Source organism: Hippopotamus amphibius, chromosome 12, assembly GCF_030028045.1.
Source record: "Hippopotamus amphibius kiboko isolate mHipAmp2 chromosome 12, mHipAmp2.hap2, whole genome shotgun sequence".
NCBI classification, from domain to species: Eukaryota; Metazoa; Chordata; class Mammalia; order Artiodactyla; family Hippopotamidae; genus Hippopotamus; species Hippopotamus amphibius.
This window is the reverse complement of record NC_080197.1, coordinates 86,279,501-86,856,216: the sequence shown is the minus strand read 5'-3', so window position 1 is coordinate 86,856,216 and position 576,716 is coordinate 86,279,501. Positions and strand designations below refer to the sequence as shown.

General features: G+C 38.8%; 9 protein-coding genes, 2 non-coding genes and 3 pseudogenes across 27 annotated transcripts; 10 read left to right on the top strand and 4 right to left on the bottom strand.

Annotated features, from left to right (window-relative positions):
• Positions 1–17,911: 17,911 nt before the first annotated feature.
• On the bottom strand, positions 17,912–105,189 carry FAM186A (family with sequence similarity 186 member A). Its single transcript, XM_057704169.1, has 9 exons — positions 105,019–105,189; positions 63,012–63,228; positions 61,593–61,763; positions 46,928–51,386; positions 45,815–46,819; positions 31,656–31,848; positions 28,729–28,880; positions 27,885–28,067; positions 17,912–17,933 (listed from the first exon to the last, which is right to left on the bottom strand). The coding sequence occupies exons 1-9, from the start codon at positions 105,187–105,189 to the stop codon at positions 17,912–17,914; spliced, it is 6,573 nt and encodes a 2,190-aa protein (XP_057560152.1).
• Positions 105,190–108,613: 3,424 nt separating this feature from the next.
• Positions 108,614–175,292, top strand: LARP4 (La ribonucleoprotein 4). 4 transcript variants are annotated; one of them, XM_057701721.1, is made up of 16 exons: positions 108,614–108,752; positions 125,157–125,325; positions 126,389–126,541; positions 129,075–129,150; positions 132,547–132,683; positions 134,300–134,403; positions 138,736–138,846; positions 139,602–139,655; positions 160,105–160,317; positions 160,816–160,934; positions 166,164–166,373; positions 167,020–167,068; positions 169,597–169,758; positions 171,067–171,191; positions 171,318–171,486; positions 172,876–175,292. In XM_057701721.1, the coding sequence occupies exons 3-16, from the start codon at positions 126,412–126,414 to the stop codon at positions 173,212–173,214; spliced, it is 1,998 nt and encodes a 665-aa protein (XP_057557704.1). In that variant the 5' UTR covers positions 108,614–108,752; positions 125,157–125,325; positions 126,389–126,411; the 3' UTR covers positions 173,215–175,292. The 4 variants fall into 4 exon arrangements, with proteins under 4 accessions (XP_057557704.1, XP_057557703.1, XP_057557702.1 ...); XM_057701720.1 differs by having other exon boundaries at positions 108,615–108,752; positions 125,181–125,325; XM_057701719.1 differs by having other exon boundaries at positions 108,615–108,752; positions 125,178–125,325.
• Positions 175,293–197,049: 21,757 nt separating this feature from the next.
• Positions 197,050–412,629, top strand: DIP2B (disco interacting protein 2 homolog B). 4 transcript variants are annotated; one of them, XM_057703043.1, is made up of 39 exons: positions 197,196–197,292; positions 256,802–256,959; positions 301,014–301,085; positions 317,354–317,482; positions 331,040–331,165; positions 341,405–341,617; positions 344,328–344,483; positions 344,968–345,090; positions 348,431–348,628; positions 350,161–350,252; positions 351,990–352,100; positions 353,428–353,551; positions 354,163–354,272; positions 364,369–364,471; positions 365,681–365,745; positions 367,791–367,884; positions 368,361–368,480; positions 369,921–370,035; positions 370,825–370,964; positions 371,616–371,752; positions 375,307–375,387; positions 377,582–377,709; positions 379,467–379,581; positions 382,694–382,895; positions 387,732–387,841; positions 387,979–388,059; positions 391,320–391,443; positions 392,729–392,850; positions 394,042–394,153; positions 396,468–396,577; positions 397,064–397,194; positions 398,818–398,986; positions 399,784–399,954; positions 400,955–401,016; positions 401,899–401,956; positions 403,555–403,629; positions 404,813–404,990; positions 406,911–407,034; positions 408,644–412,629. In XM_057703043.1, the coding sequence occupies exons 2-39, from the start codon at positions 256,929–256,931 to the stop codon at positions 408,894–408,896; spliced, it is 4,665 nt and encodes a 1,554-aa protein (XP_057559026.1). In that variant the 5' UTR covers positions 197,196–197,292; positions 256,802–256,928; the 3' UTR covers positions 408,897–412,629. The 4 variants fall into 4 exon arrangements, with proteins under 4 accessions (XP_057559025.1, XP_057559023.1, XP_057559027.1 ...); XM_057703042.1 differs by lacking the exon at positions 256,802–256,959 and having other exon boundaries at positions 197,050–197,292; positions 344,968–345,087; XM_057703040.1 differs by lacking the exon at positions 256,802–256,959 and having other exon boundaries at positions 197,050–197,292.
• On the bottom strand, positions 252,330–252,402 carry TRNAG-CCC (transfer RNA glycine (anticodon CCC)). Its single transcript has one exon. It is a non-coding gene; the product is annotated as a tRNA-Gly (tRNA).
• On the bottom strand, positions 258,855–259,790 carry LOC130833403 (ferritin heavy chain). The gene has a single exon (XM_057703045.1). It carries the CDS (start codon positions 259,582–259,584, stop codon positions 259,033–259,035), a length of 552 nt encoding a protein of 183 aa, XP_057559028.1. The 5' UTR covers positions 259,585–259,790; the 3' UTR covers positions 258,855–259,032.
• A 16,206-nt stretch (positions 412,630–428,835) lies between the features above and the next one.
• ATF1 (activating transcription factor 1) lies at positions 428,836–481,727 on the top strand. Of its 11 annotated transcripts, XR_009048325.1 has the most exons (9): positions 429,642–430,084; positions 437,375–437,473; positions 459,960–460,079; positions 462,306–462,406; positions 472,446–472,576; positions 475,249–475,431; positions 475,517–475,676; positions 478,143–478,262; positions 480,173–480,298. XR_009048325.1 is itself a non-coding variant. In XM_057700965.1 (8 exons), the coding sequence occupies exons 2-8, from the start codon at positions 437,381–437,383 to the stop codon at positions 480,315–480,317; spliced, it is 933 nt and encodes a 310-aa protein (XP_057556948.1). In that variant the 5' UTR covers positions 428,836–428,999; positions 437,375–437,380; the 3' UTR covers positions 480,318–481,727. The 11 variants fall into 11 exon arrangements, 10 of the variants coding, with proteins under 10 accessions (XP_057556948.1, XP_057556946.1, XP_057556950.1 ...); XM_057700965.1 differs by lacking the exons at positions 429,642–430,084; positions 478,143–478,262 and adding an exon at positions 428,836–428,999 and having other exon boundaries at positions 480,173–481,727; XM_057700963.1 differs by lacking the exons at positions 429,642–430,084; positions 478,143–478,262 and adding an exon at positions 429,204–429,429 and having other exon boundaries at positions 480,173–481,727.
• Positions 481,728–492,951: 11,224 nt separating this feature from the next.
• TMPRSS12 (transmembrane serine protease 12) lies at positions 492,952–521,598 on the top strand. The gene is made up of 5 exons (XM_057700971.1): positions 492,952–493,171; positions 494,200–494,395; positions 505,746–506,014; positions 516,882–517,024; positions 521,347–521,598. The coding sequence occupies exons 1-5, from the start codon at positions 492,952–492,954 to the stop codon at positions 521,596–521,598; spliced, it is 1,080 nt and encodes a 359-aa protein (XP_057556954.1).
• LOC130832999 (60S ribosomal protein L12-like) lies at positions 510,227–510,742 on the top strand (annotated as a pseudogene).
• A 12,303-nt stretch (positions 521,599–533,901) lies between the features above and the next one.
• Positions 533,902–534,825, top strand: LOC130832566 (proteasome subunit alpha type-6-like). The gene is given in 1 exon segment (XM_057700973.1): positions 533,902–534,825. A coding segment is annotated over 1 exon segment (741 nt). The 5' UTR covers positions 533,902–533,936; the 3' UTR covers positions 534,678–534,825.
• A 12,663-nt stretch (positions 534,826–547,488) lies between these two features.
• Positions 547,489–547,966, top strand: LOC130832569 (eukaryotic translation initiation factor 1-like). Its single transcript, XM_057700975.1, has one exon. The coding sequence runs from the start codon at positions 547,489–547,491 to the stop codon at positions 547,828–547,830; it is 342 nt and encodes a 113-aa protein (XP_057556958.1). The 3' UTR covers positions 547,831–547,966.
• A 3,554-nt stretch (positions 547,967–551,520) lies between these two features.
• On the top strand, positions 551,521–558,594 carry TMT1A (thiol methyltransferase 1A). Its single transcript, XM_057700974.1, has 2 exons — positions 551,521–552,396; positions 557,974–558,594. The coding sequence occupies exons 1-2, from the start codon at positions 551,899–551,901 to the stop codon at positions 558,208–558,210; spliced, it is 735 nt and encodes a 244-aa protein (XP_057556957.1). The 5' UTR covers positions 551,521–551,898; the 3' UTR covers positions 558,211–558,594.
• On the top strand, positions 552,420–555,007 carry LOC130832998 (ubiquitin-40S ribosomal protein S27a-like; annotated as a pseudogene).
• LOC130832568 (peroxiredoxin-1-like) lies at positions 555,458–556,164 on the top strand (annotated as a pseudogene).
• Positions 558,595–560,567: 1,973 nt separating the features above from the next.
• TRNAG-CCC (transfer RNA glycine (anticodon CCC)) lies at positions 560,568–560,640 on the bottom strand. The gene has a single exon. It is a non-coding gene; the product is annotated as a tRNA-Gly (tRNA).
• Between the last annotated feature and the right edge of the window lie 16,076 nt (positions 560,641–576,716).

Genomic DNA, 576,716 nt, shown 5'->3' with positions numbered 1-576,716 from the left:
TGGGAGATTTTTTTCATTAGATTTATTAGAGAAGTATAGAATTGTGTTTTAGTGTTGTTTGATTGATTTTGTTTTTTAAGTATTAGGATCTTTGGTAAACCAGAGTTTTAAAATAGAAGATGAATTAGAACTATGAACTCCAATTAGCTCATGTACCTAGCAGAATTGGAAGCCAGGGCTTTAGTTTTCAGCACTCTTGCAATTATAAATCAGTACTTGAAATGAAGAATGCCCATATTTCTTTATTTTGATTTCTGTTAGGTTGTTCATTTGTTGAACAGCTAAACTAGATAGAAAAGAAAGGAAGAAAAGATATGGTCTTCATAAGTAGTTTTTATCCTAGTTGGAGATAATCACCAGTTACATACAAGAAAGACAATACTTTATACTTATCCTCTCATTTTGTCCTCTGCTTGAGGCTCTTGATCAAGGCAAAGCCCTTTAAACTCAAGCAGGACCAAATCCAAAATCTCAAGTTGCACTATCCTTAAAAGGTCTTTGTCTTCCAAACAAGTCAGATAATGCTGGAGCTTCCCATTAGTGAGTCATGCTGACCAAACATAGTTTCTGTGTTTTTCTTGCCATAACCTTTTAATCTTCCCTTTCTTTCTTTCCTGTGTCTATTGAATGACTACTGTGAATGCAAGACTCAAAAGTTAAGCTTAGAACTTCCCTGGTGGTCCAGTGGTTAAGAATCCGCCTTCCAATGCACAGGACTTGGGTTTGATCCCTGGTCAGGGAACTAAGATCCCACATGCCATGGGGCAATTAAGCCTGTGCACTCTAGAGCCCGCATACCACAACTAGAGAGAAGCCTGTGCACCTTAACGAAGGCGCAGCGAAGATCCCCTGTGCCAAGACTGATGCAGCCAAATAAATAAATAAATAAATATTTTTAAAAAAAGTTAACAAGCTTTGTGTAGAGTATTTTTTTAAGGAAATTTTATTGAGGTATAATTGACACAATAAACTGCATATATTTAAAGTGTAAAATTTGATGTTTTTTTCAGATTAGTAATGTATATATGGCAGTCCCAATCTCCCAATTCATCCCCCAACACCCCCCGCCCTGCTTCCGCTTTTGTGTAGAGTATTTTCATGATTTAAGACACTCCTGTGATCTAGGCATTGACAACAGACTACATATTCAAAGAACAATTTTTTATTTTAGTAGAAAAACAATCCCAATTTTTACTTCTGGTAAACCATCTGTGGTGGTTTTAAAACATAATTCACAATTTCTTTGAAATTCCTCCCTTCAAAAGGTAGAGCCCCTCCTCTGAACATGGATAGTACTTAGGGACTTGCTTCTAATGAATAGAATGTGGCAGAAATGACAGTGTGGCATTTTTGAGGCTAGGTCATAAAATGGCATTGTGGCTTCATCCTTTCTGTCTCTCTTGGATCATTTGTTCTGTGAGAAGCCAGCTACCATGTCATAAGGATACTCAAGAGGCTCTGTGGAGAGATACATGTGACTTCAGCCAACAACTACAGGAGTGAGCCAATTTGAAAGCAGGTCCTCCAGCCCTAGTCAGGCCTTCAGATGACTGCTGCTCCAGGCAACATCTTGATTGCGACCTCAGGAGAGTCCTTGAGGCAAAATCAGCTAGCTAAACTGCCACTGGACTCCTGACCCACAGAAACTGTGAGATAACATATGTGTGTTGTTTTAAACCACTAAATTTTGGAGGTAATTTGTTATTCAGCAATAGATAACTGACATACCATCGTGTAATATTCTGTAGGAAAAGTTTTGATAAACCTTTTATCTCTCTTATAGATAAGCCAACTGACATTGTTTTTAGTTCTCCTAAACTCTTAATTTTTTGTTATTATTTCTTTGGACTGTCTTGGACTGAGAAATATGCATTAAAATCATTATTAGCATTTTTCTGTCTATTTCTTCAAACTTCTGTAGTTGCTACTTCACAAAAGTTGTTGCTGTATTACTTGTTGCATAGATATTTGTGACTATTATATCTTCATAGTGAATTGTAGCTTTTAGTACTATCAAGTGTCCTTTTTCTCTTGATGCTTTCTTGCTTGAATATTACCTTGTCTGATATTAAGATTATAATCCTTGCTTTTTAAAATTTGCATTTACCCAGTACATTTTTGTTCATTCTTTTTAGACTCTCTTATATAGAGCCCAGAATTAGGTTCTATTTTGTGAGTTGATCTGAAAACCTTTTTCTTCTTATAAGTGATTTAAGTGTGTGTGTGTGTGTGTGTGTGTGTGTGTGTGTGTGAGAATCCATGGTCTTCCAGAAAACTGTGTTCGGTTTTCTTTGCTCTTTATTTTGTTAGTGTGTTTTTCTCTTGATATTTAGGAAAATTTGTATTTTTTGTTCTAATGATTCCCTTTATACCAGTACTCACATAATAACTTGGTCCTCTTTTTCTTTACACATTGACTATAAGTTTCCTGCTTGGAGCAATAATGAACAAACTCGAAACCACCTTCTTCTCTTTCCTCTGTGCCCTCTACCATCAAATTTTACTTAATAATGTTATTTTTTAAATTAATTAATTAATCTATTTATTTATTGGCTATGTTGGGTCTTCCTTGCTGGGTGCGGGCTTTCTCTATTTGTAGTGAGCGGGGGCTACTCTTTGTTGCGGTGCGCAGGCTTCTCATTGCAGTGGTTTCTCTTGTTGCAGAATATAGGCTTTAGGCACATGGGCTTCCGTAGTTGTGGCATGCGGGCTCAATAGTTGTGGCTCGCAGGGTGTAGAGCACAGGATCAGTAGTTGTGGCGCACGGGCTTAGTTGCTCCGAGGCATGTGGAATCTTCCCAGACCAGGGATCATACCCGTGTCCCCTGCATTGGCAGGCAGATAGTTTTGTTTTTTATTTTTTTAATTTATTTATTTAATTATTTATTTAATTGGCTGTGTTGGGTCTTCGTTGCTACACATGGGCTTTCTCTAGTTGTGAGGAGTCCGGGGCTATTCCTCATTGTGGCGTACAGGCTTAGTTGCTCTGTGGCATGTGGTATCCTCCTGGGGCAGGGATAGAACTCGTGTTGCCTACGTTGGCAGGCGGATTCTTAACCACTGCACTACCTAGGAAGTCCAATGTTATTTCTTAAATTATTTCTTTATTGATTTGGCTGCGTCTGGTCTTAGTTGTGGCACACGGTATCTTCATTGAGGTGTGTGGGGTCTTCGTTGTGGCATGGATCTTTAGCTGTGGCATGCGGGATCTTTAGTTGCAGCCTGTGGGAATCTAATTCCCTGACCAGGGATCGAACCCAGGGCCCCTGCATTGGAAGCATGCAGTCTTAACTGCTGGACCACCAGGGAAGTCCCAATAACGTTATTTTTCTTAATGTTTATTCTTGTCTTCCTAAATATGTTTTGGTTTATAATATTCAGTTGTTGGCTTAAGTGGCATTCTTTAACTCCCACTTTTAACCCTCTTAGACAATCAGTGAGGTTATTCTACTTTTTTCTCTCTCTCCCATCTCTCATTTTTTTAAAAATTATAACTATATTGTCAGAGCGTATAAATTTATATACTATTCTTAGTCCCACCTTTGTTTTAGTCATAGATATATAGCTAAATATATTCAGTGCACACCACCAGTCTCTTTGCTGAAGGTTTCTCAAGTCCTCTCTTAGTTGGGTGCAGTTTGTCCTCAGGAAGGTCTCATAAGTATAGTAGTCCCAGATGTTTATCGTACTGAAAACTTTTTCTGTAGCCTTGCTATTTACAGGACAGTTTGTCTGCATTTAAAATCCTTGATACAGGGGCTTCCCTGGTGACGCAGTGGTTAAGAATCCACCTGCCAATGCAGGGGACACGGGTTCGTGGCCTGATCCAGGAAGATCCCACATGCCGTGGAGCAACTAAGCCTGTGCACCACAACTACTGAGCTTGCACTCTAGAGCCTGTGTGGTGCAACTACTGAGCTCCTGTGCTGCAACTATTGAACCCCGCATGCCTAGAGCCTATGCTCTGCAACAAGAGAAGCCACCATAATGAGAAGCCCCTGCACTGCAACTACAAGGAAGTGTAGCCCCCGCTCACCACAACTAGAGAAAGCCCACGCAGCAACAAAGACCTAATGCAGCCAAAAATAAAATAAAATAAAATATAAAATAAAATAAAATAAAATCCTTGGTACACGTTTTTTCCCCAATTATATTGCAGACATTGCTTTACTATTTTCTGGCTTTGAATGTTGCTGAGAACTCTGATGCCAAACTGGTTTTCTGTCTTTAGGAAGTGACTTGGTCTTCCTGCAAGGAAACACAGGTAAGTTTTTTTCCTTTTTATTTTTTTATTTTGTTTTATTTTTTAATTAATTAATTTGTTTATCGGGTGTGTTGAGTCTTCATTGCTGCGTGCGGGCTTTCTCTAGTTGCAGAGAGTGAGGGCTACTCATCATTATGGTAAGCGGGCTTCTCATTGCGGTGGCTTCCCTTGTTGCGGAGCACAGGCTGTAGGCACATGGGCTTCAGTAGTTGTCGTGCACGGGCTTAGTTGCTCTGAGGCATGTGGGATCTTCCTGGGCCAGGCCTCGAACCCGTGTCCCCTGCATTGGCAGGTGGATTCTTAACCACTGCACCACCAGGGAAGTCCTCCTTTTTATTAAAGTATAATCATTTAGGATAAATCTAAGAGTTGACCAAATTGGGTCTATTTAACTTGGTGTATGGTGTGCCTGTTCAGTGTATAGATTCAGGTCTTCTTCTCCTCCACACTCTATCCCCAAGAAAAGTGTTATTGAATTATAGTTGTAAATGTTAATTCTTTTCCATTATTTTGATTTTCTTCATCAAGGCATTCAGAAATATGTATGTTGGATGTTGTTTGATTTCTAGATTAGTTTCTCTTTGATCATTTTAATCCCTTTGTTTTGCCATTCTTATTTCTATCCTCTGTGTCCTAAATGATAAAGTTGATGCTAGTTACTCTTTTTTTTGTTTTTTTAGGTTGCATTCCCTGGGACACAGACTCTGACACAGAGATTTGTATGCATGAAGTTTACTGGAAAGTGCCTTTGGGATCAACATTTGTGACAAAGTTAAGGAAGGAGGATTGGACAGAAGGAGGAGCTGAGTTGCAATTAGTGGTATGCTGGTGAATGTTTAACAACTAGTTCTCAGGGTTGGGAAAGCCCTGACTGGTAGCATTTTCCAGCATGTAAACACTTCCATCATGGCCAATTTTGAGCTACCAACATGATGTCACTGAACATGGATCTGCATAGTAACACCCATACAGATACAATAGATACAGCCTCAGGAGCATAGATAATAGTAAATGTAGTAAAATAATTAGGAAGTAATGAGTATTGAGTATTACCTTGGTTCTGAATATAATTAATTTTAAGTTTTACATAATTTAAGCTTTAGTAATGGCTATGGTTAACAACCTGCTTGCAAAATTCCTAAAAATGTTATTTGGCTCTCACAAGCCAGTAAGAGCCAGCTCCAGCACATCACTGACCAAGACCAGTCACAACAAAGGTCTCAGCCCATACCATGAAGAATTTGAAGTTGGGATGGCCCTTCAGCATTGTTCCTCCTTGAGGCAAGGGCCTTGTTCATCTTGTTACTGGTTGCAGGTGGACCCTGGGGAGAGGGTTAGACCTGGGGTGAGGGAGTTTTCTTTGGCTAAAGGAAACATTCGGAGAAGGACTCAGCCTTCAACATTCTAGCAACTTGGGGTATGAGGGCTTCAGTCCTAAAGTGGGTATCTGGGGAGCACACCACAGGATCCACTACACTTAAGTATCTCGTGGTTTAGTCTTGGTTTCTGCTTTGGGACAGCATTTTTTTCTGGTATACTTCTGTCAAAACTTGTGACTCTTGTTTCTGTTTTTTGTTTTTTTATTATAGTAATTTTGTATGGATACTGATTTTTTTGGTTATTGTTATTCATATTTGAATATGTTGGATTTTTCTAGGTCAGGTATTACAGATGGATCTTTTTGGAGAGAATGGAGAGGGGTTTGTGGGCCTTTCCTGGTTTTTCAGCTCAAGTGCTCCCTCTTCTGTTGCTATAGTAAAGAGCAGTTTTCTTAATTAATGTGTGAGTTTGGTTTTGTTTTTCTAGTCAGACTTCTGATTCTCCTATTCTTTTTTTCAGTGCATTACTTATTATCAGTAACTATTTTTCTTTTTTCCAATTACCACTGGCTTCTGTCTCCAAGGAACAATGACTTTACTTTCCAAAGTGCCTCTTTATCCTTAAAGTGGCACTTCTCAAGACTGCCACCTTTGTTCCTACGAATTTTTTGAGCCTTGTGTTTTGACTTCTCTTGCCAGTGCTGATCTGCCAGTTTTCAGACCAGATCTCAGCTGTTCCCACTAAGATTTGGGTGATTTCCTCCTGGATGTGAATCCTTGTTGATGTTACTAGGTTCTACCAACACTAAGACCCTCCACATTCCCTTACTCTTTCAAACAGATTCTGTGACCACAGACACACTTGCGGGGGTTCCAGATGGTCTCTGTTTTTCCCAACCTGCATGTAAACTGGAGACTGTAGGATTTTTTTTTTCTGTATTTAGTATCGGTTGTAGGAATTTTTGTTTCCTTTTTGCTCTCCTCTTTGCTCTGTATAGTTTTTAGGAAGAGGTGATGGAAGAGTCGTAGGAACCCAGAATGTGTATTTGTTTTTAATATGCATAAGTAATATTGTGCTTTAAATATCCTTTTTTTTCACTTATCACGTGTTTAAAATCTATCTGTGCACTATCTGTACACCTAGTTTGTTGCTTTTAGTTGATACATTTCTTCCCGTCTTCATTCACCCTATTTTATGTACCTGTTCCCCTGGTTAATATACCTGAGTTGGTTCCACCTCCTTGCTATCATGGAATGAACCCTTGTGTATGTTCCCATGGTAACCTACATGACATTTTTTTCTAGGACATATACACAAAAGATGCAGTCTTAGGATTACAGGGCGCACACACACACTTAATTTCAGTAAGTATTTCCAAATTGCTTCCCAGAACAGGTAAGACTTTATGCTTCCACCTCCTGTGCACAAGAAGTCAGTTGCCCCCCATATTATGCCAAGATTTGGTATTAGCCTCCTCTTAAATTTTGCGATGCTGGAATCCATCAAGTTTGGGCCTTAAGCTTCATTTTTTTTTTTTAAATTTCAGCTTTATTGAGGTTAAACTGACAAAATTGTAAGAGATTTAAAGCATACATCTTAGTGATTTAAGTTTTTTATTTTTGGATCCTGTTTTAAGAAACCTTTCCTCATCCTAACTCACAAAGATATTCTCCTGCTGCTTCTTCCATTAGCCTCATAGTTTTACTTTTCCATTTATATCTTTAAGCTATTTGAAGTTTACCTTTGTATTTAGTGTAAGGTAGGAATTTAACTTAATTTTTCTTCATATTGTAAACCAGTTTTATCAACATAATTTCTAAACAATGTATTCTCTCCTCACGAAGATGGCTTTGGCACCTTTGTGTTCCCGCCTTTTTTATACATCAGGTTCTATGTATCATGGGTCTGTTTCCAAGCTTTCTATCTGTTCTGTTTGTTTATTTGTTCTCACGTCTCTATCTTGCTGCTGTTTTTACAATTTCTATAGTGTGCTAGGTCTTAATAGTTGGTATTATTATCCTCATTTTTTAAAATGAATTAATTAATTAATTTGTCTCTGTTGGGTCTTCATTGCTGCACTTGGGCTTTCTCTAGTTGTGGTGAGCGGGGGCTACTCTTTGTTGAGCTGCACAGGCTTCTCATTGCAGTGGCTTCTCTTGTTGTGGAGACTGGGTCTAGGCTCATGGGCTTCAGTAGTTGCATCACAAAAGCTCAGTAGTTGCAGCTCTAGGGTTCTAGAGTTGTGGTACACTGGCTTAGTTGCTCTGCGGCATGTGTGATCTTCCCAGACCAGGGATCAAACCTGTGTCCCCTGCATTAGCAGGCAGATTCTTAACCACTGCGCCATCAAGGAAGTCCCTATTATTCTCTTTTTAATTTTCTTTTTCAAAACTGACTCATCCTATCATACAGAGTGAATAAGCCAGAAAGAGAAAAACAAATACCGTATGCGAACACATACATATGGAATCTAAAAAATGGTACTGATGAACCCAGTGGCAGGACAAGAATAAAGACACAGACATAGAGAACGGAGTTAAGGACATGGGGGCGAGAAGGGGAGGGGGCGGAGGAGGGGAAGCTGGGACAAAGTGAGAGAGTAGCATTAACATGTATACACTACCGAATGTAAAATAGATAGCTAGTGGGAAGCTGCTGCATAACACAGGGAGATTAACTCTATGATCTCGGTGATGAGCTAGAGGGGTGGGGTAGGCAGGGTGGGAGGGAGGCTCAAGAGGGAGGGGATATGGGGATATATGTATAAATACAGCTAATTTGTTTTGTTGTACAAGAGAAACTGGCACAACAGTGTAAAGGAATTATACTCCAATAAAGAGCTAGGAAAAAAATAAAATAGCCAACACATGCAAACACACAAAAATGTAAATTCACAGATGTGTGGATACAGAGGTGATACTCGTACACATCAAAATATGACCCTGCCAGGAAAAAGAATGAAATAATGAACTTTGCAATAACCTTTGGGCCTAGAGATTATTGTATAAGTGAAGTAAGTCAGAAAGAAACAGACAAATATCATATATCACTTTTAGGTGGAATGGAGCAAAGATACCAATGAACTAGTTAAGAAAAGTGAAACAGACACACAGTTTTTGTTTTGTTTTGTTTGTTTTTAATTAATTAAATAATTTATTGGCTGTGTTGGGTCTTCGTTGCTGCACAGGGGCTTTCTCTAGTTGCTGTGAGTGGGGCTGCTCTTCATTGTGGTGTGCGGGCTCCTCCTTGTAGTGGAGCATGGACTCTAGAGCACAGGCTCGATAGTTGTGGCACACAGGCTTAGTTGCTCCGTGGCATGTGGAATCTTCCCAGAGCAGGGCTCGAACCCTTGTCCCCTGCATTGGCAGGTGGATTCTTAACCACTGCGCCACCTAGGAAGTCCAAGTTTTTTTTTTTTTAATACATTTATTTATTTACTTATTGGCTATGTTCGGTCTTCGTTGCTGCGCACTGGCTTTTCTCTAGTTATGACAAGTGGGGGCTACCCTTCGTTGTGGTGTGAGGGCTTCTCATTGTGGTGGCTTCTCTTGTTGCGGAGCATGGGCTCTAGGTGCATAGGCTTCAATCGTTCCAACATGTGGGCTCAGTAGTTGTGGCTCGCAGATATAGTTGCACCATGGCATGTGGGATCTTCGCTGGCCAGAGATCGAACCCATGTCCCCTGCATTGGCAGGTGGATTCTCAACCACTGCGCCACCAGGGAAGTCCAGATACACAAAATTTTTAAAGAAAATTTATAGTTTTACCAAAGGGGAGAGGTATGTGAAAGGGATATATCTGGAGATTTGATTCACATATACACAGGAATACATGTGAAAGAGATAATCAACAAGGCCTTACTATACAGTAAGGGAAATGTACAAAACACTCTATAATAACTTATATGTGAAAAGACACTGACGTTGAATACATATATGTATATGTATAACTGAACAAAATTTTTGTACACCTAACAAAGACAACTTTGTAAATCAACTTTATTCCAATAAAAATTAACATTAAATTAAAAAAAAAACTACAAGGACAAAAAAAAGACTCATCGTTTCAAGGGCTACTATTCCATATACATTTTATTTTAGCTGTATGACTTGTGGGATCTTAGTTCCCCAACCAGGGATTGAACCCAGGGCCTTGGTAGTGAGAGTGTGGAGTCCTAACCACTGGACCACCAAAGAATTCCCTCCATATATATTTTATTTTATTTTTTTTAAATTTATTTATTTATTTATTTATTGGCTGTATTGAGTCTTCGTTGCTGCACACAGACTTTCTCTAGTTGCGGCGAGTGGGGGCTACTCTTCATTGTGGTGCGAGGACTCATTTGTGGTGGCTTTTTTTGTTGCAGAGCATGGGCTCTAGGCACGTGGGCTTCAGTAGTTGTGGCACATGGGCTCAATAGTTGTGGCTCATGTGCTCTAGAGCACAGGCTCAATAGCTGTGGCGCACAGGCTTGGTTGCCCCTTGGCATGTGGTATCTTCCTGGGGCAGGGATCAAACCTGTGTTCCCGGTGTTGGCAGGTGAATTCTTAACCACTGCACCACCTAGGAAGTCCCATATATATATATATTTTTTTTTTATAAATTTATTTATTTATTTATTTATTTATTTATTTATTTATTTATTTATTTATTGTACTGGCTGTGTTGGGTCTCCTTTTGCTGTGCTCAGGCTTTCTTTAGTTGCGGGGAGTGGGGGCTACTCTTCGTTGTGGTGTGAGGGCTTCTCATTGCCGTGGCTTCTCTTTTTGTGGAGCACAGGCTCCAGGCACTTGGGCTTCAGTAGTTGCAGCACATGGGCTCAATAGTTGTGGCTCACGGGCTCTAAAGCGCAGGCTCAATAGTTGTGGCTCACGGGCTTAGTTGCTCCGCTGCATGTGGGATCTTCCTGGAGCAGGGATCGAACCCGGGTCCCCTGCATTGGCAGGTGGATTGTTAACCACTGTGCCACCTAGGAAGCCCCTATATATATTTTAGAAGGAGCTTTTCAAGTTCCTAAAAAGTTCAAGCTCACATTTTTAAAAAGATTTGAATAGATTAATTTGGGAAGAGTTGACATCTCTACTAAGCTAAATTGTTTTATCTAAGAATGTAGTTTGTCTACTTTTTTAGATCTTCTTTTATATCCTTTATTAGAGTTTCAAGTTTTTCTGGGAAAAGGTATTGTGTCATATTTATTGATTAATTGTTAAATATTTTATAATTTTTGGTGCTATTGTGAGTGGTAGCTTGCCATTTCTAGTTTGTTATTGCTAGTGTAGAGAAATAATATTTGTTTTTCTGCAGAAATTTTAAAATAAATGTTTAACTTTATTACATGTTTTATCGTGCAAGTCTTGGGATGATCATGTGATTTTTTTTCTCTCTTTTAATTCATAGATATGGTCAATAACATTGATAGTTTTCTCAGGCTAAACCATTCTTGTGTTCCTGGAAGAACATCTTGACTGTTAAATTCAGTTGTGTAGTATTTATTTGCATCTATTTTTTATTTTTAATTTTTTTAAATTTTATTTATTTATTTTTGTTTTTAGAGCACTTTATTTTTTTATATTTTTTCTTATTAGTAATGTATATATGGCAATCCCAAATTTATTTTCATTAGTGACATGGATTATGATTCTCTTTTCTTATACTGTCTATATGATTTTGGAATAAAAGTTTTCCCTCTTTTCCTATTTTCTGAAACAATTTAATTGATAAAAGGATTATTGTTTCCTTGAAGGCTTGGTAAAACTCACTATAAAACCATATAAGCCTAAGGCTTTTTTTCTAGGGGTAAGGTGTTTTTTTAAAAAAGTTATTTATTTATTTATTTATTGGCTGCTTTGGGTCTTCATTGCTGTGCGAGGGCTTTCTCTAGTTGTGGCAAGCGGGGGCTACTCTTCTTTGCAATGCACAGGCTTCTCATTGGGGTGGCTTCTCTTGTGGTAGAGCATGGGTTCTAGGTGCAGGGGCTTCAGCAGTTGTGGCATGCGGGCTTCAGTAGTTATGACACACGGGCTTAGTTGCTCCGTGTCTTGTGGGATCTTCCCAGACAAGGGCTCGAACTCATGTCCCCTGCATTGGCAGGTGGATTCTTAACCTCTGCACCACCAGGGAAGTCCTAAGGGTAAGGTCTTAATTACTTTTCAATTTATTTATAGGTATTTTGTCCGTTCATATTTTTAATTTCTTTTCCCAATTTTGGCATTTTATAATTTTCCAAAAACTACTTCATTTAAGTTATTTAGTGTATGAGTCTATAATTAACCATAATATTCTTTTCTATCTCTGTTGTATCTGTAGCTACTTCCCTTGATTTCATTCTGTGATTTAAGTATTTACATCTTTTTTTCTGATTAACTCATTAGAAAGTTGTCTATTTTACTCATCTTTATAAATAAAATGGCAAAAATAAGTTCTACTATAACTGACATTACAATAAATGTTAGTCAGTTAAACCCATCAATAAGAAGACAAAAACTCAGATTGGAGTTCAGGCTGGATTTAAAAATTAAGGTCTAGCAATATATTATTTATAAGAGACACACTTAAAATGAATGAATATGGATAGGTTGAAAGTGGAGATATAAGTAGATATTTCAGGCTAATATGAACAGAAACACCAAACAAATAAATTCAGAAACAAAACAGGTATCTGTTTTATATAAGATTTATTCAAGGTACAAATTAAAGGTGAAAAAGTATCAGAGACAGAGCACAAGGAATAGGCAGCCTATCAGGAGCTCAACCATGTGGTGATATCAAGTGGATTCTTGGATATACAGGACTAGAATTCAGGGGCAAAGTTCAGAAGCAAAATAAAAGCTGAGATATAAATTTGGAGTCATCAGCATGTATATGGTATTTAAAGCCATAAGGCTGAGTGAAACTATCAAGGAAGTGTAGATAGGAAGAGAGGTCCAAAAAGTAAACTCTGAATCACTCCAACATTTTGAGGTCAAGGAGATGAAAAGGAACAAGCAAAAAGATGTATAAGTGGCCAGAAAGGTAGGAGGCAAACCAGGAGAGCATGTTGTCCTGGAACCACGTGAAAAAAAAATTATTTCAAAGGAAGAGAGTGATTGGCAGTTTCAAATGCTGCTGACAGGCCAAGTAAGAGGAGGACTGCAAACTGACCTTTGGATTTAACAATCTGGAGGTTGTTGGTGACCTCGCTAGGAGCAAGATTGATGATGGAGTTGGGGCAAAGACCTGATTAGCATGGGTTCAAGAGAGGAGAGAAATTTGAGACCATGAGTTTACACAGTTTTGAAAAGGAGTTCTGCTGTGAAAGGAAGGAGAGAAATGGGGCAGTAACTGGCAGAGGAGGTGGATCTAAGAGAGTTGTTTGTTTGTTTTTAAGTTAAAAGTTAAGAAAAATAACATCATGTTAGAGAGGGAAAAGTTGATGGTGCTGAGAGAAATGGGAGAATTACTGAACCAATGTTCTTGAATAGAAGAGATCTAGTGTGCAAGTAGAGAGGCTGGCATTAAACAGGGAGTCATATAGTTCATCCACATATAACGAGAGAAAGTAGAATATATAAGTACAAATTCAGATAATTAGGGAGATGTGGTGGTTAATAATGTGGAGTTAATGATTGCTTCCATTTTCTCAGTACAGTAGGGAGCTAGGTCATCGGCCAGGAAAGAAGAGAAGGCCACAGAGATCTGAAGAGACAGGAGAAAATATAGAATTTTGTCGAGGAAAGTCAGAGTGAATGGATTAGGGAAATACAGTATATTTGCCAGGCATCATTATGGGCCATTTGAGGTTAATGATTATTTAAAGACTGACCAGTCAGCAAGTTTGAATGTTTTCCTGAAGCCACATTTAGTTTCCAGGGTGCAGCTGTGGGATAGGCAGAGAAAACTAGACTTAAGCTGGGCTGTAGTCAACCAAGGAGTATTTCAGAGCAAGAGAAAAACAAGTGAGTTAGATTTGAGAGCATATACCAAAAATCGATTCTAATTATCAACTATGGAATTCTAGCTGGGTTACAAAGGAAGTGGGGACATGAAGGGGTGAGAGACAGTAAGAAGGTGGTAGAATCAATGAAGGAAAGGTTCCTGTGGAGTTCAAAAGGATTGTTGGAGTTGGGTTACTAGAAGGAGCGAGCTGTAAAGAGGTGATGTTTAGAGAATGAATTATTTGAAACCGAAACTATGGAAGAGTTGCAGTTTTCCTTTTTTTCTTTCTTTTTTTGTAATGACAAGGTTAAGGGTATGACTAATGGATAGAGGATTAAATCTCTGAAGGAGAACAGATCAAAGCATTGTGAGGCCAGGTGTTGGAAAGAGATATGTAAATATTGAAATTGATTGCCAGGGATTATGACAGAAGTACTGGGTAAAGTGACAGTGAGCAAGAAGGAGGTAAATGACTGCAACAGAGAGGGCAATGGGTGGTATACAGTCTAATGACAGGAGATTTAAAATTGAGTCTTATTAGAGAGTAGGGGAGAATGATCTGAAAGTAGCTTGAGGAGTGAGAAAGATCCCCACCTCATTTCCAGGCCAAGTGATAAGGGGGATGTAAGAATTAAAGATATCATTTGAGAGGGCTTCAAGTGAGGCAGTATTATCAGGGGATAGCAGGGGATCAGTTATTGCTTTGCATATTTTGAGGTTATATTGTTATAAGCATCTATATTAACAATATACGGGGGGGAATAACGGTGGGGGGGAGTGAATTGGGAGACTGGGATTGCCATATATACATTACTAATAAGAAAAAGAATATCAAATTGTACACTTGAAATATGTACAGTTTATTTTATGTCAATTATATCCCAATAAAAGTTCCTTAAAAACAATATAGGTGTATAATATTATTTCTATGTTACACATTCTTTTTCTTTTATAAATTTATTTATTTATTTATTGGCTGTGTTGGGTCTTGTTGCTGCACATGGGCTTTCTCCAGTTGCGGAGAGCAGGGGCTACTCTTCATTGTGGTGCACGGGCTCCTCATTGCCATGGCTTCTCTTGCTGCGAAGCATGGGCTCTACGTGCATGGGCTTTAGTAGTTGCGGCACACGGGCTCAGTAGCTGTGGCTCAGGGGCCCAGTTGCTCCTCGGCATGTGCTATCTTCCTGGAACAGGGATCAAACCCATGTCCCCTGCATTGGCAAGCGGATTCTTAACCACTGTGCCACCTAGGAAGTTCCTATTACACATTCTTGATCTACTGTCTCCCTTTTCCCCTAATGATGCTTCTTGCTTTGAATTCTATTTTTGCGTGTTATTACATGTCTGCTTGGCTTTTGCGGGAGGTGGTTCATATTTGTCTTTTTCTCTGTCTTTAACTTTGTCCTGTCCTTTTTTTAAAAAAAAATTTTCTTTTTGGAGTATAGTTGATTTACAATGTTGTGTTAGTTTCTGCTGTACAGCACAGTGAATCAGTTACACATACACTGTAGATATCCACTCTTTTTTAGATTCTTTTTGTCCTGTCCTTCTTTTAAGTGTGTCTCTTGTAGGCATTATATTACTAGATCTTGTTTTTAAATTAAATCTGAGAATTCTATCTTTTCCTGGTAAATTTAACTAATAAATTACTTTTATGTTGAACATTTTATTTCATCTTAGTTTAAATTTTCTTTCATTTTTTTCTTGCTTATTTCCTTATATTAATCAGTTTTTTCTATAAGTTTGAAAAGTATGCATTTTACATTTGTTTTTCCATTGGTTATCTTTAACTTGTTAAGACTCTTACTCGTATTTATCTTTCCCAACTGATGAAACTTATCAACACCTATCTGTATCTTCCCCCTTAGTGAGACAAATACTTTAACATACATACTCTTACCTACCTCTGGATATTGCACTCTGTCCCTCTACTTTGTATTATCTGGTGTTGGGTGTGTGTGTGTGTGTAATGTGTATGTATATATATATATACAATGCTTTTTTAGACACCAATAAGCTTTACAAAATTATATTCTTACTATCTTATATTTTATAGCACTTCCTAAACTTTTCGTTTGATAGATTACTTCCTTCAAGAGTATTTTCAAAGAGGATTTTAATGATAATCTGCTGAGATCTTGAAGGTCTGAGAATATATTTGTTGTGCCCTCACACTTAAGCGATAGCTTAGCTAAATACAGCTTAGACTCAAAGTTTCTATTTTCAATATTTTAAAAATATTCCTATATTGTTTTCCTGCCTCTAATGTTGCTCCTGAGAAGTCTGACATCATTCTCATTCATTTTCTTTGTGGATGAGCTGCTTTTTCTTGAATTTTCTCTTTGCCTTTGGAGTTCTTAAAATTCATTAAAATATCACTAAATATTGGGGCTTCCTAGCTGGCGCAGTGGTTAAGAATCCGCCTGCCAATGCAGGGAACACGGGTTCGATACCTGCTCCAGGAAGATCCCACATGCAGCGGAGCAACTAAGCCCGTGCGCCACAAGTATCGAGCCTGCGCTTTACAGCCCATGAGCCACAACTGTTGAGCCCATGTGCTGCAACTACTGAAGCCCAGGTGCCTAGAGCCTGTGCTCTGCAACAAGAGAAGTCACGGCAATGAGGAGCCCGTGCACCGCAACAAAAGGTAGCCCCCACTCACTGCAACTGAAAGAAAGCCCACACATAGCAAAAAGACCCAACACAGCCAATAAAATAAATAAATAAAAATATCACTAAGTATTCATTTTTTCTATATCAGCCCTATTTACCCCCCCCCCCCCCATACCCTTCCAATATCAATCTTTCTTTGGAGGCTCTCTCTCTCTTTTTTTTTAATATATCATCTTCCTTCCATTAACTTTTTTCTCTTCTGTTAGGACTCCTATATATAAATGCTGTCTTTTCTATGTCCAGCTTCATATTTATTAATTTTTGTATTTTTTCATCTCCTATTCCTTCTCAATGTCTTCTGGAAAAGTTTCTTGACCTGATCTTGGGTTATGTGCATTTTGCTGTCTATATCATTTAGTGAGTTTATTTCAATTTTGTATTGAATATTCAGTAATTCTACTTGGTTTTTCAAAATTCTTTGTTTCTGCTTCATTATCAGTATCCTCTTTGAGAACATTTATTTGGCTTGCATTCTATTAATTCTTGTCATCTAGAGTAGGTTATTCAATTTATTGTCTTCCTAATTGTCTAGTTATTTTTCCCTGTGAGATCATTTTCCTTCATGAGTATCAGTTATCTTGGTGCGTAATGGAAGGAGAAAGAGGTGAGAGGGGTCAAAACCTAGGCTTTAGCTTGTACCACTCCTGATGAGTGGAAAGGTCCAATTTTGAATATTCTTACATGTTTTGCTCTCATCAGAGGGCTTTGCCCCTTAGCGAACCTCTCTATACCCTAGGCTCTGTTCTTTTCTAATAATCTATTTGTCTAGCCCTCTGGATGAAAAGAAAGCCTATGAGGAAAGGTAGGAGGAAACCCTTAGATGCTTGTTGGTTGAGCCAGCAGTTACTGTTTTTTTCACCCTACATCCCAGTAGTGTTTCCCTACAAACCTGCTTTCTGGTATTGTAGAAGGGCTGATGGGGAAGGCAGTGATCTACTCTGGGTGATGTGGTAGATAGAAAAGAGCCCAACTCAAAATTTCTCCCCCAATCTCCATGTTGGAAGCCTGGCCCTCCTCTGTTCAGGGCTACTATTTACCTTCTGTATCAAATCCTAACCATATTCTGACCCTCCAGGGGTTTCTGCTGGTTTCACTTTCTTTCTTTCTTTCTTTCTTTCTTTCTTTCTTTCTTTCTTTCTTTCTTTCTTTCTTTCTTTCTTTCTTTCTTTCTTTCTTTCTTTCTTTCTTTCTTTCTCTCTTTCTTTCTTTCTTTCTCTCTTTCTCTCTCTCTCTCTCTCTCTCTCTCTCTCTCTCTCTCTCTCTCTCTCCCTCCCTCCCTCCCTCCCTCCCTCCCTCCCTCTCTCTCTCTCTCTCCTTCCTCCCTCCCTTCTTTCCTTTCCTTTCCTTTCCTTTCCTTTCCTTTCCTTTCCTTTCCTTTCCTTTCCTTTCCTTTCCTTTCCTTTCTCCCATTCATTTTTTATTTCTAAGGCATCTTTGGGCTTGGATTGGGGGGGGGTAGGTTAGACTCTGGCATTTTGCCATCATATCAGGGATCATTTTGTGACAACTTACTTCAGTGTTTGTTGAAGCTTTGTGTTTCAAGTATTGAGAGCAGAAGATATTCTTTCTTGAGTGGTTATTTTAATAGTCTGGAAATGAAGATGTTTAACCTGAAGAACTACAGGCAGAATATAAAAGCATAGGATGGACAAAGCAATGTATATACATGGAAGAGAGCAAAATAGGCATTTTACTGAAATGGTGAAATTTACTTTCAACATGCTTGTGTTTAATTTACAGTCACTTGGGAATCTTCTTAAACCTGGAAACAAGATGAGAAAATTAATCTTATTACAAATTGCTCTTGAACACATTTGTGGGAATACAGGTGATTCCTAGGGAAATTAAAGAGTACCTCCAGAACTCACAAAATTAAACTAGTAAAATTAATATGTAATCCATACTTATAAAAGTCACCTTAACAAGGCAAAATGTCTCCCAGGACCAAAATCAGGAAGAGCAGAGCTTGGCAATAGTTTATACTTATTAGACAGTATTCTTACACCTAAAGTTATAACATGGCCTAAATATTGATAGTGGTTGTTATTTCTGAGCATGGACTTGTCTGTATTTTCCAAAATTTTTTATGATGAACATTCATTACTTTTGTAATTGGAAAAAATATTTTAATGGAATTTTCATGGGGAAATCAACATATAAAAATACAAACTTGTGCAAGGATGTTTGCTGCAGCATTGTTTACAATGTTGAAAAAGATCCAAATTTCTATCAGCAGCAGAACCATTCAATAAATTATGATAGAGCTATACAATAAATATCATACAAACAATAAAAATAATGTCTATATGAATATAGAATAATTTCAAAGATTTACTGTTACGTGAACCACAAAGTAGGGTAAAAGACATGTCTGATGTGAGCCCATTTTTGCAACCAAAAAGTAAGTGTACAGACATTTTTTGAAAAATATATGCAATAAGTTGCTACTCAATCTTAACAAGTAAAAAGTTAAAGTGAAAAATCAACAACTCTGCTTTGATTCTTCAGAGAAGTGAGGTCACAGGGTAAACCATTGCCCCCAAAACTGGAGAGACAAACAGATGATATAGAGAATTACAACTTAACTAGAGCAGAAACTCATGAGCAGAAACTTCTGCAGGAACCAACTGTAATTGATGAATTGCTGGAGGCTCAGTATAAACAAGTCTGAGAGTTAAACAATCCAGGAGACCTAGTCAAAGGGACCTCCAGAAACCCTACTAGGTCCTGACAGTGAAGACTGGAGAAAAATCCCCTCATGTTCACCTCAGGGGAAGGGAGAAAGTAACCGTGCTGAAATATAGCAGAGCATTCTGTTCTTAACAAATCTGTCTTCGAGAGAAACTGTTTTACCAGAGTCTAACATGCTAGGGTTTCATCAGGGCCTAATCTACTTGGAGGAAAGGAAATACCCAACTCCAGTGAGCTCTAGCCATCCTGTCCCATCTAAGGTGAAGTGGGGGTCCCAGGTACTGAGAAGCACTGATAAAGTTCACAGTCCAGAGGCACAGGCTCTCCAAAAGACTGAGACCTAATCATAGAACTATAAAATGTTTTCCCTTCTCCCATACTTCACCACCACACCTTTAAAGGCCTATTTGCCAAAGTTCCATTCAGCTAGTATATCATGCCTGGATTTTAATTAAAAAAATTATAAGGCACACTAAAAGACAAAAAATACAGTTTGAAGAGGCTGAACAAGCATCAGAACCAGTCAGAGACAATAGTGGTATTGTAATTATGATAATTACAATCATAATTAACTGATTAATATGCTATGGACTTTAATGAAAAAGTATACAGCATGCAGGAACACTGGATAATGTGAATTTTCTTCAGAGAAGAACTCTCAAGAGAAATATAAAAATATTTTATACTAAATGAAAATGAATATACAAATTTATCAAAATTTGTGAGATGCAGCAAAAGCAGTGTGCTTAGAGGGAAATTTATAGCATTGAATGCACATATTAGGAAAGAAAAAAAAATCTTAAATCAATGATCTAAACTTCCACCTTGGGAAACTAAAAAAAGAGGAGCAAACTAAATCCAAAATAAGCAGAAGAAAAGAAATAATAAAAATTAGAGCAGAAATCAATAGAGAAAATCAACAAATTTAACTGGGCATCTTGCTTATCCCTCAGCCATGTGTTTATGTTGTTTAGAGTTACATATATAGTTAAGTACAAAGCCAAATGTGTAGGAATATTAACAGCAAATTCAGGATAGTGGTTTCTATGGAGCAAGAAGAAAAATGTCATTGGTTAGGGGTACACAGAGAAATTCACTCGTGTGTTTGTATTATGTGTTTTTAATTTTTGCTTTTTTTGGTTTTTCCTTTTTTAAAGAGCATGTTTTATTTCTTAAGCTTAGTATTGCATATGCAGGTTTTTAATATTACTATGTTTTTTGCTGTCTGAAATATTGATAATAAATATCTTTAAAATTTTCAATAGCCCTATAGATAAAGTCCAGGGAACCTAACATGGATTACAGACATCTTCATGGTTTCTCTGACTCTATTTACCTCTCTAATCTTGCCACTTCCAGTTTGTACACAACAGTCTGACCAGGCTGACCATTTTTCATCAAAAGACCTCCAAGCCTTTGCCATTCCCTTTCTCCAGCACAGCCAGTCCTCCTCCCCTTGCCACCCATCTTCTGCTTGTTATTAAATCTTCACGTAATTGTCCATATCTTTAGGAAAACTTCTCTGGCACTTTATCTTTGTCTGAGTTGAGTACTACTTTGTACTTCCAAAACATTTAGTACTTTCACCATCACTTACCACTTATTCACACCATATTGGAATTGTTGATTTACTTCTCTGTAGCTCCCATTAGAATATAAACCCCAAAAGTATGGAAACTGTGTCTCACTCATCCTAACATCCCTGGCCTCTGCCTAGTACCTGGCAATAACAGGCCCTCGAGAAATATTTTTATAGGAATTAATTAGTTAATTAATGATGGAGTGGTTTATTTAACATTCTTGAGGCAGGCTATAAGTTTATTTTTTTTTTTTTATTTTTATTTTTTTTTATTTTTTTTTTTATAAGTTTATTTTTAAGGTGAACCCTGTTTTATAATCAGTATTTAGTTGGAATTATAAAATCTTACCATCCCATAGTGTGGTTAGAAATAATTACCTTGGAAAAACAACAACTAAAACAAATGAACAAAAAACCCCACAAAACAGAAATTATTACATGGAATAAAGTTCTCCTCAGTCATTCCTATAACAAGGTTTGGGTTAAACCAGGTCTTGCTTTTGTTGTTTAGGATTAGCTCATAGTAAGCGTTCATCAGATTGTAACAAACCATTCTAAGGCAAATGTAGTAAAGTCCTTAAAATTTTTATTTTTATAAATTCAAATGTGATGACTATAATAGGTATTACTCTAATGTATGGTAAGTATGTGCTGATACCACTTGCATTTAATTAATCTAATAAAAATGCCATTATTACTTATATTTTCTTCTTAGTCTGCTCTTTTGCTTCATTTTCCTTAGAGTCCATGTGCTGCTAACTAAAGATTGTGATTTACTAACAGCTCCTAACCCCATATATAAAAAATCCAGTACATTATATCTGAATAAAATAATAATGCAACCTTCCTTTTCAAACAAAAGTTATATGCCAAAATATCAGCAGCAGTATAATCCCTTAATGGTAGGGGTCCAAAGTAATTTTTTAATCTTCTTTGTTATACTTTCTTATGCTTTATATATTTTGGAAATTTTTTTATAAAAATATATCAAATTATACTTGGAAAAAAGCAATTCCCTGTTTAAAAAAAAAGAAAACTTTAAGATGCATTTATATTATTTAGGGAAAAGACTTTAAGTGGAATGGCAGATGGTCAGCATGGAAACAAAAGGCGTGGGGTCGCAGAGGCATCTCTGGAGAAGCAGCATTCCTCATAGCCAGCATAACTGCCCAGGTTGCTGGTCAGGTACATGCTTACAGTGGAAATAAATCCACATCCTAATCTTATGTCACAACCACTGGTATCATATAAATAGCTGCTTCTGCCCTGATTCTGCATTTACCAGACAGCTTTCTAATTTCTGATTCATGTCCTGAGTAGTTGTTCCCCCTTTAGGAAAAATGCTGTAATAAGCTGAGGCAAACATATGAACCATTTCCTTATTTTCAAGTGTACAAACCCCCTGCTAGGACCAGCCCTTAGAAAAAATAAAGAATTATGACATATCACACTATATGCCAGCTTTCTCTACCCATATTTTAAACAAAGATTTGAATAGTGAAAGAAAGGCACATTCATGTGTGCGTATGTGTGACACACAGTGACAGAGACATAGGGTGAATGACAGAGAAACAAGCAAATTCAGTCATTCTGAGTGACTATAACGTTTGTTTACTGTTGGGTAAGTAAAAATGTTCACATCAGACGGTCTTTATCGCAGTGAGAGAGAAATATTTAAACCATTTAGCTTCAGGTAAATTTCAGAAAGCTTTAGTGTGGCATATAGAACTTGTCTGAAATTCTGGTTCTGTCTCAGCTTCCTATTCTCTTAAATGCTTGCTTTATCTACCTTACCAGGATGGCTGTGAGGTTTAAATTTAATATTAGATTCACTGTTTGTGAAAAGCACTACACAATTGTGCAGTGTTACTGTTATTACTATTACTTAACAGGTAGTATTTACTACTTCCTTCAATAAAAATTGCAGTAGATAGCCTACAATTTCCAAAGCTTCCTCTGCCCAAGAGAGTCCTGTTGAAAATTGTTCTTTTGGGAATTCCCTGGCAGTCCAGTGGTTAGGACTCAGCACTTTCACTGCCCAGGCTGGGGTTCAATCCCTGGTCAGGGAAGTAAGATCCTGCAAGCCTCGCAGTGAGGCAAATAAATAAATAAATAAATATTTAAAAAATATAGACATATAAAAAGAAAACTGTTCTTTTTTAAATAAATTTATTTATTTTATTTATTTATTAGCTGTGTTGGGTCTTTGTTGCTGCACACGGGCTTTCTCTAGTTGCTGCGAGCAGGGGCTACTTTTCACTGTGGTGTGCGAGCTCCTCATTGTAGTGGCTTCTCTTGTTGTGGAGCACAGGCTCTAGGCACATGGGCTTCAATAGTTGCAGCACACGGGCTCAATAGTTGTGGCTCACGGGCTCTAGAGCACAGGTTCAATAGTTGTGGCGCACGGGCTTAGTTGCTCAGTGGGATGTGGAATCTTCCCAGAGCAGGGCTCGAACCCATGTCCCCTGCATTGGCAGATGGATTCTTAACCACTGTGCCACCTAGGAAGTCCAAAAACTTATTTTGATAGTAGTTGTCTTTTGTAACTCCTCAGTATTTTATCACCCCTGCTTTTTATTACCTCTTTGGAGACAGACACATAGGTTTATTCATTTATTCAACCTTGAACTTTTTAGAATATCTCTAATGGGTCAAAGTGTCAGGCCTCTTAGGATACAAAGGCACAGATGCATAAACAGATCATTATAATACAGGTGGTAAATATAATGATAGAGTAATAAGCTTAGGATATTATGGGAGTTTGGGGAAATGGCACATAAAGGCAATAGAGAAGATTAGGAAAAGATTTCCTCGGGGAAAGAAGTATAAACTGATTAAGTTAGTAATATTTTGGTCTGGAAGTAACAGAATCCCTGACTAAGGATGGTTGAAACTAAAAAGTCATTTACTACTCACTTAACAAAAAGGCCAGAGGCAGGTGTGCTCAGGGTTGTTCTAGCAACCTAGAGTTCTTTAATGTCATCAAAGATAGGGTTTTACTTATCTTCCTCCCCTGTAATTCTTGGTGTATTGTCTTTTCGTCCTGTGGTTATCACCTCAGGATTACCAAAGATGACAATAGCTCCAAGCATCACATAACACATCAAGGAAGGAAGAGAAATTTTAGTTCTAGTCACCCCTGTTGGAAATAGGAAGAAAGGGTACTGGGGAGTAGGGAGGTTTTTGTTTGTATGTATTTTTAATTTTTAAAAACATTTTTTATGAGATACAGTAATAGAAGCAATATGTTATTGGCCCTGGATTTTTGCACATATTGTTCCATCTGCCTGGCATCCGTGGTCTCTTTTTTTTTTTTATTTTTTTTTTTTTTGGGGGGGTACACCAGGTTCAATCAACTGTTTTTATACACATATCCCCATATTCCCTCCCTTCCTTGACGCCCCCCTCTCGAGTCCCCCCCACCCTCCCTGCCCCAGTGCTCTAAGGCATCTTCCATCCTCGAGTTGGACTCCCTTTGCTATACAACATCCATGGTCTCTTGAACCCTTCCCACATATTGTATTTCAGTGCCTCATTATAGTACCTGGCACATAGTAAGTAGTAAATATTTTCGAAAGGAAAGCAGGCCGGGCAAAAATAGAGGCAGTTGAACACAACTAATCTCCCTAAAACATATTGTCTAAAATCAGGGGAGGTGAGTAATAAGGTAATTATAATACAGAATGGGAAGCACTAGGATAATGTTAATTACAAGATGCTATGGGAGAACATAGGAGTCAGAGAAGACAGCTTAGAAAGAGTGATTGTTTAAACTGAGATCCAAAGGATGTGGGAAATGACCAGACCCTGAGGGAAAGAAAGTCTCTTGGTTTGCACTATAATTGCCACAAAGTAAAATAAATATAATCCTCATTGAGGGAGAAAGACCTTGAAGAGATTCTAGGGAGAAAAAAGGGAGGGGGAGGATGTCAAATAGTAACGAATCATATAGTGCCCGTTATTACTAGTTTACAATGTCTTAAAATATTTTTAATGAAAAATAGAAAAAAATCCAGGACTTCAATTCTTCTGTTTCCTATGTCTTATTAAAGTTTTTCATTGTTTTTAGCATCTCCTACTCTGAAAGTTTTCAAACATCTAACTCTACAACTTAGAAACTACTAATACATATTTTGTATGTAATATCATGTAAAAATGGAAGTTTTGGCAAAGCACAGTAGAAGGGTTGCCAGATTAAATACAGGATGCCTAGTCAAATTTGAACTTCAGATAAACAAAAAAATTTTTCTACAATTACATGGACCATACTTATACTAAATCACTTGCTGTTTATCAGAAATTAAAATTTAACTAGGTGTCTTATATTTTTATTTGCTAAATCTGGCAACCTTAACAATGGATAACAAATTCCAAAGAGAAGTGCTAGACTAGGATTTACAAAGAAATTGACTCAAACTTCTAACTCACTCTGAGGGTATGAAATGGTCAAGGAGAAAAGGATTTTGAGAGTGCTTCTACCCTTCCTCCACTCGGAGAACTGAACACAAGCCTGCATTTTGGAGGCCCAATAGACAAAGGTCTGATTCCATACCTGAAAAAAAAACTGAGGCAGGTGACTGATTGGCTAGCTGCTCTAATGGCAGAAACAAAGAAAAAGCCGCTGCTGCAGCTTGGCCTATTGGGATAGGCCTTCAGCTTCAGAGTTTATCTGGACAAAGAAGGCTCAAGTGTTTCCTATAGACTAGATGAGGGCCACACATATACATATACCCAAGAGAGATGGCACAGAGCTGTCATGAATTCTGTCCAGGAGAACTGCCTAAATATGCAAACACATTTCAGCAGAGAGAAGCTGGAGGTATCACAAATGCAAACAACCAGTTGGAATCGAAATGTACCTGCCATGATCAAGAAATCTGCAGGGAATTCCCTGGCAGTCCAATGGTTAAGACTCTGCACTATCACTGCTAAGAGCCCAAGTTCAATTCCTGGTCAGGGAACTAAGATCCCACAAGAAGTGTGGCACAGCCAAAACAAAACAAACAAACAAAAAAACCAAGAGATTGCAGAAGAAATCTTCAGATGAGTGTTCTCCAGTGATGATGATCGACAAGGAACTCACCAAGTACCCCCATGAAAGAACCAGCTTCAAAAATCTGTGTGAGACTTCCCTGGTGCTTCAGTGGTTAAGACTCCCAGCTCCTAATGCAGGGGGCCAGGGTTCAGTCCCTGGTCAGGGAACTAGATCCCACAGGCATGCCTCAACTAAGGAGCTGGCAAACCATAACTAGGGAGCCCACAAGCTGCAACTAAGACCCAGTGCAAATAAATAAATAAATATTAAAAAAAAAATCTGTCACATCCAGGAAGCAATGATGTTAGAAAATGCAACAGTAGTAGTCAATAAGACCTTTCTCTTTCCCCTTCTCTCTCCTCTGAACTCTGAGAATGCATAAGATGTACAATACTAACAAGCTGGAAAAGTAGGAACAAAAGCACTAGGCCATAAAAGAGAAAATAAGCTGTTCATGCCCTTCTTCCCTAACTATAAATTGCAATAGTCTAAGCTGGAAGAGAGGAGAACTTTAAAACAAAAGTAAAGCTTTATTATACATGGTTCTGGACATTTTAATTACTGACTAGATAAACTTACATTACTAAAAAGTTACCAGAAATGTCATGGAACCATCTAGGTTTTCATGTAGATGAAAGAGGCAGGGTAAGAACTAGCTTCACTGAATAAATGTAAGGGATATAAAGTCACTTTGGAAAACAGCTTAGCCATTTCTTATAAAGTAAACATACACTTATCATACAATCCAGCAATCCCACTCCTGGGTATTTTTCTAAGAGAAATGAAAACTTACATTCACCTCAAAACCTGTATATGAATTTTCATAGCAGTTTGATTCATAATTGCCAAAAATTGGAAGCAACTCAGATGTCTTTGACCTAGTGAATGGATAAACAAATATGGTACAGCCATACAATGGAATAATACTAGTCAGTAAGTAAAAAGAAATGAATTACTGATACACACAACGACATGGATGAGTTGCACATGAATTATGCCAAGTGGAAAAAGCCAGATTCTAAAGGTTACATACTATATGCTTTCATTTATATGACATTCTGGAAAAGGGAAAACTAAAGGGACTGCAAACAGATTAGTGGTTGCCATAACTATGTATTTGTCAAGACTCAGAACTATACCCTACGGAGGTCGAGTGTATGCACACTATACCTAAAAAAAAAGAAAAGAAAATCTATGAAACTTCCTTGATTCTGAGTCCTTCCAAACAGTAAACTGGAAGTAAGAGTCTCACTAAGTTTGTAAGGTTTAGGTTGAGTAAGAAGTGAATAGTTTTGGCAGTAGGATATCTAATAGTTGAAGCTAGCTATGGAATGGAGATAAAGGGAGTATTATTTAAAGAAAAATTTATACATCGTCCCAAGCACCATAAGCATTAAATTAGCAATGTTATCCCTCCAAATAACCTAAGTTAATTAATTTAATCACTCAAAAAAAGTAAGGGAAAATGGGAGACAAAAAGAAAGTTGCTTTCTGATTATAACCTGTAACTTAGGAGTCATACTTATTCAACTTAACGGTTACATTTGGCTTGGTTACTTTTTTTCATGAACACTTGTGGTCATGGTATATGATTTTATGTTGTATACATTATATAATAATATTCTTGCTATTATTTTACTGTATTATAGCATTTTGAGTGTCTTATTTCATGGTGTCTGCCACCTAAACAAATTTGTGAGTTAATACTATTTCTTCTTACCCCAGGACTTGGATTTCACCAGAATAAATCAGACTGCTCCCACGAACTCTTTCAGGTTACAAAAGTTCAATTTCCTAAATTCTTAGTTTAGAACATTAAATAATTCTCTTTCTTGAAAGAGATAATGCAGAATCTCAAACTCTTCACTTCCACTGGAATGATTTCCAATGGTTTCAGTGAGAATCTGGTTTAACAGAATTTGGAAATGTGGAACCACATGACCACCTTATCTATTCTCTGAGTCTCTTCAGTGCATCCCGGGATTTAAGCACCAGATTTATTTCAAATTGGGCCTAGATTTGACAATTGCACTTAACGTCATGTTTCTTAATCATGATGTGGACTAAAGCATTCTTCTGTGGTCTTTCTGGTACTTCCAATAGTAAATTCCCAAGGGTGGAATTCAAAGTGGACCTATTTGGCATTAGATTAGATCTCATAGCTTCACTGTTTTTTGTCTGTTTGTTTATATTATTCCTGTAGTGATATCTGTAGGCCTATGAAGAGAAACACTAAAAGACTAATGCTGAATTTACCTGTACTATTTTATGACTGGTGTGAGTGTGACCATACACCAAGAACCTACTTTTGGTAACTCCCTGGTGCTGTAAGAGAAAGTCAAGTTAGGAAAATAAAAGGTATGTGACCAAAGACCCAATTACCAGAGTGCTTCCAGTCCTTAACTTACTTTGATTGAATGCATGTAAGAGATCTTCCGAAGGTAGACTGAACATCTAACTGGAGTAGCATAGGAATATCTGGGTACCCACCCAGCTGGGTCCAGAGTGAATACATTGATGTCTTCTCTGTTATTGGGTAACTTGAAGTGGATAGATCAGCATTCCAGATGGCTTCCATTTGGTCTTCTTGTCTAGAGAATCAGAGAGCACTACTTGGAAGCGTCAAACTCTCCTGAGCTCCATAGCCATTCAAAAGATATAATTCGTATTCTCTCCCTGTTCTCTTCACCACCACCCTGTCCTATAAAGCTCCCCCCAGCACTGAGGAACATTAGTCAAGCCCACTTTGACTGAGAGATGGATTAAAACAGCAGAATTTACAGAAATAGCTTCCCCCCCCGCCCCCGAAAGTTGCATTTCCATGACTTCATCTACTAATACATTTTAAAACAGCTTTCTTAGCTTCATGGAGTATACATTCCGTATCCAGGCTATTTTTCCCGCACAACAATCTTTCCCCCTTCCTTCCCAAAGCGCCTATCTTCTTAAAAAAAAAAAAAAAAAAAAGTTAATGCTTCTAAATTTCCTCATTGTGTGTATTAAAATAATTTGTTTCTTAATAAGGAAGAATCAGCTTCATTTTTTTTAAGGAATTCAAAATTGGATGTTAAATACTTAAGTAGAAATAAGCCTTTTGCTAAATTAGCTAAGAAAATGAATACTCCCTTAGACTCTCCACTGAACCATATCGTAATTGTGGAGAAGGGGAAGCTCTTGGTGGAAAAGAAAAAAAGCATTAGGTCTCAGATATTATCCAACTAAAGTTTAATGTCAGTCTTTCCTACCACATACCTGGATTTATTGAATATGTCATATTTTTTGTCCTCTTCTTTTAGTAGCTTTAGGAAAGGCTGTTGAACAAATTTGGTAGGGGCAGATATTTGCTTTTTTTTGATGATCAAAGGGATAGGTTGATTGAGATTCAATTTATATATCTCTTGAAGCTAAAAATAAATAAATCAGAAAAAGGAAATCATGAAAAGAAAGGGCCAAAGTCTTTAGGAAGGTCTTCTGAGCTGGCCCTAGCTAAACTATGGCACTTCCTTTTTCCGTGGAAAAGGAATTCTCTTTCTTCATGCCCTTTCTACCTTCCTCCAACCACTCCTCAACCTTTACCACTTCCAACACACAATTTCAGAGTTTGCAGCTATGATGTGTAAAAACTGTGGTCCTGCATTAAGTTCTAGTTTTAGTCCTCTCATTTCCTAGCTTTGTCACTTTGGGCTAGTTGCTAACTTAACTGCACCTCTTCTCATTTCTAAAATAAAAATAGTAACATAGGGCTCTTTTTAAAAAATTAATTAATTTATTTATTCATTTATTTATTGGCTGTGTTGGGTATTCGTTGCTACACGTGGGCTTTCTCTAGTCGCGACAAGTGAGGCTATGTAGTTGCGGTGCACAGGCTTATTGCAATGGCTTCTCTTGTTGTGGGGCACAGGCTCTAGGTGCGTAGGCTTCAGTAGTTGTGACATGTGGGCGCAATAGTTGAGGCACACAGGCTTAGTTGCTCTGTGGCATGTGGGAATCTTCCCAGACCAGGGATCAAACCCTTGTCCCCTGCATTGGCAGGTGGATTCTTTTTTTTTTTTTCTTTAAGAGCTTTTATTGAGATACAATTGACATACAATAAACTGCATATATTTAAAGTGTACAATTTGATGTTTTTGATATTTTTTTTCTTATTAGTAATGTATATATGGCAATTCTAATCTCCCAATTCATCCCACCCTAATCTCCCCCCACCCCCCTGCTGCTTTCCCCACTTGGTGTCCATATGTTTGTTCTCTACATCTGTGTCTTTATTTCAGCAGGTGAATTCTTGACCACTGCACAACATGGGAAGTCCCTAACATAGGGTTCTTATGAATATTGTATAAGACAATATATTTGGAGGAACTTCATAAATTGTGAAGCACTGTGCAAATGTAATGATAGCTAACATTGACTGTCAGGTGCTTTCTATATATTAACTTATTTGGTATTTACAACATTATGATATAGGTGCTATTATTATCCTTGTCTTATATATGTGGATATGAAGCTCAGAAAATTTAAGTGGCTTGCCCAAGGTTTCTTAGCTAGTATGTGCTGAAGCTGATTTGAAGCCAATCTGGTAGCAGAACCAACCTCTTGACCACCACTGATTCAGTGTAAGGCATTTATTCATTTCTACCCTCTTCTTGCTTTTTTGCTTTTCCCCCTCCCTTCTTGATGCCTTGGTACCCAACTCATCATCTAGATTCTAGCTTCCCTGACCCTAGACCCTCATTAATCCCCTGAAATGCCTTAGAGATTGTGATTCCTGTTAGAAAGCTCATGACACTGCCAGTTCATCTTGCTTTACTCCATTTACATTGGTCATATTTTCCAAACCCAGAACTGTCAAAAATATCCAATTTTTGAGGTCAGAAAGTTTTAAAATTTAAAGTGTAACTTCTGAGGATTTCCCTGGTTGCCTAGTGGTTAGGATTCGGGGCTTTCACTGCCGCGGCCTGGGTTCAATCCCTGGTTGGGGAACTGAGATCCTGCAAGCCGCAAGGCACACCCTACCGGCTGCCCCCACCACCACCAAAAAAAGTGACTTCTGGAAAATTCACAATATGTCTGTAATGAGAAGTCTCTCTGTACCTTCTAGAGTAGCAAGTAAACTGATCTTGTAAATTAATTACTTTAGTGAAAGAAAATGATATATAAATATAAAATATCCCTAGAACTGCAAGTATATTCCAGAACTCCATGCTGGAGAAAGTAATGGGAGCATGTGATCACAGAGCAAAGAACTCCAATCTCAGCTAACTTTTGGAAGGTCACTATCACTTCCAAAAGCAAACTGATGGTTATCACAGAGAGGGCTCTGGGACATAATTGGGTGGATGTCAGAGTTTAACAGGATCATCTGTGCCTGGTGCTATGTAAACAAGTTATCTTGTTTTTTGTTTTTGTAAATGCATGATATTAAAACTTGCTTTCTGATAGTTTTGAGGAAAGAAGTAACCACCAAGAATCAGCTGGAGAGCAGTGACTTCAAGAGTTTTCATATCTAGAGGCTAATAGATGTGGGTTGACTAGGAAGGAGTTGAGCATTTCTGGAAGGCTCTCCTACTCTAATCTTTTCTCGTCTAGAGTCCAGCCAGTATTCCTGTTGTCAGTTTAGGAGTTTCACCGAAGTCACGGTGTAGTGGATTGAATGGTGAACTCCCCAAAAGATATGTTCACTCAGAACATGTAAATGTGGCCTTATTTGGAAAAAGGGTCTTTACGATGTAGTTAAGGATCTCAAGATGAGGTCATCCTGGTTTAACCAGATGGGTCCTAAATCCAATGACACATGGCTTTATAGGAGGAGAGAACATAAAATACACTGGGAAGAAGGCCACGGGAAAGACAGAGGCAGAGATTGGAGTTATGCAGCTACAAGTCAAGGAATGCCAAAGATTGTCTATAGCCACCAGAATCTAGAAGAGAGGCTTGGAACAAATTTCTCCCTCAAAGCCTATAGTAGGAACCAACCCTGCCAACACCTTGATTTCTTGAACTGGTCTCCAGAACTGTAAGAGAATACATTTCTGTTGTTTTAAGCCGTGAAGTTTGTAATATGTTAACAGCAGTGCTAGGAAACTAATAAACATGGTATCTCCAGGTGACTGTTATTTTCAGAGCCTGCCACTTTCATTCTCTTACAGCACACTGGGGAGAGGGAATAGAAAACAGATTACCTGGCTGAATAAGTACATCATTTTCCTCAGGCATTGATTCCGTTTCTGCTGTAGAGACTTCTGCTTCTCTGTCCAGATCTGCATCACCTTTTTCTGATAGTCATCAATTCTGCTCAGCATTATGTAGAGTCTCTGGGTCTCACAGCCCCTCCCAGTATTCTGGATGGCTTGTAATCGTTTAATAATGTTGTTTCTTGGAAAAATTAACAAAAATTAGATTGATATAATTACTGACACTAACTCAGTAAACCTGGCCTCTGCTACTTTCCATTCTCATCTCACCCTTAGTAAGTAGAGAGAGATGGTATAGGGGTGGCAGGCTTGCTTAACGAGACCTAATCTAGTTCCCTATATGACTAAACTTTCAAAACTCTATATGACTGTCAGATTTTCATTAATTCCTCACACAGTTTTTTAGTGTTGCTTATTATTTTTTTAATATGTTAATACTGATATGTATAAGACATTTAAAAGGTACTTAATACAGTTATGAAAAAGACAGTGTCCTTGCCTTCAAAGCACTTATAAGCCAGATTAGGAGACTAATAAATTGTGTTGGAGAGATAATGAAATAAATGCTAAATAACAATTTAGCTGTTTGAGCAAAAAGAAAAACATAATTAATTCTAACAAGAGGAATAAAGAAGGCTTCATAAGAAGATGTTGAATAGGATGTTGAGGAACAGTCATAAAAATGTAGTACTCTCTTTCTTTACTACAACGTATGCCGCAATGTCTGGGCCTCCTAAACAGACAGTTTTTTGCCATCCGTGTTCTATAGGAGAGGAAAAGGAATCTGAGCAAAATGAAGTAGTTTGCAAAAGTCACATAATTAATAACAGATTTGGGAGCAAAGCAAACCCAGATCTTCTCTCTTTCCACAATCCCAGTATTTCCCAAAGTGTGGACCCTGATCACCTGGACTGAATCATTTTGTTGGGGAGTGGGAGGGTGGTGCTTGCTGAAAATGCAGATTCCAGGGTGCCTCCCCAGACTTTTTGAATAAAAAAGCTTGGTGGTAGGCTTCAGGATCTATATTTTAAACAAACTCTTAGGTAAACCTTACAGCCACTAAAGTTTGAGAAAAAGGGAATGAAGAATTCCAGGTTGAGGGAATACTATAAATAAAGGTAAGACAATGAAAGTTATATTTTGGGAGTGGTAAGTAGTCTGGAACTTTTAAACCACAGATATGTGAAAGGATATAGTGAGGGATGAGACTGAATTAGCTGGATTATGAAAGGCTTTAAAAGGCATGTTATGGAGTTTGGATTTTGGGGGAGGTGAGCAAAGGGAACCTACTGAAAATGTTTTTCTGAATATATGTGTTTTACACATATACAGAGAGGGGGGAAGGGATTAACTCTGAGGTCTCTTTTGTAGTTTATAATTAATAGCTTAGAATCTACTCTATATATGGATCATTTAATACTTAAATATATCAACTTTCTGAATTAATTTAATTAGTTAATTTTAATTACATGAATTTCCCAGTAGCCTTCCTTTTTTTTAATATCCCATAGGTGATTTTTTATTTTTTCCACTTCTATGATCATCTTTATTACATGTTTTTTTCCAGTTTTTTAATTGAAGTATAGTTGATTTACAATGTTGTGTTACTTTCAGAGGTACAGCAAAGTGATTCAGTTATTTATACATATATGTGTGTGTGTATATAGTATAAATATTATAAATATATTTATATATATAAATGGGTATATATATACTTTTTCAGATTCTTTTCCATCATAGGTTATTACAAGATATTGAATATAGTTCCCTGTGATTACATGTGTTTTTAATCACTTCTCTTCATGCATTACAGAATGCCTATCACATCCATTCCTATAAATAACGGTATTCCCAATGAAGCAAATGGATAGCTTTCTAATAACCATATTTTATATTTATATGAGATATAAATGACTGTGTATATATATATAAAAGTGAGATTTTTATATATATTTATAATTGAGATATAAATGACTGCAAGTTTAAGGTGTACTATGTATTGATTTGATACATTTATATATTGCAATATGATTACCACTGTAATGTTAGCTAACCCCTCTATCACATCACATAATTATCATTTCTTTTTTGTTGTGAGAAAAATTAAGATCTAGTCTCTTAGCAACTTTGAAGATTATAAATACAGCATTGTTGACTATAATCACTATAATCACTGTGCTAGATCTTCCCAATATATCTTTTTTTAAAAAAGTATTATTTATTTATTTTGGCTGCATTGAGTCTTCATTGCTGCAAGCAGGCTTTCTCTAGTTGCGGCAAGCAGGGGCTGCTCTTTGTTGCAGTGCTCTGGCTTCTCAGTGCAGTGGCTTCTCTTGTTTTGGAGCATGGGCTCTAGGTGCCCCGGCTTCAGTAGTTGCGGCACGTGGGCACCACGTGGGCACAGTAGTTGTGGCTCGTGGGCTCCAGAGCGCAGGCTCAGTAGTTGTGGAGCACAGGCTTAGTAGCTTTGCGATATGTGGGATCTTCCCAGCCCAGGGCTCAAACCCATGTCCCCTGCATTGGCAGGCAGATTCTTAACCACTGTGCCCCCAGGGAGGTCCCTCCCAATAAGTCTTGTTTTCACATCAAATCTTTCCTGCTGTTTTTCTGTCTATTCACATGGTCTTTTAGATTTTCTCCCATAATTTTTCTTTATTTTGTTTAAAGATTTTTTTTTGATGTGGACCATTTTTAAAGTCTTTATTGAATTTGTTACAATATTGCTTCTGTTTTATGTTTTGGGTTTTTTTTTGGCGGCAAGTCCTGTGGGATCTTAGCTCCCCAACTGGGGATCAAACCCACACCCCCTTCGTTGGAAGGCAAAGTCTTAACCACTGGACTACCAGGGAGGTTGTCCCTAATTTTTCCTTACTGAAATCATGTGTCACTACTTGGAAAAATTTAAAGTTTCATTTCAAAGATTTTATTGTTTATGCATTTTAAAAGATAATTCAATAATCTAAACACCCAGTCCAATAACAACCATTGAGGTATCTCATTATTGAAAATTTCCTATCTAGAAATATTTTCATTCATCTCTTCCTACATTTTGTTCCCACTCTCTTAGCAAATTGCACTTATATTAATAAAATACTGTCCCCATTCTAATAAATATTTTATACTCTTTGATACAGAATTACAATTCAAGGAAAGGTGCTTTAACATTTACTGAGGGACTTCCCTGATTGCTGAGTGGTTAAGAATCCACCTGCTGATGCAGGGGACACGGGTTCGATCCCCGGTCTGGGAAGATTCCCCATGCCACGGAGCAACTAAGCCCGTGCGCCACAACTACTGAAGCCTGTGTGCCACAACTACTGAGTCCGAGCACCACAACTACTGAAAGCCGTGAACCTAGAGCCCACGTGCCTAAGCCTGTGTTCTGCAACAAGAGAAACCACTGCAGTGAGAAGCCCATGCACTGCAAGGAAGAGTAGCCCCTGCTTGCTGTAGCTAGAGGAAAAAAAAAAAAAAGCCCGTGCACAGCAACAAAGACCCAACACAGCCAAAAATAATAATAAATAAATGAATAAATAAATTTATAAAAAAGTTTAAAAAATATACTGATCATCTACTATGCATTGATCATTGTGCTATTTCTATTTTAAAATTTATACTAAATTAAAATTTTTTAATATTTTAAAAATATATTATTTAATCCTCGCAACCGTTCTTTGAAGTAAATATCATTACATCAGTTTTACAAATTTGAGTCAGTACATTTGAGTCTTAGAAAGGTTCGGAACTGGAAATTTGAGCCAAGGTCTTCCTGACATCAAAGAGAAAGCATGATTAGGATTTGGATACAAAACTATTATTACCCTCCTACACTGTTGGTGGGAATGTTAATTGGTGCAGCCACTATGGAGAACAGGATGGAGGTTCCTTAAAAAACTAAAAATAGAGTTATCATATGATCCTGCAATCCTGTTCCTAGACATATATTTGGAGAAAACTTAATTCAAAAAGATACATGCACCCAATGTTCATAGCAGCACTATTTACAATAGTCAAGACATGAAAGCAAACTAAATGTCCATCAACAGATGAATGGATAAAGGAATATTACTCAGCCATAAAAATAATAATGCCATTTGCAGTATATGGATGGAGCTAGAGATTATCATATTAAGTGAAGTAAGTCAGACAAAGACAAATATCATATATCATATGTGGAATCTAAAAAAAATGATACAGGGAATTCCTTGGTGGTCCAGTGGTTAGGACTCCATGCTTCCACTGCAGGGGGCATGGGTTTGATCCCTGGTGGGAGAAATAAGATCCTGCAAGCCACATGGTACAGCCCAAAAAAAGAAAAAGAAAAAAAAAAGATACAAATGAACTTATTTACAAAACAGAAATAGACTCACATAGAAAACAAACTTGTGGGGCTTCCTAGGTGGCATAGTGGTTAAGAATCCACCTGCCAATGCAGGGGTCAGGGGTTCAATCCCTGCTCCAGGAAGTTCCCACATGCCTCGGGATGTACCACAACTACTGAGCCTGTGCTTTAGAGCCCATGAGCCACAACTATTGAGCCCATGTGCCGCACGGCGATGAGAAGCCCACACACCACAATGAAGAGTAGCCCCTGCTCACTGCAACTAGAGAAAGCTCGTGTGTAGCAACGAAGACCCCACACAGTCAATCAATCAATCAATTAAAAAAAAAAAAAGAAAACAAACTTGTGGTTACCAAAGGGGATACCAGGGGGTGGGGGAAATAAATTAGGAGTTTGGGGTATATACATACTACTGTATATAAAATAGGTAAATAACAAGGACTTACTGTAGAGCACAGGAAACTATACTTAATATCTTGTAATAACCTATAATGGAAAAGAATCTGAAAAGGAATATATATTCATGTATATATATTTATATGTATATATATGTATAACTGAATTACTTTGCAACTAACACATTGTAAATTAACTATATTTTAATTTTTTAAAATTAAAAAATAAATAAAAATATTTTATTGCTAAAAAATTGGTAGAGAGCCTTGTCTCAGTGTTGATGGCAGGTGACTGATCAAGTGGTGGTTGCTGAAGGTTTGGGTGGCTTTGGAAATTTCTTAAAATAAGACAAAAATGAAGTTTGCCACATCCATTGACTTGTCCTTTCATGAATGATTTCTCTGTAGCCTGAAAAGCTGTTTGATAGCATTATACCCTCAGTAGAACTTCTTTTAAAATTGAAGTCAGTTCTCTCAAACCCTGCCTCTGCCTTATCAACTAAGTTTATGTAATATTCTAAATCCTTTTGTTGTTATTTCAACAGTCTTCGCAACATCTTCACCAGTAGATTCCACTGTCTCTGCTCATCCATAAGAAGCAACTCCTCATTTGTTCAAGTTCACGAGATTGCAGCAATTCAGTCACATCTTCAGCCCCCACTTCTAATTCTAGTTCTCTTGCTATTTGCACCATATCTGCAGTTACTTCTTCCTCTGAAGTCTTGAACCCCTCAAAGTCATCCATGAGGGTTGGAATCATTGTTTTCCAAACTCCTGTTCATGTTGACATTTTGCCTTCTTTCCATGAATCATGAATGATCTTAATGGCATCTAGAATGGTGTATCCTTTCCAGAAGGCTTTCCATTAACTTTGCCCAGATCCATCAGAGAAATAATTATCTATGGCAGCTAATGCATAGCCTTAGGAAATGTATAATAAGACTTAAATAATGTCTTTAAAGCCAAAATTACTCCTTGATCCATGATCTGCAGAATGGATGTTTTGTTAGCAGGCATGAAAACAACATGAACCTCATTATACATCTCCATTAGAGCTCTTGGGTGACCAGGTGTGTTGTCAATGAGCAGGAATATTTTGAAAGGAGTCTTTTATTTCTGAGCAGTAAGTCTCAACAGTAGGCCTAAAATACTAGCAAACTATGTTGTTAACAGTTGTGCTGTCATCTAACCTGTGTTGTTTCATTGACAGAACACAGGCAGAGTAGATTTAGCATAATTCTGAAGGACCAAAGGATTCTGGAATGGTTAATAAGCACTGGCTTCAACTTAAAGTCACCAGCTGCATTAGCCCCTAACAAGAGAGTCAGTCTGTCCTTCGAAGTTTTGAGACCTTGATGCCAGGCATTGACTAATCCTCTCTAGCTATGAAAGTCCTAGATGGCATCTTCTTCCAATATAAGACTGTTTTGTATACATTGAAAATCTGTTTTTGTTTTTCGTTGTTGTTGGTTTTAAATTTATTTATTTATTTATTTAATTTTTGTCTGCATTGGGTCTTTGTTGCTGTGTGCAGGCTCCTCATTGTGGTGGCTTCTCTTGTTGTGGAGCATGGGCTCTGTAATTGTGGCTCACGGGCTCTAGAGTGCAGGCTCAGTAGTTGTGGCACACGGGCTTAGTTGCTCCTTGGCATGTGGGATCTTCCCCGACCAGGGCTTGAACCTATGTCCCCTGCATTGGCAGGTGAATTCTTAACCACTGCGCCACCAGGGAAGTCCAAAAATATGTTTTTTTTAATGTAGCCACCTTCATTACTTATTTTAGCTAGATCTGGATAACATGCTGTAGCTTCCATATCAGCATTTGCTGCTTCACCTTGCACTTTGCTGTTATGAAGAGGCTTCTTTCCTTAAACCTCATAAATCAACCTCTGCTAGCTTCAAACTTTTCTTCTTCAACTTCCTCACCTCTCTCAGCCTTCACAGAATTGAAGAGAATGAGGGCCTTGCTCTGGATTAGGTTTTTGATTAAGGGAGTCTCATGGCTGGTTTGATCTTCTATCCAGACCACTAAAACTTTCTCCACATCAGCAATAAGGCTGTTTGTCTTTCTTATCATTTGTGTGTTCAACTAGAGTAGCACTTTCAATTTCCTTCAAGAACTTTTTCTTTGCATTCGCAACTTAGCTAACTGGTGCCAAAGGCCTAGCTTTCAGCCTTTCTCGGCTTTCAACATGCCTTCCTTGCTAAGCTCATTCATATCTAGCTTTTAACTTAAAGTGAGAGACATGAGACTCTTCCGTCCACTTTAACGCTTAGAGGCCATTGTAGGGTTATTAATTGTTGTGTGTCTCGGGGATAGGGAGGCCCAAGGAGATGGAGAGATATGAAGGAAAGGCCAACTGGTGGAGCAGTCAGAACACACAAAGCATTTATCATTGAAATTCTCCATCTTATATGGATATGGTTCATCGTGCCCTGAATAATTAATTATTGGTTTCCACAGAAAGACACACACACACACACACACACACACACACACACACACGCGCGCACACACACACACGCGCGCGCACGCACACACACACTTTGCTTCTTGCTTCCTTTCTTTGTTCTGCTAGACTCTCTGCCTCTGCTGCCTTACTGACTTTTACTAGTTCTTTGAGACATAGTTCAAAGGTCTGGATTCCTAGAAGCTTTACTTAACTCTCCGCTCTCCTCAGTCCTCTTGCATAGAGTAAGTGATATACCATCACTGTTCTTTCCACATCATAGTATATAATCATCTGTTTGTGTGAATGTCTCTAAGTAGACTTTGAGTGCCCTCAAGGCATGGATATGGCTTGTCCATTTTGGTATCCTTCCACCTTCCACCCCTGGGCCTAACCCAGTGCCTGGCATGTAGTGGATATTTTTTAAACATTGATGAATTAAATGATAAGTTAAATCCTATCTGGTCACCACAACATTTAGTATCTTTAAGAACTTTCTTCACTTTTCCAGTGTCATGGAATTATAATAACAAGTTAAAAAGTGTATATATTTTAGGTGTAAAAAAAAAAAGAAAGAAAGAACTTTCTTCAATATGTATAGAAACAAAATGTTTCATTATCAGCATCTGGTGTAATTTTACATTCTCTCCATCACTGCTTCTCAGGTATATTACACTGATCACGTGGTAATACAACTCTAAAACTGTGTTTTAGTATTTAAACATGGAATCTTTACTTACAGATGTGCTACAAAACTTTCTTTTTCAAAAATAGTTTATATTATTATACTTTATATTTTCCTCCCAAATAATGTTAGAATCTTCTTGACTCAGCCATTTTTATTATGGAATCTTTTATCTGTGAATATTTAACTCCTTGTTATACCTGTTGGTGATTTGATTATTAGAACATTAAATATTAAAGAAGAGCTTTCTGAAAAAAATGAATGAATTGATCCTTAATGGGTTTAAAGTTATAAGTGTATAAATTAAATATTATTGGGAAATGTTGGTCTATATATTTCAATTTTTGAATGATTTTACTGAAACAGGTCACATCATGTCACTTAGGTCTTCAAAATCTTCAATAAATCTAAACAAAGTTAATTGCCATATAAAAATTAAAAAAGTTGTCAAAGAACTCCCCCCCCAAAAGTAACAAGCCCATATACTATCATAAGTGAAATCTGCCAAACTTTAAAAGAACATCTAATTTTATCATTAAACTGTTCCAGAGCATAGAAAAAAATAAGCTTTCACATTCTTTAAAATTATATAAACTTAAAATTATACCAAAATTTGACAAAGCACCAAAGGAAGTAAACCACCAGCCAAACGTACTAATGAATATCAATACAAAATAAAATCCTAAATAAAATATTAACAAATGTAACACATTCAAAGAAAGATACAAGTACAAATATGATTTATTCCAGGGATGCAATGATGGCTTAAAATAATTAATCATATTAATAGATCTGAGAAGAAAATATTTTCTCTAATAACAGTGAAAATGAAGTGCTGAATCACATTTTGTTAAAGCTTTCACATTCAACAGCCACCCTTAATTTAACAAAATTCAACAGCCACCCTTGATTTAACAAAAATAGTGAGGGACTTCCCTCGTGGTCCAGTGGTAAAGAATCTGCCTTCCAATGCAGGGGATGAAGGTTCAATCCCTGGTCAGGGAACTAAGATTCCCACATGCTGCAGGGCAACTAAGCCTGTGCACCACAACTACTGAGCCTGCGCACCTCAACTAGAGAGCCCGTGCGCCACAAACTACAGAGCCCATGCGCTCTGGAGCCACATGCCACAACTAGAGGGAAGCCCTCGCATCGCAACGAAGATCCAGCATGCTGCAACTAAGACCCGACACAGTCAAAAATAAAAATAAATAAATAAATAATAAATAAAATATTTTATTATAAAAAAAAGAAACAGGAACTGATAGATACTTCTTTAATATAATAAAATGTATTTCAACCCCGAAGCCAGCAGTTTTTAATGACAAATACAAAGATGTCCACTATCACCACTATATTCTTAATCAATTCATATTTATATTTTAATAATTAGCAATGAAAGGACTTACATTTTGGCATTCTGAGTTACAAAGGAATGGAGAAAATAACCCCCCTCAAAATGAAATTGACAAAGATTAAAGGTGTTTTGCAACTTTTGCAGAAAGGAGAATATAAATGTAAACAATCCTTTTAAATGTTCTTGAAGGTGAATTTTTCCTAGAAAAAAATAACATGGGGCCATGGAAAGGCACTACTAGCTGTTATTCAGGGCAAGTCAAATGAACAAAGATGGCCTTGTGGCCACATCACCAATATTCTTTAATATAGTTCTGAAGATACTAATCAATTCAGGTAGACAAGAGACAGAGATGAGATGTTTAAAAATTGGAAAATCTAGATGTAAAAAATTATTATTTGCAGTTGACATGATTATATAATTGGAAAACTCAAAAATATCTCCTGAAAAACTATCACATGCTTTTGAGTACAGTAAGATGGCTGCATACAAATTTGATATAGAAAAATCTAGCCTTCATTTATACAAATAACAACCAATTAGAAGGTGTCATAGAAGAAGAGAGTCCATTTACAACAGTACCAACAAAAACAAAAACTACTGGGACTTCCCTCATGGAGCAGTGGTTAAGAATCCGCTGGCCAATGCAGGGGACACAGGTTCAAGCCCTGGTCTGGGAAAATCCCACATGCCAAGGAGCAACTAACCCCATGTACCACAACTACTGAGCCTGCACTCTAGAGCCCGTCAGCCACAACTACTAAGCCCATGCGCACAACTACTGAAGCCTGCATGCCTAGAGCTCATCCTCCTCAACAAGAGAAGCCACCTCAATAAGAAGCCCGTGCACCACAATGAAGAGAAGCCCCAGCTTGCTGCAACTAGAGAAAGCCCACGCCACCTCAATAAGAAGCCCGTGCACCACAATGAAGAGAAGCCCCAGCTCGCTGCAACTAGAGAAAGCCCACGCACAGCAATGAAGACCCAATGCATCCAATAAATAAATAAATTCAATTTTTAAAAAAAGATATACACTTATGGAAGAATATGCAAGAGCTAGATGAAAACTTTAAAATGCTCCAACAGGACACACACACACACACACACACACACACACACAGACACACACACACTACCTGAACAAAAACAAAGGTATATCATTTTCTTAAATAGTAAGACTATATTGGTAAAGATAAGCGGGGTTTTGCTGTTTTAACAAATAACCTCCAGGGGCTCCCCTGGGGGCACAGTGGTTAAGAATCTGCCTGCCAATGCAGGGGACACGGGTTCGATTCCTGGGCCGGGAAGACCCCACATGCCGCGAAGCAGCTAAGCCCGTGTGCCACAGCTACTGAGCCTGCACTCTAGAGCCTGCGAGTCACAGCTATTGAGCTCATGTGCCACAACTACTGAAGCCCACGCACCTAGAGCCCATACTCTGCAATGAGAAGACAGCGCAATGAGAAGCCCATGCCTCACAACGAAGAGTAGCCCCTGCTCACCTCAACTAGAGAAAGCCTGTGTGCAGCAACGAAGACCCAACACAGCCAATAAATAAATAAATCTATTAAAAAAACCCACAACCCCCCCACCAAAAAAAAACCCCAAATAACCTCCAAATCTCAGTGCCTAAAAACAACAAAAGTTTACCTGTTGTTCATACTACAAATTCATCATAGCTTTGCAGGGAACGAGCTTCATTCTATACTCTCAGGAACACAGGCTAACAGAACAGCCATCACCTTCAACACTATAGGTTATCATGCCAGAGGAAAAGGAGACTCCAGAGGGTCTCCAAATGACAATGACAAGCTTAGCACAGAAATGACACACAGTAATTCTGCTCACATCTCATTGACAAGTATTGGCAAACCGTGCTAATAACTACTGCAAAGACTCAGCATCATAAAAATAAAACTACAATAAATAACACAGAATAGAAGTGACTCATCTATATGCCATTAATAAAATATAGTAGAAAGTCCAGATATGGACTTAAGTGATACAAGAATTTATGATGAAGGTACATGCAGATCAGTAGAGGAAAAGGTAGATTATTTTGTAAAATAGTGATGGGGAATGAAAAAACACACCTGTCTCTCACAACAGAAAGCTTAGAATCAAAGACTTAAATGTAAAACAAACAACCACAAAAAACTGATAACCAACCATAAAAGTACTAAAAGAAACCTAGAAATAATTTTCTTTTTATATTTCTCAGAGTGGAGAGGGACTTTCTAAATAAGGTACAAAGCATTATTGAAAATATTGATAGGGCTTCCCTGGTGGTGTAGTGGTTAAGAATCCGCCTGCGAATGCAAGGGACACGGGTTCGATCCCTGCTCCAGGAAGATCCCACATGCTGTGGAACAACTAAGCCCATGCGCCAAAAAAAAAAAAGAAAATATTGATATATTCACATAAAAATCAAAAATTTTTAGAGGACTTCCTAGGTGGCGCAGTGGTAAAGAATCCGCCTACCAATGCAGGGGACACAGGTTCGAGCCCTGCCCTGGGAAGATCCCACATGCCACGGAGCAACTAAGCCCATGTGCCACAACTATTGAGCCTGTGCTCTAGAGCCCGTGAGCCACGACTACTGAGCCCATGTGCCGCAACTATTGAATCCCACGTGCCTAGGGCCCATGCTCCACAACAAGAGAAGCCACTACGATGAGGAGCCTGCGCACCACAGTGAAGAGTAGCCCCTGCTCACAGCAACTAGAGAAAGCCCGTGTGCAGCAATGAAGACCCAACGCAGCCAATAAATAAATAAATTTATAAAAAAAAATTTTTTTAGAAAGCAAAACCCACCAAAAGCAGAGTCAAAACACAAGTGGGGGGAAATTGGCAGTTTATATCACAGACAAGGGGCTAATTTTCCAAATACTTGAACAGGTCCCACAAATCAATTTAAAAAGCAACTTAACAATCCAATTGAAAAATGGGCAAAGTATTTGAATAGAATCTTCGCAGAAAATAAAATAGAGATGGCTCTTAAGTCTACGAAAAGATGCTTAACCTCAACCTATAATAAAAGTAATGCAAATTAAAGCACTGAAATGCCATATCTCATCTATTAATTAGCAATTAACAAAAAAATTGATAATATTGATATTTCATGTTAGTCTTGATGTGGGGAAATACTCTTTTATAATGCTGACCATTATATAAATTGTTACAACATCTTTGGGGAACAATTTGACAAAAATCTATCATGACTACAAAATGCTTACCCTTGATCTAGAAATTCTACTTTTAGGAACATATGTATATGTAAACATACGTATATACAAGATTGTTCACTGAAGTACATTTTTATAATGCAAAATATTGAAAACAACATAAAATTCTGGTAAAACTAGACTTTGGAATACTATGAAACTATGAAATGAATGAGTAGGCTCTTTATATATTAATACCTAAATTCTAATTTGTTTTGAAAAAAATCAAACATTGTAACTTTAAAATATGTAAAGAGTGGGATAAAAGAGCATATGTACTTTTCTACATATGCAGAAAATATTTCTGGGTAGAATACATTAGTAGTCCTGAGGGAGGGGCCTAATGGCCAAGAATAGGACTATTAAGGAGGCTTTTCACTCTACCATTTGTATTTTTTAAATATCGTACCAGGTGAATGTGCAATTTATTTTATTTTAAATATAACAAAGGCAAAAAGACAAAATGGAACTGGAGAATGACCAGAAACATATTATTTAAAATTCTCAAGTGGATGAAAGTGTTTACATGTAAAAACAGATTTAAAAGACTAGGAACATTCATTCTGGAAAGAGAAAACTAAAGGCAGCTATAGAGCAGAACATTTGTCAACAATTCTAAAGTAAGCTTTGAAATGAAAATTTCTGTCTGTATATTTGATGTCTTTCTTTTGCACCTTGTTGTTCCAGTGCTTAGTTTTCAAATGAATTCAGTCCTCAAAAATGTAAATTTTGAGAGAACAGGGTACTTTGTTTTATTCACTACTGTATCCCTAGCACCTAGAATAATGCTTGCCACATAAGAGACATTCAATAAATAATTGTTGAATAAGTGACACAGATTGTTCCTATAATTAATGATAGCTTTTTCTGTCATTGGTCTTAGTTTGGCATCTTGTAATTTTAGGATAAAAAAATTCTCCAAGTAAGCTAATACTATATTGTAAATCAACTATTAAAAAAGGGGAAAAATTTTTCTACAATAAAAAATAATTTTTAAAAAATCCCCCAAATAGTAAGTTGCTAGCCTCAAACACAAAGGCCAAGAATGGCAGACTAATTAACATTTTCCCGACCAATTTCAGATATTTGCAATTTAAAAAATTCAGGACTAGAGCCTGTTTGCTCCAGGTCACTCCAGCAGCAAGGCTGTCATGGCAACACCATGTAAATAAACCTGCCATCTCCCACTTTAAGAATCATAGATCTTCTATTCAACTTTACTTCAATAAAAAGAAAAGGAAGGAAGGAAGGAAGGAAGGAAGGAAGGAAGGAAGGAAGGAAGGAAGGAAGGAAGAGAGGGAGGGAGGGAGGGAGGGAGGGAGGAAGGAAGGAAGGGAAGAGAAAGAATCATAGATTTTCTGGTAAACCCAAGATGAAACTAATTCAGAGTAACTGAAAGCATTTCTAAACTTTCGAAGTTGATATTTTGGAGATCAACCATGATCCACAAAATATTCTTTAGCATCTCTGCTAGCGATATAAGTGAATGAAATGGATGTTATATGCCATTTCTTATTTCCTAAAATATATACCTCCTTTTTCTATCTTAAATATGCTTCCATCCCACAGACCTTCTATAAGAGAATCTTTCAGAACATCTAATTTGACAGATATGTATATACTTATAGGGCAGTGAGGGAGGATATTTGAAATCAGGACTAAACCAGAAAACTGGACACACATATTTACGTCTACCTTGCACGCTGGATCAGCCTATAGGCGATGTACTTGCGGAATAGGTACACCAGCCGAACTTTGTCCATATGAGGTGTCTCAATTATGAGATTCCTAGCTGTTGTGTGTAGCTGTGAAGGGAGTGTAGAAACTTTTGTGGCCTGATTTAAGAGCATCAGATGCTTCCGCTGGGCCTCCACATCAACAAAATAGTTCTGTTCTTTGAGCTCTTGGGGATGGGAAGTGGGCCGCATCATATTGGGTTTCTTGGTATCTGAAGTCAGTGTCCAGGACTTATCTACAGGGGGGAGTCGGGATTTCTGGTCCCATTCAGAAGGTGAGCTCTTTGATGTTTTGGGTAGTTGAGTAGGGAGAGGAGGTAGTGATGTTACAGGCTTAATGAGAGCAGGAAGGGCCCCCTCATCAATGTAAGGGGTTTGTGATACTGGTGTCCTGTAATCGGTGAGATAGGACTTAAATGTTCTAAATTGTTCCATGGCAGAAAGATCTCGGGGTCTCTGGATTTCTTCAGAAGTGTCAGAGACCTCTGATGTTTGGAACTTCTTAGTGGTGAAAGGGGCTTGATGTACCTTGAAACTTGGAGCACTGGGATGGACCAATGCTGATTTAGGTTTCAGAGAAGAAGTAATAGACAGTCTTTCCTTACTTTTCTTAGAGACAGGAGAGGACAGATCGTTTGGGGGCTTCCCAGGGGTTGAGGGAGCCCCTAGTGTTGGGGGATGCCCAGGGGTGGGAGTGATCTGTAGTGGGGAATCTTGCCCAGGAAGGGTCTGCAGTGGCAGATGCTGCCTAAGGGTAGAAGGGGCTTGTAGATAGGGTGATTGCTCATGGGTAGCAGAGGTCTGGAATGCTTGAGGCTGCTTAGAGAGGGTTAAGGGTCCAGATTCCAAGAGCCCCCCAGGGATGGAAGAGGCCCCGGGAACCAAGTGCTTCCCAGGAGAGAGAGGAGCCTGGATACTGGGAATCTGTGCAGAGGTGGCTGGGACTCTAGATATAAGGGGCTGTCTTGTGTCAAGAAGGCGCTTCGATATCAGAGGTGACTGGGGAGTCACAGAGTCCCTAGATACGAAGAATTGCCTAGAACTAAGAAGGGCCTCTGGAGCAAGGGGCTGCCCTGGAGTGGGAGAGGGCCCAGATGCTGGGCTGGGAACTGGTGTTGGGAACTGAACAGAGGTGGATTGACCCTTAGAAACTGGAGTCTGTCTAGAGGAAGGAAAAGTCTGTAGTGCTAGGAGCTTCCCGGGGTCTGAAGGAACCCTCATTCCCAAGGATTTCCCAGGGGCAAAGGGGGCTTGTGTAAGAGGAAACTTTGATACCTGGAAAAAAGTAGAAAAGACCTCAAATATAGGGGACTTCTTAGCAGTAGGAGCAGACGATCCTGGGAACTGCTTAGGTATGTGAGGAGCATGTGTTGTGACAGATTTATCCGTCATGGAAAAGATCCCAACTTTCGGGGTACGTCTTGAAGGAGGACGAGCCCAGGGTAGTGAGGGCTGCTCAATAATGAGAGGAACTCTTGATTTTAGGTCCTGCTTAGACCTAAGAGTAATACCCGTGGACTGGGCCTCCCCTGGGGTGAAAGGGGCTCCCAAAGGTTGGATTTGTTCTGGGATGTGGGGAGAATCTAAGGTATAGGCTTTATCTGAGGTGAGAGGAATCTCTAATTCCTTGAACTGTTCTGGAGAGAGAGAAACCTCCAATGCTTGTGCCTGTCCTAAACTGAAAGGGGCCCCCAAATCCAGGGCCTGTTGAAGGGTGACAGGGATACCCAGTGCCTGGGCCTGCTGAGGGGTAAGAGTGACCCCTAGTGCCTGGGCCTGCTTAGGGGTGAGAGTGATCCCCTGTGCCTGGGCCTGCTGAGGGGTGAGAGTGACCCCCTGTGCCTGGGCCTGCTGAGGGGTGAGAGTGATCCCCTGTGCCTGGGCCTGCTGAGGGGTGAGAGTGACCCCCTGTGCCTGGGCCTGCTGAGGGGTGAGAGTGATCCCCTGTGCCTGGGCCTGCTGAGGGGTGAGAGTGACCCCCTGTGCCTGGGCCAGCTCAGGGGTAAGAGTGATCCCCTGTGCCTGGGCCTGCTGAGGGGTGAGAGTGATCCCCTGTGCCTGGGCCTGCTGAGGGGTGAGAGTGATCCCCTGTGCCTGGGCCTGCTGAGGGGTGAGAGTGACCCCCAGGGTCTGGGCCTGCTGAGGGGTGAGAGTGACCCCCTGTGCCTGGGCCTGCTGAGGGGTGAGAGTGATCCCCAGGGCCTGGGCCTGCTGAGGGGTGAGAGTGACCCCCTGTGCCTGGGCCTGCTGAGGGGTGAGAGTGACCCCCAGGGTCTGGGCCTGCTGAGGGGTGAGAGTGACCCCCAGGGCCTGGGCCTGCTGAGGGGTGAGAGTGATCCCCAGGGCCTGGGCCTGCTGAGGGGTGAGAGTGACCCCCTGTGCCTGGGCCTGCTGAGGGGTGAGAGTGACCCCCTGTGCCTGGGCCTGCTGAGGGGTGAGAGTGACCCCCAGGGTCTGGGCCTGCTGAGGGGTGAGAGTGACCCCCTGTGCCTGGGCCTGCTGAGGGGTGAGAGTGACCCCCAGGGTCTGGGCCTGCTGAGGGGTGAGAGTGATCCCCTGTGCCTGGGCCTGCTGAGGGGTGAGAGTGACCCCCAGGGCCTGGGCCTGCTGAGGGGTGAGAGTGACCCCCAGGGCCTGGGCCTGCTGAGGGGTGAGAGTGACCCCCAGGGTCTGGGCCAGCTCAGGGGCGACACACGTCCCCAGTGCCTGGGCCTGCTGAGGGGTGAGAGTGATTCCCAGGGCCTGGGCCTGCTGAGGGGTGAGAGTGACCACCTGTCCCTGGGCCTGCTCAGGGGTTAGAATGATCCCCAGTGCCTTGGCCTGCTGAGGGATCAGAGTGATGCCTTGAGCCTGGGCCTGCTCAGGTATGTGGGCTGCTTCCAAACCCTGAGACATCTTGGGAGTAGGAATTTCCCCCAATGCCTGAACCTGATAAGAGCTGTGGGTGATTCCCGGTGCCTTGGCCTCTTCATGGGTGAGGTCGATTTCCACTGCCTGTGCCTGCTGAGGGGTAAGAGTGATGGACTTTGTGGGAGACTGTCCAGAAAGAGAAAAGGCTCCAGGTGAGGAAGATTGTATGGAGATAGGAGGAGTGATTGGTATGGGGTGCTTTCCATCAGCCTGATTCTCTAATTTCTTAAGATTCCCATTGAATTCTTTTCTTTGGTGTAAATGTAATGCATCTTTTGGTATGCTCCTCCACCTGGAAGACAATGTCATTGAAGTTTGACTGAGCACTTGTTCTAGTTTTTCAAAAGTCTTCATCTCCTTTGCTGTTTCCTGCTTCTGCTTTTCATAGTCCTCTATCCTTCTCCTAGGCTTCTGCTTCTCCTCCTCTCTCTCCCAACTACTTTCTTGCACCAGATGTCCCACTTCCTTCTGAACCTGCATCACCTGCTGTCTTTTCTCCTTCTCCAAGGGCACTCCTTTATCTTTCATTTTTTGCTTCCATGCTTCCAGCTGCTGCTGCTTTGACTTCTGATGCCCTTCTTTTTCCTCTTCCCTTTGCTTTTGCTTCTCATCTAGCTCAGTCTGCTTTTTCATCCTCTGTTTTTGCTGCCCCTTCCACACCTCTTCTTCTTGCCACTGTTTCTGCTTCTGTTGCCCTTGTTTTCCCTCCTTCACTGGGAGCCATGCCTCTTCCTTCTCCAAACTCTTATTTATCGTCTCATAGCTCCTTTCTTCTAGCCTTTGTTTTTCCTTGTCCTTATGGTCTTTCCCCACAGTTGAGGCTACTGGCACATCCCTTTCACTTTCTATTTCAGTCAAGATCATTTGTATTAAATTGTCAGTTAGTGGGTCAAGGTTCTCCTGTGAAAGTAAGGTGCTAATTTCCGACTTTGCACTAATCTGCTTCTGAAAATGCAATTCAGGCATAAATGAGACTACCTTTTTTTGTTTCATAGGTTTCTCTCCAAATTGTCCGACATTTTTTATATCTTTGTATTTTCTCAAGACTTTTGTCACATTTTCAGCCACTTTTTGGAAATATTCCTCCATTTTTGCCTTTATGATTCCTAACTTTTCAACTTCTGCTCTTTTTAATAATAACTCTCCTTTTGACACAGTCTTTTTATCCAAAGGCTTTCCTATGTTATCAATTTTCTCTTTTAGGAATGACACTATGGCTTTCTGAAATTCTTCTAGGTTACTTTGTTCACTTTTGCTGTCTGGAATTCTTGAAGTCTCTCTAGTTATCCTAGATTGTGATTTAACAAGTTCTAAAGACTTGCCTTTCTTGGTGAAGACTGACATATCCTTCTCTTCAGTTTTTTCTTCTTTGCTTGTAGTGGCTCCTGGAGAAATTTGGTGTTTCTTTTTTTTCATTCTCATTTTCTCAGAGGAATAATCAAGTTGGCTCAAACTGGATGGCTCTTCTCGGCTACTCATCTCACTTCTGTCTTCCTTGTCCGTTGACTCAGTGGTGAGTTCCTCTTTATTCTCTGAAGAAATATGACTTTTGCTATGTGAATATTCAGGTTTGGCTTTTCTGAGTCGTTCCCATAAACTACTTGTTCCACTTTTGCCACCTTGGCTCTTTGTGTCAGAAGGGAAATGTTGACTTTTTGATTCAGTGAGTGACTTTGATTTGGCTTCAGGAAAGAATTTTATTTCTTTTCTCTTCTTTTCCAGTGTTTGTGATTCAAAGTGGTGATCAAGTTTGGTCCCTGAGACTTTCTGTTTACCTTTATCATCATTCACATTTGATTCAGAGGTCTCCTGCCCAAATGGACCTTTTGTGTGCTTTTCTTTCTGTAATTGGTACTGATCAGTTCCATCTTCCTGAAAGTCACCGCCTTTCTTCACTGATATTTTATCTTCAGTGATCTCTTCAGTGATTTCTTCAGAAGACTTTTTCTGGTTATTTTCAGGTAAAGGGTATTGCTGGTCAATTAAATCTGGAATTGTTTCAGCTTGGGCTGTATATGAAAGAGATAAGTCCCACTTGATCCCCAAGGCTTTGGTCCCTTTTTTGGGGGCCTCATCTATGTTTTCAAATTCTTTGGCCAAAATATTGTCCATATTGTCTTCTGTGTCAGCTTGGCTAATGGCTGATTGTGGAGATGGCTCAGGTAACACTTTCAATGTTGATGTGGGCAATGCTTGCTGTTCTACACCTTTGGATTGAATAAGTTGTTCATATTTTTCTTCTGCTACTTGAAGTTTCTGCTGAAGCATTTCATTTTTTTTACTGAGATCTTGTATTATCTTCATGGAAATCTCTTTTTCACTTGTCTCACTTGTATACATATCAGCACTTTGGAGGTTAATAACTTTCATTTCCTCTTTTAGTGTACTCAAAGCTTTAGAAAGATTTACTGTTGTTGATGATATATATTTAATAGCATTGTTTTCCAATTTATTGAACATTGCAGTACCTATGAGTTCCTGTAGCATATCTTGGATTTCTGAAACTTTTGTATTTGCTGCAAATTGATCACTAATCATCTGATCTGGTCTTAAAGCATGAGCTGTTGCAGGTCTCTTTATAACTCTTTCTTTCCAAGATTTCCATAGAGAACCTCTAGATGCTAGAAGAAGGAAAAAGAAGAACATAAAACATAAGATAATGAGATTGCATTTCTTCTTTTGTGCTGTGCTCTATGTTTAAGCCTAAAGAATTTATCCTAAATTAACAGACAGATATAGGATAAAGTTTCATCAGGAAAGTTTGGCCCAAAATAAACGGCATTATTTTCAAAAGAATAACTCTTTTCCCACAATCATCTAGAAGTTCTTCTTCCAAAGTTTAGGAGAAGAACTCAGCTGTGACCTCAACTTACTTTCAGTTACAATTTTGAGATTAGATGTAATGTAAGCCAAAACTTTCCTTTGGTTTTCATTATGCTTGGTGTTTTCCATTTTCTTTCTTGGGTTCCTATCTTTCTTTTCACCTTTTTCTGAGTCGCAGCTAATCTTTGTTCTTTCAAAAGGATCACAAAAGGATAGAAGGCAAACATTTGAAGGAATTTCCAAAATGGCTGAATGAGAAACTCAGCAAATTTTTCCCAAAAAAACAATGATAAAACTGAGCAAAACTGCCCAAAACAATCATTTTAGGATTTTGGAGACTGATGAAATGCATACAACTAATTGAGAAGAATTTATTCAAGAAAAATTTGCTGTGATGTTTTAACCTGGAGCTGCTTCCATCTCCAGTTCTTCAGGCCTACAGCCTGGTAGTTCTACCAGAGTGAGGCAGGCTGTGAAGACTGACAGCTGTACTACCTGAGGGGGTTGATTTGATCTGGAGCAAAGAAATAAAACTTTAACCCATACACATATCCATTAGCAAAGAGTAGAAGCCTTACTGGATCAATCTGGATTAATTAATTAACGATTGACTAATCATTGACTGACCACTAAGCTATGCTGACCCAAAAGCAACCCCTAAAATTCAGGCTTAAAAATTAAAAACACAAATTTAAAAACAAAATAAGGGACTTCCTAGATGGCACAGTGATTAAGAATCTGCCTGCCAATGTGGAGGACACAGTTTCAATCCCTGCTCCAGGAAGATCCCACATGCCGAGGAGCAACTAAGCCCTTTTGCCACAACTATTGAGCCCATGTGCCGCAGCTAAGCCCATGTGCCACAACTATTGAGCCCATGTTCCACGACTACTGAAGCCCACGTGCCTAGAGCCCATGCTCTGCAACAAGGGAAGCTACCGCAGTGAGGAGCCCATGCACCACAATGAAGAGTATCCCCTGCTCGCTACTTGATGCAACTAGAGAAAGCCCATGTGCAGCAATGAAGACCCAATGCATCAAATAAATACATACATACATACAAAGCAAAACAAAACTGAGCAGAGATATTAGTGGTTGCCCACTGCGGGGGATAGAGACTCTACCAAATTAGTCCAGGCAAATCACCAAAAAAATAACAAAAAGGCAAAAAAAACAACTCTAGAGGTTGTAAGGAGAATCAAAATCCAGAGTTGCTACAATATGTTATCTAAAATGTCCAGTTTTCAACATAAAAAAAAAAAGCATGCAACAAAACAGAAAAATGTGACCCATACACAGGAGGAAAAGCAGTTGATAGAAATTGTCTCAGAGACCAGGGACAGGGATTGGACAGATGTTGGACTTATCAAAAAAAAAGAAGAAGAAGCAATTATAAATAAATTCAAAAAACTAAAAGAAACCATATTTTAAAGTAAAAATATGATGACAATTACTCATCAAATAGAGCATATCAATAAAGAGTTGGAAATTAGAAAACCAAGTGGAAAAATTGGAATTGAGTAGTACAATAACTGAAATGAGAAATTCACCAAAAGGGCTCAACAGCATATTTGAGCTGACAGGAGAAAATAACCAGCAAATCTGATGCTAGGTTACTAGAGATTGTCTAATCTGAAGAACAGGGAGGAAAAAGAATCAAGAAACATTAACAAAGCCTCAGAGACCTGTGGGACACCATCAAGCATACCAGTGTACACGTAATAGAAGTCCCAGAAAAAGAAGAGAGGGGGCATTACAAATATTTAACGAAATAATGGCCAAGTCATCCCAAATTGATTTTAAAAAAACCTTAATCTACACATTCAAGGAGCTCAGCAAATTCTAAGTGCGATAAACACAGAAAGGTTCATACCTAGAACATCATAGGCAAACTGTTGAAAGCCAGACAAAGTGAGAATCTTTAAAGCAAAAAGAGAAAAATGGGGACCTCCCTGGTGGTCCAGTGGTTAAGAATCTGCCTTCCAATGCACGGTCGCAAATAAACCCGTGCGCGCCACAATTACTAAACTTGCGCGCCTCAATTAAAGAGCCTGTGTGCAGCAAACTACAGAGCCCACGCACTCTGGAACCCGCACACCACAACTACAGAGCCCATGCACTCTGAGCCTGAGGTTCACAACTAAAGAAGAGAAAACCCTCACGCCACAACTAGAGAGAAGCCCGCGTGCCACAATGAAGAGCCCACACACCACAATGAAAGATCCCACGTGCCTCAACGAAGATCCTGTCTGCTGCAACCAAGACCTTAAAAATAAATAAATTAATTAAAAAATTTAAAAAGAGAGAGAGAGAAAATTGACTAATCACAATCAAAGGAGACTCATTTAGAACAGGGGAACCACAGTAAATTTTAACAGGTCACTTCTTATCAGAAACAGCAGAAGCAGAAGGCAATGGGATGATATATTCAAAGTGCTGAAAGAATAATACTGCTAACCAAGGATTCTATATCCAGTAAAACTATTCTTCAAAAATAACCAGCAAACTTGATGCTAGATTACTAGAAGGTAAGACATCCATTCCCTGAAGTAACACTCTTCCCAAAGTAGCATGCATGTACAACTCTCACAACCAGCATTATTGCATGTTTTTAAACATTTCTCTAAATGCATTACAAAATGTCTATCACATCCATTACCTAAAATAATAGTCTTCTCAAAGTAGTATGCGTGTAAGAGGGTGAGTCAAAAATTATTCGCACTCTGGCTTTAGAATTTACAGAAGCTTTAATACAACTGCTGTGTGGATAATTTTTGAGTCACCCTCGTACAACTCTTATAACCATCCTTATTGTGTGTGTTTTTAAACACTTCTCTAAATGTATTACAGAAGAGCTGTTATATCCACTCACTGAAATAACACTCCTCTCAAAGTAGCTTGCAGTGAACACTCATATATCCATAGTTAATACATGTATTTTTAAACACTTCTCTAAATGCATTCAGAACGTCTGACACATCCATTCACTGAAGTAAGTACATTCTCCTCAAAGTAGCATGCATGTACAACTCATTTGTTTTAAATGAAGGTAAGAAGTAGTACATACCAACAGCAAGTAAGCATATGAGAAGACACTCAATATCACTTGTCATTAGAGAATTGAAATTACAATGAAATATTAACACATCTATTAAAATAGCTAAAAAAAAAATACCAAATGCTAGTAAGGATTTAGAGTAACAGGAACTCTTGTTTATTGCTGGTGGGAATGAAAAATGGTACAGATACTTGAGAAGATAGTTTGGCAGTTTCTTACAAAATTACTTACAAAATAATGTAGTCTTATATGATTCAGCAATCATGCTTCTAGGTATTTATCCAATTAACTTGAAAACCTATGTCCACACAAAAAAACTTGCATGAGAATTTTTATAGTAGCTTTATTCTTAATCACCAAAACCTGGAAGCAGCCAAAATGTCCTTCAATAGGGAGATAAACAAACTGTGGTACAGCTATACAATTGAATATCATTCAGCAATAAAAAGAAATAATCTATTAAGCCACCAAAAGATATAGAGGAAACTTAAATGTGTATTGCTAAGAGATAGAAACCTGTCTGGAAAAGCTACATACTACATAATTCCAATTATATGATATTCTTGACAAGTCAAAACTACAGGGACACTAAAAAAACAGTGATTGCCAGAGTCTTGGAGAGAGAGGGGAAAGATTAAATACAGGGGATTTTTAGGATGGAGAAAGTATTCTGTAAAATACTGTAATGGTGGATACATGACAATATACATTTGTGAAACCCCATAGAACTCTACAGCACAGACAGTGAAAGCAATAGGCAAATTTAAAAAAATAACCGTGTAGAAGGTAAGGGGATCCCAGGAAGGAATTGAGACTGTGATAGGAGAATCTAACTGTATTAGAAATGTATGACCCTACCTCACTGAAAGAAATGGCAGGGCTGGGGAAGGGGGAGAGTTGTTGACCTAAGTAACTGGAAATGAAAGGATTCTGTAAGATCAAGGCAAAAGGAACTACATGTAAGGGCTGTACTCTAGTTGATAAGTTGTTTCCCAAGGGGGTATGGGTTAATAATCCTGATACTGCTATACATGTATACTGGAAGTGAACCATTAATTAAATGGGTGGCAGATGATAGGAATAGGTTCCTCTATGTTTGGGTAGCAATTTGCCCATAAGCAAGAGGAGGGAGGTGGAATGATCCATGTGATGATGAATTAGAGACATTAAGAACTCATGTTTAGCTTAATGTAGTTACAGATGATAATATACATAAATGTTTATAGATATGTGTATGTTCATGGGTCAGTGCACACACACATGTGGTTTTGCTCTGTCAGATGAGACGGCTGAACAGAGATGACATCCTAGTAGCAATGACCACTCGTAGCAACCAGATCTTGGTTTTTAATAGTATTCTCCAATAAAAGGAACCAGAAGTCCTTGGAGAAATGGCCGGTTCTAGAACTGGGGCAGGAAATATTCAAGATGAACCTGAAGCATCTTGTAAGTACTAGAAAGTAAGGAAGTACTTTAAAAAAAAAAAAAGATAAGAGAATAAACCACATTGATGGGGGTATGTCAAAGGGGCACAAGAAGCAACTGAGGGACTTCCTAGGTGGCGCAGTGGTTAAGAATCCACCTGCCAGTGCAGGGGACATGGGTTGGATCCCTGCTCCGGGAAGATCCCACATGCCACAGAGCAACTAAGCCTGTGCGCCACAACTATTGAGACTGTGCTCCGCAACAAGAGAAGCCACTGCAATGAGAAGCCTGCGCACCACAGTGAAGAGTAGTTCCCCACTCTCCACAACTAGAGAAAGCCCGTGTGCAGCAACGAAGACCCAATGCAGCCAATAAATTTAATTAATTAATTAATTTAAAAAAAGAATCAGCTGAAAGAGGTCCTGATGGTCAAAGCTGGAACTTGAGTGAGAAAATAAAGTAGTATTAGATTCTAACACAAAGTATTAAATATCTATGAGTTCATTTTGATGCAAATAAATAAATAGGGGATAAGAGACAAACTCAGGTGCTTAAAAGCTTCAAATAATTTATGTAGATACTCCACACTAGAGCGGGGGGAGCATAACCCCCATTCCTGAAATGTGGGCTGCGCATATAGACTTCCTTTTAAAGAGCACAGTGTGGAGACTGAGGAAAAAGAGTAACTTTGCAGTGGAGAAACCTGATAAGCACTATTTTAGTTAGGTGACTGAGGTCAGCACTGAGTCATAAGTCATTTGATAATATGTACCCTTGGAATGATATTGTGACAATGGTACTTTACCCCTGTGATCTTTCTCCCCAGATGCTATAGCCCCAGGGTAAATATGAGAAAGACATCTGACAAATTCCAATAGAGGAGCATCTTACAATACACCTGACTGGTACTCCTCAAACCTGTCAGGAGCATCAAACACAAGGAAAAATCTGAGAAACTGTCACAGACAAGAAAGCCTAAGGAGACATGACAACTCAATGTAATCTGGTACCCTGGATGAGGTCCTGAAACAGAAAAAGGGCATTAGGAAAAAACAAGGAATCATTAATAAATTACAAACTTTAGTTAATAATGTCTCAATTTTGGTTTGTTAACTATAACAAATGCATCATACTAATGTAAATATTAATAATAAAATATGGTGAAATATATGGAAGTTTATTATTTTCTCAATTTTTCTCTAAATCTAAAACTGCCTTAAAAAATGAATGTGAGGGGGACTTCCTAGGTGGCACAGTGGTTGAGAATCCACCTGCCAATGCAGGGGACATGGGTTTGATCCCTGCTCCGGGAGGATTCCGCATACCACAGAGCAACTAAGCCTGTGTGCCACAACTATTGAGCCTGTGCCTTAGAGCCCATGAGCTACAACTATTGAGCCCATGTGCCACAACTACTGATGCCCACATGCCTAGAGCCCATGCTCCACAAACAAGAGAAACCACCACAGTGAGGAGCCCGTGCGCCATAATGAAGAGTAGCCTCCGCTCGCTGCAACTAGAGAAAGCCAGTGTGCAGCATTGAAGACCCAACACAGCCAATAAATTAATTAATTAATTTAAAAAAAAAGAATGTGAAGGACTTCCCTGGAAGCACAGTGGTTAAGAATCTGCCTACCAGTGCAGGGGACACAGGTTTCAAGCCCTGGTCCAGGAAGATCCCACATGCTGCAGAGCAACTAAGCCTGTGAGCCACAATTACTGAGCTTGTGCTCTAGAGCCCATGAGCCACAACTACTGAGCCCATTTGCCACAACTACTGAAGCCAGCATGCCTAGAGCCTGTGCTCAGCAACAAGAGAAGCCACTGTAATGAGGAGCCCGAGCACCACAATGAAGAGTAGCCCCCACTCACTGCAACTAGAGAAAGCCCACACACAGCAACAAAGACCCAACACAGCCAATAAATAAAAAATAAATCAATTAATTTAAAAAAAGATGGTCAATTAAGAGGCTTAATCATTAAAAAAAAAAAGGTGAAATGAAGACATTCCTAGATAAGCAAAGATTTGTTGCTGGTAGACCAGCCTTACAAGACAGTGTAAAGAAGTCTTTCAGGTCAAAAGCAAATGAGGAATTCCCTGGTGGCACAGTGGTTAAGAATCCACTTGCCAATCAGGGGACAGGGTTCAATCCCTGGTCAGGGAACTAAGATTCCACATGCCATGGAGCAACTAAGCCCACGAGCCACTGAGTCCACATGCCAGGACTACTGAAGCTTGTGTACCTAGAGCCCGTGCTCCACAACAAGAGAAGCCAGCACACTGAGTAGCCCGCACACCACAATGAAGAGTAGCCCCCATTCGCTGCAACTAGAGAAAGCCTGTGCACAGCAACAAAGACCCAACGCAGCCTATAAATAAATGAGTTAATTAATAAAAAAAAAAAGAAAGAAAGAAAATGACACCAGCGGATAATGCAATTTCACACAAAGAAATAAAGAGCACCAGTATATGTAGGTAAATAAAAAAGACAGTAAAAATTTTTTTTCTTTTTCCTTAGTCAACTAAAAAGACAATCATATAAAACAATAATTATAAAACTATATTGTTGGGCTTATAATGCATAAATATATAATATATATGATGAAGCACAAAGGAGGGAAAGAGAATGGAGCTTTTGAAGCAAAGATTCTATATTTTACTGGAATTAAGTTAGTACTAATCTGAAGCAGATTGTGGTAATTTAAGGTGTATACTACAATTCCTAGAACAGCCACTAAGAAAATTACTCCAGAAACGTAAGAAAAAATGGAATTAAAAGGTACACTAGAAAACATCTGTTTAACACAGAAAGCAATAAAAGAATAGAAGAAAAAAAAAGATATATCAGACAAATGGAAAACAGCAAAATAGCAGTTATATATCCAAGCATATCAATAATTACATTAAATATGAATTAATTAAACACTCCAGTCAAAAGTCAGAGATTGACAGGTTGTATTAAAAAAAAAAACCCACAAGATTAAACTATAAGCAACACAGATTCAATCTTGTAAATCTGAAGAAAGTGAGAGGTTCTGTGAATTGATCTAAAAAACTACTGAAAAATTCTGGAGTAACTGAAGGTGAGAGGTTCTGGAATATGTCTGTGTGTGTTGGAGGTGGGATTCTCAACCTTGACACTCTTGACATCTTGGGTCAGGTAATCCTTTGTTGTGTGAAGCTGCCCTGTGTATTGTACAATGTTTACCAGCATTCCTTGCTTCTACTAAATGCCCCTAGTCCTAGCAGCACCTATCCCCCAGTCATAAAAATTAAAAAATGCATCCAGACCCAGACCACCTCCCATGGAAGGCACTGAGAACCATGGATGTAAATGTTCCAACCCATTACCTCTTCCAAAACTTATATCAAGACACATGTATATCCTCTAATTTATTATAAGACAAACATTTTGAGTTAACAAAGTGATTCACTGCAAAGATCAAAAAAAAAAAAAAAAAGATTCAATCTTGCTAAGAGTTACCACAGGGGAACTAGAGAGACTATACTAACATCAGACAAAATAGACTTTATGGCAAAAAAACAAAAACAAAAACAAAAACAAAATGGCTCTAGAGACAACAAAGGACATTTTATAATGATAAAAGTGTCAGTTCATCAGGAAGCTAATACAATTATAAATGTGCATCTAACAACAGAACCTTAAAATACAGGAAGCAAAAAACTGACGAAATTAAAGAGAGACATAACAATGATGGTTGGAGAGTTTAATATCCCACTCTCAAATAATAGATAGAACAACTAGATAGAAAACCAGTGAAGATATATAGAGAAAACTAGAACAACAGTGTAAACCAACTATAAAACACTCCACCTGACAACATCCAAGTATGTATTCTTTTCAAGAATACATGGAGGGCTTCCCTGGTGATGCAGTGGTTAAGAATCCTCCTGCCAATGCAGGGGACACGCGTTCAAGCCATGGTCCGGGAAGATCCCACGTGTTGCGGAGCAGCTAAGCCAGTGTGCCACAACTCTAGAACGTGCGAGCTGCAACCACTGAGCTTTCGTGCTGCAACTACTGAAGCCTGTGCTCCTTGAGCCCGTGCTCTGCAACAAGAGAAGTCACCACAATGAGAAGCCAGCACACCACAACGAAGAGTAACCCCCACTCTCCACAACTAGGGAAAGCCCAAGTGCAGCAACAAGGACCCAATACAGCCAATAAATAAATAAATTTATTTAAAAAAAAAAAGCACACATGGAATACTCTCCAGAATAGATCATATGCTAGGCTATGAAACAAGTCCCAATAAATTTAAAAGGATTAAAGTAATACAAAGTATGTTCCTCAATTGCAATGTGATAGATGGGTAGATACATTATATATCATCTCCTTCTGGCTCTGCTTTCATGTTTGAACACTGACTGATACCAGTTCTTAATACAACACTAAAACCATGATCCATATAAGAAAAAAAAATGATAAATTGAACTTCATCAAAATTAAACACTTTTGGGCTTCAAGGCACCATTAAGAAAATGAAAAGACAAGCCACAGACTAGGAGAAAGCATTTGCAAATCACTTTTCTGATAAAGGACTTGTATCTAGGATATATATGAAACTCTTAAGACTCAATAATAAAAATGGGTAAGTATTTGAATACACATTTCATCAAAGAAAATATAGGAATGACTAATAAGCACATAAAAAAATGTTCAACATCATTAGTCATTAGGGAAATGCAAATGAAAACCACAATGTAATACCACTTCACACCTATTAGAAGATGTGAAAGGCTATAATAAAAAAGACAGACAATAACAAGTGTTGTTGAGGATGTGAAGAAACTGGAACCCTAATACATTGCTGATGGAAACCTAAATGGTGCTGTCACTCAGGAAATCAGTTAACAATTTCTTAAAAAGTTAAACATGAGTTTACCAGCAATGGATAAATAAATGATATAGAAATTCTACTCCTAGGTATCTCCAAAGAGAAATGAAAATTTATGTCCACATAAAAACTTACACCATGTGTGTTCATAGCAGCATTATTCACAAAAGCTAAAAAGTGGGAGCAATGCAAATGTCCATGAACTGGCAAATGGATAAACAAAGTTTGGTATACACAAACAGTGACGTACAATCGGCCATAGAAAGGAAGAAACTAGTGATACATCCTACAACATGGCTGAACCTCAAAAACATTACGCTAAATGAAAGAAACCAGACATAAAAGACTACATAAAATATGATTCCATTGTATGAAATATCCAGGAAAGGCAATCTATTGAGATAAAAAATAGATTCGTGGTTGTCTGGGCTGAGGGTAGGATAATGAGAACTGACTGCAGATGGGCTTGAGGGATCTTTGGGGAATAATAAAAATGTTCCAAAGTTAGATTGTGGTGATAGTTGCACAACTCTAAGTATATTAAAAGTCATTGAATTGTACAGTTAGGGTGGGTAAATTTTATGGTATATAAATTACACCTCAATAAAGCTCTTTTTTAGAAAAAGTCAAACCTGTTACCAATATCTTAGAGCACTCTTACCTGTTTTTTTCTTTTGTTTTTTCTTTTCTTCAAGCAAAGATGTACTAAATTTGCTCAGTAGCTTGACATTGCTCTCAATAGCTTTGAATGTTTCTGGTAACATCTCCATTTGTGCTCTACAGTGGTGGCGTTCATCAATATCGACTGCAGTCATCTCAGACAAAATGACATCTTGAAGGGGGCAAAAAAATTACTTTTGTGAAGAAAAATAAATAACTATAAACATACAGGCTTATAATATTGGCTATGTACTCAATATTGTAGTATTGGGAAATATAGGTATCTCGTACTTATTTCTATTCTGGGGCTTTTCTCTATGAAGAAATGAAAAAAGAAGAGACTTGGAATAGAAGGCTGAACAGGAATTCTTGGACATGAAAATATGGTTAAAATATGGTTAAAAGGTGTCTAATCGATTTAGGTCCCTGATTTCAGGGATGGAGGTATCTAAAATGTGAACATGTGCTTTAATATTGAGGATCTAAACCCCAATTAACTCCTTTGGTAAGTTTTCTAGTATTTTATAACCCTTGTTACATGAGATTTCTTGTAACTAAATGAAATTTCTCTTTTTTGTGTTCTTAGCTTATTCATTCTTTCATTCAACCAGCGTCTCCTCTGTCATGTACTGTTCTAGATCCTGAAGATAGATACAGCATTGAATAAAACAAATTTCCTGACTTCATAACTATTTACATTCTAGTGAAAGGAGACAGACAAAAAATTAAAAAAAAAACACACATTAATTATAAGGTATGTCAGACAGTAAGAAATGCTATAGACAAAAATAGAGTAAACAATAATGGACAGTGCCAGAGGGTAGAGATTGAGGATAGAGAAGGGGGGTAGAGAATGGTCAGAGGACACCTCATTTTAAAGTGAGGTATAAGCAGAGAATGAGTCATGTGACTCCCTGGTGGAAAGTGTTCCAGGCAAGGAATCCAGAAGCATAAGGACACTGCAAGGGAGCATGCTGGCATGCTTGAAGAAAAGCAAGGCCAGCATAGCTGGTACTAAGGGAGCAAGCTTATATTTTCCTTATTTTATTCTTCCTAGAACAGAGAGCAACTGTTCTCTAACTAACCACCTTAGTCTTTTCTTGTTTAGTCTTCTTCTAATCCTTCAAAATTTACTTATAATTCTCTTCTCTAGCTTTTTCATTAACTTTATTTTTTTTTAATTTTTTCATCTTTATTGGAGTATAATTGCTTTACAGTATTGTGTTAAGTTTCTGCTGTACAACAAAGTAAATCAGCTATATGTATACGTATATCCCCATATCCCCTCCCCCTTGAGCCTCTCTCCCACCCTCCCTATCCCACCCCTTTAGGTCTTCACAAAGGATCGAGTTGATCTCCCTGTCCACTAGCTATTTTACATTTGGTAGTATGTATGTGCCAATCACTTCTGGAAACTTACTCCATTCTCCCAGCCAGGCCAGAATGTAGGCAAGAGTCTTTTCTTTAACTTCAGCAGTCTTAGCACAAGCAACTATTTTCTCCAGCAAACCTGCTCTCCTTTTCTTATATTCTGTAAGGGATATTTTCCTTCCAGAGTGCATATTCTCATCCATAGTGTAGCGATTTATTATCTGCTGCACATTCTGCATTATGTTACCCAGCTTCATATTAATGTCCTATAAGAATAAGAAGGGGGAATATATTAATAAATCTTCTGTTTGACAATAAGCTTTGATCACCTTTCTTCTTAGAATGTCAGTGAGAAAGACTATAAAGCTGTCTAATCAAAGGCCTGCTATCCTAGTTTGGGTTTTTTGGTTTGTTTGTTTTGGTTTTGGTTTTGGGTTTTTTTGGCCACAGGGCATGTGGGGGTCTTAGTTCCCTGACCAGGGATCAAACCTGTGCCTCTTGCAGTGTAAGCGCAGAGTCTTAACCACTAGATGACCAGGGAAGTCCCCTAATTCTTGTTTTTCTGTGAGTCTCAGATTTTCCTCTTAATTTTTTTTTCTCTGCCTTCATCCTAGCATTGCTATGACATAATGAAAAGAATATTGGGTTTGAAACCATATCTGGATTCCAACTCTAGCTCTCTCATTTAAATGACTTGTAGTAAATCACTTAATTCTAAGCTGCCCAGACTCATCTCATCAAAATAATGATGTTACGTTCACAGTTGATGTGAGACATGTAAGATGTGTGAAATGCTTTATAAACTGTGACTGCTATAAACAAGCTAATCAATTACTAATTAATTAAAGGAAGTTACTTCTTTTTTTTTAATTATCCCTTACACCTGGAAAGCAGCTGTCAGAATATTCCACAACATTACTGTTATTTCATTATTTCCCCTCCTCAAGAATCTATCAGCAAATTTCTTCTGTTCATCACTTTATCCCAGTACTTCTCAGTGGGGGTAATTACTGCCTCATATGTGGCATTTAGGAATTTGTGGAAGCATTTTTGGTTGTAACAATGAAGGAGAGGGAAAATTTATTGTTTTTAGTAAAGGGTGCTAAGGGGGTGCCAGCCCACCTTACACTGCAATGGACAGTATACATATTAAAGAACTGGCCCAATCCTGCATAAATTTTGACGGTATCATGGGATATTCACATAGGTTAAAACAAAAATCTGTTTATAATTATCCGAGCCTAGCAACTTACTCTTTTTAAAGTAAAATCAGAAAATAATTTTTTACCAAGTTTAATTGCTTGCTGAAATTTCCAGGAATGCAAATATTATATAAATCAAAGAAAAATGTTCTTTAGAATTCCTCCGATAAAATTTCACCATTCTGAAACACCATAGTACCAACTATCAATACACTACTGCTAATAGTATGTTGTGCCAGTACAATAAACCTGCATTTGTAGCAGCCTATATTCGTAGCTTTCATATTTATTTTAATTCTACATAAGGATGCAAGCCTCCATCTACTTTTTTAAAAAATTAATGCACGTATTTGTTTATTTATTTATTGGCTGCATTGGGTCTTTGTTGCTGTGTGCCAGCTTCCTCTATTTGTGGAGAGCAGGGGCTACTCTTCAGGGCAGTGTGGTTCTCATTGCAGTGGCTTCTCTTGTTGTGCAGCAGCGGCTCTAGGTGCACGGGCTTCAGTAGTTGTGGTGCACAGGCTTAGTTGCTCTGTGGCATGTGGAATCTTCCCAAACCAGGGATTGAACCCGTGTCCCTTGCAATGGTAAGTGGATTCTTAACCACTGCGCCATCAGGGAAGTCCCTCTATCTACTTCTTTGTTATGACTTCTAGTGAAGTTTGACTTAAAATTTACACATGGAAATGCATGTTGTTATAAATTAGCACTTTTATTTACCCTTACATATTAACTTTTTTAAGTATGAGTATAGATATTTTATCTATGAATTTCATTTCAGAGGAACAAAAGGAATGTTAAAAATATTTTAATAGGGCATGGTAAATCCGATAGATGGAGAACTACTGCTCCATCTTTTTCCAACTTTATCAATTACTCTCTCAATTTGACTTCAGACAATCGGAACTCTCTCTCTACACTCCTTACAATAACAGTAAGATTTGGATTTTGCAAGTCAAATCACCATGACAAAAGAGTAATCAAATGTTACGTGCTGGAATTACTGCAATCAGAAATATGTAATGCAGTTGCACCAAATTAAGTCAAAAATACAGGAAAGCAGAGACAAAGTTTGATAAGCGAGGTGATGAAGAACAGTATTATGAATTAACACATAGCATGGTGATTGAGGAAAAGTATTAACAACTTCTCATAAGTTATCCCAGGAAACTGAAGAGAAAGCAACCCTTCTCAACTCATTCTTTGTTGCCAAAATTACCTGCATACCAAAGTCAGATAAAGATACTAAAACAGGACTTCCCTGGTGGTGCAGTGGTTAAGAATCCAGCTGCCAATGCAGGGGACACGGGTTCGATTCCTGCTCCAGGAAGATCCCACATGCCATGGAGCAACAAAGCCCGTGTGCCGCAACTATTGAGCCTGTGTTCTAGGGCCTGCGAGCCACAACTATTGAGCCCACGTGCCACAAATACTGAAGCCGGCACGCCTAGAGCCCATGCTCAGCAACAGGAGAAGCCACGGCAATGAGGAGCCCACACACCACAACGAAGAGTAGCCTCCGCTCACCGCAACTAGAGAATGCCCGTGTGCAGCAATGAAGACCCAACACAGCCAATAAATAAATAAATAAGTTTATTAAGGAAAAAGATACTAAAACAAAACAAAAACAAAATCAAAAACACACACACACAAAACTACAGACCAACATCTCGTATAGATATTGTTGCAAAAATCCTCAGCAGAACATTAGCAAACAGAATTAAACAGCACATTAATAGAGTTATATACCATGACCATGTGGGATTTATTCCAGGAATGCAAAAATGGTTCACCATGCGCAAATCAATGAATGAAATACACCAAATTAACAAAATGAAGGGAAAAAAATCATATGATCATCTCAAATTGATGCAGAAAAGATACTTAACAAAATTCAACACCATTTCATGATGGAAGTTCTCAACAAAGCAGGTATAGAGGAAACATATCTCAATATAATAAATGCCATATATGACAAGCCCACAGCTAACAACATACTCAAAAGTGAAAATCTGAAATATATTCCTCTAAGACTAGGAACAATGCAAGGGTGCCCACTCTCACCAATTCTATTCAACATATTGTTGGAAGTTCTAGCCAGAGTAATTAGGCAAGAAAAATAAAGACATCCAAGTTGGAAAGGAGGAAATATTATATTTGTTTGCAAATATATTTGTATTGCATTATATTTCTATGTATGTAGAAAACTGTAAAGATTCCATCAAAAAAAACAAAACAAAACAAAACCTGTTAGAACAAATAAATGAATTCAGCAAAGTTGCAAGATACCAAATCACACACAAAAATGTTTAATTTTCTATATACTAATAATGAACTATCAGAAAGAGAAATTAAGAAACTAATCCCATTTACAATTGCATCAAAAAGAAAAAAATACCTGAGAATGAATTTAACCAAGAAGGTGAAAGACCTGTGTACTGGAAACTACAAGACATTAATGAAAGAAATTGAAGAATACACAAATAAATGGAAAAGTATTTCATGTTCATACATTGGGAGAATTAATACTGTTAAAATGTCTATATACTCAAAGCAATCCACAGACAATGCAATTCATTTCAAAATTCCAATGACATTTTTTACAGAAGTAGAACAAAAAACCCTAAAATTTGTATGGAATTATAAAAGACCCTGAATAACTAAAGCAATATTGAGAAAGAAGACCAAAGCTGGAGACATCAAGCTCCCTGATTTCAAATAATATTACAAAGATATGGAAATTTAAAACAGTATGGTATTGGCATAAAAACAGACACATACATCAATGGAACAGAAAAGAGAGCCCAGAAATAAACCCACGCATACGAGGGTGAGTCCAAAAATTATCCACACTCTGGTTATATTAAAACTTCTATAAATTCTACAGCCAGAGTGAGGATAATTTTTGACTCACCCTCATACATATGGTCAATTTATGACAAAGGAACCAAGAATATACAATGGGGAGAAGACAGTTTTTTCAATATATGGTGCTGGGAAAATTGGACAGCCACATACAAAAGAATGAAACTGGATTTCTATCTTACACCATACATAAAAATTAACTCAAAATGGATGAAAGATTTGAATGTAAAACCTGAAATTATAAAAATTCCAGAAGAAAATATAGGTAGTAATCTCCTTTACATTGCTCTTGGTGATAAATTTTTGGACTTGACACCAATAGGAAAGGTGATAAAAGCAAAAATAAACAAGTGGAACTACAGCAAAATAAAAGGTTTTGCATAGGGACTTCCCTGGTGGCACAGTGGTTAAGAATCTGCCTCCTAATGCAGGGGACATGGGTTCTATCTGGGAAGATCCCACATGCAGTGGAGCAACTAAGCCCATGTGCCACAGCTACTAAAGCCTGCACACCTAAAGCCTGTGCTCCACAGCGAACAGTAGCCCCTGCTCACCACAACTAGAGAAAGCCCACACAGCAATAAAGACCCAACACAGCCAAAAAAAAGACAAAAGAAGAGAAAAAAAATATGGTATAATACATACATTGAAACGTTATTCAGCCTTATAAAGGAAGGAAATTCTGACACATGGTACATGGAAGAACCTGAAATAAGCCAATCATAAAAAACAAATATTGTGTGATTTCACTAATATGAGGCATCTAGAATGCTTGAATTTATAGAAACAAGTAAAATGATGGTTTCCAGAGACAAGAGGGAAGAGGGAAATAAGGTATTGCCGTTTAACAGGCATAGAGTTTTAGTTTTGCAAGATGAAAAAGTTCTGAGAGAATTCCCTGGCAGTCCGGTGTTTAAGACTCCATGCTATCACTGCTGAAGGCCACACGACGCAGCCAAAATAAAAAAAAGATGAAAAAGTTCTAGAGGTTGATTGCACAACAATGTGATTATACTTAAAACTATTGAACAGTATACTTAAAAATGGTTAATTGGTAAAATTTATGTTAAGTGTATTCTACCACAATTAAAACTAGATAAAAATATTTTTTAATTTAAAAAAGGAGCAGTCAGATGGTAGGTGCTGGAAATATTGCAGTCAGAAACAGATGATCCAATTGCAGCAAATAAATTTTCAGGTATACTGGAGAGCAGAGACACTCCTTGCTGGGTCAAGTGATGAAGAATAGCATCACTGACTAACCAGCTGCTCATAAATTCTTCCAGACTGAAGAGGAAAGAACATTTCCCAACTTATTCTTTGAAGTCAGCATTACCCTGGTACCAAAACCAAACAAAGACATAAGAAAATAAACTATATATCAACACTTTTTATGGACACAGTCACAAAAATGCTTAACAGAGTATTAGAAATTAAATAAAATGATGTGCTAAAAAGACAACATTATGAACAAGTGGGATTTATTCCTAAAGCATAAGACTGATCCAAAACTGGAAAATTAATAAATGTAAATCACCATATCAACAGTCTAAACAAGAAAAACATACGATCATCTCAATAGATGCAGAAAAAGCAGTTGACAAAATTCAACATTCATTAATGATTTTTTAAATAAATTTATTTATTTATTTATTTATTGGATGTGTTGGGTCTTCATTGCTACACGCGGGCTTTCTCTAGTTGTGGTGTGAGGGCTTCTCATTGAGGTGGCTTCTCTTGTTGCTGAGCATGGGCTCTAGGCACTCAGGCTTCAGTAGTTGTGGCACATGGGCTCAATAGTTGTGACTCGCAGGCTCTAGAGCTCAGGCTCAGTAGTTGTGACACACAGGCTTAGTAGCTCTGTGGCATGTGGGATCCTCCCAGACCGGGTCTCAAACCCATGTCCCTTGCATTGGCAGGTGGATTCTTAACTACTGTGCCACCAGGGAAGCACCTCATTCATGATTTTTTTAAAAGTTCAATAACAAACTAGGAATAGAAGATAACTTCCCCAACGTGATGAAAAATATTTACAAAAACTTTATAGCTAGCATTATACTTAATGGTGAAAGTCTGAATTACTCTAAGGATTCACTTTTCTTTCTTTCTTTCTCTTTCTTTCTTTCTTTCTTTCTTTCTTTCTTTCTTTCTTTCTTTCTTTCTTTCTTTCTTTCTTTCTCTCTCTCTCTCTCTCTCTCTCTCTCTCCCCCTCTCTCTCTCTCGCTCTTTCTTTCTTTCTTTCTTTCTCATTTATTTTTGGCTGCATTTGGTCTTCATTGCTGCTCACAAGCTTTCTCTAGTTGTAGTGAGTAGGGGCTGCTCTTCGTGGCCGTGTGCTAGCTTCTCATTGCAGTGGCTTCTCTTGTTGTGGAGCACAGGCTCTATGCAAGTGGGCTTCAGTAGTTGCAGCATGTGGGTTCAGTAGTTGTGGCTCACAGGCTCTAGAGTGCAGGCTCAGTAGGTAGTTGTGGCACATGGACTTAGTTGCCCCATGGCATGTGGGATCTTCCTGGACCAGGGATCAAACCCATGTCTCCTGCCTTAGCAGGTGGATTCTTAACCACTGTGCCACCAGGGAAGTCCCTAAGGATTCATTTTTATTCAATCTTGTATTAATGTTCTACCCAATGCAATTAGGTAAGAAAAGGAAATAAAAGAATATTGCTTGGAAAGGGAGAAATAAAAGGTTTCTATTTAAAGACCAAAACAAAACAAAAACAAAACAAAAATCAAACAAAAAACTGTGTAAAAACTCCCAAAGAATCTATAAAACAAAAATCTGCCACTATACAAAAATCAAAATCATATTTCTTAGGGACTTCCCTGGTGGTCCAGTGGTTAAGAACATGCCCTCCAATGCAGAGGACGTGAGCTTGATCCCTGGTCAGGGAACTAAGATCCCACATGCCATGGAGTAACTAAGCATGCCATGGGACAACTAAACCTGCATGCCACAACTACAGAGCCCATGTGCTCTGGAGCCCATGCACCACAACTAGAGAGAAGCCCAAGTGCCACAACATAAGATCCCACGTGCCATAACTAACACCCAGTGCAGCCATAAATAAATAAATAAATTTAAAAAAACAATTAAACATCATTTCCCATTTTAAAAAATAATATTTATATACATTAGCAATAAACAATTTGAAATTGAAATTTAATAAAACAGTACCATTTGCAATTACACTAAAAACATGAAATAAGTACAAATCTAACAAGATAAGTGCAAGGTCTGTACATTGAAAATTACAAAACATTAATGAAAGAAATCAAAGAAGATCTAAATAAATAACGACAATTCTAAGCACAGACAAGGATGTAGAACAACTGGAACTCTTATACTTTCCCAGTGGCAGTGCAAATTTGTAAAGCCATTTACGATAATAGTTTGGCAGTTTCTTGTTAATGTATGCTACCATAGGATCTAGGAATATTGTTCCTAAGTATTTAGCCAAGAGATGAAAACTTATGTTTATACAAGAATTTATACATGAATGTTTGTAATGACTTTGCTCATAATTGTTCCAAACTGAAGTATCCTTCAACCAGTGAATGCATACTTTATGCTAAGACAGATTCAAATGTCATAGGGTATGATTCCATTTGTATGGCATTCAGGAAAGGGAAAACTATAAGGACAGAAAGCTAATGGCTTCAGGGGGCTATCAGCCAGGGAGGGGTTGGCCGCAAATAAAAGGGCATAAGGGGATTTTTCGAGCAGATAGAGCTGTTTTAAATCTGAATTCTGATGGTGATTACACATCTGTATGTCTTTGTCAAAACTCTTGAACAGTACACCGAAAAGGGTGAATTTTACCTTAATTAAAAAAAAAAAAAAAAGGTACAGGGTGTAGATTCAGACTACCTAGGTTTGATTCCAGGAACCACCATGTATAATAACTATGACCTTTAGGCAAGCCTCAAATAGTTTCAATTTCCCATCCATGAAATGGGATTAATAGTAATACCTATCCATGCTGAATTATCACAGGGATTAAATGAGATAATCTGATGATAAACTTTTACCATAGGTAATACAGGTAAACAGTTTAGATGCTACCACGTTATTAAGTGTTTACTATGTGCCACAGGGGTGAAAGGGTCAAAGTAAGAAGGTGGGTAGAGAAAGCATCATAACCTGGAGCAGGATAGAATGTGAGAAGCAGATAATAACAATAGCAAAATGAACACAGTGTAAGTATTCTCCAGTTCAAGAAACAGAAAATCTTTAAAGGCTCCTGTGTTCCCCATATCAGTTGCATCCCCTTCCCAATGCCCAGAGATAAATACTGTCCTGAATTTTAGTCTCTGTACTTTTAATGCTGTAGTAAACTGAATGATGTCCCATCCCCAAAGATATTGTTGCTGAACACAAGTGAGGTCACACTGAAATGTCAGCATTTGATGCAGAGAAAGGTTTATTGCAGGGCCAAGCAAGGAGAATGGGTGGCTCCTGCTCAGAAACCCAGAACTCTCCAATGGTTTTGGGGGAGAAGTTTTTACAGGCAAAATTGGGGGTGAGGGCTGTAGGGTGTGTGACTTTCTTCTGATTAGGTTGGTGGTGAGGTAAATGGGTGATGGTCTAGGAATCTTGTGCTCAGCCTGAAGTTACCAACCTCCACCTGGTTGAAGGCTTTAGTACCTGCAGAAGAGCTCAAAGGTATTGTTATGCATATTCCTTGTAGAGGAACCAGGACCCTGCCCCAAGGCTGCAATGTTGTTCCTTGACTGCTCCACCCTTGTTTCTTTTTTTTTAAATAAATTATTTATTTATTTATTTTATTGGCTGTGTTGAGTCTTTTTTTGCTGTGCATGGGCTTTCTTTAGTTGCGGTGAGCAGGGGCTACTCTTCATTGTGGTGTGTGGGCTCCTCATTGCCATGGCTTCTCTTGTTGCGGAGCATGGGCTCTAGGCGCATGGGCTTCAGTAGTTGCAGCACATGGGCTCAATAGTTGTGGCGCACGGGCTTAGTTGCCCCACGGCATGTGGGATCTTGCTGGGGCAGGGATCGAACCCGTGTCCCCTGCGTTAGCAGGCGGATTCTTAACCACTGCGCCACCTAGGAAGCCCCTCCACCCTTGTTTCTGCATTTCCTCCCTACCCTGCTTAGCAACCATTTGAACCTGCCCTTTGGAACTCAGGGAAGGTCAAGGAGGCTGAAACTTTTTTGCCTGCAAATAAGAAATGGGGGACATGGAATGGATTTGTAGCAGGAAGGGCCCCACACAAATCCCTGGAATGTGTAAACTTACCTTATATGGAAAAAGGGTCTTTGCAGATGTGATTAAATTAATGATCTTGAGGGTGGAGAGATTATCCTGGATTGTCTAGGAGAGCCCTACTGCAATCACAAGTGTCGTTATAAAAGGCAGGCAGAAGGGGTAATATTTTACAGACACATACAGAGAAGGTTCATTGTGAAGATGGAGGAGAGAGAGATTTGAAGCTTCTGGCTTTGGACATTGGAGTGATGTGGCCACAGCCAAGGAATGCCAGCAGCTACCAGAAACTACAAGAGACAAGGAATGGATTCTCAGAGAGAGTGCAGCCCTGCTGATATCTTAACTTCAGCCCAGTGATGTAGATTTCAGACCTCTAGAATTTCCAGAATTTCTGACCTTTAGAATTGTGAGAGGGACTTCCTTGGTGGCGCAGTGGTTAAGAATCTGCCTGCCAACAGAGGGGACATGGGTTTGATCCCTGGTCCAGGAAGATCCCACATGCCGTAGAGCAACTAAGCCCATGTGCCACAACTACTGAGCCTGCTCTCTAGAGCCTGCGAGCCACAACTACTGAGCCCGAGTGCTGCAACTGCTGAAGCCTGTGAGCCTAGAGCCTGTGCTCCGCAAGACAAGAAGCCACCACACTGAGAATCCTGCACACACGACGGAGAGTAGCCCTCCCTCACTGAAACTAGAGAAAGCCTATGTGCAGCAACAAAGACCCAACGCAGCCAAAAACAAACAAACAAACAAATAAATAAATAAATTTATTTTTAAAAAAAGAGTTGTGAGAGATTAAATATCTGTTGTTTTATACCACGAGGTTGTGGAAATTTGTTACAGCAGTGAGAAAAACCAAAATATATCACCCTAAAATATGCCTCTGACGTAAAAATTATTTTGAGCTGAAGGCAATTAAGAATCAGCAAATGTGGGAATTCCCTAGCTGTCCAGTGGTTAGGACACTGTCCCACTTTCACTGCCAAGGGCCGGGGTCCAATCCCTGGTCGGATCCCCGCAAGCTGTGTGGTGCAGCCAAAAAAAAAAAAAAAATCAGCAAACACAGGAAAAGCTCTCGCTAGCATTCCCCTATTCTGCCCTTAGACAGAATACACATTCTTTTTACTGGGGACAGACTTATCAGCACCAGGGGAATCTGCAAAGAAACCTTACTCTCTTAGTTTTCTCCCATATATTTACCTTCCCACAGTTTGCCACTTTGAAAGCCTAAAACTACTTCCCTTTGTCCTGCCTTTTCTCCACAAATTTGTTCTTTGTTGAAGATGCTAACATAAACCACTTGGAGCTACTCTTCCTTTAAATTTCTCCCAGGTGATGTGCACTGCACAGATTAATAAACTGATTTTCTCATGTTAATGTGTGTTTTTGTGAAGCAGTACTAGCTGAAAACCTAAAATGGGTAAGGTAAAGTTTTCTCCCCTATAAGAGAGACCTGCCCCTACCCCCAAGACGCACACACACATCCTTAGACAATAGATTGTGCGGTTTCGCTTGTTTTTGAGCTATCTCTTTACCCTTCTGTGACTTGCTTTTTTTCCCCAACATAATGTTTTTTAGTTTATTCATGTTGAAATGTATAGCTATAGCTCATTCATTTACACTGTTGTGTGTTTAGCATTTTATTGCACAAGTATACTGCAATTTACTTATTCATTACTATATTGGTTTGCCTTCAGTTTTGTGCTTTTACAAACAATGGTATAAAATATTTGAACATGTATCCTGGTACGCATATGCAAGAGTTTTTGTAGAGCTATGTTGTCCAATATGGTAGCCAGGAGCCACATGTAGCTATTGAGTAATTGCCATGAGGCAAGTGTGACAAGAAATAAATTTTAATTTTAATTAAACTAATTGAAATTTTAAAACTAATATATGATTCATTTATTGGGAAACCTTTAAGTATTTTGGAAGAACTTGGTATATGAATCTAATTCTTCAATTATGAATTTTATGAAATCTAAGTAGCAATCAAGTATTTTTGATGAAAATTTACATGGAATTTGAGATGTATTCTAAGTACAAATTACATGCTGAATTTCAAAGACAGTATGGAAGCAGTGTATACATCTTAATAATTTTTATATTGATAAACAACTTCAAGCTTTGAAGGTAAATAGCTCTCAACCTAGAACTGCATATCCAGCAAAATTTTCTTTCAAGTATGAGGGTGATATGTTATTAATATCTTAAAAATATGTTGTAAAGAGTTTTCCATTTTTCTCTTCTCTGGAAAAGTTTGTGTAAGTTTAATTTTCCTAGAAAATTTCCCATTTCACCTAAGCTTTCTAAGTTACTGTCCCCAAGTTGTACAATATATTCTATATCCTCTTATTGTTTTTTCAATCTCTGTTGCATGTATTGTTATATCACCCCTTTCATCCTTAATAGTGTTTATTTGCTCCTTGTCTTTTTTTTTCGCTTGATCATCTGTTACAAAGATTGTTCAATTAGATTTCTCAAAGAATCATTTTTTTAGCTTTCTCAAGCTTCTTTATTGTATTTTTCTTTTCTACTTTTAAAATTTGGGCTCAATTTTTTATCATTTCCTTCATTTTATATTCTCTGGGCTTAATCTGTTGTTTTTTTCCCCTGGCTTCTAAGTTGTCTAACTTATGCATTTTTAACTTTCTTTTCTAATATAAGGTACAAATTTCCCTGTAAGTACTACTTTCATTACGTCTCATATACATTTAATATGGTGCATTTATTGTTATTCTAAGTATGTTTTTCTAAGTATTTTCTAATGTCTACTATGACTTCTTTGACTTATGAATTATTTTGGAGTTTCCCCCCATTCCTTTCATTTTTTTCTTTTTCTTTTTTCTTTTTTTTTAGCCAAATTTTGTCCAATTTCTAATTTGATTACATTGCAGCCTGTATGATATCATTTCTTTGAAATTTTTAAAACCTGTTCTCTGATCTAAAATGTGACCAATTTTGGGAAATGTTCCATTTGTGCTTAGAGAGAATAGTATTTTCCAGTTTTAATGTTGGTTCCTGAATTTGTCCATTAGATGATGTTTGTTATTGTGTTGTTTAAACCTTTTACATCTTCAGTGTGGTTTTGCTGGCTTAGTCTATCAATTATAATAGTAGATTTTTTTCAATTTCTTCTTATACTTATGAAATCTTTTTCTTTGTATATTTTCAAGCTTTATTACTAGGGGCATAGGCATGCTTGCAAATTCAGAATTATCATATATGGAATTGAATCTTATTGCCTGATAACCCTCTTTCTCTCTAGTAATACTTTTTGACTTAAAGTCTATTTGTCTGATACTAAAACAACTGTATCAACAGTTAATATTTGTCTGGTATATGTTTTGCCATCCTTTTGCTTTCAACTTTTCTGTCTCTTCTGTTTTAGATATGTCTTCCTCTTTTTTTTTTTTTTTTTTTGCTGAGTTGGGTCTTTGCTGCTGTGCTCAGGCTTTCTCTAGTTGTGGTGAGCGGGGGCTACTCTTCTCAGTGTGCAGGCTTCTCATTGCAGTGGCTTCTCTTGTTGTGAAGCATGGGCTCTAGGCACGAGGGCTTCAGTAGCTGCAGCACACAAGCTCAGTAGTTGTGCCTTGCAGGCTCTAGAGCGCAGGCTCAGTGGTTGCGGTGCACGGGCTTAGTTGCTCTGCGCCATGTGGGATCTTCCCAGACCAGGGATCGAACCTGTGTCTCCTGCATTGGCAGACGGATTCTTAACCACTGCGCCACCAGGGGAGTTCCCTAGATATAGATCTTCTAAAGAGCATTCACTGAATTTTTTTTCATCCAGTCTAACAATCTTTGTATTTTAATTTTTACTTTAACATAGATATTAAATATCTCAGTCAGGGTCTAACCAGAAAAACAGGGAGAATAATACGTGCGTAAAGCTTTAAAAAAATTTAAAGTACAGAATTTGTTATATATGTCGTAGAAGAGCAAATAGGCCAAACAGGGAATGAAAGTGAGGCAACCAGAGATTAGCAACAGCAGGAACAAAGAGAGGAGATAGTGTTACTGAAGCTCAGGTGCTTGGAAGCTGGTATAATAGGCCTGTCATGAACTAGAACCATGAAGGAGATACTCCAGAGACACTGCCCCAACCAAACAGGGAGGGGGTCTACTTTCCTCCCACTTTATGGTCTTTTGCTTTGCCTTCCTCTGTCCAAACCCAGTGAAAGCCCGCTGGCATAGGTGCTTGGGAAAGGCATCCTGCAGGGGTCTGTCTACCTGTTCTCCATTCCGTCCCATGCCACATAATTCAAAGAAGACTAAGGGAAAGGTAAACAGACCCAGGTCCAGTAGATTGATATATTTGCTTCATTTTTACCATCTAGTTATTCACATTTTTTCTAATTAGAATGATTACAATACTTATTGTTCTAACTTTTTCACCTTTCTTGCTGACTTTTGTATTATTTTTTTTCTTTTAGTAATTGTTTCCTTAAAATTTTCAACACATAAATTAACACAGTCTAAGATAAATCAGTATCAATACTCATCTTGAACAGTACTAGTATCCAATGCTTTAGCTCTGATCAATATCTTTTTAATATGCTATGGTTGTCCAGTATTTTATTTCTATTTTTGTAAAGCTCCACCAATTGGACATTATTATTGTTTTGTTGTCATTGTTTTCTATACCTGATTTCTTTTATATTTACCTGTTTACAATTTTATTTTCTCATAATGCCTTTTTTCATATTAAACTTCTCTGTGATTACCTTCCTTCTTCCTCAGAAATATCCTTTAAACAGGGGTCCCAACCCCCAGTCCAAAGACCAGTGCCAGTCAGCGGCCTGTTAGGAACTGGGCGGCACAGCAGGAGGCGAGCAAGGAAGCTTTATCTGCCACTCCCCATCACTTGCATTACCACCTGAACCATCACTTGCATTACTGCCTGAACCAACATCCCTCCACCACCACCCCCACCTCATCCCCCTACCCCTGTCCATGGAAAAATTGTCTTCCACTAAACCAGACCCTGGTGCCAAAAAGGTTGGGGATAGCTGCTTTAGAAATTCCTTAAGTGAGGGTCTATTAGTAGCAAACCCTCTAAATTTCTCATTGTCTAAAAATGTCTTGAAAGATACTTGAAAGATAATTTTTGCTGGATATGCAATTCTAGGTTGAGAGTTATTTACTCTCAAAGCTTTGAAGTTGTTATCCCATTATCTTTGGTATCCATTGTTACTGTTGAGATAGCTGGGAGCATAAATGCCATTACTTTGTAGGAATCTGACTATATTCCCTGCCTGCTTTTAAGATGCAGTCTTTGTCATTGGTTTTCTGCTATCTCACAACTGTGTATTTAAGCATGTATTGATTTTTGTTATCTTGCTTAGGATTCTTTCGGATTCCTGAATCTGAGAATCTGTCTTTTATCTAATGTGTAAAATTCTCAGCCATTATTTATTTATGTGTTACCCCTCTCCAGTGTTTTCTATTTTCTCCTTCTGAAAGTCTGACTAGAATATATTGGAATATAGGATCTTCATGTTGGTTAACTCCTCTTTTGTGGTTTCAATTTTTTCTTCTCTGTGAGCTGCTTTTTTTTTTTTCTTTTTTTTCTTTTTTTAGCCACACTACACAGCTTGTGGGCTCTTTGTTCCCCGACCAGGGTAGAACCCAGGCCAAAGGCAGTGAAAACGCCAAGTCCTAACCACTAGACAGCCAGGGAATTCTCTGTAAGCTGCATTCTTAGTAATTTCTTTGCAGTTTTCTCAGTTTATTAGCTCTTACTTTAGCTGTGTTTAATCTGCTACTTAACCTGTCTATTGAGTTTTTAATTTTAATTTTTTATGTTTAGAAATTCTATTTGGTACTTTTTCAAGACTTCCTGCTCACTTTAGACTTTCAATCTTACCATATTTTGGTAATTTTTTTTTTTTTTTTTAGTATATGTGCTGCCAAAGCGAGCATGATAATTTTTATATTTTTAAACATGGTAAATGAGCTTAAATTCTACATCTGACAATTTTCAAAGCCCAGTGTTGGTGGGTGTGATTTCTTAGATTCTTGTTTCTGCTAAATCTTGATCTTTGTAGCCTATTTCCTCTTCCATAAAACTTCTTTGCTGGGGACTTCCCTGGTGATACAGTTAGTGAAGACTCTGAGCTTCTAATGCAGGGCGCGCGGGGTTTGATCCCTGGTGGGAGAACTAAGATCCCACGTGCCCCGTGGCCAAATTTAAAACAACAACAACAACAACAACAACAAAAACAACTTCCTTGCTGAAAATACGTTCAGTCTTGTGTTTAAAATACTTTCCTTTGGACAAGATTTATATATCTACCATTTTTGGCCAGATCCCTTGTGATTTCTTTAAAATTCCATCTTGAGTTTTGGGGGGGGGGATACAGAGTTAGCATGAATTCTGGTTCCAAATGCATATGAGCACCAATCTATTGGTAGGCATTCTAAGAGATTTTTCTTTTCTTCTCTACCTTCCAGATCCAAGACTGAACCAGTAAGCTTTCTTATTATTACCTTTTGTAGTATTGGGCAGTGGAATCTAGTACTGAGGATGTTGCCTATCAAAGGTCCCAATTACATGCAAAGTTCTGTGTTCTGACCTCCTACCTTATTCAAATCCTAGACTTGTCTCTTTCCCTGAAGCTTGTGTCTAGTTAAAATTCAAGTTCTAACCTCTACCTCACACCATAAGCAAAATTTAATTCCATGTGGATTGTAGATCTAAATGTGAAAGGCAAACACAACATATAAATAGATTTTCATGACCTCGAGGTAGGGAAATATTTCATATATAAAACACAGGAAGCACATTAAAATTTAAGAAATTGCATTAATCAATAGGCACAATTAGGAAAGTGAAAAGAAATCCACAGAGTGGGAGAAAATATTTGCAGGCCATATAATCAGTTAAGGACTTGAATCCAGAATATATTAAGAACACTTAAAATTAATAGAACCTGATAAAAAAACTAGGCAAAAGACATGAATGGTACTTCAATAGAGAGAATGTCCAAATGATCAATAATCACAAGAAAATGTGTTCAATTTCATTAGTAACCAATGAAATGCAAATTAAAACCATAACATAATATCATATACCTGTTGGAATGGCTAAAAATAAAAGACTGCAATATTAAGGATTGGTAATGTTACAGAGTAATGGCATTCTTATAGACTGTTAGTGGAAATCTAATTGGTACAACCACTTAAAAAAACTCTTTGGGACTTCTGGGTAGCTGCAAACAATGGAGGCCATGTAGTAAATAATCTGTCCAAATCTCCTTTCTAAAATATATAGAATAACATCACATCTATGAAAATTCTATGCAAATTTATACATACATCCCTGAAAGAGAATTCTGAAAATGCAAGACAACTGTAAGTAAAAAGAGAAAAAAAAAACAACAACCAAATACCAGTTACCCTGTCCCACATGCTCCCCCATCCCTGCCCTGCCACAGAGCTTTATAATGATCAAAGGGAGACTGATCAAAACTACAGGGAAGACATAGGAAGGATACTAGCAAAGATAACTTAGAATGAATTGGAACAATCAAGAAAAATCAAATTCACCTTAAGTCTGAAAATACTTTAAAAAAGAAGTAACTGAGCAGATCAGATCCTAAATTTCATAGAAGAGATTTCAAAGTTTGGGCTTCCTGAAAGAGCAACTGCCATAAAGAATCAAATCTGGATTTTAAAAAGATAGATGCCTTTTCCAGATATGGGATTCAAAGAGGCAGATTATGCACAAAGGGCCAGGCATAGAGCTCTACTTAAAGACGTAAAAGGGCAGTCTTCTAGGTGGATGGGAGAATCCACAGGAAGAAAGAAGCATGTGTTAGTGACTGGGTAGTAAAGGGGGGAGGGGGTAAATTTAGGGTTCTGCAAAACAAAAGACTACAATAACAGAGGACTCACAATCCCTTACCTCACCATTAATGCAAACAAACTAAAATTCTTTTTTTCCCTCTAAATTTATTTATTTATTTATTTATTTATTTATTGGCTGTATTGGGTCTTCGCTGTGGTGCTCCAGCTTCCCATTATGGTGGCTTCTCTCATTGCGAAGCATGGGCTTTAGGTGCACGGCTTCAGTAGTTGTGGCACATGGGCTCAATAGTTGTGGCTCGAGGGCTCTAGAGCACAGGCTCAGTAGTTGTGGTACACTGACTTAGTTGCTGTGCAGCATGTGAGATCTTCCCAGACTAGGGCTCAAATGCATGTCCCCTGCATTGGCAGGCAAATTCTTAACTACTGCACCACTAGGGAAGCCCCAAACTAAAATTCTTTAAAATACCTGGACTTTGCTAGACTGACAGAAAAGGGCACCGTTAAACTGGAAATCTATCATAAAATGAGAGGGAATTCCCTGGAGGTTCAGTGGTTAGGACCCTGCACTCTCACTGCCCAGAGAACAGGTTCATTCCCTTGTTGGGGAACTGTGCAGACACAGCTGAAGAAAAAAAAAAGAAAAGGAGAGGGAGAGAAAAAAAAATCTATAATAAACTACTGCAGAAAATTAGGAAATAAGTTTGCACACAAATCAAGTGAGGAAAATCCCTTTCTCCAAAAACAATCAGGAAGTCAAAGAAAAATTTAAATCCAACTCCGAACAGAATTAAATACACTCAAACATCTGAGGATATGAAAAACCACCTTGAACCATAAATTTTAAAACTAAAAATAAATATGGACTAAAACAGGGAGAAATTTTAAAAATGATGAAACTCAGGAAAGAAATGAAAGAAAAATAAAACTAGAAATGACAAGTATCCATCAACGGATGAATGGATAAAGAAAATATAGAATATATATATATGTTTTACCGCTGAATAATATAAACATGGAAATTTTACCCTAAAACATGGAAATCTTACCATTTATGACAACATGGATGGAACTTGAGGTTATTATGCTAAGTGAAATCAGTCAGACAGACTTCCCTGGTGGTTCAGTGTTAAGAATCTGCCTGCCAACACAGGGGACACAGGTTCGATCTCTGGTCCAGGAAGATCCCACATGCTGTGGAGCAACTCAGTCCGTGTGCCACAACTACTGAGCCTGTGCTCTAGAGCCCACAAGCCACAACTACTGAGTGTGCCTGCTGCAACTACGGAAGCCTGCACGCCTAGATCCTGTGCTCCGTAACAAGAGAAGCCACCGCAAGGAGAAGCCCATGCACAGCAACAAAGAGTAACCCCCAGCTCACCACAACTAGAGAAAAGCTCATGTACAGCAACGAAGACCCAATGCAGCCAAGATAAATTAATTAATTAAATAATCTCAGAAATAAAGAATAAATTACAAGGTGCCCCAAGGGAGAATAGACTCAAATGTAAATTTAATAAGGGTCATTGAAGTCAAGAAAACAACCAATATGATGAGAAGGACATAAAAGAAAAGGCAAAAAGTGGGTGAAATGGAAGACAGGCAAATAATTAGTAATATTCATTTTTCAGAATCTCTGAACAGTAAAAATTTAAAAAATGTATTTCTATATACTAGCAATGGACAACTGGAAATTGAAATTGAGTAACTAACATTCACCGATGTTTATAGCAACTTGACTCATAATTGTCAAAGCTTGGAGACAAAAAAATGTCCTTCAACAGGTAAATGGATTAATAAACTGTGGTTCATCCAAACAATGGAATATTATTCAGCACTGAAAAAAAAAAAAGAACTCTCGAGACATGGAGGAACCTTACATGCATGTTACTAAGTAAAAAAAGCCAACCTAGAAAGGCTACATACTGTATGATTCCAACATATGACATTTTGGAAAGCCCAAAACCAGAGGCAATAAAAAGATCAGTGGTTGCCAAGGGTTGGGGATGATGGAGAGGAATGAACAAGTGGAGCACAGAGGAATTTTAGGACAATGAAAATACTCTGTATGATAACAACAATAATAATGATGGATACGTGTCATTATATATTTGTCCAAACCCATAAAATGTACAAGACGAAGAGTGGACCCTAACATAGACTGCGGACTTTGGGGGATTATGATGCCTCAGTGTAGGTCCACCAATTGTAACAAATGCACTGCTCTCTTGGGAGATGTTAATAATGGAGAAGGTTGTATATTTTTGAAAGTGGGGATATATGGGAAATCTCTGTACCTTCCTCTTAATTTTGCTGTGTACAGGGATATGTGTATAAAAACAGATGATTGAATTTGGTGTACCCCCCAAAAAATAAAAATAATAATAATAAAAAAATTTTGCTGTGGACCTAAAACTGCTCCAAACAATATAAAGTCTTTTAAAAAATTCTCTTCACCATAACATCAAAAATATGTCTTTTAAGGCATTGGCCCATTTCATGTAGGTTATCAAATTTGGGGGGCACAAACTTATTCATATTATTCTTTTATTATCCATTTAATATTCATGTAATTTGTAGTGGAATGTTGCCTCTTTTGTTTCTGATATTGGTAATTTGTGTCCTCTCTCTCTCTTTTTTTTTCTTAGTTAGCCTGCCTAGAAGCTTACCAATTTTATTGTTTTCAAAAACTGAGTTTGGTTTCATTGATTTTCTCTATTGATTTCCTGTTTTCAATTTTACTGATTTTCGCACTAATTTTATTTCTTTTCTTCTGCTTTCTTTGGATTTAATTTGTTCTTCCTTTTCTAGTTTCCCAAAGTGAAAACTTATTGATTTTAGATTTTTTTCTAATGCCAGTTGGGTTAATATCTATCATGTTTGTTACTGTTTTATATTTTTTGCCTTCCTTTTTTCTATTTTTGTATTTCACTCTATTTCTGCCTTTTGTGGTTTTCATTGAGCACTTTATATGATGCTCATTTCTCCTCAATATATCACCTATACTTCTTTTCATTTTTTACTTTTTTTAGTGATTGCCTTAGAGTTTCCAGTATATTCTTACAACTAACTGAAGTCCACTTTCAAGTAACATACCACTTCACAGATAGTGTGAGTACCTTGTAAAAACAAAATAATCCTAATTCTTCCATCTCGTCCCTTGTATTATTGCTATCATTCATTTCCCTTTTATTTATTTATTTTTATTTTTTTGAGCTGTGTTGGGTCTTTGTTGCTGTGCGCAGGCTTCCTCTAGTTGCAGCAAGCAGGGGCTACTCTTTGTTTCGGTGCGTGTGCTTTTCATTGTGGTGGCTTCTCTGGTTGCAGAGCACAGGCTCTAGGCAAGTGGGCTTCAGTAGTTGCAGCACACAGGCTCAGTAGTTGTGGCTTGTGGGCTCTAGAGCACAGGCTCAGTAGTTGTGGCACACAGGCTTAGTTGCTCCACAGCATATGGGAATCTTCCCAGACCAGGGATCGAACCTGTGTCCCTTGCATTGGCAGGTGGATTCTTAACCACTGAGCCACCAGGGAAGTCCCCATTTCCCTTTTATACAAGGACACATAAGCACATATGTATACCATATATACACAATCATACATAGTCAAATACATTTGCTGCTATTATTCTGAGCAAACTGTTATCTGTTAGAGCAATTAAGAATAAGAAAAATAAAAGTTTTATTTTATCTTCGCTTATTCCTTCTACAATGCCCTTTCTTTCTTTATGAAGATCAGAATTTCTGATCTATATTATTTTCCTTCCCTCTAAAGAAGTACTTTAAACATTTCTTTCAAGACAGGTCTACTGGCATCAAATTTCCTCAAATTTTTTTTTGTCTGAGAAAATATTTCTTCTTCAGTTTTGAATGATACATTTGCAGGATACAGAATTGTAGGTCAGTGGGTTTTTTCTCTAAACACTTTTCTCTAAACACTACATTCTCTTGCTTGCATGGCTTCTGGGAAAAAGTCAGATGTAAATTTCTTACCTTTGTTCCCCTATAAATAAGATTTTACACCCTGCCCCCCACTTCTTTCAGGATTTCTGTGACTTTCTGAAGTTTGAAAATGATATACCTAAGTGTAGTTTGGGGGGCATTTATCCTGCTTGGTGTTCTCTGAGATTCCTAGATCTGTGGTTTGTTGTCTGACATCAGCTTGGGGAAGGTCTCAGTAAATATTGCTTCCAATATTGCTTCTGTTCCTTTCTCTCTTTCTTCTCCTAATATTCTCATCGAATGTCTATTACAACATTTGTGGTTGTCTCAGCTACTACTCTTTCAATATTCTGGGGTTTTTTCTTTTTTTTTTCCCCCCAGTCTTTATTCTCTTTGCTTTTCAGTTTTGGAAGCTTCTATTTTCATATCCTCATGTTCAGAGATTCTTTCCGTAGCTACATCCAATCTGCTAATAAGCCCATAAAAGACATTCTGCATTTCTGTTACGGTGTATTTGATCTCTAGCATTTCTTTTTGGTTCTTTCCTAGGATTTGCATCTCTCTGCTTACATTATCCATCTATGTTTTTGTTCTTTTGTTTGTTTGTTTTTATTTTTATTGTAGTATAGTTGCTTATTCATCTGTCCTTGCATATTGTCTCCTTTATCCATTAGAGCCTTTAGCATATTAACCATTATGATTTTAAATTTCTGGTGTTATAATTCCAAATCCCTGCCATGTCTGATTTTGCTGCTTACTCCATCTCTTCAAATTTGTGCTTTTTGCCTTTTAGCATGCTTTATAATTTTTTCTTGAAAACTATACATGATGTACTGGGTGAAAGGAATTCTGGTAAATAGGTCTCTGGTGGTGTGGTGGTAAGGTATTGGGGAAAGGGAAACTAATTTTAGAGTCCTATAATTATCTCAGTCTTTTGGAGAGCCTATGCTTCTGGACTGTGAACTTCCCCAGTGCTTCTCAGTCCTGTCCCTTAGGTGGGACAGGATGGCTAAAGGAAATTGAAATTAGGTATTATCCTTCCCCAAGGTAGATTAGTTTCTGATAAACTCCTAGCAGATTAGGCTCAGGTTAAATAGTTTCTCCTGAGGGCAGCCCTTGTTAAGTAGAACAGAGTGCTCTGGCATATTTCAAAATGTTTACTTTTTCCCTCCCCCTGCACAAGAAGCACAGGGGATTTTTCTCAGATATTTACTGTGAGAACTTGTCCAAGCTCTTGGAGGTAAAATTCTTGAAAGTGTGGGGGTCCCCTCTATGATTGGGTCTCCCTGGAGTTTTAAACCCTCAGACTTGTCTACCCTGAGCCTCCTGCAGTTTGTCAATTACAATTCAGGTTTTCCTACTCCAGCACTTGTTCCTGCAACAGTTTCTGCTTGTGAATTCTGTCCTCCAGTAATCTGTGAGTTCGCTCCTCCGGTAATCCATGACTCCCTGTGCTTGCCTGTCTCTCCAGTCTTGAGTGCAGGGGTTTGACCCATGTCCTCACCTCTCTTACGGATCGAGGAAGAGTTGATTTTTCAGTCTGTTCAGCTTTTTACTTGTTAGGATGGAATGGTGACTTCCAAGCGCCTCATATAAAGAGACAGAAATCATAAGTCTCCTGAAAGGGTAGTCTTTTCAACAAATTGTTTTGGAATAATTGGATATCCATGTGACAAAAAGTTTTTTAAAATGTTCATATCTCATACAATATTAAAAAATTAAGTCAAATGGACCATAGACCCAAATGTAAAATAAACACTATAAAACTAAGAAAACAAAAGAGAAAATATTTGTAACCTTGAGTTAGGCAGAGATTTCTTGGATATGACATCAAAGTACAATCAATAAAAAAATTTATAACTTGGGTTTTACAAAAATTTAAGACTTCTGCTCTTTGGAAAACCCTTAATAAAAAGTCAAGGGACTTCCCTAGTGGTCCAGTAGTTAAGAATCCATCTTGCAATGCAGGGGACGCCAGTTCAGTCCCTGGTGCATCAAAATTAGAGAGCCTGCACACCACAACTAGAGAGAAGCCCACGCACTGCAACAAAGTGTCCATGTGCCACAATGAAAGATCCCCCCCCAACACAGCCAAAAAATAAATAAAATAAAATAAAAAGCCAAGCTACAGACTGGGAATAAATATTTGCAAAACATACTTCTGGTGGAAATGCAAATTAGTACAACTTTTCTGGAAGGAAATTTATTATTGCTTAATAAAACTACACATGCACTTGCATTTCAACCCAGCAATCCCACTTCTATGGATCTACCTTAAAGGTATACATTTAACCATATGAAAATATATATGCAGAAAGTTATTCATTGAAGCAATACTTGAATTACAAAATATTGCAAACAACCCTAAATATCCATACACAAGAGAGTGATTGAATTAACTACAATCTACACACATAATGAATTATTATGCAGCTATAAAAAAAGAATAAGGACGATCTTTTTGAATTGATATGAAGTGATCTCCAGGACACACAAAGTGAAAAAAAATAAACCAAAAAAGAATATCTATTATATGTTACACTTTGTGTAAAAAAGAGTGAATATAAGAAATTACACGTGAATCTGCTCATTTATACAGAAGAAATACAAGAAGAATAACCTATATGCTAAAGTGATTGGTTATATACAGAATATATGTGGAAAATGGGTGGAAAGTAAGGTGGAATAAGAAAGAGGCAACATGAATGAGGAGGAAGTAACATTTTTCTGAGTATATCTTTTTGCATAGCTCTGGCTTTTACCACGATAGTAATGTTTCACATACTGGATAAAAAAATAAAAACAACTGTTATAACCAACCAGTATATGGGGTGACAAGGAATGGATCCAAATGCTAACTATTGAACCTAACTATATACAAATGAATAAGATAACCACACAGAAGAAAAGAACTAGCTAGTAACTTCGGAAAACAATAACTTGGATGAATAATGCAAGGTTAAAGAAAGAATGATATACACATGCTGCACTAGTCAGTAAATGTATTTCTTTCTTTTTTTTTTTATTATTTATTTACTTATTTATTTATTTTATTGGCTGTGTTGGGTCTTCATTGCTGCACACAAGCTTTCTCTAGTTGTGGCGAGTGGGGGCTACTCTGTTGTGGTGCTCGGGCTCCTCATTGTGGTAGCCTCTTTTGTTGCGGAGCATGGGCTCTAGATGCGTGGGCTTCAGTAGTTGTGGTACGAGGGCTCAATAGTTGTGGCACACAGGCTTAGTTGCTCTGCCACATGTGGTACCTTCCCGGGGCAGGGATCGAACCCGTGTCCCTTGCATTGGCAGGTGGATTCCCAACTACTGTGCCATGTAGGAAATCCCAGTAAATATGTTTCTTGCAGGCTTATGAGTTAGCAACTCTGAAATCACTCTGTGTATACACCAGAAATGAGCAAATAAGTAAATATATTGTACAATTAGAACTGGGTTTCTCACTCTTGGAGAAAGAAGTAACAAATAAGGAACAAGAAAAGAGTAAAAAAACCCTGTGGTATAGGATTGGAATCTCAACTATCAGTATAAAACCATATTTTAAAAATATATACAGATAGATAGTTATATAAATACAGATATCTATATATACATGGGCTAATACACATACATATATTTTCTAGCTTTTTTTGCTGAGAGGGCCTAGAAAAAATGACACTTCAATAGTAATGAACATACCTAGCCCCAGATTTGGTTTCTAAACATCATTATCCAATAAAAGGAACAAGGGCTTTTGGAGAAGTTGTTGATTTCAGGGCTGGGCTGGGAATGCAAAAGTTGAGCCTGGAATATCTTACGCTTCCAAAAAAGTAATGAAATGCAGATAGATAAATAGATAGATAGACAGATAGATAGATAGATGATAGATAGAGTAGATAGATAAAGAGATAGCTACTTGTTGAAAGGATACAGGAATCAGTCTGAAGGTGCTCCTAATGGACAAATCTGGAACAATTCAACACACACACACACACACACACAAACACACAATTTGAATAATAACCCACAGGACAGAATAAATATCCATCAATCTATCCGTGTAAGTAAATAAGTAAATGGAAGAGGTAGCTCTTCCTTGCAATTGACTTCCAATTAATAAATATAAAAGAAGGAAATTTAAAAATTACCATTAGACAAACACCACAGTAATAATTTTTTTTAATATTTATTTGTTTAGGCTGCACTCGGTCTTCGTTGCAGCATGCATGCGGGATCTAATTTCCGGACCAGGGATTGAACCTGGGCCCCACTACATTGGCAGTGCAGAATCTTACCTGCTGGATCGCCAGGGAAGCCCCCACAGTAATAATTGTTGCAGACAATACTTATCAGTGGATTCCAAAAAGTGGACAAAATTTTGAGAAGATACAGAATATGCATAGTCTCAAAGTATATTCCTCAAGATATTTATTAACTACAAAAGGAAAAATAGTAACTTTACAGTGAACACTTTAACCAAGTGACCAAGGTCAACATTAGTCACACACAAAACACTGTAATATGATGTGCTGAGGACACAGATCATTTCTGGGGTATTCTTGCCCCCAAATGCATAACCTCAGTCCCATAATGAAAAATAATAGAGAAACCAAAATTGATAGACATTCAAAAAAATAATATTCTTTGAAATATCAAGGTCATGAAGGACAATGAGTAATTGGCTAAGGAAATAGTAAAGACTACAGACGAATAAGGGGAAACAAGAAAATGTTATATGAGACCCTAGCTAGGATCCAGTTACAGAAAAAGAATATTGGTGGAAAAATTGGTAAAATTCAAATGAGATCTTTAAGAGTATTATATCAATTTTAATTTCCTTGTTTCAACAGTTTTATTATGGTTATATAAGAGGTTAACATTAGGGAAGCTGGGTTAAAAATATATGGAAACTCTGTGCTATTTTTTTAAAAAGATTTATTATCTTACTTATTTTTGGCTGCATTGGGTCTTCCTTGCTGTATGTGGGCTTTCTCTAGCTGTGGAGAGGGGGGGACTGCTCTTCATTGCTGTGTGCGGGCTTCTGAGTGTGGTGGGTTCTCTTGTTGCGGCGCACAGGCTCTAGGTGCACAGGCTTCAGTAGTTGCAGCACATGGGCTCAGTAGTTGTGGCTCGTGGGCTCTGGAGTACAGGCTCAGTAGTTGTGTTGCATGAGCTTAGTTGCTCTGCGGCATAAGGGGGTCTTCCTGGACCAGGGATTGAACCCATTTCCCCTGCATTGGCAGGCAGATTCTAAACCACTGCGCCACCAGGGAAGTGCCAACTCTGTGCTATTTTTGTGGCTCTTCATTAAGTCTAAAATTAATTTGAAGTAAAAAGCTTAAAGAAAAAAACCTATTTTGCATTGTTTACTAAATTTGAATCTATACATACCTGATTGCCCAGCAATTTCATTCATAGATGAAATGCATGCTTATATGCATCAAAAAATATTCACAAAAATGTTTATTGCAATATTATTTGCAGTAGACAAAAATATCAGAATAGATAGAATTATAAAAGGGAATGACAATAATAAAAATTAATGAACTCTAGCTTCATATAAAGAAGCTCATGAACTTAGTATTAAAGAATATATACTGTATGCTTCCATTTATGAGGAAAAACTAACCTAGAGTGTTAAGGGTCAGGATAATAGTTGTCTTTAGAAGAAATGGGGAGTATTCTGTAATGCAGATAATTTTTTTAATTTCAGGTTTTGTTCACATCATGATAATTCATTGAGTTTTTCAGTTGTGAATTTTCACTTATGTTTATTATAATTTTAAAAGTTTTTAAAAGGAAACGTTAGCCTATGCTACCACCCTAGATAAAGAAACATGGACCAGATTTATTCTCTTATCTGAAACAACTAAAAGAGGGCCACCTAAAAGGATTAATAGAAACAATCCCCAGAGGTCACACAGGGAGAGGAGTATTTTCTGTTCTCAGCTGGAGTACAGAGTTTAGCTCCTGGGACATCTGGTAGAGTACTCAGAAGGATTTTTGCCTCAGTAAGTAGTGGGAACAAAATTAGCCATAGAGTAAATGCTGTTATAGTCTCACATAACAATGCGCAAAAGGAAGATTCAAAAGGTTCAAACTAATTCCGCATAACTAAACTATGTTCTCAAAGTTTGAGAATATTTATAGGATTAGAAAAATATCCAGCACCAAACAAGATAAACTTTACAATATCTGATATTTGATCAAAAAATATCAGGCAAGAGGAGTGACACCAGGGAAGGTGGCTGAGTAGAAAGCCTGAGAAATCTTTCTCTCCAACTTGTCAACAACTATATTGGCAGAATCTGTCTGATTTAACTGTTTTGGAATTCTGGAGTCTAATCAATGGCTTCTATCTTTCAAAGGAAGACTTGCCATTAAAGTATGGGTAATTTCATTCAATTGCAGCCTTTACCATGGTAACAGCTATTCGTTTCCCACCCTCCACGCCTATGACAGGAAGTGTTCCTAGAGTAGCTTACAAGAGCCAGGACAAGAACTTTGTCCTCCAAATATGAGAGATCTGTGTTCTGATTGTGAATTGATGTTTCAAATCACAGAGGTGCAAGATACAAAGGCAAGCTACCATTGTAACCTCCACTGGGTGGAAGCAGCTTTCAGGGGATTTAAAGAGACAGTTTCAGGTTTTTTTCCCTCACTTTTCCTTTTTCCTCTTTTGGGAGCCAGACATTTAAAGGTTAGGACATTCAGGGACTTCCCTGGTGGTGCAGTGGATAAGACTCTGTACTCTCAATGCAAGCAGCCCAGGTTTGATCCCTGGTCAGGGAACTAGATCCTGCATGCATGCCACAACTGAGTTCGCATGCCACAACGAGCCTGCCTGCTGCAATAAAGACCCAGTGCAACCAAATAAACAAATAAATATTTTTAAATTTAATTAATTAATTAATTTTAGGCTGCATTGAGTCTTCATTGCTGTGCTCGGGCTTTCTCTAATTACAGTAAGCAGGGTTTACTCTTCATTGTGGTACATTGGCTTAGTGTGGTGCAGAGCACAGGCTTCAGCAGTTGTGGCACACAGGCTCAGTTGCTCCCTCCCATTCTGAGGGTTGTCTTTTTGTCTTGTTTATGGCTTCCTTTGCTGTGCAAAAGCTTTTAAGTTTCATTAGGTCCCATTTGTTTATTTTTGTTTTTATTTCTATTATTCTGGGAGGTGGGTCAAAAAGGATCTTGGTATCGTTTATGTCATAGAGTGTTCTGCCTATGTTTTCCTCTAAGAATTTTATAGAGTCCGGTCTTACATTTAGGTCTTTAATCCAATTTGAGTTTATTTTTGTGTATGGTGTAAAGCAGTGTTCTGATTTCATTCTTTTACATGTAGCTGTTCAGTTTTCCCAGCACCACTTATTGAAGAGGCTGTCTTTTCTCCATTGTATGTTCTTGCCTCCTTTGTCATAAATTAGGTGACCATATGTGTGTGGGTTTATCTCTATCCTGTACCATTGATCTATATTTCTGTTTTTGTGCCAGTACCATACTGTCCTGATTACTGTAGCTTTGTAGTATGGTCTGAAATCAGGGAGCCTGATTCCTCTGGCTCCATTTTTCTTTCTCAAGATTGCTTGGTTATCTGGGGTCTTTTGTGTTTCCATACAAATTGTAAAATTTTTTGTTTTAATTCTGTGAAGCATGCCATTGGCAATTTGATAGGGATTGTATTGAATCTGTAGATTACTTTGGGTAGTAGAGTCATTTTCACAATATTGATTCTTCCAATCCAAGAACATGGTATATTTCTCCATCTGTTTGTGTCATCTTTGATTTCTTTCATCAGTGCTTTACTCTTTAAATTTAAAAAAACATTACAAGAGACTATAACAAGGGCCTTCCCTGGTGGTCCAGAGGTTAAGACTTTGACCTCTCAATGCAGGGGCCTGGGTTTGATACCTGGTCAGGGAACTAGATCCTGCATGCCACAACTAAGAGCCCACATACCACAACTGAAAGATCCCACATGCCGCAATTAAAGATCCCACATGCCACAACTAGAGACCCTACATACCACAATGAAGATCCCATGTGCCACAACTATGACCCAGTGCAGCCACATAAATAAATATTAAAAAAGAGAGAGAGAGGCTATAATAAAAGGTTCAGGGATTCCCTGGTGCCACTGTGGTTAAGAGTCTGCCTGCCAATGCAGGGGACATGGGTTCTAGTCCTGGTCTGGGAAGATCCCACATACCAAGGAGCAACTAAGCCTATGAGCCACAACTACTGAGCCCACAGCCCTGCAACTACTGAAGCCCATGCAATAGAGCCTGTGCTCTGCAACAAGAGAAGCCACTAAAATGAGAAATCCACACACCACAGTGAAGAGTAGCCCTGGCTCACCAAAACTGGAGAAAGCTTGCTCACACCAACAAAGACCCAATGCAGCCAAAAGTAAAATAAATAAATAATAAATCTTTAAAAAAAAGGTTCAATAAGGCAAGAAGATATAACAATTATAAACATGTATGCACCTAATAAGAGACCCTCAATATACAAGAAGCAAAAATGAACAGACTTGAAGGGAAAAATAGATAATTCTACAACAATAAGGGGAGATTTCACTTTCAATAATGGATAGAACAATTAGACAGAGGATAAGTTAGGAAATAGAGGACCTGAACAACCAATAAATCATCTAGATATAACAGATGTACACAAAATACTCCATCAAACAACAGAATACAAAAAAACAAAACAAAATAAACCAGAATACACATTTTTCTCAACTGCGTGTGGGACATTCTCCAGGATAGACCATTCTCTAAGTTTACAAAATAAACCTCGATATATTCAAAAATATATTATACAAAGTATCTTTTCCAACCACAATGAGATGAAGTTATAAATCAACCACAGGGACTTCCTTGGTGGCGCAGGGGTTAAGAACCCACCTGCCAACACAGATGACATGGGTTTGATCCCTGGTCCAGGAAGATCCCACATGTCATGGAGCAACTAAGCCTGTGCACCACGACTACTGAGCCTGCACACCACAACTTCTGAAGCCGCACACCTAGAGCCTGTGGTCTGCAACAAGAGAAGCCACTGCACTGAGAAGCCTGAGCAGCACAATGAAGAGTAGCCCCTGCTTGCTGCAACTAGAGAAAGCCTGCGTGCAGCAACAAAGACCCAAAGCAGCCAATAAATAAATAAATAAATAATAAAATAAGCACATGTTTAAATAAATAAATAAATAAAATAATAAATCAACCACAGAAGGAAAACTGGAAAAGTCACAAATGTGTGGAAATTAACACATTCTTTTGTTTTGTTTTGTTTTTATTTATTTGCCTGGGCTGAGTCCTAGATGTGACATGTGGGATCTTTGTTGGAGATCTTCATTGCCACATGTTGAATCCTCTTAGTTGTGGCATGTGGGCTCTTAGTTGTGGCATGCATGCAGGATCTGACCAGGGATCCAACCCAGGCCCCTGAGTTGGGAGTGCAGAGTCTTAACCACTGGAACACCAGGGAATTCCCTACACATTCTTTTTTTTTTTTAATTTTATTTATTTATTTATTTACTTATTGGCTGCATTGGGTCTTTGTTGCTGCACACGGGCTTTCTCTAGTTGTGGAAAGCAGGGGTTACTCTTCATTGTGGTGTGCAGGCTCACAGTGACTTCTCTTGTTGTGGAGCATGGGCTCTAGGCATGTGGGCTTCAGTAGTTGTGGCACACAGGCTCAATAGTTGTGGCTCACAGGCTCTAGAGTGCAGGCTCAATAGTTGTGGCACACGAGCTTCGTTGCTCCACGGCACGTGGGATCTTCCTGGAGCAGGGATGGAACCCGTGTCCCCTGCATTGACAGGCAGATTCTTAACCACTGCACCACCTAGGAAGTCTCCCAACACACTCTTAAACAAGTGAGTCAAAGATGAAATTACATGGGAAATTAGAAAATACTTAGAGATGAAAATGAAATCACAACATGCAAAAACTTATGGGATAAAACAAAAGCAGTGCTAAGAGGGAAATTTTTAGGTGTAAACATGAGAAAAAGAAGGTCTCAAGTCAACAACATAACTTTATACCTTTAAGGAACTAGAAAAAGAAAAACTAAACCCAAAGCTAACGGAAGGATTAGAAAAATTAGAGCAGACATAAATAAAAGAGTACAGAAAATCAATACAGAAAATCAGTGAAACAAAAAGTTGACTCTTCCCTCCAAATCAACAAAATTGACAAACCTTTAATTAGACTAACAAAGAAAAAAAGAGATTACTCAAATTACTAACATCAGAAATCAACGTGGGACTACAGAGCTGGTGTGCCGCAACTACTGAGCCCGCACTCTGGAGCACACATGCCACAGGGCAACTAAGCCTGCTCCCTAGAGCCCATGCCCCACAACTAGAGAGCCTGCATGCAGCAACTACTGAGCCCCATGCTCTGGAGCCCCCATGCCACAACCAGAAAGAAGCCTGTGTGCCACAATGAAGAGCCCATGTGTCGCAATGAAAGATCTCATGTGCCACAACTAAGACCTGATGTAGCCAAATAAATAAATATTTATAATAAAAAAAAGTCAATGTGGGGACATTACTACTGACTCTACAGAAATAAACGGGATTAATGAAAACACGAATTTGAAAAGATACACGCACCCCAATGTTCATAGCAGCATTATTTATAATAGCCAAAATATGGACAGAACCTAAGAGTCCATCAGCAGATGAATGGATAAATAAGATGTACATAGGGACTTCCCTGGCATTCCAGTGGTTAAGACTCCATGCTTCCACTGCAGGGGTAGTGGGTTCTATCCCTGGTCGGGGAACTAAGATCCCGCATGCCCCTTGGTGCAGCATGAAAAAAAAAAAGATGTACACACACACACACACACACACACACACTCAGGAATACTACTCAGCCATAAAAAGGAATGAAATTTTGCCATTTGCAACAACATGGATAGACCTGGAGGGTATTATGCTTAGTGAAATAAATCAGACAGAGAAAAACAAATACTGTATGATATCACTTATATCTGGAATCTAAAAAATATTATACAAAAAACTAGTGAATATAACAAAAAGAAGCAGATTCACAGATATAGAGAACAAACTATTAGTTACCAGTGGGGAGAGGGAAGGAGGGAGGGGGAATATAGGGGTAGAGGATTAAAAGATACAAACTATTATGTATAAAATAAGCTGCAAGGATTACAAAACAGGGAATATAGTATTTTATAATAATTATAAATGGAATATAACCTTTAAAAATTGTGAATGGGTGGGTGGATGGGTGGATGGATGAATCGGTGGATAGGTGGGTGGATGGATGGATAGATGGATGGGTGGGTGGAAAAAAATTGTGAATCATGATATTGTACACCCATAACTTACAAAATATTGTATGTCAACTATACTTCAATTAAAAAAATTTTTAAAGAAATAAGTAGGATTATAAGAGGGTACTGTGAACAATTGTATGCTACCAAATTGGTAACCTAGATTAAATGGGAAAATTCCTGAAAACACAAAACATATGAAAACCAAATAATAAAGAAATATAAAATCTGAATAGATCCATAACTAGAACGGAGAACAAATCAGCAACAACAAAAAAACCTCCCAACAAAGAAAAGCCCTAGACCAGGTGGCTTTACTGGTGAATTCTACCAAACTGGAGAGTTGATATGTCCTGAGGTAGACCAGTAAAAGTGTATTGCTCACCTTGCCAGCTGAAAGAAAACTGCTTCTGCTGGTCCTTATTGACGCTTATGGAGAAAAGCCATTTGTCAGATCAGTAGCTGCATACCAGGGACTAGAGGGTATGATAATTTGCTCAAGCAATGAAACCATATCTGGTACATTGGCTGCCACCACCTGCCTAATTTTACAGTTATCCATTGTCATTCTTGAAGGTCCATCTGTCTTCTGCACAGACCAAATAGGCAAGTTGAATGAGGATGCGGTGGGAATTACCACTCCTGCATCTTTCCCTGATGGTGGCATTTATTTCTGCAATTCCTCTAGAAATGCAGTATTGTTTTTGGCTTACTGCTTTCCTAGGTAAAGGCAGTTCTAGTGGCTTTGACTTGGCATTTCCCACCATAACAGCCCTCATTCCACAGGTCAGGGAACCAATGGGATTCTGCCAGCTGCTGAGTATGTCTTTTCCTTTTATGTATTCCAGAACTGGCACAATAACCACAGGATGGGTTCAGGGACTCAGTGGGCCCACTGTGAGATGGACCTGAGCTAAAACTCTACTGATCACATGACTTCCATAAGTCCCTACTCTGAACAGTAGATCACAATTGACACTTTGGATCTCCTAAAATTAGTGTCAGTTCAGAGCCAGTTTCCAGTAGTCCCCAAAAGTTCTGATTATTTCATTTTCTCCAATGCACAGTTATCCTCGTTAAAGGCCAGGTCTCTTTGGAGGAGGCTTGGAGAAGGATTAACAGTATAATTTCTGTTAATAAATTTATTTATTTATTTATTGGCTGCATTCGGTCTTCATTGCTGCGTGCTGGCTTTCTCTAGTTGCAGCGAGCTGGGGCTACTCTTCGTTGCAGTGCACAGGCTTCTTATTTCGGTGGCTTCTCTTGTGGTGGAGCACGGGCTATAGGCTTCAGTAGTTGTGGCACATGGTCTCAGTAGTTGTGGCGCATGGGCTTAGTTGCTCTGTGGCATGTGGGATCTTCCCGGACCAGGGATTGAACCCATGTCCCCTCCATTGGCAGGCGGATTCTTAACCACTGTGCCACCAGGGAAGTCCCAATAGTATAAAATTTTGACAGTGACCTTCTGTGGGGAACCCAGCCTCTGCTTCATTCAAGGGGTTCTGGGTCTGTAAAGTGGCTTAAATCTGGGAATTGATTGAGGGGTCATGAGTCTCTGTTGTTATGTTTCAGGTTAGACTTTTGTTCACTTGACCTAGAAATTTTCCACTTATACAAATTAAGTAAGAATTTAGTAGGTTCCTATTTACTTTTAGTAGGACTAGCCAGTGCCATAGTTCTTCAAAAGTCAGACTGTTCTGATTAGTGCTTTGACTCTGCTGCCCATTATGGTAACCATGTCCAACTGGCCTTTGGTGGTTACACCACTTGGCCCTTGCCACCTTAGGATTCAATTACTCCCATTGTTTTAATTTTTTTAAATTAATTAATTATTTTTTTGTTTGTCTGTGCTGGGTCTTAGTTGCTACACGCAGGATCTTTGTTGTCACAGCATGTGGGATCTTTAGCTGAGGCATGCAAACTCTTAGTTGTGGCATGTGGGATCTTGTTCCCTGACCAGGGGTCAAACACGGGCCCCCTGCATTGGGAGTGCAGAGTCGTAGCCACTGGACCACTAGGGAAGTCTCAAATTCCATTGTTTTTATTTATTTATATTCTTTTAAAGATTTTTAATTTATTTTTATTTTATTTTTTTAAAGATTTTTTTAAATTTATTTATTTATTTATTTATTTATTGCCTGCATTAGGTCTTTGTTGCTGCACATGGGCTTTCTCTAGTTGTGGCGAGTGGGGGCTATTTTTCGTTGTGGTGCGCAGGCTTCTCATTGCAGTGGCTTCTCTTAATGTGGAGCATGGGCTCTAGGCGCATGGGCTTCAGTAGTTGCAGCATGCGGGCTCAGTAGTTGTGACTCACGGGCTCTAGAGCACAGGTTTAGTAGTTGTGGCACACAGGCTTAGTTGCTCCACGGCATGTGGGATCTTCCCAGAGCAGGGATCGAACCCATGTCCCCTCCATTGACAGGTGGATTCTTAACCAGTACGCCACCAGGGAAGCCCCCCATTGTTTTTAGATTTCCCAATTCCACTGTGAGGTCTGGTCTACAGAGAGGAGTGATAACAGTGTTCTCAAGAATGCCAGGGCTCCTCTCATAAGTGTATTTCTCACAGTCATGATGAAAGGTATGTCTTCTGGAGTCTCCCAGGGTGGATGAGTAGATCTTAAATGACAAATCCACTTTAACATTCCAATCTCTCTAAGCCTTTTAATTCTTTCCTCTAGTTAAACCAAGACAAGTCTGGCATGTCTAACTTATTCACTGCGAGTAACCTTTTTGTCCATGTTTCAGACAAACAACCAACCAACCAAACTGTTAGAACCTTTTCTAAGTCTCCAAGCTGCAACTTTAAATACTGAATCTCAGCTTAGTGAGTATACATCAGTTGGCTTGATTCAACTTTCTGTTCCTTCCACCATTATTCCACACCTTTAACATCCATTCCCACACATATTGTGTGGATTTCTGTCTCTAAAAATTAGAAAACTCAAGTAGTTGTTTTGGAGGGTAGTGGGCCTCCTCTTGGGTCACACTGTACCTCATCTTTCGTGGCCTACTGGAATTTGAATCTAGTTATAGATCTAGAAACAAAGAGATGTTGTGGGAGTGGTTCCTGAGGAAACTCATCATTGTCTTGCAGGACAACTGCCTCAAGAGAGGTCATCACAGTTTCCTAAGGCAAAACAGGGTTAATCCCCTCAGACAGGGGTAAAGCGGCCATTCCCGTTTGTGTTGGGTGAACAGGCAAAGAACACTCATCAGAATTTAGAGTTTTCAATATCCCAAGCTTTAACAAAAGCCTTTCCATACATCCCCATTCCAGCTTTTAGGATCCCATTCCTTTTCAGTCAATGTCCTCACTTTAACATTAGCCACCCAATGAGGCTAGGAGCTCAACTTGTAATTCAACTAGTCAGAGAATGAGATTCTTGGTTTAATTTTCACCAGTCTTAGCCTGGAGCTACAGGAGATTAAGGGTCTCCTTCAAGGCACACATAGAAGCTTTCATTTATGTGGCACTTGAGCTGGAAATCTGAATCCCTGAGCTCACCCTTTTCTTTCCCCGCTTTGTTCGGTGACATTAGGAGCAAACAACCAATCTCATTATATTTGTTAATTTGCCAAAAATGTTTGAAAGTATCATATACTCAGTTGCCCAAATTCTTGCTTTTTGTAAGCAGTGGATTAGGAGTATTCAGTGGTGACATTTTGCATATCTTAATTGCCAGATCATGCCAAGCATGGAGATTAAACAGGATACTGGCTCTAGGTAGTTAAGATGCATGTCTAAGGAATGATATCAATGAGCCCAGACTCTTGCATCTTCCCATACAGTTAATGAATTTAGAGAAATGCTAAATTCATTAACTCGAAATGTCTGATTTTCTTTAATTAATAGTAATATTTTTGATGTTCCAACTACCTGGTTTTGTTTGTTTGTTTGCTTTTTTGGGTTTGTTTTGTTTTGTATTGCTTTTTTTTTTTCCCCCCAAACTCCTATATATCCTGGCTCCTCCCTTACCCCTTTGGAACAGTCCCTCAAAGCTATCTGAGAGGCTGTCTGTCTCCTGGGTTTAAGTCCTCAGCAAGTCCACTGAATAAAACATAATTCTCAACTTGTAGGCTGTGTTGTTTTTTTTTTCAGTGGATATATGTATCTTTTTTTTTTTTTTCCTTATAATGAATCAGCTCACATGATTATGGAGGCTAAGTCTCATGATCTCCACTCGGCAAGCTGGAGACCCAGGAGAGCCTAAGGTATAATTCCAGTCTAAAAGCTGGTAGGCTCGAGACCCAAGAAGAGCTGAAGTTTCAGTTCAAGCCTCAAGACTGAAAAGACAATAGTCCCAGCCTAAGGCAGTCAGGCAGATGGAGTTCCCTTTTACTTAGCCTTTTTTTGTTCTATTTGGGTCTTTAATTGGATGAGAGCCACCCACATTAAGGAGGGCATTCTACTTTACTCAGTCTATTGATTCAAGTGTTAATCTCACCCAGAAACATCTTCACAGACATACCCAAAATATCTGACTAAATGTCTGGGCTCCTGGTGGCCCAGTCAAGATGATGCATAAAACTGACCATCACAACTATCAACAGAGTAAAAAAGCAATATACAGAACGGGAGAAAATATTTGGAAATCACATATCTGATAAGTGATTAACATCCAGAATGTATAAAGAATTCCTACAACTCAACAAGAACAAACTTAGTTCCAAAATGGGCAAAAGAATTGAATAGACATTTCTCCAAAGAATAAATGCACATGGTCAGCAAGCACATGAAAATATGCTCAACATCACTAGTCATTTGTGAAATGCAAATCAAAATCACAATGAGACACTTCAAGCCCATTAGGATGTCTATTATGAGAAAAAAAAGCCAAAACCTAGAAAATGACAATTGTTGGTGAGGATTAAAGACATTGGAACCCTTATACACTGCTGATAAGGATATAAAATGGTGCAGTCACTACAGAAAACAGTATGGCAGTTCCTCAAGAAATGGAAAATAAAATTACCTTAAGATCCCGCAATTCTACTCCTGGGTATACAAAGAATTGACAACAGGGACTTAGATATTTGTACTCCTATGTTTATAGCAGCATTATTCACAATGGCAGAGAGGTAGAAGCAACTCACGTGTCATGATGAATGAATGGATAAACAAAATGTGATATATACATACAATGGAATATTATTTAGCCTTAAAAAAGGAAATTCTAACAGATGCTACAACAGAGATGAACTCTGAGGACACGCTGAATGAAATCAACTAGGCACAAAAGGACAAATACTTTACAATTTCACTTATATAAGGTATCTAGAGTAGGCAAATTCATAGAGACAGAAAGAAGAATGGTCATTACCAGGGTTTAGGGGCAAAGGGGAATGTGTAGTTACCGTGCAAAGGGTCAGAGTTTCTGTTTGGGGTGATGAAAAGTTCTGAAAATATATAGTGGTTATGGTTACATAACATAAATGTACTTAACACCAATGACTTGTACAATTAAAAATAGTTAAAATTACAAATTTTATGTGTATTTTACTACAATAAAAAATGGAAAACTAGGTAATTGCCTGTTTCAAACAAAACTAATTGGAATGTAATAAAAATTGAGCTTATAATACATGTAGAAGTATGATACAAATATCACATAGGCCAGGAGAGGGAAAAAAGTAGAACATTACTGTAAGTTTTATACACTGTTCAGAAGTGGTGCAATACTACTTAAAAGTAAATGGTGATAACCTAAATATGCACACTATGAACCCCAAAGCAAACACTGAAATCTAAAAGTATAGCTAGTAAACTAATCAAGGAAATAAAGTGGAATAATAAAATATATCCACTCTAAAAGTAGTCATAAAAAGAAAAAAGGAAACAAACAAAAAAATGGGACAAACAGAAAATAAATAGCAAGATGGTAAATTTAAACCTAACCATATTGATAATCACATTAAATATAAATAGTCTAAACATCCAATTAAAAGGCAGAAATTGTCAGGTTGGATAAAAAAAGAAACAATTATATGCTTCGTGTAAGAAACCAATTTAAAATATAATAACCCAAATATGTTTAAAGTAAAAGAATAGAAAAAGGGAAAGGAGGGCTTCCCTGGAGTGGTTAAGACTCCATGCTTCCATTGCAGGGGGCATGGGTTGGATCCCTGATCAGGGAACTAAGATCTCATGAGCTGCACGGAGTGGCAAAAAAAAAAAAGAAAGAAAGAAAAGAAAAAGAAAAAAAAAGAAAGAAAAGAAAAAGGATGGTAACGCATCAAATGAAAGTTACGGTGGCTATATTAATAACAAACAAAGTAAGTTACAGAGAAAAGTATATTGCTAGAGATAAATAGGGTCATTTCATAATGGTAAAGTAGTCAATTAATTGAGAGAACATAGCAATTCTAAATGTTTAGGCACTCAGTAGCAGAGATTCAAAGTACATGAAGGAAATTTGGTACACTGTCAGAAGAACTAGAAAAATGCACAGTTACAGTCAAATATTTCTATATCCCTCTTTCAATAATTGATAGATAAAGTTGAGAAAAAACAACAGAAGACTTGAACAATACTATCAACCAGCTTGATGTAATTGTTATTTTATAGAGTATTCAACCAGAGTACAAATTGTATTCAATTGCATATATAACATTTACCAATATAGACCATGTTCTGAACCATAAAACAAGTTTCAAGAAATTTACTAGGCTTCAGATCATATGAAATAAATTCTCTGACCCCAACGAAATTGAATTAGAAATAAATAAGAGAAAGAAGTCCCGAACAATTTGGAAACTAAATAACACTCTTCTAAATAACTCATGGGTCAAAGAAAATAAATTTTTAAATGAAATTATAACATTTAAAACTGAATGAAAATGAAAACAGCATTTTCATTTGCAGGGGGGAAATATATGGAACAAAACACTTATTACAAAAAAAAAAAAGTTATCAAATCAATGACCTCAGCTTCTGCTTTAAGAAACTAGAAAAGAAGAGCCAATTATACCCAAAGCAAATAGTATAAATGAAATGATGAAGATCAGTGCAGAAATCAGTAAACTAGGAAACAGAAACGCAATTAACCTGTGAAATCAAGAGTTGATTCTTTTAGAAAATCAATGAAATTGACAAACCCCTAGCCAGACTGATAAGGAGAGACAGAGAAGGACAAATTACTAATATCAGAAATGAGAGGTGACATTATTACAGATTTTATAGATAATGAAGAGATAATTCTATGAATAACTTTAGGCCAATAAACCCAACAACTCAGATGAAATGGACAAATTCCTTGAAAGACAAACTGTGAAAACTCAGATAACCAGAATAACTCTATGATTTTTTAATTAATTAATTAATTAATTAGCTGTGCTGGGTCTTCATTGCTGCACAAGAGCTTTCTCTAGTTGTGGCAAGCAGGGGCTACTCTTCGTTGTGGTGCGTGGGCTCCTCATTGCAGTGGCTTCTCTTGTTGCAGGGCACGGGCTCTATGTGTGTGGGCTTCAGTAGTTGTGGCACAGGGGCTCAATAGTTGTGGCTCACAGGCTCTAAAGTGCAGGGTCAATAGTTGTGGCACACAGGCTTAGCTGCTCTGCGGCATGTGGGAACTTCCTGGAGCAGAGATCGAACCCAAGTCCCCTGCATTGACAGGCGGATTCTTAACCACTGCGCCACCTAGGAAACCCTCTATGATTTTTTTTTTTAATTTGTAACTTAAAACCTTCCCATGAATTAAACCCCAAGTCTAGATGGTTCCATTGATTATTTTTCCTCACCCCTCCCAAACACTGGTGGTTTCTACCAAACATATAAAAGGAAATGCCAGTACTCAACAAACTCTTCCAGAAAATTGAAAAAAAATTCTAAGCTGAGTCTATAAAGCTACCATTATTCTGATGTCAAAACCAAAGTTATTATAAGAAAAGATAACTATATACCAACATACTTTATAAACATAGATACAAAATTGTTAAATTTTTAGCAAATCGAGTACAAGATAGCAAAAAGAATGCTACATCATGAGTAAATGGGGTTTATTTCAAAAGTGTAAGGTTGGTTTAACACTTATAAGTCGATGTAATTCACTATATTGTCAGATTCAAATAGGAAAAAAAATCATGGTGATCTCCTCAGATGCAGTAAAAACTTTTGATAAAACCCATATCTATTCCTGATTAAAAAGCTCAGCAAACTAGGAAAAGAAGGAATTTCCCCAGCTTGATAAAGAACTTTAAAATATATACGACTACTATCATGCTTAATAGTGGAAGACTGAATGCTTTCCCTTAATATCAAAAACAAAGCAAGGATGTCTCATCACTTTTATTCAACTTGATATTGAAGGCCTCAGCGTACACAATGAATCAAGAACCAAGTTTAAATGCACACAGATGTGAAAGGAGGAAACAAAACTGCCTCTATTAGTAGATGACAGAATTGTCTATGTAGCAAATTCAAAGAATGTACAAAGAAAATCTATAAGAACTAATAAACTGGGTTTCAGTATATAAGAACCATATACAAAAATCTATTGTATTTCTTTGTTAGCTGTAAACAATTGAGAATAGAAATTAAGGAACAATACTGTTCACAATAGTATAAAAAATGTGAACTACATAGGGATAAAGCTGACAAAAGATATGCAAAGCACTTCTGAGAAAAAATAGACCAAAATAAAGGAAAAGATATGCTGTATTCAGGGGTCAGAAGACTCAATATTGTTAAGATTTCAATTCTCCTCAAATTGATCTGCAAATTCAACATATTCCCAGTCAAAATACCAGTAGGCTTTTTTTTTTTCCAATAGCATTTGACAGACTGATTCTAAATTTCCTATGGAAAAGCAAAAGGAGAAAGCAGTGTGGATAAAGACAGTTTTTAGGTTATGAGTGTCTGACTCTTGAGAGAAAAGCCCAAGAAGAGGAAAAGGAGGTAAAAGGAAGATGTGAGAGAAGTTGGGCATAATTGAAAAAAGAACAAAGTTGAGAAACTAAAACTACACGATTTCAAGAATTATCATGAAACCTCAGTAATCAAGACACTGTGGTATTGGCATAAAGATAGACAAATAGATCAAGACAACAGACTAGAGACTACATTAACTCACACAAATATGGTCAATTGATTTTCAATAAAGATGTAAATGCAATTTAATGGAGGGTACTCTTTTCAACAAATAGAGCTAGAGTAATTGTTAAAAAAAAAAAAGAAACTCAATCCATATCTGGTATCATATACAAAGATTAAGACAAAATGTATCATAGACCTAATATCAAATCTAAAAGTATAAAACTCTTAGAAGAATATGTAAGAGAACATGTATTGTCCTTGGATTTCTTTTGGCCAATAAACCTCTCTTCCATGAAGTGTTCAGGGGAAAGAAAAGGAACTAAGAACTCAATCTCATTTCTTCTTGTTAACTATTTGATAAAAGCTCAGTAGAGGACAAATGAAAACTATTGACTAAAATTAGATACCAATATTAGCTACAGATTTTAACTTTCCTATCGCAATCCTCAATAACACATGTGATTTATTTTTAGAAAGCTTGATTAACTCTGATATGAAAGTGAAAGGGATTAATACAGAATTGGAGCTTGATATCCACAGAGTCTGGTGAAATCGTCATTTGAAATCAAAGTTACCTCAAACACAGTCAGATGTCATGAAAATAAAGTGATTCCTTAAAAAAAATGTAGCTGGTCATGAAAACTTTAAAAAGAAAGTTGCAATCTATAAACTTTTCATTTACTACCTACCTCTTTGGCTCGATGGAGCTGTGCTTGCTCAATCCTAGTGATGACATCCTGTACTGTAAATGGGATCTCAAGCTTAGGGATCTCTGATCTATCAAGGACATTTTTGTATGTTATGGTGAAATCCAAAACTTCTTTTCCTGCTTCATATTCACTGCCTATCTCAGTTGGCATTTTGATAAATGTTTTGGAAAGCTGAGTGATTTTCTTTTATTTCTTCGTTTTTCACAGAAAATAGGCAAATGCTAATAAAGCTGTCCAAAAGGAATCAAGAAGAGGTTTTTCCTGCTCCCAGAGGTTGTGGTGTACCCTGATACTAGCCACGGTGTTCCAGTCCTGGTGATGTCATAATAGACCCATTGTGATATTATCATTGACTCAAACATTTAAAGAGTGCTCACTATATGCAGAGAATTAGGTGTTCTATATGCTGTGATGGTAGCGGGTGAAGGGGGGAGGGAGGGTAGGAAAGAATAAACAACAGGAATGCTAAAAGAAATAGAAGATATAGCCTGTTTGAATGAACTTAAAATCTAGGTGTTAGAATTCAAGATCCAGTGTATCAAACGTAACTCCTGGTTCTTCTCTCTTCCTGAGGTTTTGCTTAAGAATGTTTAAGCTTGTAATAGAATAATTGTGTTAGAACTTCCTCAGCTGCCCCTCTACTTTTTGTAGATTTGTAGTAACTTGGAAGGTAGCATTTGGATGAAGATTACACTCTTTGCACTGCCTAGTGGCTCATTTTTTTTCAAGGAGCCTGACTGAAGAAGGCTTTGAAGTTCCATAATTGGCTGAGAAATTGAAGGGAATGCTTAGAGGCTGCTTTCTCACTGAAAGAAGAGTATTTTGGGCAGTACTTTTGATTGTAGAGGAGGTGAAAGGATTTAGGACACTGGAGCAATTAAAACAACAGATAGTTTTGTTGGCTGTGTAGATTATTTTTTAATTTAAAAAATATGAAAAAGTACAGAAAGTAATATAACAAACAACTATGTGCCTATCACCCAGAATGAAGAGATATTAACATTTTGTCATATTTGCTTCAGATATTTTTAAATAAAAGAAAGCATTAGAGATAAAGTTGAAGTCCCCTTTAGTGGTCTCCTCAGACTCCTCCCTTCCTCTGTTTCTTTTCAGAGGGCCATAACAAGCATGAATTTAATGTATTTATGTCTAGTCTATGTTCATATAGTTTTACTGCAGGTGTATGTGTTCATAAACTATGTAATATCATTTTGTAGGTTTTAGATTTTATACAAATTGTGGATGTATAACAATTTCTCTTTGAGAACTTCCTATGTTGAGTTCTTACTGTAAACTTAGTCCTACAGTTGAGTGCTTGTTGTAAACTTGTAAATTTAAGCAATTTGTTTCAATCCTTCAGAGCAATGGGTACAGGGGATCATAATGCAATTGCCTTTTAAAAATATCAAGCAATATATACGAGCAAATTATTTTCCCTTCTCTTTAAGATCCTGTTGTCTAAGTTACTCCCTTGCCTGTGTTCCCAAATCATTTTGTAAACTTTCCACTACAATACTTATCTCATTGAAGTGTGACTGTTATTTGTTTCTATCCACTAGTTGGTAAACTTCTCAAAGCCAGATGCTGTACTTCAGGTTTCTTTATCTAACATTTGGCATATTCTTCCTCAGTACCTCCATGGAAACCGTCTAAAATTTGGAAATTCATTATAGTTTAAAACTCCTCTCCTCATGGAAACTTTTCTAAATCCCAGAATACTTTCTTTTATTATTAGAATGCACCCTCTTCCCAGTCATAAAATATCACTCCCTCCTTTCCTATAAATCACAATTAAGTTTATTTATTCAAGGAAGTTCATGATGTTTTCTGAAAGGGCCACAGTTAAGGAGAATTATTTATTTTAATAAATGTGAGCTTTCACTAAAATATCCATCATTACCCAGCATTTCTTGATATTATCAATTAATCTATTAATTACTTTATGGATAATATTAGATTGCGAGATCCTTAAATAACTGTTAATTTCTCTTGATTTCTTTATATTGCTTACCTCAGTAGGCATTCACAAAGCAGCCTACATGCTTGTCAACTAAACTAATTTAGTACTATTGTGCTCTCTCTCTCCCTTCATATTTTTCATGCAGCATGGAATTCATCAGCAACTGGAAATGAAGGCTTTGTGAAGCTAACTTCAAAATCTCTTGGATTTGACAAGCATTTGTTGAGATACTACTATGTGGCTACCATTATCTTAGACTGAGAAGAAACTGAAAAACAAAAAAAAATAAGAGACCATAATATTCAAGTGCTAACAAGGGACATGAAGAAGAGATCTGTGGGGAGCAGAGTCTTTGGGAAAACCTTATGGAGAGAGAAGGTTGATTGACAAATGAAGGCACTCCAGATAGGGAAGACACCTTGAGCCATGGCTTTGGAGGTGAGTGCTGAGTTTGTATTTAAGAAGTAACATTGAGTTTACTGGGGATCAGAGTATGGAGAGTATGGGACACAAATATCAACAATTCAAAGGAGGAATTAATTTGGTATCTAAATAAAAAATGAGATTCACTTGAGGTTAAGTAAGGGAGAGTACATGGGATCAGCATAGTAAGGTCTTGAAAGCAAATAATAGTTTGGTGAAAACGAAACTTTCAATTTAGGAAGATTTTTTTGAAATAATAGAAAAGATCCATTGGAGAAGATCAAGACATGACTATTTCAAAAGATGACTGAGCTAGATATAGAAGTGGGACTGATAAGGGAGGGATAAATCCTAGTAAGTGTTGCTAAAGATAAGGGATTTGGATCATCAAACAGAAAATTACAAAGATAATTTTTAAAAAGTTTTGTTTTAATTGTACTTCATTTGAATTGATGGTAGATCATCAATGAAGAGGCTATCCAGACTAAGTATTACCAAATAACATTATATTGAACAGAGGTGTAGGTATCTAATTTAAGGGAACATGGGACAAAGTTCTTTAAAGGTGTGTCTTAGAGAAAGGTGTGTCTTAGAGAAAGGTGTGTCGAGAGATCTCCTTCAACTGTAAAAAAGGGATAATAGGATTATTGCATTGGATTATTTACATTAATTCACGTAAAATACTTAGAATAGTGCCAGGCACATAGTAGGCCTTTAATGTACAGCACTTGCTGTTAATATGTTTACTATTACTGCTGCTTTTTTTTCCTTCTTCTTCACTTTCTCCCTGCGAGCCGCCGCCGTTTCGGCAGGGCTGGGCGTTTTTCAGTACACCTTGCACAAGCCAGGCTTTTTATCAGATCTAGGTCTTGGGCGGCAAAAACTGCGGAGTTACTACGGCCGTGGTAACTATCCATTTCTCCAAGGATAAAATGCGCCTGTAAAAATTTTACACACCCCCGTGGCACAGAATGGTGCCTTCCTCTGATCGCTTCCTACCCCACTCCCACCCCCAGCCAGATGATAGTACAGTCCATACTGCGGGCTGGAAAAGGTAGTGCATAAGCTGAGCGCGCCGAAGACTTTTTTCTTCTCCCGGAAGCAATTGTTCTCTAGAGCCGGAAACAGTTGCTGTTTCAAGGGAGGCGGGACTGGGCGGGTCAGGCCGCAGCGGCTGACGGCGGGGGAGGAGCCGGGTCCGCTGCCGGGTGGAAGGGCCAGGCGAGTGTCCTTATCCTAGCGATTGGGGCTCGGGCCTGTAAGCCAGTTGGAGTGTCGTCGGCGAGAACGACTGGGCCGAGCTGAAGAAGACATGTTGCTCTTCGTGGAGGTGAGTGGACTTGGGAATCTCGTCCTGCTCTGAGGAGAGCAGGAGTGTGGAGGCGCCGGCCGGTCCCAGCGCCATGTGACTTTCCAGGCCGTACACGGCGCGGCACCGGCAGATAGGCTGACACAGCACCTGGGCCGTGCAGGCCCGCGGCTCCGCTCTGCGCGCTCGCGGCACTGTGGGAGGCTGTGGGAGGCTGTGGGAGGCGGGCGCCGTGGTGGAGGAGAGCCGAAGGTGGGGAATCGAGGCTTGTCTGGTGCGGCGTGAGGGTCGGAAGAAGGGGGAAGCGTCCCATATGGACCTCCTAAAGGAGGCGAGCGGGGGAGGGGGAGAGGGCGGAGTCTGCGGAGAAAAGGGTAATCAGGTGGGCGCGTTCCGGGGTGAAGCGAGGCCTCGCGCGGCCCTCTGGGAGCAGGCGAGCAACATGTGGGGCGGCGGAGGCAGGAAGGTGAAATGCGGTGTGAAGTGTTTGGAAAAGAAAGTTCAAAACCTCTTTTTAGCAGCCCCCACCAGATTTTGTTTGGTTCCCGTCCCTAGGTCTCTGGAACGTTCTGTGGGTGGAGAGTGAGTTACTGTGAACGGAGGAGAAGCCAATAGGGTTTGGAAGCCTTGAAAGGCACAGCTTTGACCTTTTATAAAAGTTACTCAGGCAGCCGCTCGGTGTTGAGGGGCCGATTTTATGAACAGATAAGAGCCCTTTGCAAGGAAAATTCCAAGAACGAGCGAAATCTAGTTGGGGAAAGCCGTTTTTTTCTTTTGTTTGTATTGTTATTTAACAATAGAAATAATTTTATTACTTTTAGTGGAACATCTCCCGTTGGCCTATTTTAGTTTTAGAGGTAGTGGATACCAGTTTTACACAAATACGAGGTTCAGTTTCTCTTATTTCTTTCTCTTGCGTGCAATGAGCATCAGCTGACTGCTGCTGCCTGGCTAATGCTTTGAGTAGATTCCAGATCATATTGTTCTTGCATTGTGAAAGCGTCAGACCAGCAAAGCTGCAACTTCGCAACTTGGCACTTGTTAACTATGCCCATAAAAAGAATCTTTTCAATGAGGGGAGGAATTTACAGGTTGTATAATGGATCGGGAGCCAGGGCCAGTCTATGGCGGGTTTTTTTTCAGACGGAGGGGAGATCTTAATCCGTAGTGTTCCGGCATAAAGTAAACACATGCTTCTGCTTAAAAAAAGAAAATCTAACCGACAACATGTAGCTGATAAATTCGAGATCTTTAAATTGGGTTTTAAAGAGACAGCTTCCTCATAGAGAATTCCAACACTGATAGTAAACATTCACTGGAACATTCCGAGTAGATCATGAAAAGATTTAAAATTATTAAATCCATTCTGTTGATCGTTTTTTATCCTCGTTGTTTTCCTTGGGTAGAATCAGAAATCAGATATGATTTTAAGCCGTGCCAGTTTGTGTTAGGAGTGTTATGCCAAGCAAATCCTTCAGGTTTTAAGTGTGTATGTATTTTTCCGGGTAAAGGACTGTGTGAAGTTTTAGTTATCTCAACATGAATTCCAAAATAAACGAGTTCCGAATTGATTGCGTTGGCTTTGTTAAAATGTGAACGATAATAATAGCTCCGTTTATTGACTCTTTAAGCTAGATCCTCTCGTTTCTAAAACAATATTGCAGTGTTTTATAGATGAGAAAACTGATGTGGAGAGGTTAAGTAACTTAGTAAAACTAAAGTAAGTGGAACTGGAATTTAGATACCGGTCATTCTAATGCCAAATCATGCCTCTCACTAAAATGTTACATGTAATTAATATTTCCATTAATCATTTTCTTTGTAAATCAATATGTGGTTTTTAATTTTTCACATATATTGTTTTACTGAAAATTAACAATGACACTAAATATTTGGGTCTAATTGTATGGTAGTAGAATCAATAAAATATAACAGTGGTCTTTTGGCATTTTGTTAACTAATACTCAGTCCTTGAAACCTCATGATGTAGGAATTATTCTAAATGAGGGAACCAAAGCTCAGAAGTTTGATGTCTAAGGTCATTCAGGTGTAAATAATGTGAGGACTAAAGTCTGAAGTCTGGCTTCTAGAACACAAGTCACTGACTCCAAACTTATTTTTGCACTTACTTTCCAATAAGCCATGGGTTCTTAATCTGGGTTCCTAGAGGAAATTGAAGAAGTCCGTGAACTTGGTTGAGGAAAAACAAATTTTGCCTATTTTTATTAGCTTCTAATTGAAATCTAGAATTGAAAAGAAAAATTCTTGATATTTCAGTGGATGCAACAAGAGAAATGTTTTCATATCATATTACAGTTTTTGCAGATGTCTTGAAATATTGTTTATGCACATTGCTCCCTGTTATATGTAAAAAAAAAGTCTTGTTTAATGCATTTGTAAAGAAGCACATTTATTACTAAATTAGAAATTTTAAAGTATTTTGATAACTATAATATAATTGGTTTATTTTGTGGTCCTGTATATTTTCATATACTTAACATTCTGAGAATAGATTCATAGATTAATTGAACTACTGAAGACGTCTATGGCACAAGGGAGGTTAATAACCGCTTTACTACAAACTAAGTTGCTGTAGTAGGAATTCTCTAATCTGGGATCCATGAGTCATCTGTAGTTGTGTTCAAAATGTTTTTATTTGTGTGCATTTTTCTGGACAGACCCCAGCTTAACTAGTTTACAACTGAAATCAGTGGGGTAGATAATAGTAATAATACTATAATAATAGTGGTGTACACATGAATTGTGCTTACTGTGTGTCAAGCCTGTTAAGTCTTTTTGCATGTGTACATTTATATACATCAACTCAAAACTACCTGTGAGGTAGGTAGCGTTATTATCTTCATTTTCGAGATAAAGAAACCAAGGCACAGAGAGTTTAAGAAACTTGTCCAAGATCATACAGCTAGTAAATATTGAAGCTGGAATTAGAACTCTAAATTGCAGTATATTGCAGTAGAGATCTGTATGCAGACAAGGAATCCTGTTTTAAGTAATACTTAAATGTAACTTTTTTAAAACTTGGTCTTGCAGACAAAGGGCTGTACTGACTTCAGTAGTTTATTGTTTTTAATCTCACCTCTGTACTGAAGGAGACACATTCAGTGTCTCTCTCTCTCTGGGAAGAGGTAAAAATATTTGGATAATATACCAAATTGTCAAACATGTTCCAACGTAAATTTGGTTACAACAAATGCTGAAAGTTTGAAGCAGCAAAGTGCCATGTTCTTCTGGCTGCTAGCAAGTTATTTAAGTTTTTGAGCACCAAGGAGGCAGTTTGCAGTTTTTTCATATTTTTATGATTTGCTAATATTATATTTATTTTTCAGATCATTTTGCTCCCCCCAATATTTCCAGCAAATTATGTCTGCTCTGGTTGTTTGGCAATGTTTTAATTGGATTTCTGTCTCTCTTTGAGTTTTTCCCTAAAAATGAATACTTATAACCACTTATTTAGGTAGCAATGACTTTTATGCACCCTAGGATATTTAATACTCTCACATAATTTTAAAAAATTATTTTTAACTGTGGTAAAATACACATAACATAAAATGTATTATCTTAACCATTTTTAACGTACAGTTCAGTGATATTAAGTACATTTACATTGTTGTGCAGCCATTACCACCATCCATCTCCAGAAGCTTCATCTTGCAAAACTGAAGCTCTGTACACATTAAACAGTAAATCCCTATTCCCCCTTCCCCCAGGTCTTACACAATTTTAAAAATAATTTATCTGACTTCTAAAGTTTTCTGCTTTTTTAGGTGATAACATTTTAAATTTTAGGTTAGCCCTAGAATCTGAAATAAGTGGGATATTTGCCTAGATAACTTTTCATTAATTTTATATGCAGTAATCATGGGTACGTTTGTGCATTTTACCCCAAGTACAGTACAGTTTTTTCCTATTAGCTTAAATAATCATGTATTTATACAAAATTATTAGATATCACTGACTGAAAATGATATTTCAAAAATGACTGAAAAGAAGAACGTGCCTAAACAAATTGTGAAATGATTGCCAAGAAGAATTATAAGTAAGTGAAAAGCTTAGTGGTTTTTGAACAATTTGATTTTGGAATATTTATTGGAGTTGGTTGCAGAATTTTAAAATGGATAAACATTTTCAAAGAAATATTTTCAGATTTAATGAGCTTAAAATGAAGTAGAGGTTATTTTCTTTTTTTTATGTAAATTTATTTATTTATTTTATTGGCTGTGTTGGGTCTTTTTTGCTGTGCGTGGGCTCTCTTTTTAGTTGCAGTAAGTTGGGGCTATTCTTCGTTGTGGTGCGTGGGCTCATTGCCGTGGCTTCTCTTGTTGCGGAGCATGGGCTCTACGTGTGTGGGCTTCAGTAGTTGCAGCACACAGGCTCAATAGTTGTGACTCACGGGCTCTAAAGCGTAGGCTCAGTAGTTGTGGCGCACAGGCATAGTTGCTCTGAGGCATGTGGGATCTTCCAGGAGCAGGGATCGAACCCGTGTTCCCTGCATTGGCAGGTGGATTCTCAGCCACTGCGCCACCTAGGAAGCCCCAGAAGTTATTTTCAAAGTGCGAAAGTGGAATAAAATGCTCAGAACTGGATGTAAAGATGTAAAAGGACCTCATTTTGCTTCAGATTACAGTATGTGAAAAACCAGTAACAAGACATACTGAAAATCAACTATTTTCTATCAATTTGGATTTGTTCAGGCTGTCTGCTAGCTCCATACTACTTCCCAGCTAATGGAGTTGATCTTTAGTACTAGACATGAACATTTCAAGTCTGTAATTTTGGTCTTTACCTAGGAGCTTAAAAAAAGATTTTGACCCTGTAGTTAGAGATGGGGTCTGTGTCTATATTGCAGTGGAGTGGAAAGTAGAGGAAGCTGAGAAATTCTAATGTAGTTATCATTATGAAGTCTTAAAAAAGATTTTTTAACTTCCATTTCGATATCCTTAAGCAAAAATGGAAAATGACTCTTTAGCTCTAACAGTGCTTGTAGCATTTTAATTTATCGTTCCTATATTCTGTGTTTTGCTTAAGTCGTGTTTTCTTTAAAGTTTAATTCTTGAGGGAGGTTTCCAGTGTTGAAAACATTTTAAACTTCTGTGTTTTGCACTGTGATTTTCTGTAAGGGTTTTGAAATCCTGGGTTGAAGTGTTAGCTATGACCTGAGGCAAGTGACAACTTTTTTTAAGCCTCAGTTTCCTATCTGTAGTTTGAGAATGATTCTTCTAACAATTTAGGTTGTGTTCATGGTGTTTATGTATTAAGCCCTTTTTGTAATACAGTCTAGGTAGAGTCTTGACAGACACTATCATTTGATCATCACAGCAGCTGTATCATCATGTAATTGTCCAAAATGACTGAAATTTGTGCTTTTATATATGTTAAATATTTCTGGGAAATTTATTGAAACTGCATAATGATAGCACTGTTGACTGCAAAAACTACTGTGAGATAGCACAGAGTTAAGAGACATAACTTTGAGTTCTAATCCCAGCCTTGTTACTTATTTGCTCTGATTCTGGGTAAGCCAAACAGGTTAATTACCTTACTTTAAATTTTTTATAGTTTGAGTATACTATTAATTGGGCAAATAAAACTTTGTTTAAAATTTTTTTTAGAACTTTTATTGATATACAGTTAAGAGACAATAAACTGCATATATTTAGAGTGTACAATTTGGTATCCCAGTCTCCCAATTCATTCCCCCCCCCAACCCTCCCTGCTTTCCCCGCTTGGTGTCCATATGTTTGTTCTCTACATGTGTCTCCATTTCTGCCTTGCATACTGGTTGATTTGTACCATTTTTCTATATTCCGCATATATGTGTTAATATACGATATTTGTTTTTCTCCTTCTGACTCACTTCACTCTGCATGACAGTCTGTAGGTCCATCCATGTCTCTACAAATGTCCCAGTTTCATTGCTTTTTACAGCTGAGTAATATTCCATTGTATATATGCACCACATCTTTTTTATCCATTCATCTGTTGATGGACATTTAGGTTGCTTTCATGTCCTGGCTATTGTAAATGATTGTGTATGACCAAAGAGATGGTTTTGCCATATTTATGGTGACTTTTCCCTAACTCTTGGTTCTGTTACCTTAAAACTTCTTTCTTATGACCAGAAGGTATTGTTTTGCCAAGAAATTGATGTTTCCCTTTCTTCCTTTTATTTGTCTCTTTCCCCAGATAGGAACTGGCATAAAATGGGTCAGCGATGAGGACTACTTTTGGCTTATTGGATAATGACATATAATGCTTAGAAATAGAGGTGTTGATCTGTTAGTTTTACAGACTGACAGTTTGAATTTTTTTGTGGTGATTTGCGAGTATCTATGTGCTTACATACTGCATGTGTATGTTGGCCGATAGTTTGAGCATGCAGCTGGACAGTTTACATCCTTTACTAGATGTTTTATATGACTGTGTAGCCTCAAGGGCTTACTTCTAGTTCTGTGGGAGAGAGGAGGATTTTTATAGGGTTCTTTATTAAACCTTAGTCAAAAGATGAGTCAAATATGGTTATCTAGAGTTTAAATGAAAAAATGTCTTTGTTCTCATTAAACTGACCTGTCAGATTCATTATTGTGTCATTTTAAAGATTATTATAGAAAAACACATCTTTTTTTGATGGACATTTTCAGTTTCCAAATTTTCTTTATGTTGAGTAATTCTGTAAAGTACATTCATGTGTATAAAGCTCTTAGGCTAACATTCACTGTGGTAGCTCAGGTGGTGGATGTTTTAAAAGTTTTTCACATCAGTATCGACAGATTGCTTTACAAAGGTGTTATGATTTATTTATTTTTTAAATTTTTTTTACTTTTTGGCCAAGCCATGAGGGCATGCAGGATCTTAGTTCCCTGACCAGGGATCTAACCCATATCGCCTAGAACCTCGCTAGAAGCACAGAGTCCTAACCACTGGACTGCCAGGGAATTATCTAAAATTGACATTTTGCAATTAATTACTCCTGCTTGTTTTTGTACCTTTTCCGTTTGGCAGATCTCTTACTAGTTTGCAGTTCTATTGTTAATAGTAACCTTGCAGACTTTTTCTATTTTTATATACCAAAATGTTTATCTGTACAATGATTTTATGTGTTTGTTGGTATAAGTAAAAACCGAAATGATTAATTTTTTTAATGTTTATTTGTTTGTTATTTATTTATTTATGCATGCTGTGCTGGGTCTTCCTTGCAGCACACAGAGTCTTCCTTGCAGCAGACGGGATCTTCAGTTGAGGCATGCGGACTCTTAGTTGCAGCATGCGTGTGAGATCTATTTCCCCAACCAAGGATCTAACCTGGGGCCCCTTGCATTGGGAGTGCAGTCTTAGCCACTAGACCACCAGGGAAGTCCCAAAATGCATATTGTTTTGCAACTTGAATTTTTTCACCGAATGACTTGGAGCACTTTGCACGTTTGTGTGTGTAGGCCTGTCTTTTTTTTTAACTTTTATAGTATTCTGTGTTATGAAATATACTACACTTCAACTATTTGTCTATAGATGGATGTTTTGGTTGTTTTCAGTCTTTCACTAATGGGATCAGTGCTACAATTGCATTCTTGTATATGTCTTCTAGTGTACATTAATGGCTTTTAGAATGTATGCTCTTTTTTTTTAAGATTTATTATTTATTTATTTTTCGCTGCGTTGGGTCTTTGTACCTGTGCATGGGCTTTCTCTAGTTCAGGAGAGTGGGAGTTACTCTTTGTTGCGGTGCGTAGGCTTCTCATTGCAGTGGCCTCTTGTTGTGGAGCACGGGCTCTCGGCACGTGGACTTCAATAGTTGTGGCATGTGGGCTCAATAGTTGTGGCTCGTGGGCTCTAGAGTGCAGGCTCAGTAGTTGTGGCACATGGGCTTAGTTGCTCTGTGGCATGTGGTATCCTCCTGGAGCAGCTGGTGTCCCTTGCGTTGGCAGGCAAATTCCTAACCACTGCACCACCAGGGAAGCCCATAGAGTGTATACTCTTAACTAGGCTGGTGAAAAATATAAATATGCCCAGGAGTACTGCTTATCTATATGCCATAGACCTCAGACTTTGATTATTCTTGGCACCGTTAGCAAGGGAGATATCAGATTTATGGGTAGTATGCTGCTGAAAGGCATCTAGTTAATTATTTTGAGTGATTATTAAATGCTCAATGAAATAGTGCATCCCATCAGTAAGTAAAAGGTAAGTTTTTTAAATCATAATTCCTCAGTGTTGAAAATTTATTTATAAATTAAGTATATCTAGCATAATATATCTTATAAGTTAAATATTAGCCTTAATCTCTTTGTCACATTTGGGGCCTCCCAATTCTTGAGTAGCTTTCTGCATTTTCAGAATTGCCCATGTTATGAGTTTGATCTCTCCAGTGAGCATACTAGTCAAAACTCAAATTCTGAGATTCCCTTGAATTATCTAGATGGACGCAGGCACATTACCTAAGAGCCACTAGTCAGAACACACCTACAGATGTTTTCTATTTGAAAATATACAATGTAGGGAAATGAGGGTTCTATTCATAACTTCCGTTTTGTAGACAGGAGTGGCAGTGGAGGTGGCCAGCTTTAAGTGGAGTTATAATCGCAAGGTTGAGTTCCTAATGGAGATGTGGCATTGGTAAAAGTTATGATGGATTTGAATTTGGCATTTACTGCGTGGTGGTGGCCGGGATAGTGATTTCCTCGTCAAGCCACTTCTGCAACATTGTTTTGAGTGATGTTATCTTGCATCTGTTTTTTTTTTTCAGCCCTTCCAGTGACAGGGACACTATTTTTTAATAAATTACCTGTTTAATTTAGCCAGAGTGGATACTGAGTACTAACTGATAAGCATGCACTATTACTGTTCTACATAGAGGCAAGCTTCCTTCCCTTCCTACCTCTCTCTCTCCCTCCTTCTCTGTGCTGCCTGAGGGATCCCAGTTCCCCTGCAGTGGAAGCACAGAGTCTTAACTGCCAGGGAAGTCCCATAGAGGATTTTAATACGTGGGTACCTGTCCTGGTGGGGCTACCTGGTGGTGCTATAAGAAAATTGGTTATTTTCTTCCCTGAGCTAATTATGATATGAAGTAGTTGTGAATTAACATCTCTAAGCTAAGGTGTGGCTTTGGTTATTCATCTTTTGTGCTACTTCAGAGATGCTTTTGCCCCCTTGCTCGGTTTGACATTTTGTTACTGGTTTTGATGTTTATTGTAAAAGTTTTTAGCAGCCCTGAAATCAGAAGCCAAGAAGCACTCCAATATAGGACTTCCATTTTAAACAGGCACATGTTCCCTGGTGGGGCAGTGGTTAAGAATCTGCCTGCCAGTGCAGGGGACACAGGTTTGATCCCTGGTCCGGGAATATCCCGCATGCTGCAGAGCTCCTGAGCCCACATGTCACAACTACTGACGCCTGCACACTTAGAGCCCATGCTCTGCAACAAGAGAAGCCACTGTACTGAGGAGCCTGCGCACCGCAATGAAGAGTAGCCCCTACTCGCCACAACTAGAGAAAACCTGGGTGCAACATCAAAGACCCAATGCAGCCCCAAAAATAAAATAGATAGGTACATGAAAAAAAGGAAGACTGTATCAACTCTGATTTTCTAGCACATCAGAAGGGTAAATACAGTAGCTAAACATCAGTTCCTTTTTTTTTTTTAACACCTGTGTCTCTACTATTCCATTCATATGGACACTTGAACAGTTGAAGGACTACTCTCGGCCTGGTTAATATTAATAGCTGAAATAGAAGAGGAAGACCGGCAGTTTCTACCTTTCTTGATTGAGCCCACTGCCTGGTTGCAAAGAACACTTACTTAAACTATTATAGTGGTAACAAAATAGAAGTATGTACAAATGACAAGAGGGAAAGAGGAAGTAGTAACCAACACAGATGAAGTTAGGTGTTCAAGGTGTGTAGAAACTCTAAGGAGTTTTGGTAGAGTAGGCATTATGTTTTTTAAAATAAGGAAACTGGGATCAGTGATTGTGTAATTACTGGGTGGCAGAATAAAGTTAATTTTATACCATAGTTGCCTCTCTTTTTCTCTTTAATTTCTCTTCAATATTGGTACTTTTAAAGAAATACGAATTTGATATTTTGGAAAACAACTGAAAATTTTGGTTAATTTTTTTAAATTATTTTTTAAGCAGAGCTTTAAGCTGGTAACAAAGCAAATGAAGTCTTCAGACCAAAAACAAAGTAATACTCCAGAGAGGGAAGCAGGTATTAAACCTAGGGCCTTCCTCTAATGCATCTGTTGATCCTTAGAGGCCCAGAGCTTGGGTTTTGATGGGCAGTACTTAGAGACAGGACACGAGATAAACTAGGGGGAAAAAACAAACTTTCTCAGAGAAAAGGAAAACTTGTCAGCTTTAGCGTTGGCTCTGGGTTGGTAGAAGGAGGGGTCTTATTCTAACCACAAATCCTCTTTGATGCAACGTAGGGCTAAAACTTCCACTACCTGTTGTTCTCCAAAAGCCCACATTGAAAATTTTAAGTGATACGAGACTGGTAGTCTTACTGTGCAGTCATCTAGCAGAAAGAAAACAAATCCTCTCCTGAAGAGCACATTTTATGTTGCTTTTTTGTTTTCCTTAGTATTTATTTATTTATTTATTTATTTGGCTGTGCCAGGTCTTATTTGCGGCATGCAGGATCTTCATTGTGGCATGTGGGATCTTTTAGTTGTGGCATGCAGGCTCTTTGTTGAAGCATTCGGGATCTAGTTTCCTGACCTGGGCACTCTGCATTGGGAGTGCGAAGTCTTAACCACTGGACCACCATGGAAGTCCCAAGAGCACATTTTAAACATAACCTTTAAAATTCCCACAAAATTCCAAGGAAAATGGGCTTACAATAGAAAGTCATAAAGCATGTAAGTCTTCATGAACATGGTATAGCACAAACAACAGATCTCAGCAGAAACTCAAACTCTTTGATTTTGGATGTTGCAGATATTGGAATTGTCAAATACAGACTATATAATTAGACTTTAATATGCTTAAAACAAGGAAGAGCGGGCTACAACTAGAGAGCCTGCATGCCACAACCACAGAGCCCATGTGCTCTGGAGCCAGTATGCCACAACTAGAGAGAATCCTGTGCGCTGCAGCAGAGGATCCCACATGCCGCAGTGAAGATCCTGCATGCCACAACTAAGACCTGACACAGCCAAAAATTTAAAAAATAAATGTTTTTCGAAAAAGAAGGAAGATACTGAAAGGATGATCAAAAAACAAAACACTGATCAGATAGACTTGAGGAAAGAACCAAAAGGAATTTTTGAAATGAAAATGGGAAAAGAGAATTTAGAGGCTTACTGCGCAAGTTGAACACATCTTAAAAACAGCTGAAGAGAGAATTGATGAACTGGAAGAAAGATCTTAAATTGCTCAGGATGTAATTTCTCAGAAGGACAAAGATGGGGACAATTGGAGAGATTGATACAAATAGAGGTGGAATACAGTGAGAAGGTATAGAATATTTTATTGGAGTTCCAGAAGGAAGAAGTAATGGAGCAGATGGTGGAGAGGCAAATTTGAAGAGGTAATGACTGAACATTTTACAGAATTGATGAAAGATGCATCAGATTTCAAAGAGTTCAGTGAATTCCAAGTAGAATAAATAAAAAAGAATTCCACACTTAGGCAAGTGTGGGATGATTGCAAAACACCATTGATAAAAATTAAGCAACCAGAGATGAGACGTTAAGAATGACAGCTAGACAGATGGATGATTTCTGATCAGCAGTAGTGCCAAACAGAAGGCAGTGGGGATAGCTTTAATGTGCTGAAGAGGAATTGTGTGCCTAATGAGATTTCTGTATACAGCAAAGATAGAGGGTAAAAGTAAAGGTATTTTTGGAGAAACCACAACTTGAGAGTTTGCTAAAAAAAATTCTGTGTGATGTTCTTGGGGAAGAAGGAAGATGATTGCAGAAGAAATGCCACAAAGGATGATGATCAAAGAAAACTCAACATTTATGTAAATTTAAATAAATATTGACTGGTATAAAACTAAAATATATGTAATATATTACATATATGTCAGCACAAAATAATTTTTAATAAAAAATTTATGTATTTATTTCTGTGTGTGGGCTTTCTCTAGTTGTGGCAAGCAGGGGCTACTCTTTGTTGCAGTGCATGGGCTTCTTATTGCTATGGCTTCTCTTGTTGTGGAGCGTAGGCTCTAGGCGCATGGGCTTAGTTGCTCTGTGTCATGTGGGATCTTCCCCGAGCAGGGATCAAACCCATGTGCCCTACGTTGGCAGGTGGATTCTTAACCACTGCTCCACAATGGAAGTCCCACAAAAAAATCTTTGATTTTAATGTACTAGACACTGTAACTTTTTTTTTTTGGCCATGTGACATGTGAGATGTCAGTTCCCCAATCAGGGATCAAACCTGGCCCTGGCAGTGAAAGCACCAAATCCTAACCACTAGACTGACAGGAATTCCCTCTTTATAACTTTGAATGGTTGTGTAACTCACTTTATCTAGTGAGTGTCATAATTTTCTTTTTTCTCTCTGTTTGACTTTGGGTTATTTCCATTTCTTGGCTCTTATGAATAATACTGGTATGTGGCAAGGTGAGTTGCACCATTTTTTAGTCTCCGGTAAGGAATGAGTTTTCAAATTTTATGCCAGTGTGAGAATTATCTTTAAGTGCTTTGGTAATCTAATAAGCATAAAATGGTACTTTATTTTCCTATTTGTGTGTATTTGTGGGGATTTTTTTAGAATTTTATTTCCTAGTCTTTATTTTCAGTTTTTTGTTGCAGTTTAATATTATTCTGTAGTCAGCAATCTATCTTTTGTAGTTTGTATTTGCTTCTCCAAAGCTAATTTTCTATGACATAATAGTTTACATTTAACTTTTACTTACTTCGCAGTTATTTTGATGCAGTGCATTAGTGTTTGTGTAGTATACTTTTGAGGGTGAGAGCCAAATTACTTTCTATTCAAAATCAACATGCTTTATAAAAAAAGGGATGGAGTATTTATACTGTTAATTGCTTTTCAAGTGTTAATATTTAGTTTTTAAAATAAGGAATTCTTGGGATGTCTCTGGTGGTCCAGTGGTTAAGATTCTGTGCTTCCATTGCAGGGGGTGTGGGTTTGAGCCCTGGTTGGGAAACTGAGATCCCACATGCTGCGTGGCAAAGCCAAAAGAAAAAGAAATTCTTACCTCAATTTACAGTTGAGAAAATTGAAACTCAGATGAGTTAAGAAATTACCCCACAATCTCACAAGTAATTGTTAATGTTAGAGCTGCATTTTGAACTTGTGATTCTAGAGCCTCAATTGTATGTTTAGGTAATAATAATAATAATTTCATTATTATAATTTAAAATATTTTAATTATATATGTATTTTTCAAGCTCTTTATTGGAAAATAATCGCTTTACACTCTTGTACCAGCTTTTGAGGTACACCAAAGTGAATCAGCTGTATTTATACATATATCCCCATATCCCCTCCCTCCTGCTATCCCTGTCTTAATTGTATTTGAAAACATAATTTAAATTATTATAATTTGATAATTTTATTATTATAAAATAAAATAGTAATTTTATTATTATTTATTTTGCTTTACAAAAGCCACATACTGGGGCTTCCTAGGTGGCGCAGTGGTTAAGAATCCACCTGACAATGCAGAGGTCACGGGTTCGATGCCAGCTCCAGGAAGATCCCACATGCCACGGAGCAACTAAGCCCGTGTGCCAAAAAAAAAAAAAAAAAAAGCCACATACTACTCTGTATAGCAGTTCTATAAGTTAAGGGTATTTCTATTAGATATATGGCTTCTCTGATGTATATTTTTCATGTACAGGTCTTATTCATTAAATGAATTTTTTACTCTTTCACTGTATTTATCAAGATTTAGAAGTTTGATTTTTCTTTTTGAGAGTGTAGTCTTTAATATTTGCCATTTTGGGGGGTAGGGACATAATTGGTATTCTCAGAATTGAGGGGGCAAGGTGGGTAAGTATGTAAATACATTTTCTTCTGTTGAAATGCTTAAGATCAAAGTAAATGCTGTTCCCATGGCAGAAAGGCTGGGCTGTCACAAACTCTTAACAGTTCTTTTCTGCTATGTCAGAAATTAAGCTGTATTTAAAATTCCCAAATCACATTCAATCCCCTCAGCTCGGAAGGCAAAGTGGTGAGAGGGTACTGCCCTGGTGAAGGTGTAGAGGGGATGTATTGTCTGTAGAGAATTTTAAAACAGTAATAAAATTGACTAAAAGTCAGATGTTTTTATTATCCTATACCCGGCAGTTCTAAACAGTGTCAGTGGTAAAATACTGTCTAAATACTGTCTACTAACAGCACCATTTCCAGGCCCAACCCTTTTTCCCAATTTATGAGTGAACCTTGACATGGTAAAGGGCATTGTATCTGAGCTTTCTCCTTTTTCCCAAATTGGGTTTCAGTTGGTAAGAGGAAGGAATCCAAAGATAATGCAAGCTGTAGAGTGTAATTAAATGTTGTTTCATTGGTTCATACATACAAGTCATATTAGTCATGTTAGTTGAAAAGTGTGGAAACTCACTCAAAGAAACTGGAGTGAAAAATGAGTTTATTAGATTCAAGGGTACAGCGGAATTTCCTGGCACATAATTGCAGGAAGTATAGTTAGGCCTGTCAGAAGCTGAGTCTTCTCAGCAACTCTCTCTGGGGGTCTGCAGTTCTGCCTATGCAGAGTCCTGCTTTGGTTGGTTATAGTTTGGTGTCAGTGATACCTTAAAGGCCAGTTTTTTCCCCCTAACCCCATGAGTCCGGGTCAGTTGTAAGAACTCTCTCCAAGTAGACAGAATTTATGACAACCTCCCGATAAATGGCTCAGTGTGTGCTGATTTTTTTTTTTAAGAATTATTTATTTATTTATTTATTTATTATTGGCTGTTTTGGGTCTTTGTTGCTGCTTGGGCTTTCTGTAGTTGTGGAGAGCAGGGGGCTCCTCTTCATTGCAGTGCACAGGCTCCTCGGTGCAGTGGCTTCTCGTTGCAGAGCATGGGCTCTAGGCGCATGGGCTTCAGTAGTTGTGGCTCTTTGGCTTTAGAGCTCAGGCTCAGTAGTTGTGGCACACAGGCTTAGTTGCTCCGAGGCATGTGGGATCTTTTCAGAGCAGGGCTCGAATCCATGTCCCCTGCATTGGCAAGTGGATTCTTAACCACTGTGCCACCAGGGAAGCCCACCAGTTATTTTTTATGAAAGTCCAGTCCCCAGTATCTACAGGTCATAAGCTTCCTTGCTTTATTTTCTGATGCTTGCCATCCAGGGTAGGGGCCTATGGCTGAGAAGACAAAAGTAACTTTCTGGAAAGGGAGTAAACTTTTTGGAGGATCATTAATGTACTTGGGAAGGATCAGCCCTGTTGTTTCTTTGGGTGAGAGAAGCATATTTATGCATCCTGCTTTCTTCCTCTCCTTCCACATTTTGAATACTTTTCTTCTCCCCCACCCCTTACCACATGATCTATTTCTGCTTTTCACCTCTGTGTGTGTGTGTGATTAGATGATGTATGCAGATGATCACTTTAGATGGTAATATGTTAAATAGTTATGTTTTGGACGTTAAGAACATACACTTTCACGAGAAATGGAATAGTGCATTCTAATATAAGGCAGAATGCTGTTTTTTGACTTGGGGAAAAATTTCCACTTATAGAATTATTCAGACTGAAAGGTTTCTGTCACAGCTTAGATGGCAATAAAAATTATATACTCTGGAAAATTGCTCTAGAGAACTCAAAAATTTGCTCTGGTTACTCAGACACACACTAATGTCAAAGATATGTGAATAGTTTTAATAAATTTTATAATATTTGCAAGTAGGTTGGGGTAAAGCAGTATTTCTATATTAATAGTATTTTTTAAATTTATTTATTTATTTATTTATTGGCTGTGTTGGGTCTTCATTGCTGTGCATAGGCTTTCTCTAGTTGTGGCCAGCGGCAGCTACTCTTTGCGGTGCACGGGCTTCTCATTGCAGTGACTTCTCTTGTGGAGCACGGGCTTTAGGTGCGAGGGCTTCAGTAGTTGCAGCACATGGGCTCAGTAGTTGTGGCGCACAGGCTTAGTTGCTCCGCGGCATGTGGGATCTTCCCAGATCAAGGCTCAAACCTGTGTCCTCTGTATTTGGATTCTCAACCATTGAGCCACCAGGGAAGTCCCTGTATTAATAGTATTTTATAGAGATGTTTTTATTGTATAGGTAGCTAAATTTTACATATAAACATTTGAAATTCATCTGCTTAAAAAGGTTTGTAGTTTTAAGTTGAGCCAAAAACTTTAAAATATTGTTTGTTTCTTTAATATTATTAAATTACGTAATATTATTGGGGTTTTTTCACATTTAAATAATGGAAAGTCTTTTATCTAAATTTGTAATTTAATGCACTGACTTTTAAAATTTACAGATGGATCCTTTTATTATTTAGCAGGTAACATCTAAAGGAACTGGTTTAAATCCTAATGCCAAAGTATGGCAAGAAATACCTCCAGGAAATACTGATGCTGCTCCAGTAACTCATGGAACTGAAAGCTCTTGGCATGAAACAGCAGCCACATCAGGGTCTCATCCTGAGGGTAAGTCATAAATATTTCATCAGAATGAATCACATTTTGGTTAAACATATGGCCAAACCAGTTTATATAGAACCTTGGGGTACATCATTTGATTATTTGATAAAGTAAATTTATAAATATTTAGCATGTAGTTTATATGCCATTCTCATTTATGTCCAGTACAAATGAATTGTCACTAATTTCAGACAGTAGTTGTATCTTTGGGGTCAGCATTTTAAAGATCGTTTTGTTTGTTTTTTACTATTTATTTATTTTTTGGCTGCTTAGTTGCGGCATGCAGGATCTTTCATTGTGGCGTGTGGGCTCTTCGTTGTGTTGTGTGGGCTTTTCTTGTTGTGGTATGCAGGCTTTGTAGTTGTGGTACATGGGCTCTCTGGTTGTGGTGTGTGGGCTCAGTAGTCAATGGCACACAGGCTTAGTTGCCCTGTGGCATGTGGAATCTTAGTTCTCTCACTAGGGATTGAACCCGCGTCCCCTGCATTACAAGATGGACTCTTAACCACTGGACCACCAGGGAAGTCCTTGAGTTCAGCATTTAACCCATGTGTAACGTGGTATTTTAAAATTAGTTTTGATGTACTGTCACTGGTAATGCTATTTACTCACTGTTTGATCTGTAAAACATTAACAATAATAACTAATTTTGGCTTGGATTTTCTGAGAATTAAATGAATAAAGTACATGAAGCTGTCTTATACGTAGATAGTACTATGTAAGTTTAAGCTATTGTTAATCATTTTAGCTTATCCATAACGGTCAAATTTATCTCTCTTGGAAGAGAACTCTTATTTTAAAACCACGTGGACGTTTTCCCAATTGGTAGAATTCTTTGAAATTATGTTATAGAAGGCAAGTGCCCAGAGTGCCTACAAATAGGATTTTGAAGAATTACTGGGACTTCCGTAGTGGTCCAGTGGTTAAGGCTCCACGCTTCCAATCCACGGGGTGTGGGTTCGCTCCCTGGTCAGGGAACTAGGATCCCACATGCCACAAGATGCAGCCAAAATAAATAAATAAAAATAAAGAATTACTATTTACTTTCAGTATGTTGTCTTTAATACAGGTAATAGAGAACTTGCAGATGATATGTGTAAGGAATATGAAGTAATGTATTCATCTTGTGAAACTACAAGAAATACTACAGGTGTTGAAGAATCAACTGATGGAATGATTTTGGGCCCAGAAGATCTGAGTTACCAAATATATGATGTTTCTGGTAAACTTTATGGTTTTATTGGCAAAATGGGAATGCAGTATGCTAGTCTTTTTTCCTCCTCCAGTCTCTTTATCATTGTTCTAGTAAACATACGGCATTGATCACTGTATTTTATTATTTGAAGAGAAGTTTATGTTAATGAGATGTTAGGTGATTTTTATAAATACTGTTTTCAAATGGCCAAACGTGAACATTGTAATTTTAAAAGAATGTTTATTTTAAAGATCTTATTAAAGGAAAGTGTGAAATTAAAGGTGAAAGGAAAAAACAGTCAATATAGTTAAAAGAGACCTAAATTACAATCTTTCAGAGTCCAAGTTTCCTAGTCTTTTAGTTGGGAGTTCTATCAATTTTCCCATCACTTTTGTCAGTGTGAAATGCATTTATAATTGTGAAATTGCAGGAATTAATTTTGAGAAAAGTGTTGTGTTAAATCAGTTCTGTAATTCAACTTGTGAGGGTTTTTTTTGCCCCCCCCCACATTCATTTAATTAGCATGGATTAGTAGATGCTTGGATTTGAAATGGATGAAATTTAAAAGAAACTAAAAATAGGCCATAGACCCTGATTACCTAACTTTATTTTTCTAATTTCTAAAGGATCTCTTTGGAAAATAAATGTAGTAGGGAGTAGGCATTTCTGTCGCTGCCTAGTTCCCTGGCATTAGTCAAAGTATATAAACCTTTGTCCTCAGTTTATTTGTCATAAGTATCTGGATTAGATTTCTAAGGTTAGTCAGCTGGTAAGTTGATTGCTAAAGTGAAATGGGGTGTTATTTCCATATAATAATTAAAGGTGGTTAAATTTTACTCCCTCCTTGTTATCAACAAACCTAACCACTGGCTACTTTGAGCATGGAGTTGGCAGCCAGTTGGTATTTTAAAAGGTTTGCTATAATGACATTGAAGGCTTAAATGAAATTATTATTCATTTAGCCAACATTTGGGTGGGTGAATTTTGTATTAGAAGGATTGCATATACTACATAGAAATAGGATGCTTCTCATTTCATTTTTAGTGAAATTAATTTAATATCTAATATCACTTTGAATCTTGAGTAGTAAGACAAAGTAGTGGTAAAGTTATGCACAAAATTTATCTTTACATATACCCTATTATCTATGTATTTAAAGGAAATTTAGCCTGCTTAATCATTAGTGCTTTTTTTTTAAATAAATTTATTTATTTATTTATTTATTTATTTAATTGGCTGTGTTGGGTCTTTTCTGCTGTACACGGGCTTTCTTTTTAGTTGTGGTGAGTGGGGGCTACTCTTCGTTGTGGTGCACAGGCTCCTCATTGCCATGGCTTCTCTTGTTGCAGAGCACAGACTCTAGGCATGTGGGCCTCAGTAGTTGCAGCACATGGGCTCAATAGTTATGGCACACGGGCTTAGCCGCTCTGCGGCATGTGGGATCTTCCTGGAGCAGAGATCGAACCCGTGTCCCCTGCATTGGCAGGCAGATTCTCAACCACTGCGCCACCTAGGAAGCCCTCATTAGTGCTTTTTAAGAAGAGGACATATTGTATGCTTTGAGACAGTGGTATTTTGTTTTAAGATTCTAATAAGAGACTGATGGTTTTCCAGGCTTGAGTCCTGAAAAAATGTCTCATGTTCTAGGTTTAAATAATAGAAAGCATGGAGGGCTGTTAGAGATTTGGTCCAATGCTTTGGACATTTTTGAGTGCTTTAAATATTCCTAGGAAAGTATAGTGCTCTACGGTTGAGCAATGAAAAGAGTATTAAGAGATAGAAGTGGGAGATTTTTTTGTTTGTTTTTTTTTTAATTGTAGTTGATTTACGGTGTTGTTAATTTTTGCTGTACAGCAGAGTGATTCAGTAATACGTTTATATATATGTTCTTTTTTATATTCTTTTCCATTATGTTTTATCATATGATATTGAATATAGTTCCCTGTGCTAAACAGCAGGACCTCTTTTATCTATTCTTTATATAATAGTTTGCGTCTACTAACCCCAAACTCCTAATCTATGCCCCCACCCCTTGGCAACCACAAGTCTGTTAAGAGATAGAAGTTTAAGGAGTGTGACTAACATCTGATTTAATACTGTCAGTAGGACAGATGTGGAGCCATATATATATATGTATATATATATATATATATATATATATATATATCCCACTTTGTGTAGTTCTTCTCTTCAAATTTAGATTACTATTAGTTTTGTTCTTTGAGTTTTCATTAAAGGAATAAGTAGTTATCACATTTTTTAAGTATTCAGGGTAATGTTTTACAATATGGTATCCAGGTGCTCTTAGTATTACTGATGATTTGCTAATTACTTGATAAAATAATGTAATTTTAAAACTGATGTGAAATCTGTCGAAAGAAGAATAGATAGGTGGAAAGACTTTTAGACCTTGCATATCTGAATTCTAAAAAGAAGAAAATTACAGTTTTCTGGTGATTTTAACTTGTGCATACTTTGTGACTTAGTCTGAGAACAATATATGTAAAGTTTATTACCTGTGGTAATTAGGTATTTTTCCCCTCTTGTTTTCTACCATCAGGAGAAAGCAGCTCAGCAATTTCTACAGAAGAACTAAAAGAGTGTTTGAAGAGACAATTAGAATTCTGTTTCTCACGGTACAGTATCATTTTTTAATTGACATTTCTCCTTTTTTGAGTTGATTAGTAGATGTAAAATACCTGTGAAATAGAATGGAAAAATGGTGGTTTTAATTTCTTTCTGTGATGTATTTTGGTATCATTCTTCATTGTATTTCTTAATTAGATTTAAAGATATAGTCTCCAGTTGGATATGTGAAGAATCTATTCCAAGTAGAAAGATAATGAAATTTCTGTTGGATATTTTGCCTGTAATCATGTTCATTTTTAGGATTCTTAAAGAAGTTTTTATCTCTTAATTTATATTTTTAGTAGCTGGCTCTTGTAACCTTTGATAATATAGGGTTTTTCTAATTAATTAATTAATTTATTAGCTGCATTGGATCTTCGTTGCTGCACACAGGCTTTCTCTAGTTGCAGCAAGCAGAGGGGCTTCTCTTCATTGTGGTGCGCAGGCTTCTCATTGTGGTGGCTTTTCTTGTTGCAGAACATGAGCTCTAGGTGCGTGGGCTTCAGTAGTTGCAGCACATGGGCTCAATAGTTGTGGCTCACGGGCTCTAGAGCACAGACTCAATAGTTGTGGCGCACGGGCTTAGTTGCTTGGCGGCATGTGGGATCTTCTTGGAGCAGGGATTGAACCTGTGTCCCTTGCATTGGCAGGTGGACTCTCAACCACTGCACCACCTAGGAAGTCCTAGAGTTATTTTTAGTAAGATGCGTGGATGGGTGTAGAATTTATATTATCATCTTATTAAATAAAGAGTTCTTTCAGGCAAACATTTCAAGATGTATTATTTACAGATAAGAATTAAGAATTACATAGGTATATTTATAGCTTAGATGTATGAAACTTCAATATGTAGAACTGCCCATTCCAGAATATACAGAACTTTGTATATGCATGCAAATGTAATGCCTTCTGTTTTTCAGAGGAGGACAAGTAAACCAGTTTTTTAAGCTAGAAACCTTTAATAGACTTCTTTCTTTCTTTACGTATAATAGACTCTGGACTCAGGTTTAATTGATCCTTCATCTTGAATATCTCCGTTTTCTTCTCCTTTTTATCCTTTGCCTTTGTAGTCTAGTACAGGCCCTATTTTTATAAAAGCAAGACCTTTCTGGCTTTTCTCTAGTCAGTTGTTCTTCAGATGCACTTCATTTTATGTAACATACTTGTCAATAGTCATTTTTAAATCTTTGCCTACTAACTGGATCATTTGTGTGTCTGCTTATATTAGTTTTTTCCTCTTGATTCTGTTACAATTTCCTGCCTTTTTGCATGTGTTAGATATTTTGATTATAATTTGGACACTACGTATGCTGGACACTACATATAAAAGAAACTAGAAGCTGCAAGTGTCATAATTTTTCTCTCTAGACAAGATTTGAACTTTCTTCTGGTAGGCAGAAGCAGATTGATTTCTTCAGTCCAGTCAGGAATTGAGCTGAGTCAGGGCTGAGCAGCCATTTTAATTAGACTTGATCCACCTTTGATTTATTTCTATTCCTTAGGCATGACCTTCTTAGGCTTTTCATTTTGAAGTTGGCAGTTTTCTGTTACCTGAAACACCAAGGGAAATTTAATTCTGTTCCTCAGAGGTTTGAGATGAGTTCTTTAGCTTCTTACCCTGTACAGCTTCAAAATCTGGCAAATGTCTTTTCAGGGATAACTGTCTTAGGTTTGATGCAGGGTTCCTTCTTCCACTGGGACTTACGCGAGACCGCAGAGATTTTACTGTTTTTTCAGCCTGGCTCCCAGCCTCCCATCTTCCTCCTCAATAAATGTCATATGAAAGGAAATTAGCTATGTGTTAGAGGCTCCTTTACCAGTCGTGTGCAATGGCCTAAAATAAAGCTCTACTAGTTTCCTTCTGGTCCAGGATCTGCAGATACCCTGAAAGAGAAAGATCATCTTTCTGGAATTTCATTTTGTCCTTGTGGCTTTCACAGATCTCCTTCATCTCCAAAACCATGATTGTTTGTAATCTATCCAAGCTTTTTTGTTGTGGTGTGACTATGGCTTATCATGATCTACCATATCCTACTCAGAACTACAGTACAGTTGAAACCAGCTGAGCAGTTGGCATTCGTAGCTCAGCAAAATTGCCACTAAGATATATTAGGTATTAGTCGTGAACATATTAGGTATTAATCATAATCATAGATGTTATATGTCTATTAATTTGACTTACTTCTGACAAGATACTGTTTCTTTAAGGGTGTGTCATACTTTTTATAACAATAGACCTGTTGAAAGGCTAAGTTGCTTTAGGCTACAGTGTATGTTTACACTTGTCTTATTTTCAAGTTCTTAAGGAATATCTTGTTGATTAGGACAATAATAGTATGTTCCTTCTTTTATTCTGAAGTGAGTTTAACTGTAACTGGTATCCTCTCTTTTCTTTTTCCCCTCAAGGCAAATAACCAACACTTGTTGACAACTGTAACCTTAAAAAAAGTAATTACTACTCTATTTTAATATAGTTTGAATGTAGAGGCCTTGACCCTACTCTTTGCCAAGCACTAAGGCTTTGTAACGCATTTTGAATGACAAAGATCCTTCATGGAACCTGTATTCTGACTGGGGGAGACAAAACAATAAATGTGATAAATAAGCAGCTTAGAAGTGTGTTAGGTAATAAGTGCTATGGAAAAAAGTAGAGCTGAGTAAGCAAGGGAAGGGGGGAATCAGGAGTTCTTGGGTGGTTTCAGTTTTAAGTAGGGTGGTCATTAAGAAAGTGGCTTTTAAGCAAAGATTTCTATATTTATAACCAGACTGCTTCAGAGGTTTGATGTAAATAACAAGACATGAATTTGATTCTCCTTCAGTTTGTTAAACAAGATTTTATGTGTAAGATAGAGTGTTTGTATCTTCCTTTTTAAAACATGTATCTTAATCTTTTGTCTTAATATAAAATGTTTTAAATTTATTTTAACTTTATTATTTAAATTTAAATAAAAAGTCAAACATACCTATTAAAAAATGCAAACATTAAGAAATTTAAAATCCTCCATGATCCAACTCATGGTTTACACTGCTGTTTTCCCCATATGCATATTCTAACGTCAATGATAAGGTATTTATAAGATGGAACAAAACTGTATGTAATATTTTGTAACATACTTCAAAATTTAAGTCTCTTTCCATAGTAATATAATTTCATAAAATCCCTTATTCAAAACTGTTGGGCCCAATGTATTTAGGGATTCAGGAACTTTCCAGAAGTTGTTAGAATATATTTGTTGTATATTACATATTTTCATAGTATTATTTCGTATTACTGTGTTATTTCTGATAGCATAATTTTGTTTTCCTCGGTTTAGTGACAAAAGTGAATAAGGCATCTCTTTTCTTTAGATGCTTTTTGAGACTTGTTTGTTTTATAGGACTGTTGCTTCTCTTATTCCTTTCAGAGAAAATTTGTCAAAGGATCTTTACCTGATATCTCAAATGGACAGTGATCAGTTCATCCCAATTTGGACAGTTGCCAACATGGAAGAAATAAAAAAGCTGACCACAGACCCAGACCTAATTCTTGAAGTGTTGAGATGTATGTAAATCATACCTTTTAGCATTCTTTTAAAATCAAAAATTAAATATTCTTTTGATTTCTGATCATACAGGAAATTGTATTTAACTCCATATTTTTTGCTATTTTGTGCTAATAATGTATCTATTTTTACTGACTGGTACATATATAGCTTCTATATCAGTTCTATACCTTGGTTGTTCATCTTGATACCCATTTACTGAAGCACTGTGTGAGCAGTTACACCTCAGTTTTCTGGGCTGTTAGAAAGCTTTATGTGTCATTATCACACCTGCTAAAGCAATGTTTCAAACTTTTCAACGAAAGTAAAAAGTAAACTTTATATCATAACCCAGTACACACAGTACAGACAACTGAAATGTTAATTATACTAAATGCTTGAAATGAGTTCATTTCTTTTATTCAAAAGTTGTTTTCACAACCTATTAAAGAGTTGAGATCTGCAGTTTGAAAAATACTGCTCTAAAGTTTGGTAAAGAATTTATATTTTTAGATTGAGGCTTAAAATTTTTAGTGTTGTTTGTGTCATCTTGGTAACCTCTCTTATATGGGTTTGTTAACTACTTAAATAAAGGTAGATCTCTTACATGAAATTTGTTGAAATATTTGAAAGTTAAATATAGCAAGTCCAATAATAGACTTACATGGCAGTAGGGATTCCCATTCTCAGGGAGATAAAATCATTTATGAAATCTCTGATCAGTTTGTATAGACATCATTTCTTTCTTTCTTTCTTTCTTTTTTTTTTTTTTTGGCGCATGGACTTAGTTGCTCCCCAGTATGTGGGATCTTCCTGGAGCAGGGATCGAACCCGTGTCCTCTGCATTGACGGGCGGATTCTTAACCACTGCGCCTCCTAGGAAGCCCCATCATTTCTTAAAATGACCCAGTCTTGTCAACATTTAACTCCAACCAATCTCCTACCTTCAAGGGCTGAAACCTAGCAATTATATACAAGCCTTCTTCCTTAACAACTACTTTTATTCTCAGCTGCACAGGGAGATGTGGCATAGTATCCTTCGAAGGGACTAGAAGCAAAAGTTTGGATTGTGGTACTACCTTCATTCAGTATTAACTCAAAAATCAGCATCTGAAAGATGGCTTCTGGGTCTCTGTAGTAGTAAGAGTAAATATGTTAAAATCACAAAAAGATTGTAATCATTTGTATATAAGTCTTGGTTTAAGTAATTCTCAGACTTTAATTTTAAGAAAAATTTCTTCACATATCAAGCTCATTACATTTCCCAGAGCAGTGTTTGGCTAATGCAAGTACATTGATTTTATTGAAATAAAGAATTTGGTAATTGTATATAGGGAAATACCCTATGAGAAATAAATATTATATACTCCTTGAAGGCTTCTTTTCAACCCCAACACTGTGCCAAGTCAGAAAGTAAGTACTCTGAATATTTGTTCAGTGAATAACATTGGACAATGTTCTTTGCATATTTATCTCAGGATATTTTATTGTAACTGTAATCTTTGATTCTACAACTTAATTTCTTTAAGATGCTAGCCTCTGCTAATTTATTTAGTTGGAAATTGAATAGTTTTTTAATGGAATTATTAATATCACTATTTTTCACTTTTGAATGAAACTTTTTTTAAAATTTCAGCTTCTCCCATGGTACAAGTTGATGAGAAGGGCGAGAAAGTAAGACCAAGTCATAAGCGTTGTATTGTGATCCTTAGAGAGATTCCTGAAACAACACCAATAGAGGTAAATCATGAGCAAAATATTCTTAAGTGTTTAAATTGGAGGAGGTAAACAAGCAACGTTTGCTACTGCTCTCATATCAATTACTTTGAATAAGATAAACATGAATTTGCTTTGTAAATTCTGAAATACTATAAGAATGGCCAAGAGGGAGGAAGATGATAGAATTCTGTGTTCTTAGAACGGTAGACTGAGTATTGCAGTGATACTAATTCTCAATTTATTAATTTGACTGAATGGCAATTAAAATATACATAGGCTCTTTTGGAGCTGGAGGATTAAACTGAAAGGATTAATTTAGACAGGAATGAAGAAAAATATGAGTAAGGATTAATGATTTAGGACTAACCCTACTGGTTAGCAAAATACAAAGCGAAGCTGCAATCATAAAGATGGTGTGCAATAGATACAAGAGTAAAATAATGTTTTAATGAAACAATAAATCCAGAAATAGGGAGTTCCCTGGTGGCCTCATGGTTAGGATTCCAGGCTTGCATTGTCGTGGCCTGGGTTCAGTCCCCACACGCCACGACTACAGTGCCCATTTGCCCTGGAACCTTTGTGCCACGACTAGAGAAGAGAAAACCTGCATACCACAACTAGAGAGAAGCTCGCACCCCACAACAAAAGATCCTGCACATCTTAACGAAGATCCTGTGTGCCGCAGCTAAGACCTAACACAGCCATAAATTAAAAAAAAAAAGAAAAAGATTTTAAAAAGTAAATAAAACATAAATCCAGAAATAGATCCTTTTCTATAATAGTGTATGTGTAACATTTATTTAATAATCAGATTCTACCAAGTATTGTGCAGTATACTTTACAGTTATTTAAAGCCTAAGGTTTTTATTATTTTGTTTTAAAGATAAAGTAACTGAACCTTAGGATGGTTAAGTAATACATGGGCTGTTTTAAGTAACAGAGTCTAGATTTGAACTTAATCTTCCTGATTCCAAAGCCCATGTTTCTTAAGCCACGGAGCTTCACACTAAGTTGTCATGTTAAGGCATAATAAATTAGAGATGGGGAGGACTGATGAGTAACTTATATGGTAATTGATTAGCCATTTTAAAAAGAATTTTTAGATCCTTGTCACTTATTTGACAGATTAATAGGTAATTCATCTTTTTGCCTGGAGTCATTCAGTATTAAATTTCCAGAATGACGATTTCCTAAACTTAGAAGCAGTAAGAGAAATTAGAAAAGAAACTGTCAGTAGATAGATCTTAGATTTTAAATAATGAATTGTATGTCAAAAGTAACAAATTGAATGGAAAATTGCAGAATGGGAAGAATGTTTGCAATATTAAGAAACAATGTACAGTACGTGAGCCTGAACTCTAGGGCCAGAAACTGCCTGGATTTGAATCGCAGCATTTTTACTTACTAGCTCTGTGACCTTGGATAAGCTACTTAACCCGCTTTTGCCTCAGTTTTCTCATGTATTAAATGGGATAATACTCGTAAATAACTAATAAAATTGTGAGAGTTTAGTTAGTATACAAAGAGTTTTGAGCCGTACCTGGTGCATAAAACACTCTAAGGTTAGCCATTCTTATGATTTCTATAGTTATTATAATTCATATTCTGAATATATACAGAGCTCACACAGATGAAAAACAGTAGATAAAAGGAAGAAGGCAGCAACATACTATTCATTAGAAAAAAGTAAAGGAAGTGCAGATGGCTAAATTAGCCAGAGAAAGTCAATCTAGGCAGTAATCCCTGAAATTGAAATTAAATTGAGGGGATTTGGATGGTGACCTGAAAGACTCCTGTCAGGTGGAATAAATTTTGATTGCTTTAGACCTAGACTTCTAATACTTGGGAAGGTAAATCTATGAACATAACTCTTCCTAAAGAGTGATAAAGGGTGAAAATAGAAATTATATTAAGATTTTTAACTAAATCAATCAATTCATTATACATTTTAAAGGAATGAGAAATATTTGGAGAATATCTATGGATTTTTGAATATAGGGAATCGATGGGTGGTAGTCTAATAGTTCCACAGATAGTTCTCCAAAAATGTAATTCTAGACTAGATGGGAATTTATTTTTATTTGGTTGCTCTGGGTCTTAGTTGTGTCAGACAGTCTCCTTAGTTGTGGCAGACAGTCTCCTTAGTTGTGGCATGCAAACTCTTAGTTGTCGCATGCATATGGGATCTAGTTCCCTGACCAGGGATCAAACCTGGGCCCCCTGCATTGGGAATGCAAAGTCTTTAACCACTGCACTACCAGGGAAGTCCCTGGATGGGAGTTTTATTAACTGAACTTGGTGATATTTCACAAATGTCACAAAACTCAGCTTGTTGCCCCCTTACTTATTTCAAGCAGTATTTGACCCAAGTAGAGACATTCTCATTTTTCAATTCAGTGTATTAAAAATTAGATGGAGTCAGAATATAGGTTAGACTTTACTATTGTCCTGTTGATTGTCCAATCAGCTTAGTAATTGTCTTTTTTTAAATGGATACCCAGTGATATTTTGATATTTGTGGTACCATTAAACTAATCAGATTCTTTTAATATTTGAGAATTATTGGTTACTACTAAATTTCTCCTTGAACTCATCTGGATTTGAGTTCTACTTTGTTATAGTGTGGGTAGGTTTAAACAATCTGAGCCATCATTTCCTTAGGTGTAAAATGGAAACGATAAAATCTTCCAACACTGGGTTGTTTTCAGGAATAGACCACAGGGACTTCCCTGGTGGTCCAGTGGGTAGGGCTCCATGCTCCCAATGCAGGGGGCCTGGATTTGATCCGTGGTCAGGGAACTAGATCCCACACCCATGCTGCAAATAAGAGTTCGCATGCCACGGCTAAGAAGTCCACATGCCGCAACAAAGATCTCACGTGCTGCAACTAAGACGCAGCACAGTCAGAGTGAATGAATGAAAAAATAAAATAAAAATAAATAATGTCTTTTTTTTTTTTTTTGGGGGGGGTACATCAGGTTCAATCATCTGTTTTTATACACATATCCCCGTACTCCCTCCCTTCCTTGACTCCCCCCCTCGAGTCCCCCCCACCCTCCCTGCCCCAGTCCTCTAAGGCATCTTCCATCCTCGAGTTGGACTCCCTTTGTTATACAACAACTTCCCACTGACTATTTTACAGTTGGTAGTATATATATGTCTGTGCTACTCTCTCGCTTCGTCTCAGCTTCCCCTTCAGCCCCCGCCCCCTCCCATACCTCGAGTTCTCCAGTCCATTCTCTGTATGTGCGTCCTTGTTCTTGTCACTGAGTTCATCAGTACCATTTTTAGATTCCGTATATGTGAGTTAGCATATAATATTTGTCCTTCTCTTTCTGACTTACTTCACTCTGTATGACAGATTGTAGTTCTATCCACCTCATTACATATAGCTCCATCTCATCCCTTTTTATAGCTGAGTAATATTCCATTGTATATATATGCCACATCTTCTGTATCCATTCATTTGTTGATGGGCATTTAGGTTGCTTCCATGTCCTGGCTATTGTAAATAGTGCTGCAATAAACATTATGGTACATGTTTCTTTTTGGATTATGGTTTTCTTTGGGTATATGCCCAGGAGTGGGATTACTGGATCATATGGTAGTTCTATTTGTAGTTTTTTAAGGAACCTCCAAATAGTTTTCCATAGTGGCTGTACCAACTTACATTCCAATAAATGTCTTTTTTTTAAAAAAAGAATAAACCACAGTGTCTCACCCTGGATGGTATTTCAGTAGGTACTGTTTCATTTTCTATAATTTTTTAGGCATATTCAGTGTATACTTCCAGTTGTTTTCTCTCTTTTTTTATAAACTTCTTTCAGGCTATTAACTGTTACACAGTTGTGACTTTTGATAATCATCTTTTCCTAAATCCGTATAGTTTTTGGAGTTTTAGTTTTCATTTATGTCAGTTATGAAAAAGAAGATATCTTTGTGCACAGTTCATGTCTGTGACTGTTGTAGACAAGGCATCTAGATTAAATGAAAATGCATGAAAATACTTAGCATCTAGAAAGTGTTAATGTACAACATCCCCTCTCCCCCCACCCATTTTTTTGAATAATGACAGGACTGAAAAGATTTTACTCTAAGGAAAATTTAGCTTGCTACTATCACTGAAATAATACTTCAGTTTTGCTGATTATAAAATAAGGTTCCATCCCTAAATCATGCACAGAATTTACACTATAACTATGCATGTTCTTGTTTCAGAGCATAATTCTACTCAACAGAAAAATGGGCAGAAGGCATAAGCAGTTACTAAGTAACGGAATAGAAAAGACCAAAAGACATAAAAGTGCCCATTATTTTGCATTTTTAGAGTTAACTGAAGTTTTTCTCTTTTAGGAAGTAAAATCTTTGTTTAAAAATGAAAACTGCCCCAAGGTGATAAGCTGTGAGTTTGCACACAATAGCAACTGGTATATCACTTTCCAGTCAGACACAGATGCACAGCAGGTGAGAAGAAAACTTTTCTTCTGATTTGAAGTTCTAGTGGTAAAAGAAGCAGTGTATATTTTAATTGGAGAAAAATATGTGCTTTCGATAATGTTTTTGTAAAAACTTTGGAGAACCTTGTTCACCTTTTTGGTTTTGCTTATTAATTGGTTTCCTTTTTGATGATCTTCCTAAAGTTTTTTTTTGTTTGTTTCAATTTAAGAACAGTTATCACACAATTTTAAAATTAACATGGAGATTGGAGACCATGTACCCAATAGTTAGTATTTCTATTACACAGTAAGCCTGTAATATATATAACGTCTCTCCACATTCTTGGAATTTTGACATAATGATTTTACTCTTGTTATCATGTCCTATTTAAAGATAAGCAAAATAATATTCCATTTGAACAAAAATTTATATGATATTTTAGAACCACTCACTGATTTTCTTTTTTTTTTTTGATTCTGCATCTTAGAAGGCCCTCTGAACCCATTTTAAAATTGATACGTAGTGATATTTTGGGTCTGTTTTGAATATTGTGCATTTTATTTGTAGTAGTCCATAGTAGTTAATATACAATAAATCTGAACTGTAGCTGAGATCTTAAATTTTTACTTTTTCATTCCCTATCACCTACATAATGGGATCACCTTCATAATTTTCTGTTGTTTAGAGAGAGTTGCTAATACCAAAACTCTTTTGATAGAATAATGATGGCTTTAGTGAAATGTTTGAATGCTAATGAAAGTTTCTTTCTGCTTTGTTAACAGGCTTTTAAATATTTAAGGGAAGAAGTTAAGACATTTCAGGGCAAGCCAATCATGGTAAGAAACATTTGTAAGCAGTCCAGCATGAAACAGGGAGGTTTTTGTCATCTGACTGTTAACAAAGAATGAATAACATTTTATAAAACCCATTTCGGCTCATTTGAAATGCTGTGTCAGAAAATTAGTTGAGAAAACATCAAAATGCTTTCTAAATAGCAATTCTTCTAGAAGTATAACTTCAGACAGCATAAAGTTTTAGGTAGATGCTGATTGACAACGTGTAAGATAATCGTAGATCTCAAAGTTAGGAGCAGGAATAATTTTTTAGTAACAGAAGTGGGAAACATTCTCAGTACTTCCAACCTCATTTCAATTAACTGCATCACCACATTACATTAGTACTCAACCGTGTGGGAACCTGGAAATTGTCATCGATGATACTTGCTCACTGTTTACGTGTCTAATCTGTTCTCAGATCCAATGAAATCTGCCTTCAAAGCTTCTTTCAGTCATTATTGCCATTGTTTAGGCTTGAGCAATTGGAATAACCTTTTAACTGTTAATACTTTCAGCTTTTCCCTCCTTATAGTCCATCCTCCACATTACTGCCAAACCTACCATCTAAGATAGAATCCTAAACGTGCACTCACTTTGACAAACTCCTCATTCCCTATGTAATATAATAATAGTGTTTGTAAATGCAATACATTATTCTTACTCTTATTGAGCTCTTAACTGTGTATCAGTGTCTGTTCCAAGTACTGTGTGTGTATAGAGTCATTTAATTTTTATGAGAACCTAATAAAATAGGTACTCTTGTTTTCTCCATTTTACTGGTTAAGAAAGTGAGGCATGAGAATCATCTCCCCAGTTCCACATAACTAGTAAGTGGAAGAACCAGATTGAGAGAAGCTTACATTTATTAAGAGGTTATATGTCAGGCACTGTTCTAAGAACTTGACATATTTAAATCTCATTTTTGCTGTGTGGTAGATGGTGTTATTACTTTCCGTATTACGGATGAAGATAACCTGCCAGTTATCCTATTTCTTCTACCTATAATGCTCTCCTCTTTATTATCTCCTTTTCCCACTTAAGGCTATAAAGATATTCCCCTAGGTCTTCTAACAATTTTAAAGTTTTATATGTCAGATTTAGGTCTTTGATACATCTGGAATTAACTTGATATATAAGACAGGGATCTAATTTCATTTTTCCCCCATCTGTAGAAAAGCAGTTGTCTCAGCATTTATTTAAGTGGTGTGTGTTTCCACAACTAGAATGTTGCATCTATTCTATCTCTAGGTTACTGAACCAATATCACTGTTTTAATACCATAGTTTTCTTTTCTTTTTTCTTCTCTCTTTTTTCTTTTTTTCTTTTTTTTTGGGCTGCGTTGTGTCTTTGTTCCTGTGCGTGGGCTTTCTCTGGTTGCGGAGAGCAGGGGCCACTCTTTGTTGCATTGGCATCTCTTGTTGCAGAGCAAGGGCTCTAGGCACTTGGGCTTCAGTAGTTGTGGTATGTGGCTCAGTAGTTGTGGCTCACAGGCTCTAAAGTGCAGGCTCAATAGTTGTGGCACACGGGCTTAGTTGCTCCGCGGCATGTGGGATCTTCCTTGAACAAGGCTCGAACCCATTTCCCCTGCATTGGCAAGCAGATTCTTAACTACTGCGCCACCTAGGAAGCCCTAAAGTAGTTTTTATTGCTTTTTTCCCTCTCCTTGGTAACTTAGTGATCTTTCAAAAGATGTTTTCATATGCAGCAACCTTGCTGAACTCCTTTATTGTGTCTGTTAGTTTGTTGGGCCTTTTGGATTATCTCCTTGAGAGATCTTATCTGTAAATAATCACTATTTTGGTTATTCCTTATACCTCCCATTTCCTCCCAAGCTATTGCTTTTGCTGAGACCTCAGGTATAGTGGTAAATATGTCTGTCTTTTTCTTTTCTCTTTCCTCCCTCCCTCCCTCCCTCCCTTCCTTTCATTATAAAGTAGTTTTCATTCTTTATAATGAAAGTAGTTTTCTTATTTCTCTGCCATTTTGGTTTTCATATATGGTTCTTTTGATTATCTGGCACAATAGCAGTATGCTTGCTAGGAGAGTCACATTAATTTTTGTATCATTCATTAAAGCCAAACGACTTTGCACTCAGAAAGACAGATGCAAGAGCAAGAAAACATATATTCCAGCCCTTGATCCTGTTTTCAGCCACAGGCTCTTTGATTTGGGCATGTCAGTTACCACTAAGGTCCTGGTTTGTTTCTTTGATGTGTGCATGCTTTTCATTTCTGAAGTTCTGTGGTTCAAAAGCAGTGATCTTGGAGGACAAAGGGATTAGTGCATAATGTTTGTCCACCTATTGATAAATTCATTAAGAGGCAGGCAGTGCTTTGTATTTTAATTGACTTCTTATGATTGAGAATATTAAGTTTTATTTGGATATCATATATATTACAGAATATATGTGTATAGAATATATATTTATTACTGTACATATTTCTGTTGTATATTTACTATTTCAGAATTTTCAGTGTGAAAGTAATACCTGTATGTGGTAAGAAAGTCAAATGATTAATAGTAAAAAAATTAATTAAATCTCCTTGTCCCAGATTCTTCCAGTCATTTTCCCTAGAGGTGATGAGAGAGAGCAGTCTTTTCTGCATCCATCTAGGAATTTTCTGTCTGTCTGTCTTTATGTGAATGGAAATGTACATAGTAGATCTTCAAGATCTGTTCTTTTTTCATAGTAGATCTTCAAGATCTTTTCATTAACTACTGTTTCAAGTATACATACAGTATTGTTCGTGTGTATCATTTAATTATTCATTTCTCTCCATGGACAAACATTAAGTTGTTTCCCTGTTTACAGATAATTTGTAACATATTTCTTTAAGTTTTTTTTATTATGATAAAGTATGTGTACATACAATTTGCCATTTTTAAGTGTACAGTGGTGTTTAGTACATTCACATTGCTGTACAGCCATCACCAGTATTTATTTCCAGAACTTTGCAGCATCCCAAACAGAAACTCTTATACCCATGAAACAGTAACTTCCTGTTCTTTCCAGCTGCCGGTAACTTCCCTTCTAAGTCTCTGTCTTTCTGAATTTACCTATTTTAGATACCACCTGTAAATGGAATCATGCAATATTTGTCCTTTTGTATCTGGCTTATTTCACTTAACATAATGTTTTCAAGCTTGATATATGTGGAGCATTTATCAGAACTTTATTGCTTTTTTATTGGCTGAATAATATTCCATTGTATGTATACCACATTTTGTTCATCCATTATTTATTGAAGGGTGTTTGGGTTGCTTCCATCTTTGTGTTATTATGAATAATGCTGCATGACTATCTGTTTAAGTCCCTGCTTTCAACTCTCTTGGGTATATACTAGCAATTACTGGGTAATACGATAAATATATGTTTAACATATTGAGGAGTGCATAACTGTTTTCCAAAGCAACTGTATCCTTTTACATTCCCAGCAGCAGTGGAGGAAGAGTCAGATTTTTCTACATCCTTACCAACACTTGTTATTTTTGCTTTTTTTGATAAAGCCATCCTAATGGGTAGAAAGTGATATCTCATGGTTTTGGGTTTCATTTTCCTAGTGACACATGATATTGGGCATCTTTTCAGGTGCTTCTTTGCCATTTTTATGTCTTTTTTGGAGAAATGTCTATTCAAGTCATTTGACCATTTTTTATTTTTTATTTTTATTTTTTTTTGTTTTTTGTTTTTTGTTTTTTGACCATTTTTTAAATTGGCTTATTTGTTTTGTTGTTGAGTTGTACCAGATCTTTATATACTCTGGATATTAATTTCTTATCAGATATATGATCTGCAGATATTTTCTCCCATTTTGTGGGTTGTCTTTACTCTCAGTGTACAGAAGCTTTTAATTTTCATGAAGTCCAGTTAATTTTTTTGTTGTTATCTGTGCTTTTGGTGCCATATTTCATAAGTCATTGCCAAATCCAAGATCATGAAGTGTTTACCCTATGTTTTCTTCTAAGGGTTTTATAATATTAGCTTTTTCTTTTGAACTGGAATATAGTTGATGTACAGTATTGTGTTCATTTCGGGTGTACTACATAGTGATTTGACATTTGCATACATATGAAATGATCACCATGATAAGTCTAGTAACCATCTGTCCCCATGCAAAGTTAATACAGTGTTATTTGACCATATTCTTTATGCCGTATATTATATCCCCATGGCTTATTTGTTTTTAACTGGAGGCTTATACGTCTTACTCCATTCATCTGCTTACCTGCCCCACAACCTCCTCCCTTCTGGCAACTACTGATATATTCTCTGTATCTGTGAGTCTGTTTTCATTTTGTTTTTGTTTGTTTTTTAGTTTGTGCATATACGTGAGATCATATGCTATTTGTCTTTGTCTGTCTTACCTCACTTAGAATAATACCCTCTAGATCCTTTCATGTTGTCACAAATGGCAAGGTTTTTTTTATGGCTAAGTAACATTCCCCTGTGTGTATATATCAAATCTTTATCCATTCATCTATTGATGGGCACTTAGGTTGCTTCCGTATTTTGACTGTTGTAAATAATGCTGCAGTGGATATAAAGGTGCATATATCTTTTGGAATTAGTAGTTTTGATTTCCTTGGGTAAATACCCAGAAGTGAAATTGCTGGATCCTGTGGGAGTTCTATTTTTAATTTCTTGAAGAACCTCCATACTGTTTTTCCATAGTGGCTGTACCAGTTTACAATCCTGCAAGCGTGCAAGGGTTCCTTTTTATCCACATCCTCACCAGCACTTATTATTTGCTGTCTTTTTCATGATAGCCATTCTAACAGGTTTGAGGTGGTATCTCGTGGTTTTGATTTGCATTTCTCTGATGATTAGTGATGTTGAGCATCTTTTCTGTCTGTGGCCATCTGTGTGTCTTCTTTGGGGAAAAAAATGTCTATGTTCAGGTCCAATGCCCATTTGTATAGGGTATGAGAACATAGTCCAGTTTAATTCTTTTGCATGTAGGAGTCCAGTTTTCCCAACTCTATTTAAGAGTCTGTCTTTTCCTCTTTGTTTATTCTTGCCTCCTTTGTCATAGGTTAATAGACCAAATAAATACATGTGGATTTATTTTTGGGCTCTTTGTTTGGTTTCATTGATCTGTGTGTCTTTTTTTGTGCCAGCACCATACTGTTTGGTTATTGAAGCTTTGTAATATAGTTTGAAATCTGGGAATGGGATACCTCCAGCTCTGTTTTTCTTCCTCAGGATTGCTTTGGCTATTTGAGGTCTTTTGGTTTCCAGACAGATTTTAGAATTATGGTTCTAGTTTTGTGAAAAGTACCTTTGGCATTTTAATAGAGATTGCATTGAATCTGTAGGTTGCCTTGCTTAGTTTGTCATTTTAACAATAATTCTTCAATCCGTGAGCATGATGTGTCTTTTCGTCTATGTTGTCTTCAGTTTCTTTCATCAGTGCCTTATAGTTTTCAGAGTACAGGTCATTTCCCTCTTTGGTTAGATATTTAATTTTTGTTGCAGTTGTAAATGGGATTGTTTTCTTAAAATCTCTTTCTGATAGTTCATTATTAGTGTATAGAAGTGCAATGGATTTCTGTGTATTAGTTTTGTATCCTACAACTTTACTGAATTCATTTATTCTAATAGTTTTTTGATAGTATCCTTAGGCTTTTCTGTATATAGTAACATGTCATTTACAAACAGTGACCGTTTTACTTCTTCCTTTCCAATTTGAATTTCTTTTTTTTTTTCCTTGTCTTGTTCCTTAACTTAGTGGAAATGCTTCAGCTTTTCACCACTGAGTATGATGTTGGCTGTGGGTTTGTCATATATAGCCTTTATTATGTTGAGGTATGTTCCTTATATACACTCTTGTTGAGAGTTTTTATCATAAATGGTAAATATTTGATTTTCTTTCTTTTTTAAAAAATATTTATTTATTTATTTATTTATTTATTTATTTATTTATTGGCTGTGTTGGGTCTTCGTTGCTGCACACGAGCTTTCTGTAGTTGTGGTGAGCGGGGGCTGCTCTTCATTGTGGTGTGCGGGCTCCTCATTGCAGTTGCTTCTCTTGTTGTGGGGCACAGGCTCTAGGCACACGGGCTTCAGTAGTTGTGGCGCACAGGCTCAATAGTAGTGGCTCGCGGGCTTTAGAGCGCAGGTTTAATAGTTGTGGCTCATGGGCTTAGTTGCTCTTTGGCATGTGAGATCTTCCTGGAGCAGGGCTCGAACCTGTGTCCCCCGCATTGGCAGGCAGATTCTTAACCACTGCGCCACCTAGGAGGTCCCTAAATGTTTAATTTTCAAAAGCTTTTTCCACATCTGTTGAGGTGATCATATGATTTTTATGTTCAGCTTGGCTATCTTTGATTCCTGAGATAAATCCTGTGTGATCATCGTGTGTGATCCGTTTAATGTGTTGTCAAATCCTGCTTGCTAATGTTTTGTTGAAGATGTTTGTGTCTATGTTAATCAGTCATATGGGCCTGTAATTTTCTTATTTTGTGTCTAGTTTTGGTATCTAAATGATGCTGGCCTTGTAGAATAAGCTCGGAAGCATTCCTTCTTCAATTTTGGGGGGATAGTTTAAGAATAGGTGTCAATGCCTCTTTAAATGTTTTGTAGAATTCACCTGTGTAGCCATCTGCCTGGTCCTGGACTTTTGTTTGTTCACAGTTTTTTAAAATTATTGATTCATTTTCATTACTGGTAATGTTGCTTCCTTCCCCTCCACGAGGCTTTCTGAAATCAGCAAGTGGGTCTGACACAGGCTCATTTCAAACTACTGCCTCTGTGCTGGGACTTGAAGTATGTGAGATTTTTTGCACCCACCCTTAAGGAGCAGAGCCTTTGTTTCCTACAGCCTTCTCAGTGTCCAGTACACAAACTCCACTGACTTTCTAAGCCAAACCTTCTGGGGCCTCATCTTGTTTTAGGATCTGGGGCTGGGGAGCCTGATGTGGCATTTGGACCCTTTGCTCCTTTGTGGGTAGCTCTGCAGTGTGATATTCCTCCTGTTTGTGGGTCACCAGCCTGAGGGTTTGAGTTCTGACTGTGTCTCATTTCCACTCCTTCGGTCCATCTCATTGTGCTTCCTTCTTTTTTTTCCCACTTAATATTGCAATCATTTAATTTTTTCAGATAAATAGGTGTGAACTTTTTTTTTCAAGAACTTTTATTGAGATACAGTTGACATAAGGTAAACTGCATATATTTAAAGCGTACAATTTGATATTTTTTTCTTATTAGTAATGTATGTATGGCAATCCCAATCTCCCAATGTGCTTCCTTCTTGATGTCTTTCTTATTTATTTATTTATTGGCTGTGTTGGGTCTTCATTGCTGCACATGGGCTTTCTCTAGTTGTGGCAGGTGGGGGCTACTCTTCATTGTGGTGCACAGGCTCCTCATGTGGTGGCTTCTCTTGTTGCGGAGCATGGGCTCTAGGCACATAGGCTTCAGTAGTTGCGGCACATGGGCTCAATAGTTGTGGTGCATGGGCTTAGTTGCTCTGCATTGGCAGGCGGATTCTTACCCACTGCGCCACCTAGGAGGTCCCTTTTGCTTAATTATTAATGCAGTGGAGGTACCTATGCATAGAGCCTATTCTGCTATTTTACCACTGTTTATTTTTTTGCTTATATATGCAATTATGACTTTAGGATAAATCCCTGGAACTAAATATCTGTTGCAAAAAGTATATGCATTTATTTAATAGGTAGAGCCAATTTACAGTCTTACAGTATTTTTGATTTCTTTAAAATTTCCTGTGGTTGTTTCTTTGATTTTCCTGCTTATGTATTTGGCTATTTTTCTATTAAGATTTTCTTATTAATTTATATGAGTTCTTAGAGAAGCTTAAGCTTCTTGTCAAATTAGCTATTTGTATTGTGATTATGTTTGTGGTATTTGTGTGGAAATCCATTTTTTTGTAGATTACAGGATTGATGAATTTTTTTTTTATGCCTTTGGACTTGAATCTAGTTTAGCTAGGCCCTCTCCAAGAAAATTGTTTTCTAATCAGCATTCTTAAAGTATAGTTTACATACAATGTACTCATTTGAAGCATACATTTTTGTTAGTTTTTGCAAATTTATGTACTGTTGTTTTCTCAGTCTTCCCTTATCAACATCCAGTGTAGGCAGTTATTGATCTGCTTTCTGCCTCTATAGGTTTTTTTTTTCCTGTAGTTTCATATGAATGAAACCACACAGTATATTGTCTTTTGTACCTGACTTCTTTCACTCACCATAATTATTTTCAGTAAACTGTATTGTTGCATGTATTGGTAGTACACTCTTTTTTACTTGCAAGTAGTATTCCAGTGTAGAAATATACAGGCATACCTTGGAGACATGGAGGATTCCATTCCAGATCACTGTAGTAATGCAAGTCACACGAATTTTTTGTTTTTCCAGTGCGTATAAAAGTTATGTTTGCACTATACTGGAGTCTGTTAGGTGTGCAATCACATTGTATCAAAAAATGTATTTAATTTAAAAATACTTTATTGCCACACACAAAAAAAGTTAATCATCATCCATGTCTTCAACCAGTCATAATATTTTTGCTGGTGGAGGATCTTGCCTTGATGTTGATGGCTGCTGACAGATCAGAATGGTGGTTGCTGAAGGTTGGGGTGGCTTTGGCAGTTTCTTAAAATAAGACAGCAATGAAATTGCCGTATCAATTGACTTGTCCTTTCACAAACCATTTCTCTGTAGCACACAGTGCTGTTCGATAGCATTTTACCCACAGTAGAACTTCTTTTAAAATTGGAGTCAGGAGACTTCCCTGGTGGTCCAGTGGTAAAGACCATGCTCCCAGTGCAGGGGACGTGGGTTCAATTCCTGGTCAGGGAACTAGATCCTGCATGCCGCAACTAAGAGACTGTGTACCACAACTAAAAAGATCCCACGTGCTGCAACTAAGACCTGGCACAGCCAAACAAACCAATAAATAAGTAAATACATACATATGATTGCTTGTTTAAAAATATAATAGTCCTCTCAAGCCTCGTCACTGCTTTAACAACTAAGTGTATGTAATATTCTAAATCCTTTGTTGTCGTTTCAACAGTCTTCTCAGCATCTTCATCAGAAGTAGATTCCATCTCAAGAAACCACTTTCTTTTCTCATCCATAAGAAGCAACTCCTCATCTGTTCAAGTTTCATTATAAGATTGTAGCAATTCAGTCGCATCTTCAGGCTCTACTTTTAATTTTAGTTCTCTTGCTGTTTCTACCACATCTGCAGTTACTTCTTCCACTGAAGTCTTGAATTGCTGAAAGTTATCCATGGAGGTTGGAATCGACTTCTTCTAAACTCCTGTTCGTGTTGATATTTTGCCTTCTTTCCATGAATCATAAATGAGCTTAATGGCATCTAGAATGGTGAATTCTTTCCAGAAGGTTTTTAATTGACTTTGCTCAGATCCATTATCTGTGGCAGCTACTGTAAAGCCTTATGAAATCTATTTCTTAAATAATAAGACTTGTTTTAATATATTTATTTTATTTATTATTTATTTATTTGGCTGTGCCAGGTTTTGGTTGCAGCACACAGAATCTTCATTGTGGCATGCGGGATCTTTTAGTTGCAGCATGTAGACTCTTAGTTCTGGTGTGTAGGATCAGTTTCCTGACCAGGGACTGAACCTGGGCCCCCTGTATTGGGAGAACAGTCTTAACTATCGGACCACCAGGGAAGTCCCCTTAAATAATAAGACTTGAAAGTTGAAATTAATCCTTGATCCATGGGTTGCAGAGTGAAAGTTGTATTAGGAGGCACGTAAACATGAATCTTACTGTGCATCTCCATCTGAGCTCTTGGGTGACCAGGTGAATTGTCAGTGAGCAGTAATATTTTGAAAGGAATCTTTTTTTCTGAGCAGTGGTTTCTCAACAGTAAGCCTAAAATATTTAGTAAACCATGTTGTCACCAACATGTTGGTGCTATCATCTAAGCTTTGTTGTTTCATTGATAGAACACAGGCAGAGTAGATTTGGCATAATTCTGAAGGTCCCAAGGATTTTTGGAATGGTAAATGAGCATTGGCTTTAACTTAAAGTCACCAGCTGCATTAGCCCCTAACAAGAGAGTCACCCTGTCCTTCGAAGCTTTGAAGCCAGGTATTGACTTATCTTCTCTAGCTATGAAAGTCCTAGATGGCGTCTTACAATATAAAGCTGTTTTGTCTACATTGAAAGTCTTCATTACTTATTTTAGCTAAATCTTCTGAATAATTTGTTGTAGCTTCTACATTAGCACTTGCTGCTTCATCTTGCACTTTGATGTTATGGAGACAGCTTCTTTCCTTATACCTCTTCAACCAACCTCTGCTAGCTTTAGACTTTTCTTCTGCAGCTTCCTCACTTCTTTCTCTCAGCTTTCATAGAATTGAAGAGAGTAAGGGTCTTTCTCTGGATTAGGCTTTCACTTACAGGAATGTTGTGACTGGTTTGATCTTCTATCCAGATCACTAAAACTGTCCCACATCAGCAGTAAGGCTGTTTGGCTTTCTTATCATTCGTGTGTTCACTGGAGTAGTCTTTCTCATTTCTTTCAAGAAGTTTTTCTTTGCGTGAAAAACTTGGCTTAACTGTTTGGCACAAGAGGCATAGCTTTCAGCCTGTCTTGGCTTTCAACATGCCTTTGTCACTACGCTTAATCATTTCTAGTTTTTGATTTAAAGTGAGAGATATGTGACTCTTCCTTTCACTTGAATCATGAGAGACCATTTTAGGGTTATTAATTGGCCTAGTTTCAGTATTGTTGTGTCTCAGGGAATAGGGCGGCCTGAGGGGAGAGAGAGAGAGAGCAAGAGAACTATCCATTGGTGGAGTAGTCAGGACACACATATTTATTGACTTGACTTAAGTTTATTGCCTTATATGGGCATACAGTAGTAACATCAAAGATCACAGGTCACCATAAGAAATATGATATTATTGACAAAATGAGAAATATTGCAAGAATTACCAAAATGTCACACAGAGACACAAAGTTATCAAATGCTGTTGGTATAAAAATATTGGGTCAGTATTCTGTATACTTGAAACTATTATAATATTGTGAATCAACTATACTTTAAAAAAACCCAAAGTGAGCAAATGTTGTTGGAAATATGGCTCTAATTGACTTGCTCAACACAGGCTTGACACAAACCCCCAATTTGTCAAAACAAAACAAAACAAAACAAAACAAAAACAAAACTGCAATATTTGGAGGCACAGTAAAGCAAAGCTCAACTAAAATACGGTATGCCTGTACTGCAGTTTGATTATCTACTCACTTGTTCTTAGACATCTTTGTTCTTTCGATACATCTTTTGTAGTGAACTGTCTTCTTAAATCTTTTTTCTATCTTTAAAAATTTGGTTGTTAGTCTTATTATTGATTTGTAAGTGTTCTTGAATTGCCTTTCATTTTCTTAACAGTGTATGTTGAAGAGTAGATATCAATTTTTTTAAGAACTTTTATTGAGATACAGTTAACATACAATAAACTGCATATATTTAGAGTGTATAATTTGGTATCCCAATCTCCCAATTTATTCTGCCCAAACCCTCCTTGCTTTCCTGACTTGGTGTCCATGTGTTTGTTCTCTACATCTGTGTCTCTATTTCCTCCTTGCAAACCGGTTGATTTGTACCATTTTTCTATATTCCACACATATAGACATCTTAATTTTGATGAAGTCCATTTTGCCTCCTTTTTCTTTTAGGGTTATTTTTGTTTTATCTAAAATCAACCCCTCCTAAGGTCATGAGTATTTTCTTTGATGATTTCTTTTGGAAGTACTATAGTTTTACTACTTATATTTATGTATGTGTGTTATGTAACTATATCATGTTACTTTGTGTTTTGTGGAAGTAAAAGTCAAGATTCTTTTTTTAAAAGAAGTGTAATATTTGTCCTAGCACCATTTGTTGAAGACTGTTCCTTTGTTGAGTATTAATTGACTATATATGCTTTGGTCTATTTCTAGACTCTGTTTTTTCCTATTGATCTCTGTTTATCCTTAAGTCAGTTCCCTGCTGTTTTTTTGTTTATTTTTTATTGCTGCGTGTGGGCTTTCTCTAGTTGCGGCGAGGGGGGTTTCTCATGGCGGTGGCTTCTCTTGTTGCAGAGTGCAGGCTCTAAGCAGGTGGGCTTCAGTAGTTGTGGCACATAGGCTCAGTAGTTGTGGCTCACAGGCTCTAGAGTGCAGGCTCAGTAGTTGTGGTACACGGGCTTAGTTGCTCCGCAGCATGTGGGAGGCATGTGGGATCTTCCCTGACCAGGGCTTGAACCTGTGTCCCCTGCATTGGCAGGTGAATTATTAACTACTGTGCCACTAGGGAAGTCCCCCTGCTGTTCTGATTACTGTAACTTTATAATAAGTTTTCATATGTAACTTCTCAAATTTGTTTTGATTTTCCACAGTATTTTAGGTATTGCAAGTCATTAACATTTTCATATGAATTTTCAAATTAGTGTGTCAGTTTTACAAAAATGCTTGGTGGGATTTTGATTGTGATTGCATTGACTCTGTAGATTAATTTGGGAGGATTGCCACCTTATTAATATCAAGTTCTCTCACATGATATCTCCTTTTACTTAGGCTTTTGGTTTCTCTCAGCATTGCTTTGTAGTTTTCAGAATACACATCTTACACATATTTTGTTAAATGTATTAAGGGAAATGTAATTTTTTGTGTGTTTGGGCCTTTTTTTTTCTTTCTTTAAGAACTTTTATTGAGATACAATTGACATACAATAAACTGCATATATTTAAAGGGTACAATTTGACTTTTTTTTCTTATTAGTAATATATATATGGCAATCCCAATCTCCCAATTCATTCCCCCCCAACCCTCCCTGCTTTCCTCACTTGGTGTCCATATGTTTGTTCTGTACATCTGTGTCTCTATTTCTGCCTTGCAAACCAGTTGATTTGTACCATTTTTCTGTATTCTGCATATATGTGTTAATATACAATATTTATTTTTCTCTTTCTGAGTTTTAAGTCATTTATACATTCATTTCAATAATGTATTCTACCCTACATAATACAGAATCTCTTTGTAATTTCTTTCCTGAATCCGTAAAACATATTGTTTTGAATGTAAACACTCCTTGCAGCATATTAACATATGATTTATTTACTAGTTGCTCTTTGATGAAGTAGAAAATTAATTTAGTACATATAGGACAGCATATTCAAATACAAAATATAGATATTAGCAATTCTATTCTTAACCTAAGAAAGATTTTTTTAATTGGAGAGTTATTTATTTTAAAGTAGTTTAAAATCTGATGTGAAAGTAGATTCGGACAATTCTTTTAAATAAAATGGCTTTGAATGCTAAAACTCCGATTTAGACTTTCATTTTTCTTAGATTTTTATTTATTTTATGTAAGAATGATATTGCATTAGTGTTCTTTGAATCATAGTTTTTCACCAAAATTTTAAATATTTATAAAAGCTATTATAAGACACCACAGAGCTATATTTTATTATATCTTTGTGCCCAATTAATTGGAAAATTATTTATGCTGTTCATGATTCAGAAACTAGTAAAAATCACCCATGATAATTTGGAAGAACTCTTACTGTTGTGCAGTTGACATCCAGAGTCAAGAGTCCTTGCAGACTTTGGCCTAGAGATATGCTTGTGAAGGAGTCCAGTGGAACTTTTATTGTGTGTGCTAAGTTGCTTCACATTTTATCATCTTGTTTCTCTTGTTGCTAAATAAGCAAGAAAGCTTTTTTTTTTTTAATTAATTAATTAATTTGTTGGCTGTGTTGGGTCTTTGTTGCTGCACATGGGCTTTCTCTAGTTGTGGTGAACAGGGGCTACTCTTCATTGTGGTGCGCAGGCTCCTCATTGCCATGGCTTCTCTTATTGCGGAGCGCAGGCTCTAAGTATGTGGGCTTCAGCAATTCTGGCACGTGGGCTCAATAGTTGTGGTTCATGGGCTCTAAAGCACAGGCTCAATAGTTGTGGCACACAGGCTTAGTTGCTCCATGGCATGTGGAATCTTCCTGGACCAGGGATCGAACCCATGTCCCCTGCATTGGCAGGCGGATTCTTAACTACTGCACTACCTAGGAAGCCCAAGAAAGCATTTTTTATTGCTCTTCCTGCATAGATAAATTCTATCTGGTATTAGTTCCCTTCAGGCTAAAAATCCTCCTTTGATGTTATTTATAGAGCCCACCAGTGATGAATTTTCTTAGTTTTTCCTCATCTAAAGCTGTCATGTATTTCACACTCATTTTTGATGGGTACAGAATTCTGTACATTGATACATGTACACGGATACAGAATTTTGGGTTGATTTTTTTTTTTTTTCCGTCTTTTAAGATGTTGCATTGTCTTCTGGCTTCTGTTCTTTCTAGTGAGGCATTCTTATAATATGTATTTTCTGCCTTGCTTTTGCTCCTCTCCTTTTGAGACTTCAAGTTACCCATATGTTGGACTGCTTGATTAACTGAGGTTCTGTTTTTCTTCCATCTCTTTCTTCTTCAGACTGGATACTTTGTGTGGACTTGAATTCATCTTCAAGTTGTGTTCTAACATTTCCATTTCTTAAAATATATTCCTTCTATGCTGAGATTTCTCCTTTTGTTCAGTCTTGAAGAACACAATTTCCCTTTTGTCCGTAGCATATTTATTTATAATACGTGGATTAAAATCTTTGCCTATTGTTCCTAATACCTGGTTATCTTGGGTATATTTTAAATTTCAAGTAAGATACTGTATTTTTTTTTAATTTTTTAATATATTAAAAAAATTTTTTTTTATTTTATTTCTTTTTTATTTTTTGTCTGTGTTGGGTCTTCTTTGCTGCACGTGGCTTTCTCTAGTTTTGGCAAGCAGGGGCTACTCTTCGTTGTGGTGCCTGGGCTTCTCATTGTGGTGGCTCATCTTATTGTGGAGCACGAGCTCTAGGGGCGAGGGCTTCAGTATTTGCAGCACTCAGGCTCAGTAGTTGTGGCTCACAGTCTCTAGAGCACAGGCTTAATAGTTGTGGCACACAGGCTTAGTTGCTCCAAGGCATGTGAGATCTTCCCGGACCAGGGATCAAACCCATGTCCCCTGCACTGACAGGAGGATTCTTAAACTGCACCACCATGGAAGTCCCAAGATACTGTATTTTTTAGGTCATGTAAAAATCAATTTGATGTTATCTATAAGAATCATAAAACATATCTTTCACCATTTATTACAGTTGTAGTTTTATGCTTTAACATGCATTATTTCACTTGATATTCTCAGCAATGTGGTGAGGCTTACGATTCCTAATCTAACCCTCGCACATCTTTATTATATTATTCTGTTACAAGGGTCACCAGACATTACAGATTTTGGGACTTCCCTGGTGGTGCAGTGGTTAAGAATACACCGCCAGTGCAGGGGACATGGGTTCGATCCCTGGTCCAGGAAGATCCCACATGCCCATGCGTGACAGCTACTGAGCCTGTGCTCTAGAGCCCCCAAGCCACAACTTCTGAACCTGTCCGCCACAACTACTGAAGCCTGTGAGCCTAGAGCCCATGCTCCTCATCAAGAGAAGCCATTGGATTGAGAAGCCTGCGCATTGCAGTGAAGAGTAGCCCCTGCTCACCACAACTAGAGAAAGCCTGCACGCAGCAACAGAGACCCAATGCAGCCAAAAATGGATAAATAAATAATATATAAATCTTTTTTTAAAAAATTACAGGTTTTGCTGGTTATGTAATCTGTTGCAACTACTCAGCTCTTGTCACTGTAGCACAAAAGCAGCCACATGCAATATGTAAACAAATGGTCTGATGTAATTCAGCAAGTTTTAGAGCATTACTCCCCTCCCCTCCCCCCTTAAAATTTACTATGGAATTTCAAACATGCATACAAGGGGAGAAAATAGTGTAGTAGTGAATGACTATGTACCACTTACCCGGTTTTAACAATTAGTAGAGCGTGGCTATTCTTGTTTCATCATAATCCCACCCACTTGCCCATGTCCCCAGGTATTGTGAAGCAAAGTTGAAACTTAATTTCATCTATATGTAAATAAACTAATATTGGTAGCTCTAAAAGAAAAGGATTAAAGGAAAACATAGCCACAGTATTATCACACTTTGAAAAATCTAACAATAATTTTTTTTAACACGTATTTATTTATTTTGGCTGCACTGGGTGTTAGTTGCAGCAGGCAAGGTCTTTTAGTTGTGGCATGCGGACTTAGTTGCTGCACGGGGACTTCTTAGTTGCAGCATGTGAACTCTTTAGTTGCGGCACGCATGCGGGATCTAGTTCCTTGATCAGGGATCAAACCCAGGCCCCTGAATTGGGAGCATGCAGTCTTACCCACTGGACCACCAGGGAAGTCCCCAATAATTTTCTTGAACATCAGTCACTGTTCACATTTTCCCAATTCACAATTTTTCTTTCTCTTTTTTCTTTCTTAAAATTTATGATTTTGGGAATTCCCTGGCAGTCCAGTGGTTTTGTTTCAGTGCTCTTACTGCCAGAGCCCCAGGTTGGATCCCTGGTCAGAGAACTAAGACCCCACAAGCCGTGGGAAGTGACCAATATAATAATAACAATAATAATAATAATAATTAATTAATTTTTGATTTTGTCCTCTACCTCTTTAGTTTTACTTCTGGAACTATGTTTTTGAAATCACTGTTATTTGTCTTACAGAGTTTCTCACTTTATACATTTTGCTAGCAATGTATTTTTTTTATTGTGTGAAAATACACATACATAAAATGTACCATCTTAACCATTTTAAATTTTGATTTCATTTACTAGTGCAGTAATATCAAACACGTTCACATTGTTGTGCAGCCATCACCACCATCCATTCTCATAACTCTTTTCTTCCTGTAAAATTGAAACTGTGCCTGTTAAACAATAACTCTCCGTTTTCCCCTCCTCCAGCCCCTGACAACCACCTCAGCCCATACTTTCTTTGATTTTTGACCACTTGCTTCATGTAAGTGGAATCATACAGTATTTAAGTCATACTTCATTTAATGTGATTTCTTCAGGGTTCATCCATGTAGCGTATTGCAGAATTTCTCTCCTTTCTAAGGCTGAATAATATTCCATTGTATTTATATACCACAATTTGCTTATCCATTCATCTGTTGATGGGTTTGCTTCCACATTTTAGCTCTTGTAAATAATGCTGCTGTGAACATGGGTTCATATAACTTCAAGACTCTGCTTTCAATTCTTTTGTATATATACCCAGAAGTGGAATTGCTTTGGTCGTATGGTATTTAAATTTTTAATTTTTTGAGGGCCCTTCATACTGTTTTCCACAGTGGCTGTACCATTTTATATTCTCACCAACCGTGCACCAAGGGTTTCAGTTTCTCCATATTCTCTCCAACATTTGGCTGTTTTCTGTTTCTTGATGGTAGCCATCTTAATGGATGTGATGGTATCTCTTTGTGGTTTTAATTTGCGTTTCTTCAGTGATGAGTGAGCATCTTTTCATGTGCTTATTGGCCATTCGTATATCTTCTTTAGAGAAATGTCTGTTCAAGTTCTCTGCCCAATTTTCTGTGTGTGTATATATATATATATTTTTTTTTTGGCTAGTTATGGTTTTGAATGTAGTTTAACACGATCCTTTGTCCTCTGTATTTCATGCAAATTGGTACCTAGATCTAGAGGCTTAATCAGAATTGGATTTGATTTTGGAGCAGCAGAGAGAACAAAAACATTATTGATAGTATGTGTCTTTATGTATCTCTCTTAACACTAGCTGCTCTGATCATTGACTGTATATTAATTCATTGAGGGTTGCAAAGTGGTGCTCTTTCTGTGTTATTTTTTTCTGTTTACTAGTCAAAACACTTCTATAAAGGAAAGCTTTCCCTCATCTTCATTATGAGGTACAGCTCATATATGAAATGTATGATAGGGATTTTCCTGGTAGCACAGTAGTTAAGAATCTGCCTGCCAGGGATTTCCTAGGTGGCGCAGTGGTTAAGAATCTGCCTGCCAGTGCAGGGGACATGGGTTCCATCCCTGGTCCAGGAAGATTCCACATGCCATGGAGCAACTAAGCCTATGTGCCACAACTGTTGAGCCTGAGCTATTGAGCCTGAGCTCTAGAGCCTGTGAGCCATAATTTTTGAGCCCATGTGCTACAGCTACTGAGGCCCACGCACTTAGAGCCCATGCTCCACAACAAGAGAAGCCACAGCAATGAGAAGCCCAGGCACCACAATGAAGAGTAGCCCTCACTCTCCGCAACTAGAGAAAGCCACCACGCAGCAATGAAGACCCAAAGCAGCTAATAAATAAATAAGTTTATAAAAAATAAAAATAAAAAATAAAATAAAATACATCTCTTAAAAAAAAATCTGCCTGCCAGTGCAGGGCACATGGGTTTGATCCCTGGCCCATGAGGATCCCACATGCCTTGGAGCAACAACTACTACTACTACTAGGCCCGTGTGCCACAACTACTGAGCCTGCACTCTAGAGCCTGCGAGCCACAAGTACTGAGCCCGCATGCTGCAACTGCTGAAGGATGCACGCCTAGAGCCCATGCTCCACAAGAAGAGAAGCCACTGCAATGAGAAGCCCACACACTGCAGGGAGAGTAGCACCCGCTTTGCCGCAACTAGTGAAAAGGCCACGTGCAGCAATAAAGACCCAACACAGCCAGTAAATAAAATAAATAAATTTATTTTTTTAAAAAAATGAAATGTATGATAAATGCTTGCTTCCAGCTTTTATTACTAGTTTTCAAAAGTGTGTTTGTTCCCTAGCTACCTTCAAAAATGACCATTCAGATATTTTTTTGTTTTTGAATATTTAAACATATTTGGTGTATTTATTGTTGTTAATGATGAATGCCCTTTTTGAGTCCTTTTGTCATTGTAATTTTCAGTGTTTCTTGCTCTCAAGTGTGACAAGGTGTTCCAAGCTCTTGTACATTTTGCGTCAAAAGGCTCTGGCATCACCCTGTTACTTTTATGGAAAAGTAATATTTTATAGTCCACTAGCTAAGCACAAGGAGTGCTTCTAGCCAGTGGTTTGATTATTATTTCTAAGCCTTCTCTGTGAACAGAGCTATTAAATACTTTTTGTGTGTTTTTTTTAAAAAAACACATACCATGAGTTTATATTGATGCTTTCAATTTAAATTCAGGCTACATGGTTTTTACTTCTTCAGTTGACATCTGCGTCTCCTTTTTCCCCTGTGAAAGTCTCAGATCTCAGTGACCCCAATATAATTTCTTATTTGCTGTATCCCATAATCACACGCAGAAGTTTCAGAATAACAATATCAATAGTAATACAATTCTGAAAATAAATGAAGACTGTTTTGTTTTATAAATTTATTTATTTATTTATTTATTTATTGGCTGTGTTGGGTCTTCATTGCTGTGTGGTGGCTTTCTCTAGTCGCGGCAAATGGAGGCTACTCTTCGTTGCAGTATGCAGGCTTCTCAGTGCGGGTGGCTTCTCTTGTGGAGCATGGGTTCTAGGTGCTCAGGCTTCAGTAGTTGTGGCTTGTGGTCTCTAGAGCGCAGGCTCAGTAGTTGTGATGCACCAGCTTAGTTGCTCCTTGGCATGTGGGTTCTTCCTGGAGTAGGAATCGAACTCGTTTCCCCTGCCTTGGCAGGCGTATTCTTAACCACTGCGCCATCAGGGAAGCCTTGCGTCTTTTATTTTTAAATAGTATATTCCGTAAGTCACTCCATTATAGTATTTAGAGCAGTTCCTCAGTTTTGTGTGTGTGGTTTTTTTTTTTTTTTTAAATCATATAATTGTGTGGCTATACCATGGTGTTTTCAATTATTGATGGACTGTTGGGTTGGGGGGTGTGTGTGGAGAGTTGTGCCACTCCCCCCCCCCCCCCCATACACACACACAATTACAGTAAGTGTCAGTGAATACCCATGTGCATCATTTTTTTTAGAAAAACCTCTTTTTGGTCAGTGTATATTCAGTAAGGTTTCCTATAAGTGGGGTTGATAAGAATGTGGTAAATGCATATATGATATTTTGGAAGATATTGCTGAATTACCGTTTTTAAGGGTTGTGCAGTTTTGAATGCCCTTCATCAGTATATCAGAGTATCTATTTTGCCACAGCCCTGTCAATAGAGTATGTTGTCAAATTTTTAGACTTTTGCCAATTTTAGAAGTGAGAAAGATTAATTCCGTTTTAATTGCATTTCTCTTAGCAAGATCTAGCATCTTTTCATATGAGCCATTTACCTTTCTTTTTCCCCCTTGTTTGTGATAAATTGCAGTTTTAATATTTTTACTTTTGTGGTTTTGTTTAGTGTATTAATTGTATTTGCCATGTAAAAGTTTTTAAAAGTATAGCTATCAATCATTTCCTTTTCTTTTGCTCTACTGACTTTACAGTACACAGAAGTAATGTCATATAAAGTATGTTTAAAATGTAAATTAAGTATATTTGTGAAAATATATACTTAATCCTTTGTGATCTTATCCTTTGTGTTCTTCTTGCTTTCAGGCAAGGATAAAAGCCATCAATACGTTTTTTGCTAAGAATGGTTATCGATTAATGGATTCTAGTATGTATAGTCAGCCCATTCAAACTCAAGCACAGTATGCCTCACCAGTCTTTATGCAGCCTGTATATAATCCTCACCAACAGTACTCTGTCTATAGTATTGTGCCTCAGTCTTGGTCTCCAAATCCCGCACCTTACTTTGAAACACCACTGGTAAGTGAGATCCTTACAGAATAGTACAGTTTTTTCGCTGAAGCTGAAATTTGAAGAAATCAGCTAGAGTTAGCGTTCATGTTTTGTTTTGTGTTGATGTTGGTTACTTTCTGGGTTTTAAATGGTGATAAGGATGCTTAATCCCCCGCATCAAATATATACATATGACTAAGAGTTGAGCTATTGGTTCCTGTCCTTTTATTCTTTAAATGTTACTGGGTAGATTAATAGACTGGATAAATCCTGAATGATTTAGAATGCTTTTAGTTTTGTGAAACTTCTTCAGACAGAAATATTGTTTATTAAGTATAGAACTAGTGGTTCCTTGTTATGTAAGTCAAGTGATAACTTGAAGTAAGTATTGCAAATGTTTAAAATTATTTTTGGCTTATAAAAGAAATTGATGCTAGGTTAGTTCATCAGAAGTTTCTCATGAGCTTCACACCAGATTTTGTCTTTACTATGAATAGCCTTTAAACATTAAAATTTTTCTTTTAGGCTCCCTTTCCCAATGGTAGTTTTGTGAATGGCTTTAATTCACCAGGATCTTATAAAACAAATGCTGCTGCTGCTGCTGCCGCCGCCATGAATATGGGTCGACCATTCCAAAAAAATCGGTAAGATAAAAAACGATAGCTGGAATTTATTGTACACAATTCCCAGTAGTTCTTAAGCAGTTCCTGTGTTAATAGCAGTGCATATTTGCAGACCCAATAAAAAGCTGGTGCCTCCCCCCCCCCAAAAAAAAGGTATGTTAACAATTTAATCTCAAATTAATAAATACACTTTTACCTCAGAGTTGGTAATGGGTATAAAAAGGACTTGGGACTTTGATTATACACAATATGTGTTGACCTTTTTTAAATAATAAAGAGAATAGAAAAAAATTTTTATTGTAGCTGTAAAATCTAGTTTCTGAGTGCCATTTAGTGTGTTAAATAGATAGCATTTTGGAAAATAAGTTTTTTTGAGGGTAGAAATGTTAACTGATATGAATAATAAATGCTGGGAATGTAAGTTGTTTAGGGTTTTTAAGGATTGACTTGAAATGATTTCCAAGAACTGTATTTGTACAGGAGACAGTAGCTAATGTTTATTGAGCATTTAATGTCTAAAGCTCTGTTTTAAGGCCATTACTTGTTTTATCACAGCTAATTTCCATAACCCTGTAAAGTAGATGACAGTTATTTTGTCTCTTTAAATGTTTATTTATTTGGCTATGTTGGATCTTAGTTGTGGCATGTGGGATCTTTGTTGCCGCATGTGGGATATTTTAGTTGCGGCATGTGAACTCTTAGTTGCAATATGTGAGATCACACCTGGGCACCCTTCATTGGGAGCACCTAGTCTTAGCCACTTGACCACCAGGGAAGTCCCCATTACATGTATTTAAAAGAAGAGGAACTTCCCTGGTGGCGCAGTGGTTAAGAATATGCCTGCCAGTGCAGGGGAAATGGATTCTGTCCCTGGTCAGGGAAGATCCCGCATGCCGCGAAGCAACTAAGCCCGTGCGCTGTAACTACTGAGCCTGCGCTCTAGAGCCCACAAGCCACAACTACTGAAGTCCAAGCATCTAGAGCCCATGCTCCACAACAAGGGAAGCCACCTGCACTGAGAAGCCTGCATACTGCAACAAAGAGTAGCCCCCACTCGCCGCAACTAGAGAAAGCCAGCACGCAGCAATGAAGACCCAATGCAGTCAATAAATAAATAAATTAATTAATTAAGTTGAGGCATAAAATGTTAAATATCATGTCTAAAAGCATGTAGCCAGTAGCTTGCAGAGCCAAGATTTGAGCCCAGGCAGTTTGATTCCAGAGCCTACACTTAAACCATAGTGTTCTGAATAAATTATTGAGAACTCTGGAATCTCAGTTGAGATTATCAACTGGTAATCTCAATAATTCGGTAATCTCAGTAATTCGGTATATAATATGACTTTTGACAGAGTATGAGTAACCAAAGGAAAAAGGGCCCATGTAGTGGTTTAGATTTATTTAGTAGTTTCACATCTATTATTTCTTTGCTAACTTGTGAGCCTCCTGGGTGGATTTTTTTTTTTAATTATTTCTTTTCAGTGATTTTTTTTTTCTTTCTTGCCAGGAGGAGAATTTTCCTACTTGTTTTTGTTGTTGTTGTTGGCAAGGAGACCACATGGTGCATGTTTTTCCAAGATAGATTTTAGGAATTTAATTTTTTGTAAGGTTTTCCTGAAACATGCGTCACTAAGGAAAGAAGCCTCCCAGTATTAAAAAATATTCTTCTTAGTGGATTCTGGAAGCATTCATATGTACTTCTCTCTAATAATCACATATTTTATACTCACTTTAACTGACACAGTTGGTTAAAATATTTGAAGATCTCCCCGCCATGCCACATAACTTCTGGAATCTTAGTTCCCTGACCAGGGATCGAACCTGGGTCCATGGCAGCAAAAGCACTGAGTCCTAACCACTGGGCTGCCAGGGAATTCCCTGAAGGTCGCTTTTAAGTGTCGGAAATTTTTACTACATATACACATTCTTAATTGCTTTAAGAAGTTTTGAACAAGAACTCTTCTTATTGTAAGAATGAAGGATTCTTTATAAACAGAAGATTACTTGTGCTCTTGTAGGTGACTCTTAGTTTGGTGATACAATAATAACAGCTAAATTCAAGTATTGCTAGGACATATAAGTACAGCGAGCCTTAAAAACACACTGTCCTCTAACCTCCATCCTGTTGTTCAAAAAATTATTTAATTTCCATGTGCACATAGAGACAGTGATGTTTAAATCTGGAAAGACCTTTGTTGTGATATAGTTTAAAGTCATTTTAATTCATTTTGAAAGTTGAAGAGGATGAATATCTTTCTGGGGTTACGTGGCTTTTTATTATCAGCAGACCTGAGATTAGTACATTTCCTTTTCTTCTACTATAGCTAGTAATGTTTTTTTCTTAAAAATAATTCAGTTAATACAAGTGACAGTTTACAACTTCCCTTGTGAGAAGATACAGATTTCTCATGATTAGAAGTAGTAGCTTTGTAAAAATATGTATATATTGATTTCACATTTCTTTGAAGGGGTGAATTTTGCTTTAAACAGTTAAGTGAAATAGACATCTTGGTTATAAGATAGACTAAAAACAATTTTTAGTGATAACAAAAAGTGTTGGTGTTTGCATATGCTTGACTTAAAAATACATTAAATGGGCTTATGGTATTCCTTTATTGTCACTTGATGTTTTTGTCTGCTGTGCTTTCTTGCTGAAAGAGGCGAAGTTACAAAAAGCCAAGAATGACAGTTAAGTTATTCTTGCTTATAAGGAGATATATCCGTAGTTTTGAAGATACTGGATAGATTTAGCGTAATTTTGCTTGTTATTCAAAGCTACTTGTGTAGAATTTTTTCCCTATGTTTGACCAGTGCAGGTTATTATTATTTTTTGTTTTTACTAATACAGATTATTAATGAATACTTCACTATAAAAATGCAGATATTGTAGATGACCTAGAACCTTTTGACAACCAACACAAATCCTTGTTTCCATCTTATTTCTAAGAAGTGACTACTGCCAGGCCTTTATTTTTATTTATTTATCAGTCAAGGAGCAGTTATTATATTAACCTTGTAACAGCCCAGTGATGATAACTAGACCTACTTAGAGAGAATAGGACTAACTTTCAGAAGTCTGGGCAATTTTCTACCTTTCACACTTTATCTTTCTGTTACTTTCTTTCCTTCTTCCTTTCCGTCTTTTATCACTTATTTCTTTCGTCATCCTTTTTTTTATTTTTTTTGCCTGGACTGCGATCGTAAGTCCCTCTCTGTGAAGGGTAAGATTATGAGATCTGAGGGCTGTTTAAACCTAATAACTTATCTATTAGGTGTTTTGAAATGCAATGAGAAAATTTCAGTGAGTGATAGTTTCTGAACAGATACATAAACAGCATACCTACCTCATGAGGTCATTTTCCTATCTGATAGATAATATAAATATTTTGAAAATTAGTTTGTGTTAGTTGACACTGTAAATTTCAGTGCTATTCGGAATCTATTTTGTGACATATAAGTAATTATCTGGAAAAGACTCATATATGAGACTTACCCCAACTTTATAGGCTGATTTTTAGGTTTAAGTTTTACTAGTAGTAACCTAATATGTTATATTCTCTAAAGAATTAGGATAGCTGCAGATGCAATTGGAATTAATGTTTAATTGTTCATAATTATTAGGAGGTTTTAAATCCCTATTCAGAGAACCAGGAATTTATAGTATGTTGTTAATATTATAAATTTGTAACTATGAAAACACTGTAAAAAAAAATGGAGTATATAAACTGCAGGCAAGGGGATAAATAGAAATCTAATACAGTACTTCCTTTTTTAATCTGCTGTAGAGCCAGAATCCTCATTTGCTTGGGCTTACTTCAGATGTTTTCACTATTGATTAGACTGCATCCTCTCTCATTTACTCCACCCTAGCTTCATCTGCTTACAAACTGTTAGAAAGTTGAGTACTTATACCCATCATCCAAGATAAAAGCTACTTTTGTTAGAAGTAGGTGGTTTTTTGTTTTTCTGGGTTTTTTTGTTTGTTGTTTCGTTTCATTTTTATTTGTTTGTTTTTAGTTTGGTTTGGTTTTTTGTTTTTTAACCAGATTCCATACCTTAATTCATGAGGTCATTCCAGGCTAATAGTTTAGTTTTGTTTTCCTAGTTTTTTGGTCCTACATCTTTGTTGGACCTTTGAACAGCTAATTTCATTTGGAGAGGGATGCTTAGTAAGAAATTGGGGGGTTTTACATGTATTTATTTATTTATTGGCTGCATTGGGTCTTCGTTGCTGCACACGGGCTTTCTCTAGCTGCAGAGAGTGGAGGCTACTCTTCATTGTGTTGGGCAGGCTCCTCACTGCGGTGGCTTCTCTTGTTGCGGAGCACGGGCTCTCGGCATACGGGCTTCAGTAGTTGTGGCACATGGGCTCAGTAGTGTGGCGCCCGGGCTTAGTTGCTCCACGGCATGTGAGATCTTCCTGGAGCAGGGATCAAACCTGTATCCCCTGCATTGGCTGGCGGATTCTTAAGCTCTGTGCCACCTAGGAAGTCCCACAAATTGGAATTTTAATATATTCTACTGTTGCTTACTTTTTATTTAATTGTCAGTACCCTAGGGAGCCTAATTTTTATACTTTTCACTGTAATTCCTCCATGTGAAAATTTAATACTAGAGATTATTGTATATCTGTTTATGCTAGTTCTTGCTCCCTTTGGGGGTATTGTTACTCCATTGAGAATGTATGGCATAGATTCAGTAAGCTTCCAGCCTGGCTGATTTAGACATGTCAAAACTGCAGCTGGTAACAAAGGGAGTCCAACTCGAGGTTGGAAGATGCCTTAGAGGACTGGGGCAGGGAGGGTGGCGGGGACTCGAGGGGGGGGAGTCAAGGAAGGGAGGGAATACGGGGATATGTGTATAAAAACAGATGATTGAACCTGATGTACCCCCCCCCCAAAAAAAAAAAAAAACTGCAGCTGGTGTTAAATTAGCTAAAATCCTAGTTATATCGTGAATTTTGAGGTGAAAGTAGCTTTATCTTGAAGAACTTTGGATCATCCCCCAGATCTCTCCAAACAGCTTTTTTTAATGTAAAAATTCTTTGCCTTTTAAAAATAATACATCTGAAACATTAAAGGGCTTACATTTTTACAACATAATGCTTCTATGTCCGACCCAGTTTATGGAATATCAGAATACAGCAGAAAGCAGTTTTTAACTTGGCCTATTACGAGTTTCTACCATTAAGAGGAAAGATTTTCTGTTTTAATTTATCCTTTAATGTATATGGTCTTATATTTCTTATAGTGTGAAGCCTCATTTTAGGTCAGGTGGTTCAGAACACTCAACAGAGGGCTCTGTGTCATTGGGGGATGGACTATTGAACAGATCTGGTTCAAGGAGCTTTCCGACTGAACGGCATAACCCTACAGTAACAGGGCATCAGGAGCAAAGCTACCTTCCAAAAGAGACTCCCACTTTGCAGATGGAACAGAATGGGGACTATGGTAGGGGCAGGTAAGGAAATATGGTAATAAATATGGAAAAGAGCTGTATGAAAATTCTTTAATCATACTATGAATATTTGAAGACCATGATCTAATGATTTTTTAATTTAATTATTAGTATATAGTTATGCTAAATAAATACTTTGTTCACATAATATGGGTTACTAATTTTTCATAATTAAGAAATTTAGAATGCCCATATAGAATATAGCTCTGAGTCAGAGGTTTATAAAAGTTATTCTGCATTTTTTTACAGTTTACTAAGGAAAGATTAGCTTAGAAAGATAAGATTCCATCTGCATCATAGTTTTAATTTCTGGCAACATCTAAACTGTGGGAATGGGATTATATGTTGTCTGTCATTCCTAACCAAAACAAAAAATCAAACCCTAATATGCTTCTGATATGAAAAGAGCACTGCTAATAAAAGTGGGCCCAGCTTACTTAGGCTGGTGGTAGTAGGTGAAGTTTTTGGTAGATTAGCTCAGGATCCCTTCAGAAGAATGTGTATCTTTTAGTAATAAAGGAGATTCGGGAAGTATACATACTTAAAATAGAAATTCACCCATCTTTGATAGAATGTATACATTTGAAGAAACTTATGAGTTGTGCCTCCCACCCACTTCCCCCCTCCCCCCTTTTGTCATTGTTAAAAGGAGAACTCTCTTCAGAGGTCGAAGACGTCGAGAAGATGAAAGGATCTCAGTAAGTTTTTTGTTGAATTTTTTTTTCCCCTAGTCTTTTTTTTTTTTTTTTCTTTTGTGATTTACTATGGCATTGACTCCTGGTGTATCTTTCCAGGTTTTTGTTGTATTGATTATAATGTTCAGTGAAGATAATTAGAGCCTGTTCTTGACCCTGAAATAGCCACCATCACCACCCCCCCTCACCTTTAAAGCACACATATAGTTAGAAATTTGACCTGTGTTGCTCACTTTTTAAAAAATTACTTTAATACCTAATCTATTCACATGGTTTAAAATAAAATAAATGAAAATATTCCATGGAAAGTTTAATTAATGCTTTATTAATGGAAATTTAAGGAGTTTGGTCTTTTGATCTTACAGTGCTGTTACAAACAGTGCAGTGATAACCTTATATAACCATCACTTCCTATGTGTGTAATAATATCTGAAAGAGACTCCCTAGAGGTGGGATTTCTGGGTCATAATTCAATAAGTTGCTGCCAGTGGCTATTTCTGTAGGGGTTGTGCCGATTTTCACTCAAGTGAAAAAAAGGTTCCTGTTTATCCACTTTACAAAGTATATGATTTGTTGCCAACCTGATAGGTATATCATTCACTTTTAAAGCTCTGTTGGATGGTGTTGGAAACTGTTATATTGTTTAGTAGTTGTTACTTGGGGGCAGTTTTCTACCTACTGCTGATTCTTATATTTGCCAATCTTGTAATACCACTTATAGATTTAAAAAAAATTTTTTAATAGTTCTAGGCAGGTTCTTATTTGAATCTTTACTTAGCTAGCTTCAAATTATTCACATTTTTATTTTTTGTGGTTTGTTCTTGGTGAATGTTTACCATCTCTTAACTGTGGTCAAAGGGAGTTGAAGAATAAAAATGGTGTAGGGAGACATGAAGGTCTCAAGAAAACCCTGCCTAGAATTCACATTTATATCATAAATGTGAAGTATAATACTTATTTTACATGTATAAGTAGTGAATTATATACATGTATAATAATATACTATATAGTGTACAAATAATATGCACGGAAGTATACAGATATCACATATTTAAGCAGTGAAAATGTACGAATTTTCAAAGAAAAATATTGCATTATAACACCAAAAATAGTCCTTGGGGGCAAACTGTGAACCTTTTAAAAGTGTTTTTTCATTTATAGCTTTCTGTACCATGGCCAGCCTTGAGACTTTAGGCAACAACTTTTTTAGGATATCATTGTAGCAATCTATGTGAATCCTCAGGTGGCACTGAACAGTTGAGGAGAGGAGAGATTAGGTTTGAGGTCTATAGGTTTAATATGTTGAAAATGTCCAGATTGAGGACTGAAGAATAGGGTAAAGAAAAAGGAGACAGGCATGCTTTTTAGTAGAAAGGGCAAGGTGGGGGTGTCCTTGTTTGGTAAGGAGATCTTAGCTAGAAATAAAATTTAGGATTTGTAAGCTTACCTGTAGTAATTAAAGTTACAGGAGTAGATAAGATCATGCAGGGGACTCTCTGTAGAGTGATTTTCAGAGGGGCCAAGGATGGAACCTTGAGGAACATAGTAGCTTGGGGCTGAAAAATGAGATTATTCATTTTGTTGTTTGAAGTATCCAAGAGAAATCCAAGTGGAGATGGCTAATAGGCAAATAGATATCTGGGTTTCAGGCAAAGATACGGTTAAAGTGTATAACCTACTAATATTAGGTAAATTTTCAGAGTTGTGAAGCCAAAAATTAACCAAAACGTGAAAAAAGATTGTTTTAATGGTTGTTTGCATATAGGTTGAAGCCATGAATAATGGATATCACACAGGGAGAGTCTGAAAAGGGAGAAAGAGTAGTAATCATATAGAAAGCAAAAACCATCCAAAGAAGTTGGTAGGGAGAGAAGAGCACATGCTTGTCAGATCTGAGAATGAAGGGAAAGGGGTATCAGTAGCTAAGGGAAGAATGAGCTCCCACAGGAAAGAATGTTTACCATGCCAAATGCCAGAGTGAGGTTGGGGTTGGGGGCAGGGGGCAGTGTCAGATTTTGCATTGTGGAAAGCATTGGTGACTTGTCAAAGCAATTTTAGTGACATGGTGAGTGCAGAGATGAGGAAGTGGAGGAGATATAACAAGTGAGAGGCTTGTCACAGGATATAGAGAGTGGTAGGTAGAGGAGAAAGAGGAGAAGATTTTCAAGGAAGGATATTGTTTTCTCTTGAGACTGTGTGGGAAGGGAAAAGATGATGGCATGTTTAGGTAATGTGGGGTTTTTTGTTTTTATCTTTGTTATGTTTAGAAAGCAAAGAATAGTGGAGATTGATTAGAAGGTTTAAGGGGTGTGGCAAAGTTTGCAAAAGAACCAAGAGAAGGAGCTGACTGAAGATAAGTTGGAGTGATAAATACGAATTAGAGTTCAACTGAGATGAGAATCCAGGAATTTATAGGAGAACAGCTCTGTTCATTAGGGTGGAGTTTTGTTTCTTACAGCTTTTAGCTTCTGTGGCAGAGGATTAGAGAATGAGACAGACATGCAGCCTGTTTTTTGATTTCTGTCTTTTAGAGACCCCATCCTTCAACAGCTGAAGCAAAAGCTCCAACACCAAAGTTTGACTTATTAGCCTCAAATTTTCCTCCTTTACCTGGAAGTTCATCAAGAACGCCAGGTGAACTTGTTTTGGAGAGTAGGATGTCTGATGTTGTTAAAGGTGTCTGCAAAGAAAAGGTAAAAACTGGTGCATCCAATCTTTATCTTATGGGACCAATGTTTTGCCTTTGTTTTCAGGGTTATTATTTAAAATTTTATTTACACTGAATGCTTATTTACATCATAGTTTTATTTTATGAGGTTTTCAGCATACTTTGGGTAATACGAAAAGATTTAAAGCTACACGAGGTCAATAAAATGTTTTTCAGTTTTTAGATGTTGTTTATTAACTTTACATTCTAGAAGCTAAGGGTTTAGCTCACTTAAACCAATATACTTTTCTCATCCTCCCAGTATATTGTATTTCATCATATTTGTGATGCCATCAATTATGAGATGTCCCATTACATTATTTTGGTGTCACTAAGAAAGTAAAAAAACAATGCTAGTTAGACTAGGTCATGCCATCATTTGTAAGTCACATTTCAATATTGCATCTTTTTTCCATAACTGAATTTCATAGTATACTGTTATTATGTCTCTCCTTTTTTTTTTTGGTGAGGGGGTGGGGGGTGTGCCACACACCATGTGGGATCTTAGTTCCCTGACCAGAGATCGAGCCCAGGCCTCCTGCATTGGAAGCTCAGAGTCTTAACCACTGGACCACCAGGGAAGTCCTTTTGTCTCCTTTCTTATACTCTGCACACCTGAGTTCCTGAAACTTCACTGTCATCCTGGGAATTTTCTTTACTCTTCTTTGGTGGATTCCTTCTTCTTCTTACTCTTGTTTGACTTTCCCACTTATGGTGGGTCACATCTACCCAGGCTTCCTATATAAGAGGTTTTTAGTATAAATTTCTTGAGATCTTGCATTCCTTTCATTGTGCAATAAATAATATTCCATTGGATAGAGATACCACGTTTTGTTTATCCACTCACCAGCTGAATATTTAGATTGTTCTTACTTTTTAGCTATTATGAATAATGCTACTATGAACATTTGTGTATAAGTTTTTGTACACACATGTTTTCTCTTGGGTTTATAAATGACTAGAATTGCTAGGTCCTACGGTAACTCTATATTTAACTTTTTGAGGAGCTGTCAGACTGTTTTTACAAGTGGCTGCACTGTTTTTATATTTCCACCCTTAATGTATGAGAGTCCCAATATCTACATACCATCACCAACAGTTGTTATACTGTCAGTCTTACTATCGCTGTCCTAGTGAGTGTGAAGTGGTTTCTCATTGTGGTTTTGATTTGCATTTCCCTAATGGATAATTATGTTGAGCTTTTCATGCATGTGCTTATTCATCATTTTTATATCTTCTTTGGAGAAGTATCTGTATTTTTAAGTTCAATTTTGAAATATGTTTCCACTTTAAGGGTAACGAAGAGTTGAGGGTTAGTTGCCCAGTGCCTGCAGAGGACGAACAGACAGGCTGCGTCCCTGCCCCGCAGCTCAGTATGAGCCCCAGTCCTCCATGCGCAGCTGGGCTTTCTGCAGTAAGGTACAAGTTTTAATGTAGATGAACTTTCACATTAAGATTACTTTTTTATTATTATTATTATTTCTCAGTTGTTTCTGTGTACTGTCTACCAAGCCTAATGTCAAGTTCTTTTTTTTTTTTCCATAGCACAAGTCAGCAAGAAAAGGATCTAATAGAGGATTCCACTGTTCAGAAGGATGTTCCCAACCAGACAACTGTACCAGTTTCTTCTCCAAGTACTGCAAAGCCATCGAGAACAAATACTGCTTCACCATGTAATAGTAACATAAGTGCAGCTGTAGCTGTGGCCCTACAGGTAACTTGATGAATTTAGTTTATGTAAGAATAAAATAATAGGTTAAGTAATGAGAAATTTTATTTTTCACATAACTCTTTGCTAGAGTAGTTACTTGAGAATAGCCCAAATTGGAGCTGGCTGCCTGCATCAGAAAAGGAGTTTAAAGTCAGTCTGAAGAAATTGGAAATTTCAGCCATGTTGAGGGAATGAAAAAATTACTGTTTATTCTGTTTCTTTTGTTTGTTTTATTTTCAATCAGATTATGGTAAAGTGGGGTTTCCTTCTCATGATGACTATATCTTTTTGGGGGCTAGGGTATAAAGAAGCTTTAACCTCTTAAAATTCTTTTTGTATAATGCTTAACAAATCTATGAAACCCATGAAGGCCACTGCCATTTTTATTCAATTTCCAGAATCATTTTTATAGTTTGAAAAATATAGAAAAGGAAGGGGGGAAAGCACAGAATTTTCCTATAAAGTCTTTCATTCATTGATATAACTAGTAGCATTTTTGGTACAGCTCTTTTTTCTAGGGTAAGAACATTTTATCTTGTCATTTAATAATAATAGTAATAATAATAGAATAGCAGCTACCAGTTATGAAATGTCTACTATTGCTAGGAGCAGTACTAAAGACTTTTTACATGCTTTAGCCCATTCTCACAGCATCCCTGTTCTCCTCCTTTTCAGGTGAGGTAATTAAGATTTATATTATTGGTTTCCAACTGCTCTGCTGAGATTCTTGTGGTATCTCTCTTAGGGTTCTTTGTAGCCAGGGAAGAGAGATTGGAACCATTTTATTTCATCACATGGATGTACCATTATTAATTTAATCTATTCCTCCTTGTTAGACATTTAGGTTTCCAGTTTTTTGCATCACTGTAAATAAACAGTGCTGACTTCTACCTCCTTCAAATAAATATCTCGTGTGAAAATTATTCTATCATATATAAATTGCTGACTTTTTTTTCAATATTTATTTATTTGGCTGTGTCAGGTCTTAGTTGCAGCATGTGGGATCTTCATTGCTGCGTGCAGGCTTCTCTCTAGTTGTGGCGTGAGGGCTCCAAAGTGCGCGGGCTCACATGTTGTGGCGAGGGCTTAGTTGCCCTACGGCATGTAGGGTCTTAGTTCCCCGGCCAGGGATCGAACCCGAGTCCCTGCATTGGAAGGTGGTTTCTTAACCACTGGACCACCAGGGAAGTCCCCAAGACTTTTTAATTACATTCAACAATTTTTTTTTTAAGATTGTACCAATATACTTTAACAGCAGTGTATATGAGACTGCCTATTGCCCTTACCTACAGGATAACTTATTGATTTCTTGTGGTTAACACTATTCTTTTTGTACTTTATTATTTAGAGAATATGTACCGTAAGTGTTTGTTTCCTATCTTTATTTCAAAGGAACCTCGAAAGCTAAGTTATGCTGAAGTGTGCCAGAAGCCCCCTAAAGAGCCATCTCCAGTTCTTGTGCAGCCACTACGAGAACTTCGCTCTAATGCAGTATCTCCCACCAAAAGTGAAGAGAGTGGAGCTCCTGAAAAGTCCTTTGAGAAACAACATGAGAAGCCAGAAGCAAGGGCTAGTAAGGATTACTCTGGCTTCCGAGGCAATGCCATTCCCAGGGGAGCAGCTGGAAAAATCAGGGAACAGAGACGCCAATTTGGCCATAGGGCTATACCTCAGGGAGTGACTCGACGTAATGGCAAAGAACAATATGTGCCACCCAGATCACCAAAGTAAAAAAAAAAAAAAAAACTACTCAAAAACTTCTCTCTCTTCCCATTAAACTTGAGCCGTGGCATATTGAACTGTTTTGGAGGGGAGGGGGTAGCCAGAAAGGAAACAAGAGAAAGTACATCCTTAAATCATTATGGATTGTGGAGTTGTGAGCAGTAGAATCCCCAAATTCATCTCTAAAGTTATTTTAAAATGCTGGAGGATTCCAATCAGTATAAATATATATATATATGTATACATATATAAAAATATAATTTTTCTATTTTTGTTTTTGATTTTAATTTGCAGAGGTCTTCTGCCTGGAATCAATTTTGAAGGTTCAGATTTAGCTTGGGAAAAAAGCATATTACACATCCTTCAGTATAGGAGATGAGGGAGTGAGAGAAAATATTTTTTGAAGAAGCATTTCTGTAAAATTAGAAATTACTTTTTTTAATCTATTTAAAGTTTGGCTTGGAGAATGCTATTTCTGCCCATATGGCCTTGTGTTGCAAAACGGATCAGTGGCTGGAGTGCCTGTTGTGGTGTGTGTGTGCGCGCAAGTATGATTGAAGCCAAATCTGTTGTCATGTTAGTAAATGATTTGAAAACTGAATGTAATACTTGAGTAGATTTTTTTTCCAGTTTGAAATTTAGTCTGTCTTTTTGACCTTACTAATTTTTCATTCAACAAGCTGTTAAACTCTGATTGTACTTGGAGACAGTAACTACAGATCAGTTTGATACTCAAGGAAGGAATGGGGGTTACTAGAAAAATTGAAATTTTGGGTTACATCCAAGTGGGTGGGTCAAATGGAGTTCAGAGGTTTAAGCTTCCCTGTCATTTTTCCTGCCCTAAAGTAGGAAACGATTTTTGTTGTTGTTACTTCCTTTGTTACTCTGTTCTTTGACTGCCCACCCCCAAAAGCAGAATAACCGTCACCTACAGAATTGTATGTTTCTAACGGTCTTGATCAGTCTAGTCAAATCATATAACTGTTCTAAATTTCTGAGTAAAGTATTTTACTCTTCTGGTCATGTATTTAGAACTTTAGATCCCAGAATGGTAGGGCAGACGGGCCCTACAGTAATTTATTTGTGTTAGTGTTAAAAGATGAAACATTGTAGCTGAGTCTTAAAGTGTTAAGTAGGGTAGATATAAAAAGAAATTTCTTTTTAAAGGCTTAATTTGGGGACAACTTTTTTCTGTTTACAGTGTATCACCTTCTTTCCTGTCCCCCTCCTCCCCCGCCAAAAAAAATACAGTTTGGAATTCACAGTAACAGAACCAGCAAGTCACAAAACTTTTGAGTTAAGGTTAGAAAGATAGTTAAAATTAACATATCATTTCTCAGTGAATAAAGTTATAGCTCTCATATTAAATAAGCAAGTTTACATGCTGGTGTTTAAGAAATGGCTATAAAGTTAAAAACCATGTTGCATTACTCTGTTTTAAGTCATACCATTTTCAGAGTTCAGTGTGTAAGGTGGGGTTTTGTTTTCCTTTTGGGATAGTTTGTGATAGTAATACTGTCCCTTATGTTAGTAAATTACATATGTACAAATTGAAACTGTAAATTGTAGACACTGGAAAAAGCACCATTGTGACATAAACATCTTAGTAATATATTAAAATGAATGTAAATGGTGGTTAAATTACATTACTGTGAAACTCATCTTCCAACTCTAAGTTAAGCTTTGGAGATTTGTATTAGTAGGTAACTGTTCAGAGCTTTGAAAACACTGCACATTTCTGTACAAGCCAGAATTATCATTTCTTTGTAACTTATTCAGCTTGGCAATTGCTTTTGATTTGATGGGTTGATAACATGATATAATATATTTAAGCAGTTTGAAACTATTCATTTCTACACACTATTTTCTACTAAATGAAACATACAATAAAACTACCTGTGCTGAAATTTGGGGGAAGTTTAGGTCCTTTAAAAAAAAGTATTAATAATCATTGACTACATCTATGATAAAAGTGCTATTTTGGTTTACTTAGATAATGCTGCAGCTGGTGGAAATGATAAACATTTCAAGTGTTAACACTCTGTGAATGCGTTGGATTTAAGAGAATAAACATTTTATAAAAATCACTTGGTAAGGATTATAAACTTAATTATTGCACTTAGGTGAAACAATACTTTTTTTTTAACATGTGTCACAGAAATAGGCCTATATTACTTGTATCCTTGTGTGACTTGCTGTTATTCTACCCAACTCTAAAAACTAAATGTTCTAATTGATACACAGGAAGAGTTTTTTGAAGAAAGAGTGTTCTTGCTTTTTCCCAGAATGTGTTATTGAAAGTAGAAATTTAAAGACGTGACCATTTTACAATTTCTTATTAAATATAGTATTTTTAACTTAATTTGCCTCATTACAGCTAATCCCATTTTGATGGGCTGTATAGGGAAGAATAATGTGTGTATGTGTGTGTATGTGTGTGTGTATATATATATAATATATATATTCACAATATGTATTTAGCATTTATTTTATTACATCAGATTTAAGGTTTGTATCTAAATGATGCCTATATGAGTTGTGTGAAACTGATGGCTTTTTTTGTCCAGCATTTCTCTGTAACTGATGAGGGTTGGGCATTCATTGTAGTTTAACTATTTATTTGGTTCTTTAGAAGGTGGAATTTAAATGTGAAATTTTCCTCTTCATCCTTATGACTTAACACTTCCTTGGGTAATTGGAGGGTAAAAGTGGGTACAAATGATAATTGAGAGTATGGTGCTGTGATCCTCTGCCATACTTCTTAATGCATGAGGAGAACAAGAGTCACACAAGTCCATCACCTTGCACTTCATAGAGAAGGTATATAGAGATATAGCAAAGCCTGCCTCCATTTCCTATCCGGATAATTAAGGTTTTCAATATATCTGGGCCTGTCTTTAATCTCGGTAATTTCATTTTTGCAAATATAGACACTGGCATTCAAAGGAATGATCCATTTAAAATTTTTTCAACTGGATTTTGGAAGAAGATAAGATCTTTCACTGATACGGTTTTGTTGTTACCATCTTATGTGCTCAATTTGCATGTGCTCAGATGACATGCAGATTTATTTATTCTTGATTCCTAAAATTAAGGTAGCTTGAACATTGTTTTACATTCCTTTTTCTTTTTAAATACCAGGTTGGCTTTGAAGAAGACTTAATGATGGAGTGTTGGCATCTGCTGGAGCAGATAATAGTATTTAAAAGTTAATGAACACTTTCTGTAGTTTTATGAGTTATGGCCTTAATATTCAGTCTTTGGCTTAAATGTCCATTGGTTTTACCTTGATACAGTTGAGCAGCACTGGGGTTAAGTCTCTGATGTTTATGTTGGCCATGTATATTAACTGTATTTTAAAAGTACCGTTTTGTTTTTACAGGAAAGGTAAAATGCAAAAGGGGACAATGTATTCCTTTTGAGGAGTTTTTATAAATTCTTAACTACAATATATGGTGTTCTTTCCTAATTTTTTATATTTCCTTACAATTTGGTGGCCTTTTAATTTAGCTTTGGGCTTTTTGGTGTATGCTAATTTAGTCTGAGATTTCAAGAAAATGCAGACATTTCAGTCCTCATTAATTAAAGACATTTTAAGTTGAAAGAATTTGTTTTCAAGTTGAGGGTGTATTCTCTTTTAAAATCCACCTGATTATTAAATAGTTTCAATTTTATTTTTAAAAGCTGCGAATTGTTGAGTAGATGGTTCCTAAAAGTACAAGTGAGATATCAACAGGCTGTGTATAAAATAAAATGGTTTAATTTTCAGTTTTGCAGCACAAAACACTGACTAGTATAAGAAACAATCCACGTCATTATTGGGTTTTGTCTGTTTTTTTGCCTGATTCAGGTGTCCCTTGAGTGACATCTCTTAAATGTTTGGGGTTGGGAGTCAGAGCAAGTTATCTGGCTTCTCCTGTCCATCGCTTAGGTTTGTTCTTGTTGTCAAAACTGCCCCCCCACCCCCACCCTCAATGGTGTGACACATGCTCATGCATATTATGTTACAATAAGTACATCCTTGTATTTGTATTTTTGTTTTCAACATTGCCAAGGTGCTATGGGAAATTAACACAAAATTAGAAAAAATAAAATTATTAAAAAGCAGAACTGGTTTCGTTTTCTCCAGGTGGCTTATGTCTAATGACTACTTGTATTTTCTGATTATTTTTCATATTGCCCACTCTCTAGTTCTATTCTGGTTTCAGCTATTGTTTTGAGGGAAGGGGGTGTGGATTGTGTGATATTTCATCAGCAAAGAGGGTAGAGAGCTAAAAGATTCAGCTGTATGATTCTGGGGTTTTCTTAAGTTCTTTTAGTGTCAGAAGCAGTTATTTAAGGGGAGAAAAATCATAGGGCATTGTGCAGCTTAAGGGTTTTGCCTTCATGGATCAGATTATGGCGTGATTTGAGTATGTAGGTTCTGGGCCTTTAAACTTCTATTTCCAAGAGAAAACCCCTTGGTTACCTTTACCTTTTCAATCACCTCTTCTTTGATTGCAAACCCTAGAGCTGAAGGGTTTGGGGGAGTTTTTTAAGGGAAGGCTCACTGGGAAATTTAAATGAGTCTTTTAATCTTTTTTTTTTTTTAACTAAGATAATGGGGCAGAGAATCTCTGGCTTGTTTTAACAGCTGGTATCTGCAAATTAATGTGACAGCTCAATTTTATTCAATATAGTATTGCTTAAAAAAAAACCTGAAGTACTACATAGCTGTTATGCCACAGTTTATTCTTGAATAGTAGAAATTTAGGTCTTTTTAAATATAGGTTAATTTCAAATTAGATTTTCTAACCTCGTATATTCAGAAATGTTTATTCCACCAAGTTATGCGTTGTGAGTGTTTATAAGTAATATACATAAAGGTAACATTTAATGTGAACATTCATTTTGATGATTACTTAGCTCAGTAGCATTGCCCTTTCAACTGCTGAAACCTTTATTTTGCTAATGAACATTTATCTTAATGAAGATATCTGTTATCAGTGAGCAAAATCATCCCAGTAATAACAGGTATACTGGGGAAACATGCTAACAGAGCCTTAGGGCCTTTTGTCAGTGTGTTAGTTTATTTGGCCAAGGGAGGAGGTTCATAAATTTCTTCTTTACCATGTCAGGAACACAGTGTGATTGTGTATTATTTTTAGTGCACTAACAACCAACTGATAAACTTAGTTATGTAGGCTTTTGAGTTGTATTAAAAATGAGTGGGTTTGTCAAGAGTCATATCACTGAGATACCTTATATATTTATGCCTTGTTAGAAAATATTAACTGAAATGTGTCTCCAAGTTTACATTTCAATTTTATGCCTGGAAGTTATTAAAAGTTTAACATTTACTACTAAAGGATTGTGAATTTCCTTTAAAATCTCTGGAATGAAAACTATTAATGGCGTCTTTAGTTTGTATGAGGGTTTAAAGGAATGTTTTCAATTTCTTCATAATGCTCCATTTTCTTCTGGTGTTGTGGGAAGGAACGAGCTTCCTGAATGTTATCTTTTAAATTCATTTTTGGTAGCTGCTCTGCGAATCTTTGAAGATGCTGTATTTCTCTCCGGTTTCCTTTGTATACCTACTGTATCAGACTTAATGAACCATAGTAGAACTCCAGCCTCCCTATAACCTTATGAAAGCTGTTATTTATCTAATTTATTTTGAATGATGCATCTAAGTTCTAGTTTTGCTGTTGTGCATTCTAAATTCTGCCCATACAAATAACTGTGACCTCAACATGTCAAAACTGAGGGTATTGACAGCATTGGAGCTAATTGTTGGTGGAGTATTCATTTAGCCAGCACTTATTGCATGCTGTATTCCAGGCAGTGTGCTAGGCAGCAAAAAACAGATTAGATTCCTACCCTTATGGTGCTTAGCATGAAATAGTCATAAGTAATTGCAAAATTAGATCAGTAAATATGAAAGCTGGAATCAGGCAGAATCCATGCAGTTGGAGTGGGGGTGGTACAGGGATAGAATGCTTCCCTGAGAAACAGAGGACAGATGTCTGAAGAAGTAGTTAGATGAGCCAGGAGGAGAGTGTTCCAGAGGAAGGAGCATTGGAAGAGTTGTAGGGTCCTGCAAATACAGTATGGGGGACCTTGTTCCATCTTCCAAGTTGAGGATAGGGGAAGAGGTAAGAGCCAGACTTCTGGGGTTTGAATTTTGTGCATTATGGAGAACAGAACAGATGAGACCAGTTATATTATACGTGATGATACAGTTGAAGCAAAGTGGTAGATCTGAGAAACACTGGGAACAGGACTTGAATGGATTACATAGAGGGTGAGAGGAAGGCACTGAAAATGACTCGAATTTGTGGCTTTGGAATTGGATGGAAGTTTGTGGTGCTGACAGTGATTGAATAGAAGCTTTTGTAGGGAGGGAGATACGAGCACAGTCGAGATGGTTATGCTTATTCTTGCAGGCTTTCTGAGAACCCTCACAATGGCAAGATGCGGGGGGCGGGGTGTAAAAGTAACTAAACTGAAATCATTCCGTTTATATCTAAAAGACAGTTCTTCTCTAGCATTATGGTGGTTTTCATTAGATTACATTTTCTTTCAGCTTAGGGATAGGGCTAAAAATTATTTAGTTTATATCTGCCCCTATTTCTGTCTTAATTGTTGCCCCCTTAATCCTAATCATCCTCTCTCCCACCTGAACAGTCTCCATGCCACCAGCTACTGTAAAGCACTTCTCATATGATTTCATTCAAGTTTAATGTTTCCAATCCTCACCAGTAAAATTGTCAGATTGGGGGGGAATTAAAAGCATTAAGCTTGTAACTGTTATTACCGCTAAAACATTATCAACTTGCCATTTTTCTATGTGAAGATCCCCAAAAGACATAATTCACACCAGCCTCAGCAAACCAGCTGTGTTCTAGAAACCATGTAGCACTCATAAACATGGCTTGAAGGTTATAAAATGTGAATGTCTATCAAATCACCCCCCCACACCTTCCTGAGTAACATAGGCTTCCCATAGCGATAGCCAACTCTGCTACTAGTCTTGGTGTATTAGGCAAATTGTTTAATTCTCTCAGCTTGTTAATTATCCAAAAATTTAGGGAGTAATAGCAAATACTCTTCCAGGTTCCAGATTTGTTAAATTGAAAAAATTTTTATTGTATTCCACCACTTATTTTCTTGTGGATGTATGGCTATCTGTTTAGCATGCCATTTTTCATCAGCATACAAGTTTTCAGAAAATATGCACACACTAACTCCATGACCTTGTTTCATTTATGACCGTTTTGATCTCACTTACCTACTATAAGCTAAGATACTAGGTGCACAGAATGCTGAAGTTAAGGAATTTCTACCCTTAATAACTTGGGAGTCAAGCATTATAAACCAAAAAAAAAAAAAAAAAAAATGCTATAAGGTGTTACGGGTGTTTTGGTGGTATTAGGAATACACAGATGATAGTGGTCAGCTCTTCTGGTGGGGGAAGGCATTAACTTCTACATGGAATCTTGGTCAGTATGTGTTGGCTATGTAGGTGAAGGAACAGTGGGCAGCGTACTGACAACCAGTAAAGAAAGGCAAACAGGCATGACCATGTGGCAAATTCAGTATCATAGTTTGGAATGGGTGGAGCATAGGTTTCAGTAGAGTATGGCAAGAGAAAAGCTGAATTTGCTTTGCAGTCAAATTATGACCAATTGTATGCTAAGAAAATGACTTCACTTGATAATTGTAGCAAATGCAGAGCCACTGAAAGTCTTAAGCAGAGGATTATGGTTAGATTCAAAATTGAGAACACATAGCTGGTGGCTGTGTAGTTTGGAAATTGTCCGGGTGAGAAAGATGTTTGGAATTAAGGGAGCAGCAGTTAAAACAGTATGAGAGAATGAGTGATTCTTTCCCACAAAGATGTCCACATCCTTATCTCCAGAACCTGTGAAAGTTATTTATACAGCAAAGGGGATTTTGCAGATGTGATTGAGCTAAAGATGTTGAAATGAGGTTTTCCTGGATTATCCAGGTGGGCCAAATATGATTCACAAAGGTGAGTAGAAGAGGGAGGCAGGAAGTCAGTCAGTGGTAGTATATAGTATGTCCTGGGATGCAATACTGTAGATCACTTAAAGCAAATGAACTGGAGGGACTTCCCTGGTGGCACAGTGGTTAAGAATCCACCTGCCAATGCAGGGGACACGGGTTCGAGCCCTGGGCCGGGAAGATCCCACATGCCGCGGAGCAACTAAGCCCGTGAGCCACAACTGTTGAGCCCGTGTGCCACAACTACTGAAGCCCACACGCCTAGAGCCCATGCTCCACAACAAGAGAATCCACCACAATGAGAAACCCGCACACCACAATGAATAATAGCCCCTGCTTACTGCAACTAGAGAAAGCCCGTGCGCAGCAACAAAGACCCAGTGCACCCAACCAGTCAGTCAGTCAATAAAGGGAATGAACTGGAAACAGCTTTTATGTGTCAAAAGAAATGTTGAAAGAGCAAGTTAGGCTGACATGTAGAGTTTGATACCTTTTATTTAAATTGCTATATTGTTTATGAATACAGCTAGTAAAAGTATTAAAATGTAATAATATTCTTGGAAATGATACCAGCTGCAGGATGGTGGATACCTTTTAAATCACCATCTTTGGGAAGAAGGAACAGAGGTAAATAATACTAGGGATGCATATATAGGGTCTTCAGATGTACCTTTGATGTCTTTAAAGTTATGAAGCAGAAATAGGTGGTGAGATAGGTACATACAGAGGTGAGTCAAAAATTATCCTCTATAGAATTTATTTTAATTAACTCAGACAAATGCATCATTTTTCAACATAACCTCCTTGCTTTTCAATACACTGTCCGTCTGTCAACAAGCTTTCGTATTCCCTCGTTAAAAATGTTTTAGGCTGAACTGCAAGTCATGAATACACCACTGTCTTCCCTTCATCAGAAGTGAATCTTCATCCTCATAGGGCTGCTTTCAGGGGATCAAACAGGTGAAAGTTGCCTGAAGTCCATTCATACACACTTTTTCGCGACAAAACTTTTTCTCGTGAAAGAGTTTTGTGCACAAAGTCTGATAAATAACGGCACCAGGTACACCCTCAGACCGCAAAAAACGAATCACTGCACACTGCTCTTTTTTCATGCAAATCACAAGTGGGGCATCCATTTTTGCTTGCACCGCAGTTACAGATGAACTGATGTAACACGTTCACACCTGCACAGCAGTGTCTGGGGAGACAGTAGCCTTGAACGGAAAGCACTAAGACAGTGCGGCCAATAGAAGTTTTAATATAACCAGAGCGCAGATAATTTTTGACTCACCCTCGTAGGTATAATTCTCTATACTCGGAAATACTTTCAAGTAAAAACAATTTTTTAAAATATAAAAGAAGGCACAGAAAAAATAAAAAATAAAGCAGAGGAAAGGGAATTCCCAAACAATACTGGCATTAAATATTCTGACAAGAAGCAGGAGAAAGAGATGTTAAAGAAATTAAAGGAGGAGAAAATTTCAAGATGCTGAGTATAAATGCCACATAAGTGAGATGACCAAAGTGTCCTTTGTTGGATATGACGGTTGGATAGTTCCTCATAACCAAGACCGAACTGATTCAACAGCCGAGGTGTGGAAGCCTGATAATAGAGGGTTGAGAAAAGGTTGGAAGATAAGTAGAGGGAAGCCAGTGGCTTACTTTAAATGTCCAGTGATGGAGCTGGATGCAAGTGCATGATCAATCTTCCCCTAGCCCCTATCCCTCCCCTTCCCCCTCACCTTTTCCCCACACCCTTCCCTCCCATGTCCAATCTACTAGCTACGTGTTGGCTTCTTCCTCAAGTGCGTTCTCTACCTGGCAGGAAAGATTGGTCAGTAGCAGTTACAGGTTTATGAGGTCCTTGCAGAAATTTCCAGATGAGGAAAGAATTCTCTTCCCCTGTGTCCATACAGCAAATCCTTCACACAACTGGACAAATCACCCTCAAGAGTTTTGGGCTCTTTATGATCCCGTAGCTTATGACCCTCACCCATCAAAGGATGGGATACACCCGATGTCTGTATATCATTTAGGTACCTCCTATCTGTTATCGCTGAAATTATATCTCTGATTTCTGGTAAGTTTTTAAATGTTTTCATATTCTTCTTAGCCATTTATTATTACTTCTTTTTCCATTAGGCTGTCATTTTTTGTTGTTTACTGGTGGGGCTTTTTTTTTTTATGTTCTGGGTATTCCATTGTCTGTTAAATATACTGGAAATGTGTTCTTTTCTGTAATTTAAAAAATTTTAACTTGTATATGGTTTCTTGCATTTTAAATTGTTTTGAGGGCCATATCTATCAACCTTTACCTGTATGACTTGTTTACAAGCTCTCATTATGCCAAAGTTATTAACTATTTTTCACTACAGAATCAAATGAAGTCATTTTCTTAGCATACAATTGGTCATAATTTGACTGCAAAGCAAATTCAGCTTTTCTCTTGCCATACTCTACTGAAACCTATGCTCTACCGATTCCAGACTATGATGCTGAATTTGCCACATGGTCATGCCTGTTTGCCTTTCTTTACTGGTTGTCAGTACGCTGCCCACTGTTCCTTCACCTACATAGCCAACACATACTGACCAAGATTCCATTTAGAAGTTAATGCCTTCCCCCACCAGAAGAGCTGACTACTATCGTCTGAGTATTCCTAATACCATCAAAACACCCGTAACACTTTATAGCAATGTTTTGGCTTATAATGCTCGACAATTTTTTTCTAATACCTTAATAATTTTTTTCTTTGAATTTTGACTTTCAAATACATTCAGTTTCTTTTGGTGCATTATGAAGTGTTTATCTTATTTCGTCTAAATAGTCACTTGTTAGAAAACAATCTGTTAAATACTTGATCTTTTCTCCTTGATATGAGGTGCCACCTCTATCATAAAAGAAATTCCCAGTTATGTGTAAGTCTGTTTCTTCAGTATTTATCAAATTCCTTTTATCCTCTTCCTGCACTAACACCCTGTTTTAACTCCAGTAGCTTTTTAGCATATTTTGTTATTTGAAAGGACAGATTGTTCCTATGGTTGTTTTTATTGAGGATGTGTTTTCATCCTTGTGAATTTTTTTTCTTTAACATGAGCTTTAGAATCACCTAACGAATTTTGTTTAAAAAAAAATTCTGTTGGGGATTTTATGGTTATCGCATTGTACTTACAGGAAATTTTGGGAGAACTGTACAAAAATTGTCTTGCCACTAAAGAACATGCAGGTTTGTCTTATCTTTCATTATTCGCAATCAGTATTCCTTCATGACTTTTTGGTTTTGAGGCTTGTAAATTTTCAATATGTTTTGATATCTGGTCAGGCAAATTCCTCTTTTAAATTTTTTATTTTTTATTTTTCTTGACTTTCCTTGCACATTTAATCTTCTTTTTAAACTGTAGAATCAACTTGTCAAGATCTAGAAAATTACAGTAAGATTTTTGATAAAGATTGCATTAACTTTTATAGATTAATTTTTGGAGTATTGATATCTTTTTGATATTGAGTCTTCCCACCTGGGAATAGATAACTGTTATTTAGGTTTACAGTTTTCTTCATATAAATCTTATACATTTCTTGTTAGGTTTATTCCTACTTATGTTTTGCTGTAACTGAATGGATTTTTCTTTGAATTGCCTATTGCTGTAAGACAGGTAAGTTATTTATATGTTGGCCTAATCTTTTTTTTTTATAAATTTATTTATTTATTGGCTGCTTTGGGGCTTCGTTGCTGCACACGGACTTTAGTTGCAGCCAGCAGGAGCTGCTCTTCATTGTGGTGCGGGGCTCCTAATTGTGGTGGCTTCTCTTGTTGCAGAGCATGGGCTCTAGGTGCACGAGCTTCAGTAATTGCAGCACATGGGCTCAATAGTTGTGGCTCACGGGCTCTAGAGCACAGGCGCAGTAGTTGTGGCACTCAGGCTTAGTTGCTCCGCGGCATGTGAGATCTTCCCAGACCAGGGATCAAACCTGTGTTCAGTGCATTGTCAGGCAGATTCTTAACCACTGAGCCTGGGAAGACCTATGTTGGCCCAGTCTTAAGCCACTTCATAAAACTCATAATAATTCTGATGGAACTAAACTAAATGCTTTGAGAATATAGATCTTTTTCAAACACTGTATTCCTAACACCTAGACAGTGCCTAACATGTTACATTAACTCAGTATGTTTGAATGAACAAATGTGTGAATGATAGTATTTTAGTTCATTCTCTTGGATTTCTGGATAGACAATATTTCCAATTTTGCAATTGTTATAATTATGAAAATTTTAGTAAAGATTGTTTTAAACTACTCTTTGTCTTATATACATAGCAATATTAGATAAAATAGAGAAAGATACAATTACAAAGCTATGATCTTCTGCAGAAATGAGAAATGTTTCTCTGTACTTAAAAATATTTGATTATGGAAAATTTTAAATATGTACAATAGTAGAATAGTATAATCAAGCTGCATATTCCCATCACCCAACTCCTGTTATGATCTCAGCCAATATTATTTCAGATATACCTGTACCTTCTTCCCATCTCACCCTTCAGTGGTTTATTACGAAGCAAATCTCAGGCATACCATATCATCCATAAATATTTGAGTATGTTTTCCAGTTAAAAAGTACTATTTTAAAGTTATACAATCACAATCTCATTACCATCTGTAAAAATATAACAATAATTCCTAAATATCTAGTGTTCAAATTTTCCTGATCCACATAAATTTTTTCTGTCTTTTAAAAATCTCTTATTTATAGGCTCCACTTCCCTCTTTTTATTTTCTTGGTAATTGACTTATGAACTATGAACTTTAAATGGAACAAAAACACAGCAGTGAGCATAGAGCCGAAGCTTTTGTCCTGTGGTATTTGGGGGCCAAGAACAGGCAAAGTAGGCTACAAGTTTGGATCCAGCAGGTAATGGGAACTAAAATTGTCCTGCATGAAGGAGGAATCAAGGAGCAGGCTCATTGCTTGTGACCAGGGGCTGTAGTCAGACCCCCAGTTATGAACAACAGCTCAAAACAAACAAACAAAGCTGCTGCCACCTGAAGAGAAGGCTTCGAGGAAGCTGTGAACATGAGAAAGTGGAACGACTTGAGAAAGGGAACTGACTACATTGGTGACTACATTGCTATACCCTCAATTCTTTTTTTAGGTGCCTCGACTTTTTGATTAATTTTTTTATTGGAGTATAGTTGATTTACAATGTTGTGTTAGTGTCTTCTGTAGAGCAAAGTGAGTCAGTTATACATATACATATATCCACTTTTTGAGATTCTATTTCAACATAGGTCATTACAGATTATTAAAGAGTTCCCTATCTTCAGTATTATCATGGTGCAAGTACTTTGAATAACCAATTTAAGACATGGTACTGAACTGGGGCTCCAGGAGCCTGGATGAAGTCAAATAAAACTATTAAGGAATGATATAGAGAATAAAATTCTTCTCACAAGAAATGAGCCTGTAATCCCATTTTCCAAAACATATTACGATCAGAGAGGCAGAGTATGAAATTCTGAAAATACACTCCTCCACAAAAGCAATGAGAACACTGGCAAAAAATTGTCTAAATCAACATCTTTAGAACTCTGGAAATGCCAAAAGTTTGCAATGATCTGAGGAGCTTTTATCTAAAGGCAAATGAATCTCAGTAAGAACAGCAAACTTGAGATTTCTCTGGTGACACAGTGGTTAAGAATCCGCCTGCTAATGCAAGGGACATAGATTCGATCCCTGGTGCAGGAAGATTCCATATGCCACAGAGCAACTAAGCCCGTGTGCCACAACTACTGAAGCCCAAATGCCTAGAGCCTATGCGCCACAATGAGAGAAGCCACCTCAAGAAGCCCTGTGCACCACAATGAAGAGTAGCCCCTGCTCTCTGCAACTAGAGAAAGCCCGCACGCAGCAATGAAGACCCAACGCAGCCAATAAATAAGTAAAATTTTTAAAAAAGAAAGACATTTACATTATAAAAAAAGAGAAATCACAGAAAATGTGTTAGAATTAATAAGAAATCAGAAAGTTGCTGGGTAAGAGCAATGAAAAACATAGCTTTCTGGCGCAATGGTAAGGAATCCGCCTGCCAATACAGGGGACACCGGTTCGAGCCCTGCTCTGGGAAGATTCCACATGCCACAGAGCAACTAAGCCTGTGTGCCACAACTATTGAGTCTGTGCTCTAGACCCCGTGAGCCACAACTCTTGAGCCCATGTGCCGCAACTATTGAAACCCACGCACCTAGGGCCCGTGCTCCACAAGAGAAGCCACTACAATGATAAGCCCGCGCACCACAATGAAGAGTAGTCCCGGCTCACAGCAACTAGAGAAAGCCCGTGTGCAGCAACGAAGACCCAACGCAGCCAATAAATAAATAAATTAAAAAAAAAAAAAGCTTGCTAATTTATAATTATTATCTAGATATATAACAGGATTTCAAAACTTGTCTAGTAACTGGTAATGGGTCAAATCATAGCTTTCCAACCTACTAGTATCCAATTAGAAATGATAATTTTTAAAAATCCCATTTGCAATATCAGTGATTTCTTTAAAGTACTTAGGAATGACTAGCAAATGCTATGTAAGACATTGATGAAGAACATTTTAAAACTATTAAAGGACATAAAAATGAGTATATTAAATGGAGATAACATTTCACAGATGAGAAGACACCATTGAAAAGATGGCAATCTTCCCTTAATTAATCTATAAATTCAAAGCAATTTCAATTATAATTCCAACAGTTTCACTTTTTCTGGAACTTGACAGATTGACCCTAAAATTCTTATAGGAGAGCAAGAATGGCTAAGACATTCGCTAAGGTCTCTTTGTGATGCACTTTGGAGAATAGCAGCAAGTTGGGGTCTATTAGCGTGAGGCTAAACCAATGACTTTCAAAGTGTGGTCTCTGGGCCGGCAGCATCAGCATCACCTGGGAACTGGTCAGAAATGCAAATTCTTGAGCCACACCCAAACCTAGTAACCGGAAGCTCTGGGAGTAGGGCTCAGTAATCTGTGTGTTAAGTGTTCTTCAGGTGATTGTGATGCACACTAGCATTTGAGAATTTACTAAGCCAGACAAGTAGACCAATGGTACAATAGAGACCATCAAAAATTGACTTCTGCATAAATGGAACTAGGTTTTTGGCAGAATGGCATTTCAAATCAGCAAAGGAAAGTTAAAGGCTCAAAAATAGTACTGGGACAATTAAGTAACTGGAATGAAGTAAAATAGACCTCCATCTCACACCGTACAAATACACAGGTTAAAGACCTAAATGTGTAAACATTTAGAAGAAAATATAGAACATCTTTAACACTGAAGTAGTTCCCATTTCTTAAGGTACAAAAAGTGCAAATCATAAAATAACAGTAAAAGTGTCTACATTATGTTAAAACTTCTGTACAAGAAATCATAACAGAAGTAAAACAACAAACAAAAAACAAGCTATAGACCAAAGATAACTGTAACATTTTACCATATGGAGGATTCATTAAAAAAAAATTCTACTAAACCATTAGAAAAATATAATCCAAAGGGAAAAGAAAGGGCAAATTTGTAAAGGGCAATTCACCGACATGGGAACCTAAGAGTTAATAAACAGTCAGCCTCTTAAGGAAATGCAAATTGCATCTCAAAACAAGATTTCATTTCCTATTAACCATACTGACAACATTTCAACAGTGTGATAATACCAACTGCAGTAAAATACAGAGCATTGGAAATTTTCATACATTTCTGGTAGGGGTATTAGCTCTTTGGAAAGCCATTTGGCAATATGTAACACAGGTGAAGGTGATCAAACTCAATGACCCGGGTGTGTACAAGAAATTCTCCCATGTGCACTCAAGAAGATGTACACGAGAATTTTCTGGCAACTCTATAATAGCAAAAAACAAAACCAAAAACAAACCCCAAATCCTAAATGTTCAATTATAACATAATCTTGCAATAGAATATCAATCAGCAGTTACAATGAATTTTCTAGGAATACATACAGAAAGAGGTGTACAATATATTATGCCCATAAACTTTATACGTATGCAGAAGATAGCATACATGTATATAGCTGTATTATTCACTTTATAAATATGTAGAAAAGGATAAAAGTCTTAGCAGAGATGAAAGGGTTCACAGGGGTTTAAACTCTCTATAAAATTGTCCTTGTAAAGAATAAGATAGGGTAAATGTTGATATTTATGAAAGCAGTGTATTAGGTAGCTATGTGTTATATTACTTTTTCTACTTCACTGTATGTTGGGAATATTTTAAAATTCCCCCCAGTCCTTCTTTATTGTAAATAAACATTTTAGAATAGTTTTAAATTTACTGAAAAGTTGCCAAGACAGTATAGAGTGTTCCTATATACCACTTATCCTATTACCACTGCTGTTAACACCTTACATTACTACGGTACATTTGTCAGAACTGCAGAACCAGCATTGGTGTACACTATTAGCTAAACTCCATGGTTTATTTAGGTTTTATTAGTTTTCCTCTAATGTCCTTTTCTGATCCCAATCAGATACCACCTTATTTGTAATCATCATGTCTCCTTATGCTTTTCTGGTCTGTGACAGTTTCTCAGATTTTTTGTTTTCAATGACCTTGAAAGTTTTGAGAAATATCTGTCAGGTATTTTGTAGAACGTCTCTCAATTTGTGTGTGTGTGTGTGTGTGTTTTTTCCTGCTTAGATAGGAGCATGCATTGTGGGGAGAAAGGCCACAGAATTGAAGTGCCATTTTCATCCCATGGTATCAAGGGTTCATACTCTCAGCAGGATGGATGATGGTACTTTGGATCACCTGGCTGAGGCAGTGTTTGCCAGGTTTTCCCACTGGAAGGTGACTTTTTGTTTCCTCTTTCCACACTCTATTCTTTGGAGTCAAGTCACCAAATACAGCCCACACTCAAGTGGTGAGGAGTTACACTCCACCTCATAGAAGGGAGGAATAGTTCCCTAAATTATCTGGAATTCTTCTGCATGGAGGATTTGTCTCTTCTTCCCTGTAGTTTCTTTTTAATTTTCTACAGAACTTCGTATAGGTTACTATTTGCTTTATTTTATTTCCTACAGGTGTATTCCTCCAAATAGGTTTGATTGTTTGTTTTTACCCATTCTTAGGCACTGATTGCATGCTGGGATGAAATAGAAATGGAAAAAGTAAATGGACTGGGATCATCTATGACCATATTATAATCCTTTTTCTCAAAGTCTATAGCTGTGGTTGCAGCAGCTGTGGTCATAATGGGGGTGTGGTCATGCACATTAATTGAATATAGAGTTTAAAGGGCTCAGCTAGTTTATTCTTTTTCTACTGCCTGCCATCATTTCACTTAAGATCCTAGTGAGAAGAAATGCCTTTCCTTTTAAAGGCATCCTCAGCCTCCCCTGGTAAGACGTCACAACACATTTAGGAGGAGATCCTTCTTTCTAATACTTTCCCGAGTCTTCCCAAATTGAGGAGAGCCTATTGTACGCTTCTGTTTCTCCCATGGTTTCAGATGGACTGAAGAACATAAAAATCTCCACATTAATCATAAGATGTTGGTTCATCTCACAAAAATCTTTTCCTCTGTAGAATGTCTTCCAGTTTATACAGGGCTTTCTTATACAGTTTCAATTCTTTGTAGGTTTTATGTAACATCAATTTTCCTAATATTCAGTGTGGGGTCACAAGTGAGAGCCTCTTAACACGAACGCAAACATTTTGTCGCTTCTGCCCCTAGGTGAGAGACTCCCTGACAAGATCCTTCCTCTGTTCTTCACCCAACTCAGGCACATTTGGGTATTCCTAGGAGGTAGATCACAAGTCATTCCAGGCTGCTGCTTTATGCCACCATCTTCAGGACTCTGTGGCTGTCCCTGCGTCCCAAGCTTCCATTTGCCAGGCTTGCTACTTCAACTCTCCTCTGAGAGTATAATTATCCAAGAGCCCAGCAGAATTCTCAGGGTTTTCCTCATGTGTCTCCCTTATCAGGGAGGAATATCTTTTGCAGAATTCCACCCACCACAATTCCTCTTCTCCAGCAGACCTCCCTTCAGGTACCCTGGTGGGGATGGGGTGCTGGGCTAATGCCCAGGGGGCAAGGGAGACTATCTGGCATTTTTAGCCTTTATGGTGATAGGTGGGCTCTCTAGACGAAATAGAAAGGAGAGAAAATGGGCTTTGGGTAGACAGCTCACAGCCTCTGCCACAGCCCACTCAGTTGTGGCAAACTTTTGTCCCATTATATACAATCAAAAATGTGTATAAAATTCATCTACGTGAAATCTCATCCCTCCCTCAAAGAGAGACAATCCAAATATCATGTAACTACTTCCTCTAGTTTTAAGTCCAGGACCTCTGGGACTATGCAATCTTTTCTTTCAGGTCTGATATGATTCCTCAAGGACCAGCATACCTGAAATTTCAAGATGACTTAGCTGTCCCCAACACAGTCAATAGAACACTTTCTCAAAGTGTGGTCTTTACACCAGCAGCAACAGTGTCACCATATAACTTGTTGGAAATGTAAATGATTGGGCCACATCCCAAAGCTATAAAACCAGAAACGCTGGGTTGGACCTAGCTATTTGTATTTTACTAAGCTTTCCACGTGACTCTGATGCATGCTAAAGCTTGAGAACCACTGCAAAAGACAATGCCAGAAAAGGAAGCGTACGTGCAATCACACTCCCATTCAGAAAAGGAAATATGCAGTAGGCACTGTTCCTGAGTACATACCATACCCCGTTTTTCTTAGTTTTTGCTGTGTCACAAACCTTAGTAGCACACAGTGGTAACCATTTTTCGTTGATGCGCCTTGGCCATTTGGGCTGGGCTCAGCAGGGTTCATTCGTGGGCCTGTGATCAACTGGCAGGCTATGACCTCACTCACCTTGCAGTTGATTGGGTTTTGCCAGGAGTGAGGAGGGTAGCTGGGCCATATCTCTTCTCATCTGATAGTCCAGCTCACTCTCATTCACAAGGCAGTGGTCTCAGAGTTTCCAAAAGCAGAGAGAGGGCCAGCTCCAATGCACAAGCACTCTCCAAGTCTCTGTGTCATGTTTGCTAGTGTCTCATGGGTCAAAGCAAGTCATATGATCAAGCCCAGTGTGTAGGACGGGTCTGCCTAAGGGTAGTAATTCTTGAAGTGGGGGATGGGGTGTGCATTATTGCAGCCATTTTTGCAAACAATCTACCATCCTGCCTGATGGGACTAGCAAGGATGCCCTACCCTGGTAAATGGAATAAATTTGTTAGTCAGTCTGGCGGCCTCTGGTTCTGATCTCCAGGAGGGTCATGGTCTTGTCTTTCACTGGCATATTATGCCATACTACTAGGTATGGGCATTGTATATGTCTTTCTTGGGGGCTGCATAATTTGCAGCTGTGTTCTTGTTGGTGGGAGTTGGGAGTTAGGGATTGCTTTAAGTGTTGAACAGCTAGAAGCAGGTAAAGCCAGGTTTGGAGGTTGTTTGGCAGTATATATGCTGCAGAAACTTGGTGGGCTTTGGGACTATTTCATCCGGTGAATTCCATGTGCAAATAAAGCAGGTAAAGATCCTGTCTAGACACGTGCTGTCCAAAGCAGTAACCGCTAGCCAGAATTAGTTATTGAACCCTTGAAATGTAATTAGTCTGAATTGAGATGGGATGTTACTTTTTTTTAAAGAACTTTTATTGAGATACAGTTAGACAATAAACTGCATATATTTAGAGTGTACAATTTGGTATCCCAATCTCCCAATTCATTCCCCCCCAACCCTCCCCGCTTTCCCCACTTGGTGTCCATATGTTTGTTCTCTACATCTGTGTCTCTATTTCTGCCTTGCAAACCGGTTGATTTGTACCATTTTTCTATAGTCTGCATATATGTGTTAATATACGATATCTGTTTTTCTCTTTCTGACTCACTTGACTCTGTATGACAGTCTGTAGGTCCATCCATGTCTCTACAAATGTCCCAGTTTCATTGCTTTTTACAGCTGAGTAATATTCCATTGTATATATGCACCACATCTTTTTTATCCATTCATCTGTTGATGGACATTTAGGTTGCTTCCATGTCCTGGCTATTGTAAATAGTGCTGCAATGAACACTGGAGTGCATGTGTCTTTTTGAATTATGGTGTTCTCTGGGTATATGCCCAGCAGTGGGATTGCTGGGTCATATGGTAACTCTATTTTTAGTTTTTCAAGGAACCTCCATACTGTTCTCCACAGTGGCTGTATCAGTTTACATTCCTACCAGCAGTGCAAGAGCGTTCCCTTTTCTCCACACCCTCTTCTGCATTTACTGTTTGTAGATTTTCTGATGATGCCCATTCTGACTGGTGTGAGGTGATACCTCATTGTAGTTTTGATTTGCATTTCTCTAATAATGAGTGATGTTGAGCAGCTTTTCATGTGCCTCTTGGCCATCCGTATGCCTTCTTTGGAGAAATGCCTATTTAGGTCTTCTGTGAGATGGGCTATTACTTTTTATTTAACGTAGCTACTGGATATTTAACATTATATTTGTGGTTCACATTGTATTTCTGTTAGTCGGCAGTGATCAGCTGTGAAGCCTGAGAATTTTGGCTTCATAGTTCTTGTCCCTATTCTCAGCAAATAACCCCTTCTCCTTTAGTTTAAAGGTCTGTTCCTGGGGCTTCCTAGGTGGCGTAGTGGTTAAGAATCCGCCTGCCAATGCAGGGCACACGGGTTCGAGCCCTGCTCCAGGAAGATCCCACATGCCACAGAGCAGCTAAGCCCGTGCGCCACAACTATTGAGCCTGTGCTTTAGAGCCCGTGAGCCACAACTATTGAGCCCATGTGCTGCAACTACTGAAGCCCACGCGCCTAGAGCCCGTGCTCCGCAACAAGAGAAGCCACAGCAATGAGTCTGTGCACCACAACAAAGAGTAGACCCCACTCACTGCAACTAAAGAAAGCCCGCACACAGCAAAAAGGGGACCCAACACAGCCAATAAAAAAAAAAAAGGTGAGAATAATGAAACAGAGAAGATTTAAAAAAAAATAATAAATAAAGGTCTGTTCCTTGAAACAATCTGAAACGAATAACCTCGGGGGGAGAATACCATCATTCATTGAATCTTTTCAACCAGGCTTGTTGTATTTATTACTAAATTTACTCCCTTCATCTGACCAAGACTGTTTAATGAAAAGGTCCTGAGGTCCTTTAAAGGTCTGGAACCCCAATCTTTTCAATTTTGTCACCTATTATATCTCTCATATTCTTGCTTTTGTTTGTCTTATCATTAACTTGGGCATAGAAGAAGCTGGCTTCCTCAAGCCAACAAAGCTTCGCTCTGTCATCCCTGTCAACCTGGACTGCAGCCTGAAAAGCTTCTTAGCAAACCCAAAGACGCTTGTCTTAGGTTGGGACATCTTCAGACTGTTTATCTCTTGTATGAATTTACTGAAAACCACATCAAGTAGTCAACTCACCCACCCCCCATAAATCCTGAATTTTTCTGAACATTTCCCCTAGCAAAACAACCCCAGTCTACATGCGATCTGTGTCATAATAGTCTATTAGACATTTTGCAACTATACATGGCCATTTCACATCTTGCTTGCCTGTAATACACCATTTTTGGTAATAAATTCAGTATCAGATGGGAAGCTTTGGACTGTAAATAGAATATTCAATAAAAAAACTTTAAACCTATTTTCTCATGTAACAGAAAGGAGAGGCCCAGTATGGGTGGTTCCAGGATTTGTTGTTTTAGCACACCAATTCTGTCAAGTTCTAGGTGATGTCTCTTAGCTTTCCTCTTATGGTTGCAAGATGACTGCTGGTACCCTGAACAGGACAGCATCCAAAGGCAGGAAGGAAGCTAAGGGGCATTTTCTCCTTGAGTATTTCTCATCAGGAAGGAAAATCCTCTGCAGGCACTCCCCTTCCAATAGTTCCCTCAGTGGATCGCACATAGGCCAAGGAGAGTGGAAAAGTGAGTATTTGGCGTATTCAGGAAAAAGAAGAGAAGGGCCTTTGGGAGGGTAAACAAGAAACCTGCTAAGCCCCTTTTGTAGCAGTCTACTGCTGTGTAACAAACCACCCCAAACAGTGGCATAAAAGGATGATCATTTTATTATGTGCACAGGAATTTGGAAAGAGCACAACAGAGTTGGGCTATCTTTGCTCCACACTGTTTGGGACCTCAGCTGGGAAAACTCACGTGTCCAGGGCCTGGAATCATCTGGAAGCTTCTTCACCCTGGGCTAGGATGGCTAAGAGGTTGGACCTAGCTGAGGCAGTGGGGCAGAGCACCTCACATGGCCTTCCATGTGGCCAGCTCCCTGCATGGCTGCTGGGTTCTCAGAGAGAATGTCCTGGGAGGGAGTATCCTGAAAGAAGTTCTCTGGAGACAGTGAGACACAGGAAAAGCTGCATGGCTTTCTAGGACCTAATCTTAGAAGTCACATCATGGACTACATTTTTTGATGGGAGGAATGTCAACAAATTTGCAGCCTTTAAAAAAAGAAAAAGCTGCCAGGACTTCCTAGGTGGCGCAGTGGTTAAGAATCCGCCTGCCAATGCAGGGGACACGGGTTCAAGCCCTGCCCTGGGAAGATTCCACATGCCACGGAGCAACTAAGCCTGTGAGCCACAGCTATTGAGCCTGTGCTCTAGAGCCCATGAGCCACAACGATTGAGCCTATGTGCCACAACTATTGAAGCCCACGCACCTAGAGCCCATGCTCTGCAACAAGAGAAGCCACTACAATGAGGAGCCCATGCACCACAATGAAGAGCAGCTCTCTCGCAGCAGCTAGAGAAAGCCCATGTGAAAGCAACGAAGACCCAATGCAGCCAACAAATTAAATAAATAAATTTATGAAAAAAAACCCAAAACTGACATAATCCTCATTCAAACTAGAAGACATACATACATATATTCCCACAGATTCTCCGTATATTGTTGCAGTTAAAAAGGAAATTTCAGTCTACTTCCCAATCAGCCATGATGTTACATTCCTTTTTCAAGCTGAAATTTTTTTCTCAACCTAAAAAGAAAATTTTTTTCCCCTCCCAGCCCATGAATGATATAATACTGTCTGGGAATTACTAAAGAATAGATGCTGTGGCCTTACTCTCAAAGGACCAATATTGGATCAGCATGGAAGGGAAGGAAAAACACTGGAATTCCCTCAAATTCTGCAGGGGACTTTTGGAGTTAAAAAAAAATTAAAAATTTAATACTGTTAAAGACTATGAATGACAATTTAAGGCATCTGCCCCAGTAGTTCCTGGTAAAAACCCACACGTCTGGATCCTTATATTGAATTAAATTTTAATACTTTTGGAACACCTACTAAGTCATACACCGAGGAGGATAAAAAGATAAAGAAGACGAAGTTCTCTTGTAAGTGGTTAGTAGTATAGGCAGGAGGAGGCAGATTCTCCCTCCTTTGTCTTCAATGCAAGAACTGAAATAGAAACAAAGAGCTCCTGATAAATGAAATCGGGAAGCCCCAGTGAAAGAACCGGCCTGAGTTCAAGTCATATATGAATGGGAGGTGTCAATCAGGGGGAAACGGAGGAAGGGACAAGACAAAGGGCTATACTACTAAGTGAAGAGAGCTGGAAAAAGCAAGGCCTGGGGCCCCTGAAAACTGCTTGGTCGTGAGTTCCTAAGAGGTAAACGCCACGTGTCCCGGTCGACATCAACACCGTGAACCCATTTCGCTTCGGAGAAATCGGGACGGAGGGCTTGGACCCGTCGTTGCAGGAATTTCCCGGTAGAGGGCGCCGTCAGCCCGCGAGTCCTCAGCTTGACTCGGTTGCGGAGGCGGTGCGTCCTCGGCCCGGGGGCGGCGCCGCCGCGCTCACGTGACCCTCGCTCATGGCGGCGGCGGCGACGGCGGCGGGGCTGGCGGCGCTCGGCGGCCGGAGCCGGATCCTGTAGCCGGGGTGTGGGCCCGCGTCAGTCCGTCCCTCCTTCGGCCCCCTCGCTTGTCTTCCGGAGCGTGGCTGACAGAGCCGGGATGGCGGAGCGAGGCCTGGAGCCCTCGCCGGCTGCGGTGGCGGCGCTGCCGCCCGACGTGCGGGCGCAGCTGGCGGAGCTGGAGCTGGAGCTCTCGGAGGGTAGGAGCGCGGCGGGGGAGCGCGCGCCCGGGCGCCGCTGCGGGTCGCGGCGAGGGGAGCCCGGGTCCCCGCCGCGCGCCCTGCCGGCCGTGCGGGCCGAGGGGAGGAGGGTGCCGGGGATCCGGCCTGGGCTCTGAAGGGGCGCCGCGCTGCTCTCCCGCCCCGGGAAGTGGGTGTTCCCTGGGAGGGGGAGGGCAGGGGCTTGGAGGAGAGGTCCTCCCCAGGCCCGGGCTGCCTCTGCGCTCCCTGCCCCCCAAAACCCGAGACAAAGCTGCGTCCTCCCGCTTCAGGCTTCTGCCCGGCCGCCGGGGCACGGTGGGGGCGGGGCGGGGGTGAGGCCGCCCGCAGGGTGGCTGACAGCTTTCTCCTGTCCTTCCCTACCCTTTTCCAGGGGAGGGCCCCACGCCTGTTTCAGCTCCCCTTCCCCCCTTCAGAAAAAGAAAAAGACACAGGGGAAGCCCGCCAGCGTTTCTTCTTCCTTCTTTAACAATGCGAGATGCCTCCCCAGTGACAGGAGTGAGAGAGAGGGGTGGGCCGTTGAGGGTCCTAGGGAGGCCAGAAGCGGTGGCATTAACCCAGAGGGAGACACACGGGGCTGCTTTTAGACCACCTTTGTCGTAAGGGTTTTTATTTCCTGATGCCTGTATCCGGGCTGAATTTTCCGCGTGTGATCACCTTCTGCAGTCTTCGAAGAGGGAAGGAGAGAGGTGGCTACCGGTTACATGCAAATCTTGGCTGGCACCGTCTTTCTTTCGACAATGGATTGTTGCGAGGAGGGTTGGCTTGGTTTTGAGAATTAAAAGAATGGAATAAATCGAGCCACTATTATTAGAGAAATCCTAGGACAATGAGAGAAACGTTGCTCTGTTGTGGGCATGTGATCAGGCTTCTTGTGCAGTTGTGATCAGCTCTCCATAAAGTTCCTGTTTTTATCACAGGCTGCCCCTGAGACAAAAGCAGCATTTTCTCCAAGCTTGATGTCAGATACTGTGGTGGTGTCCCCAGAGTTGCATATTCTTACTGAGTTCTTTGCCAAAGGCCCTCTTCCCTAGCATTTTTCAAGTGGATGAAAAATTGTTGATTGGAAAAGAACGTGACAAGTTCCCAGGAGAGTTCTGACTTTTTGTTTACTTATCAAGGCATTCTCTCTCCCACCCCCCAATCCTTTACAGTGAAAAACCAGAAGTAGATTTGAGTGTATTAAAGCCCGTTGGGCGTGGAGAGAAATAATTGTTTTTAATAACCCTGTTAGGCTTTCCCAGTGTGTAGGGAGGCGCTGTTTTCATTTGCACTTGGTTATCAACGTTATTATTTTTCAGTTAATCGGTTGGGAAGTTATTCTTTGGCCAGTCCCCAGAATCAGTTGTGGTGGATGCGTTTGTTTCTGTGAAATGTTTGATATTGCCATCTTGGTTCTGCCTCTCAAAATACCTCATTCTTCTGGACTAAAGTGTTGTCATTCAATCCGTGATGACTTTCATTCAAATCAGACTTTTAAAATAGTTACTTTATAGTAAGACATCAGCTGTCTTTGATTAGCCAGAAGCAGAGAAGTTTGGCTGGATGTTTGCGTCAGAATGAGATTAAGAATAGGAGTTGATTGCTTTTACATGGAGAGGGAAATCCTGGAAGCTCCTTATTCTTGGTATACCTGCTTCCAGCTGATTATTGTTTACTTCTCTGGGTGTTTCTAGAGATGATTCCAAGGAACTATTTCTGGGACTCACACTGATTAGCTCACCTTTCCCTGCTTCAAGAAGGTGTGAAACTCCTACAAACTGTAATGCCAAGGCATCAGCATTTTTAAGGACAAGTGCATGGTTTGTTTTCTGATGCAGGATTGTTTTGGTTTGGTGTGTGGCTGAGTTCGAATTGGTTTCTTAAAGATTTATACTGCATTATCCTGTATTTCATCTCTTTTAGCAATGGAAAACTGGAAAAAATAGAGTTGAAAAAACCTTGGGCCTGCAGTGTCAGCATCTTGGCCATCTGTCTGGCTCTCTTGCTTAAAGTACAGAGGGTGGTTGACTGGAGAAGTAGGTAGACATTTTTAGGAATTCAAGTGAAATTAAAACCACCAACAACCCCCAAATCTGTAGCATGTTGTTATTTGTGATGCCTGTAGCATATTTTGAAGGGACCTTTGTTTAACATTTTCTCTACAGCTACAGCTCTGACAAAAGTACTTTTTCCTTCTGGGGGGAAAAAAGTGCTTCTAACTATGTGTTTATTGTGTGTTTGTTGGCTTTGGTGCACTCATTCCTCGATTTTATTCATTTTTTTAGGTTCAGGCTGTAGTTGGTCCTAATTATAGCGATCGTCTGAGCTGTGTGCCGGTAAAGAATTTTCTTTGTGCCCGCCTGTATTTTCAGCTGCAGGCTTTGGTCGCAGATGAGCCAGCTCTGCGCTGGAACGCAGGTTGTGCCTCCCTGGGCTGTTTGCTGCAGAGTGCGTTGCAGAGCTCAGTGCTGTGGCTGGTGCTTCATTCGGGCAGGTCACTGTGGACTTCGTGCTTAAAGCTGCCTGCTTTTGCACCAGAAAGAACAGCCCAACACTGTCTGGAGAATCACTTAAAATTGAACTGACACCTAATCTGGAGCTTTTCTGTAGACTAATTGAATAGGTAGGAGGTTTCTACAAGTATTCCCATAATTGAAAATTTTTTCATGATTCCTATGTATTATTATATCTATTATATATTTGACAATAAGCTCTGTTGTCTGAACTTGAGTCATATGTTTTAGTCAAGCGTATGCACATACAATAACACTAATGAAGAGGATTTGCTTAAATCTGATAATGCATTGTATTTGTGTCATGATCTTATACATGATGTCATTTAAGTCTCACTGCAACTTTGTGTTTAGGTAGAATAGATGTTATTAACACTTATTAATAGGGTTTTTGTGTGTTTGTGTTTTTGTTTGCTTGTTTGTTTTGGTTTAACAGAAGGGAAAATAAGACTCAGGTTAAGTGTTTTGTCTAAAGTTGCTCACAAGTGCCGTTATCTTAAGCTGCCATGTAATTATGGCATCTGTTACCATAGAATGATTTAAGTATCTTTACTGTTATTGCACAAGCTATTAATTCTAATTTTTACTCTAAAGCAAATGCTACAAAATAGTTGTATGCCACAATTGCAAAGAGTCTTGTTGATTCCCTTTCTGAAATCTCTTTTAAATCTATCATTTACTTACTTGATTCAGCAGACATTTATTTTCTGGTTACTATGTACTAGGGATACAGAGGTGAGCAGGGTACTGTGTTAGCTTTCAAGGAGCTCTGAGTCCAGTAAGGAAATCACTTAACGATACCAACAAAACAGTCCATGAGACAAAACAGTACATGAGAGTTCTGTACAGAAACTGCCTTCTAAGAAAAGAGGAAGCTGTCTGCTTTGTCATTGTGACAAAGAAACAGCAGAGAACCTTAAATACAGAACTGGATGCTGGTAGAGAGGGCTGTGATTTAGCTTGTGCAGTTCAGTCATAAGTGTGAAGGAAAGAAAGCCGTCTTTGGCATATTAGGAGTGCAAGTCTTTCAGTGCCTGAGAACAGTCCCAAGATGACAACTGGAAAGGTATTTAAGATAAAATAACACTTACAGGAAGGGATCCTCCCTTTTCTTGTTTGAACACTTCTCTGAGCACAAAAACAACAAACCCAGGCACATCCTCCCTTTCTCCTGTCTATTTCATCACGTATCTCAAGGTCCTCAAAGCATCATACAGGTCTGTCTTGAAGGTGGCCGGGTGAGAAACAGCTGCTTCCTAGGTGAAGTGAATCCTCTTTAGGAGTTGGGAAGAGGTGGGGGGAGTTGAAGAGGAAAAGGGAGAGATGCTGAATTGAGATTGTATTTCACAGTCTTCAAAGTGGGCAATTGGAATTAAGCCACCAGAAAACTGGTAAACCCTCTTGCTTTACTTATAATGGGAAAGTGGGCCACTTCCGCCTAAATTTGTAGCATAGTCATGAGTTCATAAAAAACGCCTTTATCAGAAAGTTACGTCTAAGCAGTTGTCATTCCTAGTGTTAGGAGTATTAAGGAAAGCAGGAGTGGGGGTTTTTGAATAACCCAAACTGGGCATTATCTAAGTGATTGATTCTCTGAAACTTGCGTGCCTGTATTTTTAGTGGGCTATACTCGTCTTACGTTGGAACTCATCTTTAGGAATTGCTTGTCAGAGCTGGTGACACATTCCTTTGAAAATCCTCATGGTGGCAAATTTTAATTCTTTGAGGGTAGAGTTTCCTTTTATAGGTTGCTTGATGTCAGGTAGAGAAAAGCTGGTTGATGTTCTTTTGGAGTCCAAACTAGCTGTGAATGAAAAAATTAGAGTGATTGTAAATGTGTTTTATTTGTTACTGTCAAAGAATTAGAATGATGGTAAACTGGTTTTGAGGGCAGTTCCAGAAGAGTAGTGACAGACAGATTCATAGAAAGATTCGCTTTACTGTAAAGAATAGCACTTGTTTAGACACCCTAGTTCTGTGTGTTTTGAAAAATTGATCTTGTCGTTTGATGGTCCATAGCATTAAGCCAGATTTTTGCATAAGAGCCATTTCTAACCCTTAGCTGTCAGCCCCGCGCTTGGTGGCTGCTTTCTTTCCGGGCCTGTGTGAGGGTTAGCACCTCAGGGTTGAAAGTTCAGATGAATGGCTAAGAAGGGCCTTAACATGTATTTTCATTATAGTGATTACAGTTCTTCATGGTTCTCTCTCATGATTAATCAGGAATGCTCTTCGAAACACTCCTTCCTGCTTGTCTATACCATTTCTCAGAGTTAAGAGTTAGTTGAAGTTCTGCTTGTTTTTCTAAACCTGCCTGTGAGCCCTGTGAGCTCTCTTGCTCTAAACCTTATAGCACTTACAGTTTATATCATTTTTGCCAGTTGTAGGTTTTGTAATTATTTAAATTGTTTTTCATCTCACCTCCACATAAGCTCCTACAGAGGTCATTCTTTAAGTCTTTTAAACAACTGGTCAACGATTTCTTTCTTGTAGTGTTTTAGGAGTGCAATAAATTTTTGTTCACCTCAGATTAGAACTGAAACGAAGTCTCTGTCTTGGGGATTTGATTTTGGCACAAGGTGGGGTTGTATGGTCATTTGAGGAGCACGGGTTTTGGCATCTGGTGGGCTTGGGTCCAAGTCCTGGCTGTCACTTAACTCTTTGACCTTGGATGGACTGCCTGACCTCCCTGGTTTTATTTTCTAAAGTTCTTAAAAAAGGAACGACAACCTTATTAGAATTGTAAGGAGGTTTACAATGAGATCGCAGGAGAACAGCTGAGTGTGGTGTGTGCGTGCAGTAAGTGCTCGGTACATGTAATCTTTATTGTTTCTCATAGTGAATGGATGCATAGTGACTTGGCTGTTTTTAATATCTTGTGTTACTTAGCAGAATGTGATTGTATGTGAAGTGATGAATGGAATCAATTTGTGTAATTCTTTTTTGTAAGTAAGACTTGACTCCTTCATCAGTTGCTCCTGTCGGCACCCTCTCCTGTAGTTTAACACATGTTGGGTCAGTGCAAGCAGTTGACTAGAGCAGAAAAGAGTAGCTGGTTTGTTTCACACAGACATCTGGTATGTGTACATTTCCAAGTCTGTAAATTCCAGCAAATGGCTCTGAAATTTAAGCATGGTTTCTTAGACTCAAGCATCTCTAAGCTATGAAAAGGCACATGTGGATGCTCAACCTTCACATGGTTTTTGACTCTTCCTTTTCTTCCATTTGTCCTTAGTGAACAAATCTTTTTGGTTCCTCCTTCAAAAGTTTTCTCGCACCCACTTTTCCTTTGAATGTGTTTACCACCAGCCTTGTTCAGTCCTCTATCTTTAGACCTAAGGATCAGCTTTAGATTGATCTTTTATCTTTTAAAAATACTATTTTTACCTAAAGCCATTGCTAAATCCAAGGCGCTGTCACTCATTGTCTTTAAATTCTGAAATTTTGAGGGCAGGGATGGTCTCCTGGATCCTTTATCCCTAGAGTCCAAGTTGGTGCTTTTATGCACATCAGATCGTCCATTGTTTTTTGGACTATGTCATGGGTGTTTAAGTAAGAGTTTTTCATATATTTGTGTTTATAGTGAATAAGCTGTCTTCCCTTGTGGATGCTCTTCTGTGAACAAAATATCTTCTGAAAGGCCATTTCTTTGAAATTTTATAGCATCACAGCTGACAATCTTTGGATACATGGGTTAGCTTTAGTGGACCTGAAAGCTCTAAAGTTGTGTGTAGAATTTTGAGTGTGAGTGCTTATGTGCCTTTTTGGGGAGCAGTCTCCAGCTTTCATCAGTTTCTTAAAGAGGACTGTGAAGCAAAGTTAAGAACCAAATCTATACATTACCACTTTTCTTTCTTACTAGCTTTTAGGGAAAGCCAGATTCTGTCAGCTTCCCTCTTCAGCACTCGCAAACTTATCTGTATCAGTTCCCACCCTTATCCCCTTTCCTTCTTTTCTCAGAGGAAGTACTATCACCCTCCTGTTCTGCAGCGCGTCCCTCTGACTGTGATCTCAGTCCCATCCCTTTTGGTCTTCTGGGATCTTGGGATCTTACTTTATTGATTGATCTATTCATTTGTAGTCTTTTGTCTTTTCCTCTCATCTTTAGACTCTCACTTAACGCTTGGCTCTTGGCTCCTTCGCTTTGGTGTATAAATATACTGAAGTTTCTCCCATCTTCCCATGATCCTGTATTGGAACCTGTTTGCTCTCATGTGCTAGCATTCACTTCCTCTCATAGATCCTAGAAAGTAGAGCCTACGTTTCCTTTACCTTATTTCTTACCTTTGCTCACTCCTCAGTTCATTGCTTCTGTCTCATCAAGCCTCTGAAACAACTGTCTCCAAGGCCACCAGTGACTTTTCTGATTTGACTGATTTCAGACTGAGAAGTATCCACATCTTTCTGTGCATCTGTCTCTGCACCATGGGATACTAGACCATTATCTTTATAAAACTCCCTCCTTCCTTAGCTTTTATGGTGTCATTTCCTTCCAGCTCCCTAACTGTTCCTTCTTCTGCTCTTCCTTGGGCTTCTTTTTCTCTTTCTTCCTTCTGGTGTGGGTGTTCCTGGTATCTGTCATTAGCCTTCATCTCACTTCACATACACTTGCTGAGTGATCTCATCTGTGCCCAGGGCTTCAACTGTCATGGTTGGGAGATGGCTCCCTAGTCTGTATCTCTAGCTCTGACTCCCCTCTGCTCCAGACGGCCCATTGATTCCCCCCAGACAACTGTATCTTAGTAGCTCCAAAACTGTACGCCTTGTTTCAGTCTGCTCCACAAATACTTGGGGGTCATCCTTAACTTCTAATGGGTCACTAAGTCCTGTTGATTCTGCTTCCTCCCCTCCATTCACATTATCTTAGCCTTTGTTTAGACTCTTACCATCTTTTGCTGAGACCATTGCAGTAGTGTCCTAACTTGTCTGCCTGCCTTCAGTCTCTTCTGCCTTCAGTTCATCCTTCTCTATTCTGTGGTGGAATGATCATTCTGAAACACAGATCCAATTGTATCCTTCTCCCTGTTGAAAATTTTTCATTGGCTTCCCCTTTCCGCAGGATAAATTCCAGGCATCGTTTGTGTAACAAGACCTGCCAGCCTTTTTAGCCCTGTTTCCTGCGCCTTCCACGTGTTTGCTCTCTTCTCTAGCCATGCTGTATGACTTGTATTTCCCTGAATGCATAGTGTTTTTTCACTTCCATGCCTTTGTACACGTTGCCTTTCTCTGAGAAATGCCCACTCTGGCATGTTCTTCCCCTTTTTCTGCCTGGTTAACTTCTGTTCCACTCAATTTCCTGTAAGAAGCCAGCTTTTCCTAAGCTCTCTTAAGAAGTTAAGATCTCTGTGTAAGTAGCCATCAGTTATTGACTGCTTATTATGTAACAAGCCCTGTGCTTAGCACTTTATATATCCTGCCTGACCGGCAAGTAGGTGCTGAATAAAATAGCTCCTATTATCATGATGATGAGGGAACTGAGCTAGCAGAAAACACCTGAACCTTGAGTGGAACGCAGGGTGTGCCAGGTCCTGCCCGTTACACATGACCCGATCTTTCCCTTTCTCCCTACCAGAACAGTAACGTTTTGAAGTGAATGGCAAAGGGGAGAGAATACAACTTGAATCATTTAGAACCGTTTCTGCTGCTTACAGTATGATCTTGGACAAGTCTTTGAAGTGTGCTTCTAATCCTAACGACTCCTAAAGATAGGTGTGTCATTACCATTCTGTAGAGACTTGTTAAGGAACGTGAAGCCTGAAAGTAAAGTGTACTGGGGTTGGAACCCAGCTTAGCTTGGCTCCAAACCCTATGGTGTTTCCACACTGCCTCCGTCTCCCTGAATCATGTTTCAAGTAATTTCAGCAAAATTCTTTTCCATCTTTTCTTAGGCTACAGCTTCTCTTTGGAGTTTTGGAGGTAGGGCTCCCTGGAGAGAAAAGAGTGAATGGGAATGTTCTATCCTGTTCTAAGAGAAATAGATAGGCATAGGAGTGAGGTTGGTTATTTTTGACCTTGCTTTGAGAGAACCAGCACTCTAAAATGTATTTGGAGGATTTCACGTCAGCCTAACTTCTGGAAAGATGTGACTTCTTTTTTTCTTAAAAGAACATTGGGTAAAATCCCATAAAACTGTATAACTGTAAAGTAGGAGATAATTTTATGTACTTATATTTTGGTGTGAAAATAATTTTTCTTCCTTGAATTGACATGGGGATGATGAGAAGCTGAAAAGGGGAAATTCAGAAGGAAAATATTTTGGATGCTACACAGGACAGCCCTAAATGAAAATACAGAGGTCTGGCGTCTTTGAAAGGTCTTTGCTATGCCCTGGACTTGAGCTTCTGGGCTATAGATAGACTATTGTGGTTACATTCTGGTTCAGACAGAGTTTTTTGTTTGTTTTGTTTTTTCCTTAGGATATTTAATGTTTAATAAAAAAATTAGTGTTTGCATTATTGTAAATATTTCTGTAAATGACATTTACTTTGGTTGATTTTTCTTGGAGTTATTTCTTTTTTTGTGAAAGAATAGTGCTCTCATATCTCTTTTTTTCAGAGGACCCTTGCTTTTAGGGATAAACTAAAGCAGCTATAGGATTTTTTTCTTTCTTTTTAAGGACCTTTGGTTATGTTGTCTCAAGTTATTCATAGACTGGAACCTTGTGGGTTTTAATTCAGGTCAGGCGTGAATGCATTACAGTGCTGACCAGTCTTGTCACCGAATCTCCTTTTTAAGAATGAACACAGCAGGAATTGTGAGGAGAAGTTTCTGATAGTTTCTTGCTTAGTAAATCTACGACTGAGGCAAGCAGGCTGTCTTAATTTTTTTTAATTGAGGTATAATTGACATACAACATAATATTTCAGGAGTATGACATAATGATTCGATATTTCTGTATGTTGGGAAATGATCACCTCGGTAATTCTCATTAAAATCCATCACCATACATAGTTACAGTCTTTTTTTTTCCTTGTGTTAAAATTGTAAAGAGTTGTCATTCTTTTTTTTTGGCTGTGTTGTATGGCATGCGGGATCTTAGTTCTCCAACCGGATCTTAGTTCTCCAACCGGGGATCAAACCCATGCCCCCTGCAGTGGAAGCGCAGAGTTTTAACCACTGGACCACCAGGAAAGTCCCAAGAGTTGTTGTTCTTACTTTATTGGACTTCCTTCCTGGTTTGAAGAAACTTTAATTTTTAAGTTGAACGTGTAGCAAAAACGTTGGTGAGTTTTCCTCCCGTGGTTCTTTGCTTATTGTTTTCTTCAAGGAGACCAAGGGAAGTCCTAGAAGAGAACTTCCTGTTAAAAAAAAAAGACAGCTTCCTCATTTGTTGGTTCTCTGAGCTCTAATCTCTAATGTTACTCCTATATTATAGCTATTTTTCAAATGATCTTAAAGTTATTATATGATCATTTGCATATTCTCATCTCCCTGTATAAGCTGCTTGAGGACAGCACACATCATCCTTCAGCATAAGTGCTTTTCAGTACTTATTCAACCAGTGAATGAATCTAGACTCTGTCATCAACCTTCCTATCTATTGTTTCCTTACTAGTATCTGACAGACTCTTCTGTTATAGTCAGACTGGTTTGCTCACACTTTTTCCTGACTGGCTCATTCTCATCTCTGTACCTTTGCAGTGACTCATTTCTTTGTCAGGACTCCCTTTTCTCCTACTGAAATTTACCTGTGGTTTCACGGCCTGGTTGATGTCCTTTTCATGGTGAAACCAACTGAACAGTCTTTATTAATCTCTTCTATTTTTAGGCTCTTGTATTCAGTAACAGTTTTAACACTTAACTGACAGCTGTTTATTTGTTTTGTTTATGTTGTTTTTGCCTCCTCAGACTTTAGATTTTGTGAGTGTAATGACAAGATCTTCTACCCTTGAGAACTTGTAAGGCGCTTAACATCAGTATATCAATAAAGATGTATTGAGCACATTTATTTACAAGACCTGTTTAGAGGGTGAGAGAGGCACAGAAGGCAGATACCCTGCTTTCAAGGAGCTTTCAATCTAGTAACTTCTCAACAAATAGCTGTTTGGGCTTTAAAAATATTAATTTAAAGTAATTGCTTTTTGAGTGAGCACTTAGAAAGTTTTTTACACTTGAGTGATAAGATAACCTTTAAACAACTGCATTTGAAATGATTCTGGGAAAATGGCAGCTTGAGCACATCTCTGCTGCCCTCTTTTTTAAAACTCAGTTCAAGTAAAATAACAATTTCAAAGCTTAGAACAAAAATGCTAAGTTGTAATGGGAACTCATGAAAGTCGAAGGACTTGGAGGATAGATTCAAGAAACCAAAAATGCAGATAATAAGAATTTTAGAAGGAATAAGTAATAGAAGAAAAATTCCCTGAGCTGAAAAAAGATTGCAGACTGAAAAAGACTGCAGGTTGAATGAGTTCACTCTGTGTTCCAGGCAAGATCATGAGAAGAGGCACAAACCTAGGCATATCCTGATAAAATTCCTGAATTCAGTGATAAAGAAAAAAAAATTCCTACAAGTAAGTTCCTAGATAGAAAGATAAAGATGCAAAAGAAAAGAAAAAGTTAGAAAGATTCGAAAGAAGATAAAGATGCAAAAGAAAGAAAAAGTTAAAACTACAACAAAACAGATGGTTCTTGTTTGCAGCTCTATAGTGATGGTGTAAGAAGCAGACTATTTAGAGAAAAGGTCTACACTCCAAACATCTTATATGCAGTGTAGATACTATTCACCTTTCAGGGAAAAGAAAGCTTTATGTGGGTGTGCAAGGATTCACATTATATCACCCATAGACTCTAATCTGAGTGTACTCTAATCAAACAGATAATATGTCCTCTCCTCCTTCCAAGGTAAGAGGAGAAGTGGAAACAGTGATGGACAATGGACTTTGAGGGGGGAAAAATATATATATATATATAAAGTATACTATTGTTATTATATCTTACATATTATATATATATAATTACATATATTGAGAGTGACAAGAATGTGTAATATAAATGGTAAGTAAGGATCTTTGAAGAGACATATTGAAAGAGAAAACCTTGTTGTCTGAATGAAATATTCTAAATGATTCCAGCAAAACTCAGGCATCGTGAAACAGGGTAGTGTGGGGGCGAATGGGAGCTAAAAGTATTCTTTGGTATCATTGGGATGTTGGCAGGGGAAATATGGCAATGAACTGCCTTCGTGAGGAGAAAAATACTTCATTTATAATAGTATTAAAAAAGTTTAAAATACAGGAAAGTATCACAAGAAAGGCACAGGATCTATGTAAAGAAAATTGTAAAATATTAAGGACCATCTGAAAAAAATGGAAATATATACCATGTTCCTGGATGGGAAGACTAACTATATGTAAATTTAATAGAAATTAATTACAAGTCCAGTGGAGAATTCTTTTGAGGGTGGGGAATTAGGTAAAACGATCTGTGTTCAGATGGAGGAATAAATGTTTTAGAATAGCCAAGGAAATTTAGACACAATAGTGAGGTGGTCCTTGCTTTACCATGTATTGAAACAGAGTCTAAAATGATCATGCTGAAAGCAGTGTGGGCTTTGCATTTGACTGAGGGTGAGCAAACAGAATAAAGTGCCCCAGTCCTTGATTATGTAAGAAAAATAATTATGAAAACATGAAAGTTTTACAAGCTTAGACCAGCTTTCTTTCCAATTGTCTCAAATTTAAAAAGATCTTAAAAGAAGTTGGCAAGGGCTCCATAGGACATCAGAAATACTGATATTGTATTTATCCTTGATACTGTATTTATCCTGCCAAGAAGAGTGCACTGTAAACAGAAAGAAAAGCCCATTCCTCCTACAGTATCTTTTCATTGCCTCTACAGACAAAGCTTAATATCCTGGCATCTGGCAAAGAAAAAATATTTAAAGGGTTCGTCTTAATGTTCACAGAGCAGGCAATGAAGGGGAGATTTGGAGCAGAGAAGCAATAAATTGATAACGGACATAATTTATTCCTCTCTTTTCTTAAATCCAACCGTTCCATATCTAGTCCATCAGTCAGTCTTTTTGGTGCTACCTTGAGAAACACCCTTGCATCTGCTTCTCTCCATCACTGATCGCTGCTGATCGTCGCCTTGCCTCTGTTGCCTCGTCTCTAGCTTCAAGCGCCTTACCTGGTGTCCCTGCTTTCTTCTCTCTAACGTATTTTCCACATGGCAGCTACAGTCAGCTCTCAACTACAGATTCGATCGTGTTGCTTTCCTGCCTTACAACCCTTCGATGGACTTCTGTCTTTTAAATAAAATCCCAGCTCCCTTTCTGTGGCCTACAAGGCCTGCGCAGTCCTGTTCGCCCGTCTGTGTTGCTTCAGCCATAGTGGATGGCTCTTCTTTCCCTCCTTCCTCTTTTCTTCCTTCTCTCTTTTCTTTTTTCCCTGTCATCCCTTTCCTCTCTTCATTCCTTCCTTCTCTTTCTTCCTCCCATTTTCTTTTTTTTTTCCTTTTTATTTATCTTGCTACTATTTATTGAGTGCCTACTTCGTGCCACATAGGTACAGGCAATACAGGCAGTGGTTAAAATAACAAAAACCCCTGTCCTTAACAGGCTTACATTCTGTAGGAATAGACAGAAAGTAAGAAGTAATTCATATCACCTGTCAGATGGTAAAAATTTCAGTGGAGAAAAATCACGAAGAGGAATAGAGAATACTGGGGCCGGTCAGTGGATACAGTTTAAAATAGGGAGTCAGGGATGACTTCGTCGTAAGATGGCACTGGAACAGAAACCTGAGGGTGGTGGGGCTTTTTCTCTTCTTTGAGCTCACCATGCCTGTTCCTGCCTCCAGGCGTTGTTCCTTGCTTCTGCTGGGAATACTCTGCTCCAGGTGCTGTGCTTGGCTAGCAACTTTGCCTCCTTCCTGTCTCAGCTCAGAAGTAACCTTCTCAGAGATGCCTTCCCCAGCTACCGAGTTTAAATGAGCAACTCCTCTCCCCTTTCTCCATCTCACCTTTTTACTTTTATTTTTTCTGTTTAAAAATTTCTACTTAATACCGCCATTTGAAATGATCTCATTCGTGTATTTATTTATTATCTGATTCTCCACCAGTAAAATGTTAGTTCTGTGAGAGACCTTGCTGTCTTGCTCCCCACTGGATGCCCAGGATCTAGAATAGGAGACACCCAGTAGACACTTGTTCGTGAACAGATGGACTTTGCAGGGAGAAGATTCCAACAGGATTCCTTAGATGGTGAGAGCTTTACAGAGGAAAGAAATGAGGCTCTGTCCCAGGGCCTCTGCTGGCAAGGGACAGGGCCCCCTGTGGAAGCTGGCCAGGGCTGCAACTCAGGGGCCCATGGTGTTTCCTGGAATTTGGTCAGTTTCTCACATTTGTTTTTGCTTTGTTTCCCTCACCTGTTTATCTGCATGCTGTGATTTTCCATGTGACTTTTACAGTTGGGTGGTGTGTGACAGCTTTCCATTTTATCAGCCTACCTGGCTACTTGGCTCATTCAGTTCAGCTGATATTTCTTATGTGAAATTGTACGGAAGACGCAGTGCCAAGCCTGGTAGAGCACTTGTGTGAGAGCCAGAGCTAGAGCCAGGCCGCTGAGTACCTCTGCTCCCCGCATGGACATCCACTTCTGTGTTGCCTTGTACTTGCCTGTGCGGCAATTCCCTTTTTCCTCTACCTTGACCAACTGTGTTACTCACAGGATCAGATCTGAGGTGTAAGCTCATTGGGTGGGTGTTTCTGTAGAACAGATAGTGTAAGCAACCTTTGTTTTCGTTTAACAGGTCAGTCCTAGTTGGGAAAAACTAAATATTTCCCATGTTTGGTTTTTCAACATCTTTTCTTGGCCACATTACATCTTTTGCAAAATGTTGGAAAACCAGGGAAGTGAAATATTTAGCCATATGGTAAATATTTGGTTTGTTGAATTGTTAGCCCTTGGTCAGTTTATCATAGCTTATGCAAATTGTGTGGCCGGCTGGACTTCTGAGGGCATTCAGTGGCCACCCATAGTGTGTCCACCTGTATGCATACAACACTTGTATCTTAGGTCCTAATGTTTTCTCTCAGGTGCCTCTTTGAGTACCTGTGTCCAAGGTATTGTTCAAATACTAAATTTATTGTAATTTTACACATAGGATAAATATAATAAAAATCTCATATATTCCATGTATTTATTATTCTGTCATCAACTTGAAGTTTATCTTTGTGGCTGAGAACTAGAACTTGTGAAACATCTTAATAATTAAGATTATCCTATTTCAGCAAAGATTGAAAGAAATATGCTTTAGATGATTATCATGCTGAAAACAAGACTAAAGGATTATGTGTTTATCAACCAAAAATCACCATTGTCAGAAGTAGTAAATTGCTCAGAATTCTGAATTTGATTTATCTTCTAACTTTTCCTTACAATTGTAGAAAAAAGAGTTTTTCATTAGCAGTGGGGATTCTTTCCTGCCTCCCCCCACCCTTCAGTTTTAGTTGTCTGTTTCCTATGTTTCCAACTTTATAGGATTGGTATATGAGAACTAAATCAGTTAATACATAAAAATACAGTGATTAGAACAGTGCCCAGCCTATGTTAAGCACTATAAGTCTTTCTTATGCTGCTGTGGTATTTTATATTCCCAAAACTTCATCCATGCAGAAATTGTGATTACTGAATAGAGTATATGAACCAGCTTTATCTGAAACAGGATGATACTTAAAGTTATGAGATCACATAAGTTCACCCAGGAAAGGGGGCTTGGGGTGAAGAGAGGAGTATTTCAGGCAGACCCCTAATGCTAACATGGGCAGAGGAAATGAAAGCCTGCAAAGATGGCAAGGAAGAATTGGCTGGATGGTCCTATGAGTATTCTCTGAGTTACTCATAGGTGCTCAGAACTATAGGATAAACATGGTACATCTTCTTGGGGTATCCATTTAATTGAATTTTGGGGAGATTATTGCTGTATTAAATATAATACAGAATTTAAAATCCAAGATAAAATATAATGTTAACATTTTAAATAAAGAAAATAATACATTTTGCCTTAGTGACTGGCTTCTTCAGGCTGTGCCTCCCCCCCATCACTTTCTTCAGGTGAAAGTTTAAAGAGCATCCATACAGGTCATGGAGAAGCATTGAGGAATAGTAAGCAGGAGTGGATAACATCTGTATTTGGTGGAGATCAGCCTAGAGGAGGATGGTTTCAGGCTCCTGTGTCACACAGCCAAGGATCACCAGTCACATAGAATACAATGCGAAATACCTTTTTTTTTTGGGGGGGGGGTACACTTGGTTCAATCATCTGTTTTTATACACATATCCCCGTATTCCCTCCCTTCCTTGACTCCCCCCCCCCTCGAGTCCCCCCCACCCTCCCCGCCCCAGTCCTCTAAGGCATCTTCCATCCTCGAGTTGGACTCCCTTTGTTATACAACTTCCCACTGACTATCTATTTTACAGTTGGTAGTATATATATGTCTGTGCTACTCTCTCGCATCGTCTCAGTTTCCCCTTCACCCCCTGCCCCCTCCTATACCTCGAGTTCTCCAGTCCATTCTCTGTATCTGCATCCTTGTTCTTGTCACTGACTTCATCAGTACCATTTTTAGATTCTGTATATGTGAGTTAGCATACAATATTTGTCCTTCTCTTTCTGACTTACTTCACTCTGTATGACAGATTGTAGTTCTATCCACCTCATTACATATAGCTCCATCTCATCCCTTTTTATAGCTGAGTAATATTCCATTGTATATATATGCCACATCTTCTGTATCCATTCATTTGTTGATGGGCATTTAGGTTGCTTCCATGTCCTGGCTATTGTAAATAGTGCTGCAATAAACATTATGGTACAAGTTTCTTTTGGGTTTATGGTTTTCTTTGGGTATATGCCCAGTGTGAAATACCTTAAGTAGATAAGAACAGAGCAAGAGAGCAAGACAGGACAGGGAGACTTACAAGGTGGCTACTGAAATGCACAGGTGGCCTCTGCGGTGGGATTGGGGAAGAGGGAATGAAAAGAGGTATTTAAGGAGATAGAATCGATGAGATTAGTGTGGAGAAGAGGAGAGCACGTGTTGCAAGAACCTAAGTTGACACCTTAGAAACTGTTTCTGGCTTAGTATCTTGAGGGAAAGAGGGCATCACTTCCTAATACAAGGAATAGTGGAAGAACAGTTTGGAGTATGGGAGGAGAGAAATTCAGTGTTTCTGAGCTGGAGAGCTCTTTGGGCCACGCAGGTGAAGATCCGTAAGGGGCAGTTGGCTGTGTGTGTATGGAGCTCTTTAAAAAGGCCTGTCCTGATGACTGAGGTGGTCCGAGGGGAGCACACTGAGTGAGAAGAGGCTGAATGGAAGTGCTGCCATTTAAGGGGGAGGCTGAAGGAAACGAACCTTAGAAATGGTCAGAGGTATGTATGGCCAAAGAGAGAAGAGCAAAGCAGCAGGGAATTTCAAGAAGTGCCTGTTGCTGCAAGAGAGTTTGAGTGCGTTGGAAATGCCATCGAGATTTACAAGTGGAGGAGGTCTCTGCCGGTGACCTTTGCCTGAGCTGTTTCAGTGGTGTTGGGGGTGGGGACTGTAAACCTGCCCAGAGAGGGTAAGGCATCAAAAGCGGGAGAGGAAGTAGAGGCAGGCAGCGTGTGCTGCCCTTGCCCTCTGTGAAGTGAAGGAGAGACCAGTAGCTAGGATGCTTACACATTTACCTCCTCTTCTCTCCCACTGGAAAGGCAGGAACTTTGTTTTATTTACCACTGTATCTTTAGGGTAGAAAAGAGCTCCTGGCACCTAGTAGGTGCGCAATAAATATTTGATGGCTGAATTAATGAGTTATATTAAGAAGGGAGGGACTTGAGCATGTTCATTTGTAGTGTGGAAGGGTAAGAGGTCTTGGAGAGAAGGGTTTAAAGGTCTAGAGGAGAAAGGATGTGATGGAACATGGTCTCCGTGAATCAGGAAAGTTTGAGATTCCAAGCGCCTCTGGAGTGACTATCCAGGGTACCAGGAGTGACTCCTTTTCTGCTGAAACTGAAGGTAAGAAGGAATGGATGGGAACAGAGGCAGTTGTTTACAGGTGGTGGAGGAGGAAGTTGAGGGAGTTCTCCCCTGATGGTCCTATGAGTATTCTCTGAGTTAAAAATAAATTAAGAATGAGTATCATGTGTGTATCCTTGGAAAACATTTTGTGAAGACATACAAAAAAGCCACCCCTATTTAAGCAGTTATGCTTATAGGGAGAGTCATAGACAGGTAATTGTAGGCACACACGAGGTTGTGGTCAGTGACATAAAGGGTAGATGAGGTAAGGATGCACCCAGGGGATGAGTAAGTTGGTGAGACAAGAGGTCTCTAGTTTCAGCCGGGAATGCAGGGAGTGGCTGGGAGCTGGGAGGGGGGATCCACACACCCTGTGCATGCCATTTCATCCTGCCCCAGGAATCTTCTGCCAGCAGGAGACTGTCCTTGGATCTTGGGGAAGTGGCAGGAGAGGCAGTGCATGAAGCTCCCTCTTTCCTCTTTGAGATAAAATGAACAGAAACCTGAGCCTTGAGTGAAGTAGAGTCCCTCATTGTTAGTAACTCCTCTGGTTCTAACCAGGCTGGTTTTCCAGTGATTTATTTCTGATTCATTTGACAGGAAACTGCTTTCCCAGTTATTGAGAAACCTGTTATCTGAAGTGATTTGTCTGTTTAGAAGCAGAGGTAGCAGTGAGAAAGGATACGAGAGTGTCGCAGTGAGTCATAAAGCAGAAGACATGACCGTATTTATCTACCGCATCAGGCTTTAGCTAGAATTAATTTAAAGAATATTAAAGTGTATGCTTTGTTTTAATTAGTAGTTGTTGAGTAATAAGGTTTCACTTGTTGAGAATTCTCTCTTCAGTCTATTCAAGTTCAAGACTACTTATTTCTCAGAAACTTTCTGAAAGGGAAACTAGAGTAGTAAGGATGGGTCTTTTAGTCTTCTAGACTTTTGTTGAAATTAAATGACCCAGCGAAGCTGATTTTGTTTTTATCTTTTGCTATTAACCTTAACAGCCATTATTGCAAATCAGTCTCTGACAGTTAAGCTGCATGAGGCAGGGTAGAGTTGGACTTGAGTCCTGGTTACTTCTGTTTTTCCGTTTCTCACATGTTAAAACTCGTTCCCTGTAAATTGAGCAGAGGATCTTTCAGAAAGGGATCAAATTCTAAGAGTTAAAGGGGTTTTGCTTAGAGCGAGTTGGAAATTCTAGTCACTCATTTAACTGTCCTATCAGGGAAGGCAGGTTTATGGTATGAAAAGCACCTGTCCGTTTTTGAAGATGGGGAGAAGTACCTTTTTTTTTCTTGACAGACAGTGAAATCAGAGGTTGACTAAGACATGCTCATTGGAACTTAGTATCGTCTCAGTTGGCTCAGTACTTAGAATTCATTTTCTCTAAGCCATCCCACTTCTGATGGGGAATGGGGGAAACCCTATGTGCCTCCACCTCATCCCCCTAAGTTCTAAGTTTTTTAGCCATTAGTTGAATAGTTAGAACTCCAGTTTGGCCTTTATTTGGGGGAAGAAAAATGACTTTATCAGCGTTAAGGGGAGAATCTAGGGGACAAAGAGGGTCTTCAGGTCAGTTTGGTATCAACAAGCGAAGGCCCTATTTCTCATTTTTACAGAGAACTAAGTTATAACCAGATCCCTATTTTCCTGGAATTTATGGTGTGTGTGTGTCTCTAAGAGACCACGTCGAAGACTTTTGAAAGAGACATGACGTCTGGACGCTCTTTACAGATTCTCATTTCTGGTGCCTTTAATCCTAACTGGGAAAGCAGTCTGAGATGAGGCATGTCAGAGGCGGTGAGTGAGGTGCCAGGGAAAAGATCACTGGGTTCGGGTCTCATTTCTGCTGTTTACAAGCTTCGTGACCTCAGGCAAATCATTTAACCTCTCCTGGCCTCTGGGAGGTGAAGCGGCTAGATGAGGGATGCTAGTCCTTAGCAGCTTTTAATTCCTGAGGTGACCTGTGAGTATGTTTTAGGAAAACGTACGAAGAGGAAATCATGTGGGATCTTAGTTCCCCAACCAGTGATCAAACCCGGGCCCTCACCAGTAGATCGCCAGGGAATTCCTGAGGAAATCCTATCGATATTTTAAGTTCATTAGGACAGTTATTATTTAAAGAAAATCCATGTATAGTGTGAATCATCAGCTGCCTGATTTATATTTATTCAGTCAAAACTTACATGTTGAATTTTCCTAAAGCGAGGTCTACATTTAATTATTCAGGATGTGTGCTGCTCTTGTTTTGGCCCAGGGAGGCTTCGGGAGCGGGAGTTTCACTCTGACTCTTGACAGTTTACAGCTTATCCAGTTCCCCTCCTAATGCCTCTCCTCTTCCCTTTGTCCCTCTCTCCCCCCAACGTCCGCATCCTGTGCATTTATCTTTGGTAATGCCTGTGTTCCCTGACATTTCTGTTTATCTTTCCCAGAGGCTGGAAATCATATCTTATTCATCTTTACTTTCCTTATTGTGAAAGGTGATATGTGAGGAAATAGGTAACAGCAGAGTGAAAGATGGCCCAGATTTCAGTTTGGGGTAATGGGAGAATGTTGGTGTTATATATAGAAATACCCGAGATGCTGGTTTGGGGAGAAGATGATGAGTGTGCTTTTGGACGTGATGGCATCTGTGGCATTGGCAGGACGTTCAGGTAGACTGTTCAGTAGGCAGTTAGAAATGGTGAATTGTATCTTGTAGCGCTTGGAGGATTTGAACATCATCTTCATGAGGTTCATCAGGGTGAGTCAGATCTTTGAAAGGGAAAGTAAAAACTGAAGCTAATGAGGAATGCCTGTATCTAGGAAGCTAGAAGGGAAGGAAGAGGCTTCCAGGCTGCCAGAGGTGATTGCAGAGATAGGGGGTGGGCTGGCCGGCATAGTGAGCGGCTTCTATGGAGGTAAATACTCAACTATGTTAAAGCTACAGAGAGGTTAGAAGACTTAGATGAGGGAATACAGAGGATCGGATTCGTCAGTTCCAGTCCTGTGGCTGGATCAGAGGCTACATTAAAAAGTGATGAGGGGGTTCCTAGGTGGCGCAGTGGTTGAGAATCTGCCTGCCAATGCAGGGGACATAGGTTTGAGCCCTGCTCCAGGAAGATCCCACATGCCACGGAGCAGCTAAGCCTGGGTGCCACAACTATTGAGCCTGCGCTTTAGAGCCCATGAGCCACAACTATTGAGCCCATGTGCTGCAACTACTGAAGCCCACATGCCTAGAGCCCATGCTCCACAACAAGAGAAGCCACGGCAATGAGGAGCCTGCGCACCACAACGAAGAGTAGCCCCCACTCAGCGCAACTAAAAAGAAGGCCTGCGCACAGCAAAAAAGACCCAACACAGCCAATAAAATAAATAAATAAATACATTTATTTAAAAAAAAGTGATGAGGATGCAGAAACAATGACTCTGTAGGCTTGTTTTGAAGTTGGGAAAAAGGAATGAAAGAACAAGAGCAGGTTCAAAGGAGTACTTATTTTTTTTACTTTATTATTATTTCTTAATAATAAAGGATACTGAGAAATCTTCATAGGCCTAGGGAGGCTAAGGAAAGATTGTGTTGGCTAGGGAGATTTGGACACAGATTAGATCCCCGGAGGGTAAATGAGGGTGACTTTGAGAGCAGGCCGCCATCCGGTTGGAGAGGAGGGAGGAGCGTTTCTCCCTCAGAGACTGGAAGAATCGTTTGGTTGAAAAAAATGATTTAGGAAGAGGAAATTGGTGTGGGATTAAGGGGAAAAGAATATTCAGAAAGATGGAAGTATGGGGTTTTGAGAAATGTGAAAAGAATTAGAGCAGCAGCTGCAGGGGAGTTTGAGAGGAATTAATGAAACAATGAAAGCAATGCCAGTGCTCGTAGATGGACGGAGTATGGTCAGCATGCGTTTGGAGGGGACACACTTGTGATGTTTGTGTCCAAATGGGAGATCAGGGTGTCATACAGGTCATCAGTGTAAATGACACTGGCCCCAAGGACAGCGACAGAACCTGGAGTCTGGGAGGAAGCAAAAGAACCAGCTGTAAAGATGGAACATGCTCTGAGGGTTCAGGACCTTAATGCCCCAGCCTGGGTTTTGCAGTTCAGACTGGCAGCATTCCTGAGTCCCTGTGTGTGTGTTTATGAAACAGGAAGAACGATGGTCTTATTTAAGGGTTGCTGAGGTGGAAATGAAGTATGAGAATACTCCTAAGAATACTGTGCATTTCCCCCTATTAAATTAAAAAAAATGGCATGGAAACATTGTCGAAAAACTCTACGAAATGGAAAAATAGCCTCCCTCCTCCCCCCACGCCCCCATCCCAGATCCCGTCCCACTTCCCAAGGTGTAACCACTTTTTATCCGTTAATATTAAACCTGTCAAGATGTTAAGTCAACTTTAGGAAGCATGTCTTGATTCTCTGCTATGAACAGTTGAGAAGTGTACCCATTTCCAGTGCTCTTCTTTGATTTTTGCAGTCATATTACTGTTTTTTTTTAATTTTTAATTTTTAATTTTTTTTTGGCACACGGGCTTAGTTGCTCCGTGGCATGTGGGATCTTCCTGGAGCTGGGATCGAACCCGTGACCTCTGCATTGGCAGGCAGATTCTTAACCACTGCGCCACCTAGGAAGCCCTGTTTTTTTTTTTTAAATCTTTATTTAAAAGAATTTTTTTAGGTCTTTATTGAATTTGTTACAATATTGCTTCTGTTTTTTGTTGTGGTTTTTTAGTCCTGAGGCATGTGGGCTCTTAGCTCCCCAACCAGGGATCGAACCTGCACCCCCTATATTGGAAGGCAAAGTCTTAACCACTGGACTGCCAGGGAAGTCCCATACTGTTATTATATTATCAAAGTAAGATGTATTTATATTGTTTTGTGTACCAAGAAGTAGTCTTCATGCTATGTGTACAGATTAAACCTAAATGACTATGCTCCATAAATACAGCTTTTATAATATTAAATAAATATCACTTACTTCAGAACCCAGAAGTGCTATTGGACACGTGGAGAAGGAAACATAATGCTTTATCACCAAACCCCTGCCTCAGAGAGAATAGTGCAAATAACAGGATCTACTGGATCTACGTTTTTTTTTCTTCCCCCAGCTGCCCAGCATGAGGAATCCTAGTTCCCCAACCAGAGATCAAACCCGCGCCCCCTGCAGTGGAAGTGCGGAGTCCCAACCACTAGACCGCCAGGGAAGTCCCTACTGGATCTACTTTTAATTTTGTCTCTGCTTTCTGTGTTCCTTCTTGGCCTTAGCTGCTATTGTTTCTCACACTTTAAGTTGTCGTTTTTCTTGTATTCTTCTTAAATTTTGGAGTAGTTATTTTTAATATGGGGCATGTGAGAGTTAAACTTTAAGTCCTTGCCTTTCAGTAACATCTTTATCTCTGATTTGATTGTCATTTCTTTGAACCTAACTTATTTTTATACTCTGGATGCTTTTACGGTGTGCCTTTTGTCTTTGGAGTTCTGATGTTTTCACTAGGGTGTGTCTAGGTACCTGTCTTCTCCATCATCTTGTTTGGCAGTTAGAAGACTCTTTGAGTCTGTCTCTACTGGCTTTGTGAAGCTCAGGGGGAGTTTTGTTTTATTATTTCTTCCCTTCCATGTGCTGTTTTTTTTTTTAATTTATTTTTATTTATTTTATTGGCTGTGTTGGGTCGTTTTTGCTGTGCGCAGGCTTTCTTTTTTAGTTGCGTTGAGTGGGGGCTGCTCTTCGTTGTGGTGTGCGGGCTCCTCGTTGCCATGGCTTCTCTTGTTGCGGAGCTCGGGCTCTAGGCTCTGGGCTTCAGTAGTTGCAGCACATGGGCTCAATAGTTGTGGCACCCGGGCTTAGTTGCTCCGTGGCATGTGGGATCTTCCTGGAGCAGGGATCGAACCGGTGTTCCCTGCATTGGCAGGCGGATTCTTAGCCACTGCACCACCTAGGAAGCCCATGTGCTGTGTTTTTTAATCTGTTTTGTGTTTGCTCTCTTTTCCTCTCTCTCTTTTACTTACCTTTTTTTAAAGAATAGTTCTTTTTTAAATAATTAATGAATTAATTTGGCTGTGTCAGGACTTAGTTGTGGCATATAAGATCTTTCACTGCAGTGTGCCAGCTTCTCTCTAGTTGTGGTGTGTGGGCTCAGTAGTTGCGGTGCAAGGGCTTAGTTGCCCTTCGGCATGTGGGATCTTAGTTCCCCGACTAGGGATCAAACCTGCGTCCCCTGCATTGGAAGGCAGATTCTTAACCACTGGACCACCAGGGAAGTCCCTACTTACTTTCTTTTTTAACAGCAGTTTATTTTTTGAAATTTATTTGGTTGTGCTGGGTCTTAGTTGTGTCAGGTGAGCTCCTTAGTTGCAGCATGTGAATTCTTAGTTGTGGTGTGCCTGTGGGATCTAGTTCCCTGACCAGGGATCAAACCCAGGCCCCCTGCATTGGAAGTGCAGAGTCTTAACCACTGCACCACCAGGGAAGTCCCAACAGCAGTTTATTCTTAATTTTTACAGATGTGATATCCTCTTGAATCTCTCTGAGCATGCCAGTTAGAATTTTTAAAAAGTTCTCTTTTTAGTCCTGAAATATCTCATATTTCCTTTGGGGCATGTTTTTCCAGGGGTCCATCTTGGTGTACTTTTTCTGTTCTGTTGGGTTTCCTCAGATGTCATTCGTGGTTGCTCACAGCTAATGTGACTAGGTTGATGAGTGTAGGTAGTCGGTGTGATTTTCCTCTGGAGCTGAGTAGGTCTTACTAGGTATTTACATTGTTATTATGGGATATCACATACAAAAGAGTATATATTATGTGTGTGCACAGTTTAAGGAAAAGCAACAAATTGTCCATGATCTAGTTTAAGAACTTAAACCTTGAAATACCTCTGAAGGCCCTGTGGGCCTGTCCTGTTACTTTCACCTCCCTCTCAAATGTAACCATCATCCTGAATTTTGTTACTCATTCCCTTTTTTTGCTTTGCGGTTTGTATATATCCCAAACAAAATATTATTTAGTTTTGTAAGTTTATGAACTTTATGGGTGCAATCATGGTGTATGTATTCTTCTGTGACTTGCTTTTTTTTTTTGCTTAGCATTGTTTACAAGGTTCATTCTTGCTGATGCAGGGTATTGAAGTTCTTGTTTTGTTTTCCTGCTGCTCTAGCATTCCATTGCATGAATTCACCTCAGTTTATTAGTTCATTCACCAATTGGCAGATAATTTAGTTGTTTCTAGGTTTTTTGCTATTGCAAATGCCATTGCTATGAACATTCCTGTGTATGTCTTATACATTTAAATTTATATATATATATATTTTATACCTTTTGTCATGGATTTTCAAATGCATATATAAAAGCCTAGAATTAAACAGAACAAAATCTCTGGATAGCAAACTGTGAATGATTAAAAATTCTTTTGTAAACTTTGTATTTTCCATAGTTCCTTAAATGCCCTTAATTTTGTGGTCTGGAATGTAAAAAAAATCAGTTTCACATGCTATTTTTCTTTGAAAAACACAGAAAAGGATAAGCGTTAATAAGAGAAATTTGCATTAATGAGTGTGGAAAGAATCAGTGCAACTTTCATGTGTTAACTATGCTTTCTTGCATGCTTAATGATCTTGTAGAATCATTAACAATGCCATCTATATCAAGTTTGTCTATTTGTAAGTACTTCTAGGCTTGAATTACAGTGTTTCTGTCAAGTTTGTAACTTTCTAAACTTCTTTTCTGTTACTTTCCTTTTCATCTACCATCAGTCACTCACATTTCCTTTGTCAGCATCCTGCAGGATAAAGGAGACCCATCAAAAACTTTTGCTGACTGAGGACAAAGAATATTTTTGAAAGCATCAAAATAATTTAAGAGATTTATTAGAGGTTAATTGAGCTTTTGAATTGTGAAGTTTTTGCTTTGGTTTTAGTGCTAAGATTTTCAGACTAAGTCATGCCAAGCTTTTGATGATGATTTTTGATACTCTGACTAAATTACACACTCACTTGGGCTAACCAGTTTTCTGTATTGCCTCACTGACTCAGAGCTCCAGGTGATTGAGCAGATAGAGGCATTCGAAACAACTGATCACAGAGCTTGGGAAATTTGTGTTCAGTTTTCCTTAATTGGCAGTAGAACTGATAAATTTGGCCTCAGACATAAGGAAAAATCCATTTTAAATACCTCTAAACTTAAACATCACTCACAAGCCTCTGGAGTTCTCTAAGACAGGTGTCTTTCTTTGAGTGTTTCCTGAAGTACAAAATGTGGTAATCCATTTAAACATATTATGGGAGTTCGCTGAAAATTTCTGATGATCACCATGGTATTAAATTTGGATAATGGAACTTGCTTGATGTAAGCAGTTTTCTTCGGTTTTTGAAAGAACCTAAACCTCAAGTTTTGGAGGAATCTCAGAGATCCTCCTCACTTGTACCACCTCTTTGCAGCAACATATACTGTACAAACTTGAGAAAAATTGACCATGATGCCAGTTTTAGTTCAGGAAAGTTAAGTAGTTGGGTGAATGAAGAAAGTTGATAATAGTTTAGACTTATGTATGGCTCAGGAGATTAGAAAGTAAAAATTGGCGTTGATGCAGCAGTCCACTTAATGTCCATATTAACTCCTAAAATGTGAGCACTTTATTTCTTATATCATCTCCTTTTCGTATTTCACCAAACAAAATACTCATGATCTCTGTGTTCTACCATGGGAAATTTTGGAGATTTTATTTTGGTCTTGGATGACTTACAATATTTGTGAGTGAATCGTAGAGCAGTATTAGTTTTTCCCTTCAGAATGGGATGCTCTTATTTATTGATTAGTCCCATCTTAAGATTTATAGTCTGGAGGAAAAGATGGGAAGAAAATGACCCAAATATTGTATTCAATATTTTTGTTATTTTCAAGATATAAGTGAAAGGGATCCACGTATACTTGGTTTGAATGAGAATCAAAATCCCTAAAAGTGCTTAGGGTGTTAGTAATAGTTGTAATTCCAGTTTGAAATTTGCATCATTGCAGTATAAAAACTGGATTGATGTACTTAAAGTTGAAGGGGAAATTTTTTTTTTTTTAATCCATGGTCACAGACAACTCCTGTTTGGAGAACAGAGAAAGGTAGACTAAGAGAAATACAAATAGAAAATGTTTAATCCTGTATTTTGGCTTACTGTAGCATTTCTCACTCCCTTAAATTTTGGACGAGACTTTTGCTAGAATTCTGTGAACTTCAGTGGTATGTGTGATTGCCAGCTGTGTGACCTTTCGAAGTTTGGAACTTTCTGGAATCTTAATTCCTTGTACTCTCCAACTTGTAGTGCAGGAAGGTAACACACACACACACACACAATTAGGGCAAGGTAGAGAATCTCATAAATAAAATGGTAAAAGGCTACAGTTGTCTTGGGATTCATAAATGTGTTTAAAAGTTCATTTTTTCATCTTTGTAGATGTGTATTTCAGTAACCGTTTTTCCTCTCTTCGTTTTCCTTCATAAAAGGAAAAGATTTGATATTCCTGAGTTATGACTCTCCTAAAATGTACTGTTTTGCTCAGATCTGTGCTATGTATAGAGTGTTATGTTCCTGCCCACGTCTGATGTGGAAGGAGAGACACAGACAGGAGAGTGGTGACTGACTCAGAGAGATGTAAATGATCTTATTGTACTTGAGCTGCAACCACACCTAGAAACCTTGACAATAACAGGGCCTGTGTTTGATATACCTTACTTGTTAAATCCTGTCCGGATTTTAGTATGTCACGTGTGTGTTGTTCATCAGCAGAGTTGAACAGGTGCTGTAACAATTGCAGAGCTTTAATCAGACTCATGATTACACTGTTTTCTCACTTTGGCCATACAAAGAAAATGAAACACATAACCAAAACAAATTTCTAGTTGTTTCTGGTATTGTTAGTTCTGGCTCAGTGGTTTCAGTGCTACAGATCCTACACCAAGATAGATTTTCATGGGTAAATTCATTAAGGTTAAGATAATATCAGTGTCTGTGGCAAGCTGTTAATGTTTTTAAAATAACTTTTCCCTCATTATAAAAATAACACATGCTTAATGAAAAAAAAAAAGGAAACTAAAAGAAGAAAATGAGTATTTCTTTAAACCTAACACCCAAATATAAATACTAATACTATTTAAGTAAATTTCCTTCCAGTGGCTTTTCTGTATAGATATCTTTTTTAAAAATTAAAGTACTACAGTAAATTCAGTTTAATCAACTTAAAAAATTATTTTGAACATTTCTTATTTCATCATTCTTTAGAAACATGACTAAGTAATATTCCATGGGTTTGGATATACCATAATATTTGAATATTCACCTACTGTTAAAATTATAGGTAGCTTTCAATTTTTCTACAGTAAACTGCATTTAAAGTAAACTTTTAGGGAATTTCCTGACAGTCCAGTGGTAAGGACTCCATGCTTTCACTACTCCATGCTTTCGCTGCCGAGGGCGCGGGTTCAGTCTCTGGTCGGGGAACTAAGATTCTGCAAGCTGCACAGTGTGCCCCTCCCCCCCCCAATATATAAATAAACTTTTGAAATGAAGTATAACTTACATAAAAAAAGAGTCCAAATAATAAATATATAGCTTAGAGAATTTGTAGTGCATTTTTATAACGTGAGCACACTCATGAAACCACCCAGATCAAGAAAGAGAATGTTGATGACCAGCAGCCAGAAGTTGTGCCTCTTGCCAGTTATTACCTCCCCAAAGTTAACCACTACTCTGGCTCCAATCATCATTGATTGGTTTTGCCTGTTATGAATTTTACATAAATGGAGTCATATGTATGTTCTCCTTAATGCCTGGCTTCTCTTGCTCAGCATTGTATCTGTGAGTTTCATCCATGTTGTTACTTACAGCAGTAGCTAATTCTTTTCATTCTGTACAGTATTTAATGGTATGACTGTACTACAATTTATTATTCATTCTACTGTTTGTGGACATTTGGGTTTACTTCCAGTTTTGGCTCTTGGTGCTGTACATTGGATATATACCTGGTAGTGGAATTGCTTGGTCATAGGTTCATATGTTCAGTTTTCATAGATATTATCAAACGGTTTCCCAAAGTGATTATACCAAATTCCAGTCAGCAGTGTATGAGAGTTCCATTTGCTCATGTACTTACCAGTACTTAGTATTGTTAGTTGTCTTACTTTTAACCATTGTAGTAGATACATAATAGTAGTATTTCCTAGTGCTTTTCATTTGCAGTTCCTTGATTCTAATGATAGCATCTTTTCATGTTTATCAGCTTTTTGGATATGCTCTTCTGTGTAGTACTTGTTCACATGTTTTGGCAATTTTTAAATTATTTTTGTCTTTTTCTTATTGATTTATAGGCATTCTTTATATTTGCTGGGGATGAGTTCATTGGTTGCATACATTGCAAATATCTTCTCTCTGTGGCTTGACGTTTTACTCTCTTAATGGTCTCTCTTGATTACACAGTAAACTTTAAAAAATTGACAGTGTTTAGTAAAAATGTAGACACATCGTACCTCGGCAGAGGTTACTTCCTTGGAAAACACTGCATAAGGGGATAATAAAATCAGAAGTTCTGTTATAGTTAGCTTTGTCCAGCGTAATGGCCATGATTTGCCTCCCCGGCAGTGCCAGCTCTCTTACAAATAAACGTGGGCCCTTTGTTGCAGGGGGAACCAGCTGAGCAGGTGGATGGATCAGTGAAATTTCTCTCTAACCCTGGGAGACTACTAAAAGCTCAATCCCTGATAATATTGGTTTAGTAGAATCATGTTTTTATGCTAAGTATTGTACATACAAGTTGATGCTTAAATTGCACACGTGGCATAGGATCTTGATACGTTTTAATCTGTCCATTTAAAAAGTAGGGATTATATAAAGGAGTAAAAGTTGACTTTATTTTTCTCCAGAATTAGAAGAAAATAAGAGCTGCAAGCCAAAAGTTAAACATATAGGTACTGAGGGCAAGAAGACAGAAGTATTATTTAGTGGTTAAGAACTCAGGTTGGGATTCTAGCTCTTCTGTTTACTAGTTTGGCAGTTTTGGTGTGTTATTTAGCCTCCTTCAGCTTTAGTTTCCTCATATTTGAAATGTGGGTAATAGTGAAGCCACCTGATAAGGTTTCTGTGAGGATTAAATGGGATAATTAATGGCAGGTGTCTGTAGTCCATAGTGAGCGCTCAATAAGTGTTTATTTACTATTATTAGGAAGTAAAGGATAAAAAATAAGGTTAAAAACATTTATTTACTTATTTGTAAGGACAAACTGAATTTATATATGCTTTTGGGAAATCAGATTTTTTTTTTTTTTTTTTTTGGCTGTGCCACACGGCCTGCAGGATCTTAGTCCCCCACCAGGGATTGAACCCAGGGCTTCGGTAGTGAAAGCACTGAATCCTAACCACCAGACCACCGGAGAATTCCCAAGAAACCAGAATTTTTTAAGAGAGCTAGGATAAAAATGATATGTGATCCTAAAGGTTTATAAATGCATATATTCAAAAATTGTTTTATCCCACTTTTCTCTTTTTGGGTTCAAAGTCATATCTGGATTTGAAACTGCATCTCCTGTTTAAGCTTTTGTCCTCTGCAGGCAACTCTTCCAATCAGCGTTGGGCAGTAGACACCAGGAGTTGAGTTTATACAGCTCAACCACTTGCACTCTTTTTTTTTTTAATTGATTTTTAAAAAACACAGAATACTTGAATTGTTCTATAAAAAGTTTTTCTTTGCTAAAAAATTAATCTCCCTCTAAGAATACAGCCATAATTTTCTATGTTAAAACATCCTTTGATTCCTCTGGAAGGCAATGAGGGAATCCTAAAATGAATTCTTTAAGGGTAGAAAAGTAACACATAGGCATTGTCTCCTGGTTAAGAATTCATTCTACCATTTCTGTGACTTGAGGTTCCAAGAAGAAAACAAGATATATCTGTAATATCTTATAAAAACAAAGGGAACTGAAGACTAGGTCAGTTTTAAAATATTTCTTCTGCTATGGATTTCTAAATGAACAAAAGGAAAGAATAAACTTCATGAACATTATTCTCTACTGTTATAGACTGTCTAGATTAGTGCTTCATAAAAAAACTTTTTATTATGGAATATCTCATTCATAAGAGTAGAGAGAGTAGTATAACAAATCGCTATGTACTCATCACCCAGTTTAAAAATGATCAGTTCATGACCAGTCTTATTTCATTTATAACCCTATTGTCTTCCTCACACCCCCATACTATTTTAAAGCAAATCCCAGCTATATCATTTTATCCATAAATATTTTAATGCATATCTCTAGAAAATAAAAACAAACTCTTAACCAAAAACAAACAAAAACCTAAAAAAACAAAACAGTCCATTATACCATTATCATCTAAAAAAAAAAAAAGTCTCAGTTTTGTGAAGTATTCAGGCATGTGGTCAGAATTTCCCCAATTGGCCCATTGATTTTTCTTTGTCTTTTTTAACTGTTTGAATTGGGTAGATCAGTGCTTTGTGGCTGCCGGCCTCGGCCTCGTTCCTGTTCCCAGTGTGCTGTATTTTGACATTGTATTCCATGCGTGGATATTTTATAACCCTAGGATTTGAAGGAGGGTGAGGTAGGGGACTAGGAGAAGTATAAGAATCTTACACGGGTATGTAAGTTAGTAGGCTGGCCTGTGGCTCTGATTATTTGAACAGGAGGAAAGTCATAGGTGCAAATTGGCCAACAGACAGCTGCCATTCTTTAAATTTCACAAAGGAGTCTCCACATTTGCTGTTGCCACTGCATCCTCCCTGCTGTGCCTTCTGCCTCCCAATGTGTGTATAAAATATTTTATGCTCTTTTGTTTTAAACCTTGTTCTTACCTGTATTTGCCTCACTATATTGTAATTATCTTCCTACTTGCTTTTCTTCCTTGTCTGAGTGTAAACCCCTTGAGGGCAGGTACTTCCTTGTTTACAGTTAACAATTCCAGTACCTAACACAGCTTAGAGATAGTGCTCAGTAAATGTGGAACTGTAACTGGGTTTTCCTTATTAATATTAATTGTTATAATTTTTTACAAGACCAGCTCTATTATAACATTTACTTCTTTGTATTAAAATACGTCATAATGACTGAAAATCTTCTATGTTGGGCATTGCCTTTGGCCCTTAACATGAATTTTCTTTAATCCTTACAGTAACTAACGGATAGATAGAATCCCCACTTTACGTTTGAAGAAACCGAAGCTCAAGAGGTTTGTTAGTTTTCTTAAGGCCACACGTGTCCATGCCTCTCTGGCTTTTAAGCTAGTGCTCTTCCCATTACATCACATCCCCTAAAAGGGTTGATGTGTCTGTGTGGGGGCAAGACTGATATGAAACTTAGGACACTGCCTTTGCCTCCTGGAATGGTATTCAAGAAGAGTGTGCAGGACCACATCAGAGGTCAGTTATCAAGAAGGCTGTATAAAAAGTTTCCATGAAAGGGCTAGGGAGATAGGAAGTAGACCAGGAAATAAATTGGGAGGGTCAGAGCAGGAAAAGCTGTTTACTTAGACATCAGACTGGAAGGGCCGGAGCAGATAGAAGGCTGCAGAGGCAAAGATAGAGTACAGAAAAGGGACACAGGGTGCAGACATGTCACAAACTGGTTTGAGTCAAATCTCACGAATGTGGAATTCCTTTAGCACAAGTCCCCTTAAAGCACAGTTTGACATTTCTTACTGTGCTGGGGTGGACTCTCAAAGTGAAACACTCTGAACAGAGCATGAGAGCCTGGAACCAAGGATGCCTAATTAATATTCTGAGCTGCTTTTATGGTTCCTGACACATAGTAAATACTTAATACAGGCTTTTAAATCAATGATGAATTTATTTCTAATCTTTTAAAGTTGCTGACATGGAAGAGATGCTGAGAACACTGTAATTTTATAAAAATACATTTTATGTTCAACCAACGGTGTTCAAAAAGGAAAAAAAATAGCTCAGTTTGAGATTTGGGGCAGAAATGTGGGAGAAATACTGAGAGACATGTTCAGAAAAAGAAGTCTTATTTGGACTGAAAAGAAAGAAGGGGCAAGATAGCTGAAGTTAATGACATGGTACTTGGTTATCAATATAATTAAATTCAGTGAATGCCTTTTGAACACCTATTCATGTGCGAAGACAGTGTGCCAGATATTGTGCTAGGCTAGGGATAAATCAGATACCCCCCCCCGCCTTGAGAACTCCCAGTCTAGACTAGAGGAAGACACAAAAAACAGTGCCAGTGCTTATCATCAGTGTTATTGTGAGAAATATGTCAAAGGAAGTAAGGAAGCACAGGGAAATTCTGTGTTAGTTAGAGTTAGGTTCAGCTGAGATAGACAGAAAGCCCAAATTAACAGTCATTTATGTGAGACAGAAGTTTGTTTCCCTCTCACGTAAATGCTTGCTTTGTTGCACTGGGGCTGGTGTGGTATTTCATGGTGATAGAGTATCCATGTTAGTGCTCCACGATGTTTGGCCCCAGCCTCCTAGTCTAAGATGGCAGCCTCTTCATTTAGGCAGCAGGATGGGGGAAAGGAATGAAGAGGCATAGAGCTGTCTCTTAAAGAAGGTCCACGGACACTTGTGCTTACGTGACATTGGTGAGAGCTTTATTATATAACTACTGTAGTAGTTAGCTAACAATGGGAGTTCCCTAACTTAGAAGAAAAGGATGAATTTTGCAGAACAACTGACAGTCTCTGTCACTAGAACCAAATTTTACCTTTTGGAGAAAGTGATGCTTAACCTGAGACCTGAAGTTGATGAGAGTTAGCCAGGTGGACAAGATTAAGGAGGGCAGAAGGAGGCACGGGAATGGAGGAGACATTGGCGATTCATGGACCCTCAGGTCTTAGGTTTGATTCAGCATCGGGTGGGTAAAGGGGAGCGGCCTCAGACGAGCCTGAAGAATCATGAAGCGCTGTGTCTGTCATTTTAATGAGTTTGTGTTTTACTTTGTAGGCAGTGAGAGCCATTGAAGAATTTTAAGCAAAGGAGTGAGGATGAAATTTCTGTGTTAGAAGGGTAGCCCATGTTATTTGAAAGACAGATTTTGGGTGTGGTAAGCCCACTTTAGCTCCAAGACCCACTTAGAGAGTTGTTACAGTGGTCTGAGGGAGAATAGTGGTCTACTTTTAGTTTCCCCAGCATGCCAAAATGTTTCTTTTTCCTCCCTCCCTCTCTCTTTCTTGCCTTTTTTTTTTTTTGATCCTCAGTTTAAAAAAATGAAGTTCACACACCATAAAATTCACTCTTTTAAAGTGTACAAGTCAGTGATCTTTAGTATGTTCACAAAATTGTACAACCATCAGCACTATCTAATTCCAGAACATTTCATCACCCCAAAAGAAACGCTTACCCATTAGCAATCACTCCCTGTTCACCTTCTACCCAGCCCCTGGCAACCACTAATTACTTTCTGTCTCTATGGATTTGCCTATTCTGGATATTTAATACAAACAGAATCATATGATATGTGGCCTTTGTGTCTGGCTTCTTTCACTTAATATGTTTTCCATGTTCATCCATGTTGCAGCATGTATCAGTACTTCATTTCTTTTTTTGTTGAATAATATTGTATAGATACACTGTATTTTGTTTATCAGTTTATCAGTTGAACATTTGGGTTGTTTCCGCTTTTTGGCTATTATGGATAGTACTGCTGTGAACATTCATGTGCAAGTTTTTGCGTGGACATATATTTTCAGTTCTCTTTGGTATGTATCTAGAAGTGGAATTGCTGGGTCATATGGTAACTCTGTGTTTAGCTTTTTGAGGAGTTGGTAAACTTTTTCCAAAGTGGCTGCACCATTTTATATTTCCATCAGCAGTGTATGAGGGTTCTAATTTCTCCACATTCTTGCCAACATTTTTTATCTGTCTTTTTGATAATAGCCATCCTAGTAGGTATGTAGATGGGTTGTTTGTCTCTTTATTGTTGAATTGTAAGTTTATTATATATTGTGGATACTAGACTTGTTTTCAGATATATTATTGGCGAGTATTTTCTCCTACTTTGTGGGTTCTTTTTTTTTAGTCTTTTAAAAATTATTTATTTATTGGCTGTGTTGGGTCTTCGTTGCTGCGCACGGGCTTTCTCTAGTTGCAGCAAGTGGGGGCTACTCTTTGTTGTGGTGTGCAGGCTTCTCATTGCGGTGGCTTCTCTTGTGGAGCACGGGCTCTAGGCGCGTGGGCTTCTGTAGTTGCAGGACGTGGGCTCAATAGTTGTGGCTCACGGGCTCTGGAGCACAGGCTCAGTAGTTGTGGCACATGGGTTTAGTTGCTCTGTGGCATGTGGGATCTTCCTGGACCAGGGCTTGAACCTGTATCCCCTGCAGTGGCAGGAGGATTCTCAACCACTGCACCACAAAGGAAGTCCTGTGGGTCCTTTCTTGATAGAACAAAGAGTTTTGAACACAAAAGTTTTTGATATTGATGAAGTCCAATTTATTTCTTCTTTGGTTGTGTGTACTTGTTGGTGTCATATCTAAAAATCCGTTGCCTAATCCAAGGTCATGAAGATTTACACCTATGTTTTTCCTCTGAGAGTTACGTAGTTTTAGCTCTTACCTTTGGGTCTCTCGTCCACTTGAGTGAGTTTTGTATATAGTTAAGCTAGGGGTCCAATTTATTCTTTTGCAGATGGATCTCCAGTTGTCCCAGCACCATTTTTTGAGAACTCTTCTTCTTCCACTGAATTGTCTTGGCACCTTTGTCAAAAATCAGTTTTGAAATTGGAAAGTGTGAGTCCTCCAACCTTTGTTCTTCTTTTTCAAGAGTGTTTTGACTGCCAAATTGTCTCTTGCTTTCTGAGTTTCTTTTCTCTTTGTCTAAAAGACATATTCTGCCCTTGTTCTCCTGGAGAATTTTACTTATCCTCCAAGATTCAAATCACCACCACATCTCTCTGAAGCATTTTGTTTTTGCCTTTGCAAAACTGATTGCTCTCTCCTTCAAGCCACCACTTTATTCCTCTGTCTTCCCAAGTGCACGAATGAGCAAACTAAGGCCAGAAGACCAAATCCAGTCAGTTGCCTTTTTTTTTTTTTTTTTAAATGACCCAGGAGCAAAGAATGGTTTTTCAGTTAAAACAGTTACATTTTAAATGGTTATATGAGTACCTACATAATAGTCTTGATTTTGCCTCTGGCTAGTAAAGCCTAAAATATTTCCTGTATGAGCCTTTAGGAAAAACTTTGCTAATAACTATTTATCATGCAAAGTATATGTAGTATTTTATATGTCTTTCATACTAGAATGAGCTTTTTAAGGACAGGGACTGAGTCTAGTTCATTTTTCTGTTCCTATTGTCCAGGAAAATACTTGGTATATGGTAGGGATTTAGTGAATGTTTTTTGGATGGATGAATAGTGTGACACAAAGTTATTTTTAAATTATAATTTAATTACTTTTATAATATCTTTTTTGCTTCATCTAGTTAAATTTTGTACATAAGTATGAATTATGTAGATTTCAGAATTTCTTTACACCTTAAGAAAGGCTTACAGAATATGCTTATGGAACACCTTTCTAACAGAGAGAAAAATCAGAGTACAGATAAATTAAGATTTATTGAGGAATTTTTTGAAAACAAAAGCAGGATTCCTCCTCTTGACGTTACAGTTCCTTCTATGGAAAAGATATGAGTACCGAGTACCGTGGAAGATAGTGGGCTGCTGTGCCTGTCAACTTTGTTTCCACCCTCCACCGATTCCATCGTCTTACCCTATCCTGGGCCAACCAGATATGCTTCCTTTCTCAAATAAGATTAAAACAGTTCATTGTTTATGCACACTTGTGCAAATATGCACAACTATAGCGGAAGTTAGTCCTACCCTTTGGGAAATACCATGAACTAGTATTAAGTGAGAGACAGCATGGTTTATTGCAGGGACGGCACATAGTTCTAGGAGCTTACTCTTCTTGTCGGTTGGAGGTACGCCTTGTGGAGAATCTGAGGCCATGCCTGAGATCACTGACTAGAAACTCTACTTTAGTTGCAGAAAGAGGACCTGTATGCCACATATTTACCTTCCACAGGTGGTGGAATAAGGCATAGTACGGAACCTGACTGATTCAGATATTTCCAACACTTTTTTTTGCCTTTAAGCTCTTTGTTGGAATATAATTGCTTTACACAACATTTATTTTTAGACAAGTTATTTTGTTCTTTGGGAGTCTCAGTTTTCTATTTGGAAAATGAGTCCAGTTAATATCTTCTTCACATACTTGTTAGGATTAAATGGGGTAATGCATGTAAAGCATCTACCCAGTGTTTTGCAGATAATAGGTGCCTAACAAGTGTTGGCTCTCAAATAGGGATACTTCTGAACCAAGAATGGTCACATCATGGCCCTGTGTCTCAATTTTCAGGGGCTAATGTAGTAGGCAGTGGAGAAAGAATTTTTATTTTATTTTTTAATTTTTAGAATAAATAAATAAATATTTATTTATTTATTTATTTTTGGCTGCATTGGGTCTTTGTTGCAAGAGGCTTTCTCTAGTTGTGGCAAGAGGAGGATACTCTTTGTTGTGGTGTGCAAGCACTGTGGTTGCTTCTCTTGTTGCAGCACGTGGGCTCTAGGTGTGTGGGCTTCAGTAGTTGTGGCTCGAGGGCTCTAGAGCACAGGCTTAGTGGTTGTGGCACACAGGCTTAGTTGCTCCGCTGCATGTGGAATCTTCCTGGACCAGGGCTCGAACCCTTGTCCCCTGCATTGGCAGGCAGATTCTTGACCACTGCGCCACCAGGGAAGTCCCGAGAAAGAATTTTTAAATGAGATGTCCTCTTTTGAACTTACAACTGGTTTTATGTATAAATAATTTAGACACATTATTTACAAAACAAAAAGATACCACTTCCTATTTGGTTTTATTACCTACTTTACTGAAGCTGCTTATTCGAAGGCTAACAATTTACCTTGGCTTATTTTTACTCCCTCCTTGACATTCACGGCACTGTTATCCACAAACTTAGTTGAAGCCCTTTCATCCCTTGGCTTTAGTGAAAATGCCACTTTCTAAACAATTTCACTCGTTTTTGAGAGGAAGGGAGTATCCTTTTTATAGAAGGGACAAACTTGTATGTTTAACCTTAACCACTGACTGTTGACTCGATGGGTAGTTAAAGTTTGTCTCAAAAGATTAAAAGGTATCTAGGAAGTAATAATTTCCCTGTGTAATTTGATGATAAGTGTACAACACCAGACAAGAGTCATTTTAAAATGCTTAATGGAAATATTAATTGGTACCATCTTTTTAAGAAGATAATTTGGCAGTAACTCAAAGCAAGGTTAATATTGTATAACTTGGGATCCAGCAATTGCATGTCTAGCAATCTCTTACACAAAAATAATGGCAAGAACAGTAAAAATATCTGTCATGAGATGTTAATCTAAGCATTAGTTTAAGAGAAACTAATGGGAAACAAACTAAATGCTTGCCAATATAAAAATAGTGAAATTGTGACTCATCTTTACTATTCATTCATTAAAAAAAATGAGCTATACATATACTGAGCTAAAAAAATGTCTAATATATTGTGAAAATAATCAGGCTGTGACACAGTGTGTATAGCATGATTTCTTTTTTGTTTTAAAAAAGGTGTTTAAGGGAGGGTGGGGGGGGAGTTGAGGGAGGGAGGGAATATGGTGATATGTGTATAAAAACAGATGATTGAACTTGGTGTACCCCCCAAAAAATAATAAATTAAAAAAAAAAAAGAATAACGAATAGTATTAGGGAAACACTGAACTGAGAGAAAAGATATAGCACAGTGGGTTAGGTAGTCCATCACTGAAGGCAAGAGATCCAAGTAATACAGGAGCATAGCATGTCTTAGAGAACTTGGCAGGACATGAAATCTCTTACCTGCAGATGCAGTTTAGTCAGTTCTTGTGTGTAGTAACACGGTTTAGTTGTCATCTTTATGGGAAAGCCACATATATGGGGCAGTTTAGATTTTAAATCTGAAAGAAAACTTTTCAACACACCTTCCATATCTACCCTTGGAAAGAACTGTATGGGCTGACTTCTGATGCAACTGAGAGGGTATCTGAACATTGTTAAAGAACAATGGGACATTTTTTGTAGATAGGACACAGCATTTTTTTATGGAAGTAAAAAGGTCTTAAAAAAAAAAAAAAAAAACAGATGATTGAACTTGGTGTACCCCCCCCCAAAAAAAAGTGTTTATATGTTAAATTTTGTACAAACATAGGAAAAAACAATCATAACTATTTCCTTTGGAATTGGGTTTAGAGAGGCAGAGTAAGGAACTTTCGCTTCTTACTATGGTGATAATTATGGGTGACTTACATTTTTTGTGTGTACTTTTCTGTGATTTTTCAAATAAAGAATCCTTAAGAAAAAAGAAAAATGAATGGAGCACAGAAAGAGGGCGATATGGATCGCACTACCTACTCTTAACAAGGATGCCCTTTAAAAGTGTATGGATTTATATGTATACTCCTGTATATGGGCATTGGGTTGGCCAAAAAGTTCGTTTTGTTTTTTCCATAAAGTCTTAGAGAAAAACCCGAACAAACTTTTTGGCCAACCCAGTACATAAATTTACGTATACATGCACAAACATACATACAGAGTGTGTACAGTTGGACATTCAGTTAAGCTGCAGGATGCATTTTAAAGTGCAAGACACGAAGTGTTTTTTCAAACATCACAGTGTACAATAATAGTTCTTAGGTTCTTTAATGAGTGACAGTATTTGTTCTGGAAATGTACAGTTTTCTAGTGTTGCAGTAATACGTGTTCAGGTTTCCTCAATGCAGGTTACAGCTTGTTCATGTCTTTTAGTTAAAGTTTAAATTTTATGATAATTAACCAACTGCATGACCTTTGAGACGGAGCAAAGAAAGTACTCCAGAGCAATGAAACTCTCAGTACAGCCACTCAGGGTTTGGACTGTAAATTGGAATTCTCTTCCAGTGACCAAGTCAGGGATGAGAGTGTGGTTGGTTGTTCATGATTTCCTGTTTAAATTTATTTTATTAAATGATCTCCTTTACATGTAGAAATATTTAGCTTATGTCTCTGTGCTCTTAATTTTGTTTCATTCTGAATAATTTTTAAAGAATTGAATCTTGTGACTGGTTCTTTTTTAGATATGGAAGTTGAAGCTCTGCATGTAACAAAGGAAAAGTCCTATTCTAGATTTAATAATCAAAATACCTAGTTGTATGAGATTTGGAAATTTTCTTAACCTTCCCCTCAGTGTCACTGGCAATTTTAGATTTTCTAGAGACTCTTCAGTTTGCAGGTTATCTAGGCTTCTGTTTTCCTCCTTCAGTCCCCTGCCTACCCCCGGAACAGCAGCCGTATGTTCTGTGTTAGGTCTTTGCCTAGTGAAGGCAAAGGAGATGCCTGGAAACTGTGGATTTTGTTTTTTTAGGCCTGAACTAGTTTTGTGTATAATGGATAACATTAAGTTTTTAAAATTTCGATGAGATCTCTTGGGTTTTAAATTTGAGATTAATAGCAGTGTACTTGTAGGACTAGCTTGCTTTTTTTTTTTTTTTTTTAATTTATTTTATTGGCTGTGTTGGGTCTTTTTTGCTGTGTGCAGGCTTTAGTTGTGGTGAGTGGGGGCTACTCTTCTTTGTGGTGTGCGGGTTCCTCATTGCTGTGGCTTCTCTTGTTGCGGAGCACGGGCTCTAGGCACATGGGCTTCAGTAGTTGCAGCACATGGACTCAACAGTTGTGGCTCACGGGCTCTAAAGCGCAGGCTCAATAGTTGTGGCACACGGGCCTAGCTGCTCTGCAGCATGTGGGATCTTCCTGGAGCAGGGATCGAACCCATGTCTCCTGCATTGGCAGTGGATTCTTAACCACTGCGCCACCTAGGAAGCCCCAGCTTGCTTTTTGAGACGTGAAGTTTCCTGCAAGTTTGGCCAGTTTCTTCATTGTTTTTTTTTTTTTCTCCATTCGTCTTTTTTCATGAGACTGTGAGATTCACAAGTGAATTGAGAAATTGAACTACTCAGAATCTAAGCATGAATATTTCATGAGAAACACCCCGTCTAAAAGAACGTTTAGCCTCTAAGATGTTCTTTATAACAATTAGTATATTACTGGGTGTGTACAAGTTTACCATATTCCAGAATTCCTGAGGGGAATGATTTGGATAACCTAATAGGCTTTTGCATCTCTCATGATTCATTTTACCTTATTGAAAAATTACTTTAAACATGAAGAAATGAATAGGCCTGGTAGAACTGGATTCTAAACAGTGCAGCTTCAGCGGGAAGGGAGTGGTTTGTCAGTCAGTGCTTGTGGTGGCTGTTAATCTACAGGCAACACGCTGTCCAGCTTCTGTGCAGTTGGTAAACACTGTTGTAGGCTGGTGACAGGTGCTGCCTACACACATCTCAAAGCAAGTGACAAATTGCTGTTTTTCTAGGGATCCCATTTAGCTACAAATTTAAGGTTTATCAGTAGTGTTTTCAAAACACAGTATTTTGAGGACCAGATTCTGTCGTTTCTATTTAATTAATTAATTAATTAATTTATTTATTTCTGCATTGGGTCTTTGTTGTGCACGGGCTTTCTCTAGTTGCGGCAAGTGGGTGCTACTCCTCATTGCGGTGCACGGGCTTCTCTTTGCAGTGGCTTCTCTTGTTGCGGAACACGGGCTCTAGGCACGCAGGCTTCAGTAGTTGTGGCATTTGCGCTCAGTAGTTGTGGCTCGCAGGCTCTAGAGCACAGGCTCAGTAGTTGTGACACACGGGCTTAGTTGCTCTGTGGCATGTGGGATCTTCCCGGGCCAGGGCTCAAACCTGTGTTCCCTGCATTGGCAGGCGGATTCTTAATCACTGTGCCACCAGGAAAGTCCCCAGATTCTGTGATTTCTTTATTTTGAAGTCTGTAGTCAAAGCAGCTTACATAGTGTATACATTAACAATAGCTTCCATTTGTTGAGTGCCTGCTTTGTGCCTGGCACTGTACTAAGTGCTTTACATATATTATTTCTGCAAAAACCTTGCAGAAACAATAGGTATTGTTATTTTCATTTACATATGAGAATTAAACACTTGGACTTTTTTTTTTTAATTAAAAAAAAAGTTTTTGGCTGTGCCACATAACTTGCAGGATCTTAGTTCCCCGATCAAGGATCGAACCCGGGCCTGTGACAGTGAACACACTGAGTCCCAACCACTGGACTGCCAGGAAATTCCCGACACTTGGACCTTTTATCAGACTTCCTTTTGGTCAGCTTTTGCATTCTTTCCTTTACCCCCCCCCCCTTTATTTTTTAAATAACAGTGTTATTGAGATATAATTTACATGCCACAGAAATTCACACTTTTAAAGTAAGTGCAGGGACTTCCCTAGTGGTGCAGTGGTTAAGACTCCAAGCCCCCAATGCAGGGGGCCCGGGTTCGATCCCTGGTCAGGGAACTGGATCCCACATGCATGCTGTAACTAAGAGTTCGCATGCCACAACTAAGGAGCTGGTGAGCTGCAACTAAGAGCATGCCTGCTGCAACTAAGACTTGGTGCAACCAAATAAATGTGATAATTAAAAAATAAAGTGTACAATTAATTTAGTGGTATTTACTGTATTTACACAAAGTTGTGCAGCCATCACCACTATCTAATTTTAAGGTAGTTTCATCCTCCCATAAAGAAACCCCAAATCCATTAAAAATCACTGCCCGTTTCCCTCTTGCCTTGCCCTAGGCAACCACTAAACTTCTTTCCGTCTCTGTGGATTTGCTTATTCTGGATTTTTCATATAAATGCAATTGTATGGAAAACAGTATGGTGATTACTCAAAAAATTAAACCTAGAACTACCGTATGATACAGCATTCCTACTTCTGGGTATATATCCAAAAGAACTGAACGTGGGATCTTGAAGAAGCAATGTGCACACCCATGTTCACTGCAGCATTATTCACAATAGCCAAGATGTGGAAGCAACCTAAATGTCCACTGATGGATGAATGAATAAAGGAAATGTGATATATATGTGTATATATACGTATATATAATGGAATATTATTCAGCCCTAAAAAGGAAGGAAATTGTGACACATACTACAACATGAATGAACCTTGAGGACATTATGCTAAATGAAAGAAGCCTGTCACAAAAAGAGAACTATTGTAGGATTTTACTTATATAAGGTACCTAGAGTAGTCAAACCCAATTGAAACAGAAAGCAGAATGGTGGTTACCAAGGGCTGGTAACCAGGTGGAGGGAAAAAGGGGGAGTTGTTTGATGGGTACAGAGTTTCAGATTCGCAAGATGAAAAATTTCTGGTGATCTGTTTCACAACAGTGGAATGTACCTAACACTACTGAAATGTACACTTAAAAATGGTTAGGATGATGAATTTTATTAGATGTGTTTTTACTACATTAAAAAAAACAGCTTAGGTGAGAAACAAGCAAACAAGTGGTTAAGAGGAAAGATGAGTGGAAGAGAGGCCTAATGAATAACACAGGCCCTCTGGGGCATCGGAACCAGTTCAATGTAAACATTTATGGCTGCTTACAAGGCACTGCCCTAGGTTCTCTGGGGGTGACAAAGATGCGTGCCCTAACTGGCAAGCTCTGGGGAAGACTTACTAGACTCTGAACCATAATACCATGCAGTATGCGGTAAAATCTAGACTGTAGGTGTAAGTGCTACACTAGAATAGAGAAGGTCGAATTTGATCCCTAAAATGAAGATAGAAAAAACTCCTGTATAAAAATGCGAAGAGGGACTTCCCTGGTGACGCAGTGGTTAGGAATCCGCCTGCTAATGCAGGGGACACGGGTTTGAACCCTGGGTCAGGAAGATCCCACACGCCTCAGAGCAGCTAAACCCGTGCACCACATACTGAGCCTGTGCTTTAGAGCCCGTGAGCCAGTACTGCTGAGCCCTCATGCCACAACTACTGAAGCCCACATGCCTAGAGCCCGTGCTCCACAACAAGAGAAGCCACTGGAACGAGAAGTCCACGCACAGCAACGAAGAGTAGCCCCTGCTTGCCACAACTAGAGAAAGCCCGCGTGCAGCAATGAAGACCCAACACAGCCAAAAATAAATTTTAAAAATAAATTTATAAAAAAAAATAATAATAAAAATTAAAATGCGAAGAGATGTATCATGTGTCAGGCAGTGTTTCAATGCAGGAGAGAGAAGATGATGCCAACATTGCCCACAATGAGCTTACAGTCCACAGTTCATAGTCCTACAGGAGAGGCAGGCAAGTAACACAGAATAGTGTGGGAAGTGCTGCAAGAGAGTTGAGGAAAGGAACTAAGAGGTGGCAAATGAAAGGCACCTAGAACCCAGCCCCAGGAGTCAGTGATAAGGGAAGGAATCACCTGAACTGTGACGTAAAAGATAAGAATAGCAAAAGAAGTGAATTGTGTCAAAGGACAGAGATGTAAAAATACACAGCTTGTCACAGGACCCACAAATGTTACTACAGGACTAGAGGAAGTGGGCAGGCAGGGCACAGGAATTGATTCTAAAGAAATAATTAAGACAAAGTACAGTATTTAAGACTATGCAATGCATATGGTGTATAAAGTTGAAAAAATAGAAATAGCCTAAATGTCCAAGAATGAGGGATGGGTTAAATATACTGTGTTAAAGCATACTATGATATAGCATGTAATTATTAAAAATGATTCTGTAAAAAAGATTACTCAGTGTCCTTTCAATAGAATAGAGGCACACCCTTTCAGGATTATCTGAAACTACTCAAGTCCAGGGCTTTCATTGTCATTGACTGAGCTATTTCTTTTTTAAATTAATTAATTAGTTAATTAATTTTTATTGGCTGCATTGGGTCTTCATTTCTGCACATAGGCTTTCTCTGCTTGTGGTGAGCGGGGGCTACTCTTGGTTGTGGTGTGTGGGCTTCACATTGTGGTGGTTTCTCTTATGGAGCATGGGCTTTAGGCATTCGGGCTTCAGTAGTTGTGGCACGAGGGCTCAGCAGTTGTGGCTCATGGGCTCTAGATCGTAGGCTCAGTAGTTGTGGCACACGGGTTTATTTGCTCTGTGGCATGTGGGATCTTGCCAGACCAGGGCTCGAACCTGTGTCCCCTGCATTGGCAGGTGGGTTCTTAACCCAGCGCCACAGGGCAGTCCCATTTGTCTACTTTTGCTTTTATTTGGGCTTTTGGTGTCATATCCAAGAAATCATTCCCCATTCCAATGTTATAAAGCTTTTCCCCTGTTTTCTTTTGAGAGTTTTATAGTTTCATCTCTTACATTTAGGTCTTTAATTATTTGGGGTTGGTTTTTGCATACAGTGTAAGGTAAGGGTCTGGTGGTGTTCACTTCCATGTAAATATCCAGTTTTCCTGGTGCCGTTTGTTGAAGAGACTGTCCTTTCCCCATTGAGTGGTCTTGGTAGCCTATCACCTAAGCTTTTTTTTTTTTAAATTATTTATTTATTTATTTATTTGTGGCTGCGTTGGGTCTTTAGTTGCTATGCGTGGGCTTTCTCTAGCTGCCAAGAGTGGGGGCCACTCTTCCTTGTGGTGTGTGGCCTTCTCAGTGCAGTGGCTTCTCTTGTTGTGGAGTACGGGCTGTAGGCATGTGGGCTTCAGTAGTTGTGGCTGAAATAAATTTATTTATTTATTTTGGCTGCTCTGGGTCTTAGTTGTGGCGTATGTGTGGCATTTAGTTCCCCAACCAGGGATCGAACCCAGGTCCCCTGCATTGGGACCACGGAGTCTTATCCACTGGACCACCAGGGAAGACCCGAGGCAGACAGACTTTTTATTTACTCTTCTCCCACTGAGGGAATCATTTAGGATAATCATTTTGGATAACATTTTTCCTTTTCTTTCGTCTCTGTAATTTAGAAATTAATCTTCACAGAAAAGAAGTTGATGATATAATGAAGTTTAAAAAGTTGAGGGGTAAATATTTTCTTGGTGTTGTACCAGTTTTGTCCTAACAGTTGGACGAATCAGCAGTTGGTACTTTAAAAAAAGTATTATTTTATTAGTCCATAGATCTTGCAAGTCATCTTTGATGTTTTGGCCGTGGAGGTGGGGGTGGTGTACAAAGAAACCTAAGATGTATTCTTTGCCCTTGTAGAAGGGGTGAGATTCAGCACATCAAGTTCAATCTAGCTTTTGTGTAAAGTGTACGACTGGATAAAAAGTTAAAAAAAAATCATGTTCCCTACCCTCAGAGGGTAAATGGTCTTTCTGCCATTTGCAGGAACATGGATGGACTTAGAGAATATCATACTAAGTGAAGTAAGTCAGGGAAAAAGGGAAATATTATATGATATCGCTTATATGTGAAATCTAAAAAATAATACAAATAAATCTGTGTGCAAAACAGAAACAGACTCACAGATATAGAAAACAAACTTATGGTTACCAAAGGGGAAATGGGGGGAGGGATAAATTAGGAGTATGGGATTAACAGGTGCAAACTAATATACATAAAATAGATAAGCAACAAGGAAACACAGGGTAATATGTTCAGTATCTTGTAATAACCTATAATGGAAAACAATCTGAAAAAGTATATAAAACTGAATCATGTTGCTGTATACCTGAAACTTATACAGTGTTGTAAATCAACTATACTTCTACTTTAAAAAATAAATTTAAGAATAAAATGGCTTTCTTATTATATTCTAATGTCTGTTAATCTTAGGTATTCACTGAATTCCAAAGTTTCAGTGGCTTGAGAGTCACAGAGAACAGTATCATATTAAAGGGTTAGGCAGGTGTCTGGCAAATAAACTGTTTTAACATTTTTATGGCTCAGTATTTCCTAATTTATTCTCTAGAATAAAACTTTCAGGAAATAGCAACCCATGTAAGGACGCATACCTCTAACTGCCATGCAAATTAGATTGGTGCTGAACTGTATCAGCCGTTTTCCCCCTATTTACTCAATATAGATTGTTTATGGAAGGTTAGACACTCCAGATCCTTTTCCTTCCTCCTCTCAGCCAGAGGAATTAATATTGGTGAATATTTCAGATTTTATTTTTGTTATTTTTCATTAACTATGCTTAGGGGCCGTCATTTAGAACTGGAGACATTTCCAGGTTCTTAAAGAAAGCTGATGAGTATTTTTTCATTACATTTCCAGATACATTAAAAGGCAAAGAATCTTCTGTGGACATTTTCTAATGCTTCCATGTGCAGACCTTTATCCTTTATCCCTCCCCATCTCCATTTGCGACTTTTACCTAAATTTATTTGTTTGAAGAGAGCTACACATCTGTCCGTTTGTTTTTGTTGTTGTTGTTGTTTTTCAAAGGGAGCTACCAGTAGCTTCTGTGAAACTCTTCAGAGTATAAAATAAGTTAAATTAGCATACCCATGAACACATTGCATCTGAGATGACAGTACCTTGGTTTATGGAAATGATATTCCTGAGAGGTTTTCTGTAAAGTAATTTTTGTATATATGTATTTGTTTTTGTTTGGTTGGGTTTTGGCTGTGCTGTGTGGCATGTGGGATCTTAGTTGCCTGACCAGGGATCAAACCTGTGCCCCTGCAGTGGAAGCACAGAGTCCTAACAACTGGACCATCAGGGAAGTCCCTATATATATATTTATCATATAATTGAGGAAATTAATTGACTAACATAATAGTGTTCAATCTCTTTTGTAATTATTGTAGATTAATTATTTTGTAACTAGTAGATTAAGAATCCCCTTTGAGGGATTCTTAATCTACTAGTAAGCGACCATGTTTTATCTCTGTGTTGTGAGATAAGTCCTTCTTGATTGAATTGAAAAGAATAAATGTCATAATTCAGATATTTGGAGAATCACTTTCCAAAGTGATATGTGAATTGTTTTAGTTTATCTCAACTAATCTTGGCTGCTGGATACAAGCTTTTGAATAAAAAGAGGTGGTAGAGGAAGGGGACGTGTCATGAGCTGTTCTTCCAGATTTGGGATCAGGTCTTAAATAGTGCTTATACCTGATTCTAGAATGCAAAGACTGTGGGGCATAGTAAGGGAGTGTATATGGTAATAAGGACAGGAAGGAAGTTAGCATTTAAGTCTCTTCTGTACATAGGGTTAGAGGAAATGCTTAAAAGCATAGCTTTTGCATCCCTTTCAGCAGTGCTGTTTATTTGTTTATTCATTCATTCATTCATGCATGCTGCACTGCACGGCGCGTGGGATCTTTATTCCCTGACCAGTGATTGAACACCTGCCCCCTGCAGTGGATGCTTGGAGTCTTAACCACTGGACCGCCAGGGAAGTCCCAGCAATGCTGTTTATACTGAAAGTTATGGAGTTAATTTTCTTTAAAAATATCCTCAGGTTACTTTATGGTCAGATTAATTTGTCACCTAAATACAATTCATTAGTATGACTTTATGGCCATTGGGTGACTGGGGGTGGGGTAGGGACAGACTGATTGTAGTACAATATGAAATGTGAGGTAAATAAATACTTAAGTCATGTTGGTACCAAGGGAGTAATTTTAACTCTTATGAACCGCCAGATCCACTTTAACTACCTTGTAAAATCAGTTTCTCAGCTGACTTAGCTGGCACAAAGAAACCTATAATACTTTAATAAAAGGTGTAAAATAATTGTTAAAAATTTTAAGGTTATAAAGCACAGCTTTATTTACTCATGGGACCAGAAAACCAAGTGCACCAGTTTTCATTCACTTCATTTGTTTGGGAGCTGCTGATTGTTTGGTTTTAGCATATGCTTAAGCCTTGTTGAGATGTAATTTCTTCCACTTTTGTTTCCTTTCTTTTACTTTTTTCTCTTTTTTAAGCTCTTGTTCTGTGTACCTTCTTTGATCCTTAAGTCTTGAGGCATTGACATGACATGTGGCAAATTTATTTTTCAGTCCTTAGGTGGTGAGGATTGAGTTAATCATGTATCTCAGTTCATGGCACACCATCAGCACTGGTCTGTGCAAGTCTTCCCTCTTAGCTTTTAAAATTAATTAGAATTAACTTCTCTTTTGCATCCACTTTCTACTTCTGTCCCCCATAGTTAACTGTTCTAATATGTTTGATGTATTTTTGTAAATAGGTAGTGGTGGTGGTGGTGTTGTTTTGGTGTGCGTTGTTAAATTTACCAAAATGGTGCGCTGTAGTCTTTGTTCTGCTGCTTATCCCCTCAACCCCTGCCCCCTCCCCCCTCTTTTAAGGCCTATTTAAGGGCTGTTTTTGTTGCTGTGTATATATCTCGTTCTTCATTTCTAACTGCCATCTACAGTCTGTAAATGATTTGTTCTCCCAGTAATAGACACCCAGATTACTTTCAGTTCCCCATTACCACAGACAGTGAGATGAACAGCCTTGCACTTGTTCTCCTGTAGTCCTGTGGGAGAATTTTCTGGACATCTGCATAAGAGCGGATTGCTGCACGTATTTTGATTAAGCACTGCCGAATTTGGTCTCTTTGTCAGTGTGCACAGTGGATCCTATTTCTCCATCTTCCTGCCAGCACTTGGCTTTATCTACCTTTCTAATTTTTGCCTGTCTGATAGGGGTAAAGTGGTATCTTAATGTTGTTTTAATTTGCATTCTCCAATTAGTAATGACTTGCAGCATTTCTTTCTTTACCATTAATCCATTTGGTATGCCCCTTCAGTGAATTACCTGTTCATATCTTTCACCCATTTCTTTAACTAGAGTTCCTGTCATTTCCTGGTTGATTTGCAGGAGTCTTTTATCTAGTTTAGAATATTAGCCTGGTATTTGATTTTTCCTAGTCTGTCATAATATGTTAATTTTGTCAGTGGTAACTTTTGTTGAGCAGAAGCTAACCTTGATGTAATAAGTCTATATATATATTTTTTTACCTTATGGCTTTCTGAGTCTTATTAAATATAATAAAGATATTCTGTATTTTTAATTACATATTTTATAATTCAGCTTTTTACATGAGGTCTTTAATGTGTCTGAGTCCATCTTTATATATAGCTTAGAATAGTAATTTTTTCTACATCTAGTAAGACTGTTTTCCCAACCCCATGAACTAATTTGTGGTACCACTGCTTTTATATATCACATTCCTCTATTTTCATGGCTCTCTCTTTTTTTAATACATCTTTATTGGAGTATAATTGCTTTACAATGTTGTGTAAGTTTCTATTGTACAACAAAATGAATCAGCTTTATTTATATATATATCCCCATATCCCCTCCCTCTTGAACCTCCTGCCGAGCCTCCCTATCCCACCCCTCTAGGTCGTCACAAAGCACCAAGTTGATCTCCCTTTGCTATGCAGCAGCTTCCCACTAGCTGTCTATTTTACAATTGATAGTGTATATATGTCAGTGCTACTCTCTAACTACGTCCCATCCTCCCCTTCCCTCCTCAAGTCCATTCTCTACAGCTCTCTTTCTAATAGTCTTTGTTTGTTTTATTAGGTATATTTGTTTTTTCTCACATCAGTACCAACTTTTTTTTTTTTTTTGCTCTGCTTTGTGCTGTCTTAAACACTCATAGGATACATAAATTAAAAAGATGTCCTTTCTTTCTCAAATTAATCTGTAAGGTCAGTGTAGTCCCAATTAAATTCTGTCTGTTTTTTTCCTTCAGATTTGGCAAACATTTAGAAATGTGGATTGAAAAGTAAAGGTCTTTTTCACAATTGATTTGCTACTTCCTGGTCCTCTTAATGCTTCATCTGTTTAAGCTCATGATTTTTCTTTTGCCAACTTTGGCCTTTTTTTATTTTTGTGGAAATGTATCCATTTCATCTCTTTTTTTAATAATAAATTTTTTATTTTAGACTAAGTTTAGATTTACAGAAAAACTGTGGAGATAGTGCAGAAAGTTCCAGTTGCTATTGACAGATTCTTTTAGCCTTTCTTCATCTTTGTTTCACCTTCATTCCTGAAGGATATTTTCACTGAATTTATTATAGAATACTGGATTGATAGTACTTTTCTCTTAGCACTTTAAAATTATTGTTCCACTGTCTTCCAGCTTCCATAGTTTCTGATGAGAAGTCTGCATTTATTTAAATTATTGTTCCCCTCTGTGTAACATGACATTTTTTTTTTCTGGGTACTTTTAAGATTTTTTTCAGCAGTTTGATTATGATGTATTTGGATGTGATATTCTTTGTTTATCCTGTTTGGGTTTTCTTCAATCTGTAAATTTATGTCTATCACCAAATTTGGGAACTTTATAGCCATTATTTCTTCAATTATTTTTTCTTCACCAACCAATGTCTTCTCTCCTTCTGTGATTCCAGTGACATAGATGATAGTGCTTCATAGTTCTCTGAGGCTAAGTTTTTACAATCTCTCCTTTCTGGTCTTCACATTGAATCATAATATTCATCTGTCTTTATGGTCATTGAGTTTTCCCCCTATTATCTCAATTCTGCTATCCAGCCCATCCTGTGATATTTTTACTTGACATACTTTACTTTTCTGTTGTAAAATTTCCATTTGGTTCTCTTAAAAACACTTTTATTTTGGAATAATTATAGATTTATAGGAAGTTGCAAAGAAACATGCAGAAAAGTTCCATGCACTCTTTTCCCAGCTTCTCTCAGTATTAACATCTTGTGTAACTATTGTACATTATTAATAATAAGAAATTGACATTTGTACAATCCATAGAGCTTATTCAGATTTTTCCAGTTACACATGCACTTGTGTGTGTGTGTGCATGCACGCATGCGTGTGAATATGGTTTTATGCAATTTTATCATGTGTTGTGTCATGTAACTACCACCATGGTCAAACTGCAGAACTGTATCATCATCCATTTGGGTTTTTTTCATTGTTTCTGCTTTTCTGTTGAGAACATCTACCTTTCAAGAGTATTTACCTTTACCTCGTGTAACATGGTTTTAATAACTGCTTTAAATTCTTTGATAATGCTAATATTGAATATGTTTGATTTTGGTTTTGAAATCTTTTGATTGTTTTTTTCCCCAAAGAATCGGTTATATTTTCTTGGTTCTTTGTATGTCAGGTAAATTTGAATTGTGTCGTGGACATATTGAGTATTACGTTGTGAGACTTTGGGTGCTGTTAAAATCCTCCGAAGAATGTTGAGATTTTTTGTTTTAGCTGACTGTCGACTTGATTAGGTTCAGATCTTGTTTGGTTTCACCTTTTGTGAGTGGCGGTTCCAGTGTCATTTCAGTTCTCAGCATTTGCTGTGCTCTTTGGAACTACACTGCCCTTGCACTAATCAGACTTGGACAGTGTCTTATATTGTAATTCAGGCTCAAAGCATTTGCTATCATTCTTTGGATTTATTCTATTCTGTGAACTTGGAGAGCAGACAGACACTGTAGGGGATGGACACAGGGGAGAAGGACTCAGTCCAAGACTTTTATTTGTTTATATATAGAATTGGGGGTCCTCTTGGGTTTCCAGGGGCCCTTTCCCATGTAGTTCTGTGGAGCAGGAAAAAAGAAAAATGGAAAAGATTTACCTTGTACTCTTTGGCTTGCTTTGGCTCTTTTTCCCAGTCCTCTGGCCAGAATGAGAAAGTTTCTCTCAGCATTTTAGTGTATGTGTGTCTGCTGTGCCATTTTGTGAATTGGGCTACCTGGACCAAGGCATTCTTGGGTCACAGCTGGGCAGTGAAGGAGTTTAAAAAGAAGAAGAAAAAAAAGTGCAGGGAAAGTCACTGGTACTGTAATATTTCAAGTTTTTATTTCCCTTGCCTACTTGCCTGTTATTTATCTACTTTTCTCCATCCTTAGGTAGTTTTCTTTTTGTATTCAGTTCAGAGTTTTTAGTTGTAATCAGTGGGAGATACCAGCTGTAGTGGGCTTACTCCATCTTGGCATCTTTGGTAGAGTGTAATTTGTTAATTTCAGGGCAAAAAAAGTATCAAATAATAGAGAAACTAGTTAATGGGATTGATTTGTGAAAGCAGAGAACTGATACTGAATGTAAGATTTCCATGGAACTGCTTCTCAGTCTGGAAAGAGTGTTGAGCTGTTAGAATCCATCGTGTTAAACCTTGTGGGGGAATTTGAGTAGTGAGCTGGGGGTACAGTCATGCCTTGTCCATTTTTTTGTAGACCAAACATATTAGGTTGAAGCATATGAACTTGACAATATTTGACTGTCTGACTTACAAAAACAACAGTTTCTCATGTATTTAACCTGTCAGTTCTGCGGTTTGAAGAAAGAAAATGAAACTTCAAGTTTAAATATCATCTGTATTAAGTTAGGTGATGCTTGATGCTTTAACAGACAAATCCAAAATCTCAGATGCATGACACAATCCAAAATGGACATTCCTATTGTTGGACAGGGAATGGGGGAAGCTGCTCTGTGAGGTCATGTAGAGACTCAGGATGATGAAGGCTCCTCCATTGTTCATACATGGCTTCTAGGTGTCTTGGGGGTTGATATCCAGCTAGGAGACTGGGAAAGGGAAGGGATGACAAAAAGAGAGGGTGACAATAGCATACCCACCTCTTAATCTAAGCCCAAAGTTGGCATGTTGGATTGGTGAGAACCAACCTAGATGTGGGGGTGGTGGGTGGGGTGGGGCAGAAAATGTAGTCTGTATTTGTCAACTGCTTTCCAGCACCAGTTGTGAAGGGAAAAAGAACCTCTGGTGGGCAGCTAGCCATCTCTGCCACACTACTTCTTGATCACTTGGAGAGTATCTTTTTGCTCTGTGTATTAGTTTACTGGGGCTGCTGTAACAAAGACCACAGACTGGGTGGCTTAAAGAATACAAATTTAGGGGCTTCCCTGGTGGCGCAGTGGTTAAGAATCTGCCTGCCAATGCAGGGGACACGGGTTCAAGCCCTGGTCCAGAAAGATTCCCACGTGCTGCGGAGCAACTAAGCCCGTGTGCCACAACAACTGAGCCTGCGCGCTAGAGCCCATGAGCCACAACTATTGAGCCCATGTGCTGCAACTACTGAAGCCCGTGTGCCTAGAGCCCATGCTCTGCAACAAGAGAAGCCACGGCAATAAGAAGCCTATGCACTGCAATGAAGAATAGCCCCCGCTCTCCGCAACTACAGAAAGCCCGCACACAGCAACGAAGACCCAATGCAGCCAATAGATAAAAAATTAAATAAATAAATTAAAAAAAAAAAAAGAGTAGAAGTTTGTGTTCTCACAGTTCTGGAGGCTAGCAGTCCAAGGTCAAGGTGTCAGCAGGTTTGATTTTTTCTGAGGTCTCTCCCCTTGGTTTGCACACAGTGCTTTCTCACTGTGTCCTCACATGGTCTTTTCTCTGTGTGTGCTCATCCCTGGTGTCTCAGTGCATCCAAACTTCCTCTTTTTTTTTGGCCACGTTGGGTCTTTGTTGCTGTGTGCAGTCTTTCTCTAGTTGCAGTGTGTGGGAGGCTACTCTTTGTTGTGGTGCGTGGACTTCTTTTTGTGGTGGCTTCTCTTGTGCGGAGAAGAGAAGGTACTCTAGGTGAGTGGGGTTTGGTAGTTGTGGCATCCAGGCTCAGTAGTTGTGGTTCACAGGCTCAGTAGTTGTGGATTGTGGGCTCTAGAGCACAGTTTAAGTAGTTGTGGCGCACAGGCTTAGTTGCTCCACGGCGTGTGGGATCTTCCCAGATCAGGGATCAAACCTGGGTCCCCTGCATTGGCAGGTGGATTCTCAACTACTGCACCATCAGGGAAGTCCCCAAACTTCCTCTTTTAACAAGAAACCAGTTCATTTGGATTAGGGCCCATCCTAAGGGCCTCATTTTTTTTTTAAATTAATTTATTTATTTATTGGCTGTGTTGGGTCTTCGTTGTTGCACACGGGCTTTCTCTAGTTGCTGCGAGCAGCGGCTACTCTTCATTGTGGTGCATAGGCTCCTCATTGCTGTGGCTTCTCTTGTTGTGGAGCACAGGCCCTAGGCGCATGGGCTGCCATAGTTGCGGCACATGGGCTCAGTAGTTGTGGCGCACGGGCTTAGTTGCTCCGTGGCATGTGGAATTTTCCCAGGGCAGGGCTCGAATCCGTGTCCCCTGCATTGGCAGGCGGATTCTTACCCACGGCACCACCTAGGAAGTCCGGGCCTCATTTTAACTTACCTGTTTTAAGCCTCTGTCTCCAAATACAGTCACATTCTGAGGCACTGGAGGTTAGTGCCTCAATATATGAATTTTAAGTGGACACAATTCAGCCTGTAACACACACTGTACATTTATAACAAATGAATATGTTTTTACTGAAAGTGGTCATACTCCATTAAATAAAAGAAGAAAGGGATGTTAGATCTACGTTATAATTATACTTTTAAAGGGTCTGTAATAAATTTTAAATTATACATAGTAATGAAGATTGCTGGTGTCTCAGAGGCATTTTTCCTTATTTGTTAGTCAAGGAAAAAAGCTTAGTGATGAAGATAGTTTAGTTTTTAGTGAATGTGATCATTGTTTTTCTCTTTTCCAGAGTTTGTAAATATTTGGTTAATTACTGAGATAGTGAAGAGAGTTACTAACCATGCCACTTATAAGGAGATCACCACCCTCTACGATGTAAATCTCTAAGTATATATTGGACTTAAAAAAATTATTTATTTGGCTGCACCACATGTTAGTTGTGGCACACAGGATCTTCGTTGCCGTGTGCAGGATCTGTTTTTAGTTGCGGCACATGGTATCTTTTAGTTGTGGCATGGAGGATCTAGTTCCCTGACCAGGAATCGAACCCGGGCCCCCTGCATTGGGAGTGCAGAATCTTAACCATTGGACCACCAAGGATGTCCCTATATTGGACATTTTAGAATTCTGTTTTGTTGTGACTTGTTAAATGACATTTTGTTACTGAAAACCAAGGCCATGTTATGTGGTTGGTAGTATCCTTTTTAGCCTACCAGACACCTGAAGGTGGAAGAGAATGTGCCTGTGAATTCCACCATCTGAACTGTTGGACTGCTTCTCTTAGACTGCTGTGTCATCCCTGCTGTTTCCAGTGGGTTGGAGGTGAAGCTCTAAGGAAAGCATGAGGCTTTTAACCCTTTATATAGGTGGCGATTAAAGACTGCATAGCCTCACTGTTGACTGTCAGACCTTTTTACTGACTTAACAGGATTACCTTTTACCAAATAGTGGCTTGAGATTCAGTGCTCTTTTATAAAACTATACTCTACTTTTATAGATTTCTTTTCTTACTTTTTTTGGGGGGGGGGCACACCATGTGGCTTGTGGGAGCTTAGTTCCCCAATCAGGCATTGAACCCAGGCCCACGGCAGTGGAAGCACCAGGTCCTAACCACTGGACTGCCAGGGAATTCCCTATAATTATGATTTTAAAAGTTATTGTGTAAATATCAGATAGATATTGGTCTCTTTTTTTTTGATATTGGTCTCTAGAGATTTTGCTTTTATACTTGTTTTCATAATACTATTTTTAAAGTTATATAAATATCAGAGGAATCCTGGTTTTTAAAAAGATTTTGTTTTTACATGTTTTTATATTTATTGTGAAACTAATAAGTTTAAAAATCTTCTAGATTCCAAGAAGAAGTAACAACTCAGCTTCTGTGTTGACATCTGCTGCTAGTTGTTAAAGTGAGAAATCTTTTGCAGTTTGATTGTAGAAACTTGTCACCTCTATGGATGAAATTATCTGATTCCTTTATGAGAGATTCAGTAGTCAGACTGGTTTTTTGCTGTGTCATGATTCCTTTATCACTTATGAAAGTCAACTCTAGAAGATTTTCCAAGTCTTGGTGAAAAATGAGGAAGTTCTATAATTTTCCTTTATATGTTACTGAAGATGTTCATATCTTGAAAACAGATCTGGGGAGTTCTGTAGTATATAATATGTATATTTCCTCACCTTTTCTCTCTCTCCCCCACCTCACCCCCCTGCCTCTCTTTATTTATTTATATATATATATATATATTTATTTATTTATTTAAACACCTAGAGTGTTCTACATGTATTAATTGGGTCAGTAAATATTTGAGCACCTACTAAGTTCAGACATTGTTCTGCATGAGACAGTTACATATGCATGTGACTGCATAAAGACATGAAGATATAGGCAGCAGTATGTGGATATATTATGCATAAACATTTTTTTTCAGTACCTTGGGTTACTTGAGGCCTTCCTTTCAGTGAGCAGCCTTAAATTTATAAGATAGTCTCAGAAGTTTTGATTTCATTCTTTCAACAAAACTTTTATTAACTGCTTTACTATCTTAGTAGATTCTAGGGATAGCGAAATGACTCTGACCCAGTTCTTGTCTATAAAAAAGCTCACAGTCTAATCAGGAACTGATTTATAATGAAAAGGAAATTAAAGTTTGATTATATGCTGAGGTAAATGATAATAGAGGTATGAAAAGAAAATGCCATAGCAACATAGGGGAGGGGCAGGGGAAAGAGTTTGCCAGGAAAAGCCTCACAGGAGAATATATTGTTGTTGGCAGCCCCTTGAACGACTTTGGCTGTGAGTAGATGGAAGTCCAATCCTCTGTGACCCTTGGAAATGAGGCCGTTTAATTATTCATAAATAACTTAAACATACATCTAGGACTGGGAGTTTATTTAAAAGATGCATCTGTCTTTCTAGTTTAAACTTTAGTTTAAGTAGTCCTTGAGGAAAAGGCATTTATGGATGCAGCTGTATGGCAGCATTATAGATGTTTCCTCTTTCGAGTCCCTTACAACACAGTTACAGTTATCCTGCTTTGCTTAGGTTGCCCTTTCTTTTCTAACAAAAAATATTTCTCATTTGTCTTCATTGAGTCTGTGTACACAAAGCAAAACTTAAAAAAAAAAAAATCACAAACTTGTATCTACTTTACTTTAACATCCTAACCTGTCTTCCTTTTCTCTCCAAAGCTAAAATATCCATTACATGCTGATACACAATACCCCCAGACTTAGGTTGTAGGCACCTCAAACTTTCCTGAGTAATACATGGCTCCTTTTTAAAAGAAATATACCTTTACAAAGGAGATTCTGTTTTTTTCATTTATATATTATGAAGTTAAGATATATTTCCTAGAAAAAATATTTTGCTGTTAGTGGAACTGAAAGCATTTGCTAGGAGAGAGTTAAGGGTTGCTAAACTCAGGGCATGCAGGATTGGTGGTGAGCTGAGAATGCTTTCACCACAGTTTGATTCAGCAAACGTTTACTGAATGCTGTGGTCAAAGCACTGCTGCTAGACCCTCTGACGGATAAGAAAATAAACATAGGCTCTGTTTTGAAGGATCTTCCAATTTACTGCACTGTCTCCTGTCTTCCATTCTCCATCTTTGCCATTTCCCAAATAATGAAAATTAGAGCTCTAATTTATTATTCCTGTAAGCTGGAAAGGCTGTGAAATTAGTTTGCTTAAAATGCTGGTTGCTGATTCTCCTTAGTGCTGGCAGTATTTAAAATAACAGAAAAGATTTGGTGCCTCCTTCCGCAAATTAACATTTCCATGAGTGGCTGCTTTTCATAGAGCATCTTGAGCCAGCCCCTCTCGTGCTGTGAGTCTTCATTGACAGTATTAAATCAGATCTGAGCAGCTCTAGGAGACAGTTGAGAGTTTGAGAATATGCCCAGTGTCAGCATCTTGGCTAGCGTGTGCTGTTAAAGAACATTCTTGGCATCCAACAACTGATTAGACATGTACCATGCTACATATGAGCTCCAATAAATAAAGCCACGTAGGGCATTCCGTGTTTTCATTTGGGCAGAACTAAATGGGCAAGTCCCCTTTTAGGCTTCCCCCAAAGTCTGTCCCAGGTAATCAGCACATAATCCAGAAGATGTAAAATCTTCAAATACAGCCATTTATCTTTACTATGTAGAGCTCTGTGCTGGGTACATCAGGCTGTAGAGACAGGACTGAGTGCCTGTCAGGTAGCTTACAGATTGAGTAGCACCCTGCTCTAGCTGTTCCACCTGCCATCCCACTGCAGGTCCATTTCTTCCTGGCCTACTCTCATCTGTAGCCATCTGCCCCTTGGTGTTGACCCAGACTCATTCAGTATTGTTATTCCAATACAACCTCTATAACCTTATCCTGGATGTAGAGTGGATATTGGAAACACTCGAAGAGATGGGCCTTGATCCCTGGGCAGTGTCTGCAGTGATTGGTGAAGCCCATTGTGGTGCTCACCACTTGAGGTACTGCTTCAGGGCCATTTAGTTTTTCTGATCAAGGCCCAGGATTGTCATAGAACAGGCAGCACCCAGATAGGAAGCAGTCTTTCAAAATGGTTAGCCCAATTGTGTTTACGTTTCCTTTTTCTACAGAGTGTGTATTTTCCCTTCCTCAGACTAAAAATGGCACAGTGTAGCATATAATAGTGTGGGGTTATTTTGCGTGAAATCACTATTTTCGTTTATTCAAATAATTTGTCTTCTCAAGTATTTGTAAAGTGACCAGGGATAAATATTTATGAATTATATATTTAAGTACTTGGAGGGTATTTTAGAGATGTGTTTTTCTTAGGAATAGAATTACGCTATGAGGTCCTTGACTATGTTCGATGATATTAAGAGTTCTTGGAATGTTTTTCCAAAATCTTGCAATATGAAAATGAATGGAATATTTGAAATTAATTTCAGCTGTAGTTTTATCTTTAATGGTGATAGTCTCTTGCCTCTTTCATATTATAACATATGAGAAGTGCACAACCCTCACCATCAAAATACTTAGAAACTTCCATCTGAAAGAAAGATGGAGACTAATATAACCTGTTTAAAAGGCTTGAATTATTTTACTAGGGTTACATTAAATTAGATTATATTTATCTAAAGTTAGGTTGTTGTTTACTTAAACCTGGTGTTAGGATCTAGAAGGGAGGGGAGAGCAATAAATAGCACCTTTCTCCCCCACCCAAGGTTTGAATAAATTGAATAAAAACTAAAGGATTAGCAAATGGGGACCTTAACATCACCTTTATTATTGATAAAGGTGAAGGTAAAGGAAGCAGCTTAGTAGAGCCAAATTGGCTTGCTGATTTCCAACATGAGGCAGACCAACCCCCTGGTCACAGTAGTGCTGGATTAGAGAAGGCATATGTGGTATATACAGTGCCTTGCCCCACCCAGCTCCAATAGGCAGCTCACTGATATCAGAAAGAAGGGCACAACTGGACCATTTATTTTTCCCAGATTTGCCAATCATATCAGTTGCTTCCCTCCCCAGGATAAAAGCATCTACGTGGCACAGAAATACCAGAAATGTTGCAACTGGTGGGGCTCCATTCATGGAAGGGGACTTCAGAAGTGAGGAATAAATGCTCCCCGGTAGCATGTGACTCCTCCTCCTATGCATGGTTTCTGTGAAGAATGTGCTGGTGCCAGGTAGGAAATGGTAGTATAACTCGGCCAGGAGCAAACCTTTGTTTTGGGGAAGAGACCTGATAACAATTGGCCTCTTGGAAATTATAGCAAACATTTGTTTACCAGAATCATGGGATTTGTCTGTCCTTAGGCAGCCTTCGCTGCCTTTCTGAAACATCTGTGATTTAGCATTCTTTCCTGGGCATTAAATGAAGGTGCACAACTTAGTTTTCTGCTGTCCTTTAGCATTTTAAAATATACCTGCTGTGTCCCGTCTTTGAGTTTTCTTCACAGACTCCTTTTGTCTCCTTCCCCAAACCCTAGTGTTTCCTGTGACTGTAGGCAACTCGCTTTTCACTTGACACGCTCACCTTGGCTGTCAGCCATTTACAGAGTTTTAATTGTTTAGTATCTTGATGATTTCCAAATCTTTATCTCCATGCAGACCTCTGTTCTGAGCTCTGTATTTGTATGTCCAGCACTCTATTTAACAGTTCCATCTGGGTCCTAAAACTAACTTATTCTTCCCCTACCCTCTCAACTACCACCACTCAGAAACCCTTGCCTTTTGTTTTGTGTGCACAGTCTTTGTGAGTGGCACCTCAGCCTATCCACTAGGTTAGGCCAGAAACCCGGGTGTCACCTCAGCAGACTCTTCCTCTCCTGTATTGCTTATCTCCTAGGTCAGGGGTCAGCATCTGGCTGGAGACCTGTGAGCCAAGAATGGTTTTTACATTTTTAAGTGGTGGTTTAAAACAGGCATATATGTGTATTTGTTACAGAGACCCTATGTTGTCTGCAAAGGCTTAGTGTTTACCATCTGCCCCCTGTCTGAGGTCAGTAAGCCTTATCAGTTCTCCCTCCAGAACATCACTTTTAATTGTTTCTTTCTGTCTATCCCCACTGGCCCCCTCACCTCTCCTCCCCATCTCACCAGCCCTGTTTCTCCCCTGGCCTCCTCTAAGTGTTGTCAGATTTCTTTATAGAACACAAAACCTAATGATGTCCTCTCTTGTTTAAAATCCTGCAGTGTATTTTGCCCTTTTCTCCTCTGTTTTCTGACTACAGCCTCTTCAGCCTGTTAGGACTCTGCTCGGTTGTCACCTTTTCCATTAAGCCTTCCTATGGAGTTATGCCCCCATTCCACCTGGTCTGTACTTCTGTTATTGTACATTCTAGATTGTGTTCTGAGAACCTGTTTGCCATTCAGTCATCCCTACAACACTGTGCACACCTGTAGGACAGGTTCCATTTCCTATTCGTTTCAGTATCTTCACCTAGCTGTGTGTGGCAAGTCAGAGGACTGTAATAAATTAATATTTACAATAGTTTTTATTCCTAAGATATGAAAAAATATGAGTAGTCTAAAGATATCATTAATCAGTTTGAGTTGGTAGGCAGGATTTATAGCATCTAGATTTTTGATAGAATCATGCTACATTCTCTTGATTTCTATTTCATAACTTTTTCAGTATTAAATTTTTTGCTTTGAGATAATTGTAGATTCATATGCAGTTATGAAGAAATAATACCAAGCTATCCCAGTTACCTTTTACCCAGTTCCCCCAATGGTAACATATTGCAAAACTATAATACAAGGTCACAACCAGAGTATTGACATTGATACAGGCAAGATAAAGAACATTTCCATTAACAAGGATCCCTCCTGTTCCCTTTTATAGCCACACCCACTTCCCCTCCATGGCAGCCACTAACCTGTTCTCTGTTATCCATTTCTGTAATTTTGTCATTTCAAGAAAGCTATTCAAGTGGAATCAGAGTATGTAACCTTTTGGGATTGGATTTTTTTCACTCAGCATAATTCTCTAGAGATTTATCCAGGTTGTTCTCTGTATCAGTAGTTTTCCTTTTTGTTTCTTTTTGTTGCTGAATTTTCATAACTTTTTTTTTTTTTTTTTTTTTTTTTTTTTTTTTGGGTACCAAATTACTTTATTTGAAGGAATGGTACTAAGGAAAGAACTTGTAGATGTTTTGGTACAACTTATAGAAAAGGTAAAGGTAACCCAAACATGCATGCAGTGCCTTGGTGACCAGGGAAGTCACCCCTGTGGCTACAGGAAGCCAGCCTAAGGCTTAGCTCTCGCTATCACTGCTTCCCAGGGTGTGCTTGTCAAAGAGATACTCTGCCATGCCAGATCCGGGGGCCCCCATCTTGCGCAAGTTGGTTACGTGGTCACCCAATTCTTTGATGGATTTCACCTGCTCATTCAGGTAATGAGTCTCGATGAAGTCACACAAATGGGGGTCATTTTTGTCAGTGGCCAGTTTGTGCAGTTCCAGTAGTGCCTGATTCACATTTTTTTCCAAGTGTAGCGCACATTCCATTGCGTTCAGCCCATTCTCCCAGTCGTCACGGTCTGGTTTCTTGATATCCTGAAGGAAGATTCGGCCACCCCGCTGGTTCTGCAGCTTCATCAGCTTCTCAGCATGTTCCCTTTCTTCATGAGATTGGTGAAGAAAGTATTTGGCAAAGTTCTTCAAAGCCACATCATCGCGGTCAAAATAGTATGACATGGACAGGTAGACGTAGGAGGCATAGAGCTCCAGGTTGATCTGGCGGTTGATGGCGGCCTCCGAGTCCTGGTGGTAGTTCTGGCGCACCTGCGAGGGGGACGCGGTCGTCATGGCGGGCGGCTGAGAAAAGGCGGCGGCGGCGGCTGCGCGGCGCTGGAGCGGCGGCGGGGACCTTGGGTGGTCGGAGGGCGCTGTGAGGTGAGGTGGTGGCAAGGGCTGGCTCTGAGCGGCCGGCCGGAGAAAGGAGGGGGGAGGACGAGCGCCGGGTTCCGTCCAAGCACTGTTGAAGCAGGAAACCGCGACGACTCTCCGCGAAGACTGTCTCATAACTTTTAAAAGATGAAACTCCCCTAATTGTATATCACTGCAGGTTTTTTTTAAGGCTATTTACATTTTTTCCCTCTTGTTCTTTATAACAGTGGTTTTCAAACTCATTCTTAAATTGAGACTCAAAGAGCTTTTGTTTATGTGTATTGCATCTGTTATTATTTACTACATTATAAATTAAAACTGAAATATTTTAAAAATATTTAATTCACTTAAAAATAATAAATCTATTATGTTCTCATAAGTAATATATTTTTATGAGGAATAACTATTTTCCTAAACAAAAAATATTTAATGAAAAGCACTGTTTTACACTTTTTTTGTGACCCTAATGTCTGGGTTCTCATATCTACTTATTCATTTAACCTATTATGATAAATTGATTTGGTTTAAGTATATGAAGAAAATCTGGCCTCACATAGCAATATAGTTGGAAAAATCAGGAGTATTTTAATAGTCTTATCATATAACTGTAGATATTTTTCTGTGGTGCTACGCCCAAACTCAAGTGGTAGTTTATTAAAGATTAGTTACAATGTAGGATATGAAACCAATAACATTTCATACTGTGTTACATTAAAATCCATTTATCTGTCTTATACTTTGAATGGATCATTACTTGTGTATGATGGAACGTTCATTGGTCATTTGGAAAATATTGAATCACTTTGTTAGGTGCATCTTCCAAATTATGACACATTTCATTATACATTATCAAAAATTATATTTGTTAATCTCACCTTCAGTCTCATAAGAAAAAATGCTAAGTATTGGGAAGCTGTCAATTTCAAGTTTGCTGAAATTTTGATTTTTGCTTTGAAATCACTGTCAGTTCGCTGAAGTTTATGATTGTCATCAGTGCTGCCAGTAACAGGCTCACTTCGTCAGTTTTTAAGAAGATGTCTGCCACATACCCAAGTCTGAAAACCATAGTTTGTCCACCATTTCAAGTAGAAATGGTGTTAAAGTAGAAATGGTGTTTGGGTGTTACGTGCTCTAAGGAGGTAGCCACTGCCATTTGTGGGGCTGTCATTCTGGCCAAGCTCTCCATTGTCCCTGTGCGGCAAGGCTACTGGGGGAACAAGATCAGCAAGGCCCATACTGTCCCTTGCAAGGTGACTGGCTGCTGTGGCTCTGTGCTGGTGCGCCTCATCCCTGCCCCCAGGGGCACTGGCATCTTCTCAGCCCCTATGCCCAAGAAGCTACTGATAATGGCTGATAATGGCCGGAATTGACCACTGCTACACCTTTGCCAGGGGCTGCACCACCACCCAGGGCAACTCCGCCAAGGCTACTTTTGATGCCATTTCCAAGATCTACAGTTATCTCACTCCTGATCTCTGGAAAGAGACAGTGTTCACCAGGTCTCCATATCAGGAATTCACTGACCATCTTGTAAAGGCCCACACCAGAGTTTCCGTGCAGCCTCTGGGTCCTCTTATATAAAACCGCATAGTTTTATATAAGAAAAATAAAGTGGATAAATCTAGTTTTAAAAAAAAAGAAGGCAACCAGTTCAGCTTACAACTCAGTTATGTAAGTGCTTTTCCTTGAGACCACACAGAATGTTAGAAAGATGTGGACTCAAGGGGTCAAGATGTAATAAAACCGGTAACTTCCACTGTGAGTGCATGGCCTAAGTCACCACTGTCTTGATTTGTGCTAAGGCTCCAGCCATTTTATTTGCCATTGCTTTTATACCATCAGAGCAAAAAGTTTAAAAGTATAAATTTTGAGATCCATTGTTATAGATAAAGAACAAGAGGTTAAAGTTTAAAATAGCCTTTCACACAGTAAAAATGGCAAATAATGTCTTAATATCATTATTAAACTATTATATACTTTGTGGACCTTTGTAAGTTCTTGGGGGACCCCCAGAAACCCATGGACCACATTTTGGAGAACTGCTGATTTACAGTAATTTGTGACTTGACTTATTTCTTTCTATTTTCTCAGATTTGTTCTATTTGCCTTTACTTTTGCCGAGAGAGACCCTATAGATGTACTGATCTGGACTGAATACCATTACTGGTCAGAGCTCCACTCTGGACTGGCAGCATGGGCACTGGACCAATGCTAAGACTGACCCTGGGCACAAAAGGGAAGACTGGTTCACAGCCTCACCTTGGCCTTAAGGGACACCAGCAGCAGGGAAGGGCCATAAACCTGCTAGCCTTGTTGGCTTGCTCTTTGTGCATTCAGAAACTGGTCATATCACATGGACCTGAGTCCAGAGGAGGCATTAACTATGACTCAAGCACTTTCCTTCTGAAGGAGTCTTTCAGGCTCCAGGGCGGGAGAGATTCTCAGGCTAAAAAGGGCCCTCCATAGGTCTCTCAGACCTATACATTCTAGTCCCAAACCTTCTGAGTCATATCACAGCCTTTTCATTCTAATTATCTCCAGGAAAGAGCCTCCAGGTTTCCTGGCTGTAATAAACCTTAGGAGTTAAGAGGTTTTTCCTTAGGAGCACTCTAGACGCTCCCTTGTGTAACTTAAATCCATTTCCTTTAGTTTTGTTTTTAATAAAAATAAAGAGCTAATAACAGTGCTCTTCATGCTATTGCTTTATATTTTGTTTTTTGTTGTTTTTCATTTTTGTTTTTAAATATTTATTTATTTGGTTGCACTGGGTCTTGGTTGTGGCAGGTGGGCTCCTTAGTTGCGACTTGCCAGCTCCTCAGTTGTGGCTTGCAAGCTCTTAGTTGCAGCATGCCTGTGGGATCTAGTTCCCTGACCAGGGATTGAACGTGGGCCCCTTGCATTGGGAGCGCGAGTTTTATCCACTGCATCACCAGGGAAGTCCCTATTGCTTTACATTTTGAAGACAATTTAATTTTCTATATCTTCACTCCAGTCTACTTTAGCCATTTTTTTCTTCTATTTTTAACCCAGTTCCTTTAATCCAGGGGTCCTGAACTGGGGTAATTTTGCCCCCCTCCACCCCCGAGGATGTTTGGCAATGTCTGGAGACATTTTTGATTATCACAACTTGGGGAGATGCTACTGGCATCTACTAGATAGAAATCAAAGAACTTGCCTTCATTTCAGCAAAATCACTCATCATGTTGTTACAATAAGATCTTCACTAAATTTATAATCAGATGATAGGAGCATCCTACAGTGCACAGGACAGTCTCTATCAACTAAGAATCATCCAGTCCAAAATGTCAATAATATCAGTCTTAAAAGACTGTGCTTTAGTTCCTCCTTGTAATTTTTTAGCTTTTTAAAAAAAAATAAATTTATTTATTTACTTTATTTATTGGCTGTGTTGGGTCTCCGTTGTTGCACACGGGCTTTCTCTAGTTGCTGCAAGTGGGGGTCACAGTTCATTATGGTGCACGGGCTTCTCGTTGTAGTGGCTTCTCCTGCTGCGGAGCATGGGCTCTAGGCGCGTGGGCCCCAATAGTTGGGGCACACGGGCTCAACGGTTGTGGCTCACGGGCTGTAGTTGCTCCGTGGCATGTGGAATCCTTCCAGAGCAGGGCTTGAACCCATGTCCCCTGCATTGGCAGGCAGACTCCCAACCACTGCACCACCTAGGAAGTCCCTGTTAGCTTTTTATTAATGTTTTTTTTTTTTTGGCTGAATTAACAATTTGATTTTACTTTGCATATTATGTATAATTGTGGTTTTATTTAGAAAGAATATTTTGATTATGTTCAGAATAATTAAAAATTTTAGAGGTAGGTTACTCTTTTAGAATATGAGTTACTTTTGTACCTCAGGTCATAATACATCATTAGTTTCTAAACCTGAGTAAGCACAACTACCGGATGACTTTTTAAAAATATAGATTTATGGGCCCCAACCAAGTCTTAAAAGAACTCTTCTAGAAATTCCTGTAATCAACCAGATTTGGGAACCACTGAAACAAATATGTATTCATAAGCTAAGAAACTTTTAGGACAGCTGCTGCAAAGAGAAAACGTTCTTTGTGGCTCTCAGAGATAATATCCACTCTCCTGGGCAACCAGTTCTGTCAGTGAAACCAGTCAGGTAACCCTCAAGATTGGCCAGGCAGAACTGGAGCAGCGGTGTGCACTAGAATTTTGGCTCTTTCCGGTCATATGATGTCCAGATCATTTTATTTGCCACAAGTTTGGTTTTAAAAGGGGGTGGTGGTGAAAAGAGATGTGGGAGGGGATGGAGGAGAATTGCTAGTAGACTTAAAGAAATATGATCTGCCTTATATCCCAGGAGGGGAATTACTCAGTGCTGATTTCTCCTCCACAGCATTCATTTGCTACCCACATTCACCACAGTGGTTAAGTGTCCTTAAAAGCTACTTCTGGTATAAATTAACCTGACCAAGGCAGCAGGGGCACTGGGAAGCACGGAGGGCTGTATACTCCATTCCCACTGGCAAGGATGCTCTGATCTCAGTCCTTTACTCCTTTTGGCTGAAAGAGAAGTTAATGAAGGCAAACTTGTTTGCTGAAGGCAGACTTGGTGGTTCCAAGAGCTGTGGAGATGAGACGTTTGTTGAGGAAGGAAAAAAAGATGATCATTTTTACTTTACTTGTTTTTCCCCTCTTCGTTTTTGAGGCCAGAATGTTGCCTTTAACAGTGATTGAGGCAGAGCTTAGTGTGGGAGCTGGTGAGCCTGCAGCTGGACCCGAGTCGGGCAGTAGTACCGCCTTGTCTCAGGCTGCACTGGGGACCTGGGCAGGCCTCACACAGTGAGATACCTGCCCAGTGGGGCAGGCTTGATCCAACAAAACAGACAAGAGAGAAGGGTGGTGATTTGAAATAAAGTGAATTTTGTTTGGAAGGATAAGAGTAGGGGGGCAGAGAGGCATTTACTTATATTAGGTCAGTGATTTCCAAAGATGATATTACAAATCTAATTCTTGGTATAAATTTGGATAACAAAATTAATTGAAGGACATATTTACCATATACAGAAAATGTTACTAAAATTCCATGTAGACATAACCACAGCCTGAAGCCCAGCTGTTAAGTTTGCTTTCTCAGGTTCTAAGAAGACTGTTTTGTACCTTTCCCTCAAATCTCACAGACTTCTGTTCTCTCAGCTGATGGCTTTGTTTGATGCTTCTCTGAGAAAATAGATACCTGTCCAGAGCGGAGACACCCTCATCCGCCCTCTACCAGGTCTAGAGGTCTTTTTTGGCAGCTGGGCCACTCTTCTCTCATTTCCCTCTGGTTGGTTATAACGCAGCAAGCACTTGTTTCCCCCCCTCCCCCCATTACAGTCCTTTCCTTTGTGCTGAGTGTCCCACCTCCTTCACAGGGACCTTGCTGCTTCTGTGGTCCCCCATCTCTCTCTTCCACCTTCAGGCTCTCTCTCTGCTAGAGCATCCCTGTTAGTATACAGATACACTGCTGAACTCCATCCTCTAGAAGGAAATTGTCCCTTGTTAAATCCACCTCTTTCTATACTTAGTGACCTGCTTTTTTCTCTCCTTCACACTAAAACTTTTCAGGAGAGTTGTCTGTTCTCTCTTCTACCTTTTTTTTTTTTTCTCTTCCATTCACTCTTTAAACCACTCAATACTGGCTCCATTCCTCACTACTTCACTGAAACTGTTCTTGCCAAGAGCACTCAGGTCCTCTGTGATAGAATCCAGTTGTTTTCTTTCCGCCTCACAGATCAGTCCTCCTTCTCTTTTACTGCCTCCCCTGCTCTGTGTGACCTCTAAGTGCTAGAATGCCTCCAGGCTTAGTTTCGGGCCTCAGTTCCCTTTATTTGTACTCATTCCCTCGGTGATTTCACTTCTGTGGCTTTAAATACCATCTTTATGTTGATGACTCCTAAGTATGTATCTGCAGCCCAGACCTGTCCTCTGAGTTCCACCTGGAGATCAGTAACCTATGACTCAGGCTTCATGGGTGCAAAAGAGAGTTCTGGCTTTTCCCCCTCAATCCTTTTTCATTTCAGTAAGTATATCCTGATAATACCCAGTTGTACAAGTCAGAAGCTTGGGAATCATCTTAAATCCTCCCTGTCTCCATCCAGCCCATCAATATGTCTTGTCAATTCTGCTGTAGTATATATCTCAAGTACATTCACCTCTCTCCATCTGCATTTCACCACTAAATCACTATCATTTCTTAACTGGAAAACTGCTTGAGTTTCCTGTTGGTCCTTCTGCTTTCATTTTTGTCTTCTGTACACTATTCTCCTCATAGCAGGTACAGTGCTCTATAAAAAACACTTAACCACATCATGTAACTCCTTGCTTAGTCCTTAATGATGACATTTCATGTAGAATAAATTATTGACTCCTTACCATAGCCCTCAGGGTCCTTCCTACTTCTCCAGCCTTGTCTACTGCTTTCCCCTCCCTCATTATGCAGGGCCACCTTGTCCCTTTCACATCAGGATCTTTCATACCCCAGGGCCTTGATACTTGCTGTTCCTTCTGCATGGACTAATCTGTTCCTGGCTTTTGTCCTTACTGTTCTTCATGATGCAGCTTAAATGTCACCTCATCTGAGAGCCCTTTTCTGATCACCTTCCCTTCCCAAAGTGGCTACTTGCCCACCTCAGTTTCTTTTTCGTCACATTATCTGTTTTATCCAGCAAATTTTTATTGAGTGCCTACTCTGTGCCCAACACTGTTCTGAGCACTGGGGAGATAGCAGTGAGCAAGGTAGATGCTCTCAGGAAGCTTCCATCTAGTGGGGAAACAGACAGACTACAAATATATCGTATTCTGACTGTGATCTATGCTCTGTGGACAAATGAAACAGGTCAAATGAAGTGACGGATGCTGTTCTAGACAGTGGTTAGAGGAGGAGACATTTTCACAGGGATTCCAGTGAAGTGAGAGAGCGTCATCTTGGGTATCTACTAGCTTCTTTTCTAGAAGTATATCTAGAAATATAAGCTCTAAGAAGTCAGGGATTTCACCTGTTCACTGCAGTTCCTGAAACCTAGCACAGTGCCCAGCCTTCAGTAAATACTTATCAATGAATGAATAACCTTTAGGTTCCCACATAATTGTGGCATTCGGTGAACCAGTGCGTTCTAGATGTGGCCCACTTTGTCTCTGTGGGCTTCAGTCTTTTCATGTGTTCAGCGAGGGAATCCAACTCAGGAAGTGATCTCTGAAGACTGCCAGCCTCACTGCTGGTGCTGTGGATGATCACATATACTGTTCCTGGTTTCACTGAAATGGTAAAAAGATTGCAAAAGAGTTGAGCATTCATGTAAAACAAGATTTGCATTTAAAAAGTTATGTCAGCTACAGTCCTGAGTAGAATGGCCTGGAGGAAGCAAGAGGGTAGATTTTTTGGAGGATGGGGAGGAACTGGGGCAGGTCCAGGCAGGAACTGATGGTGGCCTGGACTCAAGAGGTGACCACAGAGATAATGGAGAATGCTTAAGAAATGGTGGGACTTTCCCAAACTTGCACAGAATTGAGGCGAGAACCCAGACTTCATAATCCAGCACTTTCACTCTACCACTTCTCTTAATACCTAAAAAAAAAAAAGTGTTTGGAAATTCCCTGGTGGTCCAGTGGTTAGGACTACACGATTTCACTGCCGGGGGCCTGAGGTCAATCCCAGGTTGGGGAACTAAGATCCCGCAAGCCGCATGGCCAAAGTCTTGAAGTCAGCCTCGTAGAAAAGTTGGAACGTATAGATATGTGTGATGCAAGTGAGTTTCATTAAAACAAAGACTGCTTTTTAAAAAATATTATTATAAACATCCAGATCAAAATTTTCCCACATGAAAATGTGCTTTTGCTTGTAGTATGTGCATCTTTGGGCACATTCTCAGGAAGGATCTTGACTGGAAAGCAGGAGAGGGAATGCTATTTCACACTATAAATATCTTTTGTATCTTTGGATTTTGAGCCATGGGTGAATGTATGGTGAAAGTTAAGTACTATACATTAGGTAAAACTGAAGCCGATCTGCTCTTAGGTTTCTCTCTCTTCCAGATGCAGCCACTTTGTTTTCACAGGTGTGCACCTTAGGAAGTTGTCTTTCTTCACTCCAGTTGGAAGTATAATATATGTCAAGCCAGTTGGCTTCTAGATAAAATTGGAGTTTGACATGAAGTCAGGGGCCCCTTGCCTCTTGTACCCTTTCCCTGTCCTCATGCTAATGTATTTGTTTAGTGTGTACAATGTGATGGTTTAATATATGTATTCTCTTGTCCTTTTAGGTTCTGTGGATGTTCTGTTATTGACTTTGCCCAGCCTTTAAACCATCCTCTTGTTTTGTCCTTCACTTGCTATATGGACCTTATTAAAATATTTACGTGATGACTAATTAAAGTTACTTTTCACACCTTCTTATGATTTGGTGGGTCACCCCTCTCACCTCTTCCCTTTCCCACCAAGACCATCAGAACCTTGGCAGGTAGCTAGGGGTTCCCTGGGATTTGGGGCAGCAGTGGGGGAGGGGGTGCCCGACCTAGGTTAGTGCCGACCCCCTCCTTGCCGCTTGCAGCTCTGCTCTGCTCTGCTCCCCGGATTCCAGTGCCCCGGTACCAGCTCTCCTCTCTTCATCCTTGATGTGAAGGCAAAAGTGATTCCAGGCTCTCCACCAAGTCTTCTTGGCCCCTCCCACCAGCCCCTTTGTTCCTCATGTCCCCATGTTTCTTCTTGCTCTGCGTCTTGGCACCTTTTTTCTGTTCAAAAGTTTTCTGTAAATTTCCTCTGTTTTCTTTCTTTTTCTTTTTCATTAAAAAAAATAAATTAATTTGCTTTCAGTTCCAAAAAGTGAGTGAATGAATGAATAAATAAATTAAAAAATAAATAAGTAAATAAATAAAGTTACATTTTGGCCACCCCTTCTTTTGGATACCTGCCCTATTAGAGGTTATGGAGGTGTCTTTGATGAGGAGGGAATTTTTTTCATGAAACAGTTTGTTAGGTTCTCTCCAAAATAAGACTAACATCTCACCATTTAATTAATGGAGGTGCATAGAAGTGATTTATGCCAGATTGTGATCACCTAGGAAGTGGCCAGTGCTGGCATACTAGTTCAGGCCTAGTCTCTCTGTTTTCAGGTTTTCTTCCTCTTCTTAGTGTCTCCTGTGCTCTGAGGTCTTATGTAGAAGCAACAACCCTAAAAATACCTTAACCTTTTCTAGTTCATTTTCTTTCTTTTTAAAAAAAAATTATTTATTTATTCATTTATTTATTTATTTATTTGGCCGTGTTGGGTCTTTGTTGCTGTGTGTGGACTTTCTCTAGTTGTGGTGAGCGGGGGCTATTCTTATTCGCAGTGTGTGGGCCTCTCAGTGTGGTGGTTTCTCTCATTGTGGAGCACAGGCTCTAGGCATGCAGGCTTCAGGAGATGTGGTGCATGGGCTCAGTAGTTGTGGCTCACGGGCTCTAGGGCACAGGCTCAGTAGTTGTGGCACTCGGGCTTAGTTACTCTGCGGCATGTGGGATCTTCCCGGCCCAGGTCTCGAACCCATGTCCCCTGCATTGGCAGGTGGATTCTTAACCACTGTACTGCCAGGGAAGCCCCTCCAGTTCATTTTTGAAAGCTGGAGATCCACATGAACCTTGCCTGCCACCCATGCGTCTCTCTTCTGCTCTTCCTACTGGTTCTTTTAAGTTTTCTGTTTACTTGTCACATATTGCAAGCATTCTGCCTACACTTCTGTTTTGAGGTCCATCAGAGAGTAGGAGGACAGGCTGTATTATACTTGTCTAGTTGTGTAGACTCTGGCCTAATTGTGTTTGAAAACAAGGTATAGGAAAGAAATTTTGGAGAAAATTCTCTCTTGGGACCACTGGCTTTTATAAAAATGTAATCTATAGGCTTAGAATTAATTTTGGTAGCTATAGAATACTGTGAAAGCAAAGCTAGACTTAAATGTTCAGTTACCCTGACACCCTCCCCCCTGCCGAAAAGAAAACCAACCTTGAAATAATACATTGGTGAAACAACTTTAGAAGCTTTGTTCATACTTCTACTGTATTGTACTTACACCAGATTCAGAGTTCCAAATGGACGTACAGTCGTTATTTCCTTACTAGTCACTTCACTGAAGATCAGGAGGACCTTTTTTAGGGAAAGCCATCTGAATGAGATACCTTTCTATCCCCTGGGTTGTATACCTCTACTGAATGGGGAACAGGCACCTGTAACAAGACCATGATAACTAGACTTTCATCTTAACCTAGCTGCTGGGTTCTATGTGTATGACCCCTACTGTCCATCTGGATTATGTGCCTGTTTCTATAGAACATTATAAGTATAGAGGGTAGAGTGGGGATTGGTGAAGTCAAGTGATGTATAAGGGAAACTCTCTTAATGTTCAGAATTTGTATTATTTGTATTAAAGGTGAGGACCTTTTGAAGTCATTTGATTGAATGAAGTGATTGCTAAGTGTCTTACTAATTTAAAATTGTGATAATGCTGCTGGTTGCCTTAAAATGGCAAGTAATTGCCATTGTGCGCTATTTTCCATAAAATAAGGTCAAAATGGTGGGTTACAGAGTGCTGTTTTCTCTAGGCTGATGAGAAACATTGTTCCTGAAGCTGTGATAATTTGAGGTGAGACCTGGAATGATGAGAGGGAGCCAATTTATGAGAAAGTCTAGGGAAGGTGTGTTTTGGGCATAGGAAATGATTGGTGCAGCGATCCTCAGAATTGATGGATTTGAGGAACTGCAAAGGGTGTGAGATTGGTGAGTTAGAAGAGTGGAGATGGGATCCATAGATACCGGTGAACAGGGGCCAGATGTTGTAGGCTCTTTTGGGTCAGAGGAGTAGTCTTCATGTTACCTAAATTTTAAACAATTGAGTGATTTAGGACCACCAGGAAGAAAAATTAAAAGAGGTTAAGAGGAAAACTTGAATATTACAGTGCAAATATGTGCTGATCAGGAGCTACTTATTTTCTAAAATTTTCATGCTGCTTTCTTTCTCTTTCCTGTCTTTTCTGCCTTGCAACTGGTGAAAGTGAGGTGGGGGAGTAGATAGGCAGAGTAACATTTACAGCATGGTTTCCTTCTCTCTTTAAAGATGGCATTTGTCGTCTCCACTGGAGAAATGAGGTTCACAGTTGTGGCCCAAGGAGTGTCTCATTGGGTTAATTGTTGCAGCACCTGCTACTAGAGGATCATTATTGCCCTCACCATTTCCAGGGAAAGCATTTTTTAAAAAACAGGAATTTAGACTTTAATATAAAAGTATAGATTGATCAAGTTTTGATGTTATAAAATTTTAGCCTGTTTATGGACCAGAACTCACATAGGAAGTTCCTTTTACAAGTTAAGTATACCATCTTTTCAAATAGTAGGAACTAAATCATCTGTCTTCATTCTCCATGAAGGCCAAGAAGCTGGGGGCTAAATTTAATGCCCAGTTGTTGAACCTGAAGCTATTCTAAGATTTTATTGTATTGATTTGTTTTCTTTTTGTTTATCCATCTGGTGTGTGTTATTTTAAATCTTTTTTTTTTCTTTCTCTCTTTAGCAGGCAACTAAATTTCAGTCTGAGCTAAACTTGAGTTTTACACTTCTCCTACAACCTTTCTCAACCTTTCTACTCTTGCTGAAATTAAAACACATACACTAAGTAGAACTTCTGTATAGCTCTAGGCTTAATGTCCTATATAAGACCAGAGGTGAGTTTAGTCTTCTAGAAATATAGAACATGTTGACTTTATGTTAAACCCAAAGCAGCGGCTCATTAAAGATATGTCCCAGTCTTACAAATGATTCCACCCATTTTGCATATGAAAAAGAGCCCACCAGAGATTAGTGACTCGCCTAAGATCACAGATGGAGATGATGTGTAGGCAGTATCAGGAAAATCAGTAGTTCCTGTTGGGAACACACCCCTTTTTTTCAAGCATGAGATGCTGGAACCCAACCAACTCTTTTCTTCTGCCTGACTAATTAATTAGAGCACAGAACCAAATGTCATCCTGAGCTTGAATCTGAACCATGGTATCTTTTGCTCGTTTCCCTTTGATCTGATTCCCACACCTGTAAAGATAGTGTTTACCTCAGGGGATTTTGTGAGAATTAATTTAGGTTTAATTTTTAAGTGATGAGGCCTCTAGATGGACAGAAACTTCCCTTTTTTATTTGGCTGATGTTTAGATAAATTTTAGAACTTAGTAGAGTTTTCTTTAATTATGTGAAGTAAAGTCAGCATATGTTAATGCGAAGCTTGGTACATGTATTACCTCCTCACATATATTATCTCGTGATACAGATTAAGACTCATATGCTCAGTCATTATAAGGCTTTATGGTAAGTGTGAAGTGGTTTAGTGATTGGATTATTAATATAAGAACTCAGCATTAACTGTCAAATAAGAAAAGGGTGTTAGAAATAGTAAAATAATGTATTTAAAAACTTTAGCCCAGCTCAAATATAACATAGGTATTTATAGTTTGATATGTGATAAAAAGTTTTGCCTGCCTTGGTCTTATATCAACTTAGATGTTTTGCTGTTTTTATTTTGCCTGACTGGTCTTTAGATAAGATTATCTGGTTTATTTTAACAACAGTAAAATAACTTAATGGTGTCAGCCCTGTGTGTCTTGAATAAGTCTTAAAGGGCCTGTCTTCCAGATTCGGTTACCCACCTTTGAGCTTTTTTGGGGGGAGGCCGAAGGCCACTGCCCCCCTCTTCCCCCTGTGTGCACCCGCGCACAGTGCGATCTTGTGGGACCTTCGTTCCCTGATCAGAGATCAACCTGGGCAGTGGAAACACAAGTCCTAACCACTGGACCACCAGGGAATCCCCCCACCTTTCAGCTTTTAGCTGCCATTCAATTCTTTTGGTTTACTTTGACATTTTTCTCTTATTGAGAGGGAGAAGCTATACTTTGAATAACTTGATATATTAAAAAACTTATTTTCATAGTACCATTAAGTTACACTGACCACATAAATTATCACAGAGCTTGTGGTCAAGGTCTAAAAGGAATAATGCTTTGGCAGCTGTTGGCCCTAATGAGAGTAAAACCATGCTGACTCTGGAAACACAGGTTAGCAAGCTAGTGGTGCACACAGCTGGTAGGTTTCCTGTCCCTTTGTGTATCGGCAAATATATTTAGAACTGGAGAGTGAACTGGTGAGGTTTTATTAAGAGAAAGCTTCAAGTACACCAAGACTGTACTTAATGTGGCCACCGAGGGGAATACTACATCCATGTCGCTCAAGTGTGGTTTTCTCTTTCTTTGTGACAATTGAATGTTTTAACCAAAAGACTGTATATTGATTTACATAATAAAATAAGTCATTTATTCACAGAAGAAAAATCTTCAGATGGACTAAAGTAAAAATGAGAAAAGAATTAAATAAGTGGCCTCTGGCACATGGCCTCATGGGAATGTATTGAAGGGCTCCTCCCTTCTCCCCCTTTACTCTCAACCTCCCTCTTCTACCCTCAGGGTGGGATTTCTTTGTGCCTTTGTGATCTCATAACTCCAGGTCAGCTTCTGGAACATGGTTTCTTTCCTGCTGTGTTTGGCTATTTACAGTGTTCAGTAAAGCTGAATAATTCTATAGCACATTGCCAATAGGTGCTACCGTCTTACACAGAGTATTCCAGCTTGATAGCTCCATGCCTTTAAGACTTTGGTTCGTGTAAGAAGAATTTAATCTCATTTATCAGTGCTTATATAACTTAGTATATAAAAGAAGACCTTTGGCAGGGATAGAACTTGTTTTAGAAATATAAAATAAGAATAATAAGTAGAAATGAAAAAGTGAGAAATTGGGAAGGTCTTAAAAACAAAGCTTTGACTATATGAGTTGGATTGTATCTGTTTTTCATGGTGGTAAAACAGGTTAACAAAAGCCGTATATATATATAGATAGTTGAAGATGGTCATTACCATGCGTAGCCAGTCCAGGGCTATTGAATCTTAGAGCTTTGACTTGTGTCCAAGACCAGGAGACTTTCAGAGTGTTGACCTGGTTTGGATGATCCTGAAAAATACGGTTTTCAATTGGCACTAAAATAGACTGAAGATTCAGTAACTAAGGAGTTTAGTAAACCAAGATATTTAGATAAATCTGATTTGCATGTTTTAAGAATAGCTATCACTTTTCTCAGTTTTATTTGTTTGAAACTTGGTTATTTTTACTTTTTATGATAGAATAAGTAATATTTGCTTTATACTCAGATATTTATACAAGGTTAGTAAAAATTTCCACTAACTTCTTTTAAAAATTATCGAAGTTATTTTTGTTGTTGTTATATAGTTAGTTTAAAACACATATTTCTCCAGTCTTTGTGAACCCTTGTATTAATTTGCCCCTTAGGCAAACTAGCATATGCACATAGAGATATACTCTTTATACAGAGGGGCTCCACTATACAGAGTCTTCAGCACTTTGTTTTTCACTTAGTTTATCTTAGAGCACTTTCCATATCAACAGATATCGATTTACTTCATTTTTTTTAAAGGCCTGCATAGTGCATATTGGAATGGGAAATCCATCATTTATTTGACAACATAACTTCTTAAATCACTGTAAAAATTAATTTAAGCAACGGTGGTTGAAAATCTGGCATCTAATTTTTTAAAAAATTTTTGTTGAAATGTAGTTGATTTACAGTGTTGTGTTAGTTTCGGGTGTACAGCAGAGTGAATCAGTTATACGTATACATATATCCACTCTATCTCTTTTTTTTTTTAAGATTCTTTTCCTATATAGGCCATTGAGTCGAGTTCCCTGTGCTACACAGCAGGTGCTTGTTAGTTATCTATGTTACATGTAGTAGTGTGTATATGTCGGTCCCTATCTCCCAACTTATCCCCCCTCCCTTCCCCTGGTAACCACATATTTGTTTTATACATCAATGACTCTACTTCTGTTTTGTAAGTAAGTTCATTTGTTCCTGGCATCTAATATTGAAATGTTTGGATTCTTTGTCAGCATTATGGAATTTCATGTAAGTGATTTTTTAATTTATCCATTGTACTCAGAGTTCACAGACAGCAGCTGCCTCCCTGTTCTGATTAGGGAGGGAAAAGGTTAAAAATGAAAATGTTATCTTAATGTAACAGTATTAGGTAGTGCTGTGGCCTTCTGTTTCTGGAGGAGTGTGATTAATAAATGAGGTTCTCTTCTTTGAGTCAGCAGGCGGCACTGGGATGCATGATGTCTGATAGACTGAGGGCATCTGAGAGGAGGGCTGTCAGGAGAACTCCCTCCTGGAGTCAGGGAGGGAGATTTTCAGACCACTCCTGCGCAGCCCTGGACTTTGTCATAGAGTGGCACGTTTGATGAATGCGGACTCCTGTTTAGCTGAAACAGTAGAGTGCTTGAATAATATTTTAGAGCTTCTCTTTTATAGTTGTCTTTTCAATCTTCTTTGTGAATATAAAGTATATGTTATATTAAAGTGAATGCTCACATTTAAGGGAGAAGGTTGCAAATGAACAGTAAGGTTTGCTGGATGGTTTTACTCATTGGCTTAGCTGTTTTCAGCTCTTCAGAGTTTCTTTATCACATTTGGCAAGTATATTTTTCTACCCCCCATTGGCATGAAGTGAGCACTCTTGTAGAACATGGTCACACTTAATGCTGTCAGGTTGGGTCCAAAGCAGCCATATGACTGACTGATGTAAGATTCAGAAATAACTCAAGTAATTTCTAAATATGAATTTGGTTTATTTTCCTTTCTTTATTAATGCCATTGAGTTATCCACACCTATCTATTTCTGTGTAAATGAGCAAAGGACTTTTTCTTTTGTCTTTTTTTTTTTAGTATTATTTATTTCTAGTTGCAGTGAGCGGGAGCTGCTCTTTGTTGCGGTGAATGGGTTTCTCATTGTGGTGGATTCTCTTGTTGCAGGGCACAGGCTCTAGGCACATGGCCTTCAGTAGTTGTGGCACATGGGCTCAATAGTTGTGGCTCATGGGCTCTAGAGCACAGGCTCAGTAGTTGTGGGACTTGGTTGTTCCGTGACACGTGGGATCTTCCCAGACCAGGGATCGAACCCGTGTGCCCAGCATTGGCAGGCGGATTCTTAACCACTACACCACCAGGAAAGTCCCTCTTTTTTCTTTAAAGGAAGGACAAACTGGGAATCCTAATGATTTACAGAAACTGGGTAGTCCACTTAATTAAGGTAATGATAATGGTAGTGTCTTGGGAATAGCAGATATAACCTGCATCACAGGTGGTACTCTTCTTGAACAGAGTCTTGTTAAGTAGTCTGAATCCTGGCCTTAAACTCTTCAGGAGAATCTTAACACAAGTTCTTCTGTCAGCCTGCCTTCCATCCCTCACACACATACCTTTCTTCTCCACCCCATCCCCACCCCACATCCTCCCCACCTTAGAGACTTTTGGAACATATTATTTTACCTGGCTTTTCAGCTGCTTCTCATTGCTCTAAAATGTATCCTTGTCCAACTCCAGATTCTTCGTGCATACCTCTCTGGTCATCCATCAGTGGGTAATTTTACAGGGCATCCTGCTTTCCTTTTCTCCTTAGTCTACTGAGAATAAAAATACGTACCTCCTTTTCCTTCTTTATTCTTTCCTTCAGATGCAGCTTTGATGATGACGATGATGATCCTTTACTAACAACTTTCAAAAGGTTTTCAGATTTATTACTTTCCTTTCCTCACACATGCACACACACAGATTACTTGGGGAAGGTAAGTTGGATATTCACATCCCTATTTTGCAGATAAGAACACTAACAGAGGGCTGGAAATGATTGGCCATCTTTTTTGCTGGATATATAGTACTCTAAAATACTTAAAAAAACTGTTTACAGCTAGTCACTGTAAAAATAACATGGAGTGGACAAATTTTTGTTTTTCTTTTGGGTAGGTTCTTAGAAGTATTAGTTCAAAACATAAATGTTTTACAGACTTGTGAACAATGCACAATTGTTTCCCTTGAAAGGGTGTTCTGATTTCATTATTTCTTCATATTAGCCAGACAGCCTTATAATAAAACAACAGAAAGCTTGACAGTGTAATTATAGCCTTTGCCTAGGGAGACTGGAGTCACTGGTTGTTATTTATTAGTTTAGCTGTTATCATCAACACCATTTCTATAAAAATGACCTGTTTTCTGTGATGGCAGTAGGAGATTTTGAGATTATGATCTTTTGTATTGTTTTGCTCTTTTCCTGATCATGTAATTTATGACAGCAGTTCTGTAAGGACATCCGTATTTACATTCACATTCAACTGCTTCCATTTCCTGCAGCGCAACTGAACAGGAAAAAAAAATTGAAATATTGGGACCCTTTGTTTTTAATTAGTAGGCCACCTCAAATGGCTGGGAGATGGTGTCAGTTTATAGAACCAAAAAGAGCTATTTTCATGATGGTTAGTAATTAACATTTACTCACTCAGGTTAGGAGACAAATAAATTCAAGAATTGTATAGGTTTAAATTAAATATGTCTCTGCCCCTCAGTTTTGTACATATGACCAGGACAGTTAATTTAGACATCTTTTGATGTTTCAAATGATTTCTAAAACCACCCTTGGGTCCCTAGGGTGGTTGTTGTAGTGTGAATAAGTGTGGGTGTAAATAACACTTTACAAATGAGAAAAACAACTCTGCCTCTTACCAGTCCCAAACTAGATGTGCTTCCTGTGTGGGGGAGCAGCCTGATAGCAGGGTGGGGAAGGTCTGCTCCCTGGAAGCACAGGCTCTAACAGGCCTGACAGAGGAGCGAGGAGGCTGGGCCCTGCGAGCCTGGCCTGGCATTAGCTGCCCGTAAGCTTGCTTCTTTCCCCCATTGGATAGTTCGAGAATATTCACTTATCTGTTTAGATAACCATTTTAAAAAATTACTTATTTGGCTGTACTGGATCTTAGTTGCGGCACACGGAATCTAGTTCCCTGACCAGGGTTCAAACCCAGGCCCCCCTGCATTGGGAGTGCGGAGTCTTAGCCTCTGGACCACCAGGGAAGTCCCTAGATAACCATTTCAATTGATTAGTTTTAAATAAGTGACTTACTTTAAAAATATTTCTATAAAATCCAGACATTCCTCTTTATCTTTTTTTAACCCCCTCAGAAAAGTATTTTCCAAAGATGAGTGAATGAGTGGGAGAAGCCTGATATTTGCTTCTAGTGTTAAAGCTTGAAATGCGTTTATATTTCTCAATTCATTGATTTGCATAGCTGTTTCCTCTTCCTGGAAGATTCCTACCAGAAGGCTCGTCTCAAGATGTCTGTATGGCTAAGTCCTTCCTCAGGTTTTGCTCAAATCTCACATTTTCAAGTGAGTTCTGCCGGATTGCCGTATTTAATGCTACAACCTGATGAACCCCCTATACCTGGCTCTCCTTCTTCTAAATTTTTCTTTTTCCGAAGCATTTTCCACCTTCTAACATTCTATATAATTTATCCACCCATTATGTTTATAGTTTATTATCTGTCTCTTCCCTCAGATCTAAGTTGCACAAGGGAATCTTTGTCTGCCTAGATCCTAGCAGGCCATCAGCACTGGTTGAATGAGAGATTAGTAACACATGCTTATGATGTACATGCATGCTCATGTATGTTTATGTGGACAGTTGTACAAAATGTGTGGAAATGGCTGACCAGAGGGAGCCTTTTAACTTAGAGTATGTTTGCTTTTTATGTTTTATATATTTTATGATTTTATACTTTGGGTTTTTTACTTAGCCAGGAATTAAACCCAAGCATCTGGCTCCCAATTTGGGGCACTAACCAGCATACCACATTGCCTCACAATAGGATGTTTTTATTGGCCTTTGTAATGTTTCTATGCATTCTTACTACACTTGCTTCATATTTAACCTGTTACTTTTATTCTAGCACTTAAATCTTACTCTGTCTCATCCCCAGCCCCTAAAGAGCCCAAATCTGTTTGCATGTGATTTTGGTGCTAGGCACCATCGTCAGCCCTGTGTTTTGTGGTCTGTTCTCTCCTGGTTGCCACAGTTATTGCTCCTATTATGTAATTCAGCATAATGATCCTGTGATCAGAGAGCAGAAGTTCTCTCACTCTTGTTATTAGCCGCTCTGGGCTGGATCACAAAGGAACTCTTAGAGTTCTGGAAATCCCCCTTGTCAGTCTTGACCAAGTTCATATGTTTCAAATTTAAAGCCTGTATATTAGCTTACTAAAGTAGTTTCCATCATCCCTTCCAGGAATCTATTAGTAGAAAGAAATGAGGTAGAAATAAAGCAGGAATTTGCATACTCACAAATGGAATGGTGGTATCAATGTTTATGTAATTTAATACATACATTACTCAGCAGTATAATTGGTATCTAAGTTAAAATTCAGTATTTAATATTTCCAATAACTATTTTTCTCAAGCAAATAAACAAGTGATGTTAATTTAAAGAGACAGTAGACAAGATCAAGAAGATCATGCCTTTTTATAAATTAATAAAGAATATAGTGTTGCCTTGATATGTCCAGATCTGAACAGAGGACTAGGCAGGCTGAGGGAACCAGGAGAAGAGAATATCGCAATCCAAGAAATGAGCACTTAGCTTTGTCTTCATCTGAAGAATGCCTCGTGTAACAAAAAGCAAGCAGTTGGGAATTGGATCTTTCAAAAGAGGCTCAAGTGGTTCAGTGACATTAACCTGGAAAGGAGAGGGGAGAGCTGTGACTTGGTGCACCATTTTAGTGATGAGGAAGATCATTGGCTGCCTTTCATATTTTTAAGCTAGTTGGTCACCTGAAGTGACTGAAGCTTGGACCATTTTTGTGCCGAGATAGGACCCAGTGGAGGTCTTTTCTCAGGAACTGCTCAAGGATAAATCCACAATGATGATAAAGCCATGGACTGGTTCCAGGTCTTGGCTTGCTGAATTAGAACACTTTGGGGAAATGTTGACCTTGGCACTGGCCAGAGCACCACATTCCTTTCTCTGCATTGTTTTGCATTTCATGCAAGCTCCTGATGGATTGTATTCTCCCAGACAGGGATAATGTACTGAATACTCTGCTAAATACAGAATAAGCTTTTGAAAGAATTAAGCGCAGACAAGTTAGGCAATAATTATTTATAGCACAAAAAAATTTACTCCATGAATACTTTACATAGCAAACTCCTGAATGCTCCTAAATATGATTGATTATATACATTTTTTGAGAAACAAATGTATTAACTACAGCAAGGAAATCTGTTGGCATTATGCAAATATACAGCCAACCTCAGCCCATTTCCTTATGAACTAACATTACCAAGTGGCAGTATACGTGTGTTACATGCACAGTTTATAATACAAGTAAGTGACACAGTGGAAGACTTTTTTATAGCTGGCCTTTTACAAAAGTTATCTTTTATTGATTTATATTGTATTGTTGACTATGAAATGGTCTGTAGGATAGCAGTTCTTTGAAATGTTTATAACTTACTTTACCATCTAGTATGTGTCAGTTTTCATAAGTGTTCTGTTTGTTTAAAAAGAATGTATATCGATTAGAATTCCACAAGAGATTTAATCTGAGTGGCTCTTCTCAGTCTTCTCAAGTATGGTACATAGCTGGTATCATTTGAGGTGCATGGGATATAAGGCATCCATTGTATGTAATGACTAGAAAGAAACATGATGAACATTGTAGAAGACATTATAAAGTAACATAGGTTTATATACACATACCCATGAATGTAGTCTATTTTCTAGATGATAGTATATTTTGGATAGCTGTGATTTGATTTATTACATTTTAGATTCAGTGAGGTTTTTTTAAAGCTTCATTGAGGTATAATTCATGTGCCATGTAATTTACCCATTTAAAGTATACAATTAAATGTTTTTTAAGTTCACAGTGTTTTGCAACCATCATTACAATCTAATTTTAAAACACTTTCATCACCCCCAAAGGAAACCCCGTACCCATTAGCTGTCACTTCCCATCTCCTCCACCCCTTTTACTGTCTATCTCTATGGATATGACTCTTGTGGACATTTCATATAAATGGAATCATACAAAATGCAGTCTTTTGTGACTGGCTTCTTTCAATTAGCATAATGTTTTCAAGGTTCATCCATGTTGTAACACGTACCTCATTCCTTTTTATTGCTGGATAATATTCTGTGTTTGGGTGTATCACATTTTGTTTATCCATTCATCAGCCATTGGACATTTGGTTGTTTCTGCTTTTTGGTGATGAATAATGCTGCTGTAAACGCGCATCTACAAATTTTTGTGTGAATGTGTGGTTTCATTGAGGGAAGTATTTTTAGCTGATCTCCAACATAAATATCACTCATTGCAAAAAGGCATACAACGCACATCAGAACCCTTTCGTTTGTAATTTGTTCTGAGATTTTGATGTTTGGTGGCAGGAGCAGAGTAGGTGGAGAGGGGAAGTAACATTTATTGAGTGTCTATTCTGAACTAAGCACACTGCTAGGAGCTTTGCCTACATTCTCACTTAATCCTGTTAACAGTCCTGTGAGTACAGGTTTCCTCACTTTACAAATGGAAAAAACAAGGACCCAGGAAACTTAACTAACTTGTCCAAAGAGACATAGCTGATAAATGATGAACTAGGCTTACAACCTATTTCAGTCTGACATTCAGAGCATCACACAGACATGGAAGATCCAGAAAATTTCAGACATTAAAAAAACTCTTTTTAACAATAATCTCATTACTTCTTTTCATCAAATCAGGTCTTTCCAGTGATTATCTTCCTTCCTTTACTTGACAGCTTTCTTTTCAGTAGTAGGTATTTGCCTATTGCTCTATGCCTATTAGCTAATATGGTAGTTTTAAAATCTTTTGGCTGGCACTTTCCTGGTGGTGCAGTAGTTAAGAATCCGCCTGCCAGTGCAGGGGAAATGGGTCTATCCCTGGTCCGGGAAGAGCCCACGTGCCTCGGAGCAACTAAGCCCGTGTGCCACAACTACTAAGCCTGTGCTCTAGAGCCCACAAGCCACAACTACTGAGCCCACGCACCGCAACTACTGAAGCTCTCACACCTACATCCCAAGCTCTGCAACAAGAGAAGCCACTGCAATGAGAAGCCTGCCCACTGCAACGAAGAGTAGTCCCCACTTGCCACAACTAGAGAAAAGTTCATGCGCAGCAATGAGGACCCAATGCAGCCAAAATAAATAAATAAATAAATGGGAAAAAAAGAACAGTTTCTTACAAAAAATTTTTAAAAAAAGAAGAAATGCTCCTCTTTAAAAAAAATATCTTCTGGCTAAGGTGAGGGGTTTTTGTTCATACACAGTCTTACACTGAAACATGATTGAATATAATCAGTAAAAGCAGAGTTGTTCTGGTTGAAGCTCAGAGAATTTCCTGGAATTACTAATGGCTCTGGTATAGTAAGTTCTTAGTCTGAAAACAGAGGAAAAATATTCCGCAAACAGCTTGCTTATTTCCAGGCTGAAGTCCTTCAACAATTGGCAAATTGTTAGTTGGAATTTGTGTTCAAGCATCTATTTTTAACTGGGAGTTTATTTAGATAATATTTTGATGGGGAACTCAGCATATCAAATGAATGCTGTTTTAACTTTAAGAATAAAATTAAACACAAGTACAGTGTAGAAATGCCATCTTGATTGTGCTAAAAACCTGTCATGGAAACAACATCTATCAGAAATGTTTAACACTAAGCACAGTGTATTGATGAAGTCCAGTTCAAGACTTTTTTAATGTCTGTTCTTAGATAATTTTACAAAGAGTTGCTTTGCGATATTTTGATTTCAAATAAGTAAGTCGGATTTACTTTATAAGAATTCAGCCATGGGCTTCCTAGGTGGCGCAGTGGTTGAGAATCTACCTGCCAATGCAGGGGACCGGGTTCGATCCCTGTTCCAGGAAGATCCCACATGCCGTGGAGCAGCTAAGCCCGTGTGTCACAACTACTGAAGCCCACGCACCTAGAGCCCGTGTTCCGCAACAAGAGAAGCCACAGCAGTAAGGAGCCCACGCACCGCAATTAAAAAGAAAGACCGCGCACAGCAAAAAAAAAAAAAGACCCAACACAGCCAATAAAATAAATAAATAAATAAATTTATTAAAAAAAAAAAGAATTCAGCCTGTATCAAAATCACATAAGACAGGGTGTGGAAAAAGATTTATCAAGAGGCTTAATAGTGAGAAGTTCATAAGCATATGTCTCACTTATGTAACAGTTAAATTAGCTTTAAATAGTTTTAGTGCCACGGTTTGTGGTTCTGGTGGGAACACCAAGTAGCAACAATTATTTGCTGCCACAGACTGGAAATCATCTCATTTATTGTATATTTGTTGGATTATGGGTTTGACTGTATGTAACAGAGACTCCAAATAACAGGTATTAAACCCAATAGAACTTGACTTCTGTGTTATATAATAGTCTACACTAGCGTGGCCACTCTGCTGCACAAGGTGGTCGGGGTCTGGGCTCTTTCTATCCTGAACTTCTTCACAGTTGTTGGATCTGGCTGTCAGCCTGTGTCCAAGATGGCTGATCACCACAGTCCCATGTCAGCTATCAGGAAGGGAGAAAGTGGGAGGACGTGCTTTTTCCCTTAAAGAGCAGAACCTGGAAGTTGCACACATTCTTTCTGTCCAGACCACATTGGCCAGAACTTAGTTATTTGACCACACCTAGCTGTGAGGGGACTGGGAAATGTGGTTTTTATCCTGAGGGTTGTTTTACCCAACTAAAAATTCTTTTCTGGCAGAGAAAAGAAGAGTTGATGGGGGCACTTGTCTGTCTTTAAACTCCTTGGCACACAAACTGCTTATGCTTGGCTTTTCTTTCTTTTATATTTGGCTTTTTGTACTGTTTCCTTATCTTTCATGTTCTGTTAAAATATCATAATTGCATTCTGAAAAAACTACATTGCAGAAACACTTGTTTCAAATGGGAAAGAGAATAAGGAAATAGTATTTAAAATTCACAATGACAAAATATTTTTAATGAAAGAATTTTAATAGTAAAGTTTTTTTTTTAAATCTATACAGCTACTTATTGAACAAATCCAACTTTTGAGTATTTCTAGCTTTTTTTCCTAGAATAATGGCTTTTTCTCATTACTTACACTACTGTTATGAAGAATGTTTATCCTGCTTAATATTCACAATTTCCATGTATTGACAGTTTATGTTTGTAATGTTATGTTCAGACTTGTAGCAAGCAGCGTCTTGTTGTTTTGGGGGGAAGGTAAGGGTAGGGCAAGAATGGTGTACTGGGTATTTTGTTGTTATTGAGGGTAAGTGTCAGTAGTGGTGTTTTTTTCCTTTTAATTCCTAATTTTGATTGTGATTAGTACATCAAGTGAAGTACCGGAAATATCTGTTCAGACTCTGAAGTATTATTCCTCGCATTGTTGTCTTTGCTATTTTAGGAAGGAGTCTGTTGTTGTTTTTTTTCTCCAGATCAAACTGCAGGAAAGAAGTAGATTTTTTGGTAATGGTATTGGAGATTTAAATATCTCCAGGGGAACTAGAGACACACACATTACAGAAGAAAGAAACCATTCTATATCACTCAAACCAAAAGTTACAGCTCCTAAACTTTGGTTATAGTATGTACAGAATTATAAATCATTTGTAAAATTCCTTAAGCAGTTTATCCCATTTCTTTCTTTCACTCTACTTTTTTTACCTGGTAAAGCTATCAGCTCCTGGACCAGTGGAAAACCATGGGCAGCTATTACAGATTGTATAGCTGCAAGATCATTTTTATTCTTTTTGCTCGTTTCCCCACCTTTGCTCAGGGAGCCTCTATTCCTAAGACTATTGTTAACATTTAACATTTATTCTTTTTGCTGAGGCCGCATTGAAGGGTGTGGGTTGTTTCTATTTAATCTTTAAAAATAGTGACCACCAGCTAGGCGTTGTAAAGTCTGCCATGGTAAAAGAGGAACTGGCAGCAGCATCTGGCCATCTTTCATGAAAGTCTGATTCAGGGTGGGCCCTGTTGGATTTAGGAACTCCCTTTTCCTCCTCTGATAGCTTTATCCTCTTCCTCCCCCATCCTCCCCCCTCCCACCCCCCTCCACTGGTAACACCCATCCCTTCAGTCACTCTTTCAGGAGACCTGAGCCCCTTCTCAGTCTCCACCAAGTCCCCCAAAGCTGCTCCTCCACCAGCAATTATCTCCTCATGTATAGACTTGCCCCCACTCCCCACCCAGGCCTTTTAGGAGGAAATACCCAAGAAGATTTCAGTTTTTAGTGTTCCTCCACAACAAAAACTAAACTTCATTCTTCTTTACCACTTTCTTCATGGCTTTTGTCTTTGTCTTTTTGTTTGTTTCTGTGTTTGTTTCTTTGTTTTTAAGTCTTTACTAGGCTCAAAGTGAGAAATAAAAAGCAGGTATGGGAAGCGGGAAAGGAGAATTAGCCTAGCAGGGAACCCTTGTATATCTTCCTGATCTCCCTTCCCCAGTTCCTTTCAGTACTCTTTCTTTTTGGAATCCTCTTATTTCTTCTGGAGGGTGATGTATCCTGCCATCCCAAGGTGAATCGAGTGCTTTTCCCATAGAAACTTCAAAAAGTTATAGACGATAGGTTGATAGTATTACAGATCATTTATTCAACACGTATTTATTATTGATTGATAATCAATAAATATTTGCTAGCCTGGACCCCATCATCCACCTTTCCATTCTTCTTTCCTGTTAAAACCCAGCTCTAAATTATTCAAACTGTCAGCCTTCCCGCAGGGGTTACTGAAGAAAATCAGAGAATTGGAAATTGGTGCCAGTAAAAGTTCTGTTCTCCTGTCTCCCTGGACACTGGCACACACTAATTTCTTTCGTTAACCCCCTCTTCTGTTAGAGTAGCAGATGTGATTATATGCTTCCTCTGTGCTAGGAACTAAGACCTTTGCATGTGTTATCTCTTTAATCCTCACAATGTGTAGATTCTGTTATCTTTGTTTTATAGTTGAGGAAATTGAGGTTTAGAGAGATTAACTTTTTTCATATACAGCTGGGGAGCTGGGACTACACTCTGTAGCAACTTCAGAGCTGTGTGCCTCCCACTCTTCTAGTGGCAATTCAGTATCTTTACCAAAACCCTCTCTTACAGTTCTTCGGTCCCTCTCAGCAAAGAGCCTTAGCAAGGCAGTGTTGAGTAGTGGTTAAGAGCTTGAACCCTGGAGCTCGACCATCTAGTTTGAAGCTGGCTCTCTCACAGCATTGTGTCCTTGTGCAGATGGCTTAATCTCCCTGTGCTCCACTTTGTTACCTGAAAGCTGGGACTAATAATAATACCACCCATGGGATTGTTTTAAAGATTGAGTTAACACATGTGAATGTTTTGATGAATGGTACCTGGCATGAGATAAGTACTAAATGAAAGTAAGTGGAAGATAGATCTAAAACCTTTACTCCGACTTCTACACAGAAAGAAATTTAGAGGTCATCAGACCAGAGCCCCTTTGTCTTCTGCCCCCCACCCCCACCCCACCCACAGCGCTCCCTTAACAACTGTGCTTACGTATCCATCCTTATCTCCTTTCTCTGAGAAAGACATATCATTAAAGTTCTACAGCAATCTTTCATGCATCCTGAGAGACACAGAAAATGATAATATTTGTTCAATACAGTGGAATTTAAAAGGCTGTTTACCTACTTGAGCTGACTGCTCCAGAGTTTTCAGCTTCTCTGAGCTCTGCCAGGCAGCCCAAGGGCTGAGGAGAAACATCTCCACACCCAGGAAGCACTCACAAATCAAGGACACAGACCACATTCCAAGCATAGGTTGGCCCACAAGGTACCCCTACCCCTAGCTCTGGATCTTATTCCTTCTAATCTTTTCAGGAACTTCAGTCCTTATCAGTTACCTTGTTCCTTGGCTATGTTTGATCATGTTACTCTCCTGCTTAAAGCCCTTCAAAGGCCTTCTCTCTCATTTATAGTGAAATCCCTAAACCTTTGCATGGTCTCCAGGACCCTGCAGGCTCTGGGCCCCTGATGCCTCCCCTACCTCATCTCACCCCACTGACCACACTGGCTTTCAGCTGTGCTCCCTCCCAGACCTGTCCCCCTCAAGGTCTCAGGGGATGTGCTTAGCACCACCGCGGGTCCACTGCCCCTGCCCCCAGCTCGTGTGTTATTTTCAAAATATTTAAGTGTATCCATTTTTTAAAGATATCAGCTTAAATGTCACCCACTTCCTTAGAGCAGCCTTGCCCAGCTGCTCAGACTAGGTCAGGTCTGGGATGTGAACCTGCCTGTAGGTTTGAGCTGAGCAGCATGCCTGCTGACATCTGTCAGAGCCCTCTCCAGCCCCTGAACAACTTCTGTGCAGCCCTTATTGAACTTGTAATGAAGTCATTCATTATGTGATTGTTTCTGATGTCTCTCTGTGCTGGAAGACTCATGACCATGACTGTGAATTTCAGAACCGTGTCCATTCTCCTCTGTACTCTAAAGTAGTGCTTTGCAGGTAGCAAGTTCTTAGTTTTTGTCGGCTGAATCAGTATTTCCCCCTCTAATAGCTCTTTCTCTATAATATATACATTTGTCCATCTTCAAGAAGAAGAAACGAAGACTCATTCTCCTTGACTGTGTAGCCTTCTATAGATACTGCCCCATATCTCATTCACTTTATAACAAAATGTATTGAAAGAAAAAAATCTGTTACTCTCACTTCAGCACTTATCTACTCTTTAAAAATTTTTTTTTTAAGTTTATTTACTTATTGGCTGTGTTGGGTCTTCGTTGCTGCACACAGGGTTTGTCTAGTTGCAGCAAGCGGGGGCTACTCAGTTGTGGTGCGCAGGCTCCTCTCTTTTTTTTTTTAATAAGTTTGTTTATTTATTTATTTATTTATTTTTAATTTATTTTTTGGCTGCCTTGGGTCTTCGTTGCTGCACGTGGGCTTTCTCTAGTTGCTGAGAGCGGGGGCTACTCTTCATTGTGGTGCGCAGGCTCCTCATTGTAGTGGCTTCTCTTGTTGTGGAGCACAGGCCCTAGGCACGTGGGCTTCAATAGTTGTGGCACATGGGCTCAATAGTTGTGCACGGGCTTAGTTGCTCCATGGCATGTGGAATCTTCCCAGGGCAGGGCTTGAACCCGTGTCCCCTGCATTGGCAGGCAGATTCTTTACCACTGCACCACCTAGGAAGTCCCAGGCTCCTCATTGCCATAGCTTCTCTTATTGTGGAGCACGGGCTCTGGGCACATGGCCTTCAGTAGTTGCAGCACATAGGCTCAGTAGTTGTGGCTCACAGGCTCAATAGTTGTGGTGCACAGGCCTAGTTGCTCCGCAGTTGCTCCGCAGCATGTGGGATCTTCCTGGAACAGGGATCGAACCCGTGTCCCCTGCATTGGCAGGCGGATTCTTAGCCACTGCGCCACCTAGGAAGTCCCCACTTATCTACTCTTTTGTACTCTAAATAGTCTGTCTTCTTCCTCAGGTTCCTTTAAAACTGTTCTTAACTGGGCCACTGGTTATCTAGCTGCCAAACCTAGCAGGTATCTTCTGATTTTACGTCTGTGACAGTGTGCATTATTCATCATCTCCTCTCACTTTCCCTCTCCCTCTTCTCTCCTCCTTCCCCTCATTCCCTCCTGGTCTCCCTGCTGTGTACCAGTACCTTCTCTTTTTCCTCTGCCCATTCTTTAAATGTTAGTTTTCTCCAGGACTCCTTTCCTGGCCTTCTTCTCTTTTCACGCTGCACTCCCTCTGATGATATCATTCACACCCAAGCGCTCAGCTCCCACCTTCTACACTGATGGTGAGAATGTATGTATCTTCCCCAGAGCTCATCTTTCTGGTTGCCTACTGGATACCTTCCCTTGGTTTTACCTTGTCGCACACAGCAGTGCCAGGCAAGTGGTGTTCATCGAACATTGACCAAAAGCAGTGTAAGAGCTCATTTGATCCTTATTCCTACAGATATGGAAACTGAGGTCCAGAGGAGGGTAGTGGCTTGCCCAGGATCAGAGACTGGTTGGGGGAAAATACCAGTCTTCTGACACTCGGAATCTGAGATTAAACAAGCTGCTTATTTTGTGATCCACATGCTACAGAAGTGGTGGTATTCTCCCTACTTATATCTTTCCCTGTGCATCTTTGGTTTCCAGAGCAGTATGAATTGGCTACTTACAAAATTCTTCCTCTGTTTAAAATTTTTCACTTTATTTCTGTACTTGCAAGAGAACATACCTTGATTCATTGTTAATTTTATCTGCACCATTGATAAAGAATGCCTGGCACCATGCTCTGTTTAATTCAGATTCAATGAATGGTATAGATATTATTACTTATTGCCTAGTTTTAAAAGAATTATTCTCATGGATGCTAGAATAAAGGCAGAATAATTGAATATACCTAGCTGTTCTTGTAAGAAACCATTTTCTAATTTTCTGAGGAAAATTAAAGATAAAAATCAGGGAAAAGAAGAAACCGTAAAGAAAATTACCTTTTTTTTTTTCTCTCCTCCCCCCAGACATTTGAAGTTTTAGCTGTAAATTAAAACCACAACATCCATACTCAGATGCATGTAATCCTGTTTCGTGCATAATGGCACTGTTTTACTTACATACATTTACATGTATTTATTTGAACTAATCTGCTAATTTCTGGTTTAGGTATTTGTTTCTCTCTTTTTTTTTAGATTCATTTTATTATTTATTTATTTATTTATTTTTGGCTGTGTTGGGTCTTCATTGCAGCACGTGGGCTTTCTCTAGTTGTGGTGAGTGGGGGCTACTCTTCGTTGCAGGATGTGGCTTCTCAGTGTGGTGGCTTCTCTTGCTGAGAAACATGGGCTCTGGGCACATGGGCTCAGTAGTTGTGGCTTGTGGGCTCTGGAGTTGTGGCACATGGGCTTAGTTGTGCCGTGGCATGTAGGATCTTCCCACACCAGGGCTTGAAGCTGTGTCCCCTGTGTTGGCAGGCAGATTCTTAACCGCTGCACCACAAGGGAAGTCCCTGTTCCTCCTCTTTGATGTTATTTTTCATTGTTTTAGGCTCTTAGCACCCAAAGGCACTAACTTTGTTGGCTCCTACTGCTAAGGTTCTAAAACTATGCCACAATTTGTCTTTAGAGACAACGCCCACCCTCCTCTTCTAAAGATTTTTTTTTTTTTTAAAGAGAACCTACCAACCCAGAATTTTCTACATAAGCCTTTTAAGGATAAAGTTAATGTTAGGACTTAAGGGTGAGGCTGGGGCTGGGGTGGTGTCAAATTAAACTAGTCGAGTGTGTGCTGTGTGCCAGGAACTTTTGCATCTATTCTTTCATTCAAGACTCATCATAAGCGCTCAAGGTAGAAGTTATTCCAGTTTTACCTATTATGAAACTGAGGCAGAGTTGTTCAGGAACTTGTCCAGAAGCCAGTAAATGGCAGACTGAGGGTCCAAACCCAGGTCCCTGTCTGCCTGATGCTAAACCCTGTGTGTGTTTTGTTTTTTTTAATGATTCAGTTACACATATACATGTATCTATTCTTTTTCTTTCTTTCTTTTTCTTTCTTTCTTTCTTTCTTTCTTTCTTTCTTCTCTCTCTCTCTCTCTCTCTCTCTCTCTCTCTCTCTCTCTCTTTCTTTCTTTCTTTCTTTCTTTCTTTCTTTCTTTCTTTCTTTCTTTCATTGGTTGTGTTGGGTCTTTTTTGCTGTGCATGGACTTTCTTTAGTGTCGGTGAGTGGGGGCTACTCTTCGTTGTGGTGCGCAGGCTCCTCATTGCCGGGGCTTCTCTTGTTGCAGAGCACGGGCTCTAGGTGCATGGGCTTCAGTAGTTGCAGCACATGGGCTCAATAGTTGTGGCTCATGGGCTCTAAAGCATAGGCTCAATAGTTGTGGCGCACGGGCTTAGCTGCTCTGCGGCATGTGGGATCTTTGTGGAGCAGGGCTCGAACCCATGTCCCCTGCATTGGCAGGCGGATTCTTAACCACTGCACCACCTAGGAAGCCCCTAAACCCTGTATTTTTTTTACTGGCTGGACCATCTCAGGGGTTCCTCAGGTCCTGGTTAAACATATTCAGGTTGTTTGTATAGCAAATCTCTTATTTGCAGACATCGTTTTTCTAATGGACACATGAACATACCTTTTGCATTAGACGAATTTATTTAGCCAGCTGCCTGATGATGTAGTAGACTTGTGTTCAGTTTCTCAGTGTATTTCAAGTGTTTTACTCTGTTGCTTTTTATTTGTTTGAACTTGCTTGGTGCCTTAGGTGAAATACCATCTGTAGGAAGTCATATATATTTGACCTAGAAAACAGAATGGTGCAGCCAAAACAATTCTGTGATTTGAGTTTTGGGAGAAAGCAGTCTGGGCTTATTCTCAAATTCTTGATGTGGAAAATGTCTAGTTATTGTCCTAAATGAGGTGAGAGGACATCTACTGAGAATGGAAATTTGAATGTCCTGAAGTTAAATTCTCTTGAAAATCTTTTGTAAGATTAGCAAAGTTAAAAGAAGACTGTAGCTTTTATAGGCTGCCAGTTGAATACTTACAGAATCACTGATCTTTTTGCAAAAGAAAAATTAGATAAAATAAAAATTCTCATCTTTCAGCAGATTGAAGTATTTTAACAGAGTTTTATTTCTGGCTAAACTATGAAAATATATCTTTTTCACTGTCTTTTCAACATAAGATTAGTCCTACCTATGTGTAGAAAGAAACTTCAGAGAGTTTTAAAAGTAATTCAGGGTTTCAATTTCTTTGGCGTCCTCTTGGCCACTTTTAGTTTAGATAAGGCAGGAAAAATATGTAGGGAAAGAAAAAGGCCAAAATGCCCTATACCTGTCTTAAGGGGTAAGGCCATTGTTTTCTGTGACGATGAGCCTTCATTTTGTGTGTTTGTGAACCTTTATATATCATCTCTGTGAGGAGGATGTTTGGAGGATGGGTGGCTGGTACATGTAATTCATTAAATGGAATTGTCATCAGAAGAAGTGGTGAAATTTAATAATAGAAAACTTTCTTTGTCTTCTAGCCAGTGTCTCCTGGATATGATCCAAATCCTCTGCCTTTTTCAGTTTTGCTAAGATTGACCTCATTCACATTCTCAGCTATATGTTGGCTCTTTCTCTCTACGTGTGTACTTAGCGTCCCTAATGTATGAATAGCCATAACCCCACTCCTGCTCCCCGTCTCCAGTCGTAGCCAACATGTCCCACCTTCCTGGTGTAAGATTTACATGTAGCGGATAGAATAGGTTTTAGATACAGGTGCAGGTTTGAAGGTGATGACTCTAGGACTTCTTCTCAGTCTCTCATTTCTTTCCCTCCTAATTACTCCTTAGCAAAACAGAGAGGCCACATTCTCCCTTAGCTGAGTACTTAGGTTTTTAGTAATGATGTGTAATCACTTCTTGCTGACGGTTTTTTTCCCCCCCTGCACTTGGACATTTTCTACAGTTGGCTGTCTCATTTAAAAAACAGCTAAAAGAGACAATTCACCCAGAGCCCTGTTGCAGGCGGGGTGGTGGTGGTGTTTAATGCCTTCTTGAAAGTCATCTGTATTTTAGAGTGAGTCATAAAAATTGTTTATCGCATGCTGTTCATTTTATGAACAATAGATTAGTTTTATACTTTATTGCATCTGATTTGGGGGCCACCTACAAATGAATAATGCACAAAGAACAATAAGAAAAGACCTCAGACCCAGATTCTAGTCTAGCCGTGTATCCTTAAACAAGACATTTCTCTTTTCATGTCTCACTTTCTTGTTCTGTTGTAAAGGTAACGCCTTTTCCGTTTATTGAAGAGATTTTTTGGCAGATTAAATGAATTTTTGTCAGAATATTTTGAAAATTTAGAATGGTGGCTGCATTATATAGAGGTATTTAATGAAGAGGGAAGTGAATTGATGACCCACAAGATAAATATAAGCCCTAGACTTCAAGCGTCGGAGGATCTTGTGTTGATCCTCTCATTTGGCTGGACCTGTAGGAGCAGCAGTAGGGCCAGTGTCCTGCCCTGTTCATGGGAGATTGAATTTACAGCTATCATGTCCTCCTGTTGCTCCAAGTGAGCCACTCTCGTTCACACCTGAGGGTTTGAGAATTTCTCTTCATCCTTAGTGTCTTTCTCTCCTGACAGTCAACTTTCAAGACCCAACCTAAGAGCAGCTTCTGTGAAGTCTTCCCAATCCTTTTGAAGCTAAATTTGGAGCTTCTCTCTGAAAACGAATGTCGTGTAGTGTTAAGAGGAGGGGCCCTGGCACCCAGCCCGCCTCGGCTCAGTTCCTGCTCATAGCACTTACCGCCTGTGACTGTGGGCAAGTTGCTTAAACTGCCTGTGCCTCAGTATCCTCATCTGCAACATGGGGATAATAGTAATATCACCTGGTGAGACTGTGAGGCTTTTCTAACAGAGACTGGTACATAGTAAGCCTTGATGAGTGTTGTTGTTATTTACTTATTTATTCTTATTGAATATTATAATTATCTTTTATTACCATTATTTCCTTCGTACTTACGTAGGACTTTGTACATAATCTCTAGCGTAGCACTTTTCACTTTTATTATAATTATTTGTTTAGATCTGAAACTTCTTGAAGACACGGGTACTGTTTTATTCATCTTTGCTTAACACTCTGTGTGTTATCCATTCAGTGCTTAAAGATGTTTTTTTGTGGCATCTTCCAAATCCCCCCAACCATTGCCCTCTCTGACTGAATAGGTGTGACTCTGAGGCAGGACTGCAGTGGCACATACCTTTTTATTTCCTTTGGAGCAGAAAGAGTTTATGGCTGGAGCTGTAATCCTTGCCCTCAACAAGCTAATCCTTGTCCAGAAACACCATACATACATCTGACTTGGTGACCCTCCAGAATTTCCCAGACCCTGTGTTTATTTAGCACCTAATCACTCAGGGTGCTGTACAAGGTCATCTGTGAGAATTACTTAGCATTGCCCTCCTTCTCTCGGCGAGATGAGAATCATAAAGGAACTACCAGACATGGCCGTACCCATGCAGCAGAGGAAAACTAGTAAACCACTAAGTGACTGCATCATTAGGAATTCATTTCATAGCTCTGATATTAGAGAGAAAGGCCAGACCGAAACCAAATGTCAGCACTCTGTGCAGCTTTCCTTTCCCTACCCAAGCAGAGAGCATGACACTTCCTCCTGGGCCCCACACTACGCTTAGTGTGCGTGTCTTCATGGCGCCTTATTGTGGAGTATTAGTGATGCTTGTTTGCTTTGTTTCCTCTCCTAGAATATAGTTGCCTGCCCTTGCCCCCACCCAGCCAGTAGGGTAGGACTTTAGTAAATATTTATGGCTGTTGGAACTTTGATAGCCCACTAAGTACTTTAAATCACAAATAAAAACTTTGCAAGGTAGGTATTATTTTTCCCATTTTGCAGACATGGAAAGCGAGACTTATCAAGAGGTTAAATGAAACTTGTCTAGAGTCAAATAGCCAGGAAGTGGTAAGGCTGGTGCTCCAGGTGCGGCTGTGTCTAGCTGTTAGGTTCTGAACCGCAGCATGGTGCCGCCCCACCAGTGTAAACATATGCTCCCTGAACTGCTAACCAACTTGTGGGACTATTCCTCCTATCACCACTGACCTTTAAGAGGCTGGGTTGGCTGGCAGGCTCACACCCACCTCCTCCCAGGCCCTCTGTCAGTCTGCTGGGAGATGATTTGTGGGCTGCCTGTGCCAGGCCACTGTCATTGATCCCAGGTGGCGAGAAGTTAGGAACATACTTCCTTTCTGTTCCGCCGCACACACCCATCTTTCCATAGGTCTGCTGTGGCTATTCAAGATTGTGGTGGTACTGAAGCATCTAGACAGTTTTGGGTCACGTGGGTCTCCAGCTGCTGAGCACTGGTCTCTTGGGTCACTATCTCATCAGGCCAGGAGCCATCACACCTGCCGGGTGCTGCAGACCCCTGGAAGTGGCTCTTCTTCTAAGTGTTCACATTGGTGGAGAAGCACGTTACCTTAGTGGGAAGGGAAGGCTAATCCTCTCTGTATTTGTTTAGTGCTCAGAAAACTTGAACAACAGGTTTAACTTAGCTCTGTGCCATTTTAATGCAAATTTTATACAGGTACAGTTACGGCACTCCTTTTTGTTTTATATGCCAGATGGCAAAAAATCTGTTGAGGGTAAGAATGCCTTAGTGTCTGTGAGCTCCCGAGGCTCCCTGCTCTCCCTGGAGGTTGTCGCCGAGACAACCTACTCCTCATGCACCCTCCTCGCATTGTCAGCAGAACCACTCAGCACACTCCAGACAGGATTCATTAGTGAAGCGATTTCCAAACTTCCTGATTTTTAAGACTCATTGGAAGGCACTTGTTAGAAATGCAGGTATTTGGATCTTAATCCAGACTTAGTGAATCAGAATCTTCATGGGAGGGGCCTGGGAATTTGTATTTTTACAAGTTCCTTGTGTGATTCTTAAAAATTGGACAAGTTTAGAAAGCATTGCTTTAGTGCAGCAAAAAGTGCTTCACTACAGGCGGTGAGAGTGATAAGGGCACAGACTGTAGGAGGCAGTGACAGAAGTGTGGATAACAAATTCAGTTACGTGGGATAACTGAATTCCTTCCGTCTTGCTCTCTGGCTAAGGGATACATCGCTATCTGGTGGAGTTCCTTCCGCTTTTAGTGCCCAGTGCTCTCTTACTTTTCTGGCCATCTTTGAGGCTTAGCTGTCGAATTTCAGTAAACTTTTGGTTCACTAAATTTCTCTCCCTGGGCGTTTCAACTCCTGTTAACGTAAAGACTGCCTTTTCTCTCATTTCAAGTTTTCCACCTGAGCACACGTCTCTTTGATTATTGTTCTTTCACTGCCTTCATTTTACCAATTCATTCAGTCACTCATTCAGCAAGTGTCTTTTGTGCCAGGCTGTAGGCAGGCTACAGAGATGAACAAGACACAATCCCTGCCCTCAGGTGCACAGTCTAGTAGGGACAAAGATGTGTAGACAAATAATTATTTTTATTTTTATTTTTAACAGACAATAAACAGCATATATTTAGAGTGTACAATTTGGTGTCCCAATCTCCCAATTCATTCCCCCCCAACCCTCCCCGCTTTCCCCACTTGGTGTTCATGTGTTTGTTCTCTACACCTGTGTCTCTGTTTCTGCCTTGCATTTCCTCTTTTATAGTTGTTAGCATTTGCCTTATGTATTGAGGTGCTCCTATATTGGGTGCATATATATTTATAATTGTTATCTCCTCTTCTTGGATGGATCCCTTGATCTTTATGTAATGTCCTTTCTTGTCTCTTGTAACATTTTTTATTTTAAAGTCTATTTTATCTGAGTATTGCTACTCCAGCTTTCTTTTGATTTTCATTTGCATGGAATATCTTTTTCCATCCTCTCACTTTCAGTCTGTATGTGTCCCCAGGTCTGAAGTGGGTGTCTTGGAGACAGCATATATATGGGTCTTGTTTTTGTATCCATTCAGCCAGTCTGTGTCTTCTGGTTGGTGCATTTAGTCCATTTACATTCAAGGTAATTATCGATATGTATGTTCCTAGTACCATTTTCTTAATTGTTTTGTTGTTGTTGTTGTAGGTCCTTTTCTTCTCTTCTGTTTCCCGCTTAGAGAAGTTCCTTTAGCATTTGTTGTAGGGCTGATTTGGTGGTGCTGAATTCTCTTAGCTGTTGCTTGTCTGTAAAGCTTTTGATTTCTCCATCGAATCTGAATGAGATCCTTGCTGGGTAGAGTATTCTTGGTTGTAGGTTCTTCCCTTTCATCACTTGAAATATATCATGCCACTCCCTTCTGGCTTGCAGAGTTTCTGCTGAGAAATCAGCTGTTACCCTTATGGGAGTTCCCTTGTATGTTATTTGTTGTTTTTCCCTTGTTGCTTCTAATAACATTTCTCTGTCTTTAATTTTTGTCAACTTGACTAATATATGTCTTGGCGTGTTTCTCCTCGGGTTTCTCCTGCCTGGGACTCTCTGCGCTTCCTGCACTTGGGTAGCTATTTCTTTTCCCATGTTGGGGAAGTTTTCAACTATAATCTCTTCCAATATTTTCTGTCTCTCATCTCCTTCTGGGACCCCTATAATGCGAATGTTGGTGTGTTTAACATTGTCCCAGAGGTCTCTTAGGCTGTCTTCAGTTCTTTTCATTCTTTTTTCTTTATTCTTTTCTGCATGAGTGATGATCACCATTCTGTCTTCCAGGTCACTTATTCGCCCTTCTGCCTCCGTTAATCTGCTGTTGGTTCCTTCTAGTGTATTCTTCATTTCTGTTATTGTGTTGCATATCTCTGTTTGTTTGCTCTTTAATTCTTCTAGGTCTTTGGTAAACTTTTCGATCTTTGCATCCAGTCTTTTTTCAAAGTCCTGGATCATATTCACTATCATTATTCTGAATTCTTTTCCTGTAAGGGTGCCTATCTCCTCTTCATTTAGTTGTTTTTCTGGAGCTTTATCCTGTCCCTTCATGTGGTACAAAGTCCTCTGCTTTTTCATTTTCTCTATCTTTCTATGGCTGTGGTTTTCAGTTCCACAAGATGAAATACTGCTGATACTGCTTGATACTGCTGTCAGCCCTCTTGTTGACAAATAATTTAAATACCAGTGATGTGCTGAGTGCTATCATAGAAGTGTGTGCAGAGTTGTAGGGGCACCAGGGGGAAGTGACTAACAAGTTGTGGCAAGTGTCACAGAGGAGGTGACTTTTGAGCAGGGTCTTGTACTCAGAGAAAAGGTGGGGGTGGGGAGCGTTTGTAAGTTATATATATCCCCGTAGTCCTCACTTCTCTTTGCAGTGCATCCTCTCCTAGGGCTCTTCACTGTCTCTGCTTGTTTATGAAACAAGTGGAGCTAATTGGCATGGCTGAATTAGACTCTCTTGATTGACTTTTTTCAAAACCTGAGATGGTTGTTAGTTGATTAATGTCCAAGATACCAAGCCTAACAATTTGTCCCACGATCATTTACTGACAGTGAATGGTTGATACTCTAAGTGCTGAAGAAAGTTTTTAAAGGCCTTTCACTTTATCAGATGTGTTCTGAGCCAGCAGAAGTGGTCTTTGTGCCCTTCAGGGAGTGTCGTGTGCCCGTGCGTGTGCGTGTGTGTGTGTGTGTGGTGGAGGTAGGGGAGCTTGGGAGTGGGAATGGAGCAGGAGAATCCTTGTTTCTTTTGCAATGAAAGACATGATTTCCTGCTTCTCGGGAAGGTTTCCTTGGTAGGCTCCCACATCTCTGTTAGTTTTGTGTACTGTTAGAGATTACCTAAACTCTTCAGTTTGCTAATTTGACCAAAGTCTTGGTTTTTATTTACAAAAATGCACTGTGGGTTTCTCTTATTTCACTAGAAAAACAGAGATGAAGGGCCATTGTGATTAAATTTGTACAGTGTAGTAAGTAGTCATAATTGCATTTTTAAAATGTTTATTGTTTCTTAAAATAATGGGTGCTCATTGTAGAAAAATTATAAAATACAGGCAAGCAAATTTGAGATAAAGCTGAAACCAATCCATAATCTTGCAAGCCATAGCTAACCACTGTTAATATTTTGGTATATAAAAATTCAGATTTTTTTTTTCTGTGTATACATGTATGTATAAAAACATTGTTATTCCCCATATTGAATGTACTGTGTCAGCTGTTTTTTTTTTTTTAATAAATTTATTTATTTATTTTATTGGCTGTGTTGGGCCTTTGTTGCTGCATATGGGCTTTCTCTAGTTGTGGTGAGTGGGGTCTACTCTTCATTGTGGTGCGCGGGCTTCTCATTGTGGTGGCCTCTCTTATTGCAGGGCACGGGCTCAAGGCTTGTGGGCTTCAATAGTTGTGGCACATGGGCTCAGTAGTTGTGGCTCACAGGTTCTAGAGTGCAGGCTCAATAGTTGCGGCTCATGGGCTTAGTTGCTCCACGGCATGTGGTGTCTTCCTGGGGCAGGGATTGAACCCGTGTCGCCTGCATTGGCAGGAGGATTCTTAACCACTGCGCCACCTAGGAAGTCCCTGTGCTGTGTAAACTGTTCACTATCTTGCCTTTTTTCCTGTTATGTAATGTGACCAGCTTATCATGTTAACAAATATATATCTACAGAACCATTCATTCTTTTTTTTAAAAAATATTTATTTATTTTTATCATTTATTTGGCTGTACCAGGTCTTAGTTGCGGCACTTGGGATCTTCATGGCTGCGTTCAGGATCTTTAGTTGTGGCGTGCAAATTCTTAGTTGCGGTATGCGAGATCTATTTCCCTGACCAAGGATCAAACCTGGGCCCCCTGCATGGGGAGTGCAGAATCTTGGCCACTGGACCACCAGGGAAGTCCTGAGCCATTCACTGTTAATGAGAAAAAAAACTTTATTGTTGAGATTATACAAGTCATTCAGGCTTTTTTTCTTTTTAATCAAACTCAAAGTATATAAAGCAAATGAAAATCCCCCATAATCTCATTCCTCCAAGGATAAATATTTAATATGTGTATATAGCCTTCTAGACTATTTTCTTTATATATGCAAACATATCTATTACTTTTTTCCCCACAAAATTAGATCCTGTTATACCTAGTGCTCTGTAACTTGCCTTTTGCCCTTAATATATTTTAGACAGCTTCTTGTGCCAGTACATTTGGAATAACTGCATAATATTATACGGATCAAGGTTTCTGGACTGGCTAATTCTGTCTTGGGCCTGTCCTGTGCATTGCAGGCTCCTTAGCAACATCTTGGCCTCTATCTTTTAGATACCAGTAGCACCTGTTCCTCTAGTTGTGACAAAAATGTCTCCAGATGTTGTCAGTTGTCTGCTGGAGGGCGAAGTCATTCCTAGTTGAAAGCCACTGATACAAATGGTCTATAATGTAAGCATCTAGAGTCCTTCCAGTTTTTCCATTACAAAGAATGAATCGGGGAATATTTGTATATTGATTTTTGTGCACCTCTGTGAATTTTATCAATGAATAAATTCCTAGAAGTGCAGTGGGTGAATCAAAATTTTGATAGAAATTGCCAGATTACTCCAGAGATTGTATCAATTTATTTTTCAACTATATCTTGATAGTTCCAAATCTGTATCTCTTTCTGAAGTTCTAAATTCATATAGCCAACTGTTGATTGGACATCTTCTCTTGTGTGTCTCACAGGCCTTTCCTAAGCTCAGCTCTCATCTTCTTCAACCCACCAAACATGCACTTCTTGCTGTATTTCCCTGTCAGAGAATATCATGACCATCTGCCTGGTTGCTGAAGCCAGAAACCTTTTCCATCCTACGCCGAACCAGTCATCAAATCCTATCCAGTCTCCCTCCCTAATGTCTCTCTTAATCCTATTCACTTCTTTTCATCCCTTCTACCTCTATCTTTAAGCCACTGGGAACCTGCCCAGGTCACTGTAGTAGCACTGGGGCAAGAACTTATCCCTCTGGCTTCTACCCTTGATTCCACACCCCTCAGGAAGAGTGAACTTGCTGCGCTCTGTGACATGCGAGTGTTACTCCCCTGCTTAAGCCCTTCAGTGAGCCCTACTGCCTCTCCCCCATCAGTCAGATGCTGAGGCCAACTCATCTGACATTCATCACCCATGATCTCAAATTTCAAAATGCCATCAGAATAAGCGTTTCCCCCTCACCACATATATTTATTCACCAGATATATTAACTCCCCCCAGCTTTGAATTACTTCCTACCCCTTGAATGTCCCTTTGTTCTCCTGCTGCATTTCCTGGTCCTTTAAACCCTGCTCTCTGCCCATCCATTTTCTACCCTTTCTTTAGGACCAGGCATATTTCTTGAACTCTTCAGCTACATAGTTTCTCCTCTATTCATCAGTTTTATCCTTATTGCATTTATTGTGTATGTACTTACGTGCTTCATGTATACTTTTTCATTTAACCTTGTGGAATAGACATACATGTATATAAATAATACAAACCAGTGAACCAGGTAGAGAGGATGTGGCAATTCCAGCTCCAGATTCCAGCACAGGTCCTAGGGTGCAGAAGGGCCTTTCAAAAATCACATCCCAGTGCCTGAACCTTTACTTCTCCCCTTAACTAGACTTTTGATTTTATGTGGTTCTGTATAGCAATGTAATTGAATACCTCCCAAGTCAATTGCATTCATCTGGTCAAACTGAAACCGTGGAGAGAAGGTCATTTGTCTGCCAGCCTTGCCGCATTCCGTTTTGGTATATCTTAAATACCACGGAAACAAAGTGTGCCTAGGAACTCGGGAATCTCTGACATGGAATGCAGCATATTGCTCTGCTAGACTGGTGTAAGGACAAGCCCTGCAGTTTTCCACAAGCAGTCAGCTCCAAGCCTGTGGGAAATCACACATAGCAAAATCCTTGGCAAAGAGCTATACATTTTTTTCCTACTCTCTATGTGGTAATTCTGTAACTGTGTAATTAATTTTATTTTTACAGTGAACAACCACAGAGTAAGAATAATGAATAACCTATTTCTGTTCTTGCTATTTTAGGGGACATCACGCAGAAGGGATATGAAAAGAAAAGGTCAAAACTCCTGTCTCCTTACATCCCACAGGCACAAGGTAGGCAATGAGAAGTGGTTTAAACCTTTTCAGTATTTTTACACCAAAGAATGCTGTCTTACAGGAGATCTGTCTTTTTTGTTGGTTCCTGTTTTTTCCCTCCCTTCCTCACCAGGGAAGAGAAAAAACAGAAGGAAAGAAAGGAGGGAATGAATCTTAATTGAGCATCTGCTCTGTGGCAGGCACTTTTAAAATATCCGAAGTCATCAAATCATTTATACAGAACTTGGGTGGTAGTGTGTCTGTGCGTAGCTGACATGATTCAAAGGGAGAAAATTCCAGGTCATGGAAAAACTGTGTCTTATTTATGCCTGAGCATGAACTGGGATGGAGAGGAGGAAGCGGGGCAAAGATGAGGAGGGACGGATTCAGTATTGCAAGGCGACCCAAGGATCGCAGGGCCTGAGGATTTGGGGGGTGAGAACCCCAAATAAACTTTTAAACTATTTCACACCTTGACTTATTCCTTTGGCAAAGAGACTGGTGTGTTCTTTATATATCAGAAAGTCCTGAGTCACTTGTGTGCTTAATTCCAGTCGACTTGCTGGAACCTTTGCCTCTAGGCAAGGCTGTCTGTTTCTAAGTCATCATATTTTTAAAGTTACTCAGCATCCAGGATTTCCTTTGTTAGCCTATTTCTACTTTAATCACTTTTACTATAAGGAATTTTTTCTTTATTTCTAATTTCCCCCTGCAGTCAGAGTCTGTTTCCACAAGACTGTTTTTTTGTGGAACTAATAATTGCTTTTATTTCTGGATTATATTCCCTTGAGAACTTTGGATCCCCCATGGTTCTAATATCAAGCGTTGTGCAGGGTGTATAGTCTGTAAATATTTGTTGAGTTGAGTGGATAATGGAATAAATAAATGAACAGTGGTGGTATACCAATAGATTTCACTGAAGTCCCTGTTTTATTTCCTGCATTATTCTTGGAAATTCCTCCCTGCAAAAACTAAGGTCAGTGCAGTGATAGCCGATTTAAAGTATCTTAATGAACAGATGGATGTAGAAATGAATTAATAGAGAAGAGGTGGAAATCAGGCCAGTGACAGCTAATGAAAAGCCAGCTTTTGCTGAGCAAGGCATGACAGAAAAGGGGAGTCCTCTGATTGGATGCTTAATTATGGGTCTGGCCCCTGCTTCTGTAGGCCCAGAGATTTACTGTAGTCACTTTGTGCAAAAGCAATCAGATCCCGATAAAATAACTCAGTACGGATTGTAACTGTAAAGAGGACCGTGATCTGTCTGTTACCTGTAGTCAAGCGACATAGAAACCAGATCATGTTCAGAAACCAGTTTATCAGTTTGCTGTGAGAAACCGCTGAGATCCACAGTGGTCTGTGTGGTCAGCACATTCTTGCCCCTTGGGCAGGCCTACGTGGGGAGCTTGATCACACATAGAAGGTTGCTTGGGGAGTATGGATTTGACGAATCTCACATTTAATTGCAACATGCCAAGAGAATGTGACATAGCATCTCACAGCAGGGATGGTCTTGCATGTGACCTCATGGGGGAAATAAAAGCCATTTGATGGCAAATCCTGCAGCTTCCTGCTGTCAGACTTCCAGCTCGTACATCAGTGCCCGTCATGTTTATGACCTTCCTTCTGGTTGAAAAGGTGATCTGGCCCTCCTAGCCTAGGGCAGTCCTTCCACCTGTGCTCTGAATCCCATACCCTCCTCCCTTTTCAGAAACCTTACACTATCACCCAGTGACACCAGGGACAGGGCAGTGGGAGCAGGCCACCCCTGTGTAGACAGTGAGGGGTGCGGTATCTGTAGAAATTTAAAAGGCAGTGATAAACCAAAGTTGGTCTGCTTTTTCTTATCACCATGGAGAGCAGTTCTAAATGCTGTAAGTAGTAAAAATCTCCTCCCACTGAGGTGGACAGCTGCATTGCCTCCTTGGTATGCCGCTGCTGTCAGCTCCCCGTCTCTCTGGTATGGTCACTCTCTCCCTCTCAACCAGATTCTCCCCCCAGCAGTTCATCCTGCTCATTACTATTCTATTAAAAAAATCCTTCCTTGTCAGCCACTTCCATCTCTACCTTGTCTGTCTCCCCTTTATGATTAGACTGCTCAGAACTATCTGTACTTACTCTCCCTGTTTTCTCAGCCCATTCCAGTCCTTTCTGAAGCTACTGTAAGTGACATCTCAGCAGTATTTGCCACTCTGTCTCTTGATACACTTCTTTTGAAACACTCTCCTCATTCTCTTACTCCCCGCTTCATGTTGCTCCTAGTCATCTTTGCAGGCTCCTCCTCCTCTGTTAAATGGTGGGATTCTCAAGGCAAGGCGGCAAGCCCTCTTGACGTCCCACTCTATATCAGTGGTTCTCAGATATTAGCCTACATCAGAATCATTGGAGGACATGTTAAAATACAGATTGCAGGACCCCATTCTCAGGGTTTCTGATTCAGCAGGTCCAGGTTGGGGTGCAAGAATTTGCATTTCTGTCAAGCTCCCAGGTGATGGTTGTTGGTATGGAGAACCAATGCTCTGTGTCCCTAGGGCTTTTCAACCATCCCTGTGGCTTTAATTATCATTTTAATACAGGTAACTTGCAAATATGTGGCTTCAACTCAGATCTCTCCTGAGTTGAAGTAGATCCGACTGCATACTTAACATCTCCATTTATATATCTTTTTTTTTTTTTTTATAAATTTATTTATTTATTTATTGGCTCGTTGGGTCTTCATTGCTGCACACAGGCTTTCTCTAGCTGTGGCAAGTGGGGGCTACTCTTCACTGTGGCGTGCGGGCCCCTCACTGCAGTGGCTTCTCCTGTTGCTGTGCACAGGCTCTAGGTGCGGGGGCTTCAGTACTTGTGGCACATGGGCTCAATTGTTGTGGCTCGCAGGCTCTAGAGCACAGGCTCAGTAGTTGCGGCACATGGGCTTAGTGGCTCCACGGCATGTGGGACCTTCCTGGACCATGGATCGAACCCATGTCTCCTGCATTTGCAGGCAGACTCTTAACCACTGCGCCACCAGGGAAGCCCCTCCATTTATATATCTTAAAGGAACCTTTGTTTCAATCTATTTAAACATATCCATTAAATTTATGACTTCTACACACCACCCCTACCACCAGCACCAACCCCTCCCTACATGTGTACATTCACATGAAACTATGACATCCAGCATGCTCCCAGGCTTCTCTTCTAGTTTTCCTCTTCTGAATGAATAGAACACACATCCATAAGCTCAACAACTAGGACTTAAGAGTCATCTCAGCATCCCCTTCATTCCCCATCTCTTGTCTGTTCCCAAATTCTGTTTCCTGTTTCTTCATGAGCCAGTTTTGGTAAGTTTAATTCTTCTAGGAAATTGTCTGGTTTGTATAAGGTTTCAAATTTATTGTTAATGATATTCACAGTATTCTGTTTATTTTTAAAGCCTTTGCTTTGTTTATGTTTTACCCTTATCTCTTCTCTTTTTTCTCTTGATCAGTTTTCCCAGAAGAACAAGCTTTTGATTTTGCTGATCATCTTTTTAGTTTGTCTTTATCTTCTGGTTTATCATTTTTGGCTTCTCTATATTTTTCCTTCCTTGTGCTCTTTTTGTTTACCGTTTTATACTTTTTCTAAATTTCGTGAGTTGAATGTCTAGGTTTTCTGTCTTCTTTACTAAGGTGAGTGTTTCTCAGTTTGGCTGTGATCAGAGAAACATGCCTATTCAAAACCAAGTCACAATTAGAATCTTAATTCTCCTCCCAAACAACACGAGGACTTTAAGGACAAATGCATTTTTAGTACCACTTTGTCTACATACCCCCTCAATTATTAGTTATTATTGTTTTATGTAGTTAATAGTAGTTAATGTCTGTTTCTTTGTTCACTATTCCTTTGTGTATCTCACTCCTCCCTCTCAGTTCAGTTTCCTTCTTCCTAAAGTCCATCCTACAGTGGTTACATGTTTTAATGAGGGTTTCTTAGCGGGAAAAATTCTCTTAGTTTGTGTTTATCACTTTTTCCCCCACCTTTGTTCTTGAATCTATTCATATCTTTCCCAGAAATGGATTGTTTGTAGGGCTGGGTTATATTATATAGATTCTGTTGTAGAAGAAGAGATTACCCCTGGGCATTTTTACCCTCATATATCTTTGTAGATTTTGAAGAAGGCATTTAGTTTGATTTTTTTAATGGCATTGAATTTAATGAAGATTTTAAACTTACTGAATGGTATTAATGCTTGATATAGAATTAAATGAAATGGACATCATTTTAACACTTTTAGTAGGAGTTTCCTACTTCTTTATTCTAGAGGGATTCAACCTCTTTCAAACTCTTTCTGTTACCTGTTTAGATTTTATTCCCTCCAGTTGTGAGGTGCTTCATTGTGAGGGTGGCTCCTTGAGTGTAGTGTGTAAAAGTTACATTCTCCACTAATCTCTCTTGAAAGAAAAAATTAATACTGCCTGTAGCATTGTACTACTAAAACAATTACATGCACATGCTTATCTAAAAATTCAGTGAGTGATTTTCTGTACAGAATTGATTTGGAGTTATCTTGGGTTGCATATTTATGTATATTTTAGATTTCTTTTTCTCAGATGGTTACATAAATCTTTAAAATAGGACTCCAGAAAAAAATTAACAATGTAACAGGGAAAATGGGGAAACATGGAAGAAAACACAAGGTTGAAGAAAATACTTAGTGGAAATTGAGTAAGGACAGTTTTGGGTAACAATGAATGTAGCTTAATTCACTAATGTTGCAGGGGTTAGATTCTAAAGTTACTGGATGACAAAAGCCTGATGTGTCAAAATTACCCTTGAGAAGCACTTAAACTGGGACTTCTCTTGTGGTCCAGTGGCTAAGACTCTGCGTTCCCATTGCATGTGGCCTGGGGTTTGATCCCTGGTCAGGGAACTAGATGCCACATGCCACAACTAAGAGTTCGTGTGCTGCAACTAAGAGTTCACATGCTGCAACTAAAGATCCTGCATGCCACAACTGAAGATCCCTGTGCCACAACTAAGACCCGGCGTAGCCAAGTATTTTTTAAAATAATAATAATAATAAAAGAAAATCACTTAAACCTACCAACATTGGAACTGATTTTTATTTCTTTAGTTTAAAAAAACCCAAACTGTGTCTGGTATTTAAGAGCATGCTGTATGAAATTCATATCTTGATAAAGGTTAAAACCATATTCAGGGGACTTCCTAGGTGGCGCAGTGGTAAAGAACCCGCGTGCCAATGCAGGGGACACAGGTTCCAGCCCTGCCCTGGGAAGATTCCACATGCCACGGAGCAACTAAGCCCGTGTGCCACAACTATTGAGCCTGCGCTCTAGAACCCGTGAGCCACAACTACTGAGCCCATGTGCCACAACTGTTGAAGCTCACGTGCCTAGAGCCCATGCTCCACAACAAGAGAAGCCACTACAATGAGGTGCCTGTGCACCACAATGAAGAGGAGCCCCCGCTCGCAGCAACTAGAGAAAGCCCGTGTGCAGCAATGAAGACCCAGTGCAGCCAATAAATAAATAAATTAATTAAAAACAAAACAAAACAAAACAAACCAGACTTCCTAGGTGGCGCAGTAGTAAAGAATCCGCCTGCCAATGCAGGGGACACGGATTCGAGCCCTGCCCTGGGAAGATTCCACATGCCACGGAGCAACTAAGCCCGTGTGCCACAACTATTGAGCCTGTGCTCTAGAGCCCGTGAGCCACAACTACTGAGCCCATGTGCCACAACTATTGAAGCCCACGTGCCTAGGGCCTGTGCTCCACAACAAGAGAAGCCACTACAATGAGGAGCCTGCGCACCACAATGAAGAGTAGCCCCCGCTCGCAGCAACTAGAGAAAGCCCGTGTGCAGCAACAAAGACCCAATGCAGCCAATAAATAAATTAAGATAAAAAACAAAACCATATTCAGGGCCTCAAGATGCTCTCACTATGAGAGGCAAGGGAAAATGAGGATATGGCAGGCTCATATCTCCTTGTTCTGAGCCGTATGCTCTTCAAAAGGAATGACCCATAGAACATCTTCCAGTGTCTGGAAGCTATGAGAACCTGGATATAAAGCTTCCCGCATGCCTCAGTTAGCAGCTTTTCAGGGAGAAGAGGCTAGAAATTAATGCTTTTGGCATGGCCCAAAGAATTGAATTTTCAAACCACATACACTCTAACTCCTCCGTAAATTAGTCATTCTTGGCCACTCTTGGAGTTAGAGGAAAATGAAAGGTTTTGTGTAGGGAGGCAACTTCCTGGGCTGATCCCATAGTCTAATTCTTAAGATACTTTGGGTATAAGTAACTGGTTAACTCCAAATAGCTTTAATAGAAAAGTGTTTATTTTAATGATACAGGGGTTGCTGACAGAACCTCAGGTCAGCACGTGTTTACTAAGTACTTTCTGTGATCCAAGTACCGTCGAGATATCAGGAGGTAGCCAGCATTGGACAAGACTGCCTAGGACCCCCTGGCTTGATGCCTCAGCCTATTAGGGGTTTGCTCACCTAGGACTAACACTGAGAAGGCTTCCTTGACCGGCTTTATCACAAACAGTCCCCGCTCTGTGGTCTGAGTTGCATTTATAAAAAGCTGTCTCTGACTGCCCCATTGATTATGGTTTGTTCATGTGTCTTATTCCCTTACTGGACTCTTAACGTCTTTAAAATCAGGAACATTCTTTTTTATTATTCTTTTTAGTTCTTTATGTCGCCAGTTTCTAGCATTAGTACCTGGCACATAGTAGATTTCTATAAATGTCTGTGGAACTAAACAAAAGGAACATTTAGAATTTAGAAATATTTCCTTTCATAAACATCTGTGAAGATGAAAGTGTCAGGTAATGAAAGAAGCAGACTACTGTACAGATTGGAGAGTGATTGGTCCTGGCAGCTTGTCTCCACCTTTAATAGATCTTTTAATTAGGATCTACTAAATCCCAAGAGACTGTGCACAGCCTAGCGATTCTCATTGGAGAGTTAGCATTCCTCTTTACTTAATTTTTATTTTTAAATGAAATTAACGACTATTTTAAATAGTCAAATACTACTGCAAGGTTTGTAACAACAACAAAAATAACAGTGTCCTCTTCTTCCCCAGAGATTGCTTCTTTCAGCTGTTTTAACTGTTTCTTCTTTTACCTCTGTATTTCTGTGTGACATTTTACCACTATTTCTTGACTTTTTTCTTTTTTTTCAATTTGAGGCATTATTTATTCATTTCCTGCCATAAAAGATTAGAATTTTTCTCTTACACATTCCTCACCCAACCACCTGGACACCATACACCGCCTTTCCCTTTATCCCTTCCTTCATATCTCCCATCTCATATTCATTGTGGGCTGTGTGCTCAATGTATTACTTTTGTTGTTACTAAGTCAGCATTGTATTTGCATCACTTTGATTATGTAGATATTATTTGCAGTTAAGTCACTTGGTTTACTAGGATTACACTTTCTTTTCTTTCTCTCTTTCTTCCTTTCTTTCTTTTACAGTTAATCCATCTGTATTGTTATTATTATTATTATTATTATTATTTTTATTTTTGTAGAGACAACTCTGAAGTTTCTCTTCCTGAACTGATGGTTTCCTTGTCCTGCTACGGGCCTTCATTATCATTCTAGTGGTGTTTTGGGAAGGAGTGGGGATGGATGGATGTGTTATTCTGCCTTGTTTAATCAGAATTCTTTATCCTAACATTTCTATGTAAGGATTGTTCAGAATTTGTACAAAGATCATTTCTGTCCGTCCTAAAGATCTCAAAGATGTCAGTACCTCATTTGCTGGTTGTTCACTAGCAATCTGATCAAATGGTCTCTCCCACAGCCTGATTAAAGTGTTGAAACTGGGAGGCCTCCCTCCTCAGCATGGTTCTGAGAAAGAGCCCTGCCTCAGCTCTGTTTTGCAACTCTACGCTATTTAAAACTGCCCTTGAAGTTCAGTGGTGGCATCTTCTCTTGGACCCACATCCTTTGCTCTAGGACATTACTGCATCTTCTGTTTTTGATGGCATTGGTGCACACATTCCATTCTGTCTTCGTGTATTTGAGATCATCTGTGACCTTTGTGTATTTGTTTTCCTTCCTTCATCCTTTAACTTTGTCCTGCTGTCTTTTACTTCATTTGTTTGTCTTCTGCTTCAGAGTAGAATCTCACCTTTTAAATATTCCTTGCTGAGCTAGGTTTCCACATTATTTTTCCCCTGGGCCCTTACCTGCTACCCTTTTAGAGGTAAGACATGTCATTTTATGAATATGGTTATGTGTTGGCATTTTCTAGCTTGTCCTGGTAAGAAGCACTGGTGACCCAAAGGTTTTTCCCACACTTGGATTCCTTTTGTGGTTGCTGCATGTTTTGCTGGAGGGTGTTTGCTCACCAGTGTTCCAGTGTACGTGCATACGCTGCACTTGCCGATTGTTCCCCACCCCTTTCATCACAGCTCTTCTGAGTTCAGTCCTGCCTTGAGATTGAGCAGATGTGTGTATAACCGAGTTAAAGTGAAACAAAAGAAAGCCTTTGTAAGTTTTATCCTCTCTCTCTAAAGGCTCTTCTGATAACTCCTCTCAAGGATAGTCTATGATCCTGTTTTTCTCAATGACCTCCGTGTAATTGTATGAAAATTGTGAGAGGCACAAATTTTTGCATAAAATTTTTGTGGCTTAGAGATACACAGATAAGCAGCCTTCTCAGGTTAACAGTTAACTGTATCCTTTAAGTTGATATCTCTTCATTTTTGTCATGTTATTTTTCCCAACCACCCACTATCATTGGTGAAAGTGAGGAAACAGACAAGATCTTAATTATTTATTTTAACTAGAATTTTGGGTGCCTGCAATGTAAGACCCAGAACTAATTACTGCAGGAGATACAAGATGAATTAAGACCAGCCTCTGACCTCAAGTTTATTTATATTATAAAATAGGAAGGATAAGATAGGTATACGAATGAGAATCATAAAAGATAGAGTGAACTAAGCACTGTAAGAAAGTTCTAAACAAAATATTGTGGAAATTCAAAGGGATATGAACGTAAAACTAGTTATTGAAATCAAGAACAGCATTTTGGAATGCTATAGAACATTCCCAGCTATGTAAATATCAAGTAGACAGAGTGCCTCTTTGTGTGCTAGGGGTGGGATCTATTGTATTTTCTCTGTCACATTTTGTTTTAAAAGTTCCTTCCCAAATGAGGATCACAGCATAATGGAAAGAACGTGGAATATTTTATTCCAGTCCCAGTTCTGCCCTTTCATTTGTTAAGTTTGGAGAGTTATATAGTTGCTGCGAACTGAAGCACACCTTGCAATCTTATCTGTCCCTACATGCCTCATTAGAAGGAAGTCCACTATCTTTCTCTTGGGGCTTCTCTTTCCTCCTGAATTGTCCAAGAACCGCTGGGATACAGGTGGTGCAGGAGGAGAGGTGGTCAGTGCAGCTTCCACACCCAAATGGGAAGAGCCCCATTGTCTGCTGCTGCTCCTCAGTGCCACATGGGGCGCTGCTGAAAACTGATCCTTGCTTTGTGACCAGCAGTGCTGACCCACTTGCTAAAACTGGATCCCGCATCAGTCACTCTGAGGAAGGAGCCCACTCTGCTCGGCTCAGCCAAGGTACGCCACTTGGATTCTCAGGGCAAAGCTCTTGGTATTGTGTTCTTTTAGCCCACGCACAGCCATTTTCCTGATGCCAAGTGGCCCGGCAAGTTTTAGAGACCCAGAACCACCACCCCCACTCCCAGAATCCAGCCCTAGGATTCACCCTAGGCAGGTGGCCCCTTTCCAGACTGCTAATGGGAACTCTCTGATCCCTCCCTTCCCCCAGGCAGTGAGGCAGGTTAATCACCCATCTTTCTGAGGGAGGCTCTCCTCAGTGAGCTCCCAGGGAAGAGTCTCGATGAGTGATTCAAGGTACTTTCACCCTGGGTGGAGGGTGGAGATGGGAATGGAGGCTCTATTTATTAATGATTCAAGATGATTATGGACACACTGTCACTGTAGAAAAACAAATTTAATCTGTGATAGGTGTCCTGCTTCCTTAATGGTATCTATCAGGTAGTGTTATTGTGAAGATAAAACGGGATGGTGTTGTGAAAGTATAAAGAGCCACAGAACTGTATTATCATTGTTATTGTGTCATTTCCTATCTAAATCCCTTCAAAGGCCGCTCCTTTAGTTTAGGACAAGTGACCTGAACCCGCTTTTCTTCTCCAGCCTCATTTTGTCTCACTCCACCTCTTTCACTGTGCTTCAGCCCCACCAGTCTTTCTTCTTAGACTTGTCAAAGTTTTTCTCCCTCACTGGACTTCTACAAATACCCTGCTTTTGTATAAAGCAGCTTCCCCCCTTCTCTGCCTAGCTGAAGCCTATATCAGCATCTCCTTCTAACAGACTGTCCCTGAACCTCTAGTACCAATTAAATTCCTCATTATGTGGGTTCAGAGATCCTTGTCTTTTTTCTTCTCAACGCATATCATGTTGTAAAAGATACATGTGAATGGGTGATCACTTATTTAATACATTTCTTCTCTGACACCAGCACCGAGACCAGTAACCATGTCTGCACTGTTCACTGTAAAAAGTTGAAGCATTATGTTCCCTGGTTCTCAGAGCACATCCTCCTTTCCTCTGTTACTCTTACAGGTGAAAATTCCTGTTAAATCATTGGCAGAGTTGAAAGATAAGAAGCTGAGGTTGGCTTTCTTCCATGTTCCTGAATTGGAGATTTTGCATAGTTTTCTGCCAAACATCAGCTTCTTTTCCAGGTTATCATTGTTATTATGTTCAGACAGTAGAATCATGGAAGACCCTGATGTTTCTTTCTGCCAGAGGACAGTAAATTATGTACATGCTGATCGTTGAGAAAGGGGGCTTTGTGTTGTAGAAGAAATGAAAATTTGTCTAAACTTATTGTTAATAAACATTGTAACATCATCACTATTTAAACATAATGGTGACCCCTAGTGGATATTCTGTATAACAGGCTGAAAGATCCGGGAACCCCCAAACTGAAGTGGTCACTGTGTGTAGTAATCAGTGAGTAATCTTTTTCTTTGGATCTCAAGTATGTTTCACAGTAGAATTTAGAAGTTTTGAAGAAGGCTTGATTTATGAGGTTTGCAGCTCCTTATAGCTCTCTTCTTAACCTATATTTAGTGTCTTTTAAAATTACTTTGATTTTATACATAGCTCTTTCAGTAAACAAAATGGTGAAGAAATGGTAAACTTCTCCAGAGTACCTCATCACTACCTCATCCCAACTACTTAGGGGATTTTATGTCCCCTCCAATCCATATAATTGTATATGAATAGTTTATGTGCACAGTTGTAATTATATACGTAATATTTTGTGTTATTACTTGAGACCTTTTCATGTGTCTGCATAGCCAACAGTTCAACAGGTTTTCAGTTTTCATGGCATATAACATGTATCTCATCACGTTGATACCTTAGTTAATTCTGTCTTTGCTTTTAGCTTCTTACTGTGATAAATGAAACTGCTCACATCTTACTCAAAATATAGAAATCTCTACTTTGGGGCCCCAGGTAATTCCTGAGGTCTGGTTGAAGCGTGAAGCCATCGCAGGGGAATGATTCACCTTGAAGCAGCATCTTGCCTGCCCAGCTGACACTGGACATGCTGTTAAATAATGCCCTGCTGGGCCCCTGTCCCCAGACCCCTTCCTCCTCTTTCAGGAGACCTGAGGTCCCTGTTTCCTGCTTCCTTCTGTGATGAATTGTTGCCCTGGCAAGTAAGCTAAATAAGCAAGTAAGCATTCCAAGATTTTTTTAATCCAACCAGGACATAGTTTCCTCCCTCTCACCTCCAGATATGCATTGAATTACCAATTGCTTTGGGGGGGGAAAAAAGGAGACAATTGATTTTAGAAGATTGGAAAATCCTGCTCACAGTGTCATAATTTATCTAGGAAGCTGAAAACTGGATGTTATTTTAACTTATTTTGTTAAGAATCTGCTCTCTATGATATGACCTTCAAATTAAGAAAATCCAATACCATTTTAGTATATGTGCTGCCGAAGCGAGCACTCCAATACCATTTTTATTTTCTTCTTTATACTTAACTATTACCTTGGTGTTCTATAATGAACATATATTATTTTTATATCCTGAAAAGGAGAACTTTTCTAAATTGTAGAAACCCAGTAAAGCTATGGAAAAATATATAAAACATCCAGTCTCAGCACCTAGACATAATGGTTATTAACATTTTACTGTATTTGCTTTCCATTTTTTTCAATGCACATATAAAATTTATCCGTAAATCTTATGTTTAAAAAAATAAAGCTCCAATACATGGAAATAAAATTTATAAAATAAAATTCATAATAAATTCGAGAGTGATTATTCACATTCAGAAAGATTAGCTACAGAATTTCATCATTAAGCTTCCCTGTTATACTTAAAGTATATTCCTAGGATTCATGTTTGAACCAAGATTGTTCTGTCAGAAATACATGTTTTTGTGGCATTGTGCTTGGGCACCCGAGGAATGTTCAGTGAACAAACTTGTCAGCCACTTATTGAAACTGCAGGTCAACCTTTTGGTTTCATTTCTGGCAAGCTACCTCGAAATGTCTGTCTGAACTTTAGACCCGAAGAGACCTGGTCTGCTTGGATGACTAAATTCCTGAGGGGACTGAGATGAGCTCTGCAGGGCATCATAGTAATGCTGCTTGGTGAATAGCATGTTGTGAGGCTTTTTTTTTTTTTTTGTACCAGTTCAGTAGATCTCTTGGCTAAGTGTCATCTGACTCTCAGTTCTCATCAAATGTCTGTATTTGTGTTACATTTCCTTGTGGTTTGATCTGTGATAACCTCTAGATAACCCGGAGTGGAAATGTTCATTCTCTCGAATTCTTCCTCAAACAAATTTATCAATTCCCAGTTCCCCTATCACTTCCTGATCATTTCTTGGTAAAAATTTTTATTTAGTCCACGTTATCTTCTTTTTCCTAATTAATTACATTGAGAGATACAAAGTAAAAGCATAGTGAGAGTGGAATCAGAAAAAAATACATCAACCTTCTGTTTTTATCCTTTGTGAAATAAGAATCCATATATATTTTTTTTAATCCTTTGGGTTATTAGCTATCTAATTTGAAAGCACCATGTTTCTCAATTAGTGGGGTAGTTTGGTCCATCCTAACAAATCTGCTTATTTAATTAAGAAAAGAAATTAGTGACAGCTAATTCAGTTTTATATTCACTATAACCCTCCAAAAAGTAATACAAAGCTAGTGTTTTAAAATTGGTGCTTTATCTGTTTAAGTCAAACTATTTTCTCTGTGCATGTTTACAGGCAAAGTAACTCATGTGTGCTAATCTGATTTCCTTCCTGTATATATCATCTGACCATACAAATAAAAATAGCCCCTTTCTAATTTTTGTTCTCTATTTAAAGTTAATTGAAATATGTTTTAAATAATTTCTCTAGTGAATGGCTGAAAACTTTATTTGGAAGAGTTTTTTGTAGAATCTTTCATGTGAAAGGGGATGATTTTTTTAAAAAAACCAAAAAAAACAAAAACAAAAACAAACAAACAAACAAAAAAAAACCCCAAAATAAACTGTTATCTAGCCCCTGACTGTAAATCCTGAAGCATTTAGATGCTCCTAAACTAAATTATTAATTCTGATTGCTTTTCTCTTAAGAGCCTTGGGAGAATTTTCATAACCTTTTCTGGTTGAGAAGCTGTGGAGTTAGACCTGGGTTTGAATCCTGACTCTGCCATCCCCTGGTTCTGTCACTTTGGATAAAATAATCCATGTCTCTGTTTTCTTTTTTGTAAAAAGTTGATAGTGATAGTTCTGGCTTTGTAGGGTTTTTGTGAGGAATAAATAAGATATAAACTGTGCAAACTTCTAAATGCTCAGTGCCTACCACAGAGGAAACACTTAAATGTTAGCTTTTATTATTATAGACCAAGGGCTGGAAAGCTTTTTCTGTGAAGGGCCAGACAGTAAATATTTCAGGCTTTGAGGACCATACAGTCTCTGTCGCAACTACTCAACTATGCCTTTACAGAGTGAAAGCAGCCATAGGCTAACAGATGAGTGTGGCTGTGTTCTGATAAAACTGTTTATAAAAACAGACATGAGCTATGGTTTGCTGACCCCTGTTCTAGATAAATAAGACTAACAAATGAAACAAGGTATGAACATATCAAGAATCAGTACAGGTCTTCTGTGAAGTGGATTATCAAGAGGATTTAGGTTGATTAAAAACTTCCATTTATAACCCCAGACATTATACTTAAAAGTCTCAGTGTTGAAACTTGTTCTGCTCAGATAATGTATTTTATAGTAAAAATCTCAACTACCAGGAACCATCAAAAATAAACATTTCTAGATCCATAAGCACTTTAGTAGAGAGCGTGCTAAAATACACTATTCCTTGCCTTCTTAAAAACAGCATATAAAAAGTAGCCTACTTTTAAAAAAGGAAACCTTTTTTATTACATCTTATGACTTTGTGGGTCAGGAATTTGGGCAGGGCTCAGTTGGGTGATTTTTATGCTCCATGTGGTGCCAACTGGGGTCGGTCACTAAGTGCTTTTCACCTGGTCTGACAGGTCCGAGATGGCTTCACTGGCATGTCTGGTGTTTTGGCCGAGGCAGATGGAAGGCTGGGCTCAGCTGGGACTGTGGACTAGAGCTTTTACACATGGCGTCTCCCGCATGCTAACCATTTTTTAAAATTGATATGACTTTGTCATTACACATCTCAGTTCCTATAGTACTGTGATTCCCTCAGCCCTTACTGCGGTTTGTGGGGCTGTTGCTTGCACTCCCCAGACCGCTGTGTTCAGTCTGCTTTTTTATTTTTGAGGCTTCATAAGCCACTTCTTAGCTATGGTCTGGAGCAGTGCATTTGCTGGATAGGTGACATCTTCCTATAGTGGGCACTTAATTTGCTGTGTGTAAGGTACCTTTCTGGGCACAGCTAAATGCTATTTAAGAAACTTAAAATACTCCTTTATTTAAAAAAATTTATTTATTTATTTATTTATTTATTTTTGGCTGCATTGGGTCTTTATTGCTGCCTGTGGGCTTTCTCTAATTGCAGTGGGCAGGGGCTACTCTTCGTTGCGGTGCGGTGGCTTCTCTTGTTGCAGAGCGTGGGCTCTAGAGCACAGGCTCAAGTTGTGGCACATGGGCTTAGTTGCTCCGTGGCATGTGGGATCTTGCCGGATCAGGGCTTGAACCTGTGTCCCCTGAATTGGCAGGTGGGTTCTTAACCACTGCGCCACCAGGGAAGTCCAAGAAACTTAAAATACTCCTTAAAAGAAGAAGCAAATTCCTGCAATATGTGACAACATGAATGAACCTGGAGGACATGATACTCAGTGAATTAAGCCAATCACAGAAGGACAAATACTATATGATTCCACTTATATGAGGAATCTAAAATAGTCAAATTCATAGAAGCAGAGAGTAGAATGGTGGTTGCCAGGGGTTATGGAGTAGGGGAAATGGGGAGTTGCTACTCAGTGGGTAAAAAGTTTTAGTTATACAAGATGAATAAGTTCTGGAGATCTGCTGTACAACATCATGCCTATAGTTTACAGTGCTGTACTGTACACTTAACAATCTGTTAAAAGAGTGTATCTCATGTTAAATATTTTTACTACAGTTATAAGAAAATTATGGTAGGAGCTAACATCCTTTGAAAAAAAGACAGTAAGATGTCAGAACTTAAAAAGTGTTTTTCTTCTGCTTATTTTCTCTTCCCCATATTCTTGTTAAGACAGTATATGTTGGGAGGACAGAGTGTAGGGACAGGCCAGGGACTGGAGAGGGATAAGTTCAGTGGTGACTCCAGTTGGAAGAGGAACTAGTAAGACTTAACTTGAAACTGTGTTTGTACAGTAAGCACCCTAGTTTTGTTTTAATGACATGTTTATTTGGAGTAGCTTATGGGGGGGAGGCTGACGCTCCCCAGGCTATGCTTTGTACAGCTGTGCAGGATTAGGGGCTCATGTGCACCCCACCTCACCCACCATGCTCCCACCTGACCAGTTCTTGGTGTCTCTGGAACGGCCTTTTCACTTACTTGTATCTCCATCACCTGTTGACAGTTACAGCTCCAAAATGATTTGTTGTTGTTGTTTTTTAAGCCTGGATGCCTGTGTATCTTTTTTACGTATGTATATTAAAACTCTCTAACCCTCTACTGGAGATGGGATAATAGTACCTACCTCAAAGTGTTGTGGAAATGCTGTAAAGTGCTCAGAAAACGTTAGCTACTATTGTTATCTGGTAACCATCTTCCAAACTTCCTTTTTAGAAACTGATTCAACAGTGCAGAAAGAACATAGAAACCAGACACCTGCTCCATCTGCAGCTCAAACTTCCGCTCCTTCTAAGTACCACCGAAGTCGATCTGGGGGAGCCAGGGATGAACGATACCGATCAGGTCAGAGGGAACTGAAAACTACCAGTGGCACAGTTTTTTTACTGACTGTGGTATGAACTGTATATCCTGAGAGCTCCTAAAATGTTTGTTTTATTTTTTTTCCCTTGAAGTGCCAACAGGTCTATATTAACTCATTCATCAGTCATTTGTTGAATATCTGTTACGTGCCAGGTGTAGTACTCTTATTTGCTGGGGGTACAGCCCCAAATAAGACATTTCTGCCCTTAAGCACAGAAGGGGAGCCAGGCAAGTACAAAGGCACTGCAAATAAATAAATAAGGCAGAGGCCTAGGATCTTCTGGGATGGTACTGGGAGAACTCAGTAGACTCTGTTGGAGGAGGCAGATCTTTCTGTGCCAGAGCTGTTGATTAGTCTTTTGACTGATGAGCTGGAATAAAAATTCAACAGTGAAATTTCAAATTGGTAAATTCTTAAACTTTATTTCTTCTCACCCCGAAAAAACCCATGGGAAAGGAAAAGGTGATGTGCGGTGGCTGGCAGTGGGGGCATGCTCCTGCCACACCATGTCCAGGGCTGATGAGTGGAAATGAATGAGAGCCTCAGGAGGACATGTGGGGTAGTGAACCTGCCCCACGCCCATCTGCTGTCCACTGCACTAGGACAGTCTCCACAGCATGTTTATTATTTTAAGAACTAGCACATTTAAGCCAGGAGACTAACTGAAATATTTTCTCCAGATTTTTGTCTCCCTTATACCAGCCAAGGTTACCTTATCCTTTTCTTGAATTGAAAAACATGGTGTTATATCACACCTTCTCAGAAATTGCTTTAGAAGAAATGAGGACAAAGACATGGTTATTTTGTGAGCTGATATTATTAGATATATATTTTCACACACTGGAAGGAAGACAGGAATGAGAAGTGTTCAATCAGAAAAATAGAGGTTGCATGCCACAACAGAATTTTCCCTTGTACCTAACCTGGTGCTGAGTGATTAAAGGAGGCTTTCTCAGAGAATAAGACATCTGAAATATGTCATGGCAGACAGACAGAATTAGGGAAATAGCATCAGATAGTAAACCTGAAAGTACTTCATTATGGCTGAAACTTAGAAGGCAAGAGCCCAGAAAGAGGTGGGAGATGAGGCTAGAAAGATGATCAGAGACCAAATCTTGAGGAATCTTGAATACCATCGAAGGATTTTCAGCAGAGCAGTAACGCAGATTTGTAATTTGTTCTAGTAGCGTGTGCCAGCTGCACAGGGCCTAACATATATAAGAGGTAAATAAATATTTTGGAAAAAGGAAGGAATAAAAGTAGTATTAGGGAATAGATTAGAGGGAGGTAAGGCTGAATTTGGAAAAGCGTATCAGGAGCTCTTGTTTGTCACCAAGACCCCAGCCCAATTTCCCAGCACCTGGTGTTGCCTTTCGAGGCTGGGGCTCAGATGGGGCAGCAGCAGGTTCTAACCAATCCAGAAGGGCTCTAGCCTTTACAGCTCACATCTGTGGCCTTCTGGGAATATTTCTGGTTTTTGTTTTAACTTTGACTTTCTGTTTGTTTTTATAGCAGATAACAGAAGGATTAGTAAGGAACCCCAAAGAGGATTCTCTGCTCTCTCTGTCCAAGCTGATCACATAAAGAAAAAAGGCTTTTTACTGAGCTGATTCAGTAGTGTAAAATTTTGATGTTCACCTACTAAAACCCAACTGTCTTTTATACCAATTCTTTCAGATTTACCCCCAGTATCAGAAAGTGTAGTCTGTGAATCAAAACTGGTTAGCAGACTGTGGAGTCTCTTGGTTAGGTGCAGGGGTATTGAAGAGGGTTTAATAGTTGGGCTTTAGATATTTGTTTCACTGGGACTTTTTTTTTTTTTTTTAGGGTAGTAGCGAGAAGGCAGCCAGAGAGGAGGTAAAGTAGGGAACAAAGGAGATTTAAAAACCCTGAAGATATTGAAAGTTATGAGAGTTCTGCAGTACTGTCATGAGGGGGGAACATGAAAGAGAAGGCCTGCAAGCATGAATTTTGGCTGAAACTCACATTTTTCCATGTATTAGGATGTGCCCAACTAAATAGCAAAGAAAAGCTCAGCATGAGCTGAGATTTCTGGCTTTCATGAGTAAGAAGAAATCAGCAGTAGCCGCAGAAGTCGAGCAAATAAGTTGTAGAAGTTTATGAGAGTTGAACTTGGCCTATTTGCCACTCCATTCATAGGAAGGGTTACATTTACATGTCACATGCAAAAATAGCTTCAGAATGGAGGATATGTTTAGGAAAAATTACAAGCATTCATATTAAAGTGATGGGTATACAGGAAGGGTTTAATATTGATTTCAGTGAGTGTAACTTGAAAATCCTCTCTTATTTGGTGGAAGCTTATTAATACCTACAATACTTCAATTATTTCATAATCAAATCTAGATAGACTTTGTTCGTGTTTCAGACATGGTATAAAGGGCTTCTATTTATTCAGAGTTTCAATTATCTGACCTGATTCTATTCTTTGTGCTTAGCCAGGAGGGTCTGACAGTTTGCATACACTAATTTAGTACCTCCTTCTCTTGCCTATTAAAGCAGGATGCATTTTTCTACACACACATTATGGTCACAAGTGTAGAAAATACACAATTGATGCCCAAGATGGAAACTTGTCAGGTGACAAGTGGTTTGACAACCTCTTTAATGTTAATCTTTTGAGCAAATAGCCACCTCAAACAAAACAACAAAAACAAAAAAGGACTTTAAAGGAGTAGTTGTATCACCTTATTCAGCTCAAACATTAGTGCTGGAAAATGAAACCCAGCTTTCTCGTGCTCCTGGCAGAGATGTCCAAAGTCAGCTGTGTCTGGGGACCGAACTTCGAAAGTGATATTTCTATCTAAGATCAAGATGAATTGTATGCTGCTGAATGAGTCAAATCCAGTGACAAGAGTGCCTATTCTTATCGATGAGAGGCTTTGCTAACACAGTAACTGAACATCTCCTTTTGACACAGGTGTATGGGCCAGGGCTTATCATGTTAGAAAATAAATAGGTGGTTTGATTTGTTCTGTGGTCTGATGCTGTGAATCCTTATGGCAGAGAAGAACATGCTTTGTAATTATTAATTATCCAAATGTCATGGGTCTTCTAAAGCTTGACTAATGTGTATAAGTCCCTAGTTTTCGCAGGTTTGCTCTCACGTGTTTCATGTCTCATGCGGCAATATTTTTGGAAGTGTAGTATTTTTAACTAAAAAGTGCGAGCATTTGATGTGCTTTCTGTTGAGAAAGTGCTTTTTTCCCCCAGTATAAGCAATTATTCAGTCGTTTTCCAAAACAGCTAAGAACCATAGTTTCATATAATATAAGAAGGACACTTTTCATATTTTAGCATACCTGAAATTTGGATATCTTTAAACTTTTTTTTTCAGCTGTGCCATGCAGCTTGTGGGATCTTAGCTCCCTGACCAGGGACTGAACCTGGGCCCTCAGCAGTGAGAGTGTGGAGTCCTAACCGCTGGACCACCAGGGAATGCCCTCAGGATATCTTTTTTTTTTTTTAATATATAAGATGGCATCATAGGTTCAGTAAAATATGAAACTCTTGATTCAACTAAGTAAACCTCAGAGACACTAAAATAGTATAATAAATATAAATGCAATATAAAATTATTTCATTTCAGAGGCAAAAGTAGGTTGGTACTATGGCCTTAAAAGTAACAGTACAACAGTTTGGCACTATCTTTTAAACTTTAAATATTCATACACTTTGACCCAGAAATTCTACTTTTAGGAATTTGCACCTACGTACGTACACAAAAATCTATATACAAAAATGTTTGTTTTAGTATCGTTTGTAATAAATACAGTGATTAAATAAGTTATAGTAGGTCCACACAATGGTTCAGTGAAAGCTAGTTTAAAAATTCTGTGAAGGCTCATGGAAAAACAACGAGGTAGATTTATTTGTGCAGATATGGAGAGATGTACAAAATATACTTTTAACTAATAACCGTAAGACAAAGGACTTCCCAGGTGGCGCAGTGGTTAAGAATCCACCTGCTAATGCAGGGGATATGGATTCCATCCCTGGTGTGGGAAGATCCCACGTGCCGTGGAGCAACTAACCCCGTGTGCCACAACTATTGAGCCTGTGCTCTAGAGCCTACAAGCCACAACTAGTGTCACAACTACTGAAGCCCACGTGCCTAGAGCCCGTGCTCTGCAACAAGAGAAGCCACAGCAATGAGAAGCCCGCACACCGCAAGGAAGAGTAGCCCCCGCTTGCCACAACCAGAGAAAACACAGGTGCAGCAACGAAGAGCCAGCACAGCCATAAATAAATAAATAAACAAATAAATAAATTAAATTAAATTAAATTAATGCCAGATAGTATGTAGCATATGATCTAAGTTTTATAAATATTAATACTAATAACTACATATATTGTCATGTACACAGATACAGAAATCTGGAAAAATATGTAGCAAACTATTGAGGTGGGATTATTGTGGAAAGTGATGGGTCTAGGGAAAATTTTCACTGCAGCATTATATGTGTTTGGGTCTTTCCCCAATGTGTATATTAATTTTTTCCATTTTTTTGTGGTGGTAAAATATAATATTCATATAACAAAATTTATGTATATTAATTTTAAACAAAAAAAAACTTTTTTCTTTAAATTGAGGTGTAATTGACATAGAACATGACATTAGTTTCAGGTATATACCATAATGACTTAATATTTGTATGTATTGTGAAGTGACCACCACAATAGGTCTCATTAACATCTGCCACCTTTCGTAGTTACAAATTTTTTTTTCTTGCGATGATGACTTTTAAGACATACTCTCTTAGCAACTTTCAATTATGCAGTACAGTATTATTAGCTATAGTCGCCATTCCATCCCATGACTTATTTATCTTATAACTGGAAGTTTGTAAAAGATAGTTCTTAAATTATCTTTTAAAGTGATATCCCTGGATAAAATATTTAAAACCTTACATCAGTTGTTCTTAATGATTTTCACTCTAAGTGTGGATTCTTCTGACTTAATGCTGGAAGCTAAATGCAATGATAACTACCTCTGTTACCTTAATGAAGAACTTTCTCTCTCTGTCTAAATATGATCTCTGATATGGTGACATTTGCCAAGGTGGCTGCCACTGGCACACCAGGACCATTTTATTTCTTTATTAATACATTTCCTCGTACCAAGGAAGATAGATTGAGTTCAGTTCAGTTAAGCAAGCATTTATTGTAGACCTCCTATGAGTTGAGTACAGCCTAGATGCTAGAGAAACAGAGATGAAAACTGAGGACTCCTTTTTTAAACACAGGAATCTTTTAGACAAGGAAGAGGCAGCATAGAAGAGGGGATGACAGGGAAGGAGCCTGGGCAGTAGACACTGTCGGGGGCAGCTTTCGTGGAGGTGGAAGAGTCTGAGCCATTTTGAAGAGTGAATAGCTGTTTGCTATATAGGTATTCCAGGATAAAGGGACATAATTTGTAAAGGCAAGGAAATGTGAAATGCAGAATTAAAATTTCACTGCTCCTTCCTACCAGCACATAGAGTAGTGCCAAAATTAATGTGATATCGTAATGATCCAGAACTTAATAGTTGCTGCCTCTGCCATAATTAAAAATGTGAAAGTGGTCAGTACCTTAGAAATTGGTAAAAATGGCATGAATACTAATTGGCTTACAAGTAACTCCTTGAACTGTACTTCTCTACTTAAATGACTCAACCTACCCACACATATGCCTTTCAGTCTCTTCTTATCTATCTGTCTGTCTGTCTGTCTGTCTGTAGTAATGTCCTAGCAGGTAAAGGTACTTGGTGCTATTCTGTCCCTGGTCCTTAAAGCCCAGCTCTGCCACTTATGTACCATGTCTTAACCACTTCATAACAACAAACCAAGAATATGACAGCTACTTAAGAAATGTAAAATAACATTTGCCACTTATCTTTTTGGGAAAGATGAAAAAACATGGCCCAATATTGTCCATAGATGTGGGAAAATGGACACTCTCCCACCTTGTTGGTAGAAATGTTATTTCGTTTATTACTAATGAGATTGGACATTTTAGAATGTTTATTTTCCATTTTTGCTTCCTCTGTAAACTACCTGTTCGTCGCTTAAGCCTATTTTTTTCTAAATTGCATTCTTATTTTTTTTTCTTATTTATTTGTAAGAGTTTTTCTAATCCTAGGGAAGCTAACATTTAATTCACTAGAGGCATTAACCAACACAGATAGATAAATCAACTAGAGGTGTAAGAATTAGAAAAGAAGAAATAAAACTGTATTTGTAGTCCCTAGGAGAAGGACTTCCCTAGTGGCACAGTGGTTAAGAATCTGCCTGCCAATGCAAGGGACACGGGTTCGATCCCTGGTCCAGGAAAATCCCACATGCCTCAGAGCAACTAAGCCTGTGCACCACAGCTACTGAGCCTGTGCTCTAGAGCCCACGAGCCGCAACTATTGAGCCCATGTGCCACAACTAGAAGCCTGTGTGCCTAGAGCCCATGCTCCACGACAAGAGAATCTACCACAATGAGAAGCCCGTACACCGCAGCAAAGAGTGGCCCCCTCTTGCCACAGCTAGAGAAAGCCTCCACGTAGCAACAAAGACCCAATGCAACCAAGAAATAAATAAATTTATTTATTTATTTAAAAAAAACAAAACCCAGGAGAATCGATGACAAAACTAATTTAATGAAATAATTTAGTCAAGTAGCAAGATATGAAATTAGTACAGAAATCAGCTTTTATATGTACAAACAATAACTGGTCAAAAGATATAATGGTAGAGCAAACCTCATTTACAAAAGCAGTAAAGAAGATAAAACATATTTAGACATAAACTTCAAGAATATGTAAAACCTTTATAAAGGAAACTCTGAAACACCTTGAATGACACAAAGTAGACATGATAAATAGAAAGGCATCCTTTGTTCTTAGATAAGATGGTTCAACATCACAAAGATTTTAGGACTCCAAAAATTAGTTTGTAAGTTTAATCCAGTCCCAATAAAAACACTATCAGATTTATTTATGGAGCTGGAAAATATATTTTTGAAGTTCATTTTGAAAAATAAACGCGTAAGAATAACTAGGAAACACTGAGAAAGAAAACCTTTGAGAGTGACTGTACCTACTAAATATTAAAACATATTCCAAAGACTGTATGATTGAAATAGTGTGGTATGGCACGCAAATTGGCAGACAGACCACTGGACTAGAATAACAAGTTCAGAAAAAGACCAAAATACATCTTGGATTTATTATATGATAAAGATAGCATTGCAAATCACTTGGGTGAAAAGGTACTTTTTAATAAACGATGCTAGGACAACTGGAAAAAGATGAAGTAAATCCATACCTCACACTATATACAAGCAAAAACTTCAAATGGATCAGAGATCTGCATGTAAAAAAGAAACCACATAAGTACCTAAAAGAAAATATTAGTCAATTTTTTAATAATCTAAGCTTATGGAAAGCCTATGAGAAGCTCTCTGAGATTCAAGATTCAGATGTGATATGACATAAAAAATTCTTTTATCATGGTAAAAACACATAACATAAATTTACCCTCTTAAAGTTTTTAAGTGTACATTATATTGTTAACTATATGCACATTGTTGTACAACAGTTCTTTAGAACCTTTCCATCTTGCATACCTGAAACTTTGTACCTATTGATCAACAACTCTGTTTCTCCTTCCCCCAGCCCCAGCCAACCACCATTTTACTTCCTACATCTATGAATTTGAGTGCTTTAGATGCCTTTTATGAGTGGTATATATTTGGTTTTTTTGTGTGTACGACTGGCTTATTTCACTCAGCATGTCAGTGTTGTAGCATATGACAGGACTTTCTTCTTTTTTAAGGCTGAATAATATTCCACTGTATGTATACACCACATTTTCTTTATCCATCCATCCATTCATGACTATTTAGGTTGCTTCCACATCTTGACTATTATGAATGCACTGCAATGAACATGGTTGTGCAGACATCTCTTCAAGACCCTGCTTTCAATTCTTTTGGATATATACCCAAAAGTAGGATTGTTGTGGGTAGTTCTATTGTTATTTTTTGTGGAACCTTCATACTGTTTTCCATAGCAACTGTAACATTTTACAGTCCCACCAATAGTGCACAAAGATTCCAATTTGTCCACATCCCTGCCAACATTTGTGATTTTTTTTTTTAAAGTAGCCATTTGTTTTCTTTGGAGAAATATCTGTTCAAATCCCTTGCCCATTTAAAATTGGGTTATTTGAGATTTTGTTGTTCTTACTGAGTTGTAGGAGTTCTTTACATATTCTAGATATTAACTCCTTATCCAGTATATGGTTTACAAATATGTTCTCCAATTCAGTAGGTTGCCTTTTCACTCTTCTTTCCTTTGTTGTGTAGAAATTTGCAAGTTTGATGTAGTCCTATTTCTGTTTTTTGCTTTTGTTACCTGTGATATTGGTGTCATATCCAAAAAATTACTACTCATTCCAAGGTCTTAAAGTTTTTTTCCCCTATGTTTTCTTCTAGGAGTTTTATAGCTTCAGGTCTTATGTTTAGGTCTTTAATACATTTTGATTAATTTTTGTATATGGTGAAAGATAAGGGTCTAACTTCATTCTTTTTTTAAATTAAAAAAAATTTTTTTTAAATTAATTATTTTTTGGCTGCATGTGGTGAGCAGGGGCTACTCTTCATTGTGGTGCCCGGGCTCCTCACTGTGGTGGCTTCTCTTGTTGCAGAGCATGGGCTCTAGGTGTGTGGGCTTCAGTAGTTGAGGCACACGGGCTCAGTAGTTGTGGCTCATGGGCTCTAGAGCGCAGGCTCAGTAGTTGTGGCACATAGGCTTAGTTGCTCCTCGGCATGTGGGATCTTCCTGGAGCAGGAATCAAACCTGTGTCCCCTGCATTGGCAGGAGGATTCTTAACCACTCTGCCACCAAGGAAGTCCCTAACTTCATTATTTTACATACTGATATTCCAGTTTATCCAGCACCATTTGTTTCTATCAGGACTATTGTTTCCCCATTGTATAGTCTTGACACCCTTGTTGAAGACCGTTTGACCTTTTGACACTAGAGTGATTTCTGGGCTCTCTGTTCTGTTCCATTGTTCTACACATCTGTCTTGATACCGATATCATGGTCTTGGTTACTGTAACTTTGTAATATGTTTTGAAATCAGGAAGGATGAAGCCTTTAGCTTTGTTTTTCTTTCTCAAGATTGTTTTGGCTATTTGGGGTCTTTTGAGATTCCATATGCATTTGGGAATTTTGTTTTTCTATTTCTTCAAAAGTGCCATTGGGATTTTGATAGAAATTGCATTAAAGCTCTAGATTACTTTGGGTGTGGACATTTTAACAGTATTAAGTCTTCTAACCCATGAAGATGGGATGTCTTTCCACTTACTCATGTCTTTTATTTCTTTCATCAGTGTTTCATAGTGTACAAGTCTTTCATCTCCTTGGTTATGTTTATTTCTAAGTGTTGTATTCTTTTGATGCTATTGTAGATAAGATTTTTTTTCCTTTCTTTTTCAGATGATTTGTTGTTAGTGTTCAGAGACAACTGATTTTTGTATGTTGATTTTCTATCCTGCAGTTGCTAATTTGCTTATCAGTTCTAACAGTTTTTTTGTATGTGAGATCTTTAGGGTTTCCTACATGTAATGTCATGTCATCTACAAACAGAAACAATTTGACTTCTTCTTTTCCAGTTTGGATGCATTTTGTTTCTTTTTCTTGCCTAATTGCTCTGGCTACTGTGTCCATTACTGTGTTGAATAGAGTGGTGAGAGCAGGCACCCTTGCCTTATTTCTGATTTTAGGAGGAAGCTTTTCACTGTCAACTGTGATATTGGTGGTGGGCTTTTCATGTATGATCATTATTATCTTAAGGTAATTTCCTTCTGTTCCTGGTTTGTAGCAGTTTTTATCATGAAAGGATGTTGATTTTGTCAAATGCCTTTTCTGCATCTATTGAGGTGATCATGTGATTTTTGTCCTTTGTTCTACTAGAATATTACATTTATTGATTTTCACATTTGTTGAATCAGCGTAGGTATGTATGTATGGTCTTTTTAATGATCATGCAGTATGGTCCTTTTAATGTGCTGTTGAATTTGGTTTGCTATTATCGTATTCAGGATTTTTGCATTAATATTTGGGGATATTGGTGTGTAGTTTTCTTTTCTTGTAGTATCTTTGTCTGGCTTTGGTATCAGGATAGGGCTGGTCTTATAAAATGAGTTCGGAAGTGTTTTGTCCTCTTTAGGTTTTTGGAAGAGTTTGAGAAGAATTGGTGTTAATTCTTCTTAAAGTGTTTTATAGAAATCTCCAGTGAGACCTGGACTTTTCTTTTTTGGGGGAGGTTTTTGATTACTGAGTCAATCTCCTTATTAGTAATTGGTCTGTTCTGATTTTCTGTTTTTTTCGTGATTTAATCTTGGGAGGTTGTATGTTTTCTAGGGATTTTTCCAATTTTTTAGGTTACCCAATTTATGGTGCATAATTATTGTCTTATGATCTTTTTTGTTCCTATGGCATCAGTTGAAATATTTCCTCTTTCATTTCTGATTTTGCCTCTTCTCTCTTTTTTCTTAATCTAGCTAGTTTTGTCAAGTTTCTTCATCTTTTCAAAAAACCAACTCTTATTTTTGTTGTTTTTGATTGTTTTTTTAATTCTCTGTTGTTTATCTCTATTTATTAAAGGGCTAATATCCTTTACTTATGAAGAACTTTTAAAAATCAAGGGAAAATAAACTGAGAATCCCAATGGAAAAATGGTAAAGTGACATGAACATTCACTTCACTTTCAAACAAATATTAAATAGCTCTAAAATCTTCTGTAAAGATGTTTAATCTCACTAATGATTAAAGGAGTGCAAATTTAAAGTATACTAAGGGAATTCCCTGGCAGTCCAGTGATTAGAACTCCACGCTTCCACTACAGGGGCCATGGGTTTGATCCCTGGTGGGGGAACTAAGGTCCCACATGCCGTGCAGTATGGCCATAAATAAATAAATAAATAAAGTATACTGAGGTACCATTTCTCAGCCTCTGAACTGGCAACAGTGGAAAGGTAGATAACACGCTCTGAAGGTGAGGCTTTGGGGAAACAAGCACAGCTATACATTGCTGATACTACTACAATATGATAAAGTGCTTTGGGTGGGGAAATTGGCAACATGTAACAAAATTTAAAATGTATTCAGTTTTTTATTTAGGAGCCTCACTTATAGGAGCTTATCCTGAAGCTATATTCTCATCATTACAAAAGTATATTTGCACAAGGCTGTTTGTTATATCATTATTTGTAATCGTAAAATATTGGAAACACTTAAATGCCCACATATAGGATAGTAGTTGAATAAACTATGATATACAAGGGAGTGCTATCTATGCTGCTTTATTTTTTAAAATTAATTAATTTATTTATGCTTCGTTGGGTCTCCGTTGCTGCTTGTAGGCTTTCTCTAGTTGCAGCAAAAAGGGGCTGTTCTTCGTTGCTGTGCGTGGGCTTCTCAGTGCTGTGGCTTCTCTTGTTGAAGAGCATGGGCTCTAGGTGCACGGGCTTCAGCAGTTGAGGCACATGGGCTCAGTAGTTGTGGCTCTCAGGCTCTAGAGTGCTGGGTCAGTAGTTGTGGCGCACGGGCTTAGTTGTTATGCGGCATGTGGAATCTTCCCGGGCCAGGGATCCAACCCGTGTCCCCTGCATTGGCAGGTGGATTCTTAATTACTCTGCCACTAGGGAAGTCACTGCTGCTTTAAATTAGAATGAAGACGATCTCTAGTAGCTGATACAGAATGAATTCCAGGATATTATTGTTAAGTGAAAAAAAGCATAGTGCAAAATAGTATGTATCATATGCTACCTTTTGTAATTTACAGTAGATTAACTTAACAGACACCATCTTAACTAAGTAAAGTCATTATTACCAGTAACAGGACAGATGCATCTTGATATCTTGTTTGAAGAAGATACATTTCCTCTACGGTATTCCTGCCAAAATGTATAACCCGAATCTAATTATGAGGAAATATCAACAAACCAAAATTAAGGGACATTCTACAGTATAACTAGTCTGTACAAAAATGGTTGAGAAACTCTTCCAGATTATAGGGTGGTAAAGAGACATGACAACAAAATGTAATGTGTGATTCTGTATAGTGTCCCAGATCAGGAAAATAGGGAGAAAACTGTAAATGACATTATGGTGACAGTTGACTAAATTGGAATGTGGATTGTGGGTTAGATAATAGTTTGTATCAATTTTGAATTTATGGATTTTGATACATGCACTGTGGCTATATAAGAAAAAAATCCTTCTTAGAAAATACATTTCAGCAGTGGTTGGAATTAATCCTAAAGAAATAGGATTAGACGTGTGCTAAAATGAAAATACTAAATTATTCTTGTAGATAGTTGTATGAATAGTAGCAAAAATTTGGAAACAGTTATAATCATGGCACATTTATACAGTGAAATACTACACAGCTTATGCTGTAGGTCTGCATTTACACAGAAAGATATTTCTAGTTATATCAGTGAAGGTTTTTGGGTTGCATGAAACAGGATAACTTGGACTAACTTAAATGGCTGGAGTAGTTTATAGAAGTACAGGAACAGCTAAGAAATTCCTAGGAAAGGAGAGACAGCTCTGGGATCTCAATCTTGAAGTTCAAGAACTTTCTGTCTTTCTAGGGCACTGCCATTCAAGTGACTCCACTTTAGGAGCTGTGGTTTCTTGATTCAGAGTTTAAATCCCACCCCCCTCCCAAACGATCTGATTGGTCCAGCTCTTACAAGGGACAGGCTTTTTTAAAGATCATTTGCATATGAAGATTGGGCCCATTCCTTGAGAAGAGGAAATCATTGTGAACAAGGAAGCCACCTCAGATGTTATCTACTCAGTAGGAGTTTGTAAGAGTTAAAAAAATCAAAGAACAATACAAAATCCTGTGTATCGTATGATCCTATTTTGTAGAAGTGTAGATTGAGTTTGGGGATGGGAGTATAGAATCAAGAGTTCTGCCTGGGTATGTTAAGTTTGCGATTCCTATTAGACATTCAAGTGGAGAGCTGAATTCTTTTGTGGCCAGAGTGGCAAACAAGTACCATCAGCCCTTATATTTTCTAGATCAAAATCAGCTCTTCTATTCCTGTGGAATAGAACTGAGGAGTCTCAACCCCTTTCAGACAGTGAAGCAAATCCTAAGCTTGAAGAACAGAGAGAGTGTCCTGTAGGCACCTGCACAGCACGCATTCCATTCAGAGGTCGAGTCCCTACCTGGCCCAGATGCATGTTAGACTCTTCCTCTCCAGCCCACCGCCCTTCTCCATCAGCTCCTTCTTTGCTGTGTTAAGCAGTCTCATCATCATTCTGGGCTTCATTTTCCTCCCCTGTAAATTATCCCTGACTACCTCTTCTGTCTCTTTCATTTTCATTTTTGTTATAACACAAATGATAAATAAAAGTCACCTAAACATCCCTCTTTAACGATTGAGGCAGTGATAGTTCAGCTCACAGAACTAAACACTTTGAGAAGCAGGACCTAATAAATGCAAATGTTTAATCTTTCAGATATCCACACAGAAGCAGTTCAGGCTGCACTGGCAAAGCACAAAGAACAGAAAATGGCTTTGCCCATGCCAACCAAAAGGCGGTCCACATTTGTCCAGTCTCCTGCGGATGCCTGCACACCTCCCGGTAGGTTTATCAGAAACTTTCTGTCTGACAGTTACTACTTTGATGTTTCTTAAATGCATTCTGCTTTTTCTTTTCTGAGGTAGGAGCCAGAACTCTCCTCGTCATCAGAGGCGTATGAGAGTACACGCTGAAGGTGACAGGTTTTGATTGTTGCATCGTAAACAACACACAAAAAGAGCCCTTAAGAGTAAAGCTATTTTTAAAAAAAATTTCCTTTTGAATTTTCGACATTTCCTTGTTGTAACCTCCAAATTAAATAATAAACCCAAAGCTTAGGGTCTAAAACTATCCTTCTGTGGTTAAATATAATAGTTATTCTCCTTGACATCCAAAATATGACCCAGAGTCATATATGTCTTTAACAAATTTGTACTCCTAAATCAGATGCTTTGTCTCTGCAACAGTCACAGGAATATGTGGTCTTGGGACAAAATTTTCTTGTGTCATGAAAGAGAGCAGTCATGCAAAGTTATAATAAGTCTGGAAAACCGAAGTGTTTATTAATGTGTATATTAATATGTTTTGTATATGTTTATATATTTTTAAGAATCCACTTTCTGTAATAGGATCAGGAGATCAGCGGGAACTAAGATGCCCATCCCCCAGACTTGAAAGCCTTACCACCCCCCCCATCCCCCATAAATTCCTCTTTGAAGAGCAACAGGAATAACTTTGTTGTCTTTTCTATTCAGAATCTTTTCCAAAGTTTTACAAAAATTTGTAGATGAAACCCCAGACAGAATCTCCACGTAGGCCTCTGAGACTAAACACAGTAAACCTGCTTCAGAGCCTCAGTATAGTATCTGTCTCTCTACTGCCGTGCTACTGCTAATGACATTTTGGGGGGAAGATGTTTCCTGTACTGTTTTGGTCTCAGTGACTTACCTTGTCTTTTGGGGGAGATTCCCCAGGAAGGTTACATTTGTTGTGGTTGACTTTGATTCACAGCTATCAAGTTGAGCTATTCACACTGATCCTGTTCCCTGGCCTGGGTTTATATTAACAGTCTTCTCCTAGGTTTTGGCTAACTTCTCAGAGCATTTGGGTGTGCTGTGGGCTCATTAACTTTGTGTGCTTTTTTTTTCTTTACATCTGTGGTGTCAATGTGTTCGAAAGAGAAATAGTTCTGTGGCTTCAAGTGTTTCTCAAAACGTAACGCAGGCTACCTCTCACAGACCATCACAATGAGACATTTTGTGTCTATAGTGGTGCATACTTCCAGCCCACTCATTCAGAATCTTGGATGGCTTCCCTTCCGCGTTAGTACAGCACCAGTTGGGTCCTCATGGACAAAGGAGGCTCTCAGTTGCGTAGCTATTGCTCGCTGGCCGATTCTGCTGCAGCGCGGCTGAGGGTTCAATTGTAGTAAATGGCAAAGGGTAGGGAGCAGTGTGACTCGGAGTTCTTAGAAACAATCCTCTCCAGAACTGTACTAAAGAAATACAGTTTCACAGTACATAGTCTGCTCCCATGGCCTTGGGTGACATGTGAGAGTGCAGCAAAGGATCTTGAGAATGCTCGGAAGGAATGGAAGCCTTGTCTATCCCATTTCAAAAGTCATTGCCTGAGGGGAATTTACCAACTCTAAATCACAGCTATTCATTGCTGAATGAGACCATAGTCCTTTGGAATTCACCACAGGGCTCTGTATTTCTAAACATTACTGTTCTCCTCTGTCTGTAGCCTTAAAGATGTGGCATCATTTTCTTGATCACCTTATGGTTTAAATAATTTCATGATCGTAGATTCCGTCCTCTCCCCGAGACCTCTATTTAGCAGCACATAGTTGTAAAAACGTTTCCTATCCATTTATATCCTGTTTGGGGAACTCTGAATAGTGTGTGACAGATGTTAGTATGCTCTTAGAGACATCAGTGTTGTCAAATAGAAGAGGAATTCTCTCCCAGTATGAGCACTGAGAGCACCCCGCATAGCGGTTTTCTCACACGGCCCCCACATAGAGCTGGATCTTGATGCTCTCATTCAGCAATTACACACATGCCTGGGATGAATCCTGTGCTCCAGTGTGAGGGAATGTGGGAAGGAAGGCTTCTGTTAGCACCTTCCATTTGGGGGGATAGAATTTACTCTTCCCAAGTTAGGATTTGGATTCCATTCTCTCCAAGCATCTGAGAACCACCGGTTAGAGACTTGGCTACTGCACTTTAACCCTTTATCACTGTCTCCCAAAACCTGTTACAGCCTAACCCAGGGATGGCAGGTGGGTTTCATCTTGCTTATTTACTCTGACAGCCCCCAAACCCCTGAAGTTTAGAGCAAGTGCTGAAGCTACACTCAAGGGGTGGGGAGGAAGAGAATTGACAGCAATTATTGCTGGTTATAGGCTAATTAAAAAAAAAAAACAGATTCTAGGCAGCTATAAAAGTGACTTGGTAGATTTTCTTTTTAGAAAAGTTGTGCCATTCTTGCAGAGCAAAATTAACCTGAGATTTCACAGTATTTTAGTTGTGTTGTCCTTTGTGCACTATCTGAGAAGCCACACCGTACACACATCACAAAGCATGTTTCCAGTCAGAGCCCTTACTCTGCACATGCTGTGCCAGGTGAAGCTAGCTTCTGGGATACCTGCTAGAGCGCGCTGGCTGGTCAACTTCTTTGGGAGGCATCCAACACGTAACTATTGGAATTACTGAATTGATGAAAATTTAGAGCTGTTTTTGGAGGGATTTAACAAAAAGGATTTAAGGAGTAAACTATGTCATAAATCTTGGCTTTATTCCTAGTATCATATAGTCTGGAAAATATGATAAACAGCATGAGTAATAATTTGTCTTTTGTTCATAAATCCTTCTCAAATAATAAAATGTCAATCAGCCTAAAACTTGCTTATTGATATGTGCACTGATTTCTGTCTTGTGGATTGGAAAATTTAAATTCTCCAAGTTGGTAGCAATCTATGGTTCTTTTAGTGCCTGTGGCCTTTTTCATAGTCGTTTAGACTGCTTGAATGACTGCCATCCAGTTCCCTTTATGTGCTGAAGTCATTTACTAATGTCATGAGGCAATTACCTCAGCTCTTTCTCTGTAGGGGTTCTTTGTGTAATGCTATTACTCATTCATACAGATAAACACAATGCAAAAACTACAGCATATGTTTTTTCCCCTCTAAGCCTTTTCTGCAGCCACGTGGACTTACCCTATACTGCATTCCGAGGGTATGCAGATGAACAGATAGACCACGTAATGACCCCAAAGCACAGAAAACTATTTTGACTGGCTTGCATAGAATGAAGCTTAAAATTGAGAGGTCTGTGTCCACAGGCCTCTGCTTGAAAGTGCCTATAGTAGTAATTTATAGGGCAGGACAGGTAGAAATTTACCTCTGCATTTCTATATATGAAAATGATGCCCATGAACAGGCTGGGATATTGTTATACTTTTAACACACTTTAATAATGCTTTATAGAATTGTAGTATGTAAAGGACTTTCATATACCAGTGGCTGCGCTGCCTCATTTGTTCTTCATAACCAGCTACTCTGAGAAGTGGGAAGTCCAGATTTCTTTAGAGATGAGGAAACAAACAGGCTTATAGTCATTAAGTGGTTTGCCCCAGGTCATTCAGCAATTATGTGTCAGACTCATTTCTTGATTTTCCTTTTTACTCTACTAAAGTGTCATGTTTGGGAAGTCCTTTTTTAGTTAATAGATACTCCTGTATGCGTGGTCCCGAAATAGCTATGATTCCAAACAGATTGAATAGCTACTGCCTTCTGAGAGCGTATAGTCCAAAGTTAGACAGTTACCAACTTGGGAAGTTTCCTCCAAATATTCTAATTTTATTCAAAACCACAAAGTAAACAGATGGCAAATGAAACTTCTATAAACGTGCTCTAATTAATAGATTTGGATCTTTTAATAATGTACTTTCATTATTGGCATGCGTTATGAGCACAGCTCCATAATTACTTGGAAGATTAGTATTCAGTATTCTTTAAGCCAAAGCACAATAAAAACCCACTCTATCAGCTTGAATTTACTTCAATAGGTGATTGTAAAATTGAAGGTTTTCCAATTAAAGTAATTTCATAGTTACCATTTCTTGAGTACCTTTATGTACTAGTCAGAGGACCGAGTGCTTAACGTGTATTTTTTCATCATTTGTTACAGATGAGAAAACATATTTAAAGAGGCTCAACAACTTGCTTAGACATCTGTTTTTAGCTGTGTAGTCAGTTAGATGACCTGAAAACTCTCTCCTAGAAAGAGGGGAAAGAAAATTTCTCTTTAGAAATGCTAGAGAGAAGGTAACCAGCTTCCTTTTAAATACGTACAGAGCAAGAGAGGGTGAGAATGATCACTGAAAAATCAGTGTGGTGAGATGGGGCTGACTTTGGCTGCCTGGGGAGAGGGGAGAGAGTAAACAAGGGGCCTAAATTTTAATTACTATAAAGGTAGAAAAGATAAAACCTTGGACCTGTGTAAGTTTGGAAGCTGGAATTGAGATCCCCAGGGGGACTCGCATCTTTAGCAGAAGGGGAAACTAGAAAAAACCTGCCAGCAAAAGAAGACCTTGTCGAGAAAGCTTGCCTGATGCCTGGCCTTAGAATAGTGGGGTCAGGGACCTTCCCTAAGAATTTGTAGTCAGTAGGTATAAGAATTGAATTTCCATGTCCTGCCTGGTAAGAACTAACATTAGAAAGTGGTCCTAGGCTGATGATAACCTGGGGCACAAATGGTTTCTGGGAGGATACAATGTCAGTCCAGGGACTTAAGATCCTCACAGATAAAGGATCCACTGAATTTTCTTTTTCTTTTCTTTCTTTCGTTTTTTTTTTTTTTTAAGATCCATTGAATTTTGTGAGCAAACAATCCAAAAATAGAAAAAATCATGAGAGAGAATCAATAGAAAAAGAACAACAGCAAACAGTAGAATTAAGACCCGTAAGAATTGATTTGCCCAACAGCTATCAGTGGCAGAGCTAAGATCAGAATTCAAAGCAGTTTGATTTTTAAAGCTTATTCTCTAAACCACTTGGCATATTACCTCTCATTCTACCATACTGTCAAGTAAATGTTTTCTGCTAATTTTGGACCTCTAATAATTGCTGCATGTTTGGTCTAACTTTTCAAGTAGACAATAAGTTAAAAAAAAAAAAATCTCTTTTCACACCAATATTAATTGTAATATTAGTTCATTTTGTGAAATGTTTTTTCATAGACATGGGACAATACCTAGAAAACCAGTGTTTGGAGATCTCTTATAGGTAGAGTGACCCTGGAGTAATTGTTACTAGCGAGTGCTGTCTCATAAGTATCCCCATTTGGATGTTAATGGTCCGGTAACACATGGGCCTCCACTGATTAGGCTCTACATAGTGATTTTCAGCCCCAGCCAGCTCTCTGTGCACACAGGTTCCTGTGGGATACTGGAAAATCTCTTGGGTAGTTCTGATCATCTCCCTAACCTTTGTCTGGTGAATCAGTACCCAACCTGGTTGAGTTTAGTGCTAAATTAATCTGTTCAGAATTTATAGCCCAAGGTAGGTTCAGAATGGACTGCTTCCTGAACTAACCTTTTAATCTTCTCTTGCATATATGCTTTTACTCCCAGACTGCCCCTTCTTGGGTCTCTAAAGCTTTTCCTTCCTAAGCCTCAAGCTCTTTCTCTGCCTACATAGAAACTTCCTTTGCCTATCTTGAAGGTTCTGGAAGCCCTTAATGCCCCTGACCCACCAATGCAAGAGAACATGACACTTTCCTGCCTGATACCACCCCTTCCCACCTGCCCACTCCAAGCACACAATAATTTCTTTTCATGGGCTCCAGAATATTGTACACTGTCTTAATGGTTGTTTCCTTTATTTGTTCTTTGAAGCTCCCATTTTCTGGCCTAGTTTATGTGGCATATTTTGGGATAGTTGTTAGGATGAGGTCTTTCTCTCAGTGAATCTTGACCTACCTGCTGTTCTAAGCTGGTATCTGGGCCTAATTTGGGTTTCCGCTGTCAGAATCCAGTGGCAGGCACTGTCTTTCCTCCATATTCCTCAGGTTGTATAGACTAACCTTCAGATGTTACCATCCTCTCACCAAGGCATCTTTTTTCACACCTGCATACCTTTTAAAATCAGCTTTGTTGAATTGTAACTGACATAAAATAAACTGCACGTTTAAAGCATATACTTTGCGAAGTTTGACATAGCAAAACTGTGAGACCATCACCATAATCAAGATAATGCACATATCCGTCACTCCCCAAAAGTTTCCTCAAAATCCCCTTGTAGTCTCAACTCTCCCCATCCCCGTGAGATAACCACTAATCTGTTTTTTTCTGTCACTATACATTAGTGAGCATTTTCTAGAATTTCATGTTTTTGTGTAAATAGAATCATACAGTTGTTCTTTTTGGTGGATGGAAGATCTGACTTCTTTAACTCAGCATAATTATATTGGGATTCATCCATGTTGTTGTGTGTATCAGTAGTAATATTGGTGAGTAATATTCTGTCATAAAGATATACCACAATTTGTTTATCCTTTCAGTTGCTGATGGACATTTGGGTTGTTTCCCATTTTTAGCTATTACAAGTAAAGCACCTATGAACATTCATGTACAAATCCTTGTGTAGCTATATGCTTTCATTTCTCTTGGGTAGATACCGAGGAGTAGGATGGAAAAATAATATGGTAGGTATTTAAATTTTTAAGATAAACATTTGTAGACATAACAGATATATTTTCTACCAAGAAAAGGGGAGTCATTTCCACAAATGGCTGAAGAGTGCTGTAGCAGTTAAGAACAGTTAGTAAATTCAGGGCATTTTTTTTCCCTTAAAATCTACAAACGAATTGTTTATATGTTTCCTAATTGGTTGTAAGTGGATTTTAGGCTTCCGGTGATCAGTATTAAATGATACTGTGCTAAAATCACACCAGTTATAACTTGAAGGGCAAACCATGTTCCCAAAATAGTTTTCTGTTGTGTAGACCTATTATATTCATCATATACAAGAAGTTAGGCAAAGACTTTAGTGATGATGGATAGAAGTTTTGAGTTCCCGTTCAACCAGAGCAGAATCACAGTGGGAAAATAATATTTTTTCTGTTAATATTAATTTAATCTTGCCCAACTTTCTGCTAATCCATAACAATTTCGTGGGTGACAGTTACTTTTTTAAAAGGCACCAAATAACTTTAAATATATGCAGTTTATCGTATGTCAATTGTATCTCAATAAAAGTTCTTTAAGGACTTCCTAGGTGGCGCAGTGGTTAAGAATCCGCCTGCCAATGCAGAGGTCACGGGTTCGATCCCAGCTCCAGGAAGATACCACATGCTGCGGAGCAACTAAACCCGTGTGCCAAAAAAAAAAAAAAAAAAAAAAAAAAAAAAAAGTTCTTTAAAAAAAAAGTTACCAAATAAATGTATGAATATTTAAGGGACCTCGTTTTTATTTTTAAAAAGATATAGTCCTAGAGCAGTGCTTACGTTTTGTGTGATCTTAACGTGTGATCACATGTGTAAGCTTTGCACAGCCACAGTTTTGTGTCCATGAGGTAACATAAGGTAGGTTTTTCAGGGGAGAAGGGTACCTGATGTTTATTGGCCACCTGCTATATCCTGGCACTGCTGGTACTTTTCTGTAGCTTGTCTTGTTTCATGGTCTCCCGCAGTTAGCACAGAGGCAAGTTTCCTTAGCTCACTTGCGTGGCCCTTAGCAACCCAGTGCTGTCTACTCATCCAGCCTCATCTTTCATCACTACCAGTTTTGCATCCTGTGCTTCAGCTAGTCTCAATTCTTCCAGATCTTCAAATGTGCTGTTTCCTGTCCCCTCCTAGGTTTTTCACATGTGGTTCTTTCTACCTGACTCCCCTCTCTCCCTACCTCTGTGCCCCTCATAAGTAATTCCAGCTTACCCTTCCGGCCTTGGTTGAGGTCTCACTTCCTTGGGCACCTGCCCTGAACTCCTTTAAGACTCTTAAGTCCTGTTAGAGTAGGGACTGTGTCTTCTTGCTGTATTCCTACCAACTAGTGTAGTGCTTAGAGTATTTGCTGAGTGGACAGACAAGCAAACAACCTTCCCAGATGGTAATTTTGTCCCTAAGTCACATAGCTAGTAAGTGGTGGACCCTAGAGTTCAAATGGAAGAAGGACACCAAAGTCATGTTTTTTCCACTACGCTAAGCCTCCACACAGTTACAGTCACTAAACACTGTGAGGAGGACTGGCAGGCAAATGAGGTAATTGAATTGAAACAATATACCAAATTACATAATTGATCCAATATAGAAACATAATGAAGCCAATTTTCCATAAACCTAATCATGAAAATACTGGTTTTACTATCTTCTTGAAATTGAGTTATTCTGATTTTAGACTTACACAGATTAAAATAAATGATGCAATAAAGACAGCCTGGAGATGCAGTGGAGTTTATGGGATCCCAAGATGTATCATCCTGAAAAATACTTTATTCTTAGGGTCAGATTGACCTCATATAATTTTTTTAAAAAGCATGTTTGCAAAGACAGAAATCTCTGCCTCCCAAGGTACAGTTGAAATGTTAGAATATTTTCTTGGAGATTATACAAAAATGTTTACCTTAAGTAAAAGGTTACAGATGCTGTTAGTTTTCTTTCTCTGTATTTTCCTTTAATGACCCTTCTTTTGATTATAAATCTCTTTCCCTTTAAAGAGCCTCATTGCTTTACCCCTTTGAAGTCTGATCACTGTTTACCTCTCCAGTCTCATCTTTTGCCCTTCCTTACCTCCTCAAAGTCTGCTCCATTTACATAGAAGTACTTCAGATCCCTGACTGAGATGGGTGCCCTTCCTGTGAAACCCTTTGCTCACCCCATTTCTTAGCATCTATTATATTTGTATGAAATAGTCTGAGGAGTTGTGTACCTCCTGTACTAGCTAGTGAGCCTTCTTAGGGCGTTTACTGTGTCATAAGAATTCATACATCTCAGAATCCCCAGAACCTGGCAGTTCCCAGCACATATGATGTAGTAAAGTAGTGCATTCTTTAAAAAAAAAAAAAAAGTCTTGGACCTCAGATCATCTTCAATATGAGATAATAAGTCAGAGGTAGTTCAGAGCAGGAAACAAGGATGTAGTCGTTATTTTAACGTTCTTACTCCAGATCTGCACAATTTGACTTCTAGATTAAATTAGTCGTTTGTTGTTCGAATATCCATTCTCAGATGCTAACAGTGTTCTATCCCTGTTAGCTCTTTGGCTCTCTGAACCAAAGTAGAACATGGACCTACAGTTTCACCTGAATTAGGAGAAAGAGTTCAGCAGAACTAACCACAGGATATTTAATTTTTAAAAAATTGAATGCAATTCAATCCACAGGCCATAAATTATAACCCTCAAAATCATTTAGAAGGGTTTATCTGACATCAGACCAAATGCCACTCTAACTTGTACGCCTTGTAAGCTCAGAGCCCTGGAATAAATTCCTGACTTCTGCTTCCCTTGGCTATCCTATATTTGGTTGAACTTTTTTTTTTTTTCAATCTGCTTTTCTAATTTAGGCCTTATTTTCCCAAAGTCAGAGCCAGTCTAAATACAAACATCAGTGAATTTCTCACAGTTCTCTGACTGGGAATCAAGGAGAGAAATGCAGATGTGTGGCCTCTCTAGTCATGTTTGGAGAGCTTACCTGTGCCCTGTGACCAGCTAGCTTTTCCACTGAAACCATGAATGCCTCCAGGATGAGCATTGTTTCTTATTTCACATAAGAATAAGTCAGTTCCCCAATACCTAGTTCACTATTTGGCACCTTAGTTGTTTTACCAAAAATAAGTTTTTATATTTCCTGTCAAGATCATTTCCTTTTAAGTAGACACTAATTAATAAGTACTTGTGAAAATCAGTGTAGCAGCCTATCATGAGATTCCCTAATAAAGAGACTGAGGAAGATATAGAAGCACTTCAGCATTATTTTCAACATAAGGAGATAAGCCAGAAGAATTTAGATACTGATTAAGCTTAGAACAGAAAAACAGTGAATGACGTTTATTTAATAAAGTTCTAAAAGTGATTTTTAAAAAGAGCTTAAAATTACCTCTAGATTTTGGCTGCTGTATTTTTGCAGACTTTGTTTCATAAATCTTTCCTTGAGATTCTCAAGAAACTTTACATATTAATCTATCTTAAGAATATGAATGTTTTGCTGCTGTCAAAATTGATTGTGTGATCGATGAGAAGATCTGAAAGATCTCTGTTCTAGGCAGGATCGAGAACTTCTTTTTTTCTAATTCCACACAGACACGTCTTCGGCCTCTGAAGATGAGGGCTCTCTGAGACGCCAAGCTGCGCTCTCTGCTGCCTTGCAGCAGAGCTTACAGAATGCTGAGTCCTGGATCAACCGTTCAATTCAGGGATCGTCCACTTCTTCATCTGCATCTTCTACGCTGTCCCATGGAGAGGTCAAAGGCACCAGTGGGTCTCTAGCTGATGTATTTGCCAATACTCGAATAGGTAGGAGCTGGATCTACCCAAGAAACTCTAGTTATGTTCCATTTGGCTCCCAGTATCCAGGAAATAGCTTATGATTTGTATTAGGGTTTTCAGGGTGGCCTAAAAAAATAGAATCAGAAAGAACATGACAGTTAACGAGGCAAAGAAGGAAACACGAGCAGTACATTTGGAATGATGGAAAGTGCCTGCATTGTTGGTACATAGTATTGCCCACCTGAAGCCATAGCTATTTCCATAAGCAATACTCAAGCCGCAAGATATAACACCAGTCTTAATGTGGTTTATCCCTATTGAAGAATATTCCATCAAGTAAAAGGTGTTAAAAGATGTAACATCTTACATTTTTCCAGGATTGTTGTCTACAGTCTCTCAAACAAACAAACAAAAAGCATTAAACCTGAGCAAATTCTGGGCTAAGACAGTATCAGTGAGACCCTTATGTCTTTAACATAAAGACTGGATTTATTGTCCTTGCTGCTGCGTTATTGCTACAGCACAAGTGTGCAGGCTGAGAATGTTGGTACTCTGTGAGCTGCTACCTGCTGCCAGTGCTCCTCTATGGAGTATAGCTTTTGCTTGGCTCTGCTTTGTGTTTGTGTGTATGTGTGTGTGTGTTCTAAGAGTCTGTGACATCTGCAGATAAAGATACAGTTCAGATCTCTGCTTTTGCTTACTTAGTTGGTGCACATAGCACTAAGTGATGTATGTGAACATCATGTGTCTGTGATACTTTTCCTTTTCTCTTGACAATGCATTTGCATTTTGGTATCTTTATTTTTATATCAGTGACCTTCCTGTTTTACCTTATGTATATATCTTTATTCTATGAATTGATTTCCGAAAAGAAAAACTTGGAAACCTTCCACTTCAAGTCTATGATTTTTCAAGAAAATAGCTACCTTGAGGGTATGCTTGCCCACATTAAAAGGCCAAGTGCCAACAGCTGATGGCTTGCCCTGCGCTCTTAGCTGTGCCCTTAATTGACTGAACTTCCCGAAGCGGCTGCAGATGAGCACGCTCAGCACCCCTGCTGTTGGGAGGGTGAGCAGCAGGGCCACGGTGGCGTCAGGTTTTACTCCCTCGTTGTCTAAGAGCAATTTCACTTGTTAAAAATGTTTTCCTGATACCCAGTTAACTTTATCTGAATTTTTGTTAACAAGATGATTTCATCTGACATCATATCTCATATTGCTTCCACTCTGTGAAAAGTTATTGGTTCAGGAACTCATAGGAACCATTTTATGCAACACTATTGCCTTTTGGATGTCTGCGCTAACAGAAGTAATTCATGTTTCTAAAAGAAAAATTTGCAAATACAGATAAAAGGAAAAATAATCTACAAACTCACTTCCTATGGATAACACTTAAGTGTTATCACTTTCATGTGTCTCCTTCTAGACTTTATTTGCATATAAATATGTAAGGTTTTGGTTTTGTTTTACAGAAATGAATCGTACTAAATATAACGTACATAACCTGCTTTTATTAGCAGTGTGTCACAGACATCTTTTATATCATTAATATAGAATTATGCTGTTGTTTTTTGGTTTCAAAGTATGCCACTGTATGGCTCTGACCTGGCTTATTTCAGCCATTTCCCTATTTTGGACATTTAAGTAATATCCAGTTTTTTGCTATTATGAAACTGGAATGAACATCCTCGAACACACAACTTTGTGTGTTTGATTATTTCCTCTTAGAATGTGTTCCTATAAGTGGAATTGCTGGGTCAAATAAAAATGTCTACTTTTAATGCTTTGTTGCTACATTATCCTACAGAAAAAATAGACTGCAGTATACTTGTGCTAAGTATTTAAAGCTTTAAAAAATATTAAACTAGTAACTATAGGCTTTAGGGGCTAGAGACCTTACTCCCAAATTGATTTTAGAAATTGTTTATATTATGCTTTTTCCCTTTTTCATAGTTATGAATAGCCTTTCGTTATGCTTGTGAATTTTATATTTTGCTTCCTCTGATTTTCTTTTTCTTCTTTTTTTTCTTCTAAGTTTTTTGTAACATCTCTGTTGAATGGCTCTCTTCTAATTATATTATTATTTCTTTATAGTGAGAATCCCTACACAAAGCAGAATATAACAACGCTGTTTAGCCATGCTTAGAGCAAGGGAAGAACCTTGTCTGTCAAGTAGATCCAAGTTGCCTATGAGTTATTTATAAAATTAAAAGTGAATTTTATCTGGTTTTCTTCATCTGGGAACTTGAGCGATCTGACCTACTCCCAAGACACAATTTCTGTCTTGAGTGAAAGAAGAAACATAGACAAACCAACATAAACATGAAGAAATGCTCAAGAGACTAGCATATTAGTAGCCACAATGATCATACTTTGCTTTCATCTTGAAGTTACTTGCAATTTTTATTTTATTATGGTTATTTTTATAACATTGGGTTTCTACCAGACTTTCTGTGTAGAAAAGAACTTTTCTGAGAAATATTTGATATGCGATTAGTCTTACTAAAGCTGCTGAAGTTCTCAAAAGTAATAATTTTAGAAAACTGATATGCCCTTGCTTAACCACTTCCTCTCTCATTATATCTTGCTAGTAAAATGTGATTTTAAAGGTTTTATTAAAGCTAGTGTCCTATTTATATAGTTTTCTTTCTTCTTAAAAAAATAAAAACAAAATTTAGAGATTCTTATTTTTAATGCTAATGTAATATAATTCTAAAATTTGTTTTCTCCCCTCTTAGAGAATTTCTCTGCTCCCCCTGACGTCACTACAACTACCTCTTCTTCGTCATCATCTTCCTCAATACGCCCAGCAAATATTGATCTGCCCCCATCGGGGATCGTTAAAGGCATGCACAAAGGATCCAACAGGTCCAGCCTTATGGATACAGCTGATGGTAGGCAGCTCTGTTTGGTGGCTAAACAGGGCGGATTAGTTAAAGTGAAAAAATTCAAATTATAAACACCACTACCTGATGTCCAGCAGTGGCAGAACTATACTGTGATTGACCTACTCACACAAGTCATCTTGAGATCCGTCTTTTCAACAGTCTGCACTGTAGGAGCACTGACACTTGTTCAAACTTTGTCTGTACTTTCAGAAAGATACTCTGAATGAAAAGTATGGAAAAAGAAAAGAATTCTATGAGAGAAAGGGAGATCAGGTGAAATCTTTAAACAGTATTAATAATAGCAACTTTTTTTTCCCTATTGTCATAAAAATTATCATGTACATATTTGTACCTGTTTGGCCCTGTTGAAATAGAATGAGACTGTGGACAAAGGCCAAATATCATTAGAAATACAAGCTCCTAAGAGAATGGAGGAACTGAAATATCCCTAAAATCAATTAATTTTAACTTCCCATTTTTTCCTTTATAGGTGTTCCTGTCAGTAGCAGAGTATCCACGAAAATCCAGCAGCTTCTCAACACTCTGAAACGACCCAAAAGGCCTCCCTTAAAAGAATTTTTTGTGGATGACTCTGAAGAAATTGTGGAAGGTAGTGGTAATAATACCAAACATGTATATTCCTTAGAATTTCGTAAGCAGTTACTACATGTTAGGTATTATAGGATTTAAGGATGAACAAGGCATCGTTTTTGGCTGAAAGAGTTCATAGCTTTCTGCTCTTTATATTTTAAATCTCAGGTGAAAAATAGAGAGGAGGGGGAAAGAAAGGCAAGGAGATAACTATGGAACACAGAATTATCCTTGGAAATATGCTTTTTGAAATTAGGAACAAACACAGTTTTAAAAATTATCTATATTTGGCATTCTCCTAGAATAGGAGTGTCAAATTCGATCTCAAAAGTTTGCCCATTCTTTTTTGATATAACCCAGTCGTTTTGTTAAATCAGCCGGTATGTATCTGCTTTAACATGGTCGATGGTGAAAAAGGTTCATGAAGTACAGTCACTTCCTTCTTCCTTCATGTTGTTGTTTACAATTTAGACAAAACATATACTACAGGTGAAAACTGAGTTTGGTCAATAAGTATGTATCAACTGGTACGGCAGTTTGGGACAGGGAAGAATTCTGTTTCATCTGTGTGGTTAGGAAAGGCTCCCTAGAAGAAGTGGTAAGAGTGATTTATTCATTCAATAATTTAAAAAATATTTAGGGATAAAATAATATGATGTCTAGTATTTAATAGAAGGATTGGGAGGGGACTATATGGGGGCACAGATGGGATGAGGGTGGCCATTTGATAGTTATTGAAGCTAGGTGACAAATAGATTACCTAACAAAAGCTTTTGTCCAAAGAACTAAGCCTTGCTAGCTTTGCAGTCCATTTTTAGGTCCTGAGACTAAGAGCAGGCTTTGATCACATCAGACCTTAATGGAACAAGGCATGTTAATAGACTAGATCCAGTCTTAGCCCACTTTGTGCAGCAGAAGGAGACAACCAACCTGACATATGAGGTTAAGGTGAATTTCTGTTTCTTTAGGAGTCATTAAACTTATTGAACTATGGTCATCTTTCTTGATGGACGGATATTTTCAAGGTGTTTGTGCCAGCAATAGCCTCTTCAGTCTTTTTAGTACTGTGTATTGACTAGGCAAATGAAACTCAGGGTTTAATAGAATCATACTTGAACAATATTCATTGGCAGAATAGAGCTGACAGCTTTCCACTGATTTTAAGTAGGCAACAGTTTTTCATTTAAATGACTATTACCTTTGGAAAAGAAAAATACTTACATGCCTTTGGAAGTCTGGAAGAGTGTGCCCCAGGGTCCGCATTGAGGCCTAATGGATGGCAATTAGGTACAGACTTTTATGACCACAACTATGCCTACCATATATACAATCTGTCCATTAAAACCAAACTATTTATTTAGAATCACCCATGTTTATTTTTATACTTAATCTGATGGTTTAGTGTCTGGGAATATGCAAATGTTATTTACCTAGGGTGGTGAGTTGGGAAGTGAAACTGTTAGTTTTGTATCAGTAGAAAAATGAATGAAGACAGTTTAAGTAAGTTTCCCCATCCTGTCATTAAATTGATCTGTAAAATACAGTTTATTTCATATTTCATTTGCCCTTCTAATACTTGCTGCTCATTCCATCTGTTCTCTCTTCTGTGCTGCTTCTCTCATCTCCTACTCACCTAGCTAATCCCTACCATTCCTTTAAGACTCAGCTCGGGCATTACCTTCTCCAGATGGGGACCCTATCCCCTAAGCTGCGTGGTGTGGCCCTCTTCTCCCCTCTCTGTACATATCTCTGTCACGCACTGGTCTTGTTTATGTAGCTCTGTGTATGGGTGTGTGTCCCCACTGCACTCTGGGTACTCCTGGAGGGCATGGGCTCTGTACTCCTTGTACTCGGCATTATTAGAAGCAATAAATGTTTGTTCAAAGAATGATATGTGCAGCATTTGTCTTCTCAATGTTTATCACATCTTGTGCACATAATTGGCACTCAGTGAATACTTGACCTTTTGTTCCATGTGTAAATTATCTTTCCAGCTATGAAAATACAGGATTTGTTTTTTTTGCTTTTTAATGTTTGAATAATACTTGTTTATTGTAGAAAAATTAAGAGGACTTTACTTTTCTTTATGTGAAAGAATATGAAGTATTATTCACCTCCAGTTTCTAGAAATGACCATGTTAATAATCTAGTGCTTTTATTTTTTCTCCCCGAAGTTCAGTTCAATTTAATTAACATTGATGGAGCAAACATTATGTATTAGGCACTATAGGCAATAAGAGGAATGAGAACCATGTCTTCTCTCAAAATGCTCTCAGTCAAGGGACTTCCCTGGTGGTCCAGTGGCTAAGACTCCACACTCTCAATGTAGGGGGCCCAGGTTCGATCCCTGGTCAGAGAAGTAGATCCCACGTGTTACAACTAAGGGTTTGCATGTAGCAACTATGCACGTGGCAATGAAGGTCCTACACGCAGCAACCAAGATCCCGTGTGCACAGCTAATGGTGCAGCTAAATAAATAAATAGATAGATAATTTTTTTTTTCTTTTAAAAGCTCTCAGTCAAAGGGCGGGGGTGGGGTGGGGATTATACAGTAGTAGAAGCTCTTGAGTATCCTCAGTACTTTAATAATTAGAGTGTGCTAGCTCACACTGTGGAAGCAGTAAGGAAGAAATGACCAGAGGCAGCTTCTTAGGGAAGGTACCGTTAGAGCTACATCCTGAGAAGGATGAGTGCAAGTTCATAAGGAGGCAAAGGGATTGGCCATATGAGATTTGTGCAGAGGTATAGAGACATGGAAGGAACACTGTCATTCATGCCCGTTATCTGCCTGAGTCCAATATGACCCTGTTGTATAACTGTTACTATCCCCATTTTACAGATGAGGAAAATCGAGGCTCAGGTAACTCATTTTGCCGAAGGTCACTCTAGGAAAAAGTGAATGTAAACTTGGGTTTTCTGATTCATAGTTCAATGCTTTTTCATTAAACATAACCTGGTGAGGTGGAAACTGGCTCTCTAACATTGGACACAAACTAAAGATTTAAAAACAAGTTTACTAAAAATTGTAAAATTGCTAAATGGAAATTTATGCTTTGTGGGGTTTTTTTTCCTTTTTTTTTTTTTTTTTTTTTTTTTTTTTGTATATTCAGGGATTTGCTTTGTCGGGGTCAGGATTTGTTGCATAAAATAAATATAATTTTACAATTATGTGGGGAAATGAATTAAAGCCCAGTTTGTGGATTACTGTTTCTAACGATATCCTTTCTTTTCTCAGAGTGAGTTTAAGTCAGATAAAAATAAAGGGAAAGGGGAAATATATTTGAGATTAGAGACCTAAGTTGTGTTGATTGGTATTTGTATTCAGATCTTATTTTCATAACCTGTTGGGTTTTTTGGTGCAGTACCTCAGCCAGACCCCAACCAACCCAAGCCTGAGGGACGGCAGATGACCCCTGTGAAGGGAGAGCCATTAGGAGTCATCTGTAACTGGCCTCCTGCTCTTGAGTCTGCCCTGCAGCGCTGGGGCACCACTCAGGCAAAATGCCCCTGTCTGACTGCACTGGACGTAACAGGGAAACCAGTTTACACTCTTACTTACGGTGAGTTTATAAGAGTCCAGTTCCTTCCTTTTCTCCTAATAGTTCTTCAGGTTATCATGGGTAATGATTTTATCTTGCTGTTTAGCAGTTACTGGTCATTGTGTTTCAATAGATCTTTTTTTTTTTTTAATTTCTTTTTATTTTTTTAAATACATCTTTATTAGAGTACAGCAGATCTTTTAAATTATTTTAATAGGATCCTAAGTTCTAAGTACAGCTGTTGTTGCCAAATACTTTCTTTTGCTAAAGTGACTATTGCAAGCCAGCTGATATTGAAAAGAAGAAAGAGACTTTGTAGATCCACTGATGTTTAAACATTAGGAGAGGATTTTAGGAAGGCATTTGGGCAGGACTAATGGCATATGATAAAAATGGCATATGATAAAAATCAGGTAGTTTTATCTAAAAATTGAAATTGGTTACTTTTTAGATCTTTGTCATTTACTTCTTCCTGCCTCTTGCATATAATAGGCACAAAATTCTATGATGAACAAAGAATCAGTACTTTTCCATGTAGTTTTGTTTTATAAATTTTTAAAATAACTTTATTACTTCTTTTTTTAAATAACAAGAAGAATGGATTCAACTTGGGCTGTGAGTTTTGTACTGGTTTATTCAGACAGATTCCTTTTTCCCTTCACAAGTGGTATACATTGTCCATAGACTTCCATATAGAATATTTTAGAGAAAGAGTGTTTATTTAAAGAATTGTACAGATTGACATGAGTTTCCATCTTCGATGCCCCTCTGAACGAGTTGTGTGTAAAACTAACATATCTATGCAAAATAAAATGATTTCACTTTCTTCAATATAAAATAAGAATTTCTAAGGGTGGTTAGGGAAAGGAGCAGGGAGAGGGAAACAATAGGCTTTCCCCCCTAAAATTGTTTTTAGCATGCATTTCAGAAACTGTACATTAATCTCATCCATATACCCTTTAAGAAAGCAGTCAGCTAGCCAAATCTTTACATGTTTATGTAACATCTGTGAATATATCCACGTTTCACATAGTTAATTTCCATTTTATTGTCTGTTTTCACTGAAGTACAGTGGTATGGAATGCTCAGTCATTTGAGTCATACTTGTGCTTTGCACTTACTTCAAGTGTCCAATACCATATGTGTAAGAGGTTCTTCAGAAAAAGCTTAGAAAGAAGTTGTCTTCTAGTTTTCAGTCCTGTGATAAAAAATTGTTTCCTTCCCTGTAAGTGTGATCAGCTCACATCAAATTATTTCTAAAGATGTTCAGATTGCTTCAGAGAAGAATTTGAAATATTATCTATATCAGAGTGAGCTTTTGGTGATATTTCCTTTTTTTTTGCTTAAAGGCAGGACTGGCATTCATAAACTAGAGTGACTGTTAAGCAGTTTTTGTGGGGGAGGGCCTCTCTGTGTTTTGAGGGTGATGCTTGTCTAATGTATCATTTGCTAGTGGCTGTTATCTTATTCACTGTGCGGATGAACTGATGAACAGAATGCCCTCTTGCTGAAGTAGGCGTGTGTTTTTCTATATGACTATTTTCTTTTTCCAGGAAAGTTGTGGAGCAGAAGTTTAAAGTTGGCCTACACACTGCTTAATAAACTGGGGACCAAAAATGAACCTGTATTAAAACCCGGAGACAGGGTAATTGTTCTGTTTTGTTTTGTTTTGTTTTGTTTTGTTTTGTTTTGTTTTGTTTTGTTTTGTTTTGTTTTGTTTTAGGGAGGTGATGTTTTATTGTTTTCTGGCATGGACATTCTGGATTTTTAATGTACAACAGCACAATTTATATAACTCTTACTCTTAGAAAATGAAAATGGTTTGGTTCCAACCCAGATTATAATTCTTGCATTTATAGTTTGAAGGATATTCACGTGTCTTTTTACTAATGAAAATAAAGAGAAACCTAAATCTGTAAATAAATATTTCAATATTTAGACAACAAAAATAGCAATCAAGTTTACTCTTTGATTTTTTTGCTTTGAAAAACGTCCCATAAAACTTTTAAAACAATATTCTGTGGTTTTATGTAGAAAGGGAGGGAGACTCATGTTACTTCTAAGAAGAAACAAATTGACATAATTTCTTCTTTAATTGGAGGTGACATTAAAACATTTTTTTTCAATATTTAAAGATTTTTTCCACTTTCTAAATAAAATTACTTCTAACCATCAAACATTACTTTTCATTTGGAGTTGTAGAATGAAACACCAGCTACATACACAACAGAGTTCTTTTTAATGGACTCATGATTACAGAATCTCCTAAACTAGCCTTTTAAAAATATTAATAATTCTGCATTAGGGCAAAGGGCATCTAAAGTATGGCTTTTACTTTTAAGTATGACTTGCGAGTGTATGATAATCTTCCCTGAACCCTAAGAAGGTAATTTTGTGTCTTCCTAACAACATGGACACTTGTGTGCAGAAAGGAAATAGGTTTTTTAAATGTCTTGTGGAGTAAGTATTTTTTTAGAACTCTGGAAGGTTCAGATTGAATTTATCTTGGGAGTGAGTTAAGAGAATTTGAAAGTGAGAAAACAAAAGTCCAGTGACATAATTTAAGGTTCAAATGTCAACCTGTGAATATCCAAGCAAGTAACAAACTCCACAACAATCGTGACTTCTGCGTTTTTGCATTCCTTGAGGAAATTAGGAAGAGTCAGTTATGCCTGTGATGCATTACAGGTGAGATCACAGGTTTGAACATATTATGGAGGTTTCACTGTTTCTCTTTTGTAAATGAATTAACTTTATGTTCATAATGGTTTCTGCCAGTATTGCTTACACCTATTACCAAATGCCTTCTTGCTAGAACATTTGCATTGTTGGTTAAGTAAGAGTTAATGCAATGAATTACTTTTTGTTAAAAGAATTTCTTACTTTTTGTTAAAAAGTAAGAAAGCTTAGGTTTGCCCTAAGGTGGTAATTGAGTCCATCAATTCTTGTAGGTTCTCTCTGAGAGATATAAGGCTTATTCTTTAATACGTTAGTCTATCTAGAGAGATCCACCATTTTTATTTTATTGCTTTAGGCCTACACTACAGTAAATTGCCTTAGGTTTTATAAGTAATTAACTTACTATTTAAAGTGAGTTGTTTACTGCTAAATCACTGATACAATTAAAATGAAAAATTCTTATGGTGATGGTGATGAATTGCCTTATATTCCCCCGACTGTGCCTAGTATAATCATGGGAATGACAGAGATCTTTTTAGATTTGTGCATCCTTCTCAAAAACCTAATTTTCTTTAGGCTATTAAATAGTTTGATTTCTTTTGCTCATGATAAATGTCATATATAAATGTATTACTTAGACAGTGACACTGAAAGCACTAGTCTGCTCTTATTCCTCTATATTGAATGTCATTATGCATTTTAGGTAGCCCTGGTTTACCCCAACAATGATCCAGTCATGTTTATGGTGGCTTTTTATGGATGTCTCCTGGCAGAAGTGATTCCAGTGCCTATAGAGGTACCTCTTACCAGAAAGGTAACATTGCTAAATTTAAGAGAAATTAGCCTGATGTGACATGGTGGGCATTGGGTTCTTAGATCAGTTGCCTCAGTTACAACATTAAAAACAGTCTGACCATTTTCTTAAGTACCTAGGTTCACTTTCTAAAAACATGAAAGTTGTAGAAAATTTATTTATGAATATTTATAAGTGTCATGAAAATAACCTATTTTCAACTAAGATAGGATTTTTATAGTATTTTATATCACTTAAAAATTATGGGGACATACTTGACTTTTCAACAATTACCATTTATAAAGAGTCAATCTTGCTTCAGAGACTGTAGATTACCCACATTTACAATAGTTGAAACCTTTCTATAAAGGGATTTCCCTTAACTGTATCATAACATCTAGGATTCCCATTAAGTCAAGGGTGATGCAGTAATGCTGTGTTACTACTCTGGGGTATAGAATTGACTTTACCAGCACATCAGCCCTACTAAAATGAAACATATATAGAAAATGTCAAAGTGTACCCGAATGATTACTCCAGGAGCCGTTTGGCCCTAATTTTCTCATGCGGTTTATTACTGAGAGTTGGTGGGGAAGACAAATATGGTGGAGACTATGGATTTACAAGAAAAAAAATTATTTTCTGAAAGTAATAAAAAACAAACTGGTAGCATCCTGGAAACTCTAGTTGATGGGATATGGTATCTTTAGATTGGTCAGGAAATCATAGGGTTGTTCTTAAATTATTAAGTTGGCAGTGTTTATGTGATTTCATAATGATACTTTTAAGATGACATTTTAATGGAAATGCTTTAGGCTATATCTTTTGATTTTTTTCCTCTGCTGTTTTTGTAAGGCTTAAATCTGCCTCCTTTAAAACAGAATGATAAGGAGTATATGGACTTGGGTATAACCATCCCATTCACTTTCATGGTAAATTTGGACATTTGGTATCCATTTACATTATTTTATTCTGAACTGAATTGCTTTGCTTTGGGGTTTGGGGGTATGGCTAGGTCAAAACAACTTAACTGTGTTCACTTTTATTTCATTTCCTGAGATTAAAAGAAGAGTATTGCTGACCTTTGAATAAAATGGTCACATTTGGCTGGTGGAATTCAGCATTAGCAGTGTCAGATTAATAAAATATGATTTGCACTCAGGAAATCACTGTGTTATAGAAATTATTTGAAAGAACATATTGTCACTGGATTTTGACAACTGCCAAATACCAGGGGGCTTCCATGAATGTATCACACAAGTGCCAGAGCGTTACTAAGTGTCAGGTTTTGGGCTTGGGTACACTCACTGTTGGCTCCCCTACCTTGCTCATTATATTTTCTCCACAGGATGCTGGAGGGCAGCAGATTGGCTTCTTGCTAGGAAGCTGTGGTATTGCCTTAGCTCTTACCAGTGAAGTTTGTCTAAAGGGATTGCCAAAAACCCAGAATGGAGAAATTGTACAGTTTAAAGGTTAGTAATATTTGTACCTGAATTATCAGTTAAAAATTAAAGCTGAGTGCTTGAATTAGTGTTTTAATTTAATAATAGCTAAGTATTTAACATATATTTTGTTATCTAATTCTCACAATCTTATGAAGTAGGTACCATTATTATCCCCGTTTTACAGGTAAGGAAACTGAGACACAGAGAGGTTAAGTAACTTGCCCAAAGTCACAGCTAATAAATGGCAGGGCAACGATTTGAATCCAAATCTGTCTGATTCCACAGCCCACACCCTTAACCTTTATGCTGATGGTTGGAAAAGCTACCACTCTGTTCACTAAAGCTAAATGTTACATGTAGAGACAGAGGATAGACCACTAACCTCAGTGGACTTCCACTGGCAAATGGTCCTCCCAATTGTTGAGGTAATGTCAAGGCCTGGAATCAGCATGTGGAACGATTGTACTTTTGAAAGAAGGTATAATTGTCTGGTGATTTATCACTAAACATTAATAAAGTATTTTACTGATTATAACATGACCTTGATTTGGTCTCTCAGTATTTAAAACGACCAGTTCATTGTGAACGCGTACCCTGATGGGTTAGGCAATTCAATTTTTATTTTGGGTTTGATTTAGGTTGGCCCCGACTCAAATGGGTTGTAACAGATTCCAAGTACCTTTCAAAGCCACCTAAAGACTGGCAGCCCCACATCTCACCTGCTGGTACAGAACCAGCATACATTGAGGTAAGTCCTGGGGCTAGGACATACATTCTGGCTTTTCCTTTGGCTTCGATTGCTGTCCCACAAAATTTAAAACTAACTTTGCAGTTGTAATGTTAGTAGATCCCCCTGGTTTGTTGGATTTCCATCTTTTGGCTTGTAAAATGCCTTACAGTGGCCTTTCTATTCTAATTATTTGGAACATAAATACATATTCAAGAGAAAGACAGCAAAGAGATTGATCCTTGTCATATAAGAGAGTTACAAAAGACTTAGAGAAGTTCAGAGGTTTAAGAAATGATTTACTGGCAAAGAAACTGGCAGAGATATTTCTTTGCTGCTTTGGGAACGGGGGTGGTGGGGGGTGATGGGAAGCGAGAGACTGGAGGAATGAGGAGGGAAAATAGCTGTGCGTGAAAAGAACAAATTTAGCAGATAAAGAGCAAGAAGAAACAGATGGCTAGAGGGTTTGATATGGAAGGTTAGTGTAGGAACTTGATTAATTGATAACATAATTCAGTTGAGGGATTAAGCCCTACTGCCTGCCAGGCACCAGTCCTCACAAGTACCTGTGGGGGAGGGGCAGGGGGCTGTTATTATACCTGCTTAGTAGCTGAGGAGACTAAGACTTAAAATAACTCAAGTAACCAACCAAAGGTTTGTCTAAAACCATTGAACTCAAAGATGGCAGAGCTGGAACTCAAATCACATCTGTTTCACCCTAAAAGCTATGCCCTTGAGTACTCTGCATCTTGCTTGAGACGTATTAGTAAATGCTCACTAACTGCTAAATTAATAGACATCAGTAAATTAAAAAAAAAAAGTTTGGGGGAAAAATCCACCCAACCTAGAGCCCTATAGTCATAACTTTGGCTATAAAAGGGAAGAGAATGGGCGGGAGCTTTGAGAGGTAACATGGTGATGCTGGATGGAGGGAGGATGGCTTTTAAAGATGGAAGGGAGGGGCGGAGTCAAGATGACAGCGTAGGGAGGGGCGGAGTCGAGATGGCAGTGTGGGAAGACGCAGAGATCGTGTCTCCCCACAAATAGGTTGCCGGAGGCCTGCGGGGGACCTGAGGCCCAAGCAGACCGTAGGAACCCGGGAGCAACCGGGAAGGGCCTGGGGGAAGTCCGGGGTCAGGGAAGGGGAAGCCGGACGGGACCTGTGTCCCTGGGGGGTGGCTGGGTGAGGGGGGAGGTTCCTGCCTGGAGGGACCATTGGGGGCTGGGGAGATCCGAAACCGCAGTTGGGTTTCTCCAGACCAGGAGGCCTGCTGAGCTCCTCAGGGGGTTCCTCCACCCTCCAAGGCCCTCTCCAGGCTGCCTTGGTCCTGGGGGTGTGGGAAGGAGGGAGGAGGGGTGAGGAGGTGGAGAGACGGACAGGTTGGGGTGGGGGCTTTGAGATTGGCGGATGGGGAGTCGAGAGGGCGTTTCACCTGCCCTCTTGGCCAGGGAGGCTGACTGGGCTCCTGGGCCTGGTCCTTCACTCTCCAGGCCCCCTCTCTGCACGAGGATCCTGGGGCGTGGAGGGGAGGGGGATGGGAGGTAGGGGGGAGAGAGAGAGGCAGACAGTGGGGGTGGGGGGGGATCTCTCCAGGTCAGAAGAATAGGGGAGGCGCCGCTGGGTATTTCTTCTGGGCGGGTCCTCCACCTTCCAAGGCTCCTCCGGGCTGTTGGTCCTAGAAGAACGGGAGGGAAGCCATGGGGGGAAAAGAAGAGAGGCGGAAGAGGGGAGGGACCCTCTGGGATCAGAGGAGCAGAAGGCATTTCTGCTGCCCACTGGCCCCGGAAGCGTGCTGGGCTCCCAGGCCTGATCTCCAACTCTCCAGATGCGTTGGTCCCGGGGATGTTGGAGTGTGGCAGGGAAAGAGGAAGAGAGGCAGACTGGTGGTGGGACGTTCCAAGAGCAGAGGAGCAGGGGAGGTACGGAGGACCTTTCCCCTGCCTACTTGGGCCCAGCAGGCCTGCTGGGCTCCCGAGTCTGGTCCCTCAGTCTCTCCGGCTGAGTGGGTCATACAGGCGTGGAAGGGAGGAGAGGAGAAGAGGAAGAGAGGCAGACAGCTGGCGGGGGGCGGGGGGGGGAACCTTGCAGGACCAGAGGATCAGGGAGACGCTGTGGGAAATCTCCCTACCCACTTGGCACTGGGAGGCCTGTTGAGCCCCCAGGCTTGGTCTTCAGTCCTCCAGGGGCCCCTCTAGGTTTCACTGGTCCTAGAGGTGTAGAGGGAAAGCAGGGGAGAAGAGAAGAAAGAGGCGGGCAGGGGAGGGGGCCTTCTGGGACTGGAGGATCAAGGGAGGCGGAGAAGGTATTTCCCCTGCCCACTAGCTCTGGGAAGCCTGCTAGGCTCACAGACCTGGTGTTTCACACTCCAGGGCCCCCTCCAGCTGCTTGGGACCTAGGATAGTGGGGGGCAGGGGAGAGGAAGAGAGGCAGACAGGGACCCTACGAGACTGGGAGATCTGGGGAAGTGCCACAGGCTTTACCCTAGCCCAGTTGGCCCTGGGAAGCCTGTTGGGCGTCAGAGTCTGGTCTCCTGCCTTCCAGTGCCCCCTGCAGCTCTGAGGGTCCTAGGGGAATAGGAAAGAGGAGGTGAGGAAGAAGAGAACCCAAGGAGGAGGGACCCTCCGAGACTGGAGGACAAGGGAGGTGGCTAGCATCTCTCCCACCAACTCGGGCCCAGGGAGCCCACTGGGTACCTCGACCTGGTCCTTTGCCCCCAGGACCAGAGGCATTCCTGGGCCCATCTGTCTCATTGGGCCTAAGCCCCATTCCCCACCACTTCCAGGGCCTTTACTAAGCACCCATTGCCTAAGCACCCCACCCCCGCCCCCCGCTGGCCCTTGCCTAAGCCCCGCCCCCACAGCCAAGGCCTTTTCTGGCTTTGTTTTTGTTTTTGTTTTTCCTACCTCCTCACTTACACTATTGCAGTTGTTTTACCTTCCAGTTATTGCTCCATTTTTTAAAAAATTTTTTCTAACACATCTGTTACTTTCCTATTATCGTATTTTCTATCTTGCTATTGTTCTGCTGTTCTCCTACTTTTTTTTTTTTTTTTTTTTTAATTTTTTAATTTTTTTCGTTTTCCTGCTCCACACAACTTGTGGGATCTTGATTCACAAGCCCAGTCAGGCCTGAGCTCCTGAGGTGGGAGCTCTGAGTCCGAAACATTGGACTAACAGGGAAACCCAGTTCCCAGGGAATATTCATCAGAGTGAGGTCTCCTAGAGGTTCTCACCTCAACACCAAGACCCAGCTATACTCAACAGCCTACAAACTCCAGTGCTCAAAATCTCAGGCCAAACACCTGGTGGGACAGGAACACAATCCCGCCCATCCAAAGTGGGGGGGGAATGAGATGACAAAAAAATATGTCACAGATGAAGGAACAAGGTAAAAATACACAAGACCAAATAAATGAAGAGGAAATAGGAAAATTGCCTGAAAAAGAACTGAGTAATGATAGCAAAGATGATCCAAAATCTCAGTAACAAAATAGAGAAAATACAAGAAACAGTTAATAAGGACTCAGAAGAACTAAAGAGCAAACAAACAGTAATAGATAACAAAATAACTGAAATTAAAAATACTGTAGGTGGTATAAACAGCAGAATAACTGAGGCAGAAGAATGAATAAGTCAGTCGGAAGACAGAATGGGGGAAATAACTGCCACAGAGCAGGAAAAACAAAAAAGAATAAAAAGAATGGAAGACAATCTCAGAGACCTTGGTGACAACATTAAGTGCACCAACATTCGAATCATAGGCATCCCAGAAGAAGAAAAAAAGAAAGGGTCTGAGAAAATATTTGAAGAGGTTATAGTAGAAAACTTCCCCAACATGGGAAAGGAAATATTTAATCAAGTCCAGGAAGCGCAGAGAGTCCCATACATAATAAACCCAAGGAGAAATACACCGAGGCACATATTAAGCAAACTAACGACAATTAAACACAAAGAAAGAACATTAAAGGCAGCAAGAGAAAAGCAGCAAATAACATAAAAGGGAAAACCTGTAAGGATAACAGCTGATCTTTCTGCAGAAACTCTTCAGGCCAGAAGGGAGTGGCACTATATACTGAAAGTCATGAGAGAGAAAAACCTACAGCCAGGAATACTCTACCCAGCAAAAATCTCATTCAGGTTTGACGGAGAAATCAAAAGCTTTACAGACAAGCAAAAGTTAAAGAGAATTCAGCACCACCAAACCAGCCTTACAACAATTGCTAAAGGAGCTTTTGTAAGTAGGAGACACAAGAGAAGGAAAAGACCTACAAAAACAAACCCAAGACAATTTAAAAAATGGTAATAGGAGCATACATGTCAATAATCACCTTAAATGTAAACGGATTAAATGCTCCAGCCAAAAGACACAGACTGGTTGAATGGATACAAAAACAAGACCGTTACATATGCTGTCTACAAGAAACCCACTTCAGACCAAGGGACACATATAGACTGAAAGTAAGGGGATGGAAAAAGATATTCCATGCAAATGGAAGTCAAAAGAAAGCTGGAGTAGCAATACTCATATCAGATAAATTAGACTTTAAAGACTATTACAAGAGACAAGGAAGGACACTACATAATGATCAAGGGATCCATCCAAGAAGAACATGTAACAATTGTAAATATCTATGCACCCAACATAGGAGCACCTCAATACATAAGGCAATTGCTAACAACCATAAAAGGGGAAACTGACAGTAACACAATAATAGTAGGAGACTTTAACACCCCACTTACATCAATAGACAGATCACCCAAACAGAAAATATATAAGGACACACAAGCTTTAAATGACACATTAGACCATCTCGACTTAATATTTATAGGACATTCCATCCAAAAACTACAGAATACACTTTTTTCTCAAGTGCACATGGAACATTCTCCAGGATAGATCACATCTTGGGTCACAGATCTTCTCCAGGAAAGATCACATCTTGAGTCACAAATCAAGCCTCAGTAAATTCAAAAAATTGAAGTCGTATCAAGCATTTTCTCTGACCACAATGCCGTGAGACTAGATATTAGTTACCTGAAAAAAAACTGTAAAAAATACAAACACATGGAGACTAAACAATATGCTATTAAACAACCAAGAAATCACTGAAGAAATGAAAGAGGAACTCAAAAAATACCTAGAAACAAATGACAATGAAAACACAACAACCCAAAACCTATGGGATGCAGCAAAAGCAGTTCTAAGAGGGAAGTTTATAGCAATACAGTCCTACCTCAAGAAATAAGAAAAATATTGAGTGAACAACCTAACCTTACACCTAAAACAATTAGAGAAAGAAGAACAAAAAAACCCAAAGTGAGCAGAAGGAAAGAAATCAAAAAGATCAGATCAGAAATAAATGAAAAAGAAAGGAAGGAAACAATAGCAAAGATAAATAAAACTAAAAGCTGGTTCTTTGAGAAGATAAACAAAATTGGTAAATCATTAGCCAGACTCATCAGGAAAAAGAGAAGACACAAATCAACAGAATTAGAAATGAAAAAGGAGAAGTAACAACTGACACCTCAGCAATACAGAAGATCATGAGAGACTACTACAAGCAACTATATACCAATAAATTGGATAACCTGGAAGAAATGGATAAATTCTTAGAAAATTACAATCCTCTAAGACTGAACCAGCAAGAAATAGAAACTATGAACAGACCAATCACAAGTATGGAAATTGAGACTGTGATTAAAAATCTCCCAACAAACAAAAGCCCAGGGCCAGATGGCTTCACAGGCGAATTCTATCAAACATTTAGAGAAGAGCTAACACCTATCCTTCTCAAACTCTTTCAAAATATAGCAGGAGGAGGAACACTCCCAAACTCATTCTACGAGGCCACCATCACCCTGATACCAAAACCAGGCAAAGATGTCACAAAAGAAGAACATTACAGGCCAATATCACTGATGAATATAGACGCAAAAATCTTCAACAAAATACTAGCTAACAGAATCCAGCAGCACGTTAAAAAAGATCATACATGATGATCAAGTGGGGTTTATCCCTGGAATGCAAGGAATCTTCAATATATGCAAATCAATCAGTGTGATACACCATATTAACAAATTGAAGGATAAAAGCTATATGATCATCTCACTAGACACAGAAAAAGTTTTTGGCAAAATTCAACATCCATTTATGATAAAAACTCTCCAGAAAATGGGCATAGAAGGAAATTACCTCAACATAATAAAAGCCATATATGACAAACCAACAGCCAACATCGTTCTAAATGGTGAAAAACTGAAAGCATTCCCTCTAAGAACAGTAACAAAACAAGGGTGCCCACAATCACCATTATTATTCAACATTGTTTTAGAAGTGTTAGCCACAGCAATCAGAGAAGAAAAAGAAGTAAAAGGAATCCAAATTGGAAAAGAAGAAGTAAAACTGTCACTCTTTGCACATGACATGATGTTATACATAGGAAACTCTAAGGATTCTACCAGAAGACTGCTAGCACTGATTGATGAATTTAGTAAAGTAACAGGATATAAAATGAATGCGCAGAAATCTCTTGCATTCCTATACACTAACAATGAAAGAGCAGAAAGAGAAATTAAGGAAACTCTCCCATTTACCACTGCAACAAAAAGAATAAAATACCTAGGAATAAACCTGCCTGAAGAGGCAAAAGACGTGTATGCAGGAAACTGATGAAAGAAATCAAAGACAATACAAACAGCTGGAGGGACATACCATGTTCTTGGATTGGAAGAATCAATATTGTGAAAATGACTATCTTACCCAAAGCTATTTACAGACTCAACGCAATCTCTATCAAATTACCAATGGCATTTTTCACAGAACTAGAACAAGCAATCTTACAATTTGTATGGAAATGCAAAAGACCCTGAATAGCCAAAGCAATCTTGAGAAGGAAAGATGGAGTTGGTGGAATTAGGCTTACTGACTTCAAACTATACTACAAGGCCACAGTGATCAAGACAGTATGGTACTGGAACAAAAATAAAGGTAGATCAATGGAACATAATAGAGAACCCAGAGGTAAACCCATGCACGTATGGGCACCTTATCTTTGACAAAGCAGGTAAGAATATACAATGGAAAAAAGACAGCCTCTTCAATAAGTGGTGCTGGGAAAATTGGACAGTGACATGTCAAAGAATGAAATTAGAACACATCCTAACACCATACACAAAGATAAACTCAAAATGGATTAAAGGCCTAAATGTAAGGCCAGACACTATAAAACTCCTAGAGGAAAACATAGGCAGAACACTCTATGACATATATCAAAGCAAGATCCTTTTTGACCCACCTCCTAGAATAATGCAAATAAAATCAAGAATAAACAAATGGGACCTAATGAAAGTTAAAAGCTTTTGCACAGCAAAAGAAACCATAAACAAGACAAGAAGACAACACTCAGAATGGGAGAAAATACTTGCCAACGAAGCAATGGACAAAGGATTAATCTCCAGAATATATAAGCAGCTCATGCAGCTTAATACCAAAAAGCAAATAACGCAATCCACAAATGGGGGGAAGACCTAAATAAACATTTCTCCAAAGAAGGCATGCAGATGGCCAACAAACACTTGAAAAGATGCTCAACATGACTGATCATTAGAGAAATGCAAGTCAAAGCCACAATGAGGTATCACCTCACTCCACTCAGAATAACCATCATCAAAATATCTAGAAACAATAAATGTTGGAGAGGGTGTGGAGAAAAGGGAACTCTCCTGCACTCTTGGTGGGAATGTAAGTTGGTACAGCCACTATAGAAAACAGTTTGGAGGTTCCTTAAAAAACTAAAAATGGAACTACCGTATGACCCAGTAATCCTACTTCTGGGCATATATGCCCAGAGAAAATCATAATCCAAGAAGAAACATGCACCATAATGTTCATTGCAGCTCTATTTCCAATAGCCAGGACATGGAAGCAACCTAAATGCCCATCAACAGATGAATGGATAAAGAAGATGTGGCACATATATACAATGGAATATTAGCCATAAAAAGGAATGAAATTGAACTATATGTAATAAAGTGGATAGACCTAGAGACTGTCATACAGAGCAAAGTAAGCCAGAAAGAGAAAAACAAATATCGTATGCTAACTCATATATATATGGAATCTGAAGAAATGGTAGTGATGAACCCAGTGACAGGACAAGAGTGGAGATGCAGATGTAGAGAATGGACTTGAGGACATGGGGCTGGGGTGGGGGGTGGGGGGCGAAGGGGAAGCTGGGATGAAGTGAGAGAGTGGCATAGACATAGATACACTACCAACTGTAAAATAGATAGCTAGTGGGAAGTTGCTGTATAACAAAGGGAGATCAACTCGATGATGGGTGATGCTTTAGAGGGCCAGGACAGGGAAGGTTGGGGGGAGTCGCGGGAGGGAGGGAATATGGGGATATATATATAAATACAGCTGATTCAGTTTGGTGTTCCTCAAAAACTGGTACAAGAGTGTAAAGCAGTTATATTCCAGTAAAGAGCTTAAAAAAATAAAAATAGAAAATAAAACACACACAAAATAAATAAATAAAAATTTAAAAAATAAAGATGGAAGGGATCTGGGTACATTTTAATGACAGACAAGTAAACAGGCGATTAGAATACAGAATTTAGCAGTCAGCTCTCAATCCATATCATCTCCTGGTGATGACTTGGTTCACCCCTCAATCCTCCTTAAAACTGCTCACTGGCTTCCCTGACTACTCACTGACCACTCCTTTTTAGTCTTCTTTATTGGTTCTTCCTAAAAGGTGAAGGGCCCTTCATATGTGACCCCTGCTTAACTCTCTGACTTCACCTAGAACTACTGTCCTCTGCAGTTCTAAGCGCCTACTATTCTGAATTAACTTGCAGTTTTCACTTGGGACCCTCTTATTACCCACAGGACATTGCTAGTGAGTTTCAAGTATCCTGTAGGTAATAAGGAGCTATTAAAGGATTGTCAGCAGAAGAGTGGTAAGAATAAATATGTTGTTAAAAGATTTATCTGTTTGGTGGGGTTAAGAAGGGAAATGGGGAGCTTTTACAGTTATCTAGATGAGCCCAGGTTCGTGGTGATGGGGATGGAAAAAAGTGGATTGATGGAATTGAGATATGGTAAGGAAGTAGAAGAGGCAGGACTTAGTGACTGACTCTGGAGAGGGAGGAGGCAAGAAAGACACTCAGCTTTCTGACTTAGGCAACTGGACATCCTTCATTAAGATAGTACAAGAAAAGTTTTCGTGGGCAAAGGGTGGAGGTGTGGTGTTGGCTACATTGGGTTTCACAGGACTACGGGTCATTCAAGGGGAAGAGTTGATGCCCTGAGTCTGAATCTCTGGAGAGAGGTCTGGGTTGGAGATAGAGAATTGGGGGTCATCAGAAATGTGGTACCCTGATGGATTAAATTGAAAAGAAAAGAAGAAGAACAGAACTTTCAGGGAATGCCACCATTTAAGGGATGGGCAGAGAAAGTGGAGGGAAGCGAGAGAGAGGGAGAATATTGGATAGGAAGGAAGCGTACCACAAAAGCCAGAGAAGGAGAAAGTGTCAAGAAAGGAGTTGTCAGATGTTAACAGAAAGGTCTGCTAAAGTAATGTATGCAATGTGTGCTTTTGATTTAACAATAAAAAGTGGCTGATCTTGGTAAAAAACAACTTGAATAGAGCATCGAAGTAAAAGTGAAATTACAGCTGATTGATTTGGAGGAGTGAATAGACCGCTTTCCAGTCTCCCCTTCCCAGCCGGCAGCTGCTGATAGACAGTGACCACAGCTTCCAAACCTTTAGCTCTTGCTCTTGCGTGTTTGATACTGTGCTTCCGTTGATGCAGCTCAAGTCACAGGTTTGTTTTAGCTTCTTTAGCAGCCACTTCACACTGACGACTAATTAAACTTTTAAGAATTTTTCACACGTACTTTTGTTGAGCTTTGTCATTCCCCAGTCCTATCTTTGCGTGATTAGAGTTTGGGGCCCAAGTGCATAGCCTCAGATGTTTATATGAAACGTTAAATTCAGCCCATTGTCATGGCTTTTCTGAGTTTCGTTTTTTGGATTCTAGTTTTGTCATTTGAAATAACCCATTTTATTGTCTCTTGTGTTTTTGTTTTTTTGTGTTTTTTTTCCCCTAGTATAAAACAAGCAAAGAAGGGAGTGTAATGGGAGTTACAGTGTCCCGCCTTGCAATGCTGTCTCACTGCCAAGCTCTGTCCCAGGCCTGCAATTATTCTGAAGGTCAGACTTTACCGCGTGACTGCCTGCACTGTGAGCTCAGATCTGTGTGACTGCGAGCAGAGTGCTCGGTGACTGGACTCCAGTTAATGACCGTGTTCAGAGGGAAATGTTGAAAGACACATTCTTGGCTTGCTTTTGCTTTCGTCTTTTTCACAAATATGCTGTAACTTAAAGGAACTAAAATTCTGGGCAAGCTAAATATGTAAAGCATGATTTCTAGAGTGCAGAAATAGAAAACTAATTATAACCATGTGTTTATTAGCTGCAGAATGTCAGGTACCTCCGTCTCCCTGTACATACGGAGCTGCCACCAGCCGTATGTTTGGAGTTAGAATCAAAGAAATTCTGCTCCCAAAAAGCACAAATTAAAACACAAAAATGTATTCTGGATTGTTGGACTTTAGATGTGTTGATATATATTGTGTAATGACTATTTCCCTTAGAATGTTCTTCACAATATTAAATTTTTTAGTGTTTTATTTTCCTTTCATAGAATGAAACAAGTTAATACGTGCTCCTTATAGCAACATTAAAGAATTGCATTCTTGTCTGATTTAAAAATGTGCGTGCGTATACATATATATGTAATGAAATCAATCAAAATGCCAAGAAATGAGGTTGATTAAATTGCTAAATAATACATTCATATACTGGGTTATACTCAGGTGTTAAAACTTATGTCCTTGAATATTGAAGATTGTTTCAGTATATCATTAAGTGGAAACAAATTAGATACGGAGCAGTATATACCAGTTTTGTTATGGCAGATATCTATCTCTATATAAGCATTATAAGTATATAAGCTTAGAATTGTATGTGCATGTATGTGTATAGATATATAGGTATATACGTACACCAACATTTTCTGTTTTCTCTAGGACATGTGATTTTTACATATGCTTGTGAAACTTCCAAAGTTCCTAAAACAAACATGTGTTCCTTATATAATTAGGAAAAAATTATTATTTCGAAGACATTGCCAAAGTCAAGGAATTCCTAACTCATTGTTTCTTCTGTGACCACGTCACCCTGTGATTAGTTCTCCAGCCAATTTGAGGGGACCCTCAAATAATCAGAAGACCCTGAGAGCTTTTAGTGGTTTCTTTAAAAGTAACAAATCAGTTGTTTAATAGAGACAAGTGCCATAATTTTGCTACTGAACACTAAAGATGATTTTCGTGTGTTTTTTCCTATTTTTTTCTGTTTTAGGAGAAACAGTAGTGAATGTTTTAGACTTTAAGAAGGATGCTGGGCTGTGGCATGGCATGTTTGCGGTAAGCTACACAGAATCAAGGCCTTTAGTGTACATTGTGTTTATGATTCAGGTCATTGTGTGCTATATAACCACAGCATCTCTCACTGCTTGTTTGAAATTTAAACCCCTAAAAGATCAGTAATATTTTCCAGGGGAGTTTAGTTTTATGATACAAATGATAATTTTTTTAAAGGAGAATATAATTCTGTTTTTTCTTCATTGTGTGTTTGGGCATACCCTTCACATAATAGTATGTAGGAGAACTTAGGATCAAAAATTTTTTAAATATCTGCTATGATGGCTCAAAGCTTAAAAATTTCTACAAATGAATATGTTTATTTATGATTTGCAAGAAACTGAGAGTCACCTCTTTTCTGAAGAAAAGATTATGTAACTACATCTAGAACTTTGCAGTTGTGGTTAATATTATCTAACCTTTCTATTGGACAAAATGTCTTGAATGAGTCCTTGCTGCAATGAAAGAATAGGGTAAGAAGGTAGATCGGGCTACTTCCCATAATAGAGGAACAGGTGCCATGCTAAGGAAGTTAGAAAAAGGTGACTTTCTCGCAGCCATGGCCTCAATTTTTTTTGAAGAGGTGACAGTTGAGTTGGACTAAAAAAAAATGGGTGAGATGTAGCCTTATAGACATATTTAGGGACTGGAAGTAGAGGGGGAGCATTTCAAGTGGGAAAAGCAACATATGGAGCGTGCTGATTAGGAGGGGAGAGACAAGAGACACAAGATCCTACAGTTGAAAGGACCTTTGAGGCTATCTTGTCCAATTTCCTCACACATTGCAGGAGTCTAAGAAAGAGTAGGAAATGATGCATGGGGAAGAGGAGTGTTTTCCCTTTTCTCCCAGGACTCCTCAAATTAGTAAAATCCTTATTCCTTGATCATATGTGCTTTCTAGCCCTTTTCTGAAGCCCTTGCCATTTTGTTTTTCTATCAGAGGTTGAGAAACCCTTGTGAGAGTTAGAGGGAATCTTCTCTCTGTGATACACAGAGCAAGATAGGGACGTGTAAAGAATTAGTTATACACACCATTCTTTCCCTGAAATCCAAATGTGTGTCACCATAGCTAGAAACTTGGGGGCAGGGGGAGGAAAGAGAGGTTTACAGTGGTATTTTGGTATCTTTGGGCCACTTGGGTGGTGAACAAAATGACCAGTCTAAGTACCAAGATTTAATTACTCTGTCAGGCTGGGTCTCTTTGGGGACAGAGGGTCCTGGGTGGGTTTGGTTTGGATGGCAGGAGAGACACCAAATTGCATGACCCCCTCAGGTCACTCAGCTTTATCTACCCAAACACCTAACAGGTCTGGGCAGTACCTGCTGTAAGTGACAGGGAAATGTTGATTTCTTGCTTTGTAAGACCCAGCTCTTTGTGGTATGTGGCAAGCATAAGCACGATGAAAGCACTTAAGGGGTTGAAGAGCAGTTTGGCAGTTGTCTGTTCAATTTAAAAAACACACATCCTGTGACTCAGCAGTACAACTTTTCTACAGAGAAACACTTGGCGCACGTGCCAGGAAAAGGAGTATAAGTATGTTCCTTGAAACATTGTCTGTAGTTGCAAAAAAAGTTTGTCAGTAATAGGGAAATGCCTAAACAAATTGTGGTATAGTCATACTATGAAGTACTGTGCAGCAGGTCAAAAAATTACATAGATCTCTTATACCAATGTGCGTAGATTTAGCTCTAAAACAATTTAAGTGAAAAAAAGTAAGTTGCAGATATATGCATAGTATGATGCCTTTCCTGTTAAAATTACTTTTCTCTTTCTCTGGGAATGAATATATGTGTAAACACATGGAAAACAGACTGGAAGGATCCGTGGCAGATTCTTAACAGTGATTATTTCTGAGGAGGAGAGGAGGAAACCAGGTTTGAGAATAGGTAGCAAAGGAGGCTTCAACCTTATAGTTAATATTTTAGATTGTGTTCGAAGAGTATGTGTTTGAGTATAATATGGTTAAACTTGTTAACAAAATATCAGTTCAACTTTAAAATGCTAAGTGTGTATTAGATATTAATTCATATCTGTCTTTGCTTTTCAGAATGTAATGAATAAGACACACACAGTCAGCGTACCTTACTCTGTTATGAAGACTTGCCCTCTCTCTTGGGTTCAAAGAGTACATGCCCACAAAGGTAGTTACATACAGCATCTAAGCTTTAATTATGTGACTGTTGGAGATTTCAGAGACTTTCAGATTGCTCTTCTAGAGACATAACTCTGTGCCTTGCTGCCTTGACAGATTTTAGAGTTTGGTTACTCTAAAATTAGATATGTTGTCTAGTTCATCTCAGTTGATGTCCTTTCTTAAGAATTGAGATGACTGTGCCTGAATCTGGGCCCTGAATTAGATTCATTGGGTGCCTTGGTGTTCAAAGCTTCCTTGGCTGGGATGCAAGGCCTGCCCTCAAGTCACAGTGAGCAAGGCAGTCATGTGTCCCATCAGCCGCTGCTGTCTCAGAGCAACTGGCACAATTTCTTTGAAACATTTTTTATTTTCTCCAAGTGAAAATCATGATTCCTAAAATAAGCAAAATGTTTTTATTATAGTATATCAGTATCTACCAGATTTCGCATGCGTGTGTTAACTTGATCCTTCTTGCGTTTATAGCCAAGGTAGCTTTAGTGAAATGCCGGGACTTGCACTGGGCTATGATGGCACATCGGGACCAAAGAGATGTGAGCTTGAGTTCCCTCCGGATGTTGATTGTGACTGATGGAGCTAATCCCTGTGAGTACTTCTAGAGAGTCAGTCTGGGAGTATCCTTTCCTTTGGTAGGTAGAGGTTTTCGTCCTCTTTCTGTAAGCATTTTTTTTTTTTAACATCTGTATTGAGAGATAATTCACATACCATAAAACTCACCCATTTAAAGTATAGCTCAATGGGGGACTTCCCTGGCAGTCCAGTGGTTAAGATTTCACCTTCCAATGCAGGGCGTGTGGGTTCGATCCCTGGTTCGGGGAGCTAAGATCCCACATGCCTCACGGCCAAAAAAAACCAAAACATGAAGCAACAGAAGCAATATTGTAACCAATTCAATAAAGACTATAAAAATGGTCCACATCAAAGAAATCTTTAAAAAAAAATACAGTTCGGTGGTTTTAGTATATTCACAGTTATGCAACCATCACCATTGACCTGAATTTAGAACATTGTCATCCTCAAAAGAAGCCCCGTAGCCATTAACAGTCACTCCCCATTTCCCATCCTCAGCTCCCTAGCGCTAGGGAACTGCTAATCTACTCTCTGTCTCTATATATTTACCTATTCTAGACATTTCACATAAATGTAGTCATGCTATATGTGGTCTTTTTGTGACCAGCTTCTTTCACTTAGCATGTTTTCAGGGTCCCTCCACATTGTAACCTGTGTCTGTACTTTACTCCTTATATAGCCATATAATATTCTATTGTATAGATAGACTACATTTTATGTAGTCATTCATCCTTTGATGAATCTGTAAGCTTTTAAAACCACTCCTTGCTCAATTATTTAGATTTCTTCTCTATCATGTAACTAATAAGAGCGATGAGAAGGTGACTTGGTATAACCAAGTGTCTGGACTTTATGTAAATTCCCTGTCAGCAAATCAAAGGAGTTTGCAAAAGCCTTTAGAGGTCTTACTGTGTTGCCTGCTTTTCCTGACAAGCACAAACATCTTGAGCCTCCCCAGGGCGGAATCAGGTAAAGCGTTAGATACCACTGTGTTCTCTGTCATCGGTGGGTTTTAGTCAGTAGTCACAATGATCATTCTGGTATAAAACACAGACCTGGGACTGACCTTAATAAGAAGCAGGTCAGAGAGTACATGAAGAGGATGGAACTAAGCCAGAATATTAGTAATGCACTGGCAAAAATGCAGTAGTTACTTCAGGAAGAGTTGCTTGCTTCCAAATGGGCGCCTGTTGCCTGCAGTGCATCTCTGCTGTTGATTGGGTGGTTTGGTAGGAGCAACCTTATTCTAAGCTGTAACTTTAAATAGTGTCAGTGACCTTTCATGCGCTGGATGAACATTTGTGTCCTTGGAACCTATCAGCCATCTCACAGGCATAGTAGATTTGCATGGAATTAATGATACACAGATGTGTCAGCTTTCTACTCTTTACCAGTTTCCTGCAATAATGAAAATCACACTTTCAGCTTTCAAGTTGATCTGTTTCAACTCCTCAGGGTCTGTGTCATCCTGTGATGCCTTCCTGAGTCTGTTCCAAAGCCACGGTCTGAAACCTGAGGCCATCTGTCCTTGTGCTACTTCTGCTGAAGCCATGACTGTCGCAATCCGCAGGTACTGTTCAGAATGTTGGTTTTCTTGATGTATGTTACAGCTTTGATCAAATGTGCAAAATTGACCAGGTGATGACAAGAGGTTCGATCTAATTTTCTGCTTCATAAGCCTGAAAGTGAAAATGACTTTGTAAAGCAGTTCGAAGCATCTCATTTATTTTTCCCACTCTTGCCCTGAGTGTAAACTGAAATTTTACTTTAGTTATTATCATATCGTATTTATGAATTAGTTCTTTTTCTGTCATTTTGCTCTTTAGAATCCTTAGCATCTTAGACTACAAATAGACTGTTCTTGATTGTAGCTTACATATAGAAAGTACCTATATATATATAGTACACCCAAGCCAATATACTTTTTTGTATTTATTTATTTATTTCTAATTGAAGTATAGTTGATTTACAGTGTTGTGCCAATCTCTGCTATGGAGCAAAGTGACTCAGTTATATATGTATATACATTCTTTCTTTATATACAGTAGAGCATTGTTGTTTATCCATTCTAAATGTAATAGTCTGCATCTACCAACTCCAAACTCCCAGTCCATCCCTCCCCCTCCCCACTGCAAGCCAATATAGTCTTAACAGCTAATTAAAATTTTCTTTTTCCACCTGAATGAAAGACGACCGTGCTTTGCACATGTGAATTTGATTAATTTGGCAAGTTTTTGGTAGAGAAAATGAGGATTTTTGTCTGTATGGTAACCAGAGGAAATTTTTCTTTCCTACATATTCATACTTTTCTCTTAATATCATTTAATTTGCCAAATTTGATGAGTTTGTTTTGTTTTAGACCTGGAGTTCCAGGGGCCCCTTTGCCGGGAAGAGCCATTCTCTCCATGAATGGATTGAGCTATGGGGTAATACGGGTCAATACGGAAGATAAAAATTCAGCACTGACGGTTCAGGATGTGGGACATGTAATGCCCGGGGGTGAGTTCTAGGAGCACCATTTGCTTCTCATGAAGATTTGTCTTTAGAGAGAGTGGAGCCTGAGAAAATATGAGATCCAAAACCAGGAATCCAAAATTTAGTACTTAGTCATTTAATTTCTCAAAGCCACCCTAAGAGTTAAATGATTCTAATCATACTTACTTTCCAGCAGAGTTAGATGATTTAACTGTGACTGTTTCAGTTACAGTTGTTCACATGGAAAGCTAAGTACTGAGTGACACTAAAGTTGTCTGGTTTTCATTATAATTGCCAAAATGATGAGCTGGCAGAAAGTTAGAGTACACTGCTTCCTGTGTGTTTGAGTTTGATCTGTGTAAGGGAAAATTAATTTAACCTGTTTCTTTGGACTTTGCAGTCATTTTTAATGTCACTGTCTTTAAAAGCTTTGGTCTGTGTCTACTGTATGTTTTATTTGCTGAATTTAAAAAATTATTATCAGGGCTAAAAGAAATTTCAGATATACCTATGTAGTGAAAGATTTGGAGTTTTTTTGTTTTTTTTAACATTCCTGTCTGGTGTTCTTACTTAATGGCACTGAGTAAATGCGAAACTTTCCTGGGTTCATAAGGATGAGGCTGTTTTTGCAAAGGTTTTCCAGACTGTCCTTTGACTATACTTTCTGTACACTAGGGATGATGTGCATTGTGAGACCCGATGGACCTCCCCAACTCTGCAAAACAGATGAAATTGGAGAAATCTGTGTCAGCTCCAGAACAGGAGGCATGATGTACTTTGGGCTTGCTGGTGTGACAAAAAATACATTTGAGGTACGTGGTGTTAAAGTTTCGTGGGGAAAAGTGTTGGGTGAGGTCAGTGTCATTAGGGCAGCTGAGCTAGCTGATGGGAAAAAGTGCGGCGTAGCGCTTGAGAGTGTGTGCTCCAGAGCTAGACTGCCCGAGGTCCAGCCCTGATGGCGTGCACTCGCTAAGCTGCTTAGCCTCTCTGTGCCCCAGTCTGCTTCTCTTTAAAATGTGAGTAATCACAGTATCTACCTCAGGATCATTGTGAGAACTAAATGTGTTAATGTTTGTAGAGTCCTTATTTGACCAGCACCCGGCACACAGGAAGTGCTCTTGTGTATCTCTTAAATATGTAAAGAGTAAGAGGCCTCACAGAAATTCACCCTGGTGAATGTGCTATGCTTTGAGCTTTTTAAGACCCACAATTTAATTCTGAGAGTGCAGTGAGAATGGATCCGTCTCTCAAAAGTAGACTCGCGTTAACCACGCTTGTGAAGACTGATGTAAACCAGGATGAAAAATGAAAACCTGGCCTGTCACAGGGCAGATTGCTGCCGTTACTCAGTCTTTCAGTGAGAGAAATATTTATTGAGCGCCTTCTTTGTGTCTGGCACTATTCTCCATGCTTGTGGTACATCAGGGAAACACACAAAACTCCTCAAATAGTTCATATTTCAGTGGAACTAGCACATCGTTTTCCTGCAGGCAGTTCTGCATGTGAAGCCAAATTGTAATGAAAGTTTGCCTGGTGAGCCTGCAAATCAGAACAGGCATGATTAATGGTCTGTATTTCCTAATTGGGAGTAACCTGCCTCAGGGCACCTTTTAGGGGACAGAGAACTCGAGTTTATGGGCCATGTCACCTTCACATTAGGCAGGGCTTATATGACCACTGCCAATTCTCAGTCTTTGAGCGTCCCTTTTCTATAATCTAGACTAGTGGTTCTCAGCCTTAGTGTGGCAGGGCACATCTGTCTACCATCCCGTTTGAAAGTCAGTGCATGTAATTATGTAATAATAGATGTAAATGGCAGAAGAGTGTTATCTATATGTGTGGTGTGGTGGCTGGAAAAGGCTTCATTTTCTATGTTTACACGGCCTAAAATGGTATAATATAAATTACTAACTGTCTGTTATTACCACCACTGTCATCATCATCACTGCTACATTCTTGGCCTACCTTCAAAAGTTGTGACCAATTCATAAACTTTTTTTTTTTAAGCTCTTTATTGGAATATAATTGTTTTACACTCTTGTGCCAGTTTTTGTTGTACAACAAAGTGAATCAGCTGGATCTACACACATATCCCCATATCCCCTCCATCCCACAACTCCTTCCCACCTTCCCTATCCCAGGCCTCTAGGTCGTCACCCATCATCTAGGTGATCTCCCTGCGTTTCATAAACTCTTAAAGCACATGTTTACTGCCATTCCCTTGGTTTACTTTCACAGATGACTATCTCTGCTGAGTTTATATACATTTTACAATTTAAATGTCACCGTATTTCTCTTACTTTGAAGTGCTTGGACTACATATATTTCCAATATCTGAGTTTTTCTTCATTGCATTTTCCTTATATAAACAAGATCCTCAAGCAGTATTTGACAATACTAATAATATTTTATTATATTGCCTCCCCTGTGAGGGCAAGTGCCTAGCCAGAATTCTCAGATTTAATACTAAGCTGCTAGGTACATAGAGATGAAAAAATTTTGAAATCTGCAGGATAAATTTAATGACAGTGAAGTAGAATAAAAACCGTAACCAAAAAAGGAGAAGAAAACTATTACGTTGGTTTTGCAAATTAGTTTCTAATATTTTTCTTACTGGATTCTTATATTTAAACCCTGAGAGAATTTTCTGATGTGGTTAACACGTCACTAGAACAAAAGATCTAAGAGTGGCTGGTTAGAAAATAAAAGTGTATTTTAAAGATAAGCTACTGGTAGGGAATTCCTTGGTGGTCCAATGGTTAGGACTCCTTGCTTTCACTGCTGAAGGCCCAGATTCAGTCCTTGGTCAGGGAACTAAGATCTCACAAGCCACGTGGTGCAGCCAAAAAAAAAAAAAAAGGCTTCTAGGTAGACTGCTTAGAAGAACTTTGTAATACATATGAGCGCAAAGAGCTAATTTTTCATTGTCGTCACTTACTAGCTATTTGATATGAGGCAAATGAAACTCTCTGCACCTCACTTTCTCATCTATAAAATGAAAATACTAAGTCTGTTTCGTAGGGTTTTTTTTTGAGGATTAACTGTTAAGTATTTACACCTGTGCCTGGCACATGAAAAGCATTTAATGTTAGCTCTTGTTATAGTTGTTCACGGTATAAAAAAAGAAATCTTAAAAATTAAAGAGAAAAATCCAATCAAATAGAAAAAATAGACAAGAGACATGACTAGGCTATTCACAAAAGAAATACAAATGGCCAGTAAACAAAGAAAAAGAAATTCATCCATGTTAGTAATAAAGAAATGCAATTAAAATAACACTGGGATTTCTTCTTTTGCCTACCAGATTGGCAAAGTTTGGAAAAGTTGATGACGTAATATTAGCCAGAGTATAGGAAAAACATTCTAATATGGTATTACACTCTAATATGGAGTGTAAATTGCTATAATAATTTTGTAGGACAGCCTGTTAAAATTGAAAAGACTCATGCCTTTTGTACAAATGCACAGAAATATGTACAGCAGTACTCAGTAAAGCACTATTTATAATAGTGAAAAATAAGAATCACCTACCTAGCAAGAAAGACCAGTTACATTCTAATAGTATTAATTCTGGATGATTTTCTGAGTACTGACTCTGGGCCAGGCACTCTGCGTACATCTACAATCTGTTTACATTCCCTTGATCTTTACCCTAAGCCTGTGAGAGGCATTGGGAATTCCATTTTATGGCTACAGAAACTGAGGTTTAGAGAAGTGCAGGAACCTGCCCAAGGCCCACATTACTAGTAAGTGGCAAAGCCAGACATTAAACTTACATCTGACTCCAGGACTATGTTATCTCATCCCCCATGTGATGGTATATTATAGCACTGTTGTACAAAGGGAGCTAGGTTGACTATTAGCAACTTGTAAAGGTATCCAAAATACATATACTGTGTGAAACATATATAATATGTAAAAAACCAAGTTATGAAACCGTATATATAATATGATCCCTTAGAAAAATTCTTAATATGTTAATATGTGAATCTAAAAAAAGCCCAGAGAGATAACAAATTATAAATGTTTGTTATATCTTAAGGGGGTGGGATTATTGGATTCACTATTTATATAATTTTAGTTTTCAGCAAGCATGTATTACTGTTTTAAAGTTTTTTTTAAGACTTTTTAAAATGTAAATATTTATTTATGTATTTATTTATTTTGGCTGCACCGGGTCTTAGTTGAGGCATGCGGACTCTTAGTTGCCCCATGGCATCCGAGATCTAGTTCCCCGACCAGGGATCCTGCATTGGGAGTGTGGAGTCTTACCTATTGGACCACCAGGGAAGTTCCTAAGACTTAGAAAATCAAATACTTTTTTTTTTTAAGCTAACATTTTCATTTTCTTCTTTCTGTCTTTTAGGTGATTCCAGTGAATTCTGCAGGCTCTCCTGTTGGGGATGTACCGTTCATCCGGTCAGGATTACTGGGGTTTGTAGGGCCGGTAAGTGATATTTTCATGTTTGTTTTGGTGCATCTGATCCAAATATTTGTACTTTAGTTCACAGAACAAATTCTTATTAGTCCAAGAGTATTACAGGGCCATTTAACTTATATTTAGAGCAGTTCCTGTAAAAATATCATAAAATGAGTAATGTTTATCACTCCAGTTACCCAAATTCATTTTATTCCTTCAAACTAAGACATTATTTTTTATTTTCAAAACTTTTTTCGCTTATTCTTCCTATGTTGCTGATTTGATTAATATATTTCGGTAAGTTAGAAGAGTGCTGAAAAAGTTACCTTCAGTAGCAAAGGGAAACCGTAATATTGTACAAATCACTTTCATACAGATTATCAGTACCACACCAGGTGTAACAGTAAATTCTTTGAATGCAAACAGTTTGTTTTTCAGCACATGGTATTTACAGGCATTGGGTTTACAGAGACAATTAGCATACAAAACCTGTTCTCAAAGAGCTCACAGTTTCATGAGCCAGGGAGGAAGGCAGAGAGCCAGAGCATGAGGGGCTTTGCATGACATAATGGGAAGTTTGGGTTTTATTTTGTGAGTAATAGACATTCATAGTTGAGCCCACACAGCTCCCTCCATCTCTTAATTTCCCTCCTTACCCTCTCTTTTTGCTCCTCTTAACAGTTCAAGTTCTATAAGAAAAGATCTAATTTTATTTTATTTCTTCCCCACCATTTATGGGTGATGGTGGGGGTGAGGGGATAACTGAGAGAATCACTCTCCTAGGAGGAGACATCTATACCTACTGTCTTGACTTCTTTACTCAGCACCAAGAAATTCTCAAAGAACCAGCTCCTTTTAGCTTCCACTCCACTACTGAGGTCTAAGATGGAGCTCCAGCCATCACATCTGCGTTCCAGGAAACAGGACAGGGCAAAGGGTGTAGTCCTACTGTCTCTTAAGAGAAATTCCCTGTAGCTGCTGAGCAACATTTCTACTTATATATCTCATTGCTCTGAACTAGTCACATGGCCACACCTAGTTGCAAGGGAGGCTGAAATGCAGTCTTTATTTTGGTCAGCCATGCCCAGCTAGAAATTCTATTACTGTGAAAGAAATGGAGAAATAGATGTTGGGGAACTAGCAGTGATTGTCTTGTTCTCTTTTTTTACTTCCACCATAGCACTTTTCAGACTTTGTTGAAAATGCCTGATTTTCTTCTGTCTTCTGGGGATGACAGAAGGATGGGCCCGTAGCTTCTTGAGACTAGAGATGATATCTTGCTTACATAGCCTAGTCAGCGTGTGGCACTGCATTGTGCTTAGTAAATCAGTGAGCAGCATCCAAATGGAGATGACTACTAGATAATTCAGTATGTGTAAATGGTCCAGAAATCTAGGAACTCTGTAATGAATGGGAAAAGTTAATTTATTGCAAATGGGTCTGGGAAAATCGATAAAAATTATATGAAACAAATAATAGAATTATATATATAGATGCTTTGAGGACATTGACAGCAGACTTTCCTGCAGCTCCGTTATTTTATTGGAAAGGAGAGGCTCCTACAATTCCTTAGACTTTTCTTTATTAACTCATTTCTAATCTTACCAGATGGAAACATTACCCTTATAAATCTGAGACATTTATTCTCACATTAAAACTGTTTTACTCTGTTCCTAATTCCAGTGTTAAATAGTTTAACAATTTTCTCCTCTGCATCCATCCCATGAATAAGTACAGAAGACGAACGAATACATAATCATGGCTGGGGAAATGAACTGTGCTCATTTGGCATCCTAGTTGCTTTCTTATAAAATTCCTCCCTGGGACTTCCCTGGCGGTCCAGTGGTTAAGACTCCACACTTCCACTGCAAGGGGCATGGGTTCGATCCTTGATCAGGAAACTAGGATCCCACATGCCTCACGGTGTGGCCAAAAAATGAAATGAAGTGAAGTGAAATAAAGTAAAGTAAAGTTAAAAAAAAAAAAAAGAAATAAAATTCCTCCCTAAGAATGAGTACGAATGGATTCCTTTCTTATATACTATTAAGACCCCACTAATTATAAGATGCCACTGATTCTGAGATGTCGAGACATGAAACACTCTTAGAATCCATGAAATATGGTATTTTCTTTCTTATAGTTTTCATGAGATTTATTTCAAGGCAGGAAGTAAAAGGTCTGTTTTACTGTTTAAATTATGTAAATCATTGTTACCTTTCAGGGCAGCTTGGTGTTCGTGGTTGGAAAAATGGACGGGTTACTGATGGTTAGCGGTCGAAGACATAATGCCGATGACATTGTTGCTACTGGATTGGCTGTTGAATCAATAAAGACTGTTTATAGAGGAAGGTGAGTAGCACAGAGTTCAAATGTTAGCACTTCCAGTGGAATAGAAAGATATCTTCGTAGAGTGATTTGAGTCGTATTCTATAGAGCCTCCAGATTAGGTGGTTTTTGATTAAGTGTAGCAGAAACCAGGCTTTGAATATTTATCTTAAAATGTCTGGTTCTTTGGCTGTACTTGAGTGGAATAAGGTAACCATATCCTGTATTCCAATTTTTGATTGTTACTGTTTGTTGAATCCCAAGGACTGAGGAGAATTCTGAAACACTGAACGTCCTACGTTCCTTCAGCACAGAAGTCGCCCCGTTCAGTCTAATTGAGATAGACGCTACTCTGTAGTAGTTTACATCTAAGAATTGTTCTCTTACTTGACTCTAACTAATTACCACTTTAATGCAGAGATTGACATAGTACAAAAGTGCTAATTTCAGATTCCATGGATGAAGTCAATTAGATATGCTTTTGTCTTTGCTTATTAACTCAAGAAAAGATATTTGGCATATGTTGGAGTAATTGATGTCTTATTCAGGAGCTTTCAATCGTGGATATGTCTTTAAAGCAATTATGGTATCTCTTAGTTTTTGAAGCAGTAAGAAAAAGTAGTCAAACCAATAGAGAACCAGTTCCTGAAATGTGTAGTTTTTCGTAAAGGTGTGGCTTCCTGTGAGATATAGACTCTCTGTGGCACTAGACTTTCTGTCTTTGGTCACAGTCACATCCCCAGCACTCAGCACAGCCCCTGGCACGCGGTAGGTATTCATTAAATATGTGTGGATGAAAGAAAAGAAGGAAGGGAGGTGGTCAGGCTTGCTGGTGTTCTCAGCCCTCCAGTGCCTTCCCGTTATTTCATACATTCATTCAAGAAGCGTTTATTGGGAGCCAACTGCGTGCCACTGTTCTAGGTGCTCAGGATGTGGCAGTGAACAACACAGGTCATGTCTCTGCCCTCGGGAAGCTCACATTCTCACTGAGGGACGAGCAGGTAACCACACAGGGAAATAGATACTACCTGAGCTGGTAATGAGTGCTGTGCAGGAAGGACACGTGGCGTGGGCGTGCCTGTGGGTTATAAGGGGGTGGGGGTGGGGGGGTCTGGGAATGCCTCACCCGCAGGGGGACGTTCGAGCGGAGACCTCACGCAGAGCCTCCCCCTCCCCCGGCCTACCAGGTCCTCTGTGACCGCCCGCGTGGGTCTGACCTTTCCCCACCACTCTCTGCTTCACCACCCTGCTCTAGGCACACTGGCCTTCTTGCTGTTCCTCAAACCTGCCAAGCTCGTTCCTACCTCAGAACCTTTTCGCTTTCCGTTCCTTCTGCCCGGAAACCTCTTCCTCCAGATCTCCGCGCGGCTCGCGTCCTCACCTCATTCAGGTCTCTGCTCCAATGTCCACTCCTCAGGGAGGCGCTGCCCCACCTCCACACACCTCTCCTCCCCCACCCTGCCTCGGTCCCCTGGTGTATGGCACGACATGACATTATGTTATGTTTATGTGTTGTGTCTCTGACACGCAAGCTCCACAAAGACAGGGACCTTGTCTTACTTATCACTACGTCCCAGTGTTCACAACAGTGGCACTTCTTAGTACATGTTTTTTCAGTCCTCGTTTTGATTTTGATGGTGATGATTGTGACATTTTCTTTTCTAAACTACTCATTCCTGGGCAGTGCGGTGGGGATGTCTCCTCTCTGTAATTCCAGTTGAGCAAAGCAAATAGGACTGGTTGTGAAGGGAGTCCTGATGTGTTTGATCTGTCTCTCTTAGAATTGCTGTGTTTTCTGTGTCTGTATTTTATGATGAGCGCATCGTGGTGGTTGCAGAACAAAGACCCGACGCTTCCGAGGAAGATAGTTTCCAGTGGATGAGCCGTGTGCTACAGGTGAGCGCACCTGGCGTCTCTGTGCAGGCGGTTGGCTTTGCTGTCAGAGGCGGGAGCAGCCACTGCTGAAGCATTTTCTTCAATGGACCAGTTATGTTGCCTTGTTTTTTTCCTGCCAGTGACTATTCAAATATTCTGGGTGCTGTTAGCAAAATCAGATAATTAACACCACGCCTCCTTGTGGACCACAAAGTATTTTTCTGCTCAGGCTGCCAAAAACAATTGAATTTGACTTGCCTCAGCAAGTTCTTTCACTCTTTTGTGCGTGTTTACTACCCATGAGCGTTTTAACTGTCCAAATGTGGAACACATCTTTGACATAACCAGTCCCCACGTCAACAGCTACAGTCTTACTACATGCTACAAGTGGTGCCTAGAGTGTGAGGAATCCAAGAAAATATGACCTGCTGTTCTTACTTTGAAGGAGCTTTACTGTGGAATTAGAGATCTAGGTGAAGTAAACCACTAGGGAAGGAGAAAGATTTGGGCTCAGTATAAGGAAAGTGTTTCTAGGGGAGCAGGCTAGAATGATGAAGAGAGCCTAGTGTTCATTTAGAATCATGCTTTGAATCCCAGCTCCACTCCCTACCACTTAAGTGCCTTTAGGCAACTTACTTAACCTCACTAAGTTTATTTTCTAATCTGTAAAGTGGGGATAAAATTATCTATATTACAGTGCTGTTGGAAGGTTAATTGATGGTAATTAGGTAATGAATTGAAATATGTAGTGCCTGCATTCAGTAAAAGATGGTGGTGATTATTAATTTAAGAATAATCCTAAGCCTAATCTCCAGTAAGAAGTTTAGGGAGGCCCATCCTATCTTAAATAACAGTCCCATTCACTCTACCCCCTCACTCTTCTTTATTTTCTGCTTAGTATTTATCAGCATATAGTGTGTTTATATCTATCGTTTTCTACATCCGCTGTAACAGAAGCCACATGAAGGCCAAGACTTTCTCTCTCTTGTTCCCTGTCCAGTCCCCACAGCCAGATAGCTGTGCTGACCTGTCATCAGAGTAGGTTCAGTAAATATTTGTTGGATGTATTGGGATTGTTCCCGATGTCTGTAACTTGTCTGCTTGGGTCATTTGGATTTATTTACTGCCAGTTAGTAGTAATGTTGTAGAAGTGACGTAAGCATGAGATGAATAGCACTAGATGACTTTTGAGATTCTTCCTATCTGCAGGGTCTGTGATTCTGAATTATCAGCTGGTATGGCATAGGCTGTTCGTAGTGGACGATCAGAGAAAGGAAAGAGAATCTGCTGAAGATAGACTAGATAGAAAAAACTGTAAAAAAAAGTGGGACTGGGTGATCTCTGAAAGACAGTTAAGAATCAGAGCTACAAAGAGAATTTTTTTTTTTTACTGTTCATTTTTTCAAACACACTGCTTATTTCATTCAGAAAGAACTTTGGGGAATAGTGATAGAATCTTGTGGCGAATTACATATTTTTTCGTGTTACAGGAAGCAGATTCCCTAGGTTATTTGTTATTCTTCCCTGGAAAGCAACTATAGGAATTAAATGCAGTGCTGACTCACTAATCCAAATTTTTGTAGAAGACATTTGGGGGAGCTGATTTGGGCGTGAAATAAGAGGACGTTATCTTATATGTAGCTTCTCAGCTTGGGGCACTTGGATCTGTAGTAGAACAGGAAGAACACCATATGTTCTGGTAGGTTAGAGCCCAGAGGTGGTTTAATTCCAGGTCTGTGTATGATATAAACTAAACACCTAACTCAGCACCTTCTAAGGAACGTGGTCAGTAGATGACTTACCAGGTGGCGTATTTTCAGTGGGGAATCCAGGCTACACATGATGAATTTGCTAACTTCCTATGTATTCTAAGATACCAGAGACTTAGGAACTCTTGCAGACTTCCCATTTCCTAGTTATCTCTGTTGGTTAGTGGATTAGTCTGAAGAATATGCTTTTCAAGTTTATTCTTCTGCCCTTTTAAGTCGTTTTAATAAAAGGCCTTGTGTGTCTTTTATGACTCTTGGTCCCTTCTTCTCAGGCTAGATCTCCTTTTCAGTAAGACTTGTGGGTAAAACTAAAGAACTCTCTCAGTTGGTGTGTTTAGAACTGGTATTGATAGTTGGTCAGTTAGTTTTCAAAGGTGATTGAAGCAGAAAACCTGACAGTGAGAAATTCTTCAAGTATTAAGTTTTAACACAAAACCTACAAATGTGCCTTCATTTGATGCAGAGGCGTGTGAGCGTGAGTTACACCAGTTTGAGTTCCAGGTCAGCTTACTTCCATAAACCACATCCAAACGCATTGTCTTCGGTTTCTGGTTTCATTTCCTTTAAATTAGATTAATATGTGAGCATTTGAAAAGAAACTTACCTTTTAGAATTAACTTTCCCGTTCCTGTCAACAGTAGCTTGTTAGGAGCTCATCTCTAATGAGTCTTTCAAAAGCATAACTCTACCTATTTTGCATTCATATTTTATCAGTGGATATAATAATTATATGAGCATAGTAACAACAGCAGGTGTAAAAGGTGTAGAAGCAGGCACAGCTGATGCTCAGCACACAAGTGCGTGGCTGGAAACAGGTGTGGCAAGGGAGCTGGTGGCCTTCAGGACTCAGTGTGCGGTGGGCCTCACCTGGATGTTTTGCAGAGGGGATGCCTAGTAACCTGGTGAAGGGCTTACTTACAGAGCTTCTGTTTTGTTCATAATAGAAGTACTTTACCTCTGTTTAATTGAGCTACGTTGGGCAGCTAAAATATTAAAAGAACCAAAACAAATTTCCAGGTCTTGGACATTATCACTCAAGAGAGAATATATTGAGGCTTGCAAATCAGTATCCACCTCTGTCTGTTTAGATTGTATTGGGTTGGCCAAAAAGTTCATTCAGATTTTTCTGTAGGAATAAGGAAAAACCCGAACAAACTTTTTGGCCAACTCAGTATCTCACCGCTCTGCCATCACTGGCAGGATTAGGTACCTTTAGATGTATAGGATCCTAATAATCTACCAGATTCTAGACCTAGAATGCATAGAGAAAGAAAAACTCTAGAATAGAATGATGGATTCTGTTAGGAGGATGCCAAATGTCATAAAATTAATCTCACTGAATATTTCTCTTTGTATTTTTCTAGGCAATCGATAGCATTCATCAAGTGGGGGTTTATTGTCTTGCTCTGGTGCCTGCCAATACACTGCCCAAAACTCCACTGGGAGGGATCCACATATCCCAGACGAAACAGCTCTTTCTGGAGGGATCACTACATCCTTGCAATATCCTCATGTGCCCACATACATGTGTGACCAATTTGCCAAAACCCCGGCAAAAGCAACCAGGTAATAATGCTGGCTTTGAAAACATGACATTACAATTGTAGCTTCAAGAATTCTTTTAGCATGAGTTTTCCTCTAGAGTTAGACTTTACAAAGATTAGTAAGTAACATGAGAATAATATCAGCTGACCAAAAGCAGGAAAGATTGAGATTTTATAAAATAGCTTTTCCAGGTTCAGTCTTGTGAGTGATTCTCAGTAGAGTGCCTCCATTTTCCCTGGACGTAAGGTATGGGGTCAAGGTGATTAGAATCCCACTGGTGGAGGTGGAATAAAGCAAGTCCCATAAGGAAAGGATATGATAATAAGAATAGCTAGTATTTATTGAGGGCTTACTAAAAGCCAAATACTAGCTAACTTTTACATTTTACAAATGTGATCCTAAAGCTTTGCCCTCAGCTGTGGAAAGTAAAGTTCAGAAAAGTTAAGAATTATGCCCAAAGTCATATAGCTGGTTAGACAGAGGTGAGATAAATAGCATGTTTTGCATTTGCCATATTCTTACGAATTCAAGATGCAAATAAAAGTATATGAATTGTCATATGAAACAAGAAAAAAACCAAATGGTCAATTTCACCTTTTTGCCTAATTTCTGAACAGACCTAGGTTATAGGGCTGATGAGTAGGAGACTAAAGGCAGGAGTAATTGATTGATGGTTAGTCATGTTAACATATCTGTTCAATCCAACATGAAGTCATTAAGTTTTAATGTTGCTTTTTCATTTTAATCGAGAAGTTAACGAGAGCCTCTCAGTTTCTTGTATGCCTAGAAACACAGGAGCCAAAATCTGGCCTTTACAGTTCCCACTGCTACCACACACACTCACACACATACACATACACACTGTGTACATCAGCACGTCAGCCCCTAAACGTGTTGGGAAGAGGACATAAAAGTGGTAAGATTAGGAAGGCAAAGGGAAGTGTGGCATTTAATTATATTTCCATTAAGACCACTTTTGCTGAAAGGTAAAAATATGATGTACGATAATAAAATAAAAGGTAAGCCTCTGACTGTAGGATATTTTTATTAGGATATTACAAAGATAATGTACTCTGCCTTGCAGTGGTTATTACTTCAGTGGTCTCGTGGCTCAAGATTATATCACACTTGGTTATCTAGATGTTATTGTCAACTCACCAGGTAACCTTATCTTAGTAACAGTGTGTATAGAGCTAAGGTATATATGATATTTATCAGTTTCTGCTACTGGAGTTGAAAGTTTATGGAGGCTAATATTATAAAGGGGCAGTTAGAATCAAGAAGTCTATACTAATCAAGAAATATATAAAAAGAAGTATCTTCATATTTCCTCCCTAAGTATCTGACAGATATGTAAAACAAATCCTTTTTCATCTCATTCTGTTATGCTGAAGTCCTACATTCATGTGTCATATGTGTAAAATCCTATTTTAAATAGCATTTAATGTAGAATTCCTTTAACAAAGTTTTCATTTCAGTAGATGCTTAAAAGATGCAACTCAGAGACATAGCAGATGCTTAAAACATTGCTTTTACTAGCCAGATTTCACCCAGTTTTACTAAGTGATGAAACCTGTGTAAAAGGTTTATTCCTAAGCCCCCACAGGCATAGCATCTGATGAAAGCATTAGGTTTGGCTTCTGTGTTTCTGCTGTCTGTTATGATAGTCTTTTAAGATTTTAGTGGGATGCGTATGGTCAGACGAAAGCAGCTTGAAAATTGTGGCATTCATGGAGCAGATGTGATGTGGGGATAACATGAGAGGTTGGGGTTTAAGAAGAATACAGGAGCGTAGAGATGGATGGGAGTGAGGTAAGAAAGGAAAGGAGAGGAAAAGGAAGATAGAGGTGTTAAGACAGCCCAGTGATAAGAATCTCATTGAGATGCCTGTTAAGCTATTGTATAAAGAATGGGAATGTGTTAGGACTGGTTTTGGCCACAAGTTTCAAAAGAACATAATGGCTGCTTAAACAAGAGACAAGCTTATTTCTTTCTCAGGTAAAAGAAATCCAGAGCTAGGCAGTCCAAGGCTAGGATGGAACTGGCTAGGAACCCTCAATCACCATGGGTCCAGCTTCCCAGCTTCCCAGCATCTTATTGCACTGGCATTGTTATCAGTTAACTGTTGTTATAGATATGCTGCATAACAAATAACACTAAAACTCAGTGGTTTAAATAAGTGGTTTAAAGTAAGACGCATTTATTTTTCACTCATGGAATGTGGATCTGCTGAACCTGGCTGGGATCAGCTGGCCTTGGCTTGGCTCCAGGCTGTAGATTGGGTTCAGAACTGTTCCATGTGTCTCCTCATCATGGGACCAGCAGCTACCTGGGCCATATTTTCCTCAAGGCAGATGGCAAAAGCAAGAAGGCAAGCCAAACCATACAAGCATACGTAAAGCTTCTGTTTGCTTCATGTTTCCTAACATTTTATTGTCCAAAACAAGTCAGACCATGCCCACAGTCAGTGGAGCAGAGAGGTTTATACTCCTCTCTTGTAATCACAGCAAGGAAGATTTGTAAGAAAATAAAACAATCTGCCACAGCTAGCCTTAGCATACTGCCTCAGGGTTCATTTCAGCTCCTCACCTCCAGCCATCAGTTCTACGTTCCAGCTAGCAGATGGGAGAAAAAGACAAAGAAGGAAATACCCTTCCCCTTTAAATATATCTTCTAGAAATTGCACATATTACTTACCCTTACATTTTATTCACCTACACTAAAGAATATAGTCTTTATTCCAGGCATTTGCCCAGCTAAAAACTGGGGGTTGTATTTTTAAAGAAGAAGAGGAGAATAGAATTGGGGGACTTCTCTGGTGGCTCAGTGGGTAAGACTCTGTGCTCCCAATGCATATCCTTGGTCAGGGAACTGTATCTCACATGCATGCGGCAACTAAGGAGCCCGCCTGCTGCAGCTAAGACCCGGATCAACCAAAAAATAAATAAAATAAATAAATTTTTTAAAAAAAAGAATAGAATTGGGGTTGATGACTAGCAGTCTTTGCCACTGGAAATTTACAGAATTTGGTGGGGAAAATAAGAAGGCATATTACAGGTACAGCACAATATCAGCAATTAACCTCCTAGATTTATTGCTTTCAGTAATTTTTCACTCTCTTTGGCCCATAGACTCAAGAAATGCATACAGAAGGCCTGAAGAAATTACTGCTGAATTATTTTTGTCATTTTAAATTACTCTGAAAGATTCACTTTTTAAAATGTCATGCCTTTATTAACTTTACAGTGTGAGCCCAGGAATGGGCAACTTACACAGTCATGTGCACTCTGGGTCCTGTCTATATAAAAAAGGCTGTCTCCAACATGATATATCTCTAACTTACTATTGCAGTCTTTGGGGAAAGAATTTTGCATATTATACTTAAAATTTCAGTGGACAGACACTTTGTAAACGAAAATTGTTCAGCAGAGTATTGGCGTACTTTACCCTTTAGGTTGTATTTTTTTTAGTTTAAACTTTAACTTTTCATTTTGAAGTAATTTCACTTACAGAAAAGTTCTTTCACTTACAAATAGTGAAAGAACTCCCTTATGCTCTTTACCCAACTTCCCCAAATATTTAAAAGTGATTCTATGATTCAAGTGATTTTGTTCCAGCTATTTTAGTACATTCTCATAATCAACAGATTTTGGCAATAAATATTATTTAATATTAATCCAGGCATAGCATCAGCATTATTCAAAACTCAGATGGCAATAACTTTTGTTATGGTTTAGCCATCATTGGAGTCTTAATCTTTAAGTAACCATCAGGAATGGCATACAAGGCCTTAGCATTGTTAAGAAAGGGAGAGTTTTCCTTTTTTTATCTTGAGAAAGGGAGAGTTTTCGCTTTTTTTCCCTGAGTGTCAAGCCTTTGGAAGAGTTGAAAGAATACTGTAATGAAGACCCATAAACCTTCCCCTAGATTCAGCAATTGTTAACTTTTTTTTTTAACTGAACTCTTTGAAAGCAAATTGCAGACATCATGACACTTCACCCCCAAATATTTCAGCAGCATATCTCTAGAGAACAAAAACATTCTCCTAAAATTTTTCTAATCAGCCACAATGCCGTTATCCTGTTAAGAAACTTAGCATTAGTATAATGCTATGATTTAATAATACACCGTCTATGTTCATATTTCTCTACTTGTTTGTTATAGTAGCTGATTTTTTTTTTTTAATCAAGTGTACAAAGTCACACATTGCTTTTGGCTGTCATGTCCTTTAACTTGAAAGCTCCCAAATCTGTTTTGTCTTCAAGACATGGACCTTTTTGAAGAATCTAGGCCAGTTGTCTTGTAGAATGTCCTTCGGTCTGGTTTCATTACTCACTTAAAATAAAGCCCTTTGATATTCCTGATGAACTCACTCTCAGTCTTCATAGATGGCAGGTTTCTCTTCAGACCAGATATTCATTACTGTTAAGCCCGCTCTTAGGGTTTTCTCCATGATTGGAGCAGATGAAATTTATCAGTAGGAACCAATGCAACCAACTGTCGCCTCCTCAGAGTGAAAATTTCCTTCTATGCCCAGTCCCTCCACCCCCAATCCCTGTCTCTCCTGTGGTACTGTTTTCTTTTTTTGTCCTATTTTCTTTTTTTCTGGCACTTCCTGCTACCTGACGTTATTTATTTGTGGATGTGTTTATTGGTCGCCTTTCCCCTCTAGAATACAAGCTGTTTGTCTTATCTGCTACTGTGTCCCAATGCCTACAAGGGTGCTCAGTCAGTATGGTTGATTGAATGTTTGAACCAGCTTTGGTCAGTCTGGAAATGCTTGGGGGTGGGGGGTGGGGGGTGGTATGTAACTTGAATCACCATCTCCAGAGAGTTCATTTTTGCTTTTACTTACAGGAGTAGGCCCTGCTTCTGTGATGGTTGGGAATCTGGTTGCAGGAAAACGCATAGCACAAGCTGCAGGAAGGGATCTTGGGCAAATTGAAGAGAATGACTTAGTGAGGAAGGTAAGTGTTCCAGAAGTGTTGATTTTTACAAACAAGTCAAGAACAGAATCTACACTTCAGGTAGCAGATGGGAGATGCATTGTCCAGCTTTTTAAAAGTTGTTGACCACGATTCTTTTTTCTGCTTTATGATTTCAGCACCAGTTTCTGGCGGAGATTTTACAGTGGCGAGCCCAGGCAACTCCTGACCATGTACTCTTCATGCTGTTAAATGCCAAGGTATTAAAAATTCAATTGTATATCTAATCAGCTGGCTATTGTGAGAGTATCTGAGGCACTCTTGATCTCTTTCTTTCATCAGAAAATTTCTATTGCCAACTCTGAGGAAGGAGTTATTGCTTTCTCCTTGCTTTGATACATGAGGATAAATTGTGCAGTCACTTCAAGGTTGAAAAGAGACCTCCTGGAGTGTTATTCAATACAGCCTCTTTTTTGTCACAATCAAGTTGTCTTTATTCAGTTCTGATAGGAATGGGAGGGACAACCATAGGTCTACAGATGTACAGAATGCATTGTGTTAATGTAGTTTTTTAACCCGGTTTGACTTTTAATTCTCTGATTTCCACCAGAAATAAAATGACTTTAAATAAAGATTGTAAAAACCAGAGTTGTATTTAGTACGTACTTAAATGATTTATTGCTAACATAGAAAGCAAATGGAAAATTATTCACGCGTATATTTAGCTATTGCTTTCTAATGGATGGTTCACCAGAATATTGTGTTTTTTAAGTTATGCGTTCTATGGGAGTCTGTTAAGATTTGTTTGTTTTAATGGCTGAGTCCGAAGGTAAAAGTACTATGACCATAGCACACAACAGTATTTCTCACCAGCGGGGGGGAAGACTGGAGGGCCTATTAGAGTCCCTTAGGGGACTTACCCAGATGGCCCCCTTCTGCCCCAGGCCCCTGGATTCTGATATTCTTTTTCTCTCTCTCTCTCACACATACACCACACACTTAGAGAAGTTTAAGAATTTATACAGTGATAGAGCCTGAGAGGAATATGCTGTGCATCTTAGTGAGAAGTCAGTTAAAATCTTAAGACCCATTGCTCTGTGGTAGAAAACTTTGGGACTTCCTTGCTCCACCCCTACATGAAGTGGGCTTTTCTTCAAGCCGATGGATTGATTAGGGTCCTTCCATTTCAGTAAGATGATGTCAGTCCAGCTTGTTCCTCACTCCACTCCCAAGCTTGGCTACAGTTAAAGTTATGGCCCTGTAAAACCACGCTTCAGTTACATTTGTTAGTGAACAGTGAGTTGCAATGTGCTTCTTGGTTAGAGACATAATATACATGGGTGACTGAAGGGCATGTGGTCCCTTTATTCTTCTGCATATTCTAACATTTTACCTTGGATTAGCCCAGGCCACCAGACAGCTTAGGAACCATACAACATTGTTCCCTAAGGCCCAGAAAATGCTTCTTACTGAAGTTTACTTTGCTGCCATACCATGGACCAAAAAGAGGGCTATTGTAAGAAATGGCCTTAGGAATTTAACCCTGATTTTAACCAGAGGAATATTCATTTTAGTGTTATAACCTTAATGTCCAACAACAGACAATTGACTAAATAAATTGTGGCATATAAACATGGTGAAATACTATGCAATCATTGAAAATAATGTTATAGAAGAATAGTTGGTGATCCAGAAAATATTCAAAATGTGAAAGTAGGAAAAGTAGGATATAAAACTTTAATAATAATTGAGTACTTACTGAAGACCCCGTCCCAGGTGCTTTCCATTTCATAGTTGATTTTAAAGTTAAAGGAACGGAGGTTGAGAGACATAAAATCACTTGCCTGAGGTCACAGGGCCGTAAGTGGTAGGACTAAGAAATTAGCTCCTTCATTTGAACCAAAACTAGCTTCAGAGCCCACATTCTTAGACAATGCACTGCACAGCTTGTGGCATAATACAGTATGATGCCTTTCTTTTTTATAATGTTGCATGTGAATTTATATATAATACATACTCTTTTTTTAATGTATTTGTTTATTGGCTGTGTTGGGTCTTCTTTGCTGCACTCGGGTTTTCTGCAGTAGCAGTGAGTGGGGGCTGCTCTTCATTGCGGTGTGCAGGCTTCTTATCGTGGTGGCTTCTCTTATGGAGCATGGGCTCTAGGCATGTGGGCTTCAGTAGTTGTGGCACACAGGCTCAATAGTTGTGGCATGCAGGTTTTAGAGAGCAGGCTCAGTAGTTGTGGCACATGGGCTTAGTTGCTCCGAGGCATGTGGGATCTTCCCCGACCAGGGATCAAACCCGCGTCCCCTGCATTGGCAGGTGATTCTTAACCACTGAGCCACCAGGAAAGTCCCTATACATATCATTTTCTTAAAAACCAGGAAAATATACACCAAAAGTTAATAGTGATTACATCTTATATTTCCTAATCTATATTTTCCAGATTTTCTATGTTGAACATGTACTATTTTATATTAATGAAATTTAAAAGTTATTTTTAAAAGAAACAGCTCAGTAAACTCGTTTTTATTGAGTCTTTTAAAGTTAAGTTGTAGTAATTTAAGATAGTGTGGTATTGGCACAATATAGACAAATAACAGTTTGGTTTTATTTGATAAAGTTGAAGGTAGGCATACGCAGTAACCCACCAATTCCATTTCTAGGTCTATGCCCGACCAATACTCATGTATTTATGTACAGGACATATGTATTAGAATGAATTGTCCATCTGCAATAAGAAGAATGGATGAATAAATTGTGGTATGTTCATACAATTAAATACTGTGCAGCAACAAAAGTGAATGAACTGTACACGTAGGCAACACAGCCTAGATGACGCTTAATAGAATGTTGAGAGAAAGAACCAAATCACCAAAATGTATATGTAGAGGGGATGTCCCTGGTGACACAGTGGTTAAGAATCCGCCTGCCAACGCAGGGGACATGGGTTCGAGCCCTGGTCTGGGAAGATCCCACATGCTGCAGAACAGCTAAGCCCGTGTGCCACAACTACTGATCCTGCGCTCTAGAGCCCACAAGCCACAACTACTCAGCCTACGTGCTGCAACTACTGAAGCCTGTGCCTAGAGCCTGTGCTCCGCCACAAGAGAAGCCACCGCACTGAGAAGCCTGCCCACTGCAATGAAGAGTAGCCCCCACTGGCTGCAACTAGAGAAAGCCCACACACAGCAATGAAGATCCAACCAACCAAATAAATAAATAAATAAATAAAATATACATACAGCACGATTTTATGAAAATCAAATATTTCATAGGAGGTAAAAATATAAAGAAAAAGAAATCAGCCACTAACATTAAAAAGCCATGATAGTGGTCCCCTGTGGAGAGAAGGAGAAGGCTGGTGGCGGCATGCATAGCATATAGCGGTGCTTTTAAGCTGTTGGCAGAGGTCTTTTTCATGTCAGACTTGCATATAATGTCAAATTGGCTACATTTGTTACTGTTTTATTTCCTCACTGAGCTTCATCCTGCTTATACTTTCTTCTGTTTACAGGGAACTACAGTGTGCACGGCCAGCTGCCTTCAGCTTCATAAGCGAGCAGAGAGGATTGCGGCAGTTCTTGGTGACAAGGGACATCTAAATGCAGGAGACAACGTGGTGTTGCTCTATCCACCTGGTAAGTGCTGGATTGGTAGACTAGACAAGCTCCACTGCTAGACTACAGACTCTAAGAGGGCAGGAGCGCAGGGCCGCCATACGTGACCACGTGGGCTGTGCACGGTGGCTCATGCCATGGGAACAGGCCTCTCCCCACAGAGATGTGCAGTGCAAGGGCTCTGCTGGGACCCAGTGTGTTGTATTTACTCTTGTATTTCCACTGTCTAGCTCAGTGCCTGGCACTGTGGTAAGTACTGAATGAGTGAATGACAACTTCTTGACATCTGGAAACACTCAGAAGAGACCCTTATTTCTAGGAGTGCCCAGGAACGGGACTGTTTCCGCCAGTTGGCAGAAGCATGTTGTGTGTGAACTCTGACTTCACATTCTCCATGTTGTAATTGGCGCTTACTGTCCCTCGATTATTACTGTGTTCATCTTCCACGCCCTAGTCTAACCCAGCAACCTCTTTCCATCAAGAGGGACTCAGAATTATTCAATGACAGTTTGGTGTAAATACTCAAAATTTTAGGTGAAATATTTCAGTTGTCCCTCTCTTTAGTCTTCTGCTGCCTAACCCACTCATACATCCAACCTTGTATGGTCTTTTATTCCTTTTACCTCATTTTACTTTGTGATTCTTACTTTGCTCTTTTATTTACATTGATACTAAGATTTCTAGAAGGTCATCTGGTAAAGGAATTCCTCCAGCCTTGCTCCTAGGAGATTGTCTTCCATTGACCAGTTAATCACGGTGATGGACCAGAGCACTTCCCGTGGAGGCCACCCTCCTCGTCCTAATACTACAGAGGCTTCATATCAAGTGATGTTTTGCCTCCCTAACACCAGTTCCCACTGGGGGAGTGACATCTCAGGGGTCTAATTGCTGTTCACATAGCAGCCTTTTAAGGAGTGAAAGAAAGCTCATGTGTTTCTCATCTCTCCTTTTCCCATTCTTTTATTTTCCAAGTGAAGCAGCCCTAATTTTTGCAGTTATTTCTAAGTAATATCAAGTAACGATGTCAAAATACCTTCCTCAGGTATCTTCCAAGAGTTTTCTTTACTTCTGACTTCTTTTCTAATTATTTTTTCTTGGCTTCTCTATTTTTTTTTTAAGTTATTTTATGTGTGTCCTTCTTTACCTTCTGTTTCTTATCAATTTAAAAAATTTCTTCTGATAGCGTCTCTGTTAAATGATGGTCTAATTAACCCATCTGGCACATGATTTAATGAACTAGTTTTGGAAACTCTGCCTTTTGCTTTCTCAGTGACAAACCAGGCCGCTAAGTGTCTATGTCTTGCAGGCATTGAGTTAATCGCTGCATTCTACGGCTGCCTGTATGCAGGGTGCATCCCTGTGACTGTCCGACCTCCTCACGCTCAGAACCTCACAGCCACATTGCCCACTGTCCGCATGATTGTCGATGTAAGTACTGGGTATAGCTTGCCTTTTCCTCGTCTCATAACACCCAGAGTCAGACAACTAAGGATCGTTACTCATTTTCCAGTTTAGTTGAGTCAGGAAGTCAAATCTGTCTCCTGAAAACTGCCTCCTTTTCCTTTATCTGATCAAAGTGACCAGCATTTTCCAATGAAGGAATGTGGGAAAGCAGTTTTTGGTGAGATACAGGATTGTGTTTTTATCATGAACATTAAGGAAGTGATGCTGTCATTAATATTTCTCCATGAAACTAATTTTTTTCCCTCTTAAAAAAAATCCTAATATTTTTTCTGCACAGTAACCAAGGTCATTTTAGATGCCAAACTGAATTCTCCCTGGGGTCAAGTCACTTTTTTGGGGGGTTGGTCTTATAAATTCTCTTGGCATAGTATTAAAAAGGTCTCCAGATCTTGCTCTGGAAGTGATAGAAGCTTTCTTCAGGATATGAGAATTGAAAAAAGTAAGATAAATCTCTCTTGCATCATATCCTTAATGTACTTTAAAGCAAAGAGTTAACAGAGTTCCAGTTTTTGTAACATTTGTTTCTCTAAGAACTGCTGCTCTGTCAGCAACTGGAGTCTGCAGTATAAAAGCCCCGTTCACCACAGATGATTTTACTACGAAGTTCAGTCCAGCAAAATGCCCTTGTTATATTCTGCAAAGTAGGCCGGAGCAGCGGGGAGGGGAGTTTCCTTACACCGACACAGTTTGCAGGGTGAGGGAAGTCGGTCACTTTGCGTTTCCTCGCGGGTGTATGGGTGTGTGCGCCATTCCTGTGAGTGCAGCGTCCCTCGAATTCGGGATGTGGTCTAGGTCCAGTGTGTGTCACCATTCCCTGGACTGTTGCAAACACTGCCTCCTTCAGAGATGATCCTCTGACGCTTCTCATTCCCTGTCAAATCCCTACTGAGGTTATAGCCATGGACTATTTGAGAATCACGGTTGTAAACAGTAACTTGTGCTGTGAACAAGTCCATCATTCTAATTCAGTGTTACGCATTTGCAGGACAAATGTCAGGGGAACGCTGACCTCCGTTGTCCTGTGTGTGTTCTTTGAAAAGCTGGTACTGTCCAGTCCCAGTATGATGTGCGAGTGGCTTTTAGCAGCAGCCAGAGCCTATGATGCTACACGGAGCTAAGCCTCCTAGTGCTTGTTTTTGTCCATTTGTATTCTAGGTCAGCAAAGCGGCCTGCATTCTCACCACGCAGACCCTCATGAGGTTGCTGAGGTCCCGCGAGGCAGCAGCAGCTGTGGATGTGAAAACCTGGCCAACTATCATTGACACAGGTGAAAGGGAGATTTCTCCAGAGCCTTTGAGGGAGCAAGAACATTCACTCCCTGAGATTTCCTAGACTCTCATGTCAGAGATGTTTATGCAGCTCTTCTGTTGCAGCTCATTCCACCTGCTAAGACAGAGGCAAAACTTAATATCCACTCAGCTTGAGTTACCAAAGGACTGGATACTGCAACAACCAGATTCAAAAAAGCAGATCACAGTGTGCTAGAACTCTGGAGACAAAACATGTCTTGCTGTTACTCTTGTCATTGTCACACGGTGGTTAGGTATTTATGCCAGATGTGACCATAGACATGTGCGGCTACATGAAGTATTGAGAAGATCTGACCCTTGACTTCCAGATGTGACAGAGTTGGAACAGCATTGGACTAGGAGTCGAAAGACCTGGTTCTGGTTCAAGCTTCAGTCCTTGTTTTCTGTATAACCTTATCTGAGATTACCCTTTCCTAAAATACTACCTAACCTGGCCTGACCCACATATTTATTGAGAATATCAAATGCAACATAATATGAAAATACTTTTAAAACCATAAAGTATGTGAATTTTAGATGGTGTTCCTACGAAAGAAGGGGGTAGGACACTGGGATAGCTGGAGATGGTGGTGGAGGGGAGAGTGGGTTTTAGAGTCGGGCAGACAGTTGTAAATCCTCATCCTCTGTTACTCGTAACTACTTCATGGGGTCATAAAGATTAAGTGACATAATATAGAGCACCAGCACACAATCATAATAATAACAACATCTAACTTTTTATTGAGCCCTTACCATGTGGCAGTCATCTAACATGTATTACCTAATTTCTTCCTATACCAAGCCTATTAGATAGGTGCCACTTTTTTATCTGCATTTTACAAGTAAGCCTGAGGCACGGGGACGTTAAGTGAGTAGTAGAATTGAAATTCCAACCCAGTCCGTTTGGCTCCCTTCCCAGCACTTTAACCATTAATTTCCTCCCTACCAATTTTCAGTAGATATCACATAGTGTCCACCTCAGGAACATTTATATGGATTTAAATATAAATGGGATGACATCTATTTATGGTTATTGTGTCCAGATGCTGAACTAGATTTTTTTGCAATTGTTACTTAAGGATATAGACAAAGTCATTTATAGTATGTAACACAAGCGGATTGTGTTGGTGTTAATGATGTAGATACTTCTACTATGGTTACTGGACCATCATGTTTCAGGAAGACTTGGAATGTTGTCTGTAATACAGACAACAGAAAGGTTTCTTTAGGTACTTGAGTGGCCCTTCCCTACACAGAGGTGGGTTGAAGGTGATGGAGAGGGTCTTTGGTTTGACCCAGAGATGAGTGCCCAATAATACAGAGATTGGAAAGTCAGAATCAGAATCGTTTCTTGATCTGGAAAGCCAGAGGAGCCATCTAGGAGGCATGGTGGGGGCCAGAGACATCCTTGATATCTTTGGATTTGACATACTTATAAAGCAAATTGGGAGGGAAGGGAGAGGTATCATAAAAGAGCAAAGGACAATAATTCCCAATTCTAGGTTATCATTCTTAAAATTGGTCGGTCATGTTACCTTGGAGAAAAACTGTCCAAGTTTTAAAGCAGTCCATGATTACTATAACATGTACTAAATTGTAAATAATGAACTTTAACTTGAGACCAGCATAACAACAAATAAAAAGCTTCCTGAGTTGTCTTAAAGTGCTTTATGTGATTAACTTCCTAACAGTTCTGTGAGGGCAGGTATTATTACCACTTTAGAGATAAGGAAACAGACACAAAGAGGTTAAATAACATCCAGATAACATCACTGAGAAATGGCGGAGCTGGGATTTGAACACTGGCAGTCTGCTTCTTTAGCCTGTGTTTTCAGCTACTATATTACCCCTCACGAATCTTCTTGTAAATACATCTGCCTGATGTCGTTTTCTTGTTTATATTGTCTAGTGGTACCTTCAACCCCAGCCCACCTCTAGGAGTGACATATGTGAGCTGGTTGGTTAAATAAAAGAAGCCTAAGCTTTAGCAAATCCCAGAAGCTAAATGTGGCCATAGCAGAGCCACAGAAGACCAGTTGAAGAGCAGTGGTTTTCGAGTTCCAGTGTGTCTGATTTTATTTTTTAATTTTATTGAAGTGTAGTTGATTTACAATTTGTGTTTAATCTCTGTTGGATAGCAAAGTGACTCAGTTATACATATATAGATTCTTTTCCATATTCTTTTCCATTATGGTCTGTCACAGGATATTGAATACAGTTCTCCATGCTATACAGTAGGACCTTGTTGTCAACATGTCTGATTGACATCAGGTTTTTTTCTTTTCCTTGCAGATGATTTACCCAGGAAAAGGTTACCTCAGCTGTATAAACCACCCACTCCTGAGATGCTGGCATATCTTGATTTTAGTGTCTCCACAACTGGCATGCTTACAGGAGTGAAGGTAGAGTAGTCGGGATATATTTACTCTCTCGCTGGATACTGGTAAAATGCCAAGTCTGCAGAAAATAGAGATGAGCACTGCCCCAGGGACTTCAGATGGAGAGGCCAGCTGGTTGTACCAGAGACCAGTAGGCGGAGGATCAAGGGCCTCTGCTATATTTAAATAAAAGCATTGGCTCTTCCGGAATAAGTTATCCCAAGGAATTTGTGTTATGAATTGTTCTGAACGTAGCATAGCTAACAGATAATACAAGTTATAGTTAAAGCCAGTATGAAGGCATAGATTCGTATTTCATAAAACTCAATATTGACAAATGAACATATAGACTTAGACTTACCTTCAGTTAGATTAGGCTTTTTGAAGATGAAAAATATGCATCATTTTGAGGAGTTTGAGGGAATCAGAGCTTCTCAAAGCTATCATTAGAGCTACTTTTCTGCCTGTGGGATGCCAGTTCCATCCTGTTTCGTGTTCCTTACCTTCCAGATGTCCCACTCCGCAGTCAATGCTCTCTGTAGAGCCATCAAGCTCCAGTGTGAGTTGTATTCCTCTCGGCAGATCGCCATCTGCCTTGACCCTTACTGTGGACTTGGCTTTGCACTCTGGTGTCTCTGCAGGTAGGCATGGAAAAGCAAAGAAACAGAATGCATGGGAGTATCTTTGGGGCTATGACCATCTCATCCTTCCGTTTGCTCCCTTAATCTGGTAAAGTTTTGATAAAATGCTGATGTTTCCCAGAATTTGTGTACCTAATGTAGCTTTGATGTTTGTCTGGTTTTGTTTGTATTCCCTCTTTTCTGTTAGTTTCATGCCTCAGACAAAAGGGCAGTGATCTTACTTCCTCTTCTGTGCTCCATCCTGTCATTCTCATTTTAGAAGCAGAGCCAAGTAAAAGGATGACATTTGGGTGACATGTCATGCTATGTCAGCCAGAATGAACCCCCTAGGCTTGGCAAGAAGGAGTGTAATGAGATGGGTGACAGCATGTGGCTGGAAAGTGGCACATTGGCCAGACTGTTACTTGTAGGATAGCAGATCCCAACTCCTTCCACTCTCCTCCCAGGGTCCTCATCTCAGCCTGCATTTTCACCTCCTTGATGGGCATCTCCATGAATGCTTCACAGATGCCGCAACTCAGCATCTTCCTTCTGTGTCCCCATTCTTCTTAGGATGGGGTTGTCCACCTAGGGGCCCACGCTAGGAACTTGGGCTTTATCTTCAACTCTATATCTTTATGTCTCACATCGAATTAAATGTCATATCCTTTGGCTCCATTATTCTTAAACCTATCTATACATAAGAATTGCCAAGGGGTCTATTTAAAAAAAATTAATGGGGTGTCCCTAGAGGTGCTTCCCTAGCTCTCCAGAGGTGAAGACCACAATTTCAGCATTTTTTTTAACACAGGATTCCTGGGCTCCTAGTGATGCTGGTCTCCACTCAAGTTTTAGGAAGTTGGGGATTCATGGCTGGAGATTGTACACATGAAATGGGACGCGAACATTCCTTCCTTTTTATCCTGGCTGCACTGTCAGGGTTCAAGCCCTCATCCTCTCTCACCTGGACTATTGCAGCCTCTCCTAACTGTCTCTCAGCCTTCAGTGACTCACGTCTCCAATCCCCGCTCCATGCAACTAGCTTTACCCCAACTTCAAGCTGTAGGGACTGCCTGCTGGATAAATTCTAAACTCCTTCCTATAGTAATAGTTCAGTCCTTTCACAGTTTGGCCCTGACCCTTCTGGCTTCACTTCTCACCACTACCCCAGGCATCCTGTGCTCTAGTATTTCACACTGGAATACGATTTTGGTTGACCTTACCCACACCATGTAATTTCATATCTCCATGCCTTTGCTTATGCTGTTCCTCTGCCTGGAATGCCCTCACCAGCTTCCCTGTTTCCTCCAGCCACTGTCAAATCCCTACTCATTCTTCAAGCCCCAGCTCCGCTGTCCCGTACTCGGTGAAACACCCGCTGCCCCTTGTGTTCCCAGTTTGAATGACTTGCGTGTCATTCTGTGATCTTGATGGCCTTTGTTCACGTCTCAGTTACCCCCTTCCACAGTCTGCTTTATTCTGTAGTTACTGTGTCCTGTAAGTTGCATAGGAACAAGGCTGATTCTTAGACCTTTATATCTAATATGACCCTACCCTGTCTTTCGTGCTCAGTAAATATTTGCTGAATTGCTGGTTGTTCTAGGATGAATTGATAATGTCAGCTATTGCCTTTTTTCACTGCAGTGTCTATTCAGGTCACCAGTCCATCTTAATTCCTCCTATGGAGTTGGAAAACAACCTTTTCCTCTGGCTCTCCACAGTCAACCAGTACAAAATAAGAGACACTTTCTGCTCCTATTCAGTAATGGAGCTCTGCACCAAGGGGCTTGGAAACCAAGTGGAGGTGCTGAAGGTAAGAAGCAGCTGTAGCCAGGAGACAGTCCTGAGAGAAACGGGCCAGGCGTGATGATACCCTACCTAGGACCAGCCAGGCATATCTGCCTGCTTTTTTCTAGCAGGAAGCTAGACCTCAGGAAGTCTGCCTCTTTCACTTTCTAATTTAATGCACTCTTTCAGGGTTTACTTATTTGTACATTGTGGAGAGGAATGTAAACTGCTTAGAAGGCTGAATAGAAATGACTTTATGTGAAGATGAACAGGAACTGTGACCTCCAAGAGGATTCTTCCCAATAGAATTTGCAACCTGAAAATATTAGAGATTGGGGACTGCCCTAGAGATAAGGTCGCTCATTCATGAGTGTATCCAACAATCATATGTCTAAATGGCATATGAGACAGTCAGAAGACACAGAATTTTCTTTAGTAAAGTAACCTTAAGAATGAAAAAAGAGACAAGAGATTAGATCTCTGTGTTGCTAAGTTTATTTTTCTCTCAGTCCCATCTCTCCGTTTTGAAATAGAGAGCAATCTAAGGTACAGAAATGAAGAGGGATTAAAAATATATTGCTGAAGAACCTAAGATTTTTAGGTGAAAGAGGAAAGAAATAGAGAATGAGCAGGTTGACCAGTGGGTGATAACTTGAGTGGAATGCCTTGGCATTTTCTGAAAAGGTGGTATCCTTTCTCTGGCTGAGGTGAAAACACATAGTTCCTTAACTTTTCCTGCCCAAAGAGGTAGCGCAGTGGCCCTGCTGATTCAGTGCTTCTGTGATCCTGCTGACCTTGGCTCCTGTGCGTGGTGTCTTACAGACCAGGGGAATCAACCTCTCCTGCATCCGGACGTGTGTGGTGGTGGCAGAGGAGCGGCCCCGCATTGCTCTCCAGCAGTCCTTCTCCAAGCTCTTCAAGGACATTGGTCTGTCCCCTCGGGCTGTCAGCACCACTTTTGGATCAAGAGTCAACGTAGCGATATGTCTGCAGGTGACTGTCATGAAATCTTGCTTGTGTGGGGGTCTCAGAGCACAGGCTGCCACATACTTGCTGTGGGCCTCTGGGATTTTTACTTTGACTTGACTGTGCTGTATCTTGCCCATCTGTAAAATGAACACGATAGTATTGCCCTACACAGGGTCGTTCTGTAGAACCACTGAGTTTCTAGGTGCCAAGCTCTTGGAGCCGTGTCTGGCAGTTGAGTGCTAATGTAAATGTTAACTGTCAGTAGTGGTTTTATGGTCTGCGACAATGAGTCAGGAAGATTTCTGAGTCCTATTTGAATTTTATTTATATGTTACCCTTTGTTTTCCATCTCCTCCATCTTTTACACCTTTTTTTGCAAAAGAAGCACAAATAAGCCTGGGTTCTTCTCTCCAGCCAGATGGCAGTTTTGCCATGTTATCTTGGGGGGGTAAAGAACAGAAAAGAGGCTGAAATAACAGAAAAGAACTGAGTCTAACTTTATGTAGCTCTTAAGCTCATAAGGCAGGTCCAGGCATGGACAAGAGTGAGAGTCAAGGAAGGCGGCGGACATGGGTGGATACTTTGAGGTCCTCTGTGTTTGTGGTCGGGTGATTCTGGAGCAGCATCGTAACGCTTTAACCTTGGAGCCCCGTATGGGCCCCTCGCTGCCAGCTTGGACCAGTGTTGGTTTTGAAAATCCCATCGGTGCTGGTCTAGCTCATCCCTGCCTTGAGTCCAGGGATGAGGACCCTCCTCAGCCTGGTAACCTTTCAGTGCTGCTCCGGCCCCCAGCCTACTCTCCTGGGAGAGGAAAGGAAAGAAAGATGAGGAGAAAGCCAGGCCAGGGGTCTCTTTCTCTACAGCCCTGCCTCATCTGGTTGAAGACAGGGTGAGCGTTCAGAATAGAGTTTGGATTTTTCATGTATGTGACTAAATTATCTCTTTCTTGATTTGAAAATGTAAAATATGGAAGTGCCATTCAGTTAATTTTCAATAAACAATACATTGATTTATTTTTCTTTAGGGAACCTCTGGGCCTGATCCAACTACTGTGTATGTAGATCTGAAATCATTAAGACATGACAGGTATCGTAGATTTGTTATGCTTATTTCCTGTTAGCATTCCTAAGCATAAAAAGTTCTGAGCCTCAAGAAAGCCAGCTCTCCCCCCTCATTCCTTTTGTTTGTGTCTTCTGGGGGGATGGGAAGAGGGAAGGAATTCATTTTCATTATTAATACCTAATAAGATTTACATTTATAAGAAGACAGCTTTAATTCTCACAGTTGCTGCACTGTTCTTTAATATTAAAATGTAATACTGGTATTTAGTGACATTTGACATAAATTACACTAAAATGGATGGCCTCTTTCCTGTGGGAGTTTAAAAACAACTGAGACAGACAAGATAAATGAGGCAGAGTAGGGTTTTTGAAACAACACTTTATCTGAGCCCCAGAGGTAAAAACCTTCCTCCTCATCAGCTCACAGGTGAATTGTAGCTATGCCCCAAGGGGAGCTCCTGGCTGAGGGCTCTGGGACCTTTTCCTAAAATCCTACTGACTAGGGCTGTGCTCACAGTATGGCCCATGGCCCTGACCCAGCCTGCACAGGTGGAGCGTCTCTAGTGCTGTGATTCTCAGCCTGGGGAGAGTTTGTCCCCAAAGGACATTTGACAGTGTCTGGAGACACATGGGTTGTCACAACAAGGAGATGCTACTGACATCTAGTGGGTAGAGGCCTGGAATGTTGCTAAACATCTGACAGTGCACAGGATAGCACCTCACAAAAAATTATAACAAAATATCTGACTCAAAATGTCAGTAATTCTGAGTTTGAGAAACGCTGCTCTAATGTGAAGAGATAGATTAGAGGTTTGGGAAGGCAGTGTATATAGCTGCGGTAGATGTGGTGCAGTCATTTTGTTGGTTTTTTTCAGGTTCATATGTAGTAAATATTGCTCTTCTGCAGGGTTCGTCTTGTGGAACGGGGTGCCCCCCAGAGTTTGCTCCTCTCAGAGTCTGGAAAGGTAATTTGTTCTGTTAACCACTGGGAAGCTGGTCTGTCTGTTAGTTTTAAAGAAACCTGAAGCCATGTGATATATTAGTACCCAGGGTAAGACTGAATTGACATCTGGAGATAATTCAACAAATTTCACTTAGCCAGTACTTTCAAATTCATATGGGTACATAAGTAAGAAGAATACTAGATTTGATTTTTTAAAATCCTACCAACATGTTATTCTTAGTTGACGAACCAGCAAAGTATTCAGTATTCATTATACTCAAAGCGAAGAGATTAGCAACACTTAAAAAGAGCTAGTTCTGCCTTTATAAATGTTACAAGGGGAAAAATAGGGTGACATGGGGTGTGGTTTAAGAGCCAGGGAAGACATACACATATTTAAAGTTGAAAGAGAAATCAAAATGGGGAAGAAATGAAAGATATTTGAGAGTGATTTATTAGGTTAGAATGAGGCCTTAAACTGTTGAAGGTGACATTTTATTATTACCTTAGTCCGCTCAGGCTTCTGTAACAGAATACCATAGACCAGGTAGTTTATAGACAACAGAAAGTTATTGCTCACATTTCAGGAGACTGGAACGTCTCAGATCAAGGTGCTGGCAGATTCTGATGGGGGATTTCTGGTTCCTAGATGGCCATCTTGTTGCTGTGTCCTCACGTGGCGGAAGGGGCAGGGGGAATCTCTGGGTCTCTTTCATAGGAGGGCACAGATCCCATTCATGAGGGCAGAGTCCTGATCACCTCCCAAAGGCCCCGCCTCCTCCTGCCATCACATTGAGGGTCAGGTTTCAACGTGGATTTCAGTCTGTATCAATTTTGAACAATTCGCTAACATTGAGAGAATCAAATCAGCATAAGCTATCAAGTTTCTCATCCTTTTGAAGAGAGTGGTGATGCCTCAGAATACCTTCTAGTAACCCTGAAAGGCAGAGGAGGGGGCGAGGAAGAGAAAGGGAGTCCTGCCTCAGCTGTGCAGTGGCGGGGTCGGCCCCATGGGGAGTGTACTCCGCTTTCACTCCTGTTTAAACTCTTCCAAGTGGAGTTGGGTTGACCTTCTTACCATCTTGTCAGCCCTTCCTCTGCCTCTGTCGGTGGCTGGGCTCCTTAGGGGCCTCAGCGCAGTGCCCGGCCCAAACAAGCAAGAATGGCCTTCCTTTTCCTTCCTTAGGGGTATTAGATATGTGAGCTTCTCAAGTAACCACAGACGCTAGAAACCCAAGGTGAAAAGTAGAGGTTTAGGGACAGAGGACGGGTGCCCGGAGAGGCCCGGCGAGCTGTTCTCTCAGCCAGCACCCGCTGCTTCCTTGTCCCTCCTGAGGGAGGTCCCGCACGTGATGTCTGTCCCCTTCCTGCCGAGCTGCTGCCGGTCTGGTTTCTCACCCCTTTGAGAAGGTGGTAGACTGGTTGGTTCCCCGGTTTATTTCTGAGGTCGAATCTTGCTATACCTCTCTCTCCACCCAGCACAATCCTGCGAGCGCCATCCCAGCTCCTGCCTACGTAGCACTCCCTCTCCCCACTGCAGGGAGGGGCCGGGGAACTGCATTTCATAGGGTGATTAGACTTAATTGAACCCAGTCTTTGTGTTTTCTCTGTGATTCTTAGATTTTACCCGGAGTGAAAGTAGTTATTGTGAATCCAGAGACCAAAGGGCCTGTTGGAGACTCTCACCTGGGAGAGGTATGTATAATTTTCCTCTTTACTCTGATAAGTCAGCAGTGAAAGACTTCAGGGTTCATATTTGAGAAGTCAGGAAACTGTGGATTTAGCTTTTCCCCCATGGTGGATTTTTGAGAGTTTTCATCTTTCTCTGTACGGCTCAAAACTGAAATGGACAGAAGGGGAGATTGAGACCAGGATGGAGTGAAGATTTAGGCACCCAAACTAGTACTTAGTCCCAGATTGGTCCTCTGACATTCCCTTAGCTGAAAAGGAAAATGGACAAATCCCACCTGTTCCCACCTATTAACGAGTAGAACTAAAAGGAGCCACAAATGTTACATTTTTTAAATTTATACACATTTTGTTTTATTCCAAAATGTATCCATTTTTGTATTAGTATAAAAATATTTAAAAGACTTACTTTTTCTTCCCCCAAATCTCTGAGAGACACTGATATCTCATCCCATAGCTCACTGGAAGCAGTGTTGTAGATGCACGAGCCAGATGACCTGGGCTCCGCCAGTGATCAGCTTCTTGTTTTGGGGCAAGTTACTTAACTTGTCTGGGCCGCAGCTTCCTCAACCATAAGTAATAACGGCACCTACCTAGTTGACTTGTGTGACAATTAAATGCATTAATACCTGTGTCTGTAATACACGTGGAACAGTGCCTGTCACACAGTAAATACTAGTGTTACTACCATTGTTGGCTATTGCTGTGTTTACACTGTAAATTCAAATACCCTGTATTGTTTTCCTGCAGGCTTTTTATAGCTTAGTTTCAGAGCACAGAAATGATCCCTTGATGCACTTGTGAGGCTCAGAAAAAGGCTGAGAAATAAGCCAGGGAGACAGCATAGCCTCAAAGTTAAGAGCACGGCCTCTGTGGCCACCCAGGCTTGGGTCTGGGTCTCCTAGTTTCTGCATCTTAGGCGAGTTACTTAACTCCTTGTTTTTTCATCTGTAAAATGGGAATAACAGGAGTACGAACTGTATTGTCATGTCATATATGTCAGGATTGGTGAAGGTTAAGGCATATAAAGTACTGTTCAGCACGTGGTAAACACTTGATAACTGATAGCTGCCTTTATTGTTGTAGCCATGTTGTTGTTATAAAAATGAGATTAAAAAACCAAAATAATCTGTCCGCAGAGAACTGAAGTGATCTGGCAGAGTGTGACCAGTGCTTTTTCTTGTTGTAGATTTGGGTGAACAGTCCTCACACAGCCAGTGGCTATTACACCATCTATGACAGTGAGACTCTGCAAGCTGACCATTTTAACACCCGCCTCAGCTTTGGGGATGCTGCGCAGACCCTCTGGGCACGGACAGGATACCTGGGTTTCGTCCGCCGCACCGAGCTCACAGCGGCCACTGGAGGTATCTTCACCAGCTCCTCCCCCTCGTCCTGCTGGGCTTTTCAGCCCCTAGCACAGGCTGGCCTTCCACAGCCTGCCTTTGGATTGTGGAGTGTGTGTATTGAATTATTCCCTTCTGCAACTCTTGAACCCATACATGAATTTACATTCATTTGAAGTAAGACTGCCCCTCGAAGAGGACCCAGGAAGTAAGCACCAGGGTCCTGTGTCAGCATCCCTGAACGGTGGGCTAGCTCGGCCAGGCAGTCATAGAGATGCGCTGTGTGGTGGGTAAAATGCCTCTGGCAGGACATGGGCCCTCAGCCCCTGTGGGGCTGCCTCCATCCCTCAGTAAGCTCCTGGGACAGGTATTTCATCTTTTAGTCCCTCTTTCCTAAGCCCTGCGAGCGGGAGTCAGTGGAGAGGAGCTGACTTGCTGAAGTGCTCTGTCCCTTCGGTGGCTCACGTTGGATACAAGACTGCTTAGCAGGGCTCTGGTGTAAGCAGCCCCCAGTCATCCTCTGCCCAGGGGGTAGTCAGGGCTTCACTGCCATCTGTCTGCTACCTTCCTGACAGCATTAATGGCCATTTTAAAACGCCCAACACTGACTGCATCATACACATCAAGAACTGGCACAGGTAATTCACAGGACTTGAAGCCAGGTCATTTCTCCTTCACCCTTTGCATCTGTTGCCCACTGAGCAGCTCCATAGCGTCTCCTTGTTTCTTGGGGAAGTGGAATAACATACTGGAGGTGAGGGACGCATCCCTCACCAGGTGCCCTGGTTTTGAAGCCTACCTCTGCCATTTGCTATGTGACCCTGAGCACTCACTCAACCTCTCAGTTTCCTACCTGGAAAATGGGAGTGATAATGTTTCCTGCCTTGTGGAAATGACGTGAGATTAAATGACATAATGCCCTCAGGTGCCTGGAAGTGCACAGAAAGCACTTCTAGACATTAGCTACTGTGTTTCTGTTGTTGTTTTTGTTACCACAGTTGTCAGCTCTTGTGCGATGGGAGCTCTGCTGGCCTTCCTCATCCTCCTCTCTCCAACAGCTTCTAGCACTTTGTTTTACTAAATTTTTCAGAAATCTTCCTTTCCCTGAAAATATTCTGTAAATCATCTCTCTTCTTATCAGTATCTATATAGACATAAACCAGCCTTGTGTATACAGTGTGTGCATAAAATCTTTAAAAAAAAAACAAAAACAAAAAAGATTGATTTCTGCCACGTCCCACATCCTGTTGGATTACAAGCCTGTTAATAACCAGGACCAGTCTCTCCATGGATTCCTTGAAGACGTCAAGAAACAATGGCATATGTTCATTTCTTTTCCATCTCAAAACTTCTCCCCTCCTCCCCTCCCCAGCCATCACCTGGCTAATTCCTATTCATCCTTAAAAGCTCAGCGTGGCTTCAGCGTTTCCTTCTCTGAACCCTTGAGCTGAGCTCGGGAAGGGGTGGGGTGTCTTCTGCACCCCTCGCCCATTGTGCACACTCAGGTCACTGGGCTTACCACATCCCCTCTGATGTCCATCCATGGGACATCTGCTGTGTGTGCTTCTGCCCCAGACATCGCGTGTCCAGAGCAGGAAGGGCGTTTTGTCATCTTTGTCTCCCCAGCACTAGACCCCGTTCCTGGCGCGTGATGATGATGGTAATGACAGTGGCTAATTTCTTCAGCACTTGCAAGGTACCAGGCATCCTGTTAACTCCCTTACATGAGTTTAATCCTAGCAGAAGCCATTTACGATTACCCCTGTCTCACAGAAGGGAGGCAGGACTCAGAGACTGAAGTTAATTGCTCCACATTACAGAGCTGGTGAGTGGTGGCACCAGCTGACATGGCAGGCAGACTGAATCCTGTGCTCTTGACTCCAACAACGTTGTACACCCAGTACGTCTGATGAACCAGGTTTCTCTTTTTCTTCCCATCAGAGCGTCATGACGCCTTGTACGTGGTGGGAGCTCTGGACGAGACACTGGAGCTGCGAGGCCTGCGGTACCACCCCATCGACATTGAGACCTCAGTGTCTCGGATTCACAGGAGCATTGCGGAATGGTAAGTCCCCTGCACAGGATAGGCTCCCCCTCAGCTGCAGTACCAGTTAAAGTTGATCTGTAGTCAGCCCTCTGGGCCAGAGACCACCGACAGACAGGGAACGCCAGGGGAGCAAGAAAACAGACAGACTGATTCTTGTCCGGCGATGTGCCGTCTGCCGAGGCAGACGAGGCCGTGGAGACACGGAGACGGGCTCCGTGGACTCACTGTGGGGCCGAGTCGTGTTTAATGGTGGCCTCTTACTGTTGGAAGGGAGCTAAGTGGTCATCCGCCTCTAGAAAGTTGGTAGAGTGTAGCGGGAAGAACCGTGACTTTAGGTCAGAAGAGCCAGCTGGAAGGTGCAGCGCACCCACAGAGCCTGCTTTCCTCATCTGAAAATGCCACCTCTGCTCCCTCCTGATTATCAGGAGGATCACATGAGAATGTGCTTTGTAAACTATCGAATGGTAAGCAGGTGGAAAGGATCTGGTCCAGCTTCCCTCTCAGTGCGGAGTTCGCCTTGCATTGTCCCTGATAAAGGATCATCCAGCCTCAGGATGACTCAGTATTTCTTAAAACTAAAACTCTAGCTTTTACCTGTCAGCTTTCATCCTGGATGTTTAACAGTAAAGAATCCATCCAGTTTATTTTTATACATGTTTTAAGTTAGTGTGTCCTTCCTCGGGCTTGTTTGTGTTTTTTTTCCATGCAGAGTAGCCACAGTTCTTTTAATGGTTTGTTCATGCCTTCCAGATGCTTCTTTGTCTTGCTTTTGTCAGTCTCTCCTCAGACCTGAACAATGCCCATGAGGTGTAAGAACAACGCAGAGAAATTGGGTGCCATGGTTACCCCCTAATTTTAAACATTTGACTTTCAGTGCTGCCAAATATTGGGTACATTTTTTCTTAATGATTGGAATCTATTTTTTGAAGCAGTTCAACCCTACAAAACACAAGTCAGGTCAGAACTTCTAACCCAGCAATCCCACTGAATGTAAGGCAACTTTCTACCTTATACCACAGTAGGAGAGACGTTTGTATGGGGCACTGAGCTTAGATGAGGCCAGGCCAACTCCCTTCCTGTCTGGTGTTAGAATATAGATAATAATCTCAGTCAGAGCTCTTAAGTGTTGCAAATATCAAGAATGCTCTTCAAAACAACTGAAGCAAAAGAGAGTTCATGGAGGGAATACCTGGTTATCTCAGAGGTTCCTAGAAGCCTGACCAGCTCTGGATCTCAAGAAGAGCAGAAAGAAGGGACAGGAGGGCCATCAGGACCCCCCATCTTCTCGCTTTCTAGAGCCACGTGGGCATCCACTTCATTTTTTCTCTCCTCCCTAAAGAGCCATTCTATGTACTTCTCTGCACACCTGCTACCCCAGAACATTCCAGTCCATGTCCTCAATTCAGGTGACCAGCTAAGAACTTTCAGTCTCACTTTCAAGCTCCCAAGAGATTTTAAATGGCTCAGCTAATCAGCTGTGATCAGAGGGGCAAGGTCAAGTATTACAGACATGGCTGACAGCCTGCTGGTTGGATCTAAGGGAGAAGGCAGCTCTCAGGGAAATGGGGATGAGTCTTTGGCAGACACTGTAAAAGATGTCTTTAACTGAATGTCATTGAAATTTCAGTGCCGTGTTCACATGGACCAACTTGCTCGTGGTGGTCGTGGAACTGTGTGGCTCTGAACAGGAGGCCCTAGATCTGGTGCCTTTAGTGACAAACGTGGTCCTGGAGGAGCATTACCTCATCGTGGGTGTTGTGGTTGTGGTGGACCCGGGCGTTATCCCCATCAACTCCAGAGGAGAGAAGCAGAGGATGCACCTCCGTGACAGCTTCCTTGCTGACCAGCTGGACCCCATCTATGTGGCGTATAACATGTAACCAGTCTTGTGGGGATTGCAGGGGCCATCCTGCAAAGCCACAGGACCAAAGACCGTTGACTAGGAGCAAGCTCTCCAGTGGTGTGAAATAAGCTGAGATGGCTACATTGTATCCTTCATCTCATCCTGTGGGATTCTGCAACCACATGACACACAGGAAAGGGGAATTGTGTGGTGGCAAATGAAAAAAATGTTAAGTCTGTTCAGTCATGAGCTTTGACATCGCGTGCACAGCACGTTCCTGAAGCGAGTACATGCATGTTGCATTTTTTTCATCTGTTGTACATAACTTGTATTTTTATCTAATGCTGTTTTAGAATTTTGTAAGGGAGTTTAATGAATTCACACGAAGGGGGTAGTCTGAGTTACACAGTTCCCCACTCTGTACTGTATTTTGCCATTTTACCATAGTTAGACATTCTGCGGGTTTTGTTAACATGGAGCTACTCGGCTTACTTTCAGTTGACCCATAAGCAAATCAGATAACCCACTGAATATGAGAATTACTTTCTATATATAATTCTTGACTGTAAAACATTTTGACCAGTGTTTTAAACGTGTAAATAAGAATACACATAATTCAGCTAAAAAATTGAAGAATTGGCTTGTATACTTATAACAACGAAAGGAGAAACATTTCTACTTGAAGAGAATCTCAGTATTCTCTGGATGCAGTGTAATTGAATAGGTGACTAAACAGTGCAAATTGTTTGCAGGTTTTGCTGCACATTGTACTATGTCTCTTTTGGCTGGTGTATTTTATAAACTGAAGCTGCCTACGTTTGTTTTCTAAGCTTGCATTCCCAGAATCAGCTTAAGCTTTTAAGAATTCAGCCTGTTTCTACAAACTAAAAAATCTCAGTTGAAAAATCAAATTGTTAGGAAAAGCTAAGATTCATTAGATCCCACCCAATCTAAAGAACCGCAATAACTCACTCTGGCCCCCAGTGCTGAAACTGTCTTTCACATTTAGAGTGACTACATAAGAATTTAGAATTTCCTCTTTTCCAGGCCCATTATGTACTGCGTCTGCAGTTATGCAGACAGCTTCTCTTTTCCGAGAACTGAAGAGCATCCTCTGTTCTTCTAGTTCACGAGGGCAGGGATTTTAAGAACAAGAGCGATAGGCTGGGAAGGCAGTGGGATCAACAGTCACGCAAAGGTGTAAGGCCTCGTAATTACATGTCTCAGAACTGACCGATTTGGGTTGCCAAAATAGCCAGGCTTATGCTGAAATAGGGGAAGTCTGATGTATGCAAGAAACTCTTTTGAAATAACTGCGGTGCCCAGGCCAACCGGGTGGAACCTGGGACTGAGTTTGGCCTCTGGCTAGGTTTCCTTTCTTTGGTCTGATACTTCATGTATTTGAATATAGTTAAATTTTATTATTTTTTTCTTACAGAAATATTTTTAAAAATTAAAAAAAATACTCAAGTGAAGAGTTTAACAAGAGTTAACTTGTTAAATCAGAATGGTTCTCTTTGACCCACTCTGGTCTATTGTGTAAATATTTATTTAGACTATTTTAATAATACATATTATTTACCCCACTGTAACATCATGTAAACTAAATATGTTTTTAAGCAATTTTTAAGACTTGTAATTACCCTGAAAATAAGGTTTATAATGCAGAGACCAGACCCTTCGCCACGGCAGCACTCCTGGGGGGCTGCCCTTACACAGTCTCATGACTCGAAGCCACTTTATTGACTCCCTTTCACCTAATCCTCTTTTCCTCCCAACTCATTCTCCACAGAGGGAAGACCTCAAGACATTTTCCAGTTCCAGATCTCTTTTTCAACATTTTGGATGGCATTAACATACACATGATGGGAGAGGTTCTAGGATGTACAGGAAAAAAGTACTTGCATTGGGGTAAGAAATCCTAGTGACTAGCAACAGGTGGGTCTGCAGAGCAAACAGCCTGCTTATTTGGAAAGTAATTTTCTTAAAACATTTTTTAATGATTCACTAATCAAAGCAAGGGACCCTAAGGACCTTCCATCTCCATGATCCACAAATTCTAAGAAAAAGATATTAGGCAGAGTCTACCTATGGGTTGCTTTCATGATTCTTATTACACAGGTTAGAGTGTCATTTTAAAATTTCTAGTAACCACATTGTTAAAAAGTAAAAAGAAACAGGTGAAATTGATTTTAATATATTATTTAGCACAGTATATGAAAAATACTATCATTTCAACATGGGATCAATATAAAAAATTATTAATAAGACATTTTACTTTCTTTTTTCATATTATGTCTTTGGAATCCAGTGTGTGTTAAGCACATCTCAATTCGGACTAGCCATATTTCAGGTTTTCAGTAGCCACACATGGCTGTTGGCTACTGTATTGGACAGTGCAGATCTGTACTCATTCCTTCAAATAATATATTCCGTTAATCTGACGATATGGCCAACTCCCAGTTATTTAGAGGCTGATTATCTAGTTTTGTAATTTCTCAGGCCTCTTATTTTTTTGCTTTCTGCCTGGTGGCTGCTTTAGCTTTTGCCTGTCCCCCAAAGCCAGAAAAAGATGGCGGAGGAAAGAAAACTAAGACAGGCCTTTGGAGAACTTCACCAGTAACTCTGGTGAAGTATCCTCTGGAAGGGAAGAGAGTCCAGTCATAAGTTTAGAGGCGTTTGTGGGATCATCTGCAGACCTAATGCCTAGTCTGTTGCAGACTTGGCAAGAAAACTTTCTCTTGATAACACAATGCTCTTAGTCTTTCCATATTAAGTAGAAACTTTGTGGTAAAACTCTTAAGACAGGCCCCAAAGGCCATTATTGATAGAAACAGCCTTGCCAAAACTCAGGGGAACACATTCTCTCTGGGTTTTCATCCCAGGTGGGGGGGACTAAATGAATAGCAAGCCCTCATTTTAGATAAGATAAACCTATTCATCTGCCTCTCAGCAGAAGTAACGAGGTAGGTCAGGCCATCTCCTGCATCAGTGCAACCTGGGAATGACTAGCATGCTATTGGGCATCAGTGAATTTGTATTTCCTTCCTGCCTCATAAAGGGCCCCTGTTTCCCTAGTACCAGGTGCTCCTGAAGTTGTGCTGCCTCAGGCTGTTTAGGGACCATTGCCTGTCTGTTGGTCATATGAGTGTCTCCTTAACTTTAGTCCCTGGGCAATGCTTGCTTAATGCTTTTGTGGAATCAACAAAGGGCCTGAGGCCTTAGGGTATTTTTTTGTTAAGGTCTCTGCCCCAGGCATGGTGCTCAATATCTTGGCCAAATAAATTACTTTCCTTGAATATCCAGGAATCTTTAGACTAAAGCAAAGAGGAGTTATCATCTCACCCTCAAACTCCAACATGATCTATGCCTTAGAGTTGTTTTTGTTGTCTGCTTTCATGTAAAAGCAAGAGTATTTGGAGCAAGCTGCAGTGCTCCAAATACACAATAGGCCTTTTCTTTATCATTCATTCAACATTTCTGGTTTAGGTATATGTAGATGGGCCATGTTATTTGTCCAGAGGAAGAGAGTGTAAAGATATAAGAATAATTTTTTAGTCCTAAATGCTGTTTTGTTTATTTTTTGTCAAGATATTTACCAGTGTCAGATTCAAAACTATAGTACTGTGTAATTATGTATAAAGTTTTTTTTTATTTATTTGAAATTAGACTAGATATACATTTTTAAATTTAACACCTGGCTGGACAGTGTTCTGTTAACTCATTGAATGTGTTTCCTTTGTCTTGTGTTAATAAATATTGATGCCTGATTGTGTTTAATGCTTCACACATTGGAAGAATTGATAAATTGGAATTAATAAATTTTTAATTTAACTTCAGATGGTAAGACTCAAAGATGCCTGGAGAGGTCTAAGGAAAATTAACACAGAGATTCAAAGTCATAGCAAATCATTCCTATAAAAGGAGGCCAGATTAAGGAGTCGTTTTGAAAACTAATAAGGCTTTTGTCCAGAACAATTATAGCTTAGTTTTCCTCCTACCCATGTAGCATTTGGTAGTTTTAAACTGTTGATCATACATGTTACTTTTTTTTTTAATCTGTAATTGGACTGGGTTTCCGCTTTTCTAGGGTGATACTTCGTTTGCTCTTCCGTTTCCTGGTTTCAAGAAACTTGAATGGGAGTTTTTAATCAAATTGTGCATATTCTCAGACACTGAAACTGGTCCTTGAATTACAGTCCAAGCTATTCAGGCAGCTGAGAACGTTTTATATTTAACACACATTTATTAAGTGCCTACCCACTAGGCACAAGTTACTGTGATAACAACTGAAGCTAGAGAGAGAGAAACATCAAGTCACTGACCTTAAGTAGATATAGGAAAACAATACACTATATTAAGGGTTACGAGTAGAGGTGGACTGTGGGAGCAGGTAGGATAAGCACCCAATCCAGTGATGAGGGAGGATAGTGAGGAATGTGGGCTGGAGGAGGTAACATCTGAACATCTGAGTTTTGAAGGATGAACCAGCCAGAGAAAGGCAACAAGTGGGGAGGCAGGGTTGCATATTCTGAAAACTGCAACTCATTATTAGGATGCGAGGTTTAAAGGGAGAAAAGTAGAAGGTAACTGTCTGGGGAGGTCTGAGCCAAGGACGGGTCACTAAGGGCCTTAATGTGTCAAGCTAAGAATTTTGGACTTTTATCCAGAAGGCCAAAGAGGGCCAATGAGGTGTTTGTAGCAAGCAAATAACATGCTCAGATTTGCGACATAGGTTATTCTGGTGGTCATGTAAGAAACGGACTGGAGCAGGTAGGGAGAGAAAGGTAAAACCCAGGACAGGGAGATTAGTTGGGAAGCCTTTGCAGAACCTGCAGTGATAGAGCAGAGTACTTTGTTGTTTTCTTTTTAAAGAACTTTTTAAAAATATTTATTTATTTATTTATTTGGTTGTGTCAGGGCTTAGTTTCGGCATCCGGGCTCTTCGTTGTGGCGTGTGGGCTTGCGGGATCTTAGTTCCCTGACCAGGAATCAAACCCACGTCCCCTGCATTGGAAGGGAGATTCTTAACCCCTGAGCCACCAGGGAAGTCCCAAGCAAAGCACTTTTAACCAGTGCATTGACAGAATGGAGACCAGAGGCAATGCATGCAAACTTGGGAGAAAGTAAGATGTCAATTGCTGAACATTCAGGATAAAGAAGGAGGAATCCAAAATAACTTCTAGATTTCCGACTTGGGGAGTTAGGTAGATATGGAAAATTTCCCAAGATAGGGAAAAAAGAGGAGGAATAGATTTGGGAAAGAATAAGCTGTGCTCCATGTGGTCACGTTCCTGAGGGTCTAAGGAGCGTGCAGGTAAAGAGGTCCAACAGGCTGCTACATATTTAAGTCTCTGCCTCCGCAGAGCTTTGGCCCAGAAATACACATTCGGGAGACAGTCTTTTAAAAGTAGTAGTTGAAGCTGTGGAAGTGGATGATAGTGCCAAGAAAGATCATGTAGAGTGAGGGAAGTCTCAGTAATGGAGCCATAGGGCACATGAGCATTTAAAGGCTGAGGGAGGAAGAAGAATCCACAGAAGGGAGAAGCGGTGACTGGAGAGAGAGGGTCAAAACCAAGAAGGAGCTTGGGCATAGAAATCGTAGGAAGAGTTTAAAGAGGAGGAAGTGCTCAACAGTGCTGAAAGCTACAATGAAGCTGAGAAAACAGGGACTGGCTAATGTCTTTGGTGTCTGGCAACCAGGTGGTCACTGGTGACCTTGGTCAGAGTAAGTGCAGTGGCAGTTATGGGGGCGGGAAGGCAGAAAATTGGTTCAGGAGAGGTGTGATGGGAAGTGTGACTGAGCAGAGGCTACTCTTTCTAGAATCTATATCTACAGATAGGAAGGAAAGAGATGGGATAGTAGTTAAACGAGGGATGTGGAATTGAGGGAGGCTTTTTTAAAGAGGGAAGAAATAAAATATTCCTGAGTAGAGAGGGAAAGTTTCCGAATAAAGCAATGAGGGATAATTGACAAAACAAGGTCATTGAGAAGGCGGGGGTGGGAGATCCAGAGAAAAGATGGAACACTTAGCCTTTGAGGGGAGGAAGCATGTTTTTTCAAATAAAACTGTATAGAATAAAACATAAATAAATATAAAAACAAAAACTGGGTAGAGGCAAGATCTTGATAGTAGGAAGTTAGTAGAGGCCTAATGATGACCTCATTCATTTCTCTGAACCTTTATTCTCAGTCTACGGAGATGAATATTCATTTCTGAGATAATTTCTAAAATAAATATGATAGAGCTGACAAAAAACATGGAATCTGCAAATAGTAGGAATTCCTAAGAAGCAGATGTAAGAGAGAAATTTACATTAAACTCATAAAAACAGACTAAAAATAAATTTGTATTCAACTAAAAAAAAAAAAGAGCCCTCTATGAAAGTAGAAGGAAGGAAATAATGAAAAGAAAGCAGAAATTAATAAATACAAAATAAAGGAAATATAAAAGGTTCAACAAAACCAGAAGCTTATTTCTTAAGAATAGCCTAATCTCTAGTAAAACTTGTGTGTACACACACACACACACACACACACACACACACACACACTAGTAGGAAACACAAAGAAGAATATACAGCTATGGTATTCTTTTAACCTTGAGGGATTATTATAATTTTACAGTATATTTGAATTTTAAATGAAATAGATAATTCTCTAGAAACTATGTGATTTGAAAATTTCACTCAAGAAATAGAAAAATCTAATTTTTATCAAACCCACAGGAACAGATTCTGTTTTATATGTATTTTCATGTATTAAAATAAAAAGCCACCCAACTCATTTGTACAAAGTTAGTATAACCTTGATATCAAAATCAGACAAAGGCAGTGTTTTGAAATTCTGAATCAACCTCTCTTGTGAAAAGATGCAAAATTATAAAATCTAGCTGTTTCAGTTATCTGCTGCTATGTAGTACTGCCCCAACTTAGTGGCATAAAACAAAGTCATGCATATGTACATTCTATGCATCATGAATTAGGGCACAGTATGTATGACTTATCTCTGTCCAAAAATGCCAGCCTCAGCTACAAGAACTCAGATGTCTGGGAGCTGATTTGAAAAGCTTGGGGCGGGAATCATCTAGACTTCTTTGCTCACATATCTAAAGCCCAGGCTGGGATAACTGAAAGACTGGACTCAGCTCGGGCTGTTGACCAGAGTACTTCAATGTCTTCTTTCCTCATAGCTTGGACTTCTTACAGTATGGCCATTGGGTTCTGAAAAGGAGCATCACAAGAAGAGCATGTTAAGCTGTAAACTTCTCATCCACCCTTGGAAGGCATGCATGTCCCTACTGTTGCATTTTACTGCTCAGCCCAGATTCAAGGGAGAGGACTCTACATCTTGGTGAGAGAGAGGCAAAGTCATGTTGCAAAGGAGCATGTGGGATGGCAGATACCATGGATATGTGTGGAGATATTTACTGGAAAATTCAATCTTCCACACTAGCAAATCAAACCCTGTAGTGTTTAAGAAATAAAACATGGAGATCAAAGAGTCAAATCAAGGATGGTTCAATATTAGATAAGTCTATTTATATAAGACATCTTTTCAACAGCTTAAAAGAGAAAATCATACGATTAGCTCATCTCAGTAGATTCAGGGGAAAAAAAAGATAAACTTCAGCATTGACGAATGGAAAAAATTCAAAGAGCAAGAGATAGAAGAGTTTTTAAAAAATTTTATTGAAATATAGTGGATTTACAATGTGTTAGTTTCAGGTGTACAGCAAAGTGATTAAGTTATATATATGTGTGTATATATTATTTTATAGATTCTTTTCCATTATAGATTATTATAGGATATTGAGTATACTTCCTAGTGCTATACAGCTATACAGTAGGTCCTTGTTGGTTATCTATTTTTTATATATAGTAGTGTGTACATTTTAATCCCAAACTTGTAATTTATTCCCCCCCCCCCCCAGTTTCCCCTTTGGTAACCATAACTTTGTTTTCTATGTCTGTGAGTCTATTTTTGTTTTGTAAATAAGTTCATTTGTATCATTTTTTTAGATTCCACATATAAGCGATATTATATGATTCTTTTTTCTCTGACTTACTTCACTCAGTATGATAATCTCTAGGTCCATCCATGTTGCCGCAGATGGCATTATTTCACTTTTTCATGGCTAATATTCCATTACACACACACACACACACGCATGCGCCCACACACACGCATGCGCCCACACACACGCATGCGCACACACACACATATATATACCACATCTTCTTTATCCATTCATCTGTTGATGGACAATTAGCTTGCTTCCATGTCTTGGCTATTGTAAATAGTGCTACTATGAACATTAGGGTGCATGTATCTTTCCAAAGTATAGTTTTCTCTGAATATGTGCCCAGGAGTGGGATCACTGGACCATATGGTTTAAAGAAAAAAAGACGTAAAAAACTCTGTTTTTAGTTTCTTAAGGAACCTCCATACTGTTCTCCATAGTGGTTGTACCAATTTATATTCCCACCAACAGCGTAGGAGGGTTCCACACCCTCTCCAGCATTTATTATTTGTGGACTTTTTGATAATGGCCATTCTGGCCGCTGCAAGGTGGTACCTCTTTGGAGTTTTGATTTGCATTTCTCTAATAATTAGCAATGTACCTGTTGACCATCTGTATGTCTTCTTTGGAGAAATGTCTGTTTAGATATTCTGCCCAATTTTTAATTGGGTTGTTTGTTTTTTATATTAAGCTGTAGGAGCTGTTTGTGTATTTTGGAAATTAATCCCTTGTGGGTCACATCATTTGCAAATATTTTCTCCCATTCCATAGGTTGTCTTTTTGTTTTGTTTATGGTTTCCTTTGCTGTGCAAAATCTTTTAAAGTTTAATTAGGCCCCATTTGTTTATTTTTGTTTCTATATCCATTACTCTAGAAGATGGATCCAAAAGAACATTGCTGTGATTTTTGTCAAAGAGTGTTCTGCCTATGTTTTCCTCTAGGAGTTTTATAGTATCCATTCTTACATTTAGGTCTTTAATCCATTTTGAGTTTATTTTTGTATGTGGTGTTAGAAAACATTCTAATTTCATTTTTTTTACATGTAGCTGTCCTGTTTTCCCAACACCACTTACTGAAGAGACTGTCTTTTCTCCATTGTATATTCTTGCCTCCTTTGTTGTAGATTAATTGGCCGTAGGTGCATAGGTCTATTTTATGGGCATTCTGTCCTGTTCCATTGATATATATGTTTGTTTTTGTGCCAATACCGTACTGTTTTGATGACTGTAGCTTTGTGGTATAGTCTGAAGTCAGGGAGCCTGATTCCTCTGGCTCTGTTTTTCTTTCTCAAGATTGCTCTAGCTATTTGGAATCTTTTGTTTCAATACAAATTTTTAAATTTTAGGGGAATTCCCTGGCAGTTTAGTGGTCAGGACTCGGCATTTTCACTGCCATGGGCCTAGGTTCTTAGTTCTGACCAGGTTCAATCCCTGGTCAGGGAACTAAGATCCCACAAACTGTGTGGCACAGCCAAAAAAAATTTTTTTTAATAAGTAAATAAAATAAAAATTTTTTGTTCTAGTTCTGTGGAAAATGCCATTGGAATTTGGTAGGGATTGCACTGAATCTATAGATTGCCTTGGGTAATGTGGGCATTTTAATAGTATTGATTCTTCCAGTCCAGAAACATGGTATATCTTTCCATCTGTTTGTATCATCTTCAGTTTCTTTCAGCAGCATCTTCTAGTTTTCAGAGTACAGGATTTTTGCCTCCTTAGGTAGGTTTATTCTTAGGTATTTTATTCTTTTTGATGCAATGGTAAATAGGATTGTTTCCTGTTTGCAGATGATATGATACTATACATAGAAAATTCTAAAGATGCAACCAGAAAACTACTAGACCTCATCAATGAATTTGATAAAGTTGCAGGTTACAAAATTAATATACAGAAATTTGTTGCATTTCTATACACTAACAATGGAATAGCAGAAAGAAAAATTAAGACTTCTTTAATAGATATATCATCTATTACAAACCTACAGTAAAAAATACTTACTGGTGATACTTTAGAAGCACTACCATGAAAGTCAAGACTATGATGAGAATGTTTACTGTCTATCACTGTTTCTATTCAGCATCGTACTTGAGATTATAGCTAGCATAATTAGGAGAAAAGAAATGAGCTATATGAATTGGATACAAAGGAAGAAAAACATTAATATTTGTAGACAATATGATAGTCTATGTAGAAAATACAGGAGAATCTACAAATTTAAACAAACGGGAATTTAGCAAGATTGCTGAATATAAGATAAACATAAAAGTCAATAGCATGAGTCTCTAGTTTATGATAATGGTGGAGTTAACTTGGTCAGATTAACCCTTCCAAAGATAAAAATAACTACATTTGAAAAATGAAATGCAGGACTTCCCTGGTGGTCCAGTGGCTAAGACTCCGTGCTCCCAATGTAGGGGGCTCAGGTTCAATCCCTGGTCAGGAAACTAGATCCCGCATGCTGCAACTAATAGCTCACGTGCCACAACTAAGACCTGGCATAGCCAAATAAATAAATATTAAAAAAAAGAAAAATGAAATGCAATAGGTTACTGGCTGACATGTTTCCTTTAATTTGAGATGTGCAGGTTCAAAAAGGAAACGTCCTTGTGGAAATTTGTATTTTTAAAATTACAAGTGATGCGTATATTTTATAATTATGAGTGATGCATATAAAACTATGAGAAGCTAAAAAAAAAAAAAGAAATGCAATAGGTGACATTTGTGTCTGAGACTTTTTATCTGAGGACAACCCCGTAACTCCAAATAGCTTAAGGGGTAGAGAGCCTCACCCTATTGGGTGAGGACAGAGTTCCAGGTCTGCAGAGCAGCCAGAGAGTAGTTAGGTGAGAAGTCTATGCAGGAAGAAAGCCCTAGGAGATAAAAGTCCCCAAATCTGCATGTAGAATCTGTCAAAATCTTTGACTAATGGCTAAACTAAATTATGTGGAGAAAAATCCAGAGTTTCTGGTGAAACAAAGCATCAGCTAGAAGCTGAAAAAGTTAAGCAGAGATTTCAGCCATTGTCCATGACAGAGGGAAAACAGATTGGAAATTAAGCCCTCTCAAATTAACTGCCTTCTGGAATAAAAATCACTCTGTAAAAGAATATAATCCATCCCAATGATAAACTACTAGAAATCTGAAGAAACAGAAAAATATGACTCATACTTAAGGGAAAAGAAAATCAGTCAGTACATACCAACTGCAAGATCACTCCACTCAGGTGTTGCAATTAGTGGTCAAGAAGTTTAAATCAGCCAGTACACACACACACACACACGGACTTAAGGGAAATATATACACAATAGCTAAACAGATAAACAGATAGGGAATCTAGCAGAGAAATAGGAACTATAAAAAAGAATCAAATGGGAATTCCAGAACTGAAAAGTACAGTATTGAAATGAAAAATTGAGGAGCTTATTGAGTGTAACAACAGATTGAAGATGGTATAGTAAAGAATAAGTAGACTTGATGACTGATCAATAGATTATCACTCTGAAGAACAAAGAGAAAAAAGATTGAAGAAAAAAATAATGAAAGCTTTAGAGTCCTTTGGAGTTCCAGGTCGGCAAGAGAATAGGACATAAAAATATACGTGCAGAGGACTTCCCTGGCAGTCCCGTGGTTAAGACTCCGTGCTCCCAATGCAGGGAGCATGGGTTCGATCCCTGGTCTGGGAACTAAGATCACCCATGCTGCATGGCACAGCCAAAAAAATTAAAAAATAAAATGTGCAGAAGTAGTGGCAAAAGCTCCACAAATTTGGAAAGACACAAATTTACAGACTGAAGAAACTCCAGGAACCCCAAGTGACATTTAGAAAACCACATTTAGATATGATCAAGGGCAAACTGCTAAACTTCAATAAAGTAAAAGTCTTAAAAGTAGCCAAGGGGAAGGGACACGTTACATACAGGAGAACAATGATATGATTAATAGTTAACTTCTCATTAGAAATAATAGAAGCCATAAAAATACAGAATGATATATTTAGAGTGCTGTAAGGAAAAAAAAAAAAAGCTATCAACTCAGTTCTATACCTCATCAGACTACCCTTCGAACATGAAGGTTAAACCTCAATCTGATAAAGACCGTCTATGAAAAAATTCCCTGCTTACACCACACTTAATAGTAAAAAACTGGACGATTTCTCCTTAAGGTTGGGAACAAGGCAAGAAAGTCTGTTCTCACCACTTTTATTCAACATTGAATAAAAGTCAGGCAAGAAAAAGAAAAGGCATCCAGAATGAACAAGAAAAATTAAGGCTATCTCTAGTCCTGGATGAAGTGACTTGTATATACGAAATCCTAAGGAATACACACACCCAAACCATTAAACAAGTTCAGCAAGGTTGCAGAATATAAGATCAATAAAAAATCTATTATTCCTATTTTCTATCCATGAACATTCCAAAAGTGAAATTTAAAAACCAATTCATCAAAAGGAATAAGATATTTATTATAACCAAAGTGTAAACTTCTATACTAAAAACTATGAAATCATTGATAGAAACTAGAGAAGACCTAAACAAATGAAAAGTCATCCCCATGTTCCTGGATTGGAAGATTTAATATTGTTAGGATGGCAATATTCCCCAAATTGATCTACAGATGCAACACAATCTCTATCAAAATCCCAGTTGACTATTTTGCAAAAATGGATAGACCGGTCCTAGAATTCATCTGGAAATGGAAGGGACTCAGAGTAGTCAAAACAATCTTGAGAAAGAATAATAAAGTTGGAGTGCTTACACATCCATATTTCAAAACCTACTACAAAGCTATAATAAGGAGAGTGTGATACTGGCATAAGGACAGACCTATCAATCAGTGGAATAGAATTGAAAGTCCAGAAATGGGAAAGCCTCTGAAACTGTTCCCAACCTAGCCAAGTTAATAAAACAATAACAATATTAATATTGCATCTCAGGGGAGAATGGTGGAGATTAGTGCCATTCATAAGGATGTCAGGATTTGGAGCTACTGGTCCTTGTTTAAGCTCTTTTTAATTCACCAGTTTGGACCCTGCAGAAATTCTTGGATCTTGGGTGATGGCAGTACACTACTGCAAACTCAACCAGATAGTAGACCCAATTATAGCTGTTCTAACTTGTGTCTTTGCTACATCAGATTAATAAGGTCTCAGGTACATGGTATGTAGCCACTGATTTGACAAGTGTGTCTTTTTATATTCCAATCAAGAAAGAGAATCAGTTCTCATGAAAAGGACAATAATTTGTAACTATGTGTGGTGATGGATGTTAACTAGACTAACTGTGGTGATCATTTTGCAATGTATACACATATTGAATCTGAAAACTAATATAATGCTATATGTCAGTTATATCTCAATTTAAAAAAAAGTTTTTTTTAAAGAATCAGAAGTAGTTCACATTCACATAGAAGGGACAGGTACATACATTTATAGTTTTGCCCCAGAATTACATTACGTGACATCACTCTGATCAGACAGAACAAGAAGTGGTTAGTACACTGAAGGTCTTGGTAAGCTGCATGCAATCCAGAGGATGGGAAATAAACTCTCTGAAGATTCAGAGGTGTAGTGGTTAGGGGCATGTTGACATATCCCCTAAGGCAGAAAAAACAAATTACTGCATCTTGCATCCCCTGTCTCAAAGAAGGAAGCACAGTCTTTGGTAGGCCTCTTCAGGCTCTGAGGACGACACATTCTATGCCTAGTAATACTGCTCTGGATAATATACCAGGTGACAGTTTTAAGTAAGGTTTGGAGTCATATGATCTTGCAGATTCCATAGTGGTGGAGGTGACAGTCGGGAAAAAAGATGCAGTGGGAAGTTTATGGCAAGACCCAGTGGGAGAATCACAATACAAGCTATTGAAATTCTGGAGCAAGAATATGCCAGCTGTAGCAGAGAATTGTAAGCCTTTTGAAAACAGTTTCTTGTGTGCCACTGGGCCATGACAGAGATGGAAAACTTGACTAGGGGACACCAAGTGACTATGCATCTGGAATTGTCCATCACTGGCTGGATTCTGTCAGATGCACCAAGTAATAAAGTCAGATGGGCCCAACACCAATACATCATAAGACAAGGAACGTTACACCTGGGATCAAGCCTAAGCAGGATCAGAGGACACAAGCAGTATGTGTGCAGAGGCAACCCAGAACCCCCTGTTACCCACTGAAGTTGCACCAGTGTTCTTCACTCAGCTTATACCTATGGCCATAGTGAAGTATGGGGGTGGCTCCAGCTGAAGCAGGCAGAAAAAGTCCATTTGGCTTATGGGTAGCTCCTGGCCATTTTCAGGGATAACTTTGAAAGGCAGTTGTGGGGCTTCCCTGGTGTTGCAGTGGTTGAGAATCCACCTGCCAAAGCAGGGGATATGGGTTTGATCCCTGGCCCAGGAAGATCCCACATGCTGCAGAGCAGCTAAGCCCATGTGCCACAGCTACTGAGGCTGCGCTCTAGAGCCCGCAAACCACAAGTGCTGAGCCCACATGCTGCAACTACTGAAGCCCATGAGCCTAGAGCCCGTGCTCTGCAACAAGAGAAGCCACAGCAATGAGAAGCCCGTGCACCTCAATGAAGAGTAGCCCCCACCCACCACAGCTAGAGAAAGCCCGTGAGCAGCAATAAAAAGACCCAACACAGCCAACAAACAAACAAATAATTAAATAAATAATAAATCGTTTGTTTAAAAAAAAAAGAAAGGAAGGAAGGTAGAAGGGCAGTTGCAAGGGAAATCTTCCCAATGGGCAGATATTAATGTGATCACCCATTTTGTGTGGAAGGAGAAGTGGCTCAAAGTGAGAATATATATGAACTCATGGGCAGTGGCAAATGGCCTGGCCAGTTGGTCAGTGTCTTAAGAGGAGAAAGACTAGATGATTGGCTGCAACAGGGTCTGGAGTAGAGGTATATGGATGGATATAGGGGAGGGAAGAGTATGAAAATCTTTGCTTCATATACCAATGCCCATGAAAAAGAATTCACCATGGAAGGGACACTGAACATCCAAATAGAATGGTGTGGCTGGTTGATGTCAGCCACATACTCACCCTCTCAGTGTTGGCACAATAAGCACATGAATGGAATAGGTACAGTGGCAGAGATGGAGGCTATATAGAAGCCCAATAGCATGGATTCCCACTTACCAAGGCTAATTTAGCTACTGCTGTCTCTGAATCTTGAAGTAAATATCGACAGAAACCAACACTGAGCTCCTAGGGTGGCACTATTTATTTAGGAGACTAATTGGCCACTTGATAGTAAGTTGACAACTCTAGGCTTCCTCCTGATTTGTTCTCATGTGAATAGACTTACTTTTCTGGATAAGAATATGACCATCCTGCCCTCTGAGCCTCACTCAGCATCACTATCTGAGGGCTTACAAAGGTGCTGCTCTGACGAACATAAAGAAGCTTCCTCCAGTAAGCTGAATTTCAGTTCCAAGCTGTCTTACTACAACTCTGTAATCATAATCTTGAAGATAAATAATTTGATTGCTTATACACTCCAACTAGCACAATAACCAGTACTCGACAATTGCAGGATTTTTCTAGTGGAACCAGCTAGGAGGCTGCTGCAATTCACAATGCAAGAAATAATGATCGACTATACTACAAAGCTAGAGTAATCAAGACAGTATGGTAGTGACACAAAAATAGAAATACAGATCATTGGTACAGGATAGATAGCCCAGAGATAAACTATGGTCAACTAATCTATGAGAAAGAAAGCAAGGATATGCAGTGGAGAAAAGACAGCCTCTTCAATAAGTGGTGCTGGGAAAACTGGACAGCTACATGTAAAAGAATGAAATTAGAACACTCCATAACACCATACACAAAAATAAACTCAAAATGGATTAAAGACATAAATGTAAGGCCAGACACTATAAAACTCCTAGAGGAAAACATAGGAAGAACACTCTTTGACATAAATCACAGCAAGATCTTTTCTGACCCACCTCCTAGAGTAGTGGAAATAAAAACAAAAATAAGTAAGAGGGACCTAATGAAACTTAAAAGCTTTGGCACAGCAAAGGAAACTGTAAACAAGACGAAAAGACAACCCTCAGAATGGGAGAAAATATTTGCAAATAAGTCAACAGACAAAGGATTAATCTCCAAAATATATAAACTGTTCATGCAGTTCAATATCAAAAAAACAAACAACCCAATCAAAAACTCAGTGGAAGACCGAAATAGGCATTTCTCCAAAGAAGACATACACATGACCAAGAGGCACATGGAAAGCTGCTCAGCATCATTAATTATTAGAGAAATGCAAATCAAAACTACAATGAGGTATCACCTCACACTGGTTAGAATGGGCATCATCAGAAAATCTACAAATAATAAATGCTGGAGAGGGTGTGGAGAAAAGGGACCCCTCTTACACTGTTGGTGGGAATGTAAATTGATACAGCCACTATGGAGAAGAGTATGGAGGTTCCTTGAAAAACTAAAAATAGAATTACCATATGACCCAGCAATCTCATTACCGGGCATATACCCAGAAAAAACCATAATTCAATAAAACACACGCACCCCAATGTTCACTGCAGCACTATTTACAATAGCCAGGTCATGGAAGCAACCTAAATGTCTGTTAACAAATGAATGGATAAAGAAGATGTGGTACATATATATAATGGAATATTACTCGGTTGTAAAAAGGAATGAAATTGGGACATTTGTAGAGACATGGATGGATGTAGAGACATGGATGAACTTAGAGACTCATACAGACTGAAGTAAGTCAGAAAGAGAAAAATGTCATTAACACATGCGGAATATAGAAAAATGGTACAGAGCAACTGGTTTGCAAGGCAGAAATAGAGACACATGTAGAGAACAAACATCTGGACACCAATAGGGGAAAGCAGGGTGGGGGGTGGGATTGGGGTGGGATGAATTGGGAGATTGAGATTGCCATATATACGTTACTAATAAGAAAAAATATATCAAATTGTACACTTATATGCAGTTTATTGAATGTCAATTATATCTCAAAAGTTCTTAAAAAAAAGAAATAATGATAGCTTGGACTAAGGGGGTAGTAGTGAGGTACAGAGAAAGGGAGGAGGTCACATGGAAATAATTTCTCCTGTATCCAGGTGTATTGGTTAGGATTCTAGGAATAATAGCAACCAAAGTAAGCCAGTTTAAATAGAAAAGTGCTATTCATTAGAAGGACAAAGGGTGCCTCGTGGAGCCCAAGGCCTGAGGCAGCAGCAGGTTCTAGAAATGGGGCCTAGAAAGCCACTTGGGTGGCTCTCTCAGCTCATCTGCATCATTCGCAGATGGAAGAGGCTCATTACAAACTCCTAAGTTTTAGGTTCATTTACCTAGAGAAAGACTAATTTTTGTCCAAAGACAAATTTCCATAGGGGAGACTCAGATGGCCCAGCTTGAGTCAGGTGCCCACTGTTGGTAAGATATGGATGACTGTGAGAAGTTCCCATAAAAAGGAGGAGGGACAGATGCACAGCCCAGTAGTTGTCCACTACTCCAAGGGCCTCACAGTCAAATTCTATGAGTTCAAATTCAAGCATAGTTAACATGAAGCAGCAAAGTTTCAGAGCTAAGTTATCTGGGACAGCCCTGTTTTAGGAGTGTTAGCTGAAATTATGGTTGTAGTTCATACAATTCCTGCAGGCATTTAGGAACTATCCTTAGTTAGGTTTCCTGTGAATTTAGACTTGAGTATTGAAAAAGGACAAAACAAAAAGAAACAAAAACAATTAAGCTATTTTTAGACTACAAAGCCTACATTTTGTAGCTTTAAATAATTTCTGCCTTTTGAGAGGTGCCCTGTTCCAGATACTGTTTCACAGCTCTTAAGTCCTCCACTCCAGCTCAGTCCTTTTGTTAACCCATGAGGCTTCTCAAGGTGTGTAGCCAACTAATGTCTTTTTAGCTAAGTTTCCTGTAGTTATATTGCAGTATATTCCATACTAATATCCAGCATTTATTTAGTGCTTACTCTGTGTCAGGCACTGGCTCTAACTTTACATTTGACAGACTCATTCAATCTACAAAGCTCCACGGGATACGTAGTGTTGTTAAGCCTATTTCATTATATCCCTCTCTCCTAACTAGAAAACAGTACTCCAGGAGAGCCCATGAGGTGCCACCACTGGCTTGACCAGTTTGTTTTAAAACAGTTACCTTTGAAAGGTAATTGAAATTTGTTTGTTTCACTCTACCTCCTCACTTTTGAAGTCAAAGACCTGGCCATCTTGTTTATAAAACTCTTACTATCTGGATAGAACTTATGCAGCATAACCAAGACTTTTTTCTTCTTCTTTTTCATCTTCAGTTATTCCTCAAGTTTCAGAAGAGTAGGTGCAGCTTGTGACACTTCTATGAGAAAGAAACAAAGCCGGTAGAAATACTTGTGAGTGATGGTGTTGCACGGCATAATATTTGATTTAGATTTAAGATGCTTTATAGGTGGAAGAGGAGCTAAAGGAGGAGCAGTCCATGCACATTTTGAAGGTTTCAGTAAAACTTAGTTTCATTTGATGGTTGACATTTTTCAGTCTCCCCATCACTCTTATCTTTTTTTTTAATAAATTTATTTATTTATTATTTATTTATTTTATTGGCTGTGTTGGGTCTTCTTTGCTATGCACGGGCTTTCTTTTTAGTTGCGGTGAGTGGGGGCTGCTCTTCGTTGTGGTGCGCGGGCTCCTCATTGCCGTGGCTTCTCTTGTTGCAGAGCACAGGCTCCAGGCGCGTGGGCTTCAGTAGTTGCAGCACATGGGCTCAATAGTTGTGGCTCACGGGCTCTAAAGCACAGGCTCAGTAATTGTGGCGCACAGGCTTAGTTGCTCCACGGCATGTGGGATCTTCCTGGAGCAGGGATGGAACCCATGTCCCCTGCACTGGCAGGCGAATTCTTAAGCACTGTGCCACCTAGGAAGCGCCCCCATCACTCTTGTCTTGATCAACATTTGTTCAGCATTCTGTCTTCCAAGGAAGAAACAACTGAACAAGAAAAGAACAATAAACTTAGAACCAGCCTTCCAGCCATTAATATTCTGGATTCTAGAGTGACTGTCCCTGGACTTTGTTAATCATGAAAGGCTGATGTCTGAGAATCTCTTCTCCACTCCTTACCTTTATAGGGTACTTTGCTTTCCTATGATATATGACATCTTGATTCTTTAAATAATGTTGGGACATGGGATGAGTATTAGACTTATCCCAATTTTGATAAGAAGAGACACTTAGAGAGGCTGGGTACTTTGCCTAATCAAAAGTTTAAAGTAAGGGCAGTTACATATTGTAGGTTTTAATAGGTAGTCAATGAATGACAATGGATAAACATTAGTGAGTTCTTAGGATAGTCTGGCACAGTTTTATCTTGAGCTTTAAATCACATTATCTGGCCCTACAGGTCAAACCAGGAAGGACTCTATCCACTCGGTTTCTTACTTGGAGATAAACTAGTAACACTGCAGAAAAATTACGGAACTTTCTGTCAAGAGCAAACTAAAAGGTGTATCATTTGCTATTATCACTAGAAAGCCATCAGACAACATTTTGCAAGGAAATGGATAAAGAAAAACAATTCCGAATAATGCATAATCCCTTCTCCAGAAAAGTAGACACACATTAAAAAATACTTTTGGAAATTTTTGTAATGTATCAAAATGACGGTGTGATTTTATGACACTTGATCGTATGTAACTTTTTCCTAGTTTAAGAGTTGGGGTAAGTCTTTGCTTCAGCGTGACACAGTAAGTCACGCTAACACACTAACCCTAAAGGCACCCTGTGGGTGTGGCTTTTTAATCCTTTCATGTGAGATGAAAGATTGAACTCTTAACGAAGTTTTATGGCATTAACATGAGTCTGGGTGGTAAGAGAAGCTGAAGACGAGCCTTCAAGCTTCAAGTCACTTCTGTCTACAAGAGGCGGGCAGGTCACACGGGGGTCAAGGCCGGGGACGTCAGCTCTGGACCACAGCAAGCAGGAACAGAGCCGAGCGCGACGCCGCGAACCGAAGGAAACTGCCCCACCCCGAGAGGCCTCCTGACACCCAGAGCGAGTGCTGGCCTCCGAAAATAGACGTGTGGGAGCAGGGACAGAGTTCCCGAAGCGAAAAGGAACCGCAGGTAACCGTCACGCCCAACCCTTCCCGGAGAAACACCTTCGGGACACGAACGCGCCATCGCCGGGGGGCCCGGCACAAGATGGCGGCGCATCACGTGCGCGACGCGGTGACGTAGGACGGCGGCCCGCGCGGAGGGACCGCCCTAGCCTCACCCCCCACGTTCACTTACTCGGTTTTGCCCCCCTTCCCGCCCCCGCCCCCGGCCTGGTGTAGATCATGCCGCCGCTGGCAGCCCTGACTGCCGAGGAAACGGTAGCCTAGGACAGTTGGCTGTTAAGTGACACTGGTTCTCCCCGCCCCGCCTGACCCCAGAGGAGGAGGCACGGCCCCCGCCGCGCGAGGGGGTGGGGAAGTGGGTAGTGAACGCGGATCCACCTGGGAGGGGGGAGTGGAAGTTCCCGCCCCGGACAGCGGCGAGGCGGCGGCCACAGGTAAGCGGGGGGCGGGGTGGGACGCGCTCCCGTGTCCCCGGGCAAGAGGAGGGCGCGGGGACGCGGCGCCGGCGGGGACGCCGAGCCGGGGCGCGCGTCGGGCGGGGGGCGCGCGGGGCGGCCGCGGTGGGGGAGGGGCGCGGCGGGCGCGCGGCGGAAGGGGGAGGGGCTGCCCGCTCTCCCCCGGGCCGGGCGCGGTTCCGGTGCTCGCGCCTCGGCCCGGCGGCGCCCCCTTAGCCGGCGGCCTCCTCCTCCCTCTCTCCCGCCCTCCCGCCCGCCCGCCGCCCCCCAATGAAAATTAAACCGAAGACCTCCCGCCGCGGGGCGCCTTTCGCCTCTGAAGCCGCGCCTCTGCGGCCCCGGGCGAGCGAGCGCCCTCCGTCGAAGGGCTCGGGGTTGGGGCGGGAGCCGCGGGGAGGGCGGCGTGGCCTTGGCCTCCGCGCGTCGTCCGCCTAGCGCGGCCCGAGACCGGTGATCGCCGCCGGGGACCCCGCAGAGCGCGCCGGGCGCCCTCAGCATGCGGGGCCCGGGCTGCTTGCTGTGGGGGCAGAGCCAGCCCTCACCCTCTGGGAGCTTCCAGTCGAGTGGGCAGACGGACGCTAGAATAATCGCGCACGAAACAGTGGTGGAAGGGTGCGGCCGACAAGCGAGCAAGGGGAGTGTGGAGTGACCGAGCTCGTCTGTTCACCTCTGGACAGACGATCAAAACCAAGGAAACGTTCGCCTTGATTTTCTCCTGTATCACAAAACTAAGCATGGTGTTTCATAGCGTCAGCTACGCAGTGGAGCGTCCCGCTTGATCCCTTTACAATTACTGCAGGTGTTAATGACTGCTTGTTTTTGTCCGCTTTTGAGGCGTAATGGGCTAAAATAGTCATTGGGAGCCTTTACTTTTCTGAGGCTTATTCAGCGTAGATCTGTCAAGCATCTTTGTCAAACTGGCCTCGTTTGTGATAAGAGTTTGTACACTATGTTTGCTTATGTTCGCAAAATGCGTTTTATCCTGAAAACTTCCTTACCAACAGAAACATGCAGTTTTGTTAAAATGCTGTTTTTCCTATAGACTTTATAATATGCAGTTGACTCAGTGTCTCAATTAGAATCACTACTGTATTCCTAAAGCCGCATATGTTAGCTCTATTATTTGCAGTTATCCTTTAAGTTTCGGCTTCGTCTGTGATGCATCTGTGCAGTACTACTGTATCACCAGTGGGTGGCAGTACCTTCAACAAATGCTTTTTTTTTTTTTCCACGTATCCCATTTATTTATACTAATGAATTTTCAGCTGTAAAGTAGGGTGTTGTCTTGTGCTGCATTTTCCTGTTTCTAAAGGTAGACTGAAGTAATGGCCTAAAGATATTTCGTTAACCATTATTTCTATCAGTTTTAAGTAGGTAAACCCGACTAAACACATTGGTTTATTCAGCAGTCATAAGTGCAAGGTATTATATTGGGAACAGGATGTGTTCTTTGACTCCCTAGGGCTTGGATTCTGGTAGGGATACAGAAAACAGGCCATTACAATACTGTGATACATGCCATGAAAGGTGGGGAAAACATGTGCTGTGGGGATACAGCCAAAGCTTCCAGACCAAAGTTTGCTTAGAAGAATAACTCATAGGAGTAGGCTGCATGAAGAGAAGAGGAATAGTGTTTCTGGCAGAGGGAAAAGCATGCATGAAAGCCTGAAGGTGAGAGAAAGCAGTGCAGGCACACGTGAAGATCTGAAACAAATTCAGCATGACTAATAGCAATTTTGAGGGAAGATAGTGAGTTCTGTTGTGGAAATGCTGAGCAAAAGACTTCTTGCCCTCAGGTTTCTCCATCACTTACAGATGGAGAAACTTAAGACCCTCCTCATTCATCAGATGAGAAAACTATATTCGTTGATGTTTACTATTATACTGCTTAGGTGACAGTCTCTGCTCGGCACAGAGCATATTCATAAGATAGAGGCCCTGTTCTTAGGCATCTTAAGACTGGGGGAAGCAGACAAGCCAATAAACACAGTTCAGAATGTTAAGTAACCTCATTAGAAATATCTGCAGGGCACAGTGGAACAAGCATTAAGGAAGGAAGGACCTAGAGCAGTTGGGAACATAATGTTTGGGATGAAACTTGAAAATAAGGAGTTTGCTAGGTGGACAGGTTGGGGATGTGAAGGTATTCCTGGAAGAGGGGCAGTGTGGAAGGAAAGAACATGTATTTTGGATTAAGACAATTCTGGCTTCAGATCTTACATTCGCATTATACTGTGAGATCCACAGAAATGGCAATTTCTTTGAGCTTTGACTTACACATCTCTAAAATAAAGAATCCAAATAATAATAATAATAATAATAGATATATAAAAAGCTCTTAATTTAGTGCGTAACATGTTTCTTTAACAAGTGCTATGGCTTTACTTTAACATTCTTCATATGTCAGCAGATGGCAGCCTGCTGTGATCTCTTAACTCCCCAAATTCATTCCCATTGATGGTACTTTTTTTTTCCTTTCAGTCTGTTTGCTTTACTCAATTGAAATACAATTTGATTCTCCTTTTTTTTTTTTCTTTTTTCTTTTTTGCCATACTGTGCAGCTTGCAGGATCTTAGTTCACCCACCAGGGACTGAACCTGGGGCCACAGGTGTGAAAGCACAGAGTCCTAACCACTAGACTGCCAAGGAACTCCCCCACTGATGGTACTTTTGAAGCTGTGTTTCACTGCTCAGTTGTGATTCTGCCCAACTTGGGATCGTTTCATGTCGAGCTTTCAGCAGCTGCCTGGGGCTTACTTTATTTTTACAGAAAATGCCTTTGTACACATAAAATTCTGTGTTGAGCAATTTTTTAATGGATTGTTAATCTTAACCTTAATTTTAGGAATAATAGCTTTAAAAAAGAGAGCAAATAAAGGTTATACTCTGATAATTCACTAAAAAATGTATGTATTTTTAATGAGATGAATCTATAAGGCTGCTTTCATTTTGGGAAAGAAAAACTTAGTTAATTCCTCTTTTAAAAAAGTCATAGAAAATAGGCTGTCTTCTTTTCTGTATGAAATATAGTTGTAGGAATTGTCCAAAGTGTTATTTGCTGCCTTGTAGTGGCTTTTACTGGGAAATGTCTGATGTTTTGTTGATGATGTTAGTTTCCGTTAGATATAGAATTTCTTAATAATGTTGTTATGGGGGAAAAATCAGTGAGTCACAGTGAAACAGAAAAATATCATTTTGAGTAATTTAACAAGGTTTTAAAAAATCTTTTATAGTTTCTTTCAGTGCTTTAGCATTGCATCTTTTCTTTTTCCCCCTCTCTGTGCTATAGTCTTATGTCTTCCGAAATGGAGTGTTCAAAAGGCATTTTCAGTAGCAATAGTATGTAGAAAGTGTAAAATTCCATCTTTTATGCTGTCTGTATGTTTAGTCTGTGGAATTACACTTTTCTTAGTGTAGATTAAAAATCACTTCCTAAAGAAGGAACTATATGTAGCTTAAAAGCAGTTCAAGAAACAAGGGAAACACTGGATGAACTTAACCAAAATTTAAAGTTTTAAAATAATCACAGTTAAGTCATTTTGGAAACATTTGTATCAAAATTGAAAGAAATAAAATTTATATGAAGATATAATATAGGGCAATACGGAAAACACTAAGATCTGGTGGATGGACAAGTAATATGAACAGAGAACTCACAAAACTAATGGAGAATTAATGAAATGTAAAACAACACACCATTTTCTATCTATCAAGTTAGTAATGACTTGAAAAAATTCAGGGGACCTCCCTGGCGGTCCAGTGGTTAAGACTTTGCCTTCCAATACAGGGGGTGTGGGTTCAGTCCCTGTTTGGGGAGCTAAGATTCCACATGCCTCAGTACCAAAAAAAACAAAACATAAAACAGATGCAATATTGTAACAAATTCAATAGACTTTTTAAAAAAAGACTGAATTCTTAAAAAGAAATTCTTATAATTCTTTCAGAAAACCTTCAATATTCATACTCCTTAACTAAGTAATTCTCCTTTTTAGAATATATCCTATGGGGCTTCCTAGGTGGTGCAGTGGTTAAGAATCCGCCTGCTAATGCAGAGGTCACGGGTTCGATCCCAGCTCCAGGAAGATCCCACATGCCACGGAGCAACTAAGCCCGTGTGCCAAAAAAAAAAAAAAAAAAAAAAGAGAAAAAAAAAAAGAATATATCCTATGGAAATAATTTTAATTACAAAAAAAGCTTTATATACTGAACATATTAATCTCAGTAGTGTTTCATTTGGTAAAAAAAAATATGCATTATGTACTTTCACTGGATGGAATATTTTATTTATTTGGTTGTGTTGAGTCTTAGTTGTGGCAGGCAGGCAGGCTCCTTAGTTGTGGCATGTGGGATCTAGTTCCCTGACCAGGGATTGAACCTGGGCCCCCTGCATTGGGAGCATGGAGTCTTAACTACTGCACCACCAGGGAAGTCCCCTCACTGGAGGGAATATTATGTAGCATTTAATATGTTTCTATTTAAAACCTAGAAAATATTTGTGATAAATGAAAACAGGATACAAAATTGTACATACAGTATGTTTATAATTTTTTAAAAAGCTGTGGGAAAAGAAAACTGAAGAAATTAGACAATATTGTAATTAAGTTTTTATCATTCTTTTTCTTTCTGTTACATATTTTCCATGTTAGAAAAAAAGGCTAATGACATATTTAGAGGGGAAAGCATTAGAAACACTTTATGTTTGAGGTGATTTTATAGCTTTTCTCAATGCCTAAAAACAGTAGCTTCAATCCAGAGTTAAGAATGAATTTATCTTCTGCTCTCCAAAGGGGGGGAAAAAAAGGAAGAGGAAAGAATATATAGTCTTAAACTTCACGTTTAATGATGCTAAGGGCCAAGTACCTAGTTGCTCCCTCTCTCTCTCGAAAAATTCTTTGAATTGTGGTAAAGTACACATAAAATTTACTATCATAACCATTTTGAAGTATACAATTCAGTAGTGTTAATAAGTACAGTACGTTGTTGTGCAGCCAATCTGTGGAACTTTTTCATACCCATTAAACAACAACTCTCCATCTCCCCCTCTCTCCAGTCCCTATCAACCACCATTCTACTTTGTTTCTATGGGTTTGACTACTGTAAGTACCTTAAATAAGTGAAAGCATTCAGAATTTTTCTTTTTGTGACTGGTTTATTTCATTTAGCATATGTCCTCAAAGTTCATTCATGTTGTAGCATGTGTCATAATTTCCTTCCTTTTTTTTTTTTTGCAATTACTTTTTTTTTTGAATTAATTTTATTTTTGGCTGTGTTGGGTCTTCGTTGCTGTGCATGGGCTTTCTCATGGGTTTCGGCGAGCAGGGCTACTCTTTGTTGTGGTGCGTGGACTTTTCATTGTGGTGGCTTCTCTTGTTGTGGAGCAGGGGCTCTAGGCACGTGGGCTTCAGTAGTTGCAGTGCTCGGGCTCAGTAGTTGTGGCACACAGGCTTGTTGCTATGCGGCATGTGGGATCTTCCTGGACCAGGGATCAAACCTGTGTCCCCTGTATTGGCAGGCAGATTCTTAACCACTGCGCCACCAGGGAAGTCCCTTTCCTTCCTTTTTAAAGCTGAATAATATACTATTGTATATGTATATCATATTTTGTTTATTTACTCATCCACTGATGAACATTTGAATTGCTTCCACATTTTGGCTATTGTTAATTATTGTTAATAATTCTCCTATGTACGTATGTGTACAAATACCTCTGCAAGACCCTGCTTTCAATTCTTTTGGATGTATACCCAAAAATGGGATTGCTGGATCATATAGTAATTATATCTTTAATATTTTTTGTTACCACCATATTGTTCTTCACAGCGACTGCACCATTCTATGCTCCCAACCACAGTGCACAGTTGTTCCAGTTTCTCCACATTGTTGCTAACACTTATTTTCTGTTTTTTGTTTGTTTAAATATTAGCCATCCTAATGGGTGTGAGGTTATATCTTATTGTAGTTTTGATTTGCAGTTCCCTAATAATTAGTGAAATTGAGCATCTTTTCATTTGTTTGCTGGCCAGCCCTCTTTTTGTCTTTTCACATAACTATAAAAATCTTCAATTCTATCCAAATCTTTTACCAGTCTCTTTTAAGTAGTTCTCCTCCTGTTTGACACATTCCATCTTTCATAGCCCAAATAATTCTCATTCTTACCAAGCTTACATGTCCTGCAGTTGATTATCTAGATCATTTAGATCTTTAGAAACTCCTTAGGTATGGTTTCATTCATTCATTTATTCTGTTGAGCCTTTGCTCAGTTAATTCTCTATATTAAACTCTGTATGCAATTAGAAACTGTTCCCTAGGGGAATTCCCTCGTGGTCAAGTGGTTAAGACTCTGCGCTTCCACTGCTGGGGGCACGGGTTTGATCCCTGGTCGAGGAACTAAGATCCCACGTGCTGCGTGGCAAAAAAGAAAAAAGAAACTGTTCCCTAGACTGTAGAAAAGAATGCTTGTGTCCCTGCCCAGAAGACTATCATACATATACCATTTATTAAATTTAAATATATTCATGTGGATCAAAACTCAAAAAAAATTTTTTTTTAACCATTTTAAAGAACTTTTATTGAGATACAGTTAACAGACAATAAACAGCATATATTTAGAGTGTACAATTTGGTATCCCAATCTCCCAATTCGTTCCCCCCCAACCCTTCCCGCTTTCCGCACTTGGTGTCCATGTGTTTGTTCTCTACATCTGTGTCTCTACTTCTGCCTTGCAAACTGGTTGATTTGTACCATTTTTCTATAGTACACATGTATGTGTTAACATACAATATTTGTTTTTCTCTTTCTGACTCATTTCACTCTGTATGACAGTCTCTAGGTCCATCCGTGTCTCTATAAACGTCCCAGTTTGGCTACTAACTTTGGGTTTTGTTTGTTCTTCTTTCTCTAGTTTCTTTACGTGTAAGGTTAGATTGTTTATTTGGGATTTTTCTTGTTTCTTGAGGTAGGATTGTATTGCTATAAACCTCCCTCTTAGAACTGCCTTGCTGCATCCCATAGGTTTTGGATCTTTGTGTTTTCATTGTCATTTGTTTCTAGGTATTTTTTGATTTCCTCTTTGATTTCTTCAGTGATCTCTTGGTTATTTAGTAGCACATTGTTTAGCCTCCATGTGTTTGTGTTTTTTACAGTTTTTTCCAGTAATTAATTTCTAATCTCAGAGTGTTGTGATTGGAAAAGATGCTTGATATGATTTCAATTTTCTTGAATTTACTAATGCTTGATTTATGACCCAAAATGTGATCTATCCTGGAGAATGTTCCATGTGCGCTTGAGAAGTACGTGTAATCTGCTGTTTTTGGTTGTAATGTCCTATAGAGATCTATTGAATCAAGCTGATTTATTGTGTCATTTAAAGCTTGTGTTTCGTTATTAATTTTCTGTGTGGATGATCTGTCCATTGGTGTAAGTGGGGTGTTAAAGTCCCCCACTATGATTATATTGCTGCTTGGCAAAAAAGAAAAAAGAAACTGTTCCCTAGACTGTAGAAAAGAATGCTTGTGTCCCTGCCCAGAAGACTATCATACATATACCATTTATTAAATTTAAATATGTTCATGTGGATCAAAACTCAAAAAATTTAAAACAGCATGCAAGGAAAATCTCTTCTCTCTCTCTGTACCATAGCTACCAGTTCTCTTCCATGGAGGTAACCAAGTTATCAATTTTTTATGCTATCCATATTCTGTAGCACTTCTTATTTGCCATTTTAAAAGATCTTATGATTAGGTCACTACACACCCAGAGCGAGGTGTGGGAACATGAGTCTGGATAAATTGGGCTCAGCCCTTAGTATAGAAAAGCCTTGTTTTGTTCCTCTTAAAAAGTTTGCATGTTAAGAAAAGAAATGTCTTAAGATGTCTTGAAAATGAAGTTAGAAAGCATCTTTTAACTGATTTTTCCCCCTTACAGTTGATTATGGAAGATTCTCACAAGAGTAACACTTCAGAGACAACACCTCAGTCTGGTTCAGCCGTTCAGGGAGCTCATATTTCTCATATCGCTCAACAGGTAAGGCAGGAACCAGCCAAAACATTGAGCCAGTTAGGAATACGTGTTATGCAGATTAATCTGTTGTTTCAGGTCGCTAATTACTAACATTCAAAAAAAGAACCAAGGAAAAGAAAAAAAACAGCTGTAAAATGTTGAAATGTATGGAAGGAAGGAATAGTTGATTTAAATATCTTGTCAAGATCATTCAATTTTATTTTCTTTTATACAGAGTATATTTAGTGTTGTTTTAATATGTATATACTTCTCAAAATTTGGGGAGGTAGAGTTCATTTTATGTAGAACATGATTATTTAGATTTTGTGTCAGACTGATTTTGTTGCTGCATAAGAAAAATGAAAAATTATTTGGCCCTTGAAATAGAGGCTAATAGTTTCAGGAGGCAAATCATCTTCAATTCAATAGATGTATTGTGGATATATAGGAAATATGTTTGCTGAACTGGAAAATAGGCTTATTCATTAGAGAATTTAAATTGACAGACATCCATATTGCAGAACTGATGATATTTTTAATATTTCAAATTGTCCGATCCATGCATCTGACCCGTTTCAGGGAAAACAACTGAAAGTATATGTTGCCAGTGATAAGATTAGAATTTTCAAGTAAAAATTAGAATTTTGGATAACCCGTATTCACCATTGTGAACTTGACAGCTTCCCAGTAGTTACCGACTTTTTAGTTACAAAAATTGTGTTACAAAATCACACATGGTATAAGATCCATTCAGAATGCAAGACAAGACCGATGGATTTTTAATGTTAACAGAACACCCTAAGTTCTAATTGTACATTGCAGACAACCTTTAAGAAACTACAGCCTGTCAGGTTTAATGTGGTATCAAAGAACAATATGAAAGTTATCTGGAAAAACTATTAAAACACCCCTCTGTTTTCTGACTATATATCTGAGTGAGGCCAGACTTTCTTCATATACCTCAACAAAACAACATATGGCAAATATTTAATGTAGAAGCAGATAAGAGAATTCAGCCATTTTCTATTAAACATTAAGGAAATTTGCAGAAATGTAAAACAATGTCATTCCTCTCACTAATGGGGGGGTATATTTAGTTATAGTAATGAAAATATTTATGTTAACACGTAATGCATTTATGATTGTTATTTTTAAATGAACTGTTAAATGTTTTTTAAATTTCTGTTTAAATTTTAAATGTAAGTATTAGTAGATTAAAAACTGACATAAATGAAATTTCTTTGTGATCCTTAATAATTTTTAAGAGTATAAAAACATCTTGAGATGAAAAAATCTGAGAACCAAGCATCTAAAGGATTAATCCTTCAAGCTTGATATATCCTTCTCTATTATTTGGCTATATCTGTGAAGAATAATGGTATCTTCTCCAGATGGTGCTGCAAAAACAATGATAGAGTCTTTCAGTTACCTTTCTGTTAATAGAGCCCTTCACAGAAATATTTTAATTCGGTTGGCTTATTTATACATTTCAGTTATTTTGGTTAGATGTGAATGTTTTCCAAGTTTCCTCAGAAGCATATATTTACAGAGATAGAATAAGTACATTTCTAGGTGGTAAATAATTTTATAGTGATTTTTAAAAATAATAATTCTTATGGCCTGACTGCTTTATTAGACTAAATTCTATAAGGAAAAAGTATCTAATGCAGTAATATTTATTCAGTCATTCAATATAAGATAGGGATACAGCAGTGAACAAAAGTTTCAGCTCTCATGGAATATACTCATACTGGGGAAGGATAAAACACATCAGTTGGTAATAATTGCTGTGGAGGCTGATAAAGCAGGGTAGGAGGAATAGGGGGTTGTCCATGGGGATGGGGACTTGCCTTTTTATATAAGGTGGTCAGAGAAGTCGTATCTGTGGAAATACCTCTTCAATTATATGGACCAGCAACTGTAAACTCTGAGACTGGTATGTACTTGGTATGGTTCAGGAAAAGCAGGGCAGCCAGTGTGGTGGGAGAGGAATGAATGAGGGGAGAGTGATACAAGAGGAAGCAGAGAGGTTTGGGGTGGGAGGGGAGAGTGCCAGATAACGTAAGCCTTGTATGCCACTGTAAGATTTCTGGCTTTTAATCTGGGTGAGATGAGGAACCTTTGGAGTGATTTTTGAGTGAAAACATGATCTGACTGATAATCTCAATAGGATTACTCTGGCTGCTTTGTGGAAGTAGGAAAACCAGTTAGGAGGCTGTTACACTAATTGTGCATGAGACAGTAGTGGCTTGGACCAAGGTGGTATTAGCAGTGGTGGTGAGATAAAGTTAGATTCTGGATATAATTTGGTTGTGAAGCCAACAGTATTTGCTTTTGGATTGAATGTGGGTTTAGAGGTAAAAAGGAGTCAAGATTGACTCTACAGTTTTTGACTTGACTAACTAAGAATGGAGTTGCTGTTTATTGAGATGGACAACATTGGAGCATGTGGGTTTTTTTGCAGGGGGCGGGGGGAGATATTGGCAATCAGGAATTTGGCTTTTGGGCATGTTAAATTTATGATACTATCTGTATTAGTTTTGTGTGCTGCAAAACAAATTACCACAAATTTAGTGGCTTAAAACAATACAACACACATTTATTATCTCACGATTTCTTAATTGGTTCTGTGCTTTAGACTTTCACAAGCTGCAATCAAGATGTTGGCTAGGGCTGGCTTCTTATCTGGAGGCTAGAATGGAGAAGAATTCACTTCTAAGCTCACTCAGGTTGTTGGCAGAATTCATTTTGTTGCAGCTGTGGGACTGAGAACTAATTTTTTTTGGCTGGAGGCCACGGTCAGGTCTTAGAGGTCGCCTGCAATTCGCTGCCACGTGGCCTTTTCCAGTAAGTAGTTCACAGCGTGGCAGCCTGCTTCAAGTTCAGCAAGAGAGAGAGAGTGAGTCTGCTGGCAAGATGGAGTCTTGTATAACATAACATAATCGAGGGAACGATATCCCATTCCTCTGTCATAAAATGTGACGTAATCACAGGAATGATGTCCCATCATCTTTGCCTTATTCTGTTGGTTAGAATTAAGCCACAGATCCCTCCCACACTCAAGCGCAGAAGATTACACAAAGGCATGAACACCAGAAGGTGGGGACCACGGGGGCCACCTTAGAATTTGTCTGCCAAACCATACAAGTAGATTTGTCCAGTAGGTGGTTGGAAATATATGGCCTGGAGTCCAAGGAGAGGCCCAGACTGGAAGTGGAAATTTAGGCATTCTAGATATATAGAATGGTATTGAAACTCATGGGGTGATCTCTGGCTTCCATTTAGGATGTAGAAAGCTGGAAAGCATATTGCTCCCACTCTAAAACAAGAATAAGCTAAAATATACAAAAATCATAACTTCTTTGGACACATTAGTAGTGGGATGTGGGCATGGCTCACCTGTAGCAGAGCACAGGAAGAAGGTAGGGCTGTCATACAGGGGAAAGGAGGAATTTAGCTAAATCTTTAATGAATTGCTAAAGTCTAAGTGTAGGCTAGCATGAGAATATAGAACCCGTGGGAGCTGCAGGGTGCTACAAGGGTAGGTAACACCCACTCCAAGGACCTCCAAGAGGTGCTCATGACAGATTAGAGGAAGCAAGGGAGACAAGGGAAGGCCTCTCTAGGTGGTACAGGCCTGCCTGGACCCTCCTTCCCTGTGCAGAAGAGCTCTAAACCGCTGGGGGAAGGGAAGCCCCATTTTCCACTGTGGGTGGGGGAATGGGAAGAAAAGGAAAATCCACAAACCCTGAGGGAAGGGCAGAAAACTCTCCTGTGTTCAGACCATTAGCTTTCCTGCTGGAAGAAAGCCCTACTCCTGAGACTGAGACTAGGCCAGGATAGCAGAGAACCTCTCCGTCTCCCCCCAGTGCCTCCAGCAAGTAAAGCAACAGCAGTCTATCCCTGGGGAGGGTTAAGAGTATGGAGAGACACTCTGGGTCAGGTGCACAGAGAAAGCCTAGAGCTGAGGGTGGAGCTAGAACATTGAGAAAAACCCTCTGGCAAACCAGGCCCCACCCTAAGCAGAAGGTCACAGTAGAGGAATTTGGAGCTGGTAGTGTATGTAAGGTAATCATAACAAAACCCAAACCCTGCTCAATTCCTGAGTAGATTGACTCATTCCGCCCCACGGCCCTGCCCCACCAACCTCCACTGAAAGCCTGGTAGAAGTTGTGTGCCCAGTTTTAGGCATGAATACTGTTTCCTCAGTCTCTACTGTCTACACATGATGTCCATCATTCAGGCAAAAATTATGAAGCACATACCAAAAAGCAAGAAAAAAAATCACCCACTGTCAAAAATAAAAAATGATCAATAGATTCAGGATGACTCAGTTGTTAGAAGTATCAGATAGTGAATTTAAAATAACAATAATAGGGCTTCCTAGGTGGCGCAGTGGTTAAGAATCCGCCTGCCAATGCAGAGGTCACAGGTTCGATCCCAGCTCCAGGAAGATCCCACATGCCGCGGAACAACTAAGCCCGTGTGCCAAAAAAAAAAAAAAAAAAAAAAAATAACAATAATATATTAAAGGCTATAGTGGAGAAGGTGGGTAACATATGAACAGGAGGTAAATTTCAGCAGAGGAATAGAAACTGTATGAAAGAGTAAAATGGAAATGCTAGAAATAAAAATTGTGACATAGATGAAGTATGTTTTTGGACTTATCAGTAGACTTGACACAGCTGAGGAAAGAATCAGTGAATCTGAACATAGACCAACAGAAATTATCCAAACTGAAAATAAAGGGAAAAACATGGGGAGAAAAACAGAACAGAGCATCTGAGAGCTGTGGCACAATATCGATTTAACATAAGTGTAATTAAAGTCATGAGACTAGATGACATTACTGGGGGTGAGTGTAGTCAGAGATGAGGTCAATGGATTTGACTCTGGGACTTTCCAACATTTGGGGTTTGGGAAGATTGAAGAGCGGTGGCCAAAGCAGTAAGAAGAAAGTTAAGAGAAATTGGGATCTTGGAAACTAGGAATGAGGTGATGGTCAACTATGTAAAATGCTGCCGATTGGTCAGATAAGGAGTAACAATAACTATTAGATAGTCAGTCTTCATTATTCAAGGTTTTGGGGGGTTTTTTGGCCACGCCTTACAACATGCACGATCCTAGTTCCCCAAGCAGGGCTCAAACCTGCACCCCCGGCAGTGGGAGTGTGGAGTCTTAACTACTGGACCTCGAAGGAAGTCCTTCAAGGATTCTGTATTTGCAAACTTACCAACTTGATAAAATTTATTTGTAACCCCAAAATCAATACACAGTTTTGTGGTCATGAGTGGACATGTGCAGAGTAGTGAAAAATTTGAGTCATTTTTTCAGTTGAGGTCAAACGCAATACTCTTGTAGAATGAGTTTGGGAGTGTTCCGCCTTCTGCAATATTTTGGAAGAGTTTGAGAAGGATAGGTGTTAGCTCAAACGCAATACTCTTATTTTAGCTCTCATACTATAAACAATTCTTTTTGTGGTCTAGTTAGCGCCCTGTTTTTCACATTATTGTGCTTTTTGTTGATGATTTTGCTGTTTAAAATGGCCTCTAAGCATAGTGCTTAAGTGTTAAATGCAAGAAGGCTGTGATGTACCTTATGTAGAAAACACATGTGCTAGATAAGTTTCATTCAGGTATGACTTGTAGTGCTGTTGACCATAAGTTCAATGTTAATGAATTAACAGTACTACCAAAATAAAGCTAATATTGCAATAAAGCAAGTCACACAAATTTTTTGATTTCCCACAACATAGAGAAGTTATGTTTACACTATATTGTAGTCTATTAAAATGTGCCATAGCATTCTGTCTAAATAAACAATGTACATATTTTAATTAAAAATACTTTATTGCCAGAATTCCCTGGTGGTCCAGCTTTCACTCCTGAGGGCCTGTTTTCAATCCCTGGTCAGGGAACTAAGATCCCACAAGCGGTGTGGCCAAGGGAAAAAAACAAAACTTTATTGCTAAAATGTGCTAACTTTTTGTGCCTTCAGTGAGAACTGCTCCACACAGGGTTGCCACAAACCTTCAATTTGTAAAAAATGCAATATCTGCAAAGCACAATAAGGTGAAGCACAATAAAACAAAGTATCCTTGTATTAAATAAGGTGTCTTTAAACAGAAACACACTTAAAATAAGGTTATATATTGACCAGCTGATGAAAATATCGTGCCCAGAGGATTGCAGGAACCTAACCCTGTATTTCCCCTAGGAGCAATGGTCCAGTATCTGCTAATTCAGTGTACATGGCAGCTTTATAAAACATAACCACAAATAACAAGAACTGACTGTATTTGGCAACATGGAGTTCATTGACAACCTTGACAAGAACTGTTTTCAGTGGTAGTGGGGATAAAAATCAAATTAGAGCCAAGAGAACATGAGAAAAAGAGGGGAGAAAATGAGTAGACAAACTCATTGACAACAAATCCAATGGACTGTTCCGTCGAGGAGTTTTGCTGCAAAGGAATCTAAGAAATAAAGTTGCCAGAGGGGGTTTTATATAAGTCATGGAGGTTTTATTTTTATTATTACTTTCATGATGGGAGGAATTAACAGCCTGTTTATATACCAGTGGGAGTGATGCAGTAAAAAAGGGGATAATTTGATGACACAGGACTGAAACGACAATCCGGGATGATGTCCTTCAGGAGGGAAGGGCATGAGAATTTGTCTACAAGTGGAAAAATTTATTTTATATGAGCGTAGGTACCTCATTCATAATAAGAAAGAAAGCAAATAAAGGTTAGGTAGGTACATTGGGGATGAGATACTCTGAAAGTTTTCTTTTGATAACTTCTTTGTTTTTCATGCAAATGTTTTGAGAATGTAAGTGGACTAGGGATATGTAGTAGGATTGTTGGAGAGCATTAACAGTCCACTTGAGGTTACTACTCATGAACTTAAGTGAAACTGTTAAATTTAGTTGTGTGTCTTTCTCCAGCCAGATTCAGGTACTTGCATACAGGTTACAGGCATAGAGTATTGTGAGTTAACACGTTCCTGTTTAGTCCAGAGACTACAGTGGAGCAAGAAAAGACAAGGACATTGAAGATGTTTGTGATACAGTGACTGTAATGCTGGACCATGAAGTTTAAGCTGTATAAGGAAGAAGTGAGGACTTGGGGTCACGAGCTGGGAAAAGATAGTAGACTCAGTGGATTATAGGTTCCTGTGGAGTCCAAGGATTGTTGAGAGTCCAAATAGTAGAGGTAGTGAGTTGGAAGCAGGTGCTACTCAGAGAGAGGGATACTTAAGATTATAGGTGGGTTCACTGATTGGTAATGATAAGGTTTATGTAGATGATTCTCAACTGGAGTGGTACTGCTTCCCCACTGAGATGTCTGGAAACATCTAGGGGGGTAGGGATGGGTGTTGCCACTGGCATTTAATGGGCAGGGGCAGAGATGCTAAATGTTTTTCATTGAGCAGGATATTCCTGCATGTGGAAGAATCGTCCTGTCCCAAATGCCTGTTTAGAAACCCTGTAGGGTATGACAATGGGAGTGGGTGGTTGAGAAGGGTAGAAGACAGGGCTTTAGAGGAGAGGGATCAAAACAGACCCAGGTATGGTAGGATACTGGATGTTGCATACTGAAATCACCACAAATTATATCAGGAATAGTATTGGAGAGAATAGAGTGATCCTGGCACTAAAGTCTTAAAGAAATGAGGGGACGTGACTGCCACAAGGACAGTCTACTGCTCTGAGCCTCAAAGTTGGGAGTTTTCGGGTAGAACTTTGAAGGGACAATGGCCTGGAAGTAATACCCACCCTATCTGTAGGCTCGTGGTATGAGGAGTGCAGGAGAGAGGTGGTGTTCTCCAGAGGAGAGCAGAGGTTCAATTATGGCAAGAAGGTGAAGGGGAGGGACCAGTACTTGATGAATTTCATTTAATTACAAAATATATACAGATTGAGAGGCAGCCTTGCTTAAGACTTGGTCTGAATCTTGGTTTTGTCATTTAGTGACTCTGGAACATTGACTAAATCACTTAACTTATTTAGAGACTTGATGTTCAGCATCTGGAAATTAAGGCATCAAACCTGGTGATCTGTAAGGTCTTTTCCAGCTCATGACTTTCAGTAGTTCTCACACTGTAGAAAAATTTGTGTATTTTAACCATGTGTGAATGGGGAAAATAGTGGCGATAGTAACAGGTAACACTTATTGAGTATCCACTGTGTGCCAAGTGTATTCTAAGCATTTTATATGTTTTACTGCCTTCCAGCCTCTTATCAACCTACAGTGCTTTTATAATCCCCATTTTAGAGGTCACACAACTAGTAAGGCTAGAAACATGATTTGAATTCTAGCCGTTTGACTTCTCTCACAGCTTGGGTTTCCTGAGAAGCAGACGGTGCAATGGACATGAGCATGCAGGAGGTTATCAGGAAGTCCTCCTGGGATTACCACCTGTGGGAGGGAAAGAGGAATAGAAGGAAGTTGGATTGGGCAGAGGGAAAAGTTGGTTTTGATTCAGTCCCAGTGAAGGCCTCAACTGACCCCACAGGGAGATCTGAAGCTGAGACAGCTCTTCAGAATTGGGGTAAGGGACCGGCCAGGCCTTCATATTCCTGCATGCACCAGCACAGGATCATGACTGACCCAGGAAGGGGTGTGTGCAACCTCAGGCAAACTCTGTGCAACTCTAATCAGCCACGGCAGTTCCAGAGAGAGCTGCAGCTGTCCTCCAGCAGCTGAGGAATAAGTCTTTCATCAGAGAAAAGGGGATCTGGCTGTTGCATCATGGTGTCCCACTACAACTGCAGATTTTATAATCACCACAGTCCTTTGTTGCCTCCAGGCAGTGGATGAGGATAAATGAGGATAATTTAAGGAATTACAAATAGGCTTGGCTCCAGAACACTTTTAAAACAGATTGATTTTCATTCCATTCATATTTTTGACATGAGAATTTAACCCAAGACGCATGCGCGCCAGTGGTTTTGGTAGTCCTTTCTTACCTGGAGATTATCTGTCTAATGTCTTGGAATGTGCTTGGTCATCTTCTCTAGAGAGTTAGACTTCTAGGTGAATTTATTTTGATGTTTCCAGTATGGATTGTATGGGGAGTAGAAGAAGAATTTTTCTTTTTCATTTGCTTAATAGGGTCTTTCACAGAGCTGAAAGTTTTAAATTTTGATTAGGTCCAATGTATAAATTTTTCCTTTTATGGACTGTGCTGATGTTATCTAAGAACTCTTTACCTAGTCCTAAATTTCAAAATTTTTTTCCCCTGTTTCTTCCTAAAAGTTTTATAGTTTTATGTTTTACATTTAAGTCCACGATTCATTTTAAGGTAATTTTTGTATAGATTTGAGGGGTTTTGTTATGTATGTACAATTGCTTCAGCACCATTTGTTGAAAAGAGTATCTCTCCTCCATTGAACTGCTTTTGCACCTTTGTCAGAAATCATTTGGGCATATTTGTCTATTTCTGAGTTCTCTGCTATGTTCCATTGATCTATATGTCTGCCCCTCTGTCAGTGCCACACTGTCTCAATTACCACGTATAGTAAGACTTAATGTCAGGAAGGTAATTTCTCCCACTGTATTCTTTTTCAAAATCGTTTTGGCTATTTTAGGTCTTTTCCATATAAATTTTAGAATAAGCTTGTCTGTGTCTACAAACCTGTAAATCAACTTGAGGAGAATTGACATCTTTACTTGCTGAATCTTTCAATCTCCTCGAATACAGTAAATCTCTACAATTATTCAATCTCCTTAGATTTCTTTCCATAGCATTTTGTCATTTTCAACACACAGATCCCATATGTGTTTTCTTAGACTTATACCTAAGTATTTCATTTTCTTTGGAGTAGTTGTAAATGATATTGCATATTTTCTTTGGAGCTATTGTAGATGATATTGTATTAATTTTGGATTTCACTTGTTTGTTGTAAGGATTATAGAAATGCAGTTGATTTTTATTGATCTTGTACTTTGCAGCATTGCTGAACGCACTTATTAGTTCTTGAAGGGATGATTTTGGGTTCTTTGTTTTTAATATTCCTTAGGATTTTCTATGTATAGTTGTGTCATTTGCAGAGTTGGTTTTATTTTTTCTTTTCCAATCTGTTTGCATTTTATTTCTTTTTCTTGCCATATTGAACTGGCTAGAACTTTCAGAATTATCCTGAATAGAGTGGTGAAAATGGACATCCTTTTTTTGTTCCCAGTTTCAAAGGGAAAGCATTCTTTCATCATTAAATCTGACATTAGCTGTAAGTTTTTTTTTTTTTTTTTTTTTTGGGCGCACGAGCTTAGTTGCTCCATGGCATGTGGGATCTTCCTGGAGCAGGGATGGAACCCGTGTCCTCTGCACTGGCAGGCAGATTCTTAACCACTGCGCCACCTAGGAAGCCCTAGCTGTAAGTTTTTTATAGATGCTCTTTGTGAGTTTGAGGAAGTTCCCTTCTGTTCCTAGTTTTCTGAGAGGTTTTCTGCTTTTTGTTTTTCGCATGAAATGATGTTAGATTTGTCAGATGCTTTTTCTGTATCAGTTGGTGTGACCATATGATTTTATAACTGGATGTCTGTACCTCTTGATCCTCTTCACCTATTTCTCCCAACCTTCTATTCCTCTCCCCTCTGGCAAACCTGTTTGTTCTCTGTATCTATGAGTCTATATCTTTTGTTCATTTTATTTGTTTTTATATATTCCACATATAAGTAAAATCATATAGTGTTTGTCTTTCTCTGTCTCACTTACTTAGCATAATACCATAATACCCTCTACATCCATCCATGTTGCTGCAGATGGCAAGGTTTCATTCTTTTTTATGGCTGAGTAATATTCCATTGTGTGTGTGTACCTCATCTTCTTTATCCATTCATCTACCAAACTACACTTGGGTTGCTTCCATATCTTGGCTATTGTAAATAATGCTGCCATCAACATAGGGGTGCATATATCTTTTTGAACTAGTGTTTTTGTTTTCTTTGGGTAAATACCCAGAAGAATTGTTGAGTGGTATGGTAGTTCTGTTTTTAATTTTTTGAGGAACCTCCATACTGCTTTCCATTATTGTATTTGCACCAACTTACATTCTCAACAACAGTGCATGAGGATTGCTGCTTTCCTCACATCCTTGCCAGCACTTGTTATTTGTTGTCTTTTTGAGGATAGCCATTCTGACCGATGTGAGGTGATATTTCATTGTGCTTTTGGTTTGCATTTCCTTAATGATTAGTGATATTGAGCATCTCTTCATGTGTCTGTTGGCCACTTGTATGTCTTTTCTGGAAAAACATCTATTTTGGTCTTCTGCCTTTCTTAAAATTTGGATTGTTTGGGTTTTTTTGGTATTGAGTTGTATGAGTTCTTTCTTTATTTTGGATATTAACTCCTTATTGGATGTATCCTTTGCAAATATTTTCTCCCATTTAGTAGGTTGTCTTTTTGTTTTGCTGATAGTGACTTTTGCTGTGCAAAAGCATTGAAGTTTGATGTAGTACCATTTGTTTATTTTTGCTTTTGTTGCCCTTGCCTGAGGAGACAGATCCAAAAAAATATTACTAAGACCAGTGTCAAAGAGTTTGCTGCCTCTTGTCCTCTAGGAGTTTTATGGTTTCAGATCTTGCACTTTAATCTAATTTGTTTTGAGTTTATTTTTGTATGTGGTGTAAGAAAGTGGTTCACGTGCACTCTTTCATTTTGAAAGCAGGTGAAGAGTTACAAACAGCTCAAGGTTTTCTCAACTATATTTATTTTGCAGGCAGTGTGAAATGAGATATTTTGTTATAATAGAATGACTATTAGCTTGAGAAAGTATGAGAAAATGTATTTATAAGGAATAGCTAATTTCTTTGGTGGGATGTGAGAACAGATATAATTTACAAATACCATGCTATAGTAAAATTTTACCTATAGTAGACATTGTAGGATAATTTAGATACATCATCTTATAATAACTGTGTCTAGTGTTAATAATACTCTGGACTTGGCCTATAGAATTTTTAGATTACAGCCCAAAATTACATAAAGTAAAATGACTGAACTAATCAACCAAAAGTTTCCTAAATTAGTATACATGGAGGGATTTAACATGAGAGGTCTGGCTTAACAGTCTACAGTAAGAGATGAATGTTCCCCGGAATACAGTGAATGCTCTAATCTACAACTGAAGTGTAGTAAGTAGTAGCAAAATAGTATTGTAATGTGTTAAGACAGACTTGGTAAGGTCACTGAAAATATCCAAATGTTGGAAACCCAAGAGGTCTTGAGTATATGTAAGTTTTTTCAAAGCAAACATGAGTACACACAGTACCACAGGTTTTTGTGGTAAAAGGACTAAGAGCAAGTTACACCTTAGAAGAAAATTTGGTACATTATATCACATACAGCTATTTAGAAGACTCATGACCAGCAAGTTTCTGTCATTAAGGTTAAGACTCCAACTTTGTTGAATTCATTAAAAAAAAAAAAAAATACTGAATTTTGGGGAATTCCCTGGCAGTCCAGTGGTTAGGACTTGGCACTTCCACTGCAGGGGGCACGGGTTCAATCCCTGGTCAGAGAACTAAGATCTCGCGTGCTATGTGGTGCACCCCCATCCCCCAGAAAAACCCAACACACACTGAGTTTGTATCTCAAAATTTTCATATTAAGTGCAATTTTCTAAGTAATGATATAATTTTGAGTACTTGGTGGGTTTGTTTTGGGGTTTTTTTGGCCACACCACATGGCTTGTAGGATCCTATGCCCCCACCAGGGATTGAACCCAGGCTCTGGCAATGAAAGCACCGAGTCCCAACCACTGGACCACCAGGGAATTCCCTGGTTTTTTTTAAGAAGCAATTTTGTGGTATCTTGATATTCCATATATTTATTTGGTCAACTTTGTTGGTTGTGTTGTTAAATTTCCTGTCTTTATCACTTTTGTCTGTTTGTTCTGTGACTAATTTGAGAGCATTGCGTTAATCTTCCATTATAATTGTGGGCTGACTTCTCCTAGTGGTCCTTCAGTTTATGCTGTGTGATTGAAAGTGTGTTATGAGGCTGTTATTAAATGAATGTAGATTTTTAAATTGTATATTCCTGGAGAGTTGTCCCTTTTGTGTCTTTATTTCTAGAAATGCTTTTTACTTTGGCGTCCAACTTGATACTAATTTGGCTTTAATTTAGTATCTTAACAGCAATTTTTTTTTTCCTGTGCTTTTACTTTCAGACTTTCTGTATCCTTAGGTTATGTTTTAGGTGTATCTCTTTTTAACAGTATATAACTAGATCTTCAAAAAAAAAAAAAACTAGTCTCCTAGACTTTTTTCCACTCAGTTTTTATATATTGTGAATTGTGCTTAATGAACACACTTGTACATGTCTGTGCTGCAGATGAATTGGTCATAAGATATGCAAATATTTAGTTATAGTAGATATTGCCAACAATTTTATAAACTTACACCAATTTACAACACCACCAGAAGTATATGAGAAGACTGTTGATCCATTTAAGCACCCAAAAAGGTATTATGAGTTTTGTTAAGTTGTAACCATTCTGGTGAATATGTTGCAGTATGTTGTGGCTTTTGTTGTGTTGTGTTTTGTTTGTTTCAGGGATAGCTAACATATAACATTGTATTAATTTCATGTGTATAATGATTTCATGTTTGTGTACATTGGAAATGATCACCACAATAACTCCAGTTAACATCTCTCAGTATAGGGAGTTACAAAAATTTTTTTCCTTCTGATGATGACTTTTAAAATTTACTCTCAGCAATTTTCAAATAGGCACTGCAGTGTTACTAACTATAGTCACACTGTAAATTACCTTCCCATGACTTACTCATTTTATAACTGGAAGTTTGTGCTTTTTTGCTCACCCCCTGCCTCTGGCAGATACCAGTCTCTCTGTGATTTTGGTAGTGTGGTGGTGTTCATTCCACATATAAGTGAGATCACGTGGTATTTGTCTTTGTGTCTGACTTACTTCGCTTAGCATAATGCCCTCAAGATCCATCCATGTTGTCACAAATGGCAAGATTTTATACTTTTTTGTAGTCTTCTAGACTTTTAACAGAGCTTGTGATCCATTTACAGTTGACATAATTACTGATACATATAGATTTAGACCTACCATCTTATTTTGTACTTTTTGACCCACATGTTCCATGTTTCTTTTTCTCTCCTTTTTTAAAAATTTTAATTTAATTTAAAATTTCTTGGCTGCATTGGGTCTTTGTTGCTGTGCATGGACTTTCTCTAGTTGCGGTGAGCGCGGGCTTTGCATTGCGGTGGCTTCTCTTGTTGCGGAGTTCAGGCTCTGGGTGCATGGGCTTAAGTAGTTGTGGTGCGCAGGCTCAGTAGTTGTGGATTGCGGGCTCTAGAGCACAGGCTCAGTAGCTGTTGCACACGGGCTTAGTTGCTTCTCCGCATGTGGGATCTTCCTAGACCAGGGCTCGAACCTGTGTCCCTTGCATTGGCAGGCAGATTCTTAACCACTGAGCCACCAGGGAATTCCCTCTTGTGTTCTTTTGAGTTATTTCTTCTCATTCCATCCTGTCATCACTTGTATCAACTGGACTATACATAAACTCAGCTACTACTTTTTTTAGTCACTATTCTAATTATAGCATGCCTACTTAGTGAAGTCCATGAAGTCCAAAGTTAATCGGGACCTTTCCTCTCACACAATCCAGTAACTTTAGAACACTTATTTACCATTTATCCTCTAACTTGTTACAGTTGTTAGGACTTAATTTTATCCTTTTCTCTTTTTATCCCATAAAACATCATAATTTATGTATTCATCATTTTTTTCCCTACATATTTATCACTTTCTTTTCTCCTCATTCCTTCTTGCATGTCTTAGCTTCCATTTGGGATTACTTTTCTTTTAGTTTAAGTATTTGTTTTAGGAAAACCTCAGCACTCTAGACCTTTTGGGCTGGATAATTCTTTGTTGTGAGGGATTGTGCGTGGTGGGATATTTAGCAGCATCCCTGGCCTCTGCCCACTAGATGTCAGTACCCACTCCCCACCCCATTGTGACAACCCAGAGTGTCCCCAGATGTTGCCAGATGTCCCTGGGGGGCAAAATCACTCCTGGTAGAGAACCACTGCTTTAGAATTTACTTTGATGTAGGTCTGCTGCTCTGTTTTTGTTTGTTGAAAATACCTGTTTCATTTTCATTTTTAAAAGGTATTTATTTTTTAGCACATTTAAAACATTCTTCTGACTCTGTCTTCCAGTGTTGCTTCTGAGAAGTAAGCTTAAAACAGGACTATTGCTATTTTAAATATAATCGTGTGTTTTTCCTTTGGGTGCTTTTATAGCCTTCTTTTTACCTTTAGTTGTCTTGCAGGTTCTATTATGTTGTGTTTAGGTGTAGAATTCTTTTTATTTATTCCATATGGGAGTTACTAGAGTTCTTGAATCTATGGATTGGTGTCTATCGTTAGTTCTATAATACTTTGAGCCATTATCTTTTCCCATTTTGCCTTTATCTTACTCTTTGTCCTTCTCACTTTATCCTTGGTATCTCTTAACCTCTCATGTATTTTCCGTCTGTCTCTCTGTATTGCAGTTCAGATCATTTCTTCTTACCGATCATCCAGCTCACTAAGTTTCTTTAACTTTGGTATATCTGAACAATGATTTTTAAAATTTTAAGTAGTATATCCTTATTTTTAGAAAATCTGCTTGGTTCTTTTTAGGATCTACTATAGTTTTCTATTTACTGAAGATATTTTTCAAGCTTGTCTTGAACCATGATCTACTGTCTCTTTAAACATAGTAAGCATGATTGCTGTATCACCTCTGTCTGATAATGTCAATATCTAAAATCACTTGGGTCTGATTGTGCTGTCTGATGTTTTTGCATCTTGCTCCTGGTGCCTTGTGGTCATTTTTTATTCTTTACTTTCCATTAAGCTTGAGAAATTTTGGGAATTTTTTGTGGTCAAGGATGAGTGTGCCTTTCTCCAGAAAGAATTCACTATTGCCAGGTGCCTGGGGAACCACTTTCAGGGTTTGAGGCTCTTCTTGCACCATCTAGGTGATGTTAACTTGGGCTCTCAGTCTGCCAGAGAGCTATTTACATCTTTTTCAGGCCTTCCCTCCTCCATACCTATGCAGTATTCCTTCTGTTACCTTACACTGATGATGTGGCCCTTTGAAAGTCCCACATCTTTAGAAAGGTCCCCTATCTTTACCTAGAGAAAACCCTGGCCTCTTATGCCCCCCCTCCTTTGAGCGCGGTTCAAGTCTGCCTTGATAGGTGATTTTGTTTACTCTTCTGTTTGTTCTTACTGTACTTCAGATTTTGACTTGGTGATTTAGAATCTAGAGTCTTTAAGAAACAGAGAAGTATCAAGAAATATGAGACATCTACGATTTTACTGGTTATAAGTTGAAAATATAATATTTAATAACATTGTTTTCATTATATTTTTATAGTTACCATATAGGTACAACAAGTGATACTAGTTTCTATTTATCATAGTAAAATAAGGTTTTCTTTTTAAGTACATTTGAGTTTACAAAAGGAGATACGTACTCTAAAGAAAAAAAAGAAGCAAATTATTATATAGGAGATAGATGGATTTGGCATTTTCCTGAAAGCGTGTTGTCAAGTATGAATTCTTTACTTTGGTCAGTTTACCATGTATAAATCCTCTCTGTCCAAGGATCATTTGAATCTTTTGAGACCTAGGAAGAGTGACATTTTTATAGCATAGGCTTAACTATGGGGAAAAAAATTAAAAGCACAAAATTACAGTTAAATTATCTTTACATGTAAAGTAATAAACTAAAAGATGTACAGATCTGATTCTTTTTATTTTTCATTTGTATTTTGAATTCATGGCTCCAATCCATTAATAACTGAGTAGGATACCCTGGGCTTAAGGGTTTGCCATAGTTGATACTGAAATAAGTAAAATCATTATTCCAAATGTCAAAACAGTCTGTTCTATTCTTTCCTTTTCCTTGAAAAAGCAAAACAAACTTGTTGTGTGGGAAGCAAATTGAGAAAATACAGAATGTGAGAGGTTTTAAAAGTCAGTGGTACCAGGAGGGATAAGATGTCTTGGAAAGAGCACTGGGCTCTGGAGTGACACAGGACCAGCCACTATCGTGTTCACTATTGTACTGCGTACTTTTCAAAAAAATACAGAAAATTTCAGACATATTCAGAAGAGGAGATTATTAGGTTGCGCCATTATGGTTCCCATCACCCTGTTTTAGCAATTATTAACTCATGGCTCCTTGTCCCCCTAAGCCGCCACCAACTGGATTATATTGAAGCAAATTCTAGGTAGCATTTCAGCCTTCACTAGTTCAATATGTATCTCTAAAATATAAGGACTCTTTCAAAGAACGTAACCACAATACTATTATCACATCCCTTTTGTTTTTAACTTATTATTTAATCTTCACTATAACTGAAAAAGATATTGTATTTACAAAGGAGGAAACTGAGGTCCTGGGAGGTTAAGTAATTTGTTTAGCACCACAGAGCAGCAAATGATTGCCTTTAGCTGAAAATCAGCCCAACCCTGTCTGACTTCAAAATCTGTGTGCCTTTCTGGTGTTAGGCTAGTTTTTGGTCAGTCAGCTACCCTGTGGAGTGAGAAGCAGTCATGTGGCCTTAGTCCTATAGCTCCCAATTTAACCAGAGCAGCTCCAAGAAAATCCTTTTCTACTTCTTCTAACATCCCTAAGAGGGGTTCTGAGGTTGGTGCCATAGTCACTGTGGTTCTACAGCAGGTTCTACAGCTCTAAGATCTAGAACTGCACTGTTCAGTATGGCAGCCACAAGTGGATATTTCCATTTTAATTTAAATTACTTACAGGTAAATAAAATTAAAAATCAGTACTTCAAACTAGCCACATTTCAAATGCTTGATGGTAACTACTATACTGGATAGTGCAGATTTGGAACACTTCTATCATTGAAGAAGGGCTCTGTCAGACAGCACTGAAAATTAACAGGTGGAGGCAGTCATCCGTGTTTCAACTCCAGATTAAAATCGGCGGGTGAGGAGCAGCAGCTCCCTGCTTTCCTCCTTTGAGAAAGACCTCAGCGTTTAGATGCTCACGTTTGAGTGTGGCAGGGGATCCTGAGTAATGAGCATTTTGTCAGGTTAGAACAGTGATAATAAGGGGAAGTGATGATTACTAGCTAAAATAAAATCTGGTGCCTTTTTTCCTTTTCTACTTTGCCAGATCCACAGTCTGCATAAAATTACAAGGATTGCCAGAAACTCTGGAGGGATGATTGCTTTTATCCTTTTAGAAATGTAAATTAATCCCCTCACAAGGGGGTTTGAGTGATTGGCTTTAGTTAGGGTCTGAAAAGTAAGGGGACCTCTGAGTATAATGATAACTCTAGAGCTGGACTCTGATCTACTCATTAATTTCTGTATCTACTCATTAATGTCTGTATCCCCATACTTGGATACTGCCAATGAGAAACAGAGCCAGACACCTGTTAAAGGCAGCAAGACAGATTTCATTCAGACTAGTGCAGTTAAGGAAGAGAGGCCAGCATAAATTCAGCTCAGCTCTGCTGAAATAAAAGGTGGGTCCCTTTTAAAATGCTGGGGTGTGCTAAAGGAAAAGTCCTGAAGATGTTAGATGGAGAGGTTGGTCAGTGTGATTTAGCCATTTGTGTCCACTCGCTAATTGGTCCTTATCAAATTTAGGTTCCCATCCTCCCACAGAGACTGGTAGACGAGGGCGCTGTCCTCCTTGATGATTACATTTCAAAGGGATGACTCCCAGGTCATTGAGAAAGACATTTATGTGTTGTAGAAGATTGTATCGAACAGGTCAGAGAAAGGATTGACAGCTAAAGTAAGTGCTCTAAGAAAAGTGAGGTCAAAGGCCTGTAGTCAGGTTTTGGCAAGAACAAACAGTTTATTACTTTGACAGCATTGCACTTTCTCTGGGAGGCATTTTCAGGAGGCTGGGTCATCCTAGGGACTCAGCCTTGAGCTGATAGAAGCTGTGCTAGAGTTTAGTCATGTCTCTTAGTGTGTGAGGGAAGTTGAATGGAGTTGTTTGTGCTGAAAGTCTGCAGTTTTCAGTACCTGGATAAAGGTTTGGGTTTTTGTGGGGGGTTTTTTTTGTTTTTTTTTTTTGGGGGGGGGGGCGCACTGGCTTAGTTGCTCCGCAGCATGTGGGATCTTCCTGGAGCAGGGATGGAACCCATGTCCTCTGCATTGGCAGGCGGATTCTTAACCACTTCACCACCTAGGAAGCCCCATTTTGCTTTTTTAAATGGAAGTACAGTTGATTTACAATGTTGTGTTAATTATTGTTGTACATACAGCAAAGTGATTCAGTTATACATATATATATATTTTTATATTTTCCATTATGGTTTAGCATAGGATATTGAATATAGTTCTCTGTGCTGTACTGTAAGACCTTGTTGTTTGTTTATCCATTCTATATATAAAAGCTTATATCAGGGGCTTCCTAGGTGGCGCAGTGGTTAAGAATCTGCCTGCCAATGCAGAGGACATGGGTTCGATCCCTGCTCCAGGAAGATCCCACAATGCCACAGAGCAACTAAGCCCCTGTGCCAAAAAAAAAAAAAAAAAAAAAGCTTATATCTGCTAATCCCAACCTCCCACTCCATCCCTCTGCCAACATCCTCCCCCTTGGCAACCACCAGTCTGTTCTCCGCAATTCTGTTTCTGTTTCATAGATAGGTTCATTTATAAGTGACATCATATAGTACTTCTCTTTCTGATTTACGTCACTTAGTATGATAAACTCTAGTTGCATCCATGTTGCTGGAGATGGCTTGCCTGCCTGCCTGCCTGCCTGCCTGCCTGCCTGCCTTCCTTCCTTCCTTCCTTCCTTCCTTCCTTCCTCCCTCCCTCCCTTCCTTTCTTTTCTTTCTTTATGGCTGAGTGGTATCCCATTGTCTGTATGTACCACATCTTTACCCATTCATCTGTTGATGGACATTTAGGTTGTTTCCATGTCTTGGCTGTTGTGAATAGTGCTGCTGTGAACACAGGGGTGCGTGTATCTTTTTGAATTATTGTTTTGTCTGGATATATGTCTAGGAGTGGGATTGCTGGGTCATATGGTAATTCTATTTTTAGTTTTCACCAGCAGTGTAGAAGGGTTCCCTTTTCTCCACATCCTCTCCGGCGTTTGTTTTTTGTAGACTTTTAAATGAAGGCCATTCTGACTGCTGTGAGGTGCTACCTCATTGTAGGTTTGTTTTTTGTTTTGTTTTGTTTTTTGGCCGCACCATGTGGCATGCAGGATCTTAGTTCCCCAACCAGAGGTCGAACCCATGATCCCTGCAGTGGAAGCCGGAGTCCTAACCACTGAGCTGCCAGGGAATTCCCCCTAATTGTAATTTTAATTTGCATTTCTCTGATAATTAAGGATGTCAGGCATTTTTTCATATGCCTATTGGCCATCTGTGTTTCTTCTTTGGAGAAATGTATATTTTGGTCTTATGCCCGTTTTTTGATTAGGTTGTTTTTTGTTGAGCTATATGAACTGTTTGTATATTTTAGAAATTAAACCCTTGTCAGTCACATCGTTTGAAAATATTTTTTCCCATTCTGTAGTTTGTCTTTTCACTTCGTTTATGGTTTCCTTTGTTGTGCAAAAGTTTGCAAGTTTGATTAGGCCCCAGACAAAATAAATTTTTTTTTATTTCTATTGCCTTTGAGACTAACCTAAGAAAACACTGGTACTATTTATGTTAGAGAGTGTTTTGCCTATGTTCTCACAGAGTTTTACCGTGTCATGTGTTATGTTTAAGTCTTTAAGCCATTTTGTTTTGTTTTGGGTTTGTTTTTGAGTGTTTTTTTATGTATGGTGAGAGGGTGTATTCTAAGTTCATTGATTTATATGTGGCCGTCCAGCCTTCCCAGCACCACTTGCTAAAGAGACTGTCTTTTCCCCCTTGTATATTCTTGCCTCCTTTGTCCAAGACTTTATTTGGCTGCACTGGGTCTTGGTTTTGGGGGATCTTCATTGCGGCATGTGGGATCTTTAGTTGCGGGCACGTAGGCTCTTAGTTGCAGCAACACAGGATCTAGTTCCCTGACCAGAGATTGAAACTGGGCCCCCTGCATTGGAAGCACAGAGTCTTAACCACTGGACTACCAGGGAAGTCCCTTTTGTCAAAGATTAATTGATTGTAGGTGTGTGGGTTTATTTCTGGGCTATTTTGTTTCACTGATCCATGTGTCTGATTTTGTGCCAATACCACTCTGTTTTGATTACTGTAGCTTTGTAGTATTGTCTGAAGTCTGGGAGGGTTATATCTCTGCTTTGTTCTTTTTCTTCAGGATTGCTTTGACAATTCTGGTTCATTTATGGTTCCATGTGAGTTTTAGGATTATTTGTTCTAGTTCTGTGAAAAATGTCATGGGTAATTTGATAGGTATTGCATAAAATCTGCAGATTGCTTTGGGTCATATGGCCATTTTAACAATATAATTCTTCCAATCCAAGAGCATGGGATATCTTTCCATTTCTTTGAATCATCTTCCTTTATTAATGTTTTATAGTTCTCAGCATATAAGTCTTTCACCTCCTTGGTCAGCTTTATTCCTAAGTATTTTATTTGGGGGGGGGGGGATAATTTAAAAATGTATTGGTTTTTTACATTCTAATACTTGGATAAAGTTTTATATAAAATAATTGATGACCTGGGCATTTGGGAGATAATGAGACTGGAATTTAATCCAGTCTTGGGAAAGGATAAAGAACCTTCAATAAAAGGGAATAAGGCATTATTTTGGGGACCTAATGCAAACTCAGAAAAGAGCCAAGAAGGTGATTTTCATGACTTAAGAAGCAGCCTTGGATTTTATTTTGTGATTTAAGCCCAAGATGAATGGTATCTACTAGGGTAGTCTAGAGGAAGGCGAGAGATCTGAAAATATCTGGGAAAGCTTCTTGGAAGAGAGAGAACATGAGCCAAGTCCTGAAAGATGATTTCTTGGTTTAGCATTTCTTTGTGGTATTTCCATGAAACCCCATCTGCTTTGCACAGAAATAAAATATTTCAAGTAAATTAATTTGAATCATGAAATTGTAATTTATTTTTCTTTAAAGATACTGCCCAAAGTTGGTATTTCTTTCACTTTTTGATTCTTGATTCCTTAATTGGTTTTTAACCAGATCTCTTCAGGTTGACATATTCTAAACAGTCACCATGTTTTTACACAATCAGTTCCTCTGCCCCAAATACCTTCCAACCCTATCCCCCAAACACACCTTCAGGGAATGTATATCTTTCAAGACCCAGCTGAAATAGCACCATTTCTGTACTGTAGCACAGTGCAGTTCTTTTCTGCTTTTTCACTTATAGCTCTTACTCTGTTTGTTTAGTTTGTACTCTCAACCCCTAGTGTAGTCTCCTGCTCACAGAAGATACCCTATGTGTGATTAATAGATGTGGTTAAATATAATAAGCTCTGAAATGTATTTTCCAGTATTAAGAATTCAGCTATCTTACGTGCACAGGTATAATATATATTATGTTAATTGAATTTTTATTTGTTCTTAGATGTCATTAAGAGGATCTGCGCCAGTGACAATTGTACCTCTTCCTGGAGAGCAAGTACAGGTTCAGGGGGTCATCCAGACAGCTCAGTCTTCTGTAATTCACCCACCACACGTGCAAACGGTACAGAAATTCAAAGACTTAGTGGTTGAGAGAGGGGACTTTTGAACCCTGAGTCTATGGACACATTGAAGTTGCTGTAGTTGTAATATTATAAAACAAGATAAAACAAGATAATAAATTTGTCTTAGAAATTAGACTATAGAACAAAGGAAAGTTTTAAAACTTCTAGTTTCATGTACATACTACACAGTGAAAAATATAAGGCAATTTGGGGGAGAAGTTACTGTGAAGAGAAAGCACCTTTTTATCTTAGTGGTATCCTTCATGAAAAAGAGAATCCTGAAGAAAGGGTGATGATGTGAGCATTTCAGCAAAGTAAAAAAGTACCTACCTTGTGCTTTATGGGGATCAAATAAAAGAGAGTTCTCTCCTAGTAGAGTACTTATTTATATCTATCTACCTTCATATTTACAACTGACAACAGTAGGAAGGAAAGAGCCATCCTAGGTTGCTTTTCTTTTTATACTTTCTCCCCATTTTATATCTTCCGGCTCCTGTGAATCTCAGAATGCCTTTGGTCATCTCATTTTTAGAAGCAGCTATCCTGGAAGAAAAGCTATATAACTAACTTTTCCCTCTTGAATATATATAGTGTCTGGCAGTGTTGTCAGCTCTAGAGCTGCATCTTTATATGTTTTTTTTTTTCCCCTATATGAAAGGTGACTGCTACGTGGATTTTTGTTTTCATATGAAGATTTTACTCTTATTTGTTAGTGCTGTCATTAAAGAGAAATACTGACTTAGTTATAAATAATCTCTTAGCTTTAGGAATTATTTTCTTACTTGAGTTCTAATATTTAGGTTAGAAATGGTGTATCTGTGATGCCTGAGGAAATACAGAAGTGACAGATCTTCCTTATTTATTATTTGTTACTGTGACTATTTCTTAATTATTGCAGTTTGTGACCCGTTCTTTCTTTTCTATCAAAAGATAAAGATTTAAGATATAAAAATGTGGAAGTATACTAGAACTTGTTTTTGAAGGAAATTATAGAATATAAAACAAGCTTCTCTGGAAATTTAAGATCTAAGTCTAAATAGTTTAGGAGAAGGCTTCCTGTAGAGAGTAAGTAATGTAGAGAATTTATGTCCTTTCTAGAAGCTTGTTTTATTTTTTTAAATGAAGATGAAGTTATGTGTCACAAATGCAACTTCAGAAAGATGTTGAGAAATTTAATACATCTAAAAAGTTGAAAATAACTTGTTTCCTCAATTGTAAGATATTATAATAACGTAAAACTTGGATATGTTATTGTGTTAAATAGTTTTAATAAGTTTATTATTAATAAGTTTACATTTAATGTGTGCTTGTGCTATGCCATGCACTAAGTGCTTTACATGTATTAACTCATTCAATGGTGAAATGAGATAAAGTAATTATTACAGATTTTTAAGTTGCATATGTTTGTACCTGCCCTTGCCAGTGAGCTCCACTTTGCTAAATCTAATGCTTGTTCTCAGTCCTTGTTTTACTTTGCCTGCTAGCAGAATTTGACATGGTTGACCATTCATTTCTCCTTAATACATTGTCTTCACTAGTTTTCCAAGGACTCCTTGCTCATTTGGTATTCCTCCTGCCTCACTGGTGGCTTGCTCTTGGTTTCATTTGCTGGTTCCTCCCCTTCTTTCCAACCTCTTACTGCTAGAGTGTCCCTGGGTTTCTTCTATATTTATCCCCTTATTGAGCTGAGTCTTGTGGCTTTAAGGACTACCTAAAGAGCTATGACTTTCAGTATAGATATATATGTCTTCCCTGATTCACAGGCTTGTATATTCAGCAGTCTCCTCAATATCATTATCTGATAATTAGATATTAGTTGGGTATCTAATAGCATTTCAAAGTTAGCATGTCCAAAATCCAAATCAGATAGCTTTAATGATAAAACAAACAAACAACAACAAAAACAACAACAAAACTTTGAGTAGTGTGTATCAGTATAGAGACTGATCTTTACAACTCTAGTGAAGTAGTACTGCTTTATTTGGGGGATAGACTTTCTTCTTAGTTCTCAGCCTGCTGTGTTGTATGTTCCTTTAGTTTGGGCTCCTGAAATAAACTTTCTCCTTTTTCCTCTTCCTTTTATTTCTTTCTTTTAAGACCTTAGATTTAATGACAAAGGAACTTGGGTGGCAGAAGACAGATCATTTTTTCTGAAACTAAAAATTAAATTTAATTCTTTTTCTACCTGCTTTGTTCATCATAGTAAAACCAGTTCTGTTTTTTAGGTATCATCTTTATCAGAAAGTGAGGAGTCTCAGGACTCATCTGACAGCATAGGCTCCTCACAGAAAACCCACGGGATCCTAGCACGGCGCCCATCTTACAGGTAAGTACTTATCAAACCCTGTATGTATTATATTACATGAGTTTGAATGGTGCTGGCAAAGCAGATTATATCAAGAAGGAGCATGTATTTGTATACGAAGGGAAGTGTTAAAGAGAGACAGGGCCAGATTATGAAGGACCCAAGTTGCTGCGCCAAAGAGGAATTTAGACTTGTCTTCTGGCAAAGTATTAGATATCCATGTTTACTTTCAGTTAACTTTAACAGTAATATGAAAGGACTGTAGATTTTAAGAATTGAACTACTTTGTGTGTTTCCTTTCTTTTAGCTTCCTAGCTCTGAGCCTTTGTCTCTCGCTTGTGTGTGTGTCCCTTTGCTGAAACACATTCTTCTACATTCTGCACATACTTTAGGCCTCATTTCCTCCCAGAAGCCTTCTCTGTTTACTTTCTCTTTAACCTCCCAAGACCAGGTTAGGTCTTTCTTCTGTGGCACCCTTTTACTGACCCTTGTTATAGTACTTATCTCATCCTACTGGAATTCCAGTTTATGAGCATGGCCCATGCATTATTAGTTTTTGTGATCCCAGGGCCTAACAAAATGACCAGATGAGAGTAGATGCTTAATAATTACTTGTACTACTTCAGCTCTCTGTTCATTCAACAACTGACAGAAAGCTTTTGAAATCATCTGGGTGATCTCATATAGGTAGTGGGATATTTGGCATTGGTGGATCTGAGACACTTCTGTGGTAGAATTGACCAAACCTGGTGACTAGATGGTAGGAGGAAAGGGAGACAGAAAAGGATGAAATGCTATCTTTGACACACATAAACAAAGGTGGTAAGGTATTAGATGTTATGAGAGAATTTTGTATATAGGGTTGTAGACATTCCTGCCTGATAGAGTAAGTAGGAAAGAGACTTCATAAAAGATGTAATTTAGTTCATCACCAATCTGATAAATTTTGAGAGCTAGGAGCAGCGAGGAGTTTTGTAAGGCAGGAAAAGCGCTTCTTAGGCTGAGGGAACAGTGTAACGAAAAGGTAGATTTTATGATATGAATGAGGTTGGCCTGTTCTGGGAATTGGCAACTTAAGGTACAGGGAGGAAGGCATGGTTTAGCAAGAAAAAGTAAACAGGAGCCACATTAACTTGGAACCCTGTAACCATGTTAAGAAATTGGAGTTAACCATGTTAACGCTACTGAGTTAAAGAACACAAAAAATTCTGTCTGTGAATTTTGGGGGGAGTGAAAAATAAGCCTACTAAAATGAGCTCATAATCTGAAACTATAAAAGTAATCCAGAGACTTCACTGGCAGTCCAGTGGTTAAGAGTCTGGGCGTCAGTTCCATCCCTGTTCAGGGAACTAAGATCCCACATGCCACTTGGCATGGCCAAAAGAAGTAATTCATTATGAAAGGAATTTCTCAGCCTTAGAAAGCAAGGTCCTGCCCAGATAATTAAACCTACCTCTAGATACATCTTATGAAGCAAAATTAGAGGACACCAAAGATAAAAATAAGATCTTAAAAGCATCCACTGAGAAAAGACAAATTACCTAGAAAGGAGTGACCATTAGGCTGACAACAGATTTTTGAACAGTAATATTAGAAGACAATGGATTAAAATCTTTAAATGATAAGAGAAGGTAACAGTCGGCCTGGAATTACATACCCACCTGAACAATCACTCAGAAATAATGGTAAAATTAAAATCATTTCAAACTGATTTAAGAAATTACTAAAGGGTACATGTCAAGAAGAAGAAAATGAAACCACATGAAAGGAATGTGAATATAAGAAAGAATGGTGAACCAAGACATTCATTTAAGTTTCCATTGACTTTTTTTTTTTTTTAATTAATTAATTTTATTGGCTGTGTTGGGTCTTCTTTTGCTGTGAGCAGACTTTCTTTAGTTGCAGTGAGTGGGGGCTACTCTTCATTGTGCACGGGCTCCTCATTGCCATGGCTTCTCTTGTTGCAGAGCATGGGCTCTAGGTGTGTGGGCTTCAGTAGTTGCAGCACATGGGCTCAATAGTTGTGGCTCACGGGCTCTAAAGCACAGGCTCAATAGTTGTGGCGCACAGGCTTAGTTGCTCCGCAGCATGTGGGATCTTCCTGGAGCAGGGATTGAACCCATGTCCCTTACATTGGCAGGCGGATTCTTAACCACTGCACCACCTAGGAAGCCCTCCATTGAGTTTTTAGAATAATACTAATAATGATTAATTTGGTTAGTTTAAAAATAAATGGAAAGAAATATACCAGGCAGAAACATAATAAGACAGGAATGGTCTTCTTGAGTCTTATAGCGATTACTTTTAGACTTACCTTAGACTGTTAGAAATTGCCAAAAGAATACAGATAAAAAGTTTAATTTCCAAATAGTGGGGCTCTTCCAATACAACAGTTAGCTCTTGGATAAAATACTTGTTAATGAATTGTGCATTTATAGGAAATAACAGAAATGTCTTATCACCCTACCCCAATAAACATAAAACCATATACATACAAATAACATGAGCCGAAACTAGAATGGAAAGCAGAAGCAAGCATGAAAACCAAGGTATACCCATTAGTTTAGGTCTACTACAGGAAGTGACTATGAACCTGAGATTTTTATATTAAGCTGAGATCCCTACAAGAGGCTAGAACATCTGAAACAAATTCCCCAAGTTAAGCTTTCTGAATTACCAAAAGTAAGACCAACCAAATATGAATTTATAGCCAAAAAAATCATCAAACATACAAGGAAATAAACTATCATAAGGAAGAATCAGCAGGAACAATATATAATCAACTCAATAAATGCATAAAAAATATTTGATAAAAATTCAGCACCCACTCATAAATTTTTAGCAAATAAGGAATAAAAATGGACTTTCCTAGCATATATAGACTTTGAGAACTGAACTATACATTGGATAGATCATAGCTCAAGTTCCAAACTGGCCACTACAGTACACATTGCTAAACAGCAATTCAGAGTCCTTGAAAACTGAAGCTCATGTTGGAACCACAACCCACAGAAGTCTGGTCAGAACTTGCGGCTTGGACACAACCAGGTTGACAGCCTGCTAAAAGAAGAATATAACAAATTCTCCATAGGATTTAAACAAAGAATCTTAACTTGTAAGGGAAAAGACTATCAACAAATGCCATCTCCTAGATGACCCAGATGTTGGAATTTTATGACAAAGACTTTAAAGGAGCTATTACTGAGATGTTCTAACTAACAAGTAAGGGTGAATTCTCTTGAAATGAATGGAAACATAGGAACTCTTAGCAAAAAATAGAAGATATAAAGAGAACAAAATAGAAATTTTAGAGCAGAGAATAAAGTAACAGAAATAAAACCTCACTGGATGGATTCAAAAGGAGAACAGAGATAAGGAGTTAGTCAACTTCAAAGATAGTTCAATGGAGATTATCCAGCCTGAAGAATAGAGTTCAGAAAAATTAACTAATTCTCAGGGACTTGTGAGATAATATCCAAAGATCTAACACTGTGTTATTTGGGTCATAGGACAGTAAAGTGTTGCAGAAAACAATACTTGTAGAAATAATGGCTGAAATGTTCCCAAATTTGGTGAAACTGACAAATTAAAAAAGCTTATTTAGCAAATCTTAAACAGGATAAAACACAAAAAAATCTCTGCTCAGACATATCATAATCAAACTGATGAAAAATAAAGACATAAATATTGTGAGCAGCTGGAGAAAAATGACACTACTTTAATAAAACGATATGAATGACTATAGAGTTTTCATCAAAAACTGTGCAAGGTAAAAAAAATGAAATAGCATTTTTAAAGTGCTAAAGATAACTTAATCCAGAATTCTGTATCTAGTGAAAATAACCCTCAGAAATGGAGGTGAACTAAGTATTCTCAGATAAAGGAAAACTAAGAGAAATCACTGACAGCAGACTTAGGCTGAAATAACTGCTAAGAAAGCTTTTAAGACCAAAAGAAACTTGGAAGGTTAGGAAGGAAGAAAGGCAACAGCAAGATGTGGGCAAATATAATGGACTGTTTCTCTACTGAATATGTTTGATGGTTGAAAAAAATGACATTGTCTGATGGGGTTCTCAGTGTACGCAGTTGTAATATATAAGACAACTACAACGTAAATGGGGGAGGATAAAGAGATTTAATATGGTGGTAAAGCTTCTGAGGTTCACTTGAAGGGGTAAAATAGTGACTGTAAATAGATTAGGCATCTATATTGTAACACCTAGAGCAACTACTAAAGAAACATATACAAAAAGATTTAGTCAAATACACAACAGATAAATTAAAAAGGAGTTTTGAAAAATCTTAACCCAAAAGAATGCAGAAGAAAGAAAGGAAGGAAGGAAGAAAGAGAGAAAGAGAGAAAGAGAGAGAGAGAGAGGAAGGGAGAGAGGGAGGAAGGAAGGAAGGAGGGAGGGAGGGAGGGAGGGAGGGAGGGAGGGAGGAAGGAAGGAAGGAAGGAAGGAAGGAAGGAAGGAAACAAATAAAATGGGGACCTCCCTGGTGGCGCAATGGTTAAAAATCCACCTGCCAATGCAGGGAACACAGGTTCAGTCCCTGGTCTGCGAAGATCCCATATGCCTTGGAGCAACTAAGCCCATGTGCCACAACTACTGAGCCTGTGCTCTAGAGCCTGCAAGTCACAACTACTAAGCCCGCATGACACAACTACTGAAGCCTGCGAGCCTAGAGCCTGTGCTCTGCAACAAGAGAAGCCACGGCAACGAGAAGCCTGCGCACCACAACAAAGAGCAGCCCCCGTTCGCCACAACTAGAGAAAACCCGCGTGCAGCAACGAAGACCCAACACAGCCAAAAGTAAATTTTAAAATAATAATAAAAATAATAAAATGATAGATCAACCAATATCAATAATTATATTAACAGAGCATGACTTCAACTTACTAAGACAGATTACAAAACTATACATAAATATTCCTCATGAATATCGACACAAAAATCGTCAACAAAATACTAGTAAACCAAATATTATACACCGTAATTGAGTAGGATTTATCCTAGCAATGCAAAATTGGCTTAACATCTGAAAATCAATACATATTTATAGAATAAAAATTAAAAACTTATAGTCATCTCAGCAGACACACAAAAAAAGCATATGATGAAATCCAGTAACCTTTAATGATAAAAACAAATAGATGGGAGTTTCCTCAACCTGATAAAGGGCATCTACAAAAGCACATAGCTAACATCATATTTAATGGTGAAAGACTGAATGTGTCCTCCCCCACCAAGATCAGGCACAAGACAAGGCTGTGGATGTCTGCTCTCACTCTTTCCACTTAATATTTTACTCAGGCAATAAGGCAAGAAAATGAAATAAAAAGCACATTGGAAAGAAATGAAAAGTTTGCAGATAATAATGATCTCATATAGAAAATCCCAAAGGATCCACTAAAGAGAACTAATAAGTTCAGCAGGGTTGTGGGATACAAAGTCAGTTGTATTTCTATACACCAGCAATAAATAATCCAAAAATGAAATTAAAACATTCCTACTGAAAATACTTTAAATTTATAAATTCAAATTATATAAATATAACAGAGTAGGGACTTCCCTGGTGGCACAGTGGTTAAGAATCCACCTGCCAATGCAGGGGACACAGGTTCGATCCCCAGTCCAGGAAGATCCCACATGCCACAGAGCAGCTAAACCCACGTGCCACAAATACTGAGCCCAGGCACCGCAGTTACTGAAGCCTACGTGCCTAGAGCCTGCGCTCTGCAACAAGAGACGCCATCACAAGAAGCCCGTGCACTGCAATGAAGAGTAGCCCCTGCTCTCCACAACTAGAGAAAGCCTGCGCACAGCAACAAAGACCCAACACAGCCAAAAAAATCAAATAACTTTCAGAAATGATAAATATTATATATATTTATATAATAAAAAAGAGTATAATACTTGTGTATTGAAAACTACAAAACCTTGTTGAGAGAAATTTTTACAAATCTAAATGAAAAGACATCACACGTTCATCAATCAGAAGACTGAATATTGTTAAGACAAATAACTCAGTTAAAAAAATGAAGAAAGGATTTGAATAAACATTTCTCCAAAAGAGATATACAAATGGGCAATAAACATGTGAAAAACATCATGTCACTAGGTAAATGCAGATCAAAATAATGAGATACCACTTCAAACCTAGTAGGATGCCTAAAAACAAAACAAAACAAAAAAACCACCGTAACAAGTGTTGGTAAAGGGGGCAGTGGCTGTGGAAACAATCTGGCAGTTCTTCAAAATACTTGAACATATTTACCTTTTAAACCATTACTACTACTGCTATACATATAACCAAGAGAAATAAAAACATAATCAAAAGAAAAGTGGCTATTATTAATATCATATAAAATAGACTTCAGAGCAAAGAACATTATCAGAGATAAAGAGGGAGTCAGTTCACCAAGAAGACGTAACAGTGTGTATGCACCTAACAACAGAGCTTCAGCATACAGGCATCAAAAACTTGCAGAACCAAAAAGCAAAATAAACATATCCACAGTTATAGTTGAAAACTTGTGTATACCTACCTCAGTATCCAACAGAACTTGTAGCCAGAAAATCAGCAAAATTATAGAACTGAACAATACCATCAACCAATTTGATCTGACATTTTCAGAACACTTCACCCATGTGCACTAACACCGTTCACCAGGAAATACCACATCCTGGATCATAACAAACTTCAACAAATTTAGGAGAACTGATATTATGCAAAGCTCTCTAATTGTACTTGAATTAGACTAGAAGCCAATAAAAGATAACAGAAAAATTTCCAAACATATGGAAATTAACACACTTAGAAATAATCCATGGACCAAAAGGAAAATCTTAAGGGAAATTAGAAAACACCATGAACTGAATTAAAAATGAACATACAGAATATCAAGATCTGGAGCTGTAACAAGTCAGTGGGAAATAATCAGAGGAGAATTTACCTTATTAAATAAACACTTACAAAAGAAAGAAAGTCTCAAACTGATAATCTAAGTTTTCACTTTAAGAAACTAGGGGAAAAATAAAATAAGCTCAAAGCAAGCAGGAGAGACGAAATAATAGAGATTAACAGCAGAAATCAGGGATTTCTCTGGTGGTCCAGCAGTAAGGACTCTGCAGTTCCACTGCTGGGGGGCCTGGGTTCGATCCCTGGTCAGGGAAATTAAGATCCTCCAAGATGCATGGCGCGGCCAGGGGAGAAAATAGAGCAGAAATCAATTAACTTGAAAAGAGAAAATAGAGATAATATAACCAAAGGGTGGTTCTTTGGGACGGGGGGGGGGGGATCAATAAAATTGATAATCCTGTAGCAAGATGGGGGGGATGCTGAATATAAAGGGGAGAGTGATTGGAGAAGAGGTTGAGAGGTCACAGGGACAAGTTATGGTAGACCATGTCATTTATTCTGAGATAGGGAGCCACTGCAGATGAGTGATGTGATCTGATTGGCATTTTAAAAAGATGACTGCTTGTTGTGTGGAGAATGGACTGCAGCAAGGGAAGGGTAGACGAAAGGACAACCTGTTAGAGGCTGTGGTTCAGTCAGGAAGGTGGTGGCATGGACTGGGGTGCAGCAGTGGAGGTGATGAGGGTGGGTAAGATTCTGGATATATTTTCAAGATAGAGACAATGGGATTTGCTTATGAATTGGATAAAGGTTGTGAGAAAGAGGGTGGCTCCAAAATTTTTGAAAAATAGAGTTGGTATTTATTGACGTGGTTAAGACTGTCGGGGTAGAAGGATATCTGATATTAGATTTGGATGTATTGAGTTTGAGGTGCCTGTTGAGTGGAAGTATTCAATACACAATTGGACATAGGAGTTTTGAGTTCAGGGGAGAAGCTGAGGAAATATCACTTGTGGGATCATCACTATACACAAGTATTCCAGCCCATGGGCCAGATGAGCTCATTAGAAAGAATATAGATCAAGAGAAGTCCAAAAGACTAAGGTTCTCCAAGGTTGAGTCAGGAGGGTAAGGAAGAATGCAAAACAATGGCAAATAATATCTCAAAATATAGTAAAAACTAATATGTATGGAATGGTAAACAACAACTTAGATACTGGTACTCTTTGAGGGGGGAGAAGAGCAAGGAAAGGAATTTGTAGTGACATTTTGGTGTCTCTGTAACTTAATTCCTATTAAAAAAAGATCTAAAGCAAATATGGCAAAATGTTAGCATCTGTTGATTCTTGGTATATGGTACATGGGTACCTTGTTTTCAGTACTTCTCTTTATGTTCAAAATGTTTCATGAAACTGAAAAAGAAATGGGCATAGCATTCCACAGTCTCATGCGAGGCTGGCTGCTTAAGCCAGGCAGGCAGCTTGTTAAACGGATTCTGGAGCTCTGTCCTAACCTACTCACTCAGTCATTAGGTGTACCAGTTGGGAATTTGGTACCCCTAATGAATCAGTAAACCTCTCCAGATGACTGTGGTACGTTAGCAGGTTTAGGAACCACTCTGATGATTCTACAGATGGCTAACACAGAGTTCTACAGGACTGCCATTCTCTATGTGGAACTTCTGTTAGTACAGTCTACACTTGCAGCTCTTGGTGGGGAGACTGTCCAGGGTAAAGAGACCAAGCTGGAGAAGGATCTTCAGCGTGTGGTAAGAGAACAGCTGAAGGATCTAAAATTATTTGGCCTCCAATGAAGAAGACTTGTAGCAGTTGTCATATATTGCAAAGTAGGGCATGGATATACAATTAGGCTAAAGCTTAACCTTCTCTCGCTTCACTGGGTGGAGTTAGCTTTGAGTCTAAATAAGGATGAGCTCTAACCATCAAATAATTGAATAGTTTTGCTTTTGGAAGTTGTGGATGCCTTATTCCTGGAAGTAGAAGCTGTTAGCAATGTTAGAGAATTCCTCCACGGGCTGGAAGGTTAGCAGAGATAACATGAAAAATCCCTTTAATCCTAAGGGTTTTTTTTTCCTTCATGATTCTTTTCTGTTGTTGTTTTCATACAAATAGTTCAGGTTTTCTGATTTTTCTACAATATACATGGAATTCTTGAGTAAACATTTCTTTTTTCTTTTTTTCGCAGAAACAAATAATGTTCCCTCCATCTCCAGCTATGTTTTGGAAGACCTTTCTTTTTCAGCAAGGCATCTTTTTCAATCACCTTATTCTTTTCATGTGCCCCTGCCCCCCCCCCCCTTTTTTTAAACCAAGTCTGAGGGATGCCTGTGGAATCAAATGTACTTGTTAAAATAAGCAATTTTATTTATCACTAGTACTGTGCATTTTTTATAGTAGTATTTTTTTTGTACTTTCCATCAACGTTAGGAAAATGGGCTTTTATTTTCAGTTATACATAGATATATACATTCTTTTTCATATTCTTTTCCATTATGGTTTATCATAGGATATTGAATATAGTTCCTGTGCTGTACAGTAGGACCTTGTTTATCCCTTACATATATATATATCAGTTTGCATCTGCTAACCCCAAATTCCCCATCTATCCCTCTCCCACCCCACTCCCCCTTAAAAACCACCAGTCTTTATAGTAGTATTTATTTTAATTTTTTGGCCACGCCACATGGTGTGTGGGATCTTACTTACCTGACCAGGGATCGAATTGTGCCCTCTGCAGTGGAAGCGCCGATTCTTCCACTGGAACCACTGGATCACCAGGGAAGTCCCAAACTGCATCTTCTTAAATAAAGGTCACTGACTCTACTTAGAAAATGAATAGTACCTTGTTAATTAATGACATACCTTACAATGGAGCCATCTCTCCTGTAGGGAAAAGAGACATTTTATACCTCTACAAGGTGAAAGGCACTCTGTATGGGTATTTGTTCAGTGTCTCTTTTCAGGTCGTCATAAACTAAAATATAACAAGCCTGCTAAACAAAGTCTAGTTTGTGCTAAAAAACAGTATGTGCTAAACAAAGGAGTCCTTGGCACAACAGTTTAGGTGTCTACTAGATTACTATATTTTTAACCTGAGATTGAAAAAGGTTTAGTAATTTCTTTTTGTAAAGCTGTCCTCATTACCAACATTACTAATAGAGTTCTGTTTTTCACAGAAAAATTTTGAAAGACCTATCTTCTGAAGATACACGGGGCAGAAAAGGAGACGGAGAAAACCCTGGAGTTTCTGCTGTCACTTCTATGTCTGTTCCAACTCCCATCTATCAGACTAGCACCGGACAGTACAGTATGTATAGGATAAGTTTCCCACCTTATAAACATACAGAAACTAACCTTTCTGTGTGAAGAAGCAGTGTGTCAACTGTCGTACTTTAATAGTGATAATTATTAAAGGATACGTTTGAGCCAGAAATAATGCAAAGTTCTTTTTCAATATTACCTCATTTATTCCTCACAACAACTTTGTGAGGTGAGCAGTTATCAATTTATGAGGGAACTGAGAATTATATTCCTGAAGTCACACAGCTTGTGAGTGATACAGAGCTTGTAAGTGATATACTTACTTTGGGGTATAAGTCTATGAGTTTTGACAAATGCATGGAGCTGTCTAAGCACCACCACAATCAAGACACTCCATCACCCCAAGAAATTCACTTGTGCTGTCCATTTGTTGGTAATCTCTCCCTCCTCTCCTAACCCCTGTTCTTCAAGTCTGATTGGCTCTTGCTACAAGATAGATGTCCCAGCTGACCACCTCTCACCATCTCCAGCCATCATCTCCACCACCTTGCTTTACACTCTTATCTGAATTACTGCGGTATCCGGCTGCTCATCTTGCTTCCATTCTTGCTCTACTAGTTTTCCATATTGCAGCCAAAGCAGTTTACTTAAAATGTCAATTAGATCACACCACTCTTGCTCAGAATCTTCCAGTGACTTTCTGTCACATTTAGAATAAGTCCCACAAGGCACTACATTCAGGGTCTGGCTTTGCCTACCACTCTCATCTCACCTCCTGCCGCTTGATGCCATTCTGTTCACACAGACTTTCTTCCTGTTTCTTAAACACATGAGACTTGTTTCTGCCTCAGGATCTTTGGAGGTGTCCTCCCTACTACCTGCACGTTCTTCACTCAGATTCTCACCTTGCTTACATCCGCACTCCTGCCCTGCTTAAGGGTCACCTCCTCAGAGAATCCACTCTTTTTAAAATATACTGCTCCACCCTTAAGTTTACTTTCTTATGTACTTTTTACAATTACATATAAATGCTATAAAACATATTAGTTTAATTATAGAATATATATAATTATAGATCAGCTTATAAGTTCCTTGAGGGAGAGAACTTTGTCTTGTTCACAACTATAACCTTGGCATATTGGACCTGGCACATAGTAGGCTTTTAGTAAAATGTATTATGAATATATGATTTTAAGAATATATATAGAATATTTCTGTTAGGGCACATAAGAAATTGGGAATAGCAGTTGCAAGGAAGGAAACTTAGGATCAGAGGCAGTTGGGAGGTTCACTTTTCATTTTAAACAAAACTGATTTTTTTTTTTAACCATATAAATGTATTGCTGTTTCCAAAAAAAATTTTTTTAGGCAGCATATTAGCAAGTTAAAAGTTATGATATTAAATGGTTTATAATTCTAAACCCATTAAAAATTAGAGTTATGAGAACTACATAGAAACGTGGGCTAATATTTCATGTTACAGTTGAAGTAAGTATAGTACAAGTCATATTTAAGGCAGCATGATCCAGTAGAACTTCCTTGATGATGCAGATGTTCTGTATTTACATTGTCCAGTACAGTAGCTGCTAAGCTATGTGTGAATACTGAGCACGTGACATATGGCTGATGAGACTGAGGAACTGAATTTTTAATTTTAATTTCAGTTAATTTAAACAGCCATGTGTAGCTGATGGCTACTGTACTGAACAGTAGAGAATGAGAGTAAATTCAACCAGGTAAATACACATTTTGTTGCAAAAATGAAAACAATTCTGTATTAACATATATTTAACACCAAAAGATGTATATCTATAATGTGCTTGAATAAACATATTTTGATATTTATATATCAGTCTGTATGAGCATAGGAAAAGATTAGGTAGGATGTGCACCAAAAATAACGGTTCCCTCAAGAGAGGGGTGGGGAGTGGACAGTGGAATAAATAGGGATAATGGGACTTTTACTTTTTACTTACATATTTGCATAAATATATTTGTGTATGTATGTAATATGTGTTGCAGTGAAGAAGACTGAAAGTAATTGCTAATAGAAGTTTAAAACAAATCTCTGCATCTAAAAAATTTTAATGTCTTTACTTCTAAAATCATTTCATAAATTAAAGTGTATGGAAATATTCGCTGTGTGGCAGTAGGGAAAGGATAATTAGAAACAGTGGCCACTCTAGTGGTGGTCACTCTAGCAGTGACCACTGTTTCTAACAGAGCTAAGAACGAATATGGAGATTTTTTCATTATGTGAAGCTTTTATCTTTTTAAAATTTTCTTCCATGGGCACACTTATCTATTCAAAAATATTTTATGATACAATCTTTTTTTAATGCTTTTAAATAAAAATTACAAACTATGTTAATATTTCCTTCTACTTCTTTTTCCTTAAAAGTTAGTCATCAGTGGTACCCTCTTCTGATGCCCCAGAACTGCTGTGACAACATTAACAATTAGCATGGAGTACTCCATAGAGCCCAAAATGGGTTTTGAGCAATCAGTTACTGTACAATTTGAGACTAAATTTAAGATTAGTGTATCTGAAATATAAAATTTTGTGAAGAAACGCCTCATCCAAAGCATCCAATAGTTACCAAGTGGAATTGCGTTTAAACCTGTTTTAATAAAATAGCAGGGTTTTTTTTTTGCCAATCCTTTGTAATTAGTGTGTTGCATAGTCTTACATTAGCTTTGTTCTCTCTTTGGTTAAAGTTGCCATTGCCCCAAATGGAGCCTTACAGCTGGCCAGTCCAGGCACAGATGGAGTACAGGGGCTTCAGACATTAACCATGACAAATTCAGGCAGTACTCAACAAGGGACAACAATTCTTCAGTATGCACAGACCTCTGATGGACAGCAAATACTTGTGCCCAGCAACCAGGTGGTTGTACAAAGTAAGTATGCTTAACTATCCATGGAAAGCATCCCAAAGTACTTTTAAAGACACTTATAAATTAACTCATTCTTTTGACCACACAGCTGCATCAGGAGATATGCAGACATATCAAATCCGTACCACACCTTCAGCTACTTCACTACCACAAACCGTGGTGATGACATCTCCTGTAACGCTTACATCTCAGACAACTAAGACAGATGACCCCCAATTGAAAAGAGAAATAAGGTTGATGAAAAACAGGTAGGTAGTAAAATTATACTATCAGAATGGGTAATGTTTTTATAAATCTCAAAATATAACCAGATGTTAACTGAGATTGTATATTAGAAATAAGGAGAGGGGATTATATCAGCATTATTTTATTTAATTTATTTTTTTAATTTGGCTTCTGCTTTTTTTTTTAATTGGCATTATTTTAACTGAGTGTTATCTATCTAGTACGTTTCCAGTGGATCGGTGAGTCCCTTTGCACAGTCTCTTTATTTAATATATGACCTAGAGTTCTTCCATATTTATTGTGTCCTTTGTATAGCACTGTTAAGCGTAACTTTTCAAAATATAAAAATATACTTATCTTGTTCCTGTTCGGATTGACAAAGTTAGGTGAAAAATAATTGCTGCTTGCTGTTGACTAGATTAAGAATAGGGAAGAATTAGTAGGATTGTGCATAACACCTGATATACTGCTGGATACAGAATTGCTCTTAAAAATGAATTTCGATCATGAATTACAGTAGTCATTTAACCCCCAGAAACATTTCCTTTCGTTTTAAATGTAAACATTGCTATGTGCACTACACGTACATCAGGCATTAAAAATCACTAGTTCTTTGAGAAAAAGAATAATAAAGGGTAGCCTTCTGCAGTGTGCTCAAGGGAAAAGAAAAGACCAATAAACTATATTAGAAACAAGAAAGGGTAAATAGACACAGATACAACAAATTTTTAAAATTATACTACGGTTCTCTTTTCAGGTTCTTTCCAGTAAGTTAGAAAATTAGAATAAAAGGGTAATTTTCTAGAGCAATAAAAATTACCATAAAAGGACCAGATGGATGCATTTAATTACTTCAAGATAAAATGTTTCTTTACTGAAAAATAAGAGGAAGCATCACTGTAAATGAACTTGGTAACAAGGCAGGGACCATCTGTTGTTTTGGAGGTTCCAACAAACGCAGTAAGACAAGCAAATAAGTTACATAAATGTTAGAAAAGAATTGTATTTCTTTGCTGATATGATTGTGTACCTAGGAAACCCAAAAGACTTGTTAAAAATTACTGGAGTGAGACTTCTCTTTCTGACAGTATAACCTAAGCTACATAATATTTTTAAAAGCTTGATGAAATATAAAAACCATCCTTTTAAATGACTGGATGAGCATGCAGAAAGTAAGAGAAACCTGCTGAGGTTAGAAATGAACCAGGAGCCCAGGACCATGATGTTAATAAGCACTGAAGCAGCCCCTGTATATCCTGGAGATAAATTCAGATCTCTGTAAGTGGTTTAGCTTCAGTATGCAGAGGAGACTAGGGACAGAGCCTGGGGCCTCTTCAGGCTAGAGAACTGGATCACAGAGTATTTTTCATGAGGTCAAGACCCAAGAAGCACTACACCCATAAACTGAGAATCGTAATTTAAAAAATGGGTGTGGGTTTATAGTGCCCCCAATTGCTTGGAGAAAGCACCCTCAACACAGGCGCTAATGAATTCCCATAAATTGAGTTCTGACACAATGTAAGTTGAAAAATCAGACTACCCATGAAATTAGGCCTCCATCATACGTGCCAAGCCCTTAGGCAACTGTCACAAAAAATTATTTCCGTTTTTTTGAGATGAGGAAACTGAGGCCTAGAGAAGTTAAGTTACTTGACCAAGGTTACACTACTCAGTAAGTGATAGAGGAAGAATTTAAATTCATGAGTCCAAGTTTTAGAGTCCAAAGTCTTAGGGAATACCACACTGCCTTTCAGGAGCAAGAGTCAGCAGAAAGAGCAGACAACAGTAGTTTTGTGAAGTCTTTAGTTATCTGACAGAGAGAAGGAAAGAAATATGTCTTCTGTATTTAAAAAAAGGATGGCATTGAAAATCATCAAAGATCAAGAGACTATAAAAATAAAAACTGGATAAGAAAAATAAAACTGTTATTATTAGCAAAGATATATTCATCTGCTTAGAATATCCAGGAGAATCATCTGGCAAACTATTTGAAATTGCAAAAGAACCAGTTCTCTTCAACATTGTACTGGAAACCCTTGCCAGCTTAGTAAAATAGGAGGGGGGGCCGGGGGGTGTGGATTACAAGGATTTAAATGAAAAAAATAGAAACTATTACTATTTTTCATATGATTGCTTGATTAAAAACACATACACACACACCCCAAATGGACTTAGACAAAAATTATTGTAAGTAATGAGTTTATAAGGTTACTAGATATAAAATCAGTTTTCGAAAATCAACTGTATTTCTTCACATCATTAACAGTTTGGTAAATAATTATTAAAAATATATCATTTATATTATCAATAAATAAAATATATGAGACTAAATCTAACAAAAGCTGTCCAGGACATTTATGGAAAATATTGTAAACTGTTTTTGAAAGACATTAAGGAAGATCTAAATAAATGGAGAAATATACTATGTCCATAGATATGGAAACTCAGTATTATAAAGATGACTATTTTTCCCCCCAATTGATCCATAGATTCAATGCAGTTCCAATCAAAACCCAAACAGGTTGTTTGAAGAACTTGACAAGTTGATACTAAAATTTGTAGAAGAGTAAAGGGCCAAGAGCAGCCAAAATATTCCAGACGAGAATAAGGTGAGGAGATATCAAGTTTTGTTTAAAGCTATGGTAATTAAAATAATGTGATATTGGCATTGAGATAAAATCACAGTGAAATAGAGTAGGGAGCTCAGAACACAGATCTGTGAACACGTGAAGCCTTGGTAGGGCAGATTACTGGGGGAAGGAGGGATTCCAATAAATGGTGCTAGGATAGTTATTTATATGTGAAAAAAAATATTGGATTTCTTCCACACACCATACACAAAATTCATACTAAATGAATTTAAAACATATATGTGAAAGGTGAAATTTTAAAAACTTTTAGGTGAAAACGTATTAATCTCATGGTTTCAAGTATAGAGAAGATTTAAAACAACACACACAAGCACAAAAAAATTAACATGAAAGATTGATGAATCCTCATTAAAATCAGTAACTTCTTTTCATCAAAAGATAAAGTGAGTGAAAATTTAAGCTTCAAACCTGTAGAAGATATTTGCAACATACGTAACCAAAAAAGATTTGTTTAAAAAAAAAAAAAAAATCTGAATTAATAGGAAAAGTACAACCCAACTGAAAAAAAAATTTGTATATTTTTGAAACGATACTGACACAACTCCACCTCTGGAAGAAAATTAAATTGGACTCCTATTTTATCCCATATACAAAAGTAATTACAGATGGATTAAAGACTCAACTGTGAAAGTTAAGCAATAAAATCTTTTAAGATAAAGTTTAGAGAGAAATACATAGTGTATGGCACTTTAATCTAAGCCAAGAAAAAGACTAAAAAAGTGCATTTATCACATTAAGAAATAAAAATATCAGAAAGCAAGTGGTAGATTAGAAAATAATGTAGAAACAGATAAAGGGTTACTGTGTATAATGCACTGACAGTTCTTAGGTTGTTTGTCTTTCTAATAATTTCTAATTGTAAAATGGACAAAAAAATATGAATGGAAAAGGTTATGAATAGGCAAATTATGTAAGAGGGGATCCAACAGATGGTTAAAATTTTGAAAAGATGCCCAATCACATGAGTAGTTAGTAGTTAGGGAAGTGAAAATTAATTAACAGTGAAATGTCCACATGGCAAGGAACTGTGTACCAATATGTATCAATAAAAACATCATTAAAATAGTATGTGTAAAAAAAGCAAGTTGAAAATATCTACAATTCACAGTATAAAAATACTCAAAGTAATATTTTTTACTTCTATATGTATATAAAACTTGGATGTAAATCCATAGAAATATTCTAACAGAACATGTACAAAACTGAGTATCAAAGCACTGTTTGTAATTAAAACTCAATAAATAAACATTAGAGAATCTGTATGTCAAAAGTTAACCCCGAGGACCCATAGATTTCACTCCTTGGTATTTATCCAAGAGAAATGGGACATATGTTCACAAAGAGACTGGTGCAAGAACATGCATAGCAGCTAAAACTAGAAAACAGCCCAAGAGGATGAATCAACAAATTGTAATGATATTCATACAGTGAAATATGCCCAAAAGTATAAAGGAACAAACCACGGCACAGCAACATGGATAAACCTCAGAAATATACGGAGTGAAGGGAGATCAGACGCGAGAGTACATTCTGTATGACTGTTATGTGAAGTTCTAGAATAGGAAAAATTTCATCTGTGGTGATAAAAATCAGAACAGTAGTTGCTTGGGGAGACGAACAGGCATGAGGGAACTTTCTGGGGCAATAAAAATGTATGTCTTGATGGGTGTGTGGGTTATACAGGTATATGCATTTGCCAAAACTGATTAAATTCTGCACTTAAGATCATTGTTTCACTGTATATGGATGATAACTTAATTTTTTTTAATGAGGAAAAAATGATGACCAGGGAAAATTACTGAAGTGCATTTACCATTTAAAGAATGTGAACTTTTTTCTAACATTGGTTTTTTAATGCTTATATTTAGAGAAGCTGCTCGAGAATGTCGCAGAAAGAAGAAAGAATATGTGAAATGCCTGGAAAATCGAGTTGCAGTCCTGGAAAATCAAAACAAAACTCTAATAGAAGAGTTAAAAACTTTGAAGGATCTTTATTCTAATAAAAGTGTTTGATTCTTAAGAAAGAAAATATTTTTGTGGACTTGCCTAAAAATTAGATGGATTTCTTTTTCTTTTTAGTGGAGTTTTACGAATTAAAAGGTCAAAAATGAAGCTTTTTATTTAGGCTTTTGCAACTCAAAGATAACTATCTTATGCAAGAGATCTGGTGACAGAGGATAAAGTGGAAAAAGACCTCAAGGAAGTTACTGGCACAACTGGAAGCTCTGTAAAAATTAAACGTACTCAAGAAACAAGAAATGAACTTTCATCAATTCGAATTTTCTTAATAACAAATGGTCGTCAGTATTCCAAAAATGGCAGATAAGATGAAATTTGGTAAATCGAATTTTTAAGAATAAATCAATTTACCCTTATAGGTTTGCATTTCTTACTGTTACCTAAAATTTACCTTTTTCGATTGTGTGTGTGTGTGTGTGTTCTATTTCTGCCAATAAACTCTAAATTACAAATATGAAAGAAAAGCTAATACACAACTAAACATATAAATTATGTGTTCTGATTATGTACACTTATTCTATTGTCAGGTCTTAAATGGGTTTTTAAAAGTTTGCTTTTTGGACGCGAGAGGATTTTTGAGACTGGGTTAACTATTTTTGAGGCCTTGTCATAAAAGGCACCTAAGGTACATGAATGGAGTGTGGTGATTTTGTAACTTTTTTTTATCAGAATGGAAAGAGAATTGTTTAAAAGTTTGATACTTTTAAATAGTTTGTTTTTTGGTTACTCTGGGAATGGTGATTTTCTACAAATATTTAATAAATTGTTTTTTGATTCTATATTCTGTATGCAGTTGAATATACATTACGTATTCTGTTGTGCTTTAATAGAATGGAATGTTTACAGGCCCTTGAGATATTAGAGTATTTTAAAAACCTGAAGATGCATACCAAAGTTTTCCAAGAGGATTTTATAATCGGTTTAATGTAAGGTTTATCAGATTCTAAAATAGTACAGTTACTAAGGCAATTTTATGTTAGAGACTATTTTGTAATGTAGTGAATGGTACATTTATAAGAAAAGTGACTGCCAATATATTTTTATAGCTAATCTTTATAAATTCTAAAGTTGAGTTTTTAATGATTATTTTAAATGTTTATATAGTTTGTTAGTAAAAAATATTTTGCATCTCAAAGTATCATTTTTATATTATGGGAAGTAAAGTTTCCACATTGGCTACTGTTTGAATTGCAAGTTTTGTATGCAGTTTATCCAGAGTTCAAAAATGCTGTCAGCACACCAGTGTTTAACCTCTGTATTCCAATTTGTGTACACTTTGAAATTGTACTGCAAAACTATTGTGCGCTTCTTATACAATATGTATCATATTGTTGTCTAAGAAATTAAAGGACATTTGATAAAATTAAGTTTGCTGAATGTAAAATATATTGCTTGATATATGAATTACAAGCTTCCTGATAGCCACTCTGTTATTAGGGGAAAGTAAATTTTCGTTGGTGTTTGTTTTGTTTTGAACAGGGTCTTTTAAAATGGGAGTTTGTTGACTTGGCAGTAGTTAATGAAAAGAAAGATAAAGTTTGGTCACCAGTGGGATTACCTTTATCACTCTATACTTTGTAAAGCCTGTCTCTCAAAATAGTGGCCCATTAGCCTAAAGAATATTAGGAGGTATGGGGTCTGGGTTATATCAAGAGTGTTTTAAAAGATAATATATTGGGTGAGATGCTATGTTTGGCTCCAGCAGCCTAGCTTCTTAGTGCCTTAACAACTGGACATCCACAAATATTTGTAAACTCTCCACATCTCACACATTTCTGGTATAGGACCTTGGTCTCTAGATCATGTTACCTAGTTTAGCTACATGCAACAGGCATGGGCAAGCCACTGAGGATTCCATAAATGCATACCAAATTATCTTCCTAGATGTCTTTCTAATTTGAATTCAGTGAGGGGCTTATGACACTTTAAAGGTGACTGTAGTATAAACCTGAAATTAGACTTCAAAAGTTCCACAGACCAATGAAATTATTTCCTTGGTTCAATTTACTAATGTTAATTATCAATTTACAAATTTATTATATTGATGGAAATACACTATTGCCAAGGAACACATCCTGAGCATATAAAATATGACATCCCTTTAATTTTATTGAATAGAGCATGAAGAATGGGCATGTATTAAGAGCTTTGGAAATCTTACCATATATGTTTATTCATTCAGCAGTTATTATATTGAAGTTACTAGTTAAATTTGTGCTTTTCTCCAGTTAAAATATGTATTATGCCTTGGAATAATAAAGTTGTCATAACCGCAGTTCAAATTCCCAGAAAAGATGCTGAAATGATATAGTGAGTGAATCTGACCAGGGACTTGTTAGAGGAAAAGTCACAGGTTATAGTGAAACAAAATAATGTGAAAGTATACCACAATCTAATTGCAGTAATCATATAACATTATTTACTCTGTTATACAAAGCAGATTTTTATTTTTAATACTGCTTGGTTTTTTGCTATAAAAGAAAGCAAAGGAACACGTATCAACGCTGTAGAATTCAGAAGGCCGCTCTAGGGAGTGTTTGGTATAAGTCTTTTTTTGTTTTTTAATCGCACCCTCAGTGCAGTTAAAGGGTGAAAGGGTGGAGTCTTAACTAACCACTAGACTACCAGGGAAGTCTTTGAGGGAGGCAGCTGGGGGAGGGTTAAGCCGTTTAACTTTTTTTTTTAAAGAGACAGATTCTGTAACTCAATCCCCTTTTATCAGTGTGAATTTCTTTGCAGCAAACATAGATAGGCCTTAGAGACCAAGCATTTGCCATTTCATGGTTGAAATCCTTTTCCTCAAAATTGACAGTATATGTGTAATAGTTTGCTGCCTTCAATAAGTATATGTTTTTAATTTATGTAAATGTGTGCCAATTTATTATAAAATCTAGTACATACATAACATAGTTTTACCATTTCCTTAATATCTACTATTTATTAATTATGCATAAGAATGCATTAAAGTAATGACATTCATTCAATCAGCAAATATTTATTGAAAGCCTTTTATATGCCAAGCATTACTGGGAAAAGAGTGATAAACAAGGCAGAGTTATATCTCTTGTGGAACTTGGATATTAATGTCATCCTGTGAGATTGGTACTTACCTACAGTTATATGAGTATTACTAACTAGGGATCTCAGATTTAAACCTAACCTCTAACCATTCAGTATAAAATAGTAGCACATCCTCCCCCCCAACACACACCTTGATTAAACTTGAAGAGGAGACTGTCTCTTTTGTGCTCTTCTGTATCCCTACAGTCAAGGTCAGTGCTTACCTGATTTAAAGGAGTGCTTTATAATGTTTGTTAAAATGAATGAGGGTCTGGGGTTCAAATTCTCACTAAGGCACAGAGAGGTTTTATACTTTGCCCAAGGTCAAACGGTAAATAACAAAACTAGGGTTCAGGCTTACATCTGATCAACTCCAAAGTTTGTGCTCTTAACCACCATAGTGTACCTTCTTTCTTACATGTGTTGGAAAGTCTGAAAAGCTTTTTCCATTGATTCTTTCTGCACTCAATATCAAAGATTTTAAAAGTTCTATTGAAATGTGTCCACTAGATGGCAACCTCCATTTCAAAATCATGGAAGTTTTACAAACTTTAAGAAATAAATATATAAAATTACACAAGTCAACATATCAAATCCTGGTACATGCACCATCCATAATTAAAACCTGTTAACATTTTGTTGCTTTTACTTCAGATCATTTTCTGAAGAGGAAAGATGCACAGATAAACATCTTTCTTTCCCTAGTCCCAGGAAACCACTATCATGAATTTAGTATGGAAACAGTCCATGTTTTTATATGTACTGTATGAATCCATAAATAACATGTCAGATTGTAGTATCTTTTTTAGAAGTTTATAAATAGTACCTTAATTCCCTAAATGAAAGGTCAGGCAGACCAAAGAAAACGGGATTTTAGCTATGGTAACTTAATACTTTCTTTTGGAAAAAACCTGAGCATCAGAGCATTTTCTTTTTCCAGCTGACAATTCTTAGAATTTAATACCACATCTGGAAAAAATGCTTGCCAAGAAAATTTTTCTTAATTCATAAGACATGCAAATAAAGTTTAGGCTAAGTTTACAAAACAGTAAACAAAAATAAACAAAAATAGACTTTCTCAAATGAACTTTATAAACGAAAAAGTAAAAGAGAAGGTCACAATTTTTTGCCCATTACCCAATGCCATCATAAATAAGCAATCAAAATTTCTACAAATCAACTGTGCTCAATGAAGGATACTAAATAAACATGAAACATGATATTTCACAAGTTGATGCACCCTAGGGCCCATGCTCCATAACAAGAGAAGCCACTGCAATGAGAAGCCCGCGCACCACAAGGAAGAGTAGCCCCCTACTCGCCACAACTAGAGAAAGCCCTGCAGCAACGAAGAGCCAACACAGCAATAAATAAATAAATAAATAAATAAATAAATAAATAAATAGGATGCAAATAAATAAATGAAACATTAAAAAAAAAGAAAGAAAGAAAAAAGAAACAGGCAGGACAAATTGCCCAAAATAAAATTACAGAAATCTATATTAGTAACCGTACTAAATAAAAATGCACTGGGCATTTTAGTTAAATATTAAAGTTTGTCACATTGGATTAGGAAACAAAATGCAGCTATATGTTATTTATACAAGGGGTAAATCTAAAATATAAAGATACAGCAAGGTTGAATGTAATAGCACGGAAAAAGTTATACTAGCCAAATATTAGCCAAAAGAAAGCATTAGTACAGCTATATTTATAACGAACAAAACAGATTTTAAAGGAAAAAATTATTACTTGGGACAAAGATGGTCACTATAAAATGGTAAAAGATTTAACTCACTTGGAAAATAAAGCACATCTAAACTTGGAAGCACCCAATAACACAGGGTCAAGATGTTAAGCAAAATACAGAAATATTAAGAAAAATTCACAATCTTAGTAGAATTTAACATACCTCTCTCACAATTGATACAAAAAGCAGGAAAATAATCAATACAAAGACTTAAACAATGAAAAACTTGATCTAACATACTAGATTTCATCAACTGTACGCCACCACTGATTATAAGGCAAGCTATTATCTTCAGTACCACTAAGAAGGAAAAGCCACTGCCAGTCAAACTATGCAATGCCATTGATGGCCAGGTGCATACTGGTTTCAGAGATGTTTAAATGTGAAAAATGTGTATCTTTTAATCAATGAAATTTGATGTAGCAAATACAACTGTAAATATCACATAAGCTTATTTATGAAAATAGAACCATAATTTTGGGCAATAAAGTAAGTCTCAACAAATTTTCAAAGGATTAGTTTCACAAAAACCACACTGTCTTGATTACTGTAGCTTTATATTTAGTCTTGAAATCAGGTGGTATGAATTCTTCAAGTTTCATTTTTTGTTTTTTTCCCCAAAATTGTTTCAGCCATTCCAGTTCCTTTGCCTTTCTATATGAATTTTAGAATCAGCTGGTCTGTATCTACAAAAGAAGATCCTGCTGGGATTTTGACTAGGGTTGTGTTAAAACTATACATAGATCAACTGGGGAGGAACTGACATCTTAACAAAATTCATCCAATTCATAAACACAATGTATCTCCACTTATTTATTGTTCTTTGATTTTTTTTCTTCAGTGTTTTGTAATTTTTGGCAGCGACCATGCACATATTTTGTTAGATAATACCTAATTACTACTTCATTTTCTTTTTTATTACAGGTATTTTTTTAAGAACTTTTATTGAGATACAACTGACATACAATAAACTGCATGTATTTAAAGTGTACAATTTGATTTTTTTTCTTATTAGTAATGTATATATGGCAATCCCAATCTCCCAATTCATCCCACTGCAACAAAGAGAAGCCCCCGCTCACCACAACTAGAGAAAGCCCTCATGCAGCAACCAAGACCCAATATAGCCAAAAATAAAATAAATTTATATTTAAAAAAGTCTGTATCACTTTAATTTATCTTGCTTTACTATACTGCCTAGAATTTCTAGTACAATGGTTTTTTTTTTGTTTGTTTTTTGTTTTTTAACAGACAATAAACTGCATATATTTAGAGTGTACAATTTGGTATTTTTTTTCTTATCAGTAATATATATATGGCAATCCCAATCTCCCAGTTCATCCCATCCCAACCCCTCCCACCACCACTTTCCCCACTTGGTGTCCATATGTTTGTTCTCTACATCTGTGTCTCTATTTCTGCCTTGCAAACCGGTTGATGTGTACCATTTTTCTATATTCTGCATATATGTGTTAATACAGGATATTTTTTTCTCTTTCTCTTACGGGTATTTTAAATGTTTAAATTTCAGTTTCCAAATTGTTCTTGGCTAATATATAAAAAGAGGAATTTTGTCCTGGGACCTTACTATAAATTCATTTATTAGTTCTAGGAGCTTTTAAAATATATTTTCTTGGGGGGGGGGGTGTTCTATGTAGACAGTGGCATTTGTGAATACAGACAATTTTATATCTTTCTTTAAAGTCTGTATGCCAGGGCTTCCCTGCTGGCGCAGTGGTTAAGAATACCCCTGCCAACACAGGGCACACGGGTTCAAGCCCCGGGCCCAAGCCCCGGGCCAGGAAGATCCCACGAGCCACAACTACTGAGCCCATGCGCCGCAACTACTAAAGCCCACGTGCCTAGAGCCTGTGCTCCGCGATAAGAGAAACCACCGCAATGAGAAGCCCAAGCACCAAAACGAAGAGTAGCCCCCGCTCACCACAACTAGAGAAAGCCCACACCGCAGCAACCAAGACCCAATATAGCCAAATATAAAATAAATATATTTATATTAAAAAAAAGTCTGTATGCCTTTTATTTACTATACTGCCTAGAATTTCTAGTACAATGCTAATAAATAGAATCAGTAAGAGTGGACTTGTTTTTTTTTTTTTTTTTTTTTTTGGCAGCTGCGTTGCACAGCTTGTGGGATCTTAGTTCTCCGACCAGGGATTGAACCCAGGCCCTGGCAGTGAAAGCGCCAAGTCCTAACCATGGACAACCAGGGAATTCCCACCACTGCTTTTCAACATCATACTGTTAAGTCCTAATGCAATAAAATAAGAAAGGGAAATAAAAGGTATACAGATTGGGAAGGAAGAGATAAAATCATCTTTGTTCACAGATGATTATGATAAACTATGTAGAAAATCCACTTTGGAAGACAATTTGGTGATTTCTTACAAAACTAAACATACTCATCATATGACCCAGCTTTTGTACTGTTTGGTATTTGCCCAAAGGAGTTGAAAACTTATTTTGACACAAAAACCCACACACAGATATTTACAGCAAATTTACTCATAACTGCCAAAACTTGGAAGCAACCAAGATGTCCTTTAATAGGTGAATGGATACTGTGGTATATCTAGATAATGGAATATTATTGATCACTAAAAAGAAATGAGCTCTCAAGCCATGAAAAGACATGGAGGAATGTTAAATGCATATTACTAAGTAAAAGAAATCAATCCGAAAAGACTACATACTGTATGTATGCATTACATGGTATTCTGAAAAAGGCAAAACTATGGAAACAGTAAAAGATGAGTGGCTGTATTAATGAAATGCATAAAACAAACACATAAAAGACCTAAGTAGGTACTTAATATGAGAAAATTAATGAATGTCCCCTAAATATATGAAAAGATATTCAAATACCCAAACTAATGTCGGGAAAATGCAGATTAAAACCATGAGTTCTCAATTTATACCCACAAGACTGGTAAAAAATTAAAAAGCATCAATGATAACATAAACAATGGGAACATATACATGCTGCTAGTTGGAGAGTATATTGGTACAACACTTTGGAAAGCTATTTGGCACTGTTTAGAGAAGGTGATAGTATATATTCTGCATGACTCAGCAATCCCAACCTGGTATATAACTCACAGAAACTCATGTTCATGCCCATGTTAGTATTAGTTATGAGAGCAAAACTCTGGAAACAATTCAAATGTTCACCAATAATAGATTCCAATGTAGATAAATACACTGCGGCATATTCACACCATGCTTACAGTAAAAATGAATTACAGTTATAAGTAACTACAGGAATGGATGTTGAGAACCTAATACTGAATGAAACGAAGCTAGCTGCAAAAAAAAAGGAACTGCATGATTCAACGGATATAAAGTTTAAAAACGTGCAAAACTAAACAAACTGTTTAGAGCAGTGCTGTCCAACAGAACTCTGCAATGATACAAATATTCTATAACTTGGCTACCCAATATGGTAACCACTAGCCACAGAGCTAACATGACTGAGGACCTGAACTTTAAATTTAAACTTACATTGTCACCTGTTGCTAGTGGCCAACATATTGTATAGTCAAGTTTGTAAAGAGAATCAATGCAATAGTAAGTACAAAATTCAGAATATTGTTTTTTTTTTCTAAGGGAAATTGAAAGGCACAGAATCAGGGACGGGTACACAGGGGATTTCCAAAGTAACAATAATGTTCTTTGCCTTACATAGGTATCCTTATATTGTTTTTATTCTTTAAACTGTACATAAGCTATACTATAAATATTCTTTCAAAAGGATTAAATATTTAATAAAACAAAAATAGTGAATGAGGTGGTAGGTATGTGGAAGTTTATTTTGTTGTTATTATTTAAAGTCTACATAATAAAATACTTTTATTAAAAATATTTCTAGCACTAACTCAAGCGGATCAAGGGACAACTAGGAAGAACAGAATCTCCCCTAACTCCAGACCCAGTTAACCCCAGTGTTCTACATCCGCCCACCCAACCCCAGGCCCCAGGCCTAGCACTAATGCCCTCATCCTCTTTCAAAAATAGGAGAAACAAGGTGCATTACCTGCTGCCATGTAACAAATTATTCCAACACTTAGCAGCTTAAAACAACAAAAATATGTTATCTTACAATTTCTGCTGGTCAATAATTTTGAGTGTGGCTCAGAGGATGTCTTTGGCTTAAGACCTCGCATGAGGTTGCATTTAGGATCTTAGCTAGAACTGTGGTCTCATCTGAAGGTTTGACCTGGGAAAGACCTGCTTCCTAGCTCACGCATGTTGTGTGGTTAGCTTCTTCATGGGCCATTAGATTGACTATGACTGGAGGCCACTCCATAGGGCCGCAGGGCAGCTCATAACACGGCAGCCAACTTCCCTCAGAGCAAGAGAGCTAGAGAAAATGTTCAAGACAGGTCACAATCTTTTTATGATCTAATCCCATCCCCTCTGCCACTATCTATTTGCTACAATCAGTGTCACTAAATCCAACCCATGTAGAGTTGCCAACTTAGGGGAGGGGACTAACCAAGGGAGTGAATACCAGGAGATAAGGCTAATTAGATGCCATCTTGGAGGCTGCCTACCACACCAGAGGATATTTGTCTGCTGACTGGAGTGATCCCACAAAGACAGGAAGTTACAGTGCAGGAGAGAAGAGTGAAGACCTAGAGAAGGCAGAGGAAATCCAGGCCTAGGTCCTTTGCAGGTACTGATCCACTGCATTTTTCATTGCTCCTTCATGACTTGGCTGCATGCTCCTGTTTTTGATCAGGATATGGAAAAGAAATCTGTTGAATCTCTGTTACCTGCCACAGCAAGACCAGTCATCTTGCCCTGCTTACAATGCCACACCCAATCTGATCACATCTCTCCCCCACAGAAACACATCCCAACTGTGCCTCCCCCCTTTCAAGTATCATCTTTCACTAAACTATTTGGGTAACAGTCAATTTGTTTCCTGTTCTGCCCCTGGGTCAGGTTAGTTCATGTTGCAACTTGTTTATCCAATACCATCTGCTTCCCTCCCACTGATTTCAGCTCAGCCTGGAGCTTCTGTTCTCTTTCCATCTGTTACCACTGGAAGCCTTAACTAATAGCCTCCTTTGAGTTAATGCTGCCAACCATGACAATCTCAGAGGATGACAGAAGCAAGGCACTGTCCTTTTGCTGACCCCTACTTTCATTCCCCACCATGTGACCAGCCTCCCAGACTACCACAGCCCACACTGTGCCTTTGTTACTGAAGGAGTCAGGTTAACAGAGGCAACCTTTAGCACAGCTCAAGACAGCAATGATAAAACAATTTAAAACCAAAGGTTATACATCACTGTTCTTAAAAACCCTGGCTCAACCCACCACAATGAAACTCACAGATATCTACCTGGCTCAGGCCTGGCTTTCTGCCATTCGCTGGGCAGCCTGCTTCTTTCCTCTCTCCTCCTTTGCACATTTAAAAATTTCTCTTCATCACGCTGAACATACTTATACCCCTACGTACAAAGCAGGGTCCAGGCCTGCTACTGCATATCCAAAACCATGTAAATGGTTCTGCTAAAGGGAAGAAGGGCTGTACATGATCCTGGACTCCAAAAAAAATCAAATCAAATACAAAACCAGGGACTTCCCCAGTGGCACAGTGGTTAAGAATCCGCCTGCCAATGCAGGGGACATGGGTTCGATCCCTGGACCGGGAAGACCCCACATGCCTTGGAGCAACTAAGCCGGTGAGCCACAACTACTGAGCCTGCGTTCTAGAGCCCGCAAGCCACAACTACTGAAGCCCATGTGCCTAAAGGCCATGCTCCACAAGAAAAGCTATCGCACTGAGAAGCCCACACACTTGCAACGAAGAGTAGCCCCTGCTTGCCACAACTACAGAAAGCCCACATGTAGCAATGAAGACCGAACACAGCCAATAAAAATAATTTTTTTTTAAATGGCAGAATTGTTAAGAAAAAAAAACCAGGAAGAAGCCTTCAACTTAGTTTTCTCATATATCGTGATCAAAATTTTTAAGTCATGGTTTCTTTCTTCAGTCTCCCTAAGATAACAGTTAAGAAAACAAAACAAAAAACTAAAATTATACACTCACATTGTATTATTATTACTATGGTGGTTAATTTTATGTGTCAACTTGATAGGGCTAAGGGATGCTCAGATCACTGGTAAAATATTATTTCTTGGTGTGTCTATGAGAGTGTTTTTGAATGAGATTAGCATTTGAACTAGCAGACTGAGTAAAGAAGATCTGCCCTCATCAACGTGGATGGGTATCATCCAATCCAATCCGATCCATCAAGGGCCCAAATAGAACAAAAAGGTGCAGGAAGGGCAGTTTCTCCCTCTTTCTTCTTCAGTTGTGACATCCATCTCTCCTGCCCTCCAACATCAGAGCTCCTGGTTCTCAGGCTTTATGTTGGGACTGAATTATACCATTGGTTTTCCTAGTCCTCCAGCTTGCAGATAGCATATCATGGGACTTAGCCTCCACAACTGTGTGAGCCAATTCCCATAAAAAAATTTCCTCTTATATCTCTACATATCCTATCGGTTCTGTTTCTCTGGAGAAACACACACAAATACACATCCATACCTTTGCTTACTCTGTCTTCACTACATCTCCTTCCTCTTTTTGATCTTCCCCCTCTATCTAGGTCCAGCTCATGTCCCCCTCCTGCAGCGAGCCTTCCCAGACAGCCACAGCCCACATCAATCCCTTGTGTCTGAATTCATATTAGGCTTGGGTGTCAGGGTTTCCTTCTTTGTTCCCCAAGTGAATGACCTCTGATCTTCTCTGCTAGCCACGTGACAAAGTTTTCTGGGTCAAAGGGCCAGGTCTTAACTCACCTCCCATGATATGACACTTATTTTGGTATATGGTACATAGTGTGAGGTTAATACCTATTTGTTCAGTGGCTCGATTAACTGGAGCCACTTATCTGCGCTCTTTTCCCACACTGTTTGTAATGTCAAGGGGCATCTTGGGGGTTCGGATGGGGCAAGGAACAATGTACCTCTCAGGCCAGGGACTGAAGTGTGTGTGTGTGTTTGGGATGGGGGTGGGGTGCAATGACCTTTAGTCAGGCTTTGTCCTCAACTTTGCAGGCCCTTAAATTTTTTTTTTGGCAGGGCGGGTGGCGTGTGGAGCCATGAACCCGTGCCCCCTTGCAGTGGACGCCCTGAGTCTTAACCACTACCCCCCAGGGAAGTCCCTACAGGTCTTTAAATTTTATCTTATCAGCTCACCCTGAGGTGACCAGCTGAAAGCAAACTACTACAAAACAATAATGAGATCAATGTGTATTCCAGAAATTTGGCTCCTGCAATGCCCACACTTGTCTCAAATCCCAACCTCTACACTTGCTTTGCCTTCTACTTGACGTCTCCCTTCCCCAGCTTACCCGCTTCGGTGTAACTGCTCTTACTTCTGGGGGCCTTCCTGGCCATGAAGTCTGAGCCGCTCCAGTGGTTCCAGCAGCTCCCCTGTCACCACAACAGTCCTATGGTGCCATCTAAGCGCGTAGATCTGGCTCGGCAAGGTCTCGCCAGTTAGAGCCTCCCGAGATCCTGGCTGAGGGCGAGACGCGTCACCCGTCGCGTAACTAGAACGCGCGGAGCGGGGGTGGGGGGAGGCCTGACTCATCCGGGCATCTCCGCAGCCTCGCAGGCCTCGGTCTCCATCACGCCCCCGGCCTACCTGGCGCACGGGGTCTGCCTCTGCCGCCCCACGCGCCTCGCCAGCCACGCTCCGCTCTCCCCTCTCCCACCTCGCACACCTCGTGGCCAGGGCCGAGGGTCCACAGGCTCGCGGGGAGCGGAGACGGGCCGGACATGCCTGCTGCCATCTTGCCCACCAGGAGCGCCGACATGGCGCCGGGGCTCCTGAGCGCAGCGCTGTTGCTTCTGGGGGGCGCTCTCACATGCTCAGAGCACTACTCGCTCTCCTCGCGGGAACAGGCCGGAGGTCGGGGATGGCCTGAGGCCGTGAGTAGGAGGCCCAGGGCGCAGAAGGCGCACCAGGCCCCGGAAGAGGAAGGGTTGGACGCAAAGGGCAGTATCTGTTTGTTTCTTCCCTTTGGACAGTCGTCCTTGCCTTTTTTCCACTTCAGTAGTGTTTGAATTTGGAGCCCTCCTTTTGTTTTTCCAACTGCCTTTAACTAAAAATGTACAGACCCAAGCAGTCCAATTTTAATGATGACTGTAGTAGGAGTACTAATGGTAAAAAGTGCCATACACTTCTGCCTCTGTATGTGCGCCTCAAAACGTTCTGGGTTTGGTCATTCCCATTGTACGGCTTAATAATTCATTGGAATTCAAAGATGAAAGAGCTGTTAGGTGACTTTTTCACACTACAGTTGAGAAAAAGTAACCCAACAAGGTAAATGGCAAGTATTAGAACTTGTAGCTCTTAGTTCACCAGTCCCAGGCTCTTTTAGTTGCCATTTCACACAGGGGAAAATGTGCTAGCTGGCCAGAGAAACTTACCTCATTGTTATACTCCTCAGGAGCAGAGTTTTAAAATGAATGAATTGTGCTGATTTAATGTCTTTCTATTTGTAAGCAAGCAATTAAGGCATGTTAGTCTTGGGATTTCCTTGCTGGCACAGTGCCAGGGACATGGCTTTGACCCCTGGTCCAGGAAGATCCCACATGCTGCAGAGTAACTAAGCCTGTGTGCCACAACTACTGAGCCTGTGCTATAGAGCCTGTGAGCCACAACTACTGAGCCCATGTGCCGCAACTCCTGAAGCCCACATGCCTAGAGCCCGAGCTCTACAACAAGAGAAGCCACTGCAATGAGAAGCCCACGCACTACAATGAAGACTAGCCCCCAGTCACCACACATGCAGCAACGAAGACCCAACACAGCCAATTAATTAATTAAATTTTAAAAATTATTAAAAAAAAAGACATATTTAACTAAGATTTTTTTTCAAAATATGGGCTAGCTTAGGTACCCAGCTTGCTTTATCAGTTTTTAAAATAGAAATTTCAAAGATTATATTAACATGTTAAGATTAGAAAGTAATACATATAATAATATGTTCAATCCAAATAATATATCATTTTTATTTTTAGATTGTGGAACAGCACCACTTGCAGCTATGTTCAAGGGGTCTCGGATTGTAGGGGGCACAGAAGCTCAAACTGGCGCATGGCCATGGCTAGTTAGCCTACAGATTCAATCTGGCAAACATCTTGCTCATGTATGTGCAGGAAGCTTAGTGAAAAATACATGGGTCCTCACAGCTGCCCACTGCACTAAGGACACTAGGTATGTATTCAGAACAGAACTCCTATTTTGTTCCCTTGAGGGATATTTCGAAGTGGTGGAGGACCACCTGACTTCAGCCATGTTCAGTTAAGTCATATGTTTCCAAGTATTGATAATGCGTTATACTGAATAGTACACTGAATATTTGTTGAAATAAATCCTTTAAGTCAGAGGTCAACAAACATCTTCTGTAAAGAGTGTAAATATTTTAGGCTTTGAAGGCCATACTCAACTCTGTCACAGGAGAACCAAAGTGGTCACAGATAATACATCACTGAATGAGTGTGCTGTGATCTGATAAAACTTTATTTATGAACACTGAAATTTGAACAAAATCCTATTTTATTATTTTGGGTTTTCCCCAACCACTGAAAAGTGTGAAAAATACTCTTTGTTCATGGGCTATATAAAAACAGGAGACAGGCCAGATCTGGCCTGTGGGCTATAGTTTGCTGGACCTTGCTTTAAATAATAAATAGCTTTTCTTTTAGCTTTAAAAATTATGATATTGCAATCATGTATTTGTCTTTCTCACCATTAGATCATGGTGAGACAAGCCCATGAAGGCAAGGACTATATGTTTTATTTTGTATTTCTGATACTAATACAGGAGTTGGCCTACTTTATAGGAGACCTAATAAATATTTATTGAGTCTATGGATGATGTCAGTCTTGGAGAAACAGATATACCAGAATTATAATAGAACTTGATGACCCTCCTAACATTTAAAATGAAGCTCTAAGATAAATACTTTGGAAAACTATGGTACCTGTCATACAGTCTCTCTCTTTAGTTTCTAATTCTTAAGAGCTGTCTTGGAGAAGAATGAAAAGTCTTTAAGAAGAATTAACAACAACTTCAAAATTCAGCTGAGGGTAACTGGCCTGATGGGGTACATAAGGTTTTAATCTTTTAATCTGTATACCACATTTAAAAAACATGCCTTTCAGTTCCATAAATTGGCCTCTTGAGGAACACAGATCAGAAGAATGGGAAGCTATTAAGGTATAAACCGAAGGGTACAGAAAAAGATGTAGAAAAAGGCTTCAGAGTTAGAAATCAATTCTGTTCTTTCAGGTGTGGATGTTCTACAACTCTTTTCTAACATGCTGTCTTTAAAAACTGCTTTTCAACAGCTTACAAACCTTAAACCAAGGAAGGAAAATCCTGCTTGGTATGGTTTTAAGATTCCTGGAAAATCTCTTCTCACTTTTTAAGCCCTGATATTGTGTCTTTACCGGTCTGTTCCTTTGACACGGTGGGGAGAACAAGGCATGTGGAGAGGAGCGACCTGTATCTTAGTCCTCTGGTGCTTTGTGGTGCAGTGGCTTTAAGTAAGGTTCCAGAACCTACTACATGTACTGCCTTGGTCAAATAATATAGCTGTTATACTGTCATAGAATCTTCGAGTTCAAAGAGGTATTTTAAGAGTCTAGTTCAATTCTCTGTCCTGTATATAAATCCTTCTTACAATACTGAAGTAAAGGGTTCTCTAGCCTGAAATAATTATTGCTTTAATGCATGGAGCCAGGCATTTTTTCATACACAATTTCCACTACTCTTCACAACCACTCTTTACTGTAAGGGAAACCCTGACTGGAAAGCAACGAAATCAGGGATGAAATGCCAGCGTGTCAAAATGAAAATCCACACACATAACCATAACTATATCATTTGGTTCTCTACTTGAAACACCTCTTGTGATGATGAACTGCTACCCTGGGAAGAATCTCATTTAAATTTTGTGCAGCTTTAATTCTTAGAAAGCCTTTCCTTATGTTGAAGTGTCTTGATTTTCATTCTGCCTTCTGAAGCCATATACATTAAACCTCATTCCTCTTCCAAGCATTTGAAGATAATATTAATATTCCACTTAACAGTTCTCAAGGCTAAATCTTATTGATGTTTTTACCCCTTTACTCAACAAACATTTACTAAATATATGTTACATAGTAGGGACTGGGCTAGGTGCTGAGGAAGTAGACCTTAGTGAGGCATAGTCTGTATTTTTCAGGAGTTCCTCCTGTCTCAGAAGACTCTGCCACTTCTATTCCTCTTCCCCCTCATTTCCTAAACCTTGCACTATCAGTTATCCCTTATTCCTTCTTATAACAACCGTTTATCAAAGACCTGCTCTGAGATTAGGTACTGTTTAAGAATGTTACATATAATTCTGTATTTTTTTAAAAAAGCCCTCCCAGTAGTCTCCTGAGATAGCTATTATCTCCATTTCACACTTGAGGAATCCAGACATTAGAGAGATTTGGTAACTTGCCCAAGATCCCATTGCTGTAAAGTGGCAATCTATTGATTTAAACCTAGGCTCAAATCTATGCTGTTTCATTATACCTCACTGTCTCTTTAATATTTTTCAGTATTTTCCTCTTGTTTCTTCCCTACAGCCTTCAAACATGTTTAGGTCACCTCATCATTATTTAACAGACAACCAAACAAACCCCTACCTGTTTCTGTTCTTCCTTTCGTTACTAGACTCCTGGAAAAAAAGACTCCCTTTTGCTTCATCTGCATTGACTCATAAAATCTCAATTGCAGTCTGATTTCTGTGCCTAGAACACTATTAAAGACCCACCTCCATGCCAAATCCAATGACCTCTACTCAGTTCCCATCCTATTTCATCTCTATAACATTTGGCAAAGTTCACCACTGTTCTCCCATCTCTTTTCTTTCTCTTTGGCTGTGCTGCGTGGCTTATGGGATCTTAGTTCATTAATCAGGGATTGAACCTGGGCCCTCAGCAGTGAAAGCTTGGAGTCCTAACTACTGGACTGCCAGGGAATTCCCTCCTATCTCTCTTCTTGATTTTTTTAATGCTTTTTTTTTTTTTTTTTTTTGTCTGCCCTGGGTCTTCCTTGCTGCACACGGGCTTTCTCTAGTTGTGGCGAGCAGGGACCACCCTTTGCTGTGGTGCAGGGGCTTCTCAGTGTGGTGGCTTCTCTTGTTGTGGAGCACGGGCTCTAGGTGGGAAGGCTTCAGTAGTTGCAGCATGTGGGCTCAATAGTTGTGGCGCACAGGCTAAGTTGCTCCATGGCATGTGGGATCTTCGCAGAACAGGGATTGAACCCATGTCCCCTGCACTGGCAGGCGGATTCCTAACCCTGTGCCACCAGGGAAGTCCCTCTTTTCTTGATTTTTTTAAGACACCACTATTCTCTACCTTAAAAAATTTTTTTCCTTATTCCTTGAGTCTTTGTCATCTTTTAAATGCCAGTATTTTCAGGAGTTCCACCTTCTATCCTCTTGCCTTATCATCTGTTATCTTTCCTAGAAATGTTTCATCTACTTCTGTTTTAGGAGTCATGATGCACTGGCAACTCCCAAGTCTCTCCAACTGAGTCATATTTCCAGCTCCCTTACTATACATATATATTGGAGTCACATTCTTAACAAGTCCAAACATGAACTTTTAAAACCTTTCCTCTAACTCTGTCCCTTCTCTATTTTGTCATAACAGCCTTACCAACAGGTCCATTACCTAGAGAGTTAGCTGACTCTCTCTGTGCAGCATCTCTTAAATTTGTCTCCTTTTGTCCTCCAATATTCTGCACTGATTAGAAGTAGATTCAGAATATCAGTCTCCATATCCCTAGTTCATTACTTACACTATTACTCTGGTAACCATCTGAATGAGTGTGAAGTGGTATCTCATTGTGGCTTTGATTCACATTTCCCTAATGATTAGTGATGTTGAGCATCTTTCCATATGCTTTCTGGACATCTGTATTTCTTATTTGGGTATTTTTTAAGGTTTATTTTATTTTTGGCCACACCATGAAGTATGTGGGATCTTAGTTCCCAGACCAGGGGTTGAACCTGTGCCCCCTGCAGTGGAAGTGCAGATTCTCAACTGCTGGACCACCATGGAAGTCCTATATTTCTTCTTTGGAGAAACATCTATTCAAGTCCTTTGCCATTTTTGAACTGGGCTATTTGGTTTTTTTTTGTGGATGTTGAGCTGTAGGAGTGCTTTATATAGTCTAGATATCAATCCCTTCTCAAATATATGATTTACAAATATTTTCTCCAATTCTGTGGGTTGTCTTTTCACTCTCTTGATAGTGTCCTCTGATGCACACGTTTTTAATTTTGATCAAGTCCAATTTTTCTTTTGTTGCCTGTGCTTTTGGTGTCATAATCCAAGAATCACTGCCAAATCCAATATCATGAAGCTTTTCTTCTGTGTTTTCTTCGAAGAGTTTTATAGCTTTATTCTTATATTTAGGTCTTTGATCTGTTTTGAGTTTATGGTGTAAAGTAAGGGTCCAATTTCATTCTTTTGTATGTAGATATCTAATTTTCCCAGCACCATTTGTTGAAAGGCCTTTCCTTTCTCCATTGAATTGTCTTGACACTCTTATTGAAAAATCAATCAGCTACATATGCAATGGTGTATTCCTGGGCTCTCTATTCTTTTCCTTTGGTATATATGTCTGCCTTTATGCTAGTACCACACTGTTTTGATTACTGTAGCTTTTCAGTAAGTTCTGAAATCAGAAAGTATGGTCCTCCAACTTTATTCTTCTTTTTCAAGATTATTTTGGCTATTTGGTGTCTTTTGATCTTTTGATATTCCATATGAATCTTAGGATGGGTTATTTCTGCAAAAAATCACTGGGATTTTTATAGGTATTACACTGAATCTATACATCATTCTGGGTAGTATTGTCATTTTAACAATATTAAGTCTTCCAATACATGAACAAGGGATGTCTTTCCATTTATTTGTCTTCTTTCCTTCAGCAATCTTTTGTAGTTTTCAGTATATGTAACCTGTTTTTTAACCTTATGGTCTGAATATAAATTGAAGTAAGTAAGTAATATAAATTGATTTAGCCATTCTGTGTCTTTTTATTGGAGAATTCAATCTGTTTCCATTTAAAGTAATTATTGCTAGGTAAGGACTTACTATCGCCATTTTGTTAATTGTTTTCTGGTTGTCTTGTAGATCCATTGTTCCCTACTTCTTAGCCTGCTGTCTTTTTTGTTTTGATGTCTTTTGGTATCAGTATGCTTTGACTTCTTTATCATGTCCTTTGCATAACTGCTACAGGTTTTTCCCTTGAGGTTATCAAGAAGCTTACATAAACTATCTTAAAATTATAACATCCTATTTTAAGCTGTTAGCAACTTAACTTCAACAGAATTCCTAAACTTTACACTTTTGCTTTTCCTCCACCTCACATTTTAGGTCATTGCTGTTATGATTTACATATTTTTTATATTGTGTAACTAACAGATTATTGTAGTTATGATTATTTTTACTATATTAATTTCTTTAACTTTTAAACTAAAGTTGTATGTGAATTATGCACCATTACCAAATTACAGAATTTAAGTTTGACTATATGTTTACCATTACCAGTGAGTTCTGTACTACCTTTTAATGCCTTTATGATGTTAATTAGTGTCCTTTTACTGTCACTCAAAGAACTTCCTTTAGCATTTCTTGTAAGGCTAGTCTAGTGGTAATGAACTCCCTCAGCTTTTATTTGTTCAGGAAAGTCTTTATCCAACAATATGCTGCCTACAAGGTGCTCACTTTAGCTTTAAAGGCACACAGACTGAGAGTGAAGGGATGGAAAAAGACATTTCAAGCAAATGGTAACCCCCAAAAAGCAGAGTAATTGTATTTTTATTAGACAAAATAGACTTTAAACATAAAATGGTAAAAAGAGACCAAAAAAGATCACCTCACAGTGATAAAGGGGTCAATCCATCAATAAGGTATAATAATTGTAAATATTTATGCATCCAACATTGGAGCACCTAAATATAAAAAGCAAAAACTAACAGAGTTAAAAGGAGGAATAAACAGCAATTCAGTAATAGTTGGGAACTTTAATATCCCACTCTCAACAATGGACACACCATACAGATAGAGAATCAATAAGGAAACAGCAGATTTAAATAACACTATACACCAAGATGGACTTAAGAGACATACAAAGAACATTCTAATCAAAAGCAGCAGATTATACATTCTTCTCAAATGCACATAGAACATCTTCCAGGACAGACCATATGTTAGATCATAAAACAAGTCTTAGCAACTTCAAGAAGATTGAAACCATACCAAGGATCTTCTCTGACCACAATGGCATGAAAGTAGAAATCAATAAAAAGAAGCAAACTGGAAAATTCATGACTACATGAAATTAAACAACACTCTCTCCTAAAAAACCAGTGGATCAAAGAAAAAATTAAAAAGTATCTTGAGACAAAAATGGAAACACAACTCATGAAGCAAAAGCAGTTCTAAGAGGGAAGTTCAGAGCAATAAATGCATACATTAAGAAGCAAGAAGATTCCAAATAAACAACCTACCTCTACATCTTAAGGAACTAGAAAAAGAACAAACTGAGCCTAAAATTAGAAGGAAGGAAATAATAAAGATTGGAACAGGAATAAATCAAATAGATTTTTAAAAAATACAAAAGATTAACCAAACTAAGAATTGGTTCTTTGAAAAGAGACAAAATTGACAAACCCTCAGCTAGAATTACCAAGGAATGTAAGAGAGAGGACCCAAATCAACAAACTTATAAATGAAAAAGGAGACATTACAACTTATACCACAGAAATGCAAGGAGTCACAAGACACTACTATAAACAACTAGATGCCAACAAACTGGACAACCTAGAAGTAATGAAAAAAATCTTAGAAGCATACAACCTACCAAGACTGAATCAGAAAGAAATAGAAAATCTGAATAGATCAATTACTAGTAAGGAGATTGATTCAGTAATCAAAAATTTCCCAAAGAAGAAAAGCTCAGGACCAGATAGCTTCACTGGTGCATTTTATCAAATGTTTAAAGAAGAATTAACACCAATCATTCTCAAACTCTTCCAAAAAATTGAAGAGGAAGGAACCTCCCAAATTCATTTTATGAGGTCCAGCACTACCAATACCAAAGACAGATAAGGACACTACTAGAAAAGAAAACTACAGATCAATAAATATCCTTGATGAATACATATGCAGAAATTCTCAACAAAACACTAGCAAACCAAACTCAGCAGCACATTAAAAGGATTGTTCACCATGATTAAGTGAGATTTACCCCTGGGATACAAGGATAATTAAACATATGCAAATCAATCAATGTGACACAGTACATTAACAGAATGAAAGAAAAGAATTATATGATCATCTCAATAGCCACAGGAAAAGCATTTAACAAAATTCAATATCCATTCATGATAAAACACAACACATTAGGCATACCTAATTGAAGGAACATATCTCAACCTAATAAAGACCATATATGACAAACCCACAGCTAACATCATACTCAATGCTAAAAGGTTGAAAGCTATTCCTCTAAGATCAGGAACGAGACAAGGGTGCCCACCCTCATATTCCCATTCAACATAGTACTGGAAGTCCTAGCTAGAGCAATAAGGCAAGTAAAAGAGGGACTTCCCTGGTGGCCCAGTGGGTAAGACTCTGCACTCCCAATGCAGGGGGCCTGGGTTCAATCCCTGGTCAGGGAACTAGATCCCACATGCATGCCGCAACTAAGAGCCATATGCGGCAACTAAAGATCCCATATGTCGCAACTAAAGATCCCACATACCACAGCAAAGATCTTGTATGCCACAACTAAGACCCAGCACAGCCAAAATAAATAAATAAATATTAATTAATTTATTTTTTAAAAATCAGGCAAGTAAAAGAAATAAAAGGCATGAGAACTGGAAAAGAATAAGTAAGTAAAATTGTTTCTGTTTGCAAGTGACATGATTTTATATATAGAATATCCCAAAGAGGCAACCAAAAAACCTTTAGAACTAATCTAAAAATTCAGTTGCAGGATACAAAATTAACATACAAAAATCAGTAGCATTTCTATACACTAACAGTTAACTCTCTGAAAAAGAAATAAAAGAATTGATTACATTTACAACAGCATCAAAAACAATACAATACTTAGGAATAAAGAAGACACAAGCAAATAGAAAGGAATGTTCATGGATTGGAAGAATTAACATTGTCCAACTGTCAGTACTACCAAAAGCTATCTACAGAGTCAATGCAATCCCTATCAAGATTTCAATGGCATTTTTGCAGAAATAGACAGAACACCCCTAAAAACTAAGTGAAACCACAAAAGACCCTGAATAGCCAAAGAAATCCTGAGTAAGAACATAAAAAACGGAGGCATCACACTTCCTGATTTCAAGCTATACTTTAAAGCTGTAGTAATTAAAATAGTATGGTACTGGCATAAAAACAAATAGACAATGGAACAGAATTGAGAGCCCAGGAAAAAACCCCAAGTGTATACAGTCAACTAATAACTGACAAGAGAGCCAAGCATACTCAATGGAGAAAAGAAAGTCTCTTCAATAAACAGTACTAGGAAAACTGTATATTCACATGCAAAAGAATGAAACTTGATCCCTATCTTACACTATTACTAAAAATTAACTGAAAATGAATCAACAACTTAAATGTAAGACCTGAAACCATGAAACTCCTAGAAGAAAACATAGGAAAAAACCTCCTTGACATAGGTCTTGAAAATAATTTTTTGGAAATCACACCTAAAGCAAAAGCAACAACATAAAAAATAAACAAGCAGGACTACATCAAACTAAAAAAAAAACAAAAACTGCACAGAAAAAGAAACCATGAACAAAGTGAATAGATAACCTATGGGAAAAATATGTGCACATCATCTATTTGATAAGGTGTTAATATCCAAAATACGAAGGTGAGTCAAAAATTATCTGCACTCCAATTATATTAAAACTTTTGTTGGCCGCACAGCCAGAGTGTGGGTAATTTTTGACTCACCCTCGTACATAAAGAACTCATACAACTTAATAGCAAAAAAACAAATAATCCAATTTTAAAAATGAGTAAAGGACCTGAACAGACATTTGTCCAAAGAAGATATATGAATGGCCAACAGATATATGAAAAGATGCTCAACTCACTAGTCATTAGAGAAATGCAAATTAAAACTGCAATGAAATATCACCTCACAATGCCCATCATCAAAAAAGACAAGAGATAACAAATAATGGTGTGGATGTGGAAGAAAGGGAACACTTGTGCACCACTGATGGGAGTGTGTAAACTGCTATATCCACTATGGAAAACAGTAATGGAGGTTCCTCAAAAAATTAAAAATGGTACTATCACATGATCCAGCAATTCTACTTCTGGGAATATATCCAAAAGGAATGAAAACACTCACTTGAAAAGATATCTGCACCCCATGTTCACAGCAGCATTATTTACAACAGCCAAGACATGAAAATAATCTAAGTGTCCACTGATGGATGAATGAATGAATAAAGAATATGTGGGGTGTGCATGTGTGTGTGTGTGTGTGTGTGTGTGTGTGTGTATAACTCAGCCATAAATAATAAGGAAATCCTACCATTTGTTATATTGTGGATGGACCTTGAAGGCATCATGCTAAGTGAAATAAGTCAAAGAAAGACAAATAAATACTGCAGAATCTCAGTTATAAGTAGAATCAAATAAAAGCAAACAAAAGATCCCCACCAAATTCAGAGAAAGAGAGATGAGATTTGTGGTTGGTTACCAGAGGCAGGGCATGGAGGGAGGGGATATTGGAGGAAGGTGGTCAAACGGGACAAACTTCCATTATAAGATAAATAGGACTAGGAATGTAATGTACAACATGATGACTATATTTAACACTGCTGTGGGACATAGAGGAAAATTGTTAAGAGGGTAGATCCTAAGAGTTCTCAGCACTAGGAGAAATTTTTTCTTTCCTTTTTATTATATCTATACAAGATAATGGATGTTAACCTATTGTGGTAATCATTTTACAATATATGTAAAGCAAACCAACATGCAGTACACCTTAAACTTATACAGTGATGTATGTCAATTATTTCTCAATAAAACTGGAAAAAAATTTAATTCAAGAAAGATAAATTGTATATGTTTGGAAAAGAAATATTATTTAAAAGTAGCTTAAGGCATTTATACTACAATTTCTTTTTTAAACACAATAGAACTAGGACTTTAAAAAATTTTTACAAACTTTTTAAAGGTTACCTAGTCCACTTTTAAGATACCTAAATATCTTCTATATCCTTGGAATAAATCCTAGGAAGTAGAACTGCAGTGTCAAATACAATGCAGTTTTTACAGGCTATTGGTACATGCTGCCAAAGTGCACATCTATTTATATTTTCCTCGATGAATAAGAGTAAATTTGTTCATCTGACTCTTGTCTGTACTGAGCATAATCATCAAATACACATACACACACACACACACTCTGCCAATTTGAAGGGTGAAAGGAATTTCGGCATTCATAAACAAGAGAGTATAAAGTAAAAGTTCCTCCTTCCCAATCCAATTTCAGATGCAATAACTACTAACCACTTGGGGTTTTAATTGTTGGTTTTTCACCTACAGAAGACTTTTTGGTTTGGTTTGATTTCTGCTTGCTTTTTGCTTTTAAAGACTGTCAAGACCGACAAAGATCTATTAGTTGCTTCTTTTATATTTAGTGTCATGCTTTATAAAGTCCTTTCTCACAGAGATACACTCTGGTGGAATGTTCCAACTTGCTCAGATAGAATCACAAAAAGGCAAAATAGTGTTTTCACAGAGACACAGTCCACTGGAATGTATAAAGTCCTTTCTCATATCAGTGCTATGCATTCATCTATATTTTCTTTCTGGTTTAATTTTAAACTTCTCATCCTAGTTTAATATCCAAATGTTTCATTCTAAAATTTCAAAAATTTACAAAAGTAAATAGTTTAGTGAATTCCCATAGGCATATTATGCAGCTTCAGTTTATCAACTCATGTCTGATCTTCTTTCATCTTTATCCTCGCCAACTCCCCCTCCAATTATTTTGAAAGAAATCTCACACATACCACTTTATGTATCTCTAAAAGAAAGGAAGTCTTCATTTAAAAGATTTGTGCATTTAAATGTTTAATCCATTTGGAGTTTGTTTTAGTGTTTAGTATTTTTCAAGGGTTTAATTTTATTTCACTTTTCAAACTAGTTTGCTAGTTAGCTAGTTGTCCCAATACCATTTATTGAATAATTCATCCATGTGTCCGTTGGTAAGAATTGCTACCATATATTAAATTCTCATATACTTGAATCCATTTGGGACTTGCTATCCCACTGATCTTTTTCTCCTTTCCTACATCACAATATTTAGGTTTTTACTTGCTATGACTTTGTCACATGAAAATAGGGTTAATTTTTTGTTATTAATCTACTATGAGAAAAACAAAAACCACTAGGAAATTAAGAATATTTCCTTAGTTAAATAAGTATTTTTATAATAAGAACATTTACTTTCTTTCAGAGATCCTGTAATGTGGAGAGTTATGATTGGAACTAATGATATAGATGGGAGTCAGCCACACACCAAGAAGATGAAAGTTAAAGCAATCATTATCCATCCAGACTTCGATGTGGAATCTTATGAAAATGATATCGCACTTTTTCATTTAAAAAAAGCAGTGAGTTATAATGATTATATTCAGCCTATTTGTCTACCTTTTGGTGTTTTCCAAAGACTGAACCAAAACACAAAGTGTTTTATAAGTGGCTGGGGAAGAACAAAAGAAGAAGGTAATTATACTCTGAATTTTTTTGATACAGATTTTCCTGATTATTGGCAGAGGGCAAACCCTTTTATGTATGTCTTTCTCTCTTTATATCATGAGTTTAAACAACAGGTCTTTATAAACCAGTGAAAAGGAAATGTCTTTTTTAATTTTCTGTGTTTTTTTTTCTTCCTTGTGGGAGAGAAAAAATTATCTTCCAAAGCAGAAATAGAGACTTCTTTTGTTATACATGCCAAGATACATAAAGAGAATGATGGCTCCAAGTGTTTCTGTAGTTTCTGAGACTCTTAGGTGATGAAGCAAGCTCTGTAGCAGATTTGCTTATCTTACATAATAAGGAATCAAATGTAGTACCTTTTTAAATTTATTGCACTGTTTAGTATCAAACAGGTTGATTGACATGAATTTTCTTTAGTGCACAAAGGGGCACAATCGCTGACTGACAACTAATGGGAGGAATAAAAAAATGTAGAAAACAGTCTCTGCCTTTGGTAACAACAGCAGCTACCATTTGGGAGCATTTACCATATTTTAGACCCTGTTCTAAACAGATTATTTTATCTTATCCTCCCAATATTCCTATCAGGGAGTTAATGTTATTATTGCCATTTAACAGACCAGGAATTGTGAATCTGAAAGGTTGAGAAGCTGGGACTCAAATATAAGTTGTTGTGGTTTTTTTTTTTTTTTTCCTAAAGCCTGAACATTTAAGTACTACATTAAGTACAATCTGCTCCTGAGAGAGTCAAAGTCTGTTTAGCAATATGAGATCAAGTGCTTTTCTTTTTTCCAATTCCCCACCAAACCTAGCCATTTAAATATTTGTAGATTATTTAGATAGGATAGAAATAAATGTATGAAAGATCTGTGAATTATTATTTTTCTTTTTTTCCCTCTATGAATACTTTCTAAGGAAGATAAGGAAAGTGACATGATGCAGGAAAAAGAGCATGGACTTTAGAATCACAGACCTAAGTCTGAATCTCAGCCTGCCCGTGTACTAGCTGAATTACCATGGGCAAGTTATTGGATTTTTTACAATTAGACCAATGATGATAAGAGGAACTACTGTTTATTCAGGTGCTAAATAAAATGCAAGCATTTTAATGTATTTCTCAACAACACTACGAGAAATAAAACATGGATAAATAAACTGAGTTCTAAAGAGGTTAAGTAAGACTTCCTAGGTGGCACAATGGTAAAGAATCCGGCTGCCAGTGCAGGGGACACAGGTTCAAGCCTGGGGAAATTCCACATGCCACGGAGCAACTAAGCCCGTGCGCCACACTTATTGAGCCTGTGCTCTAGAGCCCGTGAGCCACAACTATTGAGCCCATGTGCTGCAACTATTGAAGCCCACACGCCTAGGGCCCGTGTTCCACAACAAGAGAAGCCACTACAATGAGGAACCTGTGCACCACAATGAAGAGTAGCCCCCACTCGCAGCAACTAGAGAAAGCCCATGTGCAGCAACGAAGACCCAACGCAGCCAATAAATAAATAAATAAATTTTTAAAAATAAATAAATAAATAAAGAGGTTCAGTAAATTGCCCAAAGTTACACAGCTAACTAGGTGAGGAGTCAAAAACTCAAGCCCAGGTCAGCCTGCCTCAAAACTCATGTGTTATTCCAATAAAGAGCTTAAAAAAAAAAAAACCTCATGTGTTTCTATTATAACATCTCTCACAATGTCATACATTTTCATGATCTGTAAGAGGAGAGTGATAATAACTATCAGAGAATTGCTTTGAGGATTATATTGGCTCTCCAGCAACATGGCAGATTACATGCACACACCAACTTTCCCACTGAAAATTATGAAAGAGAAAAAATGCATAGGTCAAGGACGGAGTGTGAAGATGGGAACTTAGATAACTGGAGCACCAAAGCTGGCTTTCATCTTGAGGGTATTTGTCAAATTGGTAACATTCAACACTGATTTCTGTAGTTTCATGGGCCTTCAGAGGCTTGAAGAACAAAGCCTACTAAAGCGTGTGTGGGAAGACACTCATAAAGCCAGAGCTTCAGGGCTATACTCTAAAAATGAGTCAGACTCAAGACCCAGCAATGTAGTCCATATATACATAGCCCACTTCAAGTATGATATAGATAGATTGAAAGTAAAAGGATGGGGAAAGATACACCATGGCAATATTAATCAAAAGAAAAGCTGGAATGGGGGGAAAAAAAGGAAAAGAAAGCAGAATTGGCTACATTAATAGTAGATAAAGCAGACTTAAGAGCAAAGAAAATTACCAGGGACAGTGAGGAACATAACATAATAAGGGTAAATCCACCAAGGAGACACAGCAATCCCAAGTGTGTAAGCCCAGAACAGCAGAGATATAGTTTCTTAAAAACATATGTGAATATACATATACTTACGACATGACCCAGCAATCACATTCCTGGGCATTTATTCCAGAGAAATGAAAATGTAAGTCCACACAAAAACCTGTTCACAAATGTTCATAAAAGCTTTATTTGTAATATCCCCAAACTAGAAAAACCTAAATGTCCTTTAATAGGCGAATGATTAAATACACTAGTATATCCCTAATATGAAACACTACTAAGCAGTTAATAGGAATTAACTATTGATATACACAACAACTAAGATGGGTCACAAGGGCAGTATGCTTAGCGAAAAGAAGCAATTTTCAAAAAGTCACATACTGTGTGATTCCATTTATACAACGTTCACAAGAGGACAAAATTATAGAGATGGAGACCAGATTACTGGTCACTGCGGGGTAAGAAGGTTAGAGAGCATCAAGATCTTTGCAATGATGGAATAGTTCTGTATTTTCATTGTGGTGGTGATTACATGAATCTACATACACCATAAAATGATGTATGTAGAACTGCACACAAGCGCACGCACACACACACTGTTCCAATGTCAATTTCTTGGTTTTGATATTGTGCTTCAGTAACATGGATGTAACCATTATAGGAAACTGGGTAAAGATTACACTGACCCTCACTGTACTACCTTTGCAACTTCCTGTTAACTATAATTATTTCAAAATAAAATTAAAAAAAAAAAGAATAATATATAACAAAAGCATCCTCAATTCCTACCCCACCCCCAGGATTGCTAGGAAAATTGCTCAACATAAGACAGAAAAGGAAGAAATCTTCCCAGAAAATATGTGATTACAAACACCACTTTTATGTCCAAAATCACTCTGAGTAGGCTAGAAAGCCTCAAGCTTAGAATTTAAATGGTCCCTAGACTGTTAATGTCTGTAGGTGCCTGAAAGAATCAAATACCAATAATTTGTGTAGAAACCCAATTTCATCTAAAACCTCAAAGAATTGCACCAAAGTTTCAAAGAAAATGGATTATAATTTTTAAAATTGCTAGACACCAAAGGAAACAAGGCACTATGAGTGAGAATCAGCAGAAACAACTGGCATCAGAATAAGACCAAAGATTTCAGATACTGGAATCACCAGATAATATATTTTAATGTTTAATATATTAATATTACAAGAATAAAAGATGTGCTTGAAAAAATGAATAAAAAGTAAGGAGATATGAAAAAGAACCAAATAACTGTGACAATTAAAAAATATAATAATTGAAATAAACTCAATGGGCTAAAGTAGTACTGAGTCAGAAGGCACTTAGGATTCCCAGATTAAAATCAACCAAATATCAGCTCATAATCAAAGATCACTAAACACATAAGGAAACAAACCATAATTATGAAAGTCAACAGAAATAAAACAACATATAAAGCCCCCCAAGGATCTCAGATATTAATATTTTAGGTATAGAATATAAAATAAGTATATGTGAATTGTTTAAAGAAATAAAAGAGAATTAAAAAATGAGCAATAGACAATGTAGAGTGATCAGGCAGATTTAAAAGAGAACCAAACAGAATCTTTAAAAATGAAAAATGTAATTGCCTAAGTATAAAACTCACTGGCTGAAATACCATATTAGACTCATCTGAAGAGAATTTGTGGATCAGAGATATATCTGACGAACTGCCTAGACTGTGGCACAGAGAAAAAAAGAGAAAATACAAGGGTGAATCAACAATTATCCACATTCTGGCTGTAGAATTTATAGAAGTTTTAATATAACCGAAATGCAGATAATTTTTGACTCACCCTCGTAAAAAAGACAAAGAGCTTTTGGCTCAGAGGAGGCTAAGGTGCAACTTTATTTGGTCATCCTGAATCCAGGTTCATCTGACACCAGCTGCCTCTACCATGCCACCTAAGTTCGACACCAGCGAGATCAAAGTCATGTACCTGAGGTGCACCAGTGGGGAACTTGGTGCCACATCTGTCCTGGCCCCCAAAATTAGCCCCCTCGGTCTGTCTCCAAAAAGGGTTTCTGACGACCTTGCCAAGGCAACTGGTGATTGGAAAGGTCTGAGGATTACAGTGAAACTGACCATTCAGAACAGACAGGCCCAGATGGAGGTGGTACCTTCATGCTTCTGCTCTAATCATCAAAGCCCTCAAGGAACCACCAAGAGACAGAAAGAAGCAGAAAAACATTAAGCACAGTGGAAACATCACTTTGATGAGACTGTTAACATTGCCCAACAGATGCAGTATCAATCTTTAGCTAGAGAACTCTCTGGAACCATTAAAGAGATCCTGGGGGATGCCCAGTCTGTGGGATGCAATGTTGATAGCCGACACCCTCATGACATCATAGACGACATCAATAGCGGTGCAATGGAATGCCCACTTAGTCTTTAAGAACTGCAAAGAAAAATAATTTAATAAAGAGTTATTTGACAACCAAAAAAAGAGAGAGAGAGAGAGAGAAAGTAAAGTAAAAGAAGGACAGAATAAGAAAGTCAAATATACACTTAATGAGAGCACTAGAGAGAACAAATGAAAAGAACAGAGGAAAGGCAATATTCAGTGGGTTTGGGTTGAAATTTTCCTATCACTGATGAAAGACAACATGAATTTAGATGTAGCAAGCACAACCTGAGCCAAAACAAAACATAATCCCTTTTCAAACATTTTAATGAAGTTGTAGAAAAAAACAAAGAGCTAAATACAGCCAGAGATAAAAGAAAAATCCTTATAAAATAGAGATTGACTTTCAGAAAACTCCTCAATAGCAATAATGACAGTCAAAATACAGTAAGATATCATGATCAAATTACTGAGACAAGAAAACTATGAACCTACAATTGTGTATCCAACAAAACCATCATTCAAAAATAAGAGTGAACGGGCCTTCCCTGGTGGCGCAGTGGTTAAGAATCCACCTGCCACTGCAGGGGACACGGGTTTGATCCCTGGCCCAGGAAGATCCCACATGCCATGGAGCCATGGAGCAACTAAGCCCATATGCCACAACTCTAGAGCCTGTAAGCCACAACTACTGAGGCTGCATGCCACAACTACTGAAGCCCATATGCCTAGAGCCCCATGCTCTGCAACAAGAGAAGCCACCGCAATGAGAAGCCCATACACCGCAACGAAGAGTAGCCCCTGCTTAGCACAACTAGAGAAAGCCCGTGCACAGCAACGAAGACCCAATGCAGCCAAAAAATAAATTAAAAAAAGAATTTTTTTTAGTTAAAAAAAAATAAGAGTGAACAAAACTGTTTATTGTCAATTATCTTTCACCAAGGAAATAAGAAATATATCAGAAAGAAAGAAAATGATGCCAGTGATGCCAAAGGGGAGGTATGAGATGCAAGAAGTAAGGAAAATGATTCCAGGCTTTCACTGCCATGGTCTGGTTTCAATCCCTGGTCAGGGAACTGAGATCCCGCAAGATGCATGGTGCAGCCTAATTAACTAATTAAAAAAATTTTTTTTAAAGTGAGCAAAGAAAAAGGTAAAATTATAGGTAATTATAGGTAAACATTGTCTGTACACAACAGTGGTTCTCAACTGAGGGCACTTTTGCCCCCAGGGAACATTTGGTAACATCTGTAGAAAATTCTGGTTTAACTATTGGGCAGGGGATAAGCAGGCTACTGGCTTCTTAATGGGTAGAAGCCAGGGATGCTGCTTATCATCCTTCAATAACCAGGATGGTACAAAGGCTCCACAACAAAGAAATAACTGGCCTAAAACATCAATAGTGCCAAGACTGAGAAACCTTGGAATAAAATAAAAATAATGTGTATTTTGCTGCATGTTTAAAAAGATATTTAAATACTTGGGGGAAAGCATGTATTTCAGAATGGGTAATCCAGAGTTAAAGTGGTCTCAGGTCCTTGTATTATTCAGGAGAAGTGTTAAAATACTGACTAACGTTACATTTAAGCATGAATGGTCAAATTCCAATAACAGAAATAGAGGATACAGATTGTAAACCAGTAGAAAGAAACAAAGTGAATAAGAAAATAAGGGCAAATAAAATTCCAATCAATAAAAAATCAAGAAAGGAGAAATAAGCATAGGAAAAGCAAGAAAATAGAACTATATAAGGCATTAGAAACAAGCTCAAATATATCCATAATCACAATAAATGTTAATGAACCAAATCACTAGTTAAAAGAAGATAATCAAATTAGGAAGTAGGAAATCCAACTTTAGCAAGAGATACTTAAAATGTAACAATATGGAAGGACTGAAGTAAAACAATAGGAAACCAACTTCCCTGGTGGCACAGTGGTTAAGAATCTGCCTGCCAATGCAGGGGACATGGGTTCGATCTCTGGTCCTGGAAAATCCCACATGCCATGGAGCAACTAAGCCCGTGCACCACAACTACTGAGCCTGTGCTCTAGAGCCTGTGAGCCACAACTATTAAGCCCGAGTGCCACAACTAAGGAAGCTGGCATGAACAGAGCCTGGGCTCCGCAACAAGAGAAGCCACCACAATGAGAAGCCCGTGCACTACAATGAAGAGCAGCCCCCACTCACGCAACTAGAGAAAGCCCCCATGCAGCAACAAAGACACAACGCAGCCAAAAATAAGTAAACAAATTAATTAATTAATAAAAGAAAGCTGGTATTACTGTGCAAACAGCAGACAAAATAGATTTTAAGATAAAAGAATTGGGACTTCCCTGGTGGCACAGTGGTTAAGAATCTGCCTGCCGGGGCTTCCTAGGTGGCTCAGTGGTTAAGAATCCGTCTGCCAATGCAGAGGACACGGGTTTGATCCCTGCTCCAGGAAGATCCCACATGCTGCGGAGCAACTAAGCCCGTGTGCCAAAAAAAAAAAAAAAAAAAAATATGCCTGCCAATGCAGGGAACATAGGTTCAAGCTCTGGTCTAGGAAGATCCCACATGCCGCAGAGCAACTAAGCCCATGCACCACAACTACTGACCCTGTGCTCCAAAGCCCATGAGCCACAGCTATTGAGCTGACGTGCCACAACTACTGAAGCCCGCATGCCTAGAGCCCATGGCCTGCAACAAGAGAAGCCACCACAGTGAGATGCCCACGCACCTCAACAAAGAGTAGCCCCTGCCACAACTAGAGAAAGCCCACATGCAGCAACGAAGATCCAAAGCAGCCAGGAAGGGAGAAAGGGAGGGAGGGAAGGAGAGAGGGAAGGAGGGAGGAAGGGAGGGAGGGAGGGAGGGAGGGAGGAAGGGAGGGAGGGAGGGAGGGAGGGAGGGAGGGAGGAAGGAAGGAAGGAAGGAAGGAAGGAAGGAAGGAAGGAAGCAAGGAAGGAAGCAAGGAAGGAAGCAAGGAATTTTAAAATAAATAAATAAATTCTTTAAAAAAAAAGAGACGGGAAATTTGGCTATGCTGGAATAAAGAGGTTGGCAAATCCTCTTCCCCCAACATAAGTATAAACTGGACAAAAATCGTCAAAAGCAACCATTTCAGAGCCCTGGATTTCAACCAAAAAAACGCACAATAAATTGAGGAGTATTTATTTATTATAAGCAGCTAGAAATCTGGGTAAAAGAAGATTCTGTAGTTTTCTTGCTTGTGGCTGCTCCCTCTCAGATCAGTCAGTGCAATAGTTTTACCCTAGTTAGAAAATGTAATTTTAAAAGTAACAGGTGTTACAGCCCCAAGAATGACTTTTCAAAAAGTTAGACAAGTGTTGACAAGGATGTGAAGAAATTAGAACTCTCTCATACATTGCTGGTGGGAATATAAAATGGTGTAGCTGCTTTGGAATACAGTTTAGCAGTTTTTCAAAAATTTAAATATATAGTTACCTTATGACTCAACAATTCTTCTCCTAGGTAAATACCCAAGAGAAATGAAAACATACGTCCAAAAAAAAAAAAAAAGAAGAAGAAAAGAAAACATATCCACACAAAAACCTGTATTCAAATGTTCATAGCAGCATTATTCATAATAGCAAAACAAAGATTATGTAAATGTCCATCAACTGATGAATGGATAAACAAAATGTGGTCTATTCATACAATGAAATATCATCCAGCCATAAAAAGGAATAAAGTACTGATACATGCTATAATCTTATGCTAAGTGAAATAAGCCAGGGGACTTCCCTGGTGGCGCAGTGGTTAAGAATCTGCCTGCCAATGCTAGGGGACACGGGTTCGATCCCCGGTCCAGGAAGACCCCACATGCCACGGAGCAACTAAGCCTGTGTGCCACAACTATTGAGCTGGTGCTCTAGAGCCCGCGAGCCACAACTAATGAAGCCCGAAAGCTCTAGGGCCCGTGCTCTGCAACAAGAGAAGCCACTGCAATGAGAAACCCATCCACTGCAATGAAGAGTAGCCCCCGCTCGCCACAACTAGAGAAAGCCTGCATGCAGCAATGAAGACCCAACACAGCTAAAACTAAATTAATTAATTAAAAAAAGAAGCCAGACACAAAAGCCCACATACTGTAAGATTCCATTTATATGATGCCATGTCCAGAACAGACAAATCATAGAGATGGAAAGTAAATCAATGTTTAGAAATAAACTATAAACAGTGAAATTAAACTATAAATCAATAACAAAGATAGCTAGAAAAATTTTAAATACATGGAGATTAAATATGAATTGGTTAATAGTATTGGACTAGGGTTAAATTTCCTGATCTTGATAAATGTATATAAAAGAACGTCCTTGGTGTTAAGCAATACACACTCAAGTATTTAAGAGTTTAGGGGCACAACGTCAGCCACTCACTCTTAAATGATTCAGAAAAATTTATGCACATACACCTATACACAGAATACAAACAATAATGCAGCGTGACAAAAAGTAAACAATTGGCGAATCTGAGTAAATGGTATTTGACAATTCTTGGTAACTAAAGTTAATGGAAGTTAACAAGTACAATAACACCAAAATGATTAGGTAGCTAAAAACAAATCCAACAAAAGACTGTAGGCCTTTTATAGAAAAAAAAATCCTAAAACATTTAAAAAAGACATTAAAGAATATCTAAACGGAATGGTATACTTTATGCCTGAATAGGAGGACTCAGTTATCAGAAAGATGTCAATTCTATCTGAAAAACTGAAAAGCACCAGGTAATGATAAACCCTAATATGAGTTTTGAGACAATGAAAAAGTTCATTTTAAAAGACCTAAGAATAGCCAAGACACTCCTATGGAAGAAAAGTACTTTGGAGAAGTTGCCATCCAGAAATCAAGGTTTATTCTAAAGCTATGGTAATTGATCAGTGTTGTATTTGCACAAGAATATTCTAAGTGACCAGTGGAGGAGAAGACCTCTATTTCTGGGCTCTCTCTCCTATTCACTTTGAAAATCTCTGTTTATTTTGAATAGCCCTGCACCAATACCAGACTGGATTAGCATTGCATAAATTGGGTGGTAGGTTTACAGGTGTTCATTTCATTACTATATTCTATAACTTATATGTTACATATATTCTTTTATATACAGCCAGTACTACTGTAATTATTTTTAAATAAAGGACAGAAATGTGGCTGGCCTCTAGGAAACCTTGATCCAGGAATCTGGATGCCATTAGACATTTTATTTCTGCTTCCTATTCCTATTCGCTCTGCATGTTGACTTTACTTTCTCGGGCTGCCTGTCTTCATAAGTCTGGAAGCATGGCTGCAGGCTGATTTGAACTTATAGCTAAACAGTCATGTGACTAGGGTGAAACAGGTTCTTCTCTGGCAGCTTCAGTTTAAAAATGCTGGATAAGTATTCTAATTGGCTAGGTTTATACCAAATATAGTCACCTCTAGACCAATCCGTGTAACCAGGAAAATGGGATTCTGTGAAAGGAACAGTGGGTCACTTGCCCACTTGCAGCTAAGAGGAAAATGTCTATTATTTGAAAAGCTAGGGAAGAATGTGGGACACACAAAATATACAGCTATCACATGTGACAACTGCAACTCTGAGACAGGCTAATGGGATCAGATGCTGCTATTACAGTAGCTTTTCTATGGATACGCCTTAAAATGATCTGCCCTTTAATGGTACCCGAAGTGTTATCTTGTATTTGCCTACCTTTTCTGTAGCAAAGAACCACTTTATGTTCAGGAATTAGAGAAGTTAGGGGAGTGCATGAATTAAAAATCTGTTTTATTTTCATGTTCAACATCCTTCAAGACTTAACATCATTAGAAAATTTAATTAAAATTATTCACAACTTACAACATAAGAAAGATTGACCTCAGCATTTATCTCTTTAGCCCTTGACAATTTTTATATAGTTTTACTTTGTAAAAAGCTATAGATCTTTCTGTGAGACCTCCAAGAAATATAAGAGAGCAAAGAAAACAAAAATAACCTGAAATTCCCACTATCTAGAGATAACTATCATTAAGATTTTGGGAACTTCCTTTCATAATCTTTCTAGGCATACATAAATACATACACACATGGATACAATTTTACATAATTGTTCAGTCGCTATGGAAAGAAAACCTGTTCAAAATGAACACTTTATATTGCTGTTCAAATGTCTGCTCTCCAAAATAATTTATTGGTATTTTTTTGTTAATAGGTAATATTACAAAAAAATTACACGAAGCAGAAGTGCATTATATTTCTCGAAGTTTTTGTAGTTCTGACAAGAGTTATGGGGATATAATTCCTAACACTTCGTTTTGTGCAGGTGATGAAGATGGAGTTTTTGATACTTGCAGGGTAAGACCAAATAATTTTCCTTAGAAATACTTTCTAAAGACAGAAGGGAACTTAAACAAGTCCTTTGATCACTTCCTAGTGAAGTCTTAATTCTCAAGTCTAAATTATTTTTCTCCTTTTTAACTATTCCAACAATCCAAATCATCTTGCTTGCCTGATTCCTTGCTTTCTACAATCATGGTCAACTTTAAGCAAAATGTGCCTTGAATTTCTCTTTTTTTCCATTACCACTTTTATTGAGATTGAATTTACATATATATAATTCACCCATTTAAAGTGTACAACTCAGTGGGGTTTCAGTATAGTTACAGAGTAGTGCAACCATCACCATAGTCTAATTTTTAGATCACTTCTGTCACACACACCCCAAAAAAACTCTGCCCATTAGGAGTCACTCCCCATTCTCCTCTCACTCACCCCTAGCCCTAGGCAACCAGTAATCGCTAGAGATTTGCCTATTCTGGAAATCTCATATGAATGGAATCATTTAATCATCTGTGGTCTTCTGTGACTGGCTTCTTTTACTTAGCATAGTGTTTTCAAGGTTCATCTCTATTATAGCATGTATGAATACTTTATTCATTTTATTGCCAAGTAACACCATGGGATGGATATGCCACATTTTATTCATCCATTCATTCGCTGATGGATATTTGAGCTATTTTTACTTTTTGGCTATTATGAATAATGTGGCTATAAACATTTGTGTACATGTTTTTATGTGTAGGTATGTTTTTTATTTCTCTTGGAAATTCTACCTGGGGGGAAACTGCCGAGTCAACATTCAACATTTTGAAGAACTGCCAAACTGTATTCCAAAGTGGCTGTACCATTTTACATTCTTACCCAGCAATGCATGAGAGTTTTTTTTTTTAATTGGAGTATAGTCGATTTATGGTGTTGTGTTAGTTTCAGGTGTACAGGAAAGTGAATTAGTTATACATATACATATATCCACTCTTTTTTTTTTAGGTTCTTTTCCCATATAGGCCATTACAGAGTATTGAGTAGGGTTCCCTGTGCTACACAGCAGTCTCTGATTAGCTTTCTATTTTATACGTAGTAGTGTCTATATGTCAGTCCCAATCTCCCAATTCATCCCCTCCCCCACCCCCATCCCCTGGTAATGTTTGTTTTCTACATCTGTGACTCTACTTCTGTTTTGTAAATAAGTTCATTTGTACCCTTTTTTTTTAGATTCCACATATAAGTGATATCATAGATTTGTCTTTCTGTGTCTGACTTTCTTCACTCAGTATGACAATCTCTACGTCCATCCATGTCATTGCAAATGGCATTACCTTGTTCTTTTTTATGGCTGAGTAATATTCCATTGTATATACATATACTACATCTTCTTTATCCATTCATGTGTTGATGGACATTTAGGTTGCTTCTATGTCCTACCTATTGTGAATAGTGCTGCAACAAACATCGGGGTGCATGTATCTTTTTGAATTATGGTTCTCCAGATATATGCCCAGGAGTAGGACTGCTGGGTCATATGGTAATACTATTTTTAGATTTTTAAGGAACCTCTTCATACTGTTCTCCATAGTGGCTGTATCAATTTTCATTCCACCAACAGTGTAGGAGGGGTCCCTTTTCTCCATACCCTCTCCAGCATTTATTGTTTGTAGATTTTTTGATGATGGCCATTCTGACTGGTGTGAGGTGACACCTCATTACAGTTTTGATTTGCATTTCTCTAATAATTAGTGATGCTGATCATCTTTTCATGTGCTTTTTGGCCATCTCAGCAATGTACGAGAGTTCCAATTTCTCCACATTCTTGTCAGGACTTATTGTCTATCTTTTTTTCAATTGAAATATAGTTAATTTATAATATTGTGTTAGTTTCAGGTGTACAGCAAAGTGATTCAGTTACATATTTTTTTCCAGATTATTTTCCATTATAGGTTATTACAAGATATTGAATATGGTTCCCCATGCTACACAGTAAATCCTTGTTGCTTATCTATTTTAAGTATAGTAGTTTGTATTTATTAATCCCATACATCTAATTGATCCCTCTCGCCTCCCTTTCCCCTTTGGTAACTATGAGTTTATTTTCTATGTCTGTGAGTCTGTTTCTGTTTTGTATATAGATTTATTTGTATTATTGTTTAGATTCCACATATAAGTGATATCATATAATATTTGTCTCTCTCTGTCTGACTTACTTCACTTAGTATGATAATCTCTAGGTCCATCCATGTTGCTGCAAATGGCAATATTTCCTTCTCTTTTTATAACTGAGTAATATTCCATAGTACATATATATATATATATATATATATATATATATACACCACATCTTCTTAAACCAATCATCTGTTGATGGACACTTGGGTTATTTCCACGTCCTGGCTATTGTAAATAGTGCTGCTATGAACACTGGGGTGCCTGTGTCTTTTTGAATTAGAGTTTGGATTATCGCCATCCTTGTGAGTATCTCAAGGTATCTCACTGTGTTTTCAATTTGCTTTTACGTAATGACTAATGATGCTGAGCATCCCTGCATGTGCTTTTTAGTCTTTTGTATATCTTCCTTAGAGAAATGTATATTCAGATCCTTTGCCCATTTTTACAAGAGTGAGTCCAAAATTATCCGCACTCCAGTTATATTAAAGCTTCCGCTGGCTGCACTATCTTATCAACGCTTTCCGTTCAAGGCTACTGTCTCTCCAGTCACTGCTGTGCAGGTGTGAATGTGTTACATCAGTTCATTTGTAACTGCGGTGGGAGCAAAAATGGATGCCCCACTTGTGACCTGCATGAAAGAAGAGCAGTGGGCAGTGATTCGTTTTTTGTGGTCTGAGGGTGTACCTGGTGCCGTTATTTATCGAAGACTTTGTGTGTAGTATGGAGAAAGTGTTTTGTTGCAAAGAAGTGTGTATGAATGGATAGAGAAGTTCAAGGAAGGTCGCACAAGTGTTAGCCATCAAGAAGGAGCTGGATTCACTTCTGATGAAGTGAAGACAGTGGTGCATTCCTGGCTCACAGCTCAGCCTAAAACATTTTTTAATGAGGGAATATGAAAGCTTGTTGACAGATGGACAAAGTGTATTGAAAAGCAAGGAGATTATGTCGAAAAATGATGGATCTGTCTTTTCTAAAAGTTAAAGTAAATTCTACAGCCAGAGCACAGATAATTTTTGACTCACCCTTCTATACTGAGTTATTTATCTTTTTATTATTGAGTCACAAGCATTCTTTATATGTTCCAGACACAAGTCCTTTACCACATGTATGGTTAGCAAATATTTTCTCCCATTCTGTGGACTGTCTTTTCACTTTCCTGATGTTATCATTTGTAACACAGAAGTCTTTGATTTTTTTAAGAAGTCCAATTTTTCCATTTTTTGTTTTGTCCCTTGTGCTTTTTGAATCTTTCTTGATTCCTCTTTTCTTCACTGCTTCTAAATCTATCAGCACATCACTCCCAAATGGTGTCCATACTCTGATCTTTTCCTACTCAATCTGATTTCTGCAATCCAGGGTTTATCTTTCCTGTGTCCTTTTCCTTAAAAATCTTGCTGAGTAAAAGAATCAATCCAATTGAATTGTATTCATAAGTGAAACATTCTCATCATCAAAAAATAATTATTCACTGCTTACCTTATATAGAGAATCTGAAAACACCTTAGAAACACAGTCCTTAAACTTCAGGCACTGAAACAGTTATCTCAGTGTCCTTATTGTTTTCAGTGATTAACAGTCCTCAGTAATGGTGTTTCAGTGGATTAACAGTCTTGTATAAACTATGACAGAGACGTGTTATTTTTAATAGGCTTAGCCATTTATCTCTGTTATCCTGCACCAGCCAATGTCAACACTACGAAAGATGCCATCTCTTGCAAGATGCCAGTTTACTCCTGTCCTCTAGTTAGCAAACGACACACACACACCCTGTAAACAAATCCTTTACATATCTTAGTTCTACTTTTCACACAGCATTAATAGAAGTATTCTAATAGACAATATTTACAGTATTTTGCATACTTCCTAAATTATATTTCTCCTGAGTAACTGCACTAAAAATTCCAAACAACTTGATTTACAGTATTCTGGTTCAAAACCATGTAGTTGGGAAGTTTATCCACTAGCTATATGGTTCCTCTAAACACCAGGCCAGACTGAATACCTCCTGTTTTATTTGGAATATAAAACTGAAAATCTATGGCTCTTTATAAGTTGGAGGTATATTGAAAATGCATATTTATATAAATGTATGATTAATGTGATTAATTTATTCCAGCTTTACTGTTGTTTAAGGACTACTGGAAGTAACTAATAATATTTTGGGACTTTTTTAATAGGGTGATAGTGGTGGACCATTAATGTGCTACTTACCAGAACATAAACGATATTTTGTAATGGGAATTACCAGTTACGGATATGGCTGTGGTCGAAAAAACTTTCCTGGTGTGTATAGTGGGCCATCCTTCTACCAAAAGTGGCTGACAGATCACCTCGACCAGGCAAGCAATGAAGGCATATTTAATATAAATACCCTACCTGGACAGATCCTTGTAGCCTTAGGTTCTGTTGTCTTACTAGCAGCTCCATGAAGAAATTCTGAAGAATCTTTATTTTGCATCGTGTCCCTTTCCATGTTCTACACAATGAAAATCATTTATTCTTTTGACAAATAATTGCTCATTTTAGAGTTCTCATGTGAACATTTTTTGGAATAAAAGGATTGTGACATATTACATAACTGATTATAAATTTGGCACAGAATCACATGCTTCCTTGATATATCTTGTTTTACTTTATAATCATAATTTTTGCATTTGGAATACCTTCCTAGAATTTGTATAAAATAGTCAGTTAAATATATACTTTATGTATATAAATGTCAAATAATAAAGAGTTAATAATTTTAAAAAAAGTTGTTCTTTTGTTAAATTAAAACTCATTCTTAAGTTAGATTTTAATTCAAAAACGTTTGTTCGCATGATATATATTTTTTTGAATTATCATTTTGTTTCTGGTTCTCAAAGGATATTTGAAGAAGTAAGTATTTGCCTATTATTCAAATTCTAATTAAAACTATTTAACACTAACACTTCCTTTCCTATGCCAAGAGAGAACTGTGGTGCAAACACTTTCAAATAATTTATTTTTTATTTAGAAATGTATACTGTGACCTCTTTTGCAATGTTATAACCTACTTTCTTAACATCATTTTCTTGAAGCCCATGCTAAAAGTCTGTATTCCTTGCGCCCTTGAATTAACTGTGAGGAGAGGTGACTAAAAAGCATGCTGGGAAAGGAGGGATGCCAACCTGGGATTAACTTTACGGTGACTAATCATAATACGAATTATTAAAACAAAAGAAAAAACTGACTGGTTTAGTATCTACTATTAATCAACTCACATCTCCCTTAAACTTTGGAGAACCCATGTAGTAAAGGAGAAATAATTACTTCCTCATTCCTTTTTTTTACATTCAACCAACTAAAACCATCTATTTTTGTTGTTGTTTTGTTTTGCTTAGCTTTAACCTAATTTCAGAATTTAACTGAAAGTAAGCATGAGTTTTCCATCAATTAATTCCCTCGGGCTGGTTTAACATTCAAGGGGTAGAAAACTGTGACTCTTATAGACCTGTAAGCAACACTGAGGGGATATATACTGTTCTTTCTTGAAGAAGACCCTAGTTTATCCATTGACAAGGTCCTATAGGGAATTAGCTGGTGATGCTTTCAAAACAATCAGTATATTTCCTGTTTATTCTACCTATCATTCAGACTCACTTGAGAAGGCCTGGATATTAGTTGATATTAAGAAACTCTTTTAAAATGTATTGACAGCATTGGAGGGAAAACCCTTGCTTTTCACTTCAAAGGTATGTCCTACTTACCGCTTCAGTCTGCCTTTCTAAGCAGGCAGGAGCTATTGTCTGCAGCCTCTTATCTTTTTGCCCAGTTTAGTTCACTTATTTCAGCCAACCAGAATTCAGTTATATAACATTTCTCTCCACAAGACTTTGGAATCTGAGATAGGCTTTGTTTCAAATTTCATTCTGTTAACTTAGTAACTGTAAGAGTTTGGACAATTATTAATACCTACTTGTGGCTTGGACAATTTTTACTACTTACTTAGCGCCACTGTTGTGATGATTAAATAAGTTAATTATATGAAACTGTTGATATATTGAAGGTGTTCAATAACTGGTTACTATTATTACTATCCTATTCATGATTCATATGACCCTTTTCATTATATAGATCATTATGTATTGGATAAACATCTTATTTCTTTCATCTGAAAAACATACTAGAACAAAGGACTCATTTCTACTTATAAACTCAAATTTTGAAGTATATTATTGTTTAACATAAAAGAAGCAGACTCACAGATATAGAGAACAAACTAGTGGTTACCACTTTGGGGGGCGGGGGCAGGGCAATACAGAGGTGGGGAGTGGGAGGTACAACTATTGGGTGTAAGACAGGTTCAAGGATGTATTGTACAACATAGGGAATATCGCCAATATTTTATAATAACTGTAAATGGAAAGTTACCTTTAAAAACTGTATAAAAATAGGGGAATTCCAGGCTTCCTAGGTGGCGCAGTGGTTAAGAATCCGCCTGCCAATGCAGGGGACACGGGTTCGATCCCTGCTCCAGGAAGAGCCCACATGCCGCCGAGCAACTAAGCCCGTGTGCCACAACTATTGAGCCTGCGCTTTAGGGCCTGTGAGCCACAACTGTTGAGCCCATGTGCTGCAACTACTGAAGCCCACGCACCTAGAGCCTGTGCTCTGCAACAAGAGAAGTCAGGGCAACGAGGAGCCCACGCACCACAACAAAGAGTATACCCCACTTGCCGCAGCTAAAGAAAGCCCGCGCACAGCAAAAGGAGACACAATACAGCCAATTAAATAAATAAATAAATAAATAAATAAATAAAATAAGGGAATTCCCTGGTGATCCCTGGAGTCCGAGTTAGGACTTGGCGCTGTCACTGTGCTGGCCTAGGTTCAATCCATGGTGGAGGAACTAAGATTCCCACAAGCCATTCAGTGCAGCAAAAAAATAAAATAAAAAATAAAAATTGTCTAAAAACAAAAAAGTTTTAAAGAAATTTAAGTATACTATTGTAAATGTTAATTTATTTTATTTTTCTAATTCCCCAAATAGTACATTCTCATACTAAAAGTCTGAAGTACAGAAAACAAGTAGAAAGAAAATCATCCATAGCGCTAGTATGTAAAGACAGCTACCATAAGTCTTGCCTATTTCACTTACTATAATGAGGATTTTTACAAACTCTTCTTCAGCGTTATTTTATCCCAGCTATTTTGAAATTTTTCAATACTACAGAAAAGGTGAAAGATGAGTACTATGACTGCCCACCTTTATTCCCCAAATATTAACATCTTGCCCAGTTTGCACACTTTTTCTCTCTCCACACACACACTTTTTTTTTTTTTTTTTGGTTTAACAATTTGAAAGCAAATTGCTAACATCATGTTACTTTATCCCTAATACTGCAACATGCACCTCCTAAGAATAAGAATAACAATACCATTATCACACCAATGAACTTTAACAATGATTTAATAATACCACGTAATATAGGGTCTATATTCCAATTTTCTGTCTCAAAAATGTTTTTATACTCCCCGCCCTACTCCAGGATATAATCCAAATTCCACACACTGCACTGTTTTTCGTGTCCTTCGTGTCTCCTCTATCCTTATTTTTTTTTCTTTTTTGTCTTTCAAAACATTGGTCTCATAGAATCCTCTGCATTCTGAATCTATCAGAATTCCTCATGATAGGAGTCAGATTAAAGGTGTTTCACAAGGATCTTACATAGGTAATATACTTCCTACTATATTCCATCAAAACGCACAATGTCAGTTTGTCCCATTATAAGTGATGCTCTGTTTAATGACCTATCACTTTTATCTTGAATACAGTGGTAGTCACCATATTTTCCTATTGTAAAGATACCTTTTTCCTTCATAATTAATAAGTAACCTTGAGAGGATACTTGGAGACCATACAAATATCCTGTTCCTCAACAAATTTATACCCAACGGTTTTAAACATCCATTGATGATCCTTGCTCAAATCAACTGTTTCACTAAGGGTTTCAAAACGCTGATTTCCTAATTTTTCATTCTTTTTTACATTTATTAGCTATCATTTTCCTGCAAAAAAGAGCTTTCTTCCCCTCTCTTCTTTTTTTCAACATCACAATGAATTCACAGGCTTCTTTTTAAAATTTAGTGTATAATCCAGTTACCATCATTATTCTTTTTGGTGCCCAAATTGTCCCAAATTTGGCCAGTGGAAGTCCATTCAGGATGGCTTCTGTGTTCTTTTGACATTCCTCCATTAGCCTTCAAGTACCTCCTTTCTAGCACAACAAGGTGTTCTAGGCTAAACTTGTAGTTTTCCTGACCTATATCTAAAAGTCACTCAATTCTCCAAGGAACCCTAATTTCTTTTAATGGGGAATGCTTCTAAAACCAAGATTAAGGTACAGTCATTGCTACTGAGTTGTCATTAATTCTAGTTTAAGTGGACAGAAATAAGAAATACATTTTTTAAAAGCATGACTTCATACTGATACTTCCAATTCAAATCCAACACTAAAGAATTATTCAATACCTTTCCCATTTCATATTTATATCTCCCTTCTTTTGCAATAATTACCAACATAAATTTATTTACTAATTTGCTCTATAGTATAATACATACAAAACAGTTTCACAATCACTACACTGAAACCCCTACTAGCGACACCTACTTGGTAAAATTTAAGATTTCACTGCATCTCTTTTTTCGTTCTTAGAACGTATCCCACTGTGAGTACACAGAGTACTATATGAAAGTTACATGAATCGAGTAATTTTCTGTTTAGTAATTTCACCCATTAATAATATTTATTTCCATTTGCATTCGATTTTAGGGTTTATTCTTTCCTTTTACCTAAGATATAATTTTTAATCAACTTGATTGAGGTATAATTTATACACAGCAGAATGCACACATTTTACGTGTACAATATGAGTTTTGGAAAATGTATACATCTGTGTAACCATCATCATAATCAAGGTACAGAATATTTCCCTCACCTCAAAAAGTTCCCTTGTGCCCCTTTCCAGTAAATCCCACCTTAATCAGTTTTCTATCAATATAGATTATATCTGTCTTCTCTAGAGTTTCATATTAATGAAGTCATATAGTGTATACTCTTTTGAGTCTGGTTTCTCTCACTTAATATAATGTTTCCAAGATTCTTTCATGTTCTTTCATACTCCAGTAGTTCTCTCTTTTTTACTTCTGAGTAGAAGGCCAACATGTGGATATGCCACAACTTGTTTTTCCATTTATGTATTGATGGACATTAGAGCTGTTTCTAGTTTGGGACTCTTATGTATAAATCTGCTATGAACAATTATATACATTGTGTGGACATATTTTCCTTTCTCTTGGGTAAATACTCAGGGGTGAAATTGTTGAAGCCCATATGGTAAGTGTATGGTGGGGTTTTTTTTTAACATTTATTTATTTATTTGGTTGCACCGGGTCTTAGTTAAGGCAGGTGGGCTCCTTAGTTGCGGCTCACCAGCTGCTTAGTTGCACCACACAGGCTCCTTAGTTGTGGCATGCGAACTCTTAGTTGCAGCATGCATGTGGGATCTAGTTCCCTGACTAGGGATCAAACCTGGGCACCCTGCATTGGGAGCATGCAGTCTTAACCACTGTGCCAGCAGAGAAGTCACTGGAACTCTCATAGATTAACTGGTGGGAATGTAAAATGGTATAACTTTGGGAAACTGGCTATTAACTAATAAAGTTAAACATACACTGGGACTTCCCTGGTGTCACAGTGGACAGGACTCTGCGCTCCCAATGCAGGGATCTCAGGTTTGATCCCTGGTCAGGGAACGAGATCCCACATGCATGCCACAAATAAGAGTTCATATGCCACAACTAAGGCGCCCGCCTGCTGCAACTAAGGAGCCCACATGCCACAACTAAGACCCAGTGCAACCAAATAAAAATTAAAAAATAAAACTTAAGAAAAATGTACGAGAGCTCCAGCTCTTCTATATTCATGATAACATTTGGTATTGTCAGTCTTTAAAATTTTAGCCATTTTATTTGGTGCACGGTGGTATCTGTTTGTGGCCTGAATTTGCATTTCCCTGATAAGTAATGATGCTGAGGATTATTATTAGCCAAAATATGTCTTCTTTTGTTAAATGTGTATTTATTTATTTATTTATTTATTTATTTATTTATTTAGGCTGCATTGGGTCTTTGTAGCTGTGCTAGGGTCTTGGCTACCGTGCACGGGCTTTCGCTAGTCGCAGTGAGCAGGGGCTACTCTTCGTTGCAGTGCACTGGCATGTCAGTGCGGTGGCTTCCCTGGTTGCAGAGCATGGGCTCTAGGCACTCGAGCTTCAGTAGTTGCAGCACTTGGGCTCAGCAGTTGTGGCGCACGGGCTCAGTAGCTGTGGCTCATGGGCTCTAGAGGGCAGACTCAATAGTTGTGGTGCATGGGCTTAGTTGCTCAATGGTGTGTGGAATCTTCCCAGACCAGGGATTGAACCCATGTCCCCTGCATTGGCAGGTAGATTCTTAACCACTGCACCACCAGGGAAGTCCCTAAAATATTTAAATCTTCTACCCAATCATATTGGGTTGTCTTTATTATTGAGTCATAAGAGTTCTTTTCATATACTGAATATAAGTCCTTTGTCAGATATATGTATTAAGGATACTTTCTTCTAGTAAGTGGCTTGCCTTTTACTTTTAAGCATCTTTTTGAAGAGCAGAAGTTTTCAATTTTAATGAAATCCAACTAATTACATATGTGGTATCTGTCATATGCTTAATGTAACTTATATAACACATATACCATATTTATATATGATATATAGCTTATATGTATGATTTGTGTTTTTTATGTCCCAAAAATTTTTGCCTAAAAGAAGGTCATATGGATTTTCTACTTTTTTTTTTAGAAGTTTTAACTTTTTCCTTTTACATTTAGGTCTGTGATCAATTCTGAGTTAATTTCTGTGTAAATGAGGTAAAGTTTGCAGTTTATTTTTCTATATAAGGATATTCAGTTGTTCCCATCATTGTTTAAAAGTCCACCCTTTTCTTCATCAAATTACCTTGGCAGTTTTGTCAAAAATCAATTGACCACATACGGTGGGTGTATTTCTGGACCCTAGCCTATTTTATTGATTGGTATATTTATCTTTACCAAAAAACACATGGTCTTCATAACTGTAACTTTTTAGTAGCATAGTTTAAGTCCTCTGGCTCTGTTTTTATTTTTCAAAATTGTTTTTGCCTAGTCCAGATCCTTTGTATTTTAATAGAAATCTTATTAACAGATTTTAATTTTTACATAAAGCCTACTGAGATATTTATTAGAATTGAATTAAACTTAGAGATTAATTTTGGTAAGAACTGATATCTTTTTTTAAATTTTTATTTATATATTTATTTATATATTTATATATTTATTTATTTATTTATTGGCTGCATTGGGTCTTCATTGCTTCACCTGTGCTTTCTCTAGTTGCTGGGAGCAGGAGCTACGCTTCATTGTGGTGCATGGGCTTCTCATTTCAGTGGCTTCTCTTGTTGTGCAACATGGGCTCCAGGCGTGTGGGCTCGATAGCTGTGGCTCATGGGCTCTAGAGCGCAGGCTCAGTTGTTGTGGTGCACAGGCTCAACTGCTCCGCAGCATGTGGGATCTTCCTAGACCAGGGATGGAATCCGTGTCCCCTGCATTGGCAGGCGGATTCTTAACCACTGCACCAGCAGGGAAGTCCCTGACATCGTAATCATATTGAATCTTCTGATTCATGAACATGGTGTATCTCTCCATTTATAAAGTCTTTAATTTCTTTCAGCAATCTTTTGTAGTTTTCATTGTACATACATTTTCATTAAATTTATCTCCAAATATTTAATGGTTTTGATGCTATTTAAATGGTGTTTATTTAAATTCTATTTCCAATTGTTCCAATCAACACCATTAGTCTTATCTGTTTACTTTGTATCCCATGACCTTGCTAATAAACTCACTAAATAATTTTAGAAGTTTTTCTGTAAATTTCTTAGGATTTTCCACATATGTAATCATGTCTGTGAATACGAACTGCTTTACTTTTTTCTTTCTACATGCCTTTTATTTCTTTTTCTTGCTTTTTGTACTGTCTAGGACTTCCAATACAATATTAACTAGAAGCAGTGAGAGTGACCACTATTTAAAAATTAGAGCAAGTGTTTATTAGGATGTAGAGAACTACTGTGTACTGTTAGTAAAAATGTAAAATGGTGCAACTGCTATGGAAAACTGTATGGTGAAAAATTAAAAATGAATTACCACATGATTCAGCAATTCTACTTCTGGGTATATATAACCGAATGAACTGGAAACAGACTCTCGAAGAGATATTTGCACAATCATATTCATGGCAGCATTATTCAAAATAGCCAAAATGTAGAAGCAATCCAAGTATCTATGAACAGATAAATGGATAAACAAAATGTGGTATACACGTACTATGGAACATTATCCAGCCTTAAAAAGGAAAGATATTGTGTCACATGATACGACATGGATGAACTTTGAGGACATTATGTTAAGAGAAATAAGCCAGTCACAAAGGACAAATATTGTACAATTCCAATTATATAAGGTATAGAGTAGTCAGATTCATAGAGACAAAAAGAATGGTGGCTGTCAGGTGCTGGAGAAAGAGGGGAAATGGAGAACTACTGACTAACTGGTACCCAGTTCTGCGTGATGAAAAGAGTCTATGGACGGATGGTGGTGAAGTAGCACAACAATGTGCAGGAACTCAATGTCACTGAACTGCGTACCTACAAACGGCTAAGACTGTGAATTTCATATTATGTGTATTTTACCACAATTTAATATATTTAAAAACATTTAAGGCAGTGATTATCAGGCTAGGTAAAAAGCAAGAACCAACTGAAGTTGTCTACAAGATGCGTTTAAAATATAAAGACACAAATAGGTTAAAATTTAAAGTTGGAAAGAAGAAACATAAGAAAGCATAAGGAGTAGCTAAATACATATCAGACAAAATAGACTTCAGGACAAAAATAAACACTAAAAACAAAGATGGACACTTCACAATGATAAAAAGGAAGTATATCAGGCAGCTACAATTATTATAAATATATTCGTGCCTAAGAGTGGAGTCTCAAAATACATGAAGCAAAACTGAAATAACTAAAGAGAGAAACAAATTCACAACCATAATTGTAGATGTAATCATCTCTCACTATAATTGATAAAGCAACTAATTAATAATACAGAAGATCTGAATGACACTTCCAATTACTTTAACTTAATTGACATTTATAGAACACAACACCTGACAACTTAAGAATACACATTCTTGGACTTCCCTGGTGGCACAGTGGTTAAGAGTCCACCTGCCAATGCAGGGGACATGGGTTAGATCCCTGGTCTGGGAAGATCCCACTTGCTTTGGGGCAACTAAGCCTGTGCACCACAACTACTGAGCCTGCGTTCTAGAGCCCATGAGCCACAACTACTGAAGCCCATGCGCCTAGAGCCCATGCTCTGCAACAAGAGAAGCTACTGCACTGAGAAGCCTGTGCACTGCAACGAAGAGAAGCCCCCACTCACTGCAACTAGAGAAAGCTCACGTGCAGCAACAGACCCAGCGCAACCAAAATAATTAATTAATTAATTAATTAACGGATTAATTGAATTAAAGAATACACATTCTTTTCAATGAACATGGACCATCTTCCGAGAAAGAACATAGTCTGGATCATAAAGCAAACTTCAATAGACTTCAAAAGACTGAAGCCCACATAGTATGTTCTGACAATATAACTAAATTAGAAATCAATATAACTAGATATCTATGATAGCCCCAAATATTTAAACAACTTCTAAATAATCCACGAGTCAAAGAAAAAAAAATCACAAGGAAAATGAGAAAATATTTTAAATTGAATGAAAATGAAAATACAGTACATCAGACTTTGTATATCCACCTAAAACAGTGCTGTAAGAAAAACTTATAGCTTCAAATACTTACATTAGAAGAGGAATGTATCTGAAGCTATATCAATAATTATTATTATATACATAAGCCTTAATTATTGACATAATTATTGATATAATAATACATCAATTATTAAGGCTTTCAACTTCAAAAATGAAAGATGAAAGATGATCAAATTAAACCCAATGTAAGTAGAAGAAAAAAAATACTAAAGTCCAGAAAATAATCAAATAGAAAACAAACACTAGAGAAAAATTAACAAAACTTAAAAGCTAGTTCTATGAAAAGATCAATAAATGTGATAAACCCCTAGATAAACTGACTTAAAAAAGGACACAAATGGGACTTCCCTGGTGGTCCAGTAGTTAAGACTCTGAGCTTCCACTGCAGGGGGGCAGGTGCACAAGCTTGATCCCTGTTCAGGGAACTATTATCCCACACGCCCCATGGTGTGGCAAAAAAAAGAAAAAGAAAAAAAAAGGAAACAAACTATGTTGGAGGAGGTCATCAAGAGGACGTGATCAGTGACTGACTGATGAGCTGGACCCAGGCAATCAGAGGCTCCTCACCCCCTCAACTGTGCTTGTCATGTCCATTCTTACCACTGTTCCCACAATGGGAGCTGTTTCAAGGATACAGCCTTGAGAGAGTAAGGTGTTCTTGAGACCATCTGGACTGCGGCGGTGACAGATTCCAGTTAAGGCCTCTATCTAAACTTTTATGATTCTAGTGGTGGGTGTGGAGATCTACTCACCTTGTGGCCACCTGAGACAAGCATCATAAGTAAGTTCCCTTCTTATTATAAACCTGCCAGCTACCAACCTGGAGTGGTCTGCTTCTTTCTTCAGTCTCCCCTTGCTCAGTGGGTACAAAAGCCAGGTTGTGAACTAACAACTGGTGAGGCAGTCAGGAGACTGAAGAAATGAGCCTTGGGAGAAAGGCATTTGAGGACGAAATCCTGAATTAATCATCAACCTCTATGTTAGGAGGGGTGGCCTGTATGTTAGATGCTTATGGACCAATGTGTGAGTAGAGGCACATCCTGAAAGAGCTGGGTGCATAATGCATTTGTTTGAGGAACTGAGCAGAGCACACGGTGGCAAAGAAGGGAAGCAAATGGCTGCTGCAATGGGCTGTCCTCTACTGTGGGCAGTTATGTGGCCACCGATGCCCAAATAGAGGCTGAAGCTCGAGTTAGACAGCTGGAAGAAGAGTTGAACTTAGAGAAGAACATGCAGTTGTCCACTACTCTGCTAGCTTTGGGGCTGGCAGACAAGGTGGAAGAGCAGGATAATAAGTTGGAGACCTTCATGTGCCATTTTGCACAGCTAGGAGGGCACAAGCTACTGCAGATTAAGGTCCAAGTACTTGTAACAAAGCCTGATTAGGATGCTGAGAGGCAGAATCCCTGGGAAAGAGAGGAGAGCAAAGGGGAAGATGTGGTGATTGAAACAGAGTGCCTTATGCTGCCCAACCCCTAATACAAAGGAACAAAAATTTAAATAATCACCATAGACTTCTGATAAGAGAGAAATACACCCCAAAACTCCCAGGAGAAAACCCTCATTCCTTCTTTGTCTTTGAAGTTTGAATGTTTTTGAAATGTAAATACCCCAGGAGAAAATTAAAATACTGCCCACAGAGACTGAAGAAAAAAAGGGGGTGGCGGAAATGCTTTTTAAAATACAGGCTGCTACAGAAGGCTTCTCACACAAAATCTAGTCCACAGCTTCCATAAGATTATTCATCAGGGACAAATACAAATCTTAAGTCTTCTCCACAAATATTACTAAAAGGTTTTTAGCCATATGAGTGGGTACCTGATTCATGGCTAAAGTTTTGTTTGTATGTTTACATGTGTCTATGTATATATATTATATATATGTGATGCTTTTCTACTGCCAGAGGATATTGCCAAGATTTGTTTAAAAAAAAAAAAAAAGGCTCTATTTAATTGGCTAAAAGAAAAGCTTTGATGTCAATAGTGCACTTACATAAAACTGAGACAATTTTCTTTCATCTGCTAAAAGGACAAAGTGTTCTTGGACTATTGGTCTGTTCTTGGGATTGTGAGAAGTTTTTCTTTACCTTTTAAGTAATCTGCCTAGAAAACAAAGATTCTATGTTTTATCAAAGTAATTTCCTGTGTTTCATATTGTATTTATCAGGTCTTTGATTTCTTAAGAAAACTGAGTCTTCCCCATTAAAAGAGCTATGTAAAGAGTTTCTTTACAACTATGTAACTTTCTATATTTGCCTGTGAAGTCTTTGTCACTTTGGCTAAATAGATAACTAAGTAGTTCACAGTGAACTATGATTCTATTTAATCAAGTGTTTTAAAGCCTTTTGGTATTCTGACAAACTTTTCAAAGTCAAATCCTAAATGAAGTCTTGTTGACTTTGGGATTTTCAAGAGGGCCCCTGGAATATCTCAAAAGACGTAAAAAAAAAAATAAAAAATAAAAGATGTGTTCTCTCTCCTTATAAAAGAAAGTTATTAAACTAGTCAGGCTTATTTGATATGTTAAATTACATGGGAGGCATTGTCAAATAACTAGTGATGATAAACTTTTTAAGGATATATTTGTATAAAATTCCTAAAAATCTGATATATCCTGGTGTAACATTATCATTCATAACTTTGAAATATATGTCACAGAAATGACCAAATTCCTTGTCAACTGCACTGTATCAATGAACCCTCCTTAACCATGATCCTTAACCATGGCCTTTTTTAAGTTTTTTGTCATTTACAGACAAAATGTGTTTTACTCTGATGCTTCTGCAAAAGTGTTCCTGCGATGGGTCCCCGAGACTGTGTTTGGAGTGGTGGTGCACCATGTCTCGTGGTTCCAGTGCTGGTTTTGACTGCCACATTACCATTTTTTCCCCCGAAGGCTGGCTCTACCAAGTAGAATATGATTTTAAGGCTATTAACCAGGGTGGCCTTACATCAGTAGCTGTCAGAGGGAAAGACTGTGCAGTAATTGTCACACAGAATAAAGTACCTGACAAATTATTGGATTCCAGCACGGTGACTCACTTATTCAAGATAACCAAAAACATTGGCTGTGTGATGACAGGAATGACAGCTGACAGCAGATCCCAGGTGCAGAGGGCACGCTATGAGGCAGCTAATTGGAAATACAGGTATGGTTATGAGATTCCTGTGGACATGCTGTGTAAAAGAATTGCTGATATTTCTCAGGTCTACACATAGAATGCTGAAATGAGGCCTCTTGGTTGTTGTATGATTTTAATCGGTATAGATGAAGAACAAGGCCCTCAGGTATACAAGTGTGATCCTGCAGGTTACTACTGTGGGTTTAAAGCCACTGCAGCAGGAGTTAAACAAACTGAGTCAACCAGCTTCCTCGAAAAAAAAGTGAAGAAGAAATTTGATTGGACACTTGAACAGACAGTGGAAACTGCAATTACGTGCCTGTCTACTGTTCTATCAATTGATTTCAAACCTTCAGAAATAGAAGTTGGAGTAGTTACAGTTGAAAATCCTAAATTCAGGATTCTTACAGAAGCAGAGATTGATGCTCACCTTGTTGCTCTAGCAGAGAGAGACTAAACATTGTAGTCAGTTTACCAGATCCACGACGCCACTTGCCTGTGTGTTTGGTAACAACAGACCAACATTATGGGGGCCCCTGGATTGAAAAAGGAACCTCTCCCACTCCTCCTGCCACTGAAGTGGCTAGGATTCTGTATAAATAAAAACAGTGCTTTTGGAAGAAAAAAAAAAAGTGTTCCTGCAAAAGTGCTTCATCTTCAAGAAGATTCATTGGAAAGACTCTGACATTACAGGTTTCTAATAACTAAGATCAATCTGCCTTCATGTGGTGGGACAACAGTGAACCTTTCAAGCGGTTCCCCAAGGCTACCTGCATAGCCCCACAATATGTCATGGGATTGTAGCACAAGATTTGTCCTTGTTCTCCACATCAGTAAAATGGACCCATTACATTGATGATTTAATGCTAACATGAAGACTTGCCTCTGCTGCAGGCTTTGCTGGAACATCTGCGAGGAAAAGGAAAAGTGGTGAACCCACAGAAAATTCAAGGCCCAGGCACTACCGGAAAGGTTTTAGGAGATGTTCGGTCAGGTAAAACATGAGTTGTCCCAGAAGCTATGATTGATAAGGTGCAAGCCTAGTCAATCCCTAAGAATATAAAAGAGGTGCAAGCCTTTGTATGGACTTGTGGTTTTGGAGGACTCTTATCCTCACCTGGAATAGTGAGTACCTCGTCATTTCAAAGGTCATGATGTGCAACACCGGGCAAAAGAACATGACATTGAATGGAGGCTCCATCCTGCCTGGAATCTGTGAGCAGTAGGGTTGGTAAAAAAGGAAAAATGGAATAGTAAAACAGCAGATTAAATTACTAACAGGAAAAACCACCTTGGCTGGGTAGACTAAAGTACTGTCCCAAGCTTTAATACATTTGAATGATCAATCAGTAGGGCCTGTTGCCCCACATGCCAGAAGGGGGACCCCTGCCAAGACACCCAACACCATAAAGTATGGAAGTCATGGGAAAGAGCCACTGCCCTGACTCTCACCATAAATCAACATGCTGTTCTGCTGAGAACACCAAGCCCCATCACACCCTGGAAAAGGCATTATCTACTGGAATTTGTAATCAGACGTCCCATCAGGATGAGCGAGTTACTTCCTGCCCCTGGGAGAGTGGTAATTACTCAATCTCCATTGGCACCCTATTTTCATGCTGCAAGCTGGACCTGATGAAACGTACGATGCCCAAAATGGAACATGCACCATGGAGAAAAAGAAGAAGCTATGGGTCCTGGTCTGGCATCCCTCCCACCCCTGAGCCCATCTCCTCACGTCTGACAGTGCTGCCTCCCTCGGCCACATGTAAGGGATGCACAACCAGGTCAAACTCCTAAAGCTGCCAACCGCCTTCTCCTCCAGGCCAGGTGGACACATTCTGTTTTCCTCTGGTACTATCATTTGGCTGCTGTCTTTGCTCCCTCCACTGGCCTGGAGGACGATATACCACACATAGAAGCCCTTACTAAATTCTCCCAGCAAGCCTTAAGGGATAGCCAGAAAGGCCTGTCCTTACCAAACAATGAAATGTCTCTCATGAAAAAGGCTGTCCTCCAAAACAGGATGGCCGTGGACATTACTACTGCCTCAAAAGGAGGCACCTATGGAGGCACCTATGCCATCATTCAAACAGAACGTTGTGTGTTCACACCTGGTGAGTCTGCTAATGTGCCATCTCTGCTAAATCACATGGGGACACAAATGAATGCCCTGAGTGATGTGACCCCCAGCCCAGGGGGCCCACAAATAAATCAGTGGTGTGGATCATGGGGCTCGGTGGAAAAAATTATTTATGTGGGGAATCACTGTCTTAATCTGTGTTTTCTCTTGCGTGTGTCTATACTGTCGCTGTAGCACCTGCCTCCAACACAGCCAGACAGCCACCAAATGAGGCACCTCCATGCTCATAAAAGCCCTTGCTGATTGCTCAGGGCACACTGCGGAAGAGGGGGAGTGTGTGAGATTATAAGGGCCAGTCACAAGGGGTAACATGTTGGAGGAGGTAATCTGATTGAGGACGTGACAGCCAGCTGACCTGTGAGCGGGACCCAGGCAATCAGAGGCTCCTCACCTCCTCCTCTGTCCTTGGAATGTACACTTTGCCTACGGTTACCATAGTGGGAGCTGTTCCAAGGATGCAACCCTGAGTGAGTAAGGTGCTGTTGATACCACGAATAAGTGAATGAACCCAGTTAAGGCCACTAGATAAATTTTTACAATTCTGGTAGGCAGGTGTGGAGACCTACTCATCTTGAGGCTGCCCAAGACAAGCCTTGTAAATAAGTTCCCTTATTAAAGCCACCACCTACCAGGGAATGTAATTTTGTGCAGCCACTATGGAAAACAGTATGGAGCTTCCACAAAAAATTAAAAATAGAACTACCATACAATCCAGCAATTCCACTTCTAGGCATTTAACCAAAGAAAACAAAAACATTACTTAGAAAAGATATATGGGGATTTCCCGGTGGCACAGTGGTTCAATGCAGTGGATACGCGTTCGATCCCTGCTATGGGAAGATTCCACATGCTGCAGAGCAACTAAGCCCGTGCGCCACAACTACTGAGCCTATGCTCTAGAGCCCTCAAGCCACAACTGCTGAGCCCATGTGCCTCAACTGCTGAATCCCGTGCTCCTAGAGCCTGTGCTCTGCAACAAGAGAAGACACCACAATGAGAAGCCTGCTCACAGCAACAAGAATAGCCCCTATTCACTGCAACAAGAGAAAGTCCGCACGCAGCAACAAAGACCCAACACAGCCAATAAATAAATGAATGAATAAATTAATTAAAAGAAAGAAGGAAAGAAAAAGAAAGGAAGAAAAGGTATAAGCACCCCTATGCTCACTGTAGCATTATTCACAATAGGCAAGATATGGAAGCAACATAAGTGCCCATTGATAGATGAATGGATAAAGAAGCTGTGGTGTATATGGAATATTATTCAGTCACGAAGAAAGAATGACAACACAGATGGACCTAGAGGGAATTACGCTAAGTGAAATAAGTCAGACGGAGAGAGACAAATATCACATGATTTCACTTACATATGGAATATAAAAAAACAAAACAAATGAGCCAACATAACAAAACAGAGACACAGTCATAGACACAGAGAACAAAACAGAAACCGAGTCATAGATACAGAGAAAAAACAGGCAGTTGCCAGAAGGGAGAGAGGTAGGGAGATGAATGAAAAAGATGAGGGAAATTAAGAGGCACAAACTTCCAGTTACAAAATAAATGAGTGTGTGGGAAATACAGTCGATAATAATATAATATCTTTGTATGGTGACAGATGGTAACTAGACTTATCGTGGTGAACATTCTGTAATATATAGGTATATCAAATCTTTATGTTTTACACCAGGAACTAACATAGTATTGTAGATCAATGATACTTCAAAAACAAACAAAACAAACAAACTCATAGAAAAAGAGATCAGATTTGTGGTTACCAGAGGCAGGGGTGGAGAAATGAATGAAGGTGCTCAAAAGGTACAAACTTCCAGTTTTATGATAAATAAGTACTAGGATGTAATGTGCAACATGATTAACACAATTAATACTGCTGTACGTTATATATGAAAGTCGTTAAGAGGGTAAATCCTAAGCATTCTCATCACAAGGAAGAAGTTTTTTTCTTTTTCTTTAATTTTGTATCTATATGAGATGATGGATGTTCACTAAATGTATTATACTAATCATTTCATGATGGACATAAGTCAAATCGTTGCTATACACCTTAAACTTATATAGTATGTAATTATATCTCAATAAAATTGGAAGCCAAAAAATAATAAAAATGAATAAATAAAACCACTACCTACCAGTCTGGAGTGGTCTGACTCTATCTTTGGTCTCTTCTCGCCCTATGTGCACAGGTGCCAGTTTGCGAACAACTATCAATGTCCGTATTGAAGAGGGGATACTTCTACAGTTCCTATGAGGATTAAAAAGATAATAAATAACAATAAGAGAACACTATGAACAACTCTAGGCAAATAAATTCAACAACTTTGATTTAACAGGTGGCAAGTTTTTTAAGGACAAATTAATAAACAGACACAAAAAGAAACAGAAAATCTGAATACTCCCATATTTACTACAGAAATTAAGTTTATAACTAAAAACTTTGGCACACAAAAAACTGTAGGCCTAGATGGCTATACGTCCTTTATCTAACATTAAAGGAAGAACTAATAGCAATCCTACACAAATTCTTTCAGAAATTAGAGGAGGGAACACTGCAACACATTTTTTTGAGGCCATCATTACCCAGACACCAAAACGAAGCCATTAGAGGAAAAGAAAGCTACAGACTAATATCTCTCATTAACATAGATGTAAAATTCCTTAACAAAAGATCAGCAATCAAATCTAACAATATACAAAAAGGATAATAAAACATGTAGAAAGAAAATATAAAAGAAACTCTTTGCAACCACGGAATGGGCAAGGATTACCTAGGAAGGAAGGACGGAAGAGAGGGAGGGAGGGAGGGAGGGAAGGAAAAGGAAAACGAAGGAAGAGAAAGAAAGAAAGAAAAAGAAAGAAAGAAAGAGAGAGAGAGAGAGAGAAAGAGAGAGAGAGAGAGAGAGAGAGAAAGAAAGAAAGAAAGAAAGAAAGAAAGAAAAGAAAGAGAGAGAGAGAGAGGGAAAGGGAGAAAGGGAGGAAGGGAGGAAGGGAGGAAGAAAGAAAGAAATCATGGGCTACACAGTAAAAAAAAATTAAATTGAACTTACTGAAATAAAAGACAGTTAAGAAAATGAAAAGGCAAGCCATGGATCAGGACCAAATATCTGACACATAGGTGTGTTCTTTAGTGTATTCTGTATATAAATGCCCTATTAGATGACAAAGAAATTGCAGTTGCTTTTGATCACTGAAAACTGGATTCAAAGTAAGTTATAGCTAACAGGCTGATACCTCAAATCCTTTACATTCACAAAGAAAGGTTTTTTTTTTAATTTTATTGAAGTATAGTTGATTTACAATGTTGTGTTAATTTCTGCTATACAGCAAGGTGACTCATCAGTTATATATATTCTTTTTCATATTCTTTTCCATTACGGCTTATCACAGGATATTGAATATAGTTTCCTGTGCTATAGAGCAGGACCTTGTTGTTTATTCATCCTATATAGAATAGTCTGCATCTGCTAATCCCAAACTCCCAATACTTCCCTCCCCATCCCCCTCCTCCTTGGCAACCACAAGTCTGTTCTCTATGTCTGTGAGTCTGTTTCTGTCTCATAGATATGTTCAATTGTGTCAATTTTTCAGATTCCACATATAAGTGATATCATATGGTACCTGTCTTTCTCTTTCTGACTTACTTTGCTTAGTATGATAATCTCTAGGTCCATCCATGTTGCTGCAAATGGCAGTATTTCATTCTTTTTTATGGCTGAGTAATATTCCATTGTACGTATATGTGTATATATACACACACACACACACACACACACATCACATCTTCCTTATCCATTCATCTGTTGATGGGCATTTAGGTTGTTTCCATGTCTTGGTTATTGTAAATAGTGCTGTTATGAACATAGGGATGCATGTATCTTTTCAAATTATAGTTTGGTCTGGGCATATGCCCAGGAGTGGGATTGCTAGATCACATGGCAACTCTGTTTTCACACAAACATAGTTTAAATCTGGAAATTTAAAAGTAAAGCATATGTGCTACTTGTAATTACCTTTAGATATAATTGGGACTATACTACTATACATAATTCGGTACACTGATGTGCATAATTAATTCCAGTTATCATATTTTATATTTATTGGTCATTACAGCAAACATTTTTATGCTGCAAAAGAAATGTCAGTCCAGCAAAAAAGTTGAATTTAATTTTCTTTAAAGACAGACAAGCTTTAAGGAAGAAACAGCCTCTCTTGTTATCCCATTTTCAAATTACTAATACAGGGACTTCCCCAGTGGTCCAGTGGTTAAGACTCCGTGCTCCCAGTCCAGGGGGCCCATGTTCAATCCCTGGTCAGGGAACTAGATCCCGCATGCCACAACTAAGACCTGGTGCAGCCAAATAAATACACAAATTTTTTTTTAAATTACTAACACAACTTTACCAGAGAAATAATTATATATTTTGCCAAACATCAAATAAGCTACAAAAAATGTCCAAGATAGATGCATTTCTTGTTCAATTTCCAAAGATAAAGGTTTTCTAATGAAAGAATTTACATTCATTCCTAAACTAAGTAAACATTAAAAAACAAAGTTTAAAAAAAAGATAACTTTGCATAGTCCACTTAGTATTAAATTATTTTCTGTCCAACACTTTCTCAAAGTCAACATACTTATTTCTTAAGAACATGTTGACAAGAGCTTTCATTTCAAACCATTTAGCCTGTGTTAATACAAAATTCCTTGGCTACCACAAATCACATTAGTTGACTATGAAATTTCTCAATCTTCTTTACATCCTGAGCTTGGTCTGTTTACACACCAAACAAGCTTGCTTAATCATCTGTTATTTTAATACACACATTCCCAGCAGAATGTCTACACTGAGAACCACACCTTCAGAGGCTGGCAAGGTTAAGCCTCCTCAGCTGCATAGCTGAACTCCTCCCAAGTCTGATACTGTGGCCTTATTTGCCAGGGGGAAAGGGCAAGGGCAAGGGAAAAGCTGTGGGACAAGAGATGGTAGATCTGACCCACCAATGTACCTCCTACAACCACCAACACACTCAAATCGATGGAGAAAGACAAAGCAGAAAGTAAATGATGTTGGGTCAACTGAGCAGCCAACTGAGAATAAAGATGGATCCATAATTCATACTTCACCCAAGGATAACTTCCAAGTTGAGGTCAAGGATTTAAATGTAAAAAAACAAAACCACAAAATTTCTAGAAAAAGCCCTGAGGGAATTCCTATAGAACTCCAGAGTAGGGAAGGCCTTTCCAACTATGATAAATCTACAAAACCCAGGAGCCATAAAAGAAAAGACTGATTAATTCTACTACTATGTTTTATTCATTTCAATAGGCCTTTCATCCCAACAACAATAATAAACGAACTCTATCAAAGGCCACTATTATTCTTCATATGCCAAATTCCGTGGTCAATTCTCAGTCCTCATTCTTTTCAGTTTCACTGTAGTATGTGACAATGTTAATCACCACTATTTTCTTGATATGTAATTTTTTTTCTGGCTTCCAAGACACCGGACTCTGCTGGTTTTCCTCCCACTGTACTAGCTACTCCTTCTCTGTCACATTCCCCGGATCTTCCTCTTTTCCTGCTCTTAAATATTGGAGTGCTCCAGGATTTAATGCTTATTTCTATCTACAGTTATTCCCTAGATGGCCCATCCTGTCCCATATAAACATTGATTATTTGAAAATTTGTATCTCTTGATAACCCCTCTCCTAAACTCCAGATTCATAGAGCCAATTGCTTACTTGACATTTCCAGTTTGTGTGCCCAATATATTTCTCAAAGTTAACACATCTAAACCTAACTTCCTGACTCCCCACCAAAGCTTCTACTGTCCCTTGTCCTTATTCTGATAAGGCACCACCACTACCAGCTCAGCCCAGAAATTTTCAAGTTTTTTCCTTTTTTTTTAAACTGAAGTATACTTGATGTACAATATTACATAAGTTAAAGGTGTACAAAATAGTTGAAACAGGAGGGAAGGGGGCATGGCAGAACCTTTGAAAGAATGACATAGCCCGAGGACATGACATAAACTGATCAGAACCAAATGCGTCCAAGATGGCAGACTTCCGCTAGACCTTGAGCCTCAGTCATACAACGATAAGGATCAAAGTCAGCAGTGGACCAGTTCTTGAAAATCCCTGACCCTTCCTGAAATAGCTAGAATACTCCTCCCACTCGTTAGCCTACGAAATCACCCACCCCTATAAAAACGGACAACCCCCATACCCTGGTGCCTTTCTCACCTTCTGAGATGGCCCACACTCTGTCTGTGGACTAAGTTTCTCTCTAAATAAATCCACTTCTTACCTATCACTTTGTCTCTCACTGAATTCTTTCTGTGATGAGACATCAAGAACCTGAGCCTTGGTAAGTCCAGGCACCAGGTGAGTGATTCTAAATTAAAAGACTGTGGGTTAGCGTCTGAATCTGAGTTTTGGCTGGGTTTGAGTCCTGGCTGCGTGGGTTCAAGTCCCAGTCTGACGTGCACAGTTTCACAGTGATTCACAAATTTTAAAGATTATACTCCATTTGTACTTATTATAAAATATAGGCTATGTTTTTTGTATTATACAATATATTCCTGAAACTTATTTTATACCTAGTAGTTTGTACCTCTTAATCCCTTACCCCTACCTTGCCCCTCCCTCCTTCCCTCTCCCCGCTGGCAATCACTAGTTTGTTCTCTATATCTGTGAGTCTGCCTCTTTTTTGTTATAATCACGAAGTGGTTGTATTTTTTAGATTCCACATATAAGTGATATCATACAGTATTTAGTATACTGTAGCCTAGTATCTTCCAAGTCCACACATGTTGCTGCTGGCTGGAGCTGTGACCCTGCCCAGTTAGTTTTTTGGCCTGAGGCATCCCAGCACTGGCCCTAAAGGCTTGTTGGGTGGGGCCAAGTCTTGGTGGTAATGGGCCAGAGGGAGGTGCCCTCCCACAATGGTAGAAAGCTCCCAAGTATAGCTGCCACCAGTGCCTAGGTCCCCAGGGTGAGCTGCAGCCATACACACACACACACACCCCACCACCACCTCTCCAGGAGACTCTCCAAGACCAGCTGGTAGGTCTGGCTCAGGCTCCTATCAAATTACTACTTTTTCCATGGGTCCTGGTGCATGTGAGATTTTGTGTGTGCCCTTTAAGAATGAAGTCTGTATTTCCCCCAGTCTTTTTGGACTCCCGAAATTAAACTCTGCTGGCCTTCAAAGCCAAATGCTCTGAGAGCTTGTCTTCCCTTGCAGGACCCCAGGGCTGGGGAGCCCAGGATGCGGTTTAGAACTCTCACTCCTGTTGGAGAACTTTTGCAATATAATTATTCTCCAGTTTGTGGGTCTCCCACCTGGGGGCATGGGACATGATAATACCATGAGTCTGCCCCTCCTAACCATCTTGTTGTGGTTCCGTCTTTATGCTTGTTTGGTTTTTTTTAAGATTTATTTATTATTTTATTTATTTATTTATTTATTTTTGGCTGCTTTGGGTTTTTGTTGCTGCGTGCGGGCTTTCTCTAGTTGTGGCGAGCAGGGGCTACTCTTAGTTGCAGTGCACGGGCTTCTCATTGCTGTGGCTTCTCTTGTTGTGGAGCACAGACTCTAGGCATGCAGGCTTCAGTAGCTGAGGAGCATGGGCTCAGTAGTTGTGGCTCATGGGCTTTAGAGCACAGGCTTCGTAATTGTGGCACACGGGCTTAGCTGCTCCACGGCATGTGGGATCTTCCCAGACCAGGGCTCAAACCTGTGTCCCCTGCATTGGCCGGCAGATTCTTAACCACTGTGCCACCAAGGAAGTCCCCTTCTTTATGTCTTTAGTTGTAGATCTTTTCTGGCAGGTTCCAGTCTTTTTCATCCATGATTGTTCTGCAGATAGTTATGATTCTGGTGTGCTCATGAGGGGAAGTGAGGTCACTGTCTTTCTACTCCATCATCTTGGCCAATTCCTAGCATTATTTTTAACACCTCTCTTTCCCTCATATTCCACACCCAATACTGGCAAATCCTGTCAAATACACATTCCAAATCCAACCGTTTAAGACTGCTCTACCATACCATTCAGTCCAAGCCACTCTCAACTCTCTCTGAACTACAGTAATAGTTACCTAATTGGACTCTCTGATTCCATTCTTGCCTTCTACAGTCTATTCTCTACATTAGCATAGTGAACCTTCTCACATGTAAATCAGATCATATCTCAATCCTGTTCTCAATCTTCCAATGGTTTCCCATCACATTTAAAATGAAATCCGGGCTTCCTAGGTGGCACAGTGGTTGAGAATGCGCCTGCCAATGCAGGGGACACAGGTTTGAACCCTGCTCCAGGAAGATCCCACATGCCACAGAGCAACTAAGCCCATGTGCCACAACTATTGAGCCTGCGCTTCAGAGCCCGTGAGCCACAACTATTGAGCCCATGTGCCACAACTACTGAAGCCCACGTGCCTAGAGCCCATGCTCCGCAACAAGAGAAGCCACAGCAATGAGGAGCCTGTGCACCACAATGAAGAGTAGCCCCCACTCACTGCAACTAAAAAGAAAGCCCACGCACAGCAAAAAAGACCCAACACAGCCAATAAAATAAATAAGCAAATAAATTTATAAAAATTAAAATAAAATCCAAGTCCATACTATGTTATAGCCCTTGGCTATCTATGTGTCTCACTACTCTCACTCTGACTCACTGGGCTCCAATGATATGATGTGGTGTGGTGTGATGTAATGTGTCAGATACTGATAAGAGCTATGAAGAAAACTAAAGCAGAGTCAGGAGACAGAAAGTAACAAGGGTGCTATTTTACAGAGGATGACCTCCCTAAGGAGGTGACATTTGAGCAGAAACCTGAAAGAAGTGAGAGAGAGAACCATGCAAAAGTCGCTGTTCAGAAACAAACTTGGTGGTTTAAAACAAAACAAATATATTCTCTCATAGTTCTGTAGATCGTAAGTCTACTACAGGTCTTCATCTTCAAGGCCAGCAACGTTATATTTCTCTCTTTTTCTATCTTCACGTCCTTCTCTATGACAACAGCTGGGGAAGGTTCTCCACTTTTAAGGATTCATGTGATTAGACTGAGCCCACTTGGATAATCCAGGATAATCTTACCTCAAAGTATGTGCTGTTAATCATATCTTTAAAATCCGTTTACTTTGTGTGGTAACAAATCCATAGTTTCCAGATATTACAACCTGGACATCTTTGGAAGCTATCATTCTACCTCCCATACCATATGTAGTCTTCCACCCCAGAAAGAGCATTTATTTTTAAGTTTATTCAAGCCCATTTGATATGTCTTAAACTATCTACAATTTTATTCTTGCAAGGGCACACTTGTCTCAATAACAAAAGCTATTCTTATATATTTTGTTTTTCCTATTATGCTATGATTGTTTCTATTATCTTTTCGAACTGGTTTTCAAGTCCACCTACTTTGTTATGAGTTTAAAATTAATTCAAGGAGTTCTTGAGTTCATTCTTCTGGGTTTTATAGTTCTATAGTCACTGACGAAGCTAATTTTGTCTAGTAGTTATCCTTTATTTGGTAAGCTACACTTTATTTGGCCACAATTTCTCGAACAATAATTAAATAATAACGTTGACAGTGACAATTCTTGGGAATGTGCCTCAAGAGAAATTATTAAGTATGAAGCTAACATTCAGTGTAAGATATTCTTTGTCACTTTATAGAAAAATCCTATAGTTTTTAAAGGGAACTAATATTGGATTTTCTGGAATGCCTTTCAAATATCTGTTCATTAGATCATAGTTTTCATAGTTCTTACTAACTGAATTTTTAACTTTTTTAATGTAAAATATACACATACAGAAAAAATTGCTTAAAACATATGTACAGCTTAATAAATTATTATGAGGTGACTATGCATGTAACGACTCCCTAGGAATAGACCTCTGCCAGCACTCTAGAAGCCGTCTGAGTTCCCCTTCTACAACAAAACACCTTCTTATACCCTGACTAATGGCAATTATTGCCTTGTTTTCCTTAATAATTTCATATTTTTCTTTATAGCACTGTATTTATTGGGTTGGCCAAAAAGTTCATTTGGGTTTTTCCATAACATCTTACAAAAGAACTTTTTGGTCAACCCAATATAATGTATGAATACCTAAACACTATCATTTCATTTCTCCTGTTTTTGAACTTTACGTGAATGGAATTATGTACTCTTTAGTGTCAGGCTTTCCTCACTTAATATCATATTGTTCACCTTTGTTAGATGTTAGGAGTCAACTCATTACTCTGAAAATTGGTAAAATATAGGAAAAGAGTCAAGCATTTATCCTTCCTTTCCTGAACAAACTGTAGTTTTCAGAGTAACCAAATTGTTGGTAAGGGAAAGTTTGTATTTATACAAGTATTCCAATTGATAAAGAAAAAAATGAGAGAATATTATTATTTACGCTCTAATAAAATAATGGATCTAGACAATGATCACTGGTAAAACCACTAGGCGAAAAGTCAATGGAGAATTTTTTCATAGATGAATCAAGTTGACAATACCAGAACACAGCGATCAAACTTAACACCAAAAATAAAAGTGACACAGCACCTAAATACACAAAGCAAATATTTACAGACCTAAAGGGAGAAACAGACAACAATACAATAATAGTAGGGGATTTTAACATCCAACTTTCATCAATGAATAGATCATCCAGACAGAAAACCAATAAGGAAACATCAACACATTAGACAAAATGTACTTCAGAAACATATACAGAACATTTCATCCAAAAGCAACAAAACACATATTCTTCTCAAGGACACATTGAACATTCTCCAGCATGGGTTGTACATTAGGCCACAAAACAAGTCTTAATAAATTTAAGAAGGCTGAAATCATATCAGGTATCTTTTCTAGCCACAACGGTATGAAACTATATATTAATCTCAAGAAGAAAACTGGAAAATCCACAAATATGTGCGTATTAAAAAACATGCTCCCGGTCACTGAGCCGCCTTCGAGGACTCAGCAGCCTCCCCCTTGAGCCCCCTCACTTCCCGACACTCTGTCCCCTCCCCCCCCCGCCCACCTTCTCCAGCCGCCGCCTTCAGCAGGCCGTTTCCACCAAGGAAAAGGAATCATATCGTATGTCCGCTATCCAGAACCTCCACTCTTTCGACCCCTTTGCTGATGCAAGTAAGGGTGATGATCTGCTTCCTGCTGGCACTGAGGATTATATCCATATAAGAATTAGACAGAGAAACGGTAGGAAGACCCTTACTACTGTCCAAGGGATCTCTGATGATTACGATAAAAAGAAACTAGTGAAGGCGTTTAAGAAGAAATTTGCCTGCAATGGTACTGTAATTGAGCAACCAGAATATGGAGAAGTAATTCAGCTACAGGGTGACCAGCGCAAGAACATATGCCAGTTCCTCATGGAGACTGGACTGGCCAAGGACGACCAGCTGAAGGTTCATGGGTTTTAAGTGCTTTTGGCTCACTGAAGCTTAAGCGAGGATTTCCTTGCAATGAGTAGAATTTCCCTTCTGTCCCTTGTCACAAGCTTAAAAACCTCACAGCTTGTATCATGTAACCATTTGGGGTCTGCTTTTAACTTGCACTAGTGTAACTCCTTCATGCAATAAACTGAAAAGAGCCAAAAAATAAAAAAATAAAAAACATTCTAATGAACAACCAGAGTCAATGAAGAAATCAAAAGAGAAATACAAAAACACCCTGAGACAAATGAAAATGGAAATACAACATACCAAAACTTATGTAATGCAGCAAAAGCAATTCTAAGAGGCAAGTTCATAATGATAGATGCCTGCCTCAAGAAACAAGAAAAATTTCAAGTAACCTAATTTTTATACCTCAAGAAGCTAAAAAAAGAACAAATAAAGCCCAAAGTTAGTACAAGGAAGGAAATAACAAAGATCAGAGTGGAAATAATTAAAATAGACACTAAAAAGATAATAGAAAAGATCAATGAAGCTAAGTACTGTTTTTTTAAAAAAGATAAATAGGGCTTCCCTGGTGGCACAGTGGTTAAGAATCTGCCTGCCAATGCAGGCTAGATCCCTGGGCCGGGAAGATCCCACATGCCTCAGAGCAACTAAGCCCGGGCACCACAACTACTGAGCCTGTGCTCTAGAGCCCACAAGCCACAATTACTGAGCCTACGTGCTGCAACTACTGAAGCCCTCGCACCTAGAGCCCATGCTCCGCAACAAGAGAAGCCAGTGCAATGAGAAACTGGTGCACTGCAATGAAGAGTAGCCCCTGCTCACCACAACTAGAGAAAGCCTGTGCGCAGCAACGAAGACCCAATGCAGTCAAAAATAAAATAAATAAATAATAAAATCTTAAAAAAAGATAAAAAGAAACTTTTAGCTACAGACTCATCAAGAAAAAGAGAACTCAAATAAATAAAAGCAGAAGTAAGAGAGACTTTGCAACTGATACCACAGAAATACAAAGAATCATAAGAGACTACTATGAGCCAACAAATTAGTTAATCTAGAAAAAATGAATAAATTCCTAGAAACATACCAAAATGCCAAGACTGAATCATAAAGAAATAGAAAATCAGAACAGAGAGATTACCAGTAAGGAGATTAAATCAGTATTCAAAAATCTCTCAACAAAGAAAAGTTCAGGACTAGAAGACTTCACTAGTGAATTCTACCAAATATTTAAAGTATTAATATCAAGCATTCTCAAACTCTTCCAAGAAATAAAAGAGGAAAGAACACTTCCAAATTCATTTTGCAAGGACAGCATTATCCTGATACCAAAACCAGACAAGGATGCCACAAGAAAGAATTTCAGGCTTCCTAGGTGGCACAGTGGTTAAGAATCCGCCTGCCAATGCAGGGAACACGGGTTCGAGCCCTGCCCCAGGAAGATACCACATGCCGCAGAGCAACTAAGCCCATGTGCCACAACTATTGAGCTTACGCTTTAGAGCCCGTGAACCACAACTACTGAGCCCATGTGCTGCAACTGCTGAAGGCCATGCGCCTAGAGCCTGTGCTCCACAAGAGAGGCCACAGCAATGAGAGGCCCGTGCACCACAACGGAGAGTAGCCCCTGCTGACCGCAACTAGAGAGAGCCTGTGTGCAGCAACGAAGACCCAACACAGCCAAAAAATAAATTAATTAATTAAAAAAAAAAAAAGAAATAATTTCTACACTTCTAAAGACACCATTAAAAAGACAAGCCACAGAATAGGAAAAAATATTTGCAAATCACATATTTGATACATGACTCACAAAGAATTCTCAATACTCAATAAGAATATAACCCAATTTTAAAATGTTCAAAAGATTTGAACACTTTCAAATAAGATACACTGATGGCAAATAAGCCCATTAACAGATGCTTGACATCATTAATCATCAGGGAGATGTAAATTAAAACTACAGTGAGAGACCACTAGACATCCTTCAGAATGGCTAAAATTAAAAAGACAACCACACCAAGTGTTGGTAGGGATGTGAGGCAACTAAATCTCTCATACACTGCTGGTGGTACAACTACTTTGGAAAACAGTTTGGCAGTTTCTTTAAAAAGTAAACATATACCTACCAAGTGACTTATACATTCTACCCATAGGAATTTATTCAGGAGAAATGAAAGTATATGTCCATACAAAGACTTGTACACTAATCTTCACAGTAGCTTAATTTGTAAGAGCCAAAAACTGTTAACAACCCAAATGTCCATCAACAAGTTAATGGATAAACAAACTTTTATAGATCCATACAATGGAATACTACTCAGCAATAAAATCAGTGGATACGTGCAGCCATATGGATGACTCTCAGTTATGCTGAGTGAAAGAAGCCAGACAAAAAAGTACATGTTGTATGATTCCATTTACACAAAATTCTAGGAAATGTAAACGACACTCTAGTGACAGAAAACAGACCAGTGGGTGGCCTTGGGGTGGGGAGGGCAGGAAGGAGGGATCACAAAGGGGCAAGAGGTATTTTGGGGGGTGATGGATATGTTCATTATCTTGATGGAAGCAACGGTTTCATGGGTGTGCACATGTGTCAAAACTTACCAAACTATATAGTTTAAATGTGTATAGTTTATTGTATATCAATTCTACCTCAAGAAAGCTGTTAGAATGGAATATACATAAAATATTTATAAAATATAACAAATAATGAAACAACAGAACACTCCCTGCATCTATCACCTGGTTTAAAAAAGTAAACATTATCATTTTTTTAAATTTCTGTGTGCCCTGACCACCCTAAAGCCCAGGCTTTCTTGTTAAAAACAGATGGGGGGACTTCCTAGGTGGCGCAGTGGTAAAGAATCCGCCTGCTAATGCAGGGGACACAGGTTCAAGCCCTGCCCTGGGAAGATTCCACATGCCACGGAGCAACTAAGCCCATGCACCTAAAAAAAAAAAAAAAAAACAGATGGGGACTTCCCTGGTGGTCCAGTCTTTAAAGAATCCATCCTGCAATGGGACTAAGATCCCACATACCCGAGGCAACTGAGCTCCTGCGCCTCAACTAGAGAGCCCACATGAAGCAAACTACAGAGCCCATGTGCTCTGGAGCCTGAGGCCCACAACTAGAGAGGAGAAAACCCACACGCCACAACTAGAGAGAAGCCCATGTACTGCAACAAAAGATCCTCCATGCTGCAATGAAGATTCCACGTGCCGCAACAAAGACCTAACATAGCCAAAGATATAATCACTTAATTAAAAAAAAAAAACAGATGAATGTTTGAAACCATTTTCTGAATATTTCAGGTTCACAAAGGTGAATATTCTGGGGACTATTTTTATGCAAGTTAGCTCAGAAATGTTCAGCACCACTTGAAGGTGAAACTTGCCCTTTAAAAAGATGGGCAGCCCAAAACAGTGACTTAAAAATAATCCTCCAATAAAGAATTTAAAAAAAAAATTTTCCTGTCCAAAAATAAAATAAAATAATCCCATTGTTGAGTTACGAATATCTGAGAGCCTCTGCCTAGAATGCAAAAGGGAAAATTCTTGTTAACTGTAGACAGAATGTGCTTTCACTTCTTTTTTAAAAATGAGGGAGGGATGGAAGGGAAGTAGGAGGGGTCACATTGCTATAAATGGGCTTTGGCAGCAGCCTTCTGATGTGGTTGAACCAGGCTCCACCCACGGATTCTATTTTCTTAGCAGAGATCACTGGAGAACCAGACAGGCTGTAAGTACACTGTGCCTTTAAAACTTCAGCAGGAAACTAGCAGTAGTCTCCAAGTAGGAATAGATTTGTAATAAGGGGTTTGTAATCAGCTTTCCTTCTAAGGAAAAGCTGGGAATTTTCTCATTTTATTTATGAAAAGTAAGCTATGAGGCAACTTTTGGCAAACATCTATTAATTGGGTGAAATGCACCTCTTGTTTGAGATCTGACTTCAGCTCCAACTTTCTAGCACAGCCAGTTCTTTCCCCTGCAGCTGACTGGCTCTGGAGTGTGGCCAGAAACCTACTTCCTTGAAATGAAGGAGAGTCAGGCCTCTAACCGCGGATCTGTTTTCTTCTCTTCTGAGTGATGGCGTTTACCATTTTTATCCTCCGGCTGGCCGTCTGCATCCTGGCACTTCCCGTGTACCTGCTGGACTTTCTGGGTTTGTGGAACTGGATATGCAAAAAAGGATTCCCCTACTTCTTGGCAAGATTCACTGTGATATACAATGAAAAGATGGCGAGCAAGAAGCGGGAGCTCTTCAGCAACCTGCAGGAGTTCGAGGGCCCCTCCGGGAAGCTCTCCCTGCTGGAGCTGGGCTGTGGCACGGGAGCCAACTTCACGTTCTACCCGCCTGAATGCCGAGTGACCTGTATCGATCCCAACCCCAACTTTGAGAAGTTCTTGATCAAGAGCATTGCCGAGAACCGACACCTGCAATTCGAGCGCTTCGTGGTGGCTGCTGGGGAGGACATGCGCCAGGTGGCCGATGGCTCCATGGATGTGGTGGTCTGCACACTGGTCCTGTGCTCCGTGAGGAACCAGGAGCAGATCCTCCAGGAAGTGTGGAGAGTGCTGAGGCCGGTGAGTGCAGGGCGTGAGGAGGGATGGTTAGTAGCAACCACTATCACCGAGGGCAGTACTATCAACTTCAGGTAGATCAAACACCCTAACATAGAAAGTAAAACTACTAGAGATGACACTGTTGAGTTTTTAAAAAAATCTTAGCGTGGAAAAGAAGCTATAAAGGAACAGATTGATAATACATGAGTACATAAAATTTCAGAACTCCTGAAGAGGAAAAAAAAGGACTATAAAGTACAAAAAAAAAACTTGTAAAAAATATTTGCCAAGGATGATAGATAACAGGTTAACCTCCTTCATATTAAGAGACACTACAAATAAATAAAATCAATAGGATTCTTAATTTTTTAAAAGAGAGAAAAATAAGCAAAGCACAGCAACAGAAATAGAAATAAAAATAGCCAATATATGATATAAATGTTTAGTCTTGCAATTAAAGAACAAATTAAAGCAAGGTATCACTTATATGTGGAATCTTAGAAATAAAAAAAGCAAATGTATAAAAACAAACAGATTCACAGATACAGAGAACAAACTAGTGGTTACCAACTGGGAGAGGGAAGTGGGGGGGGGGCAAGATAGGGGTATAGGATTAAGAGATAAAAACTACTATGTATAAAATAAATAAGCAGGGTGGGATAGGCAGGGTGGGAGGGAGGTGATATGGGGAAATATGTATACATATAGCGGATTCACTTTGTTGTACAGCAGAAACTAACACAACATTGTAAAGCAACTATACGCCAATAAAGATGTAGGGAAAAAAAAAAGAAAAATACTTAATATATATTAAACATTCTTCTCAGTGAAAAAATAAAATAAAATAAGCAACAAGGATATATTCTACAGAACAGGGAAATATAGCCATTATTTTGTAAGAACTTTAAATGGAGTATAATCTATAAAAATTCTGAATCACTATGTTGTACACCTGAAACTAATATAATATTATAAATTAACTACACTTCAATTTAAAAGAAATTAAAGCAAGATACTATTTTTACCTACTATACTGTCAGAGACTAACTTTACTGCACACATTCTTATCACTGTACCACAGTGCTTGTCACTGGGGCTTTTTATTTTTCCAACTTCAACATTTCTACCACTTTTGCTGGCTGTTCTTCCTCTGCCCATCCCCCAAATACTGCAGTTTCTTTTTTGGCTCTCATTTCACTTATATACACCTGCTGTGCAATCTCACATACCCCTAAAGTTTTCAATTACCATGCATACACAAATGGTTTCTGAATCTAAGCATCAAGCTCAGATCTCTCTTCTAACCCCAAATCTTTATATCCAACTGTCCACTCAACAGTCACCTGAATGGGTAACAGGCATCTCTACTTAACCTGTATAACCCAGAGGGCATCAGCAACCTCCCCAGGCCTGGATATCCTCTTCTCTCCAAAAATTTTTTTCAATCAGGAAACGTCAAGTTTTCTATTCCTGAACACAGGTCTTATACGTACCCGTAGAATTTGGGAAAACTCCATCTCTAAACTCTACCTGACATAGCCAAGACTAGGGAGGCTAGAAGAGGCTAAGGAGAGTGGGACAGTCACCACGGATTCTGGAGGTAATCATTGGTCCCTTTTCCCCTTCTCCCCCAGAGGCAGATAAGCAGAAAACTTCTGAAGACTCCTTAATAACATGTAGCCTCTACTGTGTCCAGACTTGACCTATATTTACAGGACTGTCCTAGATGAAAGCAGCAGTTACTAACTCCTACCTGACAATAATTTACATATAGCATCCACAGACTGAATAAAATACCTAATGACAAAATATTATCATGAATTTATTAACACTTTTAGATGATTCACTATTTTAATTAATCCTATCATTTATATCCTGTGACACTGGTACAAAATTATAAGACACAGGCTTTTGGATCTGCCATCTGGGATGGCACTGCTGCCGCCAGGCTGCAGATTTTCATGAAGACCCTGACAGGTCAACCCTCAGATACAATAAAAAATGTAAAGGCCAAGATCTCAGATAAGGAAGAAATTCCTCTTGACCAGCAAAGACTGATCGTTGCTGGCAAGCAACTGAAAGAGGGACATTCTTTGTCTGACCACAAGGTTCAAAAGGAGTCGACGCTTCATCTTGTGTTGAGACTTCATGGTGGTGCTAAGAAAAGAAGTCTTACACCACTCCCAAGAAGAACAAGTGAAAGAGAAAGAAGGTCGGGGTTAGGACTCCACGCTCTCACTGCTGAGAGCCCGGGTTTAACCCCTGGTTTGGAAATATGTAAGATCCCACAAGCGCCCGGCCAGAGAGAGAGTGAGAGAGTTAAGCTGGCTGTCCTGAAATACTATAAGGTGAATGAAATTGGCAAAATCAGTCGCCTTCATCAGCAACGGCCTTCAGTGGAATGTGGTGCTGAAGTTTGCATGGCCAGCCACTTTGACAAACATTGTGGCAAATGTCTGACCTATTGTTTCAACAAACCAGAAGACAAGTAATTGCATACTGGTTAATAAAAGACATGAATTAATGAACTAAAAAAAAAAGTATAAGATATGGTTATTTAGTCTCAGTCAGTGCTTGGTATGGATCCAGACTCCCACAGGTTTGCAAAGCAGAGCCTAAGAACAATTTTCAGATGAATTTAAAGATTTTTTTAAATAAAAGAAGGAGAAGTTTTAAAAATCATAATTAAAAGGCAAACAGGAACTTCCCTGGTGATGCAGTAGTTAAGACTCTGAGCTCCCAGTGCAGGGGGCCCGGGTTCAATCCCTGGTCCCGGAACTAGATCCCACACGCCCACCACAACTAAGACCAGATGCAACCAAATTAATTAATTAATTTTAAAAAATACAAATAAAAAAAGGCAAACAACAAACAGGAAAACATTTGTAGTATACGCAGTCTAATTATACCAAAAGCTCTTACTAATCAATAAGAAAAAACCAACAGCCTATTAGAAAACTGATAATGGACACCGACAGACAAATCAGAAAAAAACAAATCCAAATAACCAATAAGGTTTAGTAAAAGATGTTAAGATTAAGAATATCAAAGAGAGCTTCTTCCTGGCTGCTCTGCGTGGTTTCTCTGTGAGAATGGCTGATAGCAGTATGTCTTCAGGAAATGCCAAAATCGGGTACCGTGCCCCCCAATTCAAAGCAGCGGCTGTTATGCCAGATGGTCAGTTCAAAGATATCAGCCTATCTGACTACAAAGGAAAATATGTTGTGTTCTTCTTTTACCCTCTTGACTTCACCTTTGCGTGCCCCACGGAGATCACTGCTTTCAGTGATAGGGCAGAAGAATTTAAGAAACTCAACTGCCAAGTGATCAGTGCTTCTGTGGATTCTCACTTCTGTCACCTGGCATGGATCAACACGCCCAAGAAACAAGGAGGACTGGGACCCATGAACATTCCCTTGATATGAGACCCCAAGCGGGGCACACCATTGCTCAGGACTGTGGCGTCTTAAAGGCTGATGAAGGCATCTCATTCAGAGGCCTTTTTATTATTGATGATAAAGGTATCCTTCAACAGATCACCGTAAACGACCTTCCTGTTGGCCGTCCTGTGGATGAGACATTGAGACTAGTTCAGGCCTTCCAGTTTACTGACAAACATGGGGAAGTGTGTCCAGCTGGCTGGAAGCCTGGCAGTGATACCATCAAGCCTGATGTCCAGAAGAGCAAAGAATATTTCTCTAAGCAGAAGTGAGTGCTGGGCCATTTTAGGGCCAGGCTGCAGTAGGCAGCCATGGTAACAAAACCTCTTTTATACTATTGTCATGCTTAAAATACAAGACCTTACGCTCAGCCCAAATGTGGTGAGGGACAGGACAGGCCTTTCCTGCACGGGTTGGGGAAGCCAGCCTTTTTTCCTCTGGAGGGAATGGCCTGAGCTGTATTATGGGGCACACTAGCTGATGTGTACAGTAGTAGGGTATCACTTTTGATCTTTTGTAGTTTTATTAAACTTGAACTGAGAAAAAAAAAAAAAGAATATCAAAGATATGCATGTTATCAAAAATACACATCAAATTGACAAAGATACAGGGGAAAAAAGTACTGATGAGAGGTTATTGGAAATGGGTACTCACATCTATTGCTAGCATGAATGCAAATTGCTACAACTTTTCCCAAAGGGCAATTTGACAGTCTGTACCAACAGCTTTAAAAAGGCACAGGGCTTCCCTGGTGGCACAGTGGTTAAGAATCTGCCTGCCATTGCAGGGGACATGGGTTCCATCCCAGGTCCAGGAAGATCCCACATGCTGCGGAGCAACTAAGCCAGTGTGCCACAACCACTGAGCCTGTGCTCTAGAGCCTGCGAGCCACAACTATTGAGCTCAGTGCCACAACTACTGAAGCCCATGCACCTAGAGCCTGTGCTCCGCAACAAGAGAAACCACCGCAATGAGAAGCCCACACACCTCAAGGAACAGTAGCCCCTGCTCACCGCAACTAGAGAAAACCCGCGTGCTGAAACAAAGACCCAACAGAGCCAAAGATAAAATACATAAATGAAAGTAAAGATTAAAAAAAGAGAGAGAGAAGCCACCTCAGTGAGAAGCCCAAGCACTGCAACAAAGAGTAGCCCCCGCTCTCTGCAACTACAGAAATGCCGTGCACAGGAAGGAAGACCCAACACAGCCAATAAATAAAAAATAAATAAATTTTAAAATGATAATAAAAAATAAGAAGGCACAGACATTTGATTTGGCAATTCCACTTTTTAGCAAGTTATTTATTTAGAAATAATTTCAGATGGTCACAAAGATTTATGGATAAGGATGTTCACTGGAACAGTATTTACAAAAGTGAAAACATGGAAACAGCCTAAATGAGAATGGTTAAATAAGAAATGGTAACTTCAGTGGTGTGAAATGTTGTGTAAAGATTTTCTAAACCATGTTTTAGAATAATCCTCAAATACATAAATAAAATAAAACAGGTTATAAAACAGAATGTATATTCCATTTCTAGTTTTAGGAAAAATATACATATTCATATAAAAGTACACACAAAACTTAACAGTAGTTACCTTGAGGTGATGGAAGGTGGTTGACTATTTTTCTTTTTAAACTTTTCTGTATTTTCTAAATTTTCTAAAGTGAGACAGTATTGCCAGGCTCTGGAGCTAGATCACCCAAGTTAAAAACCTGATTCTGACATTTATAAGCTGTATGACCTTCAGCAAGTTGTTTATTTTCTATGTGACTCTGTTTCCTCATCTGTAAAAAATAGGAATGATAATAATAATATTTACCAAATAAGTATATTGTGAGGATTAAGTGAGTTGACATGTGATAGACCTTAAGGATAGGACCTTGCATGCAGTAACTGCATTAACTTTTAGCTATTATTATATATTACTTTTATGAACAGAAAATATAGATTGGCAGCTCTGTATAAAATCTGATAGAAGATGATGCTATTAACCACAATGGTATCTTAGTACATTTGAATTTCTCCATGTCTTCTCATGACGTTGGCCTTTGGGGCCACTGAAATGTGACATTTAATCATCTCATGAATTTGTTTTCCCAAAACTAAAACCCTTCTTCTTCTTTTTTTTTTTTTTCTTTTCCTTTTCTTTCTCAGGGAGGAGCTTTTTATTTCATGGAGCATGTAGCAGCTAAGCCTTCAACCTGGAATAACTTCTGGCAGCAGGTCCTGGATCCTGTCTGGTTCCTTCTGTTTGATGGGTGCACCCTGACCAGAGAGACCTGGAAGGCCCTGGAGCAGGCCCGTTTCTCCAAGCTGAAGCTGCAGCACTTACAGGCCCCCCTGTCCTGGGAGCTGGTGCGCCCTCACATCTACGGATATGCTGTGAAATAGTGCAAGCAGGGAGTTGAGAACCTGAAGGGCTCAAATATTTTAAGGTTTTTGGTTTTACACTTAAAACACTAATTGGGAGAAGGAAAGCCCCTTTTTCAGATAAATTTGAATTTCATCCCTAAAAGTTTATGTTATAATCTATTTAGCCATTTGCCGAGACCAGCTCGGCGACTCAAGGTGAGTGACAGGAGCCGCAAGCTTAAAGAAAACACAGACACAGATTTAAGAGAAAGATGGGACCGGGGGACTCAAGACCTCTAGGATCAAGAGCCTCGCTGTTGGGGGGGACTCGAGGTGGGGGGGCGTCAAGGAAGGGAGGGAATACGGGGACATGTGTATAAAAACAGTTGATTGAACCTGGTGTACCCCCCCAAAAAAAAATTAAAATTAAAATTAAAAAAAAAAAAAAAAAGAGCCTCGCTGATTGATCCCATGTTGCTTTTATTGAGTTCTTGGCATAGCCTAAGGGTCTAACACTCCCAGTTTAGTCCCACAAACAAGGTTATCTTTGAAGTAAACAAACAAAGGCCTCACATGACTGGGGGCAATGATCTTTGTTTGCCTCCTGGGTCCGATTTGAGCTGGGCGTGGAGAGCAGAGCAGCCCTGGGGGCAGGAGACCTCTCTGGAAAGGATTAAGGGTCTGTGCCCCACCCGTTGGCCCCTCTGCGACTGTGCCTGTCTTAGGTTGTTCCTCCCCTGAGGAATCTTACCCGTCTCTGGCTAACCAGCCATCCTCCGGGGCCAAACAGGGTGATATGAGGTGTGCAAGTGAGAAAGGGGCTGCACCCCCAGAGAGGGTCAATATTCTGTTTCCACAGTATCCTATGCCCCCATGGTCTCCATGCCCAGCACCCTTAGTTCCTCCGCTGCTCAAGCAGGACATCCTGCATCCAGTTGCTCGGCCCACATACTTTAATTACTTTTAGTAACATTTTCAAGGTTTCAGAAAGACTTCTGAATGTTTTCCCACAGCCATTTTCTTTTGTCTCCCAAAGAATCAAAAACAAAACAAAAGACAACAACAGCTTTGAACTCTCCCTTAAAGGAGAAAGTGGGCTTTCATAATTGAAGTCTACTATTATCCCCAGATCTTACCTTATTCAGTAATTTCAAATTTTTTCTGTCTTATCTAAATTATTACCCAACAGATTTTAGTTTCACCCTCTCTTTGAGAGGCTGATACTGATAAGCAGTGAAATCACTGAAAAGAAGACTTTGAAGAGGGAGATGTGAAAAGACTTCAATAATTCACAAACTGAATAAAGAAATACTAACCAGCTGAAAAATCCAAACCTAAACAGCATAGATTTATTTTTTTTAATCTGAATCCATTTGTTGTTCTTCGTATCACTGGGTTGGCTTTCAAATTTAATGTACCAGGATGCCACACTTAGTTCTGCCCAGCTTTGTTATGTTTTTTATTCCAGTATTCCACCAGAGTTTGTTTTTCTGCATTTCAGTCTTCAGTTCTTAAGATGAATATTGTATTTGACACTTCAGCATATTCATAAAGCTATATGAATCAGTTAGAGTCCTTGGGTTCATTTTCCTTATTATCTAGCATATACTTTGCTGAATGTAGTAAATTGCAGGCAAAGAAAAGGCCCACTGTAATAAGGGCAACTGTGAATAATTAGGTACACTTTGTAAGAGCCCCTAAAATAGGCAACCTGTGAGTCTGTAAAGAGGTTGATAAATACTGTTTGGATTATTCTCATCAAATTTCCTCTCCGGTGCCAAGATGATTTCTTCATTCCTTGTCACCATGGAAACCTTGGAAAATCATCACAACTGCTTTGTGATTGCTTAGTCAGCGTTTTCAGCAATAGTTTGTGTGCCTTTTAATAAATTTAGTATATTTTCTGAGATGATTTTGCAAAGGGACTGTTTTAAATATCAAATCAATCAACAAATTCACATACATTTTAGGAATGGAAATAAAATTAACAGTTTATATCTTTGGGGGGTGTTGGGGTGGGATGAATCGGGAGACTGGGATTGCCATATATACATTAATATGTATGAAACAGATGACTAATAAGAAAAAAATATCAAATTGTACACTTTAAATATATGTAGTTTATTGCGTCTCAATTATATCTCAGTAAAACTCTTTTTAAAAGAAAAAAAATGGTTTATATCCTTGTTGGCTTGGTTTCATTTTTCTTAGTGTCTCTGGAAGAGCTTTCCTTCATTGTGGGAAATTAAGCTATTTGAACATACAGATTTTTATTTCTACAGCCAGGTAACTCTAAACACAGCTAGCAGACTTTATTTTATTTTATTTTTTAAATATTTATTTATTTATTTGGCTGCATGGCATACAAACTCTTAGTTGTGGCATGTGGGATCTAGTTCCCTGACCAGGGATTGAACCTGGGCCCCCTGCATTGGGAGTGCAGAGTCTTAACCACTGAGCCACCAGGGAAGTTCCAGCTAGCAGATTTTAGAAAAAGCAATTTTGGAAGGATCCAATTGGGTTTTGAAAAGTTCAAGTCCAAAGACTCCAGCTGTGAAATCCACAGAGCAGAAAGAAAGGAAGCTTACTGTTCTCTCTGGAGCATGAAAACAGTTAATGTTATGGTAAGGTTAGGACACACATCTACAGCCTCCTGAGCCATAGAACATGAATATCCTCCCTCTATGGTCTGCCAAAAGTAGGAGCCTCCTTATTTACTCACCTCACTACTGCTTAGGTCAGTCTAGGGACTGAGAAATATGAAAAGCCACAGGTTGATATGGTGAAGTGTTACTGGCATGCTGGAAGGTGAGTAATACCAAAGTACAAAGTACTAGGCACATTCTTATCAACTCCCTCTTGTTTAAATGGCGTAGAAAATATTATCCTCACTCTCCACGGATGTAGAAAAACAAATAAGTGAAGTTTCCTACATTCCACAAATTACTGAGCACATCTTAGAGACCGGATTTCTGAAACCACAATACCTGTTTTGACAAGCATCATTGCCATACTACCTTCTCACTGCTTTCTTCCCCAGGCCCAGAAAACGCACACTTATGATCATTTCAAGAGCCTAAGGAAGTTACTTAAGCCTATGCAAAATGTAAACAGAAAAGAAGCAAAACATGTCCAATGTCCTTTAGGTCCTGTGTTGGTGAGATCCCCTTGACTGCAGGTGATAGAACTCCGAACTCAAAAAGGCTTAAGCAGAAAAAGGACTCTACTGACTCAAATTAGTGAAAAGCATAGGGATAGAAAGTGTCAGGCACAGCCTGAGCAAGGTTCAAATAATGTCATCAGGAGCCAGACAGTGTCTAGTGTCACATCTGCCCTCCTCTCTGTTTCAGGTGGTGAGTCTCCAGAAGTAATGCCAATCTTTATGCTTCCAGGGCCCATGGCCAGTTGAAAAGATCAAGTCCATTTCTGCAAAGACTCCAAAGTTCTAGATTGCGTCTCAGCTGGCTCTTACTGACAATACTAGGTCACAAGCCCATTCCTGAATCAATCATCATATTTCTTTTTTTGGCACACGGACTTAGTTGCTCCGCGGCATGTGGGATCTTCCTGGAGCTGGGATCGAACCCGTGATCTCTGCATTGGCAGGCAGATTCTTAACCACTGTGCCACCTAGGAAGCCCCAATCATCACATTTCAATGGGATGGGTCATGCTGACTGGCACAGTGCTTCAGCCCTAGGGCTGAGCACACCCGGACCATGCGGACTGAGACAAGGAGAGTTGTGTATCCTCCAAATGAAAGCAGAGCCTGTGACTGGGGAAAGCAGGAATGGATGGTAGGAAGGCACACTACAAATGTCCATGATAAGTACATCGCTGCATTCTGATCAGACCCTCTGCCTGCTTTCCTGTGGTACATCACACAGCGCCATGCTTAGAACACTGGCTTTTCAGTGGGATAAAAGCATGCAATGAGAGAAATAAAAGAAAACAAGGACACTGGCTCTGGCATCCAAGTGACGTGGGTCAAGTCCTGGCTGTGTCATTCACTGACTATGTGACCTGGTGTCACTATGGGACTAGTGTCACTTTTCCTCCTCCCTTAAAGGGGATAATATCTACCTAAGGGGTTACTGTGGGGAGTTAATGGAGTGAGGTACTTGGTGCTTAACAAATGCTGAACTTCATTCAACAAACATTTACTGAGTGCCTACTGTGTACTCTGCTCTTGGTGCTTGGCTTAGAGCCCTAAATAAGCTAGACTTGTTCCCTGCCCTCATGAAGCATACAGTTGTGATCAGTGCTCTCTCTGAGGGAGAAGTGCAGGGTATAGGAGAATGGAATCCGAGCCTCCCGGGTGGAGGATCAGAGGCTTCCTTGAGGAAGTGACACCTGAGCGGAATTCCACAGGATGAACAAGAGTGTTTCAGCCTAATGGAACAGCTTGTGCCACAGACAAATAAAAAGAAGAAATACAGTATGCTTAAGGATCTGAAAGAAAGTAGGCAGGGCTGGGCACCAGAGCCTGAAGGGCAAATTTCAGGATGGCTACTATTTCCATCAGCTTGTTCCTAATTTTGTCAAGACCCTAGGTCCATGAGTTCAACACTTATTTTAACGGCTAACCAAAAAACACATTAAATTTTACGTTTATATAATATGTATGTATTATATTCTGTTCCTAACCTGTTCTAACGTTCCAATTGCTTCTCCTGAACTCCTACAGATTTCACACTGGAATAGAAAATGAGGCAAACATGACATAATAGTTCCTTTTGTACTTCCGACCTCAACATAAGCCTTTCTCTCTGGTATTGCTTTAGAAAACACAGAGTGTACCATAACTGAAATTTAATTCTTCTCTCTCTCGTAAGGCACTGACGGTGTAATGAATCCCAGTAGACTAATGTCAACAAGAGCAAAAAATAAAACTATTCAATAAGTGCCACTTTAAATACCTCAATATTTAAAACCGAAAGCATTCAGGTTACATTAAAGAATAACCAGGATTCCCTGAACCATGGCACCACCACAGAATTGGAGACAGAAGTCAGGTTAACTGAGGGCACAGGAAATAAACACAGAATGGCCAGTGTTCCCAATTTCTAGTTCAGTTAAAAAAAAAATAGTAATACGCAGATCAAGGAAGGCATAATTTTGTTTCTAAAGGAAACTATTTTGGGAACCTGCAGAGAATTACATGCGAACAAGGAAATTTACCATTCAGATATCACCATTCTTAAAAGTGAAAATCTTTTACATTCAATAACGCAACCCAGGCCGCATACCTCTCAATCTGACACTGATATCAACCTTCTCCTTGGAAAGATCCCTTTATTCCATGAGTCTAACAGCTAATAATAAAAATTTCCACTTATTATGTGCCATCTTTATAACTAGGGAGTTTACACAATTATTTTATACAGTACTCATAACTTTACCAAGCAGGTATAATTACCTGCATCTGACAAAGGAGACAGCAGACCAGCGGATGTTCCGTCACTTGCCCAAGGCCACATAGTGAGTGGCCACCCTGGTATTCCCACATAGCTCACAGGACTCCAAAGCCCAGACCTCCCCACGATGCTGCCCTGCTTCCCAAGGTCTTCTGAATTCTAGTCTCTGTGACTGTCTCCCCCTCCCTCCGCCATTTCTCTTGACTGATCCCCTAAGACTCATTCAGTCTGTGTTGGGTCCCTTGAGAGTTTCTTATACTCTGAGGCTGTGAACCCACCACCTATGTGAAGGAGATTACTAAACCTCACACTTACCATGCCTTTGACACTTTGGATTTAACACATCAAAAAAAAAAAAAACTCACTCCCTGCTTCCCTAAATAAGCAACACTTTCCAACTTCCTCAAAATCTATGGTTATTTCCCAAGGACCAAGTAAAGCGATGCTTCTAGAAAGCATTCGCTGGCTGTTTCAAGAAGCTTCTTCTTTGAGAAATCACTTAGCGCTCATTAATATCTACCAATCTCGGGCTTCCTAGGTGGCGCAGTGGTTAAGAATCCGCCTACCAATGCAGAGGTCACGGGTTCGATCCCAGCTCCAGGAAGATCCCACATGCCGCGGAGCAACTAAGCCCGTGTGCCAAAAAAAAAAAAAAAAAAAAATCTACCAATCTCTTCTTCCTTTCTTCTACATGCCAAACATAGTGTGTACTACATAGCAGGTGCTCAGAAAGCATTTGCCAATGGATTCATCCTCAGGTCCTGCCTCCTCTTCTACCTACCTCTCAAATGGTCCCTTCTACTGCATTTCCAAAGACACCATCTTAGCGTGAGAACTAATGCCTGGATGACCATACGCAGAGATTGAGCAGAGATGGCTAAAGCAATAAACCACTTATGTCAGAACTTGCCAGGTGTCGCCTGATTCAAGGGTATAACAGGGAAGTAGCTCTAAGGTGAGGAGGAGATACATCCAGATACAGTAGTAGAAAAACACTCCTTTGACAACTAACTTAACCTTCTTTGCCCTCCTTCACCCTATTCACCCCATGGAAAAATAGAAGCTCAGCAAACAACTTTCCTAGGGTACAAAGAAGTAGCTTCCTAGGCAGGCACCAATATCTCATCCAAGTCACAATCTCTCATACCAGAAAATGCTTCAAACTGGTCTCCATGCCTCCATACCTTCATCACCCTTCCTGAGCATGAGTTCATAACTTCCAGAACAGTTTAGTTTGACCATTCCCACTCAGTGTAAGACTGAATTTAAGCTGCTCAACTTTGCATTTAGGGCCATCTGTCAACTGACACCTCAATGCTTTTCCCAGCTTTGTGGTCCAGTGGAAAAAGCATGGGATTTCAAGTCAGAATATTTGAATCTAAATCTCATCATTGTGTCTTACTAATACTTTATTCACTTAGTATAAGAGGATAACAGAGGGGGGAAAAAAGACTAAAAAAATAGAGAGAGAGAGAAGATAACAGCACCCACATCTCCTAGGATTTTTGTGAGGGTGAAATGAGATATAAGACGGTTAGTAAAAGCACTGGAACTGCTCCACACAGCCCCTCGCTCTGGTCAAGGTCACTCTGCTCCTTAAGCATTTGTGAGAGATAGTATAAAGCGTATTTTCCTATCAGAAAAGATATTTTACTTCTACAAATGTCATCCTGGAATTCCAATCAACTGGATTATCATACACAATAATGTTTCCTGAAGATTTAGCATTTTTAAAAAGAATCTTCCTTAAAAAATAACTTGACAAAGTTCTCATTTTTGTACCTGACAATAAAAAATTGGCACCTACATGAGACACACTTGCTTCAGCTACTGCAAATAACTTCTTCAGGGAGTGCTGTGGATACAGACGTGATTTTCTAAGTACCTCTAATCTTACCTGTCAAGCTAAGCAGGTAGTAATAAGAGTATAAAAGAAGCAGCACTCCATTCAAATTCTATCTCACCTCTCAGGTTATGGGAACAGATTATTAACTCTGATCCCAGAGGAAGAGCTTTTTTCCATTTTATTGTCCACTAAAGCTTAGGAACAAAGAAATCTAAAAACTCTGTTTTTTTTTTTAAAGCAAAGGCTGGACTTCCCTGGTGGTCCAGTAGTTAAGACTCCACACTTCCACTGCAGGGGGCACGGGTTTGATCCCTGGTCGAGGAACTAAGATCCCACCCACATGCTGCACAGCAAGGCCAAAAAAAGAAAAAAGAAAAAAAAAAAAACCACAGCAAAAGCTGAAACAGTAAGATAAATATACATTTATTTATAAATATAAAATGATGCCATATACCAAACTGCTTGCCAATGCATACAACCTCATCTGCCCACATATTATTAACAAAAGTAGGAGGAAACACTGGAGAAAGTGGACACTATTAATAAATTGTTAACCTGTCAGTCTACAGTTTTTCTATTGTGCTTTTATTTTCTTCCCTTCATGTTCTGGAGGGCCCTTCTGAGTAAAATTTTATAAAGAAACATTTGCCTTCTGCTCAAATAGCACCTGCATCACAGGTATGTCTGAAAACGTGAGAATTAGGCTAAGGTGGTGCTAATACCAATTCTTAATTTTTATGGGGTCCTAAGACATTCCTTGAGAATCTAATGAAAGATACAAATCCTCTCCTTGGAAAAAAGATGCTCCAGAAAATAAAGATACCATTTCTAGAGGAAAACAGACATGCCAAACACCTGTCTAAGAATATCATTATCTCCTCCAAAGCACCACATAGAAAATTGTAAACTTTTAAGTCTCATTCTTGAAACGCAGACTGCCAGCCTTTCACCTCTCCCGCTACACCTGTTCTTCAACTTAGAGACCTCGAATGAGTCTCATCTGTCTTGGGCTACTAACCAACACCGATTCCCTTCTCTAACCAGGCTGGACTGCAGTGTAAATCAATTCATCACCACTCTCCCATGCATGCCTTCAGTTCCAATTGCCATAAAAATCTGCCAATATCTGACCGTGGGTCTCCTTTACCCCAATCTGCTCCTTATTCTGTATTGTTTTCTTTTCTCTGTGAATAGCAAAATCACTATTTGTCACTGTCACTCCGGCTGGGACCCAAGACATCATCCCAGCTTTCTCTCTCTCTTACCTCCCACAACTAGTCAGACACCGACCCTTCCTTTTTTCCTCCACTGCTTCTGCAACACATCACTCCTTACTTCAGTGAAGTGACATCAGTCCCACCCCCTCCAATTAGTCCTCCATGATGCTTCTAGAAACTAAATAAAAAGTCACTTCCTGCCATAAATCCTTTGATGGCTTCTCACGGCTTTCAGATTAAAGTTCAAAATCCTTAGCTTACAATGCAAGGCTCTGTAGTATAGTCTGAAGTCAGGGAGCCTGATTTCCCCAGCTCTGTTTTTCTTTCTCAAAATTGCTTTGGCCATTTGGGGTCTTTTGTGTTTCCATACAAATTTAAAATTTTTTTTGTTCTAGTTCTGTGAAAAACGCCATTGGTAATTTGATAGGGACTGCACTGAATCTATAGATTGCCTTGGGTAATACAGTCATTTTAACAATACTGATTCTTCCAATCCAATATTATTCCAATATCTTTCCATCTGTTTGTGTCATCTTTGATTTCTTTCATCAGCATCTTATAGTTTTCTGAGTACAGGTATGGTAGTGGCACAAAAACAGAAGTACAGATCAAAGGAGCAGGACAGAAAGTCCAGAGATAAACCCATGCACCTATGGTCAACTAATTTATGACAAAGGAGGCAAGAATATACAATGGAGAAAAGACACTTTCTTCAATAAGTGGTGCTGGGAAAATTGGACAGCTACATGGAAAAGAATGAAATGAGAACATTCTCTAACATCACACACAAATATAAACTCTAAATGGATTAAAGACCTAAATGTAAGGCCAGATACTATAAAACTCTTAGAAGAAAACATAGGCAGAACACTCTCTGACATAAATTGCAGCAAGATCTTTTCTGATCCACCTCCAAGGGTAATGAAAATAAAAGTAAAAATAAACAAATGCTTTTGCACAGCAAAGGAAACCATAAACAAAACGAAAATGAAAAGACGACCCACAGAATGGGAAAAAATATTTGTATACAAAGAGACTGACAAGGGATTAATCACCAAAATATACAAACAGCTCATGCAGGTCAATATCAAAAAAACAAACAACTCAATCAAAAAATGAGCAGATCTAAATAGACATTTCTCCAAAGAAGACAGACAGATGCCCAAAAAGCACATGAAAAGCTGCTCAACAACAGTAATTATTAGAGAAATGCAAGTCAAAACTACAAGGAGGTTATCACCTCACACCACTCAGAATGGCAATCATCAAAAAATCTACAAACAGTAAATGCTGGAGAGGCTGTGGAGAAAAGGGAACCTTCCTACACTGTTGGTAGGAATATAAATTGGTACAACCATTATGCAGAACAGTATGGAGGTTCCTTAAAAAACTAAAAATAGAACTACCACATGACCCAGCAATCCCACTCCTGGGCATATACCCAGAGAAAACCATAACTGAAAAGATACATGCACCCCAACACTCATTTCAGCACTATTTACAATAATCAAGACATGGAAGTAACCTAAATATCCATTGATAGATGAATGGATAAAGAAGATGTAGCACATATATACAATGGAATATTACTCAGCCATAAAAAAGAATGAAATAATGCCATTTGCAGCAACATGGATGGACCTAGAGATTATCATACTAAGTGAAGTAAGTCAGACAGAGAAAGACAAATATCACATGGTATCACTTATACGTGGAATCTTTAAAAAAATTATACAAAAGAACTTACTTACAAAACAGAAATAGACTCACAGATCTCAAAATCAAACTTATGGTTACCAAAAGGGAAACATGGCAGGAAGTGATAAATTAGAAGATTAGGATTAACATATACACACTACTATATGTAAAATAGATAACTAACAAGGACCTACAGTATAGCACAGGGAACCCTACTCAATATTCTACAATAACCTATATGGGTAAAGAATCTGAAAAAGAATGGAGAAATATATATATGTATATATTCACTTTGCTGTACACCTGAAACAAACACAACACTGTAAATCAACACTGTAAATCCAATAAAAAATGTTAATAAATAAATAAAACTCAAGGCGCTCATGACCTGGCCCCACTGGCCCATAACTCCATCCTCTACAAGCCACTCCCACCTGATTCTACACATTGAGCTGTTTGGGCTGTTTGTCTCTGTGCCTTTCCACAAGCTGTACCATCTGCCTGGAACATCCTTACCCTTTCTTCATCTAAAATTTACCAGTTCTCTAAAACATCCTATAAGTCACTTTCTCCAAAAAGAAATTTCTTAACTCTCCAGTTTGATTTTTAGGTCCTTTATCTATGCTCCTGTAAGCCCATGCCTTTTCCTGCCACCATCTCAGTGTGTTCTCATGTGAGGTTGCCGTACTCCTCCATCTTCCCAACTTGACTCTAAGCTTCTCCAGGACAGGGAACTTGTCTTAACTCATCTTTTTATCGGCAGCACTCAATTAAACTCTGTTAAATGAACAATTGATCCCAGCCACGTTTCCTCTGCTACTGCCCTCTGGAGAAAGTACAAAATCTGAGTTAGACTTTCAGTGCTGCTCAGAAATCTTGTAATTTACCCTCAGCTGCCACAAGGGACAAACCTTCACCACACTCATTTCCATATTGCTCCTCTCATCAGACGATTTCACAACCCACTTCACAAAAGGGGAAAGAAAAAAAAGAGTCACTGAGTGGGATCCGAAATTTAAGAACCTCACAGATCTCCTCTACTGACCTGAGGATGTGGTCTTCTCCCAGGCTCTGCAAGGCCAATCCTGGGCTCTTTTCTTTCCCTTCCAGTTTTTTTGATATATTAATTGACACACAGCACTGTATAAATTTAAGGTGTACTGCATAATAATCTGACATATATATCATGCAATGATTACCACAATAAGTTTAGTGAACATCCAACATCTCATAGATACAAAATTAGAGAAAGAGAAAAAAATTTTTTCCTGTGATGAGAACTTTCAGGATTTACTCTCTTAACAACTTTCATATATAACATATGGCAGCGTTAATTATTTTAATCAGGTTGTACATTACATCCTTGGCACTTATTTATCATAAAACTGGAAGTTTGTACATTTTGAACACCTTCATCCAATTCCTCCTCCCCTCACCCCTGCCTCTGGTAACCACAAATCTGATCTATTTTTCTATGAGTTTGTCTGCTTTTGAAGTATAATTTATCTACAATACTATGTTAATTTTGGTGTTCAACATAATGATCTGATATTTCTATATATTATAAAATGATTATCATGATAAGTTCAGTTACCATCTGTCAGCACACAAAGAAATTCTATGTGTCTGTGTGTGTGTGTGTACACACACACCACATTTTCTTTATCCATTCATCTACTGATGCGCATTTAGGTTGTTTCCATATCTTAGCTGTAAATAATGCTGCAATGAATACAGGGTGCATGTATCTTTTCAAATTAATGTTTTTGTTTGCTTAGGATAAATACCCAGGAATAGAATTGCTAGATAACAGTCCTGGTCTCTTGGTTCATCTCTTCCAGGTTTCTCTTCTGCCAAGTCACATTCCTTTTGCATCTTCACGTCTCCCCTCTCCAGGAATTCCTTCCCCTGCATTCAAATATCCTAAAATCCACTACACCTTCTTCCAGTAAAAACAAAACAAAATAATACACACACAAAAAACTTAGCTTTGCTTTCCCTTGAAATTACTACCTTCTTTTTCTCCCTTCACTGTCAAATCTCTTTAAAATGTCAAATTCATTTTTTCACTTCCCACTCACTCCTAAATCCATTGCAATTGGGTTGCCACCCCTACCTGAAACTGTTCTCCACAAACTCATCATTGATTTCCTGCTTTTCAAATATAATGGCTTCATCTTATGTATGAGCTGTGTAGTATCTGATTCTGGTCTTCTTTCTTGAGATCTTACTCCTCCTCTATGGCTTTTGGGCACCTTGTTCTCATGAATCTTCTCAACCCTCTCTGGATGCTCCATCTCAACCTCCTTTGCTGCCTACTACTTCCCCAGGATTCCATCTTCAGTCCGCTTCATTCCTACAGACTTCTCTTTGTGGGAGTTCAACAGAGCCATTATCCCCAATTCCAAATCTCCATGCTTTCCTTTCTTCTGGGCAGACTGGTTGCGTAGGGGAATGCTGGCCACATGTCAGCCATATTGGTTTCCCATTGCTGCTGTAACAAGTTACCACAAATTTAGCAGTTTAAAACCACACAAATTTATTCTCTTATGGTTCTGGAAAACAAAAGCCCAAAATGGGTCTTACTTGGCTAAAATCAAGGTGTCAGTAGGCTTGTTTCTTCTGAAGGCCTGAGGGAGAATCTGTCTGCTTGCCTTTTCCAGCTTCTAAAGGCCACCCTGATTCCTTGGCACAGGGTCCTTTCCTCCACCTTCAGATCTCTCTCTGAATCTGACCTGACTCTCCTGCCTCCCACTTTCACTTATAAGGGCCTTTGTGATTACACTGGTCCCACCCCAATAATCCAGGACAATCTCCCACCTAGAGTTCAGCTGGTTAGCAACCTTAATTCCATGTGCAACCTTAATCTCCCCTTGCCATGTAACATAACACATTCAACAAGTTCTGGGGATTAGGACTGGACATCTCTGGGGGTGGAGGAGAGGAGGCATTATTCTGCCTGCCATATCAGTTGACCAGAAAAGAAGAAAAAGGTAAATATGTAAATGATAATGGGACCTTCAGTGAGACAACAAACTGGTCTAACGTAGAGCCAAGGTGAGAATGGTGTGGAATGGCAGAACAGTTGTGGGAAGAACTGAATGAGAGACACAAAGGGACAAAATGCTGTTGGTACATTCTAGGTTTCAGAAAGAAAATTAGGCTGCTTTGTATTGCATGGTTCACAGCTGTCCCTAACAAATCCCCCCATGCTAAAATCATAATTTTTATTTCTGAAGCCTCCCTACATGATGCCTTGACTCAGAATCATTTGCTGAGTCCGGAGATATCTTCCAACCTTCCCCAAACTCTTCACAACCTTAAAATTATGAAGCCTAACAAATATTTTTAAAATATGCAAAAATGGCCCTAAACATATGAAAAATATTCTCTATTTTACTCACAAGAAATGCTAATTAAAACTACTGTAAGATATCATTTCTCACATAGCAGATTAGCAAAGACTTCAAAGGCCGGACAACACATTCTTCTGGCCAGGGTGTGGTGAAACAGACACTTCTGTATATAGCTGGCAGGAATTCAAACTGGTACAGCTCTTGTGGAATTTGACAATATCTAACAAAACTATACCGACATTTACCAAGTGCCTTAGCAGTTCCACTTCTAGGAATTTACCTTGAAGATACACTTCCAACAGTATGAAAATACAGATGCATGAGGTCATCAACTGTAGTGTTGGGTGTAATGTTTCCAAGCTGGGTGCCCATACTATATGAGTGCTTAAATATGTGCTACGGTGCTTCTGCACAGTGGAGTACTATACAACTGTAAAGCAGAATGAAGAGGTGATGCGAAGTGACAAGGTGTGATTTCAGGGATATATTACTAAGTAAACAAAAGCTGTATTAGGTTAAATTACAGTGTGGTGTCTTCCCTGTAAAAAAGAAGAGTATATAAGAAAATGCATATGTACCTGTTTATTTTTTCACAAAGAAACTTAGGAAGAATAAGCTAGAAACTAATGAGATTGGTCGTCTATAGTGGGTGGATGGGAAGAGAGTACAAATAAAAGGGAGAGAGGAGTGACACAGTTTTTAATATACCCTTTGTACAGTTTTGATTTTTTGGAATCATGTTTATCTTTTATATAAAATAGGTAAAAGAATGTCTTACATAAAATAAAATGAAAAATGGCGGGGGCTCTAAAATGGAAAAACAAACAAACAAAATGCCTAAATGTATTTCAAATGAATGCTAACCACATTGATGCAGGGGGAAAAAATTAATCCAAGTAGCTTTTTTTCCAAATGACTTATTTTTAACAACAGCTTTGGGATATAATTCATATCTCATAAAATTTACCTAGAGTATACAATTCAGTGGTTTTCAGTTTATTCAGGGTTGTGTAACCATCATCACAATCTATATTTAAAGCACGTTTCACCACCCCCTAAAAAGACTCTGTACACATAAATAGTCACTGCCTATTCCCCCGCCCCCACTGTCTCACAGCCCTAGGCAACCACCTTCTGTCTCTAAAGATTTGCCTATTCTGGACATTTCACATAAATGAAATCACACAATATGTGGTCTTTTGTGACAGGCTTCTTTCATTTAGCACGTTTTTGAGGTTCGTCTATGGTGTAGCATGTATCCGTACTTCATTACTTTTTGTGGCCAAATAATATTCCATTGACGCATACATCACATTTTATTTCTCCATGCATCAAATGATGGATGTTTGGGTTGTTCCCACTTGTTGGCTATTGTGAATAAAGATGCTATGAACATTTGTGAACAAGTTTCTGTGCAGACATATATTTTCATTCCAAGTGATTTTTGAAGACAGTATTTTGACTGTATTCCTTTGACAAAAAGAACTATACAAATATTTAATAGGCTTGTTTTGCACAGAGGCATGGGTTAGAAATTCTGAAATTACCTTTTCTGTCTAGAATTAAGCAGATAAATATACTGAGGATAGTGGGAGTATGGTCTCTCACAGTCAGAGAAAGAAATCACAAATATGAAGAGGGGAAGACTGGAATGAACCCTCTGGAATTGGATTGAAACTGGAAATATTACTATAGATTCATGGTTTTAATAAAGATATACAGGAATAAAAATATAGAGAGATATAAGTCCTAACTCTGCTAAGAGGGCCTAGAAGTAATGACACCCCAGTAACAATGAGAATCTCTAGTTCCCAAAACCTGGCTTCTATATATCACTCTCCACTAAAATGAATGAGGACTCCTTGAAGAAATGGCTTATTTCAGGGCTAGGGGAGAAAAATTACACATTCAGCCTAGTACCACTTGCTATCCCAGGATTTAAAGAAGTGTTTGAAGAATGCTAGCTAGTGTCAGGCTTCCTAGGTGGCGCAGTGGTTAAGAAGCTGCCTACCAATTCAGGGGACACAGGTTCCATCCCTGCTCCAGGAAGATCCCACATGCCACAGGGCAACTAAGCCTGTGCGCCACAACTATTGAGCCTGCACTTTAGAGCCCATGAGCCACAACTATAGAGCTCATGTGCCACAACTACTAGAGCCGTGCACAACAACAAGAGAAGCCACAGCAATGAGAAGCCTGTGCACCACAACAAAGAGTAGCCCCCGCTCACCGCAACTAAAGAAAGCCCACGTGCAGCAACAAAGACCCAACATAGCCAATAAATCAATAAATTAAAAAAAAAAAAGAATGATAGCGTCATGTCAAATAAGACATAAAAGCCAGCTTGAAGGGGTTCACACTAGCAAAATCTGGAACAATTTGGCCATCACAATAAATTAATTACACTATGGATTACAAGCTACTGAATAAAATGTAAATTCATGAGTCCAAACTGACATAAGTAAATGAATAATTAAATAGGAAAAGAGGAAAAGCAATTTCTCATAGTAGAATACCGACTGAAAAAAATAAAAGGAATGATGAATTTAGGAAATTACCATTTGGCAAACATATTAACTGATCCAGGCAAGGATCATCACTGTATGCTGAAGTGAATGGGTAAAAATCTGATAAATAATAAGATATTTATATAATATTAAAGTATCTCCTCAAAAAATACGTGTTAATCATAAAGGGGAAAAAATAGCAACTTTACAGTGGGGGAAACTGGTAGACACCACCTTAAATCAAGTGATCAGAGCAGTGGTGTGCTACAGCCAACTTCACACCTACTCAGAAGAGTCACATCTCTTTCCAATTCTGTAGGAAACTGGCCATGGTGGGAGTATTTTACACCATGGAAATCAGCAAATGTTACAAACAAAGGGTTTTTTCCCCTGGAGATCCAGTTGTTAGACATCTATCAGCAGAATACCAAATAAAGTTACTACCACCACACAAGCTGACCTTATCTGTCTCCTGATACTACAAACCAAGAAGGACACAACATCACTTCTGTGGTATTCCATGAAAAATACATAGCCTCAATCTAATGATGAAAAAGCATCAGAAAAAAACAAATTATAAACGACAAAACACAACTGTGATGGTTAATTTATGTGTCAACTTAGCTGGGCTAGGGGATGCCCAAAACGCTGGTAAAACATTATTTCTGGATAGGTTTGTAAGGGCATTTTCAGAAGAGATTAGCATCTGAATTGGTAGACTGAATAAAGATCACCCTCACTGATGTGAGCTGGCACCACCCAACCCACTGAGAGCCTGAATAAAACAAAAAGGCAGGGAAGGGTAAATCTGCTCTCTGCCTGAGCTGCTGGGACATCCGTCTTCTCCAGCCTTCAGACAGCACTACTCCTAGTTCTCAGGCCTCTGGACTTGGACAGGGATTTACACCATTGCCAGCTTGCAAGGTGGTAGATCCTGGGACTTCTCGGCCCCCATAATCACATGAAACAATTCCTACCATAAATCTCCTCATGTATATGTATATATGCATATCTCCAATGAGGTATACATACATACATATATGTGCATGTGTATATATATATATCTCCTATCGGTTCTGTTCCTCTGGAGAACCTTGAGTAATACACCAACTAAGGAAATGTTCCAGATTAAAGCAGACTAGAGAGACTTGACAACCAAATGCAATATGTAATCTTGACTGGATCCTAGACCAGGGGAACAAAATTTTTTTTGTTATTAAAGAATATTGGGGGGGAATTCCCTGGTGGCACAGTGGTTAAGAATTCACCTACCAACACAGGGGACATCAGTTCGATCCCTGGTCCGGGAAGATCCCACATGACGCAACTAAGCCCGTGCACCACAACTACTGAGCCTGCACTCTAGAGCCCGTGAGCCACAACTACTGAGCCCACATGCCACAATTACTGAAGCCCACTCGCCTAGAGCCAGTGCTCCGCGACAAGAGAAGCCACGGCAATGAGAAGTCTGTGCACCGCATCTAAGAGCAGCCCTTGCTCGCCCCAACTAAAGAAAGCCTGCGCGCAGCAACAAAGGCCAATAAATTAATAAATAAATAAAGCAGCCAATAAATAAATTTATTTTAAAAAAAGATTATTGGGACCACTGGTGAACTATGAATAAAATCTTTATGGTATTATAGCAATGTTAATTTCCTGACTTTGCTCACTGTACTATGGTTATGTAAGAAAAAGCCCCAAATGCAAAGTATATTGGGGTATAGGCCTATAAGTGTGCAACTTCCAGGTGGTTCACAGGAAGGAAGGACGAAAGAAAGAAATCATATCTGGAGAAAAATGAAAAAGCAAATGCAGCTACATGTTAACAAAGGAGGATCTAACTGTCGGATACACATTTTTTTGGTACTATCCTAGGAACTTTTCTGTAAGTCTAAAATTATTTAAAAATTAAAAGTTATAAGGAAAAAGCGCGAACACTACCTGGTCCTCTGCCCTCATCCTGAGGCCTCTGTGGCTGCAGTCGGAAGAAGGCGGTGAGTCAAAACAACTCCGACGCCTCACGGGGCCCAAAGCTGCACCGCCACAACACCCGCGAAGGCAGCGCCCGCCACCACCAGCCCGGAAAGCCTGAGCCGCCTCCGGCTCCGCGCGCAGGCGCAGGGAAGCAGCTCGCTAGGAACCTCCGGGCGCCGGCCCGCCCTGCCTCCGGATTGGCCGCGGGCACAGTGACATCACGTCCTTGCCGGCAGGGCGCGCGTGCAGCTCCGGGCTCCGCGGGGCGGCAGGTGCGAGGGCCTCGCGCTCCTGTGAGCTAAGGCGGGCTCGCCCCTCTGGCAAGCTCACTGAAAGACAACAAAAAAAATCTTGGCGTCATACGGCTAACCCCCACTCCCACCTACAAATCCAGTGTTGTAACCCAGCACCCACTTTCCCTTCCGTTTCGGGGCCCAGCTGTTGGGTAGTGGGACCCAAAGCCACAGAGGGAAGGTGGGAGCGCCCTTGTTTTTTGTTTGGCACATGGGCTTAGTTGCTCCGTGGCATGTG

Excerpts from the sequence above, each read along its gene's own strand:
- TMT1A (XM_057700974.1), top strand. The coding sequence starts at position 551,899 with ATGGCGTTTACCATTTTTATCCTCCGGCTGGCCGTCTGCATCCTGGCA. Across the intron at positions 552,397-557,973 it reads TGTGGAGAGTGCTGAGGCCG|GGAGGAGCTTTTTATTTCAT; the intron begins GTGAGTGCAGGG and ends TTTCTTTCTCAG.
- LARP4 (XM_057701719.1), top strand. Across the intron at positions 129,151-132,546 it reads TTAGAATTCTGTTTCTCACG|AGAAAATTTGTCAAAGGATC; the intron begins GTACAGTATCAT and ends TATTCCTTTCAG. Across the intron at positions 169,759-171,066 it reads AAGGTGTCTGCAAAGAAAAG|GGTAACGAAGAGTTGAGGGT; the intron begins GTAAAAACTGGT and ends TTCCACTTTAAG.
- DIP2B (XM_057703040.1), top strand. The coding sequence starts at position 197,193 with ATGGCGGAGCGAGGCCTGGAGCCCTCGCCGGCTGCGGTGGCGGCGCTG. Across the intron at positions 348,629-350,160 it reads AGTTTACACTCTTACTTACG|GAAAGTTGTGGAGCAGAAGT; the intron begins GTGAGTTTATAA and ends TTCTTTTTCCAG. Across the intron at positions 354,273-364,368 it reads CAGAACCAGCATACATTGAG|TATAAAACAAGCAAAGAAGG; the intron begins GTAAGTCCTGGG and ends TTTTTCCCCTAG.
- ATF1 (XM_057700960.1), top strand. The coding sequence starts at position 429,947 with ATGCGGGGCCCGGGCTGCTTGCTGTGGGGGCAGAGCCAGCCCTCACCC. Across the intron at positions 430,085-437,374 it reads GCGGCCGACAAGCGAGCAAG|TTGATTATGGAAGATTCTCA; the intron begins GGGAGTGTGGAG and ends TCCCCCTTACAG. Across the intron at positions 460,080-462,305 it reads ACCCACCACACGTGCAAACG|GTATCATCTTTATCAGAAAG; the intron begins GTACAGAAATTC and ends TCTGTTTTTTAG.
- FAM186A (XM_057704169.1), bottom strand. The coding sequence starts at position 105,189 with ATGCCAACTGAGATAGGCAGTGAATATGAAGCAGGAAAAGAAGTTTTG. Across the intron at positions 28,881-31,655 it reads TGATGTACTTATTCAGCCAG|CTTCAAGAGATATATAAATT; the intron begins GTAATCTGTTTT and ends ATTTATTTTTAG. Across the intron at positions 28,068-28,728 it reads GACATATTCAATAAATCCAG|ACAAGAAGACCAAATGGAAG; the intron begins GTATGTGGTAGG and ends CTGATTCTCTAG.
- LOC130833403 (XM_057703045.1), bottom strand. The coding sequence starts at position 259,584 with ATGACGACCGCGTCCCCCTCGCAGGTGCGCCAGAACTACCACCAGGAC.
- LOC130832569 (XM_057700975.1), top strand. The coding sequence starts at position 547,489 with ATGTCCGCTATCCAGAACCTCCACTCTTTCGACCCCTTTGCTGATGCA.
- TMPRSS12 (XM_057700971.1), top strand. The coding sequence starts at position 492,952 with ATGCCTGCTGCCATCTTGCCCACCAGGAGCGCCGACATGGCGCCGGGG. Across the intron at positions 493,172-494,199 it reads GGAAGGGTTGGACGCAAAGG|ATTGTGGAACAGCACCACTT; the intron begins GCAGTATCTGTT and ends TTTTATTTTTAG. Across the intron at positions 494,396-505,745 it reads CACTGCACTAAGGACACTAG|AGATCCTGTAATGTGGAGAG; the intron begins GTATGTATTCAG and ends ACTTTCTTTCAG.